The 576,716-nt window shown below is 43.1% G+C and overlaps 6 protein-coding genes across 6 annotated transcripts in view; 1 reads left to right on the top strand and 5 right to left on the bottom strand.

Moving 5' to 3' along the window:
* HLTF (helicase like transcription factor) overlaps nt 1-91,807 on the bottom strand; it is a 173,926-nt gene extending 82,119 nt beyond the window's left edge. The window contains exons 1-15 of the mRNA XM_082251177.1: nt 91,662-91,807; nt 79,884-80,088; nt 71,217-71,383; nt 69,159-69,292; nt 65,647-65,741; nt 34,015-34,089; nt 28,310-28,501; nt 25,081-25,164; nt 24,897-24,987; nt 15,086-15,128; nt 14,304-14,371; nt 10,899-10,997; nt 7,599-7,697; nt 7,155-7,252; nt 6,636-6,779 (exon numbers count right to left, since the gene is read on the bottom strand). Of these exons, the coding sequence (XP_082107303.1) occupies nt 6,636-6,779; nt 7,155-7,252; nt 7,599-7,697; nt 10,899-10,997; nt 14,304-14,371; nt 15,086-15,128; nt 24,897-24,987; nt 25,081-25,164; nt 28,310-28,501; nt 34,015-34,089; nt 65,647-65,741; nt 69,159-69,292; nt 71,217-71,383; nt 79,884-80,088; nt 91,662-91,681 (1,614 nt within the window). The 5' untranslated portion in view covers nt 91,682-91,807. The remainder of the gene's footprint in view (nt 1-6,635; nt 6,780-7,154; nt 7,253-7,598; nt 7,698-10,898; nt 10,998-14,303; nt 14,372-15,085; nt 15,129-24,896; nt 24,988-25,080; nt 25,165-28,309; nt 28,502-34,014; nt 34,090-65,646; nt 65,742-69,158; nt 69,293-71,216; nt 71,384-79,883; nt 80,089-91,661) is intronic.
* A 17,761-nt stretch (nt 91,808-109,568) lies between these two features.
* Nucleotides 109,569-172,051, top strand: HPS3 (HPS3 biogenesis of lysosomal organelles complex 2 subunit 1). The gene is made up of 18 exons (XM_082249025.1): nt 109,569-109,755; nt 112,632-113,046; nt 119,704-120,189; nt 121,983-122,169; nt 123,576-123,661; nt 126,563-126,752; nt 131,079-131,160; nt 135,002-135,156; nt 140,734-140,839; nt 142,701-142,882; nt 145,607-145,781; nt 149,682-149,912; nt 154,238-154,423; nt 159,072-159,263; nt 159,407-159,511; nt 163,005-163,211; nt 171,049-171,139; nt 171,800-172,051. Exons 2-18 carry the CDS (start codon nt 112,830-112,832, stop codon nt 171,925-171,927), a joined length of 3,006 nt encoding a protein of 1,001 aa, XP_082105151.1. The 5' UTR covers nt 109,569-109,755; nt 112,632-112,829; the 3' UTR covers nt 171,928-172,051.
* Nucleotides 172,052-176,996: 4,945 nt separating this feature from the next.
* LOC309551190 (ceruloplasmin-like) lies at nt 176,997-369,297 on the bottom strand. The gene is made up of 19 exons (XM_082251689.1): nt 369,132-369,297; nt 343,067-343,311; nt 326,947-327,159; nt 317,155-317,325; nt 313,584-313,838; nt 313,206-313,371; nt 298,934-299,073; nt 295,241-295,387; nt 285,013-285,236; nt 282,717-282,867; nt 254,254-254,466; nt 231,111-231,318; nt 221,153-221,292; nt 220,887-221,015; nt 219,196-219,302; nt 214,518-214,737; nt 198,702-198,841; nt 184,559-184,715; nt 176,997-177,200 (listed from the first exon to the last, which is right to left on the bottom strand). The coding sequence occupies exons 1-19, from the start codon at nt 369,284-369,286 to the stop codon at nt 177,196-177,198; spliced, it is 3,186 nt and encodes a 1,061-aa protein (XP_082107815.1). The 5' UTR covers nt 369,287-369,297; the 3' UTR covers nt 176,997-177,195.
* Nucleotides 369,298-406,023: 36,726 nt separating this feature from the next.
* On the bottom strand, nt 406,024-458,110 carry LOC309551593 (ceruloplasmin-like). The gene is made up of 19 exons (XM_082252236.1): nt 457,908-458,110; nt 454,359-454,603; nt 452,058-452,270; nt 451,526-451,705; nt 446,758-447,012; nt 446,478-446,643; nt 441,663-441,802; nt 435,440-435,586; nt 433,058-433,275; nt 427,912-428,062; nt 424,732-424,944; nt 420,131-420,335; nt 417,977-418,116; nt 416,880-417,008; nt 413,404-413,510; nt 412,716-412,935; nt 410,016-410,155; nt 408,715-408,880; nt 406,024-406,194 (listed from the first exon to the last, which is right to left on the bottom strand). Exons 1-19 carry the CDS (start codon nt 458,060-458,062, stop codon nt 406,136-406,138), a joined length of 3,249 nt encoding a protein of 1,082 aa, XP_082108362.1. The 5' UTR covers nt 458,063-458,110; the 3' UTR covers nt 406,024-406,135.
* An 18,931-nt stretch (nt 458,111-477,041) lies between these two features.
* Nucleotides 477,042-507,479, bottom strand: TM4SF18 (transmembrane 4 L six family member 18). The gene is made up of 5 exons (XM_082252458.1): nt 507,199-507,479; nt 482,231-482,323; nt 481,183-481,325; nt 480,065-480,245; nt 477,042-477,068 (listed from the first exon to the last, which is right to left on the bottom strand). Exons 1-5 carry the CDS (start codon nt 507,373-507,375, stop codon nt 477,054-477,056), a joined length of 609 nt encoding a protein of 202 aa, XP_082108584.1. The 5' UTR covers nt 507,376-507,479; the 3' UTR covers nt 477,042-477,053.
* Nucleotides 507,480-528,242: 20,763 nt separating this feature from the next.
* LOC309551595 (transmembrane 4 L6 family member 1-like) lies at nt 528,243-547,721 on the bottom strand. The gene is made up of 5 exons (XM_082252238.1): nt 547,460-547,721; nt 534,542-534,631; nt 534,308-534,450; nt 531,111-531,297; nt 528,243-528,358 (listed from the first exon to the last, which is right to left on the bottom strand). Exons 1-5 carry the CDS (start codon nt 547,634-547,636, stop codon nt 528,344-528,346), a joined length of 612 nt encoding a protein of 203 aa, XP_082108364.1. The 5' UTR covers nt 547,637-547,721; the 3' UTR covers nt 528,243-528,343.
* Nucleotides 547,722-576,716: the final 28,995 nt, after the last annotated feature.

Raw genomic sequence — 576,716 nt, 5'->3', positions numbered from 1 at the left:
ATCAAGATGTGACATGCCACCCACTGTGTTCTTTTTAAGTTGCTGGGCATTGAGGAAGAAGGAGGGACTGGGCTGTCATTTAGGGTCTGTATACACACCCACATGTGTGATGTCAGTACCATGTGAACTGACCCAACTCAGCTAAAAAAGGAAATGTTCTCTCCAGCAATAGAAACCAAACTGAGCATGTGTATCCAGACTAATCTCACTGTGTCTTATCTGGACTTGTCTAGAGTGGATTGCAGAAGGGGGAGGATCTGTGCATACAGGATGAAAGAGCCTTTTTACACAATGCAGAGGATTAATCACTTAAGTTACACAGTGAGTATAAAACGCATCTGTATATACAGACAGATTTTACTGTTGTGGGTTTAGTAACACTTTAAACATGAGGGTATTTTAAGAAGCTTTTGATAAATCTTATGCATGTTTTTATGGTTGCTTTGTGCCACGATCGTTCCTTTGAGCACATGTACCTAACCTTTAAGAAGAGGATTTATATACACCAGTTGACCTGCCGAGCCTGGTCCTATTGAAGTATCCAGTGGAGGAATATCAGGATATGAATTGGTCTAAACTCAAAAAGGCGATGCGCATTAGACCTATACTTATCAGGTCTAATCTTTGAGGTGAGCTGCCATCCTTATTGGTGAAGGCTTCATGTGGCTTCCAGTCACTGCATGCGTTTTAAAGGAGAAGTGCAATCAAGCACACACCTGATATATGTGAACTGTTGCACAGACTTACAGGATATATGTATGGACATTTACTATACTTATTTTGAGTTTTGTTTACCACCAGAAGGGTGTCACTAATATGGTTATACAATTTTTGCAATATCAAGCCATACAAACATATGCATATGTGTGTATTTAGGAGGAGGTTTTCCTTCATAATACTGTAATACTTGTATGCATGTGGTTTGCACTTTTCATTGCATTTTATGGTTGATTTCAATATTTTACAGGAGGATGACACCATTATTGTTATATTGCATTTTTTGTGTACACTGCTGTTTTTGCTATACATTCACGGTGTATATCGCTATAGTATCCATAGAGGGTGATAACGTTAATGCACAGATCACATACACTGGTTTGCAGCGTATTGAACCCCTAGGGGGTCTATAAAATGTTTTAAATATTTGGTCGCACTGGGCAGTTTTTGTGTTTTACACATTATATTCACACGGATACTATTTTTGGGTTTTGTTTGCCCACTTTATGTAATCATTTTGTATAGGGTGTTTTGCCCTAAATCTTTATGGTTACTTTATTGGTTCGGAGTAGCGCTGCATTGCCTTTATTTTTGTTAATTCATTTGATGTGGGGGACACAGGTTTATGCTGGCAGCTACCTATTGGATATCACACTAGGGAGGTCTGCACAGTGGTTGTATAGTTATATTGTTTATAAAGAGCTGAGTTAAGTTGGTCCAGACCCAGCTGTGGCAAGGAGAGAATTCACCTCACAGAAAATCTGCTAGGGTGGAAACCCTGAGACACCAAGTGAAGTATGCCTTCCATGTTCGATCAAAGTCCTCACGAGCAGTGGACTTCCTTGCTTTTAACAAAGAGGGATCACAGAAATGTCCCCATCTCCAAGGACCTGGGCATCAACTGTAATATTGTTAAAGCCAGCAATCATGAATCAGGATGGCAAATCAGTCCTTTCCCCAAGGAAGATGGTTCCGTGTAGGAAAAGCATAATCATGGAGTACTGATCCATTGGATTCACCCAAGCATCCTTTGCTTCTGCTAGAGGATCCATTACTTAGAAACAAACCTGTCTAGCTTGACACAAGTTTTGAATTTCTTACCAGGTGTAGAGACCACTCTGCCAGGTCCAGACATTGGCAGCTAATGAAGCATGCTGGTTTGTGGTCTATGCCTGAGTTTAAAATGGCAAAGAAGCCTGGAACATTAAAGTTCTGCTCAAGACAGGATTTGCTTTACCTGTTCGACGTACACACTGTAGTTTAAAGCTACAAGCATTAATTTTTAAATGCTCTATCAAGGGATCAACTCCCACAGTGATCCGTTCCCTCAAATTGACCTAGCAAGTCCAAGACAGCTTGCAGGGAAGGGCAACTGGGACAAAAATCAAATTTTTTTCATTATACATCTCAGCAGACGAAGATCCACTAAATAAAACTTCATCAACCGAAGACCAGGGAGCAGCCTTAAAAACTTAAGCTACCAAAGTCTAAATAGTTCAGGAAGCTCCAACACTCTAGTACAATGAGCCATCCTCAAAAACTGTGGAATTTTGCCCTTTAGACTGTAAGCTTGAAAAATAAGCTGATGGATCCCCCAAGAAATTGTAGATTTGGAAGCTGCATGACCCTTTCTTGGGCCATCAGGAATCACAAAGAGGGAATTAGACTGATGAATTGCAGAAGTCAACGTCGGGTAACACCTGATAGCCTGAACCACAATCAAGGTGTGAAAAGCCTTGTTCCCGGCGTCTTAGGCCTAGGACAGGAAGATGGCAATACAATCTCTTGGGTGAGATAGAATGAAGACCAACTAAAATAAAAAGAAAGGTTGAGGCTTTCAAACCACCTTGTTCCAGTGGAGCACCATGAAAGGTTTATTGTAGGTAAGAGTATATAATTGCAAAACTCTCAAAAGTAAAGTAATGACAACCCAAAAAGAATCTTGTGTGTCAGGACTGAAGGGATATCCCAAATGGGTTCAAAGAAGATTTCTGCAATAGAGAAAGTACCAAGCTGAGGTCCCATGGAGTCAACAGAGTGTTAACCAGTGGAACCATACCTGTGACACCTTGCACAAAAGCATGCACACAGGAATGAGAAACAATTAGCGTTTAAATAATGACTGCCAAAGCCGAAATTTGACCCCTTATCATACCCAAAGCCAAGCCCCAGATCAACTCCAGACTGGAAAAAGGCCAGGATGTGGCCCAAAACATACTTGCAAGAATGTAAGGCTAGGGCATTTCACCCAATAAAAAATGAATTCTGTGGAAAAAAACAAAAAAAACATACACAGTAGTAGAATAAAACTTGGATAGTTGGTGAGATATGATGAGATTGCAGTGCATGTTTGGTTGAGTTTATTTTTCCCCTCAGAGATTGTATTACTTAACCAAAGCTAAAATATTGTGTATATGTAAGGTTTAGACCTTAAAGAGGGGGGTGCACGCACCAAAAGCTTGTCCTGAAAATTTGGATGTTAGTGCAAATAAGAAAGCATCACATACAGTACCCAATTATTTTGTGGCAAGTGCACTAATATGGCTACAATCACATCAAGCAAGTTCTGTAGAAAATCTTCTGTGAAGTTGCCTTTCTAGCGTTTAGCAGACTAAGAATGACCAAATCAGAGACTCCCTTCTCTCCATGTCATTAAAGTCATCAACTGGAAAGAAGGGTGAAAGATCAGAAAGGAGGCTGGGTAGACGCAGAAGGAACCAAAGGTCGGCTGACAACACATTCACAATGTACACAAAGGAGTACTACGTTCTTCCGTACCAGGCTGGGCAATCCGAATCACTAGATTTTCTTTCAATTGACTCCTGTGACGCAGAGGAGGCAGAACCAGGAAGGCATAAATTAGGTCCCAATGTATCACCAGAGGATCCACAGAAAGAGCTTGAGGATCCCTGGTCTTGGAGATAAATCTGTCCGGCTTCAAATTGAGCCTGAATGCCAAAAGACACATAGAGGCAGGTGTTGACGACTGAGAAAATCCGCCTGCCAAATTTCCATGTCTGAAAGATGGGCGAAGTTCCACCCAGGACAGGATGAAATACACTTACTCCTGAGCAGTCCGATTTGAAGTGGTGCCTCTCCTTGATGCTATATGTATGCCACCACCTTGGCTCCCTTACAGGGAGGACCTTCAGCTGCACTGACCAATGTAGCAAGGCAAGGCAAAATGAACTAAATTCCAAGTTGTTGATGGGCCACACCCAAGGTATGGAGAAGCCCTTGGCGAACACTCTGGGAGTTGTGGACAGGCCAAATGGCAGGGCCACAAACTGAAATTGGTGGTCCTCCACTGCAAAAACCTTGGTCAGGGTGAAGAGATTAAAACATGTAGATAAGCATTCTGGATATCCACTGATGCCAGGAAAAAGGGCCTACTGGACAGAGGCCACCACAGATGGCACATTTTCCATCTGGAACTTCTGCACTTTGAGGACTTGTTACTTGTCTTTAGATCCAGAATGAGGAAAAAACATCAACATTTGGTTTCAGACCTGTAAAGAGGTTAGATTAGAATGTTTTTGCCCTCTGAAATCAAAATGATCGTTGCTTAAGAAAGAAAATAAATAGAGAGTTTGCAAAGAAGTGAATCTTTTTTTATTTATTTTTTTCAGCTTGTAACCTCGAGCTGCAATGTTGCGGACCCACTCATCGACATCCATGTCTTCTTGCGAAGCTGGGATTGAGGCTTGAATTTGGAGCCTGAGACTGGAAATTAGAAAAAGGACTGCCTTTTTGAAAGTAGAAGGAGCAGCAGGTTTTTGAACTGTAGGCTTTGAATTCCTTTTAATCTGTAACAGGATACTCTTACCCACAGTCACCTTCAGGATGTAATCACCAAAAGCAGGACAAATCAAACATTCCCCTTGAAAAGGTAAACATGTCACATGCTTTTTGCAGGGTAACTCGACTGACCAACAATTCAGACAAAAGATCCTGTGGATGTGCATGGACAAGACTCCTAAATGAGAAAGTTGTTAAAAGGAGTCCTTCAAGGTGGCTACTGAGAAAACAGGAACATGTGGGAATCTTCCAGGTGTCTCACTAGTAGGATCCAGCTCTCTTGTCATGCGACAGACCCATACCTCAAGGCTTTGGCACACTCCTACAGCTGCAATTGCTGGTTGTACAGCTGCCCCCATCAGAGCAAATAAGGCTGTAAAATAAGGCCTCTGGACATTTGTCTGAAGTATCCCTAAATACTGGGACCTTGTCCTCCGGTACTATTAGCGTCTTGTTGAGATAGGGGACCGCTGGATCTACCAAAGACATACTATATATCTCACTCTCCATGGGGTATTGATGAATAAACACCTTGTCAGAGTGTGACCAGTCTGTGTACAAAAAAATCCTTTAAATGAAGATGTACAGGAAAGTACTGAGGATGTTGTGGCTGACGCATGACCCAACTTCAGGATCGTGACAAACTGGACCACTTCCATGAGAAAACTCACAAAAGCCATTTAGGACTGAGATAAACCCTGATCCTGGGGTTCTTCAGGAGTAGATAGCTCACATGACGATTTTTCTGCATCCACGTCCACCAAAAAATTCTTGTCCTCCTCGCATTCCACCTCTGCCTTTAGGGAGGAGGGAGGTGAGGGGAAACACTTCTAACTTTGCGGCAAGGCAGTCCAAGCTGGAAAGTATTCTGGAAAGCTGGTGCTGTAAGCCAGCAATAGCAGAAAATAATTGATTGCTTGACACAAAAGGAACTGGAGGAAGGTTCCCCAGAAGCAGCAGAGACCAGACTGGTGGAGGGAGTCAGTGTCACAAGGAACTAACTGACCCCAGGGGATACATTACAACAGGGGCTGCATCCAGGATCCTCCCTGCCCCAAGAAGAGATCTGGGACCCCTCACCCCCTACATCCCCTCCTTTTTGCCATTGTTAAGATACTGCCTACTGAAAAGTAGAAAAGAACCCATGCTGATAACAGAGGTTCGGAGTTAGTCAAGAGGGCACAGTGCTAAGAAGCACCAGAACCTATGAATTACAGCACCCTATTTCTGCCAGTGCTCCACTGCCCACACAAGCTAACTGATATGCGATCTGTAGTCCCACAGCACCTCAGAGAACTGCTGTTCTGCCGCGCATGTAGTGAAACAAATCTTCTACTTGTCAAAGATGGTCACCCACAGTGTGCTCTCCTAAAGTCCCACCGTTGCAGAAAAACAACGCATAACAGTACAAAACAGGCAAATAGACAGTGTCCACAAACCAGTCCTTGTTCCTCCCAGGGGAGGGTTGGAAGCAGTGACCTCAATGTAGGATAGGAGGAGGGTACCAGCCAGGACTACCACCAGGGCACTCACCATTCCAATGCCGGAGGAACCTACAGGTATATCCAATCTTCACTCATTACGGTGGCCCATGCAATATGGGCCTTTAGGGATTTGACTCGCCAGCTGGATGTCACTGCCCTGGACCAGTACAGCAGGGCCCCATCTCACAGGGTCCAGTGTAGGCCAGCAACATTACAGGCCATCCCCATATGTCCAGTTCAGTGTTCGGATACTATTCCTCTGAGCAAATAAAAATTGTGGGCAATGGACCCAGAAATACCAATCTCCTAATCCCAGATGGAACTGCTGAGAAGCTAGGCGCTAGGTAGTGTTGTGCAGAGACTGCATAGACACGGCTGAGGGAACACTAGCAAAAAAACTTCCCTTGCCTAGCGGGGAAAGGTTATGCCTGGGAGGGGATTTCCTGTCTTTTATGCCTGTGTCCAATCACCTGAAGGTAGCAACATAACCCTATCCGTAATGGATAACGAAAATACCCTGTGTCCTGGTATAAGATCAATAGAAAGTACTTTATATTAAGAATACGTACTTGACTAGCATTTTTTGAAAGCAGAATTCAGTATAACTCTAGTACATAAGCATAATAGCAGACTTACAGCATAATCATAAGTTACCACATTGTACGTTGTTAATACAACATCCTGCTTGGACAGAAAGTCTGAATTTTTGTTGCGTTCAGGTCCATAGTAGATGTAAATATTTAATTTTGCATCTGCTTTAACATGTTGCTCAAACTGATCCTGGAAAAAAATATTAAGTGTGTTATTTATTAAAATTGATACAGTAAAAAGGAAATTAGTAAAAAGGAAATTAGTAAAAAGACATTCCAACAATCATATCGATTTAATAAAAAATGTGCTGAAATACGCTGTTCTGAGCAATTTGTTGCTGGAAAAATGTCATTAGTGCTTTTGTGGGTTAGGGAATTTGTGAGTCTTAGCCGGTGAATTCAACCGGTTACCCCACCAACATGCAGAAAGCTCCAAAAACTCTGGAAAAGTGTCCTAAATGCTATCAATGTTGTTAATGTCTGAATCGACGTAGCAAGCTTTCCTGAATTAAACCTTGCACAATTTGCATGGGGAAGGCCAAGTAAGGACACAAATCATACTTACAATCCAGTTACTCAAGACTGACAGGGGACAAATGATTAGAGTTGTTCGTGGACGTTTCTGTTCTTCACATTTTGTAGGATTATCGGTTAGGGTTTTAACTGGAATAATTTAAAAACAGGATAATATCATTATTTTAGCCACCTTCTGCACAAAACATTGACATATTTAAAAAGGCAAAGACTTCTCTCACAACAATTCATCTGGTGTAACTCTGCTTTGCCCAATAGACAAAGCCACACAATCCATAAAAAAGAATGGTTACCTGCTCATCAAACAATGTATACAATGTGCAGTACACGCAAAAGTACATTCAACAGAAAAATAAACTTCTAGTATTAGTAAAGAGGTACAAAGAAATATGCCCCCTGTATCCAACAGAACTTCATTTCTGTCATAGATGATCACCAATATTAAATCAGAACACCATGAATAGTAAACACCAACCTGTGCCTTTTTTCTTAGTTTTTTTCTTCGCAGCTGTAGAAGTGCCAAAAAGAACCATAGAAAACTGATCATCATCCACTATGTTGCATGCCGGAGGAGCTACAAAGGTAACATTTATATTGTGAATTTGTAGAAAGCATATTCTGCAATCTCAAACAACTAACTGTACACATAAAAGTGTCAATAAGGCTTGGTGGCGGTAATAAATGCTTGCTTAGGTTTTTAGCCTTCCCCAATCGCCCCTCCTTAACCACTTGCTCTTTGGAAGATTTACCCACTTCATGACTTGGTCATTTTTTACTCTACGACCCTGCGTTACTTTAACTGACAATTGCGTGGTCATGCAACGCTGTACAGAAATTAAATTTATGTCTTTTTTTTCCCCACAAATAAGAGCTTACATTTGAATGTATTTGATCACCACTGTGTTTTAGTTTTTTTTTTTTTTTTGCACTATAAAACAAAATAGGTACGACAATTTAGAAATAAAAAAAAAAAAAAACATCAAGGTTTTTACTTTCTGCTATAAAACCTATTCAATAAAAAAATTGAAAAAATCTAATTTGTTCATAAAGTTAGACCAATATGTATTCTGCTACATATTTTTGGTAAAAAAAAAAAAAAAAGCGTATATGGATTGGTCTGTGCAAAAGTTACAGCATCTACAAACTATGGTATATATACTGTAATTGTTATGTCATTTTTTTTTTATAATAGTAATGGCGGCGATCAGCGACTTATAGCAGGACTGGGATATTGCAGTGGACAATCTGACACGTTGTGGAAGCCAGTGACACTAATACAGTGATCAGTGCTAAAAATGTGCAAGGTCAGTGTTCTAGTGACACTGGCTGAGAAGGGGTTAAACATCTAGGGCGATAAAAAAAAAAAAAAAAAATTAAATGTGCACCTAACCAGTGCTTTTGTGTACTATGTGTGGTGCTTTCACTAACGGAAAAGGTGGATAGAAAATCCATCACATCCCCGATGTGAGGACGGAGTTATGCATTGTTTACATATGCAGAGCTCCGTACAGCCTCTCTCCTTGACGATCAGTGGGTGCCAGTAGACATCTATTGGCCGACACCTGTTGATCGTCTTCTGCTGTGACTAATTACAGCAAAAGCGCTGAGCTGGAAGTGCCAAATCACATACTAGGTACGTGATCCAATGCAGGAGAGACACTCTGCCATTGTATAACTAAGTTATGCAGTCGACAAATGGTTAAAGTGGTTCTAAAGGTTTAAATAAAAACAAAAAAAAAAAAACATGTTATACTTACCTGCTCTGTGCAATGGTCTTTTTGGGTCCCTCGATAGCGGTCCTGACTTCTCCCCCCTGTTGAGTGCCCCCAAAATCAAGCCTCCTGCTATGGGGGCACTCGAGCAGGCTCGCTACTTAGCCGCGCTCCTGTGAACGGACAACGGAGCGTGGCTTGACCCCACCCCCCGCCTGTGATTGACAACAGCAGGGCCAATAAGAGAGGAAGAGACCCAGAAGAGCTGCTGCTCTCATGCACATTACTGGATCAAGATGAAGCTTACGTAAGTCTAAGGATGCTGGGGGAAGCGTTGCACCCAAAAGGTTATTTTTACCCTATTGCATAGATTGCATTATGGTAAAAAACCCTCTGTCTTTTGAACCACTTTTAGCTGCAATGGCAGCAGATAGAGGTGCAAATAAATGACATCAATAGCATAGAAATAATATGCAAAATTTCCCATATATAAAGTACAGTGTGAAGCAGCAAAAATAAAGTGCTTGCATATAATCACATATGTGAATAATAAAAAAAGTCCATAATTGTACTAAAAATTTTTTTTTACAAGTTGCTATTAGTAGTGCAAAAGGTATAAAGAGTCCTTTTAATAAAAATTAGTGCAACTGGATCAAGTGATGGTGCGACCCTCTACTTCACTGCCAGTAGGTTATGGTAACATGGCACACTTACCAGATGGAGTTGATCCCTGTTAGCATACGCCAGCAAGGATCAATAGAGGCTTGGGTGTTTTTCCACAGCGGTTCTGGTCTCCTGAAGATACGTGGGTGTCCGCGGTTTTCACCTATTTGCACTCAGGGGTATAGAAGGGAAAAGAGGCTCCTTCAAATCAATGCTGCCCATCCAGCAAACTCTTCTCCACTTGCATCTTTGCATTCAGTTACTGAGGGTCAGGCTGGGGATCCCCTCATTCCTCTCACAGGTCTCCTGAGGTCTTTGAACAGGACTCTTTATACCTTTTGCACTACTAACAGCAACTTGTAAAAATATTTTTTTAGTACAATTATGGACTTTTTTTATTATTCACATATGTGATTATATGCAAGCACTTTATTTTTGCTGCTTCACACTGCACCTTATATATGGGAAATTTTGCATATTATTTATTATTTCTATGCTATTGATGTAATTTATTTGCACTTTATCTAATTGACTGCGAGTAGCCAATTTTTTTTATTAATCTTTGCACCTTAATACTTTCTATACAGACACATATCATTGGTAGGACGTCTATGCCCTCCACCATTGGGTTTAGCGCAGTTTTTACACTCTTATAACATTCATATTTACCATTGAGGTATTTTTTAAAACTACCGGCTTACCCTCCCAATATTAACCATTACATATGCCAGTGGCGCGAGTGATATATCAACACAGCAGATAGAGGTGTTTATGTGCTGCAGTCGCTGTGCTTGAATTCGTGCCCACGGCAAAAAATATTTAATATGTTGCGCTTTCCGCTCACTATATGCAACCCATTCAAAAGAACAGTGAAGTGCCACAAATGTCCAGAGTGCAATGCATGCAGTTGCAGCACGTTTGTTGGCAAAAAAGGAGTTAAAAACTTTTAAGAGGTGATTGACAGGTGATGGGTCCCTGGGAGGGTGAAACACATCAGAGCAGCGTGGCTTGCGAGAAGACAAGCTTAAGGGGTTTTTCTACACATAGTGTTTGGGCTAGCAACAGGTGTGCGGCGCCCTAATCCTTTTGATAGTCATTATCGACAGGCTGGACAAGCCCTGTTGTATGCTGGCACCCAGCAACATTGAACCCACCGGGTTGCTGCATCTTTGTGACTGGAGAGGCACTCTACATTATTTCTTAGGCACACTGAAGATATCTTTCAAACACAATCATTCTACAAACAAGAAAAATGTGTTAAAAAATCCTTTATTATTGATTCGTCCTCCGTTAAATAGTTGTTTTAGCACATGCGCAGTTCAGCTTTGATATCATTGATCCCTCAGCTTTAACATCCAACACACAGTCAATGATCTATATTGTGAATAGTAAACACCAACCTGTGCCTTCTTTCTTAGTTTTTTGCTTCACAGCTGGAGGACTGCCAAAGAGAGCCATAGCAAACTGATCATCATTTACTATGTTACATGCCGAAGGAGCTACAAAAGCAATATTTACAATGTCAATCTGTAGAAAGCATATTCAGCAGTCTCAGACTCTAATAAAAGTTACAAAAACCACTAAATCGCAGTTCAACAATGTATAAAAGCATAAATTAAGGGGGAAATGCAGTACATCTATGCAATACACGGAAAATGCTCAATGCTACAACATACTGTAGGTATACTAGATTATATCAAGTACATAGTTCTCTCTCATAGATACCCTAATTAATTGTACTAAACTTGGCACACAATCTGAGTTTGACCAACCAAACCCGTTAATCCATTGAAGCTGGATTAAAGGCCGCAGACTGTCTGTAAATTAAGCCAATACAGCTAAAATCAAATCTAATCCAGCCCTCTGTTTTCGGAGCTGTGGGCATGAGGGCACAATGGCTCACATATGGTGGACTTGCCCAAAAGTCCGAAGGCTGTGGTTCAGGTCGTACACTGATTAACACGGTTATACATTGTAATCTTAGGAAGGACCCAGTTGAGGCCCTGTTAAATAGACCCATTCTGGCAGCACATAAAAAGCAGACAAAACCTATTGTCTTCATCTTTTTTGCAACCAAACCGACTATTGCCCACTCCTGGAAATCTCCTGCGCTCAATTTCCAGGGAGTTAAAATCTGCCTGAATGGCATAATGGTTAATGAGAAATTGACAGCCATATAGAACAATAAACATGACAAATTCCTAAAAATCTGGACACCATGGATTGATTACTCCCAGCCTGACCATAGGGCACTGCACCTGTAACTTTCATATTACTGCAGGGGCATAGGATGGGAGACTTTGTTAGTCCCCTATCCCATGCCCCTGCTGCATTCCGAGGCTTCTCTTCCCTCCCTCTCTCTTCTTTCTCCCTCCTTTTTTCTTCTCTTACAACTCCCCCCCCCCCCCCCTCTAATTTTTCATATTTTTCTTTTGTTACCCGGAGCAGTTCTGTGCTAGAACACTCTATTATTTTTAGCAGATTGAACAAGAACTTTCTTGCTCTGAGGTGGCCTTTTTAGTGCCCCATGTTAGATTTTGAACCCTGATCTCCACCATGTATGGAACATTGTTTTTCGACTTGTTTGAAGATGGGCTCAATGGATAGCTGAGCCTCATTTTTACTAATATTCAATAATGGCGTTAGGGCTGTCTAGCCCTTGTTGCTGTATTGTATGTTGTATGCCATTGTACTTTTGTTAGCTTTCAATAAAAAAAAAATATTGAACCAGAAAATAATCTAATCCTGAGGTATTAGGGTATTGTGAGGGGAATATCAAATAATCTAGCAAAAAATATTGCAACTGGAGTATCAAGTAAACAAAATCATCTAGAGAATAATACACTATTAGTTGCCCCCAGAAGCAGATGGAGTGGAACGCTTGGGATGGCCTTAAGATGGAGTCTTCCTTTCAAAATGGCATCTATATAAGATGAAGGCTGTGTGTCCCTTCATGTGTGATGATGGGTCGAATAATAATGCGATCCTCATTGTATGATCTTGTGCCTCACTGAGTTAGCTTATTTATCTACCAAAAACAATACAATTAAGGCTCCGTTCACATCTTGGCATCCCAGATCGACCCTGAATCACGGCAAATCGCAAGACGCCCGTGCGATCCTTGTCACTTTCAATGTCACCCCAAACGATTCGTCAGGCGAATCGTGGTAAAATCGCGTATACAGAATTGCAGGGCCCCTGTCGCCCAAAAGAAGTTCTTGTACTCTTTTTGGACGACAGGCATCCTGCGATTCTGTTTGCACGATTTTACAGCGGTTCGTTCGGCGAAATCGTGCCGCCTCTGGGGTGCCATTGGAAGTCACTAGGATCACACGGGCGCCCTGGTATTTACTGTGATTTGGGATCGCTGGCAGTATTTCAGTGATTCTGCCCGCGAACCGGGACGCCAAGATGTGAACGGTACCTTACAAACTCTCCAAGAGGGTGCAGATAGTACTATTTACTCAGCTCTGAGAGGAGGGCAAATTACCAATTACCTATTTGCTTGCATAGGCACTAGTTCAACTTGGCCACCAAGTGGCATTCAGAGACTAGAAATCCCTATATTCAGGAAGAAAATGGATTTAATGCATCCAATCTTTATAGGATAAACTAATTTACATTCTTTTTTTTTTTTTTTTTGCTTAAAAATTTATTGTTTTCAGGACTTCATATTGTTTCACTTGAAAATCTACTGAATGCACAGACTTGTTATTTCTATTACACATGTTGCATGTGGTCATTTACATATATCCATATTTCTTATTTTTTTATTTTAAGCTAGCTCCTCAACACAGAGTACGCTCATTAGTTTGGGCAGGCACCAAACCTTTTTTGCCAGTAGCTCATTGGTATTAATTTATAGCACATTTAGGGGTGCCATTTTTTTGTTCACATCATACAATAAAAATGAAGCTGCTAAAAATCTCCAGAATTTTGTTCTCTGAGTTGGTGGTATGGCTGGCAGTCTTTCTGTTGGCAATGAACATCGTATCGTATCTTTGTCAATTTAGGTATCATTAGGCGCTATTCAAGGAATATTGGGGGGATGAGACAAATCCCGCTGAGGTAGGCAACCACTTCCTGGATCTGTGTGGAGACTTTTTATTTGTAATGCTGGCCCTCCACGCACAGCCGGGTAGGATTCTTCTAGCACAGCCACCAACTAATTTATATTCTATCAAGATTTAACTATGTTAGGTTATTTAGAGGGTATATAGATATCATGCTCTGAGAGTTGGTGGCTTTATTAGGGATGTTTAATTTTTGGTATATTAACTAAACATGAAACCTTGGCTACAGAGATGGAATTATGTATACAACAATCCATCTTAACTCCCATTTTACTGCTTGAGTATGCTCTTCTCTCTGGATCCAGGTGTTGTGTGAAAAGAAGCACCCCATTTTTCAGATATTGGTTTTGACCCCCCCCCCCCCCCCCCACAATTAGCTCTGTATGCAAACTTGTAGGGATAACACACTAAGCAATTTCTGTCACTTTGGGATTGTTAAACCCAATTGTGACACTGTATATTGGCCTATTCATTTTCTTACACACTTCATAGTTCCAAATCAGAGACATCATAAAAATCATAATTTTGATTCATAGAGACTCTGACATGAGAAACAATCCAGTGATAGAAAACTACCTGAAACCAATAATACAATTTTCCTAGCTGTGTTAAAGATGAACAGATTCAGTGCTTATCAGGAGAACCAGAAATGTAGTACACAAAATGTCAACTAATATTTTGACTCCCTAATGCCTTGTGGAATATCGGCCTAGGTTTTTGTTTCCTTCTTACCTTTTACTTTTCGTGGGATCCATTCATCCTCCTCTTCAGAGTCACTTAATGTATACTTGGCTTTTTGCCTTGTTGAATATAAAACAGTTAAAACTAACAAGACAAGACATGGCTGTTGTGACATTCTTTGGAAGCACATATCAAGATTTTTAGAGGCAAACACACTAACAAAGGTTTATAAAATATTACAACATTTAGATATTAACTTATTTGATATACAAAAATGGTGAAACTCTTGAAGATCATGTGTATGATGCAACAGCATACTTGCAGATGCCTGTGTACCATATGAGCACCAAATGGACAGGGGAACTCATTTTACACTTAATCTGCAGAAATCAGATCATCTGCAATGCAGACAAATGCGCATTTAAAACCCTGCAGAATGTCAAACTCACTGGAAGCATTATGCAAATGTAAAAGGGTATCAGTGCTACTGTAGAAGAAGCACTGTACAAGTTACTGGCTACTGAGGATTGGAAGGTATGAGGCTGCTGGAAAAAAATGGGGTAATCTTTTTAAATAAATTCAAATTTTATTTTGAATACATTAAAGAATATACAGACAGACAATTACAGTATATTCTACATGCCATTTGCTTCCATAAATCTGTCAAGATTTGACATAGGAGAAGGTCAGTATTACAGCTAGAATCTACACATATGTTGGGTAACAAACTATGACACACACACAGTTTGAATGATGACACCATGTTACCTTTCATTAAATAACAATATTGCAGATTCAGTATAAATTAAATATACAACATTAGTATTATATACCTTTTAAGCTGAGTTTTAATTTCTCCTTTGCTGCTCCCTGGTTCTTCGTTTGTTTCTTTAGTAAAAGGCAAAACACGAGAAACATGTTAATATTAAAACTCCTTTCATCTACTGGTTGAATTTACGAATGCTAAGGAAAAAGTGGACTTTTGACTTACGGTAGAAACCATTCTCTGATATTCATTGACGGACACAGCTCCTGATATTCATAACCATTGGGTTATACTTCCCCCTGCAGTAGTAGGACACTAGGCAGGAAATAATTCTGGCTACACCAATAGGCAGTCCCAGGGGGTATACTCCCTCTCTCTGCTATAGCCATTAAGTTTTGTCACAAGCAGTGTCAGGAGAATTATAACTCCACAGAGGGGTGGGTGCTGTGTCCGTCAATGAACATCAGAGAAATGGATTTTACAGTAAGTCAAAAATCCCATTTTCTCTTTCGTTTATTGACGGACACAGCTCCTGATATTCATAAATATTGGGGATTTCCCAAAGCAGTGTTAAACATGAGAGGTGGGAACAACAAAAAAATTCCCAAGGCTAAACATTAGCCAACCAGGCAACAGGAGCTCAATGAAAACACCCCCTGGATCCCACCTGAAAAAAAACAATACACTCTCAAAGAGGATCAGGTCCTCTTAAACAGCAGCCTGCAAAACCTTGCGGCCAAAAGAAGCATCCGCAGATGCCAAGACATCCACTTTATAAAACTTTGTAAAAGTGTGCACTGACGACCAGGTGGCTGCCTTGCAAACCTGAGTCACTGATGCCTGATGACGGAAGGCTCAGGAGGCATGAAGCGCCCAAGTAGAGTGCACTTTGGCAGGGAAAGGAGGAACCTGACCCCCGATGGAATAGGGCTGAACCGATATTTGCCTGATCCATCTGGAAATGGTCGCAGAGGAAGCAGACAACCATTTTTCAGGTCCATCCATGAGCACAAAGACAGTGACTTTCTGAAAGACTCCAGGTACACCTTAATTGCCCGGACCACATCCAAGACATGCAAGGCAATTTCCTTCGCATGTTTAGGCCTGGGACACAGAGAAGGCAATACAATGTCTTCATTCAAATGAAAATCAGAAACAACCTTTGGAAGGAACGACGGACAGGGGCGAAGAACAACCTTATCCCTGTGAATCACCAGGTAAGGTGAACGACAGGATAATGCCGCCAGTCCTGACACCCTGCACGCAGAGGTGATAGCCACTAAAAAGACCACCTTCTGGGACAGCGTAAGCAGGGGAATCTCCTAAAATATTTTCAAAGGGAGGCTTTTATAGAGCTGAAAGCACCAAATTAAGATCCAAAGGCAGCAACGGAGCCCGCACTGGAGAGACCAAATGTTGGACAAGGTACGCACCAGGGAGTGTGTGGCCAAAGGTCGTTGGAAGAAGACCGCCAAAGCCGACACCTAGCCTTTGATGGTACTTAAGGCCAATTTCTGTTTAATCCCCCATTGAAGGAAGGTTAAGATCCGAGCAATCGAGAAGGAGCGAGGAAGAACCCCAAGAGACTCACACCACGCAATGTACATCTTCCACGTACGATGGTAGATCTTCCTAGAGGTAGATTTCCTAGCTTTCAACAATGTAGGAATCACCAACTCAGATAAACCCCTATCCTTCAGTGTTCAACAGCCAAGCCGTCAAAGCCAGCGACTGTAAAGCAGGATAGAAGATCGGTCCTTGGGACAGCAGATCCTCCCTGAGAAGAAGCTGCCAAGGAATGTTGGTGGCCAGCCACACCAGATCGGCGCCACTAAGATGACGGGAATCCATTCTGCCTCAATCCTGAATAGAAGTCTGCACAGAAGCTTGAAAAGAGGGACGGCGTAAATCAGAGGATACTGACCCCAGGGGGCCACCAGCGCATTTGTGGTGTCCGCCATAGGATCCCTTGACCAAGCCACAAACCTCTGCACCTTTCTGTTAAGTCGAGACGGCAACAGATCACCCTCGGGGGTGCCCCACTGAAGACACAGCTGATGAAACACCTCCAGGTGAAGTGACCACTCCCCTTGGTCCAACGCCTGCCGACTGAGGTAATTAGTCTGCCAATTTTCCACCCCAGGAATGTGAACAGCGGAAAGGGCTGATAGGAACCGTTCTGCCCACCTTAGAATGCCAGCTACCTCAAGAGGACACTTGCCAGGACACTTCTAGTGCCCCCTTGGTGACTAACATAAGCCACGACCATGTCCGATTAAATGCACACTGTACAACCCTGAAGACGATCTGTCCAATGATCCAGACGCAGTCTGATCGCTCGGAGTTGCAAGACATTGATCGGAGTCTGGACTCTTCCAGAGTCCAGATTCCTTGAACAGAATGCTTGCCGAGGACGCCTCCCCAGCTGGACAGGCTGGCATCCGTGGTGACCACTGTCCAATACCATGCCAACGCGATCCCCCATTGGCGTAGAAAAACTAGCACCGGGGCTAACACTTTTGTGAAGACCAAAGGAGCAGATGCAAGACCAAAGGGTAAAGCCACAAACTGATAATGCTCCTCTCCCACAGCAAAGCGGAGAAAATGCTGGTGACTGACACATATTGGAATGTGAAGGTAGGCATCCTTGACATCGATAGAGATGAGGAAATCACCATGATGAAGGGATGCCCCCACCATTCGAATAGACTTCATTCTGAACTTCTTTACCCGCATAAAGTTGTTTAGCGCCTTGATGTCCAGGATTGGACATGCCTTGATGTCCAGGATTGGACGCACCTTGCTTTCCTTCCTGGGAACAGTGAACAGGTTTGAGTAAAAACTCTAAAAACGTTCCCAGGTCGGAACCGGGACAATCACCCCTTGAAGGAACAGGTCTTGTACTGCCCCAAACAGGCCCTGTAAGTGGTCTGGGGACAGGTGCAATTTGGAAGGAAACAACCTTGCCGGGGGACAAGAGCGAAACTCGATCTTGTAGCCGGACTGAATGACTTTGTGGACCCACTTGTCTTACACCTGGGAAGTCCACGGGCCCAGAAACCAGCGAAGACGTCCCCCCACCCCGATACAGGTGAGGGTGCACCTTCATGCAGAAGGAGCCTTGTCTACGGGTCTGGAGAAGCCCAATCTTGGCTTGCCAGACCAGGTTCGTTTGGATCCTCCAGAAGAGGCCCTGAAAGGCTTCGAGCCCTTGTTAGTCGACCCATAGAGATGAAAATGCTTCTTATGAGCTGAGAAGGAAGACCCACGTCTACAACGAGGTTCCTTGCCCTTAGTAGCCTGCGAAAGAAAAGTACTCCTTCCCCGTGAGACCTTTAATTATGTCATCCAGGGTAGCTCCAAACAGGCGATCTCCTTGGAAAATAAGATCAGTGAAGGCTTTTTCTAAGTCTGATCTGCAGACCAGCACTTGAGCCAAAAAACACGCCGAAGGACCACTGATGAGACAGATGAAGCAGGGGCACTTTTTGCTAGCCCGTCGCCCGCAAGCCACCTCCACCTGGGACACAAGGAACTTCTGGACCATGGATGGATGGTTGGGCCCCAGAGGGCCCCGCAGCCTCAGGTAGGGGATCAGGTGGGGAAATGTGCTCTAGAGACTCCATGAGTCACCAGGGGGCCCCCGCAAAAAGTGTAATACACTGCTAGGAACAACCCCCACCACGCTGGCAGCACCACCCGGCTGCCAGGCACAAAGCACCAAGCGATCTTTAGCAGAGAGGGAGAGGACCCCACCAGACTCGCCACCCAGCAGAAACAGACACCTGCAGCCACCAGGAGAATCAGCACTTCACGTGCGGCGATCAGGAAGTAAATTGATCCAGGAATCAGCACCAATGGATGAGGAGGGGCTCCCATGGCCGAAATCACCGCCCACAGGGCTCCACTGTAATGGCCGCCGATCTTTCCAATGGCAAACCACAAGAAAATGGCTGCCAGACTACACAAACATGGCCGCCGTGTATAGAAACACAGGCTACAACAAAATGGCGGCCCTGCAAGGCTTACAGGGACCCAAGAGGGAGACCCAGGCCTCAAAAGACAGAGCCAGGCAGGACGGGGGGCCCTGGCAGGAGCCCCCCACCAGGTACAACCTCCCCTCCACACAATCAATCTGGTCACGCACCCCCCCCAAGCCCCCATCGCGAGTTAGCGCCCCAGGAATGTGGACAGATCACCCAAACAGCCCCAGCATGGAGGGGGGGCAGGATGAGCGATTTGGCAAGGGGGGGGGTGTCTGCAGGAAGGAGGGGAAACCCAGGAGTCTGACTGTCCCAAAGAGGAGCCCACGTCCACCCCAAAACCCTCCAGGGGGAGAGGGGGGGGGATAGCTCCTCACCATACCAGAAACCAGGCGGGCACCACTCCAGACAGAACCCCTCTCCATCGAAATGGAGGAATGCGGGGACTCAGAACCTCGCAAGGTGTTTAACTCGCAGGCCAGCCCCCATCCAGTGGGGCTATGTCGCGGCCAACCCAGGTCTGCGCGCACTTGCTGGCCAAACTGCGGTGACCACTGGATCTAGATTATCCAGCCCAGAAAGGAAAAAAGGTCCTTAATCCTGATTAGGCAGAAAAAAACGGAGTGGCTATAGCAGAGAGAGGGAGTATACCCCCTGGGACTGCCCATGGGTGTAGCCAGAATTATTTTCTGCCTAGTGTCCTACTCCTGTAGGGGGCAGTATAACACAATGGTTATGAATAACAGGAGCTGTGTCCGTCAATGAATGAAAGAGAAATAGGATTTTTTTTTACTTCATTCTGGGGTTTAGCGGCAGCTCGAATGCCCAGGCGCACCATCTGGCCCCACTTACGGCAGCTTGTCAAACCCTTTGAGGGCCTGACAACCACAGGGCTGGATAGTGCACCGAGCGGTATGCACATTTAGTGTAGTATGCACCCAAGACAAATGCTTGGCACACAAGCAGTTTGTGGTATGTGCATTTGTTCCTGGGCACATACTGCCCTAAATGGATGTACTGCTGTGTGCACCACCCAGTTGCAGCAGTTGTCAGACAGGCTGTCAGCAGCAGGGCTGGACAGTGTGCCTGTGCCCTCCAGCTGCAGCTAAACGACAGAGCTTCATGCCCTGGGGTTAAGCGCCCAGTGTACATGAAGCCTTAGCTGTAAAAGTCATTACAGGACCCAGCAGTCTGACTATGGCGTGTGCAGCCTTCAGATTAGACACTGGCAAAGCAAGGGGGCAGCCCTAATATAATCCCTCCCACTCTCAGCAAGCCTCAATGTTGTAGCAAGCAATAAGGACTGAATCATAAGAGCACAGGGGAAAAAAACGGGGTCTTGTAATGTACTTCGTTAAAAGGATTTTACAGGTAAGTTGTAAAGAAAACAAAAGCCAATAGGCCTGAACATCCACCCGGTAAAACTTAAATATGTGAACGGAAGACCAGGTGGCAACCTTAGAAATCTATTAGGCACAAACAGATATGGTCAAGTGTGCCTTTACATGGAAGACTACAGTGCCTTGCGAAAGTATTCGGCCCCCTTGAACTTTGCGACCTTTTGCCACATTTCAGGCTTCAAACATAAAGATATAAAACAGTAATTTTTTGTGAAGAATCAACAACAAGTGGGACACAATCATGAAGTGGAACGAAATTTATTGGATATTTCAAACTTTGTTAACAAATAAAAAACTGAAAATTGGGCGTGCAAAATTATTCAGCCCCCTTAAGTTAATACTTTGTAGCGCCACCTTTTGCTGCGATTACAGCTGTAAGTCGCTTGGGGTATGTCTCTATCAGTTTTGCACATCGAGAGACTAAAATTTTTGCCCATTCCTCCTTGCAAAACAGCTCAAGCTCAGTGAGGTTGGATGGAGAGCGTTTGTGAACAGCAGTTTTCAGTTCTTTCCACAGATTCTCGATTGGATTCAGGTCTGGGCTTTGACTTGGCCATTCTAACACCTGTATATGTTTATTTGTGAACAGGAAGTGAGAGGAAATCCCTGCAAATTAAGGGAATTTCTTGAGGACCCCCAGGTCACCAGAGCCAGTGTCCCCATTGGAAGACTTCCCCCTTCTATTACTTTTCCAAGGACAAACCACAATTAAGGCTGAAGATAGTAAGCAGGACAAAGATCGTGAATCCCCTTACGGGGGGCACAGACAGAAAAAAAAAAACTGACAGGCATTCAAATCCCTCTCCACTCAATCAAAAACTAAAAACAAAAATTTTGCCTTTAGGTATACTTTAAGAATATATACTTAAAATGTTATTTTTTTAAACCTGAGTTCTGGGTCACTGTGACAGACAATCTGGAATGAGCTTTAAAGGGCGAAAAGTGTAAATCTGGTTTAACGGATCCCATGGAATCACCAGAGCATTTACTGCCAAGGATCCCTGGTCCTGGCAATAAACCTGCCCAATTTGCTGTTGAACCTGAATACCAGGGACTCTGGTGTCCCCCACCTGTAAAATAGAGTGGTAAAAGGACCATTTTCCTAGAATCTATAGGATGAAACAGCCTGACAATCTTCAATGCCCGGGATGTGCAGCACAGTCAGGATCAAAACGTGGAGTTCTGCAATAGCCACAATCAGGTTGGCATTTCTTTGAACTGCACAATTTCTGGTGCCACCCTGATGCTTGATGTAAGCCACTCCTAGGACACTGTCCAAATTGATACTTGTAAGGTCACCTTGCAGTTGAAAGGCTCAGCACTGAATTGAACAGACTGCAGTGTGGGGTTGGAATTCCAACAGGTCAGCGCAAACCTGAATTTGTTAGTCAGGTGTATGGGGCGAAAGATATAGCCTTCTTGTCCCACTCTACCAGAATGTCAGGTTTCACTGCTTTGGCAAAGGAGACTACCATTAGTCCCAGAATGTTTATGCAAAAGCGAATGGTTGGGTGGCTCCTGGATCCTTAGGTTTGATTGTGCTAACAGAGAAATGGGAGCTTTTTTGTGGGAAGGAAGATGATGGACAGGGCAGTATCCAAAGTCAGACCTGAAATGGTCTTGAGTACTGGGCTCACGTGTGCGTAGCAGCCATTTTGTTCACATTTAGCCATTACATTTTGTCATTAGCTTCTCGGTTTTAAAACAAGAGATCCAGCAGCTCTGATTCCTATCTCCCCTCCTTCCTTCACTTTATAAAATACACTAACTTATCAACTGATACCAGGGCCTTATCAATCTGGGAGTGCTGGGAGCAGAACCAGCCAAATTCAAGATCCAAGGTGAACTGGGCATCTGAAACCTGCAAAGTTTACAGTCATTTCAAAGCTACATTCAAGCTGGACAATAATCTGCATGTTAGCAGGCTGTACCCAGTAGATACTCAGAGATACGAGTACCTATAGAAAATGGTCTCTGGGGCATATTCATAACCATAGTAACATCCCAGAAACCACCCCTCAGACACTTAATTGGTCAGGTGGCCTCTGTCAACACTCTGATCCAGTTTGACAGCTCTCGTAAAAATCAAAACAAGTAACACCTAACAGGAGGTGTGAGAGCCACTGTACCATTTTTGCTTTTTCGCTGGACTCTGGTGAAACCAGGATTTACAAGTATTCTTCCTTTTCAACATCTTTTAATGCAAACTAAAAAAGAATCCCTGTCTCTTGAAGAGCATTATTGTATAGTATAAATACGCTCAACATACCTGTCTGTGGTGACAGTTTTTATTCTAAAATCATAGTTGGTATTGCTAATATTGTGAAGGGTTGATAGGCCCAAAGCTATCTGGTGGCAATTTGGAGATTAAAGGGTTAATTGCTCAATTAACTAAACGCAGTGGCAATTGCTTTCAGGCTGCTGGCACCTAGTTGAGCAGGGTGGAAAATCTTTGTGCAGGGTGCAGCAGAGAGTGGCATTGTTACGTAAGTGATAGCACGGTGTGAGATTGGCCAGTCCTTTGTCACAAGTTGGTGAGAAGGGCAGGGGTCTGATACCGCATTTCGTCACAAGACCCAGTGAGGAGTCTGATTCAGTGCCAATTTCCAGAGATTTAGGATAATTCCGAACCTCTGCAGAGATTGCACTGGTCGTTGGGTATTGGCTGACAGAATCTAGACATATTACCACCTGGCACTTGGTTATACTTAGTTAAATTGACCACAGCAGTCTAGGTTCCCATATAGGGCTAGTCCCTGACCTACCACCACAGCTTGCAGTCCTCCCAATCAGCTAAGGGTGGATGTTAGAAATCCAACCACATCCAGATTTATCCCTCCAGGTGGGCATACCTCTTGAGAGGTCTTCAGGGACAGGGTTACACACTTTGGATGGACCACTGCTCTTGACCTGTAAAGCACCCTTCAGATAACTCACTGTGTTGTATCATGTGCCTAGGTGACCAATTAACGGTGGTTCCAGTGCCAGGGCCAGATTAATGTAGGGGCTATTGGAGCTGCAGCTCCAGGCCCCTACCTTTTATATAGGCCCCGGGTTGGCCATATTCACTGTTACCGCTCTTCTGTCACTTGTAAACACAGAAGTCTGGCTTCTATGCTCGCTTCCCCAGGCAGCACCCTCAGAACCTCCCCACACAGCGTGAAGGCCGGACAAGGAGGGACAGTTGGCGATGCATGGATGTGTTTATGGGCTTCAGAGACAGCATCCCATGTTGAATTAGGCATGCATGGCTGCACCCTTCCTCCTCTGGGTGCATGGCAAGGCACGGCCCTTAAGGCCCTTCAAAATCCTCAGCACCAAGCCCATGATGCTGTTAATCCGGCCCTGTCCAGTGCACAAAACAACATTACCCGGCAGCCCTGCATCTTCTACCTGGGGGAGTCTTGATACTGTCTCCCAAGGCTCAGCGGTGGAGTCAACCTATCCAGACAGTTGCAAAGAGGAAGCCGCAGTGGCTAAATAGAAGCTGAGAAGTATTGCTAGAAGTATTGTAAAAAGAAAAAAATGAGCTTTGCTTCCCCCAGAATAGAGAGAAGACATCCATTGCAGTGTCCTAGATTTCCCTGCCAGTCACTGACATCTTCGGCCTCTCTGGTTCTAAGTACCAATCTTCATACATTTCGCCATTGCCTGTACAGGCAGTTAGGAGATTTGAATGCAGAAGAGGCTATGTCTCTTCTGCAATAAAAATGCTGCCTGTTTGCCATATTTTTGCTAAAATTTCCCTTTAAGGGCACTAGCAAAAAACAGAGGCTTGCTGGGAAAAGGAGGAGTTATACCAGAGCAGTCCGAAAAAAAAAACCAAAAAAACATACATACTCACTCGATCCAATGCTGCATCCGTCCCCCGCCGCCTCTAAGCCCAAGAACTAAGTGATCAAAGACCACTGATTACTCAGTTCTTGGTCTTCAGTAAGCCTGTGACTGTCAGTCAGCAGCTCTCTGCTCTGCTCCTCCAGCACTCACTGGAGCGCTGAGCTGTGGGGGAAGGGAGTGAGATAGACTGGCTCAGGCTCTCAGGGGTGTACTGTGAGGCTTAGCCTGGACCAGCTGAGTGACATCAGCTCATAGCAGGCCTTAGCCGGGCTAGAAGTATCTTTTTCTCCATTTAGGAGAAAGAATATAGGGACAGGTTCTACTGGTGGATCACTGTGATAGCCAATCACAAGCTACAACAGCAGTTATGTGTACTCCTCAGGGCTCCTGATCGTTAATGCAAGATCTGGAGTGGTTGGTGACAGCTCAGTCTCAGTGCTGGGAGCGCACTTCCAGCACAAACGCCAGGGTGCAGATTTACAGCGCCTTGTCAACATGTTAGAAAGCAGCAGGCTGCGGTATGCAATGGTACTGTAAATTATAACAGAGTATTGTGATATCTGATCTCATTTATAAAATAATCTTAGAACTTCAACTTAAGTACGTCTAGCCTGCTTATATGGGTGTACTGAGGGCTATGCTAATTTGTTTTTCCTACTGAACTTACCATCTGTTTTCCTCCGTGCAGGTTTCTTGTTAGATGATTTTCTTGAGTCATCTGGTACAAGAGATTTCTCTTCTAAAGATTTCTAAGCAAAAACATGAAGAGGTTTAACATACTGACCCGGAAACAAAGTGAACACAGCGAGCTACACAAAAGTGGGTTGTGCATATAAACTTACGCCATAAATGCCATGTCCAACTGGAAAAGGTTTTCCATCATAAAAGTTAGCGAGGATTAAAGCAATGATTGATAAAGTCTTTCCCTAAAATCATACAAAAAAAAAAAAAAAAAAGTTAACCAAAAACAAGTGTACATACCAAAAGCATTAAACATTTAAAAAAAATTAACATTGGAAGGTAAATTTTGTATAAGTGCAGATAACTGTCCTCACTGCCTTTGTCACAATAAATTATGACCTTTACAGTAGCCATTTTATGGGAGGATGTTACCTAAGGGAGCAGACATTCCAATTAAGGATCAGACCATTTAAGGCTACCATAGTGGGAGATAAAAGCTCTTCTGACAATTGAAAATGCTCATGCTCAAGGAAAACAAGATTCTCCAACTCATTAACCACGCTGCTCTAGTATGTCTCAGTGCGCCCTGATATTTCTGTGAAATTACAGATGTCTTCCTACCCATTTTGTACAGTTGTTGAATCTAATGTTGTAACATCTTTATTTAATCAAATTTAACAGAAATATTCATTGCAATTGAAGTGTTCCTAAACCCAGGACTGTGGGAGACCAGATATAGTGAATGCATTCACTATATCTGGTCTCTCACAGTACACAGAACATGGAAAAGCAAGCATTTTAGTAAACTGCTAAATATCTTTTTCCATCAGCACCATATAGCAGTCTTGTACTCCAGCCCTGACTGTCTTATGAGGCTGCATGACCCCTAACCCTCTGTCTGGACAGTGCTGATTGGCCCTGTGCTGATCACATGCACCCTCCCCCAAAAAAAAAAAAAAAAATTCTCTAGCAATACACACCAAACAGAGCATGTGCAGAGTACCCCCAAGACTCTGTACTATCAGCAGATTGATCAGGACAGTGGAAGAGGGAGAGGATCAGAGAAGACAGGATCAAACAGCCTTTTTACACAATGTGGGGGATTAACCCTTAGGTTCCACAGTAAGTATAACAAGCATGCTTTACTGCATATACAGACTGATGTTACTGTTGTGGATTTAGAAACACTAAGTTGTAACCTGTAGCGGAACTTCACCCAAAAGGGGAAGTCCCGCTCTTCTCTTACCCCTTTTATTCGGGGGGGTACCTACTTTTGCCCCCCCCCCCAACCTTCTGGAACACATTATAGGTTCCATGAGGCTGCGGGACCATTCACAGGGTGCAGCGCGGTTTGCACTGGTTTGGGTGAGGACTGCATTGGATTCTTGGACAGGTGAGTGTCTGTTTATTAAAAGTCAGCAGCTATAGATCAAATCAAATCAAAAGAAGTGTAAAATTGCTGCCAGATCTGAAGTCATTATGCTCCAATCCATCATCCGGAGAACAGAATGCGTAGACTGTTAGACTGTATTTTGGTAGTCAAACAATGGATAAAAAAAAATAAAAAATCACCAGCAACACTGTAAAACTAGTCCTGTGAGATGGACAACAAAATCAACTATGTAAACAATTTTAACAACAAATGTTATAGCATACATATGTATCAACACACACACACACACACACACACACACACACACACACACACACACACACACACACACACACACACACACACACACACACACACACACACACACACACACACACACACACACACACACACACACACACACACACACACACACACACACACACACACACACACACACACACACACACACACACACACACACACACACACACACACACACACACACACACACACACACACACACACACACACACACACACACACACACACACACACACACACACACACACACACACACACACACACACACACACACACACACACACACACACACACACACACACACACACACACACACACACACACACACACACACACACACACACACACACACACACACACACACACACACACACACACACACACACACACACACACACACACACACACACACACACACACACACACACACACACACACACACACACACACACACACACACACACACACACACACACACACACACACACACACACACACACACACACACACGTTATGGCCATAGACTGAGCAAATTTCTTTCCATAGGTTGCAGGAGAGAAATTTGCTTGATTCCCCCATCAACACAGACAGTGTTGACAGCGGAATCCCTCCTATCGAGCCATTGTGTTCTTCTGGCCAGGGAAGCCACCCTCACCAAGAGAACACAGTGATTATTGCTAGTGGCTATAACAGCCGCTAGCAACATTTGCATGTAAAATCTGACAGGCTGCTTGTACCCAAGTTGATCGATCAATCAATTTGAGTACATACGACCTGTCCATACATGGTTCGACCGCTTCCTGCTAAACTGGCCGAGATTCAAACGGTCTCTGGCTGGCTTAAGCTAATTGCTTCAACTCACTGAGCCAGAGCAGGTACACGGAACAGGAGTTGCAACTTAGCTCTTACTTCACATGCTTTTTATGTTTGTGACTTAAAGTGTTACTAAATCCAGTAAGTAAACAGTAAAATCAGTAAGTATATGCAGTAAAGCATGCTGGTTATACTCACTGTGGAACATAAGGAGTTAATGCTCTGCATTGTGTATAAATGCTTTGTGATCCTGTCTCTCTGATCCTCCTCTTCTTTAACTGACTTCAACCCATCTCGTGATATACAGAGCATTCGGAGTCAGGCTGCACATGCTCAGTTTAGTGTGCATGTGATTAGCACAGGGCCAATCGGCACTATCCAGACAGAGGATCAGGGGAGAATGAAAACTCCTCTTACAAGCTTTAAGCAGAGGCCGATACAAGTCACAAGACTGCTATATACTGCTGATGAGAAAAGGTATTTCGCAGTTTATATTTAATAAAATAATTGCATTTCCATGTTCTGTGTACGGTGGGAGACGAGATATAGAGAACGCAGGGTCCTGGGTTTAGTAACACATTAAAGTATGGAAGTCAGAGGATCTACATGATCCAGCCAAGGAACTAGAATTTCCAGAGGAGGCAGCAGTGGTGCCCAATATATTTCTTAACAACACAGGCTTCCTTTCATTTCTTGCCTTTTTATGACCTAAATGTTAGAAATCATAAAGCAGCCTAAAACAAATATAAGACGCAATAATTATTACACTGAGTGGGAAACTGAAACAAGAAAAGAAAGATACATATATTTTACTGCCATTAATAAAGTTCCAAGACAACCCTGAGAAATAATTCACTGTAACTAAAACAAAGGGAACATACCAGCCCCATGTCATCTGCCAGAATTCCTCCTCTTAAACTCTCTGGCTTGTCTTTTTCTGCAAAATTTGTAAGCGTGCAGTAGTACAAGTTGTTCCTCTCTTCCCAAAATGGTGGCAGTTCTTTACTATTCTCACGTGACACCATCCACGCCAGTGCTTGCTTCTGATGAGGGAGCAATGAGGTTTCCACAGCCTGTAAAGATCATTACAGATCAGAGCAAAACTTTTACCTCTACATATGCAACACATTCACATGTGTTTGTAAAGTAGGCTTTGTACAATCACCACTAAATAAAAATCAAATTATGGTAGGGTAACTGCCATTAAAAGTACCATCCTTCCTAAAGGTATTTATAGCTCTCTCGATTGAACTATCAAAATTCTACTTAGCTTAAATCCAATCTTTACTCAATAAATTGGCATGGCAAATAAAACACAAAGGTTTGATTGATCAATTTTATAGTATCTCACTTTTTGTAAATGTTTTATTATATCTTTTCATGTGACAACACTGAAGAAATGACACTTTGCTACAATGTAAAGTAGTAAGTGTACAGCTTGTATAACAGTGTAAATTTGCTGACCCCTCAAAATAACTCAACACACAGCCATTAATATCTAAACCGCTGGCAACAAAAGTGAGTACACCCCTAAGTGAAAATGTCCAAATTGGCCCGAAAGTGTCAATATTTTGTGTTGCCACCATTATTTTCCAGCACTGCCTTAACCGTCTTGGGCATGGGGTTCACCAAAGTTTAACAGGTTGCCACTGGAGTCCTCTTCCACTCCTCCATGACATCACAGAGCTGGTGGATGTTAAAGACCTTCACCTTCCGTTTGTGGATGCCCCACAGATGCTGAATAAGGGTTTAGATCTAAAGACATGCTTGGCCAGTCCAACACTTTTACCCTCAGCTTCTTTAGCAAGGCAGTGGTCGTCTTGGAGGTGTGTTTGGGGTCGATATCATGTTGGAATATTGCCCTGCGGGCCAGTCTCCGAAGGGAGGGAGATCATAATCTGCTTCAGTATGTCACAGTACATGTTGGCATTCATGGTTCCTTCAATGAACTGTAGCTCCCCAGTGCCGGCAGCACTCATGCAGCCCCAGACTATGACACTCCCACCACCATGCTTGACTGTAGGCAAGACACACTTGTCTTTGTACTTCTCACCTGATTGCTGCCACACACGCTTGACACCATCTGAACCAAATACGTTTATCTTGGTCTCATCAGACCACAGGACATGGTTTCCAGTAATCCATGTCCTTAGTCTGCTTGTCTTCAGCAAACTGTTTGCGGGCTTTCTTGTGCATCATCTTTAGAAGAGCCTTCCTTCTGGGATGACAGACATGCAGACCAATTTGATGCGGTGTGCGGCGTATGGTCTGAGCACAGACAGGCTGACCCCCCATCCCTTCAACCTCTGCAGCAATGCTGGCAGCACTCATACGTCTATTTCCCAAAGACAACCTCTGAATAGGACGCTGAGCACGTGCACTCAACTTCTTTGGTCGACCATGGCGAGGCCTGTTCTGAGTGGAACCTGTCATGTTAAACCGCTGTATGGTCTTGGCCACCATGCTGCAGCTCAATTTCAGGGTCTTGACAATCTTCTTATAGCCTAGGCCATCTTTATGTAGAGCAACAATTATTTTTTTCCAGATCCCCAGTGAGATCTTTGCCACAAGGTGCCATGTTGAACTTCCAGCGGCCAGTATGAGAGACGGTTAAGGCATGCCCAAGACGGTTAAGGCAGTGCTGGAAAATAATGGTGGCCACACAAAATATTGACACTTTGGGCCCAATTTGGACATTTTCACTTAGGGGTATACTCACTTTTGTTGCCAGCGATTTAGACATGAATGGTTGTGTGCCGAGTTATTTTGAGGGGACCGCAAATTTACTCTGTTATACAAGCTGTACACTCACTACTTTACATTGTAGCAAAGTGTAATTTTTTCAGTGTTGTCAAATGAAAAGATATAATAAAATAGTTACAAAAATGTGAGGGGTGTACTCACTTTTGTGAGATACTTTATATCGCACCCGCTCACAGTGACCGGGCCTACCTCAGGTGTGGCTTTATTATTTATTCTCTAGATTTTTGCAAATACTGTAGTGCAATGGAATCTGGTTGACTCGAAGGTTCCCTGGCTTGCATCTGAGTGCTTCTATCTCTCAATTTTTTCTACCAGGGTTACTTTGGTCTTCTTATTTTAGAGCTATAGCTTCTTGCAATTATTTAGTTGCTAAGCCATAAGACACACATATTGGGGTTCAGTCCCACCCCCCCGCTCCTTTTTCGCTGGGTGTGAGCTGTGATTGGCTCCAGCTGCTGTCTCTCAGCCAATCAGGAGGCAGAGACCCAGGAGAACAATCGCTCTCATGCACATCGCTGGATCATGATCGGACTCGGGTAAGTATTAGGAGGAGCTGTTGGGGAAACTGCAAACTGAAGAAGTTTTTTTTACCTTCATGCATAGAATGCATGAAGGTAAAAAAACATTAAGCTTTAGCCCAGGTTCACACTGTTCCGATAGGAAAGTCGTACAACTTCCAATCCGACTTTGCCCTGCAACTTCAGTCCGACTTTGATCCGACTTAATGTAACTTTTTACACTCTATGGCATTATAGTCGAATAAAAATCGGACTAAAGTAGTGCAGTAACATTTTCTAAAGTTGGAGCGACTTGTGTCAGATCAGTTAAGACGGCTCTCATAGGGAAACATTGAATTTGACATGTCATTCTACATGTGCTCTCACAAGTCGAATCCCATGCTGCACCAGTGTGAACTTGGGCATTAGAACCACTTTAAACCATGAAATCCTCACAAAGGGCAGATTTTCTATGGCTTCAGAAATGTATCCTTGGACCTTTTATTTAGGCAATCCTAGGTTTATAAAAACCCTTTTTCATCCTGAGACTTCCTTTGGTGGAAAACTCCTTATATGATCTCTCTCTCAAGCATTCAGGAAGACTTTGTGACCTTTCTTCAGCTTCAATCTTTCAAATGTGTCCGAGCTTCTGAATCTTTTATCTACAAACTTTGCAAATTAGACACTTTTACACTACATACTATGCACTTTCCCCAGCCTCCTCATCTACGGTCTGTGAAACATTTTGCCATCATACCCAAGGAAAAGAGCTGATTTCTATTCTTTAGAATTCTCTCGCAAATAAAAGATTTTTCAGCTAAACTTCCCCTATATGCTTTGCTGGGAAAAAGACAGTGAAATGCAATACACAGATCAGGATTGGGAAGCCATGTGGTGCAATTTATGGAAATGTACAAAATCCTTCACAAATAAAGAAACCGTACTTAAACTGTCCATGAGGTAATATTATACCCCACTTAGACTACATTCAATTTATCCACAGGTTTCTCAAACCTGCTTATGTAGCTGCTTCTTCCCTGGCTCCTTTATTCATATATTTTGGGCCTGTGTAAAAAATCTTCTGTGGGTCCCATTTTTTCAACTAATTGCTAGATTAGATTCTATCTTGTTGATGGAAAAGATTTTTTACACCATGACTCTAGGTCTCACGTTTCTGAGAAGAGGAACTCTTGGTTTTTGTCTTCCCTCCTCAACTTGGAAATTAAAATTGATGTGATCCAATCTCCAATATATAAGCACCGATTAGTCCCTTTATGTACCACCTTCTCTCTATATAAATTTGCGATTCGTACAATATTATTTCCTATACATGAGCTCCATTTTATAAAACTCTCCTTCCATACTTAGTTCTTACTTTATATATATATATATATGGGTACCTTTTTTCATGTTTTTTTTTTTTATCTCTTTTGTACACATACCATGTCTGATGCGACATATAGATGCTTTTTTATTCAATAAAAAAATTAAATCATTTTATTATGTTTTATAAGTGTATTACTCAAATGACAACAAATGATATACGCAACACTTGCTTCAAACACGCTTTGTTAAAGCTCTCTGAACGCCAGTCAAAGCACCCCTCACTAAATAAAATTGTTAGCTTACAGTCCCGTTTACACCTTGCGTTTCATTCCTTCAGCTTCCCTTAAAAAAAATTATACCCCATGTCACTTTAGTGGTGCTTCAAAGCCTCCATAGAAGTCTATGGCAAAGCTCGCTTGAAGCCTTGAGAGGCTTTAATTCAGCTTCAGCTTTGCTTTGTTTCAGAGGTATTGCAGGTATGAGATATCAACACACCCACACAGGACATCTGCCAAGCTTAAAGCTTTAAAAAAGCACAACCAAAGCATCATAGAAGCACAACAAAGACATCAAAAAAGCATGTCGAAGCGGCAGGCGCTTTAATGTGTGTTGAAATTGAAGTGTAAATGATCCCTTAGGGCACTTGCTTCAGCTTCAACACACATTAAAGCACCTACCGCTTTACATGATTTTTGATGCTTCAGCGATGCTACAGTGGTGCTTCAGGGATATTTTTTTTGAAGCTTTAATGAAGCTTTAATGAAGCTAGGCAGATGCCCAGTGGGTGTGTTGATATCTTATACCTGCAATTTCTCCAAAACAAAGCGAAGATAAAGCCGAATTAAAGCCTGTCAAAAGCTTCAGGTGCTTCAAGCGAGCTTTGTCATAGACTTCAATGAAGGATTTGAAGGAGGCTTTGAAGCACAACTAAAGTGACATGGGGTATAATTTCTGAAGTGAAGCCGAAGCAATGCAAAGCAAACGCAATGTGTAAACAATCTAACCATTTTATTTAGAGACAGGGGCTTTGACTGGCATTCAGAGAGTCTGTCTGCAGCCAGCCCTAAGGGCACATTTACACTTGCTTCAAAACATATCTTCAGACACGCTTTTTTAAAGCTCTCTGAATGCTAGTGAAAGCACCAGACCAGCAAACCATTTTACTATACAGTTACCTGTGGAGAGAACTGTGCTCCGGCATGGTTTTCACTTTAGCATACCATACTGGATCACAAGTGAACCACACTCAGAACCACCTGCTCCAAGTGGTCCCGGGCACGTTATGCCTAACCAGTCCTGGGCACGGCTAAGAGCACTCACACTACACAAACAAAACAACCCAAGGGGCTGAACCTCACCTGGGCCCAAACACTTGCCTACTGGGCACTTTCACCCCCTTTCTTCCCAAGCCAATTGTCAACTTTCAGTGCTGTCACACTTTGAATGGCAATTGCGTGGTTATGCAGTACTGTACCCATATGAAAACTTATCTTTTTTTTTAAATAAATAGAGCTTTCTTTTGGTGGTATTTAATCACCAGTGGGTTTTTTTTTTTAATGTTTTTGGTAAACAAATGAAAACAGGCTATAAAACTTTGAAAATAAATAATTTTTCTTCTTCATTGTTGTGCGCTGATGAGGCTGCACTGATGGGCACTGATATGCTGCACTGATGGTCACTGATTGGCACTGATATGGGCTGCATGATAATCATCGGTTATCACAGGGACATTTCACACAGGTTATCGCACAGTGACAGGGCTAAGGAAAAAAGATGCCAATAAAATGATACAGCTGATAAAATGGTAAAGGGCCACTGTGATTAGTCCTTTACCTCAATCTGTGATTAGCTGTGTCTAAAAGGACAAAACAATCACAGAACACCCAATGCGCATCCCGGTTCAATAGACACCCTCCCAGAGCTGGACAATTGTGCTGTAGCCATCTTTCGGCTATAGCACGTTCAGAAAGTGGTTCAAAGTGCTAATGTCAATGACTTACCTTTGAGGGTTCCAGTTCCCTGGTTTTATCATCTTCCTTCAGATCTTCAAATAATTTATCAAATTCAGTCTTCAACTGTTAAAACACACATGAAGAACAAACTTGGTATACTGTTTGCATAAATGTGGGTAAAATAGTTGTGTAAAAAGGTTAACTAACGATATGCCCAACCACTGTGCATCATTAGTGGTAATCATCGAACAGTATATTGTCAAAAGTCACAATAAGAGCCAGGAATTATTTAGCAGCTGGGGAAGTGAATTAGAAAGATATATATATATATATATATATATATATATATATATATATATATATATATATATTTATATATATATAGATAGATAGATAGATAGATAGATAGATAGATAGATAGATAGATAGATAGAGAGAGAGAGAGAGAGCGAGAGAGAGAGAGAGATATTACAGGCAATGTGTGATATTAGGCATTCTATAGAGTCCCTAATTTCACACATTTTCTTGCAACCCACATACATCTATAAATAAATATACACACACAAATAATATCACAAAAGGGAGTATACCCCTCACATTTTTGTAAATATTTTATTATATCTTTTCATGTGACAACACCGAAGAAATTACACTTTGCTACAAATGTAGTTGTGTGTGTACAGCTTGTATGACAGTGTAAACTTTCTTTCCTCTCAAAATAACTCAACACGCAGCCATTTTTGTGTAAAACACTGGCAACAAAAGTGAGCACACCCCTAAGTAAGAAGGTCCAAATTGGGCCCAAAGTGTCAATATTTTGTGTGGCCACCGTTATCTTCCAGCACTGCCTTAACCCTCATGGGCATGGAGTTCACCAGAGCTTCACAGGTTTCCACTGGATTCCCTCTTCCACTCCTCCATGACATCACGGAGCTGGTGGATGTTAGAGACCTTGCGCTCCTCCAGCTCCTGTTTGAGGATGCCCCACAGATGCTCAATAGGGCTTAGGTCTGGAGACATGCTTGGCCAGTCCATCACCTTTACCCTCAGCTTCTTTAGCAAGGCAGTGGTCGTCTTGGAGGTGTGTTTGGGGTCGTTATGTTGGAATACTGCCCTGTGGCCCAGTCTCTGAAGGGAGGGGATCATGCTTGTATGTCACAGTACATGTTGGCATTCATGGTTGCCTCAATGAACTGTAGCTCCCCAGTGTCAGCAGCACCCATGCAATCCCGGACCATGATACTCCCACCACCATTCTTGACACACTTGTCTTTGTACTTATCACCTGGTTGCTGTCACACACGCTTGGCACCATCTGAACCAAACAAGTTTATATTGGTCTCATTAGACCACAGGACATGGTTTCCAGTAATCCATGTTCTTAGCCTGCTTGTCTTCAGAAAACTATTTGCGGGCTTTCTTGTGCATATTCTTTAGAAGAGACTTCCTTCTGGGACGACAGCTATGCAGACCAATTTGATGCAGTGTGCGGTGTATGGTCTGAGCACTGACAGGCTGACCCCCTATCCCTTTAACCTCTGCAGCAATGCTGGCAGCACTCCTACGGCTTTTTCGCAAAGACAACCTCTGGATATGACGCTGAGCGCGTGCACTCAACTTCTTTGGTCAAACATGGCGAGGCCGGTTCTGAGTCCAACCTGTCCTGTTAAACCGCTGTATGGTCTTGGCCACTGTGCTGCAGCTCCGTTTCAGGGTCTTGGTAATCTTCTTATATCCTAGGCCATCTTCTGTTTTTCAGATCCTCAGAGAGTTCTTTGCCATGAGGTGCCATGTTGAACTTCCAGTGACCAGTATGAGAGAATAAGAACGATAACACCAAATTTAACACAACTGCTCGCCGTTCACACCTGAGACCTTGTAACACTAACAAGTCACATGACACAGGGGAGGGAAAATGGCTAATTGGGCCCAATTTGGACATTTTCCTTTAGGGGTGTACTCACTTTTGTTGCCAGGGGTTTAGACATTAATGCCTGAGTGTTGGGCTATTTTGAGGGGACAGCAAATTTACACAGTTATACAAGCTGTACACTCACTACTTCACATTGTAACAAAGGGTCATTTCTTCAGTGTTGTCACATGAAAAGATATAAAATATTTACAAAAATGTGAGGGGTGTACTCACTTTTGTGAGATACTGTATACACACAGTATAACTGGATTTTTGTCTTTCCGTAAAATCCTTTTCTCTGAGGTTCACTGACCGACACAGCTCCATGTCTTCAGACCATTGGGCTTTATGCTGCTCTCTCTTCAGGAGTAGGACTAGGCGGAAAGCTTTTTGGTTACGCCCCTGGAGCAGTCCCAGAGTTTATACCATCACTTCCTGCTATAGGAGTTCACTTTGTAACACGCAGTGTCAGAAGAACATAGAACACAACCCAAAAGAGGGGCGGGTGCTGTGTCCGGCAGTAAACCTCAGAGAATAACTGGATTTTTGTAAGAACTTACCGTAAAAAATTTTTCTCTGAAGTTCATCAACAGACGCAGCTCTGCTTAATCATAGACTATAGGGTTATGCTCCTACCACTAGGGATAGGCACTAGGCGGAAAAAAAGCCTGTCTACGCCTATAGGGGCTGTCCCAACCGGCATAACCCCTCAGGCTCTGCTATACTCATTGTGTTGCAAGCAGTGACAGAAAAAGACCCCATAACAAAAAAGTAGAGGGGCGGGTGCTGCGTCTGTCGATTAACTTCAGAGAAAATGATTTTACAGTAAGATCTTACGAAAATCCAGTTTTCTCTATCGTTCAACGATAGACGCAGCTCTGCTTAATCATAGACTATAGGGATGTCCCAAAGCAGTAAAAACATGAGGGGTGGGAACAAGACAGGAAAAAAAAACCTTAATACTCCAATAGTCAAACGTAGCCAACCAGGTAAAACAGAGCTCCAACCAGAAACAGGAGCTCCCACGGATGTCCACTCCTGTACGGATGGACTCGCACAAAGGGGTTCATGGCTTTGAGATAGGATGGGACGCACCTTGCCTTCTTTTCTGGGCACGACGAACAGGTTTGAATAAAACCCCTGAAAGCATTCCGAAGCTGGAACCGACACAATCACCCCTTGCGACAGCAAGTCGTGTACCACCCCTTTCAAGTCCCTTAACCTGGCTGGGGACAATAGAAGATTGGACGGGAAGAACCTGTCGAGACTGGAATTTCATTTTGTATTCAAAATGGATCAATTCGTGAACCCAATTGTCCTGAATCAAGGAAGTCCAGGGTTCCCGGAAGAATCAAAGACGTCCCCCCACCCCGACTCGGGTAAGGGCGCTCCTTCATGCAAACGAGGCCTTTTCTGCGGGTCCGGATTTGCTGCCTTTAGACTTACCGGGCCATGGCTTCTTGGACCCCCCGAAGATCTAAACGGTTTACCTTTTTCCTGTGACCCGGAAACATGAAAAAGACATTTATGAGCAGTAAAGGAATTAGTCCAGAGAGGCTCCAAATAGCTTCTGCCCCCATAAAAGGGAGATCAGCAACAGCTTTTTTAGAAGCCTGGTCAGCCGACCAGCATCTCAGCCATATCAGGCGTCTAATAGCAACCCCCACTGCGGACATCCTGGCCACCAAATAGGCCAAGTCTAGGGACGTATCACACGAACACCAGGGCTCTGACCAACTGGCCTAACAGTTCCATGACCGCAGGTGGAAGCGGTGTCGTCTCAAGTCACTCTCCAGCAACTTCACCCATTTAGTAAAAGTCTGTGCTATGAGAATGTTTACAAAGTTTCTCTTTCGTTCACTGACAGACACTCCATTTCTTCAGACTATTGGGATGTCCCAAAGTGTCAATATGAGGGGTGGGAAAAAAAACACAGCAATACGCAGAATTCCCAACAAAGCTAAACATAGCAAACCAGGTTAAAAGAGGAGCTCAACAAACAACATGAGCTCACCACCATGAAAAAATTACACCCTCAAGAAGCGGAAGCCTCTGCAACCGCAGCCTGCAAAACGTTGCGTCCAAACGCCGCATCCGAAGATGCAAGTACATCCACCTTATAAAACTTTGTGAATGTGTGTATAGACAACCACATAGCCGCCTTGCACACCTGAACCACTGACACCTGATGACGGAAGGCCCAGGAGGCACTAAGCCCCTCCGTAGAATGCAGTTTAACAGGAAAAGGTAGAACCTGACCCTTAATGGAATAGGCCTACACCACTGTCTGCCTGATCCACTTGGAAATGGTCGCAGCAGACGCTTATGAGGTCCATCCATAAGAACAAACAGGGAATCGCATTTTCAAATCGGTTCAGTCACTGCCAGGTACACCCAAATAGTCCTTACCACATCCAAGGAATGTAAGGAAATTTCTTTAGGATGTTTTGGCTTAGGAAATATGGACGGTAACACAATATCCTCATTCAAATAAAACCCAGAGACAACCTTAGGAAGGAGCGCCTGACAGGGTGGCAACACCACTTTGTCCTTATGAATCACCAGGTAAGGTGACTGACAGGACAACGCAGCCAACTCTGAGACCCGAAGTGCGGAAGTAATAGTTACTAAGAAAGCCACCTTACATAGTTAGTCAGGTTATCAAAAAGACACAAGTCCATCCGGTTCAACCAAAAAAAACAAACAGTATTGAAAACCCAACCATACAATCCCATATACACAATCCTATACCCGCTGTTGATCCAGAGGAAGGCGAAAATAACCCCCAGCAAAGCATGATCCAATTTGCTACAGCAGGGGAAAAAATTCCTTCCTGACCCCCTGAGAGGCAATCGGATATTCCCTGGATCAACTTTACCTAAAAAAATTTTTAGTACCCATTTATATTATGTACACCTAGGAAAGAAAGGCCTTTTTTAAAGCAATCTAGTGAGCTAGCCAAAACCACCACTTTTGCGACAGAAGTGAGCAGAGGAAGTTCTCAAATAGTCTCAAAGGGAGAGTTTTGAAGCACTGACAGCACCAAATTGAGATCCCACAAAGGCACCAAGGATCGCACAGGAGGAGCCAGATGGCGAACTCCCTGCACAATAGTGTGAACCAAGGACTTTGCCGCCAATGGCCTTTGGAAAAATATAGCCAAGGCGAAAATCTGGCCCTTGATGGTGCCCAGAGCCAAACATTCATCTACACCTAATTGTAGAAACTCCAACAGGCGAGACGCAGAAAAGGAGCAGGGAGAACCCCCCCCCCCCCCCCCCGAGACTCACATCAAGTAATTTCGCCTTCCAAGCTCTATGATAAACCTTCCTGGAAGTAGATTTCGTAGCTTTTAGCAATGTAGGAATCACTGACTCAGACAGCCCTCTGTCCTTCAGCACCTGGCTTTTAATAGCTAGGCCGGTAAAGCCAGCGACCGTAAAGCAGGATGGAAGATTGGTCCCTGAGACAGAAGATCTTCCCTGAGAGAACGTTTCCATGGGACGTCTGCTACCAGCCTTTCCAGGCCTGCGTACCAAGACCGGTGAGGCCAGTCTGGTGCCACCAGAATGACTGGAATCCCTTCTACCTCGATTCTGCGTAGCAGTCTCGACAGAAGTTGTATTGGAGGAAAGGTGTAAATCAGACGATACTGACCCCAAGGGGCCACCAGGGCGTCTGCGGCGTCAGCCAGAGGATCCCGTGACCTTGACATGAACCTCTGCACCTTCCTGTTGAGACGGGAAGCCAGCAGGTCCAGATCGGGGGTCCCCCACCGAAGACACAGTTGATGAAATACCTCAGAGTGAAGAGACCATTCTCACGGATCCAATGTCTGCCAACTGAGATAGTCCGCTTGCCAATTCTCTACCCCCAGAATGTGCACAGCAGAGAGGGCCGGGACAAATCTTTCTGCCCACCTCAAGAAACCGGCCCCTTCCCCGCCACCGGGGCACTCTTTGTGCCCCCTTGATGTTTGACATATGCCACAGCCGTAGCATTGTCTGATTGTATACGCACAGGGCATCCCTGCAGATAATCTGTCCATTGGGACGGACAAAGCCTGATCGCCTGAATATTCAAGATGTTGATCGGCTGCCTGGATTCCTCCCAAGGCCAGGCACCTTTGCAGAACACACTCCCAAGACACCTCCACATCCGGACAGACCGGCATCTGTGGTTATTACTGTCCAATACAAGGGAAGAAAGGATTTTCCCAGAAGCAAGGCCGGGGAGCCGAGCCACTATAGAAGAGAATCCCTCGAACCCCGACTTAACAGGATCAGATTGTCCAATGACAGCGGATCCTTGTTCCATTTGGTCAGAATCTCTCTTTGCAGAGGTCAGATGTGGAACTGTGCAAATGGAACCGCCTCGAAGGTGGAAACCATCAGACCCAGCACTTGCATGCAAGTCCTGAGTGAAGACTGATGGTTGGATAACAGGAGCCGAACCGCATTCTGTAGCCACAGAAATTTCTTCTGAGGAAGAAACACCCGGGCTGACGTGGAGTCCAGCGCCAGACGCAAGTAGTTCAGCTTGGGAGGGGGGGGGTGTGGCTTGGTAATGGCGCAGTGAGGACGTGTCTCACAGGAGCTCCGTGAACCACAGCGGTGAGCTCAACCCGACATAGCCCTGCACTTCCGCATATGCCGGCATCTGACAAACTGGAGAAGCCTCTGGAGACCGGCAGGAGAGCAGACATCGCGGCTTACTTTCTTAGGCGCCCAGCAGTACAGATATCTCCCGCACTTGCCAAGATGGCGCCGCGGCGTCCGCCGGTTACCAGCCCCAACTGCAGCAAAAAAAAACTCCTAAATCGACCCAGAGCCACACGATGACCTAGCCTGCCTCCCCCCGCAGCCCCCCTTCTTTGCTACATACAATGGATAAACAGCGAGCAGATCCACCGGACATTCCTACATCTCCTGGTTGTCCTGAAAACTCATCGACACCTGATTGGAAGGAATTCCTCTCCATAATACCATCAAAACAAGACATGAATGAAATGGCACCTACAATTGTGAGTAATCTTTCCCATGAAATAAATGCCATAAAACAACAATTTGAACATATTAACAGCAAAGTAGTTGCTGTAGAGGTGGCCCAATCCATGCTGGACTCGAGTCACTGACCTGGAAAATTCACAGGCCCTCTTCCAGAAACAATTAACTATACTGCAACTCCAACAGGATGAGAGTGAAGACCGTAGCCGTAGAAATAATATAAGGTTGCGGGGGATACCAGAGACCATCCTGGGCCCTGAGCTTAAGATAACTGTCTTGGAGATATTTAATAAATTACTGGATCGTTTGTCTACAGAGGACATTGAAATAGACAGAGTTCATAGAGTACAAGCGCCTCGCAGTATAGGAGAGGACTATCCACGTGATGTTCTGGTTAGAATACATTTTTATTCCCTCAAGGAAAAAAATGATGCACTGTGCATGGAATCAAAGTCCCTTGGACTTTAATGGGGCATCAATTCGGCTCCTGGCGGATCTGTCACGCCGCACCTTGCGGATGAGAGCCATTTTAAAACCATTGCTAGTTAAAATCCTCAAAGCAGGCACTACATACCATTGGGGACACCCATTCCATCCGATGGTTCTCCGAAATGGAAACTCATTTGTCTTGAAATGGCATGATAAGATACCCGAGTTATTTGCTTTCTTAGAGGCACCCATAATGCCAATTATGGGTTAAGTAGACTCAAGATGCTTGAGGACTTCATGTTGGTTCTCTGAGTGATAACGGGAGAAATATGTTTTGATGGAGGGGGAGGTGGGGGGGCTTGCATAATAATATAGAAAAACGTTGTTATGAGTATCGCTCTACAGGGCAGGGGGGTTACAGATTAAGTACCCATAAGGGCTAATAAGTTGGCTGGCACTCTATGGTCACGTCTCCTTTCCTCTTATTGTTTTTTTTTCTCTTTGTATTTGTTATTTTTTTTGCTTTTCCTAGGATATTATTCTCCACTACGGTGCCTACTGAACACATTTCCCCCACGTTAGGTGGCGCCTGGTTGCGTTTGGTTACAGTTTAACCATTTTCTTTTTTAGATATCTGTACTGGAATACAGATTGGGAGGGATATTTTTTTTTTGGGAGAGGAGGGGCCTCCAGGGTAATCATGTCACTGGGGACTAAGCGAGGAGCCTCGGGGTATAAGATAACCACTCTTAATGTAAGGGGCTTGTCCACCCCAGAGAAACGGACACGTCTCCTATCAGATTTAAAACACCCCATACGCAGGTGGCTTTTTTACAGGAGACGTACTTTTGGAAAGATGCGGTTCCTAGGTTATATAATAAGGATTTTCCCTGGGTTTACCACGCTCCTTCACCAATTCCTAAGTCAAAAGGAGTGAGTATCCTCATTTCCAAATCTCTTTCATGGTAATTTAAAGAGGAATTGGTAGATCCCATGGGTAGATTTTTGTTGATCAAAGGAAATATCGGTCAGGTAACGTTAACTCTGTTGAATGTTTATCTACCAAACTCTGATCATGTATCTTTTTTACAGCAACTAGTGCCGGAGGTCCTGGGTTTTCGAGAGGGACATCTTGTGATGGGGGGAGATTTCAATTATGTACCTGAGCCTCTTCTGGATTCGTCCAGAGGAACCTCATGTCTTTCTAACGCAAGGCTACGCCGATTGCAGCGGGAGCTCTCCCTCCTCAACCTGACTGACCCTTGGCGACTGATGCACCCAGGTGAGCGGGATTATACTTATTAATTACTCTCCGATCCACAACGTGTACACCCGAATTGATCGTATCCCAATTCCTCAAAGTGATTTCTTCTCATATTGATACGTTCTCTATGTCAGACCATGTCCCTGTACATATTGTCATCGCATGGGAGCCTTTGCCTGGAAAACCGAGTTCTTGGAGGCTCAATGAATTTATTACTTCAGTTTCCTGAACACTGCGATCTCCAATAATTTCAAAGATAATATGGATGAACTTTTATCTCCATCTGTAATCTGGGAGGCACACAAGTGTGTCATCCGAGGGGTATTTATGCAAATAGGAGCACGACGCAAAAGGGAACAGGAGAATAGATTGTCAGCTCTCTTCACCCGGATAAACTCCCTTAGCAAACAACATTAACAGTCCTTGGCAGTAGTAAATCTTGTCCCCCTGACCCAAGCTAGAGAAGAACTAAATCGCCTTTTATTTCAGAAGACAATCAGGGGTATGGCATGGGCAAGGAGACATTATTATGAATTCGCAAAAAAACCAGGGGCGATGCTAGCCCGGGCATTAAGGGGCCAGAGAAAACGTACACATATATCCAGGATCCAGACAGCTGATGGAGGTGAGGTCCATACCTCGCCAGCTATTTCAGAACAGTTTTACTCATTCTATCATTCCCTGTAGAATATATCAACCCCTGCTGGATCAATAGCCCCTAGAGAGGAGAGGGAATCAATAGAGGCTTATATTCAAGGGTCAGGTATGCCCACTCTTACAGCGGAGCAGCTATCCGCTCTGGAGATGACAATCACTGCTGAAGAGCTATCCCTTGCTCTTTCACAATCGAAACCACATAAGGCCCCCGGCCCAGATGGTTTTTCTCTATCATATTATCAGAAATGTATGGCATATTTAGAAAAGCCCCTCTTAGATCATTTTAACGCAGCTGGTAAAGGTGCCATAATGCCTACTGATTGTCTTAGGGCTTATATAGCCCTTATTCACAAAGAGGGGAAAGACCCTCTATTATGTGGCAGTTATAGACCTATCTTGCTCCTTAATTTTGATACTAAATTGTTTGCAAAGGTACTCGCGAATCGACTTCTGCCACACATTCCCAGCCTGGTACATTTTGACCAGATTGGGTTTGTGCAATCTCGTGAGGCAAGAGAAAATACCATAAAGGGTTGTGGATTTAATACAGGAGGCACGGATTTCATGCACCCCAATGGTGTTATCAACTGACGTGGAAAAGGCCTTTGACAGAGTGGCGTGGAGTTTTATTCAGGCCACTCTGTCACATATAGGATTGGGGCCATGGATGCAACATTGCATTCAGGCCCTTTATTCTAGACCATCGGCGGCAGTTCGGGTGAATGAGTGGTGTTCAGATTACTTAACAATCTCAAACGGCACCCGTCAGGGATGTCCGTTGTCACCCCTCATTTTTATCCTAACGTTGGAACTCTTCCTTTGCTCGATACGCCGATCCATTGATATTTCAGGCCTACAGGTTGCTGGCGATCAACACAGGGTTGCCGCTTACGTGGACGACCTGGTGTTGTTTGTCACCAACCCAATTATCACACTTCCAAACCTCCTGGCTGCTATCAACACTTATGGTATTTTATCCCTTTACAAGATCAATCTTACGAAATCGTTCAATATCTCGTCTTCAACGAAAGAGGAGCTTGCCCTACGTGCCTCATTCCCATTTCAATGGGTCGATGGCTAACTGACTTACTTGGGGGTTCAGATAACAGCGGATCCATTAGATCTATTCAGGAAGAATCATATTCCTATGCTGGGGATCCTGAAGGCAGATCTTTGTGCATGGCAATCGCTAACCTTGACGTGGTTTGGGCGATGTAGTGCACTTAAGATGAACATTTTACCGAGACTCCTATATTTATTACAGGCCTTGCCGATCGTGGTTCCTATATCTTTTTTTCAACAGATTCGGACATTGTTTCGCGTGTTCATCTGGTCTTCTAAATCCCCCAGGATTCGGTTTCAGGTGCTATCTCTCCCAAAATCGAAAGGAGGAGTGGGTATTCCGGAAATACTTTGATACTATCGCGCATCTCATCTTGTACAGGTAATGGATTGGCATTGTAGCTTTGCCTCTAAACGGTGGGTGGGTTTGGAAGTGGGCTTGGTGGGCCAGATGACTGCACCGGCCCCATGGTCTTCTTTCTTGCCCACGGACCCCATTCTTTCTCATCCTACGATAGGTCCCACCCTACGAGAAATCTTGACGGGTCCAACAACATCCAAAGAAAGCCCCTGCCCCTTCTCCTCTCACTGCCATATTGGGCAACCCGGATTTTCCTCCCGGATGCACAAGTGCCAGGATGCACAGTCTGGCTCAAAATGGGAAGACACGATTAGTAGAGCTATGGCAGCAGGACTCTGTCCCTACTCATGAGGAGATTGCGGCTTGGCCTGGCTCGCAGCTGGACTATCTAAGCATCTGTCAGCTGCGGCATTTTCTAATCTCCATTAGACAGAGGGGCTATGTCCCTCAGACCTTAACACCGTTTGAATCATTATGTAGAGCAGCGGAACCTGTTAAGCACTCCTTGTCTTTATTTTATCTGATGTTATCAGAAGATCCCGAGAGACATAATCTGTCATTTCTGTCTCAATGGGAGCAAGAGCTTGCAATATCTTTAACGCCTACCCAAAAAAATAAGATCTTAACATTGATACATAAATCTTCTATGGACTGCAAATATCAAGAGGTAGGTAAGATCTTGACTAGGTGGTATAGAGTCCCTGTAATATTGCATAGGATGGATGCAGATTGCTCGGATAGGTGTTGGCGTAGTGGGTCGGTGGAGGGATCAATGCTCCATATTTTTTGGACATGTCCCCTTTTGGACATGTCCCCTATTGCGCTCCTTTTGGATAAGGGTAGCGGCAGTCATTAAACAACTGCCTGCGGTCGAGGTGGAAGATGATCCAGCGCTCGGTCTCCTCCATCTTACGAGAAGTTCAATTCGAAGATATAAGACGTCTTTGACACTTAGATTTCTTAACGCTGCAAAGGCATGTATTCCATCCATGTGGAGACAAACACAGCCCCCAGGGTGTAAATTATGGTTCTCAAAAGTTAATGAAATCTATAAAATGGTAGAGCTGACAGCTACCCTCAAGAATACGGAGGAACAGATGAGAGAGCGATGGAGGCCTTGGGTACATTTTACTAGCACTGAGGGCTATCAATCCGAAATGATTTAAAATGACCTTGCGCAGAGTATTATGCATCCTGGCCTTTGGAGACCCCTCCTTGAACCCCATTAATACTTATTTGTTTTTTTTTTCTGTGGAACAGAGAGAGATGTAACAAACACCTCTCTAATCCGGTAGGGCGTTGATAGATGGGGAATAATAATTTTGTAATATTTATTTATTTATTTTTTTTTCCTCTCTCTTTTTCTGTTCTCCCCCTCTTCTTGCACTGTAATTATAAGGTTTTTAATTGGGGGTTTTTAGTTTCTTGGCACGATGTTTTGCTTACACGTTCTAAGTTAAGTTTTGTCATTGCACATTGTATATCATGTTTTGTGATCACGTTTGCGTGGATTTTCTAATGTACTATAATGACCAAAGTTCACATACTTGCTGATACTTGTTATTGGCAACACAGATTAATTTTCAAATGTCACCCATAGAGGGGGGTCTTTTTTTTTTTTTTGCTCTTGGAGGAGTTTCTATGTGTTTTTTTCCCCCCATTTTCATCACTGTTTTCTCTGGAAAGACAATTGTTCCATAGAGTGTAAGGATTGTTTAATAAATTTAAAAAAAGTAGTCCAGCTTGGTGGACGGAATAAGTGCCGATTTATGAAAGTTCAGTATCCACCCGACTCGTGTAGAGTTCGCACAGTAATGTCTTCTAGAGCCGAGGAAGACTCTGCACGCAAAAGCAGATCGTCCAGGTAACCCAGTACCGCAATCCTTTTCTTCCGTAGCAAAGGCCAGAACTGGGGCCAAAACCTTTGTGAACACCCAAGAAGCTGAGGCGAGACCAAAAGGTAACGCCACGAATTGATAGTGCACCTTGCCCATGGCAAAACAAATAAAGAGCTGATGTCTGACATATATTGGAATATGAAGGTAAGCTTCCTTGATGAGATCAATAGAAGCCAGAAGATCTCCTTGATGAAGGAAAGCTACTTCTGGACTCCATCCAACATTTCTGAACTCGCACAAAGTGGTTCAGAGCCTTGAGATCCAAGATTAGACGAACCTTGTCTTCCTTCCTGGGAACTGTAAACAGGTTTGTGAAACCGTTCCGACTCTGGAACTGGCAAAAATAACTCCTTGTGCCAACAGGTCCTGCACTGCTCCATAGAGGCCCTGTAGTCGCTTGTGAGACAGGCGTAAGTTGGAAGGAAAGAACCTTCCCGGAGGTTTGTACTAAATGAACAAGGTCCACGGATCCGAAAAAAGACGAAGATGTCCCCCCACCCCAGATGCGGGTGAGGGTGCCCCTTCAGGTTGATGACTCCCTTCCAAATCCTGGCATAAAATCTCAGCCCATTCCTTTAAGGTCTGAGATACCAAGGTGATAGCAAACACCGGTCTCAGAAATGAACCCGCCACGGTGAAGAGGTACTGGACCAGAGCCTCAGCTCTTTTGTCCACGGGGTCGTTTAAGGACGGAGAATCCTGCACCGGTAAATGTATGGCCTTATTTAGCCTGGAAACCCGAGAGTCCACCGACGGTGGAACCGTTCGTTTCTTCAGAAGAGACTCCTCAAAAGGGATATCTCCTAGCAAAATGCTTAGGTATTCCAACCATGCATTTCAGGGAACCCTACTGACTAGTGACAATCTCGTCAAAATAGGCAGGAAAGGGAAACAAGACAAAAGAGAGAGAGAAGACCAAGCGCCGATCTAAGTGTAGCAATAATGGATTTATTCCCTTGAAACGCTCTCTCCTGGAGGCCTGAACGAAGAAATCGAGATCAATGTGCTGCTGTAGCCCATCTCCCATCTCCTCTTTTACGTTCACAACTTATCGACCTCAGTTATTAACTTTATCATTTTTTGCCCAGGTTTTCCAACATATTCTTCAGTGGTCATTCTCATCCTCCTCGACATACCTCCCCATCATATGTAACTTCAAAAGTAAGTAAACACTGCACAAATCCTAATATGCCCACTTAGCCATTTTGGCTCTTTACCATACACACCCACCGATTTGTGTGTGTATGTGGTTGTATGTGTGTATGTATATTTATATGTGTGGGTGCACATGTATGTATATATACACATATATGTACATATATATATATATATATATATATATATATATATATATATATATATATATATATATATATATATATATATATATATATATATATATATATATATATATATGCATATGGATATATGCATTTTTTTTTTTTTTTTTTTTTTTTTTAACAGAAACGTTTTATTGATTTAAAACAAACAATAAAGTAACAGTGCCAACAAGGTATGGATACACAGGAAATAAAAAAGAAACACAATCAATCAAAAGAGAGCAAATGCACATCAGCGATAAATAAAGCAAGTAAACAGACATAAGGAATGGCTTTCATCTCAATATACAGAAGTAACATCAGGGCCGCAATAGCCCACAGTCCCCCCAGACCCCTGGTCCCCTGGGAGGGGGAGGCGCCGAGGGGAGCTCCAGGAGGCCGAACCGCAGGGGAGCAGAGACACAGAAGCGCCTCCACAGCACCCCACGGCCCATAACCACACAGCAGCAGCCTCGCCACCAGGGCCCCAAAAGCAATAAACAACATAACGTGATCAGATCTGCAGAGGTCTAGCTGCGATCCAGGCATCCCACACCTTCCCAAATTTTTGGGGGCATTGACGCCCCATATAGGTCAGCTTGTAGAGGGGCAGAGCAGCATCCACCAACGCCCTCCATTGTGCAACCGTGGGGGGGTCAGCACCCTTCCACTTCATCAATAATGCCTTTCGGGCATAGAAGCAGAGAAAGAATAAGAGGAGCTTAGAGTACTTCGCCTGAGTCACCAGTTCCCCCATCCCCAAGAGGAGGACCCTAGGGTCCAAGGGCACCGGCACCTGCAGCACTGCGCTGAGCTCACATACAACGCCCCTCCAGTAGTCCTGGAGGAGCCGGCATTCCCAGGTAACATGGAGAAAAGTACCTACCGCCTGCTGGCATTTAGTGCATACGTCAGAGTGGGTGCTGTATATTCTAGCCAATCGTTGCGGGGTATAGTATGCCCTATGCAAAAATTTCAATTGAATAAATCTATCTCTGGCCGAGATTACCGTGGGGATATAATGAGGGATACAATGATCCCAATCATCCTCGACCAGCGCAGGGATATCTTGCCGCCACAGCTGGAGCAGATGAGGTTCTTGTGCCTGCCGACCACACGTAAGTCTAAGATAGATAGAGGACAGAAGTTTGTCAGCATTGCGTGTGGTCAAAAATCGCTCCACCCCATGGAGAGCAAGCGTAGGGGGTGTTGGAAACTGAGCCTGGGCTGCATGGCGAAGTTGCAAAAACCGAAACAACATACGCGACGGGAGGTGAAATTTATCCCGCAGGGCCTGGAAGGTCAGCAGAGAGCCCGAGGGCATTATATGTTGTATCATAGTCACTCCATGCCGCGCCCATATGGCTGGATCAGGAATGGAGCGAAAATGAGGCAACCGAGGGTTACCCCACAGAGGAGTATAAGGTGAGACCGTGCCAGCCTCCCCCGTGGCACCCAGCATCTGCTCCCACACCCGTACCACCGTCCGCATAGGAGTAGTCACCTGAGGGGCAGCCCCCGCCCCCCTGTACACTAGGTTAGTCAACGCCGCATAGGAGCCCAAAATCGCCGCTTCGAGATTGACCGCCGGATTGGACCTGGATTGAGCGAACCACCAGCGGACAGAGACCAACACCGCCGCCCAGTAGTACTTCCGAAAACAAGGCAGGGCTAGTCCCCCGGAGGAAAGGGGCATCTGCAATTTCCGCAGAGAAATACGCAGAGCCGACCCCGCCCAGATGAAGGAGGAGACAACACTGTCCAGGCGACGAAAAAAGGACGCCGGGATGGGTACAGGGGTGTTTCTAAAAACATACAAAAATTTGGGGAGAAAGGTCATTTTCAATAGGTTGATACGTCCCACAGGGGTCAAGGGGAGCGACCGCCACACCTGACACCTAGCGACCAGCTGTCGAAACACCGGCTCCAGATTGTCCGCCAGGTAGCAAGAGAGGTCAAGCCTCACGACGACCCCCAAGTAACGGAAATGAGAGACCCATTCCAGCGGAGCCACAGGGGGGGAAGGAGGAAGCGCCGCAGCATCAATAGGGAGCAGGCTCGACTTGGACCAGTTGATCCGCACTCCAGAGTAGTCGCCATGGCGATCAATTATACCCAATGCCGCCACCAGAGAATCAGCGGTGTCATTCAAGTATAACAGAGTGTCATCAGCATACAGAGAGATCCGCTCCACCACCGGGCCTACCCCCAAACCCCCCACCTCCCCCGACGTCCGCAGCAAAATTGCGAGCGGCTCAATAGCCAATGCAAAGAGGCCCGGGGAAAGCGGGCAACCCTGCCTGGTGCCCCTGTATAGCCGAAAAGATGGGGAGAGGAGGCCGTTTGTGCGGACCCGGGCGACAGGGGCCTCATAGAGAAGGCGAACCCAGGCAATAAAGCGCGGTCCAACGCCAAAGCGGGACAGCACCTGCCACAGGTACTCCCACTCCACAGAATCAAAAGCCTTCTCGGCATCAAGAGAGGCCACTGCCCCCCGGGAACCGCTAGTCACCCCGTGCGCCAGGTTGGTATGTAGGCGGCGAATGTTTATGTCCGTGCCCTTACCCGGCATAAAGCCAGTTTGGTCGCCGTGCACCAAAGACAGTATCACCGAGTTGAGGCGATTGGCCAATATTTTAGTAAGGATTTTTGCATCTACATTCAAAAGTGAAATAGGCCGGTAAGAGGCGCACAACTCGGGATCCTTCCCGGGCTTAGGCAGGACAACCACAACAGCCTCCGACATAGAGGGCGGCAGGGCGCCCGCCTCCAGTGTGCTGCGAAACGTCTCGTGAAGATGAGAGGCAACCACCTCCAGGTTAGTTTTGTAAAATTCTGAAGGAAGCCCATCGGGCCCTGGCGTCTTGCCCACTGGGAGAGACTTAATAGCCTTGCGAACCTCCTTCAAAGAGATGGGGGCGTCAAGAAGCTGGACTTTGGCGGGAGAGAGTGAGGGGAAATCTATGCTCTCCAAGTACTCCGACAGCTCAGAGGTGGAGTAGGTGACCCTGGACTCATATAGCTGTGCATAATATTCGGCAAACCGAGCATTGATTAGACTGGGGTCAGACAGCAGGGTTCCGTCCCCCGCTCTGATATTGGCGATACCCGTGGTACCGGAACGCTCCGACGCCAACCACGCCAGCAGCCTACCCGACCGCTCCCCCTGCTCAAACACCCGCTGGGACTGGGAAAGAAGAAACCTGCGGCAGGACTCCGCGCGAATGAGCGCCACCTCCCTGTAGGCCGCCTGCATGTCAGCATAGGTACCACTATCCCGCGAGGCCAGGTAACCCGCCTCGAGGGACGCCGCTGTGGACTCCGCCAAGGAGAGGCGGGCTCGTGAGTCCCTCCGAACCTTGGCAATCGTGTACTGGTAGCGTCCCCTTGCATACGCTTTAAATGCGTCCCACACCATGGCCGGAGCGGCCGTGCCCTCATTGTGACCCCAGTAGGCCAACAGCTCAGAGGCCACCGGCGGCACCACCCGCTCATCCGTGACCCAGAACCTAGACAATCTCCACAAGCCCTGGCCCGCAGCCGTATCCGTCATAAAACTCACCAGCACCGGGGCATGGTCAGATATGCCCCGGGGCAGGATGGTAGCCTCCTCCACCCGCGGCAACAGGGACGAGCCAACATAGACCACATCTATACGTGAAAAAGAGGCATGCGCGGCTGAGTGGCAAGTGTATTGTCGTAGAGTGGGATGCTTCCAGCGCCACGCATCCCCTAACCCCAGGGCCTCCGCCCAACGTGCCAGGGCCGAATCGGCCGCCGGATCACCACCCAGCCTGTCCATACCCGGCTCCGGGGCCATATTAAAGTCGCCCGCAAAGATCACATTTGGGGTAGGATAGCCAGCAACCACACTCTGAAGCCGATGCAGAATGGACATAGCCGCAGGCGGCGGCACATATAAACCAGCAATGACCAATTCAATGCGATCACACATAGCATGTAAAACCACGTACCTGCCCTCAGGGTCAAGATGCAGATCCAGCAGCGTGAAAGGTAGGGAACGATGTATGAGGATACTGACACCCCGGGAGTAGGAGGAGAAGGTGGAATGATAATAAGACCCAACCCACGATTTTTTTAAGGACAGCACCCGGGCCCCCGTGAGATGCGTCTCCTGTAGAATGCAGATGTGCGGGTGATGTTTTTGTAGAAAGGAGAACACAAGGGACCTTTTAAATTTAGAATTCAAGCCCCGCACATTCCAAGTTAGAATTCTTAACGGAGCCATAAGACAAATAAAGGAAATAAAAACAGGGGGGCAGCTGCTGGATCAACACTCGAGCCCGAGAACACATACCGCCCCCACCATACAGCACCCCCACGTGTAAGAAACAAGGCAGGAACAAAGCAAATAATGTGCATAATAGAGACCCAGTACCCTGGTGGCAAACCTGGAAAAGAAAAAACGGTTAAACATAAAAATAGAACATTCCCAAATGAACTCCCCCCCCCCCTCCCCCCACCCTGCTACACCCCAAAAACTCGGGTGAGCCTGAGACCCCAAAAAGAACACAACCATCGGTCAATGGGGGACCATGCACCAGGAAAGCGTCAACAGTGACTAGTCCTGAGTCCACGAGCCTCCGCAGCAGTGCCCGGAAAATAAATAACAAAAACCAGGAGAAACGAAAAATAAGTTCCAGAAAAATAGACCATGACCATAGGAAAAACAGAAGAAAAAACAGGGGGGGGGGGGGGGAATCAAGGCCCCCAGCCCCCAGCATAGTCCCCCCACCCCCCCACCCGCCAGGGCTGTAGGATAAGCAAAAAGAAAAGGGGCAAAGGGGGCATGGAGCAGCCAACGAACGACAACAGTCAGGGTAAAGAATTCAGGGATCCCTTGTCCATCCGTCTGTCCATCCGTCCGGAAATCGGCCAGCCAGAGGCCCCGCAGAGTCAACAAACCCCCAGGTAGGTAGGGAGGCAGCTAGGGAGGACCGGAGCAATCGCTAAAACAAGGGGGAAGTGGCCGTTAAGCGGTAGATACCGACCAGCAGAGAACCTCAAGATCGATCCATCCATCCCGCCCAGCCGGGCAGGAGTCCTAACGTCTGGGCAACGACTCCAACCAGGAAGAGGCCTCCTCTGGCGAGGTAAAAAACTTGAGGGACTCACCGTCCTGAACCCTGAGGCGAGCTGGGAACAACATGCTGTATTTCATGCCCCGCTGGCGGAGAGCCGCCTTAACCTGGTCGAACGACTTGCGCAGCTTCTGTGTCTCGACCGAGAAGTCCGGGAAGATCATCAGCCTGGACCCTTCATACCTCAGAGACTCCAGCCGCCGGCTCTCCCGGAGCACCAAGTCCCGATCCCTAAAGTTGAGTAGGCGCAGGATAAAAGTGCGGGGAGGGGAACCAGGGGGTCCCCGGCGCGCTGGCATCCGATGGGCGCGCTCCACCGCAAAGTAGGGAGAGAAGGCCGCCTGAGGGAGCAGGGTGCGGAGGAGCTTCTCCGTGAAATCTGCAGGATGCGGATCCTCAGCGCCTTCCGGGAGACCAAGGATCCGTAAGTTGTTGCGCCGGTTCCGGTTCTCCGAATCCTCGGCTCGGTACTCCAGGGCCTTAACTTTGACCCGCAGCGTGTGTAGGGAAGCAGAATGGTCCCGCAGCACGTCCTCAGTATCGCTCACCCGGCGCTCTACCTCGGTCAGCTTGGTGCGGAATTTGTCCATGTCCCGTCGAATCAGGCCGATGTCCATTTGGACCGAATCAATCTTCCCCGTCAGTGTCGTTTGGCAGGAGGTGATGGCCTGCATGAGGGCATTAAAGTTGCTGGACTCCCTCAGCGCCGGGTCCTCTCCCTCGGTCTGTGTCGCCATATTGGAGGGAGCACGAGGCCCCGCTTTCGCGCCAGCCGGGGTAGCCTGATCCGTGGGCGGCTTACGGGACACCGAAGACTGTCGGCCTCTGGTCATATCAGGCCGGGGGGACACACTGGCCAACACAGGGCTAGCCAGGGGTCACAGGGCAGCAGAGAAGCAGGATAAATTCCGGGCTAGGCAGCGGAGCTCTCTCCAACACGTCCTCTCAAGTCGCCATCTTGGACACGCCCTCGGATATATGCATTTTTAATCATTATTGTTGCATTCATCATTGGATCGGAATGGGTCGTTAGATTTTTATCTTTTGGATTAAAGTAATAAACAATTTTTTTATATATATTTTTTTATATTTTTCTATCTCCATTTAATTAATTTTTTAAATAAAGTCCCTGATTTATTGATTGATTTATTTATTATTTATTACAAACACTTCAGTATATATCCCCAATTAATGTCTTAAGGGTATTTCTTTCCCCCGCCCCCTTTCCTTCCCCCCCCTCCCCCTCCTGGATTTCCTTTTCTTTCCCCCCCCCCTCCCCTCCTTCCCCTTCCCGACAGTACTATCATTCCATCCCCAGCCTCGCATCACTTGTCTGTATTCCGCTTTCCCCATGTCTTTCTGTTGCTTTGCTCTGTCCAAAATTGTCCCTGCTGAGCCTCTATAACTCCTCCCTCGATCTATGGGCATAAATACCCACATCCAAAATGGCCCCTGCACGGCCTGAAGAAGGAGCGCATGCTCCGCAACGCGTCGCCGTTCCACACACCAGCATACCCAGGAAGTGATGTCATAGCCCTCCGACCCAGGGACCCACGCTGCTACACCGCCGCTGAAGGATCTGCACGTCCCCTGCCTCGCAACAGGAGATCGCCGCTCATCCCCCACAGCGCCTGCTCCACAAGGGATCCCGAATGTCACCCTGGACGAACAGTGCCCAGATGCCCCATACTTATTGAGATGCCTGTTTTTTACGCTCGCTTGTGAGTAACATTCTTTTAAATTGCTATTAAATTGACTTCATTGCTACACTTAGATCGGCGCTTGGTCTTCTCTCTCTCTTTTGTCTTGGATCCATACAGGGTTACTTCACCCTACAAAGCCTGAAGCCATCAAAGTGTTAGCAATTCCTCTGGACTCTGCCATCTGCTTTTTGCCCATATCCAGATTATCGCAGCAGCTCTTGCCGTCTGAATGCGCCAATCTCCCCCCTTTTTCCTGCAGGAAAGGGAAACACCTTAGTCACCTTGGAAGATTTGCGGGTGACAAACTTCACTGGCGTCGCCGACTCAGCATTAGCTGATTCCTCCAACTTTAAAAGTTTCCTACACTGACACAATTAGGGCCTTCACCACTTTTTTTTCTTATGCGTGGCTGCAGACTCATCCTCATAATTAGAGCACTCCGCGTGCGTGGATGCAGACCCAGTGGGCTGACTCTCCTCCTCGGCGGTCAGATCCACCCCATAATCGGAGTAAGCAGAGGATACAGGTAAAGGCTGGGGGGCGCTTCTTGCAAGGCCTCCTTTGCAGAGCCATATCTAGTTTGGATACTAGTGGCTGCAGGGTCACGCAGCTTCCAGGAGTGGATCAGGTGGTGATACGCGCTCCTGAGGCTTCATGGTCAATAAAGGGTTAATCGGAGCCACAACGTGCACAAATTAGAAAAAAAATGGATTTTTGACTTACTGTAAAATCCTTTTCTCTTAAGTTCATTGACGGACACAGTTTCTGATGCATATCAGTAGAGTTATACTGCCCCCTACAGGAATAGGACACTAGGCAGAAAAAAAAAGTTCTGGCTACGCCTATGGGCAGTCCCAGAGGGTACACCCTCTCTCTTCCTGCATAGGATGTCAGTTTTGTATCAAAGCAGTGTCAGAGAAGTAATACCAACCCAACTCAAAACTGCGTCCGTCAATGAACAATGAAAGAGAAAAGGGTTTTACAGTAAGTCAAAAATCCAGTTTTCTCTTAAGTTCATTGACGGACGCAGTTCTTGATGCATATCAGTAGGGATGTCCCAAAGCAGTGCCATAAAATGAGGGGTGGGAACATAAAAATAGCCAACCAGGCAACTTAGGTCTCACCAGAACAGCAAGATGAGGCCCACCTGAAACAAACAGAAACACCCTCAAGGAAGGCCAAAAAGCCTTCCAAACAGCAGCCAGCAAAACTTTGCGGCCAAAAGAGGCATCTGCAGATGCCAGCACATCCACCTCATAAAATTTGGTAAAGGTGTGAACAGACGGCCAGGTAGCCACCTTGCAACCTGAAGCCCAGGAAGCACTAAGCGCCTGAGTATAATGCGCCGAAACAGGGAAAAGTAGAACCTGACCCTTAATTGAATAAGCCTGCACCACTGTCTGTCTGATCCCTCTGAAAATAGTTGCAGCAGATGCAGGCAGCCCTTTTCTTGGGCCATCCATGAGTACAGAGAGCAAATTTGACTCACGAATTTGCAGAGTTATCAAAGGTAACGCCCTGGAGGGCGAAACGCGTCAACGGAATTTCCGGCTCACGTTTGAAGCTTACGTCACTTCTGGTCTCGGTGGAACGCTAGCCGGGACCAGTGCAACCCGTGCAGTCACCGGAAGTCCTTTCTGCATAGGAGATTGTATCTTCACTGAAGGCTTGTTATCACTCCTGAAATGTGAGTTTTTTACTGCATTATTTAATAAAGGTTATGAAACGGGATTACACTATCTTGAGTTTTTCCCTCCTATGGTCCCACATTCTTTGGCTTATTGAGGAAGGATTGGGTATTGGAGTCCACAAGACTAGTCTCAAAGGAAAAGAAAAGACCCACACCGGACTAAGTGCGTTTGACCCTCATGCAATATTGCTAAGGGGTCCTGGCAGTCTGGTAAGTGGAAGTATCCACGGGGAGTGGACCCCCTCACCATTGCACCTTATCTTTTTGGGACGGATTGTCACAAGTTTGTACAATAAAGAGCACTTAAGCACATTGCACCTTCACTGGCTACTTACTTAAGGACTTTTTTAAGGAGTTTTATGGAACTTTATTTATTTATTTATTTACTCATATTTAAATCATTTATGCACCATTGTATGGTATATTGATTTGCCTTCTATCACACATATGTATTTGCACTTGATTTCACAGCACTGTATGATTCAGTTTAGGATGAATTATTTAATTTATTAATTTACTATTAATTTATTTCTTTTCAATATTGCACAGTGGCATAGTCCAATTGAATGCGCACTGGACAGCTGCAGGTGCCCGGTCCAGTGAACTAGGCAAAGCTGGATCGCTCTCCGCTCCAGGACATTGATGGGTATCCTGGATTCCTCCAGGGACCATACTCCCTGAGCGTAGAACCTCCTCCCCACCCGGACAGGCTTGCATCCGTGGTGACAATTGTCCAGTATAAGGGGAGGAAGGATTTCCTGCTTGGGCATCGGGACCAAAGCCACCAGATCAGGGACTCCCTAGTCATCTGGCTCCGCGGATCTGAATGTCCAGAGAGTTTGGATTCTAGTTTCATTTGAGAAGGATTGCCTTCTGGAGAATCCTCGAAAGGGACCGCCTCGAAAGACGACACCGTCAGTCCCAGAACTTGCATGCAGGTACAAAGGGATAACCATGTGCTGGACAGCAACAGCGGAATCGCAGTCTGAAGTTTCAAGAGTTTTTCCTGGAGGGAGAAACACCCTGGCTGAGGACGAGTCCAAAGTCAGGCCCAGATAGTCCAGTATCATGGAAGGGACCAGGGACGACTTCTGAAGGTTCAGAACCCACTACAACTCCTCCAGAGTTCTCATGGTGACTTCCAAATTCGTTGTCAGTACCATAGGGGACTCCGCACGGAAAAGCAGATCGGCCAGGAACCCAGGACCGATATATCCCACTGTTGCAAGAGCGCCAGGACCAGAGCCAACACCTTGTGAAGACCCAAAGAGCAGAGGCGAGACCAAAGGGTAACGTCACAAACCGATAGTAATCCACTCCCATGGCAAAAAACGGAGAACCCGTTGGTGTCCTGCACATAACTGGATGTGAAGGCAGGCATCTGATGTCTATGGAGGCCAGGAATCCCCCTGATGTAAGGAAGCCACCATCGTGCAAACCGATACAATCTTGAATTTTTGATTCGCACGCAACCATCCAGGGCCATTAGGTCCAGCCTTGTTGAACCAGATCCTGTACTGCCCCATAGAGCGCCAGCAAGCGATCCGGGGACAGCCGTACATTGGAAGGGAAAACCTTACTAGAGAAACGGATCGAAACTCGATCTTGCCACTGGACCGCATTAACCTCCTGAACCCAGCTGTCTGGGATCTGGGCCAGCCGCAGGTCCGAGAACAAGCAAAGACGTCCCCCCACCCCATATACGGTTGAGTACGCACCTTCAGGCCGAGTAGGCCTTGTCCGCAGGTCTGGAAAAAAAAACATATTTTGTTTGTTTGCCAGACCAGGGTCGCTTGGAGCCACCCTAGGAAGTCTTGAAGGATATTGCCTCATCAACTGTCCCCAAGGAACAAAGAAACTGTTTGTAAACCAAAAAGGAGGGACCCCGTCTGCGACGAGGGTCCTTGCCTTTGTTAGCCTGTGGAAGAAAAGTACTCTTTTCCCCGTGAGACCCTTATATAATATCACCCAGGGCAGCGCCAAATAGGTGATCCCCCTGAAAAGGGAGATCCGTTAAGGCTTTCTTAGAAGTTTGATCTACAGACCAACACTTCAGCCAAGTATACGCCGGATAACCACTGTCGAAACCGACAGGTGACCCAATAAAGGAGCCGTGTCCAGCGCGGCATCGCAAACAAATTGCAGCCCCTGCACCAGTTGGTCCAACAGCTCCCCCAAGGCAGGAGGGACTTGCTCCTCACCAAGTCACAGCGTCGGAACTCCGCCCATCAGTCAGAGTCTGCGTGGCAAGGGCAATCTTAAACACTGTTCTCAGTGACAACCCCGCCAGGGAGTACATATCGCGGGCCACAGCCTCCGCTAGCCTAACCCCCAGGTCCTTAAAAGAATAACAGCAGTCTTATTCGGCCTGGAGATGGGTGGGTCCACCTTAGGTGGTACAGTCCACTTCTTTACCAGAGACACCTCAAAAGGGTAACGTCTAGCAGCCGCTTAGACACCCCAGGGGAACGTCTCGGATGACCCCATTCTTTTAGGAGTATGCTAGCAAAATAAGCTGGGAAGGGAAAAATCATTTCCACTCTGAACGGCATGTGAGTGCCAAACGCAATCTGCGACCCTGGCACAGCCGCCGCTGCTTCCTCCAAATTGCAGGGTGTCACACACAGAAACAACCGGTGCATCCACCAGCGTCTGTATATTGCATGGCAGGGGAGGTAGAAATGTCATCCTCATTATCCGAGGAAGCAGGGCGCCAGGTAAAAGACCCGGCAGGGAGACCCACGTCTGCGGCGGCTGAGTCAGACTCAGAAACCAAGACATCAGATGAGGCAGGGGTAGGAGGAGATAGCTTCTGCGCACATCACCCTCTCAAGGCCACCTCCACCTGGGACACAAATGCTTCCACACCTGCCGAAATTGCATTGGTGGACAGTTGAGATCCGGAAGGCCCTGCGCCTCCGTGAGGGGGTCAGGTGGGGACACATGGTCTGCAGGGTCCATACTGCACCAGAAGAACCCACCAGCAAAATTTGAAAAAAATGACTTTTTTTTTTGCAAAAAACGGTCCCACTGTGCTACAGCACCCCCCAAAGGTCAGGCATGCCCTGAAGACCCCCAACAGAGAGAGAGAGACTCCCCAGAACTCACTGTCCTAATATGCATCAGCCGGTCCCAGAACATCTGCACGTGTAGCAGCAGCTCTCCCAAAAGGAAGTGAGCATTGAAAACTGCACAGGGTGAAGGGAGGGGCTCCACCCCCTGAAAACGCCTCCAGGCACTCTCACCTAGATTCCCAGCAAGAATCCACCGCAAAATGTCTGAAAACGGGTGTACCAAGATGGCCGCTGTCACCGTAGGACACGAGGCCAAAAGAAAATGGTGGCCCCGCGTGGCGAGCGCGGTAAACGAGAACCCACAGTGGGAACACCCAGCCCTCCCAACACCATCAATAGGCAGGTAGGCTCTGGAAGAACCGACCGAGGCCATCCCCCGCATGATCGGGCGAGCGCTGCCGACCGCGCACCCCCAGACCCCCCATGCGGCCTGAGAACGTGGTCCGAGCCTCAGGTAGGCCTAAACAGCATTCAGTCAGCGTCTGGAGGGGGGGGGGGGGGGGTTGCACAACAGGATAGAGGGGAACCCAGGAATGTGAGGGTCTGACCGTCCACCCCAAAATACACCAGGGAAGAGGGGGGTGGGGGGTACATTTACTCACCGTACCAGGAACACAGGCGGGTGCCGTCTCCTGACAAGACCCTGTGGGGGGCTGTCGGCCAAATAGGAATACTGCGACACAGGCCTAAACCCTGTTGAGTGCAACCTTGCGAGACGTTTAACTCGCTAAGGCCAGTCCCCGTCCAGTGGGACTATGTTGCCACCGACCCAGCGCTCGCTGGCCAGCTGGGGTGACCACTGGATCTAAACATCCAGCCCATCGCCCAGATCCGGCATAGTTGCGTGTAGATCTCACAGGAAAAAAATCCAGAGAAAAAGCTAGCTAATAAAAACTATCTACATAAAAAACACTTTTATGCCAGGACCATAGATCCCAGCAAGGAACTAGGTCCTTACTCCTAACTAGGCAGATTGAAACTGACATCCTATGCAGGAAGAGAGATGGACTGCCCATAAATGTAACCATAACTTTTTTCCTGCCTAGTGTCCTACTCCTGTAGGGGGCAGTATAACCCTACTGATATACATCAGGAACTACGTCTGTCAATGAACAATAGAGAAAAAAAAGGGACGACAAAGCACCACAAGAATCACCGCACCTGCAGCGCTGAATACAGCAGAGGAAGGCTAGTGCATCAACAGAGACACACCACCCGAGCTGCAGAGCGCCAAACAGTCTGCAATACTGCGATGGAAAGAGGAAGAGGAAGCGCTGACACTAGAGGTCCTCGCAGCACATCACCGCCCACAGACTACAAGAAAATGCCTGTCAAAACTCTATGGAGAAACCAAAAACATGGCCGCTGGACTACACAAACATGGCCGCCGAAGTCGGGAATACAGAATACATGGCAAAATGGCGGCACCACGCGGCGCTGCACGGGACCCTGGACCCCAGGGAAAGACACAGACCCCTGGAGGGGACCCCCCCCCCCAGGGGCACCCAGGTACGGACAGTGGCGCACACCCACTACTTCTCCAGCCCAGCACCAGACAAAGCCCCCTACCCAAATGCACCCATGCTCCCCAAAAGGGGCCAAAAGGGGGGGGGGGCAGGGGGCAGATGGGGGCACCTACGCAGCAGGAACCCCGCTAAGGAGGAGGAAAAGCATGAGGGGGATGAAAGACACAGGAGGGGGCCTACCTTCCCTAGGGAGGGCCCACGACCACCCCAGCATTTCCATAAGAAAGGAGGGGGGACACTACTCACCATACCACGGCACCAGTCGGGCACTAACACACCATCTTGGAATGGGGCGCTGTGGCCTGAGGTACACTGTGACTCGTCTGTGATCGTGACTGCTGTCGTAACCAGGGCTTTGCGACCTCGGAAGGTGTTTCACTCGCCGGCCAGCCCCCGTCCAGTGGGGCTATGTCGCAGCCAACCTAGCGCACAGCTAATAGTTGGGTCGCGCTCGCAGGCCATACTGGGAAGACCATAAGGATCTAGAATATCCAGTGCGCCACCCAGTCCAGCTGTTGACTGTAGTTCACACAGGAACAGTTGATTTTAGTTCACACAGGAATAAAAATAAAGAAAAATTTAAAAAAAAATGTATTTAAAAAAGGAAAAAAATCCAGGACCGCAAATCCCAGCAGAGAGCCAGGTCCTTACTCCTGACTAGGCAGAAAAACTGAAGTCCTATAGCAGGAAAAATTGATTTTTGTAAAATCTTACCATAAAATCCTTTTCTCTTAAGCTCATTGACAGACGTAGTCCTCCTTGATTAATATCAACTCGGGTTATACTGCCCTCTACAGGAGTAGGACTAGACAGGAAAGAAAACGTTCTGGCCACACCTTAGGGGCAGTCCCAGAGGGTATATCCTCTCTCTCTCTGCTACAGCAAATCAGTTATGTCACAAAGCAGTGTTTAGAGAATTTAACCCAACCCAACTCAAAAACAGAGGGGCGGGTACTACGTCTGTCAATGAGCTTAAGAGAAAAGGATTTTACGGTAAGATTTTACAAAAATCCATTTTTCTCTGTCGCTCATTGACAGACGTAGTCCTCCTTGATTAATATCACCTCGGGACGTCCCAAAGCAGTGCCACAAATGAGGGGTGGGAAAATGGAAATCAAAATCCAATCTAGAAGGCCCAACCGGTGCCAACTAGAAGTCTTAAAGGCTCATCAATCAAAGGATGAGACTCAACTGAAATTCCAACGGAAAAAAAAAAACCCTCGAGGTAAACCACCGGTCTCCTCAAATTGCGGCCTGCAGAACCTTGCGGCCAAATGAGGCATCCGCCGATGCCATCACATCAACTTTATAAAATTTTGTAAAGGTATGCACAGACGACCAGGTGGCCGCCTTGCACACTTGGACCACTGACGCCTTATGGCGGTAGGCCCAGAAAGTACTGAGCGCTCGAGTGGAGTGCGCCTTAACAGGGAACGGAGGATTCCGACCCCTAATCGAATAAGCCTGTACCACCGTCTGTCTAATCCATTTGGAGATAGTCGCGGCAGATGCAGGCAACCCCTTTCTGGGGCCATCCGTGATCACAAAAAGTGAATCCGTCTTACGGAACGATTCCGTAGCCTTCAGGTATACCCTGATTGCCCGAACCACATCCAAGGAATGCAACGCATATTCCCGAGGATGATTGGGCTGAGGACACAAGGAAGGTAGCACAATATCTTCATTCAGATGAAATTCTGAAACCACCTTAGGAAGAAAGGATGGCTTCGGATGAAGAACTACCTTATCCCTATGAACCACTAGATATGGGGAATGGCATGATAATGCAGCCAGTTCTGACACCCTGCGTGCAGAAGTGATAGCCACCAAGAAGGCCACCTTCTGGGATAATGTAAGCAAGGGAATCTCCCTGATATTTTCAAAGGGAGGTTTCTGCAGAACCGACAAAACCAAATTAAGATCCCAGGGCGGTAAGGGCGCGCGGACTGGCGGAGCCAAGTGCCGCACCCCCTGGATGAAATTCCGCACCAAGGAATGAGTAGCCAAAGGCTTCTGAAAGAAGATTGCTAATGCTGAAACCTGACCCTTGATGGTGCTCAAGGATAGTTTCTGCTCAACCCCCTTTTGCAGAAAAGCCAAGATTCGGGTCACCGAATAGGTACGTGGGGGAAATCCCAAAGATTCACACCACGCGATATAAGTCTTCCATGTGCGATAATAGACTTTGCTGGAAGTCGCTTTCCTTGCTTTAATTAGAGTAGGAATAACTGAAGCTGACAACCCTCTGTCCTTCAGTACCTGTGTCTCAATGGCCAGGCCTTTAAAACCAGCCACTGTAAAGCACGATGGAAGATCGGTCCTTGAGACCGCAGATCCTCCCTGAGAGGAAGTCTCCAAGGAGCGTTCGCGACTAGCATGTCCAAGTCGGCCTGACCGGCTTGACGAGGCTAGCCTAGAATTTCCAGGATAACTGGAGTTCCCTCCATCTCTATCCTGCGGAGAAATCTCAGCAGCAATCTGAGAGGAGGGTAGACATATAGTAGCGGACACTGCCTTTACAGGCCGTTTAGCGCGTCTGCTGCGTCCGCTAGAGGATCGCGGGCGCGCGTTACCAACCTCCGCGCCTTCCTGTTGAGCCGATATGCCAACAGATCCACCTCCGGGATGCTCTGATGAAGACACAGGTGGTGAAATCCTTGGTGATCGACCTAAGTCATCACCCTGATATTGTCTGACTGGATCCGAACCAGGCTGCCCTAGAGCTGCTTGGTCCAGGCAATCCGACAAAGTCTGATCGCTCTCTGTTCCCACACATTTATCAGAAACTTGATTCCTATCAGGAGTGATGATTTCTCCTGGTTGAGCATTAGAGACCGAAGTCACCAGACTAGAGGCTCCTTGGTCCGCTTGCTCAACCGGATCCGATTCCTGGAGGAAACTGAGAATGATCTTTGGAAAAGGTAAAAATGATCTGTTCAGGGAACGGGAACTACCGCTCCCTGTAGCACCTAAATGTTGGAAGGGAAGAATCCCACCGGTAGCAGTGATCGATACTCGATCTTGTATCCTGATCGTATGATCTCCTGAACCCCTTAGTCCGGGATTCAGGAAAGCCCTAGATCTGAACACCGGTGAAGACGTCCCCCCACACCTAAGCCGGGTTGGGGCGCACCTTCAGGCTGTATTAGCCTTAACTTCAGGTTTGGCTGAGTCGGCCTTTTGTTTGCCCGACCAGCACCTCTTGAACCCTCCTAGAGGGGCTTTGCCTTTCCCGCTCGTCCCAGCGGAGCGAACGAACCCTTTATGAGCGGCAAAGAAAGGTCCACGCTTATAACGAGGTCCTTTAGCTTTAGCAGCCTGCGGCAAAAAAGTGCTCTTGCCCCCAGTGACATCCTTAATGATCTCATCTAGGGTGGCCCCAAATAGGCGATTCCCCTGAAAGGGGAGATTCGCCAAGGCTTTTTTGGAACCTAGATCCGCCGACCAGCATTTTAACCACAGCACACGTCTGAGGACTACCGCTGACATCGATGCATGCCCTAACAAGGGGGTGGCATCCAGGGCTGCGTCACAGACGAACTGCAGTCCTTGTATAATTTGTTCCATCAAATCAGATGCTGCCTGGGGGATACCTTTCCCCTTTAGGTCATGGCGTAACAATCTTGCCCATTCCGTTAATGTTTGTGCTTACTCCTAACTAGACAGAAAAAAACTGATTTGCTGTAGCAGAGAGAGAGAGGATATACCCTCTGGGACTGCCCCTAAGGTGTGGCCAGAACGTTTTCTTTCCTGTCTAGTCCTACTCCTGTAGAGGGCCGAGTTGATATTAATCAAGGAGGACTACGTCTGTCAATGAGCGACAGAGAAATGATGATATACCCTCTGGGGACTGCCCCAGGGGCGTAACCAAAAAGGTTTCCGCCTAGTCCTACTCCTGAAGAGAGAGCAGCATAAAGCCCAATAGTCTGAAGACATGGAGCTGTGTCCGCCAGTAAACGAAAGAGAAAAGCTGTTTTGCTGGAGTTAGAAGAGCGTACAGCAGAATAAACCCACATCGTTGTGGGCTCCTGGATTGGGGGAATATTGGCCTTGAGTATTTACTCTGTACTGTGTATTAAAAAAAATACAGTGGCATTCATGAATATCAGTTATTCCTAAAATAAATTAAAATACAATTCTGGATGTTTTAGGTTGCAGACTGCAGGCACAAAAAAAGTGTGGTGTGAACAGATATTTATTCTTAGTGCAGGTAAACCTGAAGTAATACTATACCTTATTTATTGAAAATATGTTCTACTTGCCAGCTCTGTGCAGGGATATTGCACAGAGTGGTGCCAAGCCTCCTCTTTTTTGGTTCTCCACTAGTGCGGTCTCCTCCTCCTTCCTGTGGATGACCCCTCAGCAAGCCATGAGCTAGAGGTACACGTGGGGGCACTCCCGAGTTGGGCTGTGTAAGTCCACAGACACACACAGCGTGGCTCGATCACTTTCCCCACTCACTCCTTTCAGGATCTGACTAACAGCAGCAGGAGCCTATGGCCCTTTTGCTGTCAAAGTTTAGGAACAGGGAGCAGTGGAGGGGGGGGGGGGGAGGCAGCACCACAAGTAGTTGGATGCTTTTTACCATAATAAAGGGAATGCATAAATTAAAAAAAAAAAAACATTTTAAAATTTATAACAACTTTAAAATGGGTGCATATTTCTACCGGAACTAACCTGCTCTGTAGTCATCTGCACAGCTGGAAGTAATGGAGCGCTGAGACGGGGCTGAGATCTTGGAGAAAAGAAACTTCCTTCAAAACCTTGTGAGCCTAAATCCAGAGACAAATTTATAAACAAAACCATTATGGTTAACTGCACAGTGTTTTGTAGTTTGAGTATGTTCTAGTCTTATGTTTTCAGGGTTTCGGGCAGTTTAGTTAGCTATAGACTTTACAACCAAATGGTTTGAGGAGCTACACACAAAATATTTATTCACTTAGGAGTGTAATAATTTTATCTACTCCAATCTGTCCACTACTGTCTACTCTTCTAACAGCTATGAGTATACATACACAAAATAATTGCATAGGAAAAAAAAAAAAACAGGGGGAGAGCCTGGTCACATGACCTGTCAAATCTGAAATGTATGCTTTCCTCTGGTAGCATAAAATTAAAAACTACTGTATTGGTTAGGCACAATGGGGGTTATTTAGCAAAATCTGGTGCAGCTCTGCATAGAAACCCGATTTCCAAGTTTTATTGTCAAAGCTTTACTAAACAAGTTAAAGTTAGAAGCTCACAATACAGGGCTGCACCAGATTCTGATATGTGGCTAAACTTCAAAAAAACTATTTACAACTGAAATCAGTTGAACTGGAATAATTTAAACACATTAAAAATGTGCCTTAAATGCAAAAGAAGGTAATATATAGAGAGAGAAATATGGAAACTTGAGGAGCAAGACAATGTACAGCAGTGTAACCTTTTATAAGCATGGGAAAAATACTTTCAAACTCTATAAACAAGCAGTTAGATGTAGGAGCCAGCAAGACCAGGGTAGTCATCTTTACCTTTCCATAACTTGGCGAGTCAATGATATAGATGTGCTCTGAATTAGTGACTTACAACATAGTAAAATAAGGATAACAATTACAGTGCTGCAGCATTAAAATGCAATATTACAGTCTAGACAGGTTGCTTCTAAGAATTCAGGGAAACAAAATATATCTGTTCAATATAGTAAAGTTTTTTCCAGACTCCTTACCTTTTAGTCCCCCCCCCCCCCCCCAAGATACACAGAATTATTAAATATCATCTGTGCTACCCAAATAACACTTTTACAGACTAGTAAAACTTAATTTCAGTAAGAATCACCTAAATATGTTATCACTAAAGAAAGGGGGGGGGGGGACATTTTTCAGCAATACAGAAGCATGAACACAGGTTCTACCCATTTTAAAGTACTTAGTATGAGAGTGAATCAGCAGCATGTATTATTTTCCCTATGAAAAAGTGCTAACATCATTTCACATGGGAGTCAAAGCCAACAGAATGTACTGCAACTCGGCATAACAGAAAATGCATGGAGGGAAATTGTCTATGCATGTTACATAGCCCTATAACAGGGCAGAGATTGTAATTTGCATCTGATCTGGGTTGCTAAAGTTAAAAGGTCTTATTACTAGATGTAGCTGGGAATAACAGCAACTGGAGAGTACAACCCTTTGCCTTTGTCTCACTAAATAAATTCACCTGGCAGCTCAATGCATACACAAAGAAATCCCCAGCAGACTTACCAGCTAGCAAACCACATTTTTAAACGTTGATTGTTAGACAGGGTCAAATTGTATTTTTCTGCAGGCTAGTTTTAGGTGTGCTCTGAATTTTTTTTTTGTTTGCGATGTGCAAAGCCCTTCCATGTGCACCTTACTGCAAAGGCTAGGTATAAACTGGGGTGGTTGCTATCTTTTTGCACAGTTTGTTAGCTCTATTTGGCCTGGGGACACACTGGATGCCCTCAGCTGCCACTGTGCTCTTGCTGGGCTTATATATTGTGTCCCTGTGCCTTTAAAGAGGAGTGGGCAAGTCAATGCCAAAACCTTTAGGCAAACCTGCCCCTCATTTATCCACTGCTATACATGCTGCAACTTTGAGACTTTCAAATATATAGTTAAGACTAGGGATTGACCGATATAGTTTTTTTATGGCCAATACTGATATTAATTTTCCGGCCACCCTTCAGGTCAATAGCCGATATTAGGTGCCGATATTCTGCACATTTAAGGTTTTTATGTTTACACTGTCCTTTTAATTTTTTTTTATTTTTTTATCACTTTTATTGCTGTCACAAGGAATGTAAACATCCCTTGTGACAGTATTAGGCAGTGACAGGTACTCTTTATGGAGGGATCTGGGATCTAAAAGACCCCTAACCCCTCCTCTGCATTTAAAAATGCCAAGTTTGGCGGTTTTGAATACTGTAATGTTTTTTTTTTTTTTTTTTTAAATCTGGCGCCTTTAAGGCTCCAGTAACTGGAAGTGATGTAATGACATTGCTTCTGGGTTACTACAGCGGAAACCCTATTAAGGCCAATTCCGGCTTTGTTCAGGTCTTCGACCAGCCGGCGTATGTTCCGGCTGGTCGCTCAGGCCTCCCGATGGAGCAGGAGACCCGGGCAGAGCACGTCCCCTCCCGCTGCTTGTAATAACAGCCGAGCAGCTGCTTAGCCACATCAGTTATTACAAGAAAGCTCACCATCGGCTCTAAAAAACGGTACCGGGGTGATGTCTGAACCTGCAGGCATCACTCCGGTACAACCATTTAAACCATAATTGGCAAGTTTGTGGCCTATACATAAAAAAAGTGAATATTGGCTCCAATAATCAGCCCCTCCGATAATTGGTTGATCCCTAGTTAAGACCACAGTATACCGAGGAGCCTTGGCAAAGCTCATATATTTGCAAATCTGTGCAACTAAACCCTCTGCTTTTAAGGTAAATTGTTAGACAGGGTCTATCTGGTTTTTGCACAGGCTAGCTGGTAAGTGTGCTGGGAATTTTGTTATATGTGATGTGCAAAGCCCTTCCATTTGCACTTTACTGCAAAGGCTAGTTATAATTTGGGTGGTTGTCATCTTTTTGCTCAGCGCATTTGTGCTTCCTAGTTATAAGAACTTAGCTACAGTATGCTGAGCAGGAGTAGCAACTATAATACATGAACACTATTGGGTATGTGGGGATAGACACATTTCAGAATAGTCCCTAAAGGGGTCTGTTCCAAATGTCACTTAGTTTATATCACTCTCTTCTAACATAAGTGGAAATAAATTACAATTTATTCTCTTTCCACCTCACCTACACACACACGTACCTTAATGTGTCTACATAAAAAAAAAAAAATGTTAAAAAACAGGGTACACCAAGATGCAGCATTATTCCTACTTCGGCTAAGTCAGAGTTTAACAGCCCTTCAAAAGATTAGAACCAGAGGATTCCACATATGCAGTGTGGTGACTCTCTAGACTATAATAAAGTCTGTAGGTCTGTATTTTCCTGATAAACTTCAATCTTCCAAAACACAATTGGAGCCTTTGGCTAAGCTGAAGGAGAATGCTGAGTTCTGGTCTGTTGCTAGTTTTATTTATGAATACAAAAGGTAAGGTAAAAAGGGGCAATGGGGAGATGGATCTGGTAGTTTCTGTTCCACTTTAGCAGAAAGCCAATTAAAAGGATTTCATAGTACTTACTTTGTGGCAACGGTCCAAGTTTGAAACCATATTTCTTCATATGAGCCATAACAACTGTCTTGTTTTCTTCTCTTCCCCAAAAACTCAGGTTCACTGGCATAGTAAAGGCATTATTCGCCCCATATGGCACTGTACTAAAATACAATTTAAAGAAGTTAGATGTAGATCATTTCACTAATACCAAGTTCAAAACTACTGTCTCTAGGCAATATTGTCTTGCAAAAAAAAAAAAAAAATATTTTATTTACGTTAAGCACAAAAATCCCATTTTCTTTCTCATTCATTAAGGGGTACAGGAATTTAGAGACTGTTGGGACATCAAAAAGTGGACAAGGCTGGATTGTGAAGTTGTGCCTAAGACAGAATTATTTCTCTCTCTCTTGTCATGGCAAGGACTTCTAGTTCCTCCCATATGGCTGATGTACACCACTGCTGTGGCAATGTCTGGCCAAATCCTGATCGAATGACCCTCCTGTGTTGGGGTGTCTAGCATTGCAAGAACATCCACATTTCCCCAAGCTCAGGAATATAGATAGGGAGAGGAGCTTTCTCCAACTTCCTGGCCTCATGCACCGACAGACTCCTCCCCAGCCCAACATGCTGGCATCTGCCATAGGGATCTTCCAAGAAATCAGAAGGAACTACTTTCTCAACTTCAGAGCTGTAATTCTGAGCCACTAGGCCAGGGACAACTTGGTCTTTAGTGTCCAAAGACTGAACCAACTTATGCGAAGATGAAAGGCTTTTCAGTTGTAAGGGCCTGGAGTAGAACTGAACAAACGTGACAGTGTCGCAGGAGACTACCATCCTCAGTCCCGGAACCCAAGCAGAACAGAAATTTGGATAAACTCTGGACTGAAGAGTCTGGAAGCAAAGTTTAAAGTTTCTTTTGGCTTGAGCTGTGTCTTGGATAAGCGATGAGTCAGTTCCAGCACGGACTTTTAAAGGTCATGATTCAGTTGATCCTTTGCGAGGTCTGTACTTTCCTGACCACATTGTCGGCTGGAACATGTGTAGACTGTTCCCTCAACAAGAGATCTTCCTGATAACCCACAATAGAAATGCCTTAAAAGCATAGCAATTTGAGCACAGGGGCCAGTATCATGGTGAGCACTTGAGGTACCGTAGATATGCTGAATGGCAGGTCCAAAAAATTGAAACTGTTGAGTGGCCACAGCAAAGCCAAGAAATTGCTGATCTGCTGGAAAAATAGGAACAAGCAGATAAACATCTTTGATGTCCACAGAGGCCAGAAAGTTTCCCTGGTGAAGAGAAGTGATAATAGACCTGGTTGATGCCATTAGCCTGAATGAAAACATTTAGGTAGGGCCTTGAGATCCAAGATGGGTGCATCTTTATGTTTTGGAACAGTGAAATAGTTGGAGAAGAACTTTGAACCATTCTGCCATGGGTACTGGGGCCCTTCTCTAGGAGGGCGGCAAGAGCGGCATGGAGAACTGCAGGGAAACAAGCAGGTTTGAAAACATGAATCAAGGAGGGGGGGGGGGTTTAGAGTGAAATTCTGGCTTGTAACCCTTGAAATTTACTTCCCAAACCCAGGCATTTTATATGCTGGCAGCCCAGATGTCCGCAAAGGCTAATAAACATTCCTCCACTTTGGAAAGCTGGGGCACCCCTTTATCATTACTATTATTATACAGGATTTATACAGCACTAACAGTTTGTATAGCGCTTTACAAAATAAAGGGAGACAGTACAGCTACAATAGAATTAAATGCACAATGGTCATGCTCATGGGAGCTTACAATTTCATTGGAGAGGCAAATGATACAAAAAGGTAATAACTGAGGGGAATGATTTCTCAAAGAATTTAAAATACCAGTTATGTGATGTTGGGATAGGCTTTCCTAAAAAGATGAGTTTTAATGGAACGCTTGAAAGTGGACAGAGTAGAAGATAGTAGATGAGCACCACACCGACCTCTACAGCAATTGCAATTTACCTGTCTGGTAGATGTCTGTTCTGGTGTAAATTCACTCCAAAATCTTTTAACATATACATCATTTTTTTCAACACAAGCCCTAGGCATATACTCACCCCTCCAGCTTTACCTTCTTCCTGTCCATGATCGGGGCCAAAGCTGCAGCCAGTTCTTTCTTTATGTGACCAACTTGTTCTCCATTAACATTGTTCACTTTAACTGCATTTGTGTCATATTGGTTGTGGGGTTCACGCTGAAGAGCAACCATCTCGTTATTGTTAACCTGAAAACAACAATAGGTTTGTCTTTCTTTTAGTATACTGTAAAATCTATACATTTCGAAAACTATGTATATTTTTTTTCCTGCAGCATATAAATTCTGTCCTAACCACTTCAGCCCCGGAAAAGATTTTACCCCCTTCCTGACAAGGCCTATTTTGCGATTCGGCACTGCGCGGCCGTGCGACGCTGTACCCAAACAATATTTACATCCTTTTTTGCCACAAATGGAGCTTTCTTTTGGTGGTATTTTATCACCTGTGCGATTTTTAATTTTTGCGCTATAAACAAAAAAAGAGCTACAATTTTGAAAAAAAAAACTATTTTTCACATTCTGCTATATAACATTCCCCAAAAAAATATTTAAAAATCAAAATTTTTTAACATTTTAGGCCAATTTGTTTTCTGTAAAAAAAAAAAAAAAAAAAAAAGAAATCGCAAAAAGCGTATTTTGATTGGTTTGCGCAAAAGTTATCACGTTTACTAACTACGAGAAATATGTCATTTTTATTGTTTTTCTTTTACTAGTAATGGTGGCGATCTGCGTTTTTTTGCAGGACTGCGACATTGCGGCGGACAGATCGGACCCCTAACTGACATTTTTGATACTTTTGGGGGGACCAGTGACATTACTACAGTAATCAGTGCTATACATATGAATTGTTACTGTAATAATGACACTGGCAGGGAAGGTGTTAACCCCACGGGTGATCAATGGGTTAAATGTATGGCTCATGCTTACTGACGTGTGTGGGGGGGGGGTTCTGTGATACAGACAGATCGCAGGTTCAGCTATGCTGAATCCTGTGATCTCCTCCTGTCTGTCACTGAGAAGATCCGCCTGCTTTGTTTACATAAGCAGGCGTGTCTTCTCACAGATTCCCAGACGATTGGGGAAGGGAGGCGGCAATTGCCGCCTCTTCTCCTCCTATAGCACAGGTGTCAAACACAAGGCCCGCGGGCCGAATCCGGCCCTCCAGGCCATTTTATGTGGCCCTCGCACCTCTCCTGTAGCTGCAGGAGAGCTCCAGTCCTCCTCCAGACCTTATACAAACTGCTTTCCAGCAATGCCTCCAGCTTCTTCCCAGCAGCACCACAAGGTAAGGGAGGTGCACTGTGATGTAAGGGAGGGTGGGGGACTCAACTTCTGATGGTGGGGAGGCTCTTGACGTCTTATGTAAGGGTAGGGGATGCTCTTGACATCTAGTCTTACAGATACAACCGGCCCTTTTGAGTGCAATCATAATGCTGATGCGGCCCACGATTAAATTGAGTTTGACACCCCTGTCCTATAGATATATGGCCCCTGTCAAAGTCATTCACATCGTTACGCTTGACCATTTTTTTTATTGCTTTCAACACATCAACTTCCCAGACAACATGTTCCACTTATTGCATAATACATCCCACCCACTTTTAGATGTCGTTGTCACTAGCTAATCAAGGTTATTCACATTGCCTGTCAGTGGTCATAATGTTATGGCTGATCTGTGTATATACATTAAAGGCAGGCAGGGACTCACTGAAATGTTTGCATAATTCTGGCATTTTACACCATTTCTCCACTGGAAGGGGCTGTGAGTGCCTATCTTACCTTTACAAACACACACACACACACACACGCTTATAGTACTTCACACATGACAAAGGACTCCCAGATCACAATAGATAAGCTAAATAGATTGCACAGAAAATGCAGTTTACAATGATGCTGTGGTTTGTCTGACTGAAAACGAATACCGAACCATCAGATTTGAGGCTCAGCACAGTTTAAAATATAAAAATACATTTTATTTTTAATACTCCGCTTGAATAGGAGACTACATATTAACATCCAATATTGCATATTTAGCTGAATATGTAAACATTTTATTTGTTTAGGCCTGACCATATGTTAGTAAATGTGGTGTGAACTGCTCAGACTGTTTTGGGTTGTATTTGAAAAGCACTCAACACATTAAGTAAGGACAGTTGAGAGCCCCAAAACGAGGGAGACTATAACATAGTAAATAATGGGCGTTGACACAAGTCAATTATGTTTTAGTACATGGTACCACTTACTGCAGCACACATAGCTTGAAGCGTGTAAACATGAAGATAAGAATGCACCAACCCAAGCAGGCTGGACATAACAAATAACGCTGTAGAAAAAAAAAAAATGCATTTACAGTGCTTTGAAAAAGTATTCATACCCCTTTACATTTTACACATTTTGACATGTTACAAGCAAACGTAAATGTATTTCACTGGGATTTTATGTGATGGACCAACACAAAGTGGCACATAATTTGGAAATTTTTTTTACAAATAAATAACTGAAAAGTGTGGCGTGCAATTGTATTAAGCTCCCTTTACTTTCAAACCCCGAACTAAAATCTAGTGGAAACCAATTGCCTTCAGAAGTTACCTATTTGTTAGTAAATAGAGTCCACTTGTGTGTAATTTAATCTCATTATAAACACAGCTGTTCTGTGAAGGCCTCAGAGGTTTGTTAAAGAACCTTAGTGAACAAACAGCATCATGAAGGCCAAGGAACACACCAGACAGGTCAGAGGTAAAGTTGTGGAGAAGTTAAAAGCAGGGTTAGGTTACAAAACAATATCCCAAGCTTTCAATATCTTACGGAGCACTGTACAATCCACCCAAAAATAAAAGAGTATGGCACAACTGCAAACCTACCAAGACATGGCCGTCCACCTAAACTTGCAGGCCAGACAAGGAGAGCATTAATCAGAGAAGCAGCCAAGAGGCCCATGGTAACTCTGGAGCTCAGGTAGGAGATTCTGTCCACAGGACAACAATTAGTCATGCACTCCACAAATCTGGCTTTTATGGAAGAGTGGCAAGAAGAAAGCCAAAGTCAAAGATGTCTCCAACTTACAAGCTGACCTCAATGCACTGTTTCATTAGTCAACTATGTGGCAAATGAGGTTTAATGTTGATAAATGTAGAGTTATGCACTTGGGGACTAAGAATATGCATGCATCATACTTACTAGGGCAAGTAAAACTGGGGGAATCCATAGCGGAGAAGGATCCAGGTGTTCTGATAGATCCTAAGCTTAATAATAACATGCAATGCCAAGCTGCGGTTTCCAAAGCAAGCAAAGTCCTTTCTTGTATTAACAGAGGTATGGACTTCAGAGAGAGAGATATAATTTTGCCCCAGTACAAATCATTAGTAAGACCTCATCTGGAATATGCAGTTCAGTTTTGGGCACCAGTTCTTAAAAGGATATCGGGGAACTGGAGAAAGTGCAGAGAAGGGCAACCAAACTCATAAGAGGCATGGAGGAGCTCAGCTATGAGAAAAGATTAGAGGAACTGAATTTATTCTCTCTTGAGAAGAGGAGATTAAGGGGGGATATTGTAACGCTCCTGCGTTTCTTATATGGTGTGGATTTTCAGCTGCAGAAATAGTTCCACGTCAGTAGTCATGTAAGAGATATGCTGAGATACCATTCCCAACCTCAATGACTCATCATGTGTGGAAGGTCTTATTTCAGCCAGTAAATACACACAATTAGCAAGCTGGTTCCTAGAGTGACTTTATATATGTGGTAACACAATGATGAAGGTTGAGGGATAGGTTGAGTGGAGGTGGTAGGTGATAGACACTTGAAGGTGAGACAGTAGCAGATGGATGCAGGAAGGTTTAGCAATGTTGTATGATAGCAGATGATAGAATAGCAGGTGGACATACAAAAGAGATCAACCCAGTGCAGAAAAGTAGCAGTAGTCTCAAGAGCTAGCAATCTAGTTTATGCAGATGTGATAAACAGTCTTTACTATGCAGAGCTAGATAGTGTAAGCTTAGTATAAGTTTATAGAGAATTCCCCTGCGGGGTACTTAGCACTATTAGCGATACAGCCGAAGGGTGGTTCAGGAGAGGCGGATGATCCAGTAGCGGGATACAGGGATCAGCGCAGCGAGGTTCCATCAGCGAAGTAAGCTTGCAAGCATGGAAGCTTCAAGCAAGGTTAGCATCCAGGTAAGGGTGTTTGAACGAACACATGTGAGTGAGAACCGGCGCTTTAAATAGCCATCTAGTCCGGCGCTGGGTGATGACAGCTCCAGTCTTAAAGGTGTATGCGCACCTTTCCAAAAGTAAATGGTGGGGCGCATACACTTTGTGGAAAGTGTAATTTAGGGTACCAAAGGTACCGGAACATTACAGATATGATCAACATGTATAAATACATAAGGGGTCCATATAGTGAACTTGGTGTTGAGTTATTCACTTTAAGGTCAACACAGAGGACAAGGGGGCACTCTTTACGTCTAGAGGAAAACAGATTTCGTCTCCAAATACAGAAAGGTTTCTTCACCGTAAGAGCTGTGAAAATGTGGAATAGACTCCCTCCAGAGGTGGTTCTGGCTAGCTCACTAGTTTGCTTTTAAAAAAAGGCCTGGATTCTTTCCTGGGTGTACATAATATAAATGGGCACTAATGTGGCAAGTGGAGAACCACAAAAAAAATATACAATATAAGCAAAATAGTGTCCAAAATACTGAATAAAGTCCCAAAACAGAAATGCAAATGAAAATGAATCCGCATGCAAGGTGTTGAGGAGAACAATCCTTTTCAGTGACACCCAGGGAAAAGTGGAGGATGGGGACACCTCTGTGCACAAGTATCACAAGCAGCTTACCAGAACTCCTTGGCTACTCAATTTAATGAGACAGCCTCTCCCAGCAAGATGTTATACCAATGTCACCAGCGGTTGTCAAGCTCCAATGCTTCATAATCACTCCATCATATAAGCATGAGTATATAAAATGAATAAAAGCCCATAGCGTAATTCCGTAACATATAAAATCCAATTTATTAAAAGAATACTACTCACAGTGAGAAGGTAAAAAACAGGTACATAGAACAGTGCGGCGTCCCGCAATTGTCCAAAACAGCATCAAGCAATGTAAAGCAGCCGGCTCCGTAAGGGGGCGTGTGGACTTTGCATCTGGAGTCGCCAACGTTTCGTCATCAAAAGACTTCGTCATTGGAGCTTGACAACCGCTGGTGACATTGGTATAACATCTTGCTGGGAGAGGCTGTCTCATTAAATTGAGTAGCCAAGGAGTTCTGGTAAGCTGCTTGTGATACTTGTGCACAGAGGTGTCCCCATCCTCCACTTTTCCCTGGGTGTCACTGAAAAGGATTGTTCTCCTCAACACCTTGCATGCGGATTCATTTTCATTTGCATTTCTGTTTTGGGACTTTATTCAGTATTTTGGACACTATTTTGCTTATATTGTATATTTTTTTTGTGGTTCTCCACTTGCCACATTATTATTCAAATTACTTTAGCGCTGCACTTTTTGTAAAGATTTTGGTTATTGATCACTGTTAGTTGATTTTGGTGCTAGCTGCTCACATAATTCATATCGAATACACTGTCATTTATTTAACTTAGCGCAGGAATTTTTTTCTCTCCCTTTAAAATGGGCACTAATATTTGTAGGTAAAGGTGATCCAGGGAATATCCGATTGCCTCTCGGGGGATCAGGAAGGAATTTTTTCCCCTGCTGTAGCAAATTGGATCATGCTTTGCTGGGGGGGTTTTCGCCTTCCTCTGGATGAACTTGCGGGTATAGGATTGTGTATATGGGATTGTCTGGTTGGGTTTTCTTTAATGTTTTTGTTTTTTATTGGTTGAGCCAGATGGACTTGTGTCTTTTTTCAACCTGACTAACTATGTAAAGAAAGCCATAGGATTTTTCCGTTTGCAGTTTGCGAGAAGCCATGTGAGGACAAAGCAAACATGTGGAAGAAGGAACTCTGGTCAGATTTTTTGGCCTAAAAGTAAAATGCTATGTGTATTGGAAAACGAACACTGAACATCTCCCTGAACACACCATCCCCACCGTGAAACATGGTGGTGGCACCATCATGTTGCGGGGATGCTTTCCTTCAGTAGGGATAGGGAAGCTGGTTCAGAGTTGATGGGAAAATGGATGGAGTCAAATACAGGGCAATCTTAGAAGAAAAACCTGTTAGGGTCTGCAAAAAAACTTGAGACTGGAGTGGAGGTTCACCTTCCAGCAGGACAACAACCCTAAATATACAGCCAGAGCTACAATGGAATGGTTTAGATCAAAGTATATTCATGTGTTAGAACGGCCCAGTCAAAGTCCAGACCCAAATCCAATTGAGAATCTGTGGCAAAACTTGAAATTTGCTGTTTACAGATGCTCTCCATCCAATCTGACAGAGCTTGAGTTATTTTGCAAAGAAGAATGGGCAAAAACATCACTCTCTAGATGTGCAAAGCTGGTAGATACATACCCAAAAAGACTTGCAGCTGTAATTGCAGCGAAAGATGGTTCTACAAAGTATTGACTCAGGGGGGCTGAATACAAATGCATGCCACACTTTTCAGATATTCTTTTGTAAAACGATTGATCATTTTCCTTCCATTTCACAATTAAATGCCACTTTGGGTTGGTCTAACACATAAAATCAAAATAAAATACATTTACGTTTTTGGATGTAACATGACAAAATGTGGAAAATTTCAAGGAGGTATGATTACTTTTGCAAGGCACGGTATTCCTCATTTCTGGCAGCAAATTCATCTGCATAAAACTAGAAAGAACAAGGGGTGTGGCGCTGCCAACAGGGTTGATAAATTGGTAGTGTATAAAAAATTTCAAAGACAAATAAAAGGATAAAAATAAATAATAAAATAAACCACTGGTAGTGCAACCCTACCAAGGTGGTAGTTAAATTGATAGTGTATAAAAAATGTCAAAGACACATAAAGAGTAAAAATAAATGGTAAAGTAAACCAATGGTAGTGCAAGAGAGCAGATCAGATGCAAAACAGCGTGATAAAATGTGAGTGGTTGGTGTTTAAGGAGTGCAAACCCTCCTGGTAATAATCAATAGTAGTGATTACTTAAATAGGTCTAAGGCCCCTTTCACACATGCTGTCCGTTTGTCCGTTTTTCATCCATCCGTTGACGGATGAAAAACGGACATGTAAAAACGGATGACAACGGATGATCATCCGTTAACATCCGTTTTCATCCGCTTCCGTCAATGTCTGTTTTTTTGAACAGATGGATGAATGCCCTATTTTTCATCCGTCAAAACAATGGATCGGACCAAAAAACGGATGACAACGGATGAAAAACGGATAACAACGGACGAAAACGGATGACAACGGATGAAAACTGATGACAACGGATGACAATGGATGACAACGGATGAAAAACAGATAACAACTGACGAAAAACGGATAACCACTGACGAAAAACGGATGAAAAACGGATAACACCTGACGAAAAACAGATGACAACTGACGAAAAACAGATGACAACTGACGAAAAACAGATGACAACTGACGAAAAACGGATGAAAAACGGATGGAAAAATGGATGAAAAACGGATGGAAAAACGGATGAAAAACTGATACATTTGACGTGACTGAACTGATGAACGGACGATGAACTGACGGATGAATAATGAAACCATAAATATACAAATCCAAAAAGGTGAATAAATATCAGGTGACTACTATATAATCTTCAATATAAAAAGATAAATAAAGTGGCATAGTGTATAAAAAGTGTGCAAAAAATATATGGTACTCACATAATGAACAGTATAAAATCGCTATCAGGAAGTAGCTGGAACGCAATAACGAAGTAGCTGGAATGCAATGCGTTCCTCCTGGAGCCGGAAATGGTGTGACGGATACATACGCATTTCGTCATTGACGTCCTCAGCAGCGGCTGCTGAGGATGTTTATGACGAAATGCGTACGGCGCCCTCACATCAGTTCCGGTCTCGGCTCCAGAAGGAGCGCATTGCGTTCCAGCTACTTTCTGATTGCGATTTTATACTGTTCATTATGTGCGTACCATATATTTTTTAAACACTTTTTATACACACTGCCACTTTATCTTTTTATATTGAAGATTATATAGTGGTCACCTGATATTTATTCACCTTTTTGGATTTGTATATTTATGGTTTCATTATAAATCCGTCTATTAGACCTTTTTAAGTATTCACTACTATTGATTATTACCAGGAGGGTTTGCACTCCTTAAACACCGACCACTCACATTTTATCACGCTGTTTTGCCTCTGATCTCTTGCACTACCATTGGTTTACTTTACCATTTATTTTTACTCTTTATGTGTCTTTGACATTTTTTATAACTATCAATTTATCTACCACATTTGTAGGGTTGCACTACCAGTGGTTTACTTTATTATTTATTTGTATCCTTTATTTGTCTTTGAATTTTTTATTACACTACCAATTTATCAACCACCTTGGCAGCACCACACCCCTTGTTCTTTCTAGTTTTCTGTATATAACTGCAGTTATATTTGAGGGGGGCTGCAGCCCACTGTTTAGATTCACTTCCTTAGCGCGGAGTACACCTGTTTTTATTCATCTGCATGTTGCAGCCCTGCAATTGGTTCTAAAACTACAGCTGTTCTTTATTTTAACCAGGTCATATTCTTCTGCAATTTACATTACACTTACCACCCCAGTATAATACCGCAAGCCAACCACATTCCCTCTCAACATTCCAAATAAAACTAAGGAATCAAATTCTTCATCTGCAGAGGAGGAATCATTAGTCGATGGCACGTTATCCGGCTCTGTGTCAAAAAAGAGATCTGGAGGCGAATACTGACTTCCACTCCTGCCATACTGAACGGACAGGAAACGTCTCAAGGAAGAGTCTCTACAAAACAAAAGCGTTGTAATAAGACAACTTTCATACACAGGATATCATCTAAAGTGCAAGTAACCAGATTCTCTTCATATAGATGACATTGCTTCACCTTCTCACATTCATATTTGGTGAAGAGAAGAAAACTCCCACCATTTTGGATTTTAGCAGACTTGAGGCCTCATTTAAACAATGAATGAGTGCTGATGGGTTGCTGCATTCAGATGCAGGACTCTGACCAGCTCTGGACGTAAATGGTTTCATTAAGTAATGCCGTTTCTGGATGCATACAAATTGGCTGCAGCAAATAGTCCAGCTTTTATATAGCCATAGTACAGAGTACAACTGCGTCCAGAGGAAGTGTTTAGCCATGAAGCAGCCTTCCTGCCAACCTGAATGATGCCTTAATTGAGCAAAAAACAAAAATGCTGGCAGGTTGCCTTTTAATTGTAGAAGAGACAGACTATCTCTCTTTCGCAATAAAAAGTTTTATTTCTGCCTGTCAGCAATTTTCCTATTATTGTACTTCGAGCCATGCATGCATGGTTCAGTGAACATTCTGGCCATGCTTTTTCTAGCCAGAGTGAATTAGGTCTTGTGTCCATATGCAGAAGTTATATAACATTGGGCGAGACGTCTGAAGCTTCAGAACCCAGAAGACGACGATATTGACACTGGAGAGGAAGCATCTCATCCACATACTTCTTCCCCAGTGTAGTAGACTTCAGTTCCAATGGAAGTGTTACTAAAAGACAGAGGCTACTTTAGATATGTAGGAGTTTATAACAAGCTCTTCCCTTGTGGTCACCATGCAGTAAATCTGTAGCACAATGCACATTTATCCATACCTCGAAGATTTGAGTGCCGAAGACTGAGTTAGAAAATGGAAGATGTCTATGGGGAGGTTGTCAATCTCATTCACTCTTCTCCATAGGAATGAATACGATTTTCTCCACACAGCCTGTTGGGGGGGGGGGGGTCTTGTTGGTAAAAACAAGTGGTTAATCCACATTCTTACCACCGGACAACTGCCCACCTACAATGTGACATAAGCAGTCACTCAGGTGTGTTTACTTTGTCATGCCCATGATGCTTTGCAGTGTGTCAATTTTAACTTGAGCAAGTCACATTTGGCTTGTGGTGCCGCTTGCCAATCTTGCCAATTGAATTCAATAGGGCAGTGCTGCAATGGTTTTGGCACAGTATTTGGATGTGGCAGGCAGCTGGTAAGGAAAGTCTGCAGCAGTGGCCCTTTGTGGATTGCACCGTGTGGATCTGGTAGGAGCATGGTCAGGTGAGAAGGGATGAGTTTAGACGCGTTCAGATCCTAGTCCGAGCCCACCTGAGCGAGCCTGCCAAGAGGCGAACACTGTACTGGGCCAATCAAAAGCAACTGAAGCATTTCTTGCCCCACAGTCACATGTATACATGAACCTTGTATCTGTATAGAAGTGCATGCCTCAGCCGTACTATTGGCCCAGTATAGTGACAGCTTCCTGGCAGGCTTGCCCAGGTGGGTTGGGACTTGGATCCGAACACGTCTGAGATCATTCCTACAGCTGATCATGAGGGCTGGTTCACAACAAACACAACGCCACAATGCACGTGTTTTCCTGCAATGAGTTAGGCAGGCCAGTCAAAATTAAAAAAAAACTTAGGACATGTTGCATTTGTGCAAAGCAAAAAATTGTTCTGTGGTTCATTGTGATGTGTTGTGAAGGCAAAAATGTTTTTTATTTTTTATTGTTTAGGATAGAATAGAGAAGGATTGCCCCCTCCTGCTCCCCCCCCCCTCCTCTTTTCTCCCCCCTTTTTTTTTTATTTATTCTTTTCTCTCCCTGGATATACCCATTATGCTGCCCTACAAACCCCCAACCTAGTGGCGCTTTTCCACTGCATGGAACCGAACGGTTCGGCTCGCTTTTGCGCTTTTCCACTGCATGGTACGGTGTTGGAACGGTTCGGTACAGTGGCGCTTTTCCACTGCATGGAACCAAACGGTTCGGCTCGCTTTTGCGCTTTTCCACTGCATGGTACCGCATGGTACAGTGCAGGAACGGCACGGTGACGCTTTTCCACTACATGGAACGAACTGTACGCTTAAACAGTACCACCTCAGTTGTGGTTCCAAGAGGGCTGTACCGATACCATATCCCACAATCCTTTGCATGCAGCCTTGACTGTTTGTCACTACTAGCCACTGATTGTTCAGAGAATCGTTGTTATCCCACCCACTTTACCTTAGTGGAAAAGCAAACCGTTACCAAACCGTTCCAACACTGTACCATGCGGTACCATGCAGTGGAAAACCAAACAGAGCCAAGCAGGGCCGAGTGGAGCCGAGCCGGTACTTGCAGTGGAAAAGTGCCAGAGGGCTTCATTGGCGATATTCTCTGTTCTCTCACTACACCCTCCTTCCAGACAACTGCGCTCTTCCACTTCAACCCCCCCCCCCTTTTTTATTTATTTATTTTTTTTTTTTTTTACTCCCTCCTTTTTTTTTTTTTTTTACTCCCTCCTTTTTTTTTTTTTTTTTTTTTGTAAATTTGTTTATTGAAACAGAGAAATAAGGCACATAACAAGCCACCAGATAAACACCGTAATCAGTAACAGCGTAAATTTAGGAAACATAGCTCTCGATTGATACAGACATCATGGAGTAACAGGATAACAACATAGTGGAACTTGGGGGCATACAGCCCCTGATATTCAAACATAAGCATTCCGACCCCCTAGAACCCAGCCCATACGGGAATATGATACTAAGTGTATAGTCAGGAGCCCAAAGGCCATCACGGGGCCAACCCCGGGCACCACCGGCATCTAACACATGGCCGGCATCAGGCGCGCGGGGTCCGCCCCCCAACAGTCTCTCAGGAGCTCCCCAGGGGCAGGGGGGGACGACACCAGTACGTCCGTCCGGGAGCAAGGTGTGGATCTCGAAAGAGAAACAGGAAAATATGCCTGTAAAAGTAAGCTAGACAGAACCATAGAAAATAATAAAAAGAGAAGAAAGAAAAAAAAAAAAAAGAAAAAAAAGGGGTATAGAAAAGACAGCAAAAAGAGAAAAAATAAGAGGAAAAAGGAGGGGAAGGGAGAGAGATAAAGGAGGGGGGGGGGCGGGGGACCGTGCGGCCCATCAGCACCATAACTACAGAGCATCAAAGCAGCAGATCACGGTACTCTGCCGAAAATGTAAATTCGTGCCAGTAGAACCAGCGTTTCGTAAATTTCTCTCTGGTTCCCCTCTCCGTCGCCATCAGATCTTCCATTTCATTAATGGATTTGACTTTATTAAGCCACATGGCCACGGTCGGGGGCTGGGTCTGCTTCCAAAGGGGGGGGATGCAACTTTTCGCTGCCGTGAACAATAACGGCAAGATGGATTTCCGATAAGACGCCCTCGGGAACTCGTGATGGTGGAGCAGGAATAGCGCAGGGTCCAGTGCCAGAGAATGGTCCGTGAATTTTTGGGCAATGAGGCGCACCGATGTCCAGAACGGTTGAACCCGTTCACATGACCAGAAAATATGGAGGTATGTCCCCCGCTCCCTGCCGCACCTCCAACAAGTGTCAACACTGGACGGGAACATCCGACTCAGCCGCACCGGGGTATAATGCCATCTGGTCAGGCATTTATATCCTACCTCTTGGTAGCGAGAGCATATCGAAGTTTTGTACGTGAAAAACAGTAGGCGTTCCACCTGCTGATCAGTGAAGGACAGACCAAGATCACGCTCCCAACGTGCAACGTAGGGAGGTCGGAAGGATGCCTCAGGGGTGACCAGAGTCTTGTACATGAGGGAAATAGTGTGACGTAAAGGAGACAGAACGGAGCAAAGTTCCTCAAAGTAGGTGAGACGTCTGGCGAACTGGGACGCCGCTGGAAGAGACTGCAAAAAATGCGAGAGTTGGACCTGTTGCCAAAATGTCAGGTCGGAGAAGGCGGCGTCTGATTGAAGGTGAGACCTAGTGATCCAGGATCCCTCCCGTACAAAGTGGCGGGCCTGACCACGTCCCGCGTCTCTCAGGGACCTAAATCCCGGTTGGTCCACCCCAGGAGGAAAATCAGGGCTGTCAACCACCTGGAGAAGGGGGGACGGCAGGGTAGCTAAGAAGCCCCCATGACACAATCGCCTCCCCACTCGCAAGGTGGGGCCAATAGTGGGGTGCTCCGACAGTTCCCTCCGGACGGCTGAGGGAGTCCACAAAGAGGCCTCAGGAGGGGTCCCCACCAAGCTCCGCTCCAGCCGTACCCACTGTTTCAGGGGTCCATGGCGGTACCAGTCCAAAACACGGGACAAGTGACATGCCTCATAATATGCGATAGCATCCGGTAGTGCCATGCCGCCGCTCAATTTAGGCATGCGCAGAACGCGCAGTGCCAGCCTCGGGGAGCCCCTGCGCCATAGAAACTCCCGGAACACTCGATTAACCTTCCGGAGGAAGGAGGTCGGGACGGTCACCGGCACCGCCTGGAACACATATAATAGGCGGGGCATCACGTTCATTTTTATGATATTGCATCGCCCGAACCACGAAAAACGGCCCACATGCCAGTCATCGAGATCTTTTTTAATTCGGGTCAACAAAGGAGGGAAGTTGCAGTCAAAGGCTCCGTCCAGTGAGCGTGGCAAGGAAATCCCCAGATATCGAATATGGGTCGATCCCCACTTAAAGGGGAAATCCGCCCTGAGAAGAGCAGAGAGAGCGGGTGAAATTGCCACCGCCAAGGCCTCGGATTTAGATTGATTTATTTTGTAAAACGAAAGGGATTCATAAACTCGGAACTCCCTCAGCAAATTGGGTAAAGAGGTCAAAGGTTTCGTAAGAAAGAAGAGGAGATCATCCGCGTACGCCGCTACCTTAGGGGAAAGCGTCGGGGAGACCGACACCCCAGTAACATCTGCATTGGCCCTCACCGTACGCAGGAAAGGCTCGAGGGTCAGAACAAAGATCAGCGGGGAGAGCGGGCAACCCTGCCGGGTCCCATTAGAGATTACTAGAGGGTCAGATAGGTGACCATTGACCCTCACCCTCGCAGAAGGGGCTGAGTATATAGCTCGAACCCAAGACAGGAGCCGCTCCCCCGCACCAACGTGCTCCAGTGTGGCAAAGAGGAATTCCCAGTTCACCCGATCAAATGCCTTCTCCGCGTCGGTGGATAAAAGCAGAGTCGGGATTCGGCGGGTATTGGCAAAGTGCACCAGGTCAAGCGCTTTGGTGGTGTTGTCCCGGGCTTCCCGAGAAGCGACAAAGCCCACCTGGTCGTCGTGGATCAATTGCGGAAGCAGCGGGGTCAACCTGGAGGCCAGGATCTTAGTAAAGAGCTTCAGGTCGACGTTCAAGAGCGAGATAGGCCTGTAGCTGGCGCAGACCAATGGGTCCTTACCTTCCTTCGCGAGAACCGCGATGTGTGCCCTAAGTGAGTCCGTCGGGAACGCGGATCCTTCACCCGCGGCGTTATATGCAGCGAGGAAATGTGGAGATAGGATGTCATTAAAGCTCTTGTAGTAACGGACGGAATAGCCATCCGGGCCTGGAGCCTTCCCCGACTGTGTCGCCTTCAGAGCTAACAGCAGCTCCCCAGGGCGCAAAGGTTCATCTAACTTCTCCGCCTCCTCCATCGGAAGGGAGGGGAGGCCCGAAGCACTAAGATAAGATCGGATTGCATCGACACGCCCAGCCCCGGAAGGGGGCGGTGAGTCCGGCGACAAGTTGTAAAGAGACGAATAATAGCGACGGAAGGCTTCAGCGATATCTATTGTAGAATGCACCCTGCGACCCCCCGGAGTCGAGAGCTCAGGTACGAAGGTGCGGGCCCTCTGCGTACGGAGCGCTCGAGCCAGCAATTTTCCACATTTGTCTCCATGCTCGTAAAAGGTCCGTCTGCACTTAGCCAGCGCCGCCTTTGCCCGGAAAAGGACTAGAGTTCGCAGTTGCTCCCTCAAAATAGTCAGCTCCTGCAGTGCAGCTTGAGCCAGAGAGCGCTTATGTGCCAGTTCCAGAGTACCGATTTTAGAGAGGAGATCACTCAATTGCTGAGTACGTTCCTTTTTGCGGCGTGACCCTATCTTGATGAGAACGCCACGCATGTAACTCTTATGCGCTTCCCACACCATTAGGGGAGGGCTCTCGGATGTGGCGTTAGTGGCGAAAAAACCCCTGAGCTCCGAGCACAGTTCCTCTACCACAGCGCTGTCTTGGAGGAGACTATCATTCAGCCGCCACTGCCACTGCGGGCGGTCTGAGGAGCTTAGATCCAGATCCAGAAGGACCGGGGCATGGTCGGAAAATGTAATAGACCCGATGGAAGCCGCGATGACGCGCGGCAGCAAGGCCTGGGGCAACAAGAAAAAGTCAATGCGGGAGTAAGAGGCATGTGGGGGGGAGTAGAAGGTGTAGTCCCGCATGTCCGGATGGAGGACACGCCAAGGATCAACCAGACGGAACCCCTGGTACAGCAGCTTGAAACGCTTCAAGGCAGCGTAAGAAAGGTGAGAGGACCCCCTAGAAGTGTCCACCACCGGATCCAGAGCAAGGTTAAAATCCCCACCCATGATGATCTGACCCTCCGCAAACTCCTCCAGCCGCGAGATCAGGGATTCCATGAAAGCCACCTGACCAGTGTTCGGGAAATAAAGGTTGACCAACGTAACCGGCAGGACCCCCAGTCGCCCCTTAACAAAGAGAGCACGCCCCGCACCGTCAGTCCACGAGTCCGAGAACGTCCATGGGGCACGACTATTGATCAGCACACATACCCCCTTAGATTTGGAGTCAGAAGAACAGCCGTGATACACCGTGGGGTAGCGTCGGTCTCCCAATTTAGGGAGCTTGTCCGATCTGAAATGAGTTTCTTGTAAAAAACCTACCTGCGCCCGGAGACGGTGAAGATCAGAGAGAACCACAGAACGCTTTTCGGGCGTGTTTAACCCTTTGACATTCAGGGATACAAAACGTAGCGGGTCCACCCGCGGGGAGGCCATCGTCCCTCGCCCCCAAGGCCAAAGGCGGGTCAGGAAGGAGGGAAAGAGGTAAAGGGAGGGGAAGGAGAAGGAAAAAGGAAAAGTGGGAAAGGGAGAGAGAAGAGAAGAAAGAAAAGAGGGAAAGGAACAAAAAAAAAAAACACTCAAAGAGAGGTGCACTTCAGGTGCACGGAGGGAGGAACTATAGTGCCAAACGCACTAAGGAGACCAAGTCTCAAGGTACCAAGAGGCTCGACCCGTGCCGCCTAAACCGCGGGCAGAACAGGTGGGACCTCAAGGGACACCCTACTGGGGGAACGAGGAGGGCCACAGCAGATAGGAGAAGGTGACCACTACCCAGAACCCCCCCACACCGGCAAGAAAAATTAAAACATTAATAACATCAAATAGGTAGGCATAACAATGAACAAAGTGCAAAAGCTGAGGAGCAGCAAGCGAAAAGCCCGTGAAGGCAAAGTGACCGCGCAACCATGGTCATGAAAGTACATACAAAAACAGTAAACACAGAAAAAAACCCCCCATGTGAGAAGGATATGGCCCCCCAGTGGGGGAAGGGAGAAGGGGAGGGGAGGGAGAGAGGTGGAAAGGAGAGGAACACAGCACACCAGGAACTCCCGCCAACCCGCACATAGAACTTTGCCAAGCCCCTGCAGCGGCATGGCAGCCGACAGATTCCCGCTCCCGGGACCCAATGGGGGGGAGAAGGGCAGGGCAGGGAGAGAAGGGAAAGGGGGAAGTGGAGAGGGGGGAGTAGAGATGGGGGGAGAGGGGGAAGGAGTGGGGGAGTAAGGAGGAGGGGAGTGGGGAGGGGGGGAGAGAAGGGAAGGGGGGTGAAGGAAGGGGGAAGGGGGGAGAAGGGAGGGGTGGGGGAGGGGAGGTGGGGGGGGTAAGGCGGGAGGGGGGGGGAAAGACGGGAGGGGGGGGAGAAGGGAAAGGGGGGAGCAGGAGGGGGGGGAGAAGGAGGCTGCGATCTATAGCAATTGAAGCAGAGAGTATGGATCAGCTAAGCATAACAGCATAATGAAAGTGCAGAGCCACATCACATATATAGCAGGGCCTCTAAGATCCCACTAGCAGCACATCTATCCTGAAGCAGCAGTCATCAAGTCCAGCAGGAGGGTCCCAAGGCGACATTGGGCAAGGAGTACCCCACAGAGCTTCAAGGCAGGAAGGGATAGGGACCAACCCGCGGAGTCCATGAGCACGGGACCAGCGGGAATAACAGCAGGAGGGTCACTTGGCATCAAGCAGGACCGGGCAAGCAGGTAAAAGCAGGGAGCAGCCAGGGAGGGGGATGGGCAGTTCAGAGCACCTGCGGGACAAGGCTATGGGGCAGTGCATGGAACACCTGGGAGGGGAGGGAAGGAAGCAGAGCAGAGGGGTACCACAGGGCCACAGTCAAACTCACGGTTGCGGGCAACAGTAGGCTAATCTTCTGGGGAGGCTTCCGCCGGACCGGTGGAGCCAGAGTTCAAGGACCCATGAGAGCGTTGCGATCCCCGCGATCGAGCCCGCGAGGGGCCACCGCCCGGGGGGCGAGCCGCACGATCCGGGAGCCTCGCCATCCAATCCGGTAAGTCCTGGGGAGCCAGGCCTGCGAATCGATACAAGGCCGGGAGATCCGCATGTCTACGGAGGGTGAACGAAGATCCGTTCCGTCGGACTGTCAGTTGCAGGGGGAACCCCCAGCGGTAGGTGGCGTCTTGAGAGCGGAGCCTTTCCAGGAGAGGCTTCAGCATAGCCCGGCGAGTCAGGGTACCTCTGGAGATGTCCGGGAAAACGGCGACCTGCGCCCCATCAAAGTCCACCGGGCCGTGGGACCACGCCGCCCGCAGAAGCTGCTCCTTCACCGAGTACCTGTGTAGGCGGCAGATCACGTCCCGCGGTCTGTCCGCATCCATCGAGCGGGGGCCCAGAGCCCGGTGCACCCGGTCAAAAAGAAAGTCCACTGGGGGGTCCTGCGGCAGCAGTCTGGAGAAAATAGCTTGGACCGTCACTACCAGGTCCTCTCGCCCCGTCGCCTCAGGTAGGCCCCGGAGCCGCAGGTTATTACGGCGGCTCCGGTTCTCCATATCCTCCATCTGGAGCTGGTGTTCCGCCAGGGCATCAGCGTGGGAAGCCTGGGTCTTCTCCAGGAGGGCCACCCGGGATTGGAGATCCCCAAGTGCGGATTCACCCGCCGCCACTCGCCCCCGGACTTGAGTCACCTCAGCCGTTATGGCCGCAAAATCCCGGCGGTGCTGTTCTGCAACCTGGGCCACGATGTCCTCCATGTCCCGTTTTGTGGGAAGGGAGCGGAGTAGCGCCCAAATGTCTCTCTCTTCCTCCGGGGGAACCAGCAGGGAGGACTGTGACGAAGGGAGGGTGTTCTGAGACATCGCTGCGGAAGCGTGGAGTCCGGGAGAAGCAGGCAGCCGTGTAGGCGAGGCGGCGGTCCGGGCAAGGCCGCTGCTGAGGCCTACTGTCGGAGATAGCGGTCCCGGGGTCGGGGAGCTCTGGAAAAAACAGCGGATAGGAGCCGATGGCGTGGCCCGTGAAGCAGCCCTCGTCCTCCTCCGTTTGTGGGTGCTCATGACAGACTAGGAATGCCAATATAAGCCGGTTAGGGGGGCCAGGAAGCGGGAGCACCAGGAAAGCACGTCTTCACACCGCCATGACCTAGCCACGCCCCCCTTTTTTTTTTTTAAATACATAATGGACCCTTCAAATATTGCCCCTGCTATGCTCCAGGGTTACCCCCAACAGATAAATACTTGCATACAATAGATCACAGATCGCTACAATTACATCTATTTGGCAGCAGTACTAATGATTCACGTTTCGTTAGTTATGTAATATCCCCTGCATTTTATCTTTACACCATATCTACCAAACAACTGTTTTGTTCTTGCAATGTTTGTAAACAAAAATTTATTTTCAATAAGTCTCCATTCACACTAGTCTGACTTGTCAGGGGACTTGGTCAGCCTGACAAGTCACGCACCGCCATGTCCCATAGTGTAGTACAGGACCCGTTCTAATAGGAGCGACACAAGTCACTCCGACTTAGAAAAAGGGTCCTGTACTACTTCGGGGCGACCTGGAGGCGACTTGCATTGACATCCATTTTATGACTTCACAGGTCACCCCCTAAGTCGGATCGCCGTAGTGTGAACCGAGTCTAAAAGTTGTTTGGAAGAATAGAGAGAGATTAGAACCCCTGTCAGGTTTGTATTGCTGTTTGTAAATCCCCCCCCCCCCTCTCCATTTGTCCTGTTTGCCAATATCAACAATAGTGAAAATGAAAGAATCTCTCAAATCGTGGGTTGTCACCAGAACAGTAATAGAGAGGAAATCTGCCAATGGGAACAATAGTTCTGGTGACAAGCCAGGCTTACTCAGACTCTGCGTTGAAGCCCAGTTTCAGGTGAAACGCGTTAGTACAGAAGAGTATTAAAAGCTTGACTGCTTGCAGGATGTGCAATAAAGTTGTTTTCATTGTAGTGACATCACCAGAATGGCATGCCGGTGTTCCGTGAGAATTACCTACCCTCGTCACTTCCGGTTGCACGGCAGTGTGTGTAACGCGGCGGTTACATTAAAACAGCTGTGCTGCAATACGAGTCCTCTCCGCTCCTGTCACTTCCCTGATCTCAGCTAGTAAATATAAAAGCGGCGACGGATGTATGAAAAGATAAATCACGGAGCCTAGAGCCGCTTTTATATTTACTTGCCAAAATCAGGGAAGTGTCAGGGACAGGAGCGGAGATGACTCATATTGCAGCACAGCTGTTTTAATGTAACCCCTGCGTGGGTAGGTTTTATTCACGGGCACCGTGATCATTTCATCCTAGTGCTCATGCGCACTAGTCTGATCCTCAGCTGCTCCATTACGTATCCAGGGCTGTGAGCATGCGCACTGCTGCGCTGCTCAGCTGTTTCTGGCAGGAAGTGACTAGGGTAGGTTTTTCTCACAGGGTAGGTAATTCTCGCGTTACACTGGTTCACTCATATGCGATGCAGGAACCCTGCGAATCCCGCATCGCAGTCAGATCGCAGCATATGCAAATCGCTAGGAGTGTCAATACAAAGTTAACGACACCCCCAGATCAGTTTGCATATCGCAATGCGAACTGTCAGTTTGGACATGGATCGGATCTCATAGGTGTGAACACCCATGCGATCCGATTCTGGTGCAGACCAAAAAAACAGTCCTGTGCGACTTTGGTCCGAATGCGATGCAAATTCTTCCATACAATCTGTATAGCTGAATTCGCAACGCACAGACATCGCATGTGATTTTCAGAGCAGTGCACTGCGAATCACATGCAATCTCTGAAATCGCATATGTGTGAACTGACACTTAGGGACAATGAATAAGGAAGGGATATTCATCCTTTCACATAACAATGACTACAGACAGAACGATAATCTCCAGCAGCCACCAGATTACACTGTACCGCAGCCGGATGAGTAATTCTAATTGAGAATTAATTCTAATTAATCTAAAATGAGTAATTCTACTGTATACTGCCAGGATACACATCATGTAACAGCAGGGTGAAGGAGATTGTGCTCCTTCCAGGCTCAGCACTGCCATGCACAGGGCGCTATTACCTCATACACCCCCAGGACATGCTGATATGAAGGGTGTGTGACACCACGAAGGGTTAACTCATCAGATCCACTCACAGCCCCCAGACAACCGGACAACGGGGCCTTCCGATTTCCCGCCCTCTGCACGCCCAGCCAACCACGGACACTTCCGGCCTTCCGCCCTCAACACAAATTCTAACCAATGAACAGTGAGCACATGACAATTCGCCAATAGCTCCCCGAACAAGAGGTCGCCCAGTTAGAGAGCAGTGGGCGGGGTTGCTGTGGTTTGCTCGGCGTTTTGGGGATGGAGCTGTAAGGGCTCATATATTGGACTGGGAATGAGTCTTATTAAGTCCTATATGTACCGATAGAGGGAGCTGTTATGCGTTCCAGAACAAACGCCTCCACCATAGTCAGAGCAGGCACCTTTATATAAAAGCCAGGGATGCAAAATACTCCGATCAGCCATAACATTATGACCACCGAGAGACTAGGTGAATAACACTCATTTTCTCATTTCAGTGGCATCTGAAAGTGGGTGGGATTTATTAGGCAGCAAGTGAACATGTTTTCCCTGAAGTTACTGTGTTGAAAGCAGGAAAAATGGGCAAACTTAAAGCGGAGTTCCACCCTCTTTTTCTTCTTTCCGGATTCCTGTGGGGAAAAGCATGTTAAAAAATTGGACAGTTTTTTCTTTTTTTTTTGGGGGGGGGGGGGGGGGGGGTCACTTACCTTATTTTAGGGGCATCTCTGTCCGACTTCCTCCTTCTGCGCCCGCGGCCCCGGTGTTCCGTGAAAAAACCATACCCGTGAGAAAACCATACCCTCGTCACTTCCGGAGGGTATGGATTTCTCACGGCAGTGTGTTTAACGTTATACTTGCCGCCGTTACATTAAAACAGCTCCTCTGCACTATGAGTGATCTCCGCTCCTCTCCCTGTCACTTCCCTGATCTGGGGTAATAAATATAAAAGCGGATCACGGAGCCGACATTTACATCTCATACACCCGCCGCCGCTTTCATATTTATTAGCCCACATCAGGAAAGTTACAAGGATAGGAGCGGAGATGTCTCATAGTGCAGCCGCGCTGTTTTATGTAACCGCCGCAAGTTTAACATTACTTTCACTACCGTAATTATTTCATACCTTCTGAGCATGCGCACTTGTCATCTTCTCTGCTCTTCCATGATGTTTCCGGCTCTCTGAGCATGCGCACTCCTTCGCTGCTCAGCTGTTTCTCACAGGAAGTGACTGAGATGGCCGCGCTCTGCAATCAATTTTAAAGGTAAGATTTTATCCTAATTCAATGACTGTCCTGTGCTGTAATGTGGGGTTAGTGTAATCTCCACTTTAAAGTGTTACTAAACCCAGATCTTGCATTCCCTATACCTGGTCTCCCACAGTATAGAACATGGAAATGCAATAATTTTAGTAAATATAATAAACTGATAAATACTTTTCTCTATCATCCATTGGCAGACGCAGCTCTTATGCTACTTATACCATTGGGTAATGCTGCCCCCTGCAGGAGTAGTACTGGCAGGAAAAAAAAAACAATTCACCACGCCCACGGGGGCTTTCCCTATAGGCATAACCCCACACAACCTACTCCAGCAAACCAGTTTGTTTCTGCCTTGTGAAGGAGTAGGGCCTAGGTTTCCTGCTGGCACTTTGGTCTCAGTTTTTTATTGTTTTAAGAATATTTTGTTTTATTTATCTTAACTCACTTTGTTAGTTAGTGTTCAGGGGGATCCTCCTGGTGATCTACAAGCAATGCTGGCTGAGGTTTCGCAGTGGATAATCTAGATCCTTAAGGTCTCCTCGTCTGGCCTACAAGCGTGAGCGGGTTTTAGTCCTGCACTAGGCCACGCCACGACAGAGCCCCTTTTTGGATGGGGACAAGCCTGTGAGTGGATGTCTCGCTGGGACGCGATGACCTGGAACACCCTGAGTCGCAGCGTACCCCTCGGCTGGCAGCAGCCCCACTCCGGGTGGGAGGTGGTCTATCGGAAGCGGAGCCCAACTGGTCCATGGTATGGTGAGTAAATGCAGCCCCCCCTGTCCCTTGGTGGTCTTGGGGGGATGTGGATCCTCCGCTGGGGATAATGGGACTTAGGGCTTCCCTGATGGTATCAACCTTCAAGGCAGTCGCGTTTGCTTAGTCTCACTCGAGACCTCTGCAAAGAGAGATTCTTGCAAAATGGAACAGGGATCCACGGTCTTTAGACAAGATAATACTTTTGAGCCACCTCATGAGGTCTGCTCTATCCTGGTGAATCCAGTCGCCAGCTTTGTGTCAGGGCAAGTCCTTCCTGACGCCGTCTTGGACGGTGGTCACCACGGACGCCAGCCTATCAGGCTGGGGTGGAGTGTTGGGGAAGCTCTGTACTCAGGGGAATTAGTTGACAGAGGAGTCTTCCTTACTGATCAATATTCTGGAGCTCAGAGCGATCAAGCTTTGCCTGTTCCACTGAACGAATCGCCTAAGTAGTTCTCCGGTTCGGATCCAATCGGACAATGCCACGGCTGTGGCTTACATCAATCATCAAGGTGGTACCAAGAGTGTCCTGGCAGCCACAGAGGTGGCCGAGATTCTGGTATGGGCGGAAGAAAATGTTCTGGCTCTCTGCGCAGTCCACATTCTGGGTGTGGAGAATTGGCATGTGGATTTCCTGAGTGGTCAGGTGCTGGATCAAAGGTAATGGTCCCTTCATCTGGCCGATGCCACAGACGCCTTGGTGGCTCCTTGAAGCCAGTATTGGCTGGTTTATGCCTTCCCTTGGATCAATCTTCTGCAGAGGTTCCTCTGCAGGATGGCGGTGGAGGGCATTCCAGTCGTTTTGGTGGCCCCAGACTGGCCTCGTCGGTCTTGGTACGCAGACCTAGTAAAATTGGTCGCCAATCCTCCGTGGAGACTTCCTCCGTGGGAGGATCTGCTGTCCCAGGGACTGATCTTCCATCCTGCTTTATGGTCGCTGGCTTTAACGGCATGGCTGTTGACAGCAAGGTGTTGAGAGATAGGGGTCTTTCTGACTCGGTGATTCCTACACTATTGAAGGGCAGGAAGTCGACGTCCAGAAAGATTGATCATCGTACGTGGAAATCGTACATTTCATGGTGTGAATTGCTGCAGCTGCAGCCTCGCTTGTTTTCTATAGCTAGGGTTTTGGCCTTTTTACAAAAAGGGGTTGAGTGGCGGTGGGCTTTGGGCACTATCAAGGGCCAAATGTTGGCCTTGGCTATTTACTTCCAACGTCTGTTGGCTACTAATAGCTTGATTCACACTTTTATCCAGGGGGTGCATCCTCTGGCTCCTCCAAGGAGATCCCCATTGCCTCCGTTGGATCTCAATCTAGTTTTGTCTGTTCTTCAAAAGCCTCCTTTTGAGAACATTAGGTTGATTTCTCTGCTTTATTTGTCACAGAAGGTTGCTTTTCTGGTGGCAATTACTTCTGCCTGCAGAGTGTCTGAGTTGGCAGCACTGTCCTGTCGTTCGCCTTATTTGGTGGTGGTGGTACTCCGACCTAATCCGTCTTTTCTTCCTAAGGTAGTGTCGGATTTTCACCTTAATGAAGACATTGTGTTGCCTTTCCTATGTCCTAAGCCTAAGCATCCCAAGGAAATTGCCTTGCACTCTCTGGATGTGGTTCGGGCGATAAGGGTTTATCTGATGATAACTGAGTCTTTTAGGAAATCGGACTCTCTCTTTGTTCTTACCGAAGAACCTCGGAAAAGGTTTGGCTGCGTCTGCTGCGACCATATCCAGATGGATCAGGCAGACGGTTGTTTGGGATTATTCTCTGAAGGGTCAGGTTTCTCCTTTCCCTGTGAAGACTCATTCTACTAGAGCCCTGAGTGCCTCTTGGGCTTTTCGCCATCAGGCCTCAGTAGTGCAAGTTTGTAAAGCAGCGACTTGGTCATCTGTTCACACTTTTACAAAATTCTACCAGGTTGATTTGTTGGCATCTTCGGATGCTTCTTTTGGCGGCAAGGTTTTTCAGGCTACTGTTTCATAACAGAATCGTTTATTTCTCTTAAGGGGTTTTTTCTTTCATGGGTGAGCTCCTGTTGTTCCTGGATGAGCTTCATGTTACCCAGTTGGCTAAGTTTAGCCTTTGTAGTTTACGTTTACTATCTGGTTGCGTTCTCCCCTCCCCTCATGCCTACACTGCTTTGGGATGTCCCAATGGTATAAATAGCATAGGACAGTGTTTCTCAGCTCCGGTCCTCAGGGCACACTAACAGGCCAGATTTTAAGTATTACCTTGAGGAGATGCAGACTAGAATACTGCAATCACTGAGCAGCAAATAATATCACCTGTGATGTATTTCAGTTTTCTTGCAAACCTGGCCTGTTAGTGTGCCCTAAGGAGCGGAGTTGAGAAACACTGGCATTGGAGATGTGTCTATCAATGGACAATAGAGAAAACTGGATTTTTGTAACAACGTACTGTAAAATCCTCTTCTCTTGAGTCCATTGACAGACGCAGCACCCGCCCCTCTGATATGGGGATGGTTTGTGTCTTCTTTTCACTGCTTGCAACAAAACTGGTTTGCTGGAGCAGGGTGTGTGGGGTTATGCCTATAAGGACAGCCCCCGTGGGCGTGGTAAATTGCTTTTATTTCCTGCCTAGTACTACTCCTGCAGGGGGCAGCATGACCCAATGGTATAAGTAGCATAAGAGCTGCGTCTGTCAATGGAAGATAGAGAAAAGTATTTTACGGTAAGTTTTTACAAAAATCCAGTTTTTTTTTTTTCATCAGCTGTATATAACAATTAGAGCAATCTTGTGACTTGATTCAGTGAGTGCTGATAGATTGTAAGAGGAGTTTTCATTTCTCCAACAATTGTCCTATCAGGCTTCAAGACCCTTGAGTCTCTGTCTGAACATGTCTGGACAGTGCTGATTGGCCCTGTGCTGATCACATGCACCCTCCCAAGAAAAAAAAAATAGGTTATTTTTTGGAGTCTGTGAAAGAAGGAGATGATCAGAGCAGACAGGATCAAGATCAAACAGCCTTTTTACACAATGCAGAGGATTAACCCCTTAGGGTCCGCACTAAGGGGTATAACAAGCATGCTTTACTGCATATACTGACTGATTTTACTAGTGTGGGTTTAATAACACTTTATCATTCACCTGGGGTGGCATCACTATTGTTAACATAGTGTTCCAAATTTCAGTATTCCCTCATCCACAGACCACGTTACCTGCCACCACACATTTGTGGGGAAGAGACCCTTGTCCTCTCAACATTGGAATAAGCTGCTTTCTCAATGCAGGTGTTTGGAAGCTGGCAGTGGGTTATGGGGGGATCAGGATGACAGGGGTAGTGTATTAGGAAGATATGGCAAGATGTGACATCCCACCCATTGTTTTCTTTTTTAGTTACTGGGCATGGAGGAGGAGAGAGGGACTGGGCTGTCATTTAGGATCTGTATACACGTCCACATGGGTGATGTTAATACCATGTGACCTGAAAAGCTCAGCTAAAACCAGAAGGTGTTATATCCAGCAATAGAGACCAAAACTGAGCATGTGCAGCTGAACTACACTTACTGTGTCTTATCTGGACTTGTCCAGAGTGAACATGCAGGAGGGGGAGGGTCTGTGGATACAGGATCACACAGCCTTTTTACACAATGCAGAGAATCACTTAAGTTACACAGTGAGCATAACAAGCATGCTATTCTGCATCTACAGGCAGATTTTACTGTTGTGGGTTTAGTAACACTTTAAAGTTGACCTTTACTCTCGCAGTCAACATTGATTATTTTTAATCCTCATGCTGCTAGCATTAGTAAATAGATAGGAAAGTATATCATATTTAATTGTTTCAAACCTTTTTTTTTTTAATATATATTTTTTCAGTTACTCCCTGGTTTCTTGCCTAGGCAAATGATGTCATACATCCCAGGAGTCTTCAGGAGGGTTAACAACCGGGTTACTTTTTAACTAACCCAGGGGTCTTTAGGAGGGGAAGAGAGAAGGAGGGGTTTCTCATCTAAGCACACACTCCCCCATGCATTCTTGAGCTAAGGGCAGATGGATTCTAGGAAGTAAATGCTACAAGTATCATTTGCCTTACTCAAGATGGTCACAGCCAAAAATGCTGGGGGCTTGTTTTTCAAAGTGATTTCTCAGCAAAATAAAGCTTGGAATTAGGGATGGATGGGGGAGTTTGATTTGAATATTAACAATTAATTATATTGTGTTTTTGACTTGTGGTGCTCAGATGCAGTGAAGATCCGCTTTAAAGTGTATGTCCATCCTAAAACTAAAATCCCTGCATCTATAGACCTCCCCGATCTAACACTAACCTATCTAGCTATGTAAAGAAGAAATTCGTATATATACCTTTTTTTTTTTTTTAAGCCCATCCGATCCGGTCTCCAGCAGTGGAAGCTCTGCAGAGGACACAGCTGACAACAGCTATGAAATGAATGAGGAGTGACGTCGCCCATAGATTTACTATGGGGCTTCAGTTGTCAGATGTGTCTTCTTCAGCCGCCTTCACAGTGAAGCCGCGGCTGACAGCTCAGTGTGGGATCGGGTCAGATCAGCTTCAAAAAGGTATGTATACTGATTTCTTCTTTACAGGGCTAGATATGTTAGTGTTTAGATTGTGGATGTCTCTAGATGCAGGGATCTTAGTGTTAAGGTGGGCTTCTACTTTAAGGATTTGAATGACTTTAGCAAGGGCCAGATTGTAATGACTAGTTGACTGGGTCAGCGCATCTCCAAAACTGCAGCTCATGTGGGATGTTCCTAGTCTGTAGTAGTCAGGACCTTCTAAAAGTGGTCCAAGGAAGGTAAACCAGTGACAGGATCATGGCTCATTGATGCGTGTGGGGATCAAGGGCAGGACTTTGTAGTCCGATCCAATAGAAGAGCTACTGTAGGTCAAAGAGCATTGCAGTTTGTTGCATATGGGGTTGTGTAGTCGCAGACCGGGCAGGGTGCCCATGCTGACCTATATTCACAGCCAAAAGTGCCCACAATGAACACGTGAGCCTCAGAACTGGATCACAAAACAGTGGAAGTAGGTGGCCTAGTTTAATGAATTCAAGAACATTTTAAAACACAGCAATGAGGTCAAGGTGCTGACTTGGCCTCCAAATTCTCCAGATCGCAATCCAAATCAGGCATCTTTGGAATGTGATGGAAAAACAAGTCTGATCCATGGAGGTCCCACCTCACAACTTACAGTATAACTAACGAAAAAACTTTTAAAAAACATTTTGGGTAAAGTGAAGAGAGATTAGAACAATTGTCAGTTTTTATTTCTGTCTGTGTCCCCGTTAAGGAGATTCACCCACTATTTGTCTTGTTTACGATTTTCATTGAAAGTAAAAGAAAATCCCAAATTTTGTGTTGTCCTCAGAAAAGTAATACATAGCTTCCAACTGTCCCTGATTTCAAAGGACTGTCCCTGATTTCAAAGGACTGTCCCTGATTTGGAACAAAGTCTCTGTCCCTCTTTCCTCCTCATTTTGGTCCAATTTATATAGTTGTATATAAAATGCACTTTCTATCTTTCATGTGGTGTTTATCAGTGCTAAACCTTTCATTCAGATTCTAAATTGCTGCATTTGTAAATTAGATCCTTTCATCATTCAATTTCTAAGAGCCTGTTTAAAAATTAAACTGCCAAGGAAGCCAACATTTCCTACATAGGACCTCTCCATAGTTCTGGAAGCATTGTCAAAATCCTTGTTCTTTCCTACAGAGTCAATATCCCTATGGAATGGAATAAAAATACATTCCTGATTGCCATAACTTCGGCAAAATGAGTATCCGAGTTGCAAGCCCTTTTGATAAAAGAACCACATCTGATCTTCTACCCGGATAGAGTGGTACTAAAGCCTCGTACACACGCGTCGAAATTCGGCAGGGAATTTTTGTCCGACCGATGTGCCGATTTTCGGCTTGTTAGTATGATGCTTCCGACAACCGACTCCGACTTTTCGGCCGAATCTGGTGTGCAGGCTATAAAATTTTTGTCCGCCGTCAAAACACGGCCAATTTTCGTGCAGTCAGTACAGATTTCGACAGGGAAAAATCTTATGAGTAAGTCTGGGCATGCTCAGTGAAGAAAGAACACAAAGAAAGCAAACCAACACATGACATCACTTCTGAAGTAGATTTTTGTTGGGCGAGAAAATTTGTGTGCAGTCTAGGCACATTCCAACCAACAGACACCACTCTGGACAAAAGTCAGACGATCGGTCGGCCGATAATCGTTGCGTGTGTACTAGGCTTAAGACCTTCAGGTCAGATCATACCCAAAGTAACATCTGCCTTCCACTTCAATCCACTAATCTCCCAGCGTTACTTACTACCCAAGGGGATCCATACCCTCTAGATAGAAAATCATTTATTACCTCATACTTGGCGGCTACTGACTCATTCAGAAGGGCAGAGAACCTTCTAGTTATTCCTCACTGTGCCAGAAGAGGCCAAGCAGTGTCTTCACGCACAATAGCCTCATGGCTAATAAAAACCATTAAGAAAGCCTACATACACCTTCCAATACCAGATGGGCTAAATGCTCAATCTACCAGGACAATGGCAACTTCATGGGCAGCGTATTGCAGGGTGTCTCCTGAGAAGATATGCAAGGCAGCAACATGGTCGTCTAGAACCACCTTCATGGCACACTACAGAGTAGGTCCCGCACAATTGACTATGGTCGAGTTCGGAAGAGCTGTTATTTAAGCTAATTCTGCCATTTCTTGTGCATAAAATAGATATGTTATAAGCACCTCCCGTAAAGTGAGTTATTTCCCAGTGTGTGCTGCCATGATGCGACAGGAAAACAGAAAATTGTATACTCCCCTTTCCATAATTTTCCTTCCCTGGCGCATCTTCATGGTAGCACACAGTCGCTCACCCATTTTATGGTGATAGATACAGAGAATGCTGCGGTGGGCCCCTTTTAGAACTTCTAGCTAACCAGTCCTATCAGGTTGTGGGGGCGGAGTCAAAACCCAGTGTATGCGTCCATTAAGATGATGCGCCAGGAAAGGAAAATGATGAAAAGGTGAGTATACATTTTTGCGTTTTTTTTTTTTTTTACATCTCTTCAGTTACTTCCCGGCTTCCAGACCTAGGCAAATGGTGTCATACATCCCAGGCCAGGAATCTACAGGAGGGGCTTTCTCAGCTAAGCACACCCTCCTGTCTGCATGCCTGAGCTAAGAGCAGATGGATTCCAGGAAGTAAATGCTACATGAATCATCTTCCCTTAGTGCCAAAAACCTGTGTTTCAAGCGCATTTCCTGCACCATGTTTAAAATGCATTGCAGTTGCCATTTTGCAGCAGGTGTCAATGTTAAGTTGATGACACCCCAAACGCAGGTCACAAATGCAGTGCATTTGCCTGCACTGGATTGAGTGGTACAGAAATACCATGTGATCTGTTTGCAGTGTGTTTTTTAAAGTAGTAATAAAAAATAAAAAAAATGGACTGTTAATATACCCAAACAGCCATGTATTCAAATAATCACAATCATGTAGTGCTCATGTGGGTACTACATGATTAAGTATTTGAATACGTTTGTTTTGAGTATATTCACAGCGCAACACTTTTTTTTTTTGATATTGGGATGTGCAATACAGTGAATGCAGCTGTTTAATAATCATTAATCACTGAATTCATATGACAACACTTAGCGCAGGTTATTTTCTTTGTTTTGTTTTTTTAAAGTAGTGCATGGACTACTTTTGGTGCAGTCCAGTGCAATTTTAGCCCAATCAAAATGAATGGACTGAAAGCGAACTGCACTGTGAATCTCCCAGGAACACGCAGCACCTTCCTGTGTATTTCCTGGTGTGAACCTGCCCTTACTCAAAATGGCCACGGCCAGAAATGCTAGGGGGAGTGTTTTTACTAAATCGTTTTTTCAGCAAGATAAAGCATGGAGACATGACTGGATGAGTGAGTTTGCTTTGAAAATGTAAAGTGAATTAAATAGCGTGGTGCTCAGATGCAGTGTAGTTCCACTTTAAGTCTATTTTTAGCCGGACTCCAGGAAAAAACAACTTAGGGCCATTTGCTGTGTAAATATAGGTTGCCTCTACTGATGCATCTTTTAGGTTTGGTGGCTGCTGCTCCATTCAGTATAATTATTGCTTCCAAGCACTCAGCAGGGTACACGCTATCCAACATACCCATATCTCTTGGATAGCAGCGCCACCTAGAGCTCTTAAAAAAAGTCCACTTACCTCCAAAAAGAAAGGTAAGTATGGTACGTGGTATTTTATGGTTTTTTTTTTTTTTTTTTCTTCTTTAGACCTAGTTAACACGTGTAATACAGTTTACTGCCCTCCTGAATAGCAACTCGCAGTGGGTCACTCTGACAACCTGCTCAGAGGCAATATGTTTCCTCTTGAACCCTTATTTTAACCAGTGATAGCCTGTTACGCTGCAATTTCAAACAGTTGCAGTATAAATATTACACGGCCCCATTAGGGTTGCCACATCATTCCTTTAAACCTGGACACATATACTAGGCTGATATAAGGCACTAAGTGAGTTTAATTACCACCTTAATCAGCCTCAGAACCTGTGTCCTGGTTTAAAGGGATGAGGTGGCAACCCTAGGTCCCATTCACTTGCTAAGATTCCACTTGCCAAATGTGACATGTTGTAGATCTTTTACCAAGCCATGACTGATTATCATGGTAACTTCCTGGCTCAGCAGTTGGGGTGGGGTCGGTAACCACACCAATCAACCACCTGTTTTCACTGCCCTTTGGACTCACAGGGGTCTATGCAAGATGGATTTTAGGGTCCAGTGGGATTTAATGGCTCCCCAGGGTTATGGAAGTTCAACCATCCTGGTTCTTTTCTTATGCTAAAAAAAAAAGAGCCCCTTATTAGGCCCTGTTCACACCAGAGCATTTTTCAGCTTGTAAAACACTCATCTCTGAATTCTCAAAATGCCCAACAAGCAAAATCCCATTCATTTCAATGGCCCCTGTTCACATCTGAGCATTTTGTCTCCAGAAGAAAAACGCCTAAAGCTCAAAAAAGTGCATGAGCTTCTTTTTTTTGGCTGATTACAAGAGTTTTTGTTAGATGTCAATGCCTTCCACCAAACACTTGCAAAAAACACTCTAATGGGCCATACACACTATAAGATTTTCTGAAGACTTTTTCCTTTAGACTTACCAAAACCAGATAATATGAGGTCAAACCTAAACACTTTCAATTTGTATGCAATCTGGCAGGCCCTTGCACTACATAGAAAAGGTAAATCTGAAGGAAATCTAACCACAAAAGTTGGATAGTGTGTATCCAGCTTTAGGCTCCATTCACACCTGAGCGTATCGTTTTCAGGTGTTTTTTTGGGGGGCTTTTTTCAGGCGTTTTTTGCAGGGTTTTGGAGGAAGGCATTGACATCTAACAAAAACGCTTGTAAACACCCAAAAAAGAAGCTCATGTACTTTTTTGAGCTTCAGGCGTTTTTCTTCTGGAGACAAGATGCTCAGATGTGAACAGGGGCCATTGAATGGGATTTTGCTTGTTGGGCATTTTGAGACTTCAGAGATGAACGGTTTACAAGCTGAAATACGCTCAGGTGTGAACAGGGCCTAAAGTCTCAATACGCCCAACAAGCAAAATCCCATTAATTTCAGTGTTCACATATCGCAGATTACAAGCGTTTTTGTTAGATGTCAATGCCTGCCTCCAAATACCTGCAAAAAAACGCCTGAAAACCATACGCTCAGGTGTGAATGGAGCCTAGATTCATTATTTGAAGGTCTGTTTATGTTTTTACAAAATGTTTAATTGTGAAAATGTGTAAGGCTCCGTTCACATGTTAGCGTATGGATCACGGGCAGAACCGCCGCGGTTCCGCCCGCGATCCAGAGATTATTGTAAATCGCGGGACGCCTGTGCGTTGCCCGTTGATTTGCAATAGACCCCCAAACGCTGAACGATTTTGCCGCGATTTCCGCCTGCCGAATCGCGGTAACATCGCGCAAAAAAAATCGCGGGACGCATTACGACCAAAAAAGTACAAGAGCTTCTGTACTTGAAAAAAGACATCAGTCCATCCAGTTCAACCTATGATGTGTGTGTGTTTGCTGTTAACCGTACATTGTATACCCCTGTATGTTGTAGTCTCTAAGGTGCCCTTCTAATAGTTTTTTGAAACTATCGATGCTCCCTGCTGATATGACTGCTTGTGGAAGAGAATTCAAACATCCTTACCGCTCTTACAGTGAAGAACCCCTTACGTATTTTAAGGTTAAACCGCCTTTCCTCTAGTTTTAGTGAGTGGCCACGTGTCTTATTGTATTCCCTTACTCTGAATAGTTTGTTCCTTATGCTAGGGTTGCCAGTACAATATTTGTACACTGATATCATATCCCCCCTCACTCGTCTCTTCTCTAAGTTCAGTGCTTGTAGTCTTTCCTCATAGCTGATGTCCTCCATTCCCCTAATTATTTTTGTTGCCCTTCTCTGGACTCTTTCCAGTTCCAGCACATCCTTCCTGAGGACCGGTGCCCAGAACTGGACAGCATACTCCAGATGTGGCCGGACCAGATTCTTGTAGAGTGGGAGAATAATCTCTTTATTTCTGGAGTCAATCCCCTTTTTTATACATGTTATCAATGTGACAGTTGTGCAACAGTCAAAGTCACAACCAAGTCACACCCATTCAAAGTCGCAATGGAAATTGCACGTCTTTGGAGTCGCACAAGTGTGAATGGAGCCATAACCTGAATTCCAGGTATGCCAATTTTTACATAGTTCATTGGTCCAGCTGGAGCAATGTAATGGTGTATGTGACATACCTGTAGGATCCTCCTGGAAGCTACAAATCACTGTAGCAGGCATTGATACTACAGTTATCCCCACTAGCTTTTTGGTCTTATGGTCAATGTCAGGACAAAGTCATCTAGAGCCCAGGGTGAACATGTCAAATTAGGCCTCCGCGCAAGATGTAGGAGCATTATGTGTCAGCAAATATCCCCTCCTCCCAAAAAAAAAAAGTGAGTAATAGTATGCATGCGTAGTTAAAATCCTCTCATTCTGCATGTGCTCCCAGCACAATCCCCTCCCCCAATCACCCATCCTAGCACACCCCCCCCCCCCCCCAAAAAAAAAATTCCCCTCCTAGCACAAATGTCACCCAATCATTTATGCTAGCACAAATCCCTGTCCCCAAACAAAAATTTCCCCTTCTACCACACGTCCCCCCCCCCCCTCAAAAAAAATAGAGCGCTAATATGCATGCCTAGCTCAAATGCTCTCATTCAGCATATGCTCACAGCACAACCCCCCCCCCCCCTAAAAAAAAAAAAAAAAAAAAAAAAAATTCCCCTCTTCCTAGCACAACTCCTCTACCCCTCAAATTTCCTCTCCGAGCACAATCCCTCCTCCCAGCACAAATTCCTCCCCAATCATCCCTACTAGCACAATTCCTCGTCCCCCAAAAAATTCCTCCTTCCACTACAAATCCCCTCCCCCCACCATCATATTACCTTTTCTAGCACAGACACCCCAAATCCCAGCTCCTGGCACAACTTCTCTTTCCTCCACTCAACAAGTCACCCCCCAAGATAAACTTATTTGGTTCAGATGTGTCAAACGTGTGTGGCAGCAACCAGGTGAGGAGTACAAAGACAAGTGTGTCTTTCCTACAGCCAAGCATGGTGGTGGGAGTGTCATGGTCTGGGGTTGCATGAGTGCTGCCAACACTGGGGAGCTACAGTTCATTGAGGGAACCATGAATGCCAACATGTACTGAAGCAGAGCATGATCTCCTACCTTTGGGGACTGGGTCACAGGGCAATATTCCAACATGATATCGACCTCAAAGACGACCACTGGCTTGCTAATCAAGCTGAGGGTAAAGGCGATGGACTGGCCAAGCATGTCTCCAGACCTAAATCCTATTGAGCATATGTGGGGCATCCTCAAACAGGAGGTGGGGGAGCCCAAGGTCTCTAACATCCACCAGCTCTGTGATGTCATCATGGAGGAGTGGAAGAGGACTCCAGTGGTAACCTGTGAAGCTCTGGTGAACTCCATGCCCAAGAGGGTTAAGGCAGTGCTGGAAAATAATGGTGGCCACACAAAATATTGACACTGAGCCCAATTCGGACATTTCCATTTAGGGGTGTACTCACTTTTGTTACCAGCGGTTTAGACATTAATGGCTGTGTGTTGAGTTACTTTGAGGGGTCAGCAAATTTACACTGTTATACAAGCTGTACACTCACTACTTTATAATGTAAAAGTGTAATTTCTTCAGTGTTGTCACATGAAAGGATATAATGAATTATTTACAAATATGTGAGGGGTGTACACTTGTAAAATTCAAATCAGACATTGATCAAGCGAGAGGAAAATGGCATGGTCGAATAATGAGTAACAGGTAGTGACAATTTTGATTGACCAATGCTGATTGGTTGTAGGGGAAAAAAATGATTGTACAGAGGTTATCAGTGGCTTTTTATTTTTTATTTTTTTTTGAGCAAATTGTGAATCCCGATTGGTCTAAGTGTAAATAAAGGTGATAGAAACTATGAGGATGTGAAAAGAGATTAATATTCTTTGTGAGTTCTCTGTAAGAGTCTTTAGGTGATTGTAGAAAATAAATCTTTTACAAGAGCCAGCTAAGAAAAAATAAGTGTGACTTTATTTGAGCACAGAAAGATACTAAGTCAATACAAAAAAGAATGTAGCTTAAAAAAAAATATAACTTAAAAAAATATGTTTGCTTCCTTGAGACCCTATTCACACTTGTGCGATCTGTCATGCAACTTTGGACCCCAAAGTCGCATGACAAGTTGAACCCTATGTTTCCCAAATGTGTACTGTTCATATTTGGGCAACTCAAAGGGGTTGTATACCTCTGGCCTCCCCCCCCCCCCCCCCCTGCACTCTAAAGCCACAATGTGCTAGTATGCATTGCATACTAGCACATTATGTAAAACTTAGCTTAAAACAAAGTTGTTCCAGCGCCGGGATGTCAGCAGTGCAGCTGCTTCCATCTTTACCCGTCTTGCATCTGGGTTCGCAGGCTCCGGCCCTGTGATTGGCCGGAGCCGCGATGACATCACTCCCACGTGCATCTGCCATTCACGGCACAGGGCTCGGAAAGAATGGCACAGGTGGCCGTTCCTTCAGAGCGCATGGGTCAGTGATGTCACTGGCTGCATGTAATGTAGATATCTCCTAAACGCTGCATGTTTAGGAGATATTTACAATACCTATAGGTAAGCCTTATTATAGGGTTACCTATAGGTAAACGTCAGTAGAGGAAGTTTACTTCCTCTTTAACCACTTCTGGACCTGAAGATTTTCCCCCTTTTTTCCACAAACAGAGCTTTCTTTTGGTGGTATTTGATCACCTGTGAGATTTTTATTTTTTGCGCTATAAACAAAAACATTTTTTTTCATTTTCTGCTGAATAACATTCCCCCCCCAAAAAAAAAATAAATAAATAAAAATTAAAAATTTTCAACATTTTAGGCCAAATTGTATTTTGCTACATATTTTTGTTAAAAAAAAAATCCAATAAGTGTATTTTGATTGGTTTGCTCAAAAGTTATTGTGTCTACAAACTAAGGGAAAGATTTTTTTTTTTTTTTTTTTATTTATTTACTAGTTATGGCGGCGATCAGAGATTTTTAGCGGGACTTTGACATTGCGGCATACAGATCGGACACCTAACTGACATTTGTGACACTTTTGGGGGGACCAGTGACATTACTATAGTAATCAGTGCTAAAAATATGCACTGTTAATGTAATAATGACACTGGCAGGGAAGGGGCTAACCCAGGGGCGATCAAAGGGTTAAATGTGAGCCTAGGGGGTGTTTTCTAACTGTGGGGGGATGGGCTTGTGAAATCAATTCAAAGACCTGTAAACCTAAATAGGAGGAACACAGGAGCTCTGCACTGATTCCTGAGAGAACAACAGTCTGCTTTGCTTATAACAGCAAACTGCCGTTCTCTCTTCATGAGGAGTGATCGCGGGTGCCCAGCGGCAATCGTGGCCGCCGACCCGTGTTTCAGCTTCCCCGCTGCCACGTGAGTCCGCGTGACCCCCCCAGGATGGCTCCCGTGAACAGGTACGGTGATTCACAGGAACCTGCCGCTGTAGATAGGTGGCAGCTGGTCGGCAAGTGGTTAAGAATAGTTCCTGCACAACTTTGGTGCGACTTGAGGGCCATAGACTTCAATGTAAACCCTCAAAAGATGCACCTGTATGATATACATGTGACTTTGTAGAGCACAATCACATTATGCAAAGCCAAAGTCGCACTCATGCAAAATCGCATAAAATTGCTTCAAAGTTGCACTGTAAAGTCGCAATGGGAATTGAAGTCGCACAAGTGTGAATGGACTCTAAATGTATGAGATAAAGGCAGTGATTTCTATATTTAACAACATGTCCCATAGGGTGCGAAAAACACTATTGATCGACCTAGATCCAGATTTCTTCTGTCACAACCAACCACCTTGGGTCAGTTGAAACCATCACTATCTGCTGCTCATCGCTCAGCCGTGGCATTTTTGTCTCGCTTGCTCGATATCTGATTCAAATGGTTTTGTTGAATAATACATCGATCGTTCAGTTTTATTGCACGGTGTATGGCCATTGGCCACCACAACATTGATTGTACAAAAGATGATATGGTCCGACTGTAACAATGTATGGTGATCTTTATGGTCATGCACTATACAGATCAGCGTATGGCCAGGGGTTTCCGGGCAGTCGTGGTCCGGAAGCCTGTACTAATCAATGACAGACTGACACTGTCTGCATGTAATTGTACATAGAGTGATCACCTGCAGTTAGGGATGGACATGTACCCCTGGAGGTGAACTGTCTGCATCCAGGGGTGCACATCTGTCCCTAAATACAGCTAATCTCTCCATGTGTGTTTACATGTAAACGTCTGCTGAAAGACACAGAATACATTTTTTTTTCTTAACTTTATTGAAACGTCACAAAATGACAACTATATGCACTGCAGCACAATAGGCTATAGCATAGTTGTCATCATTTAAACAAAATTTCCAGGGACACTTTGCAGCACAGCTATCAATTACCACACCCACTTCCCTGAAGCTCCGCCCACTCTGCATAATTAATCTAGCCTATTTATCAGATTATAGAGTCTACTCCAATATAGAGAGAATTACAGGAAATTAAAAATGAAATTTTAAACTTAAGGCCACAGTAGCAGAATTGGAATAAGTCTCCCATTCAGTTGCACTACTTCTGCGTAATATTTACGGGCAGCCCGATTAACGGCGCTTCCAGGGACAATATAAATTACCTGGGACAGGCTCCTATTTGCAGGGACTGTCCCAGGAAAAAAGGGACAGTTGGCAAGTATGGCTATAGTGATGGTGAACCTTGGCACCCCAGATGTTTTGGAACTACTTTACCCATGATGCTCAGCTACACCACAGAGTGTATGAGCATCATGGGAAATGTAGTTCCAAAACATCTGGGGTGCCAAGGTTCGCCACCACTGTCAGACCCGGCGGCTGTAGTATTAGTAATAGTAATTGACAATACGCTGCGTTGTGTAAAACTGCATCCTCTCCAATTTTTTTTAGAGCATACTAACACAGCCTGTTGGTGCGAATAATAGGAACATAATGATTGTGAAATACCAGGAAATAAGGCAAAAAGACTTTATCTAGGTGTTGCGACTGTATTGGGCAACACTGCGCAACGCATATGGTGCAAGCAATGAGAACATCTATCTAAAGGGAAGCTGCTGTGCTTTCTTTCTCACAACACTGGCCCTTGTGTAGACCTGTCTCTAGAAAGGGAGTTTACAGCAGGCAATGTGAATGCACATCTAAAGGCATGCAGGGGTGCATTATTTCCAGTAACAGCAGCCTGTGTGCAGCCATAGCCCTGGGTCATGTGACCTGGTAATAGGCGTCACATGCTGTGTAAGGAAGAGGGGGATGTGAGTGATTTGGATGGTCATGCAGTTTGCTGTTCCAGTCAGTGTCTTCCACTTTGAATTTTCCTCTAATATAGTGTCAGTACATGCATTGAAGTGCCAGACGACAAGGTGGCGGGAGCTCGAGGACTGCAGTGGTGGCATGTAGGGTAAGAACGTCAGTGTTGCCTCTCTCCTCTTGTTAAGAGACCATAATGAACAGAATTCAATCTACCATGCAAAAAAAAAATAATATTGTTTTATGTTTCATAGTTTACAGATTGTTTCAGGAAAGTGGATACGGTTCCAGGACAGATGTCCCACAACGGGACAATTTGGACAATTCTGTTTTTTTGCAGACTAAGGTGTGACAGCTGTTGGGGAAACTACTGATCTCAGCATTCCTGCTTGGACTTGTAGTTCTACAACAGTGTTGGGGAATCCTGAACATGGCTTCAGTCAGGCTGATGACCTAGTGGTTATGGTTTTTGTTCCCTTCAGCTCCTACAACCTTTCCGGGAATTAAAACGGAATTAAAGGGTGCAAAATGTATCTTTCTTCCAACTGTCCCTGTCTCTCGCGGTACTGGCATCTTCTGTGTGCCAGTCTTTTGGTCATCTTCATTGGCAAGCGCAGAACGACATCACTCATGGGCAGGAGCCAGCCATCCTGGCACACAGGAATCGGGCTGGACTGTAAGCTGCGCATGCGTAGTTCAGTTTACATGCTGGAGAACACTGTGAGCAGGCAGGTAGGTGTATTTTATTCCCAAAGAGATGTTGCATGTCTCTTCTACACTAAAAAAAAGCCTGCCTGCTCACAAGGAGTGACAGAAAAACTTCTGCTTTAGTAAACAAGAATGTGTGAAAGGTAGAGTTTATGTGGGAACATGTAGGAGAGACTCTGGGATATTTTGCTTCAAGTGAACTTGCGAGGGTTTGTACGCATGTGCGGCAGCCATTGCGACCCCTCTGAAAAGTGATAGGCATAGGAAAACATATGTAATGCCACCTCCTCACTGCCTGATTTAACCTTGTAAGTGCCACTCTGCAATTGCCCTCATCTGTGGGGCAGCCCCGCAGATTTGTATGGTTTGCATTTAATGTTGGTAATGCCCACCAAATGCGACATGCTGATCAATTTTTACTGCGGTCATGAAGCACAGCTTTGCAGCTGTGGCAGGTGTTCATTCACAAATAACTTCAGGCCTGTTTTCTAGTTGGCATAGTAAAAGGGGTGGCAAAATCGAGGCTTGACCACCTGGCTGCACATGTGAACAAGCCCTAATAAGACTGTCTTCTGGAGGTCAAAGGGTCATATAAGTGAGTTTAATTGGTATGTCATTTGTTAGTCAGCTTCTTTGTATAAATGATCAAAATGATAATGCCTTTCTAGTTCACTGGGCAGGGTGGAGCTGAGATAAATTATTTACAACATGCCCTTAGCCCTCTAAAAATCCCTTTTGGAAATGATTCCATCGCTCCACATAGCTTCTGGACTGAAATGACATTTTCTTACACAGATGTACAACATTTTCAGTCATTACTTTTCCTTCCCTCTTTATTTTTATATTTTTTGTTTTTATTTTATTCTTATTTTCATCCTATTTTGTTATACTCTAAATTACTCAGTTAGAATGGGTTTTTGACAGAATATAGGATTGTTATAGCGTTCCGTATAGAGTTCCGCCTCCCCTTCCAAAAATTAAAAGTCGGCAGCTACACATACTGTAGCTGCTGACTTTTAATATTAGGACACTTACCTGTCCTGGAGTGCAGCAATTGTCGGCACCGCAGCCGATGTTTCCATCGGCTGTCGGGTGCTGCTGCCGCCATTGCAGGTAAGGGAACCCGGCAGTGAAGCCTTGCGGCTCCACGGGCGGGTCCCTACTGCGCATGCGCGAAGTGGGCTGCGCATTCCTACTGTCTCGGCGAGGGAGGAGGGGGCCGAGCTTCCGAGGGACGGCACCGTATCCCAGAAGTGGGGAAGGGTACCTGTCAAAAACAAGTACCCGTTCCCCCCTCCCCCTTGAGAGGTGACAAATGTGGCACCGGAGGGGGGGAGGAATCAAAAGAGCGGAAGTTCACTTTTGGGGGGAACTCCGCTTTAAATTGTAAAACTGTAAAATGGTTTATCAGGGATCTCCAAACTACAGCCCTCCAGCTGTTGCGGAACTACACATCCCATGAGGCATTGTAAAACTCTGAAATTCACAGACATGACCAGGCATGATGGGATTTTTAGTTCCTGAACAACTGGAGGGCCATAGTTTGGAGACCCCTGGGTGCTTCACAGTAACTATTATGTTTAAGTCCCGGTTCACATTTGTGCAATGTGGGAACGCTGCAAATTTGCAGCGTGTTCCCACATCGCATCCGCACCCCTGGCAGTTCACACTGCCATATGCAATACGCAGGGGGGTGTCAATTAAAAGTTAACGACACCCCCAGTTGCAATCGCATATCGCAGTGCGATCTGCAAGTTCGCACAGAATCGGATTGCACTAGTGTGAACCACTATGCGATCCGATTCTGCTGCGGATAAAAAAAAGGGTCCTGTGCGTTTTTATTGTGATTGCTGTGCGAATTCAGCCATACAAACTGTATGGCTGAAATTTGCACCGCACAGAGATCGCATGTAATTTTAGGAGCAGTGCGCTCTGAATTACATGCGATCTTTGTGATTGCACTAATGTGAACTGGCACTAAAAGTTATTATTATCAGATGAACTGCACATACTGTATTTACCATTCTTCCAATATAAGTGCTGTTTGACACATTCTGTATGATAACTTTTTGATTGTACGAATTATCCAGACAACAATAAAAATTATGGGAAAAAAAGGCTATAAATATATCCTGAGCTGTAAACAATTGAGCTCTTTCCTCATTGCTGTTAAAGTGCAACACATATAGGTTTATTAAAGTTGGGTTTATATTTTCACTACACAAGACCGTAGTCCGGATTCTTGTCCAACAACAGTTAGCTAGACGTAGGTTACATAACGGTTGGGGTATAATGTGTTTTCCTTTTCTTTATGTACAGGATTGCAGAGGACTATACTTCCCAGCTCAGTAGCCTGCTGTATCCGGAAGGATCTGTTTATTTGGGATCTAGGTCATTTCCATGTTTCTCCGGCCGCTGAAGCTCATCCAGCCAAATGACAAAGATGCAAAAATACAGAATCTGGTAACATTTGTACACCTGCTGTGAATTCACTTGGAAATCCTCACAAGCGACACAATGGTGCAGGTTTACAACTGCCATCCTTTTGGCTCCCAGAGGATCGTGCCAACCAAGCAAGCACCGGAGGTATTTTGCTGTGGCCGGGATAGCGTGTTTGTGACCAGTGCCGGAGGATGTAAGGTGGAAGTGTTCACTGTCTGCCAAGAGCTGTGCCAGCCGCTCTGCAGCTTTAACACACTTGGGAAAGTGCTTCAGATGCATTACAGTGAAGTAGGTAAGCAACCTCCTAAAACCTGAGAAATCTTACAGGGGTTATGACCCTCCCTTACTCTATCCAAAATAAAAACAAAGATTTGCATTCAGTTCTACTTTAGGGGGAAAACAAAGAGAATTAGGGCCAGGGGAGTTCACTTAGTTTTTCACTCCTGTGACCCAGATTTGGGTGACAACAGGCTAAAGCCCACTATTGGCTGACATCACAGAGCCGGTCCAGGCCCTTCAGAAACCCTGACAATAATGTCGGGATCTACCCAGATGCATGATCGCCAGCTTGCGCAGCCTCTCAGTAAGCCGCTAAGAGCCTGAGCTAGCTGCTCCCATCCCCTCCATAGCCCGGTGCTCCAGTTCTCTGTGCTTGGAGTGGACAAGAGAACTTAGCGATCAGCGGCCTTTTATTACTTTGTGGTGTATAAAGCTGCCTACCTGACATTCATCTTTAAAAGCATGTTTACCTTGTAATTGCCATGCACACCAGAGTGTGCGTGTCCCCAATAGCATGTTTTACTGATGTCCTCCTACTGAAATCTAGAAATAGAGGCACACTGCAGCCAAAACTAATATTCAAACCTATGGATGGATAGAAGATGTACAGCCTAGCTGCCTAGAGTTCCACTTTTTTTTTTTATCCAACTGTAGTGAACTTATTTATTTCACTCCCTGTGTCTATTTGGCGATCCTGTAACACACCTGCCTGTGATGCTGGGATACCTTTCTTTCTGGCTCTTTACCACTCAAAGCCTGACAGAAAATATGGTAGTACTAAGACCTCTTTCACTTGGGCCGGGTCCAATTTTCCCAGCAGCGGATGACAGGTCCGTGCTCTATGGGCAGTCTGATGTAAACAGACCAGCTGTCTATATACACCCAACTGCCCTCTGATCTGATCTGGCCAGATGGAGGGGAACAGATCCCCTTCTGTTTGTTTTTACTTGATTGGATCCGACATCCGACTACCTATACATCCTTACATCCGACTACCTATAGAGGAGAGTGGAGGATCCAATCGGGTCCGCCTGAAAAAGGGACAGGCAGACCTGATCTGACCGCTCTTGTGAAAGGGGCCCAAAGTGTTTGCCAAAGCCACTTATCTTATTCAAAGCTGCCTTCAACTGGACTGGTGATGCAGAAAGCCCAGAGTTTATTATACTTTGCAAGCTTCAAAAAAGCATTTCTACTGCCATCCTACTGACCCTGCGAGGTGATCTGTGTGTGCAGTGGTAGCAGTGAATCACAGAGAACACAGATTAATGTCAATGGAGTCAACTTTCTAGTTTTATTACAGCTACAGTGTGCTGGAATGTATTAATAGCTAATAGATTTTTTGCCTGGAGTTGCTTTTTACCAATAAGCCTTTGTTTAAATTTTGGTTCTTCTTGCCAGAAATTCAGTGACATTGTCGCTTCCTGTGAGGTAAACTGAAAGCCTAAAATAATCTCCTCTTCTTTCTGTAAACTGTTAATCTCTGTAAACTGTTAATCTCCCCACCCCCATGTAATGAAGATAACAAAAGGTGGACATGTTTGAAGTCCAGCCTGGGTGGCAACCATGGCTACCAGTAAAGGAACAGGCATAATATCCTGGTACCTAATAAATGAAAAAATGACAGCCATGTGGGGGGAATCCATGAACAAATTCCAGATAGTCTGGACACACTGGGTAACCCACTACTTTCCAACTAACTTTAATAATTCCTTACTTACTATTTAACTTTCACCCACTTTATAGCATTCATATGAACATACAGAGCCCTACCTTTCCCTGCCCCAAGCCCCAACCTTTTTCTGTACCCTTTCTGTACACCCCTTTTTCTCTTCTCTGGTCACTATTAGTCTTGTTGCTTGCCTCAAAACTGTTTTTGTCTTCAGCCTTGATGCCCTTATAAAGCCCAAGCTCGGGAAGATGCTTCACTGCAGGTGTCCAAAGACACAATGCACACACATGGGGTTTTCCACTGGCACAGCGCATCCAAACTCTTCAGCGTTAATAATTGATCTATCCTTTTGTAGCACCCTCCAGTGTGCTTTTAGTTTTAATGCAGGCAAATTTGTGACTCATGGTAAGTGTAAGTCTGGAATTGGGTCAGGGTTTATTGCAGGTCAGGCCCGATGATTCATATGGGCAGGTCTCTGGTACCTCCCCCTGGATCTGGAAGTTTTGAGAAACTTCTTGAAGTTAGTGGGGGGAGGCCTGATCTGCATACTTAAGAGGACTTGGCCAATTCCCAGGCAGAATGCTCTGGCAGGGTGGCTGAGTCAGCCCTTAAATATGGATGCGTCATGCCAGCAAGGGAGTCAAGTGGAAGATGGCGTGCCAAGGAGGCTGTCGGTGGCCTAGGAGGGATCCCCTGGGGAGGGATCTTAACCTCCAGGCTGGGCTTGGGCTGGCTCAGGTAGACCCTTACAGCATTGTGGTTTGTTTAGGTGTCTCTCCTTCTCTCTTCTCGAGAAGCAGTGGGAGAAAGGAGGACAGAGTGAGTACATCAGCACACCCATGGATTTTTAGTGTGAGAGACTGCCACATGTAGCAAGCTTTCTAAAGGACAGCGTTGTGCTTAAACCTTTTAACCTTACCTTGGGAAATTTTCAGAGCAGCCAGGAGGGCTGGTAGTGCCTGCAAACAGTGTAGCTGAGAGCAGTTCTTCATAAGGAGAGGATACACTTCTGTATGCAGTTTGCCTGAATTTTTGTTCTATCTCTAAATGAGGCTAAGAGCTTCTAGTCTGTGAGTCTATAATGGACTTTTGCTACTAATTCAATAAGAACTGTGTGAGGAAAGAAAGGAACCCATTCAGGATCTTTTTGTACAAAAGAAGGAAGTTTTCCCCCTTTTTGTTCTTTACTTCAAGCTGGGCATTTAGTACATCCCTTCACCCCATCCAAGGTTTTACCTCTTAATAGAACTTTAAAAACAAAACCAAGGAACTGACTTCTTGTGTTCGGAGAATGCTTGTTGCCTGGCTGTGCAGGGGTAGGAGAGCCAGTCACCAGTAGCCTGTGTGGGGTAGTGCTACACTTATAGTATTATTATTATTATACAGGATTTATATGCGCTGACAGTTTACGGAGCACTTTACAACTTGAGGGTAGACAGTACAATACACTTTAATACAGTAGGAATCAGAGGGTCCTGCTCGTTAGAGCTTACAATCTTAGCGGGAAGGTCAAGAGATACAAGAGGTAATAACTGTGGGGAGATGTGCTGATGGAGAAAATAAATGTACAGTTGTTAGGTGGGGGGCAGATAGGATTTTTTGAAGAGATGTGTGTTCAGGGATCGTCCTAAAGTGGACAAAGTAGGAGATAGTCAGTCAGACAGTTTGGGGTAGAGCATTCCAGAGGATGAGAAAAGGCTCAGGAAAAGTCCTGGAGGGGGGCGGGTTGATAGATGAGCCTTTGATTTTGACAGAGAAATCCAGGGAAGAGGAACGTGGGGAAGGAAATATCATGAGCTTGGTTTTGGATAGGTTGAGGTTGAGGAAGTGATGTTACATCCAGGCTGATATGTCAGTTAGTAAGTTGGTGATGTGTGAGGAGACTGATGGAGTGAGCTGAGGGTTGGAGAGATAGATTTGGGTGTCGTCAGCGTAGAGATGATATTGAAAGCTATGGGAGACAATAAAATGACCCAGGGAGGATGTGTAGATTGAGAAAAGGAGAGGTCCAAGAACAGAACCTTGTGGAACCCTGACTGAAAATGCAAGAAGAAAGGAGGTAGTAGAGTTGTAAGTGGCACTGAAGGTGCATTGGGATAGGTAGGAGGGGAAGCAGTGAAGAGTACAGTCACAGAGATCAAGGGAGTGGAGTTTTTTGAGGGGGAGGGGGTGGTCCACTGTGTCAAAGGCAGCAGAGAGGTCCAGGAGGAGTAGTACAGAATAGTGTTCATTGGTATTAGCCATTAGTAGGTCATTTGTGAGTTTAAAGAGAAAGTAAACTCCTCAAATGTTTTTCTTCCCTGCAAAGTAAATGCATAATGTGCTAATATGCATCGCATACTAGCACATTATGTGACACTTACTTCAAACGAAGCCCACGATGTCCCCGCATCCATGTTCACCTGACTTCTTCCGGGTCTGCGGACTCTGGCAGTATTACTGGCGCGCGGGAGCCGCCAGTCACGGCATAGGGCTCTGAAGAAACGGCACCAGCGGCCGTTTCTTCAGAGCGCATGTGCCGATGACGTCATCGGCTGCATGCACTGCAAATATCTCCTAAACGGTACAAATTTAGGAGATATTTACAGCATCTATAGGTAAACCTTAATATAGGCTTACCTATAGGTAAAATTAATTAAAGTGGGTTTACAACCACTTTAAGGAGAGCAGTTTCGGTGGAGTGTTGAGGGCGAAATCTGGACTAAAGGGGATCAAGACGTTTGTTCTTAGTCAGATGGTCACTCATAGACCAGTTGTTTAAGGAGTTTGGAGGAGTAAGGAGATGGGGCGTAGATTGTGAAGATTGGTGGGGTCCAGTGAGGGCTTTTTAAGGATGTTTTAGGGAGTTGGAGAAGATGCCAGAAGAGAGGGAGAGATTGAAGATGTGAGTTAGAGAGTATAGAATAGAGTCAGAGCACAGCATTTGTGAGGGAGCAGGATCCAGGGGGCAAGTGGTTGGATGGGTGTTAGAAAAAGTCCAGCAATCTCATTATTACTAGCAGGGTTGAATGAGGTAAGTAATCATTGTACCTGTGGACAACGGGGTGTTAAGTGGAGGAGGTTTCTGCACATTGGAGATCTTTTCACAAATTGTATCGATCTTAATTTTGAAGTCACTGGTGATCTCCTGGGCGGAGAGTGAGTTAGTGGGTGGAGGACAGAGTAGAGAGTTAATAGTAGAGAAGAGTGGATGGGGACTAGATGAGAATGTTAATGAGTGATAAAATAGATCTGCTTGGCAGTGAATAGTATTTTAGGAGGGCAGATTTTTAATGGTTGAAGTCTTTCTGGGACTTAGTCTTATGCCACAGGTGCTCAAGAGCGCCAGACTTCTGATGTCGTCTGTTTTCCAGGGTTAGAGTGGTTGGGGCCTAATTCTGCATGTAGTGAGGCGGGTGAGCTTATCTAGGGAGGATGACAGTGAGCTGCTCATAGGCGAGCGCACAGGGTGTGCCTGGGCACACCCTAATCACCCCATGCACATTGGCATTCACCCTCTGTGTACCAGCAGGAAGATGAAAAAGATCTCCATCTTACCGGCTCTGCCACATGAGAAGTGCTTACGTATTTCTCTTTCCCTGTGCTGGCAGGGAGATTGATCTCCCTGCCGGGGCCATATGTATGTAGACACATGTGTGTGCTTGAGCTTTACGGTGCACACCATAATGCAATAGGCTGTGCACCGCACACCTATTGAGCTGTTATAGACGGAAGAGGCTAGGCCGGGGCATGACAGGGGCGAGATTTTGTCATACAGATGAACAGTAGCAGAGTAGAGAAGAGAAGGGTTGAGGTGGCGAAGGTTTCTATGGATACCTGTTAGACAGTTGGAGAGAGGGGAGGTGGAAGACCGGGAGAGAGCGAAACTAATAATATCAAATTATTCAAATGTACAATCCAATATCAATAAATAGAACACAAATATCACAATCATTGTGATACAATCAGTGCCAAAATACCCCAAAGGTTTCATAAAAGTACTGAGTCCAATAAAGTGCCTGTGAAATAAGTGGTGATAAAAAAACAACTTGGGGTTCATCATAAAAAGTTAATCCAAATATAATCAACCAAGTTAATCCACCACTGACTGTTAGCAGCCACTTCTGTGCATCTTCACCTTCCAAGTGACTGAGCACTTTAATTGCTTACCAGAGCCTAAGGCATCAAAGCCATGAGCCAAAACTTACCTAAAGATATTCCAACACCACTCGGACTTTCCAAATCCCTGCTCTGTGAAATCACCATTATACCAGCTGCTTGCCCATATATATATATATATTAGAATCTCCCAGAACGTCATTAAGATATATGAAAAAAGCTAAATTCTCTATGGTGCATTACCCCATGAAACTGTCCTTTATTGAAAACCTATTGCACCTACAGAGTAGTATAATCAAGTATAACGCTCCTAGGTGCAGGACTTGAACGCCACTTCATTATCCTCTGAGGATTCTATTGAGAGAAACGTGTTGGAGCAGGGCCTTTTGGCAGTGACGTCATTGCGCACAGCAGCGTTTCAGAGCAGAGTGTGAGAGTCCCGAACTTAGGAGTGTGATACTTGATGCTTGATTATTATACTGTAAATGCAATACATTTTTAATACACTATGCACAGAGGTTTTTGCATAGATTAATAGCCGATACCATTATATCTTAACTGTGTGAATACTGTACATCCCCTGTCATTGACCACACACTTTATATACAATAGAACATTGGGGTTTTGTTTTTATATGTTGTTTTTTTATACCTTGAAAAATACTCAATAAGAACATATTGAAACATAAAATAAATTGAATGTAGCCACTTCATGTAAGGACTGGCACAACATTTTATTTTGGTTTTAGAGTTTTTATGTGCTTTAAGCAAAGCATCAAGAATAAACTAAAATACAAAATGATAGATGTCCCCCTTCATAAATGAATACCTAGGTAGAAGCATTCTAATAGGAATTTCATTTTTATATGTGTTTTTACACCCCTCTAATATTTTTGTCCCTCAGGAGATTACTTGGTAACCATTGAGGAGAAAAATAACATTTCCTCTCTGCGGACGTATGTGAACTGGAGATGCCAGTCTTCAGGGAGCTCCCGTGTCAGTGTGCGAATGGTCGGACTCCAGTTAGATACTCTGTCTACTGCCTCATCAAAAGACCAAATGGAGATTATCGAGATGCCACTTTCTGAGGACCCTCTCTGTCTCCAATGTTGTCCTATGCGAGGAGATCTCCTGGTTGGGTGCAAGAACAAGCTGGTGATATTTAGTATGAAGTACATCTCCGTTCATGGCACGCCAGTGTTATGTTTTGACAGATCCTTGGTTTTACAAGTCTCTGGGATTGTGCCAGCTGAGGTGTATTTTTGTGCCAATTATGTCAGCATAATAAATGAGCTAGAAGTTCTAGTGTTTAGGCTGACAACTGAACATCAAGAGATATTGCCAGATATATCCACTGCTATTCCGGATCTGGGAAAACTGCAAGAGAAAGGTGACACGCTATTTATTTATTATGCATTTTTTTTTTTTTTTTTAGCATTTGTTACCTCATATTGTTATTTCATATTCCTGATATTTGCCTGCTGTGCCATGTACTTGTATAAGAAAGTATCCTCTCCTCTTTTTGTAATGCTTCCTTTGTGTGAAATACCTGGTGTTCCTGCCAGTCCCTCTGCTTTCCTATTAAAACCTGACCACTGTAAGCATGAAAGCACAGTGTGGTCAGTTCTCTATCTCTGCTGGGAACTCAGCCTGCTCTCCAACAATGATCAGACTTGTTCTGACACGCCCCCCTGCACAGCCATTCACTGGGAAGCTCAGTGTCCTGCTGCTTCCACCCCCCTTCCCCACCTCCCAGCTCTTATGCAGCTGAGAACAGAGGGAACACAATCACTTATAAAAAAGGTATTTATAATTTTCCTTTTAATCTATACACATATTTTGTCTTTCATTTCTATTTCAAACTGAGTGGGTTGATTTACAAGTTGATCATTTACAACCACTTCTATGGATTGGTGTTTATTATTTACCACTCTATGTGCCACTCACAAACCAATCAGCAGTAAATATTGAGGTTAATTTACTAAAACTGGAGAGTGCAAAATCTAGTGCAGCTGTGCATGGTAGCCAATCAGGTTCTAACTTTGGCTTGTTCAATTAAGCTTTGACAAAAAAAAAAAAAAAACTGGAAGCTGCACCAAATTTTGCACTTTCCTGTTTTAGTAATTCAATCCCATTGTATTCTTCTCAGATTGGGTAAAATTGCAGAATATTAAATGCACTTTCTGTCCACGGTAACTAATATGCTGTTTGATTGGGAAAGCATTAAAGCAGTAGTAAACCACAAAACAAAAACAAAAATGTCCCCTGCAAAATAATAGCATAATGTGCTAGTTTGTATTGCATACTAGCACATTATGAAAGATGTACCTTAGAACGAAACTCTCCAGCGGCTTGCATCTTCACCCGGTCTTCCTTCCGGGACTTTGGCAGTTTGGCTGGTCAAGCTGCGATGACATCACTCCCACGCATGCGCACGACTCTCTAAACGGATGGCATGCCGTTCATTGAGTGCTCAGTGCGCATGCGCCAATGACGTCACTGACTGCTACTATAGTAACTCTCTCCTAAACTGTGCATGTTTAGGAGATATTTACTGTACCTACAGCCTTTTCTATAGGTACAAGTAGACAAGGGGGGCTTTGCTACCACTTTAAAGCTGAACTCTACACAGAGATTTAAACACATTTTCCAGTTGTCAGTTTAAACATACATTAAACCCTTCCTGCTTTTTAACATTTCTCAGTGGGATGCCCTGTGCAGGCGATATTTTATACAATATATTCCCCTTTGATAACTACTGACACTTTGCATGACAGTTAGCTCTCCGTTCCAGGTGTCAATGACAGCCAGGATCCCCAATGAAGGCTGGGAACCAATTTGTCAGCTCTGAAATAGTGATCATATGGAGACTGGAGGCTTTACCAATTAAACAATGAAATAAAAAGTCTTCAGCCTCCAAATAAACATTGCCACCGTAAGGTTATTTTGTTCTTTTGCAAATGTAATTTATTTTATAGTGTAAAGCCTCTTGCACATTTTTTTTCTTTCTGTGCTAAATTCAAACCATTGATTAAAAAAAAATAAATAAATAAATTGCATTGCTGGATAGTACTTTATGCTCGTGCAAAACAAGCAAAGAAAAGTAAGAAGAATGTTTATGGGTGCAAATATGCACAGTTGTTAGCATGCTTGTAAGTACTCACACTGTATTTTATTCTGTAGGTAAGAAAGACGTAATACCGTTGACATCATCTCATTCATTGGAGTGTGAAGACTATGTTATGTTTGACAGACCTGTGGAATTGATTGGTGAGGAATGTAAATCCTGCAGCATTGTGATCACCCCAGAATCTACTGGATTGTCCGTAGAGCCACCAACGACTTTCTGCGTCAGCTATTTGCTTTACAGGTAATTGTTATATAGAGTTACTTTGTGGTGTCATTTTTTTTTTTTTTCTACCACAGTTTACATGGGCAGTCCCAGTAGATAAGATTGCATTGTAAATAGCTATCTTTAGTGTCTCAAAATGTTTTACACCATTTGGGTATTTTCTTCTTTTGACAAAACACTATTGTAAACCCGGCGGAAGAGGAGTTACACGCTCCCTGTTGAGGGAGAACGGCGGTCTGCTGTTGTAAGCACAGAAGACCGTTGTTCTCTCAGCAATCAATGCAGAGCTCCTATGTTCCTCCTATTTAGGAACCCAGGTCTCTGTGTTGATTTTACAAGCCCATCTCCCCCACAGTTAGAAAACACCCCCTAGGCCAGTGATGGCGAACCTTGGCACCCCAGATGTTTTGGAACTACATTTCCCATGATGCTCAACTACAGCGCAGAGTGCATGAGCATCATGGGAAACGTAGTTCCAAAACATCTGGGGTGCCAAGGTTCACCATCACTGCGGCCTAGGCTCACACTTAACCCTTTGATCGCCCCTGGGTTAACCCCTTCCCTGCCAGTGTAATTACAGTAACAGTGCATATTTTTTAGCACTGGTCACTGTAGTAATTTCACTGGTCCCCCCCAAAAATGTCAGGGGTTTGATCTGTTCGCCGCAATATTGCAGTCCCGCTAAAAAATCGCTGATTGCCACCATTACTAGTATAAAAAAAAAAAAAATGACATAAATCTTTCCCCTAGTTTGTAGACGCGATAACTTTTGCGCAAACCAATCAAAATACGCTTATTGGGTTTTTTTTTTACCAAAATTATGGAGCAGAATACAAATTGGCCTAAAATGATGAAAACATTTGATTTTTTTTTTTGGGGGGGAGGGGAATATTCTATAGCAGAAAGTGAAAAATATTGCTGCTTTTTTTTTTCCAGAATGTCGCTCTTTTTTTGTTTATGATGCAAAAAATAAAAATCACAAAGGTGATCAAATACCACCAAAATAAGCTCTATTTATGGGGAAAAAAAGGACATCCAATTTTATTTGGGTTCAACCCTCCTATAGTTTACTTTAAAAAAAAAGCTGCCATCGTAGCCTCTGTTTGATCTGCAGTCTCCAAGGTGACCAGGATGGGGATTGTAGACATTGTGACATTTATTTGAACAGTTTGTTGCAGCGAAGATTTTCTACCTTGGGTGTGAAAAGCTGCTGTGTGCCCTTCAAGTGTTTTTCACAACTGTAAGAAGAAGTAACACATAGTAAATATACTGTACATTTTATAACCAAAAATCCTGCCGAGACTTTCTACTATTTTTTGTGTTTTTAAATCTGCATTTTTTTAGATGCCATAGGGGTTTTATTAGACAGACTTTCCAAAAAGTATAAAATATTTTAAAATGTTAATGTTTGATATTTTATATAGGAGGTTTGCACCAGATTTTGCAGATGGCTTCAGTGTTGAATATATAAGATTGCACTCCTTACAACTTATGCCCATGTATAAAGCAGGTAAATGATATTATTTATAATATAAATTATTTCTGTAGCTTACTGTCTGAATAATTTTAATTGGGTGTTTATACAAGTTGGTTGTTGATCAATGAAATTCAAGGTTTTAATCTGATTTGACCCGGTGTCCTTTCTTTTCTTCGCCCTCAGCTTCTATTTCACCCAATGTAGCAGCTTGCTCTCTGTACTCTGATCTGTGCATTAGAAGATTGCTGTCTGTACTCTGATCTGTGTGTTAGAACAGCTTTTTTTTAACCAGGGTGCCTTGAGGGTTCTTCAGGGGTGCCTTGGCAAAATGCCTAAAAATTGCCCAAAAATTGTATACAAGCTGGCGTGTGTATGAAGTCTGTCTTTCAGTTACATAAAGACACAGGTTCTCATTGTGCACCACTACAACCGTCTAGCTACTGCCGTCCTAACAACCATTAGCATAATAAGTTGGTATGGAGGATGTCAGTCGCCTCTATAGCCTCCTTTTTTGACCCTCCCCTGTCCCTCTCAATCAGCGTTGGGGTCACATTAGCTGAGTGATGGAGAGAAACCTTGGGATACTAGTCAGGACCAGTTTGCAAGTGTGTATTTGCTATGGAAGAATAAATCACCTCTAATGTTGGGCATCCTATGTTTAGATTGGGGTCAATCGAGACTTTTTAAAGTGTGCCTTGACTGGAAAAAATGTGAGAAACACTGTGTTAGAAGATTCCTCAGTAGACTGCTATAGGGAGCACTCACGTTTAACACGGAGCAGAAGCTTTACTACAGGGACCATTGACTGACTACATTTTAAATAGACCTGGATGAACAGTACTAGAGGGAGGCAGGGCCGTCTTTAAGGCAGGGCAAAAGGGGCAAAAGGGGCAGCTGCCCCAGGCCCAGTCATTGTTGTGGGGCCCAAAGCAGCTGCCCCTTGAACCTGCACTGCCTGAGAATAGTTGATAAGTGGATTTGGGAGGGTCCAAGAAAATGTTTGCCCAGGCTCCAATAAATAATAAAGACGGCCCTGGAGGGAGGTTAGATACACATGTAAAATTGATCTGTTTGATGAAAAAAATCTCCTCACCTTGTGCCAAGGTTTTTAAAATGCCTTAACCAATAATGTGTAATTATAGATGTACTATTTCTAGCCTTGCAGTGGTTGTACTGTACTGTTCCTTCTCACATAGCAAATCTGAGTAAATTAACTCAATAAAAAAGGCTCTCCCTATGAAGCTAATATTTCAGCAGTGTTCAAAATAATTGAACACTTAGAATTACATGTGAAGGCTAATCTACAAATTGTAATATTTAGGTCCAGTTCACACTATATAGGGCAACAAATCGCAGAGCAGCAAGAGCGTTTACTAGAGGGAGTAAGAGAACAGTATCGCTGCTCTTGGGCACAGCGCTGGATTGAGATTGGGCTCCAGTAAGAATTGGGGGGGGGGGGGGGGGCAGGTTTATTACCTTAAAATGTTTGTAAACATATAACCAGTAAAGTGACTATCTTCAGGTGATACACAGAGATGAATCACGTTGTACCTGTTTATCTGCAGTCTTCTCTGATCTACATTTGTTCAAAGTCCAGAATCTATAAAGCTTGTCTGAGCTGTCAGAAAAACCGCTGCAGAAGTTACACTCTGCAGAGCTCAGTAAGTAGAGCTCTGAGAGCTTATTGGAGGAAAGAGACACACCCCAATCCACACAGTACACAGGAACAGAGCTGAGGCTGTCAATCAACTGGAGGTCCCTCCCCTGTTACCATTTTTCTCTTTGTGTCAGGAAAACTTGTCAGAAGTGATTCATACTGATAGCAGAGGAATGAAGCAGCACACAAAAATGACACTTAATTAAGCTTAAGAGCCTAATTGCGCTCTTAAAGCGGAGTTCCAGCCTCAAAACAAAATCTTGCCATCCGCTTGCTCTAAGTAACCTAAAAAAGAATTGGATAATCACAATTTTTTTTTTGTTTATTTACCTCGTTTTTAAAAATATTTACTTACCTTCCTACCTCTTCCTCCCTCTGCGGCCGTGGCCCGTGCCGTGACTTCCTGCTTGCATTGACTCCTGGGAGCTGACCGTCATCGCTCCCAGGAGTCAATGTGCCTGCACCGGCCCTGCTCGTCACTTCCGGTGCAGGCGCGTCATTCCCTGCTAAACAGGGCCGGTGCAGGGCATTCTGGGACTCCGACATCACCAAAGAGGATACTCCGGCTTTAGCTGCCCACACCGGAGATGGCAGCGCTGGACAAGACATTTTCAAGGTAAGTATTTCTTCTAAAAGGTAAGTGAAACTGGGGACAATTCAGAGGCTATCGTTGCTGAAATGCACTAGCCCTGACTGTCCCGGGGGTATTTTTATCTATTTTTTTTTTTTCAGGCCGGAACTCCGCTTTAATTGAGACAAGTACACACTATAGAGGGATATGCTTTTCGTGTCTGAGGTTTACAACCACTTTAATGCAGAAAATGCGAAAAAAAACCCTTTATAACCACTTTATAAAATGACTTACAATATTTGTGTTAGTAAATGAATTTTACCATGGTTTAAGTGCACTGTTCTAATGTCATTTCAGCTGAACAGACAAAATACTTTTCAGATTGAAATTTGATACAGATGTTTTGTAAGCCATCTACAAAGACTGAGCTCCATAAAGGCACTTTGCATTGCAGATTTAAAGTTCTGCCTGAAACATTGGCTGTTTGGATAGGGCTTTATATGTAAAATGGCCTCTATAAACTGAATTCCACAAATGTAATAAAATGTAATATAAAAATAAATTGTGCTGCAAGAACCGTTCTCTGCCCATAAGGACAGAATATTGGCTTTCATTTACTGGTAATCTTATACGTGATAGTTTTCCTGTATTGGTGCAAAAAAGGGAATAACTGCTAAAATTGTTTGTTTGTTTGTGTTTGAAACAGGAAGTCATGTTATCGCAGATGCTAGCAACACCAAAAAAGACCTGCTAAGCCTATTTTGTTTCTTCTCCATGCCCCATGCTGGCTACTTGTACAGTTTATTGAACAATGTACAGCTGATCTCTGTTTATCAGTACCCAGAGAGGTCCCAGCAGGCTGTCCTCACTCCTCAATTACTACACGTCATCACAAGGTATTCTACTGTCTATATAGCATGTTTTAAAACTAATCTTTAAAGTCTTTAGATTTTTGCTGGCCATACGTGCACAGAATTTTGACCGAAAATGGTAGTTTTAGGAAAGATCGTTTGGAAACTCGGGCCATTAGTGAACACAAGTTTACCAGCGATTTCGATCGTGTGCCCGGCTAATGTCAATGGATCCATAGCAAAAACTTTTATCGTTTCAACAAAAGTTTATTCGTGTATGGTAAAATTGAAATGAAAATAATATTCTGACTTGTATTGCGCATGTCTTTGAAATATCAGTTATGATCATGAAAACGATTATATAAAAGAGTTTATTCTGTCAGTTAGTGGCCAATTCGCTTTTGACCGACGAATAATCATTCAGTCTGCAAACGGCCGAAATTCTGTGCATGAATGGCCAGCATTATTATATTTTAGTTGATGTTTTTTTAGTCTGTATTTGTGTACCATGTTGTTTTGGGATTGACATCACATAAAAAATCACTGCTCTGGCTTGTGTGCAGAGTTGTATCAAGTACTCGAAACCCATACTTGAGTAAAAGTTCAAGTGCTCGATCAAAAAGTGACTTGAGTAGAAGTACTAAAGTATTCAACATTTTTTGTACTTAAGTATTGCAAGTAGTTTTTTTAAAAATTTTGCTACTCAAGTACTGAAAGTAGAAGTACAAGTACTGTGTTATGTAGTTATTAAAGAAAGAAGTCAAAAGTTTGAACATCATATTGTTTTTTATTATTTCAAATGCAGCTTTTATTTATACATACAGTAGCATTTATTTTCATATGCGCTGATAATACACATGTTTTGAACTTCATGAAACCTGCCATCTACTGTTCTGGCAGTGGTAATTTTTATAATAGTAACGAGTAACTATGCAGCACAAAAAAAAAATATCGGAGTAGAAGTATTGAAATCATTGAAAAAATGTAGTGAAGTAAAAGTGGAAGTAGGAGAAAAAAATTCTACTCTAGGAAAGTACAGATACTGCCTTTCGGTACTTAAGTACAGTAGTGAAGTAGTTCTACTTAGTTACTATACATCTCTGCTTGTGTGTGTGTATACATTTCAGAACCTCAAAAAAGCAAACTGAGATTCTAAAAATGTCAAAAGAAGCATAAAAGTTCATATAGTGACTCAAACGCAAAATACACAATGTCTATATGGACTATGTCAAATTTACAGAACTAAAAAAAAAGGAAAATGTATAAATTCCAGACCTTATTAAAGAAATTATGCCCCAAACCATTACATTCCCTTTAGCTGACTGCACAAATATGCCCACCTTCAGCTTCAGTGAATAGAACTATAATTTAAATATTTTGGCTGGAAGGCTCTTTAGTCTTTTTAAGAAGATCAGTTAAATGAAAATGCTCTTATCAATGTGTACTCAAATTTTAACCACTTCCCGCCCGCCCTATAACAAAATGACGGCGGGAATGTGGTTGTGTTATCCTGACCGGACGTCATATGACGGCGGCAGGATAACACCGATCTGGGCGCCCCCCGGGGGCACGCACAGCGGCGATCGGTGATGCGAGGTGTCAGCCTGACACCCTGCATCTCCGATCTCGGTAAAGAGCCTCTGACGGAGGCTCTTTACCATGGGATCAGCCGTGTCCAATCACGGCTGGTCACATAGTAAAACAGGAACAGTCGTTGATCGGCTTTCCTTAGTTCGTGCCTGACAGGCACGAGTAAAGGAGCGCCGATCGGTGGCTCCCCTGACGGGGGGGTCGGCACTGGTAATCAGATCATTGATTACCAGTGCAGACCCTCGGGGGGGGGGGGATGCCACTAGATCCACCAGGGATGCCCACTATGACCCCAGGGATGCCCACCATGACCCCAGGGATGCCCACTATGGCCACCAGGGATGGCAATCAGGACTCAGGGAGCCCCCCATTGCCCTCCCCATCAGTGCTGCCCACCAGTGTCCTCCTTATCAGTGCTGCCCACAAGAGCCCATCATGGCCATCCTTTAGTGTCGCCCACAAGTGCCCATTAGTGCCGCTCCATCGGTGCCCACCAGTGCCGCCTATCAGTGCCACTTATCATGCCCGTCAGTGCCACTTATCATGCCCATCAGTGCCACCTATCAGTGTCCATCAATGCCGCCTATCAGTGCCCAGCAGTGCCGCCTATCAGTGCCCAACAATGCTGCATATCTGTGCTACCTATCAGTGCCACATATCAGTGCATATCAGTGCCGCCTATCAGTGCCACCCCATCAGTGCCTCCTCATCAGTGCCTGTCAGTGCAGTCTCATTAGTGCAGGAAAAAACTTATTTATTTACAAAATTGTATAACATAAACAAAAAAACTTTTTTTTTTTTTTTAAACTTTTCGGTCTTTTTTTATTTGTTTAGCAAAAAGGAAAAAACCCACAGGTGATCAAATATCACCAAAAGAAAGCTATATTTGTGGGGGGAAAATGACATAAATTTGGTGTAGGTACAGTGTTGCATGACCGCGCAATTGTCATTCAAAATGCAACAGCGCTAAAAGGGGAAAATTTGCCTGGGCAGGAAGGGAGGGAAGTGCCCTGTATTAAAGTGGTTAAAGTCTTTTGAAGCAAAACATTCATATTTTTGTAGCACTCGCCCCTGAAAGGGCCTGCTGATTTTGTCCCAGGTTCCTTTCCCACTAGTGCAGCAGCAGCAGCCAGACACACAGCAATGTTCACTCTTCTAGCTCAAGAAACCGTATAGGGGTTGCCTTTTTCACATTTTATTACTGACTTGGATAGAACACAGAGAGCTGTGGGATACTCCAGCATAAGTTGACACTCTTCACTCTGCAGCTACTTCTTAGAACAGTCCCTTCAACAATAGCTCAGGGAATGGACAGCACTAGGACACCATAAGCAATGTTCAAGGACTAGCAAGCTTTAGTATTAGAGCACCAGGGGTTAACAGGAGGAACACTCACCCAGATCCTGCACTCTATACTCACAAGCCCTTTTGTACTTGGATGCCTCCCTCCAGTGTCAGGCAGTCATTTCCTTAGAGGACTTTCCAGACCCAGATCCTAGGTGAAATCCCCTTGGTTTAGCTTTGGAGGTTCTTAGCAAGTAGGTCCTCCAGCTTCAGCATAGCTGAGACCTCGATAAAGCTTAGGTAATTTTCAGCTGGGCTGCCTGGGAAGGCAGAAACCTCAAGGCTGGGAACTTCTTCTCCAGGACAAGAACCCCAGACTGCTCCAGCCCCAGTATGTCCTTTACTGGGCACACCTCCCCAGGGATTGGCTTAGGGAGCAGCAGTCATAAACAATATAGGCTATTTGGGACTTTAATGCCTCGTTTCCACTGAGCGGAACGGTACAGGTCAGTACAGTTTGGAAGGGTTAGAATGGTCCGGCCTATTCAGGTGAGCGTTTCCACTGCAAGTCGGGACACCAGGGACCATGCGGGGTTTATACCAAATGAGGTGTTTGATTTGCTCTTTCATTTGACGTGAGCATTAGTTCCATAGTTACATAGTTAGTGAGGTTGAAAAAAGACATCAGTCCATCCAGTTCAACCTATGATGTGTGTGTGTGTGTGTGTGTGTGTGTGTGTGTAGCATTGAAGTTTTCCTGTCTGCCAATCAGTGGAATCTATCGTGTGACGCCAGTAGCTCCGCCCTAACCGTACCGTACCATTTCCTATGGCCCTACATCTGAAGCAGGACCAAGAATGGTGCGGTTTGGTTCGGTTGTATGGGCCACTTTCATAATGGAAACACTCAAATTAGCATACCGTACCGAACTGACCCGAACCGATCCACTCAGTGGAAACGAGGCATAAGTGAGACACCAGCAGGTAACGCCCAGTGTCCCCATCCCTGTATCAGAAAAACTGAAAATTGAAAGGATTAAAAGAGGTGCATGGAAGTCAGCCAGCCCCCAGCATAGCTGAGACCTCGATAAAGCTTAGGTAATGTTCAGCTGGGCTGCCTGGGAGGGCAGAAACCCTCAAGGCTGGGAACTTCTTCTCCAGGACAAGAACCCCCGACTGCTCCAGCCCCAGTATGTCCTTTACTGGGCACACCTCCCCAGGGATTGGCTGAGACCACATAAATATTAAGAGTTCTCATTTGACCTGCTCCACTCCTATATTCCTGAGGTTTCCAGAAGGCAGGGAGCAGCAGTCAAGCCTGCAGCCTGTGGGACCCTGATCAGTCCAAGGCAATCAACAACTGCTCCATTGATTAGAGGAGCCCAAAAAGAACTACATTTATCTGAAAGTCTATTGCCTAATTTTACATCTTAAAAAGATCTGATGCAGATTTTTAATACATAGCACAAATAATTTTCACTATTCTGTCTTTGTACAGGAATAATTTGCAGTGTTTCACTGTAAGATGCAGTGCAGTAGCAGTTCGGGAGGAAGATCCTTATATTGACACAACTATGAAGGTATGTAACTTGTGATTAGATAAATCATGCTTCATACTATGGTAGTTTATCTGTTCTGTGGGATGTAGATGTTACCAGCAAAGTAGTCTTTGTTTAACATTAGCATGATTGACTTGCCCAGGATATTGTTTGAACACTGACCCTTTTTAATTTTTTTCATTAGTTTGGCTTTGTGGGTCAGTTTCTTTTTTTTTTTTTTTTCAATGTCTGACAGATTAAAAGCATTATTTAACCGTGACAGTAAAGTAGTATTAAAAAGTATTTAAAGCAAATATTTGTTATATTGCAGCTTTTTAATTCTTAGATGTGATGGCTGCAGTAGTTTTTTGTTTTTCTCTCCCTTATTTTCACCTGGTGATCTGGCCAGGAAGTCTGTTTTTCAACAGAACAATCTCTCTTGCAGATTTAGCAGTTAGATTGATGAGATAAACCATTTACCCCTGACATGGGTACATACAATTACCAGTATTTATTTATGTAAAACCTCTTTTTTATCCTTAAAAGGAAAAAAAAAAAAACCTGTCGCTTACAAATGGAAGCTGAAATTCAGCTTCAGTTTATTAGTGTATCTAAATCTGCTAGTCCATCTAGCACTCCACTCCCCACAAAATTACAAACACCCCTGTGCTCCTTCATCCAGAGTGGGGGGCACTGTATTGCAGGACGTGTATTACTGGCCAGATCGCCAGCTGAAAACAGAGTTAAAAAAGAAAGCTAATGCAGCCACCACGTCTAAAGATTGGTAAGCTGCAATATACAATATATTACCAAAAGTATTGGGACGCCTGCCTTTACACGCACATGAACTTTAATGGCATTCCAGTTTGTCTGTAGGGTTCAAAATTTAGTTGGCTCACTCTTTGCAGCTATAACCGCTTCAACTCTTCCAGGAAGGCTGTCCACAAGGTTTAGGAGTGTGTCTATGGGAATGTTTGATCATTCTTCCAGAAGCGCATTTGTGAGGTCAGGTACTGATGTGGACAAGAAGGCCTGGCTCGCAGTCTCCGCTGCAATTCTTCCCAAATGTGTTCTATCTGGTTGAGGTGCAGACCAGTCAAGTTCCTCCACTTTAAACTCACTCATCCAAGTATTTATGGACCTTGTTTGTGCACTGGTGTGCAGTCATGTTGGAAAAGGAAGACCAACCCCAAACTGTTCCCACAAAGTTGGGAGCATGAAATTGTCCAAAATGTCTTGGTATGCTGACACCTTAAGAGTTCCCTTCACTGGAACTAAGGGGCCAAGCCCAACCCCACACCATAATCCCCCCCCCTCCACTAAATGATTTGTACCAGTGCACAAAGCAAGGTCTATAAAGACATGGGTGAGCGAGTTTAGAGTGGAGGAACTTGACTGGCCTGCAGAGAGTCCTGAACTCAACCTGATGGAACACGTTTTGGGAGGAATTAGAGTGGAGACTGTGAGCCAGGCCTTCTCGTCCAACATCAGTGCCTGACCTCACAAATGCGCTTCTGGAAGAATGGTCAAACATTTCCATAGACACTCCTAAACCTTCATTTGCGTGTAAAGGCAGGTGTCCCAATACTTTTGGTAATATAGTGTAGCACATTTTTGGTTTTGGGTTTAATACGCTTTTAAAGGAGAGGAAAAGGCTAAAGCCGGCCAAAGATGAAGCGATTTTCTTCCCTGCAACCTGTGGTCAGTCAGTGTTGGTGGGGGAATCTCTCCTGTGCAGCTATTGTGTTCTTGCAGCGGGGGGAGCCATTGCGGCTGGGAGAACACGCAGTGATTATTGCTAGCAGGTATAACTGCTGGCAATAACCGCATGAAAAATCTGACAGGCTGGTTATCGGCCAAGATTCGCACCCTCAATGGCCAGCTTAACTCTAACTATTCTTAAAAATGCCCCCCCCCCCCCTCCACTTACCTATTCTGCATACCTTTGTCTAATGAAAAGATGTGTGTACTTGCCTATTTTTATTCCTCTCCAGTCTTGTCATGTGATTCTGCATCTGCGGCTCCCCTGTAATGGTGGCTGCAGGGAACAGGAGGGAGCACCATCAACGGCTCAGCCATAGGAGATTATGGGTGACATCAAGGCTCTGGGAGTTTACAGCCTTTATCCAGCACCCCCTTACAGGGAAGCCAGGGCTGCAGACTCATGTGACCAGACCAGAATAAAAATAGGTAAGTAAACAGATTTTTTTTTTTTTTTTTTTATACAAGGTATGCAGGATACCTCTCACTTTTGAAAGCTTGCTATGATCCAATGATACAGTATACTGGACCCTTAGCACAGGTTAGATCACAAGCTAGAATCTGACTGGTTACCTCTATTTCAATGTGTTTCTTGTTATGTTAAGATATGGCACAGGCCCTCACACTTGACCATGCCAACTGGGCATCCGTTTGACAAGCCCTCTTCGCCGAACATTGTTACACTAGAAACCAACTATAAGGTCCTCACCAGGTGGTACCTCCCACAATACTCACCACATTGCTTCCAAGGTTGCAGAGAGACAGGAACACACCGGCATATCTGGTGGGAATAACCCATTGCATGAACCTTCTGGTCCGAAATCTTTTCCATCCTCTCAACGCTTTTTGACGCATCATTGTTACCGAACCCAACAATAGCTCCCCTGAGCCCTACTTTAACCCACCGCCAATTCAAACTACTACTCTGCATCACCCCTACTGCCAAACAAACCATTGCAAAAGCCTGGAAATCCCCTACCCTATGCACATTAGCTACTAAACATAGAATCACCCAAGCCCTGATTCATGACAAGATAGAGGCAGTTCTACTTGACAGAATCTCAAAGTTCGAATAACTCTGGAACCCTTGGGTAACTCACTTTTTATCTTCTAGCTTTAAGGAGTTCCTATTGCGTCCATAAACACATTGGTGATCTCCCAAATCTACTAACACATCTACCCCTCTCCCACCTCTAGAGGGTCTCCTCCTTCCCTCAATCCCTCTTTCCTACCCTCTGCCTTCCTTCCCCCCTGCCCCCCACCCCCTACTCTCCCCCCCCTCTCTGCCCCCCTTTCCCCTACTCCCTTCCCCCGCACCTTATCTTTACTCCCCTCATCTCCCTACCCCCCTCACATCCAACTGGCTCTGGTCCTATTTCCTAGCCAGTCCTAACCCTACCATTCCACTATTACCCCCTATCTCGGTAGTCTCTCAGGTCTCTCATGCCCTCTTGAATTCCCCCCGTTAGGAATGTTAGATGACCACTCTCCTTATCAATGGCTATATAAATTGCTGATACTTAAACACACCCTGTTCCCCCTAATTCCGCATCAATAGCTCTACCATTCAATCTGTCCCTACCTCCCCTTCCCAACCTCCTCTTAGTACTCTACTATACTGACCCTGTATTTTTGATCTTGCCACTATGGATTATAACTTTACTCTTGAGCCCACACTCTCCTAATATGACTGTTCCTATTATAGCCTGCCACCGGTCGTGTTGCCTTCACCCCACGCCACAGTATGTTCCCATTAGGGGTACCTTTTGGGTGTTTGGCAATGCTCCAACCTTCATTCCTCACTTCTTGACCAGTTCTAATCATATATGTCTGTTACAATTGTTCTTGTTTACGCACCTTTTCAGGCGTTGCCTGACTTTTTGACCATATGTACAACCAAAGTTATTCTGTATGATTTTTTCATTGTTCACAGGCAGGACAGCTGTTACCTAGTGGCACAAGTGACATTTAATATTTCTGACAATTTAAAATATTAAAGACAGGTTTTATGTTCCAAAATGATGTTTTGTAGGAGTGTTCTTTAAGGGTAGGTGGTTTAATATATAGCTGTATTTCTGTCTGCATTCCACAAAGACTAATAATGTTTCTGTTGTGTTCCCAGACTTGCCCACCTGTCTCTATGGATGTTTGCACACTAAGAATGCAGCTCTTTATAGGACTGAAAGGCATTCAGCACTTTAACAATTATATAGTTATCTTGACAAAGGCAGATATTGAAGATGTGCCAGAAAAGAGGAAGAATTCAAAGAGATTGTCGTAAGTTTAAAGCTTACTTTTCCATTTTTTTTTTTTTTTTTTTTTTAAACGTTAAGTGCCGGTTCACACTTGTGCGATGCGGGAACGCTGCGAATATGCAGCGTGATCCCGCATCGCATCCGCACATCTGGCAGTTCACACTGCCATATGCGATACGCAGGGGGTGTCAATTAAATGTTAATGACACCCCCAGTTTGATCGCATATCGCAGTGCGATCTGCAAGTACGCACAGAATCGGATCGCACAAGTGTGAACCACCATGCGATCCGATTCTGAGGCGGCTCAAAAAATGCCTCATGTGCGAGTTTGCTGCGGATGCGCTGCGAATTCAGCCATACAAAGTGTATGGCTGAACTCGAATCCACACAGGAGGTCGCATGTAATGAAGGAGCAGTGCGCTCCGAATTACATGCCATCAGCGCATCCGCAGAAGTGTGAACCGGCAGTAAATTATTTGGAAATAAACAAAGCACTATTTTGTGATTAAACAACTGCAAAACATAAGTGTAGTTTCACAATAGGGCCCCTTTCATACAGGGCAGATCTGTTTTGACGGACTCCGCTTGCTCAGCCGGGATCGTTCCATTTATCCCTGCTGAGCAGGCGGATGACAGGTCCATCTCCACTCACTGTGCAGAGACGGACCGGTCACAGTACCATTTTCCTCTATGGGGAGATCAAATGAAAACAGACAGCCTGTCCGTTTTCATCCAATCCCATCTGATCTGCTAGACGGATGGCAAACACATCACCATCCCTCTGTTTTCAGCGGATCTTATCTGATGCAAGGTGGGTATCAGCGGATACATCCCCCTCCTAGAGAATGGGTGACGGACAAGCATACCTGATCGATCTGATCATGTGAAAGGGCCCTAAAACAACTTTGTTAGTATAAGAATGTTTATTGTGTGTATATGTGTATATATATGTGTATATATATATATATATATATATATATATATATATATATATATATATATATATATATAGTCTCTATGGTTCTCACAGTTCTGCAAATCTGGACTGAATCTGGATGTAGCCATTCCCTTTCCTTTTTACCAGAGTATTACAGCTGCCTCAGCATAGGTCATATTAGTCCCCTGTAGAAAGACCACTGCTTCCATCGACGGGTTGCAGGAAAGAAAGTCCCTCGATTCCCCCATCAACACAGACAGTCATGACAGGGAAATCCCTAATCCCTCCCATGGAGCCATTGTGTTCTCTCGGCAGTGGAAGCTGTCCCTGATGAGAGAACTGATTGATTTTTTTCTAGAGGCTATAACAGCCGCTAGTGATAATCACATGTAAAATACAGCAGGACTGTTGTACCCAAGTTGATCGTTGAACTGGCCGAGATTCACACCGTCTATCAAACCTACCATCTGTCTTTGGACTGTGGTTTCTTTCTGCAGAAAACAATCTGTAAGATATTGATAAGGTATAAATTTGTGATCTGATGGCTCATTGAATTCTGTAAACAATGGGTTTAAGCCAGTAAACCAAAAAGTCATACAATTCACATTTTAAAAGGAGACCGGTGTTTCAAATCTTGGCTGGATAGGAGACTGTATAATCATATTTACCCAAATAAAAAGGAGAAAAATAATTTTAAGAAGTGTATTTTATTTAGTCTTAAAGCTGTTGTAAACCGCTGGACATTTTTTTTTGTTGTACCCTGCAAAGTAATGCCATATTGTGCTAGCATGTGGACGCTCTGTGACTGGCCAAAGCCGCGATGACTTCACTCCGCTTACGGCACAGGGCTCTGAAGGAACAGCTGGGTGGGCCATAACAGTTGAACTCCAGATAGGTTAAAAAAATGATAGTGTGTCTAGCTCCAGCAGAATACAGTGCATGTGGAGAAATGTGTCTATTTGATCCATCTATGGGCAGGCTGGTTGTACTAAAGTCGATCCATTGATAGACTTCAGTACAAACAACAGGATATTTTTTGCATGCAATCACTGCCAGGGGCTATAGCCACTAGCAGTGATCATTGTGTTCCGCTGGCAGGGAATACAGTAGTGCTGCGGAAGGTTTATTAACATAGACTGTGTTGATGGGGAAATCGAGCAAATTTCTTTCCTTCCACCCATGGTAAAAGGAAAGAAAATTCTATAACCTATGGCTTGCTTAAAGTAGAACTAATGAAGGCCCCTTGAACCGCCTTTAGGGAAAGGGAGCCTTGACTGCTGGAAGCATGGCATCACTTGGGATTGGCTACAAAGACCTGAGGTGACTGGGTGGAGCCTGAACTCTAGGAAAAGGCTACACTGGGGCAAATCCAACTGCTCTGAGGAGATTCAGCTGTTACAAGAGTTGACCACCCCCCCTCCCGTTGTGATGTTTTGTCACAGCTTTATTGGTGGTTTTGACCTTGCCAGCAATTGATGTTGCTTTATGGACTAAGTTAAATTCTGGGGTCAGTCTAATGTCTGTCTGGCACTAATGGTAAGGGCAGGCCTCTTAGACTATGTAAGTTCATGTTTTATGGGTGCTCACGGTAGAACTGTGACTGGCATTGTCGGGTGCTCACAGTATAACCGTGACTGGCACTGTTGTTTGGTACATTTGGAAAGTTGTTACTTTTGCAAAGTTCAATAAAGCTGTGGCCTTGCCCTATTTTTACAACTTAATCAGCTTCTGTGTCTTTTTGGGGGGCAAGGTATTGGTTAATTAGCTGCTCATAAATGGGCCTATGCTTTGCAGCAGTCAAGGCAACATTTTTATTATTTTTTATTTTGGATAGAGTGGAGAGGGATCGGAAATCTTGTCATTTGTATTGCTGTCTGTGCTCTGGTAGGGAAATTCACCCTCTTTATTTTATTTGTCCTGTTTACCATTACCATTGAAAGTGAAATTTAAAAGAAAATCCCAAATGTTGGGTTGTCCCCAGAAAAGTAATAGAGGGGAAATCTTTCAATGGGCATCTGGGGGGCCCCAAGGGATTCCTCTAATTTGCAGGGATTTCCCCTCACTTCCTGTTTGGCTACGGGGCAGGAAGTGAAGGGAAATCTCCGTAATAGGATAGTTTTTCAAGACCTGATTAGACAGTCTATTCACACCTATAGACCAGTGGGTGTAAACAGACTTGTCTGTTAAGACCCACCTACCTCTGATCTGGTCCACTAAAAACAAACAGAAGGGGTTCTGTTCTCCTCCCTGTAGGCGCATCAGAGGGCCGTTGGGTTTAAAGAGACAGCAGAGTCTGTTTACACTCGGCCAACCATAGAGCACAGTGGCCTCTGTACGTGTCTCCTCTGCAGAAACTGAGTGGACACGGACCTCTTATGTGCCTTCTCTGCTATGATTAGCAGGGGATCAACAGACAGATCCCCTGCTGAACAAAACAGAGTCCGCCTCATGTGAAAGGGGCCTAAATGTCTAGCAACATATAATGTTTGTATTTTTTTTATTTATATTACTACTGTTGTTTTTATTTTGTAAATTACGTTTTTTACCTAATATGTGTATGTGTGTGTGTGTGTGAGTAACTTGGTTTGAGAGCGCTTTGCAAGACAAGCACATTTTTTAAATAAATTTTGACATGATATACAAGCGATGTCTTCATATACAAGTAGCGTCATGTATAAAAAAGAGAGGAGCCTCTAAAGTGTAGCAATATGGTTACATTTAATGAAGGTTCAATATTTAGCAACTCACATGGTTGATGATTAAAACAGGCACATCTAAGAATGCAGGCATCTGGGGTAAAGCTGTCCACATAGACCATCCTCATCATCCCTTTCACGCTGCACTCCACGAGTGATTCAAAGCCTCACTTTCAGATCACTCTACTGCAGGCTATTCTTCCCGGTCACGATTGCAGACTGACAGTGGTGAGAGTCGGTGGTTCAGAAGATGGTCTACGTCAGGGGTGGGGAACCTTTTTTCTGCCAAGGGCCATTTGGGTATTTATAAAATCATTCGGGGGCCGTACAAAATTATCAACTTAAAAATGTGCCTGTTATATTTGGTCAAAAATTAACTCACCCCTAATGTGATGGCTGCAACTGCTTCTCTTTGGTGAGGTGTGTGATGTTAGCTGGTATTGATGATGTTGCTACTCGCAACTAGTTTTCCAGGTTTGCGTTCGGTCAGTCTGGAGCACAGTCGACTTTGTGGTGGTAAGTTTTGAAAAGAACTGCTGGTGGGTACAGCTGGCTGGTACTGCTGGTGGGTACAGCTGGCTGGTACTGCTGTGGGTACAGCTGGCTCAGGCTGGTACTGCTGGCTTGTACTATGCTGTGGGTACTGCTGGCTGGTACTGCTGGCCCAGGCTGGTACTGCTGTGGGTATTGCTGATTCAGACTGGTACTGTGCTGTAGGTACTGCCTTGGGTACTGCTGGCTCAGGCTGGTACTGTGCTGTGGGTACTGCTGGCTGGTACTGCTGTGGGTACTGTGCTGTAGGTACTGCTGGCTGTTACTGTTGTGGGTACTGCTGACTCTGGCTGGTACTGCTGTGGTTACTACTGGCTCTGGCTTATACTGCTGTGGGTACTGCTGGCTCTTGCTTATACTGCTCTGAGTACTGCTGGCTCTGGCTTATACTGCTGTGGGTACTGCTGGCTCTGGCTTATACTGCTGTGGGTACTACTGGCTCTGGCTTATACTGCTGTGGGTACTACTGGCTCTGGCTTATACTGCTGTGGGTACTGCTGGCTCTGGCTTATACTGCTGTGGGTACTGCTGGCTCTGGCTTATACTGCTGTGGGTACTGCTGGCTCTGGCTTATACTGCTGTGGGTACTGCTGGCTCTGGCTTATACTGCTGTGAGTACTGCTGGCTCTGGCTGGTACTGCTGGCTCTAGCTGGTACTGCTGTGTGTGCTGCTGGCGGGAAATGCTGGCTAGCAGCGGCGCCGCGCTGGAGGAAGAGGCAATGTTTCCTGTATTGGTCACAGGCGGAGTGCATTTGATATCACTCCGCCTGTGACTCACTCAGACTGTCAGAACAGAGCCGGAACTATACAGGAAGCATTGGCTCCATTCTGACAGATCAGCTGAGACACAGACTCAGCTGCACGGGGGGCCGGACCAAATGACTTTGAGGGCCACATACGGCCCCCGGGACGTAGGTTCCCCACCTCTGGTCTACGTGGACAGCTTTACCCCGGATACCTGCATACTTAGGTGTGCCTATTTTAATCATCAACCATGTGAGTTGCTAAATGTTGAACCTTCATTAAATGTAACCATATTGCTACACTTAGAGGCGCCTCTCATCTCTCTTATATTCTGTAGCTCTGCTAGATTTTGCTTCTAATCCCCTTGGGAAGGCTGCATATTGTGGATGGACATTTTATGGTTACACAACCTATCACATTGCTATAATCTTTGTATATAGACTATAAACTGAAGGACTTGTGGAACGAATCATCTGAGTTTCCACTATTTCTTATGGGGAAATTCGCTTTGATATAAGAGTGCTTTGGATTACAAGCATAGTTCCAGAACGAATTATGCTCGCAATCCAAGGTTTTACTGTGTGTGTGTGTGTGTGTGTGTGTGTGTGTGTGTGTGTGTATGTATGTATGTATATGTATATTTATTTTTTTTTTTTTTTACATTGTAGCGGAAAGTCAGGAAGTACAAAGACAAAGGTTCCATCAGAAACAGAACATGGCTGGAATCTCTATATTGTGAGCACTACACCAACTGTCCAGCTCTACAGAGAAATGGTATATACTCCTTCAAAATAAACAAGAATACTAGAAGGCATACTCCCAGGTTTAGGCCCAGAGTCAAAGGCTTTTGTTCTCATGAGAACTGTTCCTCTCTCCCATATAAGTATAAGTCAACAGGAATGCGCAAGCAGTATGAATCAAGTAAAATGTAGCTATCAATAAATCATCTCAAATTGGTATCGAAAGCATGTCCAAAAGCCTAAAAAAGCTGGCCCTTATATTAAAATGTTGTCTGTTGTGAGAAAATGTACACTCTTCACTGAAAGGAAACCTGTAGTATATACAGCAGGTCTAGTTAAGTCAAATCTCCCTATATACAGTACATACTCATTCCAGTTAAGTTCTTTAGTAAGTAGTAAATCCTTTCAGTTTTTGGGACAGCCAGAAAACTGCATTTAAGCAACAGAAACCTTGTATTCCTTTCAATGCAGGCTTATATTTTAGTACTATTTGAGTTGAGTTACAAAAAAAAGGTAGCATAACTTATGAAATCTTAAAGCGGAACTTTACCCATAGCAACTTGATAAAAAAAAAAAAAAAAAATTTCTTTAGCAAGGAAACGTACATTCCACATGAATAAATATGCTACCCAAATGAGTGTGTGCTGTAAATTGGCTCCAGCATTGCTCCTGTTTCTTCTTGCTGGAGGCTGCCATTTTGCTGAAGCCCAGAGCACCGGCAGCAAATCACAAAGCCTACCTAAACCCATCAAACTCAACTCGAAATAGTTACATTCCTGGAATGCCGGGATTGCCAACTGTCACATTTGTTTGTGTCCTCAGAAGCAGCTTCCTTGGCTGTAAAGGATAGGAGGGTTAAATTCCACTTTAAGGCTGTCCTCATTTTGGCCTCTACAAACTCAGCAGTGTCTAAAAATGGAGAGCAACTGAGCATGTGCAGAGCAGGGTGAGACAGCGTATTACTGATTTTAAACAGTAGAGACACATAGCCATACCTGCAAAAGGGACAAGCCTGAAGTGATCTAACAGTACTTCATTTTCTGACTAATGTTCCACTTTAAATAGCAAGGAGGTTTCAATGCCAACAAAATGTTTTATTCTGTTCTCTTTGAAATATTTACGGAGTCCAAAACCCCTGCTGAATCTGTGTAATGTTCTGCATTACACTTCTGGGGAGCTGCTTGGCTCCGCTGAGAACATCACTTCACCCTGCAGAAGTTGTCACCATTCATCTCTTAAAATTCCATGAAGCATGCAGCTTTAACTTTGATAAAGAGTTGTAAAGAAGGATCCTTCTGTATGTCTATTAGAGATGGGCTCAGAGGTATTCGGGATCCTAGTCCCAACCCACCTGTCTGATCTCACCAAGCCAACACTGCACACCGCTAATAACAGGCAGTGAGGCATTTCCTGGTCTGTGCAGCTGTGGAGCGGGAAATGTCTCGCTGCTTGTGGTTAGCAGTGTGCAGTGTCCGCTTGCTGGCGGGATCAGGCAGGTGGGTTGGGACTGGGATCCCGAACATGGCTGAGCCCATCTCTAATGCCTATTAGGGATTCATTAGAGAGAATGAAATAAAAATTATTACAAGAATGCTTGGGCTCAGCCAGGCCAAGAAGAGAGTAAAGCTGCCCACACTCATTACAACTGATTACAACTCATGACAAACCTTTAGATTCACAAACAACAAAGTAATGCGAAAGATTGTACAAGTGGAGTGTCCCCCTCCAGCCCCCCCCAGCTGCAAAAAAAAATGGAATGGTGCTCTGCTGTATAAATGTATTCAGTACAGGGGTCCAAAACATGATTTGTTGAATCAGGCAATGATTTAAACCGTAGTAACTAAAATAATTAAAAATGTTTTCTAGCTATTTCCATCTTTTTTGCCTTTCACTAGGTGGAATACAGTAAGAGATATGACACTGTGAAGACTCAGGGCAGTATCCATCTTCTCAGTGAGGCTCACCTGTTGCTGAAATCTGCACTAATGAATCCAGATATGGTAACCTCAGGAGATAAAGAAGAGCTGGAGGCAGCTTTTAGAGAGAGTTGTGCCCACTTAGGGGACTGTTTCAGCAGGTTGGTAATCTCTCAATAAATTATTAAAGTATGTAAATACATTCCCCTTTAAAACAAAAAAGAAAAAAAATCCACTCTTATTTACTCATTTAGAAGGTGTCACTCAGAGACCATAACTCTTCAATATTCTCTTATGAAGAGAATATTGTATATACCAGGGATCTCCAAACATTCTAATCAAAGGGCCAGTTTATTGTCCTTCAAGCTCTAGGGGGTCCTGACTTTGGCCAGAGGGAGTGGACATTTTCCTGGCATCAGTGGGAGTAAACATCTGGTATTAAGGAGAATAAGTACCCCATCATTGGTATAGGGAGGAATAGTGCCCCGTTAGTGCTGTCAGTGGAAGAAATGGTGTCTTGTATCAGCGAGAGGTATAGTGCCACAAGGGCCAGATAAAGGCAAGCAAAGGGCAGCCTCTGGCCCTCAGACCACAGTTTGGTATATAGCATTAACTATACACGCTATGAGCTCTACTTTACCTATATACCATACTTTTCAAAGGAGCTTCACATTTGAAATCACTGTCTTTTGACTCAACCTTAATCTAAATTGCTATCTTCCAGTTAAAAAGATGGAAACTCTCTCTCTTTTATTTCACCTCAAAAGACATTTTCAATGGACTCTGGCTTTTCAAAAGATTCCCTGGATCCCGTTTACCTAAAAATATTAGTATCAGATTTTTCATCTTCGAACCTAAATTTACCAACCATCAAAACCCACCCTAATAACATGTTTACCTGAGACTTTATGTCTTCATTAAAAAAAAATGGATGGCATTGTAACAATCGCATTACAACCGATTGTCAAAAGTCAGTGATTTGGAATTTATAGCTTTTACATAAAATATATAGGTAAAGTAGAGCTTGTACCCAATATACCTAGCTAATGGTATATAAGATGTTCCCCTAATAGTTTTTTAAGATATTACTGAGATGTTATCGGCACTGAGTTGCATCATTTGTTAAGTAACTCTGTGAAGCAGTTTTGAATTAGTTGTAAGTAGCAGCAGTTACATGGAAAAAAAAAATACTGGTTATAAAACTTCCTATAAATCCTACATTTTGTATAGTTATTAGTGCAGTTAGAAAAAACTTTGTGAAGGCAAATGAAAAAAGTCAATGATTTGGCAATGGAGAGCAAATTATTTATGATTTTTAAACCTGTATGACCACTAAGGAAAATTGAGTATTTGGAAAATTTCCCTTTGTTTAAAATAGAGCTGTAGGAATTAAGTAACATAATATTAAATTATATATATATATATGCACACACACATATATCTATATATAATATATAATGCATGAATTATAATCTAATCAATAATATAATTTTATTATATATATTATATATTAAATAATAAAATAATATTATTGATTCGATTATAATTCACGTGTTTGTGTTTCAAATTTATCACATCTGGGATGTCTACTAGAGTCTTGTTTTGGTCAGGTTTAAGTCAGTAATTACTAAGAATTGTAGGCCTATAATACATAACGCCAAATTTCCATGAAAAGAATTGTACCGCTTTTGGTATATAATTCCTGACATAATCATACCGCCAGGGAGGTTAAAATTTCAAAGAATGTAATCTGTCTTCCCGACTCTCTTCTGTGAGCTACAAAACAAGTCCACACTTTTCATTGTGCATAAAGCGAGGGAATCTGTTTGTGCTTCAGGAAATCAGCCTGGGGTAACAATTTTGCTCCCACCTTCAACACATTACAGTGTGCTTGCATTGTCATGCTAAAACAGCAAGTTTGTTATTGTCTGCTTTAACAGGTAAAAAAGAGAAGGAAACCTAAAAAAAGAAAGCTAATGCAGCTACAACCTCTAAGGACAGGTTAGCTGCTAAGATCTTACATTTTTGTTGTTGGGTTTTTATATGACTTAAGACTTTTTTCTTTTTAAAAAAAAAATGTATTACTTAGCATATACTGTATAGGGATTATAATCAAGTTCTTTAATGTTTTTAGTCTTCACAGATGTAATATATATAGTATTTGTATATAATAATAATATAGTCTAGTATATATAGCTAATATAGTATTTGGAGGCCTAAAGTGATATATGGCATGTTCAGCACTTGTATGATAAAGAATTATAACCATATGGTGACCTTTTGGACTCCTACTGTATATGGCAATTTTTACTGTGGCATGCATTAGCATTGGGCTTTTCAAAATGGTGGATGATCATCAACTAGTAAATTAATTTGCAAAATAAGCAGATCCTAATTGCTTGCTTATAGTCTCTCTCCAAAGTTGGCCATATACTGACCAATAATGCTTGTTCATCCTGCAGGCTGAATAAAAATAATAGTTTATTCCTCCATCCACAGTTTACAGAATGTGTGGATGAATCTACCATTGTGAACAATTGTGTTTCGACAGCCATCCCCACTGGCTGTCAAAATACCTAAACAGTGGCTATCTCTGACTGGATGCAGCCTCTTTTCAGTCAACAATTTTCCATATAGCTCCTTTCAGTTTTTCATCAAGGGATGTCTGATAGGAAGCAGATGACAGGGCCACTCATTGACAAAATTTTGACTTTTTCATTACAAGCCAGCTAAAATTCCTACAGTGTATGACCAGCTTAACGAAATGTCTGTAGAGACCAGAGATAGGGAGAGTGGCCATGAGTTCAGTTTAGAACCATAAAATTGTACAGTAAAAAAAATACAATTTAGGTTTATTTTTTATCTGTAACTATCTCGGCCTTCAGATTGGACACCAAGAAATCCCATCTGGCACTTCCTTACTACAAGATGTCCTGCCTATCTATGTCTGATGTTATAGATCGCGTTCTTTCCAAAGATTTTCCTCAGGAGAATGGAAAAGGCTTCATGTTCTACCTCAAACATTCTCTTTGTGAAGAGCTGGAGGAACAACTGAGTGAGGTATACATTTATTTTTGTTAATGCATATCAGCAAAGTTAAACAGTATTGTAAAACAATTTAAAGGAGATAAATTTGCATAAACTAAACTGTAGTCAATAACACAAGAGTGAAATGCCTATACTTATTTAGCATTTCAAGGAATTTAAGGAATAATAATAATGTTACTGTTACCGTTTCTTTGTACCAGGTTAATGTTACATTACCTGGTACAAAGAAAACAAACAGCGCCTCCAAGTGCAGACAACAAAAGACTTTAAGCCCCCGTTCACACAGGGGCGACCTGTGAGGCGACCTGGTCGCCTCACAGGTCGCCGCAGGTCGCCTCCCATAGGGAAGCTGCGGACCCGTTCTGATAGGAGCGACACAAGTCGCTCCGACTCAGAAAAAGGGTCCGGAGCTTCTTTGGGGCGACCAGGAGGCGACCGCCATAGACTTCAATGTTATGAAGTCCGTGGCGGCCACTCCGAGGTCGCGGCGCGCTGCTCGCACCGCGACCTCGGAGGTCGCGGTGCGAAGTAGCGTCGCCCCAGTGTGAACGGGGGCTTATTGCCAAAGGATTAAAAAAAGCTTACTAGCATTAAAAAAAAAAAAACAGGGTCATCATAGGATGTGGCAAGGAATCCAGTGACAGGTGGTCCCAGGGTTGGTCCAATGTGAGGCTCGATGGTGGAGATCCCAGCCGACCAGCAGAAGGGTGCCGCAGGAGAAAGGATGGCCATGCTGCTGGGACCAGCGTGGTACACAAATTCCAGGAAGTGGTGTCAAAGGGGCGGTACGCATTTCGGAGCGTTGATTGGCTCTTTCTTCATGCCTATAACTCAGACACATGGCCATGTCTTTATATACCCACTGGGGGCGAGGTCATAGGTGAGACTATGGATGGGAACTAGGATAGCAGCAGCCCAGAATGTAGATTTCTACATAAAAGGCATAGGTAAAAGGTGATAAATACATATAGATACTAAATTAAAACTAAATAAAATTTATATATGAAAAAATACATACTGAGGGGAGTGGTACAGTGAAATGGGATTATTAAAAATTTGAAAGAACGTCGGGTAAGTGGCACAAAAAAAAACAAAAGATTGAAGGGGGACCAGTCGAACTACAGATGCCAGTAAGGCACATATACAGTAGATCAGTGGGGGGGGGGGGGGGGGAGAAAAAAATGAGAGAGAGGGCAGACAATGAAAGTAAAAAGGACCTTAAAAAATAGTGCAAATATACATATGTATACATGTAGTATGTATATAAAAATGACCAGCAGAGGGCGCACATTAAAACAAGGGAAACATGATATTGTATAGGTGACAAATATAGCTGGATTTTATGCAACCAGTAATGAATAAATGGATAAAGAGCACTCTGTGTGTGGGGTCTATACAGTGCCTTGCGAAAGTATTCGGCCCCCTTGAACTTTTCGACCTTTTGCCACATTTCAGGCTTCAAACATAAAGATATAAAACTGTAATTTTTTGTGAAGAATCAACAAGTGGGACACAATCGTGAAGTGGAATGAAATTTATTGGATATTTCAAACTTTTTTAACAAATAAAAAACTAAAAAATTGGGCGTGCAAAATTATTCATCCCCCTTAAGTTAATACTTTGTAGTGCCACCTTTTGCTGCGATTACAGCTGTAAGTCGCTTGGGGTATGTCTCTATCAGTTTTGCACATCCAGTGACTGAAATTTTTGCCCATTCCTCCTTGCAAAACAGTTCGAGCTCAGTGAGGTTGGATGGAGAGCGTTTGTGAACAGCAGTTTTCAGTTCTTTCCACAGATTCTCGATTGGATTCAGGTCTGGATTTTGACTTGGCCATTCTAACACCTGGATATGTTTATTTGCGAACCATTTCATTGTAGATTTTGCTTTATGTTTTGGATCATTGTCTTGTTGGGAAGACAAATCTCCGTCCCAGTCTCAGGTCTTTTGCAGACTCCATCAGGTTTTCTTCCAGAATGGTCCTGTATTTGGCTCCATCCATCTTCCCATTAATTTTAACCATCTTCCCTGTCCCTGCTGAAGAAAAGCAGGCCCAAACCATGATGCTGCCACCACCATGTTTGACAGTGGGGATGGTGTGTTCAGGGTGATGAGCTGTGTTGCTTTTACGCCAAACATAACGTTTTGCATTGTTGCCAAAAAGTTCGATTTTGGTTTCATCTGACCAGAGCACCTTCTTCCACATGTTTGGTGTGTCTCCCAGGTGGCTTGTGGCAGACTTTAAAGAACACTTTTTATGGATATCTTTAAGAAATGGCTTTCTTCTTGCCACTCTTCCATAAAGGCCAGATTTGTGCAGTATACGACTGATTGTTGTCCTATGGACAGAGTCTCCCACCTCAGCTGTAGATCTCTGCAGTTCATCCAGAGTGATCATGGGCCTCTTGGCTGCATCTCTGATCAGTCTTCTCCTTGTATGAGCTGAAAGTTTAGAGGGACGGCCACGAAGACGTAGATTTGCAGTGGTCTGATACTCCTTCCATTTCAATATTATCGCTTGCACAGTGCTTCTTGGGATGTTTAAAGCTTGGGAAATCTTTTTGTATCCAAATCCAGCTTTAAACTTCTCCACAACTGTATCTCGGACCTGCCTGGTGTGTTCCTTGTTCTTCATGATGCTCTCTGCGCTTTAAACGGACCTCTGAGAGTATCACAGTGCAGGTGCATTTATACGGAGACTTGATTACACACAGGTGGATTCTATTTATCATCATTACTCATTTAGGTCAACATTGGATCATTCAGAGATCCTCACTGAACTTCTGGAGAGAGTTTGCTGCACTGAAAGTAAAGGGGCTGAATAATTTTGCACGCCCAATTTTTCAGTTTTTTATTTGTTAACAAAGTTTGAAATATCCAATAAATTTTGTTACACTTCATGATTTTGTCCCACTTGTTGATTCTTCACAAAAAATTACAGTTTTATATCTTTGTTTGAAGCCTGAAATGTGGCAAAAGGTCGCAAAGTTCAAGGGGGCCAAATACTTTCGCAAGGCACTGTACATATAAGCTATATGGACTTGCAGTTTCAAGTACAGATACGTGTTAATAAAGTCTCCACTATGTGTATATGGGATATAGGTGAACCAGGAGGAAACACTCAAAATGACTATATAGAAAAAGTGAAATTGACAGACTCACTTCCAGCTCCCCATTAAGCCCCCCGTGAGACAAAACATCCAAAGAATAAATCCAGCAGGTCTCCCTCTGGCACAGATCTATGGACATAGCCTCAATAACCCTCACCCTCAAGGCTTCAGTGGACTGAATGCTCCAAAACACCTACTGCCACCGGCATTTGTGTTCCACACTGGTCCCAGCAGCACAGCCGTCCTTCCTGGTTCTTTCTCCTGGGGCCCCCTCTGCTGGTCAGTTGGGATCTCCACCATCAACCTGCACATTGGACCACCCCTGGGACCACCTGTCATCTGATTCCTTGCCACATCCTATGATGAGCCTGGTTTATTTTAATGCTAGTAAGCGCATTTTTATCCTTTGGCAATAAGTCTTTTGTTTTCTGCACTTAGAGGAACCTTCTGTTTGTCTTCTTTGTACCAGAGTTTGCTTTCCTCTTGGAGTTGCTGCCCTAGTGCTGCTGAGACACCTGCTTGCCTGTTCTGTATCCAATCCATTGCGGACATCACCTCTGGCCAGATTCCACTATCCAGAGCCCCCTCCATCTCCTCATCCTAATGTTACATTGCCACTGACTCATTGACTGTACACGGCATGTTCTTGTATATAGACATTTAGTCATTTTGTGTGCAACAACTTGAAGGAGTGCAGGCGGGGAAATGTTGTTAAAAGCCATTCCATGAAATTTGTTTGTAAAGTTTACTGTTGGCATTGTTTAGGGTTTAGTGATCTAAAAGTGTTCTTTATTCTGTTTTAAGGAAGCGGCTTTGAAGGTAATGCAGATATTTAAAGCTACAGAACCACAACAGTTGCCTAATGTATTATGCAGTCCTTGCATGGTAAATGTGTGCCCAGTTAAAGCAATGGATTTCTTGGAAAAATTAGAGTCTGTGACGTGTTCAGCTATAATCTCTCTTACAAAGGCGACCATGGCACTCAGAATGCATAATCTTCAGAAGTATGAAGCGGAGATGCAGAGTCATTCAGAGGTGAGACGTCAAATGTGACAAAATGTTGGTGAAACTGCTTCAAGCTTGTGTTCAGAAAATGTTCTCTTATGACTAGCTGGGTACTAAACAATGTGGCTAAACAAAGTGAATCTTACCATAGATTTGCACATAGGATGAAGCTGTGTTCCCCTACCCTAGTCAGGGAAAGTTAAACAAATGGGATTTTCTTTTCTTTCATATGACCAAATAGTTTACTCTGTTTAATAAGCTCAGTGAATATTTACTTTGCTAAATGTAGACCAATCCCAATGGATTGGATAAAAAGGTCAGTGTATCCAAAAGTGAGACTGACCTTTTTTATCTGATAAACTCCTGGTTCTCTTTTCTACCCTGTGCTCTTGATCTTTAAGAGTAGATGTGGACACTGGTCTAAATCTCCCTTGACTTCCTCATTTACTTGATTGTGTAGCATTTGGTGGACTTGCCGATTGCTACATCAAGTGAACTTTGCCACAAGCGCAAAACATTGCAGCCACAGGATTTAAACATCTTCGTCCACTGCCTATCGCAGCTTAAGGGGGGCGATTGGCATGTGGCAAAAACACGGCTTAACCATGCATTTTTGCTACTCCCCAAATGCAAGTCTTAATGAAGCCTAAATGTATTTTGTTGTGTCTAGCTAAGCAAGAGTGAGTGTGTGTTGGGGTGTTGGGAAGTGAGTGGTTACAGAAAGGTCAATTCCCCTAGGGCATAAAATCGCAATGGCTGAAGGAGGTGTGCAAGATTGGGTGCAGAATTCCCACTATGCTAGTCCATTAGAAAACTAATAAACCATTTGGTGAGATTTGCCAAAGCATGAAATATCAGTTTCAGCAGGACTAATCCTTTAAGAATGTTCTTCATAAACCAACTTGGTGACAAAATTCACTATTTAAAGTGGTTCAAAGGCATGACATTTTTACCTTTTTAAGGCATTCCCTGAATTAGGGTAAAAGATGGCCAAGTAGCAGTATCACCCCCTCACCTCCCCTTATAGTTACCTGAGTCCTCGCCCGATTCAGCGCTATGCCACTGTGTAATGGCTCTCTTCTCTCTCGCAGGCTTTGCTGAGGCAGTTGGAGCCATTGGCTTCTGCTGCTGTCATTCAAATCATGTGTGTGTTCATACACTATATTACCAAAAGTATTCAGACGCCTGCCTTTACATGCACATGAACATTAAGGGCATCCCAGTCTTCGTCTGTAGTGTTCAATATTGAGTTGGTCTACCCTTTTTTAGCTATAACAGCTTTAACTCTTCTGGGAAGGCTGTCCATAAGGTTTAGGAGTGTCTATGGGCATGTTTGACCATTCTTCCAGAAACGCATTTGTGAGGTCAGACACTGATGTTGGTGAAAAGGCCTGGCTCGCAGTTTGCACATTAATTCATCCCAAAGGTTTTCTATCATGTTGTGGTGCAGGCAAGCCAAGTTCCTCCACTCCAAACTTGCTCATCCATGTCTTTATGGACCTTGCTTTGTGCACTGGTGAGCACAATTATTCCCACAATGATGGGAGCATGAAATTGTCCAAAAAGTTTTGGTATGCCAACGCCCTAAGAGTTCCCTTCACTGGAACTAAGGGGCCAAGTCCAACCCCTGAAATACAACCCCACACCATAATCCCCCCCTCCACCAAATGATTTGGACCAGTGCACAAAGCAAGGTCCATAAAGACATGGATGAGTGAGTTTGGGCATTTAAAATCCCTAGCTGAATTGGGGTCATGAACAGAAGGTAGAGAGAAAGCAGCAGAATCAACCAGTTTTTTTTTTGCAAAAAAACAAATCTCATGTGACTAAATGAGTATGAACAGAATGTAATACAGCATTTATTGATACATTTTTTTATGATGTGGGTTTAGTGACACTTTAAGCTAGCCAATTTCACAGGGCTTAATCGTAGCCAGTCTCACAGGGCTTATAAAGGCTTAAGCTGGCTATGCATAGAGTAATCTAGCTTTCATTTGCATTTTCCGTCAAAATTGCAAAGTGATTGAACACATAAAATTGTAGTTTCAATCTAACACATAGAGATGGGATTGAAATTATCCCTATGAAACCTGACAGAGCAATCAGACAAAAATGCTGTATTTCCCTTTTCCATTCCTATCAATTCACTCTTAAAATAAACTTTGTGGAAACTGTAACTTTATTGCCCAGTTTCAATTTCACAAATCATCTGAATTATGGCAGTTGATCAAACCCGTAGGTGGTAGTTTCTGGAGATTACTTTTTATTGTAATTGCGACTCCTTGGGGTTTTGAAAGTGGTTAAAATTTACTAAAATGTGCCATGGGATAATTTTACATCAGAAATTGTCCTCAGCACTCCTCTATCTACAGTCAGGTCCATAAATATTGGGACATCGACACAATTCTAATCTTTTTGGCTCTATACACCACCACAATGGATTTGAAATGAAACAAACAAGATGTGCTTTAACTGCAGACTTTCAGCCTTAATTTGAGGGTATTTACATCCAATTTAGGTGAACGGTGTAGGAATTACAACAGTTTGTATATGTGCCTCCCACTTTTTAAGGGACCAAAAGTAATGGGACAATTGGTTGCTCAGCTGTTCCATGGCCAGGTTTGTGTTATTCCCTCATTATCCCATTTACAAGAAGCAGATAAAAGGTCCAGAGTTCATTTCAAGTGTGCTATTTGCATTTGAAATCTGTTGCTATCAACTCTCAATATGAGATCCAAAGAGCTGTCACTATCAGTGAAGCAAGCCATCATTAGGCTGAAAAAAACAACAAACCTATCATTGAGATAGCAAAAACATTAGGTGTGGCCAAATCAACTGTTTGGAACATCCTTAAAAAGAAAGAACGCACTGGTGAGCTCAGCAACGCCAAAAGACCTGGAAGACCACGGAAAACAACTGTGGTGGATGACCGAAGAATTCTTTCCCTTGTGAAGAAAACACCCTTCACATCAGTTGGCCAGATAAAGAACACTCTCCAGGAGGTAGGTGTGTCAAAGTCAACAATCAAGAGAAGACTTCACCAGAGTGAATACAGAAGGTTCACCACAAGATGTAAACCATTGGTGAGCCTCAAAAACAGGAAGGCCAGATTAGAGTTTGCCAAACATCTAAAAAAGCCTTCACAGTTCTGGAACAACATCCTATGGACAGATGAGACCAAGATCAACTTGTACCAGAGTGATGGGAAGAGAAGAGTATGGAGAAGGAAAGGAACTGCTCATGATCCAAAGCATACCACCTCTTTAGTGAAGCATGGTGGTGGTAGTGTCATGGCGTGGGCATGTATGAGTGCCAATGGAACTGGTTCTCTTGTATTTATTGATGATGTGACTGCTGACAAAAGCAGCAGGATGAATTCTGAAGTGTTTCGGGCAATATTATCTGCTCATATTCAGCCAAATGCTTCAGAACTCATTGGACGGCGCTTCTCAGTGCAGATGGACAATGACCCGAAGCATACTACGAAAGCAACCAAAGAGTTTTTTAAGGGAAATAAGAGGAATGTTATGCAATGGCCAAGTCAATCACCTGACCTGAATCCGATTGAGCATGAATTTCACTTGCTGAAGACAAAACTGAAGGGAAAATGCCCCAAGAACAAGCAGGAACTGAAGACAGTTACAGTAGAGGCCTGGCAGAGCATCACCCAGCGTCTGGTGATGTCTATGCCTTCCAGACTTCAGGCTGTAATTGACTGCAAAGGATTTGCAACCAAGTATTAAAAAGTGAAAGTTTGATTTATGATTGTTAATCTGTCCCATTACTTTTGGTCCCTTAAAAAGTGGGAGGCACATATACAAACTGTTGTAATTCCTACACCGTTCACCTGATTTGGATGTAAATACCCTCAAATTAAAGCTGAAAGTCTGCAGTTAAAGCACATCTTGTTTGTTTTATTTCAAATCCATTGTGGTGGTGTATAGAGCCAAAAAGATTAGAATTGTGTTTGATGTCCCAATATTTATGGACCCGACTGTATACTGTTGCTGTTCTGACCTTTACAACAACATTAGTTTAGTGCTTAGTGGTTGATTCTCCTACTCTATGTTCTGGAAGCTTTTTTGCAGAAGCAGATAGGAGCAATCAACCAATGACCTGAGGAAAACCTGACCAGACCAAAAAACAGATCACCACTCGTACAGTTAAGCCTAAAACTAGCTTTAGCCTAACTTTCGTCAGAGTGCTGCATCTGTCTTTAAAAACAATACTGTCTAAGGATTTATCAGGTAAATTGCATCTTTTGAAGACCACATGGTTTGTGTGTCTTGGTTTTTAGTATTTGGAAATTCATAGTTCTGTATATCTATTGATCAGTTTTTAAAAATCTCCTGCAGATTCTACTGCTGTATGGTTTTCTGGAGGAGCCTCGCCTGCTAATGATACGCAAGAACAAGGAGATCATTCCTACGGAGATGGCATTTTACTTAAGAGACACCTTGCCTGGGCTTCTTATCGCTGCCTTGGTGGCTTTTCATGAAAACAGTAAAATGAATCTGAAAGAGGCAGAGTTATTTTTTAAGGTGTGATTTTTGTAATTATTATACCTTTTTCTTATTTATAGACTTCAGTGTAATAGTGTTTTCCATTCTAAAGGGCTACCAAACTGAAAGCAGGTTTATGGAAAATACATTGTAATAACAGTTATGGATGATTATAGAAAAAAACGTTTCTGAAAATGATCAAAGCAGAGCATGTATAATCAAACCTAGGACTTCCTGTTCAGTAATTCTGTAGAAAAAAGCATCCTTTTGTGGTGATCTCATTATTTTAGTGATATAAACCCTTTGGTTATTTCAGGTGTTTAACACATACTGTATATGGAATATTTAGAAGCCTATTTATAGCTGTCTACTCTCTGCAGGACACAGCAGTGTTTGCACAATACCACACTCTGCATTTTACAGGTAATTAATAAAAGGCAGGCCATGGTGTTCTTTCTGCATACCACTTCAGAGAGAACTCTATGATTGGAGAACAGAACGGTCACTTGACTTTTACAGGTAAGATGACCAGGCCCTCCTGCTCCCCCCCCCTTTTTTTTTTCTTTCATTCATTTTCATAAATGTTGTGCCACTTGCTTCAGAGTCTGAATATAGTGCACATTTTTCACCTTTCACACGATGTGCAGTGACTGGCATTTTTTGCACCTTATCAAAACCAGTATTCACTGGGGCACATGGAGAACAGGGATGCCCTTGAAAGAGCGCATCACACTGCCAGGCAAAACAGACACCAGTCCGCACAATAACATAGAGTACTCTGCTTAGTGCTGTGCTTTATAAATGTGCTTTTTGATAAAACAGCAGTAAGGCCATACCACTGTTTTTAACATATGGGCCTTAAAGAAGAATTTAGCAGTTCTGATAAGGAACCAGTAGCCAGGGAACTTATTTTTATTTGCAGCAATATAGAAGGATAAACAAATGTATGTAGTAGCCATGGTTTAGTTCAGGGATAGGGGCTGACTTTTCAAATTAAAAGTAACCCAGCATAACTGTTTCAAGGCAGGTCAGTACTCCTAAAGAGGGACAGCTGATTGCTGTATTTTCAATGAAAATGTATTCAAATGCCTACTAGTTCTTACTCAAGGCTGATGGGTTCCTGAATTTTACACTAACCTGTCCACCCATGTTTGTTTAAAGCCTGCAATTAGTAAAAACATAAAAAGATTAGCATTAGGAACAGTACCTTCAAAGAATGTAAAGTGCCCCTGGTGCTGTGGAATTGAAATCCTCAGTCCTCTGACCCCCTACCTATGGGGGTTAATGTGAGGACCCGACATATGTACTCGTCAAGAGTGCACATAATGCCTACCCTTTATGGAAAGGAGATCTATGAATGAAGGAGCCAGACTTTTAATTCATCTGCCTGTCCTCCATTCATAGAGGAAGAAGGAATAGCGCCTCTGAGTGCAAGGTAAAAATTTATTGCAGTGATAAAAACATAGTAACTTTTATATAACAGTAAGGATTATTGCATGCGTCCTAGTTCATCAGCACCTCCGAGACGGAATGGCGGGGGTCCGCAGGGTCCAGAGGAGCCTTGGGAGCAGACAGTCGTGCCGGCTGGCTGTGTGTATCCGGGCGGACGGACACTTGAAAAAGGAGTGCGCATGCCCGCCGGGGTTTAGCGCAGACTTTGAAAAGCGTTGTGAAGCCATTTCCGCCATCTTTCTCCTTCCCCCAGTCCTGACGTCAGACGCCATCCAGTCTCCACCTCGCGGTCTCCCGTCCGCCCGGATGCACACAGCCAGCCGGCATGACTGTCTGCTCCCAAGGCTCCTCTGGACCCTGCGGACCCCCGCCATTCCACCTCGGAGCTGCTGACAAACTAGGACACATGCAATAATCCTTACTGTAAGTTACTATGTTTTTATCACTGCAATAAATTTTTACCTTGCACTCAGAGGTGCTCTTCATTCTTCCTCTACCTGTTATCCAGAGTTGACTTCACTCTCCTTGAGAGCCGGCCCTGAGTTGCTGCCATCCATCCCAGGTACTGGTCTGTACCCCGCTTACAGACTTCTTCATGTTCTTTGATGACTTTCATCATTCCCCATATTCAGTGATTTTCACATGGACTATTAATCCCCCCTGTGCATCCCAACCCCCCTGTCCCCAGCATTTGCACAACCATTATTGCTGCTATATCATTGCTTATTTCCCTAAGCGCCTATATACCACTGTCTATTGTCCTCCATTCATAGAGCACTTATCACTTGTGGAAGGTATAGTACGGCTTCTATGAATGGACAAGAGGGCAGAAGGGGTAGGCATAATTGGCACTCTTGATATGCTCATGTAAGAGCACAACCTTTTTTGGTGGTGGTGAAAACACAGTGGAGGAAGTTTTGGATTGAGATATGGAATCTTTTTCTCTGGATATTATAAAGCTGGAATGTCCAGCCTAATTTCAGACATTATTATTTCATTATCATTATCATTTAGCGCAACACCTTTATTTTATTATGATAAGCTCATATGACAGGTTCTCAACTCATATTAACCCTTGTGGCAGCTGAAGATTTCCACCGTGGGGTACAGGGAAGATCAGAGACTGAAGATTACAACGAAATCCGCTGCCAGTAGCATAAGGGACACTTCACATTAATTGTATGTACTGTCCCTTGCCCTGATTTTTTTTTTTTTACTTGTTTTTTGTTTTGACTAAACAGACTTAGACTTTAACTTGGATTTTGTTAGTACCTTGTATTGATTGCACATGCTTCCATTGCTATACTACAGGTAAGGACCGGTCATACCTCAGAATACCAAGGATCAGCATCACAGCCAGGCAGCTAACATTTTCAGAAGGAGCGGTCAGTAATGGCAGCTTCCATGTTTCTCATGAAAGTTAAGAATAATCTAATTAAGAATAATCTGATTTTTAATAATTTTGGGATGACTGCTTGGCAAATGTAAATGCTTTTATTTTCTACATATGTGCAATAACCAGATTCAATTTTACATCAGCTTTAAAGTGATTTTGTCATGGGAAAAATATGTGGGTTGAAATCGCGAGCCTCCTTCTGAAAATGCAAGTTGTCTGAGTATGTCTTCAGCACTTTTTCTGACATGCTTTTTCTGGGTCTGTAACTCAAAAGTGTCATCTTTATCTCTATCATCATTTTGGATCAGTGACGCAGACCGTGATGAAAGTCAAAGCATCAGAATGGCTAACTTTTTTTTACCCATGCGTGTGATTTTAATGCAGCGTTTTGGCAGGGGAGTGGGGCCTTCAATAAATAAGTGGAGTTTGCTTATACTGCAAGGTCCACTTAATACTTTGCAAGATCTTTAACTGAAATTTGTAATGAGAAAACCATAAAGTCATGCTTCTTGGAACATTGAGGCATTGTCCCTGGGCTTGCGCACAGCTAGTCAGAGCCCCTGATCTAGGTCAGCAACTCAGAAAGCACTGAAGTATTTGGATTGAAACAATGCTTGGGTAACTAGTATTTTTGAAATACATATTTTTTTCTCTACATGTTAAATGTCTGGATGCAAGTGCCTGCACATTTCTTTTATTAATCTCATGAGTGCCCTGGGTCTACGTGATATGTAAATCTGAACTTTTTCAGTGTTATTGGCCACTGAGGTTGCCTGTTAGTTTAAAAGAACCAACATTGCAGAAGAGACATTTTCAGAGAAAGTTGAGATTTATATATTGGAGTTTCTGGGGTTTCAGGAGTCGGGGGGGGGGGGGGTTGTAGTGACTCACGTTTGCGCGGGCACAGCAGCCATTCATTTGAATTGGAAATGCAGGGAGAAGGTCCCTGACCCTTTTTCCAAAAAGCAGCTGCAGGGCAGCCTCCCAGAACCACATGGTGCTATGGCACCATGCGGTTTTGCGAACCCTGAAAAAACACTGTCGTTTTAAATACGTGGGGGTGCCATTAGGAATGATTAGCACTCCGTGCTTCTAATAAAAAACAGTGCATTTTGGCTACAGGTCGGGAATGCATACAATTTGCACGTGCACCCGCAATAGTGCGAACCTAGCCTTAGGGCAGCTTCTCACTGCCCCAGTGGTGGTAGTAAAGGTGTTTTTGTATTTATACCTGCAGGTAAGCCTATAATAAGGCTTACCTGTAGGTACAGTAAATAAATATCTCCTATTCTGCATTCTTCCGCGTGCCGTCTATTGAGAGAGCTGCGCCAGTGACTCTCGCGCACAAGCATGGGAGTGATGTCATCGAGGCTTGGCCAATCAGATGGCCACAGCTCACGAACCTAGAAGGAAGACCGGGTGAAGATGAAAGCCCTTTTAGCGGTGACAGCGCGCTTCTGGTGGGCTTCATTTTCAGGTAAGTCTTTCATAATGTGCTAGTATGCGATGAAGGAGGTGACTCATAGCGATAGTAGAGGAGCAAAACCTCAGACAGAAATTACCCTTAGTGCTTTTAATTGAGGCAAGTACACACTATAGAAGCATATGCTTTGTTCATATTTCATGTCTGAGGTAACGAGTTGCTTTAAAAAGATGGCAAAGAGCAGTGGTGTTTTTTATCTTATTTAATTATATATATATATATATATATATATATATATATATATATATATATATACATACTATGGTGTGTGTGTGTGTATATATATATATATATATATATAATATATTTGGCTCTTTTTGCTTTAAGATCTATAATCATTTATTACTTTTATGTAGGTTTTATGTGAAAAATCAGATGACAGTGATGTTCCACAAATGCTTGTAGATTTTTGGGAGGCCCGTCTTTCCTCCTATCCTCCAGACTCCATTCTTCAAGACATTCTGTTTAAACTTACATCTCATTATGTGTGTCGAATATGCAAACCACAGCATGAGTGCGTCAAATACTTGAAGAGTGCAGAAGATCTGGTAAGTTGATGGCTCACAACCATTCTTTTTCTATTTACTGTATGGTATATCTAATTTAACAAGGAAAATGCATTCAGCTTTGTTTTAGAGGATGGATGGATGCTGTGTGTTTGTACACTAAAAGCCAATGTCTGTGTTTGTAGAGAAATTCCTGCAGCCATTTTGGAGTAATCAGCCCATGGGTATCAAAGATGCTTTCCTCAGGACCGTCATCGTGTGATCAGTGTGGAGATTTGATAAAGTTACAGGTATATTTTCTTGTGGTTCTTTATCTTTATTTGCACTTAAGTAAAGTCTTTGTTACTATTTGTACCTGTTACGTAATTTAAAATGATTAGGCAGATTTCAGCCAAAATATATCTAAAGGGATTATATGTTTAACACCCTCTGGTGTGTGCTACTAGTGGGGAGTATCGGAAAAACATAGGGTTAGATCTGGGTCAGGGTTACTAGAGGCGAGGGCTGGATGATTCATCCTGGCAGGTCTCTGGTGCCTCCCCCTGTTTCTAGGACATTGGAGAATGTTCTGGAACTAGTGGGTGGTGGTCAGGAGGGACTTGCATGAATATTCATGGGCCCTCAGCCAATCCCCAGGAGTGGGCCTGGCAGGGGAGCTGGAGCTCGGGAGGTTGGCCTGGAAGGATCCCACCACAGAAGGCAGTTGGAGAGATTCAAGCCAGAAAGGCAGTGGAGAGAGCAGTGAGTAGATCAGCATGGTGCAGGAACAGACAAGGGGAGAGGCTGCCATTTGTAGCAGTGCTTTTCTGAAGACAGTGGTATGCCAAGTCTTCATCAAACCTTGCCCTGGGGAATCTCCATCTGCATGTTAGTCAGGAGGACTGGAAACAGGAAGAGAGCCAGGTGTGGCTGGTGGCAGCCAGGTGGGCTAGAGTCTCCTGCAAGCAATTGAACTGGGATCAGTGGCCACAAGGAAGCAGAAGGAAAGGTTATATGCTGTTTCACTCCTAATGTGCCACTTTTCAAGGGACTGAGAATTCCTACCTGTAATGGACTGTTGCTGAACGGACAAGAAGCCTGTCAGTTCCCTCAGCAGAAGCTGTGCAAAAGAGGAACAACGTTTGTGCAGGTGGAAGGTTAAAGGGGAGTTTGTAAATAGAGAGGAAGTGTCCCTGAAGTTAAAGTTGTCATGTTGGGCATCCCATAATTCCCTACTCCATCCAAGTTATCATACCCTAATAAAACTACAAAACAGTCAACTACTGATTTATGTGTCTGGATAAAAGAAGGAAATGCTGAGTGACTGGCTGTGCAGCAGTGGGGCATCCTTCCACTTACAGCCCCTGCGGGGGTAGTGCTATCTATGGTTATTTAATGCTGTTGGGTAGTGAAGCCCAGCCCCTGAATTGTTGTGTTTTTGTTTTTTTCAATCCTCCTGAACTTAAAATAATTATGTGGAACAACCAGTCTCCCTGGCCAATCAATTTCTGCTGCTGTGTTGTGTTTACATGGCTATCACTTGTTCACCGAGCAGTCCTGAAGTGTGGTTTGGGCACCAGACATCTAAATCATGCACATTTGCATTTTAGCCACAGTTCTTTTTGTGATATTTTTTAAAGGTACAGGTTATTCATTCAGATATAAACATTTTATGACTTGTGGGCGACTTGCTAATGAACTTTAATTTTCATTTGCATTCATCTAGTGCAGCTTACTGGACTTCTAGCTACTATATATATCTGAATAGTTTCTCAAGTCCTCATTTTCTGGTTGATGCTAAATCTGAGACTACAATACCAGTCCACTGTACTTTGTGTTTGCTGCAGTGTTGCTTGAACAGACTGGAGTATAAACTATGCCACTGGTAGCTGTAGGTACAATGGGAGAGGCCTGCTGAACCTAATACAGAAGCTAGATGTTTAAATACTCCTGATTATTTTAGCAGGTTACCCATGAACTTTATTGCTACCTTGAGCTGCCTGTTAAGATTCAATTATTCATGTTTAATTGGATTTCCCACTCCTAAATCATAGGTACAAGAGTTGAAAGTTATGAAAGGAGCAGACAATCAGAAGATCATTTTTCGCCTGCTTTCACACCTGCTGCATGGGTGTTTATTTCTGTACTCTGCAATAATGCCAGTGCTGCAAGGATACAAAACCTTCTGATAAATGTATTTTTTTTTTTAATGCCCCAAAGGTTATCCTTTGTACTTCATAGTTAACCTAGCTGTTTTTTTACGCTGCTAAAACCATGTGAGATCTATAAGGCTTTATTGTTTTTGGGTGCTACCGTATATGTGGATGTTAGAACTACTTTGTTTCTTTAATCTCCAGGGGAAAATACCAGCATGTTGTATTTTTCTTTACACTTTTTTGGAAACAAACTATGTATAAACTGTTTATCAGTGATTCTTCACAAAGTAGGCTCATACGAGGATACGTTTCTAGACCAAAAGATGTTGCAGCCACTATTCATTTAGCAGGAAGCCTGTGCTGTATTGAGGCAGTTGGACCCCTTTGCTTTCATGGGTATTGGGCACACAAAGCATTGGTGGTCTATTTAATTTTGGATGTAAACTCCAACAATAAATTTCCCCTCTTTGTTCCCTTTTGATTTATTAAATCTACCGCTTAAAATGGTTTTATTATATACAGTATGTTAAGTGCAAATAGATAAATACATGAGCTGTTTATCCAAGCAGAAGTCTTGTACAGTAAGCTTATATTTTCAGGTACTTTCTGACTCTGAACTGTTATCCCTGATATTACTGTGGGACTACAAACACCCCCCCCCCAAATTCCTTTGTTATAAAGAAGAGCATGAGGTGTTATGTAGTTCCAACGCAGAGTTTTGTAGTCCTACTAAGCTCCCTGTCCTAGGGTTACAACTGTGCTTAGTAGTCCTGCCATTAACAGGCTTCCTGTCCTAGGGTGACAACTATGCTTAGTATGTTTGTGTCGCTCTAGGACAGGAAATGTGTTAATGGCAGGGCTACCAGGTGGAAATAAAGGGAAAAATTGTGAAAAAATGCTTACGTAGCAATGCTTTCAAAATGTGTTCTTGAGTTTAGATCTGCTTTAACTTTTAATTAGGCTTAATGTACACGGGACGTTTTCAAAAGTCCTTTGAACGCTGGAATTTAACAGCTATATAAAGGACGTTTAAAACGTCCGTTGTGTCGCGTTTGCATGCTGCGTTTAGCGGCATTTAGCGGGCGTTTGCGCTCAGATCTGTTTTCAGAGGTCAAAAAATCATTCCCCTTTAAAGAGTAAAAACGCAAGTGCTAAACGCGGGTGACCGCGTTCGGTCGCGTTTGGTTGCGTTTTGCGTTTGAAACGCCAGAAAACACACGCTCTGAACATCCTGAACGCAAATAATTGCTTTCCAAAAAACGACACTGAACTCAACTGCCTCTAAATGACTGTAAACATGGACAGATAAGATAACATAGAGGAGGGTTCAAGGGGTTCTGAAAAAAACGCCCAACTGCTCCTAAACGTCCGTTTACAAGTAGCAGTGTACATGAGGCCTTACACAATGCTATGAAACAAAGATTTTCCACAAATGTGCGTAAAAAGCTATCAAATGGTGTAGGATTGTTTCAATCACTTCCTGTCATGAGAATAAATCCGCAAGTGAGAGAAAATCACCCTCAGTGAGGAAACTGTCTGAGTACCAAAACAAGATAAAATATGGTGGTGGTTGTTGGTGATAATTCATGAATGTGTTAACCAGCATGGAAGAAAATCATCCATAAACTTATCGTCTGTTTGCATGCAGTCCCTTCTGTGTGGACCATCTCTGGAAATTGCATCATTCCTCCCATTTCTGGATTTTATACCGCAAGAAAACAATTCACATTTGAGCATACACCTTATATGTGCTACTCGCCTCCTGAATTACGAGAGCTCAATAGAGAGACTTCTTGATCGGTGTCCTGAAGCAGTTACTCTGTATGCAAAGCAAGAGATCAAAAATGGAAGCCAGGTAAAGTCTAAACTCGTGCTGATAAAATGAACATCATGATTTGTAGCTTAATGTGCGATTTAAATTCATGTTGAAACTTTTGTACACTTGGCCATGGTTTTGTTTGTGTGTTTACATTTGGGGTGTAGCAGCAGACCACTGATTTAAATCTTTTGGGGACAACATGCATATCAGAACAGGGTTTTACCATACAACGCTTTTTTGGCCATAATTCTCCTGGGGGTCACAGGAGTGCTTAGTTCTGCACTCCTGTGACTTGTATTCAGCTGACAGTGGGCTAAAGACTGCTGTCGGCAGACGTCACTCAGCCAGTTCAGACTCTGGAGGAATCCCAATGTAAGTAATAAAAGTCCCTCTGCTCACAGGTGATGGGATCCGGCTGTAGTACTCAGACTGCACTACGAGAAATGAGGCGCACGCCTTGCCACTGCCGCTCAAATCATGCAGAAATAGTCTTTATAGCTGTATAACCAAAAATCGATAAAAACAACCAATACTGGTAGGCAGGGAAGGGCAGAGAGGTTGAAGTGTTTTACATCAATTATGGTTTTGGTAAAGCATAAATCTCATGTGAAATGTGTCAACCTCTCTGTCCCCTCCCTGCCTACCAGTAATGGTTATTTTTATTGTTTTTTTGTTATACAGCTATAAAACCTTTTTCTCTTACGTCCTCCGACAGTCGCCACCCCCTCACAAGTCTTCACCAATGGGTATTGACCTTTGCTCCGCAGGAGTAGCTAGGCAACAAGAATTGTTAATAACAAAAGCTTTTAGCATAGACACACCCCTAGGGGCTGTCCCCTCAGTCAATACCTCCCTGCACCAGCATTCCCAACTCAGTTTGATCTTGCCTAGCTTAGGAGTAGCAGGCTTTCCTGTGCTGGGGCTTCAGTCTCAGCCTTCTACCCTTTTTTTGATTTTATTTCAAAGTATTTTTCTTTCCTTTCACTAGCTGTTATTTTGTCAGCTTTAGTTTAGGGTTCTTCGGATGAAGATGTTCATGTGGAGCTGGGTCTCGGACTGACCGCCCTGGATCTCAGGGCTGAGTGCCAGATGGATCCCCAGCCTGCCATCGAGCGTTCAGCTTAGGTTTGCCCTGGCACATTGAACGACCCATCCCTGTTCGCTGCAGGGATGCTGCCTGTGAGGTGGCTACCTCACTGGACGACATGCTGCGGTCTATGGCTGCGGTCCACAAGCGTCCTGGCTGCGGCACTCCCTGTCTGCCTTGATAGCGGTTTGTCGCTGGAGACGGCTCCCCACGCCATCTGGTACGGTAAGCACCTTCTGTGTGGGGACCTTCTGTGTGGGTGTCAGTCTGTGGCTGTGTAGAACCCCCATGTCTGTGTAAATGCGGGCTCCCTGTCAGATCCCTGTATGGATGCATTGCCTGTGGGCTGCGAGGGGGGGCCATCCTGCTCTGCTGTGAGTTCTGCTCTGGGTGCAGATATAGGTACAGACATGTGTTGTGCGGCGGCCGCTGCTGCGATCCGCCATTTTTTTGCATATATGCTGTGACCAGCCCTGTCCCTGTACAGCGCCGTGTTTTGGCGCCATTCGCCACCATTTTGGCGGGCCGCGCTAGTTCGGGCACATGTCGTCGCCATTTTCCTGTAGCCTCATCCCTCAGCCGAGCGGCCATTTTGGCGGAGCCTTCATAGGCTATATCAGTCAGCCAGCTATTGCATCACTTCCTCTTTCTCTGGGAACAGCGATCGGTGGCAGCAGCCTGTTTGTGCTCTCTCCAGGTTTTTACCTTCATTGTCCTGTCATTCCTTGCTCAGTGTTCTCTATCCCTGCGGGATCGATGCATACAGTAGTGTTCGGTGGGCTGCGCTCGCCGTGGCGTTAAAGGGCCAGTGCCTTTTTTTCCTTTTCATTGCTGGGGCATGGATTCTCAGGATAGCAAGTTTCCCCCCACCCTGGTGGGGGACCAGGGGGCTGCTGCACCCCCCGAGGGGGCTGATCTGGCCACGGTAGTGGCGTCCTTGGTTTCTCAGGTGCAGATGCTGATGGCTGATCGATCCGCAAAAAGGGCCAGGTTATCCATTTCCTCTGATTCAGAGGGCGATGTGGCTGCTGTGGCTGGCGTACCCTTCTCGGGGTCTCGCTCGTCTCTGGACCTTATGGGGTCTGAGGGGGAGGCAGAGGTGGAGGGGGTTGATGTTTCTCCCCCTGGCTCGCCTGAAGAGCTTGCACTCATGGATGAGCTGATTACTTCTATCAAGGAGACACTGCACCTAGAGGATGAGCCTACTCCTCCTGCTAGGGTGTCCTCCTTTGGAACGCAGAGAACCCGCAAATCAGCGCAGGTTTTTCCCTGCCCTGCAGAATTTCATCATACTGTTAATGAGCAGTGGCGCAATTTAAAGAAACCATTTACAGTGCCGAATAAGTTTAAACTGCTTTATCCGTTTGCACCCTCCACCGACGAGCGTTGGGGTGTGGCGCCTCAGGTGGATCACGCGGTGGCCATTTTGAACAAGGCTACTGCGGTTCCTTCTGAGGATACCCCGGTTTTCCGGGACCCTACGGACAGGAGGCTGGAGTCTCTTGCCCGTCATGCCTATATGGTTGCTGGTTCTATGCTGAAACCTATTTTTGCTTCCATTATGGCGGCCCAGGCTGTTGCAGATTGGACGAAGGTGCTCAGGCGCACCCTGGTGGCTGATTCGGCTCCGCCTACCACGTTGGCTATGGTGGATCAAATCCATCAAGGTGTCATGTACTTGTGTGATGCGGACTTGAATTTAGCTCCCTTGGCTGCGCGACTGTCCAGCGTGGCGATACTGAACCGTCGTCTGATATGGCTGAAAAGTTGGTCGGTCGACCAATCTTCCCTACGCGGGATCTCGCCTTTTTGGCGAGGCTTTGGACACTCTGATTAAAGGAGTTACGGGGGGCAAGAGTACTCTTTTGCACCAGTCTCACAAGCATAAGTCCTTCCGTGGAAAACGGAATTCCTCGTTTAGGCCCTCTCAGGGGTCCTTTCGTGCCTTTCGGTCGCAATCCAAGGGCAAGCCCTTCAAAGGCCAAGGCTCCCAGAAGAAGCCGTGGGCGGGTAAGCAGAAGTCCGGTTCGACTTCCCACGCCAATTCCGCCTGAAGGGGCGCCCTCACCCGTTTCTGGGGTGGGGGGACGTCTGACTGGTTTCCTACAACCTTGGCTGACCCACATTCGGGACAGATGGGTTCAGGAAATCGTTCGATCTGGTTACAAGATCGAATTTCTCTCTCGGCCGGCGGGCATATTTTTTCCCTCAAATCTTCAGCTGTCTCCGGAGCGCTTGCAGGATCTGCACCTGGCAGTGCGGGCCCAAGGGGTGGTTGTTCCGGTGCCTCATCGGGACAGATTTCGGGGGTTTTTACTCCAATCTGTTCACTGTGCCCAGAAAGGAGGGCAAGGTGCGTCCGATTCTGCACTTGAAAGCTCTGAACCGCTTTGTGCGGGTTCGGAAGTTCCGCATGGAATCCCTGCGATCAGTGGTGGCCGCCCTGAGTCCGGGGGAGTTCATGGCCTCCATCGATCTGAAGGTACCTTCGATTCGCCATTGCGGAGGATCACTACCAATTCGTGGCGTTACCTTTCGGTCTCGCTTCGGCTCCACGGGTTTTTACCAAGGTGCTGGCGCCGGTTCTGGCCCTGTTACGAGCACAGGGCATTGCTGTCTTGGGGTATCTGGACGATATCCTGATAAGGTTAAATGCCAGTCAGAGCCTGGTGACCGACCTGCCCACCACAATGCGGACACTGCAGGAGTTCGGTTGGACCATAAACATTCCGAAGTCGACTCTGTGTCCTTCGGTTCGTCTTCCCTACCTGGGAATGATTCTGGACTCTGTTCAAGCGAAGGTCTTCCTACCGGAAGACAAGCTCCGGACACTTCAGGACGAGGTCAGGTCCCTCAGGGACTACCGGCGCTCGTCTCTCCGGACATGCATGAGATGTCTAGGTTTAATGGTCTCGGCTTTCGAGGCGTTCCCCTTTGCCCAGTTTCACACGCGGGGTCTCCAAGCGGAGATTCTTGCCGAGTGGGACGGGCGGCCGCAATCCCTGGATCTGCGGGTCTCGTTGAGCCAACGCACCAGAAGGGATCTTCTGTGGTGGCTCCAGTCCCCGGCAGTGTCGGGGGGCAAGTCTTTTCGTCCATTATTGTGGACGGTGATCACCACGGATGCCAGCCTGTCGGGCTGGGGTGGTGTTCTGGGCGTTCTGTCCGCCCAGGGAACTTGGTCGGAGGAGGAGTCCTCCCTTCCTATCAACATTCTGGAATTGAGGGCGATAAAGCTATTTCTTCTGCGATGGACGGACCGGCTTCGGGCCGTCCAGTTCGGGTTCAGACGGACAATGCCACCGCGGTGGCCTATGTCAACCATCAAGGGGGCACCAGGAGTGCCGGGGCGGCTCGGGAAGTGGCCGACATTCTGTCTTGGGCCGAGACGCACGTCCCAGCGATAACGGAAGTTCACATACCGGGGGTGGAGAACTGGCAGGTGGACTATCTGAGTCGCCAGTCCCTGGACCAGGGGGAATGGTCCCTTCACCCGGATGTCTTCCAGATGTTGTGCGCGAAGTGGGGTTCCCCAGATGTGGACCTGTTCGCGTCTCGTCTTAACAACAAGGTGGAAAGGTTCGTGGCAAGAACGCGCGATCCGCGGGCGGACGCCTCGGACGCGTTAGTGGCGCCCTGGCATCAGTATCGTCTGATGTATGCCTTTCCACTGATTCAGCTGTTGTCCAGGCTCCTTCGCAGCTTAGCCTCGGAACCGCATACGGTGATTCTGGTGGCACCGGACTGGCCTCGTCGGTCTTGGTACACAGACCTCGTCAATCTGGCAGTCGACGCTCCGTGGCGCCTGCCGCTTCGGGAAGACCTTCTGTCTCAAGGACCGATATTCCATCCTGCTTTACAATCGCTGGCTTTAACGGCCTGGCTGTTGAAAGCCAGGTCCTGAAGGATAGGGGTCTCTCCCCTGAGGTCATTCCCACTTTGATCAAGGCTAGAAAAGCCTCTTCAGGAAAAATTTACTACCGTACTTGGAAAGCGTACTTTGCCTGGTGTGAGTCCAGGGGGTATTCCCCTCGCTCATACTCGGTGTCGAGAGTGTTGGCTTTCCTTCAAACTGGAGTGGACCAGCGTTTGGCGCTGGCCACGATTAAGGGTCAGATTTCTGCGCTGGCCGTTCTTTTTCAATGCCCTGTGGCGTCTAATTCATTGAATCGCACCTTTGTTCACGGGGTGCGACATTTGGTCCCTCCTAGGAGGGAACCTTTGCCTCCATGGGGCTTGAACTTGGTTCTGTCCGTGTTGCAACAGGCTCCCTTTGAAAAGATCAGGGAGATCTCGTTGTCTCTGTTGTCCAAAAAGGTTGCCTTTTTGGTGGCGATCACTTCGGCTCGCAGGGTGTCGGAGCTGGCGGCTTTGTCCTGCAGCTCTCCCTACCTGGTGATTCACAAGGATAAGGTGGTCTTGCGACCTAACCCATCTTTTCTTCCGAAAAGGATCTCGGAGTTTCACCTTAATGAAGACATTGTCTTGCCTTCGCTCTGCGCGAAGCCTAAGCATCCGAAGGAGGTTGCCTTGCATTCCTTGGATGTTGTCCGGGCTATCAGGGTTTACCTGTCGTCCACTAAATCTTTTCGCAAGTCGGATTCCCTCTTTGTCCTTCCTGAGGGACCTCGGAAGGGCATGGCGGCGTCAGCTGCGACCATCGCCAAATGGATCAGACAGACCATTGAGCAAGCCTATGCTTTGAAGGGGAAGGTTCCTCCCTTCCCTGTGAAGGCGCACTCTACCAGATCTTTGAGTACGTCTTGGGCTTACCAACATCAGGCGAATGTGGCCCAGGTGTGTAAGGCGGTGACTTGGTCGTCCGTTCACACCTTCTCAAAATTTTATAAGGTGGATGTTCAGGCATCGGCCGATGCCTCCTTTGGCCGTAAAGTTCTCAGTGCGGCAGTTTCTTAGGGACCCTTGTTTTTTTGGGCCCTTGGTTTTTGGGGTGTTTTACCCCTGGGTTACTTGTTTTTCCTGGGTTGTTGCTCCTGTTGAGCACGTTTTCCTGTTGCCCAGTTGGTTCTCTTACTGTGGTAAGGTTCCTTTCTCTGATGTGGGTACTGCGTTGCCTTTTCTACGGTTGCATCTCCCACCCCTCATGTCTACACTGCTTTTCCCATTGGTGAAGACTTGTGAGTGGGCGGCGACTGTCGGAGGACGTAAGAGAAAACTGAATTTTTGTAAAATCTTACCGTAAAATTCCTTTCTCTGAGTCCTCCGACAGTCGCCGCCCCCCGCCCCTCTTTTGGGGTTTTTGTGTACTCTTACTGCTATGCTACCAAACTGAGTTGGGAATGCTGGTGCAGGGAGGTATTGACTGAGGGGACAGCCCCTAGGGGTGTGTCTATGCTAAAAGCTTTTGTTATTAACAATTCTTGTTGCCTAGCTACTCCTGCGGAGCAAAGGTCAATACCCATTGGTGAAGACTTGTGAGTGGGCAGCGACTGTCGGAGGACTCAGAGAAAGGAATTTTACGGTAAGATTTTGCAAAAATTCCGTTTTCTGCATCCGATTATTTGGTCTAAATGAATCCTGCGAGCCTGAGCCAGCCACTTCCACCCTCTGCACAGTGAGTGCTGGAGGGGCAGAGCAAAGAGCCAGAGGCTGACAGTCACTGGCTCTCTGCTCATTGAAACCCAAGAACAGAGCGGTCTTTGATCACTCAGTTCTTGGTCTTAGAGGTGAGGGGAAAATGTTGCATCCACCTGGGTGAGTATGATTTGTTTTTTTTTTTTTTTCTTTTTTAACCCTGCACCTCCTTTTAAATGTAGCAGTTTTTGACTACAGGGTATTATTAGAGCCCATTCACATTGGGGCGACACGACTGTGCACGACTTGGGGAGGCGACTTATCAGTCCCGTGCACCACGACTTCGGAGCGACTTGCAGGGACTTCACATAATGGAAGTCTATGCAAGTCGCTCCGAGGTTGCCCCAAAGTAGTACAGGACCCTTTTTCTAAGTCGGAGCGACTTGTGTCGCTCCTATTAGAACGGGTCCTGTGCTACTCAATGGACCGCGACCGAGCGCGACTTGTCAGGCTGACAAGTTGCCTGACAAGTCGCGCTAGTCTGAATGGGCTCTTAGAGAACACACATTTTAAAGGAAATAAATTAACCATATTGCCATAAATAAATGTCCTTGTGTATGGCTGTTTATGGGGCACGAGCAGAAGGTGATGATACTTGCTACTGTTGAATTTGGAGGAAAAGAAAATATAAAATTACCCTAATCCACTTGACGCAAATGCCGGTAGTACCTAGCGATCATCTGTTGTTAGAGACAGTAGTCTCGTGTGCAGTTGACAAATAACAAGGTGTGGGGCATTAGATCCCCAGCAAAAGTGTCTGCCTCCAATGTGCTACATTGCTAGTATTATTCAACATCCGCTTGCAATATATTATATACATGATGTGCTAAATGTAGCCAACATGTCACAAAGAGGCATCCAATTGGTTCGCTTGGGGAACATCAGCATACACACACCACCTTCTGCGTTTTTCCACTGGGCTCACATGTGTGTCCTCTACACCTATATGGGAAGATAGAGCAGACCTAGCCTGCCATGAGCCGTAAATATGGCATTAAGCAAGAAATCATTTGTTTGAATTTCCTAAAACTGACCTTTATTTCAATCATAATGTATAAATAATAATTTATTAAATCAAGACTTGTTTATTAGTACATTGTTAGATTCAAAGCTCTAAAATTGTTTAACAATATGTGTAAATTTCATGCAGACGTTGGAATTCATTCCTTATTTATGTTTTTATCTGCACAGGCACTCTGGTGGAACAAGCTACTGCCTGAACTGTGTACTCGAATTCGGGAAAATGCGAACACTAATGAAATATTTATTTCAACCTTAAAAGGTGAGAGAGCAACGACCCCTTTTGCCTCTAACTCTAGACTAATTTTTACTTTTAATAGAGTAGGGCAAGGGTTAGATCCTCTGTTGGGTTTTAGTACTTACTAAAGTCATGACTGGAGATGTCATCTTGTTTTCTGTCCTAATTACAGCATTGTTACTGCTACAAGAAGGGAGGGGAAATCTTCTATAGAGACACATGGCAATAAAAAACGCACATGGTTTTTACCCCTTCCCCAATCCCACTAAGAAACAAGTTTTTATATATTGCTTCCCATTTTCTAGAGATTTTTTTCTCAAATCCTGTCTTGAGCAGCAGGAAGAAATCTCTCCAGATGAGAAACAGACAACATTAAAAATAAAACAGAAACTAGGAAAATCAGTAGCACATAAGGTGAACTGATAGAACACAAACAGTAGATTAATCCAAATAGATTCACTCCAGTCCAGTTGATGGGAAGCCACCTGTTGTCATTGATATGTATATATATATATATATATATATGTAATACTTCTTATAATGTAGGGCATACTTGTTTGTGCACTTTTGTTTTTCAAGTATTAATTGTAACATACTGTATATTGTATGATCTCTTGAACTGGTAAAAGTACCTCCTGTCTAATATGCTCTTTTTTTATCTCTTTCATACTGATCTTGTTTTAGACACTTTGGAGATGATATCCATGGAACTTGACCTTCAGGACTTTCTGAATGTGCTGCCGGATGATGGCATTGCAGCATTCTTCTTGCCTTACCTTGTAAACCAAAGTGAAAAAAAGCTAATGGTTTAAATTTGCTGCTGCTGTTTTATGTCTTAATCCATGCTCAAAGTAACAACCTGGAATCTAAAATACACAGCTCGAACAAAGTTTCTGTTCCATGACCCTACATACAATAAAAAATACCATATAAAAATGTCCCTAATGGAATGTTATGTGAATGTGACTGGCGCCTGTGCTTTATACTAAATTAGGGACCAGCAGATAGAGCACAACAAAGAACCCAGAATTCAAAACACCCAAAAGTTTGTCCAATGTTGGAAATTTTTCACTTACCATAGCTACTCATGAGCACAAGTACTGGCACAGAGGGTGATGGGACACCTAAGTATTAACCCTTTTCTTTACAGGCCTTGTAATCACGCAAAAAGAGTCCTATTAAAGGAATGCTAGTCAAGATCATATTTATTGACTTTCAGACTCCATATGACCAATAAAGGAACGTTTTCTCAAGCACTTATATTTTGGGTGTGTGTGTGTATATATATATATACACAATATTTCACAAAAGTGGGTGCACCCCCCACATTTTTGTAAATATTTTATTATATCTTTTCATGTGACAACACAGAAGAAATTACACTTTGCTACAATGTAAAGTAGTGAGTGTACAGCTTGTATAACAGTGTAAATTTGTTGTCCCTCAAAATAACTCAACACACAGCCATTAATATCTAAACCGCTGGCAACAAATGTGAGTACACCCCTAAGTGAAAATGTCCAAATTGAGCCGATTTAGCCATTTTCCCTCCCATGTGTCATGTGGCTCATTAGTGTTACAAGGTCTCAGGTGTGAATGGGGAGCAAATTTTGGGGTTATCGCTCTCACTCTCTCATACTGGTCACTGGAAGTTCAACATAGCACCTCATGGCAAAGAACTCCCTGGGGATCTAAAAATAATTATTGTTGCACTTCATAAAGATGACCTAGGCTATAAGAAAATTGCCAAGACCCTGAAACTGAGCTGCAGCACGGTTGCCAAGACCATACAGCGGTTAAACAGGACAGGTTGCACTCAGAACAGACCTCGCCATGGTTGACCAAAGAAGTTGAGTGCATGTGCTCAGCGTCATATCCAGAGGTTGTCTTTGGGAAATAGACATATGAGTTCTGCCAACATTGTTGCAGAGATCGAAGGGGTGGGGGCTCAGGGGGTCAGCCTGTCAGTGCTCAGACCATACGCCGCACACTGCATCAAATTGGTCTGCATGGCTGTCGTCCTAGTAGGAAGGCTCTTCTAAAGATGATGCACAAGAAAGCCTGCTAACAGTTTGCTGAAGACAAGCAGACTAAGGACGTGACTTACTGGAACCATGTCCTGTGGTCTGATGAGACCAAGATAAACTTATTTGGTTCAGATGGTGTCAAGGGTGTTTGGTGGCAACCAGGTGAGGAGTACAAACACAAGTGTGTCTTGCCTACAATCAAGCATGGTGGTGGGAGTGTCGCAGTTCGGCACTAGGGAGCTACAGTTTATTGAGGGAACCATGAGTGCCAACATGTATTGTGACATACTGAAGCAGAGCATGATCCCCTCCCTTCAGAGACTGGGGCGCCGGACAGTTTTCCAACATAATGACCCTAAACACACCTTCAAGACGACCACTGCCTTGCTAATCAAGCTGAGGGTAAAGGTGAGGGACTGGCCAAGCATGTCTCCAGACCTAAACCCTATTGAGCATCTGTGGGGCATCCTCAAATAGCGCAAGTGGAGGAGCGCAAGGTCTCTAACATCCACTAGCTCTGTGATGTCATCATGGAGGAGTGGAAGAGGACTCCAGTGGCAACCTGTGAAGATCTGGTGAACTCCATGCCCAAGAGGGTTAAGGCAGTGCTGGAAAGTAATGGTGGCTACACAAAATATTGACACTTTGGGCCCAATTTGGACATTTTCACTTAGGGGTCTACTCACTTTTGTTGCCTGAGGTTTAGACATTAATGGCTGTGTGTTGAGTTATTTTGAGGGGACAGCAAATTTAAACTGTTATACAAGCTGTAAACTACTTTACATTGTAGCAAAGTGTCAGTTCTTCAGTGTTGTCACACAAAAAGATATAATAAAATATTTACAAAAATGTGAGGGGTTTACTCAGTTTTGTGAGATACTGTGTGTGTGTGTGTATGTATGTATGCATGTATGTGATATACACCGTTTTTTCTCCTGTGCCGCTATTATGTGCTAATTTATAAAGCCTCCCAGCACCACAATATGATTCAAAAGACAAATATGGCAGCACTGTCCTATAACATACATTTCTAAAAAAAATAACATGACACCAAAATAAATTTTCATTTCATAATATAATTACCCATGCTTAAATCCAGTCCTTTTAATGTGGGTTACTTGCACAATAAATTACTCATTCTAAAAGTCAGTTATTGATATATCAGTTATAAAGTCTTTTTGTGATCACTCTTCCACTATTGTCTCTGAAATGACTGTAATCAAGCACTGCTGATTTATATAAAAAAAAGTGTATTTTGGAGTGACATTAATAATATTTTCTTTGAAATGTGTGTTATAGGGTAGTGCTGCACTAGGTTTGTATAATGTTCTATATAGATGATAATGGATTGAATCACCAACTGCCATTTCATATCCATAAGTCTTTGAACTGCAGGGATAAGAATTGCCCTTGGTTATCCCAGCTTTGTCAGCTACTTTGATAAAAAAATGATTTCCAAGAGGGGAAGGTAGACATTTTCTACATTTGCCACAGCAACTGTTTGGAAAATCATGCGCTGAGATCTTTGCAGCTGGTTCCCTGTCCAATATATGTACAGCTGGTCAGTGATTCATCATTCTGGCATCTATCTAAATATTAAAAAGCTTGCAGTTCTGCTTGGAAGGACCTTTAAATTCTAACCTTTCCTTATGAGTAATATATACCTTCATGGTTATCCAAACAATCAATAAGTGTCTGCATGCATGTACCTTCTATATCTTCCTAAGCTCAAAACCCTGGAGTTCTAACTGATGCAATTTCAATTCCTGGAGTGCAGCTTTGGCTTTTTTTTTCTCGTATCACACTATTTTCCTATCTGTACAACAATAGATTAATACCCGCGCTGTGATGAATAAATAATAGTGAATTTGTAAAAAATTATATATATATATATATATCTATCCTGAAGCTGCTGCTCACCAAGTAAAAGACCGGGAAAAACTAAAAAACATATATAGGCAGCGCTAGCAGGTAAAATCTATAAATACGTGCTAAATGATTAAAATTAATATAATGTGATGAAAATTGTACTAAAAATTTAGTGTATATAATTCAGTGACTATATAAATTCATAAATACATAAAATGCAACAGTGAATATAGTTAAGAGTATACACAAATCAGAAATTCATAAATTGTAACAATAAATATGATCCAATGTCCAGAAATGTAAAAGAATAAAGTGCAAGATATATTTAAGGTGCAGTCCAAACTTATATTCTTCCAAAGAAGTTTATGGTGCCAAAAGGTGCTCAAAATCCAAATAAAGTGCCCAAGTGCTCTTCAAAGAAAATCCCCCTATGGGGATGCACTCACCGAATTTGGGATGTAAATGAGCCTTGAATATGTGTGATACTCCGTTTAGGAAGTAAGAGCAGCCCCACGGAGACTTAAGGTTTCCCTTGCCCGGATGGATGGATGGCTGCAATCCTTTACTATGGGCTCCTTACTAGCTCCTCTCCACTCTCTCCCCAATGGTGTACTCAGAAGGAAGGAAAGAAGCCAGACATCGTGAAGCCCGTAATGTATTTATTAAAAGTATTAAGAAATAATGGTACTCACAAAGGTAAAATATAGTTAGGCATTGATTGGCATATACAGTGAAGTCCTTCTCTTCCGTGTCCGCTGCCGGCGTGCGGTTCACGGTAGTTCACAGGAAATGACGCTGTAGAGTACCGCTGCCCGGAAGTGCGTTGACGCGTTTCGCCCGCCTTGTGGGCGTTATCAAAGACATCTTTGTGTATTTATGTATTTATGAATTTATATATTCACTGAATTATATACACTCAATTTTAGTACAATTTTCATCACATTATATTAATTTTAATCATTTAGCATGTATTTATAGATTTTACCTGCTAGCGCTGCCTATATATGTTTTTTTTTTTACTATTTTCCTATCGCTGTTTAATGTTGCTTCACTGACCAGTAGTGAAGAAGTAGGGGAACAATACTCCGCTTCAGGATTTGAACTCCGGTAGTTGGATACCAGGAAGCATATAAAAAAGTGAATAAAGTCAACCAGAAACCTACAAAATCTGGTGTGAAGGGAAAGACTAAGGCCTCTTGCACACTGCAGCCTCAAAAAGCTCAGTACAGCTTTTTTTTTTTTTTTTTACTGAGCTCATTAATTGTAATGTGCCTATGCACACAGATGCGTAAACAAGCGCTGTGCATTCTTCAGTAGAAAAAGAAAAACAAAAATCTGCTTTTTTGGTCAGTATATTATGCCTCGTGTCCATTTACATACAGGCATACCCCACTTTTAAGTACACAATGGGACCAGAGCATGTATGTAAAACGAAAATGTACTTAAAGTGAAGCAATACCTTTTTTCATTTCTCAATGCATGTAAATACACTAGCTCCATAGGAAATCTTGGTCAGCTTGACATGGCATTGCTCCCAAACCATGTGACAAGGACACCAAGCTTGGGGAGCATGTTAAGGGGATCCAGGACTATGACATAGTAGATTACCTAGGCAAGCTGGTCAGCCACAAACATGATATGTTGTAGTCCTGGGTCCCCTCTCGGTGCTCCCTAAGTTTGGTATCCCTGTCACTTATGGTTTGGGAGCAGTGCCATGTCAAGCTGACCAAGATTTCCTATAGACGCCAATGCTAAAAACCGGGAGTAGTGTCATGCCAAGCCGAACAAGCTGTGTCCTTACTCGCGAGTGTACTTAAAGTGGGGTATGCCTGTATTGTGCAGAACAAGAATAGGTTTGCGTGAAAGTGAACACAAACGCATATACGCTAAAATGCGCCCAAGAAAAAATGCACCCAAGAAAAGACTTGAGAAGGAGGCAAATACTTGCTCTTTCAACAGAATTGGATAGAGTCTGAGTGCTGTATTATTGCTGACAGGTTTCAGATATTTCTCAACATAGGCTTGGCAGCGATAAAAGTCTTTGTGTTTTAAATCAATAATTAGTTGCAAGCTTCTGGCTCAAATCAACAGTTTAATCTTATGATAATGATTTAAAAGCGCGATTGACCAATAAAAGCAGCTCCGGGTCCTTTGTTCCTGGATGATTTGGAGTTTCATTTTCCATCACTCTGTAAACAAATATATGCATATTAATACTATACAGGGTTCATGAAAAAATGGATTTTTGTAAAATCTTACCGTAAAATCCTTTTCTCTTAGCTCATTGACAGACGTAGTCCTCGGTGATACAGCACCTTCGGGTTATGTTGCCTCCACAGGAGTAGGACTAGACAGGAAATAAAATGCTCTGGCCACACCCTAGGGGCAGTCCCAGAGGGTATATCCTCTCTCTCTCTGCCTCAGCAAATCAGTTATGTCATAAAAGCAGTCTTTAGAGAATTTAACCCAACCCAACTCAAAAAAACAGAGGGGCGGGTACTACGTCTGTCAATGAGCTAAGAGAAAAGGATTTTACGGTAAGATTTTACAAAAATCCATTTTTCTCTATCGCTCATTGACAGACGTAGTCCCAGAGCAGTATCCATTTTTCTCTATCGCTCATTGACAGACGAAGTCCCAGAGCAGTATCACAAATGAGGGGTGGGAAAATGGAAATCAAATCCAATCTAGAAGGCCCAACCGGTGCCAACTAGAAGTTTACAATGCTCATCCTTAATGATGAGACTCAACAAAAAAATTTTCAAACAGAAAAAAACCCTCGAGGTAGACCACCGGTCTCCTCAAATAGCGGCCTGCAAAACCTTGCGGCCAAATGAGGCATCCGCCGATGCCATCACATCAATTTTATAAAATTTTGTAAAGGTATGTACCGACGACCAGGTGGCCGCCTTACATACCTGGACCACTGATGCCTGATGGCGAAAGGCCCAGGAAGTACTGAGCGCTCGAGTGGAGTGCGCCCTAACAGGGAACGGAGGACTCTGACCCTTAATAGAATAAGCCTGTACCACCGTCTGTCTAATCCATTTGGCAATAGTCGCGGCAGATGCAGGCAACCCCTTTCTGGGGCCATCCGTGATCACAAAAAGTGAATCCGTCTTACGGAACGATTCCGTAGCTTTCAGGTATACCCTGATTGCCCGAACCACATCCAAGGAATGCAACGCATGTTCCCGATGATGATTGGGCTGAGGACACAAGGAAGGTAGTACAATATCTTCATTCAGATGAAAATCTGAAACCACCTTTGGAAGAAAGAATGGCTTAGGATGAAGCACTACCTTATCCCTATGAATCACTAAGTATGGGGACTGGCATGATAAAGCAGCCAGTTCTGACACCCTGTGTGCAGAAGTGATAGCCACCAAGAAGGCCACCTTCTGGGATAATGTAAGCAAGGGAATCTCCCTGATGTTTTCAAAAGGAGGTTTCTGTAGAACCGACAAAACCAAATTAAGATCCCAGGGCGGTAAGGGCGCGCGGACTGGTGGAGCCAGGTGCCGCACCCCCTGGATGAAATTCCGCACCAAGGACTTGGTAGCTAAAGGTTTCTGAAAGAAGATTGCTAATGCTGAAACTTGACCCTTGATGGTGCTCAAGGCTAGCTTCTGCTCAACCCCTTTCTGCAGAAAGGCCAATATTCGAGTCACCGAATAGGTACGTGGAGGAAATCCTAAAGATTCGCACCACGCGATATAAGTCTTCCATGTGTGATAATAGACTCTGCTGGAAGTCGCTTTCCTTGCTTTAATAAGGGTAGGAATGACTGAAGCTGACAACCCTCTGTCCTTCAGTACTTGGGTCTCAATGGCCAGGCCATTAAACCCAGCGACTGTAAAGCACAATGGTAGATTGGTCCTCGAGACCGCAGACACTCCCTGAGACGCAGTTCCCACGGAACGTCCGCGACTAGCAAGTCCAAGTCGGCCAGGCCGGCTTGGCGAGGCCAGCCTAGAATTTCTAGGACCACTGGCACTGACGGGATCTGAACCAGGCGTCCCTAGAGCTATCTGGCCCCGACCATCCGAGAAAGTCTGGTCGTTCTCTATTCCCACACATTTATCCGACACCTGATTCCTATCAGGAACGGTGATCTCTCCTGGTTGAATCTCAGGGACCGAAGTCACCCGGCTAGAGGCTTCTTGGTCTGTCTGGTCAACCAGATCCGATTCCTGTGGGGAATTGAGACTAATCTTAGGAAAAGGTAAAGTAAAAGATCTGTTCAGGGAACGGTGACTACCGCTCCCTGTAGTACTTAAATGTTGGAAGGGAAGAATCGCACCGGTAGTAGTAGTCGAAGCTCGATCTAATGTCCTGAATACCGGTGAAAACGTCCCCCCACCCTCAAGCCGGGTGGGGGCGCACCTTCAGGCTGTGTAATCCTTTGCTTCGGGTTTGGCTGAGTCGGTCCTCTGTTTGTCCGACCAGCCTTTCTTGAACCCTCCTGGAGGAGTCTTGCCTTTCCCGCTTGTTCCAGTCGGGCGTGCGAACCCTTTATGGGCGGTAAAGAAAGGTCCTCGCTTGTTGCGAGGTCCCTTAGCTTTAGCAGCCTGTGGCAAGAAAGTGCTCTTGCCCCCAGTGGCATCTTTAATGATTTAATCTAGGGTGGCCCCAAATAGGCGATTCCCCTGAAAAGGGAGATTCGTCAAGGTCTTTTTGGAACCTAGGTCAGCTGACCAGCATTTTAACCACAGCACACGTCTGAGGATTACCGCTGACATAGATGCATGCCCTAATAGGGGAGTAGTGTCCAAGGCTGCGTCACAGATAAACTGTAGCCCTTGTGTAATCTGTTCCATCAAATCAGATGTTTCCTGGGGAATATCTTTTCCCCTAAGGTCTTGGCGTACCAATCTCGCCCATTCCGTAAGTGTCTGGGAAACTAGACCAATAACAATTACTGGTCTAAATGCTGACCCTATCAGAGAGAAGATAGTGCGGGACTCTGCTTCCATCTTCCGATCCACCGGATCCTTAAAGGACGAAGTGTCCTCCACTGGGATAACCGTGGCTTTATTCAGCCTGGAAATAGGTGGATCCACCACTGGTGGTACCGTCCATTTTTAATGAGGGATTCCTCAAACGGATAGCGTCTAGCAATACGCTTGGAAATAGTAAAGGTACGTTTAGAATGCTCCCATTCTCCTTTAATTTTATTACCAAAACACTTGGGTACAGGAAAAACCTTCACTGTTTTGATGGGCTTGTTAGTACCAAAGGGAATCTCTGTTTCAGTTGCCTCTGCCGGTAAAACCTCAAGTCTTAAGGTTTCCCGCACCGCCACAACTAGTGCGTCCACCAATGCTTCTTCCTGAATTATGGCGGAAGAATGCACGTCCTCCTCACTGTCTGAGGGAGCTTTACCTGAGATAACAGCCCTTGCAGAGGGACCTGCAGCTGCAGTGACCATCTCTGAATCTGAGTCAGAGGTGTCAGATATTATAGGGGTAGGCGGGGGTCGCTTTCTTGATCCCCGTCCCTGACAGGCCGCCTCCACCCGAGCCACCATAGACTCCAAAACTGCTGTAAATGCATCCATGCTCTGTGCACCGGCGTGTCCCGAGGCCCCCTCGAGGGAAACGGGTGGGGGTACCTGTGTGGCAGGGTCCATGATTATTCCAGTAACTACCCGGAAACTTCAATCCAACTTAAATAAAAAACTTTTTTTTTTTTTCTTTTTTTTTTCAGACCCCAAGCGCCACAAAAGCCCCTCAGTGTTACCTGCTAGGGATCCCTATCGAGCGAGAGAGAGAGATAGACCCCCAGGCTCACCACTTGATGCTCAGAGTTCACTTGCAACAGGTTACAGCGCTGTGTCCACAAACAGGAAGTCTTTTGGCTGGCTGCCCAGGAAGAAAGGAGGCGGCTCCGCCCCTCTGCACGCCTTCCAGCGCCTCCCCTAGCTCCACGATGTGTTAGAGTCACCTCAAACATGGCCGCCCCCATGCTGCAGACACGAGGCTATGCCAAAATGGCGGCCTTGTGCGATCTACGGCGGTTTGCACAGCATAGCGGCGTCCTGCAGTAACTAGGCATCGCAAAACCTTTCTCTTATGGAGATCAGCTTGACCGGCGGTACCGAACCCTGGCGGAACCGCATGGCCGTCGGGAGACCTGCTTCAGCTGGAGGAATGACCTGGCAAGCCGCATCCCTGTCCTGTGACTTCTGACAGGTAGGATACTTCTTGTAACACAGTAAGCTTCCAGTGCTGCCACATATTACAATCATTTAAACATACTTTGTAATTAGATTGTCAGCTCCCAAACCAAGCCTGCAGGCTTTTTGTACACAAAAATCACACTCAATTAGGGGGATCTGTGACATGTTATAGGATAGAGGGGAACCCATCCTTACCATTACAGAGAGGGGCCCGCGTTCACCACAAGACCCGTCAGGGGGAAAAGGGGAACATACTACTCACCATACCGGAACCAGGCGGGCGCCATTCCTGACAGTACCCCTCTCCACCGAAGTTGGAGGGCTGTCGACCAATACGGACGCCGTGACTCATGGTCTTTGGCGTTTCAGCGAGACGTTTAACTCGCAGGGTCAGTCCCCCCAGTGGGACAATGTCGCGGCCGACCCAGCGCGGAGCTATGGCCTGCACGCGCTCGTAGGCTGAACTGGGGTGACCACTGGATCTCAACATCCCGCCCGTCGCCCAGTTCAGCTTTCTTGCTTGAAGATCTCACAGGAACACTGGAGAAAAAAAGCTGTCTAAAAAATCTTTTCTAAGAAAAAAATCCTCCCAGGACCGAAGATCCCAGCAAGGTATCTAGGTCCTTACTCCTGACTAGACAGAAAAAAACTGATTTGCTGAGGCAGAGAGAGAGAGGATATACCCTCTGGGACTGCCCCTAGGGTGTGGCCAGAGCATTTTATTTCCTGTCTAGTCCTACTCCTGTGGAGGCAACATAACCCGAAGGTGCTGTATCACCGAGGACTACGTCTGTCAATGAGCGATAGAGAAAAGTGTTTTAAGTATATTACACATTCATAGTTGGTATATACACTACTATGCAAACGTTTTTGGCAGGTGTGAAAAAATGCTGTAAATTAGGAATACTTTCAGTTTGTTTTTATCAATTAAAGTGATATTAAAGGCAGATTTTTTTCCCTAAAAAAATAAGAAACCTGTCTTACTTGCTCTGTGCAGTGGTTTTGCACAAAGCAGCCTCGATCCTCCTCTTCTTGGGTCCCCTGTGGTGCAGACGCAGGAGCTGATGGCTCCTGCTCCTGTCTCAGCCAAAGAGGAGGAAGAGACTCGGGAGAGCTGTTGCTCTTGTGCACATTGTTGAATCGGGATGGGGGGTCAGGTAAACATTGGGAGGGCCGCTGTATACAGAAGAGACCTTCATACATAGAATGCATGAAGGTAAAAAAAAAAAAAAACCTTGAGCCTTTACAACCACTTTAACAAAATAGAAAGTCAATTAAATGACTGTACACTGTATGGGAGACTGTAAGTTTTGCATGTGTTTTTTTTTTTTTTTGTTTTTTTTTTTTTTACTGTTCTTGGATGTTTTCTAATATAGAACAGTAAAATATACTGAAATTATAAAACAAAAAAAAAAAATGGATATGGTTATTTTATGCTGCTTATGACCTTGTCTAAAAGAAGTCAAATAACAAGAAAGGCTGGGAAAAAAGGAAACCCCAACTACCTTGGGCTACAGCCTGGGAGCTCCATGCAACTCTTTGGTATTTATTGTGTATCCCCTGGGCTCCAGCAGCTAGTAGTTGGTGTTGGAGAAAACATGCCTCATGGTACTCCAGTATTTGCACTGCCAGAATTGCTAAAATGTACCACATTATAAGCACTACTAGAGCCAAAAATCAGGCCAGCGAAAGAAAATTGATTAAACAAAATGGTTTCTGCTGGTTATTTTGGTTTTATTTAATTTTGTTTACACATTCTTACCTTTTCCTTTCATACTCTGGCAACAGTCATTTCTTCAATCATTCATTGGGGGAAACAAAGTCATTTTATTTACTGATTAATGGATGTAGCTGCTCACTGAAAGTGACCACTAAGCAGCAAAGTATGAGGCCCCTTTAGTGGCTATACCTGTACATGCTGAGTTCAGCTTAGGTTTGTAATATGACATCTTTCCCCTGCTGGATCAAGACTTTCAATGAAAGATTTTTCTATCAATCAGCTGCTGAAACGTTCACACCACAGAGTCAGCAGTTATACATTTTTACATTTTAAATTTGCTATTTGTATGGTGTCACACTAGGACCTTGAATTTGGAAACTTGCCACAGTGGTCACACCCAGACCAATGCCAGAACAGGCCAACAGATCTTATGGTGGCCATACACTATACGAAAAATCGGCTGAAATTCTGTCCTTTGGACAGTTTGTTCGTTTTTCAGCCAGTTAATGGGCACAAAGCAGTAATCAGTTGTGACGTTTTTGAGCCAACAAAAAAGTTTGGAAATTTTCTGCTGAACGAATGATAAATTGAAAGGTTAATGTGTTTCTCATCCAAACAGTTTGCACTAGATATATGCTAAATTAATCTTTTTTTTGTTCTTTTTTTATGTCCATTGAACGATGTATCAGTCATTACAGGATGGCACTATCATCTGCTCTCATGCCCGAGTCTTCATTTTTTGAAGTTGAGTTTGAACGATTTTTCGTATAGTGTATGGCCAGCAATAGGCTGCACCGATCAGTCACTACGTCTTCTGTATAGTCTGCCATCATGGAATATACATACTACCCAGTATATCTTTCAAATTGCTGCAATCTCACTGTTTCTGACACCATTGTTGTAACTAGGCTGCATTATACTACTCTCACAAATTCTGTGCAAATGCAATAGAAATATATGACCCTTCTAACAAGCAGTTGTTTGGAAAAATAAATCAGAAATGTGCTCTCGCCTCCACACATATTCCTCGAAGATATAAAGGAATCCCCTTGACAAAGTTTCCTATGACTGAACACATCCAGGTGTGGCTTAGTGGCGACAGAAAGTGAGCTGTCTATTCAGATTGTTTGGATGAGATGCTCAGAGCGGCTTGCTTCATGCTCTGAAAGGTGTGCACAGGTTCTAGCCCAGGGGTCTTCAAACTATGGCCCTCCAGTTGTTAAGGAACTACAATTCCCATCATGCCTAGTCATGGCTGTGAATGTCAGAGTTTAATAATGCCTCATGGGCTGTGTAGTTCCGCAACAGCTGGAGGGCCGTAGTTTAAGGATCCCTGTATCTAGCCTAACTGGATGTTGGAAGGCATTATATTTGATGCCATGGATATTGTCAACCTCGGGAGTAGTTTTCTATTTAATAAAGAGATCTGTATTCTCTGCAGTCCTGTAAAGTCAAGGGTGGCACTTAGGGCCTTCTTTATTTAGTAAGTCGACCACTACTGGATAAATCACTATGCTTGATTTATATAATGACCTACACAATACATTTTGAGTTGCACAGGTCACAATTCTTGTATTTTATCACATAGAAGAAAACAAAAAAATTTTTTTTTTTGCATGACTCTTCACTGGGTATATTCTACTTACTCTTCAGCACGGTGTACACAGTTACCATTCCACCTAATAGATGGTCATCCACATGGCAGTGCAAAAGCCATGTTCCTGGACTTCTGGCAATCATTGAAGCAGTTTGAAAAGCGCCAGGAAGAAATTCAAATACATCCGTCTGGAGTTTCCGGCCCCTCTAAATTACACAAAATTAGTAACAATTTAATAAATAGTTTGCATGTTCTGCACTAAAGACTTGACTGACATTATGGAACATTAAAAAACATATATAATGCCAATTGGCGGTTGTCCATACATACTGTATGAAAACACATCACGCTGTTTATATAATATGTAAGACAAATCTCTGCTAAAGTTACAGAAATATGCTTAGACCTAGTGAAGCTGATTTATAGAAATTTTCCCATAATAGGTGATACATTTCATGGCCATGGCTTTAAGCGGAACCCAAGGCTAACCACTAAATACTTGACGGATAGTCGTCATTTACATTGAACTGAACCTTGTGCTGTAATGTTGAAGACATTTTGCTGCTCATCCAAGCAGCTTCTTTGGTTCAATTTGTTTTCTGAATATACTGTACACCAGTATTTTTAGCCATGTTAAAGTCAATCACCTTAATTCAATCACAATGAACTGTGTCAAGGTACATGTTAACTGTCCAAGAACAGGATCAGTGGAGTAACTAGAACCTCCAGGGCCCCGATGCAAGAAACCATAAAGGGCCCCCCGGACAGGGCCCTTCCCTCCCAGCCTGGTGGCGAAACGCCAGGGCCGGTCGCAAGTGCAATGTTTGTGTGGTAGTTCTGCCATTGGTGTCAGTAGTTTTTTATTTTAATTACATTTTTCTAGCATTTGCTCTATTCATTTTTTTTTTTTTTTTTTTTTACAATATGGATGGTAGGAAGAGGACAGTGGGGATGAAGATGACAGGGGTGGGATGGTAGGAAGAGGACAGTGGGGATGAAGATGACAGGGATGGGATGGTAGGAAGAGGACAGCTGGGATGAAGATGACAGGGATGGGATGGTAGGAAGAGGACAGTGGGGATGAAGATGACAGGGGGTGGGATGGTAGGAAGAGGACATTGGGGATGAAGATGACAGGGGTGGGATGGTAGGAAGAGGACAGTGGGGATGAAGATGACAGGGGGTGGGATGGTAGGAAGAGGACATTGGGGATGAAGATGACGGGTGGGATGGTAGGAAGAGGACAGTGGGGATGAAGATGACAGGGATGGGATGGTAGGAAGAGGACATTGGGGATGAAGATGACAGGGGTGGGATGGTAGGAAGAGGACAGTGGGGATGAAGATGACAGGGGTGGGATGGTAGGAAGAGGACAGTGGGGATGAAGATGACAGGGATGGGATGGTAGGAAGAGGACATTGGGGATGAAGATGACAGGGATGGGATGGTAGGAAGAGGACAGTGGGGATGAAGATGACAGGGATGGGATGGTAGGAAGAGGACAGTGGGGATGAAGATGACAGGGATGGGATGGTAGGAAGAGGACAGTGGGGATGAAGATGACAGGGATGGGATGTTAGGAAGAGGACAGTGGGGATGAAGATGACAGGGATGGGATGGTAGGAAGAGGACAGTGGGGATGAAGATGACAGGGATGGGATGGTAGGAAGAGGACAGTGGGGATGAAGATGACAGGGATGGGATGGTAGGAAGAGGACAGTGGGGATGAAGATGACAGGGATGGGATGGTAGGAAGAGGACAGTGGGGATGAAGATGACAGGGGTGGGATGGTAGGAAGAGGACAGTGGGGATGAAGATGACAGGGATGGGATGGTAGGAAGAGGACAGTGGGGATGAAGATGACAGGGATGGGATGGTAGGAAGAGGACAGTGGGGATGAAGATGACAGGGATGGGATGGTAGGAAGAGGACAGTGGGGATGAAGATGACAGGGGATGGGATGGTAGGAAGAGGACAGTGGGGATGAAGATGACAGGGGATGGGATGGTAGGAAGAGGACAGTGGGGATGAAGATGACAGGGATGGGATGGTAGGAAGAGGACAGTGGGGATGAAGATGACAGGGATGGGATGGTAGGAAGAGGACAGTGGGGATGAAGATGACAGGGGTGGGATGGTAGGAAGAGGACAGTGGGGATGAAGATGACAGGGATGGGATGGTAGGAAGAGGACAGTGGGGATGAAGATGACAGGGATGGGATGGTAGGAAGAGGACAGTGGGGATGAAGATGACAGGGATGGGATGGTAGGAAGAGGACAGTGGGGATGAAGATGACAGGGATGGGATGGTAGGAAGAGGACAGTGGGGATGAAGATGACAGGGATGGGATGGTAGGAAGAGGACAGTGGGGATGAAGATGACAGGGATGGGATGGTAGGAAGAGGACAGCGGGGATGAAGATGACAGGGATGGGATGGTTGGAAGAGGACAGCGGGGATGAAGATGACAGGGGTGGGATAGTAGGAAGAGGACAGCGGGGATGAAGATGACAGGGATGGGATGGTAGGAAGAGGACAGCGGGGATGAAGATGACAGGGATGGGATGGTAGGAAGAGGACAGCGGGGATGAAGATGACAGGGATGGGTTGGTAGGAAGAGGACAGTGGGGATGAAGATGACAGGGATGGGATGGTAGGAAGAGGACAGTGGGGATGAAGATGACAGGGATGGGATGGTAGGAAGAGGACAGTGGGGATGAAGATGACAGGGATGGGATGGTAGGAAGAGGACATTGGGAATGAAGATGACAGGGGTGGGATGGTAGGAAGAGGACAGTGGGGATGAAGATGACAGGGATGGGATGGTAGGAAGAGGACATTGGGGATGAAGATGACAGGGGGTGGGATGGTAGGAAGAGGACATTGGGGATGAAGATGACAGGGATTGGATGGTAGGAAGAGGACAGTGGGGATGAAGATGACAGGGATGGGATGGTAGGAAGAGGACAGTGGGGATGAAGATGACAGGGGTGGGATGGTAGGAAGAGGACAGTGGGGATGAAGATGACAGGGATGGGATGGTAGGAAGAGGACAGTGGGGATGAAGATGACAGGGATGGGATGGTAGGAAGAGGACAGTGGGGATGAAGATGACAGGGGTGGGATAGTAGGAAGAGGACAGCGGGGATGAAGATGACAGGGATGGGATGGTAGGAAGAGGACAGCGGGGATGAAGATGACAGGGATGGGATGGTAGGAAGAGGACAGCGGGGATGAAGATGACAGGGATGGGATGGTAGGAAGAGGACAGTGGGGATGAAGATGACAGGGATGGGATGGTAGGAAGAGGACAGTGGGGATGAAGATGACAGGGATGGGATGGTAGGAAGAGGACAGCGGGGATGAAGATGACAGGGATGGGATGGTTGGAAGAGGACAGCGGGGATGAAGATGACAGGGGTGGGATAGTAGGAAGAGGACAGCGGGGATGAAGATGACAGGGATGGGATGGTAGGAAGAGGACAGCGGGGATGAAGATGACAGGGATGGGATGGTAGGAAGAGGACAGCGGGGATGAAGATGACAGGGATGGGTTGGTAGGAAGAGGACAGCGGGGATGAAGATGACAGGGATGGGATGGTAGGAAGAGGACAGTGGGGATGAAGATGACAGGGATGGGATGGTAGGAAGAGGACAGTGGGGATGAAGATGACAGGGATGGGATGGTAGGAAGAGGACATTGGGAATGAAGATGACAGGGGTGGGATGGCAGGAAGAGGACAGTGGGGATGAAGATGACAGGGATGGGATGGTAGGAAGAGGACATTGGGGATGAAGATGACAGGGGGTGGGATGGTAGGAAGAGGACATTGGGGATGAAGATGACAGGGATTGGATGGTAGGAAGAGGACAGTGGGGATGAAGATGACAGGGATGGGATGGTAGGAAGAGGACAGTGGGGATGAAGATGACAGGGATGGGATGGTAGGAAGAGGACAGTGGGGATGAAGATGACAGGGATGGGATGGTTGGAAGAGGACAGCGGGGATGAAGATGACAGGGGTGGGATAGTAGGAAGAGGACAGCGGGGATGAAGATGACAGGGATGGGATGGTAGGAAGAGGACAGCGGGGATGAAGATGACAGGGATGGGATGGTAGGAAGAGGACAGCGGGGATGAAGATGACAGGGATGGGTTGGTAGGAAGAGGACAGTGGGGATGAAGATGACAGGGATGGGATGGTAGGAAGAGGACAGTGGGGATGAAGATGACAGGGATGGGATGGTAGGAAGAGGACAGTGGGGATGAAGATGACAGGGATGGGATGGTAGGAAGAGGACAGTGGGGATGAAGATGACAGGGATGGGATGGTAGGAAGAGGACATTGGGAATGAAGATGACAGGGGTGGGATGGTAGGAAGAGGACAGTGGGGATGAAGATGACAGGGATGGGATGGTAGGAAGAGGACATTGGGGATGAAGATGACAGGGGGTGGGATGGTAGGAAGAGGACATTGGGGATGAAGATGACAGGGATTGGATGGTAGGAAGAGGACAGTGGGGATGAAGATGACAGGGATGGGATGGTAGGAAGAGGACAGTGGGGATGAAGATGACAGGGGTGGGATGGTAGGAAGAGGACAGTGGGGATGAAGATGACAGGGATGGGATGGTAGGAAGAGGACAGTGGGGATGAAGATGACAGGGATGGGATGGTAGGAAGAGGACAGTGGGGATGAAGATGACAGGGATGGGATGGTAGGAAGAGGACAGTGGGGATGAAGATGACAGGGATGGGATGGTTGGAAGAGGACAGCGGGGATGAAGATGACAGGGATGGGATGGTAGGAAGAGGACAGTGGGGATGAAGATGACAGGGGTGGGATAGTAGGAAGAGGACAGCGGGGATGAAGATGACAGGGATGGGATGGTAGGAAGAGGACAGTGGGGATGAAGATGACAGGGATGGGATGGTTGGAAGAGGACAGCGGGGATGAAGATGACAGGGATGGGATGGTAGGAAGAGGACAGTGGGGATGAAGATGACAGGGGTGGGATAGTAGGAAGAGGACAGCGGGGATGAAGATGACAGGGATGGGATGGTAGGAAGAGGACAGCGGGGATGAAGATGACAGGGATGGGATGGTAGGAAGAGGACAGCGGGGATGAAGATGACAGGGATGGGTTGGTAGGAAGAGGACAGCGGGGATGAAGATGACAGGGATGGGATGGTAGGAAGAGGACAGTGGGGATGAAGATGACAGGGATGGGATGGTAGGAAGAGGACAGTGGGGATGAAGATGACAGGGATGGGATGGTAGGAAGAGGACATTGGGGATGAAGATGACAGGGATGGGATGGTAGGAAGAGGACATTGGGAATGAAGATGACAGGGGTGGGATGGCAGGAAGAGGACAGTGGGGATGAAGATGACAGGGATTGGATGGTAGGAAGAGGACAGTGGGGATGAAGATGACAGGGATGGGATGGTAGGAAGAGGACAGTGGGGATGAAGATGACAGGGATTGGATGGTAGGAAGAGGACAGTGGGGATGAAGATGACAGGGATGGGATGGTAGGAAGAGGACAGTGGGGATGAAGATGACAGGGATTGGATGGTAGGAAGAGGACAGTGGGGATGAAGATGACAGGGATGGGATGGTAGGAAGAGGACAGTGGGGATGAAGATGACAGGGGGTGGGGTGGTAGGAAGAGGACAGTGGGGATGAAGATGACAGGGGGTGGGGTGGGGTGGTAGGAGTTTTACATACACCCCTCCATCTCCATACACCCCCCCTCCATCTTCACCCCCTAGCGTGGTAGGAGTTTTACATACACCCCCCCCCCCTCCGTCTTCACCCCCTAGCACCATACACCTCCACCCCCCCTTGCAAGTTAGTATTATTAGTTATACATATCACTGACCTCAGATCGGCGCTGTTGCAAACTCTGCAGAGTGGAGAGAGCTGGTCCCGCCTCCTCTCCTCTGTGTGCTGTACAGGAAACACACAGGAAGGGGGAGGGGCGGGTTCAGTGCTCGTCTCTGCTCTCACCACGCAGGCAGCCGCAGCTGGGGAGAGAGACAAGCTGGCAATAGCTGCCCTGTGTGTAACTCGATGAGGATCGGGGAGCTCCGGTCTCAGCTGCGCTTGCCGCTCATCCTTTCTATACCTACAGGGGGCCCTCTCGGGCCCCCTGCAGCATGGGGCCCGGTCGCCATGGCGACCCCTGTATGTCCACCCCTGGACAGGATGGAAGGTGCGAAACAATCCTATGCTAATATTTAATCTAGTCCCACTGTGTCACGAAGTCTGGGACACATGGTAATCAACCAAGTTACAGTATCTCACAAAAGTGAGTACACCCCTAACATTTTTGTAAATATTTTATTATATCTTTTCATGTGACAACACTGAAGAAATTATACTTTGCTAGAATGTAAAGTAGTAAGTGTACAGCTTGTATAACAGTGTAAATTTGATGTCACTTCAAAATAACTCAACACAGTCCCTCACCTTTACCCTCAGCTTCTATAACAAGGTGGTGGTCGCCTTGGAGGTGTGTTTGGGGTCATTATCATGTTGGAAAACGGCCCTGCGACCCAGTCGCCGAAGGGAGGGGATCATGCTCTGCTTAAGTATGTCACAGTAAATATTGACATTCATGGTTCCCTCAATGAACTGTAGCTCCCCTGTGCCAGCAGAACTCATGCAGCCCCAGGCCATGACACTCAAACCACCATGCTTGACTGTAGGTAAGACACACTTGTCTTTGTACTCCTCACCTGGTTGTCGCCACACACGCTTCACACCTTCTGAACCAAATAAATTTATCTTGGTCTCCTCAGACCACAGAACATGGTTCAAGTAATCCTTGTCATTAGTCTGCTTGTCTTGAGCAAACTGATTGCAGGCTTTCTTGTGTATCATCTTTAGAAGTTGCTTCCTTCTGAGACGACAGCCATGCAGACCAATTTGATGCAGTGTGCGGTGTATGGTCTGAGCACTGACAGGTTAACCCCCTCCCCTTCAACCTCTGCAGCAATGCTGGCAGCACTCATACGTCTATTTTCTCAAAGACAGCTTCTGGATATGACGCTGAGCATGTGCACTCAACTTCTTTGGTTGACCATGGCGAAGCCTATTCTGAGTGGAACCTGTCCTGTTAAAATGCTGTATGTTCTTGGCCACTGTGCTTAAGCTCAGTTTCAGGGTCTTGGCAATATTCTTATTGCCTAGGGCAGTGATGGCGAACCTTGGCACCCCAGATGTTTTGGAACTACATTTCCCATGATGCTCATGAACTCTGCAGTGTAGTAGAGCATCATGGGACATATAGTTCCAAAACATCTGGGGTGCCAAGGTTAGCCATCACTGGCCTAGGGCATCATTATGTAGAGCAACAATTCTTTTTTTCAGATCCTCAGAGAGTTCTTTGCCATGAGGTGTCATGTTGAACTTCCAGTGACCAGTATGAGAGAGAGCAATAACACCAAATTTAACACACCTGCTCCACATTCACACCTGAGACCTTGTAACACTAACGAGTCACATGACCCCGGGGAGTTAAAATGGCTGATTGGGCCCCAAATGCTGGAAAAAAATGGTGGCTACACAAAATATTGACACTTTGGGCCCAATTTGGACATTTTTACTTAGGGGTGTACTCACTTTTGTTGCCAGCGGTTTAGATATTAATAGCTGTGTGTTGAGTTATTTTGAGGGGGACAGCTTTTATGCATCGCGTACTTGCAAATTTTGTGAAACTTATCTTAAAACAAAGCCCTCCAGTGGTGCGCGGTCACCGATGACAGGGCTTTCATCTTCACCCGGTCTTCCGGGTTTGTGGGCTCCGGTACTTTAAATGGTCGAGCCGTGATGACGTCACTACCATGCATGATTGCGAGAGTCACTGTTTATGGCGCAGAGCTCTGAAGGAACAACACAGATATGCCGTTCCTTCAGAGCGCATGCAGCAGTGATGTCCCTGGCTGCTACACAAGTAAATCTCCCCTAAACAGCGCATGTTTAAAGCGCCAGTAAAGCCGCTTTGTTATTTTTACCTACAGGTAAGCCTATAATAAGGCTTACCAGTAGATAAAATGAATATCTCCTAAACGTGCACAGTTTAGGAGCTATTCACCCTGCATGCAGCTGCTGGCATCACTGCCGCATGTGCTCTGAAGGTCCGGAATACCGTGCTGGACCATCAGAGCTTCTTGCCGAAACCCACGAAACCGGAATAAGGGTTGGGGGAAGATGTCAGCCCTCTCAGGGGTAGCACTTTAGGGTAAAAACATTTCCCCACTTGTCTCCCCCCCCCCCCCCAATACTTACCTAACTCATCTCATGATCCAGCACTTCTCTCTTCACTGCCTTCTCTCACAGGACACTGAGAGCCGCAGGAGCCATTGGCAGAGTGTGTTAGAACTCCAAAGAAACTTGCCGCTGAGTGTGTCCTGTGCTGGGCAGAGGTAACAGAGCCCCATGCAGGAGAAAAAGAGAGCTGCATTCAAGCTGCTGTGTCTTGGCTAAGGGTGCTGAGAGCCCTGGGCCATGTGCTGAACTGTTGCTGCATGAAGGTTGCTACTGTGTCATGGACTGTAAGCTATTCTGTTAACTGTATATTGCTTTGCCAATGTAGATCTTTGCAGTCAGTCTCTAGACGGCAAGAGCTTACCTCTTCATCTGCATCCATCCTGCTTTTAGGAGCATTCACCAAGGAACGGACTGTACCCAGGACTTCTTCAAAGTGTCAGTGTGGTGCTGAGAGGCCTATAGGCCACTAATTTGTGTGTATTGGCTGCTGTGTTGCCAGTGGCGTCACTAGGGTTGGTGTCACCCGGTGCGGTAACTCATGGTGTCACCCCAACCCCTTTTAATAATGTGTTTTTTTTTAACTAATGTAACTCGTAAATCATATCTCCCATATAACACTAAATGTAATGGAATACAGTTACTTCACATGACTGACACTGTCTCTTGAGAGAGTGAGGGCTCTTTCACACGGGCGGTCCGATCAGATCCGCCTGTCAGTTTTTTAGGCGGATCTGATCGGATCCTCCATGCATCTCTATGGGGCAGCAGGTGTCAGCGGAGACACCTCCGCTGACACCCGCTGCCATCCACATCCGATCCTGTCCGTGAAATCCGGACGGATGGAAACCCTATTTTTCCATCCGTTCAGGGATCGGATCGGAAGATTGCAGAGAGGCGGTCCACTCTCATCCGATCCACCATAGAGAGCAGCGTGAGCTGTGACACCTCCCTCTCTGCACTGCAAGCGGAGACGGAGCCGTCATCCGCCGGCTCAGCGGGGATCGGCGGATCGATCCTCGCTGAGCAGCACGGATCCGCCTACGGAGGCGGACCGTGTGAAAGAGCCCTGAGAGCCTGCCAGACTGGTTGATGTGTTTTTTGTTTGGACTACTTTATAGACTGTAGATATATATATATATATATATATATATATATATATATATATATATATATATTTAGCCTGCTCTGTTTCCCCCTTGTTGCAGTTTGTTACTCTCTTTTTGCAGTGGAGACAGTGCTGAACTGGAAAGCTTCTCCAACAGAGGAGGAGCAACAAGCATTTTGGGGGAGACCAGGGATGAAGGAGGACTGCAACTGGCTGCATTGGCAGCTGTACTCTGTGAAAGTGAAACTGCTCTTGACAAGAGAAAGGACTGCAGGCTGCAACCACTACATGGGACTTGACTACATTGCTGGATGGAGTGGAGAGAGCTGTGTGCAGAGCAGCAGAGCCCACTGAAAATCTGTCTTTGGTGGGCCAAGTCCAGGCTGGACTTCTGGGGAGTGGAGAGACCATTGCCAAAAGTAGGGCTGCAGCCTGCATGCAATGCAGATAGAAGAGTTTTTTGCTGAGTGGTTACTGAGTCAGAGTCTGTCACTGTGCTAGCCTGCCTGTGCATTAGGGACAGACACTGACTGACAATTAATTGCACCAGGCAGTGCCACCAGATCAATTATTAAATTGCACTAAGTTCACATCACCCGGCCTGGCCGCCCGCGGCACATGACACTCACCTCCTCTCCTAGCGTTGACGTCACCGCAACTGGCTCCGCCCCCGCCCGCTCTGCCTGAACGTGAGGGCAGAGAGTGAGGGAGGGAGGGGAGGCTCAGGGCGCGCGGCCCGGCCCAGAGGAGGCGGAGCAAAGAAGTCCAGCCCAGGCACTGGCTGGCAGCAGACTGAGTGACACACTCACTGTCTGACACAGTACGTCTCTCTCTCTGTACTAGTATGAGGCAGCGGCGATGCGATGCCGGCCCGGCGGCGGCGGCGGCGGCCCGCACAGTAAGAGAATAGAGAGGCAGAGAGCGGTGTCACCCTCCACCCGGCGGACACCCGGGTGCGGCCCGCCCCCCCCGCACCCGGCTCGTGACGCCTCTGTGTGTTGCTACAGTCAGCAGAATTTGAAGAAGGCACTGCTATGTTCAATTTCTCACAGTGGATTAGAAATATACTCAGCTGAGAGTGAGTGCTCTACCAAGAGAATTAAAAGGTCCTTATTGTTCACATTCCACTGACCTTTGGCTTAGGCAGGGCCTTTTGATTTATACATGGGTCATTCTCCACTGTGGTCACCTGCATATTATGCTTGCATTTACCCAGTTAGGAGAGTTGCTTGTGTTTACATTTATTATTGTTCTAACCCAACTTCCCTTTCAAAGCTTTTGCTTGTTTAGCCCATTCCACAGTTTAGGTGCATTGATGTTTGCGGGGGTCCAGGACAGGGCATGTTACTGCTGGGCAGAAGGACCCCCAAAAAATCCAGTGGCTCCTGGGCTCATGAGGGGGTAGTACTACATACAGAAAATACCTGTTCTTGCCAGAATTGCAGTGTCCTTGTCACTGTCTCATTCTCGCACCATGATTTAAAAAGATATCAAGATCTCTATTTTGTAAACGACTATTCCCCAATTACTCAGAGGTGAACAAAAACAGACATGATGGAAGACCAGCCTGTGCAACAATCATGGCTCCTTCCGAAAAAGGAAAGGAGAAACTAGCGTTGACAGGAATTGGTGAAAAAAAAAACGGAAAACGCTTGAAAAAGAAAATAAATGCAGCAACTACATCTAAAGAATAGTAAGCTACAAAGTAAAACATTTTATTTAGGGATTTAAGTATAATTTTAATACATCTATAAGGTCAAGCAAAAACAAGAGCCCATCAAGTTGGGAAAAGGGGGCAGATCACACATAGTAATATACAGTACATATCCCATATGGGGCTGGTCATATGTTTTTCAAGGGCATGTGTTTTGCAAGCCAATATACCTTCCCATCCCCGACGGTCTGTTCCCATCCAATTCCCCCATAGAGATGTATGGGGAACTGACAGCTGTGTCTCCGCACAGTGCGGAGAATAGCTGTCATCCTCCTGCTCAGCGGGGAATCGGTGGATCAATCCCCCCCTGAGATAAACGGAGTCTGTCCGACGGACGGGCTGTGTGAAAGGGGCCTTACACTAATATGCAGCGAAGATGCTTCTTGGGCCCCGTTCACACATGAGCAATTTTCTGCTTGTAGCTCTAAAATGTTCAACAAGACGAATCCCATTATTTTCAATGGCCCCTGTTCACATCTGAGCATTCTGTCTCCTGAAACAAATTGCTCAAAAAAGTACATGAGCTTCTTTTTGGTAGATTACAAGCGTTTTTGGCCCCGTAGACTTTTACAGTCGTTTTGTCGCTCATTTTCTGCTCATCCAGCAGCTCTCCGCCCCTAAATTCCTCTCCCTCTCCTCCCCTTAGTGCTTTCTATTAGCTTAAAAAAAAAAACCCTGCAGCTCCAAAAACGCCCAAAAAACATCAGTATATTGCTACGATCAGATGTGAATGGAGCCTTAGATAAGCAGCAAAATGCCTTCAACATTACAGAACAAGTCCAGACGAATGTAACTAACTTCTGTTAACTTTACCGTAACCTGGATAAATAAGAACCTTCACAGATAGCCATATTATTTATTAGCATATTGTTCTACCCAAATATTTTTGTCATTTCATTCAGCCAGCCCTAAAATTTGCAGAACCCTAGTAGCCAGGACACAATGAAAAACTGAAATGATTTCCTTCTCTGTAAAATCACTTAGATCAAGCGCCAAAAACTGTCCAGCCAATTATTTTTAAAGGTGTCTCCCACCTAAATTACTTTATAGAAATCCTTTTTTATGTTGATTGTACTGTGCCATACCCCTTACATGACAAAACTGTATCAAAAAGAAATTAAGAGGTGGGATTTCTGAGGTAAAACTCACATACATACTATGACAAATTCAGATAATTTTATTTATTTTTAAAAAAGGAATTTATCCAATAATCCATAAAAACCTTACAAAAGTTTCCTACCTTCAAAAAATCATATTAACTTCTTTTGATATAATTTTGTCAAGTAAGGGGTGTGGCACAGTACAACCAACATAATGGGATATCTGTAAAATCGCTAATGTTTACTATGGTGCATCATATTTTGTTTTTTAGTGTTCCACTAAAATGCAGAACAGAAAATAACATCCCAAATGTACTGCTGTTCCACTTACTTAGATCACTTAGAGATCCTGGGACAGCTTTGCTGGCAGCTAGAGCGTGATAGTAGAAGAACTCCAAACACTCATCTCCCCTTTGTACTGCCTATGTAAGATAAAGCTACCCATCCCCAACTCAATCCTTTCTCTGGAATTCATTGGCTGCAAAATGCTGTTCTCTGGCTTCCTCAACAATGTTGCCCAGAGTGATATTACATTTTTTTTTTTTTGTGCCTTAGGCCTCTTGTGCAACTGCAGCATAAGTTTCTTTAAAGACTTCCACATTTTCCATCCTAAATCCTTTATTGACAGTCGCACATTATTACTAAATCACAGCGCAAAACAGTCTTTAAAAACGCCCTATGGGAGCGGTGAAACGCGTCAACGTAGTAGATTTGGGTTTCTTAGTTGCGTCACGTCCGGTCAGTGGTTGAACGCACACGGAGGTTTGCTAACTACGCCAACCAAGCTAGCATGGGACTATGTGTGACGGAAGGACTGTCCTGTATACGATTGTTTGCTAAAGGCGATGTTTACTCTGGAACACTGTAAGTGGGATTTTAATTTTTTCTATTAATAAATAAGAAAGTATTACACTATTGGAATTCTCTCTTTTCTATATATGAGCGATAAACTATCACAGGATATTCAGGATGTGACATCTGCCCTCTTACCAGACTCAACCTATTGGACCCACATGAAATATTGCTAAGGGATCCACAACATCTGGTAAGTTCAAGCTTAAAAGGTTGAAGAGCACAGTTCACTGCATGATCATTTTGGAAGTTTTTTTGGGCACTACAGCACTTTCTTGGAGCATTTTACAAACATTTATGAACTTTCATTTGCTACTTGCTTGCTTTCATGTTAATTTCTTTTTTATATGTATATGCAATTGTTTTTTATTGGCACTGTTTTGTGCTGTGGTTTGTGATTTATTAGTTATCATTTATGAACAGCAGCAACAGTGATATTGTTTTAGGGACAGATTCACCTAGCACAGGTTTTTCTTTTATATAGTAATCGCACATTAGTGCCCCTTGGCAACCAAAATCTGTAAATAAGCAAGGTGCTTGCAGGTTTGTACTTTTATACTTTTGGGACACCTTGCAAACTCAAAGGCTTTGGAGCTTTGGATGAGTTTTAACCCTTCCAAGAAACCATTACTCCTATATCTTGGACTTGATAGACTTTGGGTCCTGTTGCTGGCAGCAGAAAAGCCACAAATAGGTGTGCTAGCTCCAGCTCAGGTGAAGTAAATTATTATTTAAATATTCACACCTGTGCTGGCACAAGAATATTAGATTGCAGTGCTGAAATTTATTTGGACTAATCTTATCTCTTGATAATAAAATTATGCTGTTTACTGTATTATTTCAGCTTGTGATAAATAAGTGTAACCAATTTTCTTTTTTTTTTTTTTTTTTTTACTTTTTTTGGGCTACATTTTAAAATCCTTTTGACTGGTTTTGAAATTTGAGCTGAACATTATATCTTATATTTCTGTATACATCAAAACTGGTGTCAGGTGCATGTGTATTTTAGAAGAATAATATCAAACTTATCAGTCAACGAATGCATGGTCGCCATTATTAGCTTGCATGAGTCTGTGGTCAGTAAGATCCTTTTTAAAATAATGGAAAGTAGAATTTTCCAAAGTACAGTAAATATGGTTACCGTATAGCTTAGGCTGTGGCCATGCCAATGTGCTGTGTGTATATCCACTTCATTCCCCATTCCAATGATGTGCCAGGCTACATGATCCCCAACCTTCATGGTCAGTTGATCGGCATTGGCATACATTCTTCCATTGATACCTGTAAAAAAAAAAAAAATCTTCATTAGTCAAATAGCGGTGCATAAATGTAATCAAAGTGTTGGCACGGTTTAATGGCGCGAACGGGGTGCCGGAGGGATTGGAGGCGCAACTTTTTGCCAAGTCAAACAAACGTTTCCCGACGTATAGATTGCTTCAAAAGGTATAGGACAAAACCAAACTGATTCAACAGGCCTCCGGTTACACTAGGTTCAGTCCGATTTGGTGTAACAGGACGTACCCCGAACTGAGTAAATTAGACCAGGCGGGCAGATGGCGTGCGTATGGGGTGACTCATCTTACGCACATATTGCGGGGAGGGTCCCTTTTGTCATTTGAGCAGCTCCAGGCAGCCCTGGGACAACTCTTCTTGTCCCCGACTCCTGTCTTCTTTCTTATGCAGCAGTTTACGGACACCGAAGATTTCATATCCAGCTGCTATGCCTCTCTACTAGGCTCATTTTTGGAAAAATACCCCGGTAAGGCTTGTGACCACTGGAGCATTGATGTGGGGGACATCCCGGGAGAGCAGTGCGAGGAGGCCTTAGAGGCGGTACGTGGTTGTTCTCTCAATGTATCTCATCAGGTCTCACAGCTTTACATCTTACTTAGAGTGCATCACACTCCCCTGAAACTCCATGCCATGGGTCTCCGTACCGATGACCTTTGTGGACGATGCCGTAGAGAGACAGGGGATCTGATCCATTTGATGTGGAGATGTCCAAAGCTGCATAGATATTGGTCCGCTGTGTTATCTGTCATTACTAGAGCCCTGGGGGCGGATATCCCTAGCGACCCCCGCCACTGCATTTTGGGGGTCCTAGATCAGATAGTGGAGGATACGTTTTTGAGGGAGGCCGCCTCTCAGGCTCTCTTCCAAGCTTGCTTACTTATCCTGAGACATTGGATAGCGCCGGAGCCCCCTACTTACGGGATGTGGTTGGAACAGATGGGTACTACTCTTTGTATGGAGAAAGTTATTTATCAGCATAGGGAGTCGCCACAGAAGTTTTCTAAGATCTGGGGCATGTGGCTGAACTGTCCGGGCATGGCTCCTAATGACCTCATTATGGACCGTTTGCTAACGTAACTTTCAATGTAGCATTCTTGCTTGACTCCTGCTTGTGGTGTCGGGATTAGGGTGGGACACCCTCATTGTTATGCTGTTTTGTGGTTTCTATGCCTTGAACTGTAAAATTATATATTACTGTCGGGAAGAGTGGGGCATGTCATGGGTTAACTTATGTTTCAATAAGGTTGATGTTTCCTGAAAGTATTATTGTTGTAATGGTGTGAGTTTTCTCAATAAAGCTTTTCTTGATTTAAAAAAAATAGTGTTGGCACCACTGTTTGGTGAAACTAAGTGAAACTATTTAGCACTATTTCACTTATAGTCAGCCATTCCAAGGTGCTCTTTCCTGCTGGAAATGACTGTGCCACTGTTGGTCAGCTGTTCTGCTTAGTCAGTACACTGTTCAGTTTTAAAATTATGTACTTGTAACCAGCTCAGGACAAAGGTTGTGTAGCCTTTAACGTTGCCATTACTTGTGATACCAGAGAGATATCTGTATCTTTTGTTTAGAAACATGCCCTTCTTTTAGGGTTATTGCAAGGTGTTACTGGAAACAAGAAAAAATTCAGAATTTAGGTATTAGTATCAGGTGCAATAATTGTGTATTTTTCATTTTATAAGGACATAACTGGATTAAAAGAGAAGTAAGACGTAAGGAATTTTTTTTTTTTTTTTTTTAATTATACTTCTCTTTTGGGTCACAGAAGCACATTTACTTCTGTTTTTCTGTGACCCAGAGTTAGCTGAAACTTGGCTATTGCCCACTATCAGCTAAGTCACTCGGAGTTCAGAATCCACCCATCTTCCCAACAGTGGTGTCACTATGAGGGTGCAGTCCACACTCTGGTGACACCCACTAGAGGGGTGACACCAGGCCCAGAGTGGCACCAGCGCCACATTGAGAGGGTGGCAACGGCTTCCTCCTTCCCTTCCGGGATCTCTGCTTTATCTCCTCAGTTCCAGGCTATTTGCGAGGAGGGAGTGAGTGAGGCAGAGACAGCCAGCCAGCTCTGGTGTCCTGGCTCCACTAATTCACCTAACAGGGGCTCACTACTGTGGGCACCTGTCCCGCTTATCCTTCGGGAACTGGTGCCGCAATCGCCCGCTTTATTATTGTGACAGGCAGACGGCCACAGGTGCCAGCTGCTTGTCACAGTAACACACCCAAGAGCCAATGGAGCCTAGGAGCAGGGACATCCATGTGGACAGAGTCATGCTGAAGTGAGGTCTATAAATGTAGGGAAGGATTAACACTACGGGGATTTACGTGTATACCAAACTACAGGGGATTTACACAGGGGAGTACAATGGAGGGATTATGCTGGGGAGATTACACTGTGAGGGATTAAACTGGGAGAGTACACTGGGGGAATTTACACAGGGGGAAATAAACTGCAGGGGTTTTATCCTGGAGGGATAACACTGTTGTACTGGGAGGATTTACCTCGGGAGGATTAGGTAGCGAGGGATTTACACTAGCAGGATAACACTGTTGCACTGTGAGGATTTACCTTGGGAGGATCAGGTTGCGGCGGATTTACACTGGCAGGATAACACTGTGGCACTGGGAGGATTTACCTCGGGAGGATTAAATTGCGGGAGGATTTACACATGGGAGATTACACTGGGCTGCCTAGTCTAAAATGCTCAGGCCTAGTTTATGTCCAAGTCCGGGCTTGGGGGACACCATCAAGTAAGAAGTGATATCCAACTGCGATGATGTCACCCCCATCCGTGACAGCTCATGGATTGGCAAGCCAGCACTGACTGTATCATTTACAGGGGCCAGTTTGGCCCAGTGGGCACTGTGGCAGGCTAGACAGGAGAGAGTGTCTACTGCTCTGTCCTGCTTCTGCTGCCACTCTGCAGCGGTGTCACGGAACCATGAACCAGACGTACAACAACAGATAAGTGAAAATAAGAAGGCTTTATTGAAAATCAAGCTGTAAAGCAGAAGTCCAAACGGATGGCGAAACCGAGGCAGAGTCCTTGCGAAGCCAGAGGTCAGGAACCAGGAGGGTAGTCAGACGAAGCCGGAACCAGGAACCAGCAGGGTAGTCAGACGAAGCCAGGATCAGGAACCAGCAGGGTAGTCAGACGAAGCCAGGATCAGGAACCAGCAGAGTAGTCAGACGAAGCCAGGATCAGGAACCAGCAGGGTAGTCAGACGAAGCCAGGATCAGGCACCAGAAGCAGCAGCAGTCTTAGAAGCATGTGAACACAGGAGGACCAAGCAAGGAACTGAAGCCACAGACCTCCTATATATATGAGCTAGGCATCCAGCTCCTCCCAGTGGGAAGGAGGAGCCGCAAGGTGGGAGGCTACAAGAAACCCAGAAACCAAGATGGCCGCCAGCACATGTCAAACGAAGGAGAACAGCAAGAAGGTAAGACCATGGCAGTACCTCCCCCTCAAGGGCCCCTCCTCCGCAGGGTAAAGAACGGTTTCTTAGGGAAGCGTGCGTGGAAGGCTCGGAGCAAGGCAGGAGCATGGACATCTGCGAAGGGAACCCAGGAACGCTCCTCTGGACCATAACCACGCCAATGAACCAAAAACTGCACCCGACCGCGGACCAGGCGTGAGTCCAGGATATTGCTCACCTCATACTCCTCACGATTGCCCACTTGGACCGGACGGGGCCGAGGAACCGAGGAAGTGAAACGGTTACACACCAGTGGCTTCAACAGGGAGACATGAAACACGTTGGAGATCCGCATGCCAGGAGGAAGCGCAAGGGCATAGGCTATCGGGTTTACCCTGCGAAGCACTCGGAAGGGACCAACAAAGCGAGGCGCCAGCTTGGGAGTGGGCACTCGAAGGTTGAGGTTGCGGGTGGACAACCATACACGGTCTCCGGCCTGGTAGGAAGGAGCAGGCGCTCGTCTGCGATCAGCCTGGAGTCTCTGGCGCTGCGCAGAGACCTCAAGGGACTTCTGGATCTGTACCCAAGAAGCACGTAGGACGGAAAGGTGATCCTCCACAGCCGGAATATCCTGGGGAGAGAATACCTCCGGTAACACGGCAGGTTGGAACCCATAATTGGCCATGAAGGGAGACGTCCCAGAGGAAGAGTTCACCGCCGTGTTCCTGGCAAACTCAGCCCAAGGCAGGAGGTCAACCCAATTGTCTTGGTGATCGGAGACATAGCAACGAAGGAATTGCTCCAAGGCCTGATTGGATCGTTCTGCGGCCCCATTGGACTGAGGGTGGTAGGCCGAGGAGAAGGAGAGATGAATCCCCAACTGGGAGCAAAAGGCGCGCCAGAACCTGGACACAAACTGACTCCCCCGATCCGACACAATCTCCTTGGGCAGACCGTGCAACCGGAAGACCTCCCTGGCAAAAATCGTGGCCAACTCCTGTGCAGAGGGTAACTTCTTGAGAGGAACACAGTGGCACATTTTGGAAAATCGATCCACAATCATGAGAATGACCGTATGGCCTCGGGATGCAGGGAGGTCCACAATGAAATCCATCCCCAGGTGTGACCATGGGCGCTCCCCGTGGCTATGGGTTGCAGAAGGCCCAACGGAAGGTGCCGAGGGGACTTACTCTGGGCACAAACGGAGCATGCCGCTACATATGCGGCGATGTCGGAACGTAGGGAAGGCCACCAGAACAGACGTGAAAGAGCCCAGGACAGCTGATTCTTTCCAGGATGCCCCGCGGTCTTGGAGTTATGGTAGGTTCGCAACAACCGAGTGCGCAACTCCTCAGGCACAAAACATCTGCCGTTGGGTCTCCCAGAGGGAGCACCAGATTGAGCCGCCAAAATCTGCTCACCCAGGGGAGAGGTCAGGCTGGTGCGAATGGCGGCCAGGATCTGGTTCGGAGGTATGACCGAAGTCGGAATCGACTCCTCCCTGGACAGGTCGGAGTACTGCCGTGATAAGGCATCCGCCCTGATGTTCTTGGAACCGGGTAGGTAGGAGACCACGTAATTAAAACGTGACAAGAACAGAGCCCATCTGGCCTGACGTGGTGACAATCTCTTGGCCTCAGAAAGGTAGGTCAGATTCTTGTGGTCCGTCAGGATGAGGACCGGAACCACCGAACCCTCGAGCAAGTGCCTCCATTCTTTAAGGGCCTGCATGATGGCCAATAACTCCCTGTCACCAATCTGATAGTTGCACTCCGCGGAAGACAGTTTCCGGGAGTAAAACCCACAAGGAAGCAGAGGACCCTCTGGTGTTCTACGCTGAGACAGAAGGGCGCCTACTCCCGTCTCAGACGCGTCCACCTCGAGGACAAAGGGCAACCCAGGGTTGGGATGCGACAGAATCGGAGCCGACACAAAGGCGGACTTTAGAGCCTCAAAAGCTCGGATGGCCTCGAGCGGCCAGACCTGGGAATTACTGCCCTTCCTGGTCAGATCCGTGAGAGGCTTGGCTAGCATGGAAAAGTCCCTGATGAACTTCCGATAATAATTGGCGAAGCCCAAAAAGCGCTGCAGGGAGCGAAGACCACTGGGCTGGGGCCACTGTAAGACAGCCGAAACCTTCTCAGGATCCATGGAGAACCCCTCAGCGGAAATGATGTAACCTAAGAAGGTTACCTGGGATCGGTGAAATTCGCATTTCTCAAGCTTACCGAACAGCTTGTTCTCTCGTAACCGTTGCAACACTCATCTGACATCCAGAATGTGGGTCTCCATGGATTCAGAATATACCAAGATGTCATCCAAATAGACCACCACACTGCTGCAACAGGTCACGGAAAACATCGTTAATGAATTCCTGAAAGACTGCGGGCGCATTGCACAACCCAAAGGGCATAACCAAGGATTCATAATGACCGGTCCTGGTGTTAAACGCGGTCTTCCACTCATCGCCCGCCTTGATCCTTACAAGGTTATATGCCGCCCTCAGGTCGAGTTTGGTAAAGACCGTGGCCCCTTTAAGGCGATCGAACAGCTCGGAAATCAAGGGTATCGGGTAAGCGTTCTTGATCGTGATGCGATTGAGACCCCTGTAATCGATGCAAGGCCTCAACTCACCGCCCTTCTTTTTCACAAAGAAAAATCCAGCCCCTGCCGGGGATGAGGATTTGCGAATGTGTCCGCGTGAAAGCGCCTCCTTCACGTACTCCTCCATGGCCTCATTCTCCGCTACCGACAGTGGATAGACCTTGCCACGAGGAGGAACGGCACCAGGTTGTAACTCGATGGCACAATCGTATGGGCGGTGCGGAGGTAGGGCAACCGCGCGCACCTTATCGAATACATCCCGGTACTCCTTGTATTCAGAAGGCAACAGAGAGTCCGAGGAAGTACACAGCAACTTGACAGGCCCATGGATGCAACTAGCCCCACACTGCGGTGACCACGAGAGGATCTCGGCCGATCTCCAATCGAAAGTCGGATTATGCCTCTGGAGCCAGGGGTACCCCAAGACCACCGAGTAGTGTGGAGATGAAATAACCTGGAAGCAGACCGACTCTCTGTGAACGGCACCAATGGCTATCCCCACTGGAAGGGTCTCATGAGTCACGTGTGGCGGCAGAAGGGGTCTGCCGTCTATCGCCTCAAGAGCCAGTGGAGAACCTCGGGCCTGCAGAGGAATGGAATTGGCGGCAGCGAACACACTATCAATGAACAAACCACCAGCACCAGAGTCCACCAACGCCTGGGTCGTCACTGAGCCCCCGACCCAGGAGAGGACAACAGTGATCAGTGGTTTGTCAACACGGGAAACCGGGGACGAGGAGACTCCACCCAAGATCTGCCCCTGACAGGATCTCAGGTGCGAGCGTTTCCCGGACGGTTCGGACATGCCAACCGAAAATGCCCACCGAGACCACAGTACATGCATCGACCCTCGCGTCTTCGGAGTACCCTCTCCCCCTCGGACAGGCGAGCAAAGCCCAGCTGCATGGGTTCACCCCCAGCCAAGTCATCCCCAGGAGGCGTGGGAGGAGAGGGAGGCACGGGTGGGACAGCAAAGGTAGGCGCCAATCTGTTAGGAGGCCTCCGCAGACTCTCCTTAAAGGAAGGTCTCTCCCTGAGTCTGGTGTCAATCAAAATCAAGAAAGAAATAAGAGACTCGAGCTCCACTGGTAGGTCCTTAGCTGCAACCTCATCCTTCAAGGCATCCGAGAGACCATGAGAGAAAGCAGCGACCAGAGCCTCATTATTCCAGCCCACCTCTGCTGCCAGGGTACGAAACTCAATGGCGTATTCAGCTACGGATCGTGAACCCTGTCTGATGGACATAAGGAGCTTCGCAGCAGAGGCAGCACGAGCCGGCACATCGAATACCCTCCGAAGAGAAGCAACAAAACCGGAAAACTCGGCAACCACCGGATTGTTGTTCTCCCATAAAGGGCTGGCCCAGGCCAAGGCCTTGTCCGAGAGCAGCGAAATTAAGAAGCCCACCTTTGATCTCTCAGTAGGAAAGGCATGTGGCAGCAACTCGAAATAAATGCCCACCTGGTTAAGGAAACCTCGGCACTGAGTTGGCTCTCCCCCAAAGCGCTGTGGAAGGGGGGCAGAACCGGTCATACCCCGAAACACCGCAGGCGCAACAACAGGTGTCGGGGTAGACTCTGGCGCAACAACCGGAGCGGCAGTAGGAGCGGGCCCAGGAGCGACAACCGACCCATCGGCAACGGGAGCGAAATGAGCCGTGCGTTCAAGCAGGGTTTGCAACGCCACGGCGAACCGACCCAACAGGTGATCCTGCTGATCAAGTCTGGCAACCAGCGTGGGTAGCGAGGATGGCCCTGTACCGTCAGAATTCATGGCTTGGTCCTAATGTCACGGAACCATGAACCAGACGTACAACAACAGATAAGTGAAAATAAGAAGGCTTTATTGAAAATCAAGCTGTAAAGCAGAAGTCCAAACGGATGGCGAAACCGAGGCAGAGTCCTTGCGAAGCCAGAGGTCAGGAACCAGGAGGGTAGTCAGATGAAGCCGGAACCAGGAACCAGCAGGGTAGTCAGACGAAGCCAGGATCAGGAACCAGCAGGGTAGTCAGACGAAGCCAGGATCAGGAACCAGCAGAGTAGTCAGACGAAGCCAGGATCAGGAACCAGAAGCAGCAGCAGTCTTAGAAGCATGTGAACACAGGAGGACCAAGCAAGGAACTGAAGCCACAGACCTCCTATATATATGAGCTAGGCATCCAGCTCCTCCCAGTGGGAAGGAGGAGCCGCAAGGTGGGAGGCTACAAGAAACCCAGAAACCAAGATGGCCGCCAGCACATGTCAAACGAAGGAGAACAGCAAGAAGGTAAGACCATGACAAGCGGCAGAACAGAACACTGTGGCAGGCTAGGGGGAGGGAGAGCTGTGCCGATGCACTAGTCTGATCAGTGCCCCGAGGGGCGACACCATGTTTTACTGTACCAGGTGACACCAACCCTAGTGCCTGAGAGCTACAGCCAGCCATGTCCACCATCTCCTCAGCCTGGAGCTCCAATGAGTGCTGGGGAATAAGAGATGAGTGCAGTGAAAGTCAATCCTTATTACTGCGAGCAGACCAAAAGCTGACTGATTAGCAGTTATGTGATCTGTCAGCTTTCAATCTTAAAGCTGAAAATGGTATAGCTGCAGTGTCAACAGAATTCAGCAGCATGAAGTGGGGTAGGTATATATTTTTTTTTTATGCACCCCATAATACTCCTTAAAAACATGATTTGTGACTTGCCATAACATCCTTTTTTTGGAGTCCATTAAGCAAACACCCCCTAGTAGCTTTACTGCTACAGGGTGGCTACTCTGTGCAGAATCCCAAATATATACACTCACCTTGCTACTCACTTAGGTACACCTTGCTAGTACTGGGTTGGACCCCCTTTTGCCTTCAGAACTGCCTTAATTCTTCATGGAATAGATTCAACAAGGTGTTGGAAACATTCTTCAGAGATTTTGGTCCATATTGACATGATAGCATCACGCAGTTGCTGCAGATTTGCCGGCTGCACATCCATAATGCTAATTTTCCCACCACCACATACCAAAGGTGCTCTATTGGATTGAGATCTGGCTACTGTGGAGGCCCTTGGAGTGAACTCGTTTTCATGTTCAAGAAACCAGTGGTTTGATTTGAGCTTTGTTACATGGTGCATTATCCTGCTGGAAGGAGCCATCAGAAGATGAGTACACTGTAGTTATAAAGGGATGGACATGGTCAGTAACAATACTCTGGAAGGCGTTGGAGTTTAAACGATGCTCAATTGGTACTAAGGGGCCCAAAGTGTGCCAAGAAAATACCCCCCACACAATTTCACCACCACCACCAGCCTGAACCATTGATACAAGACAGGATGGATCCATGCTTTCATATTGTTAACGCCAAGTTAACAGTGCCATGTCACAGCTGAAATCAAGACTCATCTGACCAAGCAACATTTTTCCAAACTTCTATTGTCCAATTTTGGTGAGCCTGTGCGAATTGTAGCCTCAGTTTCCTGTTCTTAGCTGACAGGAGTGGCATCAGTGTGGTCTTCTGCTGCTATAGCCCATCTGCTTCATGGTTCGATGTGTACATTCAGAGATGGTATTCTGCATACCTTGGTTGTAATGAGTTGTTATTTGAGTTACTTTTGCCTTTCTATTATCTCAAACCAGTCTGCCCATTCTCCTCTGACCTCAGACATTAACAAGGCATATTCTGCCGCTCACTGGATATTTTCTCTTTTTTTGGACCATTCTTGGACAATGTTCAGGGCAATCAAAGTGAGGAGGAAATATCTACACTTAGCCACTCCCAAGGGGGCAGGGCTACACCTAAATGCATTGAGTTGCTGCCATGTGATTGGCTGATTAGCAATTTGTGTTACCAAGCAATTGAACAGGTGCATTTAATAAAGTGGCTGGTGAGTGTACATGATTCTGCTCTTTCGGGTAGGGGATGATCATGCACCACTTCTGCTGTGATTACTTACAGCAGAAGCCCATCAGTGGGTGCCGGCCAAGGACCTGTTGATCGGCGAGGAGAAAGACTGGATGTAAACAAGGCAGATCTTTGTCCTGTCAGTGGGGACGTGCTAGATTTGGTTTCCCTGTAAAACAGGGAATAAAATCCAGCACATCCCTTAGTGAAAGCAGCATATAGTACTCACAAAAACACTGGTTTGGCACACATTTAACCTTTTGATTGCCCTAGATGTTTAACCCCCGTCCCAGCCATGGTCATTATTACAGTGAAAGTGCATATTTTAGTACTGATCACTCTACTGGTGTCAAAAGTGTACTGGTGTCAAAAGTGTCAGATTGTCCGCACAATATCGCAGTCCTGCTGTAAGTCGCTGATTGCCGCGATTACTAGAATAAATAAAAAAATATATATAATATACCACAGTTTTTAGACACTATAACTTTTGCCAACCCAATCAATATCCACTTATTTCGATTTTTTTTTTTACCAAAAGTATGTAGCAGAATACATATTGGCCTAAATTTATGAAGAAATTTGATTTTTAAAACATTCTTTTTTTATTGGATACGGTCTATAGCAGAAAGTAAAGAATATATATTTTTTTTGTTTTCATAATTGTTGCTTTTTTTAGTTTATAGCGCAAAAAATAAAAAACCCAGTGGTGATTAAATACCACCAAAAGAAAGTTCTATTGGTGGGAAAAAAATTACATAAATTACATTTATGTACAGCGTTGCATGACTGCGCAATTGCCAGTTAAAATAACACAGTGCCATATAGAAAAAAAAGGGCCTGATCTTGAAGGGGGATACATCTTCCAGGCGTGAAGTGGTTAAGGGACATAGGACAGAAGTAATTCTGGGACCCTGGGTTATGCTTCTGCCTACAGGAAAATGGACACTGGCAAATAAAGCTGTAAGACAACCAGTCATAACCCCTCGAACTCCCGTCAAGCTCCAGATTTGTGAAAAGCAATATTAGGAGTGAATCATAAGAACAGAGCAGTAAAAAAAATGGTCATTTTCTATAAGGAGCCTGGAAAGCACTGCACCAGCGATCAGCAGATCGCTAATGTCATGCAGGTCTCCTGCAGATCTGTCAGTGTAAGCTCTCTGCCCGTACGTCGTACTACCAGAGTACTCAACAGTGCCATGGTAGTTTATTGAGAACTACAAGCCAACAGCCACAAAGGCTGTCTGTACTTGTAATTCATTGATTCACAGGGATCTGTGAACCAGTGATGTGGCCATGTGGGTGAAGCCTCTCTTTGAATTGTAAAATCGAGTGCGGGGAGAAGATCCCAGACTGAGTGCCACAAGGGGGGGGGGGGGTAGGGGGGACAGATGCTGAAGATGTTACATGTTACACCCTAAATATGGGTGTGACATGCAACATGTTCAGAAAGGTGAACTTATCCATTAATGAACTCCAGGAAATGTACAGTATGTCAAAAATCTTGTTATCGGAACTGTGAAAAAAAGTATTGTACTGTGTTAACATTTACATCATCAAATATGCCTTACATGGCAAAATGGGAAAACTACTTAAACTTGAAAATGGATCAGGACCAATGGCACAAGATAGCAAGCTATGCTTCTAAATCTTATATAAATACATCTATCATTGAAGATAATTATAAAATACTGCTTTGATGGTATTTATGGCGCTTTTCCACTGCATAGAACCGTACCGGTTCGGCACCCTTTTGTGCTTTTCCACTGTGGTACCGCATGGTATAGGGTCGGAACGGTTCGGTACGGTATGGTATAGGTTTGCTTTTCCACTGCATGGAACCGAACGGTACGGCCCTGAAAAAACAGTACCTACTCTATTGTGGTTCCAACAGGTACCAAACTGGTACCATATCCCACAATCCTTTGCATGCAGTCACTACTAGCCACTGATTGGTCAGAGAATCCCACCCACCCCGTTGTTATCCCACCCACTTAACTTTAGTACTGCTTTAGTGGAAAAGCAAACCTATACCGTACCGTACCGAACCGTTCCGACCCTATACCATGCGGTACCAGCAGTGGAAAAGCAAACCAGGCCAAGCAGGGCCGAGTAGAGCCGAGCCGGTACTAGCCGGTACTTGCAGTGGAAAAGTGCCATTAGTTCCGACCATGGTTGGCCTCCCTTGTCCCCAAGAACCTCTGCATTAATTTTTTAATGTTGCCATCAGGGGGACACCAAGACATGTCCAAAAGGAAAAAATTGTTGGATTCGCATACAGGCCTGGACTGGCCATAGGGCAGATCGATTATGTGCCCGGTGGGCTGGGGCTGCATAGCGTGAGGTAAGCTGTGACCGCAGTTGCCGCTCACCTCCTGCTATGCAGCCATGCCAGTGTCTCCTCTCCCAGTGTAGCTACCAGCAAACTGCAGGGCTTTGAGCTGTGTCTCTCTCACAGACAGCTCAGAGTCAGCACTGACAGTTTTCCCCCACCCTGCCTCCCTCCACACGGATGGGAGAGGAGAGAGAGCTCATCTGCTCTTCCTGTCCCTCTCCTCCTGTGTCTGCCCCGCCCGCACAGAGCCCCCAGCCAGTAGAGGAAAGGTACTGACAGCCTATGCATTAGACTCCAACTTGGGGTGAGTAAGCTTACCCTCTCTCCTGCCTCCCAGTGTATAAACTAATTTAGGGGTACTCTGTGGACCCCATACATCAGAGCTCCCCCTTTACACCAGAGCCCCCCTTAAATCAGGGTTCCCTTTACATTAGAGTCCTCAGAGCTCCCCCCTTACAGCGTGAGTGGGATTGTGTGGACTCTGATGTACAGGGGTCTCTGTGGTCTCGAATGTAAGGGGTCTCTGCGAAATCTGATGTAAGGGGGTCTTTTTTGGACTCTGATGTAAGGGGGGCTCTGTGGACTCTGATGTAAGGGAGATCTCTGTGGACTCTGATGTAAGGGGGGGCTCTGTGGACTCTGATGTAAAGGGGGCTCTATGTACTCTGATGTTAGGGGGCAGGGGGGTGGGAGGAGCTGGAGATCTGCACAGTGAGCAGAGAGTAAAAGGGGGCACTGTGATTAAAGAGAAAAGGGGGGCATGACTGCACTGTGATGGGGGCTGTTTTTGCTAGGGGCACTGTAATGTAAAGGGACACTGTGATATAAAGGGGACTGCACTGTAAAGGGGCACTGGAAAAATTGGCTGCTCAGTCAAAAATGCCTGGGCCTATTTTTTGTCCCAGCCTGGGCCTGTACGCATCCATAATTTAATTTATTCCTTGACCCAAGTAAACAGTGAAAAATCTCCAAAACAGATTTTATTAGGTTATCCTGTGCAGGAGGCCCCTAGACATGTGGGGAGGCAAATCTCCTTCATGTTTATAGAAGCATGAATTACCATCGCGAGAGCCTAGAAATCTGCCATCATTCCATTTGATATGGCTGAAGTTAAGCTATCTTGGATCATGGTAAATGAAAGACTTTCTGTGATCCTAAGTGACAAAATGAAACTGAAAAAATTTGGAACCCAAGGATTTCTTATCTTTCAGGACATGCCCAATGCCACTCATACCATGGAGCTGATGGTCCCTTGACTTTACTTCTCATTCTCCTTTTACACTCTACAGCTTCCTCTTTTCCTTTTCTTCCTACCCCCGGGGTACAGGCAGATAGAGCCTAGCTCTTTAAAGTGGGAAGTGGCAGCGGGGGGTAGGGGGGCGGAACTGGACATCTGACGGGAATGTCTTTCCTGCTTGCCTAATACGGTCACGTTTGAGCTACTTTAGAGTGACACATTGACCTGAGAATAATCCTTTAAGCATACTGATTGTAGTTTCTGTTTCCATATTGATTTTGGATGCCTCTGTCCAAATATTTGATGTTATCTAAGCTGACTTATATGTTACTGCACACGATTAGATCTGAGAAATGTGTTTTATAAGCTTCCTAATCCTCTCTATGTGATGCATTGGTTTCTTTTTTACATGTTAGCTGAAAATTTGTACTTACGTGTCAACCCTGCAATGTTTTATACACTTTCTTTAAAAATAATAAAAACGATTGAAATAGAAAGTAGTGGATTGTGAACCTGGGATTTTGGATTTTTAAGCTGCCTTTATTCTTTCATTATCAATGTGTTAACTCTAAAGCTGGCAATAGAGGATTCGTTTTTTTTTTTTTTATTGAATACTTGTTTCCCCCATCACACATTCCAGGTGTGGATGGGGAATTCGAGGAATCCTCCAGCTAAGCCTTTGTATTCTGACAGTTCGATCCAACCCCAGGGGTTCAGTGAGTCAGTCTCGCGGGTTTGGCGGGGGGGGGGGGTTGGGCAACGAGGCAATTGCTCCCCTGAGAAAATATTACTGATTGTGAGGCCAAGCGCACCCCGGAAAATCAGAGCTGCGGTCGGGACAACTCACAGCCATTTCACATAGACACTTGATGCTCCGCCCCCTGTACCTCCCTCAGCAGGTTTCCAGCCTATCTCCTGCAGGCTGCTTGCTGCTTGAGTGGGCGGGATGGGGATGTACCTGACCACGGAGATCGCGCCCGCCTGGAAGAGGGAAGTGTGAGCAGCTCAGCAGAGGGAGCCGAGTGAATGTTCCTGGGGGTAGGCTCAGCTAGCTGTACATGGTGGATTAGTTTACAAGCACCTCTATGCTAAGTCTGCTGAGTTACTGCAGCTTAGCATAGAAGTGCTGTTAGCTGACAAATGGAAATGCATGTCCTTTTCATTTAGCTATAAAGCATTGTGAATGCCCCCTGGTGTGTGCCCTCCTGATACCCCATGGTATGCCCTCCCAACACCTCCCCCCCAGTGTGTGCCCTCCTGACACCCCATAGTATGCCCTCCCAAATCCCCCTCCCCCAGTGTGTGCCCTCCTGACACCCCATGGCATGCCCTCCCAACACCTCCCCCCAGTGTGTGCCCTCCTGGCTCCCCCGGTGTGTGCCCTCCCAACCACTGATGTGTGCCCTCCTGACACCTAGTGAGTGGCCTCCTGACTCTCCACTGGTGTGTGCCCTCACTACCCTCCCCCACAGTGTGTATCCTCCTGACCCTCCCCCCAGTGTATGCCCTTCCAACCCCCTGGTGTGTGCCCTCTTGACCCCCCCAGTGTGTGCCCTCCTGACCCCCCCCCCCCCAGTGTGTGCCCTCCCAGCCCCCTGGTGTGTGGCTTTACTGATCCCTGTACACTGTCCTATCCTCTGTCCTGTCAACTCCTGTCCTCTGCCCTATTCTCTGTACACCGCCCTACAGCCTACTGACCACTCTATCCTGCCCTACAATCAACTAAATAATCAATTCATTATTATGTTTTTGTTTTTGTGTGAAAATCATGTTTTAATGTTTTTGTTCTTTGTTCTTAATGGTTTTGTTCATTTTGTGCACCTATGTATAAATATATACCTAAATATATACCTATGTTTTGAATTTGAAAAAATCATATTTTTTTTTCCAATTAAGAAGGGTTCGGTGAATATGCATATGAAACTGGTGGGGTTCAGTACCTCCAACAAGGTTAAGAACCACTGCACTAATCAGTGCTGCCAACAGAAGTCGATTGCCTGAATTTCAATCCATGTATGGCTGGCCTAAGCATCCCTGGTTGAGCAAGAAATTGCACATTCCAAATCAACACAAGTGTTTAGAAGAGTTTCTGTAAATTTACCAGCAAGCTGAACATTTGATTTGCCTTTATATTAGCTAGGAAAAGTACCAATCTATCAGAAATAATAAACATACTCATATGCTGCAATAAAATACATACTGTGTTTCTTATTGCTTTCAATAAATTCATCACTCTCTTTGACCACTTCATTTGGACTAAAGGTAAATCTTTGGATATTTTCATCTAGATACCAGGATATATTTTCATCAAATATCATAAAAAGTAAAGCAAATCTTAAGATCGGGTTCATTTGTTCCTTTGTTTGAATAGATGAACTTTTACAAATCACAATAGGTCCAATCAATCCACTATAGGTATCCTAGAAAAAAATAAAAAATAAAGATTTTCAGCTCCTCTTTCCAGTGCTTGAACTCATAAGCATCAACCACTGAACTAATTATTTCGTATGGCACATATGGCAATCATTTTTCCCTTATAGATGGCTGAGTTGTTGATGCATCTTTTGGATACCCCAATGGAGGTATTCTTACTGTACTTTCTAGCTTTACTCCTGAGCAAAATTGGGAGTTTTTGCTTTTCAAAATTTCAGCAAAACCTGGGACATTTTAATGAAATGCATTAGAATCAATAGGGATAGTTACATTTAAATATTTTGGGGTGCTTGTAGGGGGGAGTGGTTTCTGAGGGTTAGGGAAACTTCTTTCAACTATCTTTTGACCTGTTCTTATGTCAAAAATTGTCCCCTTGTTAGCTAGGAACATGATGGTAAAAAAAAAAAAACACAACCCCTAAGAGAACCTTAAAGGAGAAGTCCACCCTAACACTAAAATTGCTACATGTACAGGCATCCACGATCTAAGACTTACCTATCTAGCCCTGCAAAGAAGAAAACAGTATACATACCCTTTCTGAAGCTGCTCCGGTAGAGGCAGGTGTACAGGAGGCAGCCGACAACGAAAGACACCTAATAACTTTATGGGTGACATCAATTTCCATTCATTTTCCAGCCGTTATCGGCTGTCTCCTTTGCAGAGCTTCCGGCGCTGGAGACCGGACTGGTGCGGCTTCACAAAAGGTATGTATACTGATTTATTTTTTACAGGGCTAGATAGGTTCGTCTTAGATTGTGGAGGCCTGTAGATGTAGCAATTTTTATTGTTAGGTTAGACTTCCCTCTTTAACCCTCTGTATATGAATAAAGTAATGTGATCATAATATCAACGCTTACATAGTGATTACATAACTTTGACTGTAAACAAAGGGTTAAAGTTGACTTTATCAATAAAACCTTTGATCACCATGTCATTGCTGACACAAGCACATCATTTTGGCCAAGCAGTCCACAAGGTGCAATTTGAGGCTAATTATGGCAAAATTGTTATATTCACTGTAAAATCTATTTTGGCACAGTTACTCTGCACTTTTTTTTAATATAAATAACTAACAGAGCTGAAAAATATCAATTTATCAAACGAGCTGATCCTTCAAAGTGCAACATACATTGGCAAATCAAATTTACTCAATCTCAGGAGCTTTTATGTTCTTCTTCTACAGAATGGTGGTCAGCAATGAACACCGGGCTCCTGTGTTGCTCTTATTTAGAAACACAGGTCCCTGTGTTCATTCCATAAGTCTATCCCCCACACAGTTAGAAAGCACCCCTAGGGACACATTTAACCCTTTGATCGTCCCTGGTGTTAACCCCTTCCCTGCCAGTGTCATTAGTACAGTAACAGTGCATATTTTTACCAAAAATATGTAGCAGAATACATATTAGCCTAAAATGAGGAAAACATTTGATTTTTAATCTTTTTTTTACATTTTTTATTGGGAATGTTATATAGCAGAAAGTGAAAAATATTACTTTTTTTTTCAGAATTGTCGCTCTTTTTTGTTTATAGCGCAAAATGAAAAATCGCAGAGGTGATCAAATACCACCAAAAGAAATCTCTATTTGTGGGTAAAAAAGGACATCAATTGTATTTGGGTACAGCGTCACACAACCGTATTAGTCAGTTAAAGTAATCGCAAAAAATGGCCTGGTCATTAGGGCGAACACCTTCCGGTCCAGAAGTGGTTAAAGAAGAACCTTGCAAGTTTTGACTAGAATGGAGAAATGTTAGAACATTTTAATTGCTTTTTGTTTCCCTGCTAATGAGATTTCCCTGTGATAACGTGTCACCAGAGCGGGAAATGAATAGAAAACTTCCCAACAGGAACATGTGGATAAAAAGATAATGGAGACCCTTCTCCACTGTATCCAAAAAGTCCCAATTGCGGGAAATAAATTAGTGATGTCTGATCGAAACTTTACATCAAACCAACATTTGCAGTGTTGTCTTCGTTCCTGGCACGCCTGCCTTTACATGCACATGAACTTAAATGGCATCCTAGTCTTAGTCTGTAGGGTTTAGTATTGTGTTGGCCCACCCTTTGCAGCTATAAAAGCTTCAATTCTTCTGGGAAGGCTGTCCACAAGGTTTAGGAGTGTGTCTATGGGAATGTTTGACCATTCTTCCAGGAGCACACTTGTGAGGTCAGGCACTGATGTTGGACGAGAGGCCTGGCTCGCAGTCTGTGCTCTAATTCATTCCAAAGGTGTTTTATGGGGTTTAGGTCAGGACTCTGTGCAGGCCAGTTAACTACTTGCCTTCTGTGCACTTAAACACCCTTCCCATCCAGACAAATTTTTAGCTTTCAGCGCTCGTACACTTTGAATGACAATTGCGCGGTCATGCTACACTGTACCCATATAAAATTTTTATCATTTTTTTCACACAAATAGAGCTTTCTTATGGTGGCATTTAATCATCTCTGGGTTTTTTATTTTTTATAAAAAAAAAGAAAAAAGACAGAAAATTTTGAAAAAAAAAAAGTTTTTCTTATTTTCTGCGAGTAAATTTTGTAAATAAATAAATTTTTCTCCTTCACTGATGTGCGCTGATGAGGCGGCACTGATGGGCACTGATAGGCTGCACTGATGGGCACTGATGAGGTGGCACTTATGGGCACTGCTGAGGTGGCACTTATGGGCACTGATGAGGTGGCACTGATGAGGAGGTACTAATATGCCGCACTGATGAGCACTGATAGGCGGCACTGATCAGCACTGATAGGCGGCACTGCTGGGCACTGAGAGGTGGCACTGCTGGGCACTGAGAGGTGGCACTGATGGGCACTGAGAGGTGGCACTGACGGGCAGCACTGATGGGCACTGGCGGGCGGCACTGATGGGCACTGGCGGGCAGCACTGATGGGCACTGGCGGGTGGCACTGATGAGCACTGGCGGGTGGCACTGATGAGCACTGATGGGCGGCACTGATGAGCACTGATGGGCAGCACCATCAGTGCCCACATTTAGTGCCCATATTGCTGCCAGTCAGTGCTCATCAGTGCCTAGATGAGCAAGCACTGATGGGCACTGACTAGCAGCACTATGGGCACTGATTGTGTGCACTGATGGTGGGCACTGTGGGCATTGAAGGTGTGTTTGGTGTACCTCTAGTAATCAGGGCACTGGTGATCGGTGCCCTGATTACTTTTTTCTGTGTCCCCGGCGCTGTGCAGCTCTCCCTCCTTCCTCACACGCAGGCTCTGTGTGAGGAAGGAGCGCCGGACGGCTTGATCACGTGGTGAATGGCCGCTGTGATTGGCCATTCACCACGATCTGTGATCGGCTGTGTCCAAGGGTCACGGCCGACACAGATTCCCCCCGATGCGCGCTCGCGGGAGCGCGCGGGGGGCGTGTCACTGGGAGGCCATTTAAAAACGGCCTCCCGAAAATTCGAGTCCGCGCTGCAGCCGTATATAGGCTGTAGCGCGGATGGCAGGAGGTTAAGTTCCTCTACCCCAAACTTATTCATCCATGTCTTTTTGGACCTTGCTTTGTGCATCGGTATGCAGTCATGTTGGAACAGGAAGGGCTACCCCCCAAACTGTTCCCACAAAGTTGGGAGCATGAAATTGTCCAAAATGTCTTGGTATGCTGATGCCTTAAGAGTTCCCTTCACTGGAATTAGGGGCAAACCCCAACCCCTGAAAAAAAAACCCACCCCCATAATCCTCCTTACACCAAATTATTTGGACCAGTGCACAAAGCAAGGTCCATAAAGACATCGATTAGCGTGTTGGGGTGGAGGAACTTGACTGGCCTGCACTGTCCTGACCTCAACCCGATAGAACACCTTTGGAATGAATTAGAGTAGAGACTGCAAGCCAGGCCTCCTCTACAACATCAGTGCCTGACCTAACAAATACTCTTTTGGAAGAATAGTCAAACATTCCCATAGACACACTCCTAAACCTTGTGGACAGCTTTCCCAGAAGAGTTGAAGCTGTTCTAGCTGCAAAGGGTGGGCCAACTCAATATTGAACCCTACGAACTAAGACTGGGATGCCATTAAAGTTCAAGTGCATGTAAAGATAGGCATCCCAATACTTTTGGTAATATAGTGTATGTGGGACAAAAGGATCAGCTAATAAAAAAGTAATATTTATGTTTAAAGGAAATCTCTGTTGGGAGAAATACAGTATGTAGGGTGTCATTGCCTTTTGAAAAATCCAATTATTTTGACCTCAATACCTTCTGAGTCACTCTTAAACAAGAATGTTGCTAGCAAATTAGCATAATGTTAGAGCGCCTAATATACATACATATTTTAGGCCAGTGACCTAAAATGTACGGAAGCCCTAAAAATAACACAACAACCAGGTAACTAGGATTTTCCAAGTACAGTTTGGAAGTTGTTTGTATTTTCTCAGCACATGCTACCTTTACCATTGAACTGTGTCAAACGCAAAAAGAATAAGGGTTACCTTTACTGGATCAACATCAGAGTAGTATGCCCATGTCAAACAATCACTTTCATCCTTGTTAGGACCAGATCGTTCAGGAACATTCCAGACATATGTTTCTGTATGACCTGTGAATATAAAATATAATAAACAAATACGTTTGAAAAGAGAATACAGTTTAAAAGTAAAAGTAAACTTTGAATTGATTGACTGGTGGTTATGCTTTTTATTTTTTTATTTCTGCTGAAACAAAACTAAACAATAATACCCCACTAGTTACACCATTGTACCCCCTTCCCTCAACTGAGCACCAGTGCCCAATCTTTGCCCACACTGAGCACCAATGTCCACTTTGCCCCACTAAATACCAAAGATTCCCTTTTCCCCACTGAGAACCAAAGACCCCCCTTTTCCCCTATAAACACCAAAGACCCCCTTTTCCCCACTGAGCACCAAAACCCCCTTTTCCCCACTGAGCACCAATGCCTTTCTTCCCCCTCATTCATGCATTTTATCTTCCAGAGACCACCAACACTGGGAAATAATTTCCTCTTGCTGACCATCTACCTTTTTTTCTTCCAGATGAATACAGACACTGGGAATTTTTTTCCTCCCACTGACCATTGATGCTGGGCATTTTCTTCTTCTGCTGGCAACCTACATTCTACATTTTTTTCTTTCTGCTGACAACTGCCAAGCATTTTTTCCTCCTATTCTCGTGTCTGCTTTCACAAATTACCTGGTGAGGCCAAGTGAGAGTTGTCCTTATCTACTGTGAATAGTTCAGTTGGATTTTCCCACTATTCCCTAATCCCATCCAAGTTCCACAATAAATGTAAAACCAAATCCCCTGAACTCTTTATTGAGTAACGAGCAACTGGGAGTAAGGATGGATGTGTGAAAATCTCCTAGTGACTGTCTGCAGATAATCAGAGGGAGACCCAAGATGTCATCACACAGCAAGCCCTATGGGGACAGTGCTATATATGTTTGTTATTTAAAAAAAAAAAAAAAAAAAACAACACTTTAAAGTCACTTTAATGGTACTTCCATAAGGTAGGCTCAGGAACTCATTCAGGATGTCCCTCCTTCTCAACTTCTGATGTTAGTAGGTATGCAAGTCATGATCAGGGGCTGACTGGCAACTTTTGGCCCAGGGGGCAAGTACAAACCAGAGGCCCATGGTGCAGTGAATCGGCCTTCCTCCCACTCTCCCTCTTTCTGGCCTCCACCTGACCCTCATTCCAGGCTGAAGCTCCACTCCAAGTACTCTCTACTTACTGGCCAAACTCAGACTGGCTGGGGGAGTAGAGTCTCCAGTGGGGCATGGAACCGGCCTCTGCTCAGACACAGTTTTCAACCTTCCATGCTGGGGGGGAGGCCGTGCTCTGTCCTTGTCTTCAGCACTCAGTAGGTCAACAATGGGGATTTTTTACTTCTCTTCACCAGGAATTCTTTAAGCATGTCTGTGGCAGAAGGGGTGCAGACTTTTTATGGGGCATCAGAGAGGCCCGGGGGGCAATTACCCCCCTGCCCCCTGGCCCAGTCCTCCCCTGGTCATGATAATGTGCATCATTGCACCACATAATTGTGAACAGTTCTCACCTGCTGGATTCAACCACCTGTAAGTGGCCTTTCAAAGGTAAAGTAAGCTTAGCATTCAAAAATCAGTTTAATCATTAGTATTTAGTGTGTCCTTAAAATGTACTTACCAGGTTTAGTTGCCTTTTTTGCATTGTTTTCTGGTTTCAAGCCATGTGCATATATTGAATACGTTCTGGTAGCCTTGTTCATAAATATTACTTTAATTTTATCACCAACATTACCATATAGGATTGGACCTGCAACAAACACGTTTTTTTTATCTTAATGGCAGAAAGCAAACTTATAGGTATGAGTAAACTAAGTTAAAAGTGGAGTGTGTGGTAAACAATCTAGGAAGATATGTAAGGTTCACAATCATATAAGGAGTTCTTACCTAGAATTCCTAAATGAAGTTCGTATTTTGTTCTTGTTTTGCGTCTTTTAAAGGTTTCATCTGTGTAGCCCCGGTACACAACTTTCTTATAAATAGGACCAATAGTTGTTTCTGTTCTGTTTAAAAATACATCTCCGGGTCTTTAGGGGAAAGTCAGAGAAATCTGTAGTTTAATTGATGCCCTACATGATGAATTTGGCACTAATATTTATCAGACATGCAGTTCAGATAGATTTAATGTAGTTATAAACCTAAGACATGAAATATTAACAAAGCATATGCCTCTATTATGTGTACTTGTCTCATTTAAGAGCACGAAGTGTGACTTCTGTCTGCTGCTTCGTTCCTCTGCTATCAGCATGAATCACTTCTGAGATGTTTTCCTGACACCATGAAAACAAAGGTCACAGGGGGGGATCTCTAGCTGTTTGACAGCCTCAGCTTTGATCCTGTGTGAAGGATGAGGGGGTTGTTCCTTCATGCAGAGTGTAATTTCAGCTCTCCACCCCCTTTTTCTGACAGCTCAGACAAGCGTTATACATTCTGGACTTTGAACAGATGTAGAGAAGGGAAGACTGCAAATTGAAAGGTGCAACTTATGTAGGAGGATTTGTTTAATCTCTGTGTATCACCTGAGGCCAGCACCTTCACTGGGTATATGAAAGGGTATAAAACCACTTTAAAGCAGTATTAAACCCAAAAGCAAACATTTATTTTATAGCTTATCAATTCCTAGATGTAATGGCTGTTAGTATTTTTAAGGCTTTCTTCTATTTCCCCCTGGTGATCCAGCCAGTAAGTCTTTTTTTAAACAGAAAAGCTTGCTTACAGTTACAGGGATGGGACAGACCATTTAACACTGACAGGTGCATACAATTATAAGCTTTTATTTATTTATGTAAAACCTTTATCCCAAAAGATAAAAAAAAAATAAAAATAGTTTGCTGTAACTTATTATAAAGTATTAGCTGGAGTTCAGTTTCAATTTGTTGGTGTAGTTAAATCTGCTAGTAATTCTAACCCGCCCTTCCCCCTAGACTAACAGTGCTGCTGTCCAAATCTGCTCAATCTGCTCATTCATCCAGAGTGGTGTCTGTATAACACAGGAGGTGTGTTACTGGCCATATCACCACACGGGAAAACAGAGGGGAAAAAAGCTTAAAAGAATAAAACTAATACAGCCACTACATCTAAGGATTGGTAAACTGCAATATACTGCATTTTTCGTTTTGGGTTAATACCACCTTATAAATCTAAAATGAATAGGTGACCAGTGTAGAAGATGATATTTTCTTACTAGTCACACAATTTCCAAATAGGTTCTGGAATTTGGCAATGACATGGCTGTGATAGCTATCTGAGGCCATATTAAGGATAGAGATGTTCAGAGGATCCATCCATACTATCTATACCAAATCTAAAATTAGCATTCCTTCTCTGAATGTCTTTAGCCCAGTGTTTTAGTTAACCGCCGCAAGTAGATATACTGCGGCGGTCAGCCCCTCACAGGCAGAGTGACGTAGGGGTACGTCACTAGCCTGTGAGGCTCTGGGGAGTGAGCGCGCGCCGCCGGCGGCGCGCTCCCGTGCGGTCACGGACCCCCCCCCCCGCGTGTGACCGGCGGACCCGATGTCCGCCGGTCACTCTGCGATCGTCGGGGGAGAGGGAGAAAGGCAGGCAGCTTGTGTAAACAAGCTGCCTGTCATTCTCCCCTGTGTAGAAACACTGATCATACGGTTCTACTATGTAGGACCGTTGATCAGTGTTCCTACAGCTCAAGCCACAGCCAATCACAGTTAGAATCACGCCCCTAGGGACGCACACAGCCCCTCTCTCTCAAATAAAGTTAACCCCTTCACTGCCAGTGTAATTTTACAGTAACAGTGCATATATATAGCACTGATTACTGTAGAAATGTCACTGGTAACCCCAAAAGTGTCAAAAATGTCAGTCAAGGGTCCGATCTGTCCGCCCCAATGTCGCAGTACCGCAAAAAAAAAAATCGCAGATCGCCGCCATTACGCGTTAAAAAAAAAAACAACAAAAATTACAACAAAAAAAATCTTTCCCTTTGTTAGTAAACGCGATAACTTTTGCGCAAACCAATCAAAATACGCTTTTTGCAATTTTTTTTACCAAACATATGTAGCATAAAACAAATTGGCCGAAAATGTTAAAAAATTTTGATTTTTACTTTTTTTTGGGGGGAATTTCATATAAAAAAATGTGAAAAATATTGTTATTTTTGCAAAATTGACGCTCTTTTTTTGTTTATAGCGCGTGATCAAAAAATTGCACAGGTGATCAAATACCACCAAAAGAAAGCTCTGTTTGTGGGAAAAAAAGGATGTCAAATTCGTTTAAGTACAGCTTTGCACAACCGCGCAATTGTCCGTTAAAGTCACGCAGTGCCGAATCGCAAAATACCCCCTGGTCTTTTAGCAGCCAAATCCTCCGGGGCTTAAGTGGTTAAAAATATTCAACTGTGGAGTGTTAGAGGCATATAAAGTGGGCAAGCTGTATTTTTGGGCTCTGAATTGACCCTTTGATAAAAAAGGAATTTCCCTTTCTGGGTCTATTTCTTGTTGCCCCACAAGGATGTTGCCTTTTTTTTAACAAAAGCTTGCAAATAAACTTTGAAAAAGGGTAAAAAAAAAAAAAAAGACAAGATTTGCTTCCAGTAGACTCCAGTGAGGTTTTGCACCATGTTGGGGGTTCAAGGACTTTTCACTGGGTTCACTAAAGATTTAGCATACTGAAGTTTGCCCATTTTGCTCATCTCTAAAAAGGTACTGCAAAGGCCCGTACACACGTACCGATTGTCAGCCGAAAATGTTCGGCCGCCGAACGATCGGCCGATTTTCGGCTTGTTAGTATGATGCTTCCGACAGCCGACAGCGCACTTTCGGCCGAACAGAATCTGTCGTGCAAGCGTTAAAATTTTTGTATGCCGACACCAGAACGGCCGATTGTGCGTCAGTCAGTACAGATTTCGGCTGACAGACAGCAGATTTGCAAGACTGGGCATGCTCAGAAAAGAAAAAAGACAAGGAAAGTTAACCATCACATGATATCACTTCTGCAGTCGGCTGTTGTTGGCCGACAAAATTCATGTGCAGTCTTTTGCAGTTTTCAACAGACACGACAGCCCTGGACAAAAGACGGCCGATCGTTCGGCCGACGATCGGTACGTGTGTACGGGGCTTAAGTATTAGAGATGAGCATGACAGAAAAAAAAAATGTTTAGTTTTGTTTTGGATTAATTGGTTACATTAATCATTTTGTTTATTTATATTTGTTATGTTAGAATGATTCCTTTTTGTTACTTATTTACTATGTTCGGATTCGTTTCTTGTATTCAGATTTGCTTCATATATTTGTTGTTCCAAATCGATTCATATTTTGGAAGTTATTACGGAAGATTGTTTATACTGGTTTTAACGGGTTAATTCGTTTTTTTGGGAGATGAATTAGGAACTCTGGACTGGATGGAGGTGCGATCCATCAGAATTTCCTAATCATAACATAAAAAATGGAATTAAGTTAATTTTGTATTCATTAGTTATGGTATGATTCAAAGATTCTAATGGACCTACCTCCATCCAACCCAAACACAATAAGTAGGAATTATAACCTTATTTTACTTTTATACCTTACTGGATTTATTGCAATATGTTTCCATTTCATATGTAGTGCACTTTTTATATTAATGAAGAATGATAGTGCAACTTAAAATTGAAACAGATCTGAATCAATTTGTATAATTTATTATGTTGTTACATTATATTGAATGCTTGAAATATTAACAAAAGATACCATTGTGATTTGGCGATTCAGATACATCCGAATCTCCGAATAATAAGCATTTTGTCCGAATTTTGATTTGTAATAAAGTTTATTAAAAATCAGTGTATGTCTGAAATGTTTTCTTTGCGCTGTGCACTTTTAAATGCTTTGTTAACCCCTTAAGGACTGCCCCACACAGATATACTGTGGCAGGGCGGCCCTTCTGCACGAAATCATGTACCTGTAGGTGATTTCATGCAGTGGGTTTGGGGCACGCGCGTGTGCCGCTGGCGACTCGCTTCCGCTGTGATTGAACACTGATTGGGTTCGGCGGACGCAATATTTGCCGTGACCTACCGATCGTTCTCGCGAGAGGCAGAACAGCAGTCTGCCTGTGTAAACAAGGCAGACTGCCGTTCTGTGAGAGGGGAAGACAGAGATCTTGTGTATCTGCTAAGCAGAAACACAGATCTCTGTCTTCCTCCAGTCAAAGCTTTCCCCTCACAGTTGGAAAGCACTCTCTAGGAGCACACTTAACCCTTTGATCGCCCCTGATGTTAACACTTCCCTGCCAGTGTCATTAGTTCAGGGTCAGTGCTTTTTTTTTTAGCACTGATCACTGTAATAATGTCACTAGTCCCCAAAAAGTGTCAAAAGTGTCAGTTAAATGTCTGATTTGTCCACGGCAAAGTCACAGTCCTGCTAAAAATCGCTGATCGCCGCCATTACTAGTAAAAAAAATAAACAAAAATTCCATAAATACAGTATATCCCATAGTTTGTAGACGCTATAACTTTTGTGCAAACCAATCAATATCAATCAATATATGCTTATTGGGATTTTTTTTTTTACCAAAAACATGTAGCAAAATACATATTGACCTAAAAAAAATTAAATGTTTTACATTTTTTTATTGGGTATGTTTTATAGCACAAAGTAAAATATATTGTTTTTTTTTTTTTTTTTTTTCTAAATTGTCAGGTTTTTTTGTTTATAGCACAAAAAATAAAAATTGCAGAGGTGATCAAATACCACCAAAAGAAAGCTCTATTTGTGGGGAAAAAAAGGACATCAATTTTATTTGGGTACAGTGTCGTATGACTTCGAATTTGTCAGTTAAAGTAATGCAGTGCCATATTGCAAAAAATAGCCTGGTCATGAAGGAGGGTAAACCTTCCGGGGCTGAAGTGGTTATTCTAGTAATAGAATATGGTAAAAAATATGTGGTGAAAAAAGCATACTTGATTAGATGAGTGATTGGTTTCTTGAAAATGCTCTTGCAAAGTGATCCGCCTATTTGCATTTAGGAAATTATTATTATTATTATATAGACCCCCGTGGATCTAAATGAACCCCCCAATGCATTTTTCATAGGATGATAAAGATATTAAAATATTACAATCAGAAGGTAAATAAACAACGTATATAAAGTAAAGTATATGTTTATAATTAATGCTAAACCGTGTTTCCTGGATTTCTTAAATGCAAGAAGCTTGGTGCTAGCGTGTGTCAATACTAGTGTATGACACAGAGTATGAAAAAGAAACTTATCAAATGAGATTAATATAGTGCTGTGGCATTATGTGTGATCTTATATACAAATACATATAATACTATATTAATGTGACCCTGTCAGGTTACTAAGGATGGGTTCACACTGATTCGGCCGTGGGGTCCAGGGCATGTCTGTTCACCATTTCAGGTGTGAATCAGGTCCGAATTTCTGCCTGTATTCGCTCTTGAAACGGAGTCAAAGACGCACAGGACCCTTTTCCAGTGCGCTCTGCAGCTGTCCCGGAGCTGTGTTTACCAGCTCCATTGAGAGAAGGTCACAATCTCCTGTCATGCAAATTGGATGCTGGGAAACCATCCAATTCACATCAGTGTGAACCCAGCCTAAAACATCCCGCTGAAGGTTTCCTGCAAAAAGAGCTCCTATATTTGTCTCTTTGGCTGCCCATATCTTCTAGCTTCCCTTCATTTCAAAACTGCAGTCTCTTTGGCATTCAAGAATTCCAAAAGTGTCAGATACCTGTTTCTCCAACTGCAACATGGCTCCATCCTCTGACCTTCACATAACTGCTGAGTCCTGTAGTAATGTAAGGGTTGGAAGATGGAACCAAGGCCTGCAGCAAGGGACACAGACGATCTTTTAAGCCCTGTAATGTTAACAAGCTAGCGGAGACTTGGGCCTTTACATAAATGAAAAGGGCTGCAAAGGCCAGTGTATTTATAAAAATGGGGAATTTACAACAACAAAAATGAGAGATTTAAGGGCACTGCTAGTAGAGCAAGATTTATAAAGTTACTGCAGCTCAATTTTCTGAACATTTATTGACATAATGTCTAGAAATAATGCTTTGGGAACAGTTTATAGCCCTCAAACAATGCAAAGATTACTGCAGATGTTTACATAAAATGAAATGTTATAACAGTACTATGTGTACAAGAAAACTGGCCGACTTTGAGTCATCGGTCTAGTGTGAAGATCCAGTTATCTTTAGGATTATCCAGCTATACATTGAACAGCAGAGATAAGCTGTAAGTACCATACTGAATAGCTATTTAAACTATGACAACTTTCCTAAGCTGTTAACAAAGTGGGGCATAGTAAACTAGTAAACAAGATCAAACAAGGTAAGTTAGGACTCCAATATACAAGTAAAAGAATTGACACATTTGTAGCTGAGTTCACAAAGTGGGCTATACTTAGGCTGGATACAAACATGGAGCTTGTTTCATGCAACCAGCAGAATAAACAAAAAAAAAACCTCAAAGATCCCCGCATCCAGACAAGCAAGGTGACCACCCGGCACTAGAACGCCGCAGGGAGGACACCAACAGGGGAACCGCAGAAAGTAAAGCCTCTGGGAGCCACAGGATGGATATTGCAGCATTGCAGCCATTGGTTAAATTTGAGAAAGTGACGTGGGACGTGGCCCTGAAATGAATTGTTGTTATAGTTGCAGCCTGATGCTGCAAGTGGTGGTGAGTGAATTTTCTGCAATATCCATCCCGCTGCTCCCAGAGGCTTTCCTTTCCGCAGGTCCCCTGCTGGTGTCCTCCCTACAGCGCTCTGGTGGCTGTCCACATTGCGTTTCCCCGCACAGAACCCTCCCACACTGCGGCCAGCCTTGCTGCCAGCCCACCACAGTGTATCAGCCCCCTGGAACACCTGTCCTGGGCTCCCCTGTGACACCCCATGCATCAGCTCCCAAATGAGCTCCTCTTCCAACATGCAGTCCCTTGTAAGTCTCAGGGATCAAATACAGCCTGTCAGCTTCCACAGCCTCCCATCTCCCTGGCCAAGAGAGGGACTGAGGACACTTCTATCCAGGTCTGTTCACCACCCTTATTGAGCTGGCTGTATTATGTTGATCTACATATGCAACTATTTACCATGCTATTATATTTATCTTGTTTATTAGCAAGTCTTTTAATAAACAATTGTAAACTCTTGAGACTGTCTCCACTGGATCACATGAATTATTTGGTTGGGATCATCACAAAGGGATTATTGACCTTTTAGCACAGACATTGTTCTTCTTGCTGACGAACTGATTGGACAATTATCTCACAGTCTGTAAAGTATTAGAGTTCGGTCACCATTAAGAGCTACTGAAGACGTGACGTTGATGACAAAATGCGTCAAGCTGGTATGCATGTTGTGGTACGCTGTACACAGGTGGAACGCACGCTGACACCAAGCGGGTGCTGCTTCCCCTGCTCCCATTGTATAGTACGGTTGCTCAAAAAGGATGGATTTAAACCACTTTCGTATGTATAGCCTACTATGGAGGCTACTCTTAACTTCTTTACGCTATGAGGAGTCTGTTCTCCCTTTTTTCTCCTTTCTTCTGCCATTGACATGCCATCTTGGAACCTTTGACCACTGCGAGGAGGGCACATTGAGAACTGGCTGGAGGACATACTTTTGTCACGGAGACCACCAAAGCCTTTTTTGATCCATTTGTCATAAGGCAAGGAGGGTCAACAATGTCTGGTGAGTGCGGACCTTCACCTTATTTCTTACGTGTGGTGTTTCTATATACTGGATGTCACAGAGAACTAATTGGGACTTTGCACTCTAATTGTCACTATATGGATTTTGATTGTTTTTGTTTTTAGCCTAACTTGTGTTTGTTTCATAAGATGTAGGCCTTTATAAGGTGTAGACTTTTTTCCTTTTGATCACATCAATACATGTCACTTTGTATATACAGTATATATATTTCTTTAGTAGAAAGCACTGTTTTTTGTATAGAGTACTTCACTCTTGCGGACTATATACCATTGAAAACTTTCATTTTTTTTCCCAATCGTTTTATTGGTTTCCATTAGACTTGTCAAGGCCAGTGGTATAGGTATTTATTGCGCTGGACATTTATTTACATTTTGCTAAATTATCAGTTTTGTCTCCATGGATATTCCTGCTGCAGGCCATACCCCTTGTTTTAGGTTGGGAGGGCTGAATATATTTGCACTGGTTTTCCTTTCTCCTTTTTTTGTGGATTGTTTTTTTTGGTCAAACACAAATAACACTAACCCTCCCAACTGGGGCAGCATAAAACTCCACCGGCCTACATACACAACATATTGCAGCAGCTGTTTTCCACTATGTTGTCTTTTCCACTGTTCTCCACTAAACTTGATATCTCCCATTGTCACCATCCACATCTTCACATATTCCTGTCTCTGCCCTATCTAGGAGCTCTTCTCCTCTTTTCTCCCAACCTGGAATCCTCACATTCTTGCAGGGCTGCTGTTAGAAATGGCAGGACCCCCTCAAGAAAATATTAAAGATATATTTAGCTAAAATGACAACAAAATCACTATTATCAGACACAAATATCACTCGCATAATTTCCTGCTAAATGTAAAAAAAAAAAAAAAAACTATGTTAAATAAAAAAGAAGAGGAGATGAGAAAAATATACAGGTTGGGCAGTTGGAGCTCAGTGATCAGAGAGACAGAGAGAGAAACAAAGTTACAATTTACAAATAAACTCCTGAGCAGAGATAAGTGCTGGGAGGGGGGGGAGGGGGGCCCACACAGGGAGGGGGGTTAGTGAGAGACAACTGTCTCTTTCTCAACAGATAAAAGCTGATAGCAGGGAGAGGGACAGATCAGATTCAGGTGCTGGAGGAAGATTTCTGTAATTGTTGTCCATCACTAATTCCCCTCTCTGTGTGGGCCCCCCTGTGTGCTCGGGCCCCCTACAAGAGGGCTGGTGGTCCCCCCCCTATCAGCGGCCCTGCATTCTTCATATATATTTGTAAACCCTGCTTACTTCTTCAGGATGCAGTGACCCTGTGAACCATTTCACTCATCAGCTTAGTGAATGCCTGAATGATCCTCATCCATTTTCCACTACTAAAATCGACATTATCTAAGCCCTTTCTTTTAGTCATTCTTTAGCAATATTTACACCTTTCTGTGCATGTTTTCATGTGTTTTTTTATGCTCTTAAAACAAAAAAAAATTTATTTTGTATCTTTATATCCCAAACCTGTCCCATTTTGTAATGGGCACACTTTTTCTAGCATCAAAAAAGCTAGCAAAATAACATAATGCAAATAAAGTAAAAAGTATACCCAAAGCTATTTTGGCTGTACCTCTCCTATGGATCACAGGAGTGCAATTCGTTATGCACTCCTGTGACCTGTTTTAAGCAGAGAGCAGTCTGCTCTCTGCTGACATCACAGATTTCAGTCCAGGCACCGCATCATCACGACAATGGAAGTCGGGATCCTTCAGATGCCTGGACTAAGCCCTGCCGATCCCCGCCCCTCCACAGCTCAGCGCTCCAGTGAGCAAGGAAAGGGCAAAGCTGAGAGCTGCTGACTGACAGTTAGTAGCTCTCTGCTCAGGGAGCTGTCAGAACTGAGTGATCGGTGGCGTTCCATCGCTCAGTTCTCAGTGCAGAGGCACTGGGGGACAGATGCAGCATCAGACCGATGCTGCATCCACCTAGGTAAGTATAAATAGGGGAAAACAATAAAACCCATACTTCTCTTTTAACATACCGAATACAATAAATACTTTGCTAACCTATGTTATGTTTTGGATTATATCTCTCTCTCATGGATAAGATACATTCACTTAACATAACAACATATATTAAATCATTAAAAACAATAAATATATAAAAAAAATGTAACTTTGTTTTTACCTCTCATTGTTTTCAGGATACATTTCATATTCCCAGGTGCGGCTTGGGGAATAGTTCCAATCTATTTCTTCAGCAGCAATATAATATGTCACAACGCGGCATGCAGGTGATTCTTCACCACTGTTTTTGCCGCATGTATTCACCCTGTATTGCTGTCTCATTCCGGCCGTATAATGGTCAGCAACCATACATTCCACATTAAAAACACCTGATGGGAACACATACATATTTTAGGTACTACAGCTACATGCCCATGTATTAAAGAGCAAAAATGGGAATTTTGACTTATCTGTAATATCCTTATTTTGGAGTACAGGACTGGTATTAATAGACAGTAGGTTATACGCAATCTACCTTTAGGTGACTGGACACTGGCAACTAACTGGACTGGACCTCCAGGCAAAATAGAGAGGGACTCTTCAAACAGAAGCTGTGGCTGTCAAGTAGACTCTGGCGGCCCTGACCACATCCAGGCAGTGTAAGGACCAGATGAGTTATATACAGTATACTGTATGTGTAAGTCATGGGGATTTGAGAGCAAGTACCGTATTTTCGGGCGTATAAGATGACTGGGCGTATAAGACGGCCCCCCTATTACATGATCTACCGGTAATACTTATACTATTCGGCGTATAAGACGACCTCCCATTTTTGGGGGATTTTTTCGAGGTTCAAAAGTAGTCTTATACGCCAGAAAATACAGTATATCTTATTTCTTCTAGATCATCCCGGAGGTGGAAGCAGTTACCTCATTCTTCTAAGTCTAAGGAGGAGAAAATCTTCCAAATTTAAATTGCTTGCACCACAAAGCGTTAGAGACAAAATGGCAGGGTTTACTACAATAAATTGAATAACTCCCAAATCATCTGCCTTTAAAATTATACAGTGTGCTACGCACTGCTGATAGTGTTTTAAAGCCAAGAACTGGTGTCAGTGTACAGGGAAACCCTGTTTTTTCTTGTCTACAACACTGGGCCTACTACAGGTCCAAGCTTTGCCCGTCATGGTGGGCATACTTCTGAAGAAGTCGTCAATATTTGGTAACCATAGAAATGGACGTTTATAACATCCTGCAGCTAACTACACATGTTGCACTTCATGCCAAGGTGAACCCCTAACAAAGGACCCAGTGCCTGCAGCAAACAGTTTGGCACCTAAGGTACACAACAAGGGTCATCGATCCAGGAATGGCTAAATAGCTCAGAGAAATAAGCAGTGAGATCTTGTAAGAGGTCTAAGAAAGAAAACGGAATTTTTGTAAAATCTTACCTGTAAAATTCCTTTCTCTGAGTCCTCCGACAGTCGCCGCCTCTTCATATTCGTCACAATGGGGTATTAGACTTTGCTCCGAAGGAGTAGCTAGGCAACAGAATATGTTAACATTAAAGCTTTTAACACATCCCACCCTCAAGGGGTGGTCCCCTCAGTCAATACCCTCCTACTTCCTGCAACCATATCTCAGTTTCAGTGGAATAGCAGTAGAGTATACAACCAAACCCCAAAAGAGGGGCGGGGGCGGCGACTGTCGGAGGACTCAGAGAAAGGAATTTTACAGGTAAGATTTTACAAAAATTCAGTTTTCTCTTACGTCCTCCGACAGTCGCCGCCTCTTCATATTCGTCACAATGGGGACGTCCCAAAGCAGTGCAAACATGAGGGGTGGGAAACGCATCCGCGCCGTAAGGCAACGCAGTCTCCGCATCAAGGAAAGGAACCTCACCAAAGGAAGGAAACCAGCTGGGCAACAGGAAAAAAACTTGCTCAACAGGAGCAACAACCCAGGAAAAAACAAAGAACCAGGGGATAAAAACTTATCCCAACAGCCAGAGGTCCCAACAAGGGACCCTAGGGAACTGCCGCACTAAGAACCTTGCGGCCAAAGGAAGCATCCGCCGATGCCTGAACATCCACCTTGTAGAATTTTGTGAAAGTGTGCACGGTCGACCAGGTCGCCGCCTTACACACCTGGGCTACAGAAGCCCCATGACGACAGGCCCAAGACGTACTCAGAGATCTAGTAGAGTGCGCCTTCACAGGCACAGGGGGAACCTTCCCCTGCAAAGCATAGGCCTGTTCAATGGTCTGCCTGATCCATTTGGCGATGGTAGAGGCCGACGCCGCCATGCCCTTCCGAAGACCCTCTGGAAGAACAAACAAGGAATCCGTCTTTCGAAAAGACTCAGTCGATTTAAGGTAAACCCTTATCGCCCGAACAACATCCAAAGAATGTAGTCTCACCTCTTTCGGATGTTTAGGCTTCGCGCACAGCGAAGGCAAGACAATATCCTCATTGAGATGGAATGCCGAAACTCGCTTCGGAAGAAAAGAAGGATTAGGTCGCAAGACCACCTTATCCAAGTGAATAACCAGATACGGAGACTTGCAAGACAAAGCCGCCAGCTCCGACACTCTGCGAGCCGAAGTGATCGCAACCAAAAAGGCGACCTTTTTGGACAACATAGACAACGAGATCTCCCTGATCTGTTCAAAAGGAGCACGTTGTAACACAGATAGAACGAGATTCAAGTCCCAAGGAGGCAGAGGATCCCTCCTAGGAGGAACCAGATGCCGCACTCCCTGAACAAAAGTGCCAACCAAGGAGTTGGAAGCCACGGGACGTTGAAAAAGAACGGCCAGCGCAGACACCTGACCCTTTATCGTAGCCAGCGCCAAACGCTGATCGACACCTGTTTGAAGGAAGGACAACACTCGGGAAACCGAGTACGTGCGGGGTGAAAACCCCCTGGACTCACACCAGGCAAAATAGGCCTTCCAAGTACGGTAGTAAACCTTCCCCGAGGAAGACTTCCTCGCGTTGATCAAGGTATGAACGACCTCAGGGGAGAGACCCCTCTCCTTCAGGACCTCGGTCTCAACAGCCAGGCCATCAAAGCCAGCGACTGTAAAGCAGGATGGTATATCGGCCCTTGAGACAGGAGATCGTCTCGAAGGGGCAGACGCCACGGGGCGTCGACCGCCATATTCACGAGGTCTGCGTACCAGGACCGGCGTGACCAATCCGGCGCCACAAGAATCACCGTGCTGCGTTCCGAGTGTAACCTGCGAAGGAACCTGGACAGCAACTGAATCGGTGGAAACGCGTACATCAGCTTGTACTGATGCCACGGGGCCACTAACGCGTCCGACGCGTCTGCCCGAGGGTCACGCGTCCTTGCCACGAACCTTCTCACCTTATTGTTGAGACGAGACGCGAACAGGTCCACATCTGGAAGACCCCACTTCGCGCACAACATCTGGAAGACAGCCGGGTGGAGAGACCATTCCCCCTGATCCAGGGTCTGGCGACTCAGATAGTCCGCCTGCCAGTTCTCCACCCCCGGAATGTGAACCGCCGCTATTGCCGGGACGTGAGTCTCGGCCCAGGACAGAATGTCGGCCACTTCTCGAGCCGCTCGGGCACTCCTGGTGCCCCCTTGGTGGTTGATGTAGGCCACCGCCGTGGCATTGTCCGTCTGCACCCGAACCGGGCAGCCCTGCAGCCGGTCCGTCCAATGATGAAGACAGAGATTTATCGCACGCAATTCCAGAGTGTTGATCGGAAGGGAGGACTCCCCCTCCGACCAAGATCCCTGGGCGGACAGAACGCCCAGAACACCACCCCAGCCCGACAGGCTGGCATCCGTGGTGATCACCGTCCACGAGATAGGACGAAAAGACTTGCCCCCCGACACCATCGGGGACTGGAGCCACCACAGAAGGTCCCTTCTGGTGCGATGGCCCAACGAGATTTGAAGATCCAGAGATTGAGGTCGCCCGTCCCACCTGGACAGGATCTCCGCTTGGAGACCCCGCGTGTGAAACTGGGCGAAGGGAATCGCCTCGAAGGCCGAGACCATCAATCCCAGACATCTCATGCACGCCCGCAGAGACGAGTGCGGAAAGTCCCTGAGGGACCTGACTTCCTCCCGAAGAGTTCTGAGTTTGTCTTCCGGCAGGAAGACCTTCGCCTGAACCGAGTCCAGGATCATTCCCAGGTAGGGAAGACGAACCGACGGACTCAGTGTCGACTTTGGAAAATTTATCGTCCAACCAAACTCCTGTAGAGTTTGCATCGTGACAGACAGGTCCTTCTCCAGACCCTGGCTGGTCGCAGACCGAACCAGAATGTCGTCCAGATACCCCAGGACAGAGATGCCCTGGGCTCTCAATAATGCCAGAACCGGTGCAAGCACCTTGGTGAAAACCCGCGGAGCCGAGGCGAGACCAAAAGGTAACGCCACGAACTGGTAGTGATCCTCCGCAATGGCGAATCGAAGGTACCTCTGGTGACCCTCGAAAATGGGGATGTGAAGATACGCATCCCTCAAAACGATGGAGGCCATGAATTCCCCTGGAACCAGGGCAGCCACCACCGACCGCAGAGATTCCATGCGGAACTTGCGAACCCGCACAGAGCGGTTTAGAGCCTTCAAGTCCAGAATTGGACGAACCTTGCCCTCCTTCCTGGGCACGGTGAACAGATTGGAATAAAACCCCCGAAATCTGTCCCGATGAGGCACCGAAACCACCACTCCCTGAGCCCTCAGGTCTCGCACCGCCAGGTGCAGGTCCCGTAAACGCTCTGGAGACAGTTGAAGATTTGAGGGAAAAAATCTGCTCTCCGGCCGAGAGAGAAACTCGATCTTGTAACCAGATCGAACGATCTCCTGAACCCACCGGTCCCGCACGCGGGCCAACCAGGGTCGAAGAAAACCGAGCAAGCGTCCCCCCACCCCAAAACTGGGTGAGGGCGCCCCTTCAGGCCGCACTGTTATGGGCAGCGGGTCCGGACTGACCGGACTTCTGTTTTCCAGACCAGGGCTTCTTTTGAGAGCCTTGTCCCTTGAACGGTTTGCCCTTGTAGTGCGACCGAAAGGCACGAAAGGACCCCTGAGGGGGCCGAAAATTAGCATGCTTCTTCCCAGAAGCCCCCTTAGCCTTGGGGAAATGGGGCAAGAGAGTGCTCTTACCTCCGGTGATCCCCTTAATCAACACATCCAAGGACTCCCCAAAAAGGCGAGACCCATCATAAGGCAGATTGGCTAAGGTCTTAGGTGAAGATTGGTCCACCGACCAACACTTAAACCAAACCAGGCGGCGAGACCACACCGCCACGCTGTGTACACGTGCAGCCAACGGGACTAAGTCCAAGTCCGCATCACACAGATACATGACACCCTGGTGGATTTGATCCACCATATCCAGGGTCGCCGGCGAGGCCGAATCGGCCACTAGGACGCGCCTAAGCATCTGCGTCCAACTTGCGACAGCCTGGGCCGCCAGGAGAGAGGCAAACAGAGCTTTAAGCATAGAACCCGTAACAGAATAAGTATGACGGGCAAGAGACTCCAGTCTTCTATCCGTGGCATCACGGAACACCGGGGAATCCTCTGCAGGAATCGCAGTGGATTTGTTCAAAACCGCAATTGCGTGATCCACCGGGGGTGGTACACACCACCGTTCATCAGTGGAAGGCGAAAAAGGATAACGCAGCTTGAACCTACTTGGCACAGCAAAAGGTTTGCGTAAATTGCGCCATTGTTCCTTAACAGCGCGCTGAAAATCATCATTGCAGGGAAAAACCTGCGGCGTCCTGCGTTTTCTCTGCGTCCCATAAGCCGCCAAGGCAGCGGGGGGACACACTTCATCCTGCAAACGCAGCGTTTGTTTTATGGAAGCAATCAATTCATCCATGATTGCAAGCTCTTCAGGCGAGCCAGGGGGAGAATTATCAACCCCCTCAACCTCAGCCTCCACCTCGGACCCCACTAGATCCAGGGGGGAGCGGGACCCCGATAAGGAGACCCCCGCCATAAAAGCCCCATCACCTTCACCCTCAGAATCAGAGGAAATAGAAACTCTGGGTCTTTTAGTAGATTGAGCAGCCACCAGCATCTGCACTTGAGCAGCAAGGCCGGCCACAATAGTGGCCAAATCCCCCCCTGGGGGGGAAACAGCGGTCCCCTGGCTTTCCACCAAGGTGGCAGGAAATTTGCCCTCCTGAGAATCCATTGCCCCAATATGATATGCCGGAGAATAAAGGGTTAACTGCCCCTTTAACAAGCGCGGCGAGCGCAGCCCACCGCACCACACACAAGCACAATGAGACCCCCACAGGGACCATAAACTGACACAGGCAATGGATATAGCAAGAACAGAAGGATAAAACCTGAGGAGACCCTCACCGCTGCTGCTGCCTCGATCGGTGTACCCAGGAGAAGAGGAAGTGATGAGACCAGGGCGCTCTATTAAAGCCTATGGGAGGCTACAAGAAAATGGCCGCCATGCATGTATAACATGCGGCCGGAGCGAGTGCAGGCAAAATGGCGCCGTTTGGGGCCGAAACCGCCGCTCCTACAGTACAGTAATGCACATAACACCCTCCATATAAAAAAACATGGCAGATCACCGCAGCGATCGCTGTATTGTGCCCAAACATGCCACAAAACATGCCCCACAGCACACAGCTTCTCACACTGAACAAGGCTGACACAGACAGTGTCACACAGCTCCCCCCCCCTTGCAGCCCGCAGCATGCAGCAGAGTGATAGGGAGACAAATAGTGTGAACAGAGGCAGGTTACACAGTCCCAGACTGACACCCCCCCAGACAGACAGGTCCCCACATAGATACACTTACCTCTCAATGGTGTGGGGGACCCGCACAGGCGAACAAGCCGCTGCACATGAGGCAGGGAGAGTCGCATACAAGACGCACAAAATGGGGGTTAAGAAACCGCACAGCGTCCAGTGAGGTAGCCACCTCACCAATCATCCCTGCACCGAACAGGGATGGGTCGTTTACTGTGCCAGGAGCGTTACCTGGCTGAACGCTCGATGGCAGGCTGGGAAGCCACTGACCCACGACCTGCGACCAGGGGGATCAGCCCGAGACCCAGCCCGCATGATCCTCTTCGTCAGAAGAACTAACAAATGCTGACAAAAAGAACAGCTAAGTAAAGGTAGAGAAAAAACTCAAACAAAAATCAAAAAGAAAGAGGCTGGGGCACAAAGCCCCAGCACAGAGAGAACCAGCTACTCCTGACAAGCTAGACATTGAAACTGAGATATGGTTGCAGGAAGTAGGAGGGTATTGACTGAGGGGACCACCCCTTGAGGGTGGGATGTGTTAAAAGCTTTAATGTTAACATATTCTGTTGCCTAGCTACTCCTTCGGAGCAAAGTCTAATACCCCATTGTGACGAATATGAAGAGGCGGCGACTGTCGGAGGACGTAAGAGAAATTGAAGTTGTTTTAAAGAAAATACTTCGTCAAAGAAAAACAGGTCTATCACCTAAGGACACTAGCAAAAATGCAGAGTCTCACTGAGTGGGCACAATTATGAGTGTGGTTTATGGGCAGCTCTAGCACGTTTTTTTTTTTTTTTTACCAATTTGTCCAATTACCTGAAGGTGGCTTGTATATACTGTAACTCTTGGTTTATGAATACCAGTCCTGCGTCCTGTCCTGCACAATAAAGATATAACATTTTCTACCTATGACCCAAAATTAAAATCGGTACTATAATGTAACATCAAAGGTCATTTCTTCACACTGGATTTACAATGTCACACATCACAGATATAGGCAGCCTGACAGTATAAAGCACCTTAAAATGTACCAGTAATATTATTAAAAAACATGTTGTAATGGAAACAGACAGGGAACTTAGGCATTGTCTTTGTATTTTTAATTATAAACAATTTAGTATATTTGGAAGGGTGGTATTAAGCACCACCTCCTATAACAATAAAGCCCCACCATGCTACTGTATATAAATGATGCTGCGTTTCCTTTGCTATAGTCCTATTCCTTTTGGATATGGCAGTTGTTAACAGATTAGAGTATTAAACAATAAAAAAACAGACCCTTCACCAAAAACAGGAATAAAGAAGAATTTGCAACTATATTACTACAGCTTTCTCTTTGGCCAGTCTTTGAAGAGACCCTGTCTGCAGCTTGAGAAGCCCAACAATACCTGCAGTAGATCTTACTGCCCTCTGCTATGGACAATTTGGTAAACATTTATGACATTTTGAAAAAAAGGGGGGGAAGGTACTTGGCGCTGCCAATGAAAAAATGTAAATGTTTGGATGTGTGTAAAACTCCAATGAGGGTGGTGTATACAAGTAATAGAGTGCTGATGGCAATAATCAAAATATACAAATAAATGCAAGAAAACGTACAATCAATGAATAATAAAACCATATACAAAAGTAAGTTTAAAATAATATAAATGCAACAAATGTTTCGTGATAAAAATAGTACAACAGTGGAAAGGTGGAATGGTAAGTAAAGGTGACTAAGTGCACTAAATAAATTGGTAGTGCTCCTTTATAGTAAAGGAAAGAGCAATATTCAATAATATCCAAGGAAATAAAGAAAAAGTACAATCAATGCATAGTAAAACCATCCACAAATGTATTGAATATGTTTAAAATAGCATAAAATGAAACGAATATCCCGTGATTATAAAGAAAGTGCAACAGTGAAAAGCGCAAATGGCAAATAAAAGTGGCTAAGTGCACTAAGTAAGTAAATGGTGTTCCTTTATAATAAAAAGGAGGAGGGGTTAGAAGTGTCCCCAGAAGTAACAAAATTTAAGAAAAGTGCCAGTGCTGAGAAAAATCACATAAAGTGATTAGTGATAAAAAAAATGCACAACTAAATATGTGCGTGAAAAGTAGCAATGGAATACAGGAATATTAAATAGTGACATGAAATAAACAAAAAATACCTATATGGTATAAAGGTAAGAGCCAGTGACACTTTTAAATTGATAGGTGTCCCGTTAAGGAAAAAAGTGACCAAGCAAGTGAGTCCATATGAAATCAAAAGTTCATAATCCAAGGAACAAAGACAATCATCCAATGGCAATCTGTTGTGATCTATTGTGGGATTTCTGTATATGGTGACACGTGCAGGTGAATCCTTAAGTTCCCCCAATGAATTGCGCACTCACCAGATAAACCCCTACAGGGGTGACAAGCGTTGGGTATCAAGGGAAGGACTTCACAGTGACCTCAATAGGGAATATTTACCATCTCCAGAGTCCCATCAATCCTCATGGTATAGGGCAGTCATAAATACATTAGGAGGTCCGGATCATAGCTGGAGGAGGAAAAAGGCTCACAATAGTGAAGTACTGTATGTTGAGTCAGAAGTGACGGAACATGTAGAGCGTCCTTCCATCACCTTGTACCTGTGAACCGCATTTCCGGCGTTTGGTGCGCATCGCGTTCTGAAAGCACCTGGGATCGGTACTGCTATCATCTGTACTTGTACTGCCTTTACTTCACCGCTATATTGTGAGTACCTTTTCTACCTTTAATAAATAAGACTCAACATACAGTACTTCACTATTGTGAGCCTTTTTCCCTCCTCCATCTATGATCCGAACCTCCTAATGTATTTATGACTGCCCTATACCATGAGGATTGATGGGACTCTGGAGACGGTACATATTCCCTATTGAGGTCACTGTGAAGTCCTTCCCTTGATACCCAACGCTTGTCACACCTGTAGGGGTACCTTTATCTGGTGAGTGCGCAATTCATTGGGGGAACTTAAGGATTCACCTGCACGTGTCACCGTATACAGAAATCCCACGATAGATCACCACAGATTGCCATTGGATGATTGTCTTTGTTCCTTGGATTATGAACATTTGATTTCATATGGACTCACTTGCTTGGTCACTTTTTTCCTTAACAGGACACCTATCAATTTAAAAGTGTCACTGGCTCTTACCTTTATACCATATTGGTATTTTTTGTTTATTTCACGTCACTATTTAATATTCCTTTATTCCATTGTTACTTTTCACGCACATATTTAGTTGTGCATTTTTTTATCACTAATCACTTTATGTGATTTTTCTCAGCACTGGCACTTTTCTTAAATTTTGTTACTTCTGGGGACACTTCTAACCCCCTCCTCCTTTTTATTATAAAGGAACACCATTTACTTACTTAGTGCACTTAGCCACTTTTATTTGCCATTTGCACTTTTCACTGTTGCACTTTCTTTATAATCACGGATATTCGTTTCATTTTATGCTATTTTACACGTATTCAATACATTTGTGGATGGTTTTACTATGCATTGATTGTACCTTTTCCTTATTTCCTTGCATATTATTGAATATTGCTCTTTCCTTTACTATAAAGGAGCACTACCAATTTATTTAGTGCACTTAGTCACCTTTGATTACCATTGCACCTTTCCACTGTTGCACTATTTTTATCACGAAACATTTGTTGCATTTATATTATTTTAAACGTACTTTTGTATATGGTTTTATTATTCATTGATTGTACGTTTTCTTGCATTTATTTGTATATTTTGATTATTGCCATCAGCACTCTATTACTTGTATACACCACCATCATTGGAGTTTTACACACATCTAAACATTTACATTTTTTCATTGGCAGCGCCAAGTACCTTCCCCCCTTTTTTTTCTATTTCCTTATCAGTATATTACCCCTTTCAGAGGTATATACTTCTATTTGAAGGTAGGCTGCAGCCATCCTCCCCACTTACCATCAGCGCGGATTTCATACACTTTCTATTTATGACATTTTGACTATCAACACATGCTACATACAGCATCTCATTAAGTGAGGCTGTAGTTGAAGAGCTGTATTAAATTATTGTGTTTCTTTTGCCATTGAAGAACATAGACCACTAGTATATTCATCTGATGGAAGCACATACTGCCTGGCTTGAACATTAAGTGAATATATCTGCTGTGGGTAAGTAGTTTAGAATGTGACTTTCATTTAGCATGTCTGTTTGTGGGCAGGGTCTACTGTGCCCATGCACGTGAGGTAACACCTCGCCTGAAGGGATGCTCACCAATGCCAGGGACCAGGTGGAGGTTGCGGTCATGTGGAAATTCAAACATTAAAACAGTCCCTGACTCAGAGATGAGCCACATCTGTGCAGCAGTAATATACATTTCCTCTGCAAGATGTTTTGTCCCATTTCACTACACACTTGTAACTGAGGCATTTGCATTAGGAGGGACACGCTGAGCCTGCACCCAATCCACCAGTCTAGCATCCTCTTTTACCTCACTCTCACTAACAGAATGAAGTGCAAATCTCACTGGTGCACTATTGAACTTTTTCCTTCCCGTACCTCGTGATCAGGCTTTGAATCTCCATAACGCTAGTCTGAACCCAGTGGTGGGGGAAGACGGAATGCTAGGGAGAGAGCCAGTGCACACTCACCCCCTCGCTACCAGAGGACCTGTCACCTAACCAAGTACAGCGCCAAATGACTAGTTGCTGTAGCTGTTGTACTCTTCAGTTACCCATGACAACTACTTCCTCTTCTTTACCTTGCTGAGTTAACCCTTTGTAGTGACATTACTCTTACCCCATAGTACTATAACAGACCCAGATTTGTTAGGATACACCAAGACTCAACATTCACCCCTTTGAATAAATTCAGACCAGGCTCAAAGCAGTTTAAACATCTACTGGAGATTTGGCATAACAGTTGCAACAAAGTCAAATATCTTTTCCCTAACAAAACCTTTTTGGTGCTGCCCCAGCATACCTGCACAGGGAGAATACTTAAAGTGATATTAAAGCGGAGTTCCGGCCTCTGAAATGTTTTTTCAATAAAAATACCCACGAGACAGTCAGGGCTCATAATGGATAGCCTCTGAACTGTCCCAGGACGCACTTACCTTTTAGAAGAAAAACTTACCTTGAAAATGTCTTGCCCTGCTCGTCAGTTCCGGTGCAGGCGCATCATCCCTGCACAGCTTCTGGGAGCCCCTATAGCAAGCTGCTTGAGTGCTCCCACAGCAAGCAACTTGCTATAGGGGCTCCCAAGTCAAGCTGCTGCTCTGTGTGTCCATTCTAGGAATGGGTGAACAGTTCGAGCTGAGCAAAAGTTCAGCAAATACCAGAATTTACAGGTCTCTCGCACTGCACAGTGCATTCTAATTGAAAGATGAAAAAGTCCAGCCACCCAAGATGGAGTCAATTAGATGGAAACATCACCACCGCGTGCAACAGATTGTAGTAGATGTCTGCTTACCAGAACCTCCAGACCCCCTGTTAAGGCGGGTTAAATGGGCAGATAGTAAAGAGATCCAGGGAGGGTGGTCCTCTGAGTTAAAGAAGCCGATCCTGTTATGATCACTCCAGATAGGACTCACTTCCAGCATCAAAATACACCAGTGCAGTAAGTGGGGATGATAGCAGACCTCAAAATCAAGAGGGAGACTCCAATGGCATAGTAAACTTTACATCTTTATTGATAAAAAATAATAAAAATGGCAACTCACATTCAGCACAATTCAATGCGCACAAAGTGGAAGCCAGGAAAAGCGTGAAGACATGCGGGCGTGCCTGACGTTTCGTCCTACCTAGGACATTTTCAAAGGCAATATCCGCATCCATTCGCACGCTATTAGTAGTATAAGGCCTTGAATGCGATCCTCCCACGGGGTCCCGGAAGTCCGGAGCCACCGAAGTGCGTCCGCCGGAAGTGATGTCACCGGCGGAGATACATCACTTCCGGTTTTATGATCCCGCTACGAAGGAGCTTGCGTTTCACCGCTACTCCATCCTGAGGACCCAGGAAGTGAAACTCCCCTCCAGAGGTCGCCAAATCTAGAATACAGTAAAACCTTGGTTTGAGAGTAACTTGGTTTGAGAGCGCTTTGCAATACAAGCAAATTTTTTAAATAAATTTTGACTTGATATACAAGCGATGTCTTGATATACAAGTAGCGTCATATCACAACTGGGTATAAAAGAGAAGAGAGGCGCCTCTAAGTGTAGAAATATTGTTACATTTAATGAAGGTTCCATATTTAGCAGCTCACATGGTTGATTAAAACAGGCACATCTAAGTATGCAGGCATCCGGGGTAACGCTGTCCACATAGACCATCCTCCGCACTGCCATCTTCATCACACCCTTCCACGCTGCGCTCCACGAGCGATTCAAAGTCTCGCTTTCAGATCACTCTACTGCAGGGTAGTCTTCCCAATCACAATTGCAGACTGACATCGGTGAGAGCCAGTGGTTCAGAAGATGGTCTATGTGGACAGCTTTACCCCGGATGCCTACATACTTAGATGTGCCTTTAATCATCAACCATGTGAGTTACTAAATGTTGTACCTTCATTAAATGTCCCCATACTGCTACACTTAGAGGCGCCTCTCTTCTCTTTTATACTCTGTAGCTCCTGTTGGATTTTGCTTCTAAACCCCTAGTGGAGGCTACCATTTGTGGATGGACATTTTATGATGACACAACCTATCACATTGCTATAATCTTTGTATATAGACTATAAACTGAAAGACTTATGAATAAATGGTTGTGGAACGGATCATCTGAGTTTCCATTATTTCTTATGGGAAAATTTGCTTTGATATAAGAGTGCTTTGGATTACAAGCATGTTTCCGGAACGAATTATGCTCGCAATCCAAGGTTTTACTGTACTAAATTTAGGCAAAACCCACTTCCCAAATCGGAACATACATGATATAATGAGGTTGCCACGATTATATCACATGAATGAATATGCAACATATATAAAAAGTGTTGCCACAATCAACACATATTAATGGAAAGTACACTAAACCCTAATATAAACAATACATGTGTGACCCAAGCGCGGTCTTTTTTTCCCTATTTGCTGTTTCTTCCTCTTATGAGTGTATTGGCTGCAGCTGCTTTCTACAGAGTCACAAATGGATATTTTTACATTCAGAGAAAAGCATATAGCTAACTTCAAAGATGCTTTTGACGGCGTTCCTGATACAGAGAAATCTGATATGGGAGGAACGTTTGTCAGACTTAAGAATTTATTAATCTCTGAAACACACACTAATTGGGATATAGCCCTGTTAGAAAAATATGTGGAGGAAGGTTTTGTACTTTTTTTTGGACTTTATAAACTTTCCTTTCATCATTTTATTTTTTATATGCAGTCTATACATAAGGATTTTTATTCATAGTCACCAGGTTGCACCTACATTCCCCCCTCCTTATCATTATCCCAAGCAGGATACCATACCAGTGGAGATCTGAGCCAGAGACTGGGAATGAGGACACACCTACATCACACCACTTGCACTGCTGCAGCAGGAAGACTGGTATGTCCACTCACACTCTGCTTCCCACCAATGATCACTGGAGGTTTTTGGGGAGAGACCATGGGGGCTCCCTCTTCTACAGTAAGCGGTCACGGCAGCATCCTGGGGACTGGTGAGGGGGCTATTTGCCCATTGCTGATACTGCTAGCATGAACTGAGCCACTGAGAGCAGGACACCAAGTGTACCCAATCCACACCACACCAATACTCACTCTCACATACCTCACCTATACCAACCCTATACCACATTATGTTAAACCTTTACAGCATCTGAGTGTACACCAAGTGTACCCAATTCATACCGCACCCATACTCACTCTCACATACCTCACCTATACCAACCCTATACCCTATTATGTCAAACCTCTACAGCATCTGAACCACATCTATCCTGCACCTGTGCTGACACTATACTGTACCTATACTGCAGGCAGGTTAACAGACTGTTGTTAAGTGCAAAGACGTTCTTAAATAGCCCCAATGAAAACTGGCAGAAGAACATCTCAAAAGACTGCCCCTCCCAGAATAATTATTCTGCAAGCCCCATTTGTTCCCCTGCCCCCTCCACTACCATCCTCTTCTTTTAGACAGTGCATACCCAGCCGGTCAAGGACTAGCATTGCCACCATAAATGTGCTCTGGCAGTATAGTTCCAGCACTCGGTAGATTAAACTTTGCTACTGCTCACTGCTGCATTTGAGGTGGCATTGTTACTTTTTATGCCGATCTGGATGCCAAATGTCATCTTATGTCTAGTCCTTACTGTTAATCACTTTGTACACTAAATTGTGTTATCATCATTGTTAATCTATTTTATGCTTGCCTAGTGACTCCATATTAGGTGATAATATATTTAAAGAGAAGCTCCAGGCTACAAATACTGTGGCTACTGACTTTTAATATAAGGACACTTACCTGTCCAGGGATCCCGCAATGTCCTCACCTGAGCTGATTCTTTAATCAGCTTTGGGTGCAGGCGTCGGCAACACTCGTAAGGGAATCAGGAGGTGAAGCCTTGCAGCTTCACAGCCTGTGTCCTACTGCACATGCGTGAGTCATGCTGCCTCTTGTGAATGGTCCCATAGTCTTCTAGGACCTGTGATGTGTCCCAGAAGACTGCGGGGGAAGGAAGGGGGAGAACTTCTGGCTCAGTTTCACACGGCGATCTGAGCCAGAAGTTGCAGTGGGTACCTGTCAAAATCAGGTGCCCGCTCGCCCCTAAAAAGTGTCAAATGTGGCAATGGAGGGAGGGTGCAAACAAGTGGCGCTTCCCTTTTTGGGTGGAGCTCTGCTTTAACTTTTCCTTTACCACCTGGTTTGGTGTCTGTTTTCTTTGAAATAGCACTACTGTTGGGTACTAAGTATAACTGTCAGCGATTCCCTGTGATATTGTATGTTTGTACACTCAACCTGGTGTGTTGGAGGGGCAGAGGTTCTTGAGAAGGTCAAGGCAAAGAACAAAGGACCCATCCTATCCAGCAGTTGCTACAGGAGTAGCATTACAGGAGGGAGCTGCTGAGCAGGAGGATTTCAATAGGCTGGGTAAGGCAGTAATGCTCTGTAGCCCTGAAGAGAAGATTGGTGGGAGGAAAGTAGAAAACAGGCTGTAAATGACACAGCTTCCTCTTGATGTGAGGAAGACCAGAGAGTTGCATTGATGTCCAGTGTACACCATTACTGCAGCACATCAGTGGCCTGAGCAGGATCCAAAGGGCAGAGTTTTTAGGTGCTGACAGAGTTATCTGGGTGCGGAGCAGAGAGTGGACTAATTGCTGTGTGTGACTGGATAGTGAGCTGCAATATCGCTGGTACTGGTGAGCTTCTACTTTATGCTACTACAGAAAAACACTTTAGGAACTGACCCTACAGTTATTTAGTTACCTTATTTGCTGCCTGCAGATGTGACTGGAACTGTACACATGTACACCAAAGGTACAACTGGGCCCCAACGCTAGCTGGCTGAAGAGTTAGGACTAAAGACTACACCTTAACAGCTGCTACCCAATGACCTTTACCCATTGTCTTTGAGGTGCACCAATGGTACAACTGGGCCCCAACGCTAGCTGGCTGAAGAGTCAGGACTAAAGACTGCACCTTTACAGCTGCCACACAAAGACCTTTACCTATTGTCTTTGCTAAGAGGTACATTGCATTATATCCTATAGTCTAGCTATTCTCCTAGAGTGCACCCTAAACTAGTTCTAGTACAATTATTTACATTGCAGTTAGGGCTTATATGCACTGTTTACTGCTGACTTTGCTGCTTAACTAGGTAATTCCAGTTGAGGGGTATAACTCTATTATAAGTTGGCATAGTGATTACACTGTCTAGTGTAGTGTGTCTGAACCTATCTTCTGTGTGTTCATTTACTTTGAGTTTATTTACCACTAAATGGTCTATTTCGTGGTACTAATTCACAGCCAAGTTAAAGGTATCTATGCATGTGTTCCTATAAGTGCTTGCAGTTGTAACGCTCCGGCGTTTGTTTAGTGAACTGGATTTGCAGCTGCAGAATTTCCACTCAGTAGTCGTGCAGAGATGTGTTGAATCACCATATCCAACTCTCCAGACTCATCATTGTGGCCCAGCCTGCCTCAGCATGCAAATATACAGGCACTCAGATAAGATGTTCCTGGAGTGATAGGTTGTATACGATAGTATAGAGGTGATGTGCTGAAAGGACAGGCGTGAGTAGTGATAGCAATGATAGGCACTCAATAGTAATGTTCAGGAGTGTTAGCAGATGGTGATAGATAGTATGCAGATAGGTTAACAATCATGTACAATTAACAGGTGGTAGGGGACAGCAGATGAAGTGTACAGGAATTGCTAACTCAGTGCTAGGATATAGATGGTAGTAGACTCAAGAGCTAGCAATCTATGTAACAGTGCAGATGATAGAAATAGTAATGCATAGATAGCAACAGATAGTGTAAGTTGATAGGAAGGAATCCCCTGCGGGGTACTTATCACTAGTTGGTTTTAGAGAGATGAGGGGTCCGGTAATGAGGAGAAGGATCGGTAGCGAGATACAGGATCCGTAGCGAGATACAGGAAATAGCTGGAGGCTTCGGCAGCGTCAGACAAGGCTGTGTAACAAGCGGTTTGCACGAACACCTTGTGAGTGAAAACCGGCGATTGAAATAGCCGCTCAGAGCGGCGCCTAGTGATGACGTCACGAGATTTAAAGGGACAGGTAGCTATATGTGGAAGAATTGGGCTGGAAGGGTACCGAAGGTACTAGAATCTTACAGTACCCCCCCTTAAGGCTGGCTCCGGAAGGCCTATAGCACTGGTCTCTCCGGGTATTTGGAGTGGAACCTTCGTATAAGCCTGGGAGCGTGAACGTCAGAAGTATCCAACCAGGTGTCGTCTTGGGGTCCATAGTTTTTCCATCTTATGAGATATTGGAGTTTCCCTCTGTGGATACGAGAATCCAAAATCTCCTTAATCTCAAATTCTTCTCCGCCCTCAACTTGTACTGGAGGTGGAGGCGAGATGGTAGGTCTTATTCCTTGGTTGGGAACATGTGGTTTCAGTAGCGACACGTGAAAGATGGGGTGTATTTTAAGATCTGCCGGTAAGGTGAGTTGAACTGCAGCTCTCCCAATGAGCTTCTCAATTGGGAAAGGTCCTAGAAACAAAGGCCCGAGCTTTTTACTGGGGATCTTTAACCTTAAGTTTTTCGTAGATAGCCAAACGAGATCCCCAATAGCATATTGAGGAGAAGGTCTTCTACGGACTAGTAGTACCTTTTTTGTTGGCTATGGGCATGTGAGATGGTAGTGTTAAGTAAACCCAGAGAGTCTTTTATTTGGGTAAGATAGTCAGAGGCTACTGGGTTACTTGATGGCAGGATGCGTGGTGGAAGAAGTGTGGGATGAAACCCATAGTTTAGGTAGAATGGACTTTGCTTAGTAGTACTGTGGGTTGCGTTATTGTAAGCAAATTCTGCCAGAGGGAGGAGGTCCACCCAATCATCCTGTAGGTATGAGGTGTAGCAACGCAAATATTGTTCAATGCACTGGTTGACTCTTTCAGTTTGTCCATTGGTCTGAGGGTGGTAGGGAGAAGTAAGTTTTCGCTCAATTCGTAGTATATGACATAGAGCTTGCCAAAACTTGGAGATGAACTGTGAACCTCGGTCAGATAAAAGAGTCTTTGGAATTCCATGTAGCTTGAACACGTTTCACTAGTAATTCCGCTGTTTCCTTAGATGAAGGTAGTCTGCGAATAGAAATGAAATGTGTCATCTTTGTCAGATGGTCCACTGACACTAGAATGGTAGTAAATCCTTTGGAAGGTGGTAATTCTACTATAAAGTCTAAGGACACAACTTCCCATGGAACTTTGGGTATTGGTAGACTGCAAAGTAGACCAGATGGTTTTGTAGTGTCAATTTTGGACCTTGCACAGATGTCACATGAGGAAACAAATTTTTGTACAGACGTCTTCATATCAGGCCACCAAAATTGCCTGGTGAGCAAATTGAATGTCTTAGTCATACCCATATGTCCTGCCATAGGTACGTCATGTGATAATTCCAAGATCTTGGTACGCATACCAGGAGGTATGTAGAGTTTGTCGTTAAAGTAGAGGAAGCCTTCTGCATCAGCACTTAGTTGTGGTGGTGGTGAATCCAGTCCTATACTGTGCAGAATCTCTTCCTTCAAGGAACGAACAACACCAATAATACGGTCATGGGGTATTATAGGAAGTGAAGGGATTTCGGCGCAGTTATCTTCGGTTAGCCGTGATAGCGCATCCGCTTTTTTGTTTTTGTCTGCAGGCGTGTAGGTCACTAGGAAGTTGAATCTTAGGAAGAATAATGACCAACGTACCTGCCGGTGGGAAAGAGTCTTGTTGGTCTGAAGGTATTGGAGATTCTTATGATCTGTATATATGAGTATTGGCAATCGAGTACCTTCAAGTAAATGTCGCCAATTTTCTAGTGCCAATTTTATGGCAAGCAACTCTTTTTCACCCACTGGGTAATTCACCTCTGGGCTACTTAGTGATTTAGAGAAAAAAGCAACTGGGTGGAGTGGTGAAGTATTCGTTGGTCGTTGGGAAAGAACTGCTCCTACAGCCATATTTGACGCATCTACCTCCAGGATGTATTGAAGGGATGGGTCTGGATGGCGTAATATGGGAGCAGAAGTGAAGCTTGATTTTAACAAGCGGAAAGCTTTATTAGCTTCTTCAGACCATTTGAATGGTTTCTTTACACTTGTAAGTTGTGTGAGTGGTCTCACAATAGAAGAGAAGTTCTTGATGAACTTCCTATAGAAGTTTGAAAATCCAAGGAATCGTTGTAATGCCTTACGAGTTGTTGGTACAGGCCAATCCAGTATACACGATATCTTGCTCATATCCATCTTGATACCGTTCTTAGATATGATGTATCCTAGGAATAGTACTTCTTCCTTATGAAATAGGCATTTTTTTAATTTTACGTATAAGTTGTGTGCAAGTAATCTGGATAGCACAAGTCTTACATGTCTTACATGTTCGGACAAGGACTGAGAATAAATGAGTATATCATCCAGATATACCACAACACAAACATCAAGTAAGTCTCTGAAGATGTCATTTATGAATCGTTGAAATGCTGCGGGAGCATTACACAACCCAAAAGGCATCACTAGATATTCGAATAATCCGTATCTGGTTCTGAATGCCGTCTTCCACTCATCCCCATTACGGATTCGGATAAGGTTGTATGCCCCTTTTAGGTCCAATTTTGAAAAGTAGGTAGCTCTGCGCACTTGTTCAATGAGTTCGGGAATGAGAGGTAAAGGATAGCGATCCTTTATCGTAATGGTATTTAATTGCCTATAGTCAATAATAGGCCTGAGACTTAAATCCTTATTGCGGACAAAGAAAAGTCCTGCAGCTGTGGAAGAAGTAGAGGGTCTAATAAACCCTTTCGCTAAATTCTCATCCAAGTATTCCTTGAGATGAGAAAGTTCATCCTGAGAAAGAGGATAAACATGACCGAAAGGTAGTTTACTATTAGGGAGTAGATCAATAGAACAATCGTAGTCCCTATGGGGAGGCAATACTTGAGCATTTTTCTCAAGGAAGACTTCTGATAGATCCTGATGAGGGGAAGGTTAAAGTCCGTGTTTTCCAATCAATGATTGGTTGATGTATGTGTAACCAGGGAAGTCTCAAAATAATGGGAAAATGGGGTGAAGGTAATACATCAAAAGTGGTGGTCTCAGCATGAGACTCGTTAGCAGTAGCAAGGAGTGCTTGTGTCTGATTGGTAATTGGACCAGAAGATAACGGAATACCGTTAATAAAACTAACAGAGACAGGTTTAGATTTTGAAATAATAGGTATTTTATTTAAAGCAACAAAACTAGTGTCAATGTAGTTCCCACAAGATCCTGTGTCGATCATAGCCTTGGTGGTGATCCTATTATGGTCCCACTGTAAGGTCAAATGAATAAAAAGATAGGGATTAGAAAAAGAAGTCGTTAATCCCCCCAGCAAGACATGTGAACACTCACCCTCTTTTTTGCGGACAGACGCTTATCAAATGATCTTCAGTAGACGATAATGGTGGGCGTATGGTTCCTACCTCCATAGGAGTAGGGTCAACGGGCGAAACCCGAGAAGGATTGGATAATGGTACTCCCATTTTCTCAGCCTTTCTTTCTCGCAGTCGCCTGTCAATATTGATGCTGAGTTGTATTAAGGCATCCAAAGTGCCAGGTAAATCCGCTCGGGCGAGCTCGTCTTTAACGGCTTCTGATAACCTGAGTCTGAACTGGGTTCGCAAAGATGCATCATTCCACCCTGAATCAAGGGTCCATCTTTTGAACTCTGCTACGAAGTCTTCAACACCTTCCTTGTTTTAAAGCCCTCAATTGGCTGTCAGCAGTACTCTGCCTATTTGGGTCTTCATATAGGCTAGCGAGTTCTGCTAAAAATAAAAGGATAGGAGTTAAGAAGAGGGTCATTTTTCTCAAAGAGAGAGTCTGCCCAAGCCCGTGGATCACCCGACAAATATGAGATAGTGGTGCAGACTTTAATTTGGTCTGTAGTGTAAGTACAAGGTTTTAGATTAAAAAGCAATTGACATGCGTTTTTAAATTCACTAAATTTTTTTCGATCACCTGTAAACACTAGAGGAGGGTTTATTTTGGGCTCACGAGGTTGAGCAGCAGTGAGCTGTGAAATACGAGCTACCTGCTGTCTCAAAGTCTGATTTTCATTTTTTACTTCGGTAAGGGAAAGGATTAGTGCATCTACCTTTTGTGTTAGTTGTAACACATGGGTGGCTAATTCTGCTGAATCCATTTTTTTTTCAGGTTCGTGCAATCTGTAACGCTCCGGCGTTTGTTTAGTGAACTGGATTTGCAGCTGCAGAATTTCCACTCAGTAGTCGTGCAGAGATGTGTTGAATCACCATATCCAACTCTCCAGACTCATCATTGTGGCCCAGCCTGCCTCAGCATGCAAATATACAGGCACTCAGATAAGATGTTCCTGGAGTGATAGGTTGTATACGATAGTGTAGAGGTGATGTGCTGAAAGGACAGGCGTGAGTAGTGATAGCAATGATAGGCACTCAATAGTAATGTTCAGGAGTGTTAGCAGATGGTGATAGATAGTATGCAGATAGGTTAGCAATCATGTACAATTAACAGGTGGTAGGGGACAGCAGATGAAGTGTACAGGAATTGCTAACTCAGTGCAAGGATATAGATGGTAGTAGACTCAAGAGCTAGCAATCTATGTAACAGTGCAGATGATAGAAATAGTAATGCATAGATAGCAACAGTCTTTAGTATACAAGAGTAGATAGTGTAAGTTGATAGGAAGGGATCCCCTGTGGGGTACTTATCACTAGTTGGTTTTAGAGAGATGAGGGGTCCGGTAATGAGGAGAAGGATCGGTAGCGAGATACAGGATCCATAGCGAGATACAGGAAATAGCTGGAGGCTTCGGCAGCGTCACACAAGGCTGTGTAACAAGCGGTTTGCACGAACACCTTGTGAGTGAAAACCGGCGATTGAAATAGCTGCTCAGAGCGGCGCCTAGTGATGACGTCACGAGATTTAAAGGGACAGGTAGCTATATGCGGAAGAATTGGGCTGGAAGGGTACCGAAGGTACCAGAATCTTACAGCAGTAACTTTCATTCAACCAGGTGTGTGTGTGTGTGTGTGGGGGGGGGGGGGGGGGTAGTTTGTTCTTGGAGTTGAGGTGCAGCACAGAGAACCCAAATTCTGCGAGGGTAGTGCTACCTAAAGGAGTCTCTGTTAAGTATCTGTAAATTCTTCAAACCATAAACATACTACAACAACACTTTAACATTGATTTCTTTACAAAAAGCAGCTGGGGGTATGTAATTTGCTGCTTTACAATGGATAAATGACAGATCCCCAACTCCTGTTTGTAGTCTCTGGGATCCTGTCATTTAGCAGCTATAGTGCATGGAGAAAACATCTTTGGGTATTGTTGACAACAAATTTACATCAGTGGATGAAATGATTTATGCTCAATTTATATTGGAGAACATTGTTTATTTGGTCATTCACTTGGTTGGTCAGATGCTTAGTTTGCTCATCCCTACTAAAAGACCTCTCACTCTATGGGGACATGGAATGTTGCCTAATGCTATAGGTGGAGTTAAAGAGATGATCAACCTCCCTAGACACTCTTAAAGCAACTGGGAAGTGCCATAATGATGTGGGTGGGACTGTAGGGATGATTGACATCCCTAGACATTTCCTACCCAGCGCTGTAATGACCAGAATGGTGCTCAGGTCTGTGAATCTAGTTTTATTAAGATCGGACTGAGCATGTCTGTCAATGCTACCATGGGTCTGACTCTGAACCCATGATAAATGATAAAAGTGATCTTTTAATTTAAAAAACTTGTTCAACAAAGCCAATCATCAAGATGGCTGAATGGAAAGTCTTTTTTGTCATTAGGTGTATCTGGTTAGATGTTGGATGTGCTTGTGTATGTCCAGTATAAAAAATCCATGCTCACCTTCATTGTCCGGTATCATTACAGCAGAATATGAGACATGTGGAGATATGCTCACAACATCCCTTGTGGTATTATGTAACTGGAAAGTATTTCCTGTGAAGTGAATTCCATGAATATCAATGACTGAACCAAGTCCCAGCAAATGCCAGCGTGCTGTATATCCTACACATAAATTCAGGCCGGGCTGATTCCCATACATATATCCATTGATAGCTGCAAACAGAAAAAAAAGTTACATCATGGATAAAATCCATCAAGAAAAACTCTTAGTTGAGTCATATTCAAATTCAGGGTCCCCAAAAAAGCTCCAGAAGTGAAAATAATTACAATCAGGTACAATCAGGTAAAAATGACATAGCATATGAAACATGTGTATACTTTTAAGCTGGCTACACACATTACAATGTAATCATTCAACCACCTTTGGATCTACCAAAAACACTGCTGTGCTCTCTCTTTATGTAACCCGTTGTACTTTGGAACTTTTTGCCCTGTATTAAATGCTTATTTGTTAAATAATGTGTAAGCCAATATGGTTTCTATTTATAAAAAAACAAGCAGAGGTGTTTTCTGAAGCCACTAAATCTTTAGTTGAATGTTAGGGTCTATGTGCTACTAAAACATATTGTCTTACGGTTCTGGTTATTCTGTATGCTGGTTGCTCCAATGGAGAATAAAAGTAGCTCTGGTTTGAGCAGGTTTCACTTTGTGAAGATCTGGACAGTGCTTAGGCAGAATACATAGCATGTATATTTGTAAAGATTTGGTTACTGTGAAAGCACCCTATGTGCAAAAACAAGGGCCACCATGAAAGTTCTCGCATAGTTTGAAATCTTACAGGTGAGCTAGTCTCCTATTTGGCTCCTCCGGTTTCATTGCTGTTTAACCTGCACACTATGAAGACATCTATTTATGGTTCAGGAGTCAGGACATAACATAGCACCACTATCAGCCTTGTAGCAGCATCCACGTGTATTACCATGCTCAAATGAAGGCAAAAGCCCCTTAAACTTAATTTCCCACTTTCCCCTGTGTTTCTGGACAAGTCCAGAGAGTATAAAGTTCTCAGCTTTTCTTCCACAGCATCTCAGAGAGGACACACCTGATCAGGCAGAGGTAGGTGGACAAGTATTCTGCAGAGAGGTGAGAGGTCCTCCACTATTAGAACCTACATTCGGGCAGCCGGGCAGGAGCCCTAATAGCACTCCAGAAGACCCAGATACTGTGGTAAGCCCCTCTGAATTGCTCCCAGATTACTTTAATTCCAGAGGAGGCCCCTTTGTCCTTAGGCATTGGAACCCTCCAGCTGTTCACCTGTATTAACAGAACTACTCTAGTCTTCACTGTAGGGGGGATGCTGTTATTAGAATAATTGCAAATAGCAGTTTGTGTTCTGAACTGTTTTGCTGAAGTCATGACCATATTTAGACAATGTCACCCAGGATTTCTTCTTTCATTTACATCTCTGGCCAGAAAATGTTATTTATGGCAAGAGTCAATCAGGAGCACATTGTCTCCGAAGGTCATCGTGTTTTGCATCAGCTGTTTTGTGGGCAGCGTTTATTATAATGAGCGTGGATCTACATTGCTGGACATTGTGAATTAAGGTGGTTATACACTGTGGGGCATGTTTTTTCTTTTTTTTTATATAAGGCCACCACATCCATCGGACCAGGGATTTGGGGACGAGGGTCCTGTCCATCAACATGGGAACAACTTTCTTTATGGAGGGGGCCCTGGCAAGGTATGCTTCCCATATTGAGAGCATGTGTCCTGGTATGGTTCAGGAAGAGGGCACATGCCCCTCTTTTCCTGGAGAGTCAAGCTGCATGCTCAGATAAGGGCCTAGTATGTTTTTTTGGGGGGCTCCAAATTTTTCTTATGCACAGAGGCACCCCCTTAAAATCCATACTAGGCCTTCATCAAGGATAAGGTTCTACTATGCATTTTAGGGGGCTCCTCATTCATTTTTTGTGGGGTCCATCCTAACAATCCATACTAGACCCTCATCAAGTTTTAGCGTAAATTGGCTCTAAAAAATAGTGTAATAATAATATTGCCTTTTTAAGCTTTTCTAAAAGGTTTACTATCCACTAAATTGTTACATGTCCCCCTAGTACCCCATGTCCTTTTTGGTAACTCCTTGCCTATAAACCTAGAAAAAGAAAATAACTGATTTTCAAGATTCAGCTCTTAGTGACTTCAATTGGGTCCACATTAAAGTTTGCAATTTGCAAACGCAGTACACAAATGGATCTCAAGCAGATTTGCCCATTGCTATCAGTGATTGCTGACATCCAGCAATTGTTGAGATAATAAACACTCTGGTCAGAAGTAATGGTGGTCAGTAGCTGGCTGTAAAAACGATCCCCTCCCCAGCATTGATGGTCAGTGCCTGGCTGTAAAAATGACCCTTTCAGCGTGTGGTAAATGGTTGGTTGTAAAAATTACACCTCTCCCCTTCACAGCATTGCTAGCTGGCACAGTGACTGGAAGTCAGTGGCTGGCACAATACCTCCCCCGTACTCCCCTGACTAGCATTGAAGGTCAATAGCAGACTGTAACAATAGCATTACCCTTCCTGTATTGGTGGTCAGTGGCTCGCTGGCACAATAGTCCCCCTACCAGGCCTAGTAATCGGTAGCAATCACATCCTCCCCATCCTCCTAGCATTGGTGATCAGTGGCTGACTTGAGCAAATCCTCATTTTATCTATAGGGCACTTACAACCGGGAGCAGATTCCCTTTATTTCCCCTCTATGGGATGCAGGTAGCAGTCCCCCCTCCATCTTTTCCATAAGATACTAGACACCTAGAGTGTGTTAATCTCCAACTTCCTATAGGTCACTCGCCCTTCAGGCAGAAGATCCTTCTCATACCCTCTATATAACACTAACCCCAGGTAGCAGATCCTTTACAACCCCCTAATAGACCTATTAATAGACCTATTAGGCTGCAGATTCCCTTCATCCATTCTATAGAACACTTAAATTAGGTAGAAAATTGTCTCCACCCTCCTATTGGACACTCACCCTTCAGACTGCAGATTCCCTTCATCTCCTTTACAGAACACTCTCCCCAGGTATCTGATCCCCTCCACCCCCCATAGGTATCAGATCTCCTCCATCTCCACTCCCACATGCTAGAGGCACTAAAGGGAAGGTAGGGGTGGCAGTCCAGCACCAGACAGTAGAACTCTTTCTTGATCAGAGGGACTGAACCAATATCTGACTGCTCCTCTCACCCATATCAGAGTTGCTAAATGATCAATAGGATGCTTAGTCGCTCTTACTGAAACACGCAGTACAGGACAAGTTTCAGGAGGGGTTGGTACACAGGACCGGCATATTTCGGCACAAAGAAAAGGCCTGAAGCTTTGAAAAGAGAATGGGAGCTTGTATGGCTTGGTGGATGTGAATTGAAGTGAACCTTTATGAGAACCATGGCTCTTCCAAACCAAGATGTGTTCTTTTTTGTATGAATATACAGTATCTCACAAAAGTGAGTACACCCTTCACATTTTTGTAAATATTATGTTATTTCTTTTCATGTGACAACACAAAAGAAATCACAATTTGCTACAATGTAAAGTAGTGAGTGTACAGCTTGTATAACAGTGTAAATTTGCTGTCCCCTCAAAATAACTCAACACACAGCCATTATTGTCTAAACCGCTGGCAACAAAAGTGAGTACACCCCTTAGTCAAAATGTCCAAACTGGGCCCAATTAGCCATTTTCCCTCCCTGGTGTCATGTGACTCGTTAGTGTTACAAGGTCTCAGGTGTGAATAGGGAGCAGGTGTGGTAAATTTTGTGTTATCGCTCTTACTCTCTCAAACTGGTCACTGGAAGTTCAACATGGCACTTCATGGCAAAGAACTCTCTGAGGATCTGAAAAGAATAATTGTTGCTCTACATAAAGATGGCCTAGGCAATAAGAAGATTGCCAAGACCCTAAAACTGAGCTTCAGCATGGTGGCCAAGACCATACAGTGGTTTAACAGGACAAGTTCCACTCAGAACAGGACTCAGCATGGTTGACCAAAGAAGTTGAGTGCACATGCTCAGCGTCATATCCAAAGGTTGTTTTTGGGAAATAGACGTATGAGTGCTGCCAGTGTTGCTGCAGAGGTTGAAGGGATGGGGAGTCAGCCTGTCAGTGCTCAGACCATACGCTGCACACTGCATCACATTGGTTTGCATGGCTGTCGTCCGAGAAGGAAGCCTCTTCTAAAGATGATGCACAAGAAAGCCTGCAAACAGTTTGCTGAAGACAAGCAGACTAAGGACATGGATTACTGGAACCAAGTCCTGTGGTCTGATGAGACCAAGATTAACCTATTTGGTCCAGATGGTGTCAAGCATGTGTGGTGGCAACCAGGTGAGGAGTACAAACACAAGTGTGTCTTGCCTACAGTCAAGCATGGTGGTGGGAGTGTCACAGTTCGGCACTAGGGAGTAGTGTTGAGCGAACACGGACTGTATTATTCGTGTTCGTACCGAATAATTGGATTTTTTGTACCCGAACACGGACACGGACACTTTACTGTATGTTCGGGTAAAAATCCGTGTTCGGTCGTTTTATTTCCGGGTTTTGCATGCTTTGGCGCTCTTTTCATGGCGGGCTTTCAACAGCCAATCAACAATCGTTTAACTGGTGTGCCTTAAGCCATCCCAGCCATGCCTGCAAATGTCTCAGTAGCTGTGATTGGCCGTCTGAAGCATGTGACCAAGTCTTTATAAGTTCGAGGCAGCCGCAGCGGCGTCATTATGCTGCTTAGATTCAGGGACAGAGCACACATCAACGTGCTGGCTGCTGATTAGGGAAAGATAGGCAGGAAAAAACCATTTGTGTCCGGATAGAATTGAGGGACAGGTCGGAGTGTTTAGGCAGGGCGAGTTGTAGGCATTTTAGGGATAGAGTCTGCTGAATTATATAGGGTCAGTGTCTTCTACAAACTACAATCGATATTGCTGTGTGGGGGGTGGGGTCTGCACTCAATCCTGATCTACGATCTCTTCTCAATCCTGTTAGGGACAGAGTCTGCTGAATTTTAGGGAAACTGTGTTCTACAAACTACAATCGATATTGCTGTGTGGTGTGGGATTGGAGATAGGCAGGTGTCAGTGATCCACATCCATTTTTCTGTGCGTGAGCTGCAGTGAACACAATCTTTTTGGGCTGCAGTGAACACAATCTTTTTGGGCTGCATTGAACACAATCTTTTTGGGCTGCAGTGAACACAATCTTTTTGGGCTGCAGTGAACACAATCTTTTTGGGCTGCAGTGAACACAATCTTTTTGGGGTGCAGTGAACAAAATCTTTTTGGGGTGCAGTGAACACAATCCTTTTTGGTGTGCAGTGAACACAATCTTTGTGGGGTGCAGTGAACAAAATCCTTTGTGGGGTGCAGTGAACACAATCTTTTTGGGGTGCAGTGAACAAAATCCTTTTTGGGGTGCAGTGAACAACATCCTTTTTGGGGTGCAGTGAACACAATCTTTTTGGGGTGCAGTGAACAAAATCCTTTGTGGGGTGCAGTGAACACAATCTTTTTGGGGTGCAGTGAACACAATCTTTTTGGGGTGGAGTGAACAACATCCTTTTTGGGGTGCAGTGAACAAAATCATTTTTGGGGTGCAGTGAACAAAATCATTTTTGGGGTGCAGTGAACACAATCTTTTTGGGGTGCAGTGAACACAATCTTTGTGGGGTGCAGTGAACACAATCTTTTTGGGGTGGAGTGAACAACATCCTTTTTGGGGTGCAGTGAACAACATCCTTTTTGGGGTGCAGTGAACACAATCTTTTTGGGGTGCAGTGAACACAATCTTTGTGGGGTACAGTGAACAGAATCTTTGTGGGGTGCAGTGAACACAATCTTTGGGGGGTACAGTGAACACAATCTTTGTGAGGTGCAGTGAACACAATCTTTGTGGGGTGCAGTGAACACAATCATTGTGGGGTGCAGTGAACTCAATCTTTGTGGGGTACAGTGAACACAATCTCATACTGAAGGTTTGAGGGTGCTGCCTGTTCCATACTCCCCCTACTCCTCATCTAGCCTTTTAGGGGTACAAACAATAGTAATTGGGGCCTAGTGTGGTTGTGTACGTGTGATATACATACACTTTTTTGGGATCATATTTTCTATTCCGCTATTTAATCAAAAACCTTTGGGGATCAGTTAAATTGGGGGATAGTCTGTGTTGGTACGTGTGAGAGAGATCCACCTTTCCAAGTTGTTGGGGTTCATCTCCTACTTCTGAAGGTTTGAGGGTGCTGCCTGTTCCATACTCCCCCTACTCCTAGCCTTTTAGGGGTACAAACAATAGTAATTGGGGCCTAGTGTGGTTGTGTACGTGTGATATACATACACTTTTTTGGGATCATATTTTCTATTCCGCTATTTAATCAAAAACCTTTGGGGATCAGTTAAATTGGGGGATAGTCTGTGTTGGTACGTGTGAGAGAGATCCACCTTTCCAAGTTGTTGGGGTTCATCTCATACTTCTGAAGGTTTGAGGGTGCTGCCTGTTCCATACCCCCCCTACTCCTCATCTAGCCTTTTAGGGGTACAAACAATAGTAATTGGGGCCTAGTGTGGTTGTGTACGTGTGATATACATACACTTTTTTTGGATCATATTTTCTATTCCGCTATTTAATCAAAAACCTTTGGGGATCAGTTAAATTGGGGGATAGTCTGTGTCGGTACGTGTGAGAGAGATCCACCTTTCCAAGTTGTTGGGGTTCATCTCATACTTCTGAAGGTTTGAGGGTGCTGCCTGTTCCATACTCCCCCTACTCCTCATCTAGCCTTTTAGGGGTACAAACAATAGTAATTGGGGCCTAGTGTGGTTGTGTACGTGTGATATACATACACTTTTTTTGGATCATATTTTCTATTCCGCTATTTAATCAAAAACCTTTGGGGATCAGTTAAATTGGGGGATAGTCTGTGTTGGTACGTGTGAGAGAGATCCACCTTTCCAAGTTGTTGGGGTTCATCTCATACTTCTGAAGGTTTGAGGGTGCTGCCTGTTCCATACTCCCCCTACTCCTCATCTAGCCTTTTAGGGGTACAAACAATAGTAATTGGGGCCCAGTGTGGTTGTGTACGTGTGATATACATACACTTTTTTGGGATCATATTTTCTATTCCGCTATTTAATCAAAAACCTTTGGGGATCAGTTAAATTGGGGGATAGTCTGTGTCGGTACGTGTGAGAGAGATCCACCTTTCCAAGTTGTTGGGGTTCATCTCATACTTCTGAAGGTTTGAGGGTGCTGCCTGTTCCATACCCCCCCTACTCCTCATCTAGCCTTTTAGGGGTACAAACAATAGTAATTGGGGCCTAGTGTGGTTGTGTACGTGCGAGATACATACACTTTTTTTGATCATATTTCCTACTCCGCTATTCAATAAAAACCTTTGAGGATCAATTGAATTGCGGGATAGTCTGTGTCGGTACGTGTGAGAGAGATCCACCTTTCCAAGTTGTTGGGGTTCATCTCATACTTCTGAAGGTTTGAGGGTGCTGCCTGTTCCATACTCCCCCTACTCCTCATCTAGCCTTTTAGGGGTACAAACAATAGTAATTGGGGCCCAGTGTGGTTGTGTACGTGTGATATACATACACTTTTTTGGGATCATATTTTCTATTCCGCTATTTAATCAAAAACCTTTGGGGATCAGTTAAATTGGGGGATAGTCTGTGTCGGTACGTGTGAGAGAGATCCACCTTTCCAAGTTGTTGGGGTTCATCTCATACTTCTGAAGGTTTGAGGGTGCTGCCTGTTAATTGGTTAAACCTGCAGGAGGACCGGTGTTTTTATCTATTAATGACTTTACTATTGCTTTAGGCCTGGTTCACATGTATGCGGGTTGGGGGCCCACATTTGCACAGGCATAGCAGCCCATTGATGTGAATGGGCTTGAGCTGCTATGCCTGCGTTTTCAGCTGAAAAAAGGTGCATGCAGAATTTAAAAAAATGCAGTGGCCATGAAATCCATCCTTCTTTTGCACCATGCGACTTACCTGCCGTTGCTGCACACGCAAACTGTTTATTTTTAAATGCCGTGCCCACGTATACAAAAAATACAGAAAGCTTGCCAGAGCAGGAACTGCAGGTTAGTCGCATGGTGCAAAAGCAGGATGGATTTCAAGGCCACTGAATTTAAAAAAAATGCTGCATGCACCTTTTTTCTGCGGAAAATGAGGGCATAGCAGCCCGTTCAAATCAATGGGCTGCTATGCCTGTGCAAATGTGGGCCGCCAACCCGCATACATGTGAACCGCCAACCCGCATACATGTGAACCACCAACCCGCATACATGTGAACCAGGCCTAAAGCAATAGTAAAGTCATTAATAGATAAAAACACCGGTCCTCCTGCAGGTTTAACCACTTCTGGATCGCAAGGATTTGCCCCTTTAAAGACCAGGCCATCGGATCAGAGCGCCAGGACCAGTCATCACCAGGTAGGCCAGACACTGCTTGATGGCTATATAATAATGTAATGTGGGCTGCTAGGCGTGTGTGTGTGTATATATATATTTATTAGAGCTGCACGATTCTGGCCAAAATGAGAATCACGATTTTTTAGCTTGGAATAAAGATCACGATTCTCTCACGATTCTCTGTGTAACAAAAAAAAAAAAAATTGGGATAACTTTACTGTTACGTTTTTTTTTTTTTTTTTTATTCATTAAAGTCTAATCATTGCGTTTGAAAGACTGCTGCGCAAATACAGTGTGACATAAAATATTACAACAATCGCCATTTTATTCTGTAGGGTCTCTGCTAAAAAAATATATAAAATGTTTGGGGGTTCTAAGTACTTTTCTAGCAAAAAAAAAACTGATTTTAACTTGCAAACAGCAAGTGTCAGAAAAAGATCCAGTCTTTAAGAGGTTAAACTTCCTTTCTCCCTGGCAGAGGGAAGGAAAAGATACAAATGTAATCATTTTTGTTTATAGTTAGGAGACTTAATGCTGAAAGGTGTTAGCTGAGTGAGTGAATGAGTCATCCAGCTCACTGAAATGTATCAATTCACAAGTCAGGCAGACTTGACAGAGAAACTCGGTATTTTAAAAATGCCACAATAACAATACCGTGGCTATGCAATACCGCGATATATCGAATTACCGAAAACCGGCATATGTCTAGTCACCGCCACATCCACCACCACCTCAACCTCCCTCCTACTCCATATGGGCCTCGTCCTTCAGAGATGAAGAAGAACATTGTTTTATTTTTCTGTTTTTTTTTGTTGTTTTAAGTTATTTCCCTATCCACATTTGTTTGCAGAGCACTTGCCATGCTCTTAATTACGTTTTGCTGCCATTTGCAGCACTCTAGCCCTTTCCTTTGGTGTTTTAGAGCCATTTTAGTGCCTTAAAGTTCGGGTCCCCATTGACTTCAATGGGGTTCGGTGTCCGGGAAAAGTTCGGTAAAAGTCCGGGACACGGACCCGGACTTTTTTTTAAAGTTCGGCCGAACCCGTCGAACACGGACATCTAGGTGTTCGCTCAACCCTACTAGGGAGCTACAGTTTGAGGAAACCATGAATGCCAACATATACTGTGACATACTGAAGCAGAGCATGATCCACTCCCTTTGGAAACTGGGGCGCCAGACAGTATTCCAACATGATAACGACCCAAACACACCTTCAAGACAACCACTGCCTTGCTAATGAAGCTGAGGGTAAAGCCTTTCAGTGCTCAGACCATACACCACACACTGCATACAATTGGTCTGCATGGCTGTCGTCCCAGAAGGAAGCCTCTTCTAAAGATGTTACAAAAGATAGCAGGCAAACAGTTTTCTGAAGATAAGCAGACTGAAGCCCCGTACACACTTCCTGAATGTCGGCCGAACGATCGGCCTTCTTTTGTCCGGTGCTGTCCTGTCAGTTGAAAAGTGCTAAAGACTGCACACGAATTTTGTCGGCCAACAACAGCCGACTGCAGAAGTGATGTCATGTGATGGTTAACTTTCCGTGTGTTTTTTCTTCTCTGAGCATGCCCAGTCTTGCTCATCTGCTGTTTGTCGGCCGAATTCTGTACTGATTGGCGAACAATCGGCAGTTCTGGTGTTGGCCAACAAAAATTTTAATGCCTGCACACCAGATTCTGTTCGGCCGAAAAGTCGCAGTCGGTTGTCGGAAGCATCATACTAACAAGCCGACAATCGGCCGATCGGTCAGTGGCTGAATATTTACGGCCGACATTCGGTACGTGTGTACGGGGCTTAAGGACATGGATTACTGGAACCATGTCCTGTGGTCTGATGAGACCAGGATATACGTATTTGGTTCAAATGGTGTCAAGCGTGTATGGGGGCAACCAGGTGAGGAGTAGAAAGACAAGTGTATCTTGCCTACAGTCAAGCATCATGGTGGTAGTGACATGGTCTGGGGCTGCATGAGTGCTGCCGGCACTTTGGAGCTACAGTTCATTGAGGGACCATGAATGCCAACATTTTCTGTGACTTACTGAAACAGAGCATGCTTCCTTCCCTTCAGAGACTGGGCAGCAGGGCAGTATTCCAACATTATAAGGACCCAAAACACACCTCCAAGACGACCACTGCCTTGCTAAAGAAGCTGAGGGTAAAGGTGATGGACTGGCCAAGCATGTCTCCAGACCTAAACCCTATTGAGCATCTGTGGGGCATCTTCAAATGTAAGGTGGAGGAGCACAAGGTCTCTAACATCCACCAGATCAGCGATGTCATCTTGGAGGAGCGGAAGAGGACTCCAGTGGCAAACTGTGAAGCTCTGGTGAACTCCATGACCAAGAGGGTTAAAGCAGTGCTGGAAAATAATTTGTTGCCACACAAAATATTGACACTTTGGGCCCAATTTTTAAATTTTTACTTATGGGGTGTACTTACTTTTGTTGCCAGCGGTTTAGACATTAATGGTAAAAAGTGTGTTGAGTTATTTTGAGGGGACAGCAAATTTACACTGTTATACAAGCTGTACACTCACTACTTTACATTGTAGCAAAGTGTCATTTCTTCAGTGTTGTCACATGAAAATATATAATAAAATATTTACAAAAATGTGAGGGGTGTACTCACTTTTGTGAGATACTGTATGTATATATATATGTATATATATATATATATATATATATATATATACACATACACAATGCCTTGAAAAAGTATTCATACCCCCTTTAAATTTTCCAGTAGCAACACCAGTTCCCTGCGCTCTGAGTAGTGTAATCCTCTATCCACTTCAGCTGTAATCTTGCAGCTGTTGAGAGCTAGCGACACGGCAACACAGGAAAGCTTCGGCCGTGCTGCCCCTTACACGACCAGGGTAGTCTGGAATCACTGAAAATGACAAGCAAACACAAGGGCGCACTGGCCTAGTGCATTATGCTTTTGAAGGTCTATTAAAAAGAAAGGTTAAAATACTCACAAACGAGTTCTTGATAAAAGCATATCAAATGAGGTACGCAGTCCTCAGCATCGAGATCCAAGGGTGTATTGTCCCTTGAAGCTGTAAATGCTTACGCGTTTCGAGGCTTAGCCTCTTCCTCAGAGTCTGAGAAGAAGAGGCTCTTCTAAGAGAAGAGGCTTGAAACTTTTCACCAACAGGCCGTCCACCCTAACTGACAGGGTGGGTAAGGAGAGCATTAATAAGAGAAGCAGCAAAGAGGCCCATGGTAACTCTGGAGGAGCTGCAGAGATCCACAGCTCAGGTGGGAGAATCTGTCCACAGGACAACTATTAGTCATGCACTCCACAAATCTGGCCTTTATGGAAGAGTGGCAAGAAGAAAGCCATTGTAGAAAGAAAACCATTAAAAGTCCCGTCAGCAGTTTCCGAGAAGCCATGTGGGGGACACAGCAAACATGTGGAAGAAGATGCTCTGGTCAGATGAGACCAAAATTGAACTTTTTGGCCTAAAAGCAAAACGCTATGTGTGGCAGAAAACTAACGCTGCACATCACCCTGAATATACCATCCCCACCGTGAAACATGGTGGTGGCAGCGTCCTGTAGTGGGGATGCTTTTCTTAAGAAGAAACAGGGAAGTTGATCAGAGTTGGTGGGAAGATGGATGGAACCAACTACAGGGCAATCTTAGAAGAAAACCTGTTAGAGTCTCCAAAAGACTTGAGACTCGGGTGAAGGGTTACCTTCCAGCAGGTAACCGACCTTAACCAGTTGCCGACCTCCCATCGCAGATTTACTGTGGCAAGGTGGCTCAGCTGCGCAAACTGACATAACCATATGTCGGTTGTGCGTGGGGCTAGGGGACGTGCGCGCGTGCGCCGTCTCCGCGATGTTCTGATTCAGTTGAGAATCGATCAGTCATCAGATCCAGGCCAATTATTTTTGGCCTGGACCTGGTGATTGGTTCTGACCAATTGCAGAATGTCCTGTGCCTGTGTAATGTAAACACACACAGGAAATTATGCAATCTTCTCTCCTGGAGCCCTTTTCGGGTCCAGCGTGATGGAAGAGAGCATCAACTGTGAGTACACAAGCACTACACTGACACCAGTACACACAGGCACACATTTAACCCCCTGATCACCCCCAGTTAACCCTTTCTCTCCCTGTCACAGTGTACACTATATACAGTATACAGATAATTTACTGATCACTGTGTTATTGTCACTTCAAAGCATGGATAATTTATATCATATGGGAGGGTAGTGTACTTTATATTGTCAGAGAGTGTACTGTGTGCAAGGGGTGGAGAAAAGGATTTTTCCGATATCCAGAATTATATTCCAAAATAAGTCCAGAGGCTGTCGAATCTGGACCATGATTGAGCAGTAGGAGCCAGTGCCCCTGTTGGTTATTAGTAGCTACGCTTGTGAGCCTTTCCATGAGAGTGAATAGGAGTCACAGTCTGGTGAGTTGCCATTTTCTCTGGATTGAGACACTAATTGGTGGAAGAGTGAGAGGTGTATTCCTTCAAGCTGCACACTTGGGATCTTGATTATTCTTTCCTGGATTACTTTTACATCTATTTAGAGACTCTATCAAGGATTTTATGAGTTTTTGATGGATTGCAATATTATTTTGCTGGCGGATGTCTGTTGTGGATGAGCATCTGTCTTTTCTGACCTTGTTGTATTTGCGCTACTAATGCCTTTTTTCAGCTGTTAAATTGGTATTTATTTGATTGTCGTTATAACTTTAAGTAGCAGCAACATGTCCATTAGTGGACATTAAACATCCTGGGTTATCCCCAGTGTTGGTAGTAACTGCGTTTAAGTAAACAGCGTTACTTAACGCAGTTACTTTTAGAGGGTAACGAGTAATCTATCAGATTACTCGTTCTCTCATTGTAACGCCGCTGCCGGTACTTTCGGCTGCGTTACCGCAATTACATCTACCGCCACTAGATGGCAGTAGATGTAATTGTAATTCCCCCTCTCCTCTATGACCGAGGACGAGAGAGGAGGAGGAGACTGTGAGTGAGCAGAGAGGACGAGCGCGGACTCCGGACTGAGTGAGTACAGCACGCCAAGCCCAGCAGCAGCCAGCCAGCCAGCCACCATCATCCCCAGCCAGCCACCACCATCATCCCCAGCCACCCACCACCACAATCATCCCCAGCAACCACCAACATCATCCCCAGCCACCACCACCATCATCCCCAGCCACCACCACGATCATCCCCAGCCACCACCACCATCATCTCCAGCCACCACCACCATCATCCCCAGCAACCACCACCATCATTCCCAGCCACCACCACCATCATCCCCAGCCACCACCACCATCATCTCCAGCCACCACCACCATCATCCCCAGCAACCACCACCATCATCCCCAGCAACCACCATCATCCCCAGCCACCACCATCATCCCCATCTCCAGCAACCACCACCACCATCATCCCCAGCCACCACCACCATCATCCCCAGCCACCACCACCATCATCTCCAGCCACCACCACCATCATCTCCAGCCACCACCACCATCATCTCCAGCCACCACCACCATCATCCCCAGCAACCACCACCATCATCCACAGCCACCATCATCCACAGCCACCACCACCATCATCCCTAGCCACCACCACCATCATCCCCAGCCACCACCACCACCATCATCCCCAGCCAGCCACCACCACCATCATCCCCAGCCAGCCACCACCACCACCATCATCCCCAGCAAGCCACCACCACCATCATCCCCAGCCAGCCACCACCATCATCCCCAGCCAGCCACCACCACCATCATCCCCAGCCAGCCACCACCATCATCATCCCCAGCCAGCCACCACCATCATCATCCCCAGCCAGCCACCGCCATCATCCCCAGCCAGCCACCACCATCATCCCCAGCCAGCCACCACCATCATCCCCAGCCAGCCACCAGCAGCAGCCATCCACCACCATCCCCAGCCAGCTAGCACCACCATCACCAGCAGCAGCAGCCAGCCACCACCATCACCAGCAGCAGCAGCCAGCCACCACCATCACCAGCAGCAGCAGCCAGCCACCACCATCACCAGCAGCAGCAGCCAGCCACCACCATCACCAGCAGCAGCCACCAGCAGCAGCAGCCAGCCACCGCCACCTCCAGCAGCAGCCACCAGCAGCAGCCAGCCACCAGCAGCCAGCCAGGCAGCACTGCAGCAGCAGCACAGGTACAAAAAAAAAATACGGTTACTCACAGTCAGGACAGGAGGGCTCGGGACTCAGACCCCCACCACCAGTGTGCCACACCACCACCAGCCACTACCAGCAGCCATACACTCCAGGCAGCAGACGCAGGTACCACTCAGCAAATACCACTCAGGTACCAGTGTACCACGCAGCCAGCCAGTACCACTCAGGTACCGTACCAGTGTACCACGCAGTTACCACTAAGAAAATACCACGCAGGTACCACTCAGCAAATACCATGCAGGTACCACTAAGCAAATACCACACATACAAGGGGCATACAAGTTATTTGACATATTTGATTATTTTTATAAAGTAACGCGATAGTTACTTTCCCTGGTAATTGAGTTACATCAGTAAAAAAGTAACTCAGTCACTAACTCAGTTACTTTTTGGGAGAAGTAACTAGTAACTATAACTAATTACTTTTTTTAAGTTACATGACCAACACTGGTTATCCCACACAGGTCATTTATGTTCGCAGGGGACCATTATATATTTTTTATATTGTTTTAAATTTATGAAAAATATTTTTGCCGTTTTATAATTAGCATTAACGTTAGTTAGCATCAATACAGGATAGCGTCAGATTGCCCGCCACATATTTAGTAATACGTTTTAAACCCTTTGATTGCTAGTGACACACACACACACACACACACACACACACACACACACACTAAACACCTCCATTACTAGTATAGTGTCTGAACAGATCTATATCTTTGACCTGATCAGAACTATACTAGCGTCCCCAATAGTTTAGTATAGTGTTCCCAAAACGCAGGGTTAGCAGGTTCAGCCCCGACACCGGCCAGCACCTACGTTTAGCCCTTCCGTCCCCCCCAGGAAGTGCAGAATCAGCAGATTACTGTCACTTCCAATACACGGCACACTAAACCGCAGCATTAGCAGAGTTAGGCCTAACCTCTGATAGCACTAGAGGTTACATTTTTTGGTAGCGGTTCAAACAGTCCTTGACAACCAGGTGCTTTTTTACCTGTGAGTCACACTAGGTACCTATAAATGTATTTGCCAAAATGTCCAAACAGAGGTGCACTAGTGAAGAGGCCTACATGATGCTGAGCATGACAGATGAGAGCGATGGGGAAAGCTCACTGTCAGAATCAGGCTCAGTATTCAAACCTGTAGAAAGCAGCGGCACCCTGACAGATAGCTCTGACAACAGAGTAGAGGTCCCTGCTAAGGTCAGGCGTACCCGACCCCGTTCTTCTGTTGCTGAGGTGCAACAACTGCAGGGTTCTCGTATGCAGCAGAGTGTCGGTACTAGTGCCACTTAACATTCTGGTGAACTGGCAAGCACCAACGGCCTAGTAAATCCTGGCCATAGTCAAACCCGCACTGCAGTAACACTTGGTGACGTGGCGAGTCCCATAAGTGCAGTTCAAGCTGGTGTGGTGGCTAGCACAAGTAGTGTCCCCCAGCCACCAAGAATTCTAAGACAGGCCCATAGAGCCCATAGTGTCCTTCCTGATGTGCTTGCAAATCCTAATAGGGAACCTACCACTTCTGCAGCGCCCGTACTTCCCCCATTCACTGGTCAACCCGGAATTCAGATGGAAACAGACGATTTTACTCCCCTTGGTTATTTTTTAGCTGTTTTTCACTGAAGATCTGTACAGATCTATTTTGGACCAAAGCAATTTATATGCCTATCAATTCATCGCCGCAAATCCAAATTTGACCCTTGCCAGAGAATGTGCATGGAAACGTATCACTGTTTCTGAATTTAAAACCTTTCTGGGCTTATCCCTCATCATGGGCATTACTAAAAAGAGTGAGTTGCGGTCATATTGGTCCACTGACCCAATTCATCATATGCCCATGTTCTCTGCTGCCATGGCCAGGACTATATACAAGCCAGTCTTGTGGTTCATGCACTTCAGTGACAATGAACTCTGTCGTGACCCTGGATGTTATTCGGCCCCTCTTAAATCACTTCAACCAGAAGTTTTGCAGCATTGTATACGCCCCAATGAGCTGTCTGTGTTGATGAGTCCCTGATTAAATTTTCTGGCCACCTTGCTTTTAAACAGTTTCTCCCCAGCAAGTGTGCCAGATAAGGGGTCAAGATGTACAGTATAAGCTCTGTGACAGGGCAACAGGCTGTACATGTCGTTTCCTGGATTTACGAGGGAAAGATAGCAATGTGGAGCCCCCCAACTGCTCCGGACTACATGGGAAGCAGCAGCAATATTGTTTGGGACTTGGTGTCACCCTTATTCGGAAAGGGGTACCATTTATACTTGGACAATTATTACACAAGCATGCCACTTTTTAGTCACCTTTTTAATTTTGGAATTGGCACATGTGGCACCGTGCAACCTAGTTGCCAGGGCTTTCTCCAATGGCTTGTAAATTTCCGACTTAGACGGGGAGAGAGAGTCTGCTTGAAGTGTAATAAATTGCTTGCAGTAAAGTGGAGGGACAAAAGGAATGCTTTTGGTCTGTCCTTTATTCCATTGGAAAATCTCTGCGCAAATACCGTGTGACCATTTTGTTCTGTAGGGCCTCTGCTTTAAAAAATATATATAATGTTTGGGGGTTCAAAGTAATTTTCTAGTAAAAAGAAATAAATAAAAATTTCATGTAAACAAAAAGTGTCAGAAACGGCTTGGTCTTCAAGTGGTTAGAAGAGTGGGTGATGTGTGGCATAAGCTACTAATATTGGGCAAAAAATGCCAGGACAGTTCAAACACACCCAAATAACCCCTTTTTGGAAAGTAAACACCCATAAATATTTGTTGAAAGGCATGCTGAGTCCGTGGAATATTTTATATTTTGCCACAAGTTTTTTTGGGAAAATTAAAATTTTTGTTTGTTTGTTTTTTACACAAAGTTACCACTTGAATGATATATTGCTCACATATGCCATGGGTATATGTGAAATGACACCCCAAAATACATGCTGCTGCTTCTCCTGAGGATATATTGCTCACAAATGCCATGGGTATTTGTGAAATGCCACCCCAAAATACATTCTGCTGCTCCATGGTGAGTGTTATGCAGCTCTCATTTGTTTTGGAAAATGAAGAAAGAAAAGGAGAATATATATTTTTTTCTTTTTTTTTTCAAATTTTAAAACTTTGTGACAAAAAGCGAGATCTACTCAAAATGCTTCTCAGCAAATAGCTTAGGGTGTCTACTTTCCGAAAAGGGGTAATTTTGGCGGGTTTTGTGCTATCTTGGCATTTCATGGCCCCTGGAACTGTGATAGGTGGTGAGGAGTGAAATCAACAATTTACGCCCTTAGAAAGCCTAAAGGCAGTGATTGGTTTTCGGGGTCCTATACGCAGCTAGACTGCCAAAAAGTCTCACACATGGGGTATCTCTATACTCAGGCGAAGCAGCAGAATGTATTTTGGGGTGTAATTACACATATACCCATGGAATGCATGAGCAATATATCATGATAAAAAAAATTCAATATTTAATGAGCTCAACATGCCTCTTAGGAAATTCCTTGGGGTGTCTACTTGGGGGGGGGTTGTTTTTCTCAAAATTTTTTGTATTTTTCATTTATATCGCAAAAAATAAAAACCACCAAAATACCACCAGATACCACCAAAAGAAAGCTCTATTTGTGGGGAAAAAAGGTCATACATTTCATTTGGGTACAGTATTGCATGACTCCACAATTACCAGTTAAAATCACGCAGTGCCAAATTGCAAAAATTGCCCTGGTCATTAAGGGGGTAAAACGTTCCAGTCCAGAAGTGATTAAACATACAGCCAGAGATACAATGGAATGGTTTTGATCAAAGCATATTCATGTATTAGAATAGCCCAGTCAAAGTCCAGACCTAAATCCAATTGAGAATCTGTGGCAAGACTTGAAAATTGCTGTTCAGAGGCACTCTCCCATCCAATCTGAAAGAGCTTCAGCTATTTTTCAAAGTAGAATGGGCAAAAATGTCACTCTCTAGCTCTGCAAAGCTGGTAGAGACGTACCCAAAAAGACCTGCAGCTGTAATTGTAGATGTAGCCAGGTGACAAAATCAATTCCGGCATGATTTAGGCTGATGTACTATCTCTTTAATATCTGGGTCTCTGTTAAGAGGATGGTGTGTTGGATTGTGGGAAATGTAGTCCCGAAGCGGGTGAAGACTGTGGACGACGGATTGGATTGAACTATACTCCCAGGGAGCTTTGGGTTCCATGGGGACTGATGGGATAGCTTATAAATTAGGGGCGCGACCAAAGGTTCGCTCTCTTACCTCGAGGACAACGTGCTGTGCGAATGGAGGGAAGAGCTGCTGAGGAGTGCTGAGAAGGAGAGGCCGGGGGCCTAGCGGAAGACACCTTGGAGAGGTGGCGTGTGTCACGGAGGAAGGTGATGGACTGAGCGCCGAGACACCGTAGAAAGGCGGCGGGTGTTACCGGGGGTAACTGGCCTGGTGTGGAGGACTGCTGAGCAAGGACACCAACAGATCAGGTGAGAGACATCTGATTACGGCAAACACTGTAGTTTACAAATACAGTACCAGGACAGGCCTGTGACGCAGTAAAAATACTGAGGGAACTTTTCAACTACAGAATGGTTGCCATAGGACATTACAGCTTGTAATAGTGAGTGGCGAACCAGAAGGCCTCAACTAAACACACGCCAGCCCTTAGACTGTATACATCCTAGACAGAGCCTGGATATTAATATTTCCTTTTCCCTGTTGGATTACAAATATTTCCCTTTATCATACTGGATTACAAATATCATTCTTGGAATGATTAAAGAGCTTCACTGCTGTCGAAGATAAGCAAGGCCTTGCCCAGGAGGAGACTCATATAATCCATAGAGAAGGGGGCCCCCTATAGGTGACAGAGTGCACTCTGTTAGATTGTATTGCAATATAGTGTTAGAGCAGCTGAGCTAATTCATACTGAATACGTTATTCTTTAATAACCTGGGGATATTTGTTTATACCTGTTTGGTCACTCTCACATCTTTAACCACTTGCTGACCGCAGCAAGTACATATACTGTGGCGGTCAGCCCCTCCTGGGCAAAGTGACGTACCGGTACGTCACTCGCCCACGAGCCAACAGGGGGCAAGCGTGCCGCCGGAGGCGTGCTCCCACCCCCGCTTGTTCCCTGACATCCCCGTGCGAGTGACCGGCGGCTCCGATGTCCGCCGGTCACTCGTGATCTCCCGCTGCAGAGGGAGAAAGGCAGGCGGCTAATGTAAACAAAGCCGCCTGTCATTCTCCCTGGTGTAACTGCAGAGACTATACGATCCTGCTATGTAGGATCGTATGTCTCTGTGGTTACATCACAAGCCACGCCCCTTGACAGTTAGAATCATGCCCCTAGGGACACACTTGATCACAAATAAAGTTAACCCCTTCCCTGCCAGTGTCATTTTTACAGTAACAGTGCATATTGATAGCCCTGATTACTGCAGTAATATCACTGGTACCCCCAAAAGTGTCAAAAATGTCAGTCAGGGGTCCGATCTGTCCGCTGCAATGTCGCAGTCCTGCAAAAAAAAATTGCAGATCGCTGCCATTACTAGTTAAAAAAAAAACAATAAAAATGATATAAATCTTTCCCGTAGTTAGTAAACGCAATAACTTTTCCGCAAACCAATCAAAATACGCTTATTGCGATTTTTTTTTACCAAAAATATGTAGCAGAAAAAAAATTGGCCTAAAATGTTAGAAAATTTTGATTTTTACATTTTTTTTTTTGGAGAATTTCATATAAAAAATGTGAAAAATATTGTTATTTTTTCAAAATTGTCGCTCTTTTTTTGTTTATAGCGCAAAAAGTAAAAATCGCACAGGTGATCAAATACCACCAAAAGAAAGCTCTGTTTGTGGTAAAAAAAAAGAATGTCAATTTAATTTGGGTACAGCATCGCACGACCGCGCAAATGTCCATTAAAGTCACACAGTGCCGAATCGCAAAATAGGCCCTGGTCTTTGAGCAGCCAAATCCTCCGGGGCTTAAGTGGTTAAAGGAGGAATGATCTATTGAAGTAGCAACTAATATATTATTCCTCATTCAAAGCAGTAATATATTTACATTGTTTATTTGGGACTCTGAGTCTTGAGTCCCCTTTCTGACATTGGGGTTTTGGAATTCAGAGGCTTAGTTTGGTTATCTTTACCTATATTTCTTGTTGTGTTGAACTCCCAATTGTTCATTTTCCTACTAAAAAATAGTAAAACTGATCTCTCATTATTGAACCTTTGTTGTTGACTATTTACTCACTATGTCAGAACCCATAGTGTCAGTATTTTTTTCAGATGTGTCACACTTTTCAGATATTTTTTTTTTTACCATCTGTATCCCATTGCGGAGATTTCCCTTCAATTCCAGTCCCATAACCAAAGCAGGAAGTGAAGCTTCTGGTTCTGACACCACATGCGGAAGGAGTCAGACATACCCGCTTACAAAGCCACTCCTATAGCCCACAGGTGCTCCCCTGCTCCCCTATCCTCTCATGCACCTCCTGGGGGATTGCGTCATGGACCGCTTTGTGGTCCACAGCAGTTCTGGAGCGGCTGCAGCCCTCCACTCGGAGCCTCCAGCCCTGCACAAAGCCAATATGGCCGACGGCATAGAAATTAAGGAGACTGATCACAGCACTGCTGGCAGACGCTGCTTTTGCCTCCCCAGATGATCAGTACACGTAAATGACTCAGACTGTGGCTGCACTCCTGCTACCAACTATCAACGCTGCAGTGGAGAAGGCAGTAGCTACAGACATCACTCAGCACAGGAAGGAGGTCTGAAGTTGAACACCGTCTCTCTGCTCTGGAAGATGAAGTGCAAAACAACCAGGCAAGTGACCAGCAGTTTACCCAAACTCACCAATACATATTGGAGAAAATCAATGACATTGAGAATCGTTCTTGCTGAAACAATCTGAGCATCATCGGGCTTCCTGAAACATTTAACATTGATTCTCTGAAGGAGCTATGGGCAATGTGCATACCACAAGCCCTGGGGATTGTGGCACCATGTGTAGTGGAGAGGGCGTGCGACCAGGGGTCCCCTTTAAATGACTGTCGTTCTCCTTGTCCTGTCATTGCCCGATATCTTAACTAGTCAGACACAGTTGCCATCTTGAGCAATGCCAAATCTCTCCAACTGGATGGCCATAAACTTCTACTATTTGCGGATTAACCTCAGGAGGTGTCTCATAAGTGTAATGCCTTTCAACGCAAATGTACTGCACTTTTTCAAAAAGGTGTGAAGTTCACGCTGGCCTATCCTGCCATTCTTTGCCTTACCGATCTGAATGGTAAACCAAAGTCGTTCTCGAACTGCGAGGAGGCCTCCAATTATCTGCAAGCATATTTCCAAATATCCATGAATCCCACCCTGCACCGTGTCTCCTTGCCCTCCTGACCTCAGAGACCAACGCAGCCCGAGAAGGGACCCGTCGAAAAGGCCCCTCTTTGTCAAAAACTCTGAAATGCTGGGTAACACCGTCAACTCTACATCTATCAGTTCACCAAGAACTGCTGTGTCTTATCTATCTGATCTCTAGTCTTTCTTTTCTATATAGATCATACTAACGCTCATTCTAGGTCTTGTTGTTTATATTTTGTTCTTTTTTTTGTTGTTGTTCCCACAGCTTTATCAGAGATCTCCTTCAACATCCTGGTCGGCAGTGTGCTGAGAACATACTTATTGCTCCATCTATTTTTCGTCTACCCTGGGGGAGTCCTCCTTCCATAGCCCACTGGTGCATCTTTTTTGCAACTCTGGTAATGCTGTCCTCTAATGAGAGATCGACATGTGGAAGAAAGAGAAGTCCACACTATATTTGGTATGTTTTTGTTTGCTTTTCCTTGATGACCCCTGTTGGGTTGGTTATCCCTCTCAACCCTCCACTTTGGGAATCAGGAACTCCCCCATTTATTCTCTTCCAACAGGTGGCATCTCCCTAGCGTCGTTCGATCGGACTACTCAATCCCCTTGTTCTGTACTAAACTCCCATACTAATCCCCCCTCACCACTATCTGAGTATGAGTGTCATCTCGTGGACTGTTAGGGGGCTACAGTCTCCCCACAACGGATAGCGATCCTACGTCACCTTAAACCTCTTAATTCTGATATAGCACTATTGCAAGAAACCGATTTAACTTCAAAGGACTTCATCTGTATGCACAAATTATGAGTTGGGCAGGTCTATGGCTCGGCGGTAGTTAAGGGGAAAGCAGGTGTGGTCCTCCTTATTCACAAAAATCTTTCCTGTGAGGTACTTTCAAAAAGAAAGCAACGATGTTGGCTGGATTATTGTACTCAAACTGAGATTGTTCTCTAGGGAGTGGTCCTCTCCTATATATATGCCCCAAACTCCTCCTCTAAACAATTCTTTCAAGCTTTGTCCTCCTGCTTAGCTCCCTATATCCACCTTCCTCTTTTTGTTGGGGGGGAATTCAATTTGGTGATGCATCTCCTCGAGCACAAATCCCTTGGTATGGCCCCCCCAGACCCCCCCCATCAATGGTCACCACCCCTCTAATGCACTTTGTAGAAGGACTGCAAATAATAGACCTCTGGAGGTTAGCCAGTCCTGACAATTCTTTTTTCTTATCCTCTCATAACAGTCTGTCCAGGTTAGATTATTTCTTTTGCAATTCCCTGTTCTTGAACACACCACTGAATCCCATATTCATGAGATCGCTTTTTCTGATCATGCCCTGATCTTGATAGACCTGTTAGATTTGGTCCCCCTGAACTCTATTGACATTTGGTATTTTCCATCCTACCTACCAAACAACCAAGACATCCTAAAGGTTATCAGGGGAGCCTGGCCAGATTATGTGGACACTAATTCGGGTCATAGCGCGAACCACTGGGAGACTGGGAAGGCAGTGCTACATGTCAGAATCATTGACTTCTCGGCCAGCTACAGAAAAAATATTACAAAACAGTACTGTGCAGCTAGCCATGCTCTTCATGCTGCCCAAAACAATCTTACGCAACAGAACTCCCCAGAACATAGGAATGCAATTTGATTTGTGAGCAAATGCTCAGGAAAAGATCCACCAATCTTTCCTGGACCTCCAATACCACAAATTTGGCAAGAAAGCTGGGAAACTGCTGGCCTGTTTGAGCAAGGGTTATCCCACCCCTGCTCACATATCTGCCCTGAAAGACAAAAATGGTAAGCTTATGTCGTTCCCCAAAGATGTCAATTCTATACTAGAAAAATTCTATGCCAACCTGTATGGCTTCAACCCTATTGATGCGGTGACAGTGCAGAATTTCCTGGATCAGGTTCCTGTTCCCCAGGTAGACCCCCTACATCTAGATCAGCTTAACGCCCCAATAACCGCCTCAGATGTAATGCCTGCAATCGCATCTCTGTCTAACGGGAAGGCCCCAGGCCCTGGTGGGTATACAGTTTTACAAGTTGTCTGCTGATACCATTGCCCCGACCCTCGCCTCTGTATACTAGTCAATCCTGGATGGGGGCCAGTATCTCCCTTTGGGCTTCCAAGCCCATATTAAATTAATTACCAAGAAGAGCAACACAGAGCCAGCTTCTTATAGTCCGATCTCCCTGTTAAATCCAGACTCTAGAATTCTCTCTCAAATTATTTCCAACAGGTTAACATCGATCATGCCCTCCTTGATTCACCACCCCCTTGCTGGCTTTACGGCAGGGCTATCAGCCACTTCCAACATATGTAAAGTCCTTTCAGTTTTGGAACATGCCAGAGCTAACCCCACCAGTGATCTAACTATCATCACTCTAGATTCCGAAAAGGCTTTTGATAATGTTAGCTTTCACTGGTTGCGGTTAGCTCTCCAGGGCTTTGTATTTACTGGTCCCTTCCTTCACCTAATCTTTGCTATGTACTCTGCCCCATCAGCGAATATTAAAGCTGCAGGCCACATATCCCCCTAACAGTATCCCCCTTCATAAGGGAACCAAACAGGGATGCCTCCTTTCACCACTGTTATTCAACTTAGAACTTGAACCTCTGTCACATTACCTCTTCTCCTATTCACAACTGCATGGAGTTATGATAGGTCAACATGAGCTACGCATGGCTTTATTCGCTGATGACATTCTAATATTTAGCTCTAACCCCGAGATGGATATGCCCCATATCTATGAAATCTTCACACGATTTCTGGTTTGCTCAGGGCTTACAATACATTTCTCCTAAAGCAAAATACTTTCTTTATACCATCTTCTCCATAGGCAAATCCCATATTACTTACCTCGGAATTAAAATAGGTAAAATTACCCTCTTCCCTATATCACCTTAACTATACCCTGATTCTCTACAAAATCATTGGGGAATTTTTGGGAAATGCCATCTGTTTAAAATGGTCAGCTTCCCGAAACTCCTACACCCCCTCCAAACCATTCCTCTCCTGCTACAGCACAAAGACCTCCAGAAACTCCAAAAGGTTCTCTCTATCTTTCTTTGGCGTGGTCACTGCCCCCACATTACCTTAAGTCATACCTCCCCAAATGTGAGGGGGGCGCCAGCTTGCCGAATTTTTGAATCTACAACCTGTCCTGTCTCAGAAGAGTGGGTTTGGACTGGATATCTCAGGCCTCCAGATATTCTAACTTTGAACTAGAGTCCCAGATGGTAAACCCATGTGGGCTGTCTACGTTGCTGCAGTGTTAATTTTGGCAGCAAATTTCAATTAAGTTTTAGTCTTAGTCTTAGGACTAAAATGGCATTTTAGTTTTAGTCCCATTTTAGTCTTCTGCAAGTGTTTTAGTTTTAGTCGTATTTAGTCGACTAAAACTCCAGTATATTTTAGTCGACTAAAACGCCCTACATTTTAGTCGACTAAAACTCATTTTAGTCATCTATAATCAAATGGGTGTAGTTCAATTGTAATTTGTAATGCATTATTTAAGCATTTCTCTACAATTTCCAAACTCATTATATACTACTGCTGGTCCTGGAGTGAAAAAATCTAATATGTTATTATTTATGCTTTGGGCATGCACCAGTGTTAATTTTTGGCAGCAAATTTCGATTTAGTTTTAGTTATAGTTTTTTGACTAAAATGCCATTTTAGTTTTAGTCGTATTTTAGTCATCTGAATTGTGTTAGTCGACGAAAACGTTTTAGTCAGTTTTAGTCGACGAAATTAACACTGCGTTGCTGCACTGCAAGATTCACTCCCTCCCCCCCCCATTTTTCAGAAACACAATCTGGGACATTTTGATAGCCTGGAGAGAGATCAGGAAAAAGTTGGGCCTGTCTCCTTTTTTTCTCATCACCTTCCGATAATCAGACACCCTATGTTCTTACAGACGCAACAGCACGCGGTATTCTCCACATGAGCCTCCCGCAGGCTTACTAATTTTGGTTATCTCTTTGACCCAGCCTCCAGAAAAGCCTTGTTATTTTCCCAAACTTGGCTCAGTATATCCTACCCATACATTACCATATCTACGCTCAACAGACAATCAATTTTGCGGCTAGTCTCTGCCCAGCTAGAGACTTCAGATTCCGCACCTCCCTGCTGGATACTCTTCTTGAGCATCAGCAACTCATGATTTCAGACTTCTAAAAACCCTTGGCTGCTTGCCTCGCCAAACCTATGCACGTTGGCTCACCTCCTCGTGGAGCAAAGACCTTCACACCCCAGAAGAAATAGACTGTATACTGAACAGTTATAATACCACCTGTGCTTTTAATTCCAATGAGTTCTGGCGAGAACAACAGTTCAAGTCATGCACCATGCTTATATTCCCTTCATCATGTCTACAACCTCTCCAACTCAGATACAATGCACATGGTGTAGTGCACATAGATCTTCACTGTTCCACAGGCTGTGGCTCTGCCCCCTCATCTCTCGTTTCTGGGATCAACTAGAGAACAATAGTGTGGTTATGCCAAGCAAAAATCCTCTTTTCCTCCTATTTGGCTACCTAGAAAGCCTCTCAAAATTACAACTTCTGGTTATCCAACGCAACAAAGCCTGGCTCATGGCTGCCAGAAGGGACATTCTCAAACAATGGACATCCACCTCTGTTCCAACCATTACGGATGGGAAAGCAGATTTATCCAGCCTTCTACGCATGAAAAAACTGAACTTGCCCTATCTTCTCACAACCATTCTCCTCACTTCCACAACAAATAGGACTCTTATATTTCTATTTTGCCAGCCCCTGTCAGCCCCAACTCTGGTCCTCCACCTCCACACAATAGGGTGACATCACTATACACTCTGCTTCAGCAAACCTGACACCAAGGATCCACCTCCACCTTTTGCTCACCTACTCTTAGAACAACACAAGACTTTACCTGTATATGGTTAAAAAGACTTTGCTCCACATCTTCCTCCCGGTGAAATATTTCACCTATTTATTTTATTGATATACCCTGGGTGATTGATGTCTTCAGAGCTCAGTGTTAGCTATCCTTTTGTAAAACCTAGGCTTCAATTCCATTCCACCCCTCCCCCTCTCCCTTTACTCTCCCTCTTCTACCCCTCCCTCCTTTTTTCTTTTTTCCCCCCATTCTCCCTCCCCCTCCCTCCTCCTGTCCCTCTGAAACTCTTTGTTCTGTAACTTGGAAAATCCAATAAAGTTTCTTTAAAAAAAAAAAAAAAGTATGCAACGTAAAACAAGAAGTGAGTGGAAAGCCTTGCAAATTAAGGGAATTTCTTGGGGACCCTTGGATAAACAGAACTAGGGTCCCCATTGGAAGATTTCCCCTCTATTACTTTTCTGGGGACAACCCAACATTTGGGATTTTCTTTCACTTTCGCTTTCAATGACAATGGTAAACGGGACAAATAGAGAGGGTGAATCTCCCTAACGGGGGCACAGGCAGCAATAAAAACTGACAGGTGTTTTAATCACTCCCACTCTATTCAAAATGAAAGAAAAAAAAATGTTTGCCTTTAGTTATACTTTTAATTATGTTGTCCCTATCTCACTCCTTAGTTAGTCCCACCCTTTTTCCTAATGCTTAATCTCCATGAACTATGATTTTTTACCTGATGTTCATCTTTTAGAATCTGCACATGTTTTGAGTAAAAATTTTTAATTTGCAGGATGTCATTTGGATCGAGTCACTGTCTGCTAATTCTACTGAGGCTGTAAGTTACAGCTATCTTGCCACAACTGGATTAGTTATAGAGATCACACTTGCACTTAGACTGAAGAAGCAAAATAGCTATTGTTTATTTTGACTTTTGTTGAAGAGTTTCACTATTCTTGCTGTGCTATTATTGCTGCACTTTTCTTTATGAAGTAGGTGATTTATATTTATAAGTAGAGGAATCTCTGCAGTGCAGCCTGACTACCGCTGTTGCAGTTTCACATTTATCTTGTTAAAAAAAAAATTGTGCTGCAGTTTTGCATGTTACAGTATGAGAACTTATAAATTGGTGTTCTTGCAGGCAGCTGTTTTTCACAATTAGAGTTTGCACAAAGTTTTTTAAGCTTCTTTTTCCCTTTAAAAGCCAGTTCACAGTACAATTTCTGCATGCACATTTTTGATGCATTCCAGTGCGTTTTTCCACCTCTTTTTTCCTTCATCTTAATTTAGTACATGTGTGTTCCAGTGTCTTTTTGATGCCTTTTGCCGCGTTCCAGATGCAGTCCATAAAAAAAATGCAGCAGATTCTACTTTTGTTGACCGCATTAGAACACACTGCACTGGTGTGAACTAGGGCCATTGGAATACATAGAAAGCACTGTGCATGCATTTTTTTATGCAGAATAAAAATGCACTGGACTGCATCTGGTGTGAACCTTAGCACAGATAATACGGTATGATTATTATATGTTAATGTCAGAATATGATAATATCTAAAGCAGAGAGTCTAAACTTACAATGTTTTGTATTAGCCTCCTCAAAATCAGGATCTTCCGTGTCCACTGACTCTGGGTTGCCTGTAAATTGATTGATGTTGTCTTGGAGGTACCAGCTTAGGTTCTCATCAAATACAGTAGGCATCACTATAAAATCGCAATCTGCATTTTTCTGCAAAAGTTAGAAAAGGAAAATCAGTTTATCCCTGATCTTGGACTCCAGGAAAAAAGTGGTATTCTTTTTAATCCAGTAGGAAGCAGTCGAGAATTTTGTTTGTGCACCATAACTGTGAGATACTTTTGAAGTATTGAACCTCCTGTGATACACCTGGCAGCAGAATATACATATGTTGAAACTAGCTACGGTACTTATATATTTAGGCAGCAATGCCTTAGGAACATAGAAATGTCTGCCTCTCAGGAACTGTACTCCAGTTATTCCATATTTTCTAATGTAAAATAAACTGGAATGTCAGTTTTGGTTAGACATAAGCTGGACCATAAATGAGTAGAATTTGAAATGAAAATTCCTACGAAAACAATGTTGTAAGAGAGTTTGTTCATTTTTCTAATCATTAGCGGGTGAAATTGATGTTCATTTTTGACTGCGTTGACGAGAAAATTCGAAGGAGCGAGTGGAAAACAGTGTATGGGGTTTACATTTGTTCCTTAAAGTCTATTTCTTCCAAAATCAAATGTTAAAAGCAAACAGGATCTTTCAAACGACATTCAAATGTTCTGAGAATTTTTTTTATTAACTTTAATAAGACTTTTCCAAAGATGTTTTGTTTGAAATTCTTAAAAATTGAAAAACTTTTTTTTTTTTCATTTTTGATAGAGCAAGGGGGTTTATAACTGCTGTCCGATTTTTGCCATCTGTGTCCCTTTGCAGAGATTTTTCTTCACTTCCTGTCCCATAGCTAAACAGGAAGTGAGAGGAAATCCCTGCAAATTAAGGGAATTCCTTAGGGACCCCAAGGGCACCAGAACTAGTGTCCCCATTGGGAGATTTCTCCTCTAATACTTTTCTGGGGACAACCCAAAATTTGGGATTTTCTTTTTATTCTCACTTTCAATGATAATGGCAAACAGGACAAATAGAGAGGGTGAAACTCCCTAATGGGGGCACAGACAGCAATAAAAACTGACAGGTGTTCTAATCCCCCGGGGGGCACGCAGAGTGGCGATTGGTGCTGCGGTGTGTCACTTTGACACACCGCATCTCCAATCTCGGTAGATGACGTAGGCTCTTTACCATGTGACCAGCTGTGACCAATCACAGCTGGTCGCATAGTAAATTGCAAGAGCCGTTGATCGGCTTTCCTCAGTTCGTGCCTGACAGGCACGAGTAGAGGAGAGCCAATCTATGGCTCTCCTAAGTGGGGGGGGTCTGTGCTTGTAATTAGCATTGATTACCAGCGCAGACCCTTGGGGGGGTGCCACTAGAGCCACCAGGGATGCCCACCCATGGCCACCTGGGATGCCCACCCATGGCCACCTGGGATGCCCACCATAGCCACCAGGGATGGCAATCAGCTCTCAGGGAGCCTGCCAGTGCCCTCCCCATCAGTGCTGCCCACCATTGCCATCTATCAGTGCTGCCCACCAGTGCCCATCATTGCCATCTATCAGTGCCATCCACCAGTGCCCATTATTGCCCACCAGTGCCACTTAACAGTGCCCATCAGTCCCACCCATCAGTGCCGCCCATCAGTGCTGCCTAGCAGTGCCCATCAGTGCTACCTATCAGTGCCACCTATCAGTGTCCATCAGTGCCGGCTATCAGTGCTGCCTATCAGTGCCCACCAATGCTGCATATCAGTGCTACCCATCAGTGCCACATATCAGTGCCCATCAGTGCTGCATATCAGTGCTACCCATCAGTGCCACATATCAGTGCCCATCAGTGCTGCATATCAGTGCTGCCTATCAGTGCCCATCAGTGCTGCATATTAGTGCCCCCCAATCAGTGCCTGTCAGTGCGGCCTCATCAATTCTCATCAGTGCAGGAAAAACGTATCTATTTACAACATTTTTATAACAAACAAAAAAAAACTTTTTGTTTTTTTCAAACTTTTCGGTCTTTTTTTATTTGTGTAGCAAAAAAGGAAAAACCTTGTGGTGATCAGATACCACCAAAAGAAAGCTCTATTTTTGGGAAAAAAATTACATAAATTTGGTTTAGGTACAGTGTTGCATGACCGCGCAATTGTCATTCAAAATGCAACAGCGCTAAAAGCTGAAAATTGGCCTGGGCAGGAAGGGGGTTTAACTGTCCTGAATTGAAGTGGTTAAACAAATAAGGAGCAGGATTTACCTGAACATTTTCTGTAAATTTCTTACACACTAACAGAGGACCAACAAGACCAGAGTAGGTGTCTTTGACTGGATCCACTGATGAGTAATAAAGCCATGCTATGCAGTCCGGGTCATCCTTGGTGGGACCCACACTCTCTGGTACAGACCATCTGTATGTTACGTTGCCCCCTGGAGCCACATGGGAGGGACTCGATTGACCATTTTGATCATTGGTGTCAAAACCTGTTGTAAAAATAAAATTGAATGCAATATCTCCTTTTTAATTCATTTATTTCCCACAGTGTTGCAACTTAATTTTAGTATAGCTACAACTGTTTTTATGATACGAATGACACAAATGTGCACTTGATTAATGTTATAAATGTTATCATAAAAAAGGAAAAACACTGCCGAGCATAACCCTGAGGGCTCATTCAGACAGGTACCGAGACCCATTCTGTGTGCTTAGCTGCTGTCTTCTTTGTATTCATATACCTCAGAGCTACTTGCAGGTAGCCTATAGAAGTGGATGCAGACACAGTGGCTGCATGGACACAGTCATGTGTCAAAATCTGACATGGATGCAGGAGTGGGCAGGCAGCTCCGAGGTGAATGTAGACACAGAAGACAATGGCTCAGCCTGCAGGACACATATCAACTCATGTCTGCATGAGCCCATAGCCTAGGAAACAGAACAAATATGTTCCACACTTCTCTTGGATATTAAAACTCTATATAAACCCAATAACCAAAATCTCATATATACTTTAATATGGCAATGTCATTTCAAAGCAACTTTTAATCTTTTTAAATATACAGATTAAATGAAAAATAAAATATCTAGTGATGTTCCTATAAAAGTACCTTTTACTTTCAATAAATGTTTATTGATTTTTTCAAAAAGATACTTAAAAACAATAGATGATACAAGACACTTAGACCCCATTCACACTGGGGCGACGCTACTTGCCGGGGCGACCTCACATGGACTTCATATCATTGAAGCTTCAAACAAAAGAAATGACCGCACTTCCGATAACTTCAAAGAAAAGGAGTGTCTTTATTCCACATCAATCGAGTTGGCAAATACAAATACACACTGTGAGTGCAGGACAATCGGTGGACGCGTTTCACGACTGGATATGTCGCTTATTCATCACCAAATTCACTCTGGATGTGCATCGGCCATATATACACCCCATACATACAGCTGGCAACAATTGGAGTCATCAAGCTAGTTGTTCCTCCCTTTGGTCAGCTGTTGGGAATCTACGGCTAGATTGCACAGACAGAGTGACCCCAACAAAATCCAAACTTAAAAACACTTGTGAAAAAACATTTTACATATATATAGATATCAATCAAATGAATATCCTTAGTGGTAAGTGCTAAAGTGAAAAAATAATAATCAAGAATAAAAACATATATTCAGTGTATATAATACATTAATTATATATATAAGAAAGATATATGCATATATAAAATATAAATAAAAAGAATATGTATTGAAAAAACCTTTGTGAGTGACTTGAAAATGATATTGATATACTATAAAATATTGATTGGTCATGTGCCATGTCACAAAAAATTCTTGATGTCTAAAAGAGCCGTTTAACCGGCCGCAAAAACGATGTATTGTATTCAGAAAAGGAGCAGTTTAAATATCCAATATACAAAAATGTGGAAAAAGTAAAAAGCTCTAATCTGTGAATTTCTGCCCAACAATCATGTGCAAAATAATGCGGTGGTATATTTTTGAAAAAATAAGAAGAAAAAGTGAAAAAATAAAAAAATGAAAAATGAATAAAAAATTCACAGTGTATATGAATTACCGCATCGATGTCTCAAGGATATGTTTCCATGAAACATTTACAGATGGTAAAACACTAGTAAAATTATATAAGAGATAGTCACATGTGTGTGAATCGTATGTATAAAAAATTTTTTTAAAAAAAATTATTATTATTATCTCCATATATTAATGGATATACCCGATTCAACATAATCAAATGTGACTAAAAAATGCAATGCACAGTGACATAGTTTATATTTATCTTATTTTTCTTAAGTTGTATAAACAGCGATGGGTGCTAATCAATGTGGACACATTGTAGCAACCCATTGCTATATTGAAACATGTTACTAATGTCAGTGTGCAACTCCTTTCTCGTGGCTGAATTTCTCATATAGTGTTAAAACCACAAAACCTCTTTTTAGAAGAAAAGCCTTACAAAGAAAAGGCCGTCCAAAAAGAGGGGGAGAGGGGATTGTTTGGGAAGAAAAAGAAATACAAAAACAAGGAAGAATCGGGTACAGATCACTATATATTAATAGGGTAAATTTGGCCAAAATTAGCTCACGATTTAAATTAGTTAAACATGCTAATAGGATACCCGATGTGTTAAAATCGGCCAGTCTATGGGTATACATGGAAGTTTATCTTATCTAAATCAATCTAAACAATCTAAGATTTGATTATTGTATTGTTTTATTTTATTATAATCTATTTTATCACTATGAATACTGACATCTTCCATGAATCCCAGAGGCAGGGGAGAAAAAATTGGGAATGAACCTCCAATATGTTGTTATAATTATGTATTTTAATATTGAAAATCTATGGTACTACAGATGACTCCAGGACTCTAACTAGAATGCATCCAATATTTTATCACATATATATGTACATCCTATACGAGCATGTGGAGTCCGGAGTCATCTCTATGATTCTCACAGATCTTGAGAAAAACTTAATAGGTGCCATTAAAGTGCTTATATATATACATTCTAGCTAGGATAAAATGGTCTCAGATATTCCTATATGAAAAAATATCACTGGATATCTTGTATGAATTTTATCAAAGCAGGGGAATGTTGGTAATGATCATTATTCTGGACAGATGTTGAACTGGTATGAATACTAGTGTAACTAGTGGACGTTAGGTATAAAAATGTGTCACGTCCCACTCAAAATTCATACCTTCGGGTATTCTTGTACGGAGTTTGAATATCCAGAAAACTTCACGTTTGCAAAGTATCTGAAAAATATCTCCTCCTCTTTTAGGTTTTGAGATTTTTTCAATGACCTGAACCAGGACCAGGGAAATATCACCTTCATGTAGGCCGTTGAAATGACGAGCGACATTAGTTGATTTGAAACAACGAATGTCGCTTAAGTGTTCTCTAAATCTATCCTTGAGTCTCCTCGTTGTTCTGCCCACATATTGGGTTGAACACTTTTTGCAGGTGATCAAATATACGATATAATCAGAGTTGCAGTTAAAAAACTTGTCTATTTTGTAGGTCCTGCCACTAATAGTGGATTGAAAATGAGGAGTGGCAGGACCTACAAAATAGACAAGTTTTTTAACTGCAACTCTGATTATATCGTATATTTGATCACCTGCAAAAAGTGTTCAACCCAATATGTGGGCAGAACAACGAGGAGACTCAAGGATAGATTTAGAGAACACTTAAGCGACATTCGTTGTTTCAAATCAACTAATGTCGCTCGTCATTTCAACGGCCTACATGAAGGTGATATTTCCCTGGTCCTGGTTCAGGTCATTGAAAAAATCTCAAAACCTAAAAGAGGAGGAGATATTTTTCAGATACTTTGCAAACGTGAAGTTTTCTGGATATTCAAACTCCGTACAAGAATACCCGAAGGTATGAATTTTGAGTGGGACGTGACACATTTTTATACCTAACGTCCACTAGTTACACTAGTATTCATACCAGTTCAACATCTGTCCAGAATAATGATCATTACCAACATTCCCCTGCTTTGATAAAATTCATACAAGATATCCAGTGATATTTTTTCATATAGGAATATCTGAGACCATTTTATCCTAGCTAGAATGTATATATATAAGCACTTTAATGGCACCTATTAAGTTTTTCTCAAGATCTGTGAGAATCATAGAGATGACTCCGGACTCCACATGCTCGTATAGGATGTACATATATATGTGATAAAATATTGGATGCATTCTAGTTAGAGTCCTGGAGTCATCTGTAGTACCATAGATTTTCAATATTAAAATACATAATTATAACAACATATTGGAGGTTCATTCCCAATTTTTTCTCCCCTGCCTCTGGGATTCATGGAAGATGTCAGTATTCATAGTGATAAAATAGATTATAATAAAATAAAACAATACAATAATCAAATCTTAGATTGTTTAGATTGATTTAGATAAGATAAACTTCCATGTATACCCATAGACTGGCCGATTTTAACACATCGGGTATCCTATTAGCATGTTTAACTAATTTAAATCGTGAGCTAATTTTGGCCAAATTTACCCTATTAATATATAGTGATCTGTACCCGATTCTTCCTTGTTTTTGTATTTCTTTTTCTTCCCAAACAATCCCCTCTCCCCCTCTTTTTGGACGGCCTTTTCTTTGTAAGGCTTTTCTTCTAAAAAGAGGTTTTGTGGTTTTAACACTATATGAGAAATTCAGCCACGAGAAAGGAGTTGCACACTGACATTAGTAACATGTTTCAATATAGCAATGGGTTGCTACAATGTGTCCACATTGATTAGCACCCATCGCTGTTTATACAACTTAAGAAAAATAAGATAAATATAAACTATGTCACTGTGCATTGCATTTTTTAGTCACATTTGATTATGTTGAATCGGGTATATCCATTAATATATGGAGATAATAATAATAATTTTTTTAAAAAAAAATTTTTATACATACGATTCACACACATGTGACTATCTCTTATATAATTTTACTAGTGTTTTACCATCTGTAAATGTTTCATGGAAACATATCCTTGAGACATCGATGCGGTAATTCATATACACTGTGAATTTTTTATTCATTTTTCATTTTTTTATTTTTTCACTTTTTCTTCTTATTTTTTCAAAAATATACCACCGCATTATTTTGCACATGATTGTTGGGCAGAAATTCACAGATTAGAGCTTTTTACTTTTTCCACATTTTTGTATATTGGATATTTAAACTGCTCCTTTTCTGAATACAATACATCGTTTTTGCGGCCGGTTAAACGGCTCTTTTAGACATCAAGAATTTTTTGTGACATGGCACATGACCAATCAATATTTTATAGTATATCAATATCATTTTCAAGTCACTCACAAAGGTTTTTTCAATACATATTCTTTTTATTTATATTTTATATATGCATATATCTTTCTTATATATATAATTAATGTATTATATACACTGAATATATGTTTTTATTCTTGATTATTATTTTTTCACTTTAGCACTTACCACTAAGGATATTCATTTGATTGATATCTATATATATGTAAAATGTTTTTTCACAAGTGTTTTTAAGTTTGGATTTTGTTGGGGTCACTCTGTCTGTGCAATCTAGCCGTAGATTCCCAACAGCTGACCAAAGGGAGGAACAACTAGCTTGATGACTCCAATTGTTGCCAGCTGTATGTATGGGGTGTATATATGGCCGATGCACATCCAGAGTGAATTTGGTGATGAATAAGCGACATATCCAGTCGTGAAACGCGTCCACCGATTGTCCTGCACTCACAGTTTGTATTTGTATTTGCCAACTCGATTGATGTGGAATAAAGACACTCCTTTTCTTTGAAGTTATCGGAAGTGCGGTCATTTCTTTTGTTTGAAGCTACCTTGGATTGCGGATCCGACCAGCACCTGATCCCAGCCTCACCTAGAGCGGTCTCCCTTGTTTGGATTCTTCATATCATTGAAGTCAATGCAGGTCGCCCCAAAGAAGCTCCGGACCCTTTTTCTAAGTCGGAACGACTTGTGTCGCTCCTGTTAGAACGGGTCCACAGCTTCTCTATGGCAGGCGACCTACGGCGACCTGTCAGGCGACCAGTGTGAACGGGGTCTAAACATTTTCTGTGATGCTCGTATTTGTATAACCTTAAGTACAAAACTACCTTTTAGTATCTTCCTTGTATAGGGTGTCCACACTCTGTCCCTCTCTACCAACTGTGCTCTTGATTTAACACCCTGTCATATGCACTTCCAGTGGAGACTATGGGGTTGATCTACTAAAGGCAAACAGGCTGTTTATCTTGCAAGTAAAGTTATACCTTGTGAGGGTGAATAGTTGGAAAACGGCGCTACCTAACGCATGTGCAAAGATGCGGGTGAAGAGGAAAAAAGTGCTTAGTCCTCTTCACCCGCATCTTTGCACATGCGTTAGGTAGCGCCGTTTTCCAACTATTCACCCTCACACTTTATTTCTGCCCCTAAGTTTTTTAGGGGTTCGGTTGGTGGCTGCAACCTTATATTTCACTGCCTGTCAGTTCTCATCCATAGCGCTGGTTCTCCAACCCCCCGTTTATAAAGTTATACCTTGCATGGGAATTATCACTAGAAATGAGTGAATATGGTGAAATTTTCTTTTGCAAAGAATACCTAAACCTATGCAAGGAAAGTAAAAAAACTGCATTTTTGCTTGAACGTGATTGAACGATGAAGTTAGCAGAAGTTCAACTCATTCACTAAGCTCTGAGAAAATTCTCATGCAAAGTGCAACCTGTAAACCTCTGAAATCGAAATGAACACCGCATATTCTTCTATAGTGTGTACGTGCCTCAATCCAAAGTACAGTGGGGAAAATAATTATTTGATCCCCCTCAGATTTTGTAATTTTGCCCACTTACAAAGAAATGAAGGGTCTATATTTGTTATCATACGTGTATTTTAAATGATAGAGACAGAATATCAACTAAAATCTGGAAAAAACAGGATACAAATATTATAAATTGAGTTGCAGTTCAGTGAGTAACATAAGTATTTGATCCCCAAGCAAAACATGACTTAGTACTTTGTGGGGAAATCCTTGTTGGGAAGCACAGAGGTAAGACATTTCTTGTAGTTGGTTACCAGGTTGCCCTGGTAACACAGCATATTCTTCTATAGTGTGTACGTGCCTCAATCCAAAGTACAGTGGGAAAAATAATTATTTGATCCCCCTCAGATTTTGTAAGTTTGCCCACTTACAAAGAAATGAAGGGTCTATATTTGTTATCATACGTTTATTTTAAATGATAGAGACAGAATATCAACTAAAATGTGGAAAAAACAGGATACAAATATTATAAATTGAGTTGCAGTTCAGTGAGTAACATAAGTATTTGATCCACAAGCAAAACACGACTTAGTACTTTGTGGGGAAATCCTTGTTGGGAAACACAGAGGTAAGACATTTCTTGTAGTTGGATACCAGGTTGGTCCAATCTTCTTTACAGATCTTCTCTAAATCCTAAAGGTTTCTTGGCTGTCGCTTGGCAACTTGAAGTTTCCGCTCCCTACGTAAATTTTCTATAGGATTAAGGATTATAGGATTAAGGTGGAGACTGGCTAGGCCACTCCATGACCTTAATGTACTTATTTTTGAGCCACTTCTTTGTTGTCTTTGCAGTATGTTTTGGGTCATTGTCATGCTGGAAGACCCATGCACGACCCATCTTCAGTGTTCTAGCTGAGGGAAGAAGGTTTTCATCCAAGATTTTACAATACATGGCTCCGTCCATTGGCCCCTCAATGCAGCAATGTACCTTTAGCAAAGAAATCGCCCCAAAGCATAATGTTTACAACTCCGTGTTTGACTGTAGGGATGGTGTTCTTAGGGTCATAGTCAACATTTTTCTTCCTCTTAATGCCAAAGAGTTCAATTTTGGTGTAATGCGACTACAGCACTTTCTCCAAATCCTTCTCGGAAATTTGTAGATGTTCATTCGCAAACTTCAGATGGGCTGTACATGTGCCTTCTTGAGGAAGGGGACCTTGTGGGTGCTGCAGGATTTCAATCCATGGCAGCATATTGTCTTACCAGTGGTTTGTTTGGTGACTGTGGTCCCAACTGCCTTGAGATCATTCACAAGCTCCTCCTGTGTAGTTCTGGGTTGATCCTTCACTTTTCTCATGATCATCCTTACCCCATGAGGTAAAATCTTGCATGGAGCTCCAGACCGAGGGCAATATATGATTTTTTTTGTATTCCTTCAATTTGCGAAACAATTGTTTCCTTCTCACCAAGCTTCTTGCTGATGGTCTTTTAGTCCATTTCAGCTTTGTGCAGGTCTACAATCTTGTCCCTGACATCCTTTGACAGCTCTTTGGCCTTGCCAATGATGGTGAGGTTTGAATGGAAGAAAGAGATTCTGTGGACAGGTGTCTTTTATACACATATCGAGTTGTCGTTCGGAGCACCTTCCAAAATTGACAGGACTAATCTGTGTACCACATGAGCACATACTGTAGCCAGTCTGTGGGAGCCAGAATTATTGTTGGTTGGTAGGGGATCAAATACTTATTTTACCCACTGGACTGCAACTCATTTTATACAATTTGTATCATGTTTTTTTTCTGTATTTTTGATTGATATTCTGTCTCTATCATTTAAAATACACCTTTGATGAAAATTATAGACCCTTCATTTCTTAGTAAATGGGCAAAACTACAAAATCTGCAGGGAATCAAATCATTATTTTCACCACTGTATCCACACTGGTACCCACACCTGTCTGCTCTCTCCTTCCTCCGTTATCTGCATAAGTCACTTTTGACAATGCCAGAAACAAGCAATCCTGGGAGATGGCCTGGCTCCTCTTCTAGCACACAGTAGGTGATTGATAGCCTCAGCTGTGAAAGTTTCCTTATGAGGCTGTGTTGAAGGGGCATGTGTGTCCTTTCCCTCCACTCAGGTTTCAGATTACACTCAGCTGTGTGCAATGTGCTTTGATGTGCATAATGTCAGATCCCTGCCCCCTGCATTTTGGAGCTCAGGAATGTAAAATAAACTCTGTAATTTGAAGAGCTGTGGAAAAGAGAGGGCTGCAAACAACAAGTACAACTTTTGTAGGGCGATTTGCTTCACCTATGTATATTATCAGGGGCTAGTGAATTCAGTGGGTATATGTAAGAATTTACAACCACTTTAACCTTTGTTTATAGTTTTGCTGAGATGGGTAAATAATGAGTAGTAGGAGGGCTGAAATCCCCCTCCCCTTTTACTGGAGAAAAAGACATTCAAGATTTTGCATTGTTAGGGTCAGAGGAAATACAGTAAAACTTTGGATTGCGAGCATAATTCGTTCCCCAAATGTGGTTGTAATCGAAAGCACTTGTATATAAAGTGAATTTCCCTATAAGTAATAATAGAAACTCAGATGATTCGTTCCACAATCATTTATTCATATAAAAACGATTACAGCAATACAAAATACAGTATAAAGTGTGCTGTAAAAATAAAACAAAATAAACTGTACTTCAGAAGCTACAGAGTAGAAAAAATAAGAGAGGTTCACACTGCCGCAACCTGAAAGTTGGTTCGACTTTGCCGGGCAACTTCAAGGCAACTTCAGAGAATGCCTGGGTAATCTCCCTTTAATGTTTCGATCAGCATAACATCAACTAAGATAAAGATCCAACTTGGAGGCAACTTCCAATAAAGTCTAAGGGTACAAGTCAGATAGAAGTCTCTTTGAAGTAGTACAGGAACCTTTTATAAAGTCAGAGCGACTTCGGTAGTGTTAAAGAGGAGATCTAGCCCCCCCCCCCCAAAAAAAAGAAAAGCTAAAAAAACTGTCGTTTCTGACTTTTAATATGAGGACACTTACCTGTCCTGGAATGCAGCGGTGTTGGCACCCAAGCCAATGTTTCCATCGGCTCTCGGGTGCTGCCGCCGCCATTTCCTGTAAGGGACACTGGCATGGCAGCCTTGCAGCTTCACAGCCAGTTCCCTACAGCGCATGTGCAAAGCGCGATGCGTTTTGTGAATGACCCGGAGGTAGGGGAAGGAGAAGGGGAGGTCGAACCTTGCGGTGGCGAGATCACCAGGAAGTTTGAGCGGGTACCTGTAAAATCCAGGTACCCCTTCCTCCTCCCCCAAAAGGTGCCACGTGTGGCACCAGAGGGGGGAGGAATCAGATAAGCAGAATTTTCCCTTTTGGGTGGAGCTCTGCTTTAAGACAGCTCTCATTGACTAAAATGGGATTTCATATGTCACGCAACTTGGAGTCCCACAAGTCGGATCCCAAGTCGCGGCAGAGTGAACCGAGCCTTATACTGGCGTGATGCCACGCGTATTGCAAGACCTTACTCGTTTATTATGTTAAAATGTATAAAAAAAAAATTATGTTTGTCTCATAACACACTCGCAGACCAAGTCACTGGCAATCCAAGGTTGGACTTTAATTGGAAGCCTTATCAAACCATGTATGAATAATAACGGTCAGAATGGTATTCACCTTCATTAGCATCACCAGTTTTGTAGACAGCACCTTCCATATCTTTTTTATAGCTCACTCCATGGACATGAATGCTGTAAGTACGGCTTGCTTTGTTCATAAACACAACCTCAATAGTATCTCCTACATACGCCCTAATGAGAGGACCTAATAATCGAGAGAACACATATGGTTTTACAACACAAGAAAGAATTAAAACACATACCTCGATATTCTCATACAAGACAGAATCTAAAACTAGCCACATACAGTACATCTGGGTTAACGCTTTTGCATGTGCCTTTACATTATCCACAGACCAAAAAATACACCTGCCTTAGTTTATTTCCGAAAGGAAAAATAAGTTTGGTTTGTTTTATCTGTGTATGTAAATTGTGGTGTTACTGACAACAAATGGCAATGAACTACAACTTGCATATAACAGCTGGTTAAACAAAGAATGTTTGCTTAAAAGTGACCTCAAACTGACTTTATATGAGCCCCCTTAGACCTTATCCATTAATTATTATATGTTCAGATACACAAGGATGCAAAATTGTATTACAAAAACAATCACACCTACCCAGGCATATTACTATTAGGTTGAAAGAGAAAAATCTCATTCAGGGAGAATCGCAACAAAAGTCATCTTGTAATTGAATGTTACTAAAAATGACGTGAAGCTCTGTCATTTTCTGTAAAATGCAATGCACTACGGTTTCCTGGAAGTATTATGTACACAGAATGTGTACTAAACGCTCCCTGAAAATGTCATTTCCTGCTTATGTGATTGGTTTACTGATTTTCCCAGAAGTCTACACTAAGATACAAATCAGACTTTTGGCACCCCCTGCAACAAAAATGTCATTTTTGGTGAGATACTCCCAATAGGAAATCACGTCTAAAGGGATGCAGATCCTGCAATTTTCCTCAGAAGAGCCCTGCAGGTGTAGCAGCTGACTGATAATTATAAAGACACTTTATGTTTACTTTAGATTCACTTACCACATGGACACAGACAAACAAGCATCTATTTCTTCAGAATAACAAGTAGGAAGGAACCTGCAACAAAGTTTGTCAAAATCCTTGCAAAGTACATAGATCATCCAGAGGGGAATATTTTTTTTTAACAAAAGTGGAGTTACTCTTTAAACACTTGTAGTGCTAATCAGTGCCCCTAGGGGGCGATCTGCAAGATACTACTCCCCACCATCCCACAAATATAATTCAATGTTTACTAATGTCAGAACTTCTTCCTTGCTTGTGGACATGTGTGGTTTGTTTCATTCAGAACTGAAATTCAGACAAAATCTTTTTCTTATTCAGAAATTCATATGTAATCGAATTTTCGAATACAACAGTAGCGAATTTCAATGAATCAAAATTAAACATTAACAAAGTAAATTGTTTTGTTTCATTCGGAAGTAGTTTGAAGCATCCAAGTGAAACAAATGATTCAAATCCATTTGATAATAGCTGGTTGGGCTCCCAGCTGCTGTGTCCTTAACATCCATTACTCATCTGCTGTCAGTGGGATTCTCTGCTTACAGCAGAATGTGAAAAAACAATGCCGACATTAAAAAAAAAAAAAAAAAAAAAAACAGTGTGCCCCCCCCAATCTATACCAGATCCTTATCCAAGCATGCAGGTCAGGAAAGGGGAGGGGCAAACGAGTGGGGGGGGGGGCATGTTGATGGCGACAAGGGTCTCTTCCCTAAAACCTGGCTGTGGGGGTCTGTGGGTGAGGGGCTTATCAGGATACTGAAGCCCCCTTTAACAATGGGGCCCCCATATCCCATCCCCCCATGTGAATGAATATGGGGTACACTGTACCCCTACTCATTCATCAAAATATTGTCAAAAATAATTAAAAACAAAGACAGTTTTGACAAGTCCTTTTTTTAAAAAAAATTCCCCCAATGTATATCCAGCGTCAAATCACAATGAATTCTGCTGCTGTCTAACATGTCAGGTTCCCACCCACGCTAAATAGACAAAGGGACAGAACCACCTGCTGTTACCGGTGACCACACCCCTTTGTGTATTTAGCATCTGTGGAAACCGGAGATGTCAGACGCGGGAAGGCAAGCGACAAATGTGGACCTTTTTTTTTTGTCGTTGCAGTGGCAGCAACGTTCATTGTGATTGATGCTGGAAGGACTTTTGTTGATATTGTTTTGGGGTTTTTTTTATTTTTTGTTTTTATTTGCTTTGTATTTTTTTTTTTTTGGATTGGGTTTGTGTAGCACCTTCCTAGGTAGGTGCTAGTGAGAGAGTAGTTTTTGGATCTGTCTGCCTATCAGAGGAGCAGCAGGCAAATCTATATTGCTTTCTGTCTAGCAGAGAGCAGGATCTGCTAGTGAGGTCTGCTCAGTGTGCTCAGTATGCGATTCATTGAGGCTAGAGAGTGTTTAACACTGGTCCTGTAGGGAGGCACGTTGGACAGTTGGAGGAAACCTTGCCAATGGGTACATAGGCTTTGATACAGTCCTGGTGATTGGCAGAGACAGGCTGTCTCTGTGCATTCTGGGATAATGTATAAAAGCCAGGAGCACATGTGCTTTGGGGTCTTTGGCTGGTGAGCAGAGTCCCAGAGGGACCTCTGTAGCAGTGGCACGTGGCATCAGGAGGTCGCCCTGTGGGCCAGAGGAACAGAGCTGAACCCAGAGGTCCAGGAAAGCTAACTGAGGGGCAGACACTGGAGACCCTAGAAAAACAGTATCATGAGTATAGGGGATCGTGTCAAGGGGCCTGACCTGAGGGAATCCACCCCGGAGTACGATAGTCAGAGGACGGGTGTCAGTGGTTGAGAAAGAGGATGCTAGGAAAGTCTCCTGAAGAGAATTTAGTTCATCAAGTCATCTGGATAGAGGCTTACCCTCAAATTAATTTAAGTGGCAGGGTGAATCAACAGCCTGGCTGTTTCGAGAATTAGAAGTCCTCCATCTTGTGAATAGTTATTACAGAGTATCCCACTATTCCCTACTCCCACCCCTATGTAAAAAAAAAACACCAAAAACAACTACACATCCCTGAACTGATCATTGCCTGAGCCAAGGAGGTTTAAATTGTGAATGCCAGTATTGCTAACGGTAACCCAGAGGGACCCGAGAGTGTAATATCCAGCAGTCCTCAAGGAGGCAGTGCTACATTTGTAATAGCATTAAAGAATAAAAAAATTAGAATGCTGAAGATACAAAAAAATTACAGAATTTGTTTTGTATCTTTGTTATCCATTTTGTATATTCACAAATCCTAATAGCTGGTTGTTAAGGAACATGTGGATTTTCCGCTGACAGCAGAATGTAAACAAAACAATTGCATTAAAAAATTTGTTTTTTTTTTTAAAAAATAGCATAGGGGTCCCTCCCATCCATACCAGACCCTTCATAGATTTTAATGGGAATCCCACGCCAAAATTTATAGAAAAAAAAAAGGCGTAGGGTTCCCCCAAAATGCATACCAGATTCTTATCTGGGCAGGCAGGCTGGCAGATCAAGAAAGGGGGGAGGGGGGTGGGGGATGGCCGGCTTGCCAACCGATTCTTATCAACCAGCTATTCTATTCTATCAATCCAGCTAGCCTGTTTACTTTTAATCTTAGAGACCATCATGAGACATAGTCCAATCAATGACAAGACATTTTATACAGCAAGCATCTATTTTGTACCTCCTTGTATCTCTGTAAGAAAAGTGTAGTAAAATCACCAATTACCCAAAACTCCAAGATGCATTTCCTTTTCAGATCTTGGTTTTTCCTCAGTGAAGGTTGAGTCTGTGAATTCCCTGTACAGGGCTTTCTTATAACATCCTCCAATTCTCTTGTCATTTTGGACAAAATATACTGCTGACTCACTGAAAGGTATTGATAATAGAAGTTATATGTTATTATATAGTTATTATTTGTTTATTTCCATATCTTGACTAAACAATAGGTTTATGCATTAAGGATTGGAATTAATTTAAAGTGGTTGTAAAGGCTGAAGGTTTTTAATGCATTCTACACATGAAGGTAAAAAACCTTCTATGTGCAGCTCCCCCCACAGCCCCCCTAATACTCACCTGAGCCCCCCTTATACTCACATGAGCTCCCTCTCAATCCAGCATTGTGCACAGGAGCCTCAGCTGTCCTGGGGTTTCTCTCTCTTCATTGGCTGAGACAGCAGTGGGAGCCAGCAAACCAATGAGGAGAGAGCGGGGTAGCAGGGCCAAGCCACGGATCTATGAGTCTTATGGACGCATAGAGCTGGGCTCAGGGGCGAGCCTGCACCAATTCCACCATAGCAAATGGTTTGCTATCAGGGGCACTGGTCAAAGGAGAGGAGCCAGGAGTGTCGGTGGGGGGAAAAAAAGGATCAGGGCTGCTCTGTGCAAAACCGTTGCAAAGAGCAGGTAAATATTAAGGTTTTTTTTTTTAAACAAATCTTTAAAATCACTCTTCTCTTCTCTCCAACGAGTTGTGGGCGGCCCCTCCAATGAGTTGTGGGCGGGCCCCTCCAATGAGTTTTGGGCGGGCCCTCACCATCCTCATGTACAACACAGTCCTGCATTGTATCTGATGATGTCACAGTGCAACCCATGGCTGGAGAGCATTAGGAAAAAGGGTTCCAGACATTCTTCACAGAGTGTGGTGGAAGCCTGCCGGAGAGTGAAATAATCTTTGTGATGTGGGAGCGCTGAACTTTAGGTGGATGCGTTACAACACAATAGGCGGTTTACGGTCCTAGAGGCTGCTTACCAGTAACTGTGGGGTCTTGCTGGACTCCCAGAAGAGTTTACTAAAGTTTAAAAAGGATGGGAGTGCCACGCTAGCTTATATAGTCCTTTGAAAGATTTTTAATTATATCTAACAGCTAATGCATTTCGGGGGCTCGGCACTCCCCCTTCATCAAGACATTTTGGACAATTTCATGCTCCCAACTTTGTGGAAACAGTTTGGGGATGGCCCCTACCTATTCCAACATGACTGCGCACCAGTGCACAAAGCAAGGTCCATAAAGACATAGATGAGCAAGTTTGGGTTGGAGGAACTTGGCTGGTCTGCACATTGAGTCCTGACCTCAATCCAATAGAATACCTTTGGGATGAACTAGAGCGGAGACTGCGAGCCTGGCCTTCTTACCCAACATCACTGCCTGACCTCACAAATGCGCTTCTGGACGAATGGTCAACTCAATATTGAACCTTACGGACTAAGACTGAGATGCCATTAAAGTTCATGTGCGTGTAAAGTCAGGCGTCCCAATACTTACACTATACAATATAGTGTATCTATCTATCTATCTATCTATCTATCTATCTATCTATCTATCTATCTATCTATCTATCTATCTATCTATCTATCTATCTATCTATCTATCTATCTATCTATCTATCTATCTATCTATCTATCTATCTATCTATCTATCTATCTATCTATCTATCTATCTATCTATCTATCTATCTATCTATCTATCATCACATTTTAAGGACTTTTTGTCTTCTCTCTATTTCCAGTTGTTAGCTTCAATGAAGTGCTGAGCCCCTGAAAAACATTGGCTGTTACAAAATAAATGAAGTCACAGGTCTACATTGTTGGAGATTTATATACTGTACAGTATATACTTTTTTTTTTCCTGGATGGTCCTCCATTTAACCGGTTGCTGACCGCCGCAAGTACATATACTGCGGCGGTCAGCCCCGGCCAGGCAAAGTGACGTACCGGTACGTCACTAGCCTGGGAGCCCATAGCAGGCGAGCGTGCGCCGCTGGAGGTGCGCGCCGCGGGAGGCGCGCTCCTGCCCCGGCGCGTTCACGGACACCTCCGTGTGTGACATCGGCGTCACTTGCGATCGTCCGCTCTGAAGGGAGAAAGGCAGGCGGCTAATGTAAACAAAGCCGCCTGTCATTCTTCCCTGTGTAAAAGCACTGATCTAACGGTCCTGCTATGTAGGACCGTTGATCTGTGCTGTTACACACACAGCCACATCCCTGCACAGTTAGAAGCATGCCCCTAGGGACACACTTAACCCCTCCTTCTTCAATAAAGTTAACCCCTTCCCTGCCAGTGTCATTTTTACAGTAACAGTACATATGTATAGCACTGATTACTGTAGTAATGTCACTGGTACCCCCAAAAGTGTCAAAAATGTCAGTCAAGGGTCCGATCTGTCCGCCGCAATGTCACAGTCCCGCAAAAAAATCGCAGATCGCTGCCATTACTCGTTAAAAAAAAAAACAACAAAAATGACAAAAATCTTTCCCTTAGATAGTAAACGCAATAACTTTTGCGTAAACCAATCAAAATACGCTTATTGTGATTTTTTTTTACCAAACATAGGTAGCAGAAAACGAATTGGCCAAAAATGTAAAAAAATTTAGATTTTTTAATTTTTTTGGGGGGAATTTCATATAAAAAAATTTGAAAAATATTATTATTTTTGCAAAATTGTCGCTCTTTTTTTGATTATAGCGCATGATCAAAAAATCACACAGGTGATCAAATACCTCCAAAAGAAAGCTCTATTTGTGGGAAAAAAAGGACGTCAAATTCGTTTAGGTACAGCGTCGCAGGACCGTGCAATTGTCCGTTAAAATCACGCAGTGCCGAATCGCAAAATACCCCCTGGTCAGAAAGGGGGTAAAATCTTCCAGGGCTTAAGTGGTTAAGAAAAAAAAGGAAGATGCCCAGGTCTGATAGAAAAGATTTGGCAGACACTGCTTCTGCTAAATTTATTCAAATAGGTAACTGTGAATTGTTTACTGTCCTAGCAATAAGGGTTGCAAAGACTACAGCTGACCTTAACTGTTGTTTTCAATTGTTGTGCAGGTTGATTTTTTTTAAAATAAAATAAATTTAGGTTTAAGCCTTTTAATGTGACCGTTTATGTCTTCTGTTTTGGTAAAACGTTCTTTTAACCACTTCTGGACTGGAAGGTTTTACCCCCTTAATGACCAGGCAATTTTTTGTGATATGGCACTGCATTATTTTAACTGACAATTGCGCGGTCGTGCGATGCTGTACTGAAATAAAATTGATGTCCTTTTTCCCCACAAATAGAGGTTTTTTTGGTGGTATTTGATCACCTCTGTGGTTCTTATTTTTTGCGCTATAACCAAAAATATCGCAACAATTCTGAAAAAAAGAAAACGGAATTTTGACTTACTGTAAAACCCATTTCTCTGATGTTCATTGACGGACACAGCTCCTGTCATTCTTGACCATTGAGAAACAGTGGTATGAGGTACCAAGCAGTGTGCAGGTTTAATGTTACACTTGTGATCATCTTGGATTTGTGAATTTTTAAGCTGATTTTTAATTTAATAAATGTGAGTTTAATGGTTGAAGCTGGGATTTGTCTTATTGCTTCATGAACTTTTGAGTACTGCACCATTGAAAATTCTCCTTTTTTATCTCTACATGTGCTCAATTAGAGTAACATATATTATTGTGGAGTGATCTAGAGCAGTGTTTTTCAACTCCGGTCCTCAGGGCACACTAACAGGCCAGGTTTGCAAGAAAACTGAAATACATCACTGGTGATATAATTTGCTGCTCGGTGATTGCAGTATTCTAGTCTGCATCTCCCCAAGGTAATACTTAAAATCTGGCCTGTTAGTGTGCCCTGAGGACCGGAGTTGAAAAACACTGATCTAGAGACCATACGGCAGTATGTAGCTATCTTTTTAATGCCCCAGACCCCTAGTGGGTTAATCGTGGAGGTGAGCAGACACTTCACCTGGTGATTGCAGCACAGAATCTAAAGAGTGGACACACATGAAATGATTTCACCATTGCACTTTTGATAGAAATTTCTTTGGACTTTTTTATTGCACTGTTGCACTTTGGAGTGCTTCTTTTATTTTGCCAGCACTCCAGGATTCATTGCTTCACTTTGTAACGCTCCTGAGTTTTACGTATGATGTGGATTTTCAGCTGCAGAAATATTCCACTTCAGTAGTCATGTAGAGAAACGCTGAGACACCATTCCCAACTCTCAATGACTCATCATGTGTGGATGATCTCAATTCAGCAAGTAAATACACACACTCAATAAGATGTTTCCTAGAGTGACTTATGTATATAGTAACACAGTGATGATAGGCTGAAGAGACAGGTTGGGTAGAGATGGTAGATGACAGACACTTGAAAGGAAATGTTCTTGAAAGTAAGATAGTAGCAGATGGGATGCAGATAGGTTTAGCAATCATTTATGGTAGTAGATGACAGAGTAGCAGGTGGACATACAAGAGAGATCAACCCAGTGCAAGAACAGGTGGTAGTAGGCTCAAGAGCTAGCAATCTTAGATAATGCAGATGTAGTAATAGTCCTTAGTATGCAGAGCTAGATAGTGTAAGCTTTAGTATAAAGGTTATAGAGGTTTCCCCTGTGGGGTACTTATCACTAATAGCAATGTAGCAGAGGAGAGGTTCGGCAAGAGCGGATGATCCGGTAGCGGGATACAGGGATCAGCGCAGCGTGGTTTCCGACAGCGAAGTATGCTTGCAAGCATGTGAGCTTCAAGACAGGTTAGCATCAAGGCACAAAGCAGTTTGAACAAACACATGTGAGTGAGAGCCGGCGATCTAAATAGCCATCCAGTCCGGCGCTCAGTGATGACAGCATCAGTCTTAAAGGTGTATGCGCACCTTACCAAAAGAGAATGGTGGGGCGCATACACTTATGAAAGAGTAATTAGGGTACCCAAAAGTACCAGAACATTACACACTTGCACTTTATTTTATCAGAGACGAGGTCTCTGCACCATTGTTGCACTTTCTAGGTGTTTATTGTTTGAATTGCACCTTTTATATCATCTATATTTCTATTTCTTATATGCTATGATATTATATGTTTAGTAGTGTTTTTATTATCACTATTTATATCAGCGCTATCACATAGTTTTTTATTTGTTCATCTTATAGATGTGGGAACACATTTGAGTGGTAGCAGCAGCTTTTATAGATTTTTTACTGTTGGTTTTTCAAGGGAAGCGCACAATTATCTTGCCTTTTTCTTAATACACCCTTAAAGAGGATCAGGTCCTCTTAAACAGCAGCTTGCAAAACCTTGTGGCCAAAGGAAGCATCCGCGCAGAGGTAATAGCCAGCAAAAATCACACCTTCTATGACAGCGTAAACAGGGGAATCTCCCGAATATTTTTAAAGGGAGGCTTCTGTAGAGCTGAAAGCACCAAATTAGGATCCCAAGGCAGCAAAAGTCATTGGAAAAAGACCGCCAAGGCCGATACCTGGCCCTTGATGGTACTCAAGGCCAATTTCTGTTCAAACCCCGCCCCCCCCCCCCCCCCCCCCGTTGAAGGAAGGTTAATATCCGAGCCACCGAGAAGCAGCAAGGATGAACCCCAAGTGACTCACACCATGCAATGTATGTCTTCCACGTACAATAGTAGATCTTCCTAAAAGTAGATTTCCTAGTGTTTAACAGTGTAGGAATCACCGACTCAGATAAACCTCTCTCCGTTAGCACCTGGCCAAGCCGTCAAAGCCAGCGACTGTAAAGCCAGAAGGAAGATCGGTCCTTGGGACAGTAGATCCTCCCTGAGAGGAAGCTTCCAGGGAACGTTGGTAACCAGCCACACCAGATCAGCGTACCAAGCCCGGCGAGGCCAGTCTGAAGCCACTAAGATGACCAGAATCCCTTCTGCCCCGATCCTACGTAGAAGTCTGCACAGAAGCTTGAGAGGAGGGAAGGCGTAAATTAGATAGTACTGACTCCATGGGGCCACCAGTGCATCTGTGACATCCGCCAGAGGATCCCTTGACCGAGCCACAAACCTCTGCACCTTTCTGTTGAGCCGAGATGCCAACACATATACCTCGGGGGTGCCCCATCAGAGACACAGCTGATGAAACACCTCCGGATGAAGGGACCACTCCCCTTGGTCCAACGCCTGCCGACTGAGGTAATCCGTCTCCCAATTTTCCAGCGCAGAGAGAGCTGGAATAAACCGTTCTGCCCATCTTGGAATGCCGGCTACCTCCAGAGCTTACCAGGGCACTTCCTGTGCCCCCTTGATGATAGACATAAGCCACGGCCATGGCTTTGTCCGATTGAATGCGCACTGGGTATCCCCGAAGATGATATGTCCAATGATCCAGACACAGTCTGATTGTTCGGAGTTCCAAGATATTGATTGGTAGTCTGGACTCTTCCAACGTCCAGATCCCCTGAGCAGAATGCTTGCCAAACCACTCAGTGACCACTGTCCAATACAGGGGGAGAAGCAATTTTCTCAGCCGAAGCGCCGGAGAACGAAGCCACCATAAATGGACTCTTTTTTTCCCCCACTCAGCCGGATCTGATTTCCAGAGACTGTGAAGTCTTGTCCCACGTGGTCAGAATCTCCCTTTATAGGGACCTCGTATGGTACTGTGCAAACAGAACCGCCTGTGAGACATTTAATGACCTTTAATGATGTCAACCAGGGTAGCTCCAAACAGGCGATCTCCTTGAAAGGGAAGATCAGCCAAGGCCTTTTTAGAAGTCTGGTCTGCAGATCAGAATTAGAGCCAAAAAACATGCCGAAGGACCACCGCCAAAACAGAGAGGCTAGCCATCAGGGGACCCGCATCGAAAGAGGCATCACAGATAAACTGCAGCCCCAGGACCAGCCGGTCCGCCAGCTCAGCAAAGGCGGAGGCGGGGGGGGGGGGAGGAACTAGCCCACTCGGTCAGAGTTTGTGACACCAGGGCAATGGTAAATACCGGTCTCATTGCTGAACCAGCTAAGGTGTACAAGTGCGGGCCACAGCCTCTGCCTTCTGGTCAGCCGTGTCCTTAAAGGCCGGGGATTCTTCAACCAGAATCATGGTTGCCTTGAAACTGGAGGGTCCACCACCAGTGGCACAGTCCACTTCTTAAGAAGGGACTCCCCATAGGGGTAACGCATAGTAAAAAGCTTAGGAACCCCACGGGGACGCTTTGGTCATCCCCACTCTTTAGCAACAATTTTGTCAAAAGAGGCGGGGAAAGGAAATAAAATTTGCCACTCTGGGTGGATTGTGAGTGCCAAAGGGAACCTGCGCCTCCGTCGTAGCTTCAGCGGCATCCTCCATCTTCAGGGTCTCACGCACAGAAACGATTAGTGCATCAACCAGAAACTTTTCGTGCGAGGTCACTATCAGAGCATGGTCACAGACCCAGAAGGGTGACCCACGTCCATGGCGGCCGAATCAGATTCAGGATCTGATCAGACAGATGAGGCAGGGGAAGGCGGGGGGAGGGACTCCAGACACAAGGGACTCCAGGACTGCTGTCAGTGCATGGATGGATGTTTGGGACCCGGAGGGCCCGTAGCCTCAGAGAGGGGATCAGGTGGGGAAACATGCTCCAAAAACTCCATGAGTTACCAGGGAGACCCCACAAAAAAGTGTAACACACTGCTAAGGGACAACCCCACTGCGCTAGCAGCACCACCCGGCCGCCAAGCACAAGGCACAGAGCGATCCTCAGGAGAGAAGGAGCGAACCTCACCAGACTCACCACCCACTGAAACAGGCACCTGCAGCCACCAGGAAAATCTGCACTACACGTATGGCGATCAGGAAGCTAAATAATCCAGGAGTCAGCACCAGGGGATAAGGAGGGGCTCCCAGCGCCGAAATTGCCGCACAGAGGGCTCCACTGTCATGGTTGCCGCTATTTGCAATGGCAAACCACAATAAAATGGCTGCCAGACTACACAAACATGGCTGCCTTGCATAGGAATACACAGGCTACAACAAAATGGTGGCCCCGCGCAGCACCACGAAGCATACAGGGACCCAGAATTGGGAGACCAGGCCTCAGGACATATCCAGGCAGGACCGGGAGTCCTGGCTGGTGCCCTCACCAGGTACAACCACCCTGCACAATCGATAGTCCGATCGCTGGCGATACACCCTCCTGGCCCCCATCACCAGTTAGGGCCCTTCCCCCACCCCTGGAAAGTGGCCAGACCACCCAAAAAATATACATCCCCAGTGTATGTGGAGGGGGGGACAAGATGAGGGACTTGGCAAGGGGGGGGGCCTGCGGGAAGGAGGGGAACCCGGGGGGTCCGACCATTCCAAGGAGGGGCCCACGTCCACCCCATAACCCTCCAGGGGTAGAGGGCGACAGCTACTCACCTTAGGGATGATCGAACGGTTCGGGTCGACCATCGGTTCGACCCAAACATTGACTGTTGGAGGTTCGGCCGAATTCCGAACTTTTTGCTGAAAAAGTTCAGAATTCGGCAACCAGAACCGGCCAAAATGCAATGGGACAGGAACTGGGCTTTAAAAGCCTGTGATTGGACCAGAACCATCAGTAAAAGCCAATTGAGGGGGCAGGAGAATGCTAGGAATGTGATTGGAGTGACTAGGGGGTCCAGAGGCCAATCATTAGTGAATACGCCCCCCAGTATGTAAGATAGCCCCGCCAAATCTCTACCATTTTAATACAGGGCTGTGGAAGAGAGTGGAAGCAGTTCTGTTACTTCTGCTCTCAAAGTGTCATTTAGCAATTATTAGTGTGAGGAAAGGGATATCTAGTGTAGTTAGGGTACTATTTTCCACTATAGTTAGATTTAATAATCTAGTTTCTGTAGGGAAAGTGTTAAGTCTAAGGGGACCGTAGTGTAGTGTAGGGTTAACTGACTCTGACTGCTATGGCAGGGTGACAAAACCCTTCCATGTCAAGGTGACCGCTATAGAGAACACTTATAGAACCGGATAGTGGCTTCTCCCCTGTCACCCTGCTTTTTGTTGCAGGCGTTTATAGGGCTTTTTTGAGGACATGTTTGGAGTCAGGCATGACATCTGAACTTCTGTGTAGGGGTATATATACACACACACACATGTATGTATATATACACATACACATATATAGGTGTGAAAGTAGCAGAAACCTATGCTTGCGCTAATGAAATAATTAACACCCATATGGCTTCTCTGCTATAACACCTATATATGTGTATGTGTATAAATACATATAAGTGTGTGTGTATATATACCCCTATACAGAAGTTCAGATGTTATGCCTGCCTCCAAAGACCCCCAAAAAATGCCCAAAAAAAACGCCTGCAACAACACACCTTGGCGTTTTTTTGGGCATTTTTTGGGGGTCTTTGGAGGCAGGCAAAACATCTGAAATTCTGTATAGGGGTATATATATATACACACACACACTTATATGTATTTATACACATATATAGGTGTTATAGCAGAGAAGCCATATGGATATTAATTATTTCATTAGCGCAAGCATAGGTTTCTGCTACTTTCACACCTATATATGTGTATGTGTATATATATACATACATGTGTGTGTGTATATATACCCCTACACAGAAGTTCTGATGTTATGCCTGCCTCCAAAGACCCCCAAAAAATGCCCAAAAAAACGCCTGCTATTAAACCGGCATGGTGTGAAAATAGCGGAGCCACTATCCTGTTCTATTGCAATTCTAATACAAACAAACTTTTTTTCTGGTTTTGGACATGCTACAGAGCTGAAACTTCACATGTACACTTTTTAGACCCCCCAGACACTAAATCCAAAGAAATCTCATTTTCTTTTTTTCAATAATCTTTTCAATAATTGGCTCTCTATCAAAAATGACAATTTTTAAGAAATGTTTTTTGTGTGATTAATAGTCCCTGGGGCATGACCAAGAACCCTAGGCACTTTTTAGGGGCATTTATTGGGTTTTAGGGCTTCAAAATTGTGTTTTTTGATTACCGAAGTTCGGGTCCCATTGATTTCAATGGATTTCTGAAATCCGGGCCGAACTTTCGGGAAGTTCAGGTGTTCTGGTCGAACCGAACTTTTGAAAAGTTCGATCATCCCTACTCACCATACCAGAAACCAGGTAGGCACTGCTCAAGACAGATCCCCTTCTCCATCGAAATGGGGGGGCTGTCAGCTAGGCAGAATGCTGTGACTCAGGCTGAGGCCAGGTTGTATGCAACCTCACGAGACGTTTAACTCGCAGGGCCAGCCCCCATCCAGTGGGGCTATGTCGCGGCCAACCTAGTGCAGAGCTGAGGCCTGCTCATGCTCAATGGCCAGACTGGGGGTGACCACTGGATCTAGATTATCCAGCCCGTCACCCAGTCCAGGAGTTGGTAGTAGATCTCACAGGAAAAATCCAGGAGGAAAATATTTTCTATCCAAAAAAATTTGCCAGGACCAAAGATCCCAACAAGGAACTAGGTCCTTTCTCCTGACTAGGCAGAAAAAAACTGAGTGACTATAGCAGGAAGAGGAAGAATACCCCCTGAGACTGCCCATGGGTGTAGCCAGAAGTTTTTTAACCCAATGGTCAAGAATGACAGGAGCTGTGTCCGTCAATGAACCAAAGAGAAACAATATGATTTACTTTCTGCTATAAAACACAACCAATAAATTTTTTTTTTTTAAATCTAACTTTTTCATAATTTTAGGCCAATATGTATTCTGCCACTTATTCTTGGTAAAAAAAAGATCCCAATAAGTATATATTGATTGGTTTACGCACAATTTCTCGAATCTACAAACTAGGGGATAGATTTATGGCATTTTTATTTACTTTATTTTTTTTTTTACTTGAAATGGCGGCGATCAGCAATTTTTTTAGCGTGACTGCGCCATTGTGGTGGACAGATCGGACACCTAACTGACACTTTTGAAGGGACCAGTGACATTACTACAGTAATCAGTACTAAAAATATGCACTGTTACTGTACTAATGACACTGGCAGGGAAGGGATTAACACCAGGGGTTAGAGGTTAAGTGTGTCATTAGGGGATGCTTTCTAACTGTGTGTGGGATGGACTCACTAGATGAACATAGAGACCTCAGGATTCCTGTGTTCATCTATGACAGAACAGTGCTCTGTCATGTTTACATAGGCAGACCGCCGTTCTGTCTCTATGGGGAGCAATCGCGGGTGGCTGGCAGACATCGCATCCGCAGGACCTGCTGACTGGCTCCCCCTCTAGCTATTGCACAAAGTCACGTACAGGTATGTCGTTTTGCGCAATAGAGCCAACCTGCCGCAGTAAAACTACAGCCGCTGGTCAGCAAGTGGTATAACCAGCTTGGTTCAAACAATCTACACTGCTCAAAAAAATTAAAGGAACACTTTGAAAACACATCAGATCTCAATAGGGAAAAATATCATGCTGGATATCTATACTGATATGGGCTGGGTAATGTGTTAGGAATAAAAGGATGCCACATCGTTTGATGGAAATGAAAATTATAAACCTACAGAAGGCTGTATTCAAAGACACCCTGAAAATCAAAGTGAAAAAATGATACAGCAGGCTAGTCCATTTTGCTGAAATTTCATTGCAGCAGCTCAAAATGGTACTAGTAGCTTGTATGGCCCCCACGTGCTTGTTTGCACACCTGACAATGTCAGGGCATGCTCCTAATGAGACAACGAATGGTGTGCTGGTTTATTTTCATCCAGATCTGAAACAGGGCATCACTGAGCTCCTGAACACACTGAGGTGCAACCAGTCAGCTTTGGATGGACTAAAACATAATGTCCCAGAGGTGTTCTATTGGATTTAGGTCAGGCGAGCGTGGGAGTCATTCAATGGTATCAATTCCTTTATCCTTCATGAACTAGTTACATGCTATCACCACATGAGGCTGGACATTGGCGTGCACCAGGAGGAACCCAGGACCCACTGCACCAGCATAGGGTCTGATAATGGGTCCAAGGATTTCATTCCGATACCTAATGGCAGTCAGGGGGTCATTGTCTAGCCTGTAGAGGTCTGTGCGTCCCTCCCCAGACAATCGCTGACCCACCACCAAATCAGTCATGCTAAACAATGTTACAGGCAGCATAATGTTCTCCACGGCTTCTCCAGACCCTTTCACGTCTGTCACATGTGTTTAGGGAGAACCTGCTCTCATCTGTGAAAAGCACAGGGCTCCAGTGGCGGACCTGCCAATTCTGGTGTTCAGTCGCAAATGCCAATCAAGCACAGTGGCAGGCAGTGAGCACAGAGCCCAGCAGAGGATGTCGGGCCCTCAGACCACCCTCATGAAGTCTGTTTCTGATTGTTTGGTCAGAGACATTTACACCAGTGGCCTAATGGAAGTAATTTTGTAGGGCACTTGCCGTGCTAATCCTAGTCCTCCTTGCACAAAGGAGCAGATACCGGTCCTGCTGATGGTTTAAGGACCTTCTATGACCCTGTCTAGCTCTCCTAGAGTAACTGCCTGTCTCCTGGAATCCCCTTCATGCTCTTGAGACTGTGCTGGGAGACACAGCAAACCTTCTTGGACTGCCTGTGCAACCTCTGTAGGCTCCAGGTATCGCCTCATGCTACCAGTAGTGACAATGACCCTAGCCAAATGTAAAACCAGTGAAAAACAGTCAGAAAAGAAAAGATGAGTAGGGAAAAAAATGTCAGTGGCCTCTACCTGTAAAACCATTCCTGTTTTGGAGGTCATCTATTGCACCTGTTGTTAATTTCATTAACACCAAAGCAGCTGAAACTTATTAACAACCCCCTCTTCTACTTAACTGACCAGATCAATATCCCAGGAGTTTAATTGACTTGATACTCTGATTAAAAAGTGTTTCTTTAACTTTTTTGAGCAGTGTATTTAAACTTCATTAAAGCCAGATATCAGCTTTAATGTTGAACATAGTAAGGTACAAATAGAACCCCTGTCAGAATTTTACTCTAGTCTTGTCATTGGGTCAGATACCAGTAAGACCAGGGCCGGTGCTTCCACTAGGCAAACTAGGCAGCCGCCTAGGGCACATTGCCATCTAGGGGCGCAGCCAAGAGTCAGCACTCACGCTCCGTCATGAATGATCCTTGTGAGCTGAGGAAAGGGGCAGCAGTGGGGGAGGAAGAAGGGACAGAGGAAGATGCCAGGTGTCTGGGGCAGTGGCAGAACTACCAGGCCCTGGCTTTCCACCATTGTTGGGGGAGCCCCAAGGGGCAGGAAAGGAGCCCACTGGAGTGCTAACTGCATAATGATCCTCTTCGTCTGGAGATGAGCGGCCTAATCCCTGGGCGGGAAGTGAATCTCTAATCTGAGCTGGTGGGCAGCCGTTCATTTTCCTGGGTCGGTATTAAGCAGGGAGTGGAGGAGAGCTGAACCTGAGCCGGAGCTCGGCACTGGAGGGTGGCACCTTTACTGGAGCAGAACCGACGAGGCAACGGAATGGTCTGAAGATGTTGGTGATGAAGGCGGTGCGGAGCTCTCTGACTGCTGCTTCTCCCTCCACCAGGAGCCTGTTGGAGCTGTGGTGAGCACTGTGGTCCAGGAGAGGAGCATCCTGGGAGAAGAAATAAGCAGGATCATGGTGAAGGAGGGCAGAGTGCAGGCCACTCTCTTCATACTGCCCAGTAAGTGTTCCCAGAACAGGGAATCAGGGTCCCTGGGTGTGACATGGAGTATCCCTGGTGTGAAAGAGAATTGCGGTCACCAGGTATGCCATGGGGAATCAGAGTCACCAGGTGTGACATGGGGGAGAGGGGTCACAAGTGTAACGGGGTTTAGGGTCACCAGGTGTGCCATGAGGAATTGGGATCCCTGGGTGTGCCATGGGGGATTGAGGTCCCCAGGTGTGACATGGAGGAACATCAGGGTCCCCAGGTGTGACATGGAGGAACATCAGGGTCCCCAGGTGTGACATGGAAAATCATCGGGGTCTCCAGGTATGACATGGAGGAACATCAGGGACCCCTGATGTGACATAGAGGAACATTGGGATCACTGGGTATGACAGCATTACATGGAGGAACCATCAGATCAGGGTCACTGGAGATGACATAGAGCAGTTTTTAACCCCCTCCCTTTTTATTTTTTGGGGGGGGGGGGGGGCGCAAGTAGCTGATCTTGCCTAGGGCGTAAAACAGTCTAGCACCGGCCCTGAGTAAGACATGACTCATTGGCCCTATTTTCATCATTACCACAAGCTAGAAAGTAGATACACAATGGCAATGTTCCTTATTTGCTTACTTTATTATTTTTTAAGAAAGTATAGTTCTAAAACCTACCTTTCAGGTTCAGTCAAGTTTTGCCCAGTGAACTGGTTGATTGAGGTTGGACCATAGTCCCAGATGGTCTCTATTGCAGCAATATAATAACGTTTAACAGTGGAACACTTTGGACAAGGACCCGATTTGGAGCAGTTCCTTACTTCATAGATTGCCTGCATGCCAGCTGTGAAGCAAGTTGAAATTGAAATGTATTTCACAAAAATATATTTTTCCAAGTAAAAATATGCAACTCCTGGGAACACAGGAGGTAAAAGCATATTTAGACCCAGAATTTTAGGAGGGGAAATGCAAGAAGAACTTTAAAAGTGAATAATAGGCACAAATATGCTGCTTTCAAAATCATATAAAGCTATGAAGCTTCAGAAAATGACTAACCTTCTAGATGTTCAGTAACCTGAGAGGTGACAAGCCACTTCCCGGGATTTTTTGTCAACATTGAAGCCTGGGCCATTGATGCAGGGAAAAGACTGAGAGTGTCCACACGCCTATGTTGATATGTCAGTACGTGACCATAGAAATAAACAGAGTGCACATCCACTTCATTTCCCACACTAAATAAGTACCAATTTACATCTATGTAATCACATACAGATAGGCCAGGGAGATTGCCAAACATGTATCCATTGATGGCTGTAATACAAAAATTCAGAGTTTTATAGGAATTACTGATTTATCTTCTAATTTCAAGTATACAGAGTGCTATATGTTCTACCAACTTGATCAACATTTAGTAAATCTAAAGTTTTTTTCTCACCCAGCCATAGGCCCTTAATAAGCAAAACTCCAAAAACCTTCCTAATACAGATCTTGGTCTAATAACTGTGATTGCTGCACCAAAACAGGGATAGTGTCTAACAGAGGTCAACACTAGCATAAAGAGGAGTGGTGATGTTCACACAGCAGCAAAATTCAGATTTTCTTAAAGAGATTGTAAAGGAAAGTTTTTTATCTTAATGCACTCTATGTGCCCTCCCCCTCCCTCAGCCCCCCTAATACTTACTTGAGCCCATCTTTATCCAGCAATGTTGCAGGAGTTTCTCAGCTGCCCAGGACTCCCCTCCTCATTAGCTGAGACAGCAGCGTCGCGTGATTGGCTACCGCTGCTGTCAATCAAAGTCAGTCAGCCAATCAGGAGAGAGAGGGGGTGGGGCCTGGTCGCAGGTCCATTTCAGAATGGACACAGAGAGCTGTGACTCGGCTCGGGTGCCCCCAAAGAAAGCTGCTTACTGTGGAGGCACCCAACAGAAGGAAGGGGCAAAGAGCACAGAAGAGGGATCCAAGAAGAGGAGGATCTGGGTGACTCTGTGCAAAACCAACTTCACAGAGCAGGTAAGTATAAGATGATTGATATTTATTTTCTTTTAAACTAGACTTTACAATCACTTTAAGCATACAGGTATACATTTATTGGTGCTCAAAGCGACAACCCTCAGCTAGGATCACCTCATTTACACAGACCAAAATATAGAATTTATTTACATAGTAAAAAGAAATACTTAAAACATTTAGAAACACACTTGCTACCAAGCGGTAGTTTTTGAACTTTTTAATAGTTTGCAAACAAAATGGCATAGAGTAGAATTTTCAGAGCAGAATCATAAAATAACATGTTTTATAAAAAAAACATGTTCAAAATCACAAAACAACATGTTCTCTGCAATACAGTACATGTTTTTTTCCCTGTGCTCTGTAAATACTGTAAGTACAGAAATATGCTTGTTGATCTGCCAGATATACGGTGTGCTACTAACTTTCTGTTTGAGGTGACAACACAGTGCCTATGCTGCACTAAAATCCCAAATAGTGTTGTCAGTTCTACCCAGTTTCTCCTGATAAACTAAAGAACACCCCGTTAATCTCCATAACATAAGGGGAGGTGTTCTGTAGTTCAGGAGAAGAGAAAGCTTTTAACATACAGTATATACTGAATATGTTCTTTTATATTTTGCTCCTGAAATATACCATAAACTAAATCCTGTCATTGGCAAAATATGAAAACTTCCATTACCAGTTTCCTTTTCAAATTGCTCGTTCTTTGGCTGTAATGTTGATCCGGTTCCTTTACTACTTTCTAAGTGATTGATCCAAAACAAATATGCAGCAAGTAAAGTCTTGATTTGCATACGTGTTCCAGATCAGTAACTCAAAAGCACTAAAGCCAAAGGATTAGCTTTACAGCTAGGTCATTTGAATTTTCATCTTTAGGTCATGAATTGCAGGCATACGAATTCCACTCATGACAATGCTAGCTTGTGTATAGCAAACTCTCTCCCATGTCTGAGTATATGGATTTGATTTCACGCCAAGCCTGAGCATATACAGCATTGTATAGGAAATGTCAACTATTTTTTTTATGTAATACTAGCAAACTTGTGCCCAGGGTTGGGGTGGTAAAATATCAGTGGTGCAGTGATGACAGCAGGCATAGGAGGATTATCTTAAGTGGCAGAGTGACTCAAAGAGAGGGGTGAAAGCAGGGGTGTCATGGAGGTATACATTAAGAGTGGGGGGAAGTGTGCACAGGCTTGTGTACCAGGGTGCAGGCACAGTGGTGAAGAGAGTTGCCTAATTATGTTAGTGAGAAGAAGAGAGGGGTGAGAGCGTGTAGGGACAGTGTTGGGGGTGGGAACTTTATGCAGGTGTGGAATGGAAGTGGGGCCTGTGGGTAAGGCTGTGTGAAGAGGAAAGGGAGGGAAAGGTGGGCAAAAACATGGTGGGTGATGAAGGAAGGGGGCTGCAAACTCTGTAAATGGTAATGGGGGGATGCAGGTGCAGTGGGTGAAGAGGGTAGGGGGTGCACGCATGGAGAGCGATGAGCAAAGGCAGGAAACAGGTGGCTGCAAGCCTGGTGGTTAGTGAGAGAAGGGAGGCTGTAGACAGTGGATGGTGAGAGTAGTTGGATATAGGCAAGAAGGGGACAGGGCGCAGGGGAGGTAAGTGGGAAAAAAAGGGGGCTGCGGTTGGGGAAATGGGGGTGCAGGCATTGTGGGTGATAAGGAAAGGGGGCTGCAGAGGCAGTGGATGATAAGAGAAGAGTGGCTGCAGGTGTGATAGGTGGTGAAGGAAGGGAGCTGCAGGGGCAGTGGGTGGTAAGGAAAGGGTGTGCAGGCATTAAGGGTGATGAGAGATGGGTGCATGCTATAGTGGTGGCTGATGAGAGAAGGTGGGCTGCAGGTGAGGTGTCTGTGAGAGAAGTAGGGGGGGGGGGCAGGAACAGTGGATGGTGGGGGAAGGGGGTGCCAGGGCAGTGGGTATTGAGGGAAAGAGGACTGCAGGTGCTGTAGATTGTAGATGGTTAGTTAAGGTGGCTGCAGAGAGTAGTAAGTGAAGGGGATTGAAGGTAAGGAGGGTGATGAGAGAATGACACTGCAAGTAAAGTGGTGGGTGAGAGAAGGGGAACTGCAGGTACAATATGGGGTGAGAAAAGTGGGGTACAGGCAAGGAGAGTGATTAAGAGAAGGAGGCTGCAGATGAGGTAGGTGATGAGAGAAGGGGGGGTTGTGGGGTGCTGTGAATGGTGAAAGAAGGGGGGCTGCAGACACAGGGGATGGTTAGAGGTGGATGGGATAGGTACAGGCATAGTGGGTGGTGAGGGGAGAGGAGTGCAGGCTAAGTAGGTCATCAGAAAGGGGTAGGGGTGCTGGGGCAGTGGAGGTGAGTGATGGGGCTGCAAACAAAGTGGATAGTGAGGGAAGGGGGGCTGTAGGCACAGTGGATAGTGAGGGAAGGGGGTTGTAGGCACGGTGGATGGTAAAGGAAGGGGAGTGCAGGGATGGTGGGTGTTGATGGATGGAGGGCACAGGTATATTGGGTGGTAAAGAAAGGGAGGCACAGGGCTGCAGGGGCAGTGGGTGGTAAGCAAAGAGGGTGGTGATGAAAGGAGGATGCAGAGATCACTGTGTACCACCTGTCTTTATTAAGGCTTAAGGAAGGATGAGACTCTTACAGTGCTTTAAATTGCTTTCCTGAAAGTCCACATCTTGTGTGTCCACTGAAGCAGGGTCAGTGCAGTAATTATTGATGTTTTGATCAATATACCAGCTCAAGTTTTCATCCATCACTGTAAACATTAAGACATAGTCCTCCTCCCTTTTCTTCTTTTTTCTTTCCAGAACCCCTGTTGTAAAATAAACCAGTACACTATATTAACAAACTACCTAAATAAATAACATATTTGCATTTAAATTTACTGTCATGGTATAATTGTATACACACACATTAAAGTGGTTCTAAAGGCTAAAGGTTGTTACCTTAATGCATTCTCTGCATTAATGTAAAAAACCTTCTGAGTGCAGCATGCCCCCCTTCCTCCCCTATACTTACTTGAGCTTGATCTCAATACAGCGCTGTGCACGAGACCATCAGCTTTCCCTGCTCTCTCCTCATAGGCTCAGAGAGGAGGGAGGGAGTCATTGGACAATAGGCACACAGAGCGTGGCTCAGGAGCTAGCCCGCATGAGTGCCCTTATAGCAAGAGGCTTGCTATGATGGGCACTCGACAGGGATGAGGAGTCAGGTGCTCCAGCGGGGTACCCAATAAGAGAAGGATCTCGGCTGCTTTGTACAAAACTATTGCACAGAGCAGGTAAGTATGACATGCCTGTTATTTAAAAAAAAAATAAAGGTTTACAACCACGTTAAATAGTAAACGTCACACAACAGTTTTGTTTATAATATATATTTAGGACTCAAAGAAGTAAAATAGTTCATAAGGTCCTAAAGCCATCAACAAGCCATAAAAGTTGAAGATGCTACTTCCTAATAAATATATTAGATTATCGTACGGTCATTTCGACCGGGAGTTCCAGCAACTATTACAGTCATAATAGCAAAAAAGGAGTCAGAGTCCTGCCGCAAGCAGGAAATCCAACAGAAAAGCTGCAATTGAAACTCAACACCGATATAAATGCAAAAATAGCTTTTATTAAATGTAGACTGACACATACAGTAAATTCCAGCTGCCTTGATAAAAGTTGGCAAAAAACCTTAGGACACCCAGTGATACCACACATTAAAAATACCAGTCACTCTGCTGGCACATACACGGGCCCCACACGTCCATCCATGCTCTCCTTTACAGAACCAGAGACTACTTGCTAAGATTGTTCTTGGCAATACAGGCACTTTCAAGCCAGCAAATTGGCATAATCACTCAGTCGTGCCATCGCTAAGCAAGTACTGGATTCCTAGGAGTAAATTGCAGCTCCATATACTGTAAATAGTTAGACATCCAGCTCATTGGGGAGTAAATCCCCTTTATTGTGGCAGAGAAAGAAACAACCAAGATAATCTACAGCTCACAGTTATTCAAAATTGCTCAATCAGTATTACTGAACAGTAATGAACAACTGTCCAAGTTTTCATTAGCACTGTTTGTTAGGAAGTTACTATCCAAAAATAGCGCAGGGCTGTAAAGCAGTTCATTATAGTGTACTTCAAGATTCACGATTGATTATTGTCCCAGCAAAGTTGCGGTGTCTCTGGAAGGTTTACTAGACAGGTTCCCAACCTGGAACACTCACAGTTCAACAGTGTGTAGAAAGCAGAAAGTAGCAGAGCTGTCAGCATCTGCAGAGAAGGAAAAAATGCAGCCTGACCGTCTTGTGTTCAACAGGCAGGTGTCCAGAGAAATTGCAAACCCTATTTAGGAGCCTCTTTCCCTGCTGCTAGTACTGTCGCTACCAAGGGGGGGTACCTGTCCCTAACTCGCAAATGCACACCAAACCTGGGAACCAGGGCCAATAAGGTCTGCATGACTCAAGATGGCTGCCAGTGTCACATGAGGTGGCAGCATCCAATTGGATGCTTCCCCAGTGACCTGGGAAATCATAGAGGAACTGTGTTCCTCCTGACTTCCTCTCCAACTGCAGTGCCGCTGCAGATAACCACAACCTGCAGTGGAGAAAGTAGACTTCACCTGCCTACGTTACTAAAGGGGAACTTGTCCTTTAAAAAGTGAATTGATAGTAAGAAAAAGCAAGAATTGTCTTGTGAAATGCATTTCAGCAGGTGGTGAATGTAAATGGCTCAAAAGTAAAGACTGGGTCAACTGACTTCGCCCTGCATATGTACGCATAACCTGGGTTTCCTTAGATTTACTTTGTGTTCTCTGTTTTTCTTTTTTAACAATTATTTAATGGTCATTAGATTGTTAGTTTCTTTAGCTGAAGAGACTGATTTTGTATAGCCAGGTGCTGGACTACAGAAATATGGAAAAGAAAACATTGTCCTCATTATAGACAGTTTGCTTTCACTTTCTACTGTTATAGCCAGGAAAGCCTATGGACATCTATACAGAATACTGGGGACCATGGGAATAGAAGTCCATCAACCATAGAATGGTACTCATGGATTCTTACACTAAAGTTTTCATAGGACGCTGAGAAGGAGGGGAGTGGTGGAATAACTTTTACTGGACTGCAGTGGAAATGTTGTCCTCTGTGACAAAGAAGCAGCGCTGTGTGGATCATCCAACCAATCTCACCTTTGCCGAAGGGAGACTGGAGCATTCTTTCATTCTCCCCTCTTTTACTTCTGATCACCTGAGCAATCTGCTCTGACAAGGGGCTCCTTTCCTACAGCAGGAATTCACAGTCACACCACAAGAATTGCTAGGAGGTCTCACTGCCCACTATTTTCACATTGATAGCAGGGAGTCTAAAGGCTGTACCCACGACACGAAAATCGGAAGTAAAATTTCGTCCGACGAACGATCTGCCGATTTTTGGATTGTTAGTATAGTGCTTTCAACAGCCGATTACGAATTTTCAGATGACAAAAACTGGATGTGCAGGCTATAAAATTTTTATCGTACGTCAACACAACGTCCGATTTTCGTTGAATTAGCACAGTTTTCGTCCGAAAAAAAACGTAAGAGCAAGACTAGGCATGCTCAGAAATGAAAGAACACATACAAAACAATTGAACACATGACATCACTTCAGAAGTTGAATTCTGTCGTACGAGAATTTTCCTATGAAAGTAACCTCTTCACTTTCGACATGAGACTAGCATGCAACAAAAATCTGACGAAAGATCGTCCGATAATCTGATCGTGTATATGAGGCTTAAGTTACTGGAACCAGGATATTTATTACATAGCACCTACACTGCATGCTAGTTCACCAACACTATTATTATCTGCACCAATGCTGCTTATGGGCCCCAGCTTTAGACAGAAGAATATATCAAAGGGCTGCCCTTCTAATAGACAGAAATCTATCTATTACTCATATAAAAGGTGCCCCTTTCCAGTTAGCCTAGATCTAGCACAGTCAACGTTAAAACGGTTGTAAACTGCTACAGTAAAAAAGAAAAATGTAAGGCAATTGTATAATGTGCTAGTATGCATCGCATACTTAGAATGAAGCCCTCCACAGGCACATGCGCGGGACTCCCAAAGATGGCCGCTTAAGTCAGGTTCTCCACACTGCCCCAGCTCCCCGGCACAGCTAACGGGTGATTGCATCCGACAATGCCAGCGCTCCGGGCTCCTAGAGTGGGGGAAAACATCAGGCATCAGCATAGGTCTGGGGGAACAGCAAGGAGGAACATGCGGGCTAGCTTTTATTCAGCCGCTGACCAGGCCGTTTCAAAGATGGCGGCCGCGTCTCCAACATGTGCTCCTATAGAGGAAGGCAACCCAGACTCGGGACCCCTTACCTCACCCTCATCTACACCGCTGGCATCGGGCAGGAATGCAAGTTCCCTACAGGATATTGCTCCCTCCCCCGCATCAACAGAATCCCTGCTAGAACGCACATTGGAGGACTATATACTCTCTCCTATGGGAGCTTAGGAGGCTCACCCTGCTTCTCCATCCCCCCACAGCACAGACACATCACTGAACACAACAGACCTATTTCACAAGTTCTCACTGCTGCTAGACAAGGGTTTAGCCAAAACTGCTGCTAAAATAACTGGAGATATTAAGGCAGATTTCCAGAATCTGGATTCTAGGATGGAAGTGAACAAGCATAAGCTTGATACCACAGCAGCCAGAGCTAACCAGAACACAGATCTTATTCAAGTTTTACAGGACCAACTTGAGACTGCTCTTTCCAGAAATGACGATCTAGAAAATAGATCCAGGAGATATAACTTTCGCATAAGAGGCCTTCCAGACTCCATTACAGACATCCCTACGGCAGTTCAGGGACTCATTAAAGATCTCCTACAAGACATACCTCAGCATAAATTGGAACTGGACCATGCCCACAGAACCTTGAGCTCCCCTCGCAGTGATGGGACCCCTAAGGATGTGGTTGTTAAGCTGCACTTCTACGCTATTAAGGAAGAGCTTATGAAAATATCCCGCTCGCAACCTCAGCTTCTATGCCAAAACCACCTGATACAGATCTTCGCGGACATTTCCCCTGCCATTATCCAAAGAAGGAGATTCCTCAAACCTCTCCTCACTGTCCTCTCTCAAAGAAGCGTCAAAAATTGGTGGGCCTTTCCATTTGCTCTTAAATTTTCATACAAAGGCAAGACCTATTCTTTTTATAACATCCAAGATGGCGAAAAAATTCTCCTGGGCCTAAAACTAATTTCACAGGATCCCCCCTGCTATCTTTTTGTCCTCTCATTCTAGGACCAACAAACGTCCTCCTTCATCTAGCCCCGTCACTCCTGTTTGGAACAAGACACAGAACAAATGTTTAAAGAACGGCAGACCCCCCTGATCTACATACCTGCGAAGTTCATATTCTCTATACACTGGACTTGCTTGAATCGAGTGAACTTTCCTGGATAGGATCTTTTCACACCAAGAATATCTCTTGAACGGGATTTTTCTTTCCTTGTTTTTTTTTTATTGTTTTCTGTTTTAACTTTATCTTCAAGAGTCCTGTCAGCAGACTTCTCACAGATGTCTTGAACACTTTAGACGTAGCCCGGGTCGGTTGAGACATTAGTCACTGAGGTGCCTGTCACTCCTTGCGGCACTCGGATCGCATACTAGCTCATTATGAAAAACTTACCTTTAAACAAAGTCCTCGACACGGTCGCCAGGACACCGCTGAGGGAGCTGTCATGTTCCCTCCGCGTCTCTTCCAGGTTCGACGGCTCCGTCGCTGTGAGTGGTCGGAGCCGCGATGACGTCACTCCCGCACATGCGTGCGGGAGTTCACTTTCCGGCAAGGGGCCGGCAAAGAGCTTTGAAGGTCCGCTGGATCTTCAGAGCGCATGCACCGCTGCTTTCAGCGGCTGCATGCAGGCCAAATATCTCCTAAACTTTGCAGGTTTAGGAGATATTAATTGTACCTACAGGTAAGCCTTTTTATAGGCTTACCTGTAGGTAAAAGGTAAAAGACGGCGATACTTCCGCTTTAAGCATGTTGTCATGGTTAAAACTTTATTTGTTGTCAAAATTTGATCAACGGTGTTTTGAGTCTAGAGGCGGTTACCCTGTGCCTCCTCTTATCAGGTGGTTTATGTTGTTTCTGTGTCTACTTGATAGGACTTCGTCCTCAGAATCTGAGGATGGAAAATTGGATTACTTTGTGGGTAGCGAGGGATCGGAAATCTCCTACCGCCATATGTTCTTCCAGTTACTTTTTCTAATCTCCTTTTCTCCTTTTTCTAGGTCTCTCTTCTCTTACTTTTCAGCTCATCGACGGAGTACCACTGCTCCTTGCATGTCCTGCTGGGGCTCACGGCTTCAATGGCAAAACTCTCCCCCTCAGACCTCATTAGTCGTCAGGGTAAGTGACAGCACTGAGGACATGGGACCTCCCTCTCTGCTCCGTGCCTGGAAAAAAATGTCTCCTCATCCCCTCTGCGTATTGTGTCTTGCAACACACAGGGAATTAAATTCACATGTGAAACGTAGGGAAATCCTTCAGTTATTTCAATCTCTAAAGGTAGATATTGTTCTCCTACAAGAAACTCACTTTCCAAGGGGGTGTAACCCTTCCTTCCTTCATGCAAAATATCCCCAGTTTTTTCTAGCGAATGCAGAGGATAAAACTAGGGAGGGGGGAGGGGGTGGCCATGCTTTTCTCTAAAAGATGTAAAATTCACTCCCCAACTAATATACAGGGATCCCGAGGGCAGATTAATCCTAGTGACTGGACTCCTAGAGAACCACCTCTATTCTATGATCTCCTACTATGCGCCCAATCAAGGTCTGGCAGAATTTTACTGGATGATGCTCAGTACACTTATCCCACTTGTGAAGGGTACGGTGATCTATGGAGGGGACTCAAATACCACTTTCGACCTGGGACTTGATAAGTCTAGACCCCCGAAAGCCCAAGTACAAGGACCCCAAAAATAAGCCTCAAAATTGCCAAACTACTCTTCCAGCATGGACTAGCTGGTGCTTGGAGGGACATGAACCCCATGAAACGAGATTATACCCATTTCCCATGCCCACACCAGTCTTATGCTAGGATTGACCAAAGTTTCCTTTCCACAGCCCATATACCAAACATATTTAAGTCCAACATCAGGGACACGGTGTGGTTGGATCACTCAATGGTCTTACTGGAGAATCAATGAATCTATTCTTAATGACCCGATCTGGGTATTGGAAATTGAAAAGGTTATCCAGGAGCACTTACTCCTTAACAAGGTGGAGGGAGTCTCAACGGAAACACACTGGGCCGCACATAAAGCAGCGATTAGAGGCAACCTGATTCAGATAGCTTCACAGATTAACCTCCCTGGCGGTGATACGTTGTAATCTGTTAGGATTACATTACTGTATCAAATCTATTCATCTCAGTTTTGTCCCTAGTGCTTTGTCCAGTGCCCTGCCTGCACTTTAAGTGCCGGTTCACACTAGGGCGACCTGTGAGGCGACCTGGTCGCCTCACAGGTCGCCGCAGGTCGCCTCCCATAGGGAAGCTGCAGACCCGTTCTAATAGGAGCGACACAAGTCGCTCCGACCTAGAAAAAGGGTCTGGAGCTTCTTTGGGGCGACCCGGAGGCAACCGCCATAGACTTCAATGTTATGAAGCCTCTAGCCTAGCAACCAGTGCAGTGTGTGGGCTCCGGCCGCCTCCCTGCAGAGAGACAGCGCTGACAGAGGAGGGAGCAGCCATTTGTGGATGGACATTTTATGATGACACAACCTATCACATTGCTATAATCTTTTTATATGGACTATAAACTGAAAGACTTATGAATAAATGGTTGTGGAACAAACCATCTGAGTTTCCATTATTTCTTATGGGGAAAATAGCTTTGATATAAGAGTGCTTTGGATTACAATCATGTTTCCGGAACGAATTATGCTCGCAATCCAAGGTTTTACTGTACAATGTTTCCCTGATTGAAGCGAATCACAAAGTGCTAACGTAATGGTACCTGGTTCCAACCAGACTAGCAAAGATGTTCCCTTCTTCCTCTCTCCATTGCTTCAGAGGGTGTGACTTACCCAATTTGATGCTACACATATGATGGGAATGTCCTAGGATTAGGGGGTGCTGGAACAAGATTTTCTATTTAATTTGCAAAGTTACAGGCTGTCAGGTTCCAAAATCCCCATCGGTAGCTTTAGAGTTTCCTTTGCCGCAACCAAGAGGAAAATCTCTTGGATCATGGAACAGGAAAAAATGGTTAGCATCCTACTGGACTCTGGAGAAATTTGAAGCAATTTGGGGACCTTAGGGGACCTACCCAGGCATATCTTAACCTACACTGGCGGGAACTCGGGTGTAGTGGTTGGGACCTCCGCTGGGCTGAACTATTTTCTATTCCTCATATCTATCTCCTCTTTGTCACTTGGCTCAACCTTTCTTCCTTCTTTCCTTCCTTTCCTCCCCTTTACAGTACCTTTACTGTCTTTTAAGATTTTTTAGAATACATAACATCTCATGTAAGCCGGAACCCTATCTTTTGAGGCCTTGGAAACTCTTCGTAATACACAGTTCCACAATTAGGAACAGACCCCTTTTACACTCTTATTTTTGAGAATGCTGTACTCATTTAAACCAAAATCCTATTTTGGGCCTCTTGGGTGTTTCTCTGATTGTTTTGGGGCGCATAGGGCAAGAGGCCTGCTCATTTTGTCATTTTGTTCTCACTAGTAAGGGCCTTTGACCTCTGAGGTTATATAAGGATGGGGTCCCATCATTCTAAAATCAGATCTCGGCATTATTGTTTTTGTTTGTTTTATTTTGGCACTTCACATTTCCCTCAATACCCTAGGATTTCAGGATATGATGGTTGGGGGGGGGGGGGTGTCGTGCCATGCGTGGTGTCGTGCGGTGGTGGTCAGTTCCCCACCATCTGCCGACCGCTTCCGCATTGCACTTCTTTGGAGCCTGTATGTTATTATTTTTTTTTTTTACAAGGGTGTTATTCCTTGTAAGTTTCTATTCATTCTTTTAATGGCTCGATGATGTACTTTCAGAGCTCAGTCGCTGGTGACAACACCGGCTGCATCCAGTGTGAATATATCCTAAATGGTGCAGGTTTAGAAGATATTCATTTTACTTACAGATAAGCCTTATTATAGGCCTACCTGTAGGTAAAAATCACAATGTGGACTTTGCTACTACTTTAATGCAGCATTATTTCCTGAAAGCAGTAAATTTAGCTATATTGCTGCGCTCAAGAAGTCTTGCTACTGTTTATAATGATCCTGATGCATAGTGTTATCCTATACCTGCTGCTGATTACTGATAATACCGTATATTGATTTGTACTACTGCTATTGCTAATATACGTTCATGCATTTATCATTATCAATCATATTGTGTGATTGATAATATATTGAAGCTTGCCTTTACTAATTCGTTCGATGTCTGCTTCCTGACACAGTATCATTGCATGCCTGGTATTGACTTTAGTAATTTCTGTGATATCACAAGCTTTGTTCACTTAAAGAAGTTGTAAGGGCAGAAGTTTTTTTTTATCTTAATGCATTCTATGCATTAAGATAAAAAGCCTTCTGTGTGCAGAAGCCCCCCTCAGCCCCCTTAACACTTACCTGAGCCCCATTTCTGTCCAGCGTCGTCCACAAGTGTCTCAGCCGACTGAGATTCTCCCTCCTGATTTGCTGAGACACAGCACTGGCACCATTGGCTCCCACTGCTGTCAGTCAAAGTCAGCTAACCAATCACGGGAGAAAGGGGACAGGGCTGGGTTGGGGCTCCGTGTCTGAATGAACACAGGGAGCTGTGACTTGGGTGCCCCCATAGCAACTTGCCTGCTGTGGGGGCTCTCAACAGGAGGGAGGGGCTGGTATTACAGAAGATGGACCCGAGAAGAGGAGGATCCAGGCTGCTCTGTGCAAATCCACTGCAAACGCAGCAGGTAAGTGTAACATGTTTTTTTATTTTTATAGGGGAAAAAAAACAGACTTTACAATCACTTTAACCTAGGGTGTCATAGGGGCTGATGTCAGTGTCGAGACAAGGTCATCCAGTGCCCAGGGTAAAGATGCCAAACTGTGCCCCCCCCTTCCCTTAGGGTTAGGGTCAAAGCGCCCCCATCCCTACAATAAACCACTGCACCCAGGGCAGCCACTCCCTCCTGTCCACCCCTTGTCCCGGCCCTGGCTGAAGTCATTGAGGAGGCAAAAAACAGAGAAGCCATCCTATCCAGCGGCCCCTGTGGGGGTAGCTCTACATTTGTAAGTAATGGGGAGTTTATTTGTGCTATGCAAACATAGTAAATGTAAACTGTTCATTTACAGACAGAAATATTATAATATGAGAAGGCAATAATAAACTCTTTTTAGTTATACTAAACATCATAGAATAAAGATTATAAATAAATGACTCACCTGGTTTACAGATAATCATGGTTCCCACAAGTCCACTGTAAGTGTCTCGTACGGAATCGTGGTGTGAATGATATATCCTGGTAATGCAATCATCATCCCATTCAGTTGGGCCTTGATCTTCCACAACTTGCCACAAGTAAGTTTGTAATTTACCAGGCGGGACATGATCATCATTTTTGTCATTTCCTGAGGTATTGTCTGGATACAATGCACCTGCAGATACATATGCAGTATTAAAAATAAATCCGACTTCAGCTCTTTAACCAATTCGACTTACAGACATGTTCTTTAATACCATAATGTTGGTTTGAAATAAGTTACAATTAGATAAGTTTGGATCATTAAGAAATATAGATTTACAAGTTGTTCTCTTTTCCTTTATAAATCATTTTATATCCTGTTAAGTATTTTTCCTCTTCAAATTAACATTGTTTGAAATTGGATAAAAGTATTCATAAACCTTCTAGGAATGGCAAACATCGATGCACAATTTGGTTACCCAGAATTGGCTGGCACTGTTACAAAAGAAAATGTCTGGCTTAAAATTAAAAAAAAAAATGCTGACAGGCAGGGTTGTTATGACAGAAGAAACCCTAATGGTGTTTTCTGTCATAAAAGCTTCCCTCTGTCTGTCAGCGGTAATGTAAACATGCACGTGCGCAGCTCAGAGTACATTTACTGCACTTAGAAAGCAGGAAAGAGCGGCGCCAGCTTAGTGTAGCATAAATGTATTCAGCAATAATGAATGTAGCAACTTACTCTGAGGTAAGGTTAGACAGGTACAATGGGTGTAGTGGGCTCATCCATCTTCTTCTCCTGGGGAAGTGCCGTAGAGGAGGGTGGTTTAGTGCCAGTGGTGTGGGGAGGCTGTTGTTCAGCAGCCTGTCCATAGGATTCAGCAGCGGCAGCGGAGCGTTCGCAGCAGGGCATCGGCTACCTGCTTCCGGTCTGACCAACATCTCTTCCTGGTGGGAAGAAGATAGGGGTTGCACGCGTTCGGAGCATCCGTGCTCCTTCTTCAGGCAGTCAGTCGTCACTGCCTGCCGAACAACAGCCTCCCCACACCACCGGCACTAAACCACCCTCCTCTACGACGCTTCCCCAGGAGAAGAAGATGGATGAGCCCAATACACCCATTGTACCTGTCTAACCTTACCTCAGAGTAAGTTGCTACCTTCATTATTGCTGAATAAATTTATGCTACACTAAGCTGGCACCGCTCTTTCCTGCTTTCTATTCCTCAGAGCCTCTCCTCGCTCCAGTTGGCAGCCGCCGAACGTGACCCCCCCCCCTCCTATCACCTTTTGGATCCCCCTCTCCGCTGCTCCATACCCCCTTCTCCTTCTCATCCTCCTCCCTTGTACCACCCAGCTATATTAGAGAGCGCCATGACATCACCCACATTTACTGCACTTACTCTGTGCCATGGTGAAGTGACTCCCATGTGTATGCGCATGAGTAATGTAATCATGGCCCGACTATTCAAATGGCTAAACAGAGTGAACCTGGAAGGAAAATCAGGAGAAGATGGAAGCGCCTAAGCACTGATAGCACAGCGCTGGAGGGCATCCTTTGACAGGTAAGCCTGTCATATTGTGCTAGTATGAAGTTCAAATTAGCACACCAGCAGGGGGGGGGGTCATTAAATATATATATTTTTTTGCAGAGTTTAATACCGCTTTAACCAAACATCTGTTGATAGAAACTGCAGGCAGCTTATGACATTTCTTGTTCTACTAAAGTTTTCTCTCCTTTGTTTGGCCAGTTGTCCATACACATGAATGAAAACATTAACCAGTCCTGCTATAAGTGGCCATATTGGGCAAACGTCATATCTTGTATTTGGGTAGCCTAAAGTAGAATTAAACACAAAAACGTATTATTTTTTTGCAGCTTACCACTTCTTACATGTCGCTTCTGACTTAGTTATCTATTTTTAGGATTCTTATTTTCACCTTGTGATGCAGTCAATAGGTCTGCTATTTTCCAACTTCCTTTAAGGGTTGAGACAAACCATTTAACACTGACAGGGGTGCTTACAATGGTCAGATTTTATTAATTTATTTAAACTTTTATCACAAATGTATTTGTTAGTCAAGTTCATCTGCTAGTGCATCTTAAGCAGGACATACATGGATTAAAATCTGGCCAGTTCATCGGGGAACAGCCAAGTTTTGATCCACGAATAGGAAGGTTAATTGTACAGAAGCTGATTTACCAATCGACTTCTGTACAACCAGCCTGTTGGAAAATTTCAGCACAATTAGCACTGCTGCCTATAGACAGCATTGCTGATCAGTGTATTCTATAGGCAATACCCTCTCCCCAAATTGACAATGCTCCTGTCCAAGGGTGCCTCTGTTGCTCCTCCAGCCAGGGTGAAGACGCCCTAATGCAGGAAGTGTGTTATTGGCTGGATCACCGGGTGAAAATAAAGGAGAAAAAAACCCTAAAAAAGGAAAGGCACACAGCCACCACATTCCAAGATTTGTAAGCGGTCATATATTATTTTTTATTTTTGGGTTTAATACCACTTTAAGTTTGAATTGTCATATACAAGGGATGTTTGTATGGGATTTTAACGGTGCCAAAAAGTAGAGCAAAAAATATGTTATAATAAAAATTCTCACATTTTATTACTACATCAATAAAAAGTTCAACTTATTAAAAAGCCAGCAACTTGTCTTTTACATGGTCATAAATGGTGTATTCACAAACAGTAGTGATGTAGGTGTCCGTTCCCGACATGTTTCGCCACTTGGGGCTTCTTCAGAGGACTTGAAGACCAGGGATGGCCTTGCGGTTCACCTGGTGGTCGGTTCGCGGCAAACTTCGCTCGTTCGCAGCCTGCCGATTTTGCGAACACATGGCTTTGTTTGCGGCGCCCATATTAGTTTACATTGGGGAGAACTTTGACCCAAGACACAGCCGTCAGGTGGAACGGGACAGCCAATTGAAACATTTCAGCACATGGACATGCCCCCTACCTCATAAATTGACATGAGCTGGCGGCCATTTCACAGTCTGCTTTTTGTCAGTGTAGGGAGAGGTTTGCTGAGTGCACCAGGGACAGATTGCCAGTGACACAAATAGCTCTGTTGAGATCCACAAAAGTCCTTTTAATGGCTGGTATTTGGTATAGGTCTACAGTCTCTTGTCAGTGTAGGGAGAGGTATGCTGTGTGCACCAGGGACAGATCGGCAGTGACACAAATCGCTCTGTTAAGGTCCACAAAAGTCATTTTAAGGCCTGCTATTTGGTATAGGTGGACAGTCTCTTGTCAGTGTAGGGAGAGGTCTGCTGTGTGCACCAGGGACAGATTGTCAGTGACACAAATCGCTCTGTTAAGGTCCACAAAAGTCATTTTAAGGGCTGCTATTTGGTATAGGTGTACAGTCTCTTGTCAGTGTAGGGAGAGGTCTGCTGTGTGCACCAGCGACAGATCGTCAGTGACACAAATCGCTCTGTTAAGGTCCACAAAAGTCATTTTAAGGGCTGCTATTTGGTATAGTTGTGCAGTGCACTATATAGGGGTGTAATCCACTTATAATATACTTTCTAATATAGAAAGCATATTATAGTGGATTTGTATTGTGCACTGTGCAACATTATGACTGGTGTGTTGAGCGTTTCTGCAGCAATACTACAAACAGTGACAATAGCACTTTAAATGTATTATAACTGGTGTCCCCCAGTGGCCCCCAATACCACATATTGAAGTGGGGTGTTATCTGAGTATACTTTTATAAGTGTATTTGTGTCCTGCAACAATATTCCCTCTGTTGCTGCATTAACTCTGCTACACATAGTGCCAAACTCACTGCCCAATTTTTCGTACAACTGGTGTGATAGACCAGTGGCCCCCCCAATACCACATATTGAAATGGGGTGTTATTTAACAGTATACATTTCTAAGAGTGTATTTTAGTCCTGCAAAAATTTGGCCTCTTTTGCTGCGTTAACTGTGCTACACACAGTGACAACAGTTACTGGCCAATTATTTGTAGAACTGGTGTGACAAACCTGTGGCCCCCCAATACCACAGACTGAAGCGGGGTGTTATCTGAGTATACTTTTATAAGTGTATTTGTGTCCTGCAACAATATTGCCTCTTTTGCTGCATTTACTCTGCTACACACAGTGCCAAACTCACTGGCCAATTTTTTGTACAACTGGTGTGATAGACCAGTGGCCCCCCAATACCACATATTGAAGTGGAGTGTTAGAACAAAGGGGTAGACAAGCTCATACCAATAACCTATAAATATATAAGCACCACGTCCCCATCTGGATGTCAAAAAAGAGAAATGCTAATTGGGGCGTATATTGGGACTTTATAAATAGGGGTGCTTGATGTGGATATAGTATAAGAAAAAAAGAATGAATGTATAAAAGAATCAAAGAATTTTTATTAACAAAAGTATATATAAAATTGTATACTGATATGAACAGGATACAAACAACAATATCGTGTAATATTGTGATTAAAAACATAAGCAGTACATAGATATTTGGACATATATAATATAATTCACAAGTGATTTACAGTTCCTACATAGGGATAGTTGGCAAATACCAAAAAACTCATCCAAAAGGAGGTATCTATGCAGGATAGCCGTGAGACCCAGAATATCAACCCAACATGTTTCTCGGCCTTATAGCCGCTTCCTCAGGGGTACTTTTTCTATAGGGTATCACTTGGTAAATATGTCAAACTAAGAATAAAGAAAAAAATGACAAAGAAGTAAATATCTATATAAGAAAAATATTGCATAACACATAACAGATCATATGCGATTTTACACAGATCCATACAAGGTTGTGCCGTATATTACATTTTAATAGTATTGAATCGAACTATTTTAGAGTATCTATGTTATCGCACCTGTCTGGTAGACCACAAGGCAACAGTGGTAGAGGACCTGGACCACAAGGCGAGGGGAATTCCCCCGGGGGCGGGCACGGGAGCTCGAACCACAAAACCCAAAAGGCAATACTGCACTGAATACGTGTCACTATCTGAAAGTTTGAAAGACAAATAAACCATACATAGGTCTAAGTTAGATATATTGCATGAGAAGGTATGGTCACCCTCTAGTGGTGATCCACCTACAATGCATCTAAAAAGACTGGACCTATTTGTACATGTATAGAAAGGCTAAGCAAGATTGGGAGAAAAAGGACCCCTCAATGTTGCACCTAAAATAAATATATAGTATACGAATATCTTCTTACCCAATGGGTTCCAGATAGGACAAATGGACAGGGAGCGGGTGTACTAGATGTAATCGATCTAGGATCATATAGCCATTCAAAATCCACAATAGGATCCTTTGCTAGGATCGTATAGCCTTCAAAATCCACAATAGGATCCTTTGCATACAACCTAGGAGGTATAAATAGCCAATTAAGGACAAGATCTCGTTCCAAAGAAAAATTCCCTGGTTACCGATAGAGCAAAGAAAAATAAAAGGTATTACCTATGGTGGTACAAAAGATGGCGTCCCGTCCCTGCAAACTGCATGGGAGGAACGCCAAGGAACGTTATTTGTAGTGGTTCATGAGCTCCACCCAGGATGACGTAGAGGAAACTACGTCCCCACGTACATCCGGGCTGACGCCGGGAATGCGCATCGCTACTGCGCACGCGCATCCGCTGGACATTCACCTGCCAGGGGACGATCACGTCATGCGTCGCATAGAAGCGACGTCATATGACGCGACCGGAAGTGACGGCGTGTATCCGGCGTATAGCCCTCCCCTCCCAAAGGGGAGGTGGAAGGAGCACCTAGCGTCACGTGTCCGCCGTGGGGGAGGCACCCAAAGTGGTCCTCCTAAAGACAGGAAAGGGTCCGTACACTGCTGCATAGAAGGGACACCCAAAGGACATGGCGCGGGACATAGACCTAAAAGGAAAACAAGAGAACAAAATATAAGTAAATAAACATAACTCAATATACATAACACCTGCATTTTACTAAACAAAAAACAAACATCAACAGGTTATAATCAATAAAGATATGTATAAGAGAGACTATATCAAGTAGACCCAAGAGGTGTATAAACAATTGGATCAAACATGAGGGGCAATCTCATGAAAAAGAACCCGGATATTGACTTGGTTTGCAATAACCAAAGAATCCAATTACCAGGGTGTAATGCAATATCAACATATTCCAAATATATATAGAGAGCATGGGTCGTAAAGATGAAGGACAGGGGTAGAGGAAAGGGCACTAATTGAAAACAGAGAACATAGAAAGAAAAAAGGGGAAGACTACAAGGGACAAAAACACAAAAGAAAGAGAGGGAAAGAATATAAAATTGTTTCAACCAACACTATGAAGTCATAAAAAAGACTTATAGGAATGGGCCTCATTTAGTCCGGGGGGAGTGGTAGCACTGAGCCTCTCTATCCACAAAGCCTCCCTTTGCAAAATCCGTTGGTCCCAATTCCCACCTCTGGGGTCTGGGGGGATAATCTCCAGAACCCTAAAGGAGACACATGTGTTATTAAATCTGTGATGTAACCCAATATGGCGGGTTACCGGCGTGAGAATTTTTCCACCGCCAGAATAGTACACATGTTCACCTATTCTCTGTCCAAGTTGTCTAAAGGTTTTGCCAACGTAAAATGCTGAACATTGGCATTGCATTAAATAGATCACTCCAGTTGTGGAGCAATCCGCATGACTCCTAAGTCTGTGGTTGTTGCCGTTTGGCAAATAAGTGATAGGACCCTCCTCAATCCAAGGACAACGTGCACAGTTACCACATTGGTATGTACCATGCACAGTACTGGATTCGGGAGGGTTCTGCGTATAGTGGCTCTTCGTAAGCAAATCCCGAATGGAAGTTGCTCTTTTGAACACCACTTCCGGAAATTGTTTTACATATTTGGACAATGTGGCTTCCTCACTTAGGAGGTGCCAATGTCTTTGGATAAGGGCTCTCAATTGTAGGTGATTCTCTGAGTACTGGGTAATAAACCTTACAGTTTGATTAACATTAGTTTTATTTCTCCTTTGCAAGATGTCCTCTCTGTCCAGATCCTTAGCCCTGTTAAAGGCCTTTCTCAAGATAGTCCGAGAATATCCTCGTGCCAGTAATCGGGTTTGCAAACCTTTGGCTTCCCGAAAAAAGTCTTTGTCTAGCGAGCAATTTCTACGTATGCGCAGATATTGCGCATACGGAATGCTGTTTTTTAGGGCTATTGGATGAGCACTCGATGCATGTAACAGCATGTTACCGGCAGTTGGTTTCCGGTAAAGACAAGTGGTCACATGGCCGTTAGTGTCTTTCCTAATCTCCACATCCAAGAACACTATGCATTCAGGGTGGAAATTATAGGTAAATTTAAGATTAAATGGGTTCGTATTGAACGAGGATAGCATTTCCTCTAGTTCAAACTTGGGACCTGTCCATATGAAAAATAAATCATCAATATAACGAAACCAATGTGTGACATATTGGAGTTTACAGGTCAGGGAGTCGTCAGAGAAAACGTATTGCTCCCACCTCCCCAGGAACAAGTTCGCGTAGGAAGGTGCGCAACACGTTCCCATGGCGACTCCCTGCCTTTGAAGGTAAGTGGTATCCATAAACGTAAAGAAATTATGTGTGAGGATAAACCTCAACAAAGACAGAATAAACGCATTGTGTGCTCGTGTGCGTTCACATGAATCTTGCAGAAAAGATTTGACCGACCGGATGCCCTCCTCGTGCGGTATACTTGAGTATAGTGCCTCAATATCAACCGCCACGAGGAGGGCATCCGGGGGTGTCTGTATCCCCTCGATGTGTCTTAGTAGATCAGGGGTGTCCTGAATAAACGAGGGCAAGGACTGGACAAATGGACGGAGAAAGAGATCAACGTATTTACTGGCATTTTCTGACAGAGAGCCTATACCCGAGACAATCGGTCTCCCTGGAGGTCTGCTGGAGTTTTTGTGGACTTTCGGTAAGGTGTATAGTGTGGGAATACGAGGATGTTTAATCATAATAAAGTCAAAGATATCTTGATCAATAGTGCCCAGCCACAAGGCTTCAAGGCATAAGTTTCTAAGTTCTTGCTGAAAATGAGTAGTTAGATCAGAGTGGATAGGGGTGTACCATTGGCGGTTATTCAACACATCTAGGCACATAGTTTGGTATTGAGTGTGTGTCATTATCACTATGTTGCCCCCTTTATCGGAGGGCTTTATCACATAATCAGGGTTGTTTCGGAGTGATCTCAGTGCTTGTTTTTGAGAGGGAGTCAGGTTATTCTCAATTGGTTGCCATTGGGTGCGCTTTAAGTCTCTAATAGTTTGACATACAAATGCCCATATATGTGGGCTGGTAGTCAAGTCGGGAAATCGTTGCGATTTCCGTTTAAATATTTTTCGTGATGAATCAGTCTGGGTCTCAAGCTCAACTGGAAGGGGAGGAAGATCGGGTCCAGAGGGGTCTATGGATCCCTCCTCGTATAGGAGCATAAGATCCCTCAGGGCTCGGAATTCCTCCATTGTGTAGTGTTTCAAACGCTCTGTAAGTTCAATTTGTAATTTTTTCTGCTGCCGATGTTGGTCAAAAATAAATTTGTATGTTAGATTACGGGCAAACAGGTAGACGTCCTTGATCGTGTCGTAGACGTCTAGTTGTTGTGCTGGGCAAAAACCCAATCCCAGTTGTAATACTTGAATCTGTGCCAAAGTGAGAGGGATATTCGTGAGATTAATAATATTAAGTGAGTTGGGGTTTACTTCTGAGAGGGTGTGCCTGTGGTAGGGTTTTGATTGACAAATCCCGTTAATTTCGTTTGTTTCTTGATTTTCGGGATAGCTCCCGATTGTGGGTCTAAAAAAATATCATCGTCATTGGAAGGGGGGTGATGAGGTGATTCTGTAGAGGGAGGGTTAGTGAGGATTTTGTGAAGTGCAGGAGTGAGGTCACTGGTCTGGATAGATTGAAGTGAAGGGCGTCTCTTCCCTGTGGGATTATTGGGTGATCCACCGACATTGCGCGTACGCTTTTGAGGGCGAGTCCGTGCAGTCGATGATTTAGTATTCACATGTGAGAAACCGGAAGAGGGATTGGATCTATTAAGTTCAAGGTCCCCATCCGAAAGAGGGTGTTGACCTGAAATATTGGATTTATTTGTGAAGTGGAGTGTTATTTAACAGTATACTTTTCTAAGAGTGTATTTTAGTCCTGCAAAAATTTGGCCTCTTTTGCTGCGTTAACTGTGCTACACACAGTGACAACAGTTGCTGGCCAATTATTTGTAGAACTGGTGTGATAAACCTGTGGCCCCCCAATACCACAGATTGAAGCAGGGTGTTATATACCTTGTTCCAGATATACTGCGATTCTCTAGAGACTTTTGCCACAGGGTAATTTAAAAAATGACAGGCAGAGGAAGAGGCAGGCCCTTACGCAGGGGTGGTAGGGGTAGGGCAGGAGCAGTAGGACGGAGCCAAAGTGTGAAGTTTCAGAAGGTTCGTTCGATTACGTCAAAGGACGCACCAGATTTGGTTGAGTAGCTCACTCAGCCTTTCTCTTCTGCACCCTCCTCATCCTCTCTATCTGCACCCTCTTCACTCTCTGCTGTGTGCACCCACAACAACAACACCGCCACCACCATATACCCTCTGCTTAAGTCACTGGAATTATTTACATTTGCGATGCGCAGCCATTGTTGGCATCGGATCAGGAAGAGGAGGTAGCAACAACCGCCACTCAGCAGTCTGACGAAAGTACCCGGATCAGCCCAAGGAGGTTGGTCCCCACTGTTGCTGCCTACTCCGAGATCTCGAATTGTTAGTGGTGGGGAAGGTGACGTGGATGATGACGTGTCTATGGACGTCACGTGGGTGTCCACAAGAGAGGAAGAGGAGGGGAGTTCAGAGGGAGAGACGGACCAGCAGATAGGGAGGAGAGGCAGGCGGAACTTGCATTGCACAAGAGGTACAAAGCAGACTGCAAATGTATCAGGAGCGAGCCATCAACTATGTACAGTCACATCTGGCGCTCCCAGGACGCCGCCACATGGCTCCGCAGTGTGGGCTTTTCTTAATGTGTCCCCTGCTGACAACAGTGTTGCCATCTGTAGCCTTTGCAGTCAACGCATAAGTCACGGTAAGCCCAACACTCACCTAGGGACGACCACCTTAAGAAGGCACCTGAACTCCCATCACCGAGTCCAGTGGGAGCAACACCGTCAGAACCCACAAAGCCACACTCCAGGCTCTCACCATCCAGCCTCTTCTCCTTCCCTCTCCTCACAATTGTCCTCCACTCCACCTTCCATGATGCCATTGTCACGTTGTTCTGGAAAAAGGCAGGCTTCCGTGGCCCAAATGTTGGAGCAGAAAAAATGATGACTCCAAATAACCCTCTTGCCCAATGTTTGACTGCTGGCTTGTCAGAACTGATAGCCCGCCAACTACTGCCATATCAACTGGTGGACTCGTAAATTTGTGGCCATTGTAACACCACAATGGAAGGTCCCAGGCAGGAAATATTTCTCGCAGAAGGGCACTCCAGAGCTGTATGGCCATGTTCAGCGGCAAGTTAATATATCTCTTGCACACAGTGTTGGTGCCAAGATACATCTGACCACAGACACATGGTCAAGCAAACACAAGCAGGGAAGATATACCACTTTTACTGCCCACTGGGTGAACCTTCTGACGGCCGTCAAGCATGTAACCCGTGGCACCCGTGTAGATTTGGTTGGACCGCCATGGATTGCATGCAGGCCTGCCTGTTCTTCTCCTCCTCCATCCTTCCTCTCCTCCTCGGCAGACTCCTCCTTTTCCACTGCTACCGTCTCTTCCGCTGCGCTGCCCAAGATCCCCAGAACCTATTCCACATGCCAGGTGAGACGTTGCCATGCTGTGCTGCGTCTGTTGTGCCTGGAAGCCAAGAGCCACACTGGTTCTGCACTCCTTTCAGCTTTGCATTCACAAGCAGATCAGTGGTTGACACTGCTCAATTTGACAGTTGGTAAAGTGGTGTGCGACAATGGTGCCAATCTGCTGAGCGCTCTGAAACAGGGAAAAATAACACACGTGCCATGGATTGCACACGTTCTGAACTCGGTCGTGCAGCGATTCATTGCCAAATACCCTAGGGTCCAGGACGTCTTGCTGCAGGCCAGGAAAATCTCGGGCCATTTCAGAAGATCTTTCACAGCCATGACTCGCCTTGCTGACATTCAGCGGTGACACAACCTGCCCGTCAGGCATCTTATTTGTGACTGCCCGACACGATGGAACTCAACGTTACATATGCTTGATAGGCTGCTCCAGCAGAAACGTGCAGTTAACGACTACCTGTATGAACTCGTGGCTACCTGTATGAACTGTGGCCATTCGATGACATCACCAAACTGGTCAGTCACGGCCATAGCGCCATGACATCGTACCTTACGCCTTCTTTCTGAAGCGTGCATTGCATTGTGTCATTGATCAAGCCATCGAGGAGCAGGAGCAGGAAGATGAGGAAGTCGCAATGTGGGATGAATTCCCAGGGGGTGCTACTCCATCTGAGACAAGTCAACAACAGGAGTCTGAAGAGGAGTCAGAGGAGGATGGTGCCGGGGCGGATGAGTAGGAGCAAGAAGAGCATGCTTTAAACCTGTCTGGGATCCCTGGTGTTATCCGCGGATGGGGGAGGAGAACGAGGACGACATTATCCTGGATGATGAGCTGGAGCCAGGCCACTACACCGCTTCCAGTTTAGTGCGAATGGGGGCCTTCATGCTCCAGTGTTTTAAGGGGGACCCCCGTATAAAAAGCATAAAGGGCAAGGACCAGTACTGGGTGGCAACGTACTTAGACCCCTGGTGCAAACAAAAAATGGCGGAAAGGTTACCACCATCACAGAGGGAGGTCAGAATGCAGCACTTCCAGGCGTTGCTGCGAGAAATGCTGCATTCTGCTTTTGCGTGCGCAGGCAGAGGAATTTCCAGTCACAGAGAGACAGTTGCGGGTAGCAATCCAACAGCGCCTACAAGAAGAGGGTGGTTTGAAGATGTCTTGGTCACTTCAGATATGAGATCCTTCTTTCAGCCGACCCATGGACAGCTGTACTCTGGATCCAGCATCAGGGAATGCCTAGACCCACAGGTGTCCGACTACATCGGGTTAACGGCCGATGTGGACACTCTGAGGAGTGATGAACCCCTGGACTACTGGGTGGGCAGGCTTGACCTCTGGTCAGAGCTTGCACAACTTGCAATGGAACTGTTGGTTTGCCCCCCATCCAGTGTCCCATCCGAAAGGACGTTCAGCGCAGCAAGGGGGGTCGTGACCGATAAGTGCACTCGCCTAGCTCATGACAGTGTAGACTATCTCACATTTAAAAAATGAAGGAGGCATGGATCTCTGAGGAATTCAACACATGTGACCAGTAGACCATGTTTCATTGAAATTCCTTATGACAGGCCACAAATATCCGCCGGATCGCCATCCACCCACAACAATTCCTGGTCCTTGTCTACGCTAAATACAGCGGCATAGAAGGCATTTCATGTCCATTGAATGCCTAATTTTTGGGGCCTTTCATGGCCGACAATTATTTTTTCTGTCAATGCCTAATGTACCTCCAGCCACAGAATACAGCGTTCTTAGCTGTCAGGTAAACCCATGTGGGCTAATTTTTGGGGCCTATAGTGGCCGACACTTACTTCTGTATCCTCTGAATGACTAATGTACCTCCAGCCACAGAATACAACGTTCTTAGCTGTCAGGTAAACCCACGTGGGCTAATTTTGGGGCCTATACTGGCCAACACTTACTTCTGTATCCTGCGAATGCCTAATGAACCTTCAGCCACAGAAAACTACGTTCTTAGCTGTAAGGTAAACCCATGTGGGCTAATTTTTGGGCCCTATAGTGGCCGACACTTACTTCTGTATCCTGTGAATGCCTAATGAACCTTCAGCCACAGAATACAACGTTCTTAGCTGTCAGGTAAACCCATGTAGGCTAATTTTTGGGGCCTATAGTGGCTGACACTTACTTCTGTATCCTGTGAATGCCTAATGTACCTCCAGCCACAGAATACAACGTTCTTAGCTGTCAGGTAAACCCATGTAGGCTAATTTTTGGGAATGTACAAAGAGCAATTGACTCCTGCGCTTAAGCCTTGCCGCTAGTATCCCATAAATAATGCGATTTGGATCTGATTGAAGTTTTCAATCTGTGCTGCCACTCTCAACGGGTCGTGGTAACCCAAACAGCTTCTGCAAAAGGAATGGACAGAGAGCGCACCAGCCTAGCGCATTATCTTTAAAATAATTTATTGCAGAAATACGGACACATTATACTCACAAGGCAATAGTGAAACATGGGCAAATATGAGCAATATCCACTGGGCATTATCTGCTGCCCCAGGCCGTGGAAGGATGTGGACCTCCAAAAAAACGTTAGTGGTTTAATTAATCTTTTTTTTTTTTTTTAATATTTTTCCTTTAAGTGGGTGTGGCAGGGTGTTTGACCTATGCCTAAATACTTTTGCTGATAGGTGTCCCTCGTTTCCATCTCAAAATGTTGGGAGGTATAATAGTTGTGATATTCCTCTTTATCTATACAGAAGAATTCTATGTGTTTAAGGGTCACCTGGGCATACTGTTTACTCACTTTGCAATTGTCTGACATAGTCCATCATATTCTTTATTTTACTGAATTTCAATTTATTTTTCCAACCACTTCCACAGCTAGACACTAGTTTAAATCTATGGAACTGGGACTTCTTATGGTACTATACACAGTATATTTGCAAACCGCTTGCTTTTTTCCCACAGTATATTTACTGCGGCAGTCAGCCTCTCCTGGGCAAACCGATGTATTACTATGTCGCCGCCCCCGCTCGTTCACGGCCATCCCCGCGCGTGTGACCGGCGGCTCCGATGTCCGCCGGCCACTCGCGATCTCCCGCTGGAGAGGGAGAAAGGCAGGCAGCTGATGTAAACAAAGCCGTCTGTCATTCTCCCTAGTGTAACTGCAGAGACTTTACGATCCTGCTATGTAGGATCGTATGTCTCTGTGGTTACATCACAAGCCACGCCCCTTGACAGTTAGAATAACGCCCCTAGGGACACACTTAACCCCTTGATCACTAATAAAGTTAACCCTTTCCCTGCCAGTGTCATTTTTACAGTAACAGTGCATATGTATAGCACTGATTACTGTCGTAATGTCACTGAAACCCCCAAAAGTGTCAAAAATGTTAGTCAGGGGTCCGATCTGTCTGCCGCAATGTCTCAGTCCCGCAAAAAAAATCGCAGATCGCCACCATTACTAGTTTAAAAAAAAACAATAAAAATGACATACGTAAATCTTTCCCTTAGTTAGTAAACGCAATAACTTTTGCGCAAACCAATCAAAATACGCTTATTGCGATTTTTTTTTTACCAAAAATATGTAGCGGAAAACAAATTGGCCTAAAATATTAAAAAATTTAGATTTTTACATTTTTTGGGGGGAATTTCATATAAAAAATGTGAAAAATATTGTTATTTTTTCAAAATTGACGCTCTTTTTTTGTTTATGGCGCAAAAAATAAAAATCGCACAGGTGATCAAATACCACCAAAAGAAAGCCCTGTTTGTGGGAAAAAAGAATGTCAATTTCATTTAAGTACAGCATCGCACGACCGCGCAATTGTCCGTTAGAGCCCCGCAGTGCCGAATTGCAAAATAGGTCCTGGTCTTTGAGCAGCCAAATCCTCTGGGGCTTAAGTGGTTAATAAGCAAAGTTTTTTAAGTAGTTCAAATTTTCCCCAAGGGAATATTCTGGGATGGGTATACATTACTGGCAGGTGATGGTGTTTCAGTAAAGATTCCAGTGGGAGAACAATGTTCTAGTAGATCTTGTATTCTTCTTACTTAGACAGGGTTTTTGGCTAGCACACCATTTCAGGTTTTCCTGGCGGTAAACCGATCTGATAATATACAGATCACACTATTTAATCATGCACTAAACCACTTCCATGGTGAACAGCCTCAGGAACAGCAGCACAGAGGAGAAATATTACTTCCTTTTCAAATGCAAAGGCTATAAAACACCACCTACTGCCATCAGGGCTGGGGAAAGGGGTGGGCAGGAGGGGTGGCTGCCCTGGGTACTGTAGCATCATGTAAGGTGGTGGGGGGGGAGCACCACAAGGGATTTGGTGGGAGTCAAGGGATATGAATTGTTCTAGGAGGGGCCATTTAGGGAGGTGTTAGGAGTGGTGATTTGAGGGGATTTATGTTGGGAGGGGGGACAGGGGAAGAAGATTTGTGCTAGGAGGAGGAATTTTGAGGAGTTTGTGCTAGAAAAGGTAATATGGTGGTGGGGTTGGGGGGGGGGGATTGTGCTAGGAGGGATGATTGGGGGTATTTATGCTAGAAGGGGAAATTAGGAGGTGGACAAAGATTCATGCTGGGAAGTGGATTTCAGGAGGCTGATTTATGTTGTGAGGGGGAGGAATCTATGCTTAGGTGGGTAAACATGCAGATTTGTGCTCAATTTTTTTTTTTGGGGGGGGGGGGGTGGATTTTTGCTGACACATAATGCTCATACATCTTTAGGGCTGAGGGTGCAATTTGACATGTTCACCCTGGGCTCTAGATGAACTTGTCCCAGATCTAACTGTCATGCTTTAGCCCTTCAAGATACTATGGACTGAAGTGACTATGTACTGAAACATGTCAGTTGGTGCTGTTTTATGGACATTGCCTTTGAAATAAAGTTATATTTTGAAGAGACACTGCAAGAAACGGGTTTAGCGCAGGGTTAAATTGAATGTTGTAAACGGTGTACTCCTGGATTGGCAGTGTAAAATGTAGAAATTCCTCTCTTTGCTCTTTGGATGTGCAAGTGTTCTGTGTTCTTTGAAGAAAATGCGAAAGAATTCAGCAGTCTTATATTCTTTTACCCAGAGATTTAATCCATAATTCCTTTAGATCCTCTAATTTTAACAGGCAAGAAACCATTGGGGTTTACACTAGAGTAAAATAAAAATAGCAGTGTGTGACACTCCTACAATTAGATGTTAGTTTGCATATTTTAAATTGGTCTGAGTGTAAATGCATAGATTGGTACAATTGTTCCAGCTCATCTAAATATTTTCAATATAACTTTTTTACCTTCATTTCCTTTTGTGTATCGCACTCCATGTGGATGTATGCTATATGGTCTGGAAGCATTGTTTAAAAGATGAATAGTAATATTATCACCAATTTCGGCTTTCACAATGGGACCCACAATTCCCTGCCAGTCTGGCTTCTTTTTTTCTTTAATGTACGAGCCATCTGTGTATTCAAAATAGATGGCCTTTGTATAGGTGCTGCCTATTCTGTTGGTGTCCTGTTTTAAATAGACGCTGGCATACCTAGAAAGAACAGAACAGTGTATTACAATGGGCTTACCTGTACATTGAAGCTTTCATATTGAAGTTAAACTCACAGTATTATTTATTTCATAGAAAAATTCCCCTGAGGAGTGGGACTTTGAAGGCAATGACCAGGACTTGAGTATACCATGAGTATAAATGGTTTATTCAGTGTGCATGGTACAAAATATTATTATAAACAAACAAATGGAAAAAAGGTAACATGACATTAAAAAAGGTGGCCATAAATTACGTCTCATGTATTTGGGAATGACTGAGATGTCCAGAGGAGACCAGACGCGTTTCGGTCAATCGCCTTTTTCAATGGTCCGAAAAAAGACAAATCTCAGACTGGAAATGTAAGAATACAATAATCAATATTAAGCAGTAATAATAGTACAAATATATGGTAGTACAAAAGAGTACAATTTTATGCATATAAATTACAAAGTGTCTATTATACCAAAGAACATGAAATATATTATTCAAAAATATATCAACCATTGTGATGTATGGGTACATACCAGATGAGAACATCCTCTGTGAGACGGAAAGGAGAGAGGCCACATAAGAGTTAAAATCAAGCGAGTTAGAAAACTGTGTTTCCAAGAGCAGCTGCTGGTGTCTATATGACTCTAATTGTATCTTTTTTCTCCAAGTGTGTAATTATCTATATTGTTATTCGTAAGAGCAGGAGTTAGAGCCCCAACATAGCTTTGACAGGATAGGGTAGAAAAAGACCCCAGCAGCCAAGGTAGCCGCGCCGATCCAACTGATGATGACAATATTACCCCCCTTATCGGAGGGTTTGATGGTCAATTGTAGTTGCTTTGTGAGCGCGGTCAGTGCCTCGCTTTCTTCATAACTGAGGTTGGGAATCCTTTTTTGAGGAGATAATTTAATTTTTTCGACTTCACTGGACACCAACATGACAAAGGCTGACAAATTTGTGTTAGAGTTCAATGCTGGAAATTTATCAGACTTTTTTTGAAATTGAGCGAATAAGTTTGATTGAGAGTGCTCGCCTATTAGGGAATCCAAATTGATTCTATCAATGAGGTCAAGACCATCCTGTTCCTCCAGGAGGGAAATCAACCTGTCTAGTGCTGCATTATCTAATTTTTTAGATTTGGGTTGTAGTAGTTTTGGGTAGTGTTTTTGTGCATGCTGACTTTGCAAAATAATTTTAATAATAATAGATTTAGGTCTTTTTTTAACTCGAATTTGTCTATGTCCATGGCAGGACAAAAAGTTAGACCTTTTCGTAGTAAAGTAATTTGAGCTGTTGAAAGTGTGTACTCAGAAAGGTTTATGATATCACTATTGTCATTTAAAGATGGTTGTTGATAGCTAGTGGGGGTGATTGCGTTTCATGAAGGTTCTTCACTTATCACACTCTCTGCTGCCATGGCATGAGTTGTGTCAGTAATGACCGTATGTTTTGTTTCTAAGGTGTTTTTGACCGGAAAATTGATATTCGTCATTCGACAGAGACGTAGATCCTGATGGAGTGGGGGGACGTTTACTTGCATTCATATTTTCCTCTTGGGGAAGAGATCGCTTAGTTTTAGTATGTTTGCCCCTACTTTGAGTTTGCTGTGAAGAGGAAGAAAGTGACGAATTGATGGAGGAATTAGACCCTAGATTTGAATCTGCTCTAGTTAAGTCCCGTCTTTTGGATCGGGGTTGTATCTGACGTTGCTTCCATTTGTAAGCTTTTTTGTCACGAAAGGCTATGCGATCTCTACATAATTTTTGTTCTTTTTTACTGATGTTAAATTTAATGTTTTTGTCAAGTTGATTTTTGATGTTATTCTCTAGGCTTTTGAATTTAGGGGTGTCTAGGTGTTGTTCAAGTTGTTCGTATAGTCTTTTGATAATACGATCCAGTTCTTTGATGCGTTTTTGATACTCTTCAATCAAAAGACACATCATGTTCCTAGAGCATAATTGAAGATTTGCCTCCCATTTTGATTTAAAGGTCTCATCTAAATCTTCAATGGTGGGAAAGATCTGAACCCTTAGACCTAAGGGGTTCAGGTTTTCCCTATTGTATGTTTCAAAATTGTCTATATGAAGGTAAAGGTTAGTCTTCTTTTCCACTGCCTTTTTTAACTCAAAAGTCAGGGATTCAATTTTTGTATCTTGAGCTTCTTTTTTTCCATGTTCTCTATAGGAAAGTAGGAGACTGTCAAAGCCTGTGCCTCGGAACATGGTCGTTGTTATTGAGAATAAATTTTCCGCTTCCTGTTGACTGAGACGCACATCCGGCCGGTGGAACGCACCGCGTCCCGGAACAACCGCTACACGAGGGTGTTGCGGTCCCTAGGACATACATGCACTTTTCTCTTATTTTAAATGTGAGTACTGTATTTTATGATTTAATAAAGGACCATTTTATTACAATACTTCACTATTGGAGCCTTTTTCTTCCTTTTCATCTGGATATCTCCCTTACACATCGGAGTGCCTATGAGGATTTTTCACTTATTAATTACCCTGGAGAAGAGCATATGATAGGAGGTCGGGATTAAGTGGATACTTAGCCAGCCTTCGGAGGGACCCCTGGGAGTCACCCCAAACGCTGTTTACCCCCGTAGGGGTACCACCATCTGGTGAGTGCGGGATCAATAGGAGGGGAGCACTTATTTCCATATTGAGCACCCCCACCATTTCTGAATCCCTGGAATCCACTTCCTCCTGACATTTTTTTCCCTCCTCTCTATTTTGGGACTTGTTTACACCTGATTGTGTATTTGTGGCACTATTTATATTTTATATATTTTTATTTTTTATATATTTTTTTGAACTTTTTACGCAAGTTGCTGGGACATTGCATATGATCTGATTTTTTATAATTTGATTCACCTAATTTAAATATTGCTATATAACCTCTGATCACTAGCAGATGTATGCACTTGAATAAGAGCACTGTAATTTAACAATATTTAATTTATTTATTTATTTATGCAACAATGTATCACCTTATTTATTGAATTATAAGTGTGTTTTATAAGTGGCTCAGTTTTACACATTTGGTTGTTACACACAGAATTTATTTATTTTTGTGACACTTATTTTGGAATAACTTTATACACTTTTACTTTCACAAAAATATTTAACAATTTTCAACACTCTTTATATTTTTAATTATTCACTGTATATCACTTTTTACTTTGTGTATTTAATATTTCAACACATTTTACTCTATTTATTACACAATATAAATTGACCCACCAATATATTTATATTCCCTATTTCCTATTTCAGACAGCGCCACTTACCTCCACTCCCCCCAAATTTTAAATATTGAATTTTAAATATAATATAGGCATTTGAAATGAGAGAAAGGCTGTACCTAGAACAGGGCAGCACTAGAAGATCTATAATTGACTACTTATAAGTTGCGTAAATTTCCGCTAGGGCTCGGATAATAGTATTAGCAAAGAATGTGAAAGAGCGATCTCATGTACCGTGGTTACTCAAAAACAGGCATTATCCTCTTCTTTAGGTAACCGACTTATAGAAATATGTTACCCTTCAATTTCGACACACAACCCTTCTCCTATTGACACCAACCAATGGAGATATAAGATCCTACAGGATATTTACGGTACATCCTTTTTAACAAGTTATGGCCATTTATGTTCGATAGTGGTCTTCCCATGATGGGACATATATGATTTACTCTATCTTTTTCTTCTATAGACGCCCCTTGTTGCTGACCGATACTTGGGATCCTTGAGGGAACATTTGTTGGATAGGCGTGGCTACCTTGGCTGCTGGGGTTTTTTTCTACCCTATCCTGTCAAAGCTATGTTGGGGCTCTGACTCCCCCTAATCTATAACGAATAACAATATAGATAATTACACACTTGGAGAAAAAAGATACAATTAGAGTCATATAGACACCAGCAGCTGCTCTTGGAAACACAGTTTTCTAACTCGCTTGATTTTAACTCTTATGTGGCCTCTCCCCTTTCCGTCTCACAGAGGATGTTCTCATCTGGTTTGTACCCATACATCACAATGGTTGATATATTTTTGAATAATATATTTCATGTTCTTTGGTATAATAGACACTTTGTAATTTATATGCATACAATTGTACTCTTTTGTACCACTGTTTATACTACCATATATTTGTACTAGTATTACTGCTTAATATTGATTATTGTATTCTTACATTTCCAGTCTGAGATTTGTCTTTTTTCGGACCATTGAAAAAGGCGATTGACCGAAACGCGTCTGGTCTCCTTTGGACATCTCAGTCATTCCCAAATACATGAGACGTAATTTATGGCCACCTTTTTTAATGTCATGTTACCTTTTTTCCATTTGTTTGTTCATAATAATATTTTGTACCATGCACACTGAATAAACCATTTATACTCATGGTATACTCAAGTCCTGGTCATTGCCTTTAAAGTCCCACTCCTCAGGGGAATTTTTCTATGGATATATCATAAAGGGATGTTGGCAATTCCCAGGGTAAACGCTGAGCCTGAATAACTCTTGCTATTTATTTATTTCAGGTTCTTATATAGCACTGTCAATTTACGCAGCGCTTTACATATACATTGTACATTCACATCAGTCCCTGCCCTCAAGGAGCTTACACTCTAAGGTCCCTAACTCACATACATACACAGTAGGGACAATTTTTTTTTTTTTTTTATACAGGATGCAATTAACCTACCAGCATGTCTTTGGAGTGTGGGAGGAAACCAGAGTATCCGGAGGAAACCCACGCAGGCACAGGGAGAACATACAAACTCCAGGCAAGTAGTGTCGTGGTTGGGATTCGAACCAGCGACCCTCTTGCTGCTAGGTGAAAGTGCTAACCACTACACCACTGTGCCGCCCGAGTATTAGACCTCCAGCCGATGCCAAAGCTGTAAAAAGTGTGTTAATTCATGGCAATTTAACATGGTTTATTTTATTAATAATTTGCCTACAGAAAATGATTTGTTGTAGTAGTTATATGATGAGTTGTAGTAGTTATCGCACTCTGTACTCCTTATGACTGCGTTTTTATGTACAAGCATATAGAAAATAATGGTTCTCTATCTCGTTCACACACACACATTGTTGTGTACACAGTGCACACATCCCCCCCACTTCAAATCCCCCCTTCCAGCACAAATTCCCCCCAAATCCTTCCTTCTAGCACTAATCTTCTTCCTCCCCACCCCCCCTCCCAATACAAATCCCCCTAAATCACCACTCCTAGCAACCCCCCCCCCCCCGAATTTCCTCAACTAGAACAATACTTACTCCCTGCCCCCCCCTAAATTCCTCCTTCCAACACAAATCCCCTCCCAATCTCCTTGTGGCACCCCCCACCTCACATGAGGCAACCGACCCTCCTGCCCACCCCTTGTCCTGGCACTGAGTGTACATGTGTGTTGCATTAAAATGTAACCTGCCTGCATTTTAATGTAACACACTTGAATGCATGTGAATGCATTGCAATACAACTGATAGTAAAAATATAAAAAATAAAATGTTAGCTTTTTTACCTTCCAGGGACCTGTCACAGATGATATGAATACACATGCCACACACATAAAAAAGCAAAGTAACGCAACACAATGTGCATGAAAATACATGTTAACCACTTGCCGACCAGCAGATTTGCCACAGGGGAAGCCAATTCTCGGGTCCGTTGGCCGCGATTGCCGCGATAGGGTGATAATTTTGAGGGAGGGTATGATCCTTGTTTGATTTGGGGATTAGGGACATAAACATATCGTCGGGGAAGGTGTGTCCTTTGAGAATATAATTAAAAAGGTTTTTCAGGTTGGGAGTCAAACGGCCATAACGTTTTATATTAAGAGGCCGAAAATCTGTCTGGGCCTGGGGCATTAGATGGTTTCAGGGAGGTTATTATCAAAATAAATTCCGCTTCTGTGCAGTGGGCATTCAGGGTCTGCATCTGTTCCTCGGAAGAGAAAGAATCTAGTCAGGTCTTAGACGCGGAAAAAGGAAGGGAGGTTGGTGAAGATAGAAGGTCCTGGTAAAATTTAGAAAAGATCTGGAGAACTTCCGTGGGGTGGGAGATGAAATGAAGTTCCCATTGGCATTCCTGAGTTTATACGTGTGTGTGGGGGGGGGGGGGGGGCTGAATGGCACATCATTTTTTGAGGTCAGAAGCCTGTTACACTTTCTCCCCTTTTAGACACTGACAGAAGGTGCAAGCTCGCCTGCACTACAACCAATGTCCCAGTACACCTATCTTCACCTATCTGTCTCCGACTGGCTCCAAGCATTTTGAGAAAGTAATATTGAATATACACTTTTCTCCATGAGTCTTATGTCACATCTTGACTATGTTTCACTCCCTCCTCAAGATTGGCTCCTATTTCTTCTGCATATTTGTTACACACACCTCAACCATAAAGGTTACACGGAAAAATCCTCTGAACAAACACATAACCTCACTGGTTTGTTATACACATTTCTTCCAGCATGAGATTTCTCTTTCAACTCACAAGGTTAGCTATGACCTAACTAATGGCGCTTTTCCACTGCGAGTACCGGCTCGGCTCCACTCGGCACTGCTTGGCCCAGCTCGGCTAGTTTTGCTTTTCCAATGCATGGTACGAGTCGGCACGTTTCAGCACTGTACCAGTGATGCGAACCTTGGCACCCCAGATGTTTTGGAACTACATTTCCCATGATGCTCATCTACACTGTAGCATGCATGAGCATCATGGGAAATGTAGTTCCAAAACATCTGGGGTGCCAAGGTTCGCCATCACTGGTATAGGCTCTACTCGGCTCGGTTTGTTTTTCCACTAAAGTAGTAAGTGGGTGGGATTACAACAATTCTCTGACCAATCAGTGGCTAGTAGTGACAAACAATCAAGGCTGCATGCAAAGGATTGTGGGATATGGTATAGGTACGGCCCGCTTGGAACCCCAACCGAGGTGGTACTGTTCAAGCGAGCCGTACCGAGCCGTACCATGTAGTGGAAAAGTGCCGCTGTACCAAACCGCACCGAACCGTTCAAGCACGTACCATGCGGTACCATGCAGTGGAAAAGCGCCAAAGTGAGCCATACCGAGCCGTACCATGCAGTGGAAAAGCCTCATTAGTTATGCGTGATACATCACTTGTATATACTGCGCTCCCTTTTAGTATCTTTAGACCAGCCTATTCACTTGTTAAACTCTACTGTATAATTCTCCTTCACATGTTACATAACATTAATATTTCTTCCACAAAAATAGAACCATTTTTGGCTGGTCAAAAGTATTATTTAAATCTTCTAAATGTGTTCCCCTGGTCCCCATGGTACAGTCCATTCAATTTAGTGTGACAAAGACCTTTACAACAGTCCACATACTGAAACCCTGCTCTGGGTTACTGTCCAAGGGTTCTGTAATAAGAAGTCCTTTGCACTACATTACAACAAGTTCTCAATCCTGACTTCCCATGCCCTGGACTGACCATGAGGCTGCTGTTACTACGATATGTATTTATGTGCTTCCATCAGGGGGCAGGCACATAAACACAGAAAACACAGAAGAGGCAGCAGAACCACAAGCTAACCCCCTCACTACCAGAACATAAGTAGAGGGCAAAACTTTATATATAAAAATAAAAGCCTAACGTACAATGTTCAGTAGGCACTTGCTTACAACCTTTCTTGAAATAGGAAAGGAAATTGGAAAACAAACAAGACAGGCATGACTGATCATTTCTGATGTGTCAAATAGGACTATGTAATGCATAACTGCTGCTAATAAAACATGTAATGATGCAGAGCAACTAAAGTTTTCTTCTCCTCAATCAAATAATAATGCAGATGAGTCTATTCAGGGTTTGGGTAGAGGACAGAATGTTATAATTCTATGAAACAACATCTCTTTACTTAACATGCCAGGAGTTATTAAAACTTATAAGATTGTGTGCAGAACCTGAGGCCACCAAGCAGTGTCGTACCAACAGGGGGGACAGTCAGCCCCGGGTGCCACATGTTAAAGGGTGTCAGGGAGCCACCGCTGGACTGCACCATTTTCTCATCGACACAGAAGAGCGGAGCTGGAGGAATTGCTTCAAGCAGAACGGAAGAGAGAGACTCACCAGCGCTGAATAAACAGCGGGCGCTGCTGGAGTTAACTTTGCTAGTTAATGAGCAGGTGATTGGTTGCTAAGACAGTTCCTGCTGTTTATTCAGCGCTGGTGAGTCTCTCTCTTCCGTTCTGCTCCAGACACAGTTCCTCCTGCTCCGCTCTCCTCCTAATAAGGTAAGAAGGGGAGGGGCGGAGGATTTGTATTATAAAGGGTTCCATTGGGGGGGCTGTATAATGTAAAGGGTTCTATTGGGGGGCGGAGCTGTAAAATGTAAAGGGTTCTATGGGGGCGGGGGCTGTATAATGTTAAGGGTTCTATGGGGGGCTGTGTAATGTAAAGGGTTCTATGGGGGGCTGTGTAATGTAAAGGGTTCCAATGGGGTGCTGTGTAATGTAAAGGATTCTATGGGGGGTGTGGGCTGTATAATGTAAAGGGTTCTATGGGGGCGGGGGCTGTGTAATGTAAAGGTTTCTATTAGGGGGTGGGGGCTGTATAATTAAAGGCTTCCATGGGGGGGCTGTATCAGGTAAAGGGTTCCATGGCGGCTGTATAATTTAAAGGGGTCCATGGGGGGCTGGATAATGTAAAGGGGCACATGAGGGGCTCTGTAATGTAAAGAGGTTCATGGGGGGGATCTGAGTAATGTAAAATGGTTCAAAGGTGTGAGGGGAGCTGTGTAATGTAAAGGGGTTTATGGGGGGCTGTGTAATGTAAAGGGGCCCATGGGGGGGGGCTGTGTAATGTAAAAGGGTTTAGAGGTGTGGGGGGGGGGCTGTGTAATGTAAGGGGTCAAGAGGGGTGGGGGGGGCTGTGTAATGTAAATGGTTCCATGGGAGGGCGGGGGTTGTGTAATGTAAAGGGTTCCATTAGGGGGGGCAGGGGCTGTGTAATGTAAAGGGTTCCATTGGGGGGCGGGGGCTGTGTAATGTAAAGGGTTCCAATGGGGGGCTGTATAATGTAAAGGGTTTATGGGGGGCGGGGGCTGTGTAATGTAAAGGGTTCTACGGGGGGGGGCAGGGGCTGCATAATGTAAAGGGTTCCATTGGGGGGGGGGCAGGGGCTGTGTAATGTAAAGGGTTCTAAGGGGGAAGCTGTGTAATGTAAAGGGTTCCATGGGGGAGGGGCTGTAAAATGTAAAGGGTTTATGGGGGGGGGGCTGTGTAATGTAAAAGGTTCTACAGGGGGGGCAGGGGCTGCATAATGTAAAGGGTTCCATTGGGGGGGGCAGGGGCTGTGTAATGTAAAGGGTTCTAAGGGGGAAGCTGTGTAATGTAAAGGGTTCCATGGGAAGGGGCTGTATAATGTAAAGGGTTCCATGGGGGGGGGCGGTAACTGTGTAATGTAAAGGGTTACATTGGGTGGCTGTATAATGTAAAGGGTTCCATGGGGGGGCTGTATAATGTAAAGGGGTCCTGCTTTTTCACGTCATTGGAAACTGTGAGTGTGCCCGGCTGGGAAGCTGTCTTACCAGGTATTCTGTGAACTGTTGCTACATTACTTCAATACAAGTTTTATTGTGCACCTGACTGTGGGAATTATTGCCTCCACACCAAGCTGTACCCCACCTACATATAAATGAATAAAAGCTGACCATTGTAAGCACCCTTGTCAGTGGTAAATGGTTTGTCTCAACCCTCTAACTGCTACTTTATCTGGACAGCTTGGTCTGTTAAAGTAAGTTGAAAAACAACCTAAAAAAGAAAATGAATGTAGCCACCACATCGAACTGGTGAGCTTCAATTTAATACATTTTAGTTTTTGGGTTTAATACCCCCTTCAGCTTTATTCATAGGAAGAGCTACATGGTTGTTCATGTTACCTCTGTATATATCATATGTTAATGAAAATAATGGAAATAACTGTTCTAGACTGCACTACAGTATGTTTTAGGTTATGATGACCGAGTAAATGTATTCATCATTGTTCTTGGTTATAAACTGACTGAGAATTAATGACGACATAACACCAGGTGGACACGGATGTGGGAACAGTGACTATGTCTTTACGGTAATATGCACAAAAATATGAAAATTACCAAAATAATAATTGTTTTGATAATGTTATTATAGAGAAAAAGGCATGTGCAGGACAAATTGTGATATAAGGCTACTGTAGCAACCTCCTAGTTGGGGTATGCTGCTAGGTAAATTTATTTAGCTCCTCTGTAGGCATAGGAGTAGGGGGCTAATTGTTTTAGTTTGATCAGTGTCTCACAAGCTGCTGTTCTGCTACTTCCTCCGGTCTTCATGAGGTTTCCAAAAGTATAGTGGGAGGAAGGGCAGAACCAGCAGCCTGAATGTTTGTGGATCCCTTGTCAATCCCTGGAGAGGGTGGTCGGGTATGTGGCTGAGGAGTCTATTCCAGGGTCTAGCTATCTGGAGGAGATCCTGTGCTGGGCACTCTGCACTGGGGCAGAGAGAAGGAGGAGAGAAGCCTTGTCAATCCCTGGAGAGGGAGGTCGGGTATGTGGCTGAGGAGTCTATTCCAGGGTCCAGCTATCTGGAGGAGACCCTGTGCTGGGCACTCTGCCCTGGGGGCAGAGAGATGGAGGAGAGAAGCCTTGTCAATCCCTGGAGAGGGAGGTCGGGTATGTGGCTGAGGAGTCTATTCCAGGGTCCAGCTATCTGGAGGAGACCCTGTGCTGGGCACTCTGCCCTGGGGGCAGAGAGAAGGAGGAGAGAAGCCTTGTCAATCCCTGGAGAGGGAAGTTGGGTATGTGGCTGAGGAGTCTATTCCAGGGTCCAGCTATCTGGAGGAGACCCTGTGCTGGGCACTCTGCCCTTGGGGGCAGAGAGAAGGAGGAGAGAAGCCTTGTCAATCCCTGGAGAGGGAGGTCGGGTATGTGGCTGAGGAGTCTATTCCAGGGTCCAGCTATCTGGAGGAGACCCTGTGCTGGGCACTCTGCCCTGGGGGCAGAGAGATGGAGGAGAGAAGGCTCGGGAGTCTTGTGCAGTCATTAAAGTCCCAGTTAGGACTTGGGAACCTACCGGAGAGAGAGACTGGGTCAGCGTTTGGACAAAAAGCCAAGAGATCAGGAGTGAGAAAGCTCCATTTTCTGGGACTGAGTGAGTATTTGATCCAGCTATTCATTGGAAAAGGGACGGTGGGGTGATTCACACTGCAAACCGGTATTGGGTGCAGCCAGGAGTTGTGCAAGACAGCCAGGAGTGTGCCGTTTTCATGGACAGTGCTTAGTACAGCCAGGAGCAGTGCAAGACAGCCAGGAGTTGTTTAACTACTACTAATCACGATAAAGCACATTGCAGCCTAAGTTGTGCAATACAACTTGTACAGAGCAGTCATAAACCTAGCAGTCCTCAAGTTCTACAGTTTCTACAGTTCGCGGTATCCCATGCTTTCCACTCAAGTTCTTTGTTCCTCAATAAAAGCACAAAACCAAAACCCCTACACTGATTATTGAGCCAGTGGAAGAATGTTGAAAATGCTGTGTGCCTTGCTGTGCACAGGAGAAATTGTCCCAACTGCCAGCGGCTCCAACAGGGGTAGCTCTACACTATATTAAAGTAGACCTAATATTAAAGGGGCACTGAACCCAAAAACAAAAATGTAATATATTCATAGGGGTGGGCAGGGGGTGTGCCAGGTGTGTCTTGGCACATCCTAATCATTACGTGCTGTGCTGATTTCTACTACTGCCCGGGCTTTCCTCCATGTTGGCCCCCCTGCCTGGCAGTGCTGCTGGCCTCCCTCCTCTCCTCTCCCCCAGCTGCTGTGGGGGATTTTTCAGAATGGAGAGTTGGGGAAAGGCTAATTAATGTGGTTGAGCTTTGGGGTGCACACCCTAATGTTACAGCTTACCAATCCTTACCAATGCTGGACAGCTTGGTCTGTTAAAGGAAAAATAAGAGACTTACTGTTGAACGAATCACCAAGTGAAAATAAAGGGATGTAGCAGGTTTACCAGGCATTGGGCCTGATGTGGGTCTGCCATGGTTACCGGTAACACCTTCAGCCCATTTAACCTGAATACCCCAGTGTGAGATTGGAGACAATGACCATTCTGGCATCTTTGGTTGGTTTTGTTTATTTGATAATGGGGATGGGAGAAGGGAATGAGTGGGATACTCCTCTGGCTCAACTAGGTACAAATGGGACACTTTGTGGAAAAATGTCTTTCAGCGCTGTCTTGACGTCGACTGGATGCTGACCAACGCTTGCTGGTGCTTGAAAAAAACACTGACTTGCTGAACTATACTTGAACTTGATTTCTGACACTCTGATCAGCTCAAAAGTCCTGGACTGTACTTAGACTTGACTTCTGACTAGGGTTGAGCGGACACCTAGATGTCCGTGTTCGACGGGTTCGGCCGAACTTTAAAAAAAAGTCCGGGTCCGTGTCCCGGACTTTTACCGAACTTTTCCCGGACACCGAACCCCATTGAAGTCAATGGGGACCCGAACTTTAAGGCACTAAAATGGCTCTAAAACACCAAAGGAAAGGGCTAGAGTGCTGCAAATGGCAGCAAAACGTAATTAAGAGCATGGCAAGTGCTCTGCAAACAAATGTGGATAGGGAAATAACTTAAAACAACAAAAAAAAACAGAAAAATAAAACAATGTTCTTCTTCATCTCTGAAGGACGAGGCCCATATGGAGTAGGAGGGAGGTTGAGGTGGTGGTGGATGTGGCGGTGACATAGGCGTGCGCACAGGGTGTGCTGGGTGTGCCTGGGCACACCCTAATCACCTAGGGCACATAGCATTGCCAGTGAGGAGATGGGAAAGATCTCCCTGGGACCTGCTCTGCTCTATTTCTCCTTGCCTACAGGTACATGGCCCCGATACATTACTCTCCCTGCTGGCAAACACATGCATGTGTATTTCAACTTTGGGGTGCACACCTTAATGCAATAGGCTGCGCACACCTATGGGCGGTGTAGGTGGAAGCGGCGGTGGAGGAGGACCAGGGCCGGATTAACAGCATCATGGGCTTGGTGCTGAGGATTTTGAAGGGCCTTAAGGGCCGTGCCTTGCCATGCACCCAGAGGAGGAAGGGTGCAGCCATGCATGCCTAATTCAACATGGGATGCTGTCTCTGAAGCCCATAAACACATCCATGCATCGCCAACTGTCCCTCCTTGTCCGGCCTTCACGCTGTGTGGGGAGGTTCTGAGGGTGCTGCCTGGGGAAGCGAGCATAGAAGCCAGACTTCTGTGTTTACAAGTGACAGAAGAGCGGTAACAGTGAATATGGCCAACCCGGGGCCTATATAAAAGGTAGGGGCCTGGAGCTGCAGCTCCAATAGCCCCTACATTAATCTGGCCCTGAGGAGGAGGACGAGGTAGCCAACACTGCTTCTTTTCAAAAATTTTAAATGAGGGTACACCCCAAAAGAGTGAGAAAGAGCAAAAATGGAACAATGGGTGGGTAAGGTCGGTATCCATTGCTATTCTGCATAAGGTACGGAAAAGTCCCGTGGGATCCATGCCTGGTTCATTTTAATGAACGTGAGCTTGTCCACATTGTCTCTGGACAGGCGGCTGCGCTTGTCTGTTATAACGCCCCCAGCCGTGCTAAATACCCGTTCAGATAATACACTGGCTGCAGGGCACGCCAGCACCTCCAAGGCGTAAAGGGCAAGCTCAGGCCATGTGCCCAATTTGGAGACCCAGAAGTTGAAGGGGGCAGACCCGTCATTCACTACATGTAGGCGTGTGCACACATACTGCTCCACCATGTTGGTAAAATGCTGCCTCCTGCTAAGACGTTCCATCTGAGCTGCTGGTGCTGCTGTTTGTTGTGGCGTGCTGACAAAGCTTTTCCACATTTCGGCCATGCTAACCCTGCCTTCTGAGGTGCTGGCGGTGCCCTGGTTGCGTTGGCGACCTCCTCCTCCTCCTCCTCTGCCTTGTGCTTCCACTGTGGCCCCGCTGTCAGATGGGAATGCCAGCAGCATGGCGTCTACCAGCGTGCGCTTGTACTCGCGCATCTTGCGATCGCGCTCCAGTGAGTGAATTAAGGACGGTACGTTGTCCTTGTAACGGGGATCCAGCAGCGTGGCCACCCAATAATCAGCACAAGTTAGAATGTGGGCAACTCGGCGGTCGTTGTGGAGACACTGCAGCATGTAATCGCTCATGTGTGCCAGGCTGCCCAGAGGCAACGAAAGGCTGTCCTCTGTGGGAGGTGTATCGTCCGTGTCCTCTGTATCCCCCCAGCCACGCACCAGTGATGGCCATGAGCTGGCCTGGGTGCCACCCTGCTGTGAACATGGTTCCATCTCCTCCTCCAGCTCCTCCTCCTCCTCATCCTCCTCATCCTCCAGAACTGTGCCCCTGCTGGACAATTGCGTCCCTGGCGTTTGCGTGTGCAGGAACCCACCCTCGGAGCCCCTTGCGAATGACTGCCCTGAAAGCCTTGGAAATGTTACCTCTTCATCCTCCTCCTCCTCCTCATCCTGTGCCACATCCTCTTCCATCATCGCCCGAATTGTTTTTTCAAGGAGGCATAGAAGTGGGATAGTTAAGCTGAGAACGGCGTCATTGCCACTGGCCATGTTGGTGGAGTACTCAAAACAGCGCAACAAGGCACACAGGTCTCGCATGGAGGCCCAGTTAAATTAAATAGCGGAATAGAAAATATGATCCAAAAAAAGTGTATGTATATCACACGTACACAACCACACTGGGCCCCAATTACTATTGTTTGTACCCCTAAAAGGCTAGATGAGGAGTAGGGGGAGTATGGAACAGGCAGCACCCTCAAACCTTCAGAAGTATGAGATGAACCCCAACAACTTGGAAAGGTGGATCTCTCTCACACGTACCAACACAGACTATCCCCCAATTTAACTGATCCCCAAAGGTTTTTGATTAAATAGCGGAATAGAAAATATGATCCAAAAAAAGTGTATGTATATCACACGTACACAACCACACTGGGCCCCAATTACTATTGTTTGTACCCCTAAAAGGCTAGATGAGGAGTAGGGGGAGTATGGAACAGGCAGCACCCTCAAACCTTCAGAAGTATGAGATGAACCCCAACAACTTGGAAAGGTGGATCTCTCTCACACGTACCAACACAGACTATCCCCCAATTTAACTGATCCCCAAAGGTTTTTGATTAAATAGCGGAATAGAAAATATGATCCAAAAAAAGTGTATGTATATCACACGTACACAACCACACTAGGCCCCAATTACTATTGTTTGTACCCCTAAAAGGCTAGATGAGGAGTAGGGGGAGTATGGAACAGGCAGCACCCTCAAACCTTCAGAAGTATGAGATGAACCCCAACAACTTGGAAAGGTGGATCTCTCTCACACGTACCAACACAGACTATCCCCCAATTTAACTGATCCCCAAAGGTTTTTGATTAAATAGCGGAATAGAAAATATGATCCAAAAAAAGTGTATGTATATCACACGTACACAACCACACTAGGCCCCAATTACTATTGTTTGTACCCCTAAAAGGCTAGATGAGGAGTAGGGGGGGTATGGAACAGGCAGCACCCTCAAACCTTCAGAAGTATGAGATGAACCCCAACAACTTGGAAAGGTGGATCTCTCTCACACGTACCAACACAGACTATCCCCCAATTTAACTGATCCCCAAAGGTTTTTGATTAAATAGCGGAATAGAAAATATGATCCAAAAAAAGTGTATGTATATCACACGTACACAACCACACTAGGCCCCAATTACTATTGTTTGTACCCCTAAAAGGCTAGATGAGGAGTAGGGGGGGGTATGGAACAGGCAGCACCCTCAAACCTTCAGAAGTATGAGATGAACCCCAACAACTTGGAAAGGTGGATCTCTCTCACACGTACCAACACAGACTATCCCCCAATTTAACTGATCCCCAAAGGTTTTTGATTAAATAGCGGAATAGAAAATATGATCCAAAAAAAGTGTATGTATATCACACGTACACAACCACACTAGGCCCCAATTACTATTGTTTGTACCCCTAAAAGGCTAGATGAGGAGTAGGGGGGGTATGGAACAGGCAGCACCCTCAAACCTTCAGAAGTATGAGATGAACCCCAACAACTTGGAAAGGTGGATCTCTCTCACACGTACCAACACAGACTATCCCCCAATTTAACTGATCCCCAAAGGTTTTTGATTAAATAGCGGAATAGAAAATATGATCCAAAAAAAGTGTATGTATATCACACGTACACAACCACACTGGGCCCCAATTACTATTGTTTGTACCCCTAAAAGGCTAGATGAGGAGTAGGGGGAGTATGGAACAGGCAGCACCCTCAAACCTTCAGAAGTATGAGATGAACCCCAACAACTTGGAAAGGTGGATCTCTCTCACACGTACCAACACAGACTATCCCCCAATTTAACTGATCCCCAAAGGTTTTTGATTAAATAGCGGAATAGAAAATATGATCCAAAAAAAGTGTATGTATATCACACGTACACAACCACACTAGGCCCCAATTACTATTGTTTGTACCCCTAAAAGGCTAGGAGTAGGGGGAGTATGGAACAGGCAGCACCCTCAAACCTTCAGAAGTATGAGATGAACCCCAACAACTTGGAAAGGTGGATCTCTCTCACACGTACCAACACAGACTATCCCCCAATTTAACTGATCCCCAAAGGTTTTTGATTAAATAGCGGAATAGAAAATATGATCCAAAAAAAGTGTATGTATATCACACGTACACAACCACACTAGGCCCCAATTACTATTGTTTGTACCCCTAAAAGGCTAGGAGTAGGGGGAGTATGGAACAGGCAGCACCCTCAAACCTTCAGAAGTATGAGATGAACCCCAACAACTTGGAAAGGTGGATCTCTCTCACACGTACCAACACAGACTATCCCCCAATTTAACTGATCCCCAAAGGTTTTTGATTAAATAGCGGAATAGAAAATATGATCCAAAAAAAGTGTATGTATATCACACGTACACAACCACACTAGGCCCCAATTACTATTGTTTGTACCCCTAAAAGGCTAGGAGTAGGGGGAGTATGGAACAGGCAGCACCCTCAAACCTTCAGAAGTATGAGATGAACCCCAACAACTTGGAAAGGTGGATCTCTCTCACACGTACCAACACAGACTATCCCCCAATTTAACTGATCCCCAAAGGTTTTTGATTAAATAGCGGAATAGAAAATATGATCCAAAAAAAGTGTATGTATATCACACGTACACAACCACACTAGGCCCCAATTACTATTGTTTGTACCCCTAAAAGGCTAGATGAGGAGTAGGGGGAGTATGGAACAGGCAGCACCCTCAAACCTTCAGAAGTATGAGATGAACCCCAACAACTTGGAAAGGTGGATCTCTCTCACACGTACCAACACAGACTATCCCCCAATTTAACTGATCCCCAAAGGTTTTTGATTAAATAGCGGAATAGAAAATATGATCCAAAAAAAGTGTATGTATATCACACGTACACAACCACACTAGGCCCCAATTACTATTGTTTGTACCCCTAAAAGGCTAGATGAGGAGTAGGGGGGGTATGGAACAGGCAGCACCCTCAAACCTTCAGAAGTATGAGATGAACCCCAACAACTTGGAAAGGTGGATCTCTCTCACACGTACCAACACAGACTATCCCCCAATTTAACTGATCCCCAAAGGTTTTTGATTAAATAGCGGAATAGAAAATATGATCCAAAAAAAGTGTATGTATATCACACGTACACAACCACACTAGGCCCCAATTACTATTGTTTGTACCCCTAAAAGGCTAGATGAGGAGTAGGGGGGGTATGGAACAGGCAGCACCCTCAAACCTTCAGAAGTATGAGATGAACCCCAACAACTTGGAAAGGTGGATCTCTCTCACACGTACCAACACAGACTATCCCCCAATTTAACTGATCCCCAAAGGTTTTTGATTAAATAGCGGAATAGAAAATATGATCCAAAAAAAGTGTATGTATATCACACGTACACAACCACACTAGGCCCCAATTACTATTGTTTGTACCCCTAAAAGGCTAGATGAGGAGTAGGGGGGGTATGGAACAGGCAGCACCCTCAAACCTTCAGAAGTATGAGATGAACCCCAACAACTTGGAAAGGTGGATCTCTCTCACACGTACCAACACAGACTATCCCCCAATTTAACTGATCCCCAAAGGTTTTTGATTAAATAGCGGAATAGAAAATATGATCCAAAAAAAGTGTATGTATATCACACGTACACAACCACACTAGGCCCCAATTACTATTGTTTGTACCCCTAAAAGGCTAGATGAGGAGTAGGGGGAGTATGGAACAGGCAGCACCCTCAAACCTTCAGAAGTATGAGATGAACCCCAACAACTTGGAAAGGTGGATCTCTCTCACACGTACCAACACAGACTATCCCCCAATTTAACTGATCCCCAAAGGTTTTTGATTAAATAGCGGAATAGAAAATATGATCCAAAAAAAGTGTATGTATATCACACGTACACAACCACACTGGGCCCCAATTACTATTGTTTGTACCCCTAAAAGGCTAGATGAGGAGTAGGGGGAGTATGGAACAGGCAGCACCCTCAAACCTTCAGAAGTATGAGATGAACCCCAACAACTTGGAAAGGTGGATCTCTCTCACACGTACCAACACAGACTATCCCCCAATTTAACTGATCCCCAAAGGTTTTTGATTAAATAGCGGAATAGAAAATATGATCCAAAAAAAGTGTATGTATATCACACGTACACAACCACACTAGGCCCCAATTACTATTGTTTGTACCCCTAAAAGGCTAGATGAGGAGTAGGGGGGTATGGAACAGGCAGCACCCTCAAACCTTCAGAAGTATGAGATGAACCCCAACAACTTGGAAAGGTGGATCTCTCTCACACGTACCAACACAGACTATCCCCCAATTTAACTGATCCCCAAAGGTTTTTGATTAAATAGCGGAATAGAAAATATGATCCAAAAAAAGTGTATGTATATCACACGTACACAACCACACTAGGCCCCAATTACTATTGTTTGTACCCCTAAAAGGCTAGGAGTAGGGGGAGTATGGAACAGGCAGCACCCTCAAACCTTCAGAAGTATGAGATGAACCCCAACAACTTGGAAAGGTGGATCTCTCTCACACGTACCAACACAGACTATCCCCCAATTTAACTGATCCCCAAAGGTTTTTGATTAAATAGCGGAATAGAAAATATGATCCAAAAAAAGTGTATGTATATCACACGTACACAACCACACTAGGCCCCAATTACTATTGTTTGTACCCCTAAAAGGCTAGATGAGGAGTAGGGGGAGTATGGAACAGGCAGCACCCTCAAATCTTCAGAAGTATGAGATTGTGTTCACTGTACCCCACAAAGATTGAGTTCACTGCACCCCACAATGATTGTGTTCACTGCACCCCACAAAGATTGTGTTCACTGTACCCCCCAAAGATTGTGTTCACTGCACCCCACAAAGATTCTGTTCACTGTACCCCACAAAGATTCTGTTCACTGCACCCTAAAAGGATGTTGTTCACTGCACCCCACAAAGATTGTGTTCACTGCACCCTAAAAGGATGTTGTTCACTGCACCCCAAAAAGATTGTGTTCACTGTACCCCCCCAAAGATTGTGTTCACTGCACCCCACAAAGATTGTGTTCACTGCACCCCAAAAAGATTGTGTTCACTGTACCCCCCAAAGATTGTGTTCACTGCACCCCAAAAAGATTGTGTTCACTGTACCCCCCAAAGATTGTGTTCACTGCACCCCACAAAGATTCTGTTCACTGTACCCCACAAAGATTGTGTTCACTGCACCCCAAAAAGATTGTGTTCACTGTACCCCCCCAAAGATTGTGTTCACTGCACCCCACAAAGATTCTGTTCACTGCACCCCACAAAGGATTTTGTTCACTGCACCCCAAAAAGATTGTGTTCACTGCACCCCAAAAAGGATTTTGATCACTGCACCCCAAAAAGGATGTTGTTCACTGCACCCCAAAAATGATTTTGTTCACTACACCCCAAAAAGATTGTGTTCACTGCACCCCACAAAGATTGTGTTCACTGCACCCCAAAAAGATTGTGTTCACTGTACCCCCCAAAGATTGTGTTCACTGCACCCCACAAAGATTCTGTTCACTGTACCCCACAAAGATTGTGTTCACTGCACCCCAAAAAGATTGTGTTCACTGCACCCCAAAAAGGATGTTGTTCACTGCACCCCAAAAAGGATGTTGTTCACTCCACCCCAAAAAGATTGTGTTCACTGCACCCCACAAAGATTGTGTTCACTGCACCCCAAAAAGATTGTGTTCACTGCACCCCAAAAATGATTTTGTTCACTGCACCCCAAAAAGGATTTTGTTCACTGCACCCCAAAAAGGATGTTGTTCACTCCACCCCAAAAAGATTGTGTTCACTGCACCCCAAAAAGATTGTGTTCACTGCACCCCACAAAGGATTTTGTTCACTGCACCCCAAAAAGATTGTGTTCACTGCACCCCAAAAAGGATGTTGTTCACTGCACCCCAAAAAGGATTTTGTTCACTGCACCCCAAAAAGATTGTGTTCACTGCACCCCACAAAGGATTTTGTTCACTGCACCCCACAAAGATTGTGTTCACTGCACACCAAAAAGGATTGTGTTCACTGCACCCCAAAAAGATTTTGTTCACTGCACCCCAAAAAGATTGTGTTCACTGCAGCCCAAAAAGATTGTGTTCACTGCAGCCCAAAAAGATTGTGTTCACTGCAGCCCAAAAAGATTGTGTTCACTGCAGCTCACAAAATGGATGTGGATCACTGACACCTGCCTATCTCCAATCCCACACCACACAGCAATATCGATTGTAGTTTGTAGAACACAGTTTCCCTAAAATTCAGCAGACTCTGTCCCTAACAGGATTGAGAAGAGATCGTAGATCAGGATTGAGTGCAGATTCACCCCACCCCCCACACAGCAATATCGATTGTAGTTTGTAGAAGACACTGACCCTATAATTCAGCAGACTCTATCCCTAAAATGCCTACAACTCGCCCTGCCTAAACACTCCGACCTGTCCCTCAATTCTATCCGGACACAAATGGTTTTTTCCTGCCTATCTTTCCCTAATCAGCAGCCAGCACATTGATGTGTGCTCTGTCCCTTAGCTAAGCAGCAGAATGACGCTGCTGCGGCGGCTGCCTCGAACTTATAAAGACTTGGTCACATGCTTCAGACGGCCAATCACAGCTACTAAGACATTTGCAGGCATGGCTGGGATGGCTTAAGGCACACCAGTTAAACGATTGTTGATTGGCTGTTGAAAGCCCGCCATGAAAAGAGCGCCAAAGCATGCAAAACCCGGAAATAAAACGACCGAACACGGATTTTTACCCGAACATACAGTAAAGTGTCCGTGTCCGTGTTCGGGTAAAAAAAATCCAATTATTCGGTACGAACACGAATAATACAGTCCGTGTTCGCTCAACACTACTTCTGACACTCTGGGTAGCTCAAAAGTCCTGGACTGTACTTAGACTTGACTTCTGACACTCTGGGTAGCTCAAAAGTCCTGCATCCAGCTCCCTCCAGTCCTTCCTGACTAAGGTAGCTCCTGTAACTGAAATACAAAAAGGATGTCAGCGCTGCTATATGCACCTATGGAAAAAACACAAATTAAATAAATAAATAAAGTGCTAGTGTGCCTTTTTGTGTGGCACAGTGAAACAGAGCAATCCTGTAGATATTTAGATGTATATACCCATGATACATATAAAAATGTTAAACATAAACGTAAATATAAAAGTCCATAACAATCATACATATAATACGGCAGTAAAGTCCATAAAAAGTGCTCTCTGTGCTCAAAAGTGCTTAGTATATGCTCCTTCGGGTGCTGCATACGTGCATCAAAAGTGCTCCCCTATGGTGACCCTACTCACCAGAAGGGTGATGTTAGTAAACCTGGGATTTACAGTTGGTCCTGGTCCCGTCTGAATGAATGGAAGTAGGGAGTGCGATGCCCCAATAGGAGCTACTCGGACTGTGGTATGGCTCCGTGACTCAAATAAACAAAAGGAATCTTCATAGTGAAGTAAGTATTACCATTTATTAAAAATAAAAATATCCACTCACATTAAAATACAATTGTGTCCTCCTAAACATATGCGGTGCGGTGGTTCCGGTATATTTCCAGCGTGTGTTCCACCGACTGGAAGTGACATGGTATGCTCTGGATTGGCTAGGCGAGTTTCGCCCTCCCACTGGGCGTTATCAATAGCTCATTGATAACGCCCAGTGGGAGGGCGAAATGCGTCTAGCCAATCCAGAGCGTACCACGTCACTTCCGGACAGTGGAACGCACGCCGGAAGTATACCGGAACCACCGAATCGCACCATAGGGGAGCACTTTTGATGCACTTTTGCAGCCCCCGCAGGAGCATATACTAAGCACTTTTGACCACAGAGAGCACTTTTTATGGACTTTACTGCCGTATTATATGTATGATTGTTATGGACTTTTATATTTACGTTTATGTTTAACATTTTTATATGTATCATGGGTATATACATCTAAATATCTACAGGATTGCTCTGTTTCACTGTGCCACACAAAAAGGCACACTAGCACTTTATTTATTTATTTAATTTGTGTTTTTTCCATAGGTGCATATAGCAGCTCTGACATCCTTTTTGTATTTCAGTTTAAAGGCACAGGCACTATTTTTGTTAGCAGCAACTTTAATTAATTAATCTTTTGTTACGCATGCACTTTATTTATTTATATTTTCATCCATAAGCGCGAGGTCTCTTTGCTACAGCTCCTGTAACTGCTTGTGCTGCTGCAACTCTCAACACTGTACACTGCACACTGCACACTGTACACTTAACTCTTCAGGGCCCAACCCCTTTACACTTCAGGGTCCTCTCACTAGGCACCCACTCTACACTTCAGGGTCCTCTCACTAGGCACCCTCTCTGCACTTGATGGTCCACACACTGGCACCCTCTCTGCTTCTCTTCAGGGTCAACACTGGCACCCCCTTTACTTTTACTCCTGCACCAGCTAGCTAGCTAGCTCCTGGATCCCCACCTTCACCGGAGTGGTCCCCTCTCTCTCTAGGCAGACCCCCAGGGGCAGTTGCAGTACTCATGAACTGGGAATGCTTTCCTGAAACTGGACCCCTCTCAACTCTGCTGGTTATCGGCACACTGGATCCTCTCTGCAGCTCAGCTCAGCCCTCTGTCACCTCAGGCAAGCCGCCTGGGACACCCGATCCTGCTGACAGGAGGAGAGACAGCCATACTCTCCCTCCTGGGGCTTCCCGCCAAAGACACTGCGTCATGCGTTCCCCTCAAACTTATACCCACTTCCAGAATGCAGCGTGGCAGAATCTGCCTTTCTGGGGTAGATACAGGCCTGGGTGCACCATTGGCTGGGCTTCCTCCACTGACCAATGAGAACCCTCTCATGTAGCACAGTGGGGAGACTCCCCAGTCACAACAGCTACACCTGGGAGACATGACAGTCCAGCTGAAAATCATGGCCCTGCTGTTAGGCAGCCAGGGCCCACTATATTTTACCTAGCACCTACTTTGTAGGGTGCTACATTGAAAAATCCTAAAATAACAAAACAAATGCAGCTGCCACATCTAAGAATAAGTAAGCTGCAGTTTAATACATTTCTGTTTTTGGCTTTTATACCACTTGAACATTTTTTCACAGTATTACATTACAGTCCCCCTTTTAAATCAAAGCCACTTTTACATCATAGCCTCCACCTTTTACATTCCCTCACATAACAGGCCCCCTTTCACATAACAGCCTCACCTTCACATCACAATCCTCCCATTACATCACATCCACATCTTTACATCACAGTTCGGCCTTTACATCAGTGGCCTCAGTCCCATACTTTACATTACATCCCCCCTTCTTTGCATCATATTCCCCACTCTTTACATCACAGCTCCCCCTCCTCCTTATATCTAATTTTCAGCCTGTTATGTCACCCACCCTCCTTACATCACAGTACCATTCCTTCACAGTCTTAACTTAAGCTGGCCATACATTGATTAACATGTGGCCGGTTCAGCAGGGACTGGTCAATTTTCAATCCATGTGTGGTCACTGTGGTTGAGCAGAAGTCTGACTATCAGTGGGTACCCTTCATCCAGACTTGCTGCATCTCCCACCCTTTGATCTGCTGTATGGATGAAAGCAGCATTGGTGGTGGGGGACAGGTGGGGGGTGGAGAGACCCGGTAGAGGACACATAGGCTGTTGAGTGTCACGGCTGCAAGGGTCCAGATAGGACGTCAACTGATCTGGATCCAGAAAGTGGTCCAACATTTAGTGATGCCTAAGCTAATTGATATTTTTGATGTATACAAATAATTAAGTTTGAGTGTAATAAAGCATATTAATATTTTCTGTTTTCATTATCAGCCAACAACAGTCTTAGGATTTATTTTTTTTTTTTTTACATGTTTTCCAAACAAGGTTTAAAGAGGAAGTAAACTCTCTTTTACTTTTACCTATAGGTAAGCCTATAATAAGGCTTACCTGTAGGTACTGTGAATATCTCCTAAGTTTGTACAGTTTAGGAGATATTCAGAGTACATGCAGCCATTGACAACATCGGCGCATGCGCTCGGAAGGTTTGGCTTACTGTGCCGGACCTTCAAAGCCCATGCCACAAACAGGCGGCTCCCGCACGCATGCAAGGGAGTGAAGTAATTGCGGCTCCGGCCATTCACAGTGCCGGAGCCCGCAAACCCAGAAGAAACACTGGGGAAAATGTCAGCCCCCTCAGCAAGGTGCGGGCATTGCTGAGACAACTTTGTTCTATGGTAGGTACTTCATTATGAGCTAGCTATATACTAGCTCATTATGCCTATGCCTTTGTCTTACAGCCCCCCCCCCCCCTCCCGGTTTACAACCTCTTCAACTTCCTTGCTGAAAAACGCCTATTATTTACAGAGCTCAATAGTGAGAGAATGATTTAGTGAAAGGAATCTGAAGGCAGGAGCTTTTGCTGTGCTCTTTCTTTAGAAAACTTAAGATACTCTATGAACTTTCTGCCATTGGTTTACAGTACAAAAATATAAAAAAAAAAAAAAAAAAATTGATACAAAACAACATAATTACACTTTTTTATCATAGAAGCAACTTTTGCAGTAAGAGTTCATGGTTATGTTCACCTTTCAAAGTGGAGTCTTCTCCTTCTACTTTAAAAAGGGAGCCTCATTATTTTCCTGCACATATAAATAAACAAAATGCTTACAGAAAACAATAGACCCCTTGGTAAGATGTTGGCATTTGGACAGACCAGAGAGGGCTTATATACAGGGCTATTTTAAGATGTAAAAAAAATTGAGGGTAACAATGAAAGCCAATTGGAAACATTGTTTAATTGGATAATAAGGATCTTGTATCAAATAAGGAATTGTAATGAGAGCTATAATTGAATAAAAATAAGCTTTACATTTTTTTTAAAAAAGCTCACAGAAAAAAAATAAGATCCCTTTAGTAAGATGTAAGCCTTTGGGCAGACCAGAGGGGTCCAAAAAGGTCTTCACTGGAGACTGTACTGATGCAGTGTATCAGCCTGAAAATGTTTGGGTGGGTTCATGCTTTAAAATGTATTAATCAACAAACATAAAAAACAGTTATAAATTATTAACTTGGTAATTGAAGTACATAAGTGAAAATGCGATAAAGAGACATTTAAAATATTATAATTTTATTATTCTGTGATAACCAAAATTCATTAAAATGTTCCATATTTAAAAAGTAATTTAAACATGAAATTGCATAGTACTTACTCATCCACATTAATTGGTTTTCCAGAAATGACATTGAAGCCACTGGGAGCATAATTCCATGTTCTTTCATTAATGGCAAACCAAAATTCTCTATTTGTACCTGCTTCACCTCCAGCATATAAGAAACCGAGCAGGAATATTGCAGAGAGCATCATTGGGCTGGTGTGTGGATTCAAGCTTGTGACTGTAACTATTTATAAAGCACAGAGTGAGCACTAAAACAATGGCTTCACACAATCATCATATACCTCAACAAATCCTACTTGTTGGCACAACGCACAAAGATGTTTCTGTTAAGTAACTGGAAAACTCCATATGATATACTGAGAAATAACTTGATCAGATATAAGGTCCATCATTTTTTCTGATCCTAGCAAGATTTTGTGGCTCAGCAGCTGGCACAGTAACATGCACATGCTCTGGAGTATTGCACACGTGAACGTACAGCTGCCTGTGACTTTACCTAATATGCTTCCACACTTTTTGCCTACTTAGCTTGCTGCTCCTCATTCATTTTTTTGCTTACCCTTCTGCTGACATTGCTTTGAACATCTGACACCAACTTTGGCCTGCTTCTTGACTTCGTCTTTTCCTGTCAACTTGGCACCACCTTGTCCGCCTGTTAATGACCTTGGCTTGTGTTTCACCTATGCACCAGTATTTCGCTGCTCACCCATTTATGACCTCTGCCTGATGCTAACCACATCTTTGTCTCCAGTCCATTTCTGCATTGTTTACCAACTGATCACCTCATCCTAATGATGAGTACAAATCTTCTGTATGAGGTATCCCATAAGCACTCATGCCATGCTAATACCCTTCATCTCCAGGAGAACTTGAATTAGAGGAGCAAGAGAAACCACCTTCAACATTCTGACCTTCCTTAGGTATGTAAGAGGAAATTTTTTTACCAAGTCTGACTTTAACAACCAAGGCTTGGTGGTGGCAACACATCAGAAAAACAAACCATCACAGCCTTAACACTAAATTTGCTTTCAATATGTTTTTCCCTCCAGTCACTACTGGCCTTTTAGAAATAATTTAGGCTCAACCCTCACTGCAGTATATAGGAAGCATGACATGAAGATTAATGGAGAAAGGTTGCAAAGCAAAAAGAATTAGTGGCAAAGCTGAAACCCCTTACAGAGGACTTGTGAAAACCCTGTTTAGTTGTTGTAAGCTGTTTAGGGTTAGAACCTTTGTCTCATTGTCCCTGCTGTTTGTTTCTTCATAGGGATAATTTATCATCAGCTCCTGTCCCAGTGGAAGTAGAAAACAACACTATAAAGCAAAAAATGAAAGGGGCAGCAAGTGGGGCACTTGCAATAATGTGCAGGTATGTGTGGCATATTGGTATTATGGCAATTTACCCTGTGTATCTGACTTGCTCCAACGATGACAACTCTATACTCTCCTTTGCCACTTCACAGGTGTTAGTGCCATTTTTGCTGAAGCTTTTTATCCTGCTGGCTTATTCCTTCTTTGACCATAGGGCAGCCAGTGATGATTTAGCTTTTGCATTTGCATGATGGAGTTGCACCCTTTCATCACAAGACTCAATTGTTTGGTATCTTACAGATACCAAAAATTTACACTGCACTGTACATGGGCAATGGCTAGCAAAAATACATACATTCTCATCACCTATACTGTTCTACTAGCATTTTTTTCCTGTGTTCAGCTCCACTTTACATGTGAGCAAACAGAATTAGTAATCCACTGAATTGCTTATCGTTATCTGCAGATCTCTACAGATAACATGCAATAGACTCACTTCACTTACCTATATTATATGTGGCTTTTGCTATATTGGTAATTTTTAGCCATGTGATTTGGTAGTGCTCTTGAAATTCTTTGCTGAAAACAGCAATTGTTATGGTGCATAACGATTTATCGGCAGGTGCAGTCTACTTTCCCCACTGCACGTGGTGCTCATCCGCAGAAGCCTTGCAACCGCAGAAGAAGTCAAGAGGAACAGACTTTGTCAGGAATCAGCAGCAGGGATAGCCAGATCTGCGGAAGCACTAAGGAAGCTGAGACCAGAGTGTGTATGCCGTAAGTAAGATTTATTTACAGTAAAACTAAAATCCCCCTAAACACCAGCAAACATGAAGATACAAGTGAACAATAAATCAGGTAACTATAATACAATATACAGTTGGGTCCATATATATTTGGACACAGGCACAATTTTAGATTTTTTTCAGGTATTTACCAAAACATATTCAAGCTATAGTTATATAAGGGATATAGGCTGAAAAGTGCACATTCTCGGGCCTAATTTAAGGGTATGTACATCCATATCGGAAGGAAGGTTTAGGAAATTCCAGCCCTGGATCTTCACTCTCTCAAACAACATGGACTATTTTTAATCCTTATGCTTCTAGCATTATTAAATAGATAGTAGGTAAATAGATAGTAAGCAGATCATATTTACTTGCTTTAAACGTTTTTGTTACATTTCTTCAGTTACTTCCTGGTTTCCATGCCTAGGCAAATGATGTCATACATCCCAGGAGTCTTCAGGAGAGAATGGAGGGTTCTCAGCTCAGCCTATGCCTGAGCTAAGGGCAGATGGAGTCCAGGAAGTAAATGATTCATGAACCATCTGCCCTTACTCAAGATGGCCATGATCAGACATGCTAGGGGGTGTTTTTCAAAGGGATTTCTCAGCAAAATAAAGCATGGAAACATGGATGGATGGGGGAGATTGCTTTGAATAATACAAATGAAATAAATAGCATTTTCGGTTTGTGGTGCTCAGATGCAGTGCAGTTCCACTTTAGGAATAGCCATTTCTTCTTTTTCAAGGGACCAAAAGTAATTGGACAATTGAATCAAAAGCTGTTTCATGGCCAGGTGTGGGCTACTCCTTCATTGTTTATTCATCAATTAGGCCGGTAAAGGGTCTGGAGTTGATTCTAACTATGGTATTTGCATTTGGAATCTATTGCTGTGAACCTACATCATGCATTCAAAGGAGCTGTCCCTGCAATTGAAACAGGCCATTGTAAGGCTTGAAAAATGAAAAAAATCCATCAGAGAGATAGCAGTAACATTAGGAGTGGCCAAATCAACAGTTTGGTACATTATGAGGAAAGAAGAACACACTGGTGAGCTCAGCAACATAAAAAGGCCTGGACGTCCACAGAAGACAACAGTGGTGGATGATCGCAGGATTCTCTCTATGGTGAAGAAAAACCCATTTACAACATCCAGACAGGTGAAGCACACTCTCCTAGAGTTGGACATATTATTGTCAAAGTCTATCAAATCAAGAGAAGAGTTCACAAGAACAAATACAGAGGGTTCACCACAAGGTGCAAACCATTTATAAGCCTGAAGAATAGAAAAGCCAGATTAGACTTTGCCAAAAAACATCTAAAAAAGCCAGACCAGTTCTGGAAAAGCATTCTTTGGATGGATAAAAATAAGATTAATCTGTACCAGATTGACAGGAAGAAAAAAGTGAGGAGAAGGCTTGGAACAGCTCACGATCCAAAGCACACATTGTCATCTGTAAAACAATGTGATGGCATAGGCATGCATGGCTTCCAGTGGCACTGGGTCATTGGTGTTTTATTGATGATGTAACAGAAGACAGAAGCAGTCGGATAAATTCTGCAGTGTTCAGAGATATACTGTCAATCCAGATTCAGCCAAATGCAGCAAAGTTTTTGGAAAGCGCTTCACAGTACAGATGGACAATAATCCAAAAAAAAAAAAAAAACCACTGCAAAAGCAACCCAGGAGCTTTTGAAGGAAAAGAAGTGGAATATTCTACAATGGCCGAGTCAATCACTGGATCTCAACCCAAATGAGCATGTATTTCACTTGCTGAAGGCAAAACTAAAGGCAGAAAGTCCCACAAACAAAAAACAACTGACGACAGCTACAGTTAGAGCCTGGCAAAGCATCAGAAACGAGGAAACCCGATCTTTGGTAATGTCCATGGGTTCCAGACTTCAGGCAATCATTGCCAGTAAAGGATTCTCAACAAAATATTAAAAATTAACATTTTATTTCTGATTATAGGCATTTGTCCAATTACATTTGAGCCCCTGAAAAAGGGAGGACTGTGTATATAAATGGTTGCAGTTGCTATAATTTGTACTTTATATTTATGTTTAACCCCTTGAATTAAAGCGTTTTATTTTTATTCTGGTGGCATACAGAGCCAAAATTATGAAAATTAAATATAAATAAATATATATGGACCTAACTGTATGCAATATATACAATGATGAGAAACACAGATGACAGGAAATACCAGAGGTACAAGGAAGGGGAGAACCAGGACTGGAATCAGAACAAGGGGAGCAGGTACAAGGCAGCAGGGTACAAGGCAAGGGCAAGATATAGGTGAAAGGCAGGAGCAGGATCAGGGTCAGGCTAAGGAATTTTACACAGAGAGCATGCATCTGGCTGGCGGGCAAAACACTAAAGCAAGAAGCACTAGTAGAATAGGAACTAAATAACCTCCCAATAGCCAGCACCAGGTGGAGATTGATTACTGGGATCTGCTAGCTGTTGGTGGTAGACACCTACTGGTGGACACTGGAACTACAGTCCTCTGACAAGGGAACCACAGTGCCACCAACAGGTGATCCACGTTCTGTCACTTTTCTATACCATAACAGAGGAAACTGACCAACTGGATCAATCTGGGCCTGCTATAACTCTGGTTATATCAGAATCTGTGACTAAGACCACTGTATCATCTATATGGCTATAAAATGCAAATTGATTATCCAGTTTTGAAATACCTTTAGTCATTTCAGATTATCTGTTTTTATAATGACCTTTAGTGATATACTATTAATTATAATAATTTAAAACTGTAGCGTGCTTTCTATTTGTCAGTATATACTGTGTGTGAATTATTATAAACATATAACTCTTCCTATTTCTATTTCCATCTGAATAAAAGAAAGTGCAAAAAAGCCACTGGTGTTGATTTACTAAAACTGGAGAGTGCAAAATCTGGTGCAGCTGTGCATGGTGGCAAATGAGCTTCTAACTTCAGCTTGTTCAATTAAGCTTTGACAAAAAATTCTGGAAGCCATAAATGTGTGCATTAGGTCGTGCACCCCAAATCTCAAACACAAATGACTTTCTATGCGGCCTCAACTTCACGGGACAGTAAATGAATGGGAACACATATTAACACAGTTTACTATGCTTCAGGAATGAGTGAACACAGTGAATGAGTGTGTTTACTGTGTTCATTTAGAAAAGGAAGGCACCAGTAAATGTCATACTTACTAGCTCCTTCCCCCCTTTCCACCCTGAAACATCCCCTGCAGCAGCCAGGGGGAGAAGAGAGGAGAAAAGCCAGCAGCACTGCAGGGCGATGGGCTAACACAGGGGGAAGCTTGGGTAGTAGTGGGAATCTGCACCGCTTATAGTTATTAGGGTGTGCCCCCTGCACACGTCTATGCTGAAAGCTGATTGCTTTCCATGCACTCTTCAGTGTTAGTAAATCAGATGACTTGCTCCTCCCTAAGTATACCAAACCTCTCATTAGCTTGCTCCAGTAAAGGGCTTACAGTATATTAGTAACATAATTCATGGACAAACCACAAACATTATGTCCACATGGCTGTAGTCAATTTATCACAAACTGTCCTAAGCAAGTGTCAGCTATTGTTGGTCAACAAATCAATTCAATATTGTTGTTTATCCAGCTGATTAAATCCTCCACAAACCAATAGGTCACAATAAATACAATCTGCCTTAGATGGTGATTCGATTGCACTAAAAACTAAATAATTAATGTAACCTTAGAGTTTTCACAAAATGTGGGTGTAATAAACAATATAGCACTCCAAGTTTAATATCTATTTGAGAAAATAATCACTTGATCTTGCATGTATACTGATATAATGCATGCAACCTGTGCCATAGGCTATGGAGAAATGCAATACATTTCACCATCAGGTCAATAGAGCCAATACTGTATATTGCTATTTCTAAACTTCATAAAGCAACTAAATGAACCCCAGACCCAAGAGTTCAGTTTCACTGCATTGTGTCAAATAAGCCCAGGCTTCCGATTGTATTCGGAAATCATCAAAAAGTGAAATATGTTGGCAAAGTATACATGTTTTCTCTTACACAGCCTGTAGACTGAATACAGCTCTACACAGCTTGTACATTCTTAGTGTCATACACACTGACATAGATCGTTGGTTGGCATATTTTGACCAAGCTTGATGCCATCACAGTTTTGTGGATATAAGGGTCAATGCTTGAAAGATTTGTTCAACATCTGCCTGTGAACAGAACATCTCCTTCTGTGACCTGAAGTCCATCAGTCTGTTATTTGTGATAGCAGCTTATATGTGCACTTGCATGGCTTGTATAGTATATCAACAGTCTTTTGTACTACTGACACTGTCTAACCATCCACTGCCAATGTCCAATGTGCATTAAAAAATCTAACCCGGCTGTGGTAGGAATCAATGCTTCACCTGGAATGCTTAGAAAAAGGAATGTGTGCCAAAATGGGCCCCATCTCAAACATGCCATGCCTATCTGATGCATTCCATCCATGTTGGACATGCTGAAAGGGGCATTGCGTGCCACCACTAAAGCCTTATGAGAAAATATGGAGGCTCCAGCACATCTTGTGTGAAAGGATGAGAAAACCAAATGTTCTTTCATTCAAGGAACGCATGTTCCATGGAACGCAAAAAGGTAGTTTGAATCATGGCAAGACACATCGATTTGCACCCATGTTGTTTAACTGCTTGCCGACCGTATAGCATAGATATACGCTGGCAAGGCGACTTTGCTGCACCATGTCACATACCTGAATAAACACAGCAGATGTTGATCAGTGGGTGCCGGCCAATGGATTACCGCTGGCACCCGCTGATCATCCGGAATTTACACAGGACAGAGCCCTGCCTATGTAAACAAGGCAGAGCCCTGCCATGTCACCAGAGAAATTTTCTTTCTCCACAAGGCAGGGAATAAAATCCATTACTTGCCTTAGTAAAAGCACATCATACAGTACACTAAAACACTGGCTAGGCACACATTTAACACTATGATTACCCTAGATGTTTAACCCCTTCCCAGCCATATGGAACATTCCCCAGAAATGTAATTTCCTGCTTGTGTGATTGACTCACGGATTTTCGCACTGCACTAAGATACAAGTCAGGTTTTGGGAATTCTCTGCAAGAAAAATTTCATTTTTGGGGAGATACTTCAAAGGATTAATCACATCTAAATGTATTCTCATTAGAACCCTGCAAGTGTAGCAGCTAATCAATAATGAAAAAGTCACTCCTATTCACAAACTCTTGATGTCCTCATAATTTCAGGAGAAGTGCTATAAGAATAAATCCCTGTGGTGCAAGACTCCGGTTATTTGAATCGCAGGTTCCCTTTATCTCCTAAGACCAGTTAGAGATGCATGGAAGAAGATGGCCCCTACCTGCATATTTGGAGCGGTTCCCATCTGGCAAACGGTGTTTACCTACTACAATTCCATGCGTAACTGATATCCAAGCTTTCCCTGGGATGGTCCTTTTGTTTACAATTCCTGGGTCCATATCCAAAATCAAAAAAAGCATCATGAGACACTGCTTGTTGGCATCTCAAGTATATGGACATTTTTAATGCAGCCTAAAGCAGGTCAGAACGCGGTAAACTGCTGGTCAGATGCATCTGTCAATATACTTTGAATGAACTCAAAATGGAAGTCAAAACCAATCTGCAGTTGCCCACTACCACAAGCCCAAACCCCTTGGACACAGGTCCTTACAATTGTTCTTGGCTCTTACTTTTTGACTTACACTTATTTACACTATGGGGAGATTTACTAAAGCTGGATCATGCAAAATCTGGTGCAGTTCTGCACAGAAACCAATCAGCTTCCAGATTTTATTGTCAAAGCTTAATTGAACATGGCTGCCATGCACAGCTGCACCAGATCCAGGTTTAGTAAATCAAGGCAGCAAGGCACCAAAATAATTATCCACTTTGCCCAAGGCAACACAGCCACTATAGAGTTATATCCCTCATGCGCAGGAGTATGCTACTGTCTTTAGTAAATCAAGACCTGTGTATTTTGGGTGTAGTGTCTTACAGATTTGTCACGCTTATTTGTAAAGATTCATGTCAGTTGCAATTGTAGCCCTGCTCCCAGGGGAGTGGCTTAATGCGAGCATATCCTCTTCACTTCTTTCACCCTGAGCCTGCTCCAGCCCAACTGACACTATTGGTTCGGACATATTAAATGATTTAGACCACAAGTTTTGCAGTGAAATAACACGTTTACTGCTTTTGGATTTGAAATAAAAGGGTATACAAACAAAAACAGAAATAATGTAGCAATTGCCAATAATGTAGATCCTTAGCCCCCAACCAGAGATTTGAATAGGGTTCAGCACTCAGGATCTGGAACACAAGCCACACATATATAATGTAAGTACATACATATATATGCTTGAGGATTGTGTTCAGTAACAATGAAGACACATTTAGGTTTTAGTGGTTAGTGAGTGACTGCAAATTAAGGTTAACCACACTTATAAAATAACTGTAAAATGAACAGTATAACTGAATATCCGAGTGCACTCTGTGTACTTAACGGGGGCCCCCTTTATACTGAACTGCAACAGTCTCCTGGAGAGTGAGGCCTCACTAGTGTTCGTCAGCAAGGAATCCTAAGTCAATCCAAGGAAAGTAATTGTAATCCAAATAAAGGTAATTGGTAGTTATAATCTCCAAAGTAGTCAGTAATTGTAATCCACAAGGATGAATGCGACACTGGCCTGGTTGCTTCTCATCAGGCAGACAGCCTAGTACTGGAAAGGGCTTAAGGCCTAGTTCACCCACTTTGCACTAAGTGTAACGGCAGTGTCCAGTGGTAATACTATCAGTCAGTAGTATGGCCCTGCTATCCAAACAGTTCGGCAATCCTGCCCTGGCTCAGTCTAGGGGTGTGACAGATATAACTGTAGATGTAGATGCTGGATGTCTCTCACTCAATACCAGGAACTCCGCTCCCCACTGCAGCCAGGCCCAGCTCTGCTCAGCGACTCTCTCGGCCTGTCAGACGTCCTTCCGCTCAGTCACACTACCGAGGTTCCTCCGCATACACACCGCCTGCCTCAGCTCCGGTGTCCGCCACTAGGCTTCTGGCTACACCGCTGCGATACGCAGCAGCTCTTCCCCTTCTTTTCAGCATGCTGTCCTCGAGGCAAGAGAGCAAAAATGGATCCCGCCCCCCTTTATAAAGACACTCCCAGCAAGCTCCGCAGGTCACATTGCTCCCTGGGAGAAGAGTCTCTATACATAGCAGTCTATGGTCCTGGCTCCTCCCAGAACTATATCTCACATTATTCAAAGTCACTGTCTTTGCAGAACTTTAATAACAAATACAGTTTGAACAATACCAGCCGTGCGACCAGGTTACACAATTGTATACTTGACTCTGTACATAATATATCATGTATTACTATGTATTAAACTTGTGTTTTTTCTTTGTTTTCCACCAACAGTAACATTTTCACTTAGTTTCGATTTTTGCCATGTATGTTTTTTTCCAAAATAATATTTTTATCATGTGTACAGAGCCGGTACTACCACTAGGCAAACTAGGCGGCCGGCGCACTGCCACCTAGGGCGCAGCCATGGCCAGTGCCACATTCCTCTCCTGTCACCTCCTCATCTCCACTGGAGAGGGGGGCACTTTGTATATGAAGAGGTGTGCAGGGTTAAAGGGGGCAGTGTGTATATGAAGGGGGTGTAGGGTTACAGGGGGACGGTGTGTGCAGGAAGGGGGGGCAGTGTGTACAGGAAGGGGAGAGTGGGGTTAAAAGGGGGGGGGGCATTATGACAGGAAGGGGGGCAATGTGTACAGTTTTTTTTTTGGGGGGGGTGCAAGTAGCTGGTCATGCATAGGATGCAAAATAGTCTAGCACTAGCCCTGCATGTGTAGTGATTTTGCAACTCTAAGAGTTATACGGTTGGTAAACAAAGAGTGAGCTGTAAGGGATCAGCAAGCCATGTACATCATTTAAGATATTTATTTGCCAATATGTTCTTATGATAGCTCACAAATTGACAGGAAGCTTGGACAATAAGGTGATTATATTATTATTTTTCTGAAAAGTAAACAAAGAGTTCTAAGCTAGGTACTTGGCATCTAGTTGCCTAAAAATACAATAACGGGTGAATATAATGTTGATGTTGGCTGCCCAGGTATTGTTTTTTTGTTTTGTTTTATTCCTAATAATCTTTCTGTCAATTTGAATCTTCACCGCATTGTCCTCGTTGTCACCTTGAAGAATACCTAATCACATATTGGATGATGGAAGTCAGCAGCGCTCTGAGGTAAATTCAGTAGCAAACTGCAACTTGTCTATTTGCCTTTAGTAAAATATCATTGTTGGGTAGGCTTAAAGGGAAAGTCTAGATCTAACTAAGCTTAAAACTGCTCCCAGCCTCCTTCTAACTCCTAACTACCTTGTAGAACAGGGGTGCTCAACCTGTGGCCCACATGTGGCCCCCAGAGCCCTCAGATGTGGCACATGACTCCACATGTTCGAAGGGCATGGCCATGCTCTGGGACGGTGGGTCGGCAAACCCTAAATCGTGATTAACAGGTTGCTGACCAGCCATTCCAGAGCATCAGAGTGCATGGAGCCACCAGAGAAGGGAGCAGGAGCCGCATAAGCTAATGAAGCGCTGGCTCCTGTCCTAGGAAGAGTGATACCAAGAGCACTTCGCCTGTGACCTTTCTAGCAGCCTGCAGAGAGATGCCAGCAGAAGCTGGAAGAGAAAAAGGTCAGCGCACTAAACATCACATTCATCGCATTTTTGCACTTATAAGAAAAGGTTATTAGGCTGATTTCACACTGATCCGCAGCTGCAGCCCCAAGCACCTGTTGCTTTCCTGTGGGTTAGCTGCACTGAGCCATATACTTCTACGGTATCCTGCAGGTTTTGTTCACTTTCTGAAAGATGTAATAGAAGTCTATGGCTCAGTGCAGCTAACCCACAGGAAAGCAGCAGGTGCACTGTGCTGCACCCACGGTGTGGGAAAACCAGCACGCATCAGTGTGAAAGTAGCCTTATAGGGAGCTCAGGACAGTAAGGCCTTGTTTACATTTGCGGTTGGGGGGGGGGGGGGTAAAACCCCATAGTTCTTTGTGGCCTTCACCTGATTACTAAATCACTTAAGCAGGCCTCGCTCTTAAAACCCCATAGTTCTTTGTGCCTTCACCTGATTACCAAATCACTTAAGCAGGCCTTGCTCTTCAAATTGTGAGCACACCTGCTGTAGAAGGAAGATTCCTGTACTTATCAACTCTCAGGGCGCTCTGGTTCAGTCACATGATTGGTTTCCAGCAGCTGGCTTCAGGGGAGAGGAGGGATAGCCTACAAAGAATGCCTCATAGTAAGCCTATGAGTGATGTCACCGCTCAGGCATTCAATTTGCATTCTCTCCTCCCCCCTGAAGCTGGCCAATGGGGAGATCATGTGACCGGACCGCAGCATTTCTGAGAATAGGTAAGTACAGTGGGTATAGAGAAGAATCACGCAAAATAATTAAATTTTGTTGCTTTCTAGCCTGAAATGACGACACAGTTTTTGTTTTATCCAGCTGTATTTATTAGTGCAATTTATAACATCCAAGTGAAAGATATAACACAAACATTTCACAAAAAGAAAAAACAGTTGGAACCCCCCCCCCCCTTATGTCAGTGTTTTGTTGAACCCCCCCCCCCCTTATGTCAGTGTTTTGTTTAATGGAAAAGAAAATTATCAACCTACAGAGGGCTGAATTTAAAGACACCCCGAAAATCAAAGCGAAAAAATTATGCAGCAGCCTAGTCCATTTTGCTGAAATTTTATTGCAGCAACTCAAAATGGTACTCAGTAGTTTGTGTGGCCCCCACGTGCTTGTAAAACTGATTAACAACCTCCCTATGCTACTTAACTGACCAGATCAATATTCCAGGAGTTTATTTACTTGATGCTGTACTCTGATTAAAAAGAGTTCCTTTCATTTTTGAGCAGTGTATATTAAAATAATAATAACAAAAAAAATGCCAAAATCACCCTTGCCCTGCACACCTGCGCAAACGCATGCCCAGGGTTTGTACGTGTATGTAAACCGCGGTCACACCACACATGTGACATATCACCGTGAACATCAGAGTGAGAACAATAATTCTAGCACAAGAGCTCCTACTTAGCTCTAAATTGATAAACTGTAATGGCTTTTGAAACGCACGTATGGTGATTTTTGGGCACCATCGTTTTTGGCGATATCGCGAGCTTACGCAATTTTAAAACATGGAATGTTAGGTATCTATTTACTCAATGCAACCTCAATTTTTATATTTTAACCAAAAATGGGTATTATATGGTGTTGTTTTGCACTAAAATGTATTTTATTATACTTTTTCCGGAAAGTTTGTGTTTAATAATCAGATGCGCACATATCACGTAAAAACAATATTTTGCAACTATCGCCTTTTTTATTTAACAGGGTCTCTGCTTTCAGAAAGCATATAATGTTCTGGGGGTTTATGTACATTTTTTTGCCAAAAATTAGGATTTTTACATGTACGCTACAAAGAAAAAAAAATTGCTCTGAAGCCGAACTGGTTAAACGTACCTTGAAGATTCTGAGGCCACATGGAAAATTGTGTTATGGTCAGATGAGACTAAAACTGAATGATTTACCTACAGGTTTAGTGCAATATCCTGTTTGGAGAGGCCATTTCACATAACTCTCCCCCCTTCACCACCAAAAATGAGGACTGCACTACTGTATATTTTGCAGGAAACTTTCTTGGTTAGATTGTAAGGTGTTCTTCATGATTTATGATAAGCCACTGTAAATTCCACCACACTTATGCAACTTGGTCTCCCTACTGGTTGTCACCTCAATGACTCTTTAGGGAACGAGATGACAAGGAAGTCCTTCTATCTGCAGTAAACTATGATTATAGTCATCCAGAAACCTCTTTTTGGAGACAGCTTGAGAGACAGTCTGATGCTTGATTTAGTAACTTTACATGCAGTATATCAATGGCAAAACGTACATGAATTTTAAAGCGCTAATCTAATTGAATTTATTTATAGAGAATGCTTCTCTAAACTTTGTGTTGATGTCTATAGTCCTCAGTTGACAAGGACGACAAGAACAACTCTCTTTATATGTAATGCTGGTTGCACTCCAATATTTTTAAACAGCAGTTATAATTACAAAAACAGTGAAAATACTTGACCTATTGGTAATCTATAGAAAATATTGGAATCACCCCAACTCCCTTCATCACCATAGCACTACAGAGTTTAAATCTGACCAATTTGGCTCTGGTAGACATTCAACATAATATAAAATATAGCAACATCACTGTGATATTATTAAATAAAGCATAAACAGGTATAAAAGCATGATACAATTGATGATTAATATTTGTATCTGACTAAATTTGTTGTTCTGCTACCAGGATTAATACGTTTGGTTGGTAATTGCCTGTCTCTGTCTCCTTATTCTATATTTTTATTTGAATCCATTATGTGCAGCTCGATGCCTAGGTCAGGAACTATAGCTGGCTTGTATTTCTTCTGCCTATAGTAGTTCTCGTTCCCTTAAAGTGTTTGTTAACCCAAAAAAAAAACATGTTACACAGCACAGTGCTTGTGCTGTGCTATTTAAGCCCCTGTAACATCTGATACCTGGTTGATCGTGCCAGTTTCTGCCCTCCCTGTCAACTGACCACGGTATATCATGGCTGCTGAGCCCTAACACCGTGGTCAGTTTAGGTGCCTCCCTCATCCACAGCTCTCCTGTCCTCCTCTCTGCTCTCCTCCGTCTTCTCCCCCCTCCCCTCCCTGCCTGTCTGCTTTTGTGTCAGTGCCTGCCCCTCCCCTCCCCTTCTGCTACTAAAAATACTTTTATTGTCCTATATAATCCTCCTTGTTTCCTAATGACAGGTGCTCCTGCCTCTATGTTTTATAAAAAAAATGTCTTCTTTACTAGATTTCAGAGCATCTCATGGCGATCACGTAACCAGCCAACTCTCTCTCCTCTTCTCGTCCCAACTGACTTCAGAAGGGGAATCTTTTTTATAAAACACAGAGGCAGGAGCACATGTCACTAGGAAACAAGGAGGATTATATTAAGTTGTCAAAGTGGGTAAACAACCACTTCAAGGCAAGCAGGCTTTCCAGTACTTGGTTGCCTCCAGGTCTTAGAACACAATGCCATGGTTCCTGGCCAAATGGCATGGGGACAAGGAAGGATACCTGTAGTTCCAAGGTCAGCAGTAGACAATGACTGGAGTGTATCTTGAGCTTCAGCTTTTCATCTCTGTAAACAAGCTTTAATCAACACATCAGTTTTTGATTTCCTTGATAAACATATATTAAGGATCTTAGAGCTTCAGCTTCCCTAACTATCAGTGGGGTTGATTTACTAAAACTGGAGAGAGCAAAATCTGGTGCAGCTATTCATAGAAACCAATCAGCTCCCAGGTTTTGTTGTCAAAGCTTAATTGAACAAGCTGAAGTTAGAAGCTGATTGGCTACCATGCACAGCTGCACCAGATTCTGAGTGCTCCAGTTTTAGTAAATCAACCCCACTGGGATTTGAATTTGCATACTCTTGAAAATTTAGGCACATTGCATGTTTTTTTTACCAAATTTGTGGCCTTGCTTCTTCGTACCAAACCCACATGTACCAAACCCCCACATGTGCAGTGCGTACTGCTGAGTTGAGGAAGAGTGCATTGTGCAATTGGCTGTTTAGATCTACTTATTGCTATGCTGGGAATGAGCATCTAATGTTTGGCGCATAATGGGAATGATGATAATGGACTATTGGTAAGACATTAAAGGATAGGTTCATCTTTCTTAACATGTTACACCCATATTCATGGTGTAGGATGTTACCAATAGACCGGGGACACTCATTCTGATGGCCTAGAGGTCTCAAGGGATTCCCTTAATTTGCAGGGATTTCCTCTCCCTTCCCATTTTGGCTATGAGACAGGAAGTGAAGGGAAATCTTCCCAATGGGACACAGATGGCAAAAAAAAAATAAACGGACAGGGTTATAACTCTCCCCCTTACTCTATTCAAAATGAAAAAAGTGTTGCCTATAGCTCTACTTTAAAGTTGTCCCTCCCTTAAGCTGGATACACACTATACAACTTTTGTTGGTAGATTTCCTTTAGATTTACCTTCAACTATGTAGTGCAACTGCCTACCTGATTGCATACAAATTGAAAGTGTTTAGATTTGACCTCATATTATATGGTTTTGGTAAATCTAAAGGAAAAAAATCTAAAGACAATTGTATAGTGTGTATGGCCCATTACTCTATTCAAAATGAAAAAAAAAAAAAAGTGTTGCCTATAGTTTTTAGTATACTTAAAGTGATTGTAAACCTCAGACATGAATTATGAACAAATCACATTCTTCTAAACTGTGTCTCAATAGATATCACTTTTGTCTGCTACTTCGTTCCTCTGCTATCAGCATGTATCACTTCTGACAAGCTTTCCTGACACCACGAGAAAATTGGTGACAGGGGAGGGACCTCCAGCTCATTGAAAGCCTCAGCTCTATTCATGTGTGCTGTGTGGAGGGGGCGTGTCTCTTTCCTCCAATCACCTCTCATAGCTCGCCTTACAGAGCTCTGCAGAGTGTAACTTCAGCTCAGACAAGCTTTATAATTCAGCACTTGGAACAGATGTAGAGAAGAGCAGACTGTAGATAAACAGGTACAACTTGTGTAGGAAGATTTGCTGAATCTCTGTGTACCACCTAAGGCCAGTCATTGGGCAGATGTAAGGGTTTACAACCACTTTAAGCTGACTTCTAGGCAGACATAAGGCACGGTTAAATGCAGTTCTGTATTCATTTTCAGATGATTAAACTTATTTTGATTTAATTTGAATTTAATCTTTAAATGCAAACTGGGAGGAAGGTGTAGGAATGGGAGACAATCAGGTGTACTGTAATGCTCGTATGTTATAGGAGGTGTCACAGGGAGAGGAGCTCATCAGTTTGCTGCTTTTTTTCTTTCACTGTCCAGTCACAGGCTGGTAAGGCACAAGACCTGTAATTGTAACTTAAAGTGTTACTAAACCCACAAAAGTAAAATTAGTGTGTATATGCAGTGAAGCATGCTTGTTATACTCACTGTGGAGCCTAATGGGTTAATCCTCTGCATTGTGTATAAAGGCTGTGTGATCCTATCTTATTTGATCCTCTGCTTCTTTAAACTGACCCCAACTCATCTTGTGATAGAACAGAGAATTGGAGTCACTCTGCACATGCTCAGTTTGGTGTGTATTGCTAGACAGTTTTTCTTTGGAGAGTGCATGTGATCAGCACAGGGCCAATCAGCACTGTCCAGACAGAAGGTCAGGGGAGAATGAAAACTCCTCCTACAAGCTTTACTAGGAACTGATAGAAGTCACAAGAATGCTATATACTGCTGATGAAAAATGTACAGTATTTATCATTTTATATTTACTAAAACAAATGCATTTCCATGTTCTGTGTCCTATGGGAGACCAGATAGAGTGAATGCAGGGTCCTGGGTTTAGTAACACTTTAACTGCAGCAGAAAAAATCAGGTCTTCTGCCATGCTCGACAGGACTATGCTGTGTTGCAGAGCTACGTAAATCTCACAGATGAACATAAATACAAATTCTTACAGCAGGTAAAACAGCTTAAGTGCCGGTTCACACTAGGGCGACCTGTGAGGCGACCTGGTCGCCTCACAGGTCGCCGCAGGTCGCCTCCCATAGGGAAGCTGCGGACCCGTTCTAATAGGAGTGACACAAGTCGCTCCGACCTAGAAAAAGGGTCCGGAGCTTCTTTGGGGCGACCAGGAGGCGACCGCCAGAGACTTCAATGTTATGAAGTCCGTGGCGGCCGCTCCGAGGTCGTGGCGCGCTGCTCGCACCGCGACCTCGGAGGTCGCCACCTAAAGTAGCGTCGCGGTAGTGTGAACCGGCACTTAATGTATATATTTTATCTATGCATGCATGTAGCTGTTTGCTGGAGTTTATTTTATTCTCATGTCGGGCCTGTTGGGGGTTATTAAAATAATAATAGGTAAAAAGAAAAATGATTTTAAAAGCCATGTATTCATATTATGCATAAGAGATTCTGAACAGGATGGCGTCCATCTTGTTTTTAAGGTGAAACAAAGTTCATATATATACTTGTTAAACAAAATGTCTCTTACAGGCTTACAATAGGGTCCTATACTTTCAGCAGACATTTCTATTTTCTTTTGTCATAAATAAGCTTATACATTGACATCTCTATCAGATAACAGATGTTAAGGGGATGGTAGTGTCAGTCTGTCTATAAGTATTTAACAATAGACAATGGCTCAGTGTTTTTCATCAGACATATAAAATATAAATGTTAAAGGTACATTATTATATTTGAAAAGATATTAGCCATAATTATGTCATTATATTATGTAAGGCATATACATATATATATTTAGGAACATTATATCACATTTTGGGTTTATATTTTCATAGTAATAATCTTACTTAGAATTCTTTTTCTAATAAGTGTAAAGACATGTGTATCTCGTTACTAATTACCTCATTTCAGAGAAGTTTCTGTGTAGGTCTGGTGTAAGTTTTTATGACACTATAGATCTTCCTATCCTAGTCTGGATGTCTGACAGTTGTGTCACAAGTTAAATAAGTAATTGCTTTTCACTAGCCGACAGGTCAATAGGTCATCAGATAACAAATTGTTTTAATTATATTAAATACAAAATCTAATGAACGGTACAATACTGCCCTCTGGAGACGAAATACCAGGTGCAGTCTTGAGATAATTTGAGATATTCCAATATAAAAATATTATATTGTGTTAAATAATATAATTATTGAAATGGCATTACTTGCCAAGATGAATAATGGAAATACAGGTGGACATTTATGTATGTACTGGGAGTCTGGAGAAAGTTTTATGTTGTGTTATATGATTAATCTTACATATAGAGAAATCATCATTTAACTTTATTATCCAAGTATGGGGTTAATTATCAAAAGGGGTGTGTCTCTGACCTCACTAGTTTAGGTATAGAATATCCCGACCAATTGGGATAATGTTTCATCCCTCTGGGTTTTACTTATGGTAATTTTTATAGCTCTTTGTTCTTACCATATAAAAGACCAACCCAGATGAGAGAGAGACAAACACTTTACACTACTGACAACACACCTCACACTTACACCACACACGCTATTACATTTTTCGAAAGACTCATACAGACATACTCCCTGGTCCACATCATTCATCTGAAACTTGAAGGGAAGCCACCATCTTAAGAAAGGCATCCATCTTAGGACTCTGGTAACGATTTGAAGCTAGCAGCCATAAGTGTGGTAATTATGCCTTGCTATGTTATTTGATTTTATTCAACAATTGTTTATTCCTTCCTTATATGTTTTATATTGCATATTTAAGGGTAATGAGATTACAATCCCAGCCGTATAAGCCATGGTATATTTTTCTCTAAAAAGCTGATTTTTGTTTTTATACATTTTTATTAATATCAGATTAAGTGCATTATTTGCAATTTTAAGTCTTCCGTTTTGCATGGCTTATTCTCATTCCTTCTGCAGTGGAATGACTTTGGGCCCTGTGATTCGCAGACCATTGTAGTCTGTTTATATAGAACATTAATTTATGGCTTATACTATACCTGGGAAGAAATGGTAATCTTGCTTTCGTTTTGGTTTCACTTTGTTTCAGTTTCACTTTCATTATTGAGCTAAACATCACATTGCATTGATTATTTGAAGTTAGTATTTTTTTTGTAGAGTTATCTTTTTGTGTCACTTCTTGTTTGATCATATATCGTGTTTGCATGTCTGGCGAATAAATATTTTTATATATATTCCACACTGTAGACTGTACTCACTAAGATTGGTATATGCTTTTAAAAAGAAATTAATCAATTAAAAAGAATTCACGACATTGATTTATGGCAATAGGTGAAGACTCTCCTTTTTCACAGATCTTTGCTTATTAACCATAAATAAATACACTGCTATATTCAGAGCAGTATAAATATTCTGACATAAGTACGAGCGCAAGATATTTATTATTAAATATTCTTACATATAATGGAGGCACTGCTGAGATAATTATTGATTTCTTACATATGCCAATCATAAATATTGATCAGGTGACATAATCAATAACTTTGAAAAAAAAAAAAAAATTTTTTTTTTTTTTTGATTTTTTTTTTATTATGAATGTGATAGAAATGCATTAAAAATGTCTACAGCAGGTAATGTTCACGCTGCCAACTCTGGCAAGGTGTCAGTCCCTAGTGGTAATGCCACAACCCTAGTAGATTTGGCACAGATCATAAATGTGTGGAAGCACCTCTCTGAGTCTGAAATGGTGGAATATGTAAATGCTGGTTAGAGTCATATATCAAAATCCTCAAAAGTCGGGCCAATAAAGGGCATCTGACATGGGTAGAGGACAACCTGTATGTATGAACTCACCAATAGCTTATCTAACACCAAAAGACGTCAGAAAGTGTGATCACATACTTTTTAGTCATGGCTAATCTTACTGTATCTTTGTGAGGAACTGCACCAGAAGGCTCAGCAAAAAGGAGTTTAGTAAAGTTTCAATCTCCACTCCAAATAAATGAGAGAATGAGATAAGGAACCTCCTTGAGCAGGTGAAAGTAACCTCTATTGGGACACATAAGTTAAGAGAATGTAGCATGAAACTGTAAAAATAAAGTAGAACTGTGGCAGAAGTCTTATCAAGTAAACTGTAATGAAAGTAACCATTGAAAGTGAAATGTAAATGACTAATGCAATAATTAGGAAGTTTTGAGCAAGGAAAAATGTTTTCTATCAAAAAGTTGCCGAGTAACCAGCAGTGGAAAATAAATAAATAAATAAATAAATAAATAAATAAAAATGTAACTGTTCATGTCATGACAGGAACTCATCAGTAAATACATAGCAGAGTTCCATAAGGTCATGGTGTAAATGCATAAGGGAAATGCTTAATTAGTCCTGCATTTTAAATATGAAATAACTATTCATAGACCCAGATATGATTCCCAGTCTGTTGGTTATGACCCAGACAAAGGGGGGAGTCAGGCAAAGAGTCCATATCCTACCCCAGCCACATTCCTAATATAGGAGGGCAGAAATTGGGCAGCCATGCATAAATAGGTATGAGTCATATCAAGGTCACTGCAAAAAGACTAGCATCCCTAAAAAGACACCATGCACCTCCAGAATTTAATTTTTTTTTTAAAAAAGAGTACTGTCCTGATTTTGTCATGAAAAGATCCTTAGATATTATTGATCATCCTGAGGCCTATGAAAACAACCGGACATCCCATCAACAAGGGGGGGGACACCCATAAATAAATAGGGATTTGCCCCATCTTAGGGCTCCCCAAAATCCTCGGGACAATCAAGTGACATCAAGGCCCAGACCTCATGCCAGAACCGAGTAAATGGTTCTGATGGGGATCTGTCCCATATGTCTAAACCCGAGAGATATAGGCGCCGCAGGAGGCGGAGCCAATAATTCAATTATGTAAAAAAGTTTTCAGCTGAGTAGAAGCCAAATTGATCAGTTGATCACTTGGTTCACTCAGGGCACTACAGCCCAAAATTAAAATCCATCTCTAGGAACAAATCCTGTAGCCAGCCAAAGGCCATAAAATCCTTAAATGCCCAAGTGGTAAGGAATCAGAAGGATACACTGAATAGAGGTATAGGATACAGAGGTTCTAACACCATTTTATCCCCAGGTCACAGCATTGAGGATCCTGAAATCCCTGCCAGGGGGGGATCTTGGTTGTTAGATACTAACTACCCTCCTATTTTTCAGTGGTCACTTCATCCCTCTGACTCAAACAGGTCGCTCAAAGCGGGCACATTTTGAAAAATCGCCAATGACGGTGATACCAAGGAGGATCAAACCCTAATGACATAATGAAGTCAAGAGGTTAAAGGTTGTATACGGTAACCAAGAAGGAATCCTCAATGCAAGGTAGTTTGTTGCCTACAATAAATTGCATTGATGCCCCATAGGGGGAGATATATATATATTTTTTTTTCCTAAGTAGTAGGTAAATTTTAACAAAATATTGTATCAATGTACAATTGTCCAATGTGTAGTATCCATGGCGATGAATACATCACCAGGTTAATAAGCCCCAGAAGTCAGTCGCCCTAGGAAAGGTCGCATATATAGTCTCACCTTCCGTGGTGCTCATATAAAAGGGCTGATCACACGGTGGATTCAAGGAGAACTCTGAGGAAGCTTAGGGTACCAACATCGCATTGAAATGTCAATTGATAAGAATGTATATTCATACTGTATGTTTCATCCAATAGGAAGAGATTAACCTTCCATGCCAGGTCCTTGATTGGTACAGACGGTGATGTTTGCCAAAGACACAGCGATCGGATGGGTCATCTCTCCCTAGAGCCCAGCTCAGGACGGAACCCCTCATTGAATCAGGTCCCTCTTCAGGAATCAAGCTGCGAGACGCCACAGATTCTTGTTGACGGAGAGGAAGATTTGTTTCAACAGATCTTTGTGCATTTGATCCGAGGAAATCCATTGAGAGGAATCGCACTACCTCCTGTTTTCAGTTGAAGGAGATGTGAGAATGGTGCATTGCGCATGTGAGCAAACCTCTGTCTAGGTGTATGACACTCTAGACCATGCTGAAACCATTCATTATCCAACCAACATCCAAGGTTGAACGTTCAAAGATTTCTCTGATTCCTGATTGCCAACATTGTTTTACTGCGCTTTGAATGGTAGTTGCCAATGCCATTGCAGCAGTTAATTTATGTCTCCATCAAGACTCTACAAGCTGGAGATGCAGATTTCAAGGAACATTTGAGTTTCTTTACCAGGAGATCAGAAGTCAAAGAGACTAACAAGGAACAGTTGGTGACATAGCTAACATTGCAAAGTCGCTACGAACTGACATTTTGAACTGATTGTTTTTTTTTTCTCTTCTCATTTTTTTTTTTTTACCGATTTACTTAAAAGTTATGAACAATTCCCAATATGAACTATTCTCTTATAAAAAGAGAACAAGACATTTTTTTTTCCACTACTCCTTAAAAAGCTTTCTTTCCAGATAGGCCTAAGTTGCTCACTTGTCTACTGGGAAGAAAGGGGGGGGATATGTCGGGCCTGTTGGGGGTTATTAAAATAATAATAGGTAAAAAGAAAAATGATTTTAAAAGCCATGTATTCATATTATGCATAAGAGATTCTGAACAGGATGGCGTCCATCTTGTTTTTAAGGTGAAACAAAGTTCATATATATACTTGTTAAACAAAATGTCTCTTACAGGCTTACAATAGGGTCCTATACTTTCAGCAGACATTTCTATTTTCTTTTGTCATAAATAAGCTTATACATTGACATCTCTATCAGATAACAGATGTTAAGGGGATGGTAGTGTCAGTCTGTCTATAAGTATTTAACAATAGACAATGGCTCAGTGTTTTTCATCAGACATATAAAATATAAATGTTAAAGGTACATTATTATATTTGAAAAGATATTAGCCATAATTATGTCATTATATTATGTAAGGCATATACATATATATATTTAGGAACATTATATCACATTTTGGGTTTATATTTTCATAGTAATAATCTTACTTAGAATTCTTTTTCTAATAAGTGTAAAGACATGTGTATCTCGTTACTAATTACCTCATTTCAGAGAAGTTTCTGTGTAGGTCTGGTGTAAGTTTTTATGACACTATAGATCTTCCTATCCTAGTCTGGATGTCTGACAGTTGTGTCACAAGTTAAATAAGTAATTGCTTTTCACTAGCCGACAGGTCAATAGGTCATCAGATAACAAATTGTTTTAATTATATTAAATACAAAATCTAATGAACGGTACAATACTGCCCTCTGGAGACGAAATACCAGGTGCAGTCTTGAGATAATTTGAGATATTCCAATATAAAAATATTATATTGTGTTAAATAATATAATTATTGAAATGGCATTACTTGCCAAGATGAATAATGGAAATACAGGTGGACATTTATGTATGTACTGGGAGTCTGGAGAAAGTTTTATGTTGTGTTATATGATTAATCTTACATATAGAGAAATCATCATTTAACTTTATTATCCAAGTATGGGGTTAATTATCAAAAGGGGTGTGTCTCTGACCTCACTAGTTTAGGTATAGAATATCCCGACCAATTGGGATAATGTTTCATCCCTCTGGGTTTTACTTATGGTAATTTTTATAGCTCTTTGTTCTTACCATATAAAAGACCAACCCAGATGAGAGAGAGACAAACACTTTACACTACTGACAACACACCTCACACTTACACCACACACGCTATTACATTTTTCGAAAGACTCATACAGACATACTCCCTGGTCCACATCATTCATCTGAAACTTGAAGGGAAGCCACCATCTTAAGAAAGGCATCCATCTTAGGACTCTGGTAACGATTTGAAGCTAGCAGCCATAAGTGTGGTAATTATGCCTTGCTATGTTATTTGATTTTATTCAACAATTGTTTATTCCTTCCTTATATGTTTTATATTGCATATTTAAGGGTAATGAGATTACAATCCCAGCCGTATAAGCCATGGTATATTTTTCTCTAAAAAGCTGATTTTTGTTTTTATACATTTTTATTAATATCAGATTAAGTGCATTATTTGCAATTTTAAGTCTTCCGTTTTGCATGGCTTATTCTCATTCCTTCTGCAGTGGAATGACTTTGGGCCCTGTGATTCGCAGACCATTGTAGTCTGTTTATATAGAACATTAATTTATGGCTTATACTATACCTGGGAAGAAATGGTAATCTTGCTTTCGTTTTGGTTTCACTTTGTTTCAGTTTCACTTTCATTATTGAGCTAAACATCACATTGCATTGATTATTTGAAGTTAGTATTTTTTTTGTAGAGTTATCTTTTTGTGTCACTTCTTGTTTGATCATATATCGTGTTTGCATGTCTGGCGAATAAATATTTTTATATATATTCCACACTGTAGACTGTACTCACTAAGATTGGTATATGCTTTTAAAAAGAAATTAATCAATTAAAAAGAATTCACGACATTGATTTATGGCAATAGGTGAAGACTCTCCTTTTTCACAGATCTTTGCTTATTAACCATAAATAAATACACTGCTATATTCAGAGCAGTATAAATATTCTGACATAAGTACGAGCGCAAGATATTTATTATTAAATATTCTTACACTCACATTCTACTTTCTCTGTGTGTGCCTCTAGCAATGCATTTCAAAGACTGTGAGCTCTAAACCTTTCTGTATTGTTTATTTAAACAATAATAGGTAATAGCTGCAGGTTATGACCCATGCCATGAGCCCTGCCACCTCCTCAGTAACATAACTGACTTAGCACAGAGGGGAAAAAAACTTCCTCCAAGAGTTTTGAGGTTCCCTCCTGTCACTAGTCTCAATGTAAAAAAAAGCAATTACTTCTCACTGTGCAAAACAGTGTGCAGAAGAGTTACCAGGATGATACTTAGCATTATGTACATACTCAGCTGTACTGCACCTTGCAAAGCACTTCAACCCGTATTAAACCCAAAATGAAAAAATGTAATACTTTGTAGCTTACCAATCATTGGATGTAGTGGCTGGATTATTTTTCTTTTTTTTTTTCACCTGGTATCCTGGCTAGTGGCCAGTAACACACCTCCTGTTTTAGAGTGTCTCCACTCTGGATGAAGGAGTACATGGGGCACCTTTGAGCAGCAATATTGTCAGTCTTGGGGGAGGGGAGTGTTAAATGTGCTAGCACATTTAGATACACTAACAAATTGAAACCAAACTCCAGCTCACACTGCAGTTTCATAATCAGTTAGAGAAACAGTTTTTCTTTCTTATGGGATAAGGCCCCTTGCACAAGGGCACACTGATTGGGTCTGCTTGTCAGTTTTTTAGGCTGACCCGATCAGACCATCCATTGACCTCTACAGTATTGAGCAGCAGCTTTTAACGGACATGTGTCCTTTGACATCCACCGTCATCCGATCCTATCCCCTAAAAACAGACAGTTAAGCATCTGTTTCCTATCCGTCTTACGTATCGGATGGCCGTCAGGTGTAAACAAACAGGCGGACCGTGTACATCCATTCCGCCCATAGAGGACAGCAGGCTATGTCCAAATTGCATAAGTGAAGCGAACATAGACAAGCCATCCACCTGCTCAGCGGGGATCAGCAGACAGATTCCTTGCTGAGCAGGTGGACTCCAGCCCATGTGAAAAGAACCTAAAGGTTTTACATTATTAAATAAAAGCTGAATATTGTAAGCACCCTTGTTAGTAGTAAATAGTTTGTCTTGTCCGTATAGCTGCTACAGCTTGTTCTTTAGAAAAATAACAGACTTTCTGGCTGGATCACCAAATGAAAATAAAGGAAAGAAAGCCTAAAAACGAAAACTAATGCAGCCATTATATGTAAGAGTTGGTAAGATGCAATATAATAAGTTTGCCTTTGCTGGAATTAATACACCTTACAGTTAGGCATATATCTACTTGTGGCTTTCTAGTTGCCCCAGGTAACAGCTTTTTTTGGATGTTATTAATTACAAAACTTTGAATACTACTCAGTGTTGCCAACATCTGTATTTTTACTGGCAGCCAGTAAAAAACAGGCACTTTTCTCCCGCCTGGAAAAAATGAGACCAAGACCATTGGAGTAACTGCTACACTGTGTTCTGGCGGCACAGGCGCCAGCGGGTCTGGTCGAAGTGGTGCCTGAGTGTGTCGTGTGATGTTATGGTGCAAGGGAGTCGAGTGTAGCGTTCGGAGCCTCATGTGCGAGGAAGTTGGACTGTCAGTACTATTTGGACTAGAGTGGAATAAAGGGACCACCTGGCATGGAGAGAGACTGTCACTCTGACTCAGGAGGGGACGTGTCCTGTCAGTGAGTTGTCATCGTCATCTGTGCTACTGTGAGAGTCAATTTCAGGTGTGTGTGTGTGTGTGTGTGTGTGTGTGTGTACCGCCCATTCTAATTTCTTGCCCTCCTGAGTCCTGTCCCTGAGCTACTTACTTACTATATAAAAAAAAAAATAAAATAAGAAATATGTTTTTTGCCTTAATATCTACCTTAAATCACATTGCTAATTGCATATTGAACTTGTTTATAGCCTAAATATGGAAATTTGCACTTAAAACTGTAATTTTGTAACTTGTAACTTTTGGAAATGCCAGTGAAAACTTATGTAGGCGGGAGCGGACTACCATTATCTGACACTGCAGGCTAATGCTGGTCATACACTATACGAAAAATTGTTCGAACCACAAACACTAGGCCGTGAGAGCAGACGATCATGCCATCATGTAATGACCGAATTTTGACCGATAAATCGTTCAATGGACATAAATTAATCTGTTTTTCGTTCATTTTGTCACATATACCGGATGAGAAACACATTAACCTTTCAATTTATCGTTCGTTCGACAGAATTTTCTAAACTGTTGCTTCGATTTTCCAGCTCTGAAAAGTTAAAACTGATTTTCTGTTTGTGCCCATTTACTGGATGAAAAACAAACTAATGGACCAAATGACAGATTTTCCAATTATTTTTGGCTAATGTATGGCCAGGATTACTCTATGCTCTCTCAGACTGTCTCTATACTCCCCTAGTGTTGGTCTCAGATTTCATGCATCATACTCCTGAGAATAGAAGATGGGCATTGTGGGAACTGTAGTCTTCTAAAGGGATATTACTGCACTGCTGAACTATTTAAGAATTATGCTTCCCAGCAGGCCATGGGCACCAGGAGGGAATTGTGGGAGAGACTATAAAGGGATCTGCTGAACAGGCCCAAACCCTTTGCGTCTCAGGATCCTCCATGTGTGCATCAGTCTGCCGCAGAGAGAGAGAACTGCGGCCTACTGCACACCACCAAGTTGTCTGCAGACTCAGCCCAGGTGGGACAGATGACAATCACTACATCGTGGACATTCATGCAGCATCACTGATCGAGTGGAGTCGGCGGAACTCACTGAAACAGCAGAGCGCAGCCATCTCAGTGTCTCTCAGCGTGGAGAGTTGTTGTTGCCTGTTCTTCCAGGACTCATAAGAGGGACATCAGGATAGGTAGAGGAAAAAGGAGAAGTGCTTGGCGCTGCCAATATGTGCGTTTAGAAGTGTGGAAGGTAGAAACTAGTATAAACAACACAGATGTCACAAATACTATAACTATTATGCACGTTTGAAAAAGTGAATATTAAATAAATAAGTGAGGTTTTAAATGAGGTAAAAACAGGAATAAAGTGTAAGAGCATAAAACCTAAAGCCCAATGTTTAAATGTATAAAAGTAAATAGGTATGCAAAAAAAGAAGGTGACATATACATCCACAATATACTCTAGTAAAAGATATATATATATATAGTGCCCTTCAAGTGAGGGTGAAGTGGTGGTGTATAAGTGATAATAAAAAGGTAGAGTAGAAAAAATTAATATATATAAATAATTTTACAGTGACTTGAGTGACCATAAAGTGGCATGTGCAAAAAGGGAAAAGAAACCTCAATCCCAAGCCTGGGAAGAGAAGTCCTTTGGATTTATTTTCCTCCATCTGTGGCCCACCCCATTGTCATTTTTGGGGAACCATATTGGGCACCCTCTCTTCCCAGGCTTGGGATTGAGGTTTCTTTTCCCTTTTTGCACATGCCACTTTATGGTCACTCAAGTCACTGTAAAATTATTTATATATATTAATTTTTTCTACTCTACCTTTTTATTATCACTTATACACCACCACTTCACCCTCACTTGAAGGGCACTATATATATATATATCTTTTACTAGAGTATATTGTGGATGTATATGTCACCTTCTTTTTTTGCATACCTATTTACTTTTATACATTTAAACATTGGGCTTTAGGTTTTATGCTCTTACACTTTATTCCTGTTTTTACCTCATTTAAAACCTCACTTATTTATTTAATATTCACTTTTTCAAACGTGCATAATAGTTATAGTATTTGTGACATCTGTGTTGTTTATACTAGTTTCTACCTTCCACACTTCTAAACGCACATATTGGCAGCGCCAAGCACTTCTCCTTTTTCCTCTATATATCTAATATAATCTCTAGTGGGTTATATTCTGAAGTGGGCTGCAGCCAATTGCTTTTTTCTACCCCCTCCCTTCGATAGTATCCTAAGCGCGGATTCTTTTCCACTCTTGATCAGGATAGGTGGGAGAGCACCTGCTCAGAGTCCAGTTACCAGTTGCTACAGTTTTTTTTTTTTTTTTAAACACTGAACACAGACATTCTACACTGGGATAGTTAGTGGTACAGTTAGTGTATCGTTGATATTTAGAAACAGCTATCCTTCATTGCCTGTTTCACACTGTGCCACACTGGGGAATCATTTGGTTTTTGAGCTCCAACTGCCGGTGAAGATCTTAGCAAGGCCTTGCATACTGAACATTGCTATATCATTGCTCTTAAAGAGGACACATTACTGGTATCTAGATTACCTCATCTCTCATTAGGATACAGGTATTATAGGCTGGCCCGGGGTTCTGCTTTCGCATAGTAATTTATAGCTTTCGGAGAGATTTGTTCACTTACTCTAAGATACTATGTATATTTGGTGTATTTACTTGTTGTTATAACTGGTTATTCACTGTTCTTTAGTGTTATATCAACTGAGCCCTGGCTGTTTATCTAGAGCCTAGTTGATGAATACTCTTTTCAAGCCTCCTTCTTGAGGAAAGCCAAGCTAAGGAGTTAAAACCTATCTGCATCGTGTCAATGTGTCAAAGGTATACACAACATGTCTTATTTGTGTCAAAGGTATACACAACATTTCTGATTTGTGTCAAAGGTATACACAACATGTCTGATTTGTGTCAAAGGTATACACAACATGCCTGAACCTAGAGTGTCAGGACTCAGGAGGATATGACGGTTCACAGGGTCAAAGCGGCACAGAAGAACATACAATTACAAGCAACCCCCGTGGGGGCAGTGCTACACTTGGCCGTGCCAGTATATTTTAGGTGTCATGTCAGTAAATTTCTATCAGGTAGGTTGGCAGCACTGATACTTCTATTCTTCTTGATGCTGTGTAGATTTTAGTCAATGATGATTGTATACTTTAATCTATGCACAGTATACAAGATTTAGCATTTTATTGTTTCCCAACAACCTTAGCCTTTTTTAAGTTTTGATTTTAATATTTCTATTTTTGTCCAGTTATTTATTTATTTTTACAAAAGATTTAGATAATACAGCTTTCAAATATGGTGTAAGATGTGGAATGTAGCTGTTAAAAAAATGTAATGCAACTTTAATGTAAGGTACGTCAGAGCTTGCAAATAACAAGAATCTTAGACAGAGAGTGATTCTTTCTAGACAATAAACAAAGATTATTTTGTTAGGGACTTGTGATCTGATTAACTTAAAACACACCTCTGTGTCAATATACACGGTTGATGTTTCATAGCTGACCTGATTCCTCTTACCTGGTTATTAACTACTTCCAGACCAGGCCTTTTCTGGCACTTTTTGTTCACATGTAACAATCAGTATTTTCTGCTAGAAAATTACTTGGAACCCCCAAATATTATATATATATATTTTAAAAGCAGAGGCCCTTGAGAATAAATTGGTGGGTTTTGCAATTTTGTATGTCATGCAGTATTTGCACAGCGGATTTTTTAAAAAGCAATTTTTTGTGTATGTATTCTTTTTTTTTTTTGTTTTTACACTCTTGCATTATTTTTTTTTTTATCACTTTTTATGCTGTCACAAGTAATGTAAACATCCTTGTGACAGCAATAGGCATGTGACATGTCCTCTTTATGGAGAGATCTGGGGTCTTTAAGACCCCAAATCCCTCCTCCGTACTTAAAAGCATTTAAAACACCAAGATCAATGTTTTTGATTTAAAAAAAATGGCGCTGGAAGTCCCGCCTTTCATCTTCCTCATCGCTGCGTCTTTTACGTGAAATAGTCCGATTGTGCTCCATACGGAAAAATCTTGAACTGTGTAGGGTCGAAAAACCTCTTTTGAAGTTGTATCAGTTCTTTTATGATAAAGGGAATAAAGCCCATATTTTGTTATATCAAAAACTTTGTGAACATACTCACTTGACAGCACCCCAGGCTTTACGAGATGACCGTGACACCCTCTATCATCATTAGTCAAATTTTCCACAGATGTTTCTTTGATTTGTATAACAACCTGGCTTTCCCGCATTGACCTACTGAGGAGGGTTTTTGTGACTGTGTATGAGAATACCTCTCTCGTAGTGGTGTATCTACGCTCTCTGCATCTGCATTACAATCTCTTAATGCCCCGATCACTGAGAAGAAGATGAAGAAGACCCTTAAACTTTTGCCGAATCGAAAGGCGCCGGGTTCAGACGGCCTTTCATATGAGTACTATGGTGCATTCTAACCAGTGCTGGGGGTAACTAGTTACAAAGTAACTGATTACAGTAACTACATTACTTTTTTTGGTAACTAAGTAAAGTAACTAGTTACAATACTAATATTGGTAACTACACTACTTTACTAGGCTATAGGAGGTAACTACACTACTTTACTAGGCTATAGGAATGCGCTTTCCTGCGTTACCCAAGCCGTGCGATACAATTGTTATTTCGAAGAATAGAGAGGGATGAAGTTTATGACTTTTTGTTGCACTTTATGTTTTATTCTGTTTTTTCAGGTTTTTGTTCTCATGTTTCCCAAAGCCTGTGTTTATACAATAAACTCTATGCAGAAAGAGTGTCATATATCTTCTTCTACACGGTCAATTAAGAAACAGGAAAGTAAAGTAATAAGTAGTGAAGTTACTTTTCAAATGCAGTAACTAGTAAAGTAATCTCATTACAATTTACAGAAGTAACTAGTAACTAGTTAAATTTTTTGAGTAACTACCCCAACACTGATTCTAACCTATTCTCCTCCTGCATATGACCCATCTATTTATTCGTTTTATGTGAGAGGGGGTGATCCCCCTCTTGCATCTCTTGAGATACAGTATGAACGCCTCCTATCTCACCCTAATACCTAAACCAGATAAGGACCATACCTTCAGTACAAACTATAGGCCTATAGCCTTACTGAATTTGGATTTAACATTTTTCACAAAATTACTTTCTTTGAGGCTTAATGAGGTTCTCCTCTCATTAATTCACATAGATCAGTGGGGGATAACACCAGGAGCGTTATTAATCTAGTTGATATTATCAATAGACAAAAGACAGAGATACTCTTAGTCAGTTTGGATGCTGAGAAGGCTTTTGATAGGCTAAGTTGGCCATTACTTTTTACAACCCTTGAACATCTGGGCTCTGGGGGGTCTTTCCTTAACCACTTAAGCCCCGGAGGATTTGGCTGCTAAACGACCAGAGGGTATTTTGCGATTCGGCACTGCGTGAATTTAACGGACAATTGCGCGGTCGTGCGACGCTGTACCTAAACGAATTTGGCGTCCTTTTTTTCCCACAAACAGAGCTTTCTTTTGGCGGTATTTGATCACCTGTGCGATTTTTTGATCACGCGCTATAAACAAAAAAAGAGCGTAAATTTTGCAAAAATAGCAATATTTTTCCCTTTTTTTTATATGAAATTCCCCAAAAAAAAATGTAAAAATCAAAATTTTTTAATATTTTCGGCCAATTTGTTTTATGCTACCTATGTTTGGTAAAAAAAATCGCAAAAAGCGTATTTTGATTGGTTTGCGCAAAAGTTATTGCGTTTACTAACAAAGGGAAAGATTTTTGTCATTTTTGTTGTTTTTTTTTTTAACGCGTAATGGCGGCGATCTGCGATTTTTTTTGCGGTACTGCGACATTTCGGCGGACAGATCGGACCCTTGACTGACATTTTTGACACTTTTGGGGTTACCAGTGACATTTCTACAGTAATCAGTGCTATATATATGCACTGTTACTGTAAAAATACACTGGTAGTGAAGGGGTTAACTTTATTTGAGAGGGAGGGGCTGTGTGTGTCCCTAGGGGCGTGATTCTAACTGTGATTGGCTGTGGCTTCAACTGTATGCAGAGTGATCAATGGATCTACATAGTAGATCCATGTGATCATCTCTCATACAGAGAGGAGAATGACAGGCAGCTTGTTTACACAAGCTGCCTGACTTTCTCCCTCTCCCCCGCCGATCGCAGAGTGGCCGGCGGCGATCGGGTCCGCCGGTCACACGCGCGGGGGGGTCCGTGACCACGCGGGAGCGGGAGCGCGCCTCCGGCGGCGTGCGCTCGCTCCCTAAACCCTCACAGGCGAGCGACGTAGACCTACGTCACTTTGCCTGTGAGGGGCTGACCGCCGCCGTAGATAGTCGTGCGGCGGTCGGCAAGTGGTTAAACCGATCAAACCTTCACAAGGCTCCTTCAGCCTTCATTATAGCTTAATTCGCCACTTCCTCTCCCTTTACTATTTCTAATGGGATGTGGCAGGGCTGCCCGCTTTTGCATTTGTTATTTGCTCTGTGCATTGAGCCTCTTGCAGCCCAGATCCACCATTACCCCAATGTTCATGGGGTCTCGGTTAGGGGATAAGAGTTTAATCTTATTTTTGCAGATGATGTCCTCCTCACTTTGACACAGCCTCGAATAACCCTCCCCAATCTTCGTAAATTACTAGATGAATTTGGAGCTTTGTCTGGTCAATTCCTCTAAATCTGAAACCTTAGCATTCAACCTCTCACTTCTCGAGGTGCAGTATTTTTCGGGATCGTTTCCCTATGCATGGAAATCGACCGTTATTAAATACTTGGGGATACACATTACGCCGCACTATGACTCTCTATACGGGGCTAACTTTAAACCTCTCTTTGCATCTATAAGATCCCTTTTAACTAAATGGAGTTCCTACCAAATCTCTTGGTTGGGTCATTTAGCATTGGTTACTTACGATTTTGCCCAAGATTCTGTATTGTTTCCTGACTCTTCCGATCCCCATCCCTTTGAAGCCTCTCCTAAGCCTTCAGGTGGATCTTTTGAGCTTTACATGGAACCAAAAAACAGCATAGGATTGCCAAATCCTCTAAGAATGACGAGGGTCTGACCTTTCCCAATCTTATACTTTAATATTACGTGGCACACTTGAGGGCTATAGCTTTATGGGTTTCCCTACTGGCATACAATCGCTGGACTGAAATAGACAAATTGTGGTTGGCCTGATCCACCTGAATAATTTACTGTGGAATACTGATACTAAAATGCCTTTGGCCTCTCACTTGCACTCCACGGTGTAAGGAGGAAAGCTCCTGAACTTGACGTTAAAGACAATAAGTATCCAATGTTAGGTATGAAATAAATGTGGTCAATTGGATATGGACATAAGGCCGGCATATGTGGAAGAAAAAGTGAAGGCGAATCATCAGGCCTACATTTTATGCGCGACTGATGCTAAATTTAGATGATCATATGTGAGGCCTTCCATATGATATATATATATATATGGTCAACCACTTGTAGCCATTGTTGGACAGTAGGAATAGTAGTTTGCAGGGATAGGTCGAACAACCCCCTTTTCAGTTCACAGCAGAACTCCCAAACAGGGGAAATGTTCTAACCCAAACAGCAAACCCCATTGAAGTCTATGGGAACCGAACAGAAAAAAATCAAAAGTGCACATTTTGAAGGCTTATATGCAAATAAGTGGCTATAAAAGTGGTATGGGGGTCTGGGTACTGTCTTGGGGAACATGTATCAGTAATAAATAAGGAAATGAAATAAACTGCAGAAGAAACATAAATCTCATAACATAAATATCATAAACATCATAAGTGAAATAGGCATTTCACTATAACCATTGATTACATCCAAAACAAGGTCTTCCATATGATATATATATGGTCAACCACTTGTAGCCATTGTTGGACAGTAGGAATAGTAGTTTGCAGGGATAGGTCGAACAACCCCCTTTTCAGTTCACAGCAGAACTCCCAAACAGGGGAAATGTTCTAACCCGAACAGTGAACCCCATTGAAGTCTATGGGAACCGGACCGGAAAAATCAAAAGTGCTCATTTTGAAGGCTTATATGCAAGTAAGTTGCCATAAAAGAGGTATGGGGGTCTGGGTACTGCCCTGGGGAACATGTATCAATAATTTTTTTTTAAGATCGTTTTTTTTCAGGAGCAGTGATTTTAAAGATGCTTAAAGTGCAACAATGAAAATGAAACTAACTGTTCGCCTATCCCTAGTAGTTTGCTTCCAAAAACTAGGGATAAGAGGGGAGGAAGCTCACCTGCATTGGAGACAATGTGTATATATGTTCACTTTGACCTTAAGGTATTGCACCTCCGTACATAGTGCTTGCCACACATTCATCTACCTGTTTCCTGGTTGGGCTGTTTTACAAAAGGGCATGAGTAATGGTTACAAAAGGGTGGGTTTGGACATACCATGGACATTTTTAAAAGCAACTGTCTGAATGATGTACAGTGAATGCACCAGAAGCAATACCAGCTAAATATGAGGCAGTCCTTGGTGGATGGATGTGGGAGATATTGGGTGGCTTGAGCAAAATTGCCACACTACAATACAGTAATTATTGAACAGTATCAGAATGCAAATAGAATATGGTTGCCACCTGTACCAGATTGAAGAGTAGCTTGCTGACCTAAAAAAACTGATGAGTTTCAGGAGCTCAGAGAGAGAAAGTGATTGGAAATCCAAAATGTTACAGCCTTCAAAAGAACAGGAGACTTGAGGAGAACACCTGTTCCAATCTGATTGTATAAACCTCTGTGGAATTGAATTGATTTATCAAATTTAGATAATAGGACACGCCTAATCTATCCAATCAATCTTTATCAAATCTTGTTAGCCCTTGTTCTACATAGGTAATGGTAGATCTGAAGGAGATTGTACCACAGATTGTATAGTGCATGGTGAGCTAAAGAGATTTTTTTTCCTCCCATCAATGTTGTATTTCCCATTCTTCGGGATGTACTGTATCATTGGGACAGAAAGAAAGGGAACACCTCCACGATAACACACAGGCATAGAAAACCTGACAGGAGCTTTAACTATTCTAAACTCTTGCCAAATCTACAAACAAAGTTCGGATTTAGATATACTTTAGGGCATGGGTGTCCAATCTTTTGGCTTCTCTGGGCCACATTCAGTGTAGAGAAATTTTCTCGGGCCGCATATAAAATATTTACTATAGTTAAGGTATAAGTAATAAAAATGCCGCGCACCCTTCCCACACTGCCGTGCCCCCCACCCCCCCGCACTAATTTAACACACAACTAGAAGATGATCAAATGAAATGGAATCAGTATACATTGGTTTACTTCTTCTGAGAGATATTAACCACTTAAGCCCCAGCCCTATTTCGGACACTTTTTGTTTACAAGTTAAAACCAGTATTTTTTCCTAAAAAACTACTTAGAATCCCCAAACATTATATATATTTTTTTAGCAAAGACTCTGGAGAATAAAATGTCTGTCATTGCAATATTTTTTGTCACGCGGTATTTGCGCAGCGGTCTTTAAAACACCAATTTTTTGGGAAAAATTTTGAAAAAAATCACATTTCACTGCATTTAAAAAATACTAAACATTAAAGTTAGCCCATTTTTTTGTATATTGTGAAAAATGATGTCACGCCGAGTAAATAGATACCCAACATGTTACGGTTTAAAATTGTGCCCCCCCCCCCGTGGGATGGCGACAAACTACGGTCAATAGAGATCTCAATAGGCGCCGCTTTAAATTTTTTTAACGGTTACCAGTTTAGAGTGTAGCTCTTTTTAATTATTGCTCACGCTCTGGTGATCACGGCGATACCTCACATGTGTGGTTTGAACAGCGATTTCATTCGCGGCTCGACTTTCGTATACGTTTTTTTTTTTGTGCGCGAGCTAACGGTGACCAGGGCGGCTAAAAAATGTTTTTTTCCTATTTATTTTATTTTTTTAACTTTATTACAGGTTTTTAAAAAAATAAAAAATCTGATCACTTTTATTGCTGTCACAAGCAATGTAAACATCCCTTGTGACACCAATATGCAGTGACAGGTATTATTTATGGAGGGATCGATGGTCTAAAAGACCCTAGACCCCTCCACTACACTTCCATGTATGCAAAACGCCGAAAATGGCATTTTTGCATACAGCCATTTTTTAAATTTGCCACCTTTTGCAGCACAGTAACCCGGAAGTGACGTCATGGACGCCGCCTCCTGGTTACGTCATCGGAGACCCGATCGAAGCCGTTTCCGGCTTTGATCGGGACTCCATCCAGCCAGCGGATGTGCCACCAGGAGCCCCGAGCAAAGTCACGGAAGGCGGCGGGAGGGGGGGGGAACGTCCCCTCCCGCTCACCCGGGTAACGATCGAGCGGCTCCCGAGCCGCATCGGTCGTTACCGATGGAAATCCGACCGCTGGCTCTAAACCACAGTACCGGGATGGTGCCTCATCCCGGTATACTACCGCAAAGTTTGCCGACGTACCCCTACGTCACTTTGCGATAAGTGGTTAAAGGAACACTCAGATCCCCGCTCTGTTTGTAATTCGGAGGAGCTCGCGCCCCTCCGAGGCAGCCTCTGACTACAGTTAGTTAGAAGCCGCTGTAGCCCTGACTCGACTTCCTTCCTCCCCAGCAAAAATAAATACAAATTGTCAGGGGGCAGTGGGCCGCATTGCCTGTGGTTCCGCGGGCCGCAGGTTGGACATGCCTGCTTTAGGGCATTCATACCAGACAAATGATTTCAAATAGATCCCATACAGCTATTGTAATAATGGGTTTCAGTTATGAATTAAGTTAAAGTAGAATATGTATAATATTTTGTGCTTAAATAATCTGCTCTTTTACTTTTACTGGTTTATTTCAGTAAAATATGTTAAGGGGGGTAAAAAATACTAAAATACTACAATACACCAGTTCTTGACCTATTTCAGAGTTTCTTCTTGTACTTTTTACATATTGATTTTGCCAGGGAAACGTTTTACAAGCCGTTGGAATATTGATTTCTTTTCTGCAAAAAAAATAAAATAAATAACATTTAATAAATAAAATATACATATTCATTAAAAAAATAAAGAAAAATAGCTACACTTACTACAAAAGTGTGATGAATTATTTAAAGATTTGTATTTAAAATATGTAAACTAACAAATGCAATATTGTTTATTAATTTAAAAGCAGTGATACACCGTGCCATTATTTTAGTAAGGCAGACTAACACAGAATGTTTAACTGGTCAAACAAATGACAGCAATAGAAAGCGACCCAAGCGCTTTATCCACCTTCCATAAATGTTTTTGTCATTGCTGCATCATTTAGTAAAGTATTCTAAGACTTAAATTGTAAATACAGTACACCAAGAAAAAAAGTAATATATTACAGCTTACAAGTCTTTAGATGAAGCTGCATTAGTTTTCCTTTTTCAAGATTTTGTTTGCTTTATTTTTACATGGTGATCCTGCTACTAGCACACCTACTGTCCTTCAAAGTCAACTCTAGGATACTTTTTTTTTTCCAAACTGAGCATACTTTGTTTTTCTAGTCTTCTAGTGAAAAAAAGACTTTCCATTTTTAAATGATGCACCTCTAAACACTCTAAAACTCCTATGCCCTGATTTGCATTGTGGTACCCCCAAATTGAACACCATATTATACACATTTTTAAAATTATTTTTTCTATTGTAGCCACACCTTGACATTGAGTGGTGCTGATTAGCATGATCTATGAGCACATTGCTATATGATCTTCACCAAGTTGAGCACTTTATGGTTTTCAGAGAAAGTGACTGTGGGGTTTCAGTATCTCATCCCTTGCTACCTATAACTGACCATAAATTGTGTATGCTAGGTTTCTAGAATACATTTTGCAAGTGAATGTGATAAGTGAATCGATTGCTGAAGCTAACAGTAGTCAATCATTGCATATTCCATGGAGAAAAAACTTCACCAGGAATCTGCTGCTAACATATATCAACCGAGTTGGATAGGAGAAATGAATAGGTCCAAATTTTTGGTCAGCAAGTCTGAGGAAAGGAAGATGCCACACCTTCACCTGTTCTCAGTGGGTCACCTGCCCATTTATTGCCAGCTTTAGATTTGCTGTATATTAATATGTTTTTACCCTTTTGGGCCTCCCTGAATTTCCTCCCCCTAACCTTTTTTCTCTCCCCCCTTTTTCCTCTAGCTACGCCCTCTTTCATCTTCCAGTGTTTCTCTCCCCAGCCAGTTTCTATTACCTACGGGTTGGTAATATAATTTTGGGCCTATCAACACGCACTTACTCGACAGGATACCAACCGCATCTGTCAAAGAAGACCCAAGGATCTAACTACACATGGTAGACATTCCTTTTTTCCCCCTTTCACCTTCAGGGTCCCTTGTGCCCCATTTTTTGCTCCACACTACGCTGTTCTCCCTGGAGTCTCATGATAGGGTATCCCCCAATTATCTCAATGCCTCACTTATATAAAGTTGTACTACACTGTTGCATACCTGTGTCCTTTTTTTCAGCTGCACAAATTTTGCTGTTTGACAGTCCTCTTGTGTGTATATTTTCACTTACCCTACACCTGAATGGGCTGCTTCCCTGTCATTGCATTGCATTATTGTACAGTCCGTTTTGTCCCCTCTATTGTGGGGATAATTCCTATTTGCTTTTTTACTTTTGTATACTGATTTTATTCTTTGCTAAAACATTTGAACAAGAAAATTTGTTTTAATTATAGAAAGAACTTTGAAGCGTAACTCCACTTTTGTTGAGAAAAAATCATTCCCCACTTCGTGATCTCTGTACAGTGCAAGGATTTGAACAAACGTTGTTGCAGATTCCTACCTTTTGTTGTTCTGGAGAAATCACTGTTTGTTCCTGTATGCCCCTGTGCTAAGTTAGCCTAATGGGAGTGATTTCATAATTATCAATCAGCTGCAGCAGCTGCAGGGCTCAAATGAGGAAAGCTGCTGGGCATGCATCCCTTTAGATGTGTTCCTATTGGGAGTATCTCACCAAAAATGACATTTTCGTTGCAGGGGATGACAGAAATCTGACTTGTAGCTTAGTGCAGATTTCTCGGAAAATCAGTAAGCCAATCACACAAGCCGGAAATTATGTTTCTGGGGGATGTTCTGTACACATTCTCTGTACAGAACACCTCCAGGTAGCCATATTGCATTTCATTTTCAGAAAATTACAGCGACTGCAGTTCGAAAAGGAAAGGTAATAACATTCAACTACAATATGACTTGTGTCACAATTGTATACGCTATATAACTACAATATGACTTGTGTCGCAATTGTATACGCTATATAACTACAATATGACTTGTGTCGCAATTGTATACGCTATATAACTACAATATGACTTGTGTCGCAATTGTATACGCTATATAACTACAATATGACTTCTGTCGCAATTGTATACGCTATATTCTTTTTTCTTTATTTGCTATTTTGTTTTCCCCACAAAAGTGGAATTACTCTTTAAAATTTGCATTGTAAGTTAAAATGCACCTTGCCAGTAAAAGAATCACTCACTGTCCTGATTTTCAAGTACTGAATACAATGCCACCATTCCTGAGTGAATGTGATCAGCTACATGACAATGTAGTAGCCATGTTCCTGGGTTCTTGGCAGTCATTTCAACCGTTTGAAATGTCCCTGGATACAAATCAAATACATCTGTCTGGTAAACAGCTCCCATCTGAAAAGCAAGCAGTAGGAATTAGGTACCGTCCCTACAATCTTTGTAGGTAAAAAAAAAAAAATTGTCTTTACATTTTGAAATATTTTGTTTTTTATTGAATTTAATGTACAATGTGCACATATTAATTAATCCTCAACTGACTATATATTTATCAAATATATATTATTATGATGATGACATTACAAGATTCTGCATTTTGATACTCTGTCAAATACCAAAACCTAGTTTTATTTTTTCAGTGTTCAACTTCAAAGAGTGAGCATAAAAAAGGCAGTCCACTCACGAAGCATTGGTTTCAGTGAGGATAAAACCACTTTTATTGATTCATCAAAATCACAACAGCACAGATTCTTCCCATGCTGAAGGTATTCCCAGCATCATTCCAAATATAGGTGTCCCAGTAGCTTTGGGCTTTGTCTCTGAATTTTACAGACAGCTTTCTCCATATGCTGGAGATGTGTGCACAGACACACACAGGAACATCTGTACCCTTTAAATGATCCACCTGTGGCTAAAAACCAGGTGTCCTCAACACTTTTGGAAAACTTGGCCTAGAGTGGTGGCAAGGGGGCCAACCTTTTTCCCTGCTTAGGGACTACAGAGCCCCAAAAAAATTGGGTAAACTGTATTCTTTGCAAAATATAAACTTTAACTAAAGGCAAAACCCTTTCTTAAGCTGAAGAGGGATTAAAACCCCAGTCATGTTTTTACTGCTGTCGATGACCCCATTAGGGAGATTTATGCTCTATGTTTACAGTCATCACTGAGAGTGAAAGTGAAAGAACACAAGACATCAAGACATTGTTAGTTGTAACCAAACAGGAATAGGCAGTAATTTTGGTGACCTTAGTGACAACCATGGATTCCCTCACTTTGGAGGGATTTCCCATCACTTCCTGTTTTAGCTATAGGATAGGGAAACCTCTTCAACCGAACACAGATGGCAAAAAAAACTGACAGGGCTTTTAACCCCTCATTACTTTATCCAAAATGATTTAAAAAAATTGCCTGTAGTTTTATTTTACATTACTTTTGGAACCTATATAAACTGACACTGCTAAGGCAACTGATACACTCTGTTGCAGACTATCTCAGGCTGTTTGTCACAATGTACGTTATGTATTATACTTACAGAGTATTTAAAGCTGTGTGCATGAAAATGAACTGTATGCAAATCCACTTCATTCCCTAAGCCAATTAAATGCCAGTTTACAAGATCCCCAACATGCATTGTAAGTCCATGAAGGTTGGAATACATTTTTCCATTGATAGCTGAAAAAAAAATGCTTAAATCAATTTAAAATTTCACTGTAATAATAGTCTGCTTCTGTATATATTTTTCTCTGAAGAAAATCAGAATTTATATAAGCCAACCCATAAAGGCAATTTAAAATGAAGATGGGTACCATATCAGCTATACCTTTTATAATATTTAATTATATTATTAATAATAAGATTATGATGTAAAAATGACAAGAAGGGTGCACCAGCCTTGTTCATTTCCTTTATATAACATTTATCATATTGTATGTTATATAAAAGTAATGCACAATGCTTGTGCACCCTTCTTGTCATTTTGTCATTGAGCACTAATGATTTTCCTCATCTGAAGAGGGCAGCAAAGCTGGCTAGTCATTGAAACAACGACTTTTGGTGACCGCTACACCTTAGTACTGAAATTCTATACCTATTAGGATGTAATGGTTTTAACCCTCCTCTTGTGTTAGGGTCAAAACTGACCCGTTTTCAGGTTTTGAATGTCTATAAGTATCACATAAATTTGTTTATTGCATCAAGATTTTTTTACTTTGTCAGGAACCTCTATTTAAACAATGTAATAGAAAAATAATCCTTTTCACTAAATTATAAAATACTGTGGTGAAAATTAAGACGTTCATGGTGTTAGGGTCAATTCTGACCCAGTTATAATATAGGATTTTAGGACACTAATAAGTTCCAAAACTGAAATCATAAACACTCTCTCTGCTTAGTAACAGTGACAGCCAATCCCCTCTCAACCCTGTGAGCTGTAGTTAGGGAGGGGCCTATCTCTTTTCCTGCTTGTCTGCTTCTCTAAATAAAGCGAAGAAACATAGGACAAATTCATTTCAGAGTTGCTGACTTTATTTTACCATTTTTTAAATTTGACAATGAGAGGTATGCTATCAAAAGAAAGGTCTAGGGGTCACACCAAAAATATTAAAACCAATCTTTTCAAGGATAAAGAAGCCTAACAAGGTAACCAAGAGGTAAGAAACAAATTTGATGATAAATAATTATTCAGAGGGTATTTTATGGCTGATTTAAAACACGGGTCAAAACTGACCCTAACATCATGGATAGTAACGGAATTCTAACATAAGAGGAGGGTTAAGATACACATTAGAGGGAGACAAGATACATTTGTAGAATGGTAGAAAAACTGGATTAATGTACCTGTTAAATACACACAATATAATTTTAGCAATTTTGCAGATTAAATAATATTTAGTACACTTCTAACAGAGTGATGTCTAGAGAATGAAGTCAACTGATGGTGTGTTCAGTGGGGTGCACACTATAAGAAAATTAGTGGAACGATCGTCCGATTTTCCTCGTTGTTTCACATCAAATCGGAACCGATGAACGAAAATTCGTACATCCACTTGTGCAAAAGTGATATCAATAGCAAAACATACAAAATTATTAAAAAGCAGCACTATAAATGACTACCAAAATATGAATAATTCAATGTATATGAATATTATCTCACAAATAAATGTGAAAATGTATGTATAATGCAAAGAAAAAAAACCTTTCAGAAAATGTGAAAAAAACTTTTACCCAAAACGTGAAAATATATAGTCAGAATTAAATCCTTTCACAGTCCATAGTTTCACAAGTGTCCCCACACTCTAACGTCCTGCCAAAAAAAAGAATGTGCATCCACCACCAAGTGAGCCTTTTACCAGATGAAGTGGACCATTGGGATACAAATGGTCAAAAGTGCTTTTTTTGTCCTTTAACCATGATCCTCCAGATGCAAAACACGTCTTCCATTTGTATTCCTCCACCGCCATTAGAGATTTGCCAGACTATAAAAACAGTGAATACCTATAGTGTAATGTAATGTAAAAACTGGTCCCCTGACGATGTCATCTCACTGACAAAATGCATTGGGTGTGGCTGTGATGTGATGTCATCACGCTTGCCCGCCGACCAGTCTGGAGTCCGGTACAGTCAGTTCAGCTTGCTGCTTTGGAAGTTAGTATATATAACCCATTACATGCGGTTTTGTGCTTGCTGCCCATGTGATATGTCTATTATCATTTGGTGCCATTGGTGATCGTGTTCTGGCACTGTTTAGCAATTTCTAATCTGGTTTTTACATATTACACTATGGGTATGACCTGTTTTTATCTTTTGGCAAATCTCTAATGCTGGAGGAGAAATCCAGATGAAAGACATGTTTTACATCTGGAGGATCGTGGTTAAAGTACATAAATAAACACTTTTGACCATTTGTATCCCAATGGTCCCAATGGTCAACGTCATCTGGTAAGTGACTCCCTAAAACTGTGTCACTTGGTGGTGGATGCATATTCCTTTTTTCACAGGAATTTGGAGTAAGAACTGAATATTTACCACAATTTTGTTTTAAAGAACTGTATCCATAACAATATATGACATTGCTTCCAAGCTTATTTATGAATACCCTTATTAAAAAGTAACCTAGTTGTGTGTACTACTCAGAAGCTACTTTGTAAATTCATATTATCTGTCCATGTGTTGAGTTTTTTATAGGGTTGCTGGTCAGTTTTCTATTAAAGAAACAAAGAATTAGAAAAAATACCATGCATCAAATTGCTTTCAATGAATTCTTCACCCTCTTTGTTCACTTCATCTGGGTGCAGGGAATATGTTTGGATATTTGCATCTAGATACCAGGACTGATTTTCATCAAAGACCATAAAAAGTAGAGGAAATCGCTTCTTTGGCACAGGTCTTAAGGAAAATGGCAAAAGAGGTCTCTTGCAGATCACAAGAGGGCCGATGAGTCCACTGTAGGTATCCTGGAAAGAAATACACTGGTAAGTAGGTACACCACCTGTCAGAGTATGCTTATACACTGAATGCTCTATGTGAAGTATATATAAGCTCTCAGCAATTTCTTACAATTGATATGGAGAGGAAATAGTTTCTCTTATACCATATAACTGGAAGTTATACTGTAAAATACAATAATAATTTAGACAAGAAAAAGTTTACTCAGTACATAAACATTATGCATAGCTGACTGCCTGTTAACAACATACTGTAGGCATTCTCTGCTTTATTTTTCCCAATCAGCATTGGCTGATTACAAAGAGCAATATGTTAGCTTCCTATTTTTTTTATTTTTTTTATAATGAACAGATAGGGATTCCTCTTTGTGACCCTATTTTTATAGTGGTCTACGTTCATTGAATGGGATTGACATTTCAAATTTGGAAGGTCAACGTGGACAAATCAGCATTTTTTTCACCTTAACATAACCTTACCTTAATTTGATCAACTGTGGAGTAATAAGCCCAAGTCAAACATGCTTCCTCCTGATTGCCAGGCCCAGATCTTTCTGGGACCATCCACATATAGGTTTCCACATGTCCTGCAAACCGCAGAAATATGGTTTCATAAGGATTACAGTAAAATGACACTTGTTTAAGTACAGTAGACAAACTGGTCAGTAATTTAGGAAAAATGCATACTGTACATTTCAAGGCTAAATTAACTTTTTAAAAATATGTTACATGTTACTCCTGTATTTAGGGCAGTGTTTCTAAACCTTTTATCAGTTAAGGCATGCTTTAAAATTATGCACAATCTCAAGACACCCCATTCTAAAATGTTAAAAACAAAATGAATACATAACGCAGCAATATCCACATATGTAGGACACCCATTGTGATTTATTTTTCCAAAGCAATATCACCTTTGCACACTGGTTCTGACTAGCATTGCAATGTTTCTTCCTCCCACTCAGCTAATGTGACCCCAGAGCTGATGGAGAGGGGCAATGTCCTTCTTATTAACCGATTACGTCATTGGTTGTTAGGATACCAGCGGCTAGAAGGTTGCAATGGTGTACAAAGAAAATCTGTGGCTTTCTATAACCAAGAGGCAGGTTTGATCCCCCTGCAGGCTTGTTTACAGTTTTGGGGCAATGTTTTGGCATTTTGCCACTGCACCCCTGAAGAAACCTGAAGGCACCCTGGTTGAAAAAGGCTGATTTAGGATCCAGCACATAAATAATGTTTCCCTTTCGCTTTAGTATTTCCTGGTTGGTGCAACACAGGTGTTTACAGGAAGTGATACATGTGCAATCGCTTGTATGTAATGCAAGCATTTTTACAGAGTAAATAGATTTGAAATGTTTTTATGGTTTAAATAAAAGTTACACTTTTGGAGGCTGCCCCAAGTTTTTTTCTCCTCTCACATGCATGCATATTGGAAAGGGATCTGCAAAGTACACTTCTTATTGTGTGGGGATATTGGAGTCACAGGGGGAGATATTATACACCCTAAAAGTGCTTGAGACCCACTTATATTGCATAGGGGGTCACAGAATTCTGGAGAGTGCTCTGGATGAGGATGGGAGCCCAGAATGATTTGCACGGACCGAAGATCGAGAATTTTGAGCACCATTAACTTTATACACTTTATGAAAAACAGACTTTATTTGTACTTTATACAAAGGCTAGCCACTTTATACAGCACTTTTTAAAAATGGGACTTTATTTGTACTTTTTACAGAGACTTTCTATATTTTAAGAACTTCATATTGCTTTTATATATGTACTAATGCACAGTGCACATTATAATGGAATAGATGGCACATGTATACATGGCACTAATGAAAACCCCCAACAAACACTAGTTATTAATTTATCAATTAATTAATTTATTTACACTCATTAATAAGCACCACACCAATTTTATTTTATGTTCCAGCACATGTTCCTTCACCCCATGATTCTCCCTATGACCCTACGTTCACACCCATGTGCTTTTTTGTGCGTTTTCCGTTTTTCAGAAAAGCACTACAGTCCATTTAACCACTTGCTACCCAGGCCAATTCTGACACTTCTCTCCTACATGTAAAAATAATCATTTTTTTGCAAGAAAATTTCTCAGAACCCCCAAACATTATATATGTTTTTTAGCAGAGACCCTAGGGCAGTGATGGCAAACTTTGGCTCCCCAGATGTTTTGGAACCACGTTTCCCATGATGCTCATGCACGTTACACTGTAGTTGAGCATCATGGGAAATGGGGTTCCAAAACATCTGGGGTGCCAAGGTTTGCCATCATTGCCCTTGGGAATAAAATGGTGGTCATTACAACTTGCAGATTGCAGTTTGCGTGTAAAATAATTCAAAGGAGTCGCACAAGAAAAGCAAGTGTTGTGTTTCTGATGCATTTAATGCGTTGTGTTTCCTCCCCTTTAAAAACACTGTATATAGCTGGTTGCTAAGAAGTCGACCCGGGAAGCTAGCCATTGCATCCTAAATAACTGATACGTCATTAGCTGTCAGCGGGGGTAATTGCTAATAAAATTGTGAACAAAACGGTGTGGGGACCCCCCACCAATCCATACCAAGCCCTTCAGGTCTAATATGGAATTGGAGGGGAACCCCACGCCCACCTTTTTTTTAAAAAAAGGATGTGGGGTCCCCCCCAAAGCCATACCAGACCCTCACTGGATCATGAAGCTCAGCAGGTCAGGAAAGGGAGAGGACAAGTGATTGCTTTCCCTCAATACTCTGAAGTGAAGAGGTATCCCGCCCGGGTATGCGGGTTGAAAGATGGTTTCCAATAGAGTCAGGCATTATACTAAACAAAAAGCTCACCTATGGCAGCATAAATGATGTGGTGATGGGGTAGTCGTTTATGAAAACTTAAAATCAGGTACAAAAGCTGCAGCATAAAAACAAGAATGGTCAAAAACTTACATAATCAACCACCGCTCCTACCATGAGGACGTGGTGGCAAAGACGTCAGCACATAGACCCCTCTTCTGGATGGGCGGGCTACCTCCCTGCTTCAGAGTATTGATCTATGGGGCAGTACTATTATTCATGACAGCAGGTGGGGGTTCTTCTTCCCCGAAGCTATTGTCACATTTTTAAATTGGAGTGTCTGGGCAGGGCTCCGCCTGTACAGCAATGTCATTCATTCACAGTGTTCTGCTACAGATGGACTTGTAGTTTCAAAGGACTGAGAGCTTGCTGCTGATCAGCTCTCTCATAGTTTATTCACAAGTCCTGCAGCTTTCAAACAGAAAGCCCATACAGAGGTATGAGCAGAAAGCAGTACGACTTAACGACAATGTCCGAAGCCTGACATTGCACCTATTATCCACTGATCGAGGATTCAATACTTTATAGGCTCCAGGGTGAAAAAATAATAAATGCACATCATATACTTTCCTGAAAAAATATGTGCATTTTCTATTTTTCCCTTCAAAGCTAACTTACCTTTTAAGTTTATCCAAACTCAAGGCCAATATATATATATATTGACACTTTGTATTTAGATGCAGTAGCTCCATTAGTTTTCTTTTTTTTCTGATTTTATTTTCAACTGGATATCCTATCAGCAACACACTTCCTGTCCTAGGGTGACAACACTCACTCACACAACTGTATGCATGAAGGAACAGAATTGTCACCCTAGGGCAGGAAGGGTGTTAACACTACAGAACACTCCCTAATAAGGGAAAAGTCATTTATTTCAGAGAAGAACTGGGCAGGGCTGATATCATTGCTTCAGATAGCACTACAATGTGTGCAAGAAGTTAGGGGCTTACTGGATTTCTGAAAGGAGCAACAGGTATTTTTTCACTTTCAATTGTATATTTTTATATTTAACAGAACAAAAGAAAGCAAATAACAAACAGAAGGTCTTTGTTAGGGTTTACATACTTTAAATTGCACATTTAGGTCTACAAAATGATGTCTTTTAAATATGTACTTACCAGGTTCAGTTGCTTTTACATCATTATTTTGTGGTTTAATACCATGTGCATTAATCGAGTAAGGCCTACTGGCTTTGTTCTTGAATACAATTTTAATTTCTTCACCAACATTTGCCTGTATAAGTGGGCCTGAAAGAAAATAAAAACATTTTTAAATGGGAATAAAGCTCAACTTTCCCTTCCTTGTTAACTAATGAATTTTTATTTTTAAAGGAAATTTTCATTAAAAAAAATTTCAAACACAAACTATCATTTAGGGTAAGGATGATCAATCAATTCACATCAATCAATACTTGCTAAACTTCTTGACATTTAATTATGAGCCCTGGTCCTTGGGGAATAGGGGATGTGTTTTGCCCTAGCAAGCTCGATTAACTCTGAACTAGAAATCTGGCTTAAATACCAATGTACCTTTTCACTTATCACCCCCCCCCCCCCCAGTCGGAAAGTCTGAGTTAACACGGAGGACGGCACTTTATAAAAATGTTAACTCTGAATCCCAGATAAAAAAAAACATTGCTAAATAATAACTAACAACTTCAGTACCAAAGCTTTTTTATTTAATTTCAGCAATATCTTAGTTCTGCACATTATATCTCTTAGGATTTGTAGTGTACCCGAATATATTATACATCATTTTTTCAGGACAGATAGGGATTTTGTTTGGTTGCAATTTTGGATACATATATTTTATATTCTTTTTCATTGGAAATAAATAGTAAACAAATTGGGGGAAAAAATAGTTTTCCTGTAATTTGTGCACCCCTATATAGTTACCCTAAAATATAATCAACAAAGTCTGCCGATTAAACATATATCACATTAATGTGTGTGCTAAAATCAGAGATGGGGGTCCAGGGCAGGAACAGGCTTAAGCTTTAAAGTATAGGTGCTCAACCTGATGTTGTGAAACTACAAGTCCCATCATGCCTCTGCCTTGGGAAGTCATGCTTGTAACTGTCAGCCTTGCAATGCCTCATGGGACTTTACCTAACAGTTGTTCCACAACAGTATGAGGGCCACAGGGTGAGCACCCGTGCTTTAAAGAATTTCTTTGATATAAAAAAAATTAGCCTCAAAAAGTTTTATCTTGTTACCTAGAATTCCAAAATGATCTTCATTCTCTGTCCTTCCTTTACGTGTTGAAAAGGTGTCATCTGTATATTCCCGGTACACAGCTTTCTTATATTTTGAACCAATAGATGTTCGACTTTTATTTAAAAATACATCCCCAGGGCTTTGGGAGATCAAAAAAATATGATATTATGGCAAATACACATTCTGGATAGTACATTGAATACCTAGGGAACAGAAACAATTAGGTGGGAAATACTGCTGCATACAAAGTCACCTGGGAGCGGGCTATTGCTCAGACAGCTGCAGCATCACACCAATGCTGCAGCATGGAGGAGGTGAGTATGTGTGTTTTTTTTTTTCAAATTCCACACTTCTCCTTAAGGATCAAGTGTACCTCTCCTCATTAGAAAACAAAATTTGGTTAACCACTTAAGCCCCGGAAGATTTTACCCCCTTCCTGACCAGGGGGTATTTTGCGATTCGGCACTGCGTGAACTTAACGGACAATTGCGCGGTCGGGCGACGCTGTACCTAAACTAATTTGACGTCCTTTTTTTCCCACAAATAGAGCTTTCTTTTGGTGGTATTTAATCACCTGTGCGATTTTTTTATCATGCGCTATAATCAAAAAAAGAGCGACAATTTTGCAAAAATAACAATATTTTTCACATTTTTTTTATATGAAATTTCCAAAAAAAATGTAAAAATCAAAATTTTTTTAAATTTTTGGCCAATTTGTTTTCTGCTACCTATGTTTGGTAAAAAAAAATCACAATAAGCGTATTTTGATTGGTTTGCGCAAAAGTTATTGCGTTTACTAACTAAGGGAAAGATTTTTGTCATTTTTGTTGTTTTTTTTTTTAACGAGTAATGGCGGTGATCTGCGATTTTTTTTGCGGGACTGCGACATTGCGGCGGACAGATCGGACCCTTGACTGACATTTTTGACACTTTTGGGGGTACCAGTGACATTACTACAGTAATCAGTGCTATACATATGCACTGTTACTGTAAAAATGACACTGGCGGGGAAGGGGTTAACTTTATTGGAGAGAGAGGGGTTAAGTGTGTCCCTAGGGGCATGCTTCTAACTGTGCAGGGGTGTGGCTGTGTGTGTAACAGCACAGATCAACGGCCCTACATAGCAGGACCGTTAGATCAGTGCTTTTACACAGGGAAGAATGACAGGCGGCTTTGTTTACATTACCTTTGCCTTTTTCCCTTCACAGCGGACATCGGGTCCGCCGGTCACACGCACGGAGGTGTCCGTGAGCGAGCCGAGGCGGGAGCACGCCTCCGGCGGCGCGCGCTCGCCTGCTATTGGCTCCCAGGCTAGTGACGTACCGGTACGTCACTTTGCCTGGCTGGGGCTGACCGCCGCAGTATATGTACTTGGGGCGGTCGGCAACCGGTTAAAGACTAAGGCTGGCCATACATGTTCAATTTTCTTGTACAATTTTCTGTTAGATTTATCACAAACCGCATATTATGATATCAAAGCTAAATAATACTTTCACTTGTATCCAATTAGGCAGGCCTTTGCACTACATAGTTGAAGGTAAATTTCAAGAAAATTGTACAGAAAATTGTAAGAAAATCGTATAATGCATGGCCAGCCTTAGTTCAACTTTAGTAACATGTTACATGTTACACCGGTATTTAGGATGTAACATTTTCCCAAGCACATGCTTCCCACCCCCAGAACTTCCCTATGACAGCGTATAGGGGTTCCTCTCCTCTGCACCCACTGTCACATTTAGAATCAGTGCAACCATGCGAGGCTCCACCCACACAGTTGTATCGTTTATTCACAGAGATCTGAGAATGAATAAAATACAAGTCTTGTCTGCCACCATTGCAGATGGACTTGTAGTTCTCAATGGACTACGATTGCAGTAATCAACTTTCTCCAGTTTAACTGAAAGCCCATACAGAGGTGCGAGCAGAGAGCTGGAGGAAGTGCCAGCAGGAGCCTCACACTGCACCACTGATTCTCTGATCATGGATGAAATGCTTTGCAGGCTCCTGTGGAAAAAAATAATAAATGTACATTTTTTCTGTGAAAATATGTGTATTTATTATTTTTTTCTTAAAGGTGATCCTTACTTTTAAACTCTGAGACTTGACTGTGGTTTGAGAGATCAGTGGTTCAGAGGTATGATCTACATCCTTACCTTTCTGGGTGGTGTGAAAGCCACTCATATTCCCAGGTCCTGCTTGGAGCATAGTCCCATTCTATTTCCTCAGCTGCAATGTAATATGTCTTTATCCGATGTAGCCCAAACTCAGTCTTCTTTTCCGCACAGGATTTTACCCTGTAGTGCTGTCTCATTCCTCCAGTGTAATGGTCTGTAGTCATACATTCCACATTAAAGACACCTGTGAGGAAGAAAGGGAAAACAGTGCATTCTGTTAAACTCTGAATATTTTAGGATAGATCATTTCCCTAAAAATACCAAGATGAAAAGATGTAATGTACATAGTGTAATGGCACATGAATTGCTATTTAAAATAGTAATTTTAGTGAAAATATGCTTGTTACTGTTCACAAACATTTTTTACACATGATAAAATAGATTTTCCTTTAGAGCCCATTCACATTGAGGCGACAAGGCTTCGGGGGGTGACCTGTGAAGTCGCGTGCAGCGCTGTGCACCGCAACTTCGGCGCGACTTGCAGAGACTTCACATAATGGAAGTCTATGCAAGTCGCTCCGAGGTCACCCCAAAGTAGTACAGGACCCTTTTTCTAATTCGGAGCGACTTGTGTCGCTCCTATTAGAACGGGTCCTGCACTACTCAATGGACCGCGACATACCGCGACTTGTCAGGCTGACAAGTCGCCTGACAAGTCACGCTAATGTGAATGGGCTCTAAAGGGTAACTCCACTTTTGTGGGGAAAAATAATAGCAAATAAAGAAAAAACAATCTGCCCTATGAGGAGGAAGAGAGTGGAGAAAGCTGATGCTCTTGGGCATGGTGTTAGATCGAGATCAGGTACAGTATATAAAGCGGGGGCCTGGGAGAGATCCTGTGGCACAAAAGGTTTTTTAGCTTAATGCAGAGAATGCATTAAGGTAAAAAATCCTAAACCTTTAGAACAAATTTAAGGTCTGAATTTAAGAATTACGAAATATTTTTCCAGGATAAGAACATTTTCAGCAAATACTGAAAATGCCCATTGGTCCTGCCCAACATGAAATGTTTTTGTCACTTCACACAAGCTTAACAAAAAGGACAAATGACTTTATCTTTCCTCTTTAAACTATTTATCACCTCAGTCTCTATATAATTCAGACAAAGAAAGACACGTTTGTAGTCCATAGCAGACTTTCCCAACCAGGTGCCACCTGAGGTCATAATGGCATCCGGCAGCAGCATATGGGTGTGGATCAAGCTCTCAGTGTGTACCAGTCTTAGCCCTGTACAGTATAATTAGACCAACAAAGCTCTAAATTCTACATCTGCACACTGGGAGCTCAATCAGGGGAATAAGAAGAGCAGTGGAAGCAGAAGGCATTTCTCTGCCTCCCCCTACAGGCAGCAGTGCAATCAAACAATTCACCCGGCAATGCGAGTGCAGTTACGGTCTGCATTGGTAAAAAGGCTGTTTGTATGTACTGTATGTGAGTTTGTGTATGTGTGTAGAAGATTAGGTATGTATGCATGTATAGAATGTGTGTGTATGGGAGTGTGTGTATGTGTAAGAGATTAGGTATGTATGCATGTATAGAATGTGTGTGTATGGGAGTTTATGTATGTATGTGTGTGTTTGTGTGTATGGGAGTTTATGTATGTATGTGTGTATGGGAGTTTATGTATGTATGTGTGTGTTTGTGTGTATGGGAGTTTATGTACCGTATTTTCCGGCGTATAAGACGACTTTTTAACCCAGGAAAATCTTCTCAAAAGTCGGGGATCGTCTTATACACCGGGTATCATCTTATAGGGTGAATGCTGAAACTTCGGAGCCGACTGAACTATGCGGTAGGGGGGGGGGGACTCAAAAAGGGCCACGGTATGCCTGCTTGGATTGGCTCTCCCTGCTTCCCAGCCCTCCCTGTCTCAGAGACTATGGTATGCCTCTTTCACCCGTCTGGCCCACCCTTGTATCCTATTACTGTACCTCCTTCTCTGAGTCTCGCTCCCGAGGACTGCAGTAAAGCGGTGCAGGTGCGCATATGCGAGATCTGAGAGGCAGAGAAGAAGGTACGGTAACAGGATACAATGGCGGGCCAGACAGGTGAAAGAGGCATGTTTTTCTGGTCACATCTCCGCTCTCTCTCTCTCTATCTCTTTTTTCCATACCCCGGCATATGGTATTTTTAATTACAGATAGCATCTAGGTGCTGGATCACACTATATAAATGTGGAAGGGCTGGTTGTGAAAGCAAAAATATCTTTGCGTTACAGACAGGATGCTGAATTGGTTATGAAAACTGAAAATTCAAATGACACAGTATCGTCTATGACAAACATGCATTCAAAAATTAAAAAACACTGTCACTGAGATCAGGGGCCATTTTTTATTTTGTTTCCTGAGTTAAAACTTGCCAATTATATTATCCTCTAACTATTGGGTCATAGTTTAAAATCAAATATTGAAATATTGGCCATATTGAAATCAAATGTGATGCTTTTTTAATTTTATGTGGTGTGCGTTGGAAGAGGGGTAGTATATCCCAAACTCTATATTTTACCTGGAAAAGTGGGGGCCGTCTTATACGCCCAGTCGTCTTATACGCCGGAAAATACGGTATGTATGTGTGTGTTTGTGTGTATGGGAGTTTATGTATGTACGTGTGTGTTTGTGTGTATGGGAGTTTATGTATGTATGTGTGTGTTTGTGTGTATGGGAGTTTATGTATGTATGTGTGTGTTTGTGTGTATGGGAGTTTATGTATGTATGTGTGTGTTTGTGTGTATGGGAGTTTATGGTTGTATGTGTGTGAGTTTTTGTGTGAATGGGAGTTTATGTATGTAGTGTGTGTATGTTTGCACATTATTTTTAATCCTGATCTCTTATCTTGTAGGTCAGAACTGCTTTTCCAAGATAGTAAGACTGCTTTTTTTAGGGCTTTTTCACAATAGCAGTGAGGACTGCTGCTCCTCAGAAAAGTGATCCATACTCGGACAGCTTTTCAGAGGCATTTGACAGGCAGTAAGGAGGTGATTTGTAGCCTCCTCCTCACATGTTTTTTCCCCTGAAATAAAGGGCGCCTTGACTGAAAAAAAGTTGTAAAACACTGGTCCAGAGTACAGCATTGAAGGGATGGGAATTTGTAGGATTACCTGGTGAAAATAAAGGGAAAAGCCAGGGAAAAAGAAAACCCTAGATAATAAATACTATATATATATATATATATATATATATACAGTATATATATATATATATATATATATATATACAGTATCTCACAAAAGTGAGTACACCCCTCAGATTTTTGTAAATATTTTATTATATCTTTTCATGTGACAACACTGAAGACATGACACTTTGCTACAATGTAAAGTAGTGAGTGTACTGCTTGTATAACAGTGTAAATTTGCTGTCCCCTCAAAATAACTCAACACACAGACATTAATGTCTAAATCGCTGGCAACAAAAGTGAGTTTACCCCTAAGTGAAAATTTCCAAATTGGTCCCAAAGTATCAATATTTTGTGTGGCCACCATTATTTTCCAGCACTGCCTTAACCCTCTTGGGCATGGAGTTCCCTAGAGCTTCACAGGTTGCCACTGGAGTCCTTCATGACGACATCACGGAGCTGGTGTATGTTAGAGACTTTGCGCTCCTTCACCTTCTGTTTGTGCTCTCAAAGTCGGAGCAATCGCAGTGTGAATCAGGCCTTAGGATGGATTAATTTAGGTTCTTTTGTCTTGATTAATTGATTAATTAGTACCCAATTGGTTCCTGGTGTAAAATGTATCAATATAAAGGAATGTAAAAGTATTGTCATTGTATCTTTGTTCCTACCTGAAGAAGGCTGTAGGCGTTATAACCTGAAACTGTTGTGTGGAACGATACTTAACTATTTTTCTATGTAAATGTTATTTGTTTTTCAATAACTTACAAGTGCAGCAATCACTGGATTTGTTTATATATATACAGTATATATATATATACAGTGTATATATATACTATATATATATATATATATATATATATATATATATATATATATTTCATTTTTAGGGGGGGTGGGGAGTTAGGGGGTTCTATATGCTTTCAGTCAGCCAATTCAAAACCATACCTGACCTTTTTTTTTTTCTTCTAACACAGCCCACCATTGCATGGCTTGTGTGTGGTGATGCGCTGCAGTGCAGGTGTATAGCCCACTATAGTAACTGTAAATTATTGGCATTAGTGTAATGCAGCAGTGTAAAGGGAGCCTGAATTTCCATAATTTTAACACATTTCCAAAAGCAAAACTACAATAGACATTCCCATTGTCAGGTGGCTCTTATTTCTGACCTCTTTCCTAAAATGTTAGAGGTCTAGATGTTCATTGCTTTCAGTGCTTTCTGATTGGTGACCCATAAAACAACTATGCAAATCTTGAAAGTCAGAGAAAAGGCAAAATCTTTATTTGCATACTTAGTCCATGGCAGTTACTCAAGATACTAAAACTGACCATAGGGTCAGCATGACAGCCAGGGAACAGGTATTTTCAGGTGGACAGCTCACCAATACTGGAATCCATTTTTCTTCTCATGGCAGCTTTCCTTTAAAATGTTTATTATTACTATTTTAGAGCAGTTTTCTGTAACTTACCTTCATTGTCTGGTGTCATTATTATGGAATATGAAATGTGTGGAAATAAACTTGCAACATCCCTTATGGTGTCACGCACTTTAACAGTGTTTCCTGTAAAGTGGATTCCATGTATATCAACTTCTGTACCAAGTCCCAGCATGTGCCAGCGTATGGAATCTCCTACACACATATCCAGACCAGGCTGATTTCCATACATGTACCCATTGATAGCTGTATGATGTGTATAAAAGAACAGAAAACCCTTAGAAATGCATAACATTACACTTCCAAACATTTTTACTTAACATTTATTAAGGAAACAAAAAACTGCTTCTGCTGTGGGTCTCTTTGAAAAACCCATAATGCCTGTGTCATGACCCTCTGTATTTCTGGTGCTTTTGTAAAACAAGGATTGTGGAATAAATATAGAAAACAACATTACAGTTTCCTTAAAAATGGAAGGGGCCTAATGCGCTACCAATGGAGTATTCAAAATCCACAAATAGATAGTGTATAAAAATAAGAGTGTGGTTAAAGTGGGGTGTGTAGTATGAAAATAAGAGTAAATAAAAACTGGGGTAAAGCCACGACCACGTGATGGTGGTAAACAATAAAGCTGCCAAATAAAGTAGTGTCACCACATATGATACATAAATAAATATTGCAAACAGAGTCGGCGCTAAATTCAAGGTGGACTAAATAATAAATAAATACAGCGCATGAATAAATAAAACTGTGCAAAATAAAATGTAATCAAAAATATGCATAAATATACCAATATAATGCTGAATGTGCAGAAATAACGTGATCTATGTCTTAATGAATCACAAAATAAACCAATAAATACAGTGCATGAATAAATAAAGCTGTGCAAAAATCAAATGCAATTAATAATATGTGCAAATGTTCCAATAAAGTGCTAATAGTGCAAAATACCATGATATATATCCTAAAGAATCACAAAATATACCATATCCATAAAGTGCTGGTGTAGAAAATGTGAAATAATATGATATATGAATAATTAATCATGATCCAAACATAATCTAAATATAAATGAGTCCATAAAGTGCTGGCGTGAATGTTCATTTAAAGTAAATCAATAAATATGTGCATAAAAGTTCATGACCAGGTTCATGTGCAAATAGTGCAATCACAACAGTAAATTATGGTAATTTGAATAGACGTGAGCAATTCCCGCAGTGAATCCGGCACTAAGTGAAATTGCTGTGCACCTCTAAGATGGTAATAATAAGCGTGGTATGGAGACACTGTCTCCAATATGGCTCCAATCCAGGTAACAGGAAAGCAGATGGATGGTGGCTCCTAATTAGTCAGGGGTCCGCTTGTCACTCTCCCTCATGAAGATATAATATGAAGGGGCCTCATAGTGTAGTAATATTCAAGGAGCCGGGTACGTCACTCTCTCTTAACTAACTTCTATCTGAGCTTGACAGCTCTTTCATAGGGCTCTGACGTCACCAGCGCCCCCCCACTGCTCAGGTGCAGTGAATAAATTACTGACATCACGTCAGAAGGGGCGGGGACACTTAATAGGTTTTAATTAAAATCCATAATTAATATTAACTCTTAGAACCCTATAAAAGAGCTGTCAAACTCAGATAGAAGTTAGTTAGGCAGAGAGAGTCTTAGGTTAAACAGCTGGCTTGTGGCGTAGGTGCTAGAATAACGGGCTGGCAAATGAGAGTCTGTGGGTTAGATTTCCTAGCCAGCGGATGATTAATATTTATTATGGATATTAAATTAAACCTATTAAATTAATTATGGATGCGGGGACTCAAAGTTCCCTTGAAGAAGCCCATTTTTTCACCATTCAGCGAACGGGCAAACAGGCAGTGTTCGAGTCAAACTTAGGTTCGACTCGAACACAAAGCTCATCGCTAGTTACATTGGTCCGGCTTGGACCAATATACCATATCTCATCCATCCCTGTGTAAGCTGAAAATCACTGTAATAGTCTCCTACTGTTAGTAGTGATGGCGAAATTGCATATTTCATATTCCTTTAAAGTTGTCTTACAATATCTAAAAACCTCCAAAGTCTAGTTACCGTAAATGACTTCATGCTAAAGTAATGTCATTACAAACTGACCAAATCCTTAAAAGGTCACATTGCTCCAAAAGTAGTTGGCAGAGGGTTGGCTAGTTCTTTACACACAAGTCCTATATATTACAGTTAAAACTTGGAATATTCAGGCTCGTATCAGAGCTGTAATTCTGCATGCGTCTGATTATGATCATCTGTTCCACTCCAACATCTTTAGTTAAGTATTCTTGTTATATTTTCTAATGTTACATTAATCCGTATCTGTCATTACTTAAATGTTATACTTATAAGTATTTGTGAGATCTCTCTTTACACATCTTGTCTACAACCCCAAAATCGTAAACTATCACTTAACCGTGATAAAATAAGTAGTTACTACAGTGATAACAGGAGTCTTCTATGTTCAGTATTGAGCGACTTCCCTCCTGCATAGTAACAACAGGGGGTTGCTTGCTTGGCGCTGCTACTTTTCAGAGAAAGCTTTCTATTTTATTCAATGAATTCAAGGCGTCCTATTATAGGATGAGGTACAGAAGCAGGGTGGAGACATCATGACAAAGTATATCAAAAGCTATATTTTCTTTTATTATACCCATGCTAATTTGTGTCTTTCTGTGTCCCTTTGGGGAAAACTTTCTTTACTTCCTGTCCCGAAGGCAGAAGAGGAATTAAGAAAAAATCTAGTAAGGGAAATTTTATGCAGTTGTCACTGGAAAAGGTGTAGAAAATATTTTCATGTAATCCCTTGTCTACATTTACACCAGCAATGCTGCATGGCATTTCTCAGGTGGGTTTTCTGATAATAACAATGGACTATGCCTGCGTAATGTTTGTTGAAATGGCCATGTGTAGTTTCAATGGAAAGCTGTCACCCTATAACAAGAAGTGCCCTAACAAAGACCTTTATGACAGTACTATTTTATTGAAAGATGCAGATTTAAAAATAATAAACTTGACTTTTGAAATGACAATACCTGTTAAAGCTTACATAAAATTTAATGATCTGGTTTTCATGCTCACTTTCTACCTTATCTGGCTGATTTAAATTTAAAAAATGAAATAAAAACAGCAGCAGAAGTTTTGTACATTGTGGGAAAGACTCAGGACTATAGGTCAGCATACAACACTTACAGTGCATCATATTGGACTCCTGGAAGTCTTCATTATCTGTGTCCACAGACTGTGGGTTCCTTGTATATAGGTCAATGTTGTCCTTCAAGTACCAGCTCTTATTCTCATCAAATACAGCAGGCATGATGAAGTAATTGTGAGCTACACCTCTCTGCAAAAGCAGGATTTCACTTGTGAGAATAAGGGAACAGATTACCAACACTTGCCAGCAATTTGGAAAATGTATACTATCTTCACTTGCATCTTATGTAAAACAGAAAAGCTTCAAATCTTTGTGCATATCAGGTTATTCTAGGGATATCAACAAGATTGCAGTTTTCATACAGTTGTTTTATTTTGTGCACCTTGTAACAGGGCAGCATGCTTGCTTCATCTAACTGCATTGCTTAACTAAACCCAAAATGCTAAATACTAAACTAAATTATATTGTAGCACCCTCTTAGTATGGTGCTAGGATTAGATAGTGTTTGCTCACTGTATTTAGTGAAGCTGTGTTTTTGATTGGTAAATTAAGCTTGTCACAAAGTATTTAGAGTGGCTGTATTTGTTAGGTAAATCTAGTTTGCTCACTGTAATCAGTGCAGCTGCATTTGACTAGTTAGGTCTGCTGCTAGTCTGTTTACTCCCTCTGCTGTCCGGAAACCTGAGAACTTTCTGGATCATGGGTGCAGAGCTATGCAGATGGCAGCATGGATATTTATACAGCCCTGGCCAATCCCAGGGAGCAGGGCAGTGATGGTATGCTGGAAGCCTGTATATATTCTTTGACCACACTGGACTCTGGGTCTTTTCCTGGAGAGTATAAGTCCAGTCTGGAGGGCTTGCTGCCCTCCAGGGCAATGCTGCCACATGCTTGCTGTCTGTGTGGCCTCAGGTGGGTGGCCTGTGAGCCTGAATGCTGGGACCCCAGGGAGCAGACTGAGGTGCTGTCTGTTGAAGGTTTGGTATCACTGGATATAGACATTGCTTGAAAGCTGGAAGGAGCCAACCAGCCATGTGTGAGTAAAGAACATTTCAGAGAGATATAAGAGAGCTACTGCTACCCCTCAGGTGTTAGAGACAGTCAGCTCTGGGTCTGTTAAAGGGGACACTGGCTGTTGTCCTAAATAGCTTAGTCCACCTAGTTCTCTGTAATGGGACTTTGCTCTAAAGAAAGGAGTTTGCATTTAACTACCTCTACTTCAAAGCTAAGTCCACTCATTGTTGCAAGCACAGACTTTATTACAGCTTTTTTCCAGAAAGAATAGATAGTCCTCCAGATGTATATAGTTCCTGTTTTTGGAGTATCCCACTCAACTCCCTCAAACCTATCCAATTTCTTCAAAAATAAAAACAACAAACACACCCTTAAGCCCCGTACACACGTACCGATGGTCGGCTTACAAATGTTCCTCTTTTCTCCCCGGGATGTCGGTGTCTGCTGAAAAGTGCAAAGACAGCACAAGGACAGCACAAGAATTTTGTCCGCCGACTGCAGAAGTGATGTCATGTAATGGTTAACTTTCCCTGTGTTTTCTATTTTCTGAGCATGCCCAGTCTTGCAAATCTGCGGTCTGTCGGCCGAATTGTGTACTGACAGGCGAACAATCGTCCGTTCTGGTGTCGGCATACAAATATTTTCATGTTTGCACGAAAGACTTTTGTCCGCGGATTGTGCGCAGACATCTGTCGGAGGCACCATACTAACACGCGTACAATCGGCAGATCCTTCGTCCACCGACGTTTGTATGCCGACGATCGGTACGTGTGTACGGGCCTTTAGACAGGTCATTGAAGAAATGTGACTGCAGCGCAAACACCTGGGAAAGACCTGTGCAATATTCCAGTGGCTCCTACGGGAGTAGCGCTACACTAAAATAGCCACGTTTTTTACCGACAAATCTTACAGAAATATGTAGTGTTACCTGTCGGTGTTCTCCACAGAGTGTTAAGGTATACAGCTCCAACTCCAAATCTACTACTGGCTGTCATTGTCAGTAAAGGACCATCCCATCTATGGCCAACCTGACATAAAGCTACATTCCAACCCTTAGGACATGCAGGAAGTGCACATTATAATGTAAAGATACACATTTTTTTTAGCACAGAAGCTTAAAGTCCCCTCTTAACCAATATGCTAATTACATTTTCCGAAAAAAAAAAAAAAAACCTTTCTATTTTCATTACATTACCTTATTGTAAACGCAATGATGTCATCAGTGGGTCTGTTTGATTCTCTTTGCAATATAGGCAGATCATGGCCAGTGGGAAGGACAGTTACAGTGCCGTGCTTCAGTACTCCTCTCAAGAACCCCCTACTCTGTGGACTGGCTTTTGGGATGAGTTTTTTTTTGAAAGGCCTGGATTATTTCCTAGATACACATAATATAACTGGATACTAATATTTGTAGGTAAAGTTTATCCAGGGAATATCAGATTGCCTCTTGGGGGTTCAGGAAATGTTTTCCCTGTTGGAACAAACTGGATCATGCTTTATTGGGGTTTGTTTGCCTTTCTTTGGATTAACTGTGGGTATATGATTGTGTTTGTTTGTGTGTGTGTGTGTGTGTATGCATATACACATAGTATCTCACAAAAGTGAGTACACCCCTTACATTTTCGTACATATTTTATTATATCTTTTCATGTAACAACACTGAAGAAATGACAATTTTCTACAATGTAAAGTATTGAGTGTACAGTGTACAGTGTAAATTTGCTGTCCCCTCAAAATAAATCAACACACAGCCATTAATGTCTAAACCACTGGCAACAAAAGTTAGTACACCCCTAAGTGAAAATGTCCAAATTGGACCCAATTAGCCATTTTCCCTCCCCGATGTCATGTGACTCGTTAGTGTTACAAGGTCTCAGGTGTGAATGGGGAGCAAGTGTGTTAAATTTGGTGTTATTGCTCTCACTCTCTCGTACTGGCCACTGGAGGCTCAACATGGCACCTCATGGCAAATAACTCTCTGAGGAACTGAAAAAAAGAATTGTTGCTCTACATAAAGATGGCCTAGGCTATAAGAAGATTGCCAAGACCTTGAAACTGAGCTGCAGTGAAAATGTCCAAATTGGGCTCAAAGTGTCAATATTTTGTGTGGCCACCATTATTTTCCAGCACTGCCTTAACCCTCTTTGGCTTGGAGTTCACCAGAGCATCACAGGTTTCCACTGGAGTATTCTTCCACTCCCACATGACGACATAACAGAGCTGGTGGATGTTAGAGACCTTGCGCTCAATAGGGGTTTAGGTCTGGACACATGCTTGGCCAGTCCATCACCTTTACCCTCAGCTTCGTTAGCAAGGCAGTGGTTGTCTTGGAGGTGTGTTTGGGGTCGTTATATTGGAATACTGCCCTGCGACCCAGTCTCTAAAGGGAGGGGATCATGCTCTGCTTAGGTATGTCACAGCACTTGTTGGCATTCATTGTTCCCTCAATGAACTGTAGCTCCCTAGTGGCGGCAGAACTCATGCAGCCCCAGACCATGATACTCCCACCACCATGCTTGACTATAGGCAAGACACACTTGTCTTTGTACTCCTCACCTGGTTGCTGCCACACACGCTTGACACCATCTGAACCAAATAAGTTTATCTTGCTCTCATCAGACCACCGGGCATGTCTGGTGATGTCTCTCTCTCTAACATACACCAGCTTTTAGATGTCGTCATGGAGGAATGGAAGAAGACTCCAGTGGGAACCTGTGAAGCTCTGGAGAACTCCATGCCCAAGAGGGTTAAGGCAGTGCTGTAAAATGATGGTAGCCACACAAAATATTGACACTTTGGACTCAATTTGGACATTTTCACTTAGGGGTGTACTCACTTTTGTTGCCAGCGGTTTAGACATTAATGGCTGTGTGTTGAGTTATTTTTAGGGGACAGCAAATTTACACTGTTATACAAGCTGTACACTCATACTTTACATGGTAGCAAAGTGTAACTTCGTCAGTGTTGTCACATGAAAATATATAATAAAATATTTACAAAAATGTGAGGGGTGTACTCACTTTTGTGAGATGTTGTATATATGATTTCAATATATATATAGATACTGTATATATGATTGTAATATATATATATATATATATATATATATATATATATAGATATATATATATATTTTTTTTTTTTCCTCTTTATTGATTGAACTAGATTGGTCTTTTTTTCAGCTAACTATGTAAGTATATGGTACTATGTACGTTATACAAATATAAAATGCCTTAAAGGTTGAGTGTCAGTCTGGAGGAGTGGGTATTCCTAGGCAGGCAGCATTTGCATGCAGATTGTCCTAGGTAATGTGCATACGTGATGCTTACCTTCATGTTTGAAAGAACTGAAATCTAATGAATAAAGGTGGGTGGGCCAGGAACAGTGAGAATGGGGAGGAAAAGCCTAAATGGTACTGGACATCCTCTAACTAGAAAATGAGATGGGCTCTGTCTGACATGGTACAGCTATTAATGTTTACTGGGTGAGATCCAGCCTTTTCACTTTAAAACCAGTACAAATGTGAACCAAAAACATTGTTAATCTGGCCACCATGCTTTACCTTCTACAGGGTCTAATTTACATTCCTGGATCTTGTAGGCATACAAGGTTTGTCATACAAAGCAATACTGCTTTGCTTGGATCACCTGGATTGTTTTACTGGCTTAAAATATTGTGACAGAGGGGTTGATTTACCAGAACGGAGGAGTGCAAAAACTGGTGCAGCTATGCATAGAAACCAATCAGCTTCAATTTTTTTTTTTGTCAAAGCTTAATTGAACAAGCTGAAGTTACAGGCTGAATGACTACCATTCACAGCTGCACCAGATTTTGCACTATTAGTAAATTAACCCAAATGTGTATATTAACTTGTATGAAATATGTATATTTACTTTTAATGAGAAAATATGTCTGTCCAATAACTATTTTTTGGAAATGTTGACTCACTGTCTCTGCCGCCCAGAGCCACAAGCCTACTGTGCCTGTAGTAAATGATCCTGACCCTTTCCTTTTGATGCATCAACTGCAAATAAAAATTCATCTTTTTTCTATCATTATGAAGTTCCTCTTGTAATATCATCCCTTTTTTCATAAGTTTATCGAGTTATGTTCACATCACAAAATAATATCCTAGTTGCTTTACTAGTTCATTTAAAACACAAAATATACCTGTTGATTATTGATTAAGCTCTTGCACACTAACAAGGGACCGACAAGACCAGAATTGGTGTCTCTCACTACATCCACAGATGAATAATAAAGCCATGGTAAGCAGTTTAGGTCATGCATTGTGGACCCCACACTCTCAGGAACTTCCCATCTGTATGTTATTGTATCTCCTGGTGCCACATGAGAATGCCCACTTTGTTCCCCAGATGCACCATTTTCTAAAGAAAAAAAAAATGTACCAATTACAAATGTGAAATCACTACAATGTAACTAATGTAATGGAGCTCACAAGCCTCATAGCTCAAAATGTATTATCCTCAGTGACCTTTACTTGTGCTTCCTCTTTTAGTGTCATACTTATTTCCAATCTTACCACTTACTTTTCCAGTAATGCTGAGAGGCGGCCAAAAAACCCATTCAGAAGCCAGGTTGTCTGTCACCAATTTTGGCTTTAAACAGCAGATGTACAATCATTTTCAGATCATGTTTAATCAATAAATATAAACAATTCATTTTAGTTTACTTTGACCTTATACCCCACTCCAAGCAAAAAATATTTCTTAACCCTATCACACCCCCGCCCAACCAATTGGGATAGTTTTTATCATCAACATTTCTGATATTGGAACATAAAAGTTGTTATGTCCTTCTTCAGGTACATGTTAAATCTCAAAGCCTATGTTATTTAAACCCTCACTTTTTCCACTTAGTATACAAGTTTTTTGCATGGTCACCGTAAAGAGGTAAGGTTGTGAATGAGTCCACATCACAGTAAAACAAAGCTTTGCTGCCAGTCAACATAGAAAATACAGGTGCTAAACAGAGCATGAAACGATCACAGTCGGACATGTACATCAGGCTTCTTAACAATTAAGAACTCTCATGAACCACCAAAATCAACATGCTATATTTCCCCTGGATGGAAAAACAGATTTCAGAAACAGATTGTAGTACACCAAAGGGTTTATTTATAAATTTTTTTCTCCCAAAATTAACATAACTAATCCCATAACTTTTGCATATTATTCTAATTGTTTCTTTAGTAAAAAAGTGAAAACTTTAAGTGAAAGTTATGTGAAAGTTTGTGAAAATGTTCTTTACCGCAGCAGCAAGTCTTTGTATTTGAATCTGATGGAGTTATAAAAAGTGATGTTGCATTTGATTTGAGACTTTCTGGTTTTTATATTAGAATAGGTTTGAGTTTTGTGTCATGTACTGTTATGTTTTTCTACAATCTGTCTTCCATGTGTTGCCTTTAGCAGATAAATGATGATATTAAAAGAGGCCCTAAAATTACATACTCTAAAGCAGGGATCACCAAACTACAGCCCTCCAGCTGTTGCGGAACTACACTTCCTGTGAGGCATTGCAAAACTCTGACATTCACAGAAATGACTAGGCATGATGGGATTTGTAGGTCCTGAACAACTGGAGGGCCATAGTTTGGAGACCCCTGCTTTAAAGGTTTAATCACGGGACAGTAATGCAATGTTGATCTAAAAAGGATATCGGGGAACTGGAGAAAGTGCAGAGAAGGGCCACCAAACTGATAAGAGGCATGGGGGAGCTCAGCTACGAGAAAAGATTAGAGGAACTGAATTTATTATCTCTTGAGAAGAGAAGAGGAGTTTAAGGGGGGATATGATCAACATGTATAAATACATAAGGGGTCCATATAGTGAACTTTGTGTTGAGTTATTCACTTTAAGGTCAACACAGAGGACAAGGGGGCACTCTTTATGTCTGGAGGAAAAGGTTAAGTCTCCAGATACGGAAAGGTTTCTTCACCGTAAGACCTGTGAAAATGTGGAATAGACTCCCTCCAGAGGTGGTTCTGGCCAGCTCACTAGATTGCTTTAAAAAAGGCCTGGATTCTTTTCTGGGTGTACATAATATAAATGGGTACTAATATTTATAGGTAAGCTTGATCCAGGGAATATCCGATTGCCTCTCTGGGGATCAGGAAGGAATTTTTATTCCCTGCTGTAGCAAATTGGATCATGCTTTGCTGTTTTTTTTTTGCCTTCCTCTGGATTAATTGCGGGTATAGGATTATGTATATAGGATTCTATGGTTGGGTTATCTTTACTGTTTTTTTTTTTAATTGGTTGAGCCAGATGGACTTGTGTCTTTTTTCAACCTGACTAACTATGTAACTATGTAACTATCATCTGCCCCACCATCTACCTTAACATTTAGTCTTTACTATTTTAATATATGTGGGCTATCACTAAATTCAGGAAAATAAGAACATGCCCTATTTAGACTTTCAGGATAGAACAATCACATGTCTATTTCACTCAATCATACAAATCAATCATATATGGATGTGCAGAGAATATTAGCAGTAACATAAAAACATATTTGTAATTCTGTGGTCACCTTCAGAATCTTTCCCAGTTTTGTAGGCAGCACCTTCCATGTCCTTTGTGCAGCTCACTCCATGGGCCTGCATACTGTATGGATGACTTGCACTGTTCTTAAATGTAACTTTGATAACATCTCCGACCTGTGCAATAATAATAGGCCCTAATAAGGGAGAAAGTAATATTAGACTGTGTACATAGAGCAATGTTTTCTAGAACCATTTATAAAATTTGGTTTTAGGTATTTTAACAATTAAACATAAATGGTTTAAAGTGTTTTAGTAGCAGTCATGGATAAATAGATAAGAGGTAAAAGAAAACTGATCACAAATGAATGTACAGTATTATACAATTATACAATACAAATTACATTTTTCACCTACTAGGTTACCTAAAAGCTTGCAGTCCTACAACTGTTATTTTTATTTTATAGAGACTTATGCTAGCCATACACGCACAGAATTTCGGCCGGGAATATTCTTTGAAAATTCTTTGAACATTCTTTGAACATTCTTTGAACATTCTTTGAATAGACGAATGTCGTTCGAAAATTGTCTTTTGCTTTTAACATTTCATTTTAAAATGAATGTAATTTCTGAACGATTACCACATACACTGCCCGAAAATTCGTTGATCGAGAAAAATTTTCCCTTCTGCCCCTACGAATTTTCCCGTTGCTGCAGTCGAAAAAGGACATCGATTTAACCCCACTAACGATTAGAAAATCAAACGAATTTTCTTGAAACGAAAATTACCGGACGAAAATCTATACGTGTATGGCCAGCATTATTTTATAGGAATTTTTATTTTGAGAGACTTTTTATCTCAAACAACCAAGCAAACCACACAAACATTTATTATATTGCAGTTTACCGATTCATGGATGTGATCGCTGCATTACTTTTCTTTTTTAGGTTTTCTTTCCTTTTATTTCACCTGGTGATCTGTTGTTTTTCCAAGGTGTTCTCCAGATGTAGCAGTTAGAGGGTTGAGACAAACCAATTACTACTGGCAGGAATGCTTACAATGATCAGCTTTTATTTATGTAAAACCTTTATCCCAAAAGGAAAACAAAGTTTGGTGTAACTGCTTGTAAAGTGCTAGCTGGAGTTTCCATTCATTTTGTTAGTGTATTTAAAGTGTCAGTAAACCCAGACTATAAAAAAAACACCCATTACATGCTATATAATAGCGTGTGTGTATACGCATAAAGCCACTAATGCATTTGTTTTGTGTAGACCGAAATATACCTGGTTGATCCTGCCTTCAGCTGTCCCTCTCAACTCCCCTGTGTCCTCATTGCATCCTGAGATTGTGTAGACCAGGTATTGTCATCTACTGAGCATGCTCCAAATCAGTTCCCTTCTTAGCTGTTTATTTCCTCCTTTTACTTATCTATGCAGCCCAAGTGACTATAGGGTCACACTTGTGGGTGTATTCACAGTGGTAAATGACACACCCCTCCCTCCCACCCTCCTCCTCCATGTGTTCCTATTACTAAACACTATGGGGGTAGGATATAGTATGCTTTGTTTTAATATAAATCATTATTAAATATATTAAATGTAATTGCTAAAACATGTAAAGTAAAAAAGAAAGCCTTGAATGCAGATGGCATCTGAACAAAATGAAAGACAGTGTCAGTCACTTTTTACTCTGCCTACACTATAATAATGCACACAAAAATACACATTTGATGTTCAATAAAGATATATAGGGAGCTGTAAAACACTTTATTTTTAAATATTTTTATTTGCTATTTTGAAGTGGTCTTTTTTTTTGTCATGTGACTGGCACAGCACCTATGAGGGCTGGTCAAACACAGACTAAAAATGTAAAGTGCATACATCAGCAGAGTAATAGAAGCCCCTCCCAAAGATCTTTCACTGCAGATGCCAAAGAACAGGGAGAGATCAAGTGACCACACAACAGCTTTTCCCTTTATTTCACCTGGTGACTTGGCCAGTAACCTGCCTTAAGGTGTCTTCTGGATGGAGGAGCAATAGAGACACCCTTGGACAGCAGCATTGTCAATCTGGGAAAAAGGTGATGTTAGATGCACTAAGACTTGGACTTGACTAAAATATTAAAGTCGAATTCATGCTAACACTTTTTAAGAAGTTGCAAAAACAGTTTTTTTTTCTTTTTCTTTTTGGGTTAAAGGTTCTCTGTAAATAATAATAAAAAAAAAAAAAAAGCTGGCCATTGTAAGCAGCTCTGCCAGTATTAAATGGAACTTTGAAGTTTGACAAGTTTACTGACTGGACTGAATCTGTCAGTCACAGATGAGCAACAAATCATCTAGTACAGCCTTTTTCAAGCAGGGTGACGTGGCACCCTGGGGTGCCTTCTGGGCTCTTTAGGGGGTGCCTTGACAAAATGCAAAAAATTGCCTCAAATTGCCCAAAATTGTCAGCATGCTGGCAGATTGATCTCACCTGTATTTTTTTGTTACCCAAAGCCACAGGTTTTAATTTGTGCAGCATTACAACTTTGGGCGCCATGTAATCCAGCTGTTGGAATTATAATAAATAATGATATAATAAATTATTAAGGAAGACCTTGAGCACCCGAGGCTGTCGCTGTTTGCCCTTCTCCTTCGGAACTGGTATCACCTTAGCTGAATGAAGGAGGGAAAATAAAGGAGAGGAGAAACACTGGAATACTAGTCAGTACCATTGTGCAAAGGGGTATAAAATAAATTGGGATGGGCCGAACACCCCCCTGTTCGGTTCGCACCAGAACATCTCGAACAGGGAAAAAGTTCTAGCGAACATGTGAACTCATAAAGTCTATGGGACACGAACATGAAAAATCAAAAGTCCTCATTTGAAAGGCTTATATATAAAATAATTGCCATAAAAAGTGTATGGGGACCCGGGTACTGCCCTGGGTGACATGTATCAATGCAATTTTTTTTTTTTAAACAATCGTTTTTTAAAGGAGCAGTGATTTTAATGATGCTTAATGTGAAACAATAAAAATGAAACATTCCTTTAAATATCATGCCTGGGGGGTCCCCTTAAGGTGCCTGTAAAGTGGCGCATCTGTACGATGTATGCAGCCTACTGCAGCAAAACTGACATTTCTAAAGGGAAAAATGTAATTTAAACTTGTTTGCGGCTGTAATGTATTGCTGGCTCCCGGCAATACAGATAAAAGAAAAAAAAAAGCGTAGTGTCCCCCCAAAATCCATACCAGATTCTTAACCAAGTGTGCAGCCTGGCAGGTCAGGAAAAGCAGGGGGGGGGGGGAAATGAGCGAGCGCCCCCCCCTCCTAAACCATACCAGGCCACATGCCCTTAACATGGGGGGGGGGGGGGTGGGTGTTTTAGGGCAAAGCACCTTATCCTCATGTTGATGAGGACAAGAGCCTCTTCCCGACAACTCTAGGCTGTGGTTGTGGCGGTCTGCGGGTGGGGGGTTATTGAGATCTGGAAGCCCCCTTTAACCGCCCCTTCTGATGTCACTTGACATCATGTTACGTCAGAAGGGGTCAGGGTCACTGGGTGCCAAAGCCGAAGATCGGGCATATAGCGGGTAGCCTCTTAGCAGGCAAGGCATTTTTTTATTTTTTTCTATTTTCAGGTCTGACGGGCGTCCTGATTGACGATGGATTTACATTGAGGGACACTATTTTTTTTCTTTTTAATAAAAAACTTGTCAAAATCTGTGTTCTGTGGTTTTCACTTTTTTACACTTTTTTGGTGAATGGGTATGGGTACCATGTACCCAATACCTATTCACCTGGGGGGGGGGGGACTGGGATCTGGTGGCCCTCTTGTTCGTCCCCTCTCTTTTTCCTGGCCTGCTAGGCTGCATGCTCGGATAAGGGTCTTGTATGAATTTTGGGGGGGACCCCACGCCCTTTTTATAAAAAAATTTGGCATGGAGTTCCCCTTAAAATCTATATCAGATCCAAAAGGCCTGGTATAGATTTTGGGGGGGACCCCACACCTTTTTTTTTAAATTCTGTCATAGGGTTCCCCTTAACCACTTAAATACAAGGCACTTTCACCCCCTTCCTGCTTAGACCAATTTTCAGCTTTCAGTGCTCATTGGCATCTATGGGAAATATCTGCCAGCTTGATATGGCACTGCTCCCTGTCTTTAACATTGGCATCTATGGGAAATATTGTTCAGCTTGGCATGGCACTGCACCCGAACCATAAGTAATAGGGAAACCAAACTTGGGGAGCACCAAGAGGGTACCCAGGACCACAACATATCTATACATTTTAAAAGTGGAGTATAACCTGAACACTACACTGACAGCACTAAAACTAACTCACACTATCCACTAACAAAAAAAAATGACATGGGGTCCCCCCCAAAATCTATACCAGGCCCTTTGGGTCTGGTAAAGATTTTAAGGATAACCCCATGCCAAAGTTAAAAAAAAAAAACAGCGTGGGGTCCTCCCTCAAAATTCATACCAGGCCCTTATCCAAGCATGCAGTCTAGCGGGATGGGGATGAGCGAGCTCGCCCCCTCCTGAACCATAACAGGCCACTTTCCCTCAACATGGGGAGGGTAAAAAGTAAAAAAATTGTGTCACTCGATGTAAATCCATTGTAAATCATGATGCTCCCCGCAACCGAAAAATAGAAAAAAAACTTCCCCCTTCTGACCTTGTCAGATGGGGGCAGTGCCACCTGGTGACTTAACCGGGTGGCCCCACCCCTTGCCTATAAAATAGCTGTCAAAGTTCAAGAGCGTCATTTGGCGGGTAGCCTCTGAAAAGGTGAGGCGAGCGTCGTGATTGACGATGGATTTACATCGAGGGAAACTTTTTTTATTTTTATTTTTGAATAAAGGACTTTTCAAGAACTGTCTTTTGTGTTTAATTTTTTTGTACACTTTTTTGGTGAATGGGTAGGGGTACGATGTACCCGATACCCATTCACATGGGGGGGTGGGACATTTGTTAAAGGGGGCTTCCAGATTCCGATAAGCCCCCCACCTGCAGACCCCCACAACCACAGCCCAGGGTTGTCGGGAAGAAGCCATTGTCCCCATCAACATAGGGATAAGGGGATTTTGGGGGGCACCCCAAAGCCCCCCCCTATGTTGAGGGCAAGCGGCCCGGTATGGTTCAGATGGGGGGTGCTCACTCGCCCCCCCCCCTATTCTGACCTGCCAGGCTGCATGCTTGGAAAATGGCTCGGTATGGATTTTGGGGGGGGGGGGCATACTGTCTGTTTTTTCATTTAAAAAAATCCATACCAGACCTGAAGGGCCTGGTATGGACTGGGGGGGGGGGGGGAAGGCCCCTCACTGTTTTTTTATATTTTTTTTAAATCTGTATTGCCAGAAGCCGACAATACATTACAGCTGCAAGCAAGTTTTAATTACATCTTTTCCTTTAGTATTGCTTTAACAGTCTCTATATATTGTACAGATGCACCACTTTACAGGCACATTAAGGGGACCACCCCCCCCAGGCATGATATTCAAAGGAATTTTTCATTTTTATTGTTTTACTTTAAACATTATTAAAATCACTACTCCTGTAAAAACGATCATTTTAAAAAAAATATGTTGCCTTGATACATGTCCCCCAGGGCAGTACCCAGGCTCCACACACTTTTTATGGCAATAACTTGCATATAAGCCTTTAAAATGAGGACTTTTGAGTTATCATGTTCGTGTCCCTTAGACTTTAATAGAGTTTGCATGTTCGCTTGAACTTTTTCCCTGTTCGACATGTTCTGGTGCGAACTGAACAGGAGGGTGTTAGGGATTGTTACATTGGCCCTATGAAAGGCAAAAAACATTGCAAACATTACAGGTCTCAGGATGCTGAGGCCTTTACACGGCAACTTTTTAATAAATTGACCCCCATAAGTACATATTTGCTGATTGCTTTCTCAGAAGCTGATTTTGAATAGTATGTCTCTCGGAGGACAGTAGAAGCAAGGGACACTTGGAAGGTTATATTTACATAGTTGCCTTATTTGCCTGAATATTATTCCACTAAGTAGAAGCTAAATTAAATGTGCTCTTAGTCTGAATGCTTCTTTTATCCTAAGGAGCACAGCGTCATTTTATAAATGACAAATATCCAATTTTCTAAGCTGGCGTTAGTATATTTATTCATGAAAGATATTTGTAGATTTTTGTGGTTCTCTAAAATATAACTCGAATATGGTAATATTAGAAAGCTGATGATGTTTTTTAAACTTTTCTAGAATAAAAAGCCCCCAGGTAAGTAAATGAAGGCCTTCCAAAACATTTACCCAGCAGTCCAAGATGATCTTCCTCTTTGGATCTTGGTTTCCGCATTGTGAAAGTTGAGTCTGTATATTCTCTATATACTGCTTTCTTATACGTTCCTCCAATTCTCACATCATTTTGCTCGAAAAATGTTGCTGATTCACTAAAAAAAATGGAAAAAGATAAGGCACTTAACTTAAAAAATTATTATAAGTCCTATATTGAACGACTTTGGATGAGCATACGTATTATTTTTAAACTTGATGTATTTTATGAAGGCATTTATTTATCGATAAACGAATATGGTACAATGCAGGAAAATCTGCACATGGGTTCTAGGGATTACGTAGATCAAAAACACCATCTTATAAACAAGGAATATCTTTAGAAAGCCAACCTTTCCATGTTTTTATTAATGTCTCTGGTGAGGTTGTGAAAATGGCTTCATTCATACAGGCATACCGATCCATATACACCTGTGCAAAGAGCTGTCTTTGCGGGATGCACAGGCATTCCCTGCAGCCCTGTGTGGGTAGTCTGTCCAAATCAATGACAGGCGGCCAGCTGTATGGACCTTCACAGATCTCTATACACATCCCAAAGTTTACATTCATATGGGTCTGATCACAATGTAGTCTGATCTATGCATCAGACCCGCATAGATGTACAATCAGTGATGCATTTGGAGATCCTGCAGATCTGTGCCGATATGCAATTGGTTTGCACAGGCTGCCTGCACAGGACTGCATCGAACACCTGCTCATTCCGCATCAGTGAAAATGGCTTTTTGCACAATCAGTAGGCCTGTGTGAGTTAGGCCTTCAGTTCAAGTCTAGGTGACCATGCAGTCACTTCCTAAACAGGAATAATGTCTATCTAATAAAAAAAAATAAAAAATAGCAATTAATCAGAATTCATTCAATATACTGAAATCAAAAAAGAGCAAGATGAATTCTGATAACAGTACCTAATAATTTAAATTGATAATTACCAAAGACTGAAAAACTTAAAATCTAACTCTACTAACATCTTTTTCGTTTTGAATATGTTAAAGGAAGAGTTAGACCCCTTTCACATGGGGTAGACTGTAGCTGCGTTCTGCTTGCTCAACAGGGGATCTGTCTACTGATCCCCGCTGAACAAACAGATGACAGGTCCATGTCTGCTCCGCTCATGCAGAATGGATACAGACACAGACCGCTCTACTCTATTGGCAGCCGGATGTAAAGGACTGCCTTTCTGTTTGCACCTGACTGCCATCTGATCTACTGGACGCAAAGGAATCTGTCTGTTTTTGGCAGATCAGATCGGAAAAATGGACCGATCGGAATGTCTGTGTGAAAGGGGCCTAAAAATTTCTATCAATTTTTCTTTTTCTGTTTGTGACCCCATTGGGGAGATTTTCCTTCAATTTCTGTGTCAGTGTTGCCTAAACAAGAAATAGAGAGATTGGTCATCACTGGGGCAGGTAGGCAAGAACACTAATGAAAACATTGCCAGCCATTCTGACCCTTCAACAAACATATTTTTGTTTTAGGGCCCTTTCACGCTGGTGCACTTAAGAAAGCGGTATACTTTTCTCAAAAACACATTTCATGTTTTTAGTTGTCTTTTAAAAAACACTTTTTAATGCATTTTTGGGGCACTTTCTGGTTTCCTGACTCCCAAATATGCATCTGTAAAACATAAACATGTGACTAAAACATACCAAAACCCAGATACAGTGCGATTTTGATGAGCTTTTTATGCATTCACATTGATTTACAATGGAAGGTGTGTTTGTAGTGCACTTTTGAAAAGTGCCCAAAAGGTGCAGGATGTTTTTAAATGCAATGCAAACACATCGTAGCAATATGAGCAGTTACTAAGAATTTAAAGGGAAATCATTTTCATGTTCATTTGTCACACTGGAAAGGTGTGTTTTAGCGAGGCAAAAGTGCATCAGTAAGAAAGGGGCCTAAGTCATCCCTGTGTTACAGAGGGTTTCCATCCAGTTTCTTGTTCTAACAGTAACTAATGGAAAAAAATCGTCCCAATAGAGACCACAAAAAATCCAGATAGAGGTCCTAACCATTCCCTGCTCTGTTATAAACATAAAAAAAGAAAGGAAGAAAAATCTGTGCTATAAAAATATTAGAAAAGCAGCAATTCAAATGTGAGATAGACACAAACGCAAACAATACTAAAAATGGAGTTGTGCTGTACACATAAATATTAAATTCATAAACAGTATACAAATGAGAAATGGTGCAATAAAAACAATAAACAGTATTAATGAGAAATACTCACCCCAGGAAGACATCAGATTATGACGAAACACGTCGGTTCTAGTGATGTACTGATGTCACCGCGCTACCATGATCCCAGAAGAACAGGCAAGTGTGTACTAGCCGGCCGGCTATGCTGTTTTTATTCGGTTACATGACACACCAGTGTAAGCGCAATTTTTTTTCTTAGTGATTAAAGTTTGAAATGGTTTTACACTATGGCAAGTTTTCTATTACATTTTTGTGTATGTCACGTCAAAAGATATTCTGAAGTTGAACCATTTGCTGTATGGGTTCCAAGGAAGATCTATTCATTTATCGTTATCCCCTTTGGAGAAACAAGGCCCAGGCTGGGTTTAAGCCACAAGCACTATTGACCTCTCTTTGCAAGAGGTCCAGATAATCTGGTAAACAGGCATTTTTGCTTTGGTGGAGGACATCACATTCTGGGTGGTGGAAGGTGTTAATACCACATAGAAGATCCATCTGCAATACCTTGTTTGGACACTACTTTTATGAATATTTGTGCACTGGTGTCATATCACTGGTGCGGAAGGACTCTTCTTTCTTTCCCTCTCATTAATACTGTTTATTGTTTTTTTTTTTTTGCACAATTTGTCATTTTTATTCCGTTTTAAACATAATAAAAGGTTTTAAACTGGAGTTGAGCTTTAAAGTAAATAATGGAGTATGAATGCCATTATTTCTGTACACACACTGCATGGTCTCAAACTCCACTGACGTAACTAAGAGGCAGTTGAGGAAAGTGGAAAAATAGCACTTGACCTGCCAAGTTTTCTTATTGGTATTATCTTATTAAGATTATTATACAATATTATACAATCTTATTATATAAGATTATACTTGTGAATATTAATGTTGATGTAAGTAATCTGGTTGGACAGGAGGCTTCTACACCCAAGAGGGTCTACATGATCTCTTTGGCTTGTAGTGTAATAAACAAAAATGTAAACTGCAGTGTCACACCACTGCTATGAAGTCAATATACCGTACAACTTTAATCCAATAAAAGATGGGAGGAAAATCAAGTAGCTCACTTGTCTAAAAACCAACTCTTCATTTGGGCTTGTCAGCAGCTGGTGTGGCAGAAATGTGCTGCTGCTTCCACACCACATGTTGACAAGACCTGTGCTTATAGGCACATTGGAAGAATATAAGGCAGGTTTACTTCTAGTCCATTCTAATTGCTGTCAATCTCAAGTCCCATTTTTGGACCCCCAAAACACATTGGCTACTCTACAGATTGTTGCCCTGACTTTAATTGGAATAAAGTCATATTTGGGCGTTTTATCAGTCATGTGGCACTTCAATTTATATTTTGGCAAATGAGAGGCAGATCGTATATCTTTTGATTACTTTGAGTGTGTGTATATACAATATATATATATATATATGGTGAAAGTGAAAAGGTGCGCAAATTATAGGTGCTAGAGACGGAAAGCAGCACTAGAAAATTGAATGTAGGTAAATAAGAAGAATGAATAGTGTGCTAACCTAATATATGAATGAAAATCAATAAACATAACAATTAGTGATTAGCACATATCAAAATAGGTGCAAAACATAAATTCTTGTGAATAAGTCCGTGTTGATGAATACAACAATAATGAAAAAAAAAACCAAGTCTCTCAAAAAATTTGAAGTGTAGAAAACTTCCAGGCTTCCGGGATTCCTCGCGGAATTCCCTGTTCTACAGCAGTCCATGCTCAAGTCTCCCTGATTTCTGGTAAGCACCCATCTTCATCATAAAGTGTCATTTCATCAACGTCATAGAAAGTCCATAACTTAGAAGGTTTTCTTAAAGGTTTTTTTGCGGTAAGGGGCCACCTTGACAAAAATGAAGAATCTCATATGGGAACACGATCACTTTTACAGAGTGACACATTCAGTTGGCACCGAACACCTTTTCAATTTTGAAGTTTTCTACACTTCACATTTTTTGAGAGACTTGTGTTTTTAACATTATTGTTGTATTGATCAACACGGACTTATTCACAAGAATTTATATGTTTTGCACCTATTTTGATATGTGCTAATCACTAATTGTTATGTTTATTGATTTTCATTCATATATTAGGTTAGAGCACTGTTCATTCTTCTTATATACATATATATATATATATATATATATATATATATATATATATATTTATACACACACACACACACATTTATTTCTTATCATGCTTTTGTATAAACCAGATAATAGAGAATAATGTGTGCCAAAAACTGTAGTCCGATAATGAATCCTGTTAAAATTAATATCTATTCCACCATTTTTCTGTAAAAAACTAAACATGAGAATGTTTGGGATTCACTCCACTTCTAGTATCATCCCCTTTGCCAACAATGACCTGTTTGCACTCCTGTAGATACTTGAAATACTATGGAATGTTTACATTTGTCTATGCAGTTCATAGAAGCATGTAAAAAAAACTCTAATCAAAGGTTAACATTACAGCGTTTGTTGTATCTAAGATACAAGTTAGGTGTGTCATAGGTCTGCCTTGTCTACTTTTTCCAAATTTGCATGCTACATCATTAACGTACCTGTCAGGATCATCTAGCTTTTGTCCTGTGAACTGATTAAATGAAGTTGGTCCATAGTTCCAGAATATCTCTTCTGCAGCAATGTAATAATGTCGAAACTTTGTATTAAAACTGCAGGGCTTCTTTGCTGTGCAGTTTCTTACTTCATAGAGTGCCTGCATTCCACCTGTAAAGAAGGACCACCTGTAAAGGGCATGCTACATACTGTTTCCTACTTATTAGTTATAAAGAATAAATAAAAAATGACTAGCTCTCTCCTAAGCATCCAAACATAACATACCTTCTAAATGGTCATTAACTTGACAACTGAGAAGCCACTTGCCAGGGTTTTTAGTAAGCATAGAAGCCTGAACCATGGAGGCAGGGAAGAGACTGAGAGTATCCACACGGTAATTCTGATATGTTAACACTTGGCCATGGAAGTAGGCTGAGTGTACATCCACCTCATTCCCCATACCAAACAAATACCATTTCACATTTGTGTCATCACATACAGAAAGGCCTGGGAGGTTCCCATACATGTATCCATTGATTGCTGTAACACAGAGATAAGCTTAATGAGTAGTTAAGAAGCAGCATATAAAAGTAGTAAAACTAACAAGGAACCTCTGTTGCAGATACAATACACATGCATAGGGCCGGACTGCGAGTAAAAACCAGCCCTAGAAAAAATTTCATACCAGCCCCATAGCATTATTATACCAGCGCAACAGCATAACATCATTATTTTCTTGTTTATAAAAGGGAAAACCATGCAGTTTAAAGCACATTTGAAGAGTGTATTATATATAGATAAGACAGATATGAAAGCACATAGGGCTTCAAATATAAGAGCAAACTCCTCCCCAGACTCCCTATCAGGAGAATGCAGACATGATAAAAGACAAGAGATGGACAAAGGTTGCGGACATGATACAAGAGATGGTTATAGGCTGCGGACATGGTACAGGAGATGTCAGAGGCTACGGACATGATACAGGAGATGTCAGAGGCTGCAGACATGGTACAGGAGATGTCAGAGGCTACGGACATGATACAGGAGATGTCAGAGGCTGCAGACATGGTACATAAAGTGGTCATGGGCTGCAGACATGGTTTAGGAGATGCCAGAGGCTATGTGGACATGGAACAGGAGATGTCAGAGGCTGTGAGGATATGGCATAGGAGATGTCAGAGGTTGCGGACATGGTATAGGAGATGCCAGAGGCTGCAGACATGGTACAGAAAGTGGTCATGGGCTGCAGACATGGTTTAGGAGATGTCAGAGGCTATGTGGACATGGAACAGGAGATGTCAGAGGCTGTGCGGATATGGCATAGGAGATGTCAGAGGTTGCGGACATGGTATAGGAGATGTCAGAGGCTGTGCGGATATGGCATAGGAGATGTCAGAGGTTGCCGACATGGTATAGGAGATGTCAGAGGCTGCGGACATGGCACAGGAGATATCAGAGGCTGCAGACATGATACAGTAGATGTCAGAGGCTGCAGACATGGTACAGGAGGGGGTCATAGACTGTGCGGACATGGTACAGGAGATGTGAGAGGCTGCGGACATGGTATATGAGATGTCAAAGGCTGCGGACATGGTACAGGAAGTGTTTCACTACAACTCAGCTTGCACAGTGCATTTGTTGGAGCCTATATCTGATCTATCCTTTTGTTGGGGTTTGTGGTCTGTGAAGTGGTCCTTGAAGTATCTTATCTTCACCACTTTTACAGACACTCTCCCCCCATCTCCCCTTCAATATGCATTTATTTTTGATCAATAGGCATCCCATTAGCTACGTTTCAGCTGAGTGACCATTGATTCTCTACGTTATATGATACTCATCTAGAGGCCTCTATAGGAACCAACCTATTTTTGTTTCTCAATGGTACAGGAAGTGGTCAGAGGCTGCGGACATGGTACAGGAGATGTCAGAGGCTGCGGACATGGTACAGGAAGTGGTCAGAGGCTGCAGACATGGTATAGAAGATGTCAGAGGCTGTGCGGACATAGTATAGGAGATGTCAGAGGCTGTGCGGACATGGTATAGGAGATGTCAGAGGCAGCGGACATGGTACAGGAAGTGCTCAGAGGCTATGGGGACATGGTATAGGAGATGTCAGAGGCTGTGCAGGCATGGTATAGGAGATGTCAGAGGCTGTTCAGACATAATATAGGAGATGTTAGAGGCTACGGACATGGTACAGAAGATGTCAGAGGCTGCAGACATGGTATTGGAGATGCCAGAGGCTTGGGGACATGGTACAGGAAGTGGTCATAGGCTGCAGACATGGTACAGGAGATGTCAGAGGCTGTGCGGGCATGGTATAGGAGATGTCAGCGGCTCTGCGGACATGGTATAGGAGATGTCAGAGGCTGTGCGGACATGGTATAGGAGATGTCAGAGGCTGTGCGGACATTGTATAGGAGATGTCAGAGGCTGTGCGGACATGGTATAGGAGATGTCAGAGGCTGGCTGTGCGGACATGGTATAGGATATGTCAGAGGCTGCAGACATAGTAAAGGAGATGTCAGAGGCTGCAGAAATGGTACAGGAGGTGGTCATAGGCTGTGCGGACATGGTACAGGAGAAGTCAGAGGCTGTGGACCTGATAATGAAGATGCCAGAGGCTGCAGACATGATAAAGGAGATGCCAGAGGCTACGGACATGATACAGGGGATGTCAGAGGCCGCGGACATGGTACAGGAGATGTCAGAGGCTGCGGACATGGTATAGGAGAGTGATGGCATACCTTGGCACCCCAGATGTTTTGGAACTACATTTCCCGTGGTGCTGTTACACTCTGCAGTGTAGTTGGAAAATGTAGTTTCAAAACATCTGGAGTGCCAAGGTTCGCCATCACTGGTATAGGAGATGTCAGAGGCTACAACATGATACAGGAGATGTCAGAGGCTGTGGACATGGTACAGGAGATGTCAGAGGCTGTGGACATGGTACAGGAGATGTCAGAGGCTGCAGACATGGTATATGAGATTTCAGAGGCTTGGGGACATGGTACAGGAAGTGGTCATAGGCTGCAGACATGGTACAGGAGATGCCAAAGGCTGCAATCATGCAAATCATGCTGTTTAAGATTAACTATACTTGTGAGTGTAATGATATAGGAAACTTTTAATAAAAGTGTGCTTTTATGAAAGCAATATCACACTATTGTGGCAATTCTTTCTTTTATCCTGAGTGTACTGTGTGCAAGGGGTGGAGAAAAGGATTTTTCCTATATCCAGAATTATATTCCAAAATAAGTCCAGAGGCTGTCGGATCAGGACCAGGAGTGAGCAGTAGGATCCAGTGTTGGTGATTAGTAGCTACGCTTGTGAGCCTTTCCATGATAGTGAATGGGCGTCACAGTCTGGTGAGTTGCCATCTTCTCTGGATTGAGACAGTAATTGGTGGAGGAGTGTGAGGTGTATTCCTTCAAGCTGCACACCTGGGATCTTGATTCTTCTTTCCTGGATTACTTTTACATCTATTTAGAGACTCTATCAAGGATTATATGGGTTTTTGATGGATTGCAATATTATTTGTCTCTGTTGTGGATGAGCATCTGTCTTTTCTGACCTTGTTGTGTTTGCGCTACTAATGTCTTTTTTCAGCTGTTAAATTGGTATTTATTTGATTGTTGTTAAGTAGCAGCAACATGTCCATTAGTGACATTAAACATCTGGGTTATCCCATACAGGTCATTTATGTGCACAGGGGACCATTTTATATTTTTATATTGTTTTAAATTTATGAAAAATAATTTTGGCATTTTATAATGGTATGGAGATGTCAGAGGCTGCAGACATGGTATAGAAGATGTCAGAGGCTGGGGACATGGTATAGGAAGTGGTCAGATGCTGCAGACATGGTATAGGAGATTTTAGATGCTGTGCGGACATGGTACAGGAGATGTCAGGGGCTGTGTGGACATGGTACAGTTGATATGTCGGCCAGCAGCCATATTTTTTATGGGCGGCAATGACAGGTTGGCGGTCGCAGCCACAGCTCAAAGCGACCCCAGGGCTGGTGGCCTACCGGGATATTTCCCGATATCGTGGTGAGCCAGTCCGGCCCTGCATACACATAGTAAAAGAGCAACAAGTACAGCACCAGAGCAAAATGCCTGTATCAAACTATGTGTTTTCCTCTGTTTAAAGTTTTGTAAAATGCACCTAAAAAAAAAAATCATGCATACTGATAAACCTGTCACAACATTTCTAACCTACTTTGGAATGCTTTAGAAACTATAATCAGTATTGAAAATGAAGCCTTGTGATACACATAAGGGACACAAACTAGCTGCCAGTTTTTTGCTTTTTATGCTTTAGGCCTCCTTCTCATGGGAGATTAAACCCATAATCTGTAAATGAGCCATGCCTTTAGGTGGCTGGAGCAGCAAGGTGCTGCATGCAGGCAGTCCAGTCACATCTATGGGAACATAGGGGCTGCATGGACACAGTTGCTTGTCCAGGTTTGACAGCCCCGCATGTGAGCAGCCTTGAAAATACACTGTCTGTGTTCAGGGCTTCTCACCTAAACCCACATGGCTGTCAAATTGGCACGAGCAGCTGTGTCTGTGCAGCTGTTGTGTTTCCCATAGACACAAATGTGATGCATGTATACAGTACCTGGCATCCTGAGCTGCTTACAGACATGGCCCATTCACCGACTATAGGTAAAAGTATCCATGGGAATGAAGCCCTATGTAAAGGTCTGTTTTTTCTTGTTTTTTTGGGGGGGATTGTAGTTAGGGTAGTTTTTTTTTTTTTTTTATTTAGGTGTTATTTATTTTTTTCTGTTTAAGTTCTTTTCCTTTTAGCTCTATTTAGATGTCTGTTTAATAACTAGCCACCTGGAGTGCATTTACACAATGTCACCTGCCCCACTGATAGTATTGCTTGTAAAACAAAAAGATGGCTGGAGGATGTTGTGCAATCTAGAATCATATGACAGGAGGCTGCAGTTTAGGCCGGAACCATGGGTGGGTGCAAGCTGAAATTAGATGGGAGCTGTATTAGTGTAAATCCTAAATATATCTTCAAAGAGAAGTCTTACAATGCATTTTATTGCTCTCTTGAAAGTCCTCATCTTCTTTATCCACACCAGTAGAGTTGGTAAAAGTATTGATATTTTCATCTATATACCAGCTTAGATTTTCATCAATCACAGAAAACATCATAATATATTCCTCTTTTTTGTCTCTTTTTTTAGGTGTCTTTGTCCCATCCAGGGTACCTTAAAGATAAGGCACAAACACAAAAAAAGGTTATGTCTTAGAATTGATATTATTATAATAGAATCTACTATTTAAGTATAAGTACAAAATGCACACCAAATACTGAATTCAAATTCACCTACCTATTTTACTCCTAAAATATACAGTAATATATGTTTCGGTAAAGGAGGCTTACTGAGGTCTTTATACAGTGATAAAAAGTCTTCTTTATGTAATGAAATGTTGCAGTAAGGACAGAAACCATTCTGTACCAGCACTACTTACGAATGGTTCTATATGCCCTGAGAAGTATTGTAAAACTTTTGATGTGAATTAAATAACTAAATATGAATAAATGAAAGTATTGCTCACCTGTTTTACATATAATCATTGGTCCCACGAGTCCAGAGTAAACATCCTTTGGTCCATCGATGTGTGAGTGATATAATCTGATTATACAATCATCATCTCTTGCAGATGGACCTTGGTCTTCCACTACATCCCACTTGTAAGTATAGGATTCTCCAGGTTTAACAGCATCATCTGTCTTTTTGATGCCTGACGTGTTGTCTGGGTATAGGGCACCTGTAAATATGTGTAAAAAATGTGACTCCAGCTTTAAATTAAACAAAAGCTGCAAACACAAAAGTGAAAAATCCCTCAGCATATGTATATAGAAATATGCTACGTTGATTTATATATCAAAAACAACAACTAAATCAAAATAGTGCTGAATATATACACGTGCATAATTATGATCCAAAATCACCATATACCAGTCCTTCATACAAATGTCCATGAATAAGATTGTAATACAATCCACCAATCCGGATCAAGCCCACTCAATTCATTGAGACCTGATTGTATGATAGCAGACACCTCCACCAATCTCCTTTTATGCATGCGCTTATCTTATGGATTGACCCTCATTAGAAACGTATTGCGCCTTTGATCTAATCATTCAGAATCCACAAACCCAGCTGGACTCTCCCAGAGTGCAAACAATCCTCCCAGGAATTCTCACTTAGTAAATCCAGCACTCCTGTTAGCTCGGGTGATAAAGCATGGATCAGTGCTCAAAAAGATACAAAACCTAACATAGTGCTCATTGATTTATTAAAAAAAGAAGAAAATGCACTCATAACAACTGAATAAAACTGTTAATATCACTTTAAAAGCATTCCACTACTGCTTGGATGAAAGGCTCTAACTTAGTAATATACAAAGATCTCCAGATGCATGGGAAAACCCTCTCTCAAAGCACTGCTTGGCCTGTTATATGATAATATATGAAGGACTGTTATATGATACTTTTGGATCATAAACATACACAAGTTTATATGTAGCACTATTTGATTTGGTTGTTTTTGTTTTAGGTATATGTAACAACGAAGCATATTTCTATACACACCTCTAAATATAATCAAGGCCTGCAGCTGAACCTTCACATTTAAGATTTTTTTTTTTATATAAAATAAGATAACCTTGCACTCTAATGTATAGAGCAACTTGATAATGCATTTTATGTTTGAGAATCTTCTGCTAGGAAGACTATTAACCTGAATGCACCTGCTTTAACCAGTGCAGGGACAAGATCAACTAGAGCCCAGGGCGAACATGCCAAACTGCGCCCCCACCCGCTTCAAGATGTATGAGAATTGTGTGTCAGCAAAAATCTCCCCACCAACACACTGAGCAATAATCTGCATGCCTACCCCCTCCTCCCAGTACAAATCAGCCCCCCCCCCAAAAAAAAAATCACCCCTCCTAGCGCAAATAATCTACCCCTAAATGTTCCCCCATTAGCACACATCTCTCCCCTTCAAGCACAAATTCACCCTAAATCCCCCACCTAGCACATTTCTTCTTTCCCCATTCTCCTCCCAACGCAAAGCCCACTAAATCAGCACCCCCCCAAAATTTCCACTCCTAGATCTATACTTACCCCCTGCAGCCCCCCAAATCCCCCCTTCCTGCACAAATCCCCTCCCCCCAATCTCAATGTGGCACCTTTCCACCTCACATAATACCACAGTGCCCCTTCTGCCCAGCCCTTGTCCCAGCCCTTGCTTTAATCTACCCTTGCCCTCACCTCCTGATAGTACTTTCAAAGTCTAAAGTCGTCTTGCTACCCTAGTAGTCATGTTCGTTTTTTATTTTTTTTTATTTCCAGTTCTGAGGTAAGAATGGTGTAAGCATAAAATTTAAAAAAGGAACGGTTAAACGTATGCTAGAGAAGGGTGTTTGGCTTATAAGATTTTATGGGTTTTATAGGTTAATGTGTTTTAGGAGGACACAAACAAATGCATTTTCTAGTTTTGTTCCTAGAAGTTTTAAAATGTTTCTCTTCAACTTACTGTATTTTAGAAGTGCTGCACTTTTGCACACATACATAAGCTTACCGGCATTTAAATAGCTTTTTCCTAGCTAAAATTGAAATGTTCTTGCAATAGCAAAAAAACAAAGCAGTTAACCTAAAAACAAAATTCTTCCTACTAGGGACACAAACAACAATAAAAACCAGATAGGGGTTCTATCCCTTCACCAGTAGGGGAAGATTTAACCACCAATAAGTCATTTTTAAAGCCAATATCTAGGATTCAGGAGGATTATAAAGGTAATATACAATTTATCAATTTAAAATGAATTAGAAATTTCAAGAAACATGTTTACCCTCATTTTCCTTTGTATACTCTATTCCATGTGGATGTGCACCATATGATCTAGAAGCAAAGTTTTTAAGATGTAAAATTATAGTATCTCCAACTTCTGCTCGTATAATGGGACCTAACAATCCCAGCCAATCTGGTTTCTTTATTTGTTCTGTATACAAGCCGTTGGTGAATTGGAAATAAGAAGCCTTCTTATAGACCCTGCCAATTCGGTTGGTGCCTTGTTGTAAATAGATGCTGGCATGCCTGCAATGAAACATAAGTAGAGAGAATTTAGTGGGACACTTCATTAGGTACAACTCTATCACAGTCAGACAGGTTCTGACACTTGTAGTCCGTGAATGAGTGACTTGTTCACACAGCTTCAGATGGCAGGTGCTGTGTGCAGGCAGCCCATTTATGTCTATTGAGACCCAGTGCATGCACAGACACTGTCTGTATGCGGCTTCCCACCTGCAACCACACAGATGTGAAAATGAAATAAGCGACTATGTCCATGCAGCCACTTCCTACCAATAGACATGAACAGGGTGATTGCATGCAGCACATAACAGCTTATTAATAGGCTATGGGTGCTAGCATCCATGTGAATGAGCTCTGAAAAATAAAGTGAGTTATGTACCCGTGACTGAAAAACATAGACATAAATACATGGTCGGGAGTTTTAAGCGATCTTCAACTAAAATTAAAGTGTTACCAATCCCAAAAAAAACCCTGCATTCACTATATCTGGTTATCTGGTCTCTCACAGTATACAGAACATAGAAATGCAACTATTTTAGTAAATATAAACTGCTAAATACCTTTTCTTATCATCAATATATAGCAGTCTTGTGACTTCCATCAATGTCTGCTTAAAGCATTGATTGTTCTTTCAGGATGCAGGACCCCTGACCCTCTATATCTGGACAGTGCTGATTGGTCCTGTGCTGATCACATGCACCCTCCCCAGAAAAAAAGAACCTCTTTAGCAATACACAGCAAACTGAGCATGTGCAGCCTGTCCCTTGGCTCTGTATTATCAGGAACTATGTTGGGGACAGTGAAAGAAGGAGAGGATTAGAGGAGACTGGATCAAACAGACTTTTCACACAATGCAAAAGATTACCCCTTAGGTTCCACAGTAAATATAACAAGCATTGCATTACTGCATATACAAACTGATTTTACTGTTGTGGGATTAGTAACACTTTAAAGAGGAAGTAAAGTCATTTTTTTAAATTTTTTCTTACATGAAAAGTAAAGGTATAATGTGCTTGTAAGCATCGCATACTAGCACATTATGTGACACTTACCTCCAAATTAAGCCTTCGTCGTCCCTGCTGGAGGCCCTATCCATCTTTACCCGTCTTCATTCCGGGTGCGTGGTATCCGGCTGTGCGGAATGACGTCACTCCCGTGCATGGCACAGGGCTCTGAAGAAACGGCACGAGTGGCCATTCTTTCAGAGCGCATGCGCTGATGACATCGTTGGCGCAGTATACAATAAGTATCTCCTAAACTGTGCAAGTATAGGAGATATTTACAGTACCTATAGGTAAGCCTTATTATAGACTTACCTATGGGTACAAACCCACAAGGGGGGGGGGGGTTTACAACCACTTTAAGAGTGGAGAAAAAACAGGCTCTAAGCAACTTTGATTTCAGAATGATTGTTGGTGCCAAACATGATGATTGCAGCATTTCGAAACAGCGAGTGAGTCCTTTTTTTAGGTGAAATTTAAAGTGATTCCTTAACCTCCTTTTTAAAGTAAATAAACATTCCATAAGTACCTGCTCTGTGCAATGGCTTTGCACAGAGAGCAGAATGGATCCTTCTCTTTGGTGAGTGCTTCCATAGGCAATGTGGGTGTGGCTCGATCCTGGGCCGTGCTGCCTGCATCCATAGGCACAGACAGCGTGGCTTGACCCTGTCCCCTGACTAATTCATTACAGGATTTGATTGACAGCACAAGGATTAAATGTCTCACACTGCTGCCTTTCTATCCTGTGAGGAGGGAGAGAGTGACAGGATATCTCACCAAGAGCAATAAAAAAACTGACAGAAGTTCTGAAACTTTGGCTAGAAATGGGCTTTAAGAGACAGGAAGCCCACACCAGTTCAAATGACCATTCTTTGCAGCAGTGCTGTGCAGCTGCCCACTCAAAATTTACAATACATTTAACCTTGTAGGCAATGAGCTACAGCTGCAGAAGGCCATGGCAGTTTTTACTCCTAAGAACAAGACAATAAGTCCACCAAGGACATGGGATCGTAAAAACTGGATGGTAAGGAGGACTGATGATCTGGAGAAAAAAAAAAAATTTTGCTCCCACATGCAGATAATAGGGTGAAAATTTGGTACACACAGCATCACCCTATAAATCCACCCTGTCTCGTCAGTCATTTATACTTGTACCATATGAAGTTCTGCTTGTTCATTTCATATTTAGATCCTACGTAACAAAGTTAAATGGTCTAATCCCCAGCCCATGTAAATCAGCACAAACTTAACACAGAGACCAAATTTACTCTCTATAGTTAGAAACTTTAAAACTCTCTCACTGATAACTCTAAATTAAGGTCTCTTTACGAGTCATTTCCTACCAAGACCTAAGCAGAAGAAAAGGATCTATAGAACTTCAGAGAACAAGCTAGTGCTATGTAGCTTATTAAGGATCCATTCACATATAGGCATCTCGGATCGTGGGCAGAATCACACAAACAGAATCACGGGACGTCTGTCGCTCAAAAGTTCTTCTTGGGCAACAGGGGTCCCGTGATTCTGTTTTAGCGCGATTTTACCACGATTCATCGTTCAACAATCACAGCAAAATCACTCTGCGTTTGGGGTGCCATTGCAAGTCACGGGAATCTCATGGGTGTCCCACGATTTGCAATTATTCGGGATCGTGGGCAGAATCGTGACAATTCTGCCCGCGATCTGAAATGCCTATATGTGAATGGAACCTTATAATCATGAAAAAAAATATGTTTTTACTATATTTACATCAAAAGAAAGCAGTAATCAGAACAAAGTGTTAGAAAAAAAAATCCTTAATGTAACTATGCAATAACATTTATATTTTACAATGGGCAATATATTAGGTTGCATAACAAAAATTAAACAATGAGTTGTTCCCTTATTTAACAGAGTACCTAAAACCATTTTAAAAGATTTGGATACAATAATAAAATGGGGTCCCTGTCAGGTTTTATTACTGTCTATGTTCCCACTGGGGAGATTCACCATCTCTATTTTTCATATTGTCATTATTACAACGAAAGAAAGTGATGGGAAATTCAACACGTTATGGCTGTCAACAAAATATTAAGTGGCGAGTACTCTTCCACTGGGGGCTTTGGGGAGATTTTCTCTCATTTCCTTATGTGACTCTAAAACAGGAAGTGATGAAAAATCTCTCCCCAGAGACTTTGACAGGGATGTAACCATTCTCTGCTCAGTGTAAAACTAAAAAAACATTTTTCATAACAATGTTAGGAAAGATCTGCCTATCCTCAAACCTCTTATTTTGCTCATTTGAGAAATATGTCAGAAAAATTACTTACTCGTCTTTATCAATGGGATTTCCAGAAATTATATTCTTTCCACTAGGAGCATAATCCCAATTTATTTCTTGAATTCCAATGAAATACTCCCTGTCTTTGCCCACAACACACACAACAAACAATACACAGAGTAGGTGTATTACGAAGAGCTTCATTGTACTGGTGTAATGAGCAGAGCCTAGTGACCGACTGTCAGCATTTATAAAGCATAGAGCTTCCTAAAACACTGACTTCACTTTGGAATTTCCTATCAAAGTCCTATCTGCTGATAAGAGCAAACACATCTTCCAGTAAAACCATTTGGCAAGTCCATATTATTAAGCAATGTTCTAACAGAAATTGTTTATAAGTTAAGACAAGTATATTTCCCAGACAGAACAATTGGTCCTGGTAAATTATAAACTGTTTTATATAAAAAAAAAAAAAATGTATATATTTATTATCTACTTTTCTTTTACTAAATTCTTTAATCTTTGTAGAAATGAGTTCATGAATGTATTTATGTGCATTTTACGTCAATCAATTAGATTATTAACAATTATAGCAAGTGTTTAAGAATCATTGATAGAAATACAACCCCAGTTCCAAAAATGTTGGGACACTGTGTAAAATTTGCAATGGTTTGCAAACGTTATCAACCTTATTTTATTCACAATAAAAAATAGAAAACATATCAAATCTTTAAACTGAGAAAATGTACCATTTAAAAAAAAAATTAAAAAAAGCTAATTTTGAAACCGATGGCAGCAACATGTCTCAAAAACCTTTAGGACAGGGCAAAAAAAAAGCTGTACTAACAAGGAAGAGATGAAAATAAATTTTTCCCCTAATTGGGATTAATTGGCAACAGTAACATAATTGGGTATCAAAAGAGCATCTTAAAGAGTCAGAGTGTCTCAGAAGTAAAGATAGGCAGAGGTTCATTAGTCTGTGAAAAGCCGTGTCTAAAAATAGTTGTACAATTTTAGAATAATGTTTCTAAACGTAAAATTGCAAAAACATAATATATCATCACTTACAGTACACAATATCATCAAAAGTTTCCTATAATCTGGAGAAACTCTCTGCGCAAGGAACAAGGCCAAAATACAATATTAAATTACTGTGCTCTCCGGGCCCTCTGATGGCACTGCATTAAAAACCGGCATAATTCTGTGATGGACATCACTGCATGGGCTCAGGAATACTTCAAAAAATCACTGGGGGTTATGTACTAAAACTGCATGGTGCAAAATCCGGTGCAGCTCTGCATAGAAAGCAATAAGCTTCCAGCTTAACTGAACAAGCTGTAGTTAGAAGCTGATTGGCTAGCTTACACAGCTGCACCAGATCCTGAGTGCTTCAGTTTTAGTAAATCTCCCCAACTGTCTGTGAACACAGTTCACCGTACCATTGAAAATGCAAGGTAAAGCTCTATTACTATTATTGATCCAGAAACGCCGTTGTCTTCTTTGGGCCAAAGCTCATTTAAAATGGTCAGGCAAATCGAAATCTGACATTTTTTTTAACCACTTAAGCCCCGGAGGATTTGGCTGCTAAAAGACCAGGCCCTATTTTGTGATTCGGCACTGCGTGACTTTAATGGACAATTGCGCAGTCGTGCGACGCTGTACCCAAATGAAATTGACGTCTTTTTTTTCCCACAAACAGAGCTTTCTTTTGGTGATATTTGATCACCTGTGCTATTTTTATTTTTTGCTCTATAAACAAAAAAAGAATGACAATTTTGAAAAAATAACAATATTTTTCACATTTTTTTTATATGAAATTCTCAAAAAAAATGTAAAAATCTAAATTTTTTAACATTTTAGGCCAATTTGTTTTCTGCTACATATTTTTGGCAAAAAAAAAAAATAGCTATAAGCATTTTTTGATTGGTTTGTGCAAAAGTTATTGCGTTTACTAACTATGGGAAAGATTTATGTCATTTTTATTGTTTTTTTTTTTTTAACTAGTAATGGTGGCGATCTGCGATTTTTTTTGCGGGACTGCGACATTGCGGCGGACAGATCAGACCCCTGACTGACATTTTTGACACTTTTGGGAGTACCAGTGACATTAATACAGTAATCAGTGCTATACATTTGCACTGTTACTGCAAAAATGACACTGGCAGGGAAGGGGTTAACTTTATTGGTGATCAGTGGGTTAAATGTATCCCTAGGGGCGTGATTCTAACTGTGGGGAGGGCGTGGCTTGTGATGTAACCACAGAGACATACGATCCTACATAGCAGGATCATATAGTCTCTGCACTTACATCAGGGAGAATGACAGACGGCTGTGTTTACATCAGCCCTCTGCCTTTCTCCCTCTCCTGCAGGAGATCGCGAGTGACCGACGGACATCAGAGTCGCCGGTCACACGCGCGGGGATCCCTGTGAATGAGCGGGGGCGGGAGAGCGCCTCTGGCGGTGCGCACTCGCCCCCTACAGGCTCCCGGGTGAGCGACGTAGCCCTACATCGGTTTGCCCAGGAGCGGCTGACTGCCGCAGTAAATAGTCGTGCGGCGGTCGGCAAGTGGTTAAAGCAACTATGTGTGCCATGCCCTTCAGACTAAAAGTTAAGGGACCTTTCAGCTTGTTATCAGCCCTCAGTTCCCAGATGACTATAGAGTATTGGCAAGAAAGAAGAGGAGATACTACTCTGTGGTAAACATGGCCCTGCCCCAACTTTTTTGAGACATGTTGCTGCCATCACTTTTAAAATTTCCTTATTTTATTTTTTTTCTAAAAATGGTACATGTGATATGTTTTCTTTTTTGTTTTGTGAATAACATATGGGCTTATGAGATTTGCTAATCGTTGTATTCTGTTCTTAGGTATACTTTTTTGAATTAGGGGTTGTATTTATTCAATAAATTTGTTTTACGGTAGGTATAGAAAAGAATCACCCTTCTTTAACATAATCACATTTTGTTGCGTTGCAGCCGTAAATGAAGACATACACCGTTTTTGTTTTACCCAGCTGTATTCACTCCAAGTGAAACACATAACACCATGTCAAAAAAAGAAAAAAATCAAAAACAGAATCCCAGAAACAGAATTGAAAAAAAGGATAAGATTACAGTGCTGTCTGTGCTATACTCAATATATGTTTCAAACCAAACAATCAAAAAAAAAAAAAAAAAACAAGATATATACAGTAAAAGTGCAAACATTCTATTCTGTGAAATTTTGGGTGATGGTATATATCCCCAACTTTTCCTGCTATGGGTATGGTTCAATTTCATATATGAAAAGCAGTTTAACAGTGCTGATAATACATCCATAAGCAAAGAAATCACAATAGTATGAATATAAAATAAGTTCATAAAGTGCTGTATATCTTCTGTGCCTAGGTATGTTTAAAAGTGCAACCTGTGCAATTACATGTAATGGCAATGGTGATGATTGATGACGCTTCAAGGGTGGAGCGCAATGCATTCGGTGACAGGACTTCCAGTGACATCAAATCCTGGTATTGGAACACAAATGCAAACCATGCCCATTGCAGTATATTTTTCATGCTTTCAACAAGAATACATTTTGTGAGTGCGCATTTTATATTAATAAAAGCTTTTTAAATTTAAAATGGTATTATGCCATGATCTCATGGGCGTCCGCAGAACTTTTTTCGGGGGGGGGGGGGCATCATTTTAAGGTCACCTATGCTCTGCCCCTTCTCAACAATGTCATGAAGGGGAGGGGTTTAGTCATACTCATTTTGAGTATTTATTTTTAAAGAGCAAACAGCAGCATTTATTCTTAAAGCATTTGTTAACCAAAAAAAAAAAAAAAATTGATCCTGTTCCCTTAAAGCATATTGTACAGCACAGTGCTTTGCTGTGTAATTTGGCCCCTTCTATGAACTAAAATACCTGGCTGATCCTGCCTGGCTATGTCCTCCCCTCTGTAAACTGACCACGGTATACCATGGCTGCTGAGCCCTGATATTGGGGTCAGTTTACATGCCTCCGACATCTGCAGCCCTCCTGTCCTCCTCTGTCCTCTCCCCCCCCCCCCCCCTATCTCCCTGCCTATCTGCTCCTTTGTCAGTGCAGCCCCAACCCCTACTGCTGCTGTAGTTTCATTTAAAGTTTCATATCCCGTCTACAGTCTGTTTAATAATCCTGTATGCCCCTGTGTTTTATAAAAATAAGCCATTCATTACAAGTTTTTAGAGCACCACTGGCTGCTCATGTGACCCTCCACCTCTCTCCTCCTCTCCCCTCCTGACTGACATCAGTGAGGAATCCTCAACCCCGCCTGCTACAGGCAGCTGTCAGACGGGGAGAGGAGAGAGCCGACGGGTCACGTGAGTGGCGCTCAGCTCTCTGAAAACTGGTAAAGAACGGATTATTTTTTTAAAACACAGACACAGGGGCACACAACACAGGATTATTAAACAGACCAGAAAGAATGGTATAAAGTGGCTTAACAACCACTTGAAAACGGAAGTTGAGATTCCGGGGGGGGGGGGGCATTTGCCCCCCCACGCCCCCGCCCCTACCTGCGGACGCCCATGCATGACCTTTTAATCTTCCTCCAATGATAACGTACAACCTGGGGAGATACGAGGAAAAGCTGAGAAACCCTCTGACAGAAATCTCTAGGATTCTTACTACAGGAGATGTTCTTTATGGGAGTTGGTGAGTGAGGGCAAAGAGGAAGGGGAGAATGGCACCTTCACCATTGCCATTACATGTTATTGCACTTTTAAACAGAAGGCACAGAAGATATACAGAACTTTATCAACTGATTTTTATATTCATACTATCCTGATTTCTTTGTTTATGGATGTATTATCAGCACTGTTAAACGGTTTTTCATATTTGAAATGAAACCATATCCATAGCAGGTAAAGTTGTGGATATAGACCATTACCCAAAATTTCATAGAATTGGATATTTACACTTAGTGAGTAGAGCACAGACAGTGCTGGGATCTCACACATTACAATTTTCCACAGAACACCACACCTTTCACCTGGCAGCATTCTAAGTACAAATTGAATTCTTACTTAGCACAGAGCGCGGGATCACTCACATTATAGAGTTGGAAAAAGGATCACCCTCCTAAAAATGACTTGTAAACTCAATCAAGTGTAGCTAATCACCTTCTCAATGGCACACAAAGACATTTGAATTTCAACTGTGATCATTTTTATTAGCTCAGCATGAAAAAGAGCTTTCCTGGAGCATTTCAGTCCCTTGTAGTACAATTGCAGCAAGGGAAGATTTCTTTTTTCATTCATATAATTGGGCTTTAACAGCAGGGGAGAAAAAATAGGTCTCCTGCCCTGCCAGACAGGGCTTTGCTGTGTGTCAGACTTGTGTAAACTTTAGGACTAGATAGAAATTCAAGTCCTTTGGCAGGTAAAACTTCCATACACCATCTATGTATAGACCAAGAAAGTCACCTCAGCATTCCCACTTTCCTGAGGTATATGAAAGTGTCAAACAATATATCTTAAAAGGAGTAACTAAAATGTAAGGGATATGTTTAATGATTATGATAAATTAGTGTTAGGATCAAGTGATAGTGAGTTTAATTTAACAGTTGGGGTTACAGTTTGGTGGTTAAACTATAAAGAGGTTTGTTAATTGTTAATGGCTCATTTAGGAGTTGGTTAAGTACCGGTATTAATGTTGTGGTAAAGGTTACATTTTAACATTTAAAGACTCATTTTAGGGGCTGGGTTAGAGGTCTATTTAGGGTAACTGTTACTTTTTAGGTGGTGTTTCATTTCAAGGACACGTTGCATTTAAAAGAGATGTATTAGATTTCTGTTTTTTCCAGATTCATACTTACCTAGGTGGATGCAGCATCAGTACAATAATGCATCTGTCCCTGGCGCCTCTACACTGAGAACTGAGCGATCAAACACTTCAGATCGCTCGGTTCTCACAGCTCCATGAGCAGAGAGCTGCTGACTGAGTCACAGCTCTCTGCTCTGCCCTTTCCTCGCTCACTGGAGCGCTGGGCTGTATAGGGGGCGGAGCAGCCGCCTCAGGCTCTCAGCGGTTGAGCCAGGTGTCGGTCCTGACTCTGTAGTTGTGATGACGCGGAGACTGGACTAACTTCTGTGACATCAGCAGAGATCAGAATTCAGCCCTCTGTCTGCTAAAAACGGGTCACAGGAGTGCAGAACAAACTGCACTCCTGTGATCCATAGGAGATGTACAGCCAAAAGAGTTTTGGCTGTACATTTCCTTTAATGACACACAGGGGAACTTCAGGATTGTCAACTGTTTGCATTGGAACTATTGCACTGGCTTTTTGGCTATGAAAACTAACATACTAGAAATGCTGTCTTGAAATTATTGTGTATCAGTAAGATCCACATCTTCAAATTTTACTAGCTAAAGCATTTATTTTTTAAAGAATATTTGAGTTTTGCTGGCATGTTTCAGAATCTTAAAGGAGAAGTTCAGCCAAAGATTGTTTGGCTGTACTTCCGTGGATCAAAGAAGTGCAGTTCATTCTGCACTCCTGTGACCCATTTTCAGAACACAAAAGGCTGAAGCCCACTGTCGACTGACGTCACAGAGCTGGTTCCGGCTGGGCAAATATTGCAACCTTATTGTCAGTATCTGCCCAGAAACCTGGACCGGCACTTGGCTCAACCTCTCAGCAAACCTCTGTGAGCCTGAGCCAACTGCCCCCACCCCCTCTACAGCCTAACGCTCCAGTGAGCATAGGAAGGGGGGGGGGGTTGAGCAGACAGTGGTGTCTGATAGTCTCTAGCTCTCTGTTCCTGGAGCTCTGAGAACTGAGCGATCAGCAGTGTTTGATTACTTGGTTCTCACCCTTAAAGCCGGCGGGGGACAGATGCAGCATTGGACCAATGCTGCATCCACTTAGGTAAGTATGATTCTTTAAAAAAAAAATCCCCAACTTCTCTTTAAAAGCAGGAACTTCACCCAAAAAAAGGAGGCTCCACTTTTAGTTCTCCTGCTCCCCTCCTCTATCACATTTGGCATGTCATTTGTTTTTGGGGGGAACAGGTACCTAGTTTTGACAGGTACCCGCTCCCACCTCCAATCAGAACACTGAGGCAGTCCGAGCAAAAGTTTGGCCCCCCCCCCTCTCTTCACCTGAAGCTTTTTGGGACACGTAAATATCAATGACTGTTTTTACCAAAAAAAACCAAAACATATTATAACTATAAAAGTACTGAAACATAATACATATGGTGCAATGCATCACAAATTAGTGAATGGTACATATTGAGTGTTCCGTGACCCTATAAAAAATACGTGATAAAAAAGAAAAAACTGAAAAAAGGACAAAAGAAAAGTCCATAAATCAAAAATTCCAAATTAATGGGGAAATGTGAATCTTCAATATGTGATCCAAGTGAATGTTGAAAACAATGTGAATAGATAAACCACCACCGACATCAAGGAGGCTTACTGGAGCTAATGGACCCAGTTTGGCTTACCCCTATTGGGTCAACACAGGCAGTGGTGTATATACACCTGGTAGGGAAGGGGAGATGATAATAGAAATCTCTCCCGCCACTTTCCACTCTGTTCTACACACCCCCAAATACTCCATATCCACCATCAATGGGAACAATTCAATAAGGAATCCACAGAGTAACATTAGGACATTATTATACTCTTCTCAAGTTGTGCTCAATCAAAGAATATCCAGAGGGATTCTTTGAATGTGTCTAGTACGTTTGGGTTTCCGGTCTCCAGTTTGGTTGCTATCAATGTAAATAAAACTCATGAAAAGTCCTTCCTAATAAGTGCTACATGACTTGCATTCCCTAGGTGTACATCTGACAGTTCATAAGTGCAAGGTCCTCAGTGACTTGTCTTGTCACTTTAAGTGGATTGGAAAATTTGAATTGTCCTTGTCTCAGTAAGGCAGGGTTTACATTAGCTGCAGCCATGGCTCACAGCAGGGGGTCCAGTGCGTGTTTGTTCACCGTTTCAGGTGCAAATCAGTTCTGATATTTTGGCTAAATTTGCACCTGAACCTGACCAGAAGATGCACAGGGCCCTTCTGCAACTCGAACCGCTGCCGCCCCAATGGTGTGTGAACTGGCTCTATTGAGAGCCTGTCACACTCTCTTGTCATGAAAATTGGATACGGGGAAACCCACATCTACAGTGCCTTGCAAAAGTATTCGGCCCCCTTGAACTTTGCCACATTTCAGGCTTCAAACATAAAGATATAAAACTAATTTTTTGTGAAGAATCAACAACAAGTGGGACACAATCATGAAGTGGAACGAAATGTATTGGATATTTCAAACTTTGTTAACAAATAAAAAACTGAAAAATTGGGTGTGCAAAATTATTCAGCCCCCTTAAGTTAATACTTTGTAGCGACACCTTTTGCTGCGATTACAGCTGTAAGTCGCTTGGGGTATGTCTCTATCAGTTTTGCACATCGAGAGACTGAAATTTTTGCCCATTCCTCCTTGCAAAACAGCTTGAGCTCAGTGAGGTTGGATGGAGAGCGTTTGTGAACAGCAGTTTTAAGTTCTTTCCACAGATTCTCGATTGGATTCAGGTCTGGACTTTGACTTGGCCATTCTAACATCTGGATATGTTTATTTGTGAACCATTCCATTGTAGATTTTGCTTTATGTTTTGGATCATTGTCTTATTGGAAGACAAATCTCCGTCCCAGTCTCAGGTCTTTTGCAGACTCCATCAGGTTTTCTTCCAGAATGGTCCTGTATTTGGCTCCATCCATCTTCCCATCAATTTTAACCATCTTCCCTGTCCCTGCTGAAGAAAAGCAGGCCCAAACCATGATGCTGCCACCACCATGTTTGACAGTGGGGATGGTGTGTTCAGGGTGATGAGCTGTGTTGCTTTTACGCCAAACATAACGTTTTGCATTGTTGCCAAAAAGTTTGATTTTTGGTTTCATTTGACCAGAGCACCTTCTTTCACATGTTTGGTGTGTCTCCCAGATGGCTTGTGGCAAACTTTAAACGACACTTTTTATGGATATCTTTAAGAAATGGCTTTCTTCTTGCCACTCTTCCATAAAGGCCAAATTTGTGCAGTATACGACTGATTGTTGTCCTATGGACAGAGTCTCCCACCTCAGCTGTAGATCTCTGCAGTTCATCCAGAGTGATCATGGGCCTCTTGGCTGCATCTCTGATCAGTCTTCTCCTTGTATGAGCTGAAAGTTTAGAGGGACGGCCAGGTCTTCGTAGATTTGCAGTGGTCTGATACTCCTTCCATTTCAATATTAATGCTTGCACAGTGCTCCTTGGGATGTTTAAAGCTTGGGAAATCTTTTTGTATCCAAATCCAGCTTTAAACTTCTCCACAACAGTATCTCGGACCTGCCTGGTGTGTTCCTTGTTCTTCATGATGCTCTCTGCGCTTTAAACGGACCTCTGAGACTATCACAGTGCAGGTGCATTTATACGGAGACTTGATTACACACAGGTGGATTCTATTTATCATCATTAGTCATTTAGGTCAACATTGGATCATTCAGAGATCCTCACTGAACTTCTAGAGAGAGTTTGCTGCGCTGAAAGTAAAGGGGCTGAATAATTTTGCACGCCCAATTTTTCAGTTTTTTATTTGTTAACAAAGTTTGAAATATCCAATAAATTTCATTCCACTTCATGATTGTGTCCCACTTGTTGTTGATTCTTCACAAAAATGACAGTTTATATCTTTATGTTTGAAGCCTGAAATGTGGCAAAAGGTTGCAAAGTTCAAGGGGGCCGAATACTTTCACAAGGCACTGTATAAACAACATAGCTTACAAATTTACACAATCATCATAAATCATGTGCAGAAAAAAATATAAAAACTGGAAAACAATCCCGTACATCAGGGTTTCTCAACCAGGGTTCCGTAGAGCCCTAGGGTTACTCCTGAGGTTGCTAGGGGTTCCTTGAACAATGGACAATTTCTGCCTCTCAGATAAGTTTACAATGACACCATTGTTCCTTTTAGCTATCTTTAAGGGGGTGATTCTTCCAAATGATGACAAGAGTAAAGAGCATTATTCCTATTTACTGTCACACTAATGTGTCATGAGTTGTAGATTTTTAATTTTTAGCAGGGGTTCCCTGAGACCAGAAATTTATTTCAAGGGTTCCTCTGTGTTGAAAAGGTTGAAAAAGGCTGCCGTACATCATCCAACTAGGTTGTAAGTAAAAAAAATGTGAGAACAGTCACATATGTCATCGAATTAGGTTAGATCATTCAATTAGATTGTAAATGTCCAGAAAAAGTGCCACCACAGTTCATGTGCCACAAGTAATGGTAAGTCTTCCGTAGTATTAGAAATCAACCACCAAAGAGTGTCACGACACCCACCTGCCCAATCGGGTGTCTCTTCACCTAATGCGATGGACCCCTTAAAATAATCAAGGCGGTCAAAATCACTTTAATCACGAAGGATACAGGTCAGCAGCACCCAGGTCATCTCTTCATATTCCGCAGCTCTTGCATAAAAAGGCTCAATGAGATATATGCAAAGAAGATCCACTAGTGTAGTATTTCCAGTGACTTTTTAATGAAAGAATAAAAAGGAGTAATCCTCACAATGCGCAGAGACACATACATTCACAGCATGCATATACACAGTACAGATTTGTCAGTTCAGCAAGATGGCACCTGGCCCCTCCCAGCGTGATTTCGTCATAAAGGTCCAACCTGCCTCAGGCGTATTTGCTTTCTTAAAGGCTACAGATGGGAAAAACACAGTCACACTTATACAGGTCCCTCTAAAAAAATTAGCATATTGTGATAAAGTTCATTATTTTCTGTAATGTACTGATAAACATTAGACTTTCATATATTTTAGATTCATTACATGCAACTGAAGTAGTGCAAGCCTTTTATTGTTTTAATATTGATGATTTTGGCATACAGCTCATGAAAAACCAAAATTCCTATCTCAAAAAATTAGCATATTTCATCCGACCAATAAAAAAAAAGTGTTTTTAATACAAAAAAAGTCAACCTTCAAATAATTATGTTCAGTTATGCACTCAATACTTGGTCGGGAATCCTTTTGCAGAAATGACTGCTTCAATGCGGCGTGGCATGGAGGCAATCAGCCTTATGGCACTGCTGAGGTGTTATGGAGGCCCAGGATGCTTCGATAGCGGCCTTGAGCTCATCCAGAGTGTTGGGTCTTGCGTCTCTCAACTTTCTCTTGACAACATCCCACAGATTCTCTATGGGGTTCAGGTCAGGAGAGTTGGCAGGCCAATTGAGCACAGTAATACCATGGTCAGTAAACCATTTACCAGTGGTTTTGGCACTGTGAGCAGGTGCCAGGTCGTGCTGAAAAATGAAATCTTCATCTCCATAAAGCTTTTCAGCAGATGGAAGCATGAAGTGCTCCAAAATCTCCTGATAGCTAGCTGCATTGACCCTGCCATTGATAAAACACAGTGGACCAAAACCAGCAGCTGACATGGCACCCCAGACCATCACTGACTGTGGGTACTTGACACTGGACTTCAGGCATTTTGGCATTTCCCTCTCACCAGTCTTACTCCAGACTCTGGCACTTGATTTCCGAATGACATGCAAAATTTGCTTTCATCTGAAAAAAGTACTTTGGACCACTGAGCAACAGTCCAGTGCTGCTTCTCTGTAGCCCAGGTCAGGCGCTTCTGCCTCTGTTTCTGGTTCAAAAGTGGCTTGACCTGGGGAATAGGGCACCTGTAGCCCATTTCCTGCACACGCCTGTACACGGTGGCTCTAGATGTTTCTACTCCAGACTCAGTCCACTGCTTCCGCAGGTCCCCCAAGGTCTGGAATCGGTCCTTCTCCACAATCTTCCTCAGGGTCCGGTCACCTCTTCTCGTTGTGCAGCGTTTTCCGCCACACTTTTTCCTTCCCACAGACTTCCCACTGAGGTGCCTTGATACAGCACTCTGGGAACAGCCTATTCATTCAGAAATTTCTTTCTGTGTCTTACCCTCTTGCTTGAGGGTGTCAATGATGGCCTTCTGGACAGCAGTCAGGTCGGCAGTCTTACCCATGATTGCGGTTTTGAGTAATGAACCAGGCTGGGAGTTTTTAAAAGCCTCAGGAATCTTTTGCAGGTGTTTAGAGTTAATTAGTTGATTCAGATGATTAGGTTAATAGCTCGTTTAGAGAACCTTTTCATGATATGCTAATTTTTTGAGATAGGAATTTTGGTTTTTCATGAGCTGTATGCCAAAATCATCAATATTAAAACAATAAAAGGCTTGCACTACTTCAGTTGTGTGTAATGCATCTAAAATATATGAAAGTCTAATGTTTATCAGTACATTACAGAAAAATAATGAACTTTATCACACTATGCTAATTTTTTGAGAGGGACCTGTAGAGCACAGGGAGAAGATTGCAATGGAAACGTGTAAACAGGGGCACCATGTAGCCTAAACCTTGCCACAGCTAAAAGACATACAAGGTCGACTATATCTTTACAAAAAAACCTATGCTTTCCAATAGACTCCTATTTACATCTCTAACACACGAACAGATTATAACAAATTTAATAAAAACATACACAGCCTAAAGTAAAAATAAAAACTTAAAATTGAAATAATTTCTTTAAGGGCATTAGTGATAGACAATAACAAATCAGCCCATATTGATCAATACACAAAAATATACAAAAATGTATTTATATACAGTATAGTATGTATGGGGGGGGGAAAAAAACATCTCAGAAGAACGTGCCATTAATACTTTCTCAAGGAGGAATGAATAAATCACGTATGCATGGACAAAGAACCTAAAAAATTGTATAAAACCATATAAATATAAAACCGCAAGCAATCACATGCATTGATAAATTAAGGGGAACTCCAGAGTATACTCATAAAAAATTCATATATTACCCAAAGAATAAAACATACAGAATAAAATATTTTAAACACAACAGGAAATAAAACCTCTACTTTTACTAAATATATTAAAGGGGAACTCTATTCACACACAGAGAAAAAATATATATATATAAACTCCCTTTACTAAAACCAACCCAAAAGGCAAGGACAAAATCATAAAACCAGACATGTATCATAATAAACCAGTTTCTCTGCTTCAGAATTTCCCAACTATCACTGTGACAATTTTAAGGGATTTTGTAACATAGCCTTTACTATTGTGTTGCACTCATATATCTTAGTTAGTTATTACCTTACCTATAGTGGTAATTATCTAATTTAAAAAAAGTTTGAAAATCATTTACTTTAACTTTTAAAGGCAAGAATTTGATATATTTAAATTCTGATCCTAAAATTTTTACTAATATTTTATCCAAATTTTTTTCTTAGCGAATACACATTGTGAGTGTGACCCAGTTAGCAAATACTATGTGACCTAGAGGTTGTGCTTGTTAATCATTGGGACATATTGTGCAAGGCACTTTCCATCATTAGGCAACATGTGACCCCTGCAAGAGAAAACACACAAGCCATAAAACAATGCTTCTGTCTGGATGATATACGAAGATTGTTGGAATCACTTCAACTCACAATCTTTTATGAAATTTGCTGAATAAAAATGTGCTTCTGCTCTTCGGGAAAATAATGCATGTTGAGAAGAATAAGTCCAGAGATGGGCAACAAAAATAGTGAAAGATTTGAATGATAAACAATATCGAGAGAGACTTTGGGAGCTTACTATGTACAGTGCGGAGGAAAGAAGGGAAAGAGGGACATGACTGCAACCTTTCAGTGGCGTCTCCAGCTTTCATATTTAGGGGGGCACATGGGGGGGACAGGGACAAAAGTAAGGGGGCCAACTATAAAATGCAATTTATATATATATATATATATATATATATATATATATATATACACTCTATCTATCTATCTATCTATCTATCTATCTATCTATCTATCTATCTATCTATCTATCTATCTATCTATCTATCTATCTATCTATCTATCTATCTATCTATCTATCTATCTATCTATCTATCTATCTATCTATCTATCTATCTATCTATCTATCTATCTATCTATCTATCTATCTATCTATCTATCTATCTATTCAGTGACAGTCTTTCTCACAGTAAATAAAAACTAGAAAGATCCGCGCTTAGGATAGAAAATAAAGAACTAGGGATATACTGTGTATATATATATATATATATATATATATATATATATATGGAGAAATATAAAGGAGGTTGGCTGCAGCCCACTTCAGAATATAACCCTGGAAGGGGTTATATAATAGATTATAAAAAGGAAGAGGAAGTGATTGGCGCTGCCAGTATATATGTGAAATACAATAAATAATCTATATTGACATGGTGTGTATACAAAAAGGGAAAAGTTGAACCTTTAAATACAGTACATTAGAGGTGAGAAAGAGGCTAAGGAGGGCAATATTTTCAATATGAAGCTAAGATAAAGAACACAGGGAGTTAAACCCAAGCTAGCAGGGGTAATGTTCAAAAATAATCATAGAAAATATTGTTTTATTGAAAGAGTAGTTTCTGCCTGAAATAGACTTCCAGCTGAGGTGGATTTAAACATGCTTGCAACAAACAGAGATCTATAATTAGCAAAAACAAACATGATATACAGTATATATATATATATATATATATATATATATATATATATATATATATATATACACACACACACACAGTATCTCACAAAAGTGAGTACACCCCTCACATTTTTTAAAATATTTTCTTATCTCTTTTCATGTGACAACACTGAAGAAATTACACTTTGCCACAATGTAAAGTAGTGAGTGTACAGCTTGTATAACAGTGTAAATTTGCTGTCCCCTCAAAATAACTCAACACACAGCCATTAATGTCTAAACTGCTGGTAACAAAAGTGAATCCACCCCTAAGTGACATTGTCCAAATTGGGCCCAAAGTGTCAATATTTTGTGTGGCCGCCATTATTTTCCAGCACTGCCTTAACCCTCTTGGGCATGGAGTTCACCAGAGCTTCACAGGTTGCCACTAGAGTCCTCTTCCACTCCTTTATGATGATATCACGTTGCTGGTGAATGTTAGAGACCTTGTGCTCCTCCACCTTCCGTTTGAGGATGCCCCACAGATGATTAATAGGGCTTAAGTCTGGAGACATGCTTGGCCACAATGGCCAGTCCATCACCTATACCCTCAGCTTCTTTAGCAAGGCAGTTGTCATCTTGGAGGTGTGTTTGGGGTCGTTATCATCTTTGAATATTGCCCTGTGGCCCAATCTCTGAAATGAGCGGATCATGCTCTGCTTCAGTATGTCACAGTACATGTTGGCATTCATGGTTCCCTCAATTAACTGTAGCTCCCCAGTGCCGTCAGCACCAGTGGCGGCTGGTGCTCCAAATTTTTTTTTGGGGGGGGGGGGTGCGCAAACAGAAAAATGTAATAGGCATTGCTTTGCGGCAAAAAATGTGGCAAAAAATTGCATCACTTTGAGGTCACAAAAGTGTGAAAGGGGCCTTCAGTAATCAAAGTATAGTGTGCCCCCTTCAATGCAGAGTGACCACAGCGTGCCCCCTTCAATGCAGAGTGACCGCAGTGTGCCACCTTCAATGCAGAGTGACCACAGCATGCCCCCTTCAATGTAGAGTGACCACAGCATGCCCCCATCAATGTAGAGTGCCCACAGTGTGCCCCCATCAATGCAGAGTGACCACAGCGTGCCCCCATCAATGTAGACTTACCTGATGCAGCGGCGGCTTCTCCTCAGTCCTCCGTGTCTCCCTCCTCCTCCTCCTTGGCCAATGGCAAAGGTTCGCCTTCAGGAAATGGGTCTCCTCCTGATTGGCCAGGAGGAGGATCCGTGTGACAATAGCAAATATTTATTCGCTATTGTCACACTGCTCTGCGCCCCGGGTGCACCCTTTTCTGAAGCCTATTAGAGCCTCTGGCTCTAATCACGTGCTTCAGAAGAAAAAAAAAACGCATTGAACTCCATGCGTCCAGCGCCCCGCATGTAGATTAGGGGGCCGGACGCATGGATAGGGGGGGGCGCCCCTGAGCCCCCAATGCACCGGCCGCCACTGGTCAGCACTCATGCAGCCCCAGACCATGACACACCCACCACCATGCTTGACTGTAGGCAAGACACACTTGTCTTTGTACTCCTCGCACATGCTTGACACCATATAAACCAAGTAAGTTTATCTTGGTCTCATCAGACCACAGGACATGGTTCCAGTAATCCATGTCCTTAATCTGCTTGTCTTCAGCAAACTGTTTGTTGGCTTTCTTGTGCATCATCTTTAGAACAGGTTTCCTTCTTGGATGACAGCCATGCAGATCTATTTGATGCACAAGAAAGGAGGAAGTGCTCAGGCATATGGTCTGAGCACTGACAGGCTGACCCCCCACCCCTTCATTCAACCCCCGCAGCAATGCTGGCAGCACTCATATGTCTATTTCCCAAAGTCAACCTCTGGATATGACGCTGAGCACGTGCACTCAACTTCTTTGGTCAACCATGGTGAGGCCTGTTCTGAATGGAATCTGTCCTGTTAAACCGCTGCATGGTCTTACTATCTACTATCTGGTCTCTTGGCCCTCCAGACATCTCCCTCCTTCACCATCCCCTGCACCACCTCTTGGAGCCACAAACATCCAGCCGTGGACCCCTGTGTTCCTGCAGACCACCTAACAGATGAGCTATTTTATACTGTTTTAAATGTGAGCGGTTTTCCTGTACCTGCCTTACCCTTTTAATTAAACTGATAACACTTAGAGGCGCTCTGCTTTTTGTTTTTATTTCCACTTTCAGAGCTGACTTCTCTCTGCAGCTGAGCTGGCCCTGAGTGAAATCTATTTCAGCCATCAACTACACCAGACTAATGACTATACATGAACTGCATACCCCTTGATGCTATATAGGTATGTGCTATGCACCAACTCTTATACTGCTTGCCATGGGCAGATAGCAACCTCTAATCCAAGGAATCAGACAAATTATGAGGTAAGACAGGGGGGAAAAAAGCCCCGTCCCATTGCAACTTGAACCTGAAATAAGCTTTTTGCTTATTTTTTGGGGTCACTATCCTTGAGTCTTGAAGGGGAATATTTGAGAAGACCACACATTTGTTTATCAGACACAAGCTTCATTTGACCCTTAGATATGCTAGGTTGCATAGTCTGGTGAGAGTTTAAAGGATAGGTTCACTTTTTGGAAAAAAAGAATAAATGCACATTTTTTTGGGAGACTATAAAGCATTGCACCAGCGAATTGGGGAGGTGAGGGGGCTGATCAGTTTGTAACATGTCAGCTATGATAGCTCTCTATTTCTCATTGAGCTCAGCTAAGACACAAAACACAGAGAACAGACTCACGTAACGTACTGTATCATGTCTCCTATTTTTTTCATATATGCTCTGTATTATTCTTTTAGATTTCTATATTAGTGTTCAATTTTCTTTGTAAATAAAAAAGACCTTTGCTTCTTTGAGCATTGTGTTAGTTTTTATAGGTAATATTGCTGAAATTTCATTACCAATAATATTATCAGAGCTTTGATAGACTAGCTAACTATCGGACCATCCATATTTGTATTTAAGTAGGGGGAATCCAAAACCCACCCCTATTTAAAGAAGGGACTGGCGAGATTGGTGGAAGTTAGGTGCAATGGTGCCCGCCCATACATATATAAAACACAATAAAACAACGCACAGGGTTAATCGTGATAATCAGCATCACAAAGAACAAGGGATCCCCTATGGGGGTAGCGCTATGTATAAAAATGAGAAGAAACATAATATAAAAAATGAAGAGAATGTTATCCAAATAAAGTGTGGCAGCACCTAAGATGGCTACCTTGACAAGATGACTGTGTGAAACAAAATGGTTGCTTCTGACAATGTTTTTACTTGTAAAGTTCCAGCAGATTTCTGACATTCTGACATTTCCACCATCTACATGTAACCAGGACACCCACCCCCCTTTCTTCCTCTCTCTCTTCCTGTGAAACAGTGGGCTCCGGACCTTAGCAGCATGCATCAAGATAAATTAGAGAGATAAGGCATATAAGTGTGAAACCACAAATGTCAATTGCTAAACTAGCTTTTAGATGCATAATAAAATGTGTATGCAATGCATATATGTATGTGTGATGCAATTGCTGATATATATACGAAGTACCCGTCTTCCAAAATGCACTTAGTCTCTTGGTCACGAGTCCTACTAATGCTGGTCATACACGTATAGATTTTCATTTGGAAATTTTTATTTTACGAAAATTCGTCTGAATCATTAGTGGGGTCAAATCGATGTCCGTTTTGGACTGCAGTGATGGGAAAATTCGAAGAGGCAGGAAGGAAAACTTTTCTCGATCAATGAATTTTCTGGCAGTGTATGTGGTTATCGCTCAGAAATTACATTGATTTTAAAATTAAATGTTAAAAGCAAAAAACAATTTTAAAACGACATTTGTCCATTCATCAAATGTTCAAAGAACATTCTTGTTCAAAACTCGATACGTGTATGGCCAGCATAAGTCCCTTTTCCCTAGTGAATAAAAAGGTTTGTTTTCCTGAAGTCTGTGTCCGGAGTATATTACTGGATTCTCAAAACTGTTTGTTCTCAAAACAAAAGGACAAACTTTTAAAGAAAAAGGAATACTTTGTTTGGAATTAGTTGCATCATCATGCTATTTTTAATTAGATACAAAAATATTCAAGCCAAAGGCCTTAACTGCACTTGTGCATTTGAGAAATTGCTCATCTTTTTTTGGCAATCCTTTCATCTGTAACATACTAAAATCCATGTGCTGAATAAAATTGGCAAATGCAAATATTACCATATAAAAATAGCAGTGACATCATCACTGTGCTGCATAGTAGAGAGCAGAGCTGTGGCCCAACAGTAATTCCCACTACAGGCTGTCTGCAGAAAACGATAGGAGGTGGCCGATAAAAGACCAGTCACCCTGCACAAGGAGAGAGATCAGTAGTGACTGGTCTTCATTACAGGAAGCGCCTTCACAGAGGCAAAATATCATGGTGGGGTACTGCACAGATCTGCAAGAAATACACAAAGCACACCAAGATTCAAGTAACATTACATAATCCTCTTCTTTTTAGACAATATTTCTTATCCTGGAATTTCGTTTTTTTTTTTTTTTTGGTGCCGAGACCCGGATCCAAATCAGCTGGAATTTAGTTTTAAGGAGTAACAGGATCCATTTCTCTTCTTCAGTTCATACTCAGTTCATACTTCATATGTTATCAGGCTGCAAAAGGAAAAAAACACCATTATCTCTATTGTGTGTGTGTGTGTATATACTGTAAGTTTCTTCATATGCTTCTAGCAAATCATATAAATCATTATTTAATTAACAAATCAAATCTCTATTAATAACAAATAATACAATAATCATTAACATTTATTATTCACATAAATAAAAATGAAATCTAAATCCAAAACTAGTATAAAGGCGCTCACGGGTCCTGCAGAGGAGGCAGATCAAAACAGCAGCACTTTTATTTTCAATGTTTCGATGAAGCTCAGTCCATCTTTCTCATGACACTATCACATGCAAGACCCGTGGGTGCCTCTATACTAGTTTTGAATCTGTATAGATTTCTTAGTGGGTGAACATCTGGGCATTTACCTCAATCATAGAATGCCGTGGATACCTTAGCTATAACATGAAACAAATCAAAATCATAAATTATACAAAGATAATTTCATACCTTGTTTAATTGCAAACACCCACACATACACAATATTGAGTTGGCCCACCCTTTGCTGCTATAACAGCTTCAACTCTTCTGGAAAGGCTGTCCACAAGGTTTAGGAGTGTCTATGGGAATGTTTGACTATTCTTCGAGAAGAGCATTTGTGAGGTCAGGCACTGATGTTGGAGAGAAGGCCTGGCTCGCAGTCTGTGCTCTAATTTATCCCAAAGGTGTTTTATCTGGTTTAGGTCAGGACTGTACAGGACAGTCAAGTTCCCCCACCCCAAACTTGCTCATCCATGTCTTTATGGACCTTGCTTAGTGCAAGAATGGTCAAACATTCCCATAGACACATTCCTAAACCTTGTGGACAGCTTTCCCAGAAGAGTTGAAGCTGTTATAGCTGCAAAGGGTGGGCCAACTCAATATTGAACCCTACAGACTAAAGCCCCGTACACACGTACCGATCGTCTTTTGTCCAGGGCTGTCGTGTCTGTTGAAAACTGCAAAAGACTGCACACGAATTTTGTCGGCCAACAACAGCCGACTGCAGAAGTGATGTCATGTGATGGTTAACTTTCCTTGTCTTTTTTCTTTTCTGAGCATGCCCAGTCTTGCAAATCTGCTGTCTGTCGGGCGAAATCTGTACTGACTGGCGAACAATCGGCCGTTCTGGTGTCGGCCTACAAAAATTTTAATGCTTGCACGACAGATTCTGTTCGGCCAAAATTGCGCTGTCGGCTGTCGGAAGCATCATACTAACAAGCCTACAATCGGCCGATCGGTTGTCGGCCGAATCTTTACGGCCGACAATCGGTACGTGTGTACGGGCCTTAAGACTGGGATGTCATTAAAATTCATGTATGTGTAAAGGCAGGTGTCCCAATACCTTTGGAGTTTGTATATATGTATGTATGTATATATATATATATATTTAATTTTTTTTTCTTGCAATTAAAGGAGGCAAGAAATGCAATATTTAATCTTATACGACTAAAACTGGGATGCCATTATATATATATATATATATATATATATACATATATATATATAAATTATTGTACACAATGGATGAAAACACTAAGGTAAATACACGTTCGCCAGTACACCATGGATCTTGAACTGCAGTTCAAAACTTTTATTGCAGGAAGATTAAATCACAATAGGATAAGTGCAAAGTTTTTTAAGCCACACAGGACCCCTACGCCTGACATGCCTGACGAAAAGGGTCCTGCGCAGCTCCCAAAAGTTGCACTTATCCTATTGTGATGTGATCTTTCTGCAATAAAAGTTTTGGACTGCAATTAAAGATCCATGGTGTGCTGGTGAACTGGTGTATTTATCAGTGATATATCCAGTGTCCAGCTGGTGATCGCTGCAGCACCCACTACAGAGGAGCATTTAATCCAGGAATGTGTGCCATGGGAATATAAACAAGACTGAAAAGGTAATAATTCCATGCAACTGGTGCTTTTCCTAGACTCCCATGAATTATTATAGTGATAAAATACACACTACTTAAATATTACTAATAATGTAAACCTATTTGTCATAATCTAATGCAAATGACAGCTAAAAAAATAAAGGGATGACAAAATTTACACAGCGTAGTCACCTAATTACTGTTAAATTCTCATAAATATCTATTATAGATTGTAAAAGAAAACATCCTGTGTAAAAATCAGGCTATCAAAGACCACATACTTAAAAATTAATAAGCTGAATCAGTGAGCCGGCTGATCAAAAATATAAAACAAACGGGTTCCCCCATCCACTTATTCAAGGTGGATGAGGGAATCCTCCCCACTCCTCGGCTGTCAGAATACACTGATGAGAGTTGCAGCTGAAAGGCTTAATGCACTGATCAAGTGAAACATTTCCAACAGTCCAGTTTTGGCACTTTTCCACTGCAAGTACCGGCTAGTACCGGCTCGGCTCTACTCGGCCCTGCTTGGCCCGGTTTGCTTTTCCACTGCGGTACCGCATGGTATAGTGTCGGAACGGTTCGGTACGGTACGGTATAGGTTTGCTTTTCCACTAAAGCAGTACTAAAGTTAAGTGGGTGGGATAACAATGGGGTGGGTGAGATTCTCTGACCAATCAGTGGCTAGTAGTGACTGCATGCAAAGGATTGTGGGATATGTTACCAGTTTGGTACCTGTTGGAACCACAATCGAGTAGGTACTGTTTTTTCAGAGCCGTACCGTACCGTTCGGTTCCATGCAGTGGAAAAGCAAACCTATACCGTACCGTACCGAACCGTTCCGACCCTATACCATGCGGTACCGCAGTGGAAAAGCACAAAAGCGTGCCGAGCCGGTACGGTTCTATGCAGTGGAAAAGCGCCTTTTGAGAGAAGCTGATCTTTAGATTGACTTCTTTCTAGTGGGAACAGCCATAGATTAATCAAAATTTGCCCAGTCCCAGCTGAACCAGCCAAATTTCAATCCATCTATGGCCAGCTTTAGTTTACCATATAACTGGGGTCCAAATAATTAGAGAATCCCATCTAACTATATTGATGCTGTTAAATATTGTTACCATTTACCTGTGTTAAGATCTCGTGAGTCCCACAAAATACATCTCTTAAATCAATTATTGTTTTAAAGAAGCAAATGATCACTTGTAAAGCACTGAGAACAATTTGGATGGAAAATAAGATGAGGTTCCATTGTACCACATAGTTAGGCTCCAGACACTGTGACCACGTAGAAGAATCTGAAAGATACCTATAAAACAAAAACACAAAGATCAGATAAGGTAACACATTATTGTCTTTGTATACATAAAAAAAAAAAAAAACAGGAAGATTACATGTTTAATACATGTGTATTCAACCATATTTATTTAACAAAAGAGACCCTATTGGTCTTTTTTTGTTTTAAACCCTTGACCCTGTTCAACTTTCCTGTCAGCATTTATGTACACTGAATCACGTATTCGCAGCTCAGTATATATTTATGGCACTGCTCTGTGCTGTCATGATGTGACTCCCATGCACATGCATGGGATTGATGTCATCGCTGTCTGGCCAATCATGTGACCAAAGAGTCCAAACCTGGAAGTAGGACCAGGAAAAGAAGGAAGCGCCCATGAAAGCTGAGAGCACTGAAGAGGATCACTTGATAAGGAGGTAAGTCTGCCATAATAGGCTAATACGTATGTGGTGCATACTAGTACATTATGACAAAAAGCTCCCAGAGACAATTTTTTATGCAGAGTTTTAATTCCACTTTAAAGTTTGGCCCTGGGATTCATAGAGGTACTGTTAGTAGATTGGTAAGTAGTGAGGAGCAATATGAGCAGGTGATCCAGGAGCAGATCCCTGCTGAATTAGAGCTGAACAGGATGAATGTCAACTTTTTTTACCATGCCCATTCAGTTTGTGTGTGGCAGAAACAGGCAGTCCGCTGTCCAGTTACATCTGGCTTCCTCTGATCTGTCACGTAAAAGGATGCAATCCTTTTCTGTTTTTTTCCTGGGCCTGGACACACTAGGAGGACAAAAGTCAGTTTACATCCTCCTTGTCCATAGGGCTGCATAAGGCTTCCAGCTAGGTCCTCCAGAAAAACTGACAAGAAGACCTGAATGGAATGCGTACGTAAAAGGGCTCCTACAGTAGTAAACGTTTTTATACTTTTGTATGTAAGAAAAATAATACAGTACCCCCCAGCAGTGTTGGTAAATGGGTACGTCCATCCATCTGTTGTCCTGCAGTAAGGACCTTGTGCTATTCCCAGAGCAGAGATGATCAAAGTATATGCTGAAAACAACATACCCAGGGCAGCAAATGTCATGGATCCCAGCTTCTGAAAAACACATTTATACAGCAGAGTTTGAAGTAATATTTGACATAAACAGTACATTTATATATATAGGAGGATTTTAAAACATAATAAGAAAAAAAAGCAGTGTTGCTGTTAGAAACTACAATGCAGTATTTTTACTTTTTACATCATTTCTCTGTGTTGAAGCTTTTTATGTAAACATTTCTGTATGTGTGTGTTTTCAATGGCCCAATAGCCCTACTACATTTCCCCTGTTATATGCATTAGGTGTCCTCTTCACAAGGTATATAACGTTATTATAATTGTTCTGCAATGGCAAGCTTGCTTCCTAAATTGTAATTGAAATCTTGGTATAGTTTTAGGGCCCATTCAGAAAACTATTGCTATACTCCTGTCACTCTGGCAGGAGAGATGCTGCTCTCTTACATAGCAGCCGCTCTGCCTTCCCCGCTGTTCATTTTGTGAATGGGTCCCTATAGTACAAAGCGCTTCCTGATTTGCCAGCAGGAGAGTAGGGGTGGGCAGAGTAACTGAACATGATTCTGCAGGGTGGAGCACTAGAAAGTATAGAGATAGCTATTCTCCCAGCACTCAATAAAAATTTAAATTATAAATCAAAGAGATAAGTCCACAAGGTGGCATGCACCTTGTTGTACTGAACCCACAGTGATCTGGCACATTTTAGAAAGTTTCTGAATTCCTGGAGTTCAGCTTTAGCTTTTTAAACACTATCTTATCTTGGTGGAAAATTATTGAAAATTGAAACTAACAGTTCCATGGCAAAAGGTTTCTGCCTTAACATAGCAACAATGAAAACGAATGATCCATATAAATCAAATGTTTCTTGTGAGAAACGCACACTTTTTTTTCTTTCTGTACTATAAATGAGGCCCAAGTCTAAAGAAAAATAAATAGATCATACTTACTGGAAATACATAATATCTCTTTTTCCCTGAGCAGCATGATGTACAGCATTTATAGAAATCAACTAGTAAAAGTACTGTGGCAATAATGATCATCTGAAATAAAGGAAATAAATGTAAGTAAGCCAGATATTAAATAATTGTTATTAAATTAAGCCCTGCTTAAAAAACAAGTTGTGCAATCAGTTTTTATTTAATTGCTTTGCATTTGCAGTACCTGTAAAAATAACAGGATGCCTTAATTAAAGCCCATCTCCTATCAAAGCTCTCTAGCTTTCCATCACTTTCTCTCACCTCCTTCTCACCCATTCAGCAGCTTTAAAAAAGAAATTACCTTTTAATTTTTGTTTTATTTTCACTTACCTAACCGGTGCATTCAGCACAGTAATCGGTGCCCACATCGACAGATTCCTCTTTGTGACATCATCACACTATGGAGCCTGAGAGAACCCCATGACTGGACATACCGATTGGAAAAGTCCCTGTCATCCAGGCAGTGACATAGACACATGAAGATGGACTCTCCTCTGCAGTGAAGACTACAGAAGACTTGGAACTTGACACGTCACATGATTAAGGTCAGTATTTAGTAAATATTCGGGGCTTTTAGTTTGAGATTATAAGAAAGAGTCTAGTTAAAGTGGGGTGAAAGTTATTCCAGGGTTATTCTGGGATTTAAGCTTATCACATTGTTAAAGTGATTGTAAATCTCATTCATAAAACTTGAACAAAGCACATATATCTGTAATGTTTACATGTCTCGCCAAAGCTCTAAGGGTTGTTTCTCTCTGCTGCTTCATCAGAGGTTTATGCACTTACCATCCTCAATATCCTTGTTTCTTCATACATTTAGATGCCATACTGCACTTGTCTTCAAAATCAGTTCAAACCAAGCTCTGAAAAGGGGTAGTCTTCAAATGACTTTCAAGAGGAGGTATAGCTAGCTTCAAAACAATATCCCAAACAAAGGTCCTCACAAGCCCTTAGCCTGCATCCAGGGGGGGGGGGGAGAGGGGGGGGGCAACAGCCAGAAGGAGAGATTCACCCTCCTGAACCTGATTTATCACTTTTCCCTGAGAAAGCTCTGATAGTTATTTATTATTTTGTTCTGGTATTCTCTTAGGAAGAAGCATCTTCACAAATAGGTATGGGAGGTATTAAAGCAAAGGGAATACCTATAATGGTGGCTTAGTCTGATATACAACAAAAGGTTTTGTGCTCTAGTTTGGCGGGATTGTCAGCAGGCAGCGTTTCTCACTGTTCATCCTTGTGTCTGCCCATGGGAGTGGATTAAGCGGTTCTGGTTCAATACAAATTTATGTAATATAGTTCTAATAGGTATTATCATTCTTTCCGAAGAAAGCAGACTAAGCAGACAGATAAGTCTGAATATCTATGGCTAGAACAACTATAGACATACTGGGGGTCTACTAAAACTGGTGTACTCAGAATCATAATCAAGGTACATCTTATGCAGGTGAAAAACACAAGTTGCAAGTAGGAAGGTTTACAGTATATTGCCTTTAACAGGCTTGTTTGCCTCAATGCCAACACACTCTAGGTTTAAAACTTTTGGGGTGACTAACTCAGAACCTATATGTAGCTTTGGAAAAAATATTACAACTGCATAATCAGACTTTTAAAAACACACACACACACACACATATATATATACAGTATAAGAGGAACTGCACCAATCGAGATTATTTTTTGCTTCTCTCAAACAAAGATTTGTTGAAAAGGGTTATGAACCAGTTGAGTTGGATCAGGAGCTCAAATTTGCAGATGAGAGGAATAGGGATGATTTACTGGCACCCAGAAGCGTTAGCCCCACTGACTGTTTCAATTTGCCTTTTTTACCACGTACTCCACTCAAAATTACACAGTAAGAAAGATTTTGCGTAAACATTGGGAGTTGTTGTGTAGTGATGAGGTCCTTGGACCTCATCTCCCCGAGACTTATTTGGTTGTTTATAGAGGAGCCCCCCCCTTAGACTACAGGTAGCTCCTAATGTAATTGAGCCCCCTTATCATTTTTTTTTCAAAATATGTGTGGCTTTTTGCCCTGTAGAAAGTGTTCTATTTGTTAGATTAATGCCCAGAGATGTAGGAAGGGTCGAATCCTTTGAGTCTAACTCCACCCACTTTTTGCCATTAGGCTCTTTATCACTTGTACATTTAAAAATGTGGTATATCTTATTCGCTGTCTATGCGGCCTTGAATATATTGGACGCCTTATTCACATGCTCCAAACTAGGTTAAATGAGCATGTGGCGAATATTAAAAAGGGCTAACCAAAACAAAGCTTCTCCAAACAGTATGCCGTACACCACAAATGGAACCCGGAGGGAACTATGTTCTTGGGCAAAGATAGATTCACCAGTAATTGGAGAGGTAGTAATCTGATTAGAGAGGTTTCTAAATTGGATCTACATGGCCAAGATCTATATGGCCGGTGGATCTATATGGCCAAGACTTATGCCCCATTCGGTATTAATATAGAATGGAATGTTCATGCCTTTATTAACAATGCTTAATTATTGTTAGTCTGTGGTATTGACATATATATATTATTTTTGAACATATATTTTTGCTTTTTCTTTCCTTCTTTTACTTTTTTAACTACTTACCGCCCGCCCACCATCAAATGATGGTGGATCGGTGCGGCTCTCATTCTGGGATGATGTCATATGTCGTGCCCCAGAACGGCCTCTCTCGCGTGCCCTGGGGGGCGCGCAGTGCGTTGATCTCGGCCGTGCCGTGTTGCTAGGACACGGCACAACCCTGATCTTGGTAAAGAGCCAAATGACTTGGCTCTTTACCCATGTGATCGGCTGTGTCCAATCACAGCCGGTCATATGTAAATGAGGAAGTGCAGTTTATCAGCTCTCCTCGCCTCACACTGTCAGAGTGTGTGGCGAGGAGAGCCAATCAGCGGCTCCTCCTCAAAGGGGACTCTAGGACAGGTAATCAAGGCACTGATCATCAGTGCCCTGATTACAGAAAGTTAAAAAACAGTGCCCACAGTGCCTACCATCAGTGCCCACAGTGCCCACCATCAGTGCCCACAATCAGTGCCCATAGTGCTGCGAGTCTGTGCCCATCAGTGCCTGCTCATCTGTGCTGCCCATCAGTGTCCATCAGTGCCGTTCGTCAGTGCCCATCAGTGCTCATCAGTGCTGCCCGTCAGTGCCCATCAGTGCCACCTGTCAGTGCCCATCACTGCCGCCCGTCATTGCCCATCAGTGCCGCCTATCAGTGCTCATCAGTTCCGCCAATCAGTGTCCATCAGTGCTGCCTATTAGTGCCACCTATCAGTGCCCATCAGTGCGGCATATTAGTTCCTCCTCATCAGTGCCACCTCATCAGTGCCCATAAGTGCCACCTCATCAGTGCCCATCAGTGCTGCCTCATCAGCACACATCAGTGAAGGAAAAAAATTACTTCTTTTCAAAATTTACTGACAGAAAATAAGAAAAACTTTTTTTTTTCAATATGTTCTCTTTTTTCTCTTTTTTTTAGTAAGAAATAAAAAAACCCAGTGGTGATTAAATACCACCAAAAGAAAGCTCTATTTGTGTGAAAAAAAATGATAAAAATGTCATAAGGGTACAGTGTAGCATGACCACGCAATTGTCATTCAAAGTGTGACAGCGCTGAAAGCTGAAAATTGGCCTGGGCAGGAAGGAGGAGAAAGTGCACTGTATTGAAGTGGTTAATTTCACTAAGAATTTTTTATGTGATATATGTGAATTATACTAGTGCAATAACTTAGTTTTATCTATATATATATATATATATATATATATATATATATATATATATATATATATTTTTTTTTTTTTTTTGTAATGATTTTGTTATTGAAGTAATTTAATAGTGTATTACCTTCTGTTGCTGCTAGATGGCGCTGTTTCCCAGTATGGTCGTCATATTGAAAAATATTTTTTTGTCTTTTAAGGGCAAATTTTAAAGTTTATTTACAAATGTATCTTTTTCACTAGCGATTGTTGTATTGCATGTGGAGATCTAATATTATATTGATTGCTTCAGGATATGGGAGTGGACTTTAAGTATTTGTTTCCATCATGTGGAATGCATTTTTTATTAGTATAGTGGCTTCCCTGTTGTGGGGTGGACCTCGAGTTCCAGCCTGTGGAACGCAATTAATAGCCACCGCCTTGCATATCTGTCCCACATAATATAGGGCTTAGGCATCCGTCTAACCATGCCCCTCATGACGTCATCTGATGAGATGCACAATGCTACTTCATGCTGGGACGTGACGGCCATCTTGCTGGTTGGGAACGCTGGTTGTTTAAAACAGATATGCGAGTTTTACACTACAGTACTGTCATTTAAGTGTTATTTTTACTATTTACTAAACCCGGTTGAGATCTCTACACTATGAGAAGTTTCTCTATGTCCCTTTATGAGATTCATAAAATCCTGGTGGAGACATTTGTGTTAGTCAGAGAGGAAATCACTGATATTGGAGATTCCACTGGATTGCTCCCCACTGCGTATTTGACCTTTGTTATGAGGGTCTGAAGTGGAGGGTAAGAGGCAGTGTGATCAGGTGTCGGTGGTGGTTTCTTCATGCATATACTATTTATATGCTGCACTTCAATATACTACTTCCTCTGGACATCTTCTACTGATTTCTGATGATATGGACTTTTAGGATTTTTTGTTTTGATTGTATAGTGCTGCACCATTACTCCTTTTTTATACTCATGTTGTATTGTAATGTGCCAGCAGCTTAATTAGGGATTGTGTACAGGTTGTAAATACTTTTTACCAAGTTCAGCAGATACCTGTTTGTTTTCCTTATACATGATACACTGGGGGTTGATTTACTAAAACTGGAGAGTGCAAAATCTGGTGCAGCTCTGCATAGAAACCAATCAACTTCCATTTTTTTTTTGTCAAAGCCTATTTGAACAAGCTGAAGTTAGAAGCTGATTGGCTACCATGAACAGCTGCATCAGATTCTAAGTGCTGCAAGTTTAGTAAATCAGTCAAAATTGATGTTAGCAGCTGCCATATTATTTTTTTATTATTTTGTTTTTTTGCTGGGGGCACAAGAGTTAATTCTTACATATCCCACAATCCCTGGGTCTCTCAGTATAGTACTGAGGACGAGCAGCCCAAACCAACTAGTTACATATGATTTTTCTTTACTGTGCGTTCTTCTTTATAACATCTCGGGTATGATAAAGTTTGAAACACAAAATCATAAATTATAATATAATAAATAAGTATAAATGTGTGTGTATATATATATATATATATATGTGTATATGTATGTGTATATATATATATATATATATATATATGTATGTATGTATATATATATATATATATATATATATGTACAGTAAAACTGCAGGAAAGGGCACTGGGGGGCAAACTAATGTCAATTTATTTTATTTTGGAATGTAATCCAATAGGATTACAATATATCACAGTGTTTGTGTGTTTTACTTTTCAAATTTGCTGGCGGTTCCACTCCCCTGCGAGCGTCACGTCGCAGGAGACGGAAGCCGGGGCTCACAGCATTGGGCAGAAGATACGGCCGCCGTATGCTGCAGTGACACATCGCAGGATCCCGGGGACAAGGTAAGTACCCTCTACCAGGATCCAGTGATGCTCCCTGGCGGTACCCCGAGTGTGGCTCGGGGTTACCGCTAATGGCACTGAAATTCCACCCCGAGCCGCACTCGGGAATACCGCCAGGGAGGATAAACACAGTTTGCCTTCTGAATAGTAGTTTACTATTTATTGATTCATCAAAAAGGTAGTCAAGGATGCCATTACTGTTTTTTTTAGTTATCAGTTTGGAATTCAGGAGGAAATTGACTGATGATATGTTGTGCAACATTGCATTTAAGGGAGATTTTGTTATCCTTCATAATATAAAAGCTAAGTTAGAGTGTCATGTTTACAGTTCACATTTGCTTTTCCATTGAGGATAATGCCTTTAGTGGAAACTTTTTCTCCTCCTTCCTCTTCCACCACCCTCCATTTTCGTTTTGTTTGCCAATTAGACTGTAAAAAAAATCACTGTGCAATGCCCTGAGCAGTCATTCCCTCCAAACGTCTATGGCCCAAGTGCCCGATCTCCTTCCCCTATCCCCAGTTACCAACACATGCTAGACCCCACCATACACACAGCCTACCCCTCCTCCCAATTGGAGCGTTCCACTTCCGCTCCCCCCCCCCCCCCGGCCACTCCACTTTTGGCCAGTGCAACCCTGCCCAGACTGCTTCACTCCCAACCAATGTGCCTCCTCTCAGACTGCTCTGCTCCCTTTGCAACCTATAAAAATCTATACTGTGCAGGGAAGGCAGGCAGCTATCACATCTCCCACTGTCTGCTTCTGTGCCTGTAAACATTGTGGTGTGAAAGAAAAAGAAGTTCCAGGAGCTGCAAATTACATAAAACCCTTTTGTAAACAGTGGAAGCAGCTTCAGCCTTGACTCCATCCAGGCCACACCCCCAAAATGTTTGCCCCGTCCACAAGGCTTAGTCATGGAAATAAAGATTCCACAGATAGGGGGAGACAAATATATCCTCATGTAAGCGGGTTGAAGTTACTCTAGTTAGATGCTTTGTTTTGGCAGGTTATCTTGTGATCCGACCCACTGGTCCTGTGATATAAAAGAAGGACACCGGAGCCCATGTGTGTGTGTGGGTGTGTGGATGGAGAAAGTGAGCCCCCAAGAAGAGAAGCCCTATGTCCATAAGAGAACCCTGTAAGGGAGAAGATCAGATAGACACACCTGGGAAGAGCAAAGAAATGCCAAGTGCTACTGCTGTGATGTAGAGGGTAATCAAGACCTGGGGTGAGACCCTGAAGATTGCAGTCCTGGGAAATGCCACAAATGGATCCTATTTTTGTACATGGACTCTACCTTGGCAGGTATGCCGGGGCAGCACACAGCCTGAGTTAGGAGAGTAGGGATGTAGGAAATATCTTGTTCTTGCATGTCGGACTTTGAGATGTTCATTTTGCACTTTTCTAAGTAAAGCTTTGAAATTTTGTTCCCACCTGAAGTTACTCAAGATGTGTAATGTAAGTAGCCAACACATATGGTCTGTAGTTCGGGTCACTAGACACAATGGGGTAGGAAGAAGGCAAAGTTAGTGCAGTGTACAGATACAAGTGGTTACCCATGGTAACCAAAGTCTACCAAGCAGTCCGCTGTTAAGCGTGTGCCTGGGGCAGATGGGACAGCCTCTTGCATGAGGGAGTTTTTGTTAGCACTCTCTCCTTGAGTGGTCTGTCTCCCATAGAAACAGGAACAGACTTGGGCCACAGAGATCCCCAGCCTGTACACAAGTACAGAAGAATTAAGTGAAGTTTAGTGCACACATGTAGTCCATGCTGGGTGCCCAGCGGGACACCATACCGTTACTAGGAGGGAGGTAACAGTGATACACTGGATGGGTGGATGTGGACAAGGCTCAGCATGTCCCTCCTAAATGCAAGTTACAGAGAAGGTGTACATTGTCATGGGTCCCTCCCCCCCCCTTTCATCTGAATGTAGAAAAAGAAGACCAACAGTATATTTAAAATCTGTTTTACTGCTTGTAGACCACTCACCTACATCTACTGTGACAGTGAGGGCCAGCTGCGCAGAATCACGTATATATACGCAATCCTGCATTTCCAGGTAGGGGGCACCTGCGGGCCCGCCCCGGCTGTGCTGTGATTAGTTTCAGCACATGCCGATCACCAGGTGCTGGCCAGTGTTTGACTGCCGACACCCGGCTATTGGCTCTGATCTTCCCCAAATACAGCTCTGTGCTTTTACAGGGGATCCGGTTGTTTTTTCATTCCCTGCTAAGCAAGGAATGAAAACAACTAGATCCCCAGTAAAAGCAGCACACAGTAAACATATAAACACTCATTAGGCACATATTTAACCCCTTGATTATAAGGATTAAAGGCTAGCGCTGAGGATTATAATTATACTAATACCACTGTATAGTGGGCTGCTGCTGGTATAAAAGGTGATGTGCCTTCATAAAGTGTATAGTGCAAAAGTATACCTGCGCTGCTACCAAAACAAACTAATAAATAAATCTCAATAATTATTGTGTATAAATAGTCTGTGTAAAGTGCTAGTGCTCAACTTAAAATACACAATCCTATATCTTAAATACCAATCAATATAAAAATATACATAAATACAAATTTTATACACGTGAAACAAATAAATGTGAATAAAAATCCTTCAATTAATGACGTGCTGAAATAGTGACAGTCTTTGTGCAAAGTATAAGTCCAAAGTGCTGCGTGCTCATAAAACAACTGCCGGTGCTCTCTCTACATGGGTAGGTGCTCCCCTCCTGGACCCCTACTCACCAGAAGCCAAATAATACACCGCCTTCAAAAAATATCCTTAGGTGGGACGAGCCTTATTGGACCATCAACTCAATAGCTTTACTGTAGATCACATCATCCAGGTATTTGCTCAAAAAAAGGAAAGAGATGCTGGCATCGTGAAGTATGTAACTACTTTATTCGATGCACACAATACAAGATACACTTACAATATGGCAAAGGTTCAAACGCCTAAAAGTCATCCCACGGGTTGCCAATCCAAACGACTGTACTTACTCCCCGTGTCCCCGTAACTCGGAAGGTGGATGTATTCAGGCGTAGTACGTACTCGGACGAACAGCTTGACGCGTTTCGCTCCTCACACAGAGCGTTATCAAAAGCTGGTCCGCTCCAGATACGTACTATATTTATAAGGTAACAAAATTACATAGATTCCTATGGTGGTAAACTTCCTGTTCACCATCAGCCTACTATGCCTTTTCATTGATATCTACAACAATTTATCCCCACATCATAAGCTTTTGTTGATCGCTTTAATATTTTCTGGTGCAATATAATATATTCCTAAAATTGTGAGTTAAAAGCTAGTATGGGCAGCGTAGTATTCCAATGGCGGAACCGGAAGTGGCTCCGCCATGTTGGGACTCACAATCTCCCCATATGCCGGAACCGGAAGTGATGTCGTCATATCGGGGTGAGCCGATGACGCACTTCCTGTTCCTCGTAATGGTCTGATTTTGGCTCCATCCAGCTCATGGGATATACCTATCTGACTCTAGATGCGTCTAGCTATGGGGCCACTTCACTTTTGCTGCCTTATTACAAACTAAGCCTGCCGTGACTTATTATTAACATTCGGCGGCGGAACCGGAAGTCCCGCCGCCATATTGGAACACCCATTGTCATGTAGAAATATTATAGCGGCCGCCATATTGGGACTCCTAATCCTATTGTACTTCCTGTACACCACCTTACTAATCCTTATTGCTCATATTTGATTACTGCTCTAATTAATAAGTGTCAAAACTTTTAAAACACGGAGGCATTCTAATTACGGTGCCCCTTTACATACAATACACCTTACAAATATAAATAAAAATAAAATAAAATAAAATTAATTTCAATAAAAATACTCAATACATCCACATATATTAAATCAATTATTGTATGACCACTATGCAAAATCTTTTTCATAAATTCAAGATAATTTATATAAGCCTATATCAAGTTTCCCTGAGAAGGCCTATATATATATATACTGTAAATATCATTATGTTATACATTAACAAATTATTAAATAATTAAAAAATTATTAAAAAATTATTAAAAAATATATACTTTTCTCAAATCCTTCTATATGCCTAATTATACTAAAAAAGGCTAAAAAGTACATAATAATTGGCTATACAATATCCCAATTTTTGTCCTATTAAAAAATCTTAAAATTAAAAATTATTAATAAAACAATTAATATCCAATTCTACATTAAGACCTGCAGGGACCATGGTTTTTAACTGTTGAATCCACCATGTTTCGTTCTGAGACACTGCTCTTTTTAAATGTGTCCCTCTCCAATGCGGAATAATCCTATCTATACCGCAAAAGGTCATCTTCCGAGGGTCCTTATTATGGTATAGTCTGAAGTGGTTGGAAAGGCTATGTTTGCGGAATCCTTTCTTTATATTACTTATATGCTCCCTCAACCGTATTCTTAATTCTCTCGTGGTGCGGCCCACATATTGAAGGCCGCACTCACACTGTAATAAGTATGTCACATGTGTATTCCTGCAATTAATAAATTGGTTAATCTCATATTTCTTCTTTGTTGACCAAGATTCAAAGTGCTTAATGCTTCTCCTTTTGTCTATGCGACATGTCTTGCAGGCTACACACCTGCCACATTTATAAAAACCTGTTCTATCCAAAAAGGTTACCAATTTCTTTGGGGGATCTGGAATACTCTTGACAATTCTATCTTTCAAAGTAGGAGGCCTTCTATAGATGAACTTGGGTTTATTCGGCAACATTTGTTTAAAAATTGGGTCCCTTAATAAGATGTTCCAATGTTTCCTTATACTTTTCTCTATGGATCTATATTGTTGATTAAATTCAGTGCAAAATGCAATATCAAAAGTTTTTTTATTATTATTTTTGGGTTTGTCAGCCAGTAGTTCTTTCCTATCTATTTTCTCAACTTGTTTTTTCACTCTATCTAGCTGTTTTCTTCTGTATCCCTTTTCCTCAAATCTATTGATTAAAACCTCAGACTGCTCTTTGAAATCACTTTCTTTGTTACAATTCCTTTTTATTCTTAACATTTGGCTCTTTGGAATGGCCGAAATCCATTGCGGATGATGACCACTACTAGTTGGAATATAACTATTCCTGTCTGTGCTTTTAAAATATGTCTTTGTAAAAAGGTCAGAGCCATTCTTAAAAATAGTAAGATCCAAATAATTCACTTCCTTAGTACTAAAATCTTCCGTAAACGTAATGCCATAAATATTATCATTGATTTCAGACATAAACTTTAAAAAGGAATCATGTGACCCCTCCCACACAATAAAAATGTCATCGATGTATCTCTTATACATCTTGAGAGGGGTATGGGATTTTTTAAAAATAGTTTCCGCTTCCCATTTACTCATGAACAGGTTGGCTACTGTGGGGGCATACTTTGCCCCCATGGCTACACCTTTTGTCTGATTAAAATATTGTCCATCATGCCAAAAATAGTTATTTTGCATCGCCATATTAAGGATATCCAAAATAAAACTTATTTGTTTTTGCGGGAGCTTTTTCTCTTTTAATAGTGCCCATTCTACGGCTTTGCTGGCATCCCTCTGTTTAATGTTTGTATATAAGGAATTTACGTCTATACTGGCTAAAATAGTATTTTCTGAGATTTTTATTGTAGATATTTGATTAATCAAGTCTTTACTATCCCTGAGGTATGCTGGACAGCCCTGTGCAATGGGCTGCAGATGATAATCCACGTATTCCCCCACTCTAGAGTAAATGGATTCCACACCGTTAATGATGGGACGTCCTGGGGGGTTAGTGGTACTTTTATGTATTTTGGGGTTTTGATATATAATCGGTTTCCTTGGTTGTTCAGGTATTAGATATTTGGCTTCTTTTTTGTTTAAGATCCCATCTTTTTGTGCCCTTTTTATTTTCTTTGTTAGCATGGCTTTCAATTTTTTTACTGGATCCCCTTTTAATTTTGTATATGTTTCTCTATCCTCTACTAGGCGGTTCAGTTCAGCTATATAGTTCTTTTTATCCATAACTACAATTCCCCCACCTTTGTCCGCAGGTCTTATTATAATATCATTGGCCTTCTCTAGTTTTTTTATGCTTTGTTTAATTTCCTTACTACCTTTAATAGGATGTATGGATATATTCTCTATGTCTTGTTCAACCATCATTTTAAATACTTCTAAACAATGATTATTGGAGTTCCTGGGATTGAATGTGGATTTATTCCTTAATCCACTATGCACATATCCGTCTTCTTCTAAAGTGCTCGTAGCTGATTTATTAAAAAAATGTTTCTTAATATTTAAAACTCTAATAAATTTGTGCAAATCAATAAAAGTCTTGAATTTATTCAACTGTTTGGGTGGTGCATACTTTAAACCTTTATCTAAAATCTTAAGTTCATCCTCATTAAAAACTTTATTACTGAGATAAAAAATTCCTGCGCCTAAGCGTCTCTTTTCCTTTTTCTTCTGTCCTCCCCTACATCCTCTCTTCTTCCTTCTCCTCCTTGGGGTGGTTGTGTATTGTGATTCCTCTGCGGTGCCCCTTGGGGAGGGTGTGTGTTGTATCCTCTGTAAGGGCCTCTGTAAGGGCCTCTTGGTCTCCAATATTGTTGACCTCTTGGCGGACCCCAATATTGCCCCCTTCCTCTGTATCCTCCTCGGCCTCTCCCAGGAGGTCTCCCTGTGCCCTGTTCCCAAAAATCCCCTCTATACGGGGGTCTGTAATAACTGTCATATTGTCTCTCCTCTTGATAGTGTTCCCTTGGGGCAGGGCTAACCGGGGAGATGGGTTCATATCTATTGTGTGTGGGCACATTATATCTAGGAGATTGCTGGTATGTTGTGTTATTACGATTCTCCCTAATTGGGGTTTCTGTATCACTTATCGGTGTTCTTATGGGGGTCTCAGTGGGAAAAGTGAAGGTTACCTCTCTTTCAGGTGTCGTTTCTCTAGATTGTTCATTATTCTCTACTATATCTTCTTGCCATTTATATACGTTCCCTTGTTTATAGTCATTACAATCTCTATGAAATTTTTTAATTTTTTTCTTTTGTATGTCTTTATCTAATTTGGCAATATGGTCCTGGATGTTTTTCATTTTATCCTTATATTCTGTGTTGTCTAAAAAAGGTTCTAGAATTTCTTTTAAACCTTTTACTTTATTCTCTAACATTTCTAGTTTAGTTTTTCTACGAGAAATGATGAGCCCTAATAACTTCTGTTCACAGCCATTAAAGAAATTATACCAACTATCTTCCAGTTCTTTAGTCTCTAACCCATCGTTAGGGGCTATATCCCACCGTAACCTCCTCGGTGTGATGCCCTCTTTAAGATATTGGCTAAGTGTGGTGATATCCCACCAGGATCTTATTTGTTTATCTAACGTGTTTTTTAATTGTTTCAGGCTGCGATCAATATCCATATTTACTCCACCTTGGGAAAATATTTCCTCTGAGTTGATTTTTTTCTTACTAATCATATTAAATAAATCCATAGCTGCTTAGCAAAAATATATATAATATTTTTGATAATAAGGATTAAAGGCTAGCGCTGAGGATTATAATTATACTAATACCACTGTATAGTGGGCTGCTGCTGGTATAAAAGGTGATGTGCCTTCATAAAGTGTATAGTGCAAAAGTATACCTGCGCTGCTACCAAAACAAACTAATAAATAAATCTCAATAATTATTGTGTATAAATAGTCTGTGTAAAGTGCTAGTGCTCAACTTAAAATACACAATCCTATATCTTAAATACCAATCAATATAAAAATATACATACATACAAATTTTATACACGTGAAACAAATATATATGTATGTATGTATATATATATATATATATATATATATATATATATATATATATATATGTACAGTAAAACTGCAGGAAAGGGCACTGGGGGGCAAACTAATGTCAATTTATTTTATTTTGGAATGTAATCCAATAGGATTACAATATATCACAGTGTTTGTGTGTTTTACTTTTCAAATTTGCTGGCGGTTCCACTCCCCTGCGAGCGTCACGTCGCAGGAGACGGAAGCCGGGGCTCACAGCATTGGGCAGAAGATACGGCCGCCGTATGCTGCAGTGACACATCGCAGGATCCCGGGGACAAGGTAAGTACCCTCTACCAGGATCCAGCGATGCTCCCTGGCGGTACCCCGAGTGTGGCTCGGGGTTACCGCTAATGGCACTGAAATTCCACCCCGAGCCACACTCGGGAATACCGCCAGGGAGGATAAACACAGTTTGCCTTCTGAATAGTAGTTTACTATTTATTGATTCATCAAAAAGGTAGTCAAGGATGCCATTACTGTTTTTTTTAGTTATCAGTTTGGAATTCAGGAGGAAATTGACTGATGATATGTTGTGCAACATTGCATTTAAGGGAGATTTTGTTATCCTTCATAATATAAAAGCTAAGTTAGAGTGTCATGTTTACAGTTCACATTTGCTTTTCCATTGAGGATAATGCCTTTAGTGGAAACTTTTTCTCCTCCTTCCTCTTCCACCACCCACCATTTTCGTTTTGTTTGCCAATTAGACTGTAAAAAAAATCACTGTGCAATGCCCTGAGCAGTCATTCCCTCCAAACGTCTATGGCCCAAGTGACCGATCTCCTTCCCCTATCCCCAGTTACCAACACATGCTAGACCCCACCATACACACAGCCTACCCCTCCTCCCAATTGGAGTGTTCCACTTCCGCTCCCCCCCCCCCCCCCCGGCCACTCCACTTTTGGCCAGTGCAACCCTGCCCAGACTGCTTCACTCCCAACCAATGTGCCTCCTCTCAGACTGCTCTGCTCCCTTTGCAACCTATAAAAATCTATACTGTGCAGGGAAGGCAGGCAGCTATCACATCTCCCACTGTCTGCTTCTGTGCCTGTAAACATTGTGGTGTGAAAGAAAAAGAAGTTCCAGGAGCTGCAAATTACACAAAACCCTTTTGTAAACAGTGGAAGCAGCTTCAGCCTTGACTCCATCCAGGCCACACCCCCAAAATGTTTGCCCCGTCCACAAGGCTTAGTCATGGAAATAAAGATTCCACAGATAGGGGGAGACAAATATATCCTCATGTAAGCGGGTTGAAGTTACTCTAGTTAGATGCTTTGTTTTGGCAGGTTATCTTGTGATCCGACCCACTGGTCCTGTGATATAAAAGAAGGACACCGGAGCCCATGTGTGTGTGTGGGTGTGTGGATGGAGAAAGTGAGCCCCCAAGAAGAGAAGCCCTATGTCCATAAGAGAACCCTGTAAGGGAGAAGATCAGATAGACACACCTGGGAAGAGCAAAGAAATGCCAAGTGCTACTGCTGTGATGTAGAGGGTAATCAAGACCTGGGGTGAGACCCTGAAGATTGCAGTCCTGGGAAATGCCACAAATGGATCCTATTTTTGTACATGGACTCTACCTTGGCAGGTATGCCGGGGCAGCACACAGCCTGAGTTAGGAGAGTAGGGATGTAGGAAATATCTTTTTTTTTTCAAATTATATCTTTATTTCTTTAAATTCAGTTACATAAACATTTAATACATGTTAACTTCCAAAATTATAATATACAAAACATCTATGTCCCGCATTCGGGACAAATATCTTTCATAATATTCTATAACTGAACCCAAATCTCCCCTTTTTCCTTATCTTTTCCCTCTTTTCCCTTCCCCCCTCTCCTCCGAGGTCCTAACAACAGACAAAAAAAAAAAAAAAAAAAGAAGGGATAGTTAATACTCTGTTATTCTAATTTATCTATTTTCTGTATGCTAATGGGCTGGTTCTTGCTCTATGATTACAGATTGGCCTTCCTCTGAATTAGTATAATCTATCCACTGTTTCCATTTCTTCTCATATTTATCCGTTTGTTGGCGGGCTGATAGAACCAATTTCTCCAGGCTGCTTATCTCCTCCACTTTCCTCATCCACATGTTTATGTTAGGTGGCTCAGTCTCTCTCCATCTAAGGGGTATGCATATCTTTGCTGCGTTTACTAGATGGGGCATAATAGATTTTTTATAATTTTGCACCGGTTTACTGGGGGCGTGGAGCAGAAAGAGAGATGGTTCTTTAAGAAAATTGCATTTCATAATCTTCTGTATTGTCCTCCAGATCTGTTCCCAAAACACCTCTAGTTCAGGACATGTCCAGAATACATGAAGCATTGTCCCTCTCCCCGCTCCACATCTCCAGCAGCGGTCAGTATTTGCTACAGAAATTTTATTCAATTTAACTGGGGTATAATACCATCTGGTAAAGATCTTATAATTCAGTTCTTGAATTCTCACACACATTGAAGTTGAAAATACTGACTTAATTATTTGATTTTCTTGTTCTATTGAAAATATGGTACCCATTTCCCTTTCCCATTCCCTCAGGAACGGAAGTTTTCGCCGTTCTGCTGATGTCATTATCAGGGAGTACAATTTTGATATAGTATGTTCCAAAATCCCATTCTGGCTACATATTTTTTCAAAAGGTAATACAATTTTGTCCCCCTGAGAAGGCATCTGCAACGTCCCTAGAAAGTGGCGTAATTGAAATGCTCTCCATAAATCTAGGCCAAAATGGCCTGAGACACTTGTTAGTTCCTCCATGGTTACCCATCCTGTCTCTGAGATGAAATCTGATATCTGGAATATTCCTCTCTCTGCTAATGTCTTAAATTTCTTATCCTGATATCCTATCTCAAAATGGGGGTTACCCAAGACTGGATACAGGATGGAATTCTCCCGTATGAGTTTTTCCTGTTTGAATATTTTCGCGCATATTTTAATTGTGTTTCCTATAATAGGATGATTCTTCATGGATGCTGGTATAATTTTATAGCACCATGGAGCTCTTTTCAATAAGATCTCACATTGTGCCTGCTCTAAGTTTGGCCATGTCTTATATTTCCCATGACGGCACCAGTCAATCACTCTTCCCAGTTGAATAGCTTGGTAGTATTTCCTCATGTTCGGAACTGCCAGACCCCCCTCTGATTTTGATTTAAATAGATATTTTTTCCCTATTCTCGGACGTTTTGATTTCCAGATGAAATTCATTATCATGGTTTCGATCTGTGACAGGAATCGAGATGGGATATGGATGGGAAGTGCCTGGAACATGTATAGAAATTTTGGTAGTACACTCATTTTGACTATATTGCACCTGCCGATCCATGAATACATTCCCCCTTTCCATTTTTGCAATAATAGGTTTATTGATTTTAGTAAAGGGTTGAAATTTAAGCTAAATAGTTGCGCTATTTTTGGTGTAATCCGTGTTCCAAGATATTTTAGGGCCTTCTTTGTCCAATTCAACTTAAAATTTACATATAATTGTTGTTGAAGTGCCTCTGACAGTTCTATTCCCATTGTTTCGGACTTAATAAAGTTTATCTTCATATTCGATTGAATACCGTATCTCTCCAATTCATATAACAAATTGGGAAGTGATATAGTTGGATTTGTAATCGAGAATAAGACATCATCCGCGTACGCTGATATTTTATATTGGTCCTTCCCCACTTTGATACCCGAGATATCAGGATTCATGCGAATTTTGCAGAGGAAGGGCTCCAGTGACAATACGAACAGGAGTGGAGACAGGGGGCACCCCTGTCTTGTACCATTTGCAATTAAGAATTCTGAGGAGAGAACTCCATTTACCTTTACTCTAGCCGATGGAATTGAGTAACTCTGTTTTATCCATTTTAACATTTTCTCTCCTATTCCTATATAGCGTAGGACAGCAAACATATACTCCCACCTAACCCTGTCGAACGCTTTCTCTGCGTCAGTATTTAACAGGACCGTTGGTATCTTATTCTGATGTATTATGTGTATTAGGTTCAGTAACTTGGTCGTGTTGTCCCTTGCCTCTCGGGTTGGGACAAATCCAACCTGATCTAAATGGATCAATTTTGTCAGGTATTTCTGCAATCTTACTGCTATAATCTTTGTAAAAATTTTGAAATCAGTATTCAACAATGAAATTGGTCTGTAGCTTTTACAGGAAGAAGGGTCTTTCCCTTCTTTGGGGATTACCGTTATATGAGCATGTATGGTTTCTTTGGGGATACTATTCCCTGCGCCCCATGAGTTAAACATATCTCTCATGAATTCTTTCAGGTATGGGATTAGCTTTTTATAATAGTGTATAGTAAATCCGTCAGGACCAGGTGCCTTCCCTACTTTGATATTTTTAATAGTTTCCATTATCTCCGCTGCTGTAATTGGAGATTCAAGAATCTTACTCTCTTCTTCTGACAATTGGGACATTTGTGAAGTTTGTACATATTCCTCCAACTGTGTATATGGAACTATCGGGGTTTTCAAGTTATATAGGGTTTCATAATACTTTTTGAATTCTTGAGTTATCTGTTTAAGATAGGTGAATCTCTGTCCTGCATCATTTACTATATGTGGTATATAAGATGTCAGGTTTTGGTCTCTAAGCGATCTTGCCAAAAGCCTTCCACATTTGTCCCCTGATTCATAGATATTTTTTTTAGTTTTCTGAATTGCAGCTTTGGCTCTGAAAGATAGGAGTTCATTAATATCCCTTCTTATTTTTAAAAGTTCTGCCTTTCCCTCTGTTGTCGGTGCGTGCTTGTGTTTTGCTTCTGCTTTATGTAAGGATTGGAGTAAATGGTTTAATTGTTTATTTCGTTGTTTTTTGATCCTAGACCCATGTTTAATTAATATCCCGCGTATGACTGCTTTGTGAGTTTCCCATATTATACCTGGATCTGAGTCTTCCGTGGTATTAGTCAGAAAAAAAAATTCTATTTCTGATTCTACCTCTGCCATAGTCTCTCGGTCCTGTAAAAGACTTTCGTTCAATCTCCAAGTTGTTTCTCTCCTTTCTCTTTTGTTTGGTAACTCATAAGTTATTATAATTGGGGCATGATCGGACCAAGTCACTGAACCTATCTTTATATCTTTTATAGCGTGTAGTTGACTGTGTGGAATTAGAAAATAATCTATGCGGGAGTATTGTTGATGTAGGGAGGAATAAAATGAGTAGTCTCTTTCTCCTGGATGTCTAAGACGCCATGCGTCTATTAATTGCCCTTCCTGTAATATTTTGGCAAACTTTTTTTGTACCCTAACAGGGATTGAGGATACTCCCCGTGATGTATCCTCTGTCTCCCCCTATTATTACTTGTCCTTCTCTAAACTCATTGAGTATATCCATCCCTTTACCCAGGAATCCATCCTGTTTTGTGTTTGGGACATACATGTTGACTAATGTAACTACGGTCTCCCGTATAGTCCCTTTTATAAATAAATAACGGCCATTTGGGTCATTCAAGATTTGCTTACATTTCCAAGGCAGATTCCTTGATATCAGGATGGATACACCCCTTGACTTTGCCTCCAAGTTAGTTGCGTGGTAGACTATAGGGAAAAAATTATTGCCTAGCCTTGGGCATTTATCCTCTCTGAAATGTGTCTCCTGTACCATTGCTATATCCACCTTTGATCTTTTCAAGTCATCTAATAAGATTTTCCTTTTTTCAGGCACATTAAGGCCCTTTGCATTAATAGATAAAATTTGTATATTTTCCATTGTATTAACGGAAAAAAGTAAAGATAAAAAAAAAAAAAAAAAAAAAAAAATTTTATATCAAAACTTAAAACCCCCCAAAGGATGAGGGAGGAAAGGGGAAAGTACCCACTTGATCTCTCAGTTATAAGAGGTCACTAAGTAGCTTTGCGCTGAGTTGCTCCTCCAATTATTATTGGTTCTTTGAGCAGTTTCCTAAATGGGGTTATGGTTGGATTAGGCTAGAGAACGAAAGAAAAAAAACAGAAAAAACAATAAGAGGAACTCTCCCCTCCCGCTCCCGGGTCCCGACACAGATCATTTCCATAGTCTAATGGCATTTATTTATATACATTCACTTTCTCCTTCGAACCCTCCCTCCTCTCCATACATCTCTATCTCGCTCTTTAAGCTGAGGCTGGGAGGATGAGAAAAAAAAAAAAAATATATAATAAAAATAATCCCCCCCCTCCCTCTCAAAACCAGAAAAGAAGAAGGGGGGTGGGGGGGGAGGGGGGGAAAAGGGCAGGCGGAGGGGAGAACCCTCCCCCCTCCCATCCCCCCCCCACCCCCCCACCCAGCCCCCCTCCAGGGCCCAGTTTCATACCTCCTTCATCATTCACTGGTTCCCTCCCCTCCCTTAGTATTCCAGTCATTGAACTATTAGTTAAATCCTCCTCCATCCTCCAAAAAAAAAAAAAAAAAAAAAAAAAAAAAGGGCAGGTGAGTGAACCCCCCCGTCTCCCTGTTTTATCACCCTCTTAGGGACCCCCTTGGTTCGGTCCTATTAAACTATTAAGTGCTTAATCTAAAAAAAAAAAAAAAAAAAAAAAAAAAAAAAAAAACAGGAGGTGCTGTGCAATAAAATAAAATATAGATTGAATATTTATATTGTGTTTGTTTTGTGAAAACCACTTCTCCCTTTCTTATCTCTTATTCCTTCTAATTCCTCTATTTACTTAGTGTATTCAATTATCTATTCATTTTGTGTAAAAAAAAACCATACCCACACCAAAGAATAACAAAAAAAAAAAAAAAAAGGGGGGGGGGAATCCCAAAAAAAACAGAAAAAACCCCCACCAAAAACTCTCACCCTCTTTACTCAAAAGAGAACCATATCTCCCCACCTCTACAATCGTGTACGTGTTTCTAGTGATATTTATGAAAAAACACCAAATAGCAAAACCAAACAAAAACAAAACAAAAAACAAAAAATAAAAATAAAAGATAAAAATACAAGGAAAAAACCCTCCTTCAGCTTATATGATCAGTTGAATCCATGCAAAAGTTCATATTCTGTCCTAAGGGGTTAGGAACTCTACCCTCTGTCCCTTACCAGAAAAAAGAAAAAAGGGGGTGAGGTGTATATATCTTCAACAGTTGAGCAACATGGTACAACATATTATTCACCCCTAGACAAGAAAGAAAAAAAGAATGGGGGATAAAATTGCGGAGAGAGGGAGATGCCAGGAGAACATAATATAAATTATAGGAATATGGCTTCCCTCTCCCCCTTCCAAAGAGAAGAAAAAAAAAAAAAAAAAAAAAAGGGGGGGGGGGGAGGTCAGATTCCCCCTTACCCCCCACCCCATCCCCCTCTCCTCTCCATCTTAATCCTCAGTTTGTCCAGGCTTCTCAAGCATGTATTGTCCTATTTCCGTCCAGCCTCCTTTCACGGGGTCCCCCACTTGGGTACCCCCTTGTTCTTGGGGGAATTGCAAGCCAGTCTTGTACTTGTACAGGTTCAGTACCAAGAAAATCAAATAAATTATGCAGGTCTTCTGGGGTACGAAGAACAAACGAGTTGCGTTCCTTAAAAAAAGTCACTGCTAATGGGTATCCCCATCTGTACTTGAATCCTAGCTGTTTTGCTCTTTCCAGCACTGGCCGTAATAAAGCTCTACGATATAAAGTGGATTTAGACAGGTCCGGAAGTATCTTTATTTTGGCCCCTACAATTTCAACAGTACCTGTATCCCAGGCTTTACGGAGGATCTCCTCTTTCTGTCTATAATAGTGTGTTTTACACACTATGTCTCGGGGTCTGTTGGGGTCAGTGCTTCTAAACCCCGCAACTCTGTGGACCCTGTCTATTTCCATGGGGGCCGTAGGGTGAGAGGTAGAAGCTAGCAATCTTAGAAAAATATCTCTCACCTTCTCCTGTAGGTTTTCCCCTTCCTCCTCAGGGACACCTCTCAACTTCAAATTACCCCTGCGGCTCCGGTCTTCCAGGTCTTCCATATGTAGTTGCATATTGATAGTAGCTTCAAACAGTGCTTCTGTAGTTTTCCTTATTCCAGCCACTTGTTCTTTAACTACAGTGATCTCAGTTTCCTTTGATACAACTCTGTTTGATAACTGTGTCATGTCTTTACGGAGCTCTTGCATGTCTGTCCGGTGTGTCTCCTCAATCCGCATAATCAAAGCCTCTATTTCCGCTTTTGTTGGAAGTGCTTTCAATAGGTCTTTGATATCCGGACTCTCCAACTCCTGTTGTTTAGTGGGGTCTGGTCCAGCTTCCCTCACTGCTGTTGCCCCCGAGCTTGTAGTTTCCTCCGGCAGCTTTTCCCCTCTCTCTGTGTGATGTATATCTTGTGTGTTCAGTTTGATCTGTGTGGTCTGTGTGCCCGCACGTACCGCCGCCATCTTGGCTTCAGGCGTTCCAGGCAGCTGATGGGAAAAGTATTGTTTGATGTCTCCTGATCTCCTCTGCGGGTGGCGCCTTTCCGCAGCCGAGCGGTCGCTGGTCGAGCGGGTTACCGGGCGGGTCCTGGCCGGTTTGCTTGTTTGCATGCCGCGCTAACAGTGCCGTGTCGGGCCGGTCCGGGAGCGTGGCGATCGGGAGCTTCGCTCAGACGTCCTCACATCACGCCCTCTCCAAGCCACTCCCCCGTCTCGGAGTTACCCTGTCCTGTCTATCCCTCGTAGGAAATATCTTGTTCTTGCATGTCGGACTTTGAGATGTTCATTTTGCACTTTTCTAAGTAAAGCTTTGAAATTTTGTTCCCACCTGAAGTTACTCAAGATGTGTAATGTAAGTAGCCAACACATATGGTCTGTAGTTCGGGTCACTAGACACAATGGGGTAGGAAGAAGGCAAAGTTAGTGCAGTGTACAGATACAAGTGGTTACCCATGGTAACCAAAGTCTACCAAGCAGTCCGCTGTTAAGCGTGTGCCTGGGGCAGATGGGACAGCCTCTTGCATGAGGGAGTTTTTGTTAGCACTCTCTCCTTGAGTGGTCTGTCTCCCATAGAAACAGGAACAGACTTGGGCCACAGAGATCCCCAGCCTGTACACAAGTACAGAAGAATTAAGTGAAGTTTAGTGCACACATGTAGTCCATGCTGGGTGCCCAGCGGGACACCATACCGTTACTAGGAGGGAGGTAACAGTGATACACTGGATGGGTGGATGTGGACAAGGCTCAGCATGTCCCTCCTAAATGCAAGTTACAGAGAAGGTGTACATTGTCATGGGTCCCTCCCCCCCCCCCCTTTCATCTGAATGTAGAAAAAGAAGACCAACAGTATATTTAAAATCTGTTTTACTGCTTGTAGACCACTCACCTACATCTACTGTGACAGTGAGGGCCAGCTGCGCAGAATCACGTATATATACGCAATCCTGCATTTCCAGGTAGGGGGCACCTGCGGGCCCGCCCCGGCCGTGCTGTGATTAGTTTCAGCACATGCCGATCACCAGGTGCTGGCCAGTGTTTGACTGCCGACACCCGGCTATTGGCTCTGATCTTCCCCAAATACAGCTCTGTGCTTTTACAGGGGATCCGGTTGTTTTTTCATTCCCTGCTAAGCAAGGAATGAAAACAACTAGATCCCCAGTAAAAGCAGCACACAGTAAACATATAAACACTCATTAGGCACATATTTAACCCCTTGATTGCCTTAGATGTTAACCACTTCGGGCCCAGTGTCATTAGTACAGTGGCAGTGCATATTATTAGCACTGATCACTGTAATAATGTCACTGGTGATGTCAGTGACAGTTAGTTCCCACAAAGTGTCAGAGTGCCCGCTGTCCCACTATAAGTTGCTGATCACCAGCAATACTAGTATAAAAGATAAATTAATAAAAATTCCAGTATCTATGCCATAATATGTAGATGCTATAACTTTCACACAAACCAATCAATACACATATTGGGATTTTTTTCGACCAAAGACATGTAGCAGATTACATTTTGGCCAAAATTTATTAGGATATTTGATTTAAAAAAAATTGTATGGGATATATTTTATAGCACAAAGTAAAAATGTTTTTTTTTTTTTCAAAATGGTTGGTCTTTTTTTGTTTGTATAACAAAAAATATAAAACCCAGAGGAGGTCAAATACCACCAAAAGAAAGCTGTATTTGTGTGGAAAAAATGATATAAATTTTGTTTGGGTACAGCATTGTGTGACCATGCTATTGTCAGTTAACGCACCATAGTGCTGAATAGCAAAAAATGGTCCGGTCAAGAAGGGGGTAAAACCTACCGGAGCTGAAGTGGTTAATTAAGTTTTATTGCATGATAAATAAAATCAAAATCAAATCACATTAAATCACTATTCCCCATTTGGATGAAAGGGGGGGGGGGGGATTTCCATTCAAGTAAAAATATACCTGTTGATTCCACAAAGTTCAAGAACAAAACCACTTGACATGCTTATACTACCAGTTGGCCACTAGATGGCAATAAAAGTCATTGTAATGTTTTAGTTATGATTTCAGCATCCTCTGGTAACTTGCATTGTGTTAAAAAAGGAAAAAAAAAAAAAAAAGGAAAAGAGAGAATTATAGTTATCATGGGCTGGCTATTATAAACCTAAAAGAAACATCTGATTTTCTTTGCACAAGCATAACATACATTTCAACTGTCACTTTTCTGGATAAATTTAAAGTGATAATAAACCCAAAGCCAAACATTTATTAATTTATTATATTGCTATTTACCAATTCTTAATTCTCTTCTTTTTTCGCAGCTTAAAAACGCCTCTACATGTGATTATATGTGTCCATGCACACATAGGCTTTTAGGAACTGTAAGTGGCAGCACTCTCTCCTTTTTTTCCCCTTTCTTTTTTAATATCAATCTCCACAGACTTTATCATCCAATCATTGCTCATTTATTGGGGGTTGCTTATAGACTGTGCACTTTGCAAAGTGCAGTTGTCCTCTGCAAGTGCAGTTGCTCCAGAGCTTAGTAAATGAGGTAAGGCTTCACTTTGCAAAATGTAACCAATCACGTGCAAGGAAAAAAAAAAAACGTTTTTTTTGCATAAGCGTGATTGGATGATGGCAGTCAGCAGAGCTTTTGCTCATTTACTAATCTCAGTCTTTTTGCCTTTAGTTAATCAACCCCAATGTGTCCCTCTTTCCTATCTCAGAAAGTTGGAAGGTATAGTAAGGCCTATTATACTTTAGTATGGTTTATTCCAATTATAAGTCATTTAATAAAGAAATTAGGAATTTTCACACAATACATTTTGTGAATATTCACTTTAAATATCCAAAGTACAATAAGTAAACAGGGATTTTCTTTTCATGTTTGGAGAATTAAAGTGAATTTTCACACATTTTATAGTGTGAATATTTAGAAATGTTTTAGTAAATCAGCCTCGTCGTCTTGTGCATAAGTAAAATATTGCAGTAGTGTCTACTGAGTGCCTAAATCTTGCCTACTGCTAAATGATGGCAAGGTTTCTTTGTTGGAGTCAAATGCATTTACTCAAGAAAAAAATGAAGGTGATTTCCTAAAATGATAGTAAAGCATTTTTTTTCCATGCACACAAGACACACGTCATACAGTGCTTACCATGATTCCCCCAAAACAGATTCCTTGAAAAAACCAGACATAATTGGTGAGCTGGTTGCTTGCTGCATAAGTGTTATCTCCATTTGGAAAGTATAAGAGGATATTGACAACAATATTCCATACAGCCAGTGGGATGATAGCAAGGATTGAATACTCAGAGCACGTCTTCAGAAACATGATCAGATGGAAAATCAATCAATGTATGGCCTGTGTTGTGAATATTTTGTAAGTAGAACTTGGATCTCTGTGTTTGCTGCATCTGATCTAAGGACAGCGTGGTTGCTGAGATATCTGAACAAACAATTCAGGCGCTTAGTAACTGCACAAGACCAAAACAGACACTTAACTAATAGTAGAAGTGGCAGCATTCCTATAAGCTTGTGCAATTAAGGGTACAGTACTTGTACTACCAGTTTTAAGGAAACCTGTAGAGAAAACAATACTCCTGATGCTGCACAGCAAGAACCACAGCCTGTCTGATTTCGAAGTTTATCTCTAGACAATACCTTTTTTTCTTAAACTTAAAGCGTAACTCCACTTTTGTTGAGAAAAAAACATTCTCCTCTGGGTGATCTATGCACATTACAAGGATTATACCAACCTTTGTTGCAGATTCCTACCTTTTGTTATTCTGAAGAAATCCCTGTGTGTTTCTCTGTGCCCCAGTGGGAAAATGAATCTAATGGGACAGGTTTCATTATTATCAATCAGCTGTGGTACCTGCAGAGCACTAATGAGGAAATCTGCTGGGCCTGCATCCCCTTAGACATGTTCCTATTGGAAGTATCTCATCAAAAAAGACATTTTTGCTGCAGGGGATGCCTGAAATCTGACTTGTATCTTAGTGCAGACTTCTGGGAAAATCAGTGAGCCAATCACACAAACACAAAATTATGTTTCTGGGGTGGGGACAGTACACATGCTGTGTTCAGACCAACTCCAGGTAGCCATATTGCATTGCATTTTCAGCGGTTGCAATTGAAAAGCAAAGGTCATTTTTTATAAAATTCAATTACACTATGACTTGTGTTGCACTTACATACGTTTTATATGTTTTTCTTTATTTGCTATTTTTTCCGCCATGAAAGTGGACTTTCCCTTTAAGTATCACTGTCAGAAACTGCTCGTAGACAGGCTCTTTATTGCAGAAGAGATATGCCTCATCTGCAATGAAAGAAACCTCATTGCCTGCTTATAGTCTTCTTTGGAATGTACACTGAGCTGCACAAGCACAGCTCAGTTTTACATTCCAGCAAAATGCCTTGGTGCTGAAATGACTGCACTGCTCCAAATGCACAGGAGTGACATCATCTTTGAAAAAAGATAAGTTTAACTTCCCGTTAAGTTTTGGACAAAGTTGGAGTGTGTTACACCTTCTGCCAAGGTTTTATATCATTTTGTGTCCCCATTGTGGAAATTCTCTTTATTTGTACTGGTGAAAGAAGTAATAAAGTATGTAAGAGGATATCCAAGGTTTTAGAATTCATGAAATGTTCATTTTAGAATTTTGTCCCAAAAAGTGGAATGAGGTAAATGAAAATCCTCTAATGGAAAGAACTGTCAAAGTAGGGAATTCCCCTAACTTCGGGAGATTCCCTCTAACTTCCTGTTGCATCTTCGGTACAGGAAGTGAAAGCAGATTTCCCCAATGGTTCCGCAGACAGCAACAAATTAACTGGCTGGAGTTTTAACCCTTACTTAGTCTTACTTACCAAATCTAAACAAACACTTTAACTCTACATTTACTTCCCCCAAGATTAGTGAAAAAAACACTACAAATAACCACTACTTCTAGCTATAGGAGAATACATATACAATCTCCCTTTCTACTACAATGCAGTGTCTGAAATGAATGCTTTTTTATCCCAGTGCAAGCTTTCCAGAAAAGCTTTCAAGTTGTTAAGGCTGATCTAGGTGGCAGGACAATGTAGCAGTGGTAAGAGCTGCATTTTATGGGTCCTGATATGCAGTAGCAGAATTATTATTTTTTTCACTCCCTCCTGCAGCGATTTAAGAGACCAGCTGATAAATAAAGTGTAAGTTCACATTTACACTGAAAATCATAAAGTGTAGGCAGGTGCAGTCTGTTGTTTCCACTGCAGGTGGCGCTCAACTGCAGTGGCATAGCAGTTAGAGGGGTTAGTCAAGAGGAACATGGTTCCTATATGGTTTCCGGGGTCACTGGGGAAGCTATCTGATTGGATTATACTGCCCCATTTGGCTTTGACAGCCATCTCGGGTCAGGCAGAGCCTATTTAAGGCCCTGGCTTCCAGGCTTGGCATGCATTCCGCGTGTGGGTAGTGTAGAGACAGGTCAACCATCTGACAGGGACAGTAATAAGGAATAGTGTTCTGATGAGTATGGGGAGAGCAGTGACACTCTATCCTTCCTGGGAGCCTCCCCCGGTTTGGGCGCAGACTGGCCGGGCCACATTCTATCCCTGAAGACAGACGCTGTCGGGGCATCTGAGACCTGCTCCTACCCTGTTATCTACAACATCCTGTGAGTGCTCCTGGTTGTGTTGTCTCCCCACCAGGTAGTTGTGTTTGTTGGACACTGACTACAATACAGTTCTGTTATTGCATCCAGTCACAAAGTGTTTACTGCTGCCCCACTACACTGGACCTCCCCACATTTGGCAGCAGTTGGCAGGATATGTCCCTTCTTGCAGCGGGTACAGAAGGAGGAACAGGACCCATCATGGCATTATTAGGATCAGCCCTGACTCTGGTGCCTAAGTTTATAAGCTCCAATATTGCTCTGGCTGAGTGTGAGGAGAGACTACAAAGTGCTGTGCACCTGTATCAGGTTCCCAACTGGCTGATCGTGGAGCTGGCCATTAACTCCTTGGAGGATGATGCCCACCGAATGGTGATGGTGATGCCTTAAGAGGATAGGGCCACCCTGGAACAGATTGTGCCATGCCAGGAAGGCCTTTCCAGGGGCAACAGGAGGACTAGGGCCTCACTCACTTTGCAGTAGCACTCCAGAATTTCTAGGAAACACCTGGAGAAGAGGGATGTGCGCAGCTGTGCCGATATAACCAACTCAGACCAACGACTGAGGGACCAATTCTTGGTGAGAATGAAGGCTGGCTCAGTGAGGAGTAGTGATGTAGTGCACCCCCCTGTTTGGTTCGCACCAGAACATCTCGAACAGGGAAAAAGTTCTAGCAAACATGCAAACTCTATCACAGTCTATGGGACACGAACATGAAAAATAAAAAGTCCTCATTTTAAAGGCTTATATGCAAGTTATTGCCATAAAAAGTGTATGGGGACCTGTGTACTGCCCTGTGAGACATGAATCAATGCAAAAAAATGTTTTTTAAAATGATCCTTTTTAATGGAGCTGTGATTTCAATGATGCTTAAAGTGAACCAATAAAATTAAAAATGCCTTTAAATATAGTGCCTGGGGGGACCCTTAGTCTGCCTGAAAAGTGGCACATCTGTATGATGTATAGAGCCTGTTGCAGCAATACTGACATTTCTAAAGGAAAACATTTAATCTAAACTTGCTCGTGGCTGTAATGTGCTGGCAATACAGATAATAAAAAGAAATAAGAAAAAGGTGAAAGGTCCCCCCCCCCAGTCCATACCAGACCCTTTTAAGGGTAGCCCCACGCCAAAATAAAAAAAACGCGTGGGGCCCCCCCAAGAATCCATACCAGACCCTTATCTGAGCATGCAGTCTGGCAGGTCAGGAAAGGGGGATGGTATGAGCGAGCACCTGCCTCCAGTCACACAACGTCAGAAGGGACGGTGCCTCCAGGTGACCGCCCCTTGCCCATATAAGAACTATCAAAGCGCAGATCGGGCAGATGGCTGGATGCTTCCCAAGAGGTGGAAGCGTTTTTTATTTTGCGGTCAGCAGGAGCGATGGGTCGAACAACTCCCTTGTTCAGTTTGCACCAGAACATCTCGAACATGGAAAAAGTTCTAGCGAACATGCAAACTCTAATAAAGTCTATGGGACATGAACATGAAAAATCAAAAGTCCTCATTTAAAGGCTTATATTCAAGTTATTGACATAAAAAGTATATGGGAACCTGGGTACTGCCCTGGGGGACATGTATCAATGCAAAACATTTTTTTTTAAAGCAATCGTTTTTAAAGGAGCAGTGTTTTTAATGATGCTTAAAGTGAAACAATAAAAATGAAAAATTCCTTTAAATATTGTGCCTGGGGGTCCTTTTAGTTTGCCTGTAGAGTGGCACATCTGTACAAGGTATGAAGCCTTCTGCAGCAATACTGACATTTCTAAAGGAGAAAATGTCATTTAAACTTGCTCGTGGCTGTAATGTATTGTCGGCTCCCGGCAATACAGATAAAAAAAAAATGGCGTAGGGCCCCCCCCCCCCCCAGAATCCATATCAGACCCTTATCCGAGCATACAGCCTGGAAGGTCAGGAAAGGGGGGGGGGGGTGAGCGAGCAGCCCCCCCCCTCCTAAACCATACCAGGCCACATGCCCTCAAAATGGGGGGTGGGTGCTTTGGGGGAAGGGGGGGCTCTGCGGTTGCATGGGGATAGGAGGATGCAGAAGTGACTGTAGTGGTGACAAAGAGGTGTGACCCAGTGCAATTGAAAGAGGAGGCTCTGGAACATACACCCCTGTTGCTATACACAGCTTTCCCTAAAAGTTGAAACAGAAAATGTCCTCAATCAAACAGGATTTGGCCCATTCCCCTAAGGGTGAGCGTCTGTTACAGAGAGACCCAGAGGAGGACCAGAAGTTCTAGCAGTGCGGCCGCTTTGAACATAGAGCCAAGAGTTGTGGCCAGCCTGAATTCAAAAGCACACTCAGGCCACTGTTAAACTAATGGCTCCAGGGGCAGTGGGACGACACTTTAGCGCAATTTAGCATAAGGTGACTGCCCTCATTAATGGACAGGAAGTCCCATGCCCTAATGACACAGGTCCTGAGGTCACTGTCATGGAGTATGACTTCTTCGCTCATAAGTTCGGGGGGGGGGCAAGACCAGCTGGACCTCTCCTGGCTAGCTATTAAGGCAGCCAAAACCCTGCCTACCTTGGTAGGAGGTGTCACCTGGGTGAAGATCAAGATTGATGACCAGGTGGTCGATCAAGTAGGGGTAGTGACTTGTGGCCCAGTAAGCTTAGCATTACCTATTGTTCTGGGCATGAACATATTGAAAGACTTGGACTTACCCCACTTGCTGACCAAATTTGAGCACTCTAGCTGGCGTGTGCAGGGCTGTGGTCTGCAAGCTGCGTGGCCTATTGTGTTATGGGCCTATGAGGTAGAACAAAGAGCAGCAAGGAAGCAGCCTGAACAAGTAGGGGTTGTCTGCACATGTATCAAACAGAAATTACTCCTGTCATCCCTCCAAGAATTCTTTTCCCATTGGGGCTCACAAGAAACTTAAGGGGTCACAGTAATGGTAGAAACTCACAAGGACTCATTTGCACCAGGGTAGTGGTTGATTGCTCGCGTTTTAACCAAAATTCACAAAGGAAAGATCCTGCTGCAGCTCATCACTCTGGGGATGACCCCAATTTCACCCCCAATCATGGTAACATAGCAGACCTGTATTTTGTGCCCTCTCACTGTATCTCAGAGGCTCAACCTGAGGTAGAAGCCACATGTGCTTTCTGCAAGCAGCCATTGTCTTTTTGGTTGATTCACAATGCAAGCTGCTGCTAGAACAGCTGGATATCCCCTTCTGGGACTTTCCTCTACCACAACGATGGCTGCTTCACCAACTGCTGGAAAAGCACCTACTAGTCTTTGCTACCAGTCCAGAAGAGTATTGTTACACAAAGGCCATCGACCACCCCATCCACACAGGGGACACTCCAACCATCTGGAAGTGAAATCAACACATTCCCCCAGCTCTGTGCCAGAAAGTCAAGGACTGCTGATAAGGATTCTGGAGAACCATAGCCCTTAGGCTGTTCCCGTAGTCCTGATACAAAAGAATGATGTAGTCTGTGCTTCTGTGTGGGTTACCGCAAGCTAAATGCCTATACCCAGTGGGACGCCTACCCACTGCCCCAGGTAGATTGTGGCACTGGACCAAGCTAAATACCTCTCCACTCTTGACATGGCAAGCAGTTACTAGAAAGTCCAAGTGAAAGATCAGGATCATGAAAAAACTGCCTTCATTACACCCCTGGGATTGTTCGAAGTTAACCGCATGCCATTTGGGCTAAGCAATGCCTCCAGCAAGTTTCAGCGCTTAATGGAGAGATGTCTGGGAGACTTCAACTTTGAGACTGAGCTAGTCTACTTAGACAATTTTATCCAATTCCCCAGGATTTTCGAGGACTATGTTAAGCATCTGGACCATGTGTTCAACGGCCTAGCACAGTATGGGTTCACGCTCAAGCCCAGTAAATGCCACTTACTAAGAGAGAGGATACAGTATTTGGGGCACACTTAGAAGCTGGAAAACCCAATACAGAGACTACGGACAGTCCAACTCCTGCAAATTCTACAGACTGTCCAGACATGTTAGAGGAATTGCTCTTGGGCCCAGGTGAATGGGTATATGGAGAACCCAGTCAACCCCCATCCACATGTGGTCCACGAGTCACAACCAGAAGATGATTATTTGCATCATGACTCCATTGAGGACACCGTTTCTTGCTGCCCTTTGACATCCAACTGGGCGTAGCTCCCTACAAAGTACTCTGATTATGTTGTTTGAACTTTTTCCTGTTGTGCCCTGTTCATTAAATTTTTCATGTTGTTCTTCACTGTGTTGCTTTGCTGAGGGCATCATCTGTCAAAGGGGGGGGGGGGGCATGGGCAGGTCTATTTTCTCCATTGAGAACGGCGCTTGACTACATAGCGGCATAGCAGTTGAAGGCAAAGTCAAGAGGAACATGGTTCCTCTATGGCTTCCTGGGTCACTGGGGAAGCTATATGATTGGCTGCTGCTGCCCATGTGGTTCTGGGACCATATTGGGTCAGGCAGAGACTATTTAACCACTTAAGGGCCAAGCCTATTTCTGACACATGTTGTTTACAAGATAAAATTAGTATTTTTTGCTAGAAAATTACTTAGAACCACAAAACATTATATATATATATATATATATATATATATATATATATATATATATATATATATATATATATATATATATATATATACATATATATATATTTCAATTTTAACAAATACTCTGGAGAATAAAATGGCGGTTTTTGCAATATTTGTTGTCATGCGGTATTTGTGCAGCGGTCTTTTAAATGCAATTTTTTGGAAAAAAGGACGATTCAATTTTTTATTTTTTTTTAAACTATACAGTAAAGTTAGCCCAATTTGTTGTATATTGTGAAACATGATGTTACACAGAGTAAATTGATACCTAACATGTTGCGGTTTAAAATTGCGCACACTTATGGAATGGCGACAAACTACGGTACTTAAAAATATTCGTAGACTACATTTTAAACATTTTTAACGGTTACCAGTTTAGAGTTGCAGAGGTGTTCTTTTTCTAGAATTATTGCTCTCACTCTGGCAATCGTGGCGATACCTCACATGTATGGTTGGAACCCCAGACCCCTCCACTGCATTTTAAAGTATTCAAAATGCCGAAATCTGCATTTTTTGAATACTGACAGTTTTTAAAATCAGCCTTGTTAGCAGCCAAGTAAACCGGACGTGACGTTGTGACATTGCTTCCGGGTTCTACATCAGAGACCCGATCAAAGTAGAATCTGGCGTTGTTCGGGGCTCCAATCATCCGGCGGATGTGTCGGCTGGTTGCTCGGGTCTCCCGGTGGGACGGGAGACATGGGCTGAGCTGCGGAAGGCAGCGGGAAGGTGGAAGGCCCCCTCCCGCTCGCTGGGATAACGGCCATGTGGCTGCTGAGCTGCATTGGCGGTTATCGCCTGAAAGTCGACTGCTGGCTCTAAAAAACAGTACTGGGTTAATGCCTGCAGCTGCAGGCATCATCCCGGTACAACCACTTCTGCAAGCCGACATACAGGTACGTCAGTTTGCGGGATGTGGTTAAGGACCTGGCTTCCAGGCTTGGCACGTAGGTAGTGTAGAGACAGGTCACCTCTCTGGCAGGGACAGTAATAGTGGTAGGAAGGGGTTCCTGACAAGTAGCGAGAGAGCTTCCTGGGAGCCTCCTCTGTTTGGGCACAGACCTGCCAGGCCGCATTCCATCCCTTGAGACCGACGTTGTCGGAGCATCTGATACCTGCTGATACCCTGTTACCTGCAACAAACTGTGAGTGCTCCGTGTCGGGTTGTCTCCTTGCTGGGTAGTTACGTATGTTTCTTGGACATAGACTACAATACAGTTCTTTTATTGCATCCAGTCTTAGAATGTTTACTGCCACCGCACCATGCTACCCCTCCGCACAGGTATATCACATATTAAAATTAGATGTGTTTAAACACTTACAGATTTTTTGTATGGGCCTGTGTAGGCATCTTTGGGCTTGTGTCGTTGACATCAGTTTGAGATGCTTTTGAGATAATTTAGGGCTTGTTCATGTACATTGTGCTGTGTTGGTCTGCATAGATCAATACAGGCTCAAAAGCAAGAAGACATAGAAAAAAGTTGTTTTCAATGTGCCTTGTTCACACCATACAGTACATGTCTGCAGCGTGCAGTGCATAAAAATGCAGTATTTATGTATTTCTACACAGCACTACTTACAGCAGCACATGTCACAGCAACTCATCGCAATGTGCTGTGGGGCATACAGTTGTATAAAATGTCTTCAATAAAAAAAAAAAAAACTACACAGTGTGATGCATTGTAACAACACATCACACCTCCACATCACTGCCCCTACATAATCTACACCAGTGCACATGTGTTTTAGCATGTGGGCTGGTGTAAACAAGTTCTTAGGCTAGGTTTACACTTTTGTGTTGCGGAAATGTGTGCTAAATCACACTCCTGCAACGTTCAAATACGTGCATACCTTTTGCAGGTGTATGGTGGTGCCATCAATTCCTAATCCTAATAGAACCCTAAAGTACCTTGCTTACCTGTGCTTTTTGCACTTTGGTGTGTCACATTTACAAAAAATTAGCAAAAATGTGCATACTCTCTCATCTGCATAGGTGGGATTGGAGCTTTAGAATATCATAACAGGTGTATTTTGACCTGCAGTTCACTTCCTTCTGACCTGTATTTTTTCTGCTTCAAGTGACTTGTGCATTCCAATAAGCTTGTATTAGAATGAGAAACCTGCTTGAAGCAAACAAAAGCCCATTGACACAATCCCTTACAATGAAAGTATGTGCATATGTATGATAATATTTTTAATGTTTTAAGAAGTTATGGTTCATAATTAGATCAGTTTGTCACACCCAGAAACTTTTGTGGGATGTTGTTGGTGATGTACACCTGTATACTTTCAAATATGTTCACATGAGAAAATAATATTAGAACGCTATAAAGCGTGGGAATGTTCCTTGTAATATCAATGTACTTTTGTTCTGTGAAGCTAAAGTCACTGATATGACCAAGCCAACTGAATACCTTTTTGGCAAGCTGAGATGGTGTTTATTAACCACTTGCCTACAGTGCACTTTCACCCCCTTCCTGCCCAGACTGATTTTCAGCTTTCAGCGCTCTCACACTTTGAATGACAATTACTCAGTCATGCAACACTGTACGCATAAAAAATTGTCCTTTTTCACACAAATAGAGCTTTCTTTTGATGGTATTTAATCACTACTGGGTTTTTTATTTTTTATTTTTATAAATAAAAAAAGACTGAAAATATTGTGAAAAAACGCATTTTTCTTTGTTTCTGTCATAAAATTTATCAAATGAGTAATTTTTCTTCACAAATTTTGGCCAAAATTTATACTGCTACTTATCTTTGGTAAAAATAACCCAAATAAGTATATATTATTTGGTCTTTGTGAAAGTTATAAAGTCCACAAGTTATGGTGCTAATCATTGAAAATTTATCACACTTGATCACACCTGATGTACTGAAGGCCTATCTCATTTCTTGAGACACTAAAAAGTCAGGAAAGTACAAATACCCCCCAAATGACCCCTTTTTGGAAAGTAGACATTCCAAGGTATTTAATAAGGGGCATGGTGAGTTTTTTGATGTTGTAATTTTTTCCTACAACTCTTTGCAAAATGAAGAATTTTTTTTTTACAAATTGACGTATTAACAGGTTATTTCTCTCACACAGCATATTTATACTTGCAACTACACCCCAAAACACATTCTACTACCCCTCCTGAGTATGGCGATACCACATGTGTGTGACTTTTTCACAGCCTGGCCACATACAGAGGCCTAACATCCAAGTAGCACCGTCCGGCATTCTAGGAGCACAAATTTCACATATAATTTCCTGACAACCTATCGCACTTTTGAAGGCCCTGGAGCACCAGGACAATGGAAACCCCCATAAAATGACCCCATTTTGGAAAGCAAACAGCCCAACGTATAATTTTTGAGGCATAATGAGTCTTTTGAATATGTCATTTTTTTCCACAAGTTTTTGGAAAATGTGGAAAGAAAATGAAAATGCATTTTTTTTACACAAAGCTGTCCATTTATGCAATATTTCTAACACATAACATGTACATAGCAAAAATTGCACCCCAAAATACATTCTGCTATTCCTCCTGAGTATGGCGATACCCCATGTGTAACACTTTTACACAGCCTAGCCACATACAGAGGCCTAACATCCAAGTAGCACTTTTCACAAAGTTGTCCATTTATCCACTTTAAGACTGGGCCTATTTTTGACACTTGGTGTTTACAAGCTAAAATCATTTTTTTTGCTAGAAAACTACTTAGAACCCCCAAACATTATATATATATATTTTTTTTAGCAGAGACCCTAGAGAATAAAATGGAGATCATTGCAATATTTTTTATCACACCATATTTGCGCAGCAGTCTTCCAAATGCAATTTTTTTAAAAAAAATTCACTTTTTTGAACTAAAAAATGAGAAAACAGTAAATTTAGCCCAATTTTTTTCCATAATGTGAAAGATAATGTTACGCCGAGTAATTAGATACCCAACATGTCATGCTTCAAAATTGCGCATGCTCACAGAATGGCGCCAAACATTGGTACTTAAAAATCCCTATAGGCAACATTTTAAAAATGTCTGCAGGTTACAAGCTTAGCGTTACAGAGGAGGTCTAGGGCTCAAATTATTGCTCTCGCTCTAACGATCGCAGAGATACCTCACATGTATAGTTTGAACACGTTTACATATGAGGGTGGGACTTGCATATGCGTTTGCTTCTGCGCGCGAGCTAACGGGGACAGGGCGCTTTAATTTTTTTTTTTTTTTCCTATTTATTTTATTTATTTTATTTTTTTTTTTTACACAGTTTAAAAAAAAATGTTTTGATCATTTTTATTCCTATTACAAGGAATGTAAACATCCCTTGTAATAGAAATAGGCATGACAGGTCCTCTTTATTGTGAGATCTGGGGTCAAAAAGACCTCACACCTCACAACTACACTAAAAAAGAAAAAAAAAATTGTTGAAAAAGGAAAAAAAAAGAAAAAAAAGTGGCCCTTTAAACCGGTTGCTAGGCAATGACTTTTGACGTAGCTCCGGTCCTCCAAGACCATAGAGTCGAGTGAGGGCCATCTTGCCCTCACTCGACTTCCTGTCTCTGAGGATCCGGGACCGGATAGTTTTCCCCGCTGCCGGCGGGTCCGGTAAGCTGGGAAAACATCTGGGACGCGGCGGGAGGGGGGGGGACACCTCTTCCCCTGCACCGTAAGGGTAATTCCGCGGCGAATCCGCCACTGGGACCACCCTTATCTGAAAGCCGGGGATGGCTATCTGCTGCCATAACCCCAGTATTTATCTTTAAATGGCCGACGCATATAGTCATTAGGCGGTCGGTAAGTGGTTGCATGTATATGGCGAACAGGTGACGATGACTGATGGGGTGACAGGTGACGATGACTGATGGGGTGACAGGTGACAATGACTGATGGGGTGACAGGTGACGATGACTGATGGGGTGACAGGTGACGATGACTGGTAGGGTGACAGGTGACGATGATTGATGAGGTGATAGATGACGATGATTGATGAGGTGACAAGTGACGATGATTGATGGGGTGACAGATGACAATCACTGAGGGGGTGACAAGTGACGATGATTGATGGGGTGACAAGTGACGATCACTGATGGGGTGACAAGTGACGATGATTGATAGGGTGACAGATGACGATGACCGATGGGGTGACAGGTGACGGTGATTGATGGGGTGACAGGTGACGGCGATGGTCACCGATGGGTGACAGGTGACAGGCGATGGTGCACGGCGGTACTGATGGCAGTCTCTGGTGACAGGTGCACTTTAGGCTATGTTCACATGTGAGCGTAGCGATCGCGGGCAGAATCACTGCGATTCTGCCCACGATCCAGAAATCATTGCAAATCGCGGGACGCCTGTGCATTGCCCGTGATTTGCAATAGCACCCCAAACGCTGTGCGATGTTGTAGCGATTTCCGCCTGCCGAATCGCGGTAACATCGCGCAAACAACGCATGATGCCCCAAAGAGCTCTTGTACCTTATTTGGGCGTCATGCGTTGTTTGCGCAATGTTACCGCGATTCGGCAGGCGGAAATCGCGACAACATCGCACAGCGTTTGGGGTGCTATTGCAAATCACGGGCAACGCACAGGCGTCCCGCAATTTGCAATGATTTCCGGATTGCGGGCAAAATCGCGGTGATTCTGCCCGCGATCACTACGCTCACATGTGAACGTAGCCTTATGGGTGTCAATTTCTGGGCACTGATGAGGTGACTGTTGGGTGACAGGTGCAATTGGGGGGGGGGGCTGAGGACTGTGTGGGGACCTTTATTTTTGTGATTTTACTTTGACAGGTACACAGAGCAGTAACTCACTGTTTCTGGCTCTGCTCTCCTCACACTGGAAACTGTGTGAGGGGAGAAGAGCTAGTAACAGTGAGTTACTGCTCTGTGTTTACATTTTGTGATTGGCTGTGAATGGATTCACAGCCGATCAAATAGTAAACAGTCACTGTCAGTGACTGTTTACTACTGCCGGTGACAGCTGTGTTCCTAGGGAACACAGAGCCACCGACATGACCGCGCTGCGCACTCCCGATCGCGCATGCGCGGTCTGATTCCGGGCTTTACCATTGTGATCGGCTATATTCCCACTGCACTATTTTATATTTTCAGCAGGATTGAAATTATTCTACAGGCTCTTAGGTGTTCCATCCACCATGTCTTTCCTCTATGCCACATTATTCCACTGAGTGAGCCAATTATGTCAACCACAGTTGCACAATTAACACAGTTATAACACAGTTATAAAAGGACTCCATGTCCATCCTGGTAGAAGAAGAAGCTGTGGACAAATAAATGGCACTAAACAATTTCTTTATTCTCCAAACATCATCCATATACTGTACATCCATTACTTAATGGCCCTGTAATCTATTTTTCATGAAATAGTTTCTTGCTGTGTTTCTCTGACTTCTTGTAACATCCTCTTTCAGCTCCTAAACCTCTCCTTTTTTCCCCTTACTTCAAGGTATTTAAAAGGAGCAGTGCACATTAGTTGTGGTCATGCGCACTGTTCAATGCACACTACATATCCCATCGTCCATAGCCCTAGTCCTTAGTCTATTTTGAGACAGTGGGTCTAACTCACTAAGAATTAGTATAAAAAATAGTCATTCTACATTTAATTACTCCCATTTAAAACAATTGAGACCTCAACTAGGTGAACATGTGAATGGAAGAGTACAAATAGGCGAATATGCGTTAGTGAATTCCAAATCGGCATTGTCACGGTTCCATAACTGGCAATTGCCAACGAGTTTCCTATATGAAACTGCACTGCAGTATTTAGCTATGATCATGTGTGTGTACATGTATGCCAATAGATATGGGGTGTGCTCTACCTCGTGTGTCGCTATTTATTTATATTACAATTATTGTGCATAGTTTGTTTTCTTCTTTTGCTAACGAATGCTGTTCTGAATGATTATTACAATGTAATGTCTGCTATTCTATGAGGATACATGTATCAATCATTTACAGTAAGATATATGTTATATGTTATTTTTATTTCATGTTACATTTATTTTTTTAGTAGACTATAGAGTTCTAATTATCTATGTTCATTCTTTGATCATACTTAACTATTATGCAAGTCTAATTGTACTCATAAAGAAAATAGTGCAGCGCTAAACCAATTTAAAATAAGCTGTTAAAGTCCATTTAGTATATTAAATAACAGTCCATAGAAGTAGTCATAGCAGGAACCGGGCCACTAGTGGTGACAGATGAGTAGAAGCAAAAGTAAGAGGGTAACTTAAGACCTCAACTTCACACCCAAAGTGGATGACCAAGTCCGCTTACCATATATGCCAAACAACTAAATTATAGGTGGTCAAGTAGGCTTAATAGCAGGTCTCTCATAAGGTAGATGTCACATAAAACGGGCATATACTAATTCCAAGAAAGACAGAACAAAGAAGGCTTCCATAGTGTATTAAAGATGACTTGTTTAATCAGATTAAAAGGTAAAGGTATTGCACTTACAATTTCCCGGGTAAATGTTGGCAAATAGGCAGCATATGAGCTGATAAAATGAACAAGCGGTGTTCCTGCGGGCTCCGTTTTAAACGTCCGACTCACAGATGCAATCAACCAATTGGGTAGCAAAAATGTATGTTCAAACTGCGCTAATAAACAGGTGAAAAACAGTAATAGCTGCCAGCACTACAACCGACAGTTGTCATATGGATATTAAAGTAAAACAGCGCAGTGCTTAAAAAGAATAATGGATACAAACAATCACAGTGTACCAATAAATAAATATAATTATGAACAATAATAATAAGTCCCAAGTGCTGAAAGGTGAAGCCTTTGAAGCGTGTAAAGGTAATCCGACTGAGTGAACACATACAGGTGAATAAACCAGATGTAAGATCAAACCACCACCATAGATGCAGATGGTATGGACCCAGGTACCATATAGTAAATGGGTGTAAAAAGCTTAATATCATCCGTGGACCCCACACTCAATGGTAGTCTTAGGAGATGTTACTCATGGGGTAAAGGTATACTATAGAAGTGTGACACATCGTGTGACCATGGCTCCCGTGGTTATCCATGAAGTGTAGTAGTGGCAAGAATCTCCAGAGAAGTGGGTGAGGGGCCGGGTGTCACCGCTAACATTCCTGGGAGTTCCGGTCGTCCACTTCTAGAGTATACCTTTACCCCATGTGTAGCATCTCCTAAGACTACCCCTGAGTGTGGGATCCACGGATGATATTAAGCGTTGTAGACCCATTTACTATACGATGGTCCACTCCATACCATCTGGTGAGCATATTCCTGCATCTATGGTGGTGGTGTTTGATCTTACATCTGGTTTGGTCACCTGTATGTGTTCACTCAGTCGGATTACCTTTACAAGCTTCAAAGGCTTCACCTTTTAGCACTTGGGACTTATTATTATTGTTCTTAATTTTTATTGGTACACTGTGATTATTTGTATCCATTATTCTTTTTAAGTGCTGCACTGTTATACTTTAAAACCAACCAATTTGAACATGTTAGCGTGATGCCGTAGCCGCTGCGGACCTCCTACGCGTTTAGTCACATATAACATCCACTGGGGTTGGTCCAAGCTACAGGACATCATGCAGATTGACATTTATAGGCAAAGCCGCCATCTTAAACACTGGCAGTTGCCCAAACCCAACATAAATCAATGGAAGAAAAATGATTGAAGCTCAGAACACAGGAACAATAGAGGCGCTATCTAGTGGCAAAGTAACATATAGCATGTAAATAAAACCAAATTAAACCGCTCATAGAAAAAGTTAATTATTATGGGATTTATAATAATGATAAAAATATTGCAAACAATACAAATCTCCATAAAAAATATTTAAAAAAATATATTTAAAAAATCCAGAATCCGAGACCTTAGGAACACCACTAAAAAACATTTTACAAATACTCGAAAAATATTCTAACTCTAGAAAAAATACATATATAAAATCCACATAGATAGATATCTAGCATAATGTTTGGATAAAATTGGCCGCACTAAGAGAGAACTACATATACGTCTCTCTGAGCATGTGGGTAGTATTAAAAGAGGTTTTAAGGGACATAATTTATCCCAACATTATGCTAGATATCACAACAAAAAGCTGATAGGTACTAAATTTTTTGATTTGGACAAAGTAGTTCCCCACTGGAGAGGTACCAACATGGTTGGAAACTCGATAGATTTATGATATTAAATCTTATGTTCCTTTTGGTTTAAATGTAGATTGGGACATACATTTTTTTATTAATAATGCTTAGAGTATTTTTAATTTTATTTCTGTGGTTTTTATATATGTAATTTTTCTTGGGCTAGAATATTTCTTGAGCATTTGTAAAAAGTTTTTTTTAGCAGTGTTCCTGAGGTCTCAGATTCTGGATTTTTTAAATATATTTTTTTAAATATTTTCTATGGAGATTTGTATTGTTTGCAATATTTTTATCATTATTATAAATCCCATAGTAACTTTTTCTATGAGCGGTTTAATATGGTTTTTATTTACATGCCATATTGTTATTTTTCCACTAAATGGCGTCTATTGTTCCTGTGTTCTGAGCTTCACTCATCATTTTTCTTCCATTGATTTATGTTGGGTTTGGGCAACTGCCAGTGTTTAGGATGGCGGCTTTGCCTATAAATGTCAATCCGCGTCGTGCTGTTGTACCAACCCCAGTGGACGTTATCTGTAACGAAACGCGTAGGGGGTCCGCTGCAGCTTTGTCATTACACTAACATGTTCCAATTGGTTGATTGCATCTTTGAGTTGGATATTTGAAATGGAACCAGCAGGAACACCGCTTCTTAATTGTATCAGCTCATATGCTGCCTATTTGCCAATATTTATCCGGAAAATTGTAAGTGCAATACCTTTACCTTTTAATCTGATTAAACAAGTCATCTTTTAATGCACTATTTCTTTGTTCTGTCATTCTTGGAATTGGTATTTGCATATTGTATGTGTCATCCACCTTATGAGAGACCTGCTGCTATTAAGCCTCCTTGACCACCTGTAATCTAGTTGTCCTGTATATCTGGTAATTGGACTTGCTTATCTGAGATTGTGTGGACCTGCTGGTATCCTCTAGGGTGCAAGCTCAATTTCAGCTCCCTTCTAAGCTCATAATGTGCTCCATTTCTTATCTGTACAGCTTACATAAGTATAGAGTCACCCATGTGGCTATATACACAGTGGTAAATACACTCCTCTCCCTCCTTCTCCACATCCTCCTATTACTAACCACTACGGAGGCAGTATATAGTACATAGACTGATTATTGAGAAACTCACAAAAAGCTTAGTTTTCATTTAAATCAGTAAGTCATATATCACATGTAATTGCTCATTACTGTAGTAAGTAAAAAAGGCCTTAAAAACCTTTAGATGCAGATGTCATCTGAACAAAATGAACGCTAGTGGAACTACCAACAATAAATGGTGGACCATGTATTATTTGTAGTTTCAGTAGTTATTTTGGGAACACAACAGGTGTTAGAAGATGCCCCATTATCTATTTATCATTTATTATTTCGGTTGCTTTTTTGTAGCGCAGGAGTTACTTACTTACTTAAAAATGAAAGCCAATGTCAGTCATCTCTGACTCTGCCTACTCTATATTCATTTAAAAAAAATTACACATTTGATGTTCAATAAAGATTGTATGGGAGCTTTAAAATAGTTTTTTGATATTTATAATATAAATTGAATCGCTGTTCTGAAACAGTTTTTTTAGTCCAATCAGGACTGGCCAGACATAGACTCACACTGTAGAGAGCATACTGTACATCAGCAGAGTAAAATAAGCCCCCCCCCCAAAGATCTTTCCCTGCAGATGCCAAAGAATAGGGAGAGATCATGTGACCACACAACAGCGCTGCAGGAATAAGGTACTGTTGGTACTGTGAATGAATTATGGCAAATAACACTTCTCTGTTTAGTATCACTTTAAGGCTTTGTCTTGCTTATTTTGCACATTAACCTCCTCATCCCTATCCTGCCACTGTATGTGACCTGTAGAGTAAACCTCTTCAACACGTCCTCTCTCAGTGTATGACCTGTACATTGATAAAGCACTATTTCTAGTACACCAGAATCAAACTTGATGTTTTAAACCCATCAATACCAGCTATGACCTCTACATTGATAAAGCACTATTTCTAGTACACCAGAATCAAACTTGATCTTTTAAGCCCCTCAATACCAGCATTCTTCTTCATTTGCAAAAAATTGTGGCAAATAGGATCACCTTGGTGTCTACTTTTCATTTGTTTTTTTTTTTTTTTTTTGTACTGTCCTGCCACTTTTATTAGATTTATTTAATAAAAAAAAAGTAAGCAAACTTTTTAAAAGATTTATTTTTCAAAAATGTTTGAAAAATGTAGTGGTTATTAAGTACCACCAAAAGAAATCCCTATCTGTCTCCGAAAATGTTATATAACATTTTTTGGGTAAAGTGTTACATGATCAAGTAACTGTCAAACTATCACAGTGCTGAAAACTGGAAAAATGGCCTAGTAATGATGGGGTATTACTAGACATGGGAAGGCCTGGAAAAAAAAACTGAAAAATTGGAGGAAACATTTTTTTTCAAAGCCTTTTTTTTGGGTTTGTTTCTAGAAAAATTGGAATATGTGGAATATGTTCTTTTACATTGATAAATATTATCTCTATGACAGGGTATTCAAACTATATAACATAAAGACCTTAATGAAAGACTTCTGAGACTGAATGTAAAGTCTTAAATTATTGTAAATTCTCTCAAATCCTGGAATACAATTTTAGTTAACACAGTACTTCTCAATGCAGTTCTCAAACAAATAGAAATATGCATTTCTGGCTCTAGGGACACTTCAGGGGAAAGGCTACATTTTAGCTTGCTTGTGGGCTCCTTCTTGTACCTCCTACGGTTTGTGTGATTATTGGGATACAGTAGATGATCATTTCTGTCCTCTTGAGCCTTAATTGACAGGTAAGAGGGTAAAGTTGTCTGACAAACTAGTTTATCTTTATAACATTTGAATAATTTATATTAGTGTTCTCCACCATCACAGCATAATGTTTACTTATAGTCTGGTCAATAAATTGTTTTTTCTTTTCCTCCTCTCAGTAAAATTGTGAGACCAACATCTAGAGTTTAGAAACATTTCCACAGTGCAATCTCTGCTGAGAGCCAATATTATGAGAAGAAAAATTATTTTCCAGATGCTACAAGGATGACAAAACACATCCGTACATGCCAGAGGTGCACTAACGACTGGAATTTAATGATGAGGACCATATTGAAAGTGTAAGTAGCTTCTGCTGCTTCTGGATCATCACAAAGTGTTTCTTCACCAGCAGCATCTTCAAGTAAGGAAGTGTTGTGAACCACTGCCTCACAAAAATACGCAAAACTTTCATTCATATGGAAAATGACACCTGAATATCAGGGGAAATTGGTCAAGCTCTTGCAAGAGCAATATATGCTCCTGGATCATCATTGTCAATAACTGAAAATGCATATTGGCAGGAAGCTTTTACATTATTATGAGGGAAAGTGGATGGCTACCTGTTCTCATGTACATTTGAAATGTTCTAAACATATACATATTCTAAACATATACAGTCCTTGTTATTCCAATTGTAAGTAAAAATACAATTTTAAAAAGCAAGTTTAGTTTATTTACTGAATAAGCTGTACTTTTATTTCAAGAATAATAGTTTTATATACACTGCATTTCACATTTCCAGTGCAACAAAACAACTTTTAATTTGTAAAACTACTCCACACTGAATTTTTCTTGAATTTGTCTGAAAATTTCATTTTTTCCCCCCAGAAAACAAACAAGGAAAAAAATGTTTTTTTTCTCATTGCTTCAAAATTTTCAGAAATTTTACTTCTTTAGGTATTAGTCAGGTGGCTAATAATAAAAACTATGGAAATTGTTAGATGTACTGAGCACTCTATAGCAGGATCACAAGCTCAGGGGCTAATCAGTCTAGCTTCTGGGGTTTATGCTGGACTGTGGCTATCACTCACAGCCATCAGTTCAAGCTCTGATTGCCACAGGAACCCCTTGAAGCCTCTGCCAGAGGTGATGTTTTGACACAACATTGTGACAAATTGTCATTAGGCCAGTGTAATTTTAAATTGGCTCAAGAGACTCAAGTGGTTAAACAACTACCTCAACAATGCATGTAAAATGTCACTACCATAGTACTAACAATCCACTTCCACCACCAATGGAAAGGAGGAAATGTCTGCCATCCAAACATGCAGGAACAAGATTCCCAACATCACGGGATAAAGTTATGTGCTCATACATCTCTGCTCAGAGAAATAATTTCTGAATTCATCAAAGTCCTGTACTCCAATGTTTATTCATGATTATATCCATAGGTGTATAAATGGGTGGAGACAAAGTATTAATAAAGCACCCAGCCTAAAAGTGGTTCTACTACCTGTTGTCCTGGAAAGGTTCAGCAAATTATCTATGCTATGTTTAGTTACCTGAGATCTGTCCATTTATTTTTTAATTTTGCAGGAACACCAAATGGTAGCTTAATATTAAACTTCAGCTGGCATGCAAAGGATAATTGGAATTTTAAAAAGCATAATAGTAATTTGTTTTTAAAGAACAGGCTGAAGCTTTTCTTGAATTTGCCAGCAGAGCATGGATGGCATTGTGCTTTAATATAGCAGTTATTTAGAAAAAAATGAATACTGAGGGGGAAGGTTATACATGTTTAATAATTCAAGGTATAAAATCACAATAACTCTTGCCATTCTATCTTACATATGCTGGGTTAACAATATTGCAATAATTCATAAATACTTTAAACACTATATTCATTAGCTTTCTAAAGTGACAACGTGGAGTTTTTACTAATTTAATAAAGTTTGTAACTTTAAGATCAAGTCAACATCAGCATCTGCTTCATTATCTGGCAGCTCACTATTTTAATAAAAAAGTTTGCATTTTACATGTCCAAGGAACACACTTATTAAATACTGAATTCTGTACAATAATTTACAAGTTGAACATTTTTAAGTAAAATGTCCCATCTTCTGTTTATATCCACATCCGCTGGAAGTTACCATCAACATTGATATGTCTGCAAAAAAAGAAAAAAATGTATTGTAAATCAAATTCAAGAAAATACCTTTCCCATGCTTTCTGCCCAATATGTTATCAATGTGAATAGCATCAAGAGTGATGCATTGGAATTGATTTACTGAAGGAAAAATGTCTGTTCACTTTGCAATGGAATCTCCCCCCCTAGCTTTAATGAATGTGGTGAAAATATACTTTACAAAGACTACTTAATCATGTGCAAGAAATAAATAACAGCATTTTTGCTTGCACGTGTTTGGATGATGAAAGTCAGGAGAGCTTCACCCTATTCACTAAGCTAAAGGTAAATTCCCTTGCAAAGTGAGCATTTCCTTGTGCAGTGATGAGTCTATTTGCCTTTAGTAAATGAAACCCATAAGTTTTTGAACTACCCCTTTTGTCCTATGATAAATGCAAATCTTCATGGGTGAGCAACAGGACAGATGGTGCTGTCTACCAGCATACAGGAATATATGCCATTCATGGCTTGGTCATTTACAGGGAACTTATATACAAGTCTTGAGGTCACCTAAGAAGGTGTGATGGGGATATATTCAGTGGCACCTTAACAGCATCAAGTAATACACTGGGGCTCCTACCAGGGAGATAGTAACCTTGGCACCACTGCAAATAGTGGATGTGGCTAAATTATACTTCATATTGGGCTTGGCTTTTTAGTCTAATTAGAAATTTTAGTCAGATTTTTTACACTTTTTTTTTTTACATTTTTCTTTTCATTTTAATTTTTAATTAATTTTCAAAAAATTATTTTTTATTTTTTTGTTTCAAAATGCTGTTGGGGAGGGGGGGTCTTTTATGAGTTTCACTTATGAGTCAGAGAAAGTGACTGAGAAAACATATTCCCCAGTTCCTTTCTGTAGCCTAAGCTGCACAGCAGATGAGTGAACAGGAGACCAGAGGCTCCTGTTCATTCATAAACGGAAGTACAGTACACATTGTTTACTATGCTTCATTTGTGAATGAGCACAGTGATTCACTTAGAAAATATATAATTTACTGGCCCCTTCCTCACTCTCTATCCTGAAGATCCCCATGTCTGCCTGCAGCTGCTGCCTGTTGGAGTGGGGAGGAGGGAAGCCTGTAGCGCTGGGGGAAGGGGGGGGGATGGGGGGCACAAAGTGGGGCCCAGGCAGGGGAGGGGGAATGCAATAGTAATCAGTATTTCAGGTGTGGTAAGTAGCAATCCATCTTTTGTGGCTCACCCTGCAGCAGCTGAATGTGGGTGGGATTTGGAAATGTAGACTTTTGCCTGCTGCAGTGAGAGCCACAAAAGATTGATTCCGGCTATTTCCCCCACCCGCTGTACTGATCACCCACTTAAAACATATGCGATTCCCCCTGCTCGGGGGGGGGGGGACTGCAGTGGCCCCCATGCACCTGTGGCCCCTGTGATAAGATGGCCCTGTATATTTTTACAATGGAAAGTCATGACATTTTGCTTGATGTAGAAACTGCAGCTGTGGTACATGGAATATTGTTTAAAATAGTTCTAAAGGCAGACTTTTTTTTTTTTTACCCTAATGAATTCTTTGTATTAGGTTAAAAAACCTTATGCAAGAAGCTCCCCCATAAGCCTCCTTTATTCTTACCCAATATCGATCCAGCGATGTGCAAGAGAGCAGCATCTCTCTTGGCTTTCTCCCTCCTTATTGTTTCAGACACAGCAGTGGGAGCCATTACTGTCAATCACATCCAGTGAGGAGGGACTGAGAGTGGGAGGCGGAGCCGAGCCATGCTCTGTGTGTCCTATGGGCACACAGAGTGGGGCTCAGGAGCGAGCAAGCATGAGTGCCCCCATTGCAAGCAGCTTGCTATGGGGGAACTTGACAGAGCCAGGAGCGCCAGAGGGGGAACCGAGAAGAGGAGCATTGGGGCTGCTTTGTCCAAAACCATTGCACAGAGCAGGTATAACATGTTTATTTATTTGCTGTGCTTTTGTTAAATTAACCTTTAAAATGACTTTAAATGTATACTATAAACTCCATAGGTAACTGTAAATAGTTAACCTCATAGAAAAAAGGAAATTTGCCTTTGGCCAAAATAAAAAGTCCAAAAGAATGAATTTAAGAATAAAACACAAGTTATTAAGTTTGAGATAATGCACCTACATTAACTAATCAATGCAATTTCTCATTTAACTTTTAAATGCAAGAATCTTGGGGGCCACTAAAGGCTTGGGCATTTGTCAGTTAAATAACAGAAAGTGGTGCTTCTTCCTCTTTCTTTCTTCTTCCTTTCTACATGTTATCAAAATTTTCAACCACAGTACCCAGCTTTTTAAGATATAGGTTGCAGGAAGGTTCCACTTTGCCTGATAATGAGGCTTCACGATAATAAAACATATTATTCACGCATAGAATCGGAGAATTGCTACACTCTTGTCACAACATTCTATGTAATGTTACATCCTAAGTTCCAGTTTTGTCAAAACTGTCTCTGACTGATATTTTATCAAATTCTATAGGTGGGGAACAATCTCATCTTGAAGATAAATTGAGGTGAATGGTCCTACCCCATCACAAAGCAGATTATCTGAAGACAAGCACAGGATATTGCAAGCAACACAATGGGTTTACACTTTACCAGTATAATAAGTATACACAGTTTGGTGGATATGACGGGACCAATTTGACTACTCCAGTAAGAGTAAACTTAGTTGCTAGGTATACGGCTTTAGATTTGAAACATTATATTGCACCAAAAGATATCAACAAAAATTCTATTTTTATTACCTGGGACTTCTGTTGGCAACAGCAAGCACCACAAATTCCACCAATTAAACCATTGATGACTTGAATTAAACATAAAATGATCTGGATTCCAGACAGGCCAAGCAGGATGGAGAAAAGAGTGACATTCCACACAACAACGTTATTGGGATCAGTGCATTGGGACCATGAGGCGTAATTGGTCAGATAGCTGCAATACAACAATTTTAGTTAGGAAATGTACATAATTATATATTGCAATTGTTATCAAATACTGCTGTCTAAGTACAGTATGCTTAAAGATATATGTGAACCCTAACAATTAACTTTCCCCTTTTGTTTTAATAAACCTCAACTCATAGAAAAAAAAACTATCCTTCCAATTCTAATGCATGAGCAATAAAGTGCAACACTTATTTTACTCCTCGCTCCAGCAAGCTCTGGCGCTCTCCTCCACTCCAGCTTCTTTGAGGGGCATTGCTGTCCTTGCATACAATACAGGGCTATGCATTGTACCTGATAGCTTCATTGTGTGACCAAAGTCCGTAATTATATAGAAGGGAGTTCAATGGACTGGTCGCACAGATGGGGGAGCCTGCTAGATCAAGGGGTAAGTAAAGTATTACACCTTGTTCCTCACCCTCTAGAGTTAACAAGTATTTAACCCTTGTAATGTGTTTTTTTGTCATTACCAGATTTGAGCTTTAAATATACTATTGGGAGCATTTTGCTATGATTGATCATGTCAGAAATTTAGAGCTGTCCTGTGTGATCTCAAGGAGCCCTTTAGTTGTTATTTTGGATAACAGAATGATTAGCCCTTATGTTCTTAATATGTGAGTGAGGGAATTCCTGAGTAGTTTAGCAAAAGACGCTGGGTAGGGCTGACAAAAAGCCACAGTAGGACCTAGGAGTTAAGTGCATTTCAAACAGATCAACCGCTATTTTTCTGTACATGCCAAGTCTTTAGAGGGATAAAGCACTGAGAAATGTACATGTATAGCAGATATGCACTACATATGTTTTTTTTTTAGTTTGCTATGATATAACTTACACTTAAAGTGGTTCTAAAGGCTAATTTTTACATTAATGCATTCTCTGCATTAAGGTAGAAAAATCTTCTGGGTGCAGCTCCCGACTCTCTTTACTTACCTGAGCCCCATCTCGATCCAGTGATGTGCATGAGAGCAGTTGCTCTCCTGGGTCTCTCTCTCCTTAACTGGTTTACAATGGGGGCCATTGGCTCCTGCTGATGTCAGTCACAGCCAGCGAGACAATGTGGAGTGAGTGGAGGACGGGGCTGAGCTACGCTGTGTGTGTGAATGGACACACAGAGCATGGCTCGGGAGCAAGTCTGCTCAAGTGCCCCTATAGCAAGAGGCTTGCTATTGGGGGCACTCGGCAGGGGGGGAGATCAGGGCTGCTCTGTGCAAAACCATTGCACAGAGCAGGTAAGTATAACATGTTTGTTATTTAAAAAAAATCTTTACTTTAGAATCTCTTTAAAGAGCACATATAGAAGCTTATTATTGGCTAAGAAAGGTTGTTTTCAACATCCCTGCCAATAATAGGCCTGAGTACAAGCTGCCCCTGAAGTTCAAGGTTAGTAGTAGTGATCGACCAATATCATTTTTTTAATGCCGATACCGATATTTTGGTCATCGTGTATCGGTATCGGCCGATATCGGTCGATATTTTCACACATGTAGAAAAAAAAAATATTATTATTTTTCTTTTTTTAAAGGTACTCCTTGTGGACGGATCTGGGGGTCTAAAAGACCCCAAACCCCTTCTCGGCACCGAAAAGCATTCAAAATACCAAGTTTGGCTGTTTTGAATGCTGTCAGTTTTTTTAATTCGGCGCCGAGTACCCAGTCATGACATCACTTCCGGGTTTTTTACATGGAGACCCGGGTCTTCTCTTCGGCAGCGGTGGAGGGAGGATGCCCGGGTCTCCTGGTGGGACGGGAGACCAGGGCGAGCCGCGTAAGGCGGCGGGAGGGGAGGGATGTCCCCTCCCGATCCTTGTAATGACAGCCGAGCGGCTTCTCAGCCGCATCGGTTGTCATTACAAGTCAGCCGACCGTCGGCAATGGACACCAGTACCGGGGTGATGCCTCTAGCTGCAGGCATCACCCCGGTACATACACTTTCCCTAAATATCGGCAATATCGGTAACCTCAGGGGCCGATTACGATATATCGGGGAAAGTGCATATTGGTCCCCAATATATCGGTGTTGCCGATAATCGGTCGATCCCTAGTTAGTAGATATCCACATGGATATAAAATGATTAGATAGCAGCACATGAGCCATATGGGAGTGTATGTTTGCTTTCCCCATGAAACCAATTCTGCTGTTTCCCACATAAAACAGACATTTTGAATTGATGGATAACTGAGAAAAGGAAACTGTTCTGAACACTTCCTGTACATTTTTGTAATAGTGGCAAGAAAGGTTTCAAGATCATTCCAAGGAACTATAATAACCGTTGGGACAAATGAGGCTATGTTTCCATGGCATAATTTCAGCAGACTTTGTTCTAAATATAGACACTATTTGGTTAAAAAAGTGATCAGGTGTAGATAACTTAGACAGGAAAAAGTCTAGAACTTAAAGACAGCCATACATGGATTGAAATTTGGCTGGTTTAGCAGGGATTGCCCGAATTTCAATCCATGCATGGGCAAGTTAGTTGTACAGAAGTCAATCTACCAATTGTTGGCTTTTTCCTGAACGATCAGTGCCATTGGCTATAGCTGGCTGTACTGATCAGTGTATGCTAATGGCACTGTCACAATACAATAACTCAGGAGGAGTGAGTCTCCCATCCATATCGAGTGTGTGGATAGGTGTATCCGGTAATTTTTGTTCATTCAACTTGCCGGTTCACCAAAAAAAATGATTAATGTATGGCCTGCCTTACATTCTTTTCAACACACCGCAAACCTACTTTGTTTCTACTTTGTTAATAAGTTGATGCATGTTTCAGTTATTTAGCTATGTATACATTATGGATAATGATGAATGGGGGGGGTTGTTAAAAGTGATGCAGTTGTGCCAGTCAACCACTTAGCTTCTATCTTCAGCTTGTTCAGTTAAGCTTTGAAACCAAAAGATAGAAGCTTATTTGTTGCCATGCACAACTGATATAGCTTCTGGCTACTCCAGCTTTGATAAATTTCCCATAATGTACTTAATCCCTAGAAATGGATACATACTTTCCATTAGTATTTTCAAAGGGATAGGTCCACCCTGAAGTTGTGTTACATCTTGGTCCTCTTACTAAGGCCAGTGCAGAAATGATGAGGCAGTAGCTAGCGCCGGCAATTCCGATTAATGCTGCCACAATGGATCCCAGCATCTGAAAGAAAGAGTAATAATAATTATGTGTTGTGTTCAGTGCTCAGTGAGCATCAACAAATCTCTCGGTAGATAGCCCTAATGAGACTTACTGCGCAGCTTTTACCACAGGTCCTATTGCCACAACATCCACAGCAATCTTCTTCTTCCAGGCCCATGAACACGAAAGCTGGAAGCAGCATCTATGAAAACAAATCCAAGTTTTAGAAAATGATAAAATATATTAAACATAAGCAACATTTTATATAATCATTAGTAGCGTATGAAACAATGGTAGGGTAAAATGCAAAACAAAGTAGACCGCGGAAAGGATATTGCATGACCATGGCTGGATTTCTACATAGTAACTAAAGGCTGTGACCTAGAACAGCACGGCTACCAGTGGACACAGAAACTCACCCAGACATTATATTGTTGAATCAGGTCTACACACCTTGCCAGACTGATAGCTAAATAAGGACCTTTTTTTTTTTTTTTTTTTGATCTAGTTGTACTAAAGCAAAGTGAGCAAGCTGTCTCTTTCAGTCTGTCCTACCCCCAGGCTTGTAATGCATCATGGGGCGATGATATCTAGCCATTCTTTAGGAGGGGACATGTAGGCAGGTGCTCACTTTCGGGGGGCACATTACCTCTTGTTGTTACTTTGCACTGTTTTACTTATAAAGTATGTTCTAGTGAGTTCTACAAACAACTAAACAAAAAATTCTCAGCACACCTAGCTAGCCTGCAAAAAAAAATTAAAAATTAGCCTTGTCTAACAGTGTATATCAAAGACAGAGTGTTTAGTTGCACACATTTGCAAATATTTGTGAAAGTCACAGTGCCTTGTCAAGGCTCCTCTGTATATTGTGGTCCAAACTCCATAGTTTTCAAAGTCTTCAAATTGGAGCCCATATAGCAGTGGATATTTTGTTCTATTCTAAGCTATTAGGCTGCCCAGAAGTTAGGTAAGGGTTAAGGCTGCACACTCCCAGATGTTCATGGCTCTGACTCCTTGTGGTGAGCTATAAATACAAAGGGAGACTATCTGGGTTCTTGGGTCTTGGATGGGAAAACACAAGGGGGACTGCAACCACATATAACTGGACTCTAGTCTTTGGTGGCTCCCCCTTTTTGGGTACCCAGTAAAGGTAGAAAAGATGGTTCATGGACTTTACTAAAAGAACTTTATGTTATTAAAGAGGTATGAACTCGACAGCCTGAAGTTAGGAATAGTTAGGTTTCTGTAGAACTATGAGGAACTTTTGTAGTCTAATTTGTATTTTCAAGAATTTTTTAGTAAATGTTCTAATATTTCCTAAAGTGTCTGGTCTGAAATTCTTTAAAAAAAAAAGGGGGGGGGGTGTGCATGGCATATAAAAGAACAGGGCTTCTAATGGGGATGAAGAGGAAGTGGTGAAGAGATATTACAAAGGGTTATGTAATGTTGTGGAGTTTGAGGAGGAGAGGCCATGTTGGAGTTGCTATGCGTAACCTCAGTCATTTCGGGTACTAAAGCAGCCAGCCTGCATGAAGTGTGGTGATCTGGCATGGACAACAGAAGGCCCCAGTAGCAAGGGGGCTTGTGAGCTTAACCCCTTCCCTAGCGATCAGTGTCCCACACAGCTTGGGACCCATATAGCGGGACAGGGTAGCCTATGTATCAAGCCTGTAGGTCACAGAAGAGAGAGAGAGGATCCCTGGAAGTATAGAAGCTCATGTACATGTAGAGAATTTGTCATCAAGTGTCAGCAAGAAGAACAAGTTGAATTAAGCCTCATGCACACTGGGGGTTTGCCCAGCTCGTCTGACCACCTTTTCTCCTGGCAGGAGAAAAACAGCATTAGAAATGCACCTAAAACCTTGTTTTGCAAATGTGTTTAGGCATGATCAGGCACATCTGGCGTTTGGGCATTCATCCATTTCATTGCGCAGAATATTACCTTAATTCTGCCTATTGAAACAAACACAGCTCAAGGGCTGAACATGTCTATTGCCATGGCGCACATGGATGTGTTTAGACATGGTCATCTTTTTTTCTGCTGATAGGCTCCTCTCCTGAATGCGCAAATTATGTTTTTTTTTCTGCCTCTCAACCACTTGACGACTGCCCACCGCAGATTTACTGTGGCAGGCGGCTGCTCCTGGGCAAAGCGACTTAGTACTACGTCGCTCACTCCTGCCGCTCTGGGGCGCGCTCCCACGCGCCCCCAGCCCTGCCAATGGTCTGATTGGGTTCAGAACTGATCAGTCATCAGGTCCAGGCCAATGATTTTTGCCCTGGACCTGCTGATCGGTCCTGACTAATCACAGACCTAGCTGTGCCTGTAAACTGTAAACACAGGCACAGAAAAGGTCCTCTCTACCCTCCCAAAATCCTTTTTGGATTTCATCAGGAGAAGAGAGAGGATCAAAATGTGAGTACTGCACCAAGCACACCCACACACAGGTAGACAGGCACATTTAACCCCCAATTACCCCCCCCCCCAGTTAATCCCGATCACCCCCTGTCACATTGCACACTATACACAGTATATAGCAGTTTTCTATATTTGTGTATTAGTGTGCCTTGTGACATCATTTAGCGCTAGCGACCATTACTTTTAGGCTTAGGATACCCGCCACCCCCCCAATAAAGATTTAACCCCCTGATCACCCCCCGGTTAACCCCTACACCCCCTGTCACATTGCACACTCTAGACATTATATAGCAGTTTTTATATTTCTGTAATAGTGTGATTTGTGACTTGGTTTAGCGCTTGCGACCGTTAGGCTTAGGATACCCACCACCCCCCCATAAAGATTTAACCCCCCTGATCCCCCGATCACATCCAGTTAACCCCTTCACCCCCTGTCACATTGCACACTATATACAGGTATACAGCTGTTTTCTGTATTTCTGTATTAGTGTGATTGTGACCTCAGTAAGCGCTAGCGAGTTAGTTTCTGTCCCAAGTAGGCTTAGGATACCCGCCACCCCCCCAATAAAGATTTAACCCCCTGATCACCCCAGTTAACCCCTTCATTGCCCTGTCGCAGTGTCACTTTTATAGTGTACAGTTTTTTTTCTGATCACTATTATTAGTGTCACAGGTGACATTAGTTAGCGTTAGCATCACTCTAGGACAGCGCAGATCCCCAGGGCATAGTTAGAAATATTAGTTAACCCATTGATTATCAGTAACACACACATACACACACACATACCCCTCCATTACTAGTATAGTATTTGAATGGATCAATATCTTTGAACTGCGTTAGCAGGATCGGTCATTACACCTGCCAGCACCTGCGTTTAGCCCCGCCGCCCACCCCACCCAGGCAAGTGCAGTAATCAATAGATTACTGTCACTTCCAAAAAACACAACACACAAAACCGCTGCATTAGCAGAGTCAGGCCTGATCCCTGCTAGCACTAGCAGTTTTGGGTAGCGGTTGAAATAGTCCTTGACAACCAGGTGCTTTTTTACCTGTGAGTCACACTACTGTACCTGTAAATTTAGTTTCTAAAATGTCCAAACAGTGGTACAGTAGTGAAGAGGCCTACAGCATACTGAACATGTCAGATGAGAGCGATGGGGAAGCTTCACTGGCAGAATCAGGGTCAGTATATGAGCCTGTAGACAGCAGTGGCTCCCTGACAGATAGCTCCGATGCGGGGTCCCTGCTAAGGTCAGGCGTACCCGACCCCATTCTGGAGTTGCTGAGGTGCAGGAATTGCAGGGTGCTCGTATGGAGCAGAGAGCCAGTACTAGTGCCGCTCACAATTCTGGTGAACTGGCAAGCACCAGCAGCCTAGTACAACCTGGACCTAGACATACCAGTACTGCAGTATCACTTGGTGAGGTGGCGAGTCCCATAAGTGCAGTTGAAGCTGGTGTGGTGTCTAGCACGAGTAGTGGCCCGCAGCCACCGCAAATTTGAAGACAGGCCCATAGAGCCCATAGTGCCCTCCCTGATGCGCTGGCATATCCTAATTGGCAGCCCACTGATACTACAACGCCCATACTTCCCCCATTCCCGTGGAAACAGACAATTTTGCTCCCCTTAATTTTTTTGAGCTGTTTTTCATGGAATATCTTTTCAGATCTTTTGTGGACAAAAGCAATTTATATGCTGGTCAATTCATCGCCGCCAACCCAAATTCGTCCCTTGCCAGACCATTCGGCTGGAAACCTATAACGGTTTCCGAGTTTAAAACTTTTCTGGGCCTTTCCTTCAACATGGGCATAACTAAAAGGAGTGAGTTGCGGTTATATTGGTCCACTAACCTAATTCACTATATGCGCGTGTTCTCTGCTTCCATGTCCAGGGCGAGATACAAGCAAATTCTGAGGTTCATGCACTTCAATGACAATGAACTCTTTCGTCCTCAGGGAGACCCTGGATATGACATGGATATGGATATTCGGCCCCTCGTAAACCACTTCAATCAGCAGTTTGCAGCCTTGTTTATCCCCCAACAAGTTATCTGCGTTGATGAGTCCCTGATTAAGTTTACTGGTCACCTTGCTATCAAGCAGTATCTCCCAGCAAGCGTGCAAGATACAGGGTCAAGCTGTATAAGCTGTGTGACAGGGCCACAGGCTATACAGTTAGTTTCCGTGATTACGAGGGTAAAGATAGCACTGTGGACAATTTTTATTCAAGCGTGCCACTTTTTAATGACCTGCTCGAATTACAAATTGGCGCATGTGGCACCGTGCGACCTAATTGCTGGGGCTTCCCCCAACGGCTTGTAGATTCCCATCTTAGTCGGGGGGAGAGAGCCTGCTTGAGAACGGACAAATTGCTTGCAGTGAAGTGGAGGGATACACAGAATTTTTTCTTTCTGTCCTGCCTTCATACGGCAACTGGTGTTTTGGAGAAGCCCCTCTGTGTCCACGACTACAACCTTAATATGGGAGGGGTGGACCTCAACGACCAGCTTTTGTCACCGTACTTAATTGCCTGTAATGCCAGACGCTGGTACAAAAAAGTGTCTGTTTATTTATTACAATTGGCTTTGCTGAACGCCTTTGTGCTATACAAAGCGTCAGGACTAACTGGATGCTTCCTAGAATTTCAGGACGAGATCATCAGTGCCTATCTGTATCCAGGAGGTGCTCTTCCCAAACTTCCCCTACCAGATGCAAAGAGCCGGCTGCAGGAGAGGCATTTTGCACATTTTTCCACATGTCTTTCTGAGTACCCCTACCCAAAGACACCCCCAAAGAAGATGTCGTGTCTGTAGCTGGAGCGGATTTAGGAGTGACACCCGCACGTATTGTCCCTTCTGTCCTGACCAACCTGGTCTCTGCATCGGGGAATGTTTCCAACGCTACCACACACTAGTGGAGTATTAGCGTAGGGTACAGCATGGCACAGTCTAGGGCACACTAACACAGGGTCTCTAAAGATGTTCAATGGCTATTAACATTTTGAGAGACCCTAAGCTGGAATGTTGCAGTTGAAAAAAAAGTGTAAAAAAAAAATTAAGAAAAAAAGTTACAAAAAAATATAAAATAAAAAACCAAAAATAGTTGTCGTTGTAGTTGAGTTATTTTTCTGTTCTTACTCTGCTCTTCTACTTCTACTCTTCCTACTTTACTTTTACAGTACTTTGTTACTGTTTTTCATTGGTAACCATTTTTTACTTTTCAGGTACCAATGTAATCTTTTATTTATATTCTATTGTTAACCAGTTTGCCTTGCAGGTACACTCATCAGCTGCCACACTGATTTTATATACTCCGACACAAACAGCGTTTGCATTCAGCATATATGGAAATCTCTAATGGCAGCGCTGTAGGAGGTGATTTCACCACCACAGTTAAAAAAAAAATAGATATACATGGAATTTGTCGTGTATACCCATCATTAGAAAGTGGGTTTGGATGTTTTGGGCGGTTAATGATGGGTGTACTACACATTTTCTGGCGGAGATTTCTGTTAGGTTCTCTTTTTTCGTTCAGCCCACAGGCTGCATGAAAAAAAAAAACTACAATATATGCCAAACAAGGACCAGCAATGTACTGGTACGTGACTGGACTTTGAGTGGGTATACCAGGATGATGCCTGCAGATTTAGGCATCATCTTGGTATCCTTTTTTACAGCCAGCGGTCGGCTTACATGTAAAAGCAATCCTAGCAGATAATTAGCCGCTAGACTGCTTTTACAAGCAGTGGGAGGGGACTAACCCCCCTCCCCCCTGCCGCCTTCCGCAATTTTTCTTGGGCTCTCCTGTCCCACCGGTTAACCCGAGAGTGCAGCTGGAGACGAGAATGGCTCCAATCATCCCTATGGCCTAAGATACCGGAGGCTACGAGCATTTAATGACTTCTGTTTCGCCAGAAATAATCAGCGCCATTGGGAAATTGGGAAAGCATCTTATCACACCAATCTTGGTGTGGTTAGATGCTTTAAGGACAGAGGAGAGATCTAGAGTCTAAAAAGACCCAATTTTTTTTAAAAAGAGCACCTGTCACTACAGATTGCTATCATAGGGGATATTTAAATTCATTGTGATAACAATAAAAATGATTAAAAAAAATGAAAGAAAAGGTGTCAAAATAACATAAAAAAACAAAAACAAAAAAATTCAAGCTTCCTGTCCCCCCGTGCTTGTGTGCAAAGGCGCATGCAAGTGTTGGTCTAGTGTCATATGTAAAATGCAATTGCAGCATGCATGTGAGATATCGCCGTGAATGCCAGGTTGAGGGCAGTAATTCTTGCAGTAGACCTCCTCTGTGAGACCAAAGTGGTAACCTGTAAAGACTTTTAAAGGTTTTTAAAAATGTACGTAGTTTGTTGCCGCTGCACGGGCGTGCACAATTTTAAAGCATGTCATGTTTGGTATCTATGTACTCGACATAAGATCATCTTTTAAATTTTACCAAACAATTAGGAATTATATAGTGTACTTGTGCATCAGATTGTAAAAAAAAATGTATTTTTTCGCAGAAATTGTGTTTGGAAAATCTGTGCGCAAATACCGTGTGACAAAAAATTAGCAACATCCACCATTTTGTTCTGTAGGGCCCCTGATTTAAAAAATATATAATGTTTGGGGGTTTAAAGTAATTTTCTAGCAAAAAAAAAAATATTTTTTCATGTAAACAAAAAGTCACAGAAAAGGCTTGGTTTTCAAGTGGTTAGAAGAGTGGGTGATGTGTGGTTAAGATTGAGCATAAAATGTCAGGACAGTTCAAACACCCCCCAAATTACCCCTTTTTGGAAAGTAGACACCCCAAGCTATTTGCTGAGAGGCATATTGAGTCCATGGAGTATTTTATATTTTGCCCTAAGTTTGGGGAAGGTGACAATTTGTTTTTTTTTTTGTTTGTTTTTTACACAAAGTTGTCACTAAATGATATATTGCTAATGCATGCCATGAGTATATAAGAAATGACACCCCAAAATACATTCTGCTGCTTCTCCTGAGTATGGGGATATCCCATGTGTGAGGCTTTTTGGCAGTCTAGCCACGTACAGGACCACGAAAACCAATCACCGCCTTCAGGCTTTCTAAGGGCATAAATTGTCGACTTCCCTGCTCACTACCTGTCACGGTTTGGAAGGCCATGAAATGCCAAGATAGCACAACCCCCCCCCCCCCCAAATGACCACTTTTCAAAAAGTAGACACTCCAGGGTATTTACTAAGATGCATGAGTATTTTGCAGCTCTTATTTATTTTGGAAAATGAAAAAAAAAAGGAAAATGCATTTTCTTTCCTCTTTTTTCAATTTTCAAAACTTTGTGACAAAAAGTGAGATCTGCAAAACACTCAACATGCCTCTCTACAAATAGCTTAGGGTCTCTACTTTCCGAAAAGGGGTCATTTGGGGGGGGGGGGGTTGTGCTGTCTTGACATTTCATGGCCTGTGATAGGTAGTGAGGAGTGAAATCAACAATGTACGCCCTTGGAAAGCCTGAAGATGGTGATTGGTTTTCGGGGTACTGTATGCGGCTAGACTGCCAAAAAGTCTGACACATGGGGTATCCCCATACTCAGGAGAAGCAGCAGAATGTATTTTGGGGTGTCATTTCACATATACCAATGGTATGTGTGAGCAATATATCATTTAGTGACAACTTTGTGTAAAAAAAAAAAAAAAAAATAATAATAATTTTCCCGGAACTTGTGGCAAAACATAAAATATTCCATGGACTCAACATGCCTCTCAGCAAATAGCTTGGAGTGTCTACTTTGCAAAATGGGGTAATTTGGGGGGTTTTGTGCTATCTTGAGATTTCAGGGCCTCCGAAACTGTGATAGGCGGTGAGGAAGTGAGATGAACAATTTACGCCATTAGAAAACCTGAAGGTAGTGATTGGATTTCGGGGTCCCTTACACAGCTAGGCTTCCAAAAAGTCTCACACATGTGGTATCCCTGTACTCAGGAGAAGCAGCAGAATATACTTTGGGATGTCATTCCACATATACCCATTGCATGTGTGAGCAATGGATCTTTTAGTGACAACTTTGTGTTAAAAAAAAAAGAAAAAAAATATGTAATTTTCCCAAAACTTGTGGCAAAATATAAAATATTCCATGGACTCACCATGCCTCTCAGCAAATAGCTTGGGGTGTCTACTTTCCAAAATGGGGTCATTTGGGGGAGTTTTGTGCTATCTTGACATTTCAGGGCCTCCAAAACTGTGAGAGGTAGTGAGGAAGTAATATAAGCAATTTACACCATTAGAAAACCTGAAGGTGGTGATTGGATTTCGGGGTCCCGTACACAGCTAGGCTCCCAAAAAATCTCACACATGTGGTATCCCTGTACTCAGGAGAAACAGCAGAATGTATTTTGGGGTGTCATTCCACATATACCCATGACATGTGTGAGCAATTTATCTTTTAGTGACAGCTTTGTGTTAAAAAAACAAAGCAAAATGTAATTTTCCCAAAACTTGTGGCAAAATATAAATTATTCCATGGACTCACCATGCCTCTCAGCAAATAGCTTGGGGTGTCTACTTTCCAAAATGGGGTCATTTGGGGGGGTTTTGTGCTATATTGACATTTCAGGGCCTCCGAAACAGTGATAGGTAGTGAGAAAGTGCAATGAGAAATTTACGCCCTTTGAAATTCTGAAGGTGGTGATTGGTTTTCGGGGTCCTGTACACAGCTAGGCTCCCAAAAAAGTCTCACACATGTGGTATCCCTGTACTCAGGAGAAGCAGTAGAATGTATTTTGGGGTGTAAATACACATATACCCATTGCATGCGTGAGCAATATATAATTTCAATGACAACTTTGTGTAAAAAAAAAAATAGTTTTTTTAGTCATATTTTAAACACCAGTGACAAAAACATTAAATATTCAATGAGCACAACATGCCTCCCAGAACATTCCTTAGGATGTCTACTTTCCAAAAAGTGGTAATTCGGGGGAGGGGGGGGGGGGTTGTACTGCCCTGCCATTTTAGCACTTCATGAAATGAGATAGGCAGTCAGAAAGTAAAAGCTGCATAATTTCCAGTATTTACACCATAGTTTGTAGACGCTATAACGTTTATTTTTTAAAAGACAAAGTAGAAAATGTAATTCTTTCTCAAAATTTGTGCTCTTTTTTTATTAATATCGCAAAAAAAAAAAAATGTAGAGGTGATCAAATACCACCAAAAGAAAGCTCTGTTTGTAGGGAAAAAAGGTGTTAAATTTCGTTTGGGTACAGCATTGCATGACCGTGTAATTGTCAGTTAAAGTCACGCAGTGCCAAATTGAAAAACGTGGCCTGGTCATTAAGCAGCAAAATCCTCCGGGGCTAAAGTGGTTAACGTTCCTGCCTCCAGATGCTTATGTGTGCAAGGCCTGGAACAATTATGCAGGCCTGAAAAGACAGAGAAAAGTCAGTATTTCGCCTCTGCATATGTGTTCAATATCTGCAGAGCCCTTATGGTCAGCACGACAGCCAAGCAGCTAGCATTTTCAAAAGGAGACATACACAGCAGAATCATCTGTGTTTCTCTTATTTTCTTTCATTTAATCCTACAGTACTTCTGAGACATGAAAGCCAAGTTGGCTAGTGCTTTTTTAGAAGGTAATTGGATAATTCTTCAGAATCAGGCACATCTACGGTTACTCAACTTACTACATGTTGAGTAACTAGCTCAATATACGTGAGCTGTCAAACAGGCTTATTAATGTATAAAATACAGAGAACAAGGAACCGCAAAAAAATATTTTCTTTTTCTTGCCAATTAGATATTGTCAAAAGCATTACACAAACAGATTTCAGGTTTGGTTAAAAAACAAACCAACCTGATATGAGACTTAGCACATCTAAGTTCAAATTCAGATGTCCAGACAGCTACCGCACTTACTGCTGCTTACACTATTTCATACATTCTCAATTAGTTCAAAAGACAGATCTATCTCCAGTTATCATTTTTGGAGACAGATCTCTCTCCAAATGTATTCCAAAGTTGGTCATACACATTTTTTTTTTGTTCAGCCTGTGTGCCATAGACTATATCCTCGTTAATGGCACAGATGGAAGAATCTCCTTATTTGGCTATTGTATTTTGACAGCTGGCCCCGCTGGCTTTTGAAATAGCTGAACAGTGGCTACATCTTATTGGATGCAGCTGCTGGCTGTTATGGCTGACAATTTCCAGCCCAACTGCTTTGGTTTTTCAATCAAGGAATGCCGACAGAACCACCCATTGAGCAAATTTCAACCAAGTTCTTCAGGAACCAACCAAAATTCGTACAGCGTATGGCTAGCATAAGGCTGACGGCAAACATTGTGTGATCTCTCAACTACCTCTTTTAGATGTGCCAACAACTAAAAAAAGTGAGGGTCTACCTAGAGTATCCCCTTTACTCATATCTGGTCAGGTGGGCCATTGCACTACATAGATGTAAATAACTATAAAGGAGATTTCACAATTAGATAGTAATTAGATAGCAACATGGTTGACTTATAAGACTTTTTTTGTGAAATATTTGTACTGTGGTGCTATGATTGCAGAGACAACTATTGCTTTTTATTCCTAAGATTCTCTAAAAATTATAAAAATATCATTCTAAAATAACCATCACCTGTCTAAATAAGTAACCATCTTCTGACCACAATAACATTCACAGCCTACCATGAGAATGATTTCTTAAATAATTATCAATAGATTGTTTGCATGCGGTGATCCCCAATGAAACATGGAGTTGTGTTTATGTGTCAATGGAGTTCATGTGTTCATTAAGCAACTGGAATATGCTCATATTTTGCTTACCCAAACAGTTGGCAGAATGACAGATTGTCCTTGGTGTGGCCCAGAAGTACAATATTAAATTACAGTTTGGGGAAGATTGTAAATTGTATGTTTCTTTTTATCACTACACCCTCATTGAAACATGAAACATACTGTTCAAGTTACGGCTGAATAAATAAACACTCCATGCTTAAAGTAGTATTTAGGGATTTTAGTTTTATCAACACACACCGACGTAAGAGATCAGGACAATATCCTGGTAACTCTATGAGTCAACTACGACTTAACAGGTGAAAAGAGTTTACTACTTTATGTTGTTTTGGAGAATGTAATCTTCTAGAGAGTCTACATACATATTAAAGTTGAAATGCTCAGTGCTATTTCATGGCATGATGCATTTGTTAACATGAGTTGGGCTGACATGTTTTAGATGCATCGCCTTTTTAATGAAACTAACTTGACTTGATTGGTAAAGTGTAGAAATGTTCTTACACATAGCTGCACAACCTATGTTTGTGAACAGGTTCTTCTAAGAACAGTACGTTTTTTCAACCCATTCTTTTTTTTTACCTATAAAACTACTACACAGAGCACAGTAGCACAAAAAAAGCGTATATGAAAAATCATAACATGGAATTTTTCTGCTACTTTCCTAAGAAATTATGGCTAAATAAATACATGTTCATCCAATGATTAGTGTTATAATTGGGAAAAATAATAGATCTCACTATGTTCACTGAGGATTCACACTTTTTTTTTAATCCATTATAAAACATTGTGAATTTTTGGTGAAAGATGTGTGATTCTTAAACATTTATAAATAGATCCCTGTTTGTTACAATTATTATAGCAGCCAACAGTGATCATTGTATTCTGCTGAAGGGGAAGACTCCTTTTGCAGAACACAAAAGTGCTGCAGATGGGATTCCCCCACCAACACTGACTGTGTTGATGGGGGAATCAAGCAATTTTCTTTCCTTCAACGTGTAGTTAAGGCCCCTTTTTAAGAGGTCTGATTGAGTCCGGCTGTCTGTTATTCAGCCAGACCCTATACGACTCTCAGTTTTCCTCTATGGGCAGTCAGTCTTAAACAGACTTGTGTCCGTTTACACCTGGCTACCTCCGGGTCCATTCTGATCAGGCAGAAAAAAAAAAACTGAAGGGGATCTGTTCTCCTCCGTCTGGCCAGATTAGACCAGAGGGCAATCAGATGTAAATGGACCGCCGGTGTGTTTACACCCAACTGCCCCTAAAGCAGAGCAGACTCTGTCCATGTCTGCTCTGCAGAAGTGGAGCGGACATGGACCTGTCATCTGGCTGCTCTGCTCAGCGGGGAATCAGCAGACAGATCCCTTGATGATCAAAACCAGATCTGGCCTGTGTGAAAGAGGCCTAAAAAAGAAAAGAAAAGACAATTGCCTAATGTATGGCCTGCCTTAGAAATAGAGGTAGAGCAAAGTGAAAATTTACTTTGCAAAGAATACCAAATCATGTGTTACTTGCAGAGAATACTCAATCATGTAAAAGAAAAAAGTGTACAAGACTATTATGGGGAAAAAAAAAAAAAGTACAAGACTGGATTGAAATCAGCATAACATTACCTCATTCACTAAATTATATTTAGTAATAAAGTAAATATTGTCTTTGAAAATATTTTAAAACTCAGAAAACTGTTAGAAAAGTTGGTCTAAAACATTATAAAGTGAAGAGAATGTTATGCACACACTGTAAGTAACAGAATAAAATGTGCATCAAGTAAATTAAAATATTTGCTAAAATGTGCTATTAATTTAACTGGAAATTGTAAAGCAAAATTATGTTATACTTACAACAACTCCAGCTCCTCCAATTCCATGGAAAAACCACACATAGTTGGTCAAAAGGTTATCTCTGGCCCATCGTGTTTCTCCATTGGGAAAAAACAATAAGATGTTTGCTATAATGCACAGGATTGCCAAGGCTAGCAGAAAACAACCAATACATCTTGCACATTTGGTAAAACACATCTTTGTAGGTGAGATCAGCCTTTATCCAGCTAGTCAGAGTAGAGTGAATCTTTTGTGCTACCTCTTAAATACCCAGGAGTGGTGTTAGTCACCAGGGTGAGACATAATAATACCAGCAGTGATTGTGTTATATGGAAGCCGAGAGTGACTTTTTTTCTTTTTGTGAATTGAGCGGCTGCATGTAAAAGCAAAGGGCGGGGAAAATTAAATTCCTATTTGTATTATTTCTTAGCTCAACTGAATGACGTCACATTTCTCTCAGCTAGTTTCAATGAGATTCATTCTCATGTGATGTGTGTTTGCACACTCACTAATATTATTTGCAATTTGCTCAGAGATTACAGGTGACTTGCTTTGTTTCCACTAGTCTCTGACAGCTACAGTTAATGCCTATTAATAAATTCTAAGCAAAGGTGACTGGACACCTCTCAAAACAGATATGGGGGCTGGCATTGCTGAAAATGCTAGGTGAATGGCTGCTTTACTGGCCTACTATCTTTATTACTTTCTGAGTACCTGATCAATAAAATCCCAATTTCTTATCTACATATTTATTCTAGCCCAGTGTTTTAGGATATCAAAGCATTAGGCTCAGCCTGACAAGAAAAAACATTACCAGTCCGTGCGCAGATCCTGGAGATCAGTTCTCAAGCTGGGGAAACCTTATAATATGGCCAGTGGTGAAACACACAAGATGAAGCTTGGCAGCTCTCCTAACCCTCCATGGGATGTAAGGCAGAAAAACTAAACAGGAAACAAAAAGACAGAGCGCACACCGTCCTAGTGTAACACCATTTATTGAGAATAGATGAAGCCATAAAAACAGGTACTCACAAACAGATCAGAAGTCATGCATGGAAATGAGTCCCCTCGATCTTGTGTATACAGAGCGCTCTCCTCCTCGCCCCCGGCGGCTCGGCTGTACATCCTCCACTGTCGGATCGCAACATCCGGCTAAGCCTACCGCCTTAGAGTAACTGAGTATGGTGCGCCTGCGCACGGTCCAGCCGTCGCCGCACACTTTGCAAGACCTGGATGCGAGTAGCCGCTCAGTAAAACTGGCGATGCGGCTATACAGAGAAGAGATCCCCGATCGGGACCCTGAACATGACACTGCTGGGCTTGCTAAGGACAACGCATTTCGGAGGCGTGGCCTCCTTCAGGTCTCAACCCCCAAGGATTGCCCTTACATACATATAGCAATATAGCGGCTCCTCCCCTCAAGATATCTTAAAGGGACATGGCCATAAATAACCCCTAATCAGGGGCAATTAATAAAAAAAAAAACCCATTATGCTAAAAACATATGTTCTAGCCACAAATATCATATCAGAACATTGATATATATCCATTAATAATACAAATTGATAAAAATAGATATAAATATTGATGAAAATATTTTACAATAAAAACTTATGCAATATTAAATTCATAACACTGTGGGAATAAAACAAAACAACAAACAAAAAATATATAAAAAATATATACCCGCCAACTCAAATATAACATGCACAAAGTCATACATGTGCGCATATGTATCTCAACATGCACCCGCATTAATGTACTAGGTGCGTAAAGGAATCACACACACACACATATATATATATATATATTCTATAAACCATAAAGAAATGAGAAGAATGTATGTATATATATTGTAAGGGATTAGCTCGGTGGCGGGTGTGGATGACCCCTTGGGGGGTGCGTTTTCCCAGAGAGGTAGCCGACAAGTGCTTGCAAACAAACAGTGTGGTTTATTAAATGGTGTTTTCTTCACCAGGCTGTATGCAGCAAAACATCCAAAATAAAATAAAACAGAAAATAAATCCTTGCCTCTGTGGGCGGCTACCTTCTCACAACTGGAACCTGCCTAAGTGTCTGTCTCCAACCTACCGTCGGGCAGACTTCCTTGTCACATCGCGGACACTCAATAGTCCTTTTATAATAGCTTCGCAGGGCAACACAGTCCTTTATTTCTTTCACATCAACAGTTCGTCTTCTCACCTTTGAGACGTATTCACCCTTGGTTACCGTCCCGGGCACACATCACTCCGGGGGGTCTTCTCCCAGGCCCACACATCCTGTCGGGAGGCACACGCTGACTGTCCTCCTGCTCCCAGCCCACATGGCTTCAGGACACAGCTTCTGGAGGCAGCAAACAATAGGAATTTCTCTGAACAAATTATAGAGCCTTAACTCCCTCATTCTGAACAGGTGAAGGCCTTTCAACTTCCTGCTGGCTAGCTCTGTAGCCAACACCCTAAATTAATTAATGGACTTTCTAAATCAGGTGGAAATGTATCTCCTTCCTGTGACTACATTCCCAGATTTAGCTGACTTCCTGTTACATACCCCCCCCTCTTGTTTCAACTCTAGGGTTGGGACACAGATTTCCAGGCACGCATGTGTCAAGCACTGCTGACTCACTGATAAGCCTCCTATTATCCTCAAGCTTCCGGATGAAACTGTTTTGTCATCTTCATTGACGGATTTCTCATAAATGCCACACAGTTTGTCTCTCATCTCATATACACATTCTTCAACTGCATTTTTGGCATCATTTCGCTCCTTCTCGTTTCTGTCATCTTCATTGACAGCTTTCTCATAAATGTCAGACAGCTTGTCCCTCATAACCGTCTGTCCAATCCACCACGGAGGACCGTGATCCATAGGCAACTCAATTGGGCTAGTCTTAATGTCTTCAACATTCTTAAGACGCCTCTCTCTGCAATCCATAAATGTTTTCCACAAAACTTTGAGAACCTTTGCTTCACTAAGCTTTGTTCCAAGTAGGGACTCTTGACATCCCTCTGTGACTTGAGTTGCCTCTCCATACAGCTGTACACAATCATTGACTTTTTGTTGTAAAAGGGAATGATCTTCCTTCTTGAGCTTTGCTTGCTCTAAGATGCTGTGCAGAGGATTTTCCAATTGAGACAACAGGCTGTCACACATTTCTTCAAAGTGACCCCTGTTCCTTTTCCCAGAGATATCAATATCATTCAAACATTTCATATTCATAGGCAGATCTGAAGCATTTGCACTCATCAACTTCTTAAACTTTTCGCCCTCCTGAGCGAGTCGCAGTAAAGGCCTACTATTTGATTTGATATTCAGTTTATATTTCTTGCCAAACTCTTCACAGAAGTAGCCAACCAGAACATCATCAACTTTCCTTCCACCAACATAGGGGTCAAAGGCAACAACACAGTTGAACCCAGCGATCTGGGTGGTATCCATTATAGACCTCCTCTCTGCATCAGTGAAGAAGCATGGAACTGCAACACATTCTTTTACAGGTTTCTTCAATGCACTTTCTGCTGAACTATTTGACCGCTCAAGGTCACCTAGTTCTTTTTCTCTATCTGAATTCCACATGGAATGCATCTCAAGATCACGATCAAACTTCTGCCACCCGTCTTTCACCAGTTCCATTTTGGAAACACTCCCTGAAAGGCACTTATTCATTTGCTTCACGTTTTCACCAACAGCCTTAGTTTTCTCCACTAGGTTTTCAGCCTGAACTGAGAAATCACCACATTTCTTACTCAGCTCCTTTGTTTGCTGAAGCTCTAATGATACATTTTCCAATGCTTGAAGTTTTTGAAGGAACGGTTTATTCCAAAGGGGTGATTCAAGCCACATGTCGTCACATTTCTGAGGCTCACTCAGGACAGACCCCAAAACACTGATCCTTTTAAAAACTGCATCAGGCACACTATCCCCTCTTTGGGACAGATCCTCTGTTGCCTGGAATTCCTCTTCCAGTTCCTGCAACGGAATCTTCATCTCTTCTAGTTGCTGTTCTAAGGCTCGCTTAGACTTTTCTAGCTCCTGAACGCTTTTCACAACATCATCCTTGGAGCTGACCAATTCTTCCATTTCTGTATGCAGCTGTTTAACACTTTCTAGTTCAGCCTTACACTCTAGAGCTTCCTCCAAAGAGCGAGCCAAGAACAGGGCTTTGCTCTCGTTATCACGCACCTCCGTTTCTGCACGTGCGCGTTCTTCTGCATATTTTGCAGACACATTCTTCTCTTCACCAAGCATCTGATCAAACTTCTTTTTCACATCTTCAACACACTGTAATGAACCAACGCTTTCTTCCATGCGTTTTTTCATAACCGCTATCTGAGCTTGCAATGTTGCGACTTGCTCTGATAGGTTTTTCTTTGCTTCCGCCTCCTCTTTTAATTGTTCCAGGAAGCCATTTTTCTCATCTTCCATTTGTTTGAGCTTTGTGCTAAAACTCAGCCTTTGACACCTCTCTTCCTGTAAGAGTTCCTGCGTGTCTTGCAGCTGCGATTCCAAGATAGAAAAATCTTCCGCAATTTCTCTAGATTTGCTGTCTGCTTGAGAAAGCTGATTTGTAACATTGTCCAACTCAACCTGCAGTCGGTTTGCCTTCTCTGACAGCTTAGCACACAATCGGTCACCTTCTGACACCTTGACTTGCGATTCCAGAAGCTGTGCCTCTACTTTTTCCCTCTTATGTTCACAATCTTCTTTTCCCTGCATAAGAGCCTTCACCTCATTGGCTAGCATCTGGGAATAAGAATGTAATTCTGCCACACAGGCTTCTTTCTCCTTTAACTGCTGCTGGACACGTTGGGCTTCCCCTTTCCAACTTTCACAGTCCGCACGCCATTCATCTACCACATTGCTTAAAGTAGTGAGCTCATACACAGTACTCAGTAATTTAGCCTCTCTTTCACTTTTCTCTTTGTCGCTGAGAGACAATGTCGCTTCCAGAGCAACATTCTGTTCCTGCGACTCCTGCAGGTCTATTTTTGTAGCTCCCAAAGACTGAAGACTTTTTTCCAGCTGATTACGCAACTCCAACATATCAGCCATACTTTGCTTCTGCAAAGTCTGAATTTCACTTTCCTTTTCCATGAGGATGGTATCTTTCTCCATTATAGTCTCTCTGCGTTTTTGCAACTCGACCAAAAGAAGAGCAGTGGATTCTTCCCACTGTGACACATGAGACTTGAGTAGTTCATTTGTTTCCTGCAAGTTTCTATGCTCCATTTTAAGCAATTCCAAGGCTTGTTCCTTTTCTTCCATTTTCCGTTGCAAGGCATCCAACTCAGCCCTGCACACATACTCGGTTTCCTCCAAACCGATGGCCTCCATTGGCTGCTGGCGTCTCTGTTTCCAGCCTGCCATGCTCTCTTGATGAGCCTTTTGTTGAGCTGCAAAGCTCTGCTGAAAATCCGCATTTGCCTGCTGTTGAGCTGCATTTGCTTGCTGTTGAGCTGCATTTGATATAATCAGATGTTTCAACATCTCCTCCATTTTGAGTTTACTTTTCATCTGAGCACACTGCGTCTCCATAGCAGTTTCATCAGTGTTGCTAGGGACAACAACCTTCCTCTTTAGTAGACTCTCTTTAGGCATGGATGGGGCTGGTTCAGACGGCAACATCCCCTCCATCCATAGAATCCGGTCTCTCATTTCATCTATCTTTGCATTTTTCAGGCGTTTGGACCGCCCCATCTTCAATAACTCCACAAACAAATTTTTCACAGTCCAGCAAACAATTTTCAGACCACTGTCTCTTCAACACATGTAGTTTTTCTCTCTCTTGCAGGATCTCTTTTCCTGCGCACACAGTTTGTGCAGTCACTTGCACCAGACACAACAAAGTTCATCAAAAAATTTTGAGACCGCTGTCTCTTTAAAACACTTTTTTTTTTTTTTCTGTCAGGATCTTCTCTCCTGCACACATAGATTGTGCAATCTCATGCACCAGACAAAGTTCATCAAACATTTGCACTTCCTTGCAGGGATCTTCGCTTCTGCCCACTGCATACCTCCACCATATGTGAGGGATTAGCTCGGTGGCGGGTGTGGATGACCCCTTGGGGGGTGCGTTTTCCCAGAGAGGTAGCCGACAAGTGCTTGCAAACAAACAGTGTGGTTTATTAAATGGTGTTTTCTTCACCAGGCTGTATGCAGCAAAACATCCAAAATAAAATAAAACAGAAAATAAATCCTTGCCTCTGTGGGCGGCTACCTTCTCACAACTGGAACCTGCCTAAGTGTCTGTCTCCAACCTACCGTCGGGCAGACTTCCTTGTCACATCGCGGACACTCAATAGTCCTTTTATAATAGCTTCGCAGGGCAACACAGTCCTTTATTTCTTTCACATCAACAGTTCGTCTTCTCACCTTTGAGACGTATTCACCCTTGGTTACCGTCCCGGGCACACATCACTCCGGGGGGTCTTCTCCCAGGCCCACACATCCTGTCGGGAGGCACACGCTGACTGTCCTCCTGCTCCCAGCCCACATGGCTTCAGGACACAGCTTCTGGAGGCAGCAAACAATAGGAATTTCTCTGAACAAATTATAGAGCCTTAACTCCCTCATTCTGAACAGGTGAAGGCCTTTCAACTTCCTGCTGGCTAGCTCTGTAGCCAACACCCTAAATTAATTAATGGACTTTCTAAATCAGGTGGAAATGTATCTCCTTCCTGTGACTACATTCCCAGATTTAGCTGACTTCCTGTTACAATATATATATATATATATATATATATATATATATATATATATATATATATATATATACACACACATACATATAGACAAACTATAAAAGGTATTAAATACAAATAAAAATAAAAATAATAAAAAAAAAGAAATAAATAAATAAAAACAAAAACAAACATTAAATCAGAGTGCCAACCTCCAATTCCTCATTCAGGCCCTCAGGGGACATGGAATTGAGCGTAAAAATTCAATATGTTTCGCGCATACACAAACGCGAGAACCTTTCGCCTTCCGATAGTGTCATAGGGATGGTCTCAATGCCAAATAGCTCCAACCCCTCAGTACTGCCCCCATGTACTTGGCAAAAGTGGCGGGGGACACTGTGCTTCTCTTTCTTTTGTTCGATAAACTGGCGATGTTCACCAAATCTGGTTCCCATAGCCCTAACTGTTCTGCCCACGTAGAACAATCCACATGGGCACCGCAGACCGTATACAACAAATTGCGTGCTGCAGCAAATAAACTGTTGAATATTAAATGTCCGCCCATCTTTACCAGTAAAGTACTTTTTCCCATGGTGCATTAAAGTACAAGCCGTGCACCTCCTGAGTCTACATCTATAGGAGCCTACCATGTTTAGAAACTGAGGGATGTTATTTACTGACTGTTGTTTTTTGTTTTTAATTTGGCTAGGTGCCACAATATTCCGGACACTTCTAGCCCAATGGATTTTATGAGCCCATTTTGTGTCAATGTTCAACTAGAATAATTTTTTTCCAACTGTGAAATAATAATATACCGTGTTTCCCCAAAAATAAGCACGGGTCTTATATTAATTTTGGCACCAAAAGACACAGTAGGGCTTATTTTCGGGGTAGGTCTTATAATGTTCTGTCCTGTCCCTCTCTGCCCTCCCTGTGTGCCAAGAATCCAGTGTGAACCTAGTTTAGTGTATATAAAATCCTAGGATGCACTTTATTAGTGTTTTATATATGTCCAGTGTGTGTTTTTGTAATACAATAGTGTAAAATACCTTCATTACATCACTGCTGTGTCTTTCTCCTCTCCTGTCTCCTGTCTCCTGTCTTTCTCCTCTCATACTGTGGCTGTCAGAGGGGGATATCAGCCACTCCCCTCTGCAGTTTACACAGAAGTGCAGGGTAGATTAGATTACAATAGTGTGAAATACCTTCTACATCACCGCTCTGGGCTCAGCTGATCTGCCGTCCTCTTCTCCCCCGCTGACAGCTGGGGGTCACGGAAGGGCCAATGTATCAAAGGTATTTCCCACAATTCTAATTGAATACCGGCGCTTCTGTGTTACACTGCAGATGGGAGGGGCTGAGATCCCCCTCTGTCAGCTACGGTATGAGAGGAGAAAGACAGAATCAGCTGAGAGTGGAGTGGCGATGCAGGGAAGGTATTTCACAGTATTATATTACAAAAACACACATTGGACATTATTTAAAACACTATTAAAGTGCATCCTAGGATTTTTCATACACTAAACTAGGGCTAATTTTCAGGGTAGGGCTTATATTGCAGCCCTCCCCAAAAATAACACTAGGTCTTACTTTCAGGGAAACACAGTAGAAATAGTTTTATTGAATCTAGGAAAAGCTTGTTTTTACAGAAAGAGAATGTATTGATTACTAGAGCAACAATGCATGTTAAAGCCCAGCAGACTTCTCTGCACACAATCATGGATTCACTTCCCCAATAATGCTTACTGATATACTTTTGTTGTCTATTGCTTATCATCATTGGCACATGATGTATCAAGCTTTGAAGCACCACACGATCACCTAAAGTAAAAAAAGGTAGTATACCATAATCAGGAACAATGCCCACTATTACAAATCCTGATGGACTAAAGCCAATCAAAATGGATGAGGAAGTGCATATCATTAGTGATAATGCTAATTCAAATGACTTGGACTAATAATATTGTATAATAAACTTTTACATAGTGGCTCATGTGGTTTCATTAAAGCCAGATAGGTCTCTACATAGTCGCTATGTCTATTTACATGTATAACAGGGTTGGATAAATTACTATTGCATACAAGAGCCGATCAACCGAAAAGGTTTTATGTTCCAGTGTACATATGCTCACCAAAATTGGTAATATGTTTAATTGTATTGGTTACCTAACTCTATGAATTTGTCCTGGTAGTTGTGACAGCCAAAATACTTTCCTATAACTAATATGCACATTAAAATACTAGAACAAAGATTCTATTATGTACTTTATTGACGACACAGACATTTTAAAACATTCTTGAAAAACTGTGTGACTGCTTATTCAAAAGCAAGTTGTAACAGATATGTGGAAGTGCTGATTCTTACATTCCATCCTTTTCTTACAGATAGTCCACTCTGACACACATTTATTTGAAATAATATGATATTTTGCAGATGTCTACAACTCTGCATCGCTCCATCATAGGGTTACACTTTAGATACACGTCATAAGATATATTTCTCAAATGTGCCAAAACCACGTGCTGTAAAGTACTGCCAAATTCCTTATGGGGCGCACCTTGCTTTTATTTATTTTTTTACAGAGACAAACCATAAAGGAATAATAACTTTATTGTATACAAACAGTAATAAATTCTGTGGCTGTTTGCACCACAACCCCATAAAAATCATGACCTCCAAAGATTCCCACAGTATGCAGGTACATCAAACATTTTCAAAGATCATGTAAAATAGGAGTTAAACCCCATGACAGTGTTGTACACCAGTGTTTATTTACACTTAGGATCTATTCACACCTATGCATTTGTGCAACAAACCATGATGTATTGTGGTATAATTCACTGTTCGTGACACCCCAATGTAATGTATATTACCTGACAACACAACACACAACAGTGCATCACAATGCACATAATCACATGGATGCACCAGCAAAATAGGTGCATGTAGGGTTGCCATCTCATCCCTTTAAACCCAAACATATATTAATTACACAGGTTCTGAGGCCAATTTAATGCAGATAAGGCACAAATCGAGTTTAATTACCACCTTGATCAGCCACAGAACCTGTGTAATAAATAAGTATTTGGGTTTAAAGGGATGAGGTGGCAACCCTAGGTGTATGTCTGGTAATCAATTCATTGAGGTGTGTTACCAGCCCATATACACTGCTCAAGAAAATTAAAGGAACACTTTGAAAACACATCAGATCTCAATGGGGAAAAATACTATGCTGGATATCTACAGTATACTGATATGGACTGGGTAATGCATTAGGAATGAAAGCATGCCACCTCATTTGATGGAAATGAAAATGATAAACCTACAGAGGGCTGAATTCAAAGACACCCCGAAAATCAAAGTTAAAAAATAATGCAGCAGGCTAGTCCATTTTGCTGAAATGTCATTGCAGCAACTCAAAATGGTAATTTGTATGGCCCCCACATGCTTGCTTGTATGTCTGACAGTTTCAGGGCATGCTCCTAATGAGACGACGGATGGTGTCCTGGGGTATTTCCTCCCAGATCTGGACCAGGGCATCACTGAGCTTCTGAACAGACCAAGGTGCAACCTGGCAGCGTCAGATGGACCGAAACATAATGTCCCAGATGTGTTCTATCAGATTTAGTTTAGACAAGCGTGGGGGCCATTCAGTGGTATCAATTCCTTCATCCTCCAGGAACTGGCTGCATACTCTCACCACAGGCATTGCACCAGGAGGAAGCCAGAGCCCATTGCATCAGCGTACGGTCTGACAATGGGTCCAAGGATTTTATACCGATACCTAATTGCAGTCAGGAGGCCATTGTCTAACCTGTAGAGGTCTGTGTGTTCCTCCATTGACATGCCTCCCCAGACTATCACTGACCCACAACCAAACCGGTCATGCTGAAGGATGTCACAGGCAGCATATTCTCCACGGCTTCTTCAGACCATTTCACGTTTGTCACATGTGCTCAGGGTGAACCTGCTCTCATCTGTGAAAAGCACAGGGCGTCAGTGAAGGTCTGGTGGACCTACCAATGCTGGTGTTTAATGACAAAGGCCAATCGAGCTTCCGGTGCCGGGAAGTGAGCACAGGGCCCACTAGAGGACATTGGGCCCTCAGGCCACCCTCGTGAAGTCTGTTTCTGATTGTTTGGTCACAGACATTCCCACCAGTGACCTGCTGAAGGTAATTTTGTAAGGCTTTGGCAGTGCTCATCCTGTTCCTTCTTGCACAAAGGAGCATATACCGGCCCTGCTGATGGGTTATGGACCTTCTACAGAACTGTCCAGCACTCCTAGAGTAACTTCCTGTCTCCTGGAATCTCCTCCATGCTCTTGTGACTTGTGCTGGGAGACACAGCAAACCTTATGGCAATGGCACATATTGATGTGCCATCCTGGAGGAGTTGGACTGCTTGTGCAACCTCTATAGGGTACCTCTACCAGTTCTGACACTGACCTTAGCCAAATGCAAACCTAGTAAAAACAGTCAGAAAAGATGAGTAGGGAAAAACAATGTCAGTGGCCTCAACCTGTAAAGCCATTCCTGTTTTGGGGGTTGTCTCATTGTTGCCCTTCTAGTGCACCTTTTGTTATTTTCATTAACACCAAAGCAGCTGAAAGTGATGAACAACCCCCTCTGCTTAACTGACCAGATAAATATCCCAGGAGTTTAATTGACTTGATGCTATACTCTGATGAAAAGGTGTTCCTTTATTATTTTTGAGCAGTGTATAATAGATGGGCTGCCTGAATGCAATGTTCATTAAAGCGTGTCGCAACACACATTGCCTCTTATGAGTTATTGCATCTCAATGGACTATATAGGTGTCAATGGGCATTATTAGAAATCCATAGCTGTGCATTCAAATGAATGCACTCATGAACATAGTTGAGCATCATGGGAAAAGCATAGCAGGTACTGGGGTTAAAACAGGATGGGGTCATTCACATTTCTCCAGGCATTACGTTGCATTAAAGCAGCCCATTCATCATGAATCATACATTACCTTTTTTAACTGCAGTGCACGTCAACATACTGCTATTTTAAACCTTTCCCCTATATCTTTAGTTAATACAGGAACCTTTTCTAAAGTCAGTGCGACTTCAGTAGTGCTAATTAAGACAGCTCTCATTGACTAAACTGGGATTTCACATGTCATGCGACTTGTGGTCTCACAAGTAGAATCCCAAGTCGCAGCAGTGTGAACCAAGCCTAATACACATCAGTGTCATTATAAATCTATCCATAGTTTATTAGGCCCTTTATTTACTAATTAAATCTGTCTGAACAGGAATCACGTTGTACAACTATGTGATTCAGGGAGGTTTGCAATGAGTATGACTCATTCAGGTAACACCCATAGATTGCCTAATTACAACTGCAAATTGTGTTCGGGTTAAACATGCTGCTTGTAATCCCCAATCACAGTCCATGGTAAAACATTATTTTATCCTTTCATTTACAAGTTTTTATTTTCACCAATTAGAAACACATATTAATATGACCTATATAATGAAAGCAAATTTATGAACATGAACCTTGATGCCCAACACTCAGATGTTGCACCGCAGTATACATGATTGTGATGAATAAATTGCACCTCATTTAAAATATGTTATATACTTTTCCTTCTTAAATTGAACCTGTACCCAGGTCATGAACACTCATGAGCCCTCATTCACCTATGCAAGGATTTTTTTCAGCTGGAACTTGGTGGAACTCAGTTCCACCACCTCTGGCTCAGGACTTTTGCTCCCTGCTCACCACTATTTCTTGTAAACACAGAAATCCGGCTTCTCTGTTTACAAGTGACAGCTTGTCTCCCAACAGCTGAGTTTAGGATGGGGGCAAGAGAGATGCAGGTTCCTGGGGTGCAGTGCAGATGCTGACACCCCCATTCCCTAAAAATGAAAGAGGCAGAGCCAACTCCAGGCAGTCCCCAGGTTACAAACAAGATAGGGACTGTAGGTTGGTTCTTAAGTCAAATTTGTTTGTAAGTCGGAACATGTACATTTTTTAAGTGTAGCCCCAGCCAAAAGGATAATTTTTACGTTTTATAGATAGCATAGGGAAGGGGTAACACCCCTATACCATTTGTTTTGCTGTCCGTACCCCTGTTCAGATTTCACCTCACTTTCTGACCCTATGACAACTGGATTTTGAAAATTTTGGATTGTTGTGGAAACAAGGATTAATAATAAAGCTTCAGTGGAGACACCATTTTCCCCATGAGAACTCTTACAGGGGTGAATTTCCCTTCCTAGGGCTAGATTTCTCCTCACTTCCTGATGTCTCTCTCTCTTTGTAAGTAGGAGTCATTTGTAAGTTGGATGTTTGTAACCCGGGGACTGCCTGTACAGTGTGCGAGGAGGTACAAGAGACCGATGCTTCAGCTTAATACAGCAACAAATGTATGACATGTAGAAGATAGTGGAGCTTTTAAGGAGGTGAGGAGAAGATGGGGGGGCAGTGGAGGGGGGGGGGGTTGCATGCAGAGGTCAGAGCTGAAGAGGGGTGAAAGTGAGATGTGGATGGGGAATGCAGAGGTAAGCAGCTGTGGAAGAAGGCTAAACTCTGCACTCTGTGTAGCGCATCTGAACTCTGCACTATGCATGCAATGCACCCCTGAACTCTGCACTCTGTGTGTAACCTCTCCCAAACGCTGCACTCTGTGTGTAACCTCTCCCAAACTCTGTGTGTAACCTCTCCCAAACGCTGCACTCTGTGTGTAACTTCTCCCAAACTTTGTGTGTAACCTCTCCCAAACGCTGCACTCTGTGTGTAACCTCTCCCAAACGCTGCACTCTGTGTGTAACCTCTCCCAATCTCTGCACTCTGTGTGTAACCTCTCCCAAACTCTGTGTGTAACCTCTCCCAAACGCTGCACTCTGTGTGTAACCTCTCCCAAACTCTGTGTGTAACCTCTCCCAAATGCTGCACTCTGTGTGTAACTTCTCCCAAACTTTGTGTGTAACCTCTCCCAAACGCTGCACTCTGTGTGTAACCTCTCCCAAACGCTGCACTCTGTGTGTAACCTCTCCCAATCTCTGCACTCTGTGTGTAACCTCTCCCAAACTCTGTGTGTAACCTCTCCCAAACTCTGTGTGTAACCTCTCCCAAACGCTGCACTCTGTGTGTAACCTCTCCCAATATCTGCACTCTGTGTGTAACCTCTCCCAAACGCTGCACTCTGTGTGTAACCTCTCCCAAACTCTGTGTGTAACCTCTCCCAAACACTGCACTCTGTGTGTAACCTCTCCCAAACGCTGCACTCTGTGTGTAACCTCTCCCAAACTCTGTGTGTAACCTCTCCCAAACTCTGCACTCTATGTGTAACCTCTCCCAATCTCTGCACTCTGTGTGTAACCTCTCCCAAACTCTGTGTGTAACCTCTCCCAAATGCTGAACTCTGTGTGTAACCTCTCCCAAATGCTGCACTCTGTGTGTAACCTCTCCCAAACGCTGCACTGTGTGTGTTACCTCTCCCAAACGCTGCACTCTGTGTGTAACCTCTCCCAAACACTGCACTCTGTGTGTAATCTCTCCCAAACTCTGCACTCTGTGTGTAACCTCTCCCAAACTCTGTGTGTAACCTCTCCCAAATGCTGCACTCTGTGTGTAACCTCTCCCAAACTCTGTGTGTAACCTCTCCCAAATGCTGCACTCTGTGTGTAACCTCTCCCAAACGCTGCACTCTGTGTGTAACCTCCCCCAAACTCTGCAATCTATGTGTAACCTCTCCCAATCTCTGCACTCTGTGTGTAACCTCTCCCAAACTCTGTGTAACCTCTCTCAAACTCTGCACTCTGTGTGTAACCTCTTCCAAACTCTGCTCTCTGTGTGTAACCTCTCCCAAACGCTGCACTCTGTGTGTAACCTCTCCCAAACTCTGTGTGTAACCTCTCCCAAACGCTGCACTCTGTGTGTAACCTCTCCCAAACGCTGCACTCTGTGTGTAACCTCTCCCAAACGCTGCACTCTGTGTGTAACCTCTCCCAAACGCTGAACTCTGTGTGTAACCTCTCCCAAACTCTGCAATCTATGTGTAACCTCTCCCAATCTCTGCACTCTGTGTGTAACCTCTCCCAAGCTCTGTGTAACCTCTCTCAAACTCTGCACTCTGTGTGTAACCTCTCCCAAACGCTGCACTCTGTGTGTAACCTCTCCCAAACTCTGCACTCTGTGTGTAACCTCTCCCAATCTCTGCACTCTGTACATAATGCACTCCTGATGTTAAATACCCCTTTGAGACCCTCCCACTGTTAGTGAAATTTGACCACACCCACTATTTGATGCAGTTTGGAGGGTACGTGTGTGTGTGTGTGTGTGTGTGTGTGTGTGTGTGTGTGTGTGGGGGGGGGGGGGGGTTCTGGGGGGTCATCGTTGGGTTCCTGTACCTATTTTCTGAGAAAAAAAGCCCTGCACCTATGTATTTACGCATTGTGGAGAAAATAATTTTCAAAACTCACAACACAGGCACTGAGGTGTTTCTAAGCTGCTCATATCTATGTAATGCAGGAACATGCATGATTTTGCATGAAAACACACCATTCTTAAGGGCAACCCAAATGTACAAGCCAATGCATGTGTGCTAAATCACCCCACAATGCATTGTAGCACATCACACCACAACACGCTCACCGGCCATTTAATTAGGTACACCTGTTCAATTGCTTCGTAACACAAGTTGCCGATCAGCCAATCACATGACAGCAACTCAATGCATTTAGACATCTGGACGTGGTGAAAACAACTTGCTGAAGTTCAAACCGAGCATCAGAATGGGGAAGAAAGGGGATTTAAGTGAATTGAATGTGGCATGGTTGTTGCTGCCAGACCTGCTGGTCTGAGTATTTCAAAAACTGCCGATCCACTGGGATTTTCACACACAACCATCTCTAGGCTTTACAGAGAATGGGGGGTAAAAAGAGAAAATATCCAGTGAGTGGCAATTGTGTGAAGGGAAAATGCCCTGTTGATGTCAGAAGTCAGAGGAGAAGGGGCAGACTGGTTGGAGATGATAGAAAGCCAACAGTAACGCAAATAACCACTCATTACAACCAAGGTATGCAGAATACCAACTCTGAACACACAACACATCGAACCTTGAAGCAGATGGGCTACAGCGGCAGAAGACCACATAGGGTGCCACTCCAACACCTTGTTAACTCTATATAGTTCTGAAGGCAAAAGGAGGTCCAACCCAGCACTAGCAGACTGGTGAGTGTACATTGTTGTGTTTTTAGCAGCCCATTGAGATGAATGGGCAGCTGTAAATGCGATGCACCAAAACGCTCCTAAACCTGAACTGTCACATTGTTGCTAGGACATGAAAACTGTTGTTTTTCACTCCTGCAATGTTGGGAGTGAGAATCTAGCTAGAAGTCAGGATGTGGGGTTTGCTAATTAGAAGTTTTTTTAGCCATGTTTCTGAGGGTACCCAAATACAGGTAAAATAATAAAATTAATTTACAAAGCTGCACAGATTTTTAATATTTACTGGGCCCAATTGACTGCATGAACTATTTTCTGGAAAAGGTGACCTTAGCATTTAAGCTTATTCACAAAATCCATTCATTGTCACACACCGTCCAGATAAATATATTTTTGTGGAGGGTACAGCAAGGTGTTTTCAATCAGCTGTGAACAGGAAGCCTACATAAATCAATGACAGGCTGATACTGTCCATGACTGTTCCTTGTGTGATAACATGTGGCTAGGGACAGATGAGCGGCCATCTTAGCAGGCAGTTTGCATCCAGGGCTGCTCATCTGTCCCGAATGGTACATAATCAATCCATGTGTGATTACGTGCGGCTGCTGTGACTGTTAGCCTGTCAGTAATTTCTACAGGCCGAGTAGCCTTAGATGATTACAAACACCTGGTCATACCCAGCATAGAAATACACCAATCTGTGTGGTGTACAGAACTGCAAGGCCATGTGAATGAGCCCTTAACCCCTCAGTAATGTGTACTAATACTGCGCTATGGATGTATGATGTTTACCCTCAATCCAAAATGCTGCTGTTCAAAAGTAATTAAAAAATGACAAAAAAGGACACACAACGCAAATCGGAATATATAAAGTGACTAGTGCCAAAATTCTTGTGTAGGTGAGTGAAAACTGTGCAATATTGCAAATAAATAAATGAATGGTAAATTAATAAATTAAATAATTCATCCTAATCTGAATCATACAGTGCTGTGAAATCAAGTGCAAATACATATGCGTGACAGAAGGCAAATCAATATACCATATAATGGTGCATAAATAATTTAAATATGAATAAATGAATAAATAAATAAATAAATAAAGTTCCAAAAAAGTCCTTAAGCAAGTAGCTAGTGAAGGTGCAATGTGCTTAAGTGCTCTTTATTGTACAAACTGGTGACAATCCGTGCCAAAAAGATAAGGTGCAATGGTGAGGGGGTCCACTCCCCGTGCATACTTCCACTTACCAGACTGCCAGGACCCCTTAGCAATATTGCATGTGGGTCAAACGCACTTAGTCCGTTGTGGGTCTTTTCTTTTCCTTTGAGACTAGTCTTGTGGACTCCAATACCCAATCTTTCCTCAATAAGCCAAAGAATGTGGGACCATAGGAGGGAAAAACTCAAGATAGTGTAATCCCGTTTCATAAGCTTTATTAACCACTTGCCGACTGCCGCAAGTACATATACTGCGGCGGTCAGCCCCCCCTGGGCAAAGCGACATATAGGTACGTCACTCGCCCGCGAGCCAATAGGGGGCGAGCGCGCGCCACCTGAGCCGTGCTCCCGCCCCTGCTCGTTCACTGCCATCCCCGCGCGAGTGACCGGCGGCTCCGGTCACTCGCGATCTCCCACTGGAGAGGGAGAAAGGCAGGCGGCTAATGTAAACAAAGCAGCCTGTCATTCTCCCTGGTGTAACTGCAGAGATCATACAATCCTGCTATGTAGGATCGTATGTCTCTGTGGTTACATCAAAGCCGCGCCCCTTTACAGTTAGAAGCACGCCCCTAGGGACACACTTAACCTCTGGATCTCTAATAAAGTTAACCCCTTCCCTGCCAGTGTCATTTTTACAGTAACAGTGCATATTTATAGCACTGATTGCTGTAGTAATGTCACTGGTACCCCCTAAAATGTCAGTCAAGGGTCCGATCTGTCCACCGCAAAGTCGCAGTCCCGCAAGAAAAATGTCGCCCTCCTCCAGGGCGTTATCAAAGACCTTTGATAACGCCCTGGAGGAGGGCGAAACGCGTCAACGCAATTTCTGGCTCACGTTTGAAGCTTATGTCACTTCCGGTCTCGGTGGAACGCTAGCCAAGACCAGCGCAACCCGTGCAGTCACCGCAAGTCCGGAAGTCCTTTCTGCATAGGAGATTGTATCTTCACTGAAGGCTTGTTATCACTCCTGAAATGTGAGTTTTTTTTCTGCATTATTTAATAAGGCTTATGAAACGGGATTACACTATCTTGAGTTTTTCCCTCCTGTGGTCCCACATTCTTTGGCTTATTGAGGAAAGATTGGGTAATGGAGTCCACAAGACTAGTCTCAAAGGAAAAGAAAAGACCCACACCGGACTAAGTGCGTTTGACCCACATGCAATATTGCTAAGGGGTCCTGGCAGTCTAGTAAGTGGAAGTATCCAAGGGGAGTGGACCCCCTCACCATTGCACCTTATCTTTTTGGCACGGATTGTCACCAGTTTGTACAATAAAGAGCACTTAAGCACATTGCACCTTCACTGGCTTCTTGCTTAAGGACTTTTTTGGGACTTTTTTGGAACTTTATTTATTTATTTATTAATTTATTCATATTTAAATTATTTATGCACCATTGTATGGTATATTGATTTGCCTTCTGTCACGCATATGTATTTGCACTTGATTTCACAGCACTGTATGATTCAGATTAGGATGAATTATTTAATTTATTAATTTACTATTCATTTATTTATTTGCAATATTGCACAGTTTTCACCCACCTACACAAGAATTTTGGCACCAGTCACTTTATATATTCCGATTTGCGCTGTGTGTCCTTTTTTGTCATTTCTTAACCCCTCAGTAGCAGAGTTTACCAGTTTTTTTTTTTTCTTCATTCTGGTGATATCACAGTACCACAGATTACAGCAGGGGTGTCAAACCCAATTGCATTGCCGGCCACATCAACAGTATGGTTGCCCTCAAAGGGCCAGTTGTAACTGTAAGAATATGTATGAACCTTTGTTTTTTTCAGGAGTTTGTTACATACAGAGTTCAGGAGTATGCTACCTACAGAGTGCAAAATTCAGGGGTGCGCTGTGTACAGAGTGCTAGGTTTAGGGGTGCCCTGCGCACAGTGTGCAGAGCTTAGGGGTGCACTATGTACATCTTGAAGCTGCTGAAAGAAAAGCTGTCCCTTGTAAACACAGAAGATAGCCATAGGCAGGAGCAAAGGGTGAAGGCTGGAGGTGGCGGAATGGAGTTCGGCCACGATCCAAGTGCTAAAACTGGGTGGGAGGGCCATATGACAAGGCCTGATGGGCCGGAATCAGCCCACAGGCCTTGTGTTTGACATCTGTGCATTACAGTATATCTTTTAGGTTTGTGGCCTTTCCTATCATACATGATTTAGGATGAGCATGACCATTTAGCGGGGAGCAGGAATTTTTAATAATGCACTAAAAAGGCTAATTCCTTTAACCTGCTCGAAATCTGCCTGTTAAGTGGTGCACCTGTAAGTTGCATATAATGTACTACAGCAAAATTGACAATTAGAAAGATAAAGTAATGCCAGTTAAATTGCCAGTAAATTACATTTCCCTACCATCTTGGTAAGGAAATGTAAAAAAATGGCATGGGGACTGCCACAAATGACATACTGTAATGGATCGAATGCTACCCAACTGGGTACCTCCATTGATGGATGCTCCTAGTGTTTCCCGAGGGCTCCAAGCAGACACCATCACCACCGCAGACCCCATGAACCACCGCAGCTTGGTTTGGGTCTCGCTGTCTCCTACCCACCCTCGACCTAAAACAAAGCTCCAGGTTCCAGTGGGTGAACCTCTCTTTCCCCAGAGAGTGAAGCAGGAACAGGAACAAGCTCTTACAAGAGCTTAGTGACTATCCAAGGGAGTATGGAAAGGGGAGAGATTGGCGCAATCGGAATGCATGGGCTGCTGCAATAGTCTAAGTATGGGCAAAATGCAGATGATAAAGTCCGGTGTTGCTAATCACTTTGATGGCTGCAGGCTTTGAAGGGTGAAGTAACCCTGTATGGATCCAAGAAAAAGAGAAGAGAAGACCAGCGCCAATCTAAGTGTAGCAATGCAAGTATTTAATAACAATAAGAAGAGTGTTACTCACAAAGGTGCGTTTAAAATAGGCATATCAAAGTAATTGGGGCATCTGGGCAGTGTTCGTCCAGGGTGTCCATCCGAATCCCTTGCGGAGCTGTCGCTTGTAGGGGATGAGCGGCGTTCTCCTGTTGCGAGGCAGGGGACGTGCTGATCCTCGGCGGTGGTGTAGCAACGTGGGTCCGTAGGTCGGAGGGTTATGACAACACTTCCTGGAGACCGAATGTGTGTGGAACGGCGACGCGTTGCGGAGCATGCGCTCCTTCTTCAGGCAGTGCAGGGGCCATTTTGGATGTGGGTATTTATGCCAATAGATCGTGGGACAAATTACAGAGGCTCAGCAGGGCCAAAATTGAACAAACAAGACCTATTGTAGATAACAGGTGAGTACATCAGCATATTCAACGATGTCTGGAAGACAGGTGGTTGAAGTGATGATATTAGCATATTGTCTGTCTTTCATTCCCAGTGACAGTGAGTACTGTCACACATACGAGGCCAGATTGCTATATCGATGATGGAATGTGACAACTGTGCACAAGCCCCTGTACTGTCAGGAAATACAAAAGAAACAAAAGAAAAATACAAAGCGAACATACTTAGCCCATAAGGGCTTAACATCTCAGGCAGAACCACACTTCATCAGATGGAGATTGAATAGTGAGTGGGGTATCCTCCAGCCTTGGGTGCCTCAATCAATAGGAAATTCCAATCTCACATCTTACACTATTCATGTTTATTGGGTTGCCCACTTCTTCAGGAGTAATATTTGTGAGGGGTGTGATCTATAGAAAAAAATAAAAGACACATAAAAAATATACTGGAACAGAAAAATATACTAGAACAGAAAAAAAATAAATAAAGTCATACATTAATGCCAAAGGCATGCAGATAAAATAAATAATGATTCACTAAAAGGCAATCACAAATGTATTATGCAAAAACCCTGGCAAGTTCCCACACTGTATCTAATATCCCATGAACCTGGTAGGGCCACGCCCACCATAGGGCCCACCCTGTTAATCAGAGCCGTACAGTTGTAAAGATTTGTGAGTTGGTGATATATTTATTACAATTATAACCATGTAAAATCTATTTGAGCCTCTTTACAGTTTACCCACAGATGTTCTTCACCCATACTAGATTTTGACACTATTAACCCCCCCCCCCATTCGCCCGGGAGACTGCCGTTATGCTTTATGGCTCCCATTGTTGATGGGGTTAGCCCTATGCTGGGCGTGGCCTTACCAGGTTCACGGGATATTAGATACGATTTGGGAACTCGCCAGGGTTTTTGCATAATACATTTGTGACTGCCTTTTAGTGAAGCATTATTTATTTTATATGTGTGCCTTTGACATTAATGTATGACTTTATTTTGTGTTTTTTTCTGTTCTAGTTTACTAATCCTGTGTCTTATTTTTTGTATACATCACACCCCTCACAAATATTACTCCTGAAGAAGTGGGTAACCCATAAAACATGTAAGATGTCAGATTGGAATTTCCTATTGATTGAGGACCCCCAGGCTGGAGGATATCCCACTCACTATCCAATCTCCATCTGAGGAAGTGTGGTTCTGCCGTAGATGTTAAGCCCCTATGGGCTACGTATGTTCTCTTTGTATTTTTCTATTGTGTGTCCGTGGGTGACTTTTTAACTTGAAATTGACACAATAAACCTTTGTACAAACTTTAAAACATCTGTACTTTGTAGTTCATACCGTTCCATGAAAGTCCGAAGTGCCTGAAAGCCATGCTCTGCTATATACTTGATATTATAGGACGTAGGTACAATCACCCATTCTGTGCATGTAGCACACACACCTTATACTTGTGACAATGTAAGTACCAAACTTAAATGACTTAAATGTTAGCACTGGGTTTACTGTCAGCACATTACAGGAAGTTAAAGGGGTTTCTCTATCGCTCATTGACAGACGTAGTCTTCTTGATTCTCAAGAGCTGGGTTATGTTGTCTCCGCAGGAGTAGGACTAGGCAGAAAGACAAAACGTTCTGGCTCCACGTGCGGGCCCCCCCCCCATTCGCCCGGGAGACTGCCGTTATGCTTTATGGCTCCCATTGTTGATGGGGTTAGCCCTATGCTGGGCGTGGCCTTACCAGGTTCACGGGATATTAGATACGATTTGGGAACTCGCCAGGGTTTTTGCATAATACATTTGTGACTGCCTTTTAGTGAAGCATTATTTATTTTATATGTGTGCCTTTGACATTAATGTATGACTTTATTTTGTGTTTTTTTCTGTTCTAGTTTACTAATCCTGTGTCTTATTTTTTGTATACATCACACCCCTCACAAATATTACTCCTGAAGAAGTGGGTAACCCATAAAACATGTAAGATGTCAGATTGGAATTTCCTATTGATTGAGGACCCCCAGGCTGGAGGATATCCCACTCACTATCCAATCTCCATCTGAGGAAGTGTGGTTCTGCCGTAGATGTTAAGCCCCTATGGGCTACGTATGTTCTCTTTGTATTTTTCTATTGTGTGTCCGTGGGTGACTTTTTAACTTGAAATTGACACAATAAACCTTTGTACAAACTTTAAAACATCTGTACTTTGTAGTTCATACCGTTCCATGAAAGTCCGAAGTGCCTGAAAGCCATGCTCTGCTATATACTTGATATTATAGGACGTAGGTACAATCACCCATTCTGTGCATGTAGCACACACACCTTATACTTGTGACAATGTAAGTACCAAACTTAAATGACTTAAATGTTAGCACTGGGTTTACTGTCAGCACATTACAGGAAGTTAAAGGGGTTTCTCTATCGCTCATTGACAGACGTAGTCTTCTTGATTCTCAAGAGCTGGGTTATGTTGTCTCCGCAGGAGTAGGACTAGGCAGAAAGACAAAACGTTCTGGCTCCACCTTAGGGGCAGTCCCTGAGGGTATATCCTCCCTCTCTCTGCTACAGGGAATCAGTTTTTTTCTGTCTAGTCAGGAGTAAGGACCTAAGTTCCTTGCTGGGATCTTTTGGTCCTGGCAAGACTTTTTTTTTCTTTAAGAAAAAGACATTTTTTAGGTAGTTTTCTCCAGTGTTTTTTCCTGTGAGATCTTCAAGCAAAAATGCCGGACTGGGCGACACTTGTGGTCACCCCAGCCGGCCTACGAGCGCGCGCAGACCATGGCATTGCGCTTGGTCGGCCGCGACACATTCAAGTAAGTATGCGGGGCCGGGCGACGGGCTGGATGTTGAGATCCAGTGGTCACCCCGGTTTCTGCCTACGAGCGCGTGCAGACCAGAGCTCCGCGCTGGGTCGGCCGCGACGGAGTCCCAGTGGAGGGACTGACCTTGCGAGTTAAAAGTCTCGCTTGGACGCCAGGAACCAGAGAGTCAAGGCGTCCGGAGTGGTCCACAAACCCCCACCCCGGTGGAGAGGGTATTGTGAAGAGAGGGTGCCTGTCGGTTCGGTATGGTGAGTAAACGTTCCCTTTTTTCCTCGTTATGAGGCAGTATGTATTATGGGCCCCTCCATTTATGGTCAGTATATATCTGATACTTACAAGTCCCCCTTGTAATACAGCATGTGTTTGTGGGAAGTGGACTTGGTTTAAGAGCTAACACTCTACCCAGCAGACTGTAACATTACAGCAGACATAGGAGGTATAATCCTACCTTATGTGTAGTGTATCTCCTGTAGATCCATATATCGCCTCTTAGCAGAGATGCAGGTGGATGTGCTGGGAAAACGATTTCGGCGGTCCGCCGCCATTTTGCCGTAGACCAAATGCATGTATGTCCTCAGGTCACGCCGGCCGCCATGTTTTTGGAGTCTTATGTCTCTTCTATGGGGGCGGCCATGTTTTGTGAGCCCAGCTACCTCGTGGAGAGCTGGGAACGCCGGAAGGCGTACACAGGGGGCGGAGCCACGTCCTTCTACCCGGGAAAAAGCAAACAGCTCCTTCCAGTCTGTGTAAGACAGACGCTGACTGCAGTTGGTTGGAAACTGCACTGCATCGGTTGGTGAGCCTTGGGGGTCCCTCTCTCTCTCTGTGGGATCGAGAAGCAGGTACTCTGAGGGGCGCTATTGCGCTAGGGGGAGACACACAAAAAAAAAAAAAAAAAAGAAAAAGTTTTTTTGTTTTGCTGGCAAAGGTGTCCTGAATTAACATGGACCCTGCCACTCATGTATCTCCTCCGGATCCCCTCGAGGGGTCTGCGGGATCCTCCAGCACCCCATTGACAATTGAATCATTGTCAGCTATTATGGAAACTTTTGTGTCCCGGGTGGAAGTGGCTTGTCAGGGACAGGGCGCAAGAAAGCGACCCCCGCCTAACCCCTTATTATCTGAAACCTCGGATTCAGACTCTGAGCCTATTTCTGCAGTTGCAGGTACCTCATCTGGGATTGGTGTCTCGGGTCCTGTCTCTTCAGACAGTGAGGAGGATGTTTCGGCATCCGCCATAGCCCGAGAGGAAGCGTTGGTAAACGCACTCATTGTATCTGTTCAAGAAACCTTAAGGTTACAGGGTATTCCATCGGAAATAGCTGAAACTGAAATCCCTTTTGGGACTAAAAAACGCACCAAAGTGGCGAAGGTTTTTCCATTGCCCAAATGTTTTGGCAATCCAATCGAAGAAGAATGGCGTCTGCCAAAACGCACTTTTACTATTTCTAAACGCATTGACAGGCGCTATCCGTTTGAGGAAACCCTCATTAAGAAATGGACAGAACCACCTGTGGTGGATTCACCAATTGCTAGATTGAATAAAGCCACGGTTATTCCTTTAGAAGACGCTCCGTCTTTTAAAGATCCAGTGGATCGCAAGATAGAAGCTATGTCTCGCACCATGTTTTCCTTGATTGGATCAGCTTTCAGACCTATAATAGCTATTGGTCTGGTTTCACAGGCTGTAACTGAATGGACCAAGTGGTTACGCCGGGACTTAGAAGAGGTCCCTCAGGCGGTATCAGATTTGTTGGAACAAATGATACAGGGGTTACAGTTTGTGTGTGATGCGGCGTTAGACGCCACTCCATTATTGGCGCGAGCATCAGTCTCAGCAGTGGTTCTCAGGCGTACACTGTGGCTAAAAGGCAGACTTGTATAAAGTACTGGAAATTTCTACTTGAGTAAAAGTACAAGTGCTCGATCAAAAAATTACTTGAGTAGAAGTGGAAGTGCTCGCAGAAAAAGTTACTTAAGTAGAAGTACTAAAGTATTCAACATTTTTTTTACTTAAGTATTGCAAGTAGTTTTTTCAAAAAATTTGCTACTTAAGTACTAAAAGTAAAAAGTACCAGTAGTTTTGAAAAAAAAATTCTACTCAAGTACTGAAAGTAGAAGTACAAGTACTGTGTTATGTAGTTATTAAAGAAAAAAGTCAAAAGTTTGAACATCATATTGTTTTTATTATTTCAAATGATTTATTCAAATGATTAACCTGTGTTTGTTAGTAGTTTCTTGATGCACTTTAAGCGCTGTAGCACCTTTTATTTGTTTGTTTCATATTTTCTTTTTATTGGAAAGATTTGGTATAGCAGCTTTTATTATACACAGCCTTTATTTTCGTATGCGCTGATTTACAAATGACATTATACACATTTTTTTGAGCTTTATGCAACCTGCCATCTACTGTTCTGGCAGTGGTAATTTTTTTAAAAGTAACGAGTAACTATGCAGCACAAAAAAAAAAATACTTGAGTAGAAGTATCGAAATCATCGAAAAAATGTAGTGAAGTAAAAGTAGAAGTAGGAGAAAAAAATTCTACTCTAGGAAAGTACAGATACCGCATTTCGGTACTTAAGTACAGTACTTAAGTAGTTCTACTTCGTTACTATACATCTCTGCTAAAAGGTTGGTTAGCCGACCAAGGTTCCAAAAAAGCATTGGCTAATATCCCCTTTTCAGGAGAGCGTCTATTTGGAGCCAACTTAGATGAGATCATTAAGGATCTCACGGGTGGAAAGAGCACCTTTTTACCGCAAAATTTTAAAGGTAGAGGAACTCGTCAAAGACGAGGGCCTTCTTTTTCTGCTCACAAGAGGTTTTTTCGTCCCGCGGGTGAAAAAACTAAGTCCTCCAAAGCCTGCTTCATGCAGAGTCTCCTCAGACCTTGCTACAAAACATAGAAATTACTATGATTTCTTTACAGGAATTCGGGTGGCTGGTGAACCAGCAAAAGTCATTTCTGGTTCCCACCCAGAGGCTCGAATATCTGGGTCTAATTCTAGACACAGTCAGGACAAGAGTTTTTCTTCCGGTAGGGAAACTCCGAAAGATTCAATCAGCAGTCCAGTTGTTACTGTCCAACAGCTGGTCTTCCCTTCGGACTTGCATGAGGGTTCTGGGGTTGATGGTGGCTTCGTTCGAAGCAGTCCCGTTTGCCCAGTCCCATACCCGAATTCTTCAGCAAGAGATTCTTCTCAGATGGAATCGGAATCCGGAATCCCTGGACAATCAGATCCGATTGAGCAAACAGACCAGAGAGTCTCTGGTCTGGTGGCTTCGGTCGCCGATGCTCAGCCAGGGAAAGTCATTTCTGCCAATATATTGGACGATAGTGACCACGGATGCCAGTCTATCCGGATGGGGAGGAATTCTCGGTCAGTTATCTGTCCAGGGACTTTGGTCCCCGGAAGAATCCAGGTTACCGATAAATGTATTGGAACTGAGAGCGATCAGACTTTGTCTGATTCACTGGACCGAGCAGCTCCAGGGCAGCCCGGTTCGGATCCAGTCGGACAATGCCACGGCCGTGGCTTATGTCAATCACCAGGGGGGCACCAAGAGTGTCCGAGCGGCCAAAGAAGTGGCTTGCATTCTTCGCTGGGCGGAACGATTTGTTCCAGCAATCTCTGCGGTGTTCATTCCGGGGGTGGAGAATTGGCAGGCAGATTATCTCAGCCGTCAGACTCTGGATCAGGGGGAATGGTCCCTCCATCCAGACGTTTTCCACCAGTTGTGCCTACGGTGGGGCACCCCGGATGTGGATCTGTTGGCATCACGATTCAACAGGAAAGTTCAGAGATTCGTGGCTCGCTCCTGCGATCCTCTAGCAGAAATCGCAGACGCACTGATCGCCCCGTGGGGGCAATACCAGCTAATGTATGCCTTCCCTCCTCTCGCATTACTGCCAAGACTTCTTCGCAGGATAGAGGAGGAAGGAATTCCAGTTATTCTGGTAGCTCCGGACTGGCCTCGTCGAGCTTGGTACGCCGACATGGTCAGACTGGTGGCGGACGTCCCGTGGAGACTTCCTCTCAGGGAGGATCTACTGTCTCAGGGACCGATCTTCCATCCTGCTTTACGATCGCTGGCTTTAACGGCCTGGCTATTGAGACCCAGGTGCTGAAGGACAAAGGTTTGTCAGCTTCAGTTATTCCTACTCTAGTTGAAGCAAGGAAAGCGACTTCCAGAAAGATTTATCATCGCACATGGAAGTCCTACATTGCATGGTGTGAACCTTTGGGGTTCCGTCCTCGGTCTTATTCGATTAGTCGAATATTGGCTTTTCTGCAACAAGGGGTTGAGCAGAAACTGGCCTTGAGTACTATCAAGGGTCAGGTCTCAGCATTAGCTATCTTCTTTCAGAAGCCTTTGGCTACTCATTCCTTGGTGCGGAATTTCATCCAGGGGGTGCGACATCTGGCTCCGCCAGTGCACGTGCCGTTACCCCCCTGGGATCTTAATTTAGTGTTGTCGGTTCTTCAGAAACCTCCCTTTGAAGATATTAGGGAGATTCCTCTACCTACGTTGTCCCAGAAGGTGGCCTTCTTGGTGGCTATTCCTTCTGCACGCAGGGTGTCAGAACTGGCCGCATTATCTTGTCGTTCACCATATCTGGTGGTTCATAGAGATAAGGTGGTTCTTCGTCCGAATCCATCCTTCCTACCAAAAGTGGTTTCAGAATTTCATCTGAATGAAGAAATTGTGTTACCTTCCCTGTGTCCTAAGCCCAGTCATCCTCGGGAGTTTGCTTTACACTCCTTGGATGTGGTTCGGGCGATCAGGGTATACTTGAAAACGACAGACTCGTTTCGCAAGACGGATTCACTTTTTGTGATCCCAGATGGACCCAAAAAGGGGTTGCCTGCATCTGCCGCGACCATTTCCAGATGGATCAGACAGACGGTAGTACAGGCTTATTCTATTAAGGGTCGGGAGCCCCCGTTCCCTGTTAAGGCGCACTCCACTCGGGCACTTAGTGCGTCATGGGCCTTTCGCCATCAGGCGTCAGTGGTCCAGGTGTGCAAGGCGGCTACCTGGTCGTCGGTGCATACCTTTACTAAACATTATAAAGTTGATGTAATGGCATCGTCTGATGCCTCGTTTGGCCGCAAGGTTTTGCAGGCCGCAATTTGAGGAGACCAGTGGTCTACCTCGAGGGTTTTTTCCGTTGGAAAATGTTTCTTTTAGTCTCATTCTTTGTTTATAATGAGCCTTTAAAACTTCTAGTTTGGCACCGGTTGGGCCTTCTAGATTGGATTTGATTTTGTCAATCCCACCCCTCATTTGTGGCACTGCTTCTGGATGTCCCAGCTCTTGAGAATCAAGAAGACTACGTCTGTCAATGAGCGATAGAGAAAAATGGATTTTTTGTAAGATCTTACCGTAAAATCCTTTTCTCTTAAGCTCATTGACAGACGTAGTACCCGCCCCTCTATCATTGAGTTGGGTTGGGTTAAATTCTCTGTTACTGCTTTAGAACAGAACTGATTCCCTGTAGCAGAGAGAGGGAGGATATACCCTCAGGGACTGCCCCTAAGGTGGAGCCAGAACGTTTTGTCTTTCTGCCTAGTCCTACTCCTGCGGAGACAACATAACCCAGCTCTTGAGAATCAAGAAGACTACGTCTGTCAATGAGCTTAAGAGAAAAGGATTTTACGGTAAGATCTTACAAAAAATCCATTTTTTCTGGTAATATTCATGTGCAACAGGGAGAAGAAAGCTTTGGAGTCTGGAAAGAGCACACTCTCCAATTTCTAAGGCATTTGCACTTGAGCGTAGCAATTTGCTGGCATTTTTCGGGCGTTTTTAAAAAAAAAAAAAAAGTATTTTTGCAGCTTTTTACAAGAGTTTATAGAAGCAGATTACAAATATTTCACAGCTTCAGGTGTTTTTGTTTTGCCAATAGAAAGCATTAGGGAGAGGAATATAGGGGTGGAGAGCTGCTGTTTATACAGAAAACAAGCAACAAAACGCTTGTAAAATGCTGAAGTCAGGCCTTTCTATTAAAATCTATGGGGACAAAAATGCTTGTAATCTGCCAAAAAGAAGCTCACGTACTTTTTTGAGCGACCTGC

The sequence above is a fragment of the Pelophylax lessonae genome, assembly GCF_965119305.1.
Source record: "Pelophylax lessonae genome assembly, chromosome: 3".
Taxonomy (NCBI): Eukaryota; Metazoa; Chordata; class Amphibia; order Anura; family Ranidae; genus Pelophylax; species Pelophylax lessonae.
The sequence above is the reverse complement of the archived record's forward strand: the minus strand, read 5'-3'. Positions and strand labels throughout refer to the sequence as shown.

Coding starts and splice junctions, on each gene's coding strand:
- LOC309551190 (XM_082251689.1), bottom strand. CDS start 369,286: ATGATGCTCTCTGCAATATTCCTGCTCGGTTTCTTATATGCTGGAGGT. Junction 343,312..369,131: donor AAACCAATTAATGTGGATGA/GTAAGTACTATG, acceptor TGTTCTTTCTAG/GTATGCCAGCGTCTATTTAA. Junction 299,074..313,205: donor AACTTGACTGAACCTGAAAG/GTAGGTTTTAGA, acceptor AATACCTTTCAG/TGAGTCAGCAGTATATTTTG.
- TM4SF18 (XM_082252458.1), bottom strand. CDS start 507,375: ATGTTTCTGAAGACGTGCTCTGAGTATTCAATCCTTGCTATCATCCCA. Junction 482,324..507,198: donor TCTGTTTTGGGGGAATCATG/GTAAGCACTGTA, acceptor CCTTTATTTCAG/ATGATCATTATTGCCACAGT. Junction 480,246..481,182: donor TTTACCAACACTGCTGGGGG/GTACTGTATTAT, acceptor TTTGTTTTATAG/GTATCTTTCAGATTCTTCTA.
- LOC309551595 (XM_082252238.1), bottom strand. CDS start 547,636: ATGTGTTTTACCAAATGTGCAAGATGTATTGGTTGTTTTCTGCTAGCC. Junction 534,451..534,541: donor CCTGTGGTAAAAGCTGCGCA/GTAAGTCTCATT, acceptor TCTTTCTTTCAG/ATGCTGGGATCCATTGTGGC. Junction 531,298..534,307: donor TTTGAAAATACTAATGGAAA/GTATGTATCCAT, acceptor GTTGTATTGCAG/CTATCTGACCAATTACGCCT.
- LOC309551593 (XM_082252236.1), bottom strand. CDS start 458,062: ATGAAGCTCTTCGTAATACACCTACTCTGTGTATTGTTTGTTGTGTGT. Junction 417,009..417,976: donor AGATCATTTTGGAATTCTAG/GTAACAAGATAA, acceptor ATTTTCTTTCAG/GCCCACTTATACAGGCAAAT. Junction 408,881..410,015: donor CACACAGCTTTAAATACTCT/GTAAGTATAATA, acceptor CTTGCTTTTCAG/ATGGGAGCTGTTTACCAGAC.
- HPS3 (XM_082249025.1), top strand. CDS start 112,830: ATGGTGCAGGTTTACAACTGCCATCCTTTTGGCTCCCAGAGGATCGTG. Junction 154,424..159,071: donor AGGCAGAGTTATTTTTTAAG/GTGTGATTTTTG, acceptor ACTTTTATGTAG/GTTTTATGTGAAAAATCAGA. Junction 171,140..171,799: donor ATTTATTTCAACCTTAAAAG/GTGAGAGAGCAA, acceptor ATCTTGTTTTAG/ACACTTTGGAGATGATATCC.